This window comes from Typopeltis vanoorti, chromosome 15, assembly GCF_054136105.1.
Source record: "Typopeltis vanoorti isolate ZY-2024b chromosome 15, IOZ_Tvanoo_1.0, whole genome shotgun sequence".
Lineage (NCBI taxonomy): Eukaryota > Metazoa > Arthropoda > Arachnida > Uropygi > Thelyphonidae > Typopeltis > Typopeltis vanoorti.
In genome coordinates this window covers 11,114,394-11,691,109 of record NC_143563.1, presented here as the reverse complement: position 1 = coordinate 11,691,109, position 576,716 = coordinate 11,114,394, and the positions used below count along the sequence as shown (strand labels likewise).

The window sequence follows — 576,716 nt, the reverse complement described above, 5'->3', positions numbered from 1 at the left end:
GTTTATACCATATATCATTACATGAAATTGCATGTCAACTTGCGTGAAATACTGTTTCTGTTTTTGCCTTCTTGATTTTTTTTTCTTTTCGATGTTAGTATTTTTGATTTCCTGAAATAAATTGACAAAAGTCACGCAACTCTTCGGGAATACTTATATTTTGCAGCCGAACTTATCAAATTTGTGCTTCATTGGTCTGATCAATTGTACTTACTACGAATTGGGACGATTTTTTTTGCAAAAGGAGAAAATGCTTGCCTTATTTAGTTTTCTTTATAAAATGTTAAAGAAAGATGAGGAGAGAGTTTGATGGTATTGATTTTGCTCTATTTCTGTACAAGATGACCCTTGCAGGCCATCTAAGAAATGGAGTGCAATGCAGTAATTCAATGCTCTGATGTAGTGGGTTTAATTACTTGCTGAGAAGGAAGAGCTACCAGCATCTTTGGTTGTCGTTATCCTGGACTTCTTTTATTCGACAAGTTCCCCCCCCCACCCTCGTGGGAAACTGAGCGAGGGGAGATCACATTCAATTGCAGAAATTTTAACAGCAACAGTTCAAGACATGCGAATTGGTTAAAATGGGAAAAATCGGAAAAAAATTAGCTTCTTTATAAACTTGCGCATACGAAGGATTTAATTTGTAGCCATGGTTACTGCATCTGTAAGCAGGAAGGAGAATTGTGGGTCGTCTGAGATTCTCTAAAAGTGCAAGGAAGGAAATAGAAGAAAAGTTAAACTTTTTTTATTATAACTGAACAACAAAAACAAAAACAAAAATAAAAATTCTGAAAATGCTCCTGATGATTTTTCTCTTCGATAATCAAAAGGTAAATTGATTTTTTTTTTTTTAATTTGCTTGGATGCATAGGAGGAAAAAAGCACTTCCCTCACGTGTAAAATATCATCACATTTGATAAAACAGCATTCAGTTAGAAATATATAACACAATGGCGTGTGTTTGTGTGACAAGCAGTCACTTCCTCTACCTTGAATAATCAATCGTATATTTCAATGTACTGAAACTATCTCAAATTTTCGTTTAGAGCACGTAGTACTTATAATTAGGAGTTTACTAAATTAAAGAAATATAATCAAAAAAAATCTGAGTTGGTTTCGTACACAGATATAAGAAAATTAAAATTACGTGTAGATTCGTCTAAAATAAAACAACAGTGGCGGTCTCTTGCGGTTGTCAGTCGTTTTAGAAATGTCAAAAAAGAAACAAAAGAAAACCGTATAAATAAGGAATGCATTTTACATATTTTACGATATGAATTGCGGTTTACAAGAAATTGACCTGAGGTCACAAGGATACAAAGGAATAAAGTCTTTGCGAGATGCTGACTGTTAATTATTACTATTCATGTATCTCGTTAGGGGAAAAAAACCCACTAAAATGGCTATCACGTTTCAAATTTGAAATGATTTTCTTCGCCCGGTGTAAAAATTCCAGGGTGCTTATTGCAAACCTGAACAATGGCGCGAAAATATTGTAAGTTTGCTCTGTGAAGCAGAAGTTCTGAATTTTTTTTTTAATCTTTACCTCACCCACCATTCTAAAATGTGCTATACATTATTAACTTTTGAAGGCGGATAGTAAACTAACAAACAATTCAGTTTTTTCAGTGTATGCGAAAAGTACGTTTTAATTTCGCAGAAAAAAATTAAAAAAAAAAAAAGAATCTTTTTTTTTGTTGTTGTTCAAAATGATATCCCCAAAGACAACTACATAATATACGCAATTTCACAATACAATATGTGAATAATTCATAACCCAAGAAGCTGCATTTATATTTTTTTTATTGATCTCAACCACTATTTAAACTGGCATCCAGAAGTGGCACTGGCGACTAGGAGGAGTAAAATACCATTCGCATGGAAAATATTTAGCTCGCAATACTATCAGATAAGAAATTTGTTTCTTTCATGTTGTCAAATATGTTCCTTAAGAGATGAATTGTGTACATTAATATGAGAACACAATATGAGTATGGACAAAATATCAGCTCAGATAATAATTCACCCATTCTATCAATCATTCCACTCATTGATTATTTGCCATATAGGAGTGTACGTAGCTCAGTCAGTATAGATGAAGCCTTTTGACTGGAAAGACCTGCATCCGATCTATGACGTGAGGTACCTTATCAGGTATTTTCGACTAAACACCTTAGTCAGTCTCATACGGAGATGGAGGCTGTTTCTCCCAGCAAATCGGGTTTTTCATTCCTCAAAACAACAAACCGGTCCCGTGAACACACACACACACACACACACACACACACACACACACACACACACACACACACACACACACACACACACACACACACACACACACACACACACACACACACACACACAGAGAGAGAGAGAGAGAGAGAGAGAGAGAGAGAGAGAGAGAGAGAGAGAGAGAGAAGCATCAAACACTTGGAGAATGATGGGATCCTGCAATGGCCCCTGGCTAGGAAGTAATAACTTCTCATCAATTCCTCATCTTGGATCCAAATACCAATACTGGCATTCTGGATACTTTCATACGCTGACAATATCATATAAGCGGTCTACTTTTCACTTCCATACTCACATCACTATTCTTCATTTTACAGGAGCGACTCTCATTCTCATCAGCTGTTATTATTTTTGCACTATTTCCCACATAACTGTCTCATAGACTCATCTCATCAACTTGTATGTCGCATTCATATTGTTTCTTTTCCATTTATCTACAGAGTTTTGAAGAGCAAATTTCTTTAATTTGTACTTGTACTCAATATTCCAGAGTCCTGAGAGAGTTATAGTTACCTTCTTCTGTATTATCTCATATCGTCAAAATTTTCAGATGACCAGATCTGCCCATAGAAATTCAGATGTGATCTGGACAGGGCTTTGTACAGTGAAACTCTCACCTTATTTATTCATATTTATCAGTGTCCTTTGCATTATGGCAGATTTTTTTAAAAATAATCCTTACAGCTTTTGCATTGTGTGTTCCCCTCAATCTCAGCTCCTTATCCAACAGCACATCTAAATCATTCGATTACTGGAATGTGACCAAAGCGTCGTAAATTTTTACATCTATCAGACGTCTTTTGGGAAAGAACTTTAACATTAAGTTGGATGTTTAGCGGAATGAAAACAGCACAAAATGATTTTCAAATCTTTTATAAAAAGGACTGAATCAAAAAATTACACTTCTGGTAATGATACGGAATTATTATTATTATTAACATTATTCAATTTTATTAAATCTTTATTTATTCATTTTGTAAACCAAAAATTTTAAGTGAGGTGTAATTCATTTGAATTTACCAACTCTAATATGGCATCCTTAGTAGTCATCATTTTGTATTAATTTTCGTGCATATAATAATAATAATAATTATTATTATTTTCATGGGAAACTCCAAGAAGTCCCTGGACTCATCGAGGGAGGCCCTAAACATCATGTCAAGAACAACTATTCAGCATCCACACACTATCTATCATAGTTTGCATTGAACTCATTCACAGTCATGGCACCCGCAACAGGCTCTGGCAACTAATTCCACTCATTCACCACTCTCCGAGTAAAAACCTAGTTGTAACGCCCTTGCTGACCACATTTTTGTCCAGTTTCCATAGCCCCTAGTCCTTCCATCAGCAGTCTTGTTCTGAAAAATATCTTCTGAATTAATCTTATAGAAGCCCTTCAGTAATTTGAATGTCTCAATCATATCACCCTTTTTCCGCCTATCAACCAATTTCTGCAACCCACAAATTTTTCTGCAACCCACAAATTTTCAACCTGTTTTTATAAGGTTCATTCCATAGACCTGCTATCATCTTGGTCACTCGCCTTTGGATCCTCTCCACCTCCTCCCCATCAAGAAGAAACCCTGGCGCCCATATCTGGGCACAGTAGGCAAGATGGGGTCTTATCAAGGCTCGATACAGAGGAACAATAACTTGCTTGTCTCTGCTCGTCAAAGTATTCTTCAGTAACCAAGTGATTTGATGAGCTGATTTAGCCATTTTTGCAATGTGCCCCCTAAGCTTCAACTCCCTCTCCACCACCAACACTCCCAAATCCCTGGCCTCATCAATCTCCTGGAGTACAGTTCCACCAATGTGGTTTACTGCTGCTAATCTTTTCACCCCAAAATGCATAACCTTACACTTTGCCACATTAAATTGACATCCATTCTCCTTATCCCAGCCCTCCAAATTATCCAAATCATCCTGCAAAATTTTGACATCATGTGCATTCACTATTGTGAATGCACATGATGTTCATTTGTTTGCATCATCAGCAAACAAATGAACAGTTCCTCTCAAATCCTTTCCTATATCGTTAATGAACAAATTAAATAGTAGTGGTCCAAGAACAGAACCCTGCGGCACACCACTAGTCATCACAGTTCGTCTTTTGGACTCCACTCCTCAATAAACTACTCTCTGATATCTCTCCATCGACCACCCTCCTGTCCATTTCACCAACCCTATATCCATCCCCATATGCTGCAGTTTACTGATTAGAATTCCATGTGATATCCTGTCAAAGGCCTTAGCAAGGTTCAGCAGTATCAATGTAAATCCATTACCCTTATACAGTTCAGCAGTCACTGTGTTATAAAACGTGAAGAAGTTAGTGAGGCATGATCTACCCTTCACAAAACCATGCTGTCCCCCATAGAGTATCCCATTTTCATCTATCCATTCCTGTATTTTTTTCTTGGCTACTTTCTCCAAAACTCTGACAACGACTCCTAATATGCTGATTGGTCGGTAATTTGCAACAGCAGTCTTGGAATCTCCTTTATGCAGTGGAACTAGTTCCCCCTCTTTCCACCCCCTCGGGACTAACCCAGACTCGAGACTCAAATTAAACAAAATGGTCAAGGGCACTGAAAATTCTTTAGCCACTTGACGTAAGACCCGAGCTGGTATACCACCCAATCCCACAGATGTATTCACATTAAGGTTTTGTAATATACTATTCACCTCTTTTGAGTGAACACTTTGCAAGAGTATATCATCCAGGTGGTGATATTGCAGGAATAAAGGAACCAATAGCTTATATGGGAACTGATGTGAACGAAATGGAGGTGAATAGTATATTACTTCCACTGAGCTACACAGGCCAACTGAATCAGTTGGCCTGTGTAGCTCAGTGGAAGTGGCGCTTGCTTGGTCGCTAGAAGTTTGACTTGAGTTCAAGTCTAGTCGCCAACTAGACTTGAACTTTTCTAAGCCTTTCTTCGACTGGTTCCCGAGTTAGTCTATCTCTGGCACGGGCAAGCAGGTTTTTCCTCCCATAAACTCGGGTTTTTCATCAAGTAAACTCGAGAAAATTGACCGTAGTACCAACATTATTTCAACAGTGACATATTATGTTAGGGTTAGGCATACCAAGAAATGGCAGCACTTGTTTGCCAGCCTCTTTATCTGTGGCTGCTATAATTAGTGATAGACATGGGCCAGCTATCTCTGATTGGCTACCGGTGGAGATTGAACTGCTCACTCAGTCTTCAAAAGCTAGATAGGGTATAAATAAAGGCCTCACTTACTCCCTATAAGGGAATAAAAGGCATTAGCTGATTGATTTATTTATTTACAACTGATTCAGTTACCTCCCTACCATCGGGATTCCTTAAAATCATACTGCCGTATACATTTTTTCTTTTACTTGCAGCATATCGAAAAAAAAAAACTGTTTGGGATTCTCTTTAGTTTTTGTGGCTAATTTCCTTTCATAATCCGCTTTTGCTTTTCTTACCACACTCGTTACCCTTCTGGCCTCTGCTTTATACTGTTCATGGGCCTGCAGGTCACCTCTCTCCTTAAATTCCCTCCACAGTTGTTTCTTTCTTTCTTTTTTTTTTTTGCAGTTCAAGCTTAATGGTGTTATTCATCCATTTAACCCCTACTTGATTTACTATCCCGACTCTAGGTATACAGTCAGCCATTACCTCCTTCAAACGCTCCTTTACCGCTTCCCATGCACTATCAACCTCCAGCACTTGGAGTTTTACATGCCATGGCACTGAAGCAAGCAATCTCCTAAGCTTGTCATACTTACCAGCCCAGTAATTCTAAATGTACCCTTTATTATTTGAAAATTCCACACATTTAGTCACCTCCCAGGTCAAGACCTTATGATCACTTTCACCAATTGGTGGCAACGTGGTCATATTCATTACAGTCAAATTCTCAGATGCAATTACCAGGTCAAGCACTCTCGAACCCCTAGTATATTCCATATGATTGAGTATAAATAATAATAAAAATAATTTTAAGTGATTCCCTTTGAGAACTGCAGAGGGAGATAAAGTCAGACAAGAAGAAATAATGAGACATTACCGTATGGTGGAGAAAGGGTATATTCAGTTATTAATCGTGTTTTATACTTGTTGAAGATTAATGACCTGAAGTTATTAGTTAAGCTTTAATGAACTTGTAAAGGTATTTAGTATATCATTAATTTGTTGTCTTGTGGTTACGTTGATATAGCATAGTATTGTATCAATATAAATTTACTCTTTTAGATAGAAAATGTGCACGGTTATGAACTAGTTTCAGTAATGGCGTACGATCGAGAATCGTGATATTTTATAGATGGGTTTAATTTTTAAATAAATATGTCACTATTAGGAAAACAAATTTATTTTTCAGATATTAAAAACTGAAAACTTGATTTTACAGAGATTCGAAATAAAGGAATGAAATTTCGCTTAGTTAAACGAAGCAGACGAATTAGCAAAGTGGATATTTTAATGACGCTTAGCTGCTCAGTAGTTGCGTTGTGCATGAATTATGAGCATGCGTAGTACGTTTCTAAGGTACCTTTATTTAAGGGGGGGGAGGGAAGGGGAGGAAATGTTTCTGGCAATTTCCTACGAAGTATAGTACGACATTCCGAGAAATATAATTGGCTTACGAACGAGTGCTACTACTATTTTTAACTTATAATAAAGAAGTTTGTTATCAATAACATTTGGGTAATTAAATGACCCGTGTTTCTAAGTGTTCCAGATAAATACGCGCAAAACAAAATATATTTTCACCGCATAAAAATAAAGGGAAACACGTTATAGTTTAAGAGATAAATTCAATACAAAATTGCCCAACGGAATTATACAATGAAATCTCTGCTCGGTTTATATATTTAAATATATAAATTGTTCCAATGGCATTTAAGTGAATGAGATCTTTAAATCCTACAATCATTTTATGAGATTTTTTAAAGAAAAAAATCTCGAACACATTAATAAGAAAATTAGTTTCGTGCCTACAAAAACAACAAATTGTTTCTGGTTGCTTGCTGGCAAATCCTTAATGCGCCAAATATATATTACTGAAAAACGAACATAGAGAAAAGTATTATGTTCTACCCATGATTATTTATTTAATATAATGCCATCTGTGAGCCATAGGTAGGCTAGTCTTAGATGGACATGGGATAAGCAGCCGATCTCCAACTCACGCTGCTGTCAAGGTCCACTTGTGTTCTGAATGCTGTGCTTTATAGAGGATGAGAAAACATCGCTTTTTAATCAGTGTCTCTTCGCTTGTACTGTTTGAATGTTGATTTTACTAAGTGGTTGGATAAAAACATGAGTTTGTTCCTGTATGGGAAGAACCCTGCTCGTCTCCCAAAATCAGTTAACTCTAAAATCGAACGAAAAAAAAGCCTTCAAAAAAAGTTCAGTTCTAGTAGATGATGCTTGAAGTTGTACGAGTCTTCCTTCTGTAGATCCAGTATTATGGGAATACCATGAGGATATGCGTCAGGCACCATCTCTTTTTTTAAGATTGAACTAATCTAGAGTTCATGAACTTCAGTCTTCTCTTTATAGCTCAAAGCATTGTGGTAAGGTGTAGAAGAAAGTCTCTGGGAACTCAATATCGAGAAAATTTGTTTGTTGCATTTCATGTCGAGTTAGATTATGTTAATCTTTAAATTGACATTGCATTAATATAATTAAAATCGAACTGATGATAAATTCATTAAATTAAACTAAAATTAACAGATAATCGTATTGAAATTGGAGGACTATATTTACCTCGGTCAGTTAGTTGTTTTTTCTTTTCTTTTCTTTTTTTTTTTTTAAACAGGATAAAGAAATAAGTAGAAGATTCACACAAGGAGACAGCATTTTGGCTGTATAAATGTTGTCTGTAAGGAGATTTACTTGTATTCCTAAAAAGAAAGCTATTTAATATATACATTACTTATGGAAGCGAGTCGTGGGCAAACTATAAAACAGGAAGACAGGCTGCGTATGGCCCAAGGAACCTGGAGCCAAGGTTATTGGAGAAAAGAATGCTCCACATAGCAAAAATGAATAAAACAAGAAATACTAGAATTAGAGAAATTATTGGAATAGAAGATATTGTAAAGTATTGTAAAACATGTAAATGGTAGTGAGCAGATTATATTAGTAGGTTATCAGCCGTAAGTGGACAAAATTAAAGGAAGACAGAACTGGAAAGTTAAGAGGATGTATATGTCCAGCAGTGGATGGAAAGAGGCTAAAGAAGAAAAAGAATTTTGTGTTGATTCTTGGAACTTTGAATGAATGGCCATCATTTTGTATCAAAGCGTATTGTTTTATCAGTAATACTTTTGAATACTAAGAAATATTTTACTTTACTTAATCCTCCCTGCCTCTTTTACCTTTGAGGTGTCGAGGTTATTGTTAGACTTTGCAACCGCCACCGTATCGAGAATAAGGTAGTTAGCCCTATGCCTCCCGGTGTGTCCTATGTCTGTAGATGCGTGTGTTCCGATTTGCCTGTTCTGGGGGGACGAAAAACCCGAGTTTCCGGGTGAAAAAAAACCCTACCTCCGTATGAGACCGGACGTAGGGTTTTTTTTTTTCGAAAGGCGAAGTACCTTTAGTCGCAAGAGACCAGATAAAGGTTCCTCATGTCGGACAGGAATCGAACCCAGGTCATTCCCACCAAAGGGCTTCGTCTGTACCGACTGAGACTGAGGCTCTTTTTCTTTCTTTCTTTCTTTTTCTTTTCTTTTTTTTTTTTTTTTTGCCTTAAGTACCGGGAAAAGTAGGCCATCTCGTCTGAGGATACGGCGCTGATCATTGAGACTAATTAATTTGTCTGTGAGCGCTTTGTACAGGTTTTCGATTTCACATTATGATCTACATGTATGCCCAGATACTGGTGGGTGTATGACCCTCTGAACAGTATTTTTTCCCACGTACCACTGTACCAGGTTTTGTTGGTCTAGTCTGCCCGCGATGAGATATACAGCACTCCATTTTCCGAGATTTTCGATATGAACATGGAATTTGCACTTTCATTACAGCCAACAATTAAGGTCTGAGAGCCATCCATTTTATAGTCAATTAGTCACAGTCAAGTCTCCTTATACTCAATTTAAATATACAATGTTTAGAGATTTTATTGAGGTTAATTGGAATATGCCCTTTTTGGCTCTTTCGCCCAGAATTTCAATATTGCTTGCCTTTAGATTTGTTTTCTCTATCGTTTAGCTTGAATTTGAAGTCACTCGTGTCTTTTCTAATTTTCATTTTTTCTAGTTAATTTCTGCTTTTCTTCTTTAGGACTGCCATGCTATTTTGTAACAGTTTGATAGTTTTGAAAAAATCCTGCATACATTCGTGATTGAATATTATGGAGGTTTGGATTTCGTTTTTTACTGTGAAACTGTCTCCTTTGATTTCTTCTCCTACACTATTTCTTTCTTTTTTTTTTATTTGTTCTTTAAAATTAAGTTCTGTGAGTTCGGCTTGAATATCACTTCCTTCTATACCTCAAGTTTTACCATTGCCAGTGCTATTGTGATTTAGATATTCGGTAATTTTCAAATCGCCCATAGAAATCAGGTTACTTCGAGTAGCACATCTTTTTGAAATTTAATTCTGGAAACTTTCACATGATGACAATATTTTTGACATACCAGAGAACAATGTAATAGCTAATTTTTATCTAAACAGTTACCCTTCGCAGATCCTGCAGATTTCTTCGAACATGTCCTCAGGATTGACCTTGGGAGAACGATTTCGTCCCTAGGTGTTGAAGGGTTGTTTTAATATCTACGATCTTTGTTTCTTGGGTTTAGCATCACCTCAGTCCATCATTTGGTTTTCACACATTCATATTTCTGGAAATACTTGACCAATTTAAGTGATTTATGAATTTGTTTTTTTCATCTTGGCAAGTAGGATTACCTGAACACATTATTAAGTTGAGTTAAACAAATGCATCATTTATAATTGACAGAGAAAGAGAAGTGACAACTTAACACACGTACCACTGTGCATCCTCATGTAGCACTCTCCGGATAGTACAATCTTCTGGCCGCTAATGAAAATGGATCAGTGAGTTGGTGCCAATAAGTTTCGAAGAAAATAATTAGGGCTACAGAATATATCTTACTGTCTTTGAAAAGCATGAGAATTTATCATAATCAGATTCCTGATATGTATCCTTAGGACTGGGATGGCCAATCCATGGCGCATGCACCGAAAGTGGCGCTTTGGATCCCAATGATGATAATAATAATAATAAAGGAAGCCTATTTATGCAAAAAGTATTATCCGAAAACCAATTTGTACGGAAAAAAGCTAAAACTTGGTAATTATTTTTTAGCGATTTTATTGTTTTGTGCACATCTTTTGCACATTCACTTGTTTGATCCTCAGGCGCAGAGCGTTAGCAACAGCGATACATCGCAGGTTTTTGTCACTCAGTTTACAATCGATACTCGTGTGCTACAGAGTTTTCTCTTTGTAAATATATGCAGTTTTGTACCTTTTCGAAAATTAAGCCTTGTTCTTACAGTCAGTTACCCATCACAGTGCAAAAGAAAAACAGAAAGCGTGAATCCAATGAACAGTGGGAAACAGAGTTCTTATTTATAGTGAATCCGTCAGCAAAACCGTAGTCCATTTCTGTGTAAACACTTTCTCACATAATAAAAGACATGATCGTAATAGACACTATAAAACACAACATCAGACTAAAATAGAAGGAAAACTAAAGCTAGTGCTTGGGTCTGAGTTACACAGAGAATGTGTGATTAAGAAAAAAGGAAGAAATCAAAAGAAGGCGAAATATGTTTGTTAAAAGAAGTTATGAAAGTTTGGCGGTGACAGAAGCGTCCTACGAAATTGCTTTAGCGTTGGCCAAAAAAAAAAAAAATACAGAAGTCTTTCTCTGATGGAGAAGAAATTGTTGAGCCCTGCCTGCAAATATTTACAAAATATCTTAGTGATAAAAATATCTAAAGGAAAGTAAATGAAATTGCTCTGTCAAAGCAAACAGTTACAAGAAGCACTGAAGAACTCTCTCGTGGTGTATCTGAGCAACTAAAAAACTTGTCTATGCTTGTACTTTCTTTTCTTTAGCTTTGAATCAATCTACTGATATATGTGATGTAGACCAGATAAGCATTTTTATAAGGGGAATTGATGATAATTTTAGTGTTTTTGAAGAACTTGTCGGTCTTGAATCACATCATGGAAAAACAATAGGATCGTACATATTTGAGAAAGTAAAATCATGGCTAGAAAATCTACAAATATATTCTAGTAAACTCATCAGTGTTTGTAATGACGAAGCGCCGTCAATGACAGATAAAGCAGCTAGGACTACAACTTTGCTTGTAAACACTTTTCTGTCATCCTTTACTAAAATAGCACTGCATTATACATCATGAGTCACCGTGTGGAAAAACGCTAATTTGCTGCATGTTATGTTACCAGTTGTGAAATGCGTGAATAAAATTAGAGCAAAAGGACTAAACAGAAGAGAATTCGGAGAATATTGTGAAATGTTAGATTTGGAATGTGGCGATCTCGTTCTTTCATTGTGAGGTGCGCTGGCTTTCTAGAGGACCGGTTCTGAGTAGAATCTGAATACTGAAATATCAGAAAAGAAAAAAAAAATCAGCTAACGCCTTTTTATTCCCGTATATATAGGGAGTAGGCGAGGCCGTTTTTAGCCCTATCTAACTTTTGGGGACTGAGTGGGCAGTTCAATCTCCACTGTTACCCAATCAGAGATAGCTGGCCCAAGGCTATCACTAATTAAGCGGCACGCAGTGAAGAGAGACGGCTCTACAGGTGCCGCCGTCTCGTGGTCCCTAACCCTAACACTCGTATTTAATGCCTGAAATAATGTGGGTTCTACGGTCGATTTTCTTGAGTTTAGAAAAAACCCGCTTGCCTGTGCCAGAGATAGACTAACTCGGGAACCGGTCGAAAAAAAAAAGGCTTAGAAAAATTTCCTCTAGTCACCGACTAGACTCGAAACCAAGTTTTCCTTCGTGCGGCCAAGCGCCGTGGTGTGCAAACGCCATACTGTTCATAATTTTCTAGAAGAGAAAAACGAGCTGCCTGAGGATATTGTTAACACATAAAAACATAAATGAGCTGCCTGAGAAAACTGTTAACACATAAATGAGCTTTTATGTTAACACATAAAAGCTCTTTTATGTGTTAACAATTTTCTGTTTAATTTAGCATTTTTCGTAGATGTTAGCAGCCATCTGAATGGTTTAAATTTGAAACTACAGGGGAAGAACAAATTGTTTCCTAGCTTAATAAATGATCAATGCGTTCAAGATGAAATTAAAATTGTTTACTTCTCAGTTAGAAAATGAGGATTTGAGACAATTTCCGCACTTAAAAGAGCAGAGTGAATGTGCTAAAAATAATAGCAATTTTACAAAATGTATTGAAAAAATGAGGTTATTGCAAGAGTCAGTTGAAACTCGTTTTCATGATTTTGCTCAAGAAGAGAACTGCATGCTTGCATTTGTAAACCCATTTTCGCTTAGTGAACAAAAAATCATGAAGTTGCCTAGTAACATACAAATGGAACTTTTTGACTTGAAAATAAATTCATTATTAAATATGAAATTTGATAAGCTTCCCTCAGTTCCAAATGCTACCGACATGTTTAATTTGTGGCGATCATAACTCTGTGAGCATTTTCCGGAATTAAGAAAATTGGCCCAGAGTTATATCTGTCGTTTCGGAACGACGTACTGATGTGAACAAACATTTTTAGTCAGAGAATTTTTCAATTTTGAAGATTTCTCTGCTGCTCTCAGTAACTAATTTAACTCCAAACATTAAAAGCTTGGAGAAATCAAAACAGAATCAAAAGTCTCATTAATGTAAGTAACGTTTATCTTGTTTTTAGATTAAATCAATATATCATGGCTATATTAAATATATCTATATTAACATATTTTATAGGTAGTTTTTAAGGATACAAGGGTTGTATGACGCATCTGGAACTCGTACGTGAAAAAATTGGCGCATGGAACGTAAAAGGTTGGCCACCCCTGCCTTAGGGTGTGTGTGCAAGATATTATGATAGTTCTAATGAAAAGTTTACATCATTGCTAACTTCCTATGTACAATTTTCCTTCAAATTAATCTGTTATCAGTCAGGATTTCAACGTTATCAGATCTTATATTTTGGTCTTCTGAGGCACTTCTAGCTGCATCAATTGACTTAGATTTCTCTGGATTTTTTTCCTTAATCTCTCCTATTCTGCTTAAGTGACCTGCCACCAAAATAAAATGAGATGGTACAAAATGGTGAATGAGATTTGCTTAATTAATCATATTGAGTTTTCCGACACGAAAGAGGTCTAGAAGTAATGCTAATACCATTAATCTTTCATTTACAGTTTTTATATTTTCTTTTACTGTCTTGTAAGTTTTTCCCTTGATATTTTTTAAGTCGCAACAAGATTTAATGAATAAATAATAATGGATAGTTATTATATTTAGTGTTTTTCACATATGTGAAATGCTATTTAAAAATATGTAACTAATTTTTGTTAATGGATTTTATGACTAGGATCATTAAATCATAAACTGGACTAAATAGCTGTTAGAGTTTATACAGTTGGATCCTACACGCTACTTTCACAAACGATAAACCAGTGGCTTCTTGATGGTGGAATTTATTGCAGATACGCTTTAATTTGTAATTCTTGTTTACTTTCCACCTTCAAGAAGCCATTGGCCCATAGTGCGAACTAGTCGGCGTATAATAGACTTGTACAAAAATAATAGAAAAACCCAAGTTTTCTTCACTGATCTGAAAACAATATTAAAAGGAAAAATCTACTTAATGTGGTGAAATGAATTAATTCTCTGACTGAACTTCCCACAAATTTTAGTAACCATTGCTGGGACCTACTGAAAAGTTTGAGCATAAGATCTAAGGGATACTGTATTTCTCGATGTGGCTTATCCCAAAATTCTTTCTAAGGTCAAACGAATTGCTATGTTCCAAATGTGACTTGCTAACGAGTCCAGAAATGACTGATCTCCCGTTGTTAGTCGTTCTTTCTAATATTTTGTCCGGTAGAATTTTAAAAGCGAAATGAATTTTGGTGGACCACTAATCTTTGGTTGAATTTTCCAGAGAACTTAATCGAACCAAAGGCTCTAGTTAGCTCGATAAAAACCATGAAAAGGAGACGATTTTTGTTCACGACATTTCTCTTGGAGTTCTTGAAACCACACCGAGATTCTGGAAGATTTTTGTATGACAAAACAGCTGACTAGCAATAATATGAGCAAGATCTTCCTAGCAAAAGACAGTAGAAAGATGCCACGATAATTGCTGAGATTTCTTTGGAATTTGGATTTCTCTAAATTCGTTTAGACATTTCTTAGACCGATAACGAATCATTTCTTCGCAGTCAATAAGAATGCGGAACGTTACCAATGAGTTACTCAAAGCTCTCGGATGATTTGAAAGATTGTAGAATCTTTCGAAGTAATGCACATCGAGTCTTTATATGTTAGGGGAGGGAGAAAGACATCTCTTTACTAGAACTTGGACTGTCTCTTAGGCAGTTACACTGCTGAAGTTCTGTTGGAATTTATACTTACCTGTTTGTTTTGGGGCATTGGTTGATGGAAGCCTGGTTTTGTGGTTTTCAGACTGATTTCTCAATTTAATATCCACACTCCATCTATAGTTCTTAAGATTCTGAACTGTTCTTAAAGCTAGCTTAGGAATGTGTACTGTTAATATTAACATCTACTGTAATAATCGCATATAATCTCTGTTATCCTAGAGGAAATAATTTATTATTGATTAAATTTTAAAATTGCAAGTGATACCCCACCAACCTCGAACTATTAGATGTGCTCAGCTGTTAGCAATTCATTAAGTAACGAACACTGAAGTTGCCACTTGTTGACACAAGACGGCATCACTGATATGTAAACAACGTGACGCAATAAAGATGAGTTAGGTTGCATTTGTAAAATGCATTATACAGTATGATGATGATGATCAAGAAAAGTAGAAGAGATACGTAGCAATGGATATGTTATTTCCTTTCTTCTACTTATTGTCTTCGTCTCCTGGTAATACCAGGACTTACTTCTATAAGTTGATACCTTATTAGCTTGAAATATACTGCACGATGTATTTCACATTGTTTAAACTGTACCCCACCAGGAGGAGCGGTATAATGAGTGTCTATCTTAATTCATCACTTCGAGTTCGTCTCGTGTAGAGTTCGTCTCTACAGAAAATAGGGTGCAGTGTTCAGTACGGAAAGCTCACCAGATGGCGGTAGTTTGCTCTTACGCAATCTCCCCTCCAGCTGTGGTTGTCCTCAACTTCCAATTGAGCAAATAAACGTATGTCATGTAGTTTTTATGTTTGTTTTGGAAAGGGAAAAGCTTCGGGATGTCTTTTAACGATTTTGTTTCGTTATTTATATTATAATAATTTTAATATTTCAGTAATAATATTCATATTGTGTGATATTTAAACATATCATTTTAGCGACAATACAGAAATGTCTACCGGCTTTTCCCTGCATGTCAATTTAACGTGGGTTCATTCATTTTAGTCGTTGTTTATTAAGTTTTTATACAGAAATATTTCGTAGTATACTTTTTAAAAGCCTATTACAGATATAGCACGACTTTACTTTTGAAATGCAATTTATTGATTCATAACTGTATTAGGAAAGAATGGCACTACTTGAAGCAATAATAAGAAAGTTAAATATGAGAGGATTTATTAATAATAACTGAATAAAAATATGTGCATATGTAGACGATATAGCAATAATAAGTCGCAGGAGAAAAGATTTAGAAGAGAAATTTGACGAACTTAATAGAAACGCTAAAGAAGTTGGATTAACGAACCGAAGACTAAAATATATGCAATGTGGAAAGACAATAAATAAAAACATTACAAGATATAATATAGGTGAATAATAAGATTCTTAATCGTAATTTTAAATTAAAAATCTATAAAACAATTATAAGACCTGTAACAACATATGGATGCGAAACGTGGCCATCAACACAAAAAGATATAGATAGATTGAGAATCTTTGAAAGGAAAATACTAAGGAAGATATACGGACCAATAAAAGAAGAAAATGGTATATATAGAATTAGAACAAATGATCAAGTTCAATGATGAACTTGAAAAACTAACTAATGGCGAAGATATAGTAAGATATATAAAGTCATAAAGAATAGCGTAGTTGGGGCGTATAGAAAGAATGAAAAAAGTAAGAGCAGTTAAAAAAATATTTGAATGGAAACCATTAGGACAAAGGAAGACCAAGAAAAAAGGTGGATTGACGATGTACGAAAAGATCTTACAACTCTAAAAGTTAAGAATTGGAAGAATATTGCACAGAAAAGAAAAGAATGGCTAAAAATTGTTTTGCAAGCTAAAAACTAAAGAATTGTAAAGCTAGAAGAAGAAGGAACAATTGTGAAAATCATTTCCTTTGATTAAATATAAGTATATATATATATTAGGCTTCTAAGAATATGGGAATTTATGAAAATGACTAATTTTAGCACTATTTCCTGTTTTTCTTTCTTTCTTTTTGTGCAGTAACAGAGTGACTTCATTCTGTCACTCAAGAGTGTGAGAGATCATTACATCTGGACTAATACTCATCTTAGGAAGTGAGAGGAAATGACACGTCGCTAGAAGTATATCTTGAACAGCGATCGCTAATTAGATTCCTTAGTATAATTGTTCAGATTATCTTTATAAGTCTTGTTTGAGTATACTGTTATCTGCATTTTTTTTCAAGTTATATAAACGTATATAACTTGAAAAATATATTCAAGTTATATTTTTTCTTCTTTTTTTTAATTTCAGGCATTCTCTCCAAAATACGATGGAACGAATTCAAAAATGTAGACAGTGATTAAATGTTCTGATTTCATCTAATACTTCCATGTGTTCTAACTCCAAACGCGCCGCTAAGCGTTTAAATATCTTCCACAAGGTGGAGCCACTGACGCTGGCCTTCATTGATAAAAACAAGTCGGCCAACTCTCCTATACCCTCAGGCTTCCGCTCCTTGTAGTGCATGCGCTAACGTTTCTAAACTCTAAAGCGTCCTGGACACGCAGAAGCTGTTTCGTTGGCGGCCGACAGAAATGCTCTGATGTGTTGTGCCATGGAAGACCCGAAGACCAACAGATGCTTCCGTACTCTTAAAAGACGTGCGGGTATCAAGATCGTCAGCGCTTTTGCGAGTGTAATCCGAGGGTTATCTTCGCGAGTCAAACAGTAAAGGATCGGTGCTATCACTGCCTTGATCGGGTTTCCTTATCTGTTGCTTCATGGGGGGTCTGCGACACACCGGGAAACCGTCATTTGCCTCCTCGCCTTACGTGTCGTGATGAAGCAGTTCAAAGTGGGCCTCGCCGTTCTGCTCTCTTTTGGATTCCTCACTCTATCCGTCCTGTACGTGGGCTGGGAGAATTTGGCGTCGCCTTCAGCTTTCCGTGAGTTTTTGGACTTCACTTTGCACGCAGTCAAGAAGCGCCTGAGCGAATCTTCAAAACTACGTCGCTTGACCTCGTTGTTCGTGACTGAAAACCCCACTGTTGTGCAGCGACCCAGGGTTGTCTTGCTGTGGACAGAGTTTTTTGGCGAGAAAAACTGGATCCCTCTGGATCGGGTGACCCGCATGTGTCCCTTGATTAACTGTGAAATAACGAGCGATCGGAACGATCTGAACCGTAGTGACGCCATCGTCTTACACTGGCGAGACGTAAAACTCGATGACTTGCCGAATGTGACGCTGCCTCACCAGCGGTGGGTGTTGTTCAACAAAGAATCGCCACCGTTTACGCAGTCTACAGTGCTCTCCGCTTTGGCCGGCAGAATCAACTGGACCGTTACGTATCGACATGATTCGGACATTGTGGCTCTTTATGGAACCGTCCAACCACGGACAGACTCCGATGCCCGGAATGCCTCGCCAAATATTGGAAAACATCAACGGAAACTGGTCACGTGGTTAGTGAGCAACTGCCACACGCCTGGCAAGCGAGAGGACTTCGTTGAGGAGCTCAAGAAGTTCGTTCCCGTTCACGTGTACGGCAAGTGCGGTCATCCGTTTTGTTTTAACCAAGATAGGATGCAGTGTTACAGGAGGCTGGCAAAAAAATACAAATTCTACCTCTCTTTTGAGAACAACATGTGCAAAGACTATGTGACGGAGAAACTATACAACACCCTGCGGACCGACATGGTACCCATTGTGTTTGGAGGTGCCGACTATTCCACCTTGTTGCCTGCTAACTCGTATATCAACGCACTGGACTTCAAAAATCCACGGACTTTGGCAGAGTACCTTCTGGAATTGGACAAGGACGAAGAGAAGTATAGAACTTACTTTAAATGGAAGAAAAAATATGTTGCCGTGGACACCAGCTTCTGGTGGGTGTGCGATGTTTGCCGGAAACTACACGAAGGCTACTCCACCATCCCCAGGGATTTGATGCACTGGTGGTACGAACAAGGCTATTGTAGAACGTGGAAGAATGATATCGGTGTAATTCAGTTGTGATATACCGTACTACGAACAGTGTCTTCATATATGCGCATTCATTTGGATGGTTTTTGTACTGTTTCTAAAGCAGCTCATAAATCTTCTAAGTTGTTCATATATCAACTCTTGTACCAAAGCACGAATGTAAAAATGTTCCACATTCTATTAATTGCCAGATGCTTCGAGTGTAGACCAGTAAGTCTGTCATTGGTGCATACAAATTATATGCGTCGATTTTTTTTTTACTTTTATATATATTTTTAAAAAGGTAAATATTGTATTTTCTTAAAGAGATGGCAAAATTTCTTAAAGATATAAGGCTAATCGGATAACATTAATTTGTAACACCGAATTTTATACAATAATTATTCTAGGTCTAGGTCAAGTTTTTGATGTATCGTTTATGATATTGAATTTGGTTATTGTAAGATAAAAAGTGTGAATCTCTTAAATTAATGGTTATTGTTTTGCAAATTTCATTTTTGCATGTTGTGTTAATTGTTGATGAAAAAAATACCGGTTGTTTTGTTGAAGTCGTGGAAACGCAGTTGCAATTTGTACATATTTTTCTTTTCTTTCTTTCTTTCTTTCTTTTTTTTTATCTGTACTTTGTTACTTTTGACATAGACTGTAAGATATGGTTTTAAAATATTTTTGAATGAATATCTGCACTCAAGGCAGTCCAAAATAAAATAAGAAAAAATATTGACTAAAAATGTAGCATTCAATTTATCATTTACACATCATTTTAAATTAAATATTCTTGATTTATCTTGTAAGAAGAAAAACAAGAATTTCTTAATAAAAATCAGCAAACTGAAAATTATCTTTAGTAGTTGATCACCTCTGAAGTGAGTTTCATCTTTCGAAAATAAATAAATAAATAACTTTCGTTTTTCCAAATGCAAATATTTTATATACATAAAAATAATTATATTTTATGTATAATATTTTTATTAAAATTTTAATATTTAGGCAATTTTGAAATATTAATAAAAAATCGAAATTTACTATTCAATAACCGTTTACGCCCCTGAATTTGATTGGGGGGGGGGGGGAGCTTCAACCATTCCTTCCAGATGTCTGTGTGTGTATTCCTAAGCAGATGTAGTGAGCAGATTCCTTTTTAGTTACTGAGATGAGCTTCAAGAAGGGTTTTAAAAAAGCAACTCTTTCTTCATACTGTTAGTAGCGGGTAGACGAAGGTGGCAGATCTTAAGAAAACACCTTTGCCCAGATTCCAACTGCTCAAATGAAACTGCTATAAAAATCACCACTCCACGCAGATGTATTTTTAACCCTTCTCGTCACAGTAAACTGCAGCTGAGGCGCAGTCTCAGAAAACTGAAATTAATTCAAAACTAAGTAATGTGAGAGGGTCATGCGCCAGATGTGTGGCTCTAGAATATCCACTTGCAAGTTCCAGTCATGATTTGTTATATTTATGATATGGAAGAATTTCTTCCAGAAATCATTTCAGAAGCAAAGTGTTTTGGCACCTTCTTGAGTGTGTGTGTGGGGGGGGGGGGGGAATTTTAGTCGGTATGTTTCTGTACCAAGCAAAGAGCGTAAGTTCAAGTTTGCAACATGTTTTTTTTTTGTTTGTTTTGATAACGCCTTTAAAAATAGCGAACGTCTGCTTATTAAATTGTTCCTGCTTGCTATCCAATGAGAACCGTTTCGAAAGATAACCCCGTTTAAAGTGGAGATTGGTTCAGTGATCTTGGCCAGATCACGCGCGTTGAGTTTATCAAGTGATGACGTCATTGATTGCTCTTTCAGCATCTTAATTTCTTTCTTCTTTTTTTTTATTTTTATTTGGTTTATTTATTTTCAGTATTCGCAATAATGCACCAGGCTGTACGCCATATCTAACTGGCTAACTCTCAGCTTGGATTGGATATAGGATCATGTTTTTAATAATGGAGTAACGTTATTTTTAAATCTAATATCGTGATTCTGTAGGGGGGGGGGGGATTACGACAGCCATTATGCGATCTACAGGCTTCCCCTTGTATTGTTAGACTGAAGATAGCTTTATTTTTTAGTATAATTTATACTGAAAAATATACACAGTTTTCTAAGTGTTTGTTGTTTATTGAATTTACCTAAAGTTTAATTTAGAAATTATTGACAATATAGTTTGTTTCGTGCACTATATACAAATATTTATTTAGAAATTTAGATCCCAAATTTTTAATGGATCCGCATCTTCAAAGCGAGTAGATAATGTACATAACTCCTTGAAGTGTTTTTCGCTGGTTTGATATATTGATGGTGGCGACTTAATTTGTATTGGAAATTGCTGACAGAAGTTGCTGGAACAGTCGATGCTATTTATTGTGATGCCAGTTGGAATTCATATTTAGAAAATATTTCAAGAGAAAAATCTACTGAAAACTTTTAGGATTTCTTATAGACTACAACAATTAATGTAGATTTGTTCAAAGCGAAGTACAGAGGTCTTTAAAAATGAAAATAAAAAAAAATTCTTTTTCGAGTGTGAACAGGTTTGCTTTGGTGTTTTTGTCACGATGTCATCCGTAGGCATGTGGGACAAAGTACTGATTGTTGATTGACTATTTTATATTACGCCACGATAACAAACATTCTTATTAAGCTTCTTTCCATCCACTACTAAATATTAGGCTCCCCCCTTAACTTTCTACTTCTTTTTTTTAGCAATGTCCACGATCTCATGCCAAACTTTTGTAGGTCATCTTTGGAGATCTTTCCTTCTGATATCCACGGAATATCCTTAATTTTGTCCACATTTCGTCTAGTATTTTCCAGCCCATCTCTATTTGCATGCTATCCTGGATACATTTCCTAATATTTTTAGTAGTTGCCCATGCCTCACTTCCATAGGAAAACATTGAAATAATCTTCTCTGCTGCCCTTTTGTATGTAATAAGATAATCAATGATTTATCCCACTGCAGTGGAATAGTTTCGGGAATAAAAAGAAAAATTAACATTCTAGTATCACCTTACGAAAGCGTGAACTCTTCTTGATTTTACGTGTTCTGCTAATATCCCATCTTTTCGGGGGATTTTTATTATTCTTTGCTGGCTTGTGGACTTTGCATAATTCTTCTGTTACTATTGATGGTTCTGTATCTTCCTCATGTAAATTTCATAGACGATCGGTATCTGTTTCCCTGTCTGATTATAGGTCCCCATAAAAATCGCTGCATATTTCCATTATTTTTTCCTCTGCTTAGTTATATTCTTTCTTGCTTATTTTTCAATTTTGGAATCCTTTTTTACTTCCATGTAACTTCCTCCCGTTTTATCACTTTCAGCGATTTTTATTTTCATTATGTTTTGAAACTAATGGTCTCTGTAGGAAGCTTATGCCAACAAAACTTTCCTAGCTAAAACTGAAGCATCTCAATCAAGATACAAAGTATTTAAAGATCGTCTTACGCTTTTATTAGGAGGCAATGCAGAAGGCGACTTTAAACTCAAGCCTATGTTAGTTTATCGTGAGCGGAATTCAAGATCTAATATTTTGAAGAAATCATCACATTTGGAAAAGAACTTGGATTTAACGAACTGGATAATAAAGATATGAGAAACTTGCTCGATTCCCATTCAGAACAGTTAAGCGAGTTTTCCCATTCAGAATTTGCTCGATTCCTATTCAGAACAGTCTTCTTCTAGTTGATCTTCAACTAGAAGAACGTTCATATGAAGAAGAAGATAAGGAGTGCGAACAAGAAGGGAATGTTACGACTAAGAAGTCAAATGCAAAAGAACTTGATCTAGTTTTCAATCACATTGAGTATGCTGAAGAAAGTTTGTTCTGAAAGATGCTGATCCAGATATGGAACGAAGCTTCAAAGTCCGCCGAAATCTTGATAAAGCGATCGCCAGCTATCATTAAGCGAGGTTTGCCTGTATTCTTCTTGTGACGCATAGTCTACATCGTTGTTGCTATAAGGCAAACATATATACACCCTTTGTCAGATCTGAGCCATTTCTCTTGTTATGGACGGGCGCTGCTGGTTTTAAATTATGTACGTAAAGAAGTCCACTACAAATATCTCTGGTCAAACAGGGCAAAATCTTCATGAGAAGAGACGATACATCAAAAATATGGCGGATCGAATGTGAAGAAGACTTGTGTAAACTCCCGAGAAATCAGCGATAGTAATAACTGACTCACGAACGACAGTGGCAGATGAGAATAACAACTGTGATGTCACTTTTCATAAATGTACAGTATATCATGATTCAGTAGACTTACTTAAGAAACTTTTTATCCTCAGACTCTGTAAGTACTTTGAATATTTTACATATGAATATAAGAAGTAGTCGAGATAAATTAGAACACATGGAATTACTTTTAGACAATTTAAACTATCGGCTAGATGTCCTGATATTAACAGAAATCTGGGTTGAAAACGAAGAAGTTGATTTCTGCCATTTAAGCGGATTTAATAATTATTATCAATGTAGAAATTATAACAAATCAGAAGGTGTAATTATCTTTATTCGAAACTCCATATCTGTTAATAACATTACTAACATAAAAATGAAAACGGATGAAACTGTCAACTTATATTTAGAACATCATAAATTTCTCTATATAGATCGCGTTGCTACACAGTTTTAAACAAGAACTCGAGTGTAGCCTACAGGAGATCAGAAAGGACAGTGTTCTCATAATTAAGGGTATGAATATTGACTTACTGAGACATAGCGGCTCCTCTCAAGATTACTTACATTTATTTGTCATGGTCTCGAACAATATATTAATGTCCCACGAGAGAATTCAAAGGTCGTAGATCATGTTATGTATTCGGGAGAACTTTAAGTGGAAACAAAATCCAAGCACCAGTTCTGCGCAACCTCTAGCGGATCACTTTCCAGTTGGTACTTAAAGTGCATTTGCAAATACAGCAGAGATAGTCAGGGGCGGAACTGCAGCACCCCCAATTTTTCTCGATATATAAAGATATTTATTAATTTATTTATATTTCCTTGTAATATTTAATTTTATCATCAACAATCCTATATAATTCTCTTATTTTGTATAAAAAAATAATAAAAATCCATCTTGTAGCACTTAAGAGGGCGAAAGACGCTAGCAGCACTGTGTTTACCATAGTGTCATATTGCTACGCGCGCACACGTCAAAGTGAAATGCGAGCTATTAGCGTAATGCGGCACTGTCCTTCGCGCAGTTCCACTGTTGTTTATATGCAGTTTGCGCCACTAGTAGAGTGTTCGTAGTGCTTATTGTGTTTACTCCGTCTTACTTATTTTATTTATTTTTTATTTACTTATTTAACAAGGATAAATTAGCTAATTTTAAGAATAAATTGCCTACAGAAGAAATAAAATTGACCACTGAAGCATATCCCATGATCAACAAAGAAAAACTTGAAACTGAACTTCGAGTATTCTACAGAAGACCTGACATGCATGATTATTGTAAATTAATTGACTTTTTAAAAATTTATAACAGAAAATAATTTAGATTGTGTTCTTAGTGAAATTACTGTATTGATAAAAATTCTCTTGACAATTCCTATGACTACATCAGAGCCTGAACGCTGTTTTTCAACATTAAAGAGAATAAAAACATTTCTGAGGATCACTATGAATCAGGATAGGTCAAATGCACTTGCGATGATTTCAACGAAGAAAAAATTCTTCAACAGTCACACAAACATCAAGGAAAAAGTTATTGACCTTTTCGCTCGAAACAAAACAAGAAGAATGGATTTTATTTTTAAGTAATTTTGAATTATACTAAACTGTATAATTTTATCGATAACAAACAATATTTTTTCATGTTTAATTTTTTTTTAATTTTTACCATAATTTTGATATTTTATCCACACATGTATATACTGTACTTACAGTGTGTATATATATTTCGAAAGTTGCAGCATCCCCACGATTTCAAGCCACGAGCCGCCACTGGAGATAGTAGAACCGAAACATCCCTTACACGACTACAGAGTATTAAAACATAACTTGAGCACTGTCTCTTGGGATATTGATACCTCGAATCATAAATTTATTGCGATATTAAACAGTAAAAACAAGACAATCAAAGTTAAAATAATAGACAAAATGAAAGAAACTAAGTCCTGGATTACACAGGAAATCAGACACTACATAAAATTAGAGATAAAGTGTATTAAAAGTTTAAAAAATACCCACACACTCAATATTATGAGTATAGTTTCAAATACTATAGAAATCTAATGCACTATAAATTAAAACCGAGTACAACAGAAATGAATTGCCAAAATTGCTAAAATGCCAAAGAAACTCCAGAAAACAATGGAAGTTTGTGAATAAATTAATCGGCAAAGATATACGCAAACAAACCCTTCCATACTTAAAAATATGAATAAGAATAGAGAAAATGGAGACAGAGGATTAGCTGAAGAATCCAATAATCACTTTGCCACGGTCAATGAAAGCATTCTGAAAAATGCTAAAACGATCCCTCAGAATTGCACTTCCAAGATAACACCATATATATTTTCCCCAATCGTGAAAACGAAATCAAAATTATAGCTAGACTAAAAAACCCAAAACTTCAGGATGCGATGGTATTAACACTAGTATTGCGAAAGAATGTCAAATGCAAATTATGGAACCCCCTAATGTACATTTTTTACTACTCACTGATGGCAGGCACGTTCCATCGGATTTTAAGAAAATTGTAGTTGTACCGATTTACAAAATCGGAAAGAAAAATAACCTGAAAAATTACAGACCGATCTCCCTTCTACCGGTCTTTACGAAAATATTAGAGAAATTGGTAAAAATTAAACTCATTAAATTTTTGGACAAAAACAACTTCTTTTCAAAGATTCAATTTGGGTTTAGCCAAAAGTTGAGCACAAAACATGCTTTACTGAACTTTACACAGTTTATACCTCCCCTAGATAAACAAAAACTAACATTAGCAGTATTTTTAGATATATACACAAAGCTTTTGACACTATCATATGAAATTTTAATAGAAAAAATTACAAGTCATAGGAAGATGAGTTACTGCCCTAAACTCGTTCAAAAATTACTTAAATGCTAGATCATAAATTGTAAACATAAATTGTAAAAATAAACATCAGCTATAGCAGTTCCAAAACGGTAGACTGTGGTGTACCACAAGGATCTATATTCGGACGAATTTTATTTAATATTTATATCAATAACTTCTGCAATCTTAAACTAAACAGTAAAATAAACGCTTTGCAGATGATACCGTCCTAATTTTCTCTACGGACACAGCCGAACAAATGAAAACCATCGTGAATGCTGATATTTTGAAAGTAACAAATTGGTTCCAGTCAAACAAACTCCGTCTGAATGTCTCAAAAACCAAATATGTAAATTTTGATTTGCGAAATACAACAGGCAAAACGAACTTCACTGCACAATTATCTTTGCATGATTGTAATTGCAGGACAAATTCAAATTGCAACTGTCAATCAGCACCCGAGTCTGGTGGTGGGGCAGCCACCTTTGAGGGCCCCTCAGACCGGCCTATGAGAGAATTGCTATGCTGTTGGTCCGCGGGAGGTATTTTATTTCCCTCCTACCCTTCATAGTAAACTATGACGAGCATTCCCCGATCCACCACCAGGGGACGCGCCCGATGTGGGTTACAGGTGTCCCCACACGGGAACCCTTAGTCTCGACTCAGAATAAAGTAATTCAAATCTTAACTAGAAACAAATATAAGGATACTGCAATGTGTAATAAATACACCATACTAATCATACTACCCCTTAGATATTTATACGCCTATAGGGTACTGCTATTCATAAAACACGATAAGGAATACGCAAATATCGAACAAGATGCTTTCATTGGTAAACATAATGGCCTAAAATATATAGTTCCTAAAGCAAATAAAGAAGCAATACACAAATTATACTTATTTAGCGCCAAAAATATTCAACACACCACCTTTAACAATAAGAAATGCAACTAATACAGACAAATACAAAACTCTAATGAAAGAATAATTTTCACATTGAAAATAATTGTATAAATGATTGGTTTTAGCATATGGGTATTTAAAAGATCCAGTTTCAGGTGTAAAATGTAAAAAAAATTAAATGCTATTTAACCACTTTGTTTTGTTCCTAATTAATGTTATGCAACTTTCTCTGTACATATAGTATGTCTCCTGCGATTTTATTATGTTATTATATTATAATAATGTATAATATGTATATAATGATGATGCATTGCACAATTTTTTGTAACTTTATGCATATCGTAACCTGGACGATCGGTTGCTCTTAGGTTACACATATCATTATCAAAAATGTGTACTGGAATACGAAGCTAAGAAACAGAAAAGAATTCTATGCTTCTTAGATTGTGTAGTTGTATGGAACAAATCATGTAGTTTTCACCATGATACACTGAAAGTGATCATGCAGTGTGTTGTTGAGCAAAATGATGTGGAAAAAATTGGAGTAGCCTGCACAGTCAACTTATAAAGGGACATCAATCCACGTCTGGGACATCCAGTGTGGGCCAGACTAATATATTTTAATAGTAGTACATCAGTTGGTAGTTTTATTGTTTGTTACTGGACTTTCAGCAGAAAACGAACAATCATTTTAGGTCGTCCGATATTAATGATATTAAACATAAGGGAAAAAGATATTGAAATCTTGTTTTTTACTTGTCTGTAAGAGACTCAGAACTAGTATAAATAAAAAGGAATGAAGAGACGGGTGAAAAAATGAAGAAGTATGAATAACTCGGAATGGGGAGGGGGAAATTACTATTTATTTCACGTATTTCACAACATCGATATTTACGTTTTGCTGTATTTACGTTATGTATACAGCAAAATATCGTTAAACAGATATTTTATTAGCATTTATATTAAAGTAGTAATGATAATTAATAAAATAGTTTAGCAAATCCATTATTTCAATTCCGAACGGAACATAAAATGTGGAATAAAACATTCAGCATTATTTACTAAGATAAGGCTCTCGAAATGTAGTTGACATGCGAGATTCTGATGTTGCTTTGGAAAGCCAAATTAAACAGCTCTATGAGCTGGTGGTTGAAAGTTTCAGCGATAAAATTTAGGTATCTCAAGATCATCTTGAGTTAAGTTGCAACAGGTGACAGAAAACAGGTTTAGAGATGACAGATGAAATCGATCTGTTGGACTATCTTAACAGAAGATACATATAAGATTCGAATATAATTGCGGTCATGTTTAGACTGCGGAGTCAAGTTAGGATTGTCAGTTTGCTATCACGTCCTTCTCTAAAAGCGGATATTAATCTATATTGCCTGCCTCGGTGGCCTAGCCCTAGTGGATAGCGTACTCGCTCTCCAACCAAGGCTCTGGTTCGAATCCTACCATAGGTTTGGGATATAGGTGGATGGTAGCTGTGCGACCACCAGTTGTAAAAGTACCATGTTGGGCTCTTAGAACAAGATCTCTGGATCATTTAACCTTTAGCCCATTGCTGTACTGTAGGTTTACAACCTTTCTTGGATAGCATCATCTGGAGAAAAAGATGTGTGTGATGATAACCAGATTAGAAAATGTTGAATGTAATATTTAAAATATTTTAGATTTAATTAAACATTCCGATTTTTTTTTTTTTAATATTTACCTCACCTTCAAATGATGGGATCTTTCCAGTTAAAGGATGTCATTGAAACCAACTGAGGTACGAAGCTCCAAGCTCAAATATACACTTGAAAATATGTCTGTCGAATTCGTTACATTTTAAGTAGTGTCTTTTAAATGCATGCATCTAATTGACACTGGCGTCGTTCGTCTTCTAGCGTCTTAACGCTAGAAGGTCACACGAAGCAATGAGCGTCCTACTTCATCAACTGGTTTACGTATTTCCTTTTTAATGTTAGATGCTCTGCCGAAACGTAGTAACTTTTATTTTATTTTATTTATTTATTAATAAGTGTTTTGTTTTTCTAACGTTTAGCGCAGTGGTGCTAGCCAAAGTGCAACACTCTTCTCACTAAAAATGGTTTTGGTGGCACGGCTCAAAAATTAAGATCGTTTTTCTTTCATTTACATTATTCATTTAATATTCAGTGACCCGGAATATTAGAAACATCCCCATGGATATCGGTAACATGTGACTAGCAGCGGGTGGCAGGCACCCGCTTCTGAAGAAAAGGTATCTCCGCTCTTGTATGGGTGAGCAATAATCAGGGGCGGCTCGTGCATAGGCACTGCGGAACTGCAGCACCCCTAATTTTTCCCGATACATAAATATATTTATTAATTTATTTATATTTGCTTGTAATATTTAATTTTATCATCAACAATCCTATACAATTCTATTATTTTGTGTAAAAAATAATAAAAATTCATTTTGCAGCACTTAGGAGGGCGAAGGACGCTAGCAGCACTGGGTTTACCAGTGTCATATTGCTACGCGCGCAAGCATATGCACGTCATAGTGAGATGCGAGCTAATTAATGTAATGCGGCACTGTCCGTCGCACAGTTCCACTGTTGTTTATATGCAGTTTGCACCAGTAGTAGAATGTTCTTAGCGCCTTATCGTGTTTACGCCGTCTCTTTAAATATTTGGACATTACAATTAAAGACATAAAATCTGTTATGGTTTTTATTTTAGAATATTATTGGAGTTATTGACAATTATGACCTCAGAAATGCAACCTCAAGAAATAAGTTCTGTGACAGTAGTGACTGTAAGTGAACTACAAAAACGTAAATTTTCACAGTGGACTCTTGCTGAGAAAGTTTCTATTAAAATAAGAGGCCGTCCTTTACCCGATATTCAAATATCTCAGCCAGGAATAAGCAATAATAAGAAGTACATTAGAAGTTTTAATACAGAGTGGTATAAAAAGAAAAGTTGGCCATGTGGTTGCGAAGTGAAAAATGCACTATTTTGTTTTCCGTGTTTGTTGTTTGGAGGTGATTCGAAATGGACAAAGGATGGTTTTGTAAATATAAATACAATGAAAGAAAAAAAACTGAAAAACATGAAACGTCAAAAAAAACATTGAAAATACAGTTTCTTTGTCGCTTTTAGGAACTGTAGATATTAAACAAAAACTGGGTGAGGCCTACAGAATTTCAGTTAATGAGCATAACAAAAATGTTGCTAAAAATCGTGAAATTTTATCCAAGATAATTGACTATGTTATTTTGTGGAAATTTTGAAATTCCATTATTTTTAAGTAATTTTGAATTATACCAAACTATAATTTTATCGATAATAAACAATATTTTTTCATGTTTAATTTTTTTTTTTTTACCATAATTTTGATATTTTATCCAAACACGTATACACCGTACTTACAGTGTGTATGTATATTTCAAAAGTTGCAGCACCCTCACGATTTTAAGCCACGAGCCGTCATTGGACTAATAATGGACCACATACAACGCTACTTCTGGTATACAAGTCAGCACTGGGTATGTGGCTGTAAGTAGAAGAAAAATCGTTACGTCCAAGAGACATGATTGTTGGGATCATCAGATGATCGCACTTTACCACTAGAAACTCAAGGAAACGTATTTAAATATCAAATAACCAGAAATAAGCCCCTATAGTAAGATGAGCGAAGATACAGCATCGAACACTAGACCATACAAAATAGTAACGAGTGATTTTTTTCTAGCATTCCTTTCGCTCTTTAACGCATAGAGTAGGGACTAAAAGTGACTGTGTAACTCAGTCAGTATCGACAATGAACGTTAGAAATACATTTCTTTCTAAAGTTTTCAAGTTTTTTTAAGTAGTTGAAAAGGATATCAATTTTCCAATGAACGGAGGTTGTTCCTCAACGTAGAGAGACATATCACTTTCCACATGCATGCACCCAGTTTCCAAAAGTATTCGAGGTGCATGTTTATAAAAGAAGTGCGGGTTTAAAATGTTTGTTATGCAAGTTTTGTCCCTGCAGCTATTCCAACTGAACCAAAGAATTGGCATAGCTCAATAAATTGCAGTAAAATGCATTCACTATAATTCTTGAATTTCCGGATGGATAAACGAACAAAAACTAATCCACACTAGATCACCAAGCGTACGTATAGTTCTGAAAAAGTGACAGATTTCAAAGAAACTTGTCCTTACTGCGTTTTCCAGTTAGATCCGAGCGAAATATATTCTGTGACAATTAAATTGGAAGCCACGGAATTAATCTTTAATAAAAAATAGCTGAGCATTTTGGTCTTTGTCATACCATCATCTGCCAGTGTCGATGTAAGAAAGCGACTGTCCAGAATTATCATATGAACTTATTTTTCATGTGAGTTCCACCCACGAAATGCTGTAGCCTTATTAGTGCATTAGTATAAATATCCTGGTAGCTAAAGTTTAAATAAACCGAAAACCATGTTATAGAGACCAAACATGATCCTTTGTCAAGACACTTCAGATCTCTGGTAAGCAGAATCTCATATCAGGTTTGCTACCTGCACACATTGAGACTGGAAATTTGCGCACAGAAAGTTTTGAGGAAAATTTAGAGGACACATTGTATGTATTTTTGAGGTGGGAGGATCCATCCACGAGAGGTTAATCAACCCATCATATGATAGCACTGTGGATGGGAAAGAAGGAAGGAACCTGTTCATGTTTATCTTGAAAAGCTGTGGATTGTATACCTTGGGAAACACATCAGATGGCAGATTAAAGATGGCATATCTTAAGGGAGTTCTTGGGAGCAATACCCCAGATATGGTAGTAATATTCAATGGTTGGACAGATTTGTGATTTGTATTAGGTTAGGAGTTGTTTAGAGTTAAACAACGCTTCGAGAGAAAAAGAGAAAACCTAACTTTTCGAGGCAATATATTTGTAATAAGTTTGTGCCAAGAGAGATTTGAGGATGCTGTTATCACACCAAGATAAACCATCATCATCATCATGCATCGGGATTTGGATGTTGTCAAATGTAAGACTGGAAGAGAAAGGTCCTTTTTTTGTGTGATATAAGACAGTTGTGTTTTGCTTGCATTGAAATTGATCAGATCATGAAAACTCCACTGATGAATGTTTTGAAGATCTGTATTTAAGATGGATAACGCTCTGGAGATTCTGGTAAGTTGTGCATTGCCAAGTTTAGCAAATGAAAAGGAAGAATGCATATCATCGGCAAAACTATGTATTGGGTTTGTAGTCTTCTGGAGTGAGCCATTTATATTTTCTTGGTAGATGTTAGAGTAGAAAAAAAATCTTTTGTTCAAAGTATTAGGAGAGTTCACAGTACTTATAGTAGTCTTGAGATTTCCTGATCATCTATTGCTGCATTGACCTTTGGGAAGTTTGTATGTAAAAAGTAATCCACGAAAAATTGTATGCATGTGCGTGTGCCTGTATAGTTCTCATAGCTACCTGTGCGAAGTAACATAAGTATGTTTTCTGGTTACTAAATTAACTTTCAAAAGCACCACCGGAAGGATGATACATTGTTTGGTTTGAAAAGACTCTGGTCTTATACCCATTGCTGAATTTAGAAACATTTTGGAAAAGTTGTAGATGTCGATAATGCTATGTAGACAGTCTTTTATTGTGGGTGACCACAAAAGCTTCAAAAGGATGAAAGACTATTTCATTTGAAGTAAGTTAGTCGGTCTTGGGATATTTCCTTTTAGATAACTCAGGCAATTCTCCTTCTCCTTGCAGACAAATAAACCTTTCTGGAAATACACGTGAAGTTAGACAAAAACATCGGGATGCACATGACCCTGCAATAGGAAGCTGGGTTGCTTTAAGCATACTCTAAAACAGCGTTTCCCAAACTTTTCCTACGACGGAACACTTCACAAATCCTGAGATTTTCACGGAACATCTTGGTTATTTTGTAATGTATTAATTAATAATTAATTGTTAATTTAGATGATTTTTACTATTATTTAATAATTAATTAAACATATATATCATTAAATGAATTTGTGCTGATTTTCATTGACATATCCCATTCTGATCACCAAAAATTTATAATATTATAAGTACTTACGAGTGAATGCAGACTTTTTCTCCTGTGTGCTGATAGTTTTCCCCTCCTTTTGTACATCCTGGAGATCGCTTTGTAGGCTGGTGGTGGATGACTCACTATCTTTTGCGTCACAAACACCTTCAATAAGAGAATTCTTAATAACAAAATTAAACAAAGTCCCTTGTCTCTTATTCATATTAAAATTTAAATCTGCAGGCCTATTATTTTTAAAAAATCATGGCACTACGGTTTCGAAATTTTCACCCTACAATACGAACTTGCAAAGAAAGTATTCAGTATACTAGATTTGAGAACCGAATACAGACTACCTTGATCTTCAATTTCAGTGAAAAAATTTTCTTTATACTTCCTTGCTGATTGGTCACTAACATTTGCAACACAGATGTTATTTCGTTCAATTTTGAGAACAGAGGATACGCCGCCCGTTGCTGTAATCGGCTTGCAGGCAATTTTTATGCCCGGTCATAAACAGATGTATTCCCTTTCCCAAATGTTGAAAGGTCTCGATGTGTGAAAATTAACGATAATTCAAGAATACTTCCACGTTTAGAAATACACGGCTTGATCACTAACATTTCCTACATAGATGTTAGTTAGGCGTTCTGGGGCTGAGTTTTTTGATACATTCACGAATATTATTCTCCTCAGAATATTTCCACAATAAAATATTTATTCATGAAAAATGCTTAGAAAACTAAATGGCAAATTCCAGGAGAACTTCTCGCTGAATACTTATTCACCTTCCGCGGAACACAGTTTGGAAAACCCTACTCTAAAAGATAGGAATCTGGATCTAGGGATTTGCTATTTGGAACCTGGAGTTAAGAGCTGTAAAGTTATCAGAAGAAATAACAAGGCGCCTCAGCTATGAACCTCAACTGGGGCTAACCCGAAAGTAATGTACGACGGCCATTTCAAAAATTCTGCATACTTTACTCCTGTTGTTAAACCAAATTTATTTCACAAAATACATTTACAGGCCTTCAATAAAATCTCCATTCAAACTTATCGCTTCCGTCTAATGTTTGGGTAACTCGTACATTCCAGCAAATCTTTTCGTGTTGATGTGTTTGATAAGTTGGGTCACTTCAGTCGAAACCTTGTATCGCGTTATTCTGTCAACTTTGGGAACAGATCGAAGTCTGGAATGATCATATCTGGACTGCACGAGAAGAGGATAGTGAGAACATTTCTGCTGTCGGTACGTTTACACAAGATCCTAGACTTCACTTGAAACATGAAGCGTTTCGTCAAGAATTTGTGTTTGTGTGTCCTAATATACAGACAATCCTGTCCGTCCATTCAAAATTACTTCTTAGTATTCTTCTTATTGCTTCCTTCCTCTTTTACCTTGCGGTGTCGAGAATTTTCTGTTCACTTAACCGCTACTGTCTCGACCAGGATAAGTGGTTGGCCCTATGCCTCCCGCTATGTTCTACGTCTGTAGATGCGTGTGTTCACAGGTCGGTTTGTTTGCTCTGGGGGACGAAAAACCCAAGTTTCCGGGTGGAAAAAACCCTACCACCATATGAGACCGGTTAAATCACCTTTATTCAAAAGAGACCAGACAGAGTTCCTCACGTCATTGACGGGAATCGAGTCCAGGTCTTTCCGACCAAAGTGCTTCGCCCATACTGACTGAGCTACGGAGGCTCCATTCAATTATAGAATACGAAATTGAATATTTTGTATCCTGTTTCGCTAATCATGATTATTGTTTTTTCTTCGTTTGGATATTTTCTTTCATCCTTTCGTTGTGATGCTCTTCTGTTTCTCTGAGCTGTCCATTGACATCAAAGAAATATCTGGTTTGGGAAAAAAAAAAAAAAGTCAGCATAACTTATAATTGAAACACAAGCAATGTTAAATGAATAGAGAAGACAGCTAATTCATAAATAAAATAAACTAATAAATGACTATCAAATATATTGTAAACCGACAAGAAAGATGTTTTGCCAGAAGAAAGCCCGATATACGTTGGATTCTAGTCTCCAGGTAAAATGAATTACTTCTAAGCCTTTTTTTCAGGAATTACTTCTAGCCCACTAAAAGTAGTGGGCTACTCACAGAAACTCATTTTTTAACCACACTCACAGAAACTCATTTTTTAACCACACAAAATCAAACGTGGAACTCAAACTACATCAGATAGTAAGATTAATGTTGGATGGTTATAATGATCTAGGAATGTCTCGCGCCCTTAGAATCCTCAAAGGCAAAGGATGGATTCCAGCTACCTTCTAATTTCTAAAAGTGACAGGGATGAAATACGTAGTTTCACCTAGTTTCGTTGATGAAGAAAAGGCATTAGCGTATTTCTTTTATTTAACAGATTAAGAACGATTTTTGGATTTGTAGAAAGCTATTTGTTATCAGAACTAGAACTTTAGTCCCGAGTTAAAAGTATTTAGAAAATAAACGCAGTGTATATGCATCTTGTCTTAGCGTATGAAACTTCAAACATGAACTTGAACAAGGCTGGTGTTGGTTAACTTTGGCGATGAACAGCTGCGCTTTCAACACATCATGGCTATCTTGGATACTGCGTAATATACATTAATGTATTTATTCACTTGAATATAGATGTACGGAAGTATACGCTGAATTAACCAACCAAAAGTTACGGAAAACATCTTCCCTGATTGTGGGAAATACTGTAGATGTGACAATGTCATATGCAAATTTTGTGGCCCATAAAGGAGATAAACATTTGCACTCAGAAGTCAAAAAAGGTCTTGTATTCTGAACAATAAACAAAAGTCAATTTCGAAGCAGAAATTTTCAGAACGATTGAAGAAATACCATCCAGGTGACTTTTTTTAGTATCCAGATTGGTCGAGATTCTTTTGATTTTATTCTGCTGAAAAATCAAATAGTACAACTTGGGTGATTGCCCTTTTTCTGTCAAAAGCAATACATAGAAACGTCAGAATGCGAAAATGGTGAAAGCAAGGCTTGAATAAAAACTGCACGCAATAGCTTTTGCAAGGGACCGGAAAGCATAACTGCCAACTGAACATGTTCCATGCTTTTGGTCTTTTCAAAATTATTTTGATTTTATTGATAATTTTTGTAGCCATTTCAAATTATATAAAAGCTAGCTGCAATATGCTTTTTTTTCTCTCTTGAGGGTTTAAAACTAGGAAATTAATTTCACATAATTGTGTTCCTCTTACAAAGTACCACTACTCGATAAAACTCTTTGAATAACGTAAATTTGTCACATCATCGTGATATTTCTCACGAAAATAAATGCAATATCAGCAATCAAAATTCATCTGAAAACCGGTAACCATATAAGCTTACCAGTCTGTTAAAACTACTTTTAATAATAATAACCATCTGTAAGGAACAAAATATGTTTAAACGCGTTTATTGTAATATCCTTCTCATAATATGTTATACCTTTTATAAATATTCGTTCTTAATATGTTTCTAAGTCATATTCGTTCTAAGCCTAAAAAGCGATCTCCAGGATGTACAAAGGAGGGGAAAACTACCAGCACACAGGAGGAAAAGTCTGCATTCACTCGTAAGTACTTATAATAATATTATAAATTTTTGGTGATCAGAATGGGAAATATCGATGAAAATCAGCAAATTAATTTAACGATGTTTATGTTTAATTGATGTTTAATTAATTAATAATTAATTTAGCTGATTTTTTACTAATAAAAATCAACCAAATTAATTATTAATTAATGCATTACAAAATAATCAAGATGTTCCGTGAAAATTTCAGCATTTGTGAAGTGTTCCGTGGTAGGAAAAGTTTGGGAAACGCTGACCTACACCAGCATCACCTCTGTGCATTTTGTTCACTACTTTCGGGATGGAAAAAAAGGCAAATTAATTGCAATAATGCTGTTTAAATGGAAGCACCTATTAACGTTATTATATAAACTATTTATATGTTTAAACAATAAATAAATATTCCTCTCAGAAGGAAACTAAAGAGCACACAGTTTTCCTAACCTAATGATGGCTTATCACGATATGAAACTAGAAATGCAAGCAGTAATTGAGAGTCGATGTTCATAGCAGAATAATGGCTCTCCTTGTACCAAATGCTTGAATTTCATCTTTGCGAGATAAGTTGCCTTTGAATTATCCCAACGTCTCAGTTTCAGCATTATGCAATAGCGCCGAACACAAATAAAAGGCTACTATAGTTACCAGTTATGTTCTCCCACGAGGTAATTCTACACTCTTACGTATCCTCACTGCCACCTGGAAATATGAAAGGTGGCAGCGAGGATTTAAAAGAACTAAAGCGCGCTGAAAAATGAATCACGTATTTTCTCTTTCAATTTAGTTTATATTAAGAAGTTATATAAAAGATATATGCTGTATATTATTATCTGTCCAACTTGGAATGTTTAAACAAACGAATAAAATAATTTAACCTATATTTAGGAAAAATAGAAACAAATATCATATAAGTTGTATAACGAACATTTTTTGAGGAAAATAAAATATTCAACATTCATATTTTTAGCAAACGACAAATGGACACTCACTAAGTATTTTTGTTCTGTTGTAGCATGTTAATTATCCCAGTGTCAGAGTTGAAAACATGTTACGCTACAAGTACTTACACCCGAGCAATTGTCCGTTTTCAAGATTTAGTAAATTTAAATCGTGTTCGTCAGCACACTAGGTCGTGTCAGATTTTGTAAGTTTTCGTGTGGTTACACTTGGCAGAATTCGGGTTGTTGACTTCGTAATAAAAGCAAACGCGCATCAAGCCAGTTACATAGCGCTTTATTTTTAGACCGATTTTAACTCTTTTTTTTTTTATATATATATATATATACAAAACTTTCAGCAGTCGATAGCAATTTATACAACTATTAAGAGTCCAAAACAGCCGCACTGGGCTGCATCTATTTTCGAATCGGTGTGTTCTGATTTCCACGCTTTATGGATGAGTAGATTTAACTCCATTTATACCAAGGATCTGGAAGGAAGGAAAGAAAAAAAAAAAACTCTCTGTACCATTCGCGGATAGATGACAGTTAATTTATGTATGTATGTGACACTACATTCCTCTCCCTATTGCTTTTAAATTATTGAAATATACATAAAAAGTATTTAATAAAAAAAGAGAGGAATAATAAAAAATGAAAATATTCCAAGGATAATAACGTCTGCAAATAAAGTTTGGAGTGTTATTTTATGCAATTTATTGTTTATCCCCACCCCCCTTTTTTTTAATCAAATGTCCCCTCTAGTAAAAAAAAAAAAAATCAGTTTGGATTGGACATACGGTATTTTTGAAGGTAATTAGCTATTTTTCCGTACAATAAAATGTCATTAAAAGATTAGTGGGGACGGGACGTATATGTATTATTATTATTATTACATTAGAAAACCTTCACTGAGTTTATAACCGTTTATTATATACAATAAAAATTGTAATTGCTTTCTCTTGGTCTGTTCAACTTAAAAAGTGCAATGTGTGCAGGCAGGAGTTCATCCTATTTGTTAGATAAATACGATGCAATATTAAGGTGGGACGTAAAAACACTAAACACAAAGCTTTTGTTGAATAGAATTAATGAATAGAAGACATATTTCTTTCTTATACCGTTTTTATTTATGTTAGAATAAATAATCGTTATTTTTATGAATATATTCTACTTCCATTTTATTTACTGAATGTTTTTAATCTGCTAGGCATATATTATAATGTGTTAAAGTCATCCCTATTTTCAGTTTTTTCCTGAAAACTTTAGTTTCCGAAAATCCCCGCATATATCTCGCACCACGATTTTTTAGCTTTAATTTTGGGGAAAAAAGTACAAGTTTTATTCCAGTAAATACGGTAATATAGTGAGGTATGTTATTCCAAGTGTTTCAGCAATCCTTCTTCCACCGCAGCAAACCCCACGAAAAACTCCAATTGTAGGAAAATCTCTTTTGTGATATTAGGCTTAGCGGTGTCAACATGAGTAGATCTTTTGCCTTTTACGTACCTTTTAGGTTAAGGAAAAAATCATAGTGGTGAGTTTAGAATGACTACACCAGTGAAGACGTTCCAAATGTTTCAGACACTTCCCTATACGATAGTTCCCTTAATTTTCATTCCACCCCCTCTCCTTTTAATAATTATTAAATTATTTCTAAAATTTCATAATGAAATTTATAAATAAAATTCACATTTTAATATAAATATTTTTATTTATTGTTTTGATTATATAAATAAAATGATTAAATCATTGAAATAATAGTTTACTTGTGCGTGAAATCAAGGTGGAATCTTTTCCGTTTCAATGTACTAAGCCTTAATATCACGTATTTGATTTGTCACAGCGTTGTCATTGACTGACATGTACTTAAGAAATTCCACAGATGGCCGAACGTCAGTCATCTCCCTGTAAATTATACACTTCAATGGATTCTTTATTTCTGTCAAGCGAACATTCAGGAGATGTCATTTCCGATTAACGATCACTTGTCTTAAAAGAAGTAGTACCATAAAAAACAGACTATTGCACAGTCCATCGCATCGTCGCTTTTGTACTGATTTTATGCATTTCGATTATTGTCCCATTTTCTAATTTCCATACCACGACATGTGACATGCGATAAAAAAACATTAAATTTTAATGCTAACTACGCATGAACAAATATAAACCAATACAATAAAAAGTAACTCTGTCAAGACAAGCAGTAACTTTCAATATTAAATATTGAAAATTATTCCCAATTAATATTTTAAAAACAAAAAAAAACCGATTTAATATGTAGTAGATTGTTTAAATAACTAACGCAATTTAGGGGAAAGATTATTAAAAAACTACGAGAATAGCAGACGAGGCTATTAATCTATCATGTATGAAATCGTCTGCTGATGAGAGAGAGAGAGATTTTATATTTCTGTTCTTGTAATATTTTCCCCGATTCTAATTTCAAAGCAAAGAATTTTGGGAATCCAAGAAATCTCTAAGAAATGAGTTGATCGGTGCCTAATTGAAACAGTCTACAGCTAGCTAGTTTTGAATTCCTTGCATTGGCAGATCAAATTAGCTTGTTTCGTGATTTAGCGCAACTGTAACCGTAAGATCAGAACGCTGTTTATAATCACTCACTATCGTCTGCTATTTCCGTTTTCTTCTTAAAAATAAATCTAATTTCTAGTTTTAAAAAAAAAAATGCTTAGTTTTGATAGGAAGATTATTTATTTATTTGGTTCATCGTGTCGATGGATGATCACACATTCATTATTTAACATAAGAACCTTCTTTCATGTTAAAATTATAATTTGAAAATTCGTTTATCAGTATCTGTCTATTTACTTTAGTGCTGTTCACTATAAACTTCAAATGCAACCTTAATTTTTCTTAAATAATAAGATAAAATAATATAAAAAATAAAATAAATAAAATAAAAAATATAAAAAATAATAATATTAGCATCGCATTACAAAATGCATAAACATAAGCACAAGAGGCGTTTTATCAGTCAGTCAATATGCAAAGTTATTCCGAGACTCTCGACGGACGAATTTTACTCAGATTTGGTATTTCGAATCTCTAGAAAAATTTGTGTAGCCATTCCTGTTTTTGTTTCGATCGAGCAATTTTCAAGAACACGAAAAAGATAAATGTATCAAAATTATACACTGCAATTACTGCGATCTGGCTGGATGGAATTTAATAAAATTGCTGACTTCAGATGCGCAGAAGACCGGATTTTAATTTTGAGTTCTGTCGCTTTTGTTGGCAATATTTGGCAAATTAATTGAACTGATATTAAAAATCCCACACTCTCTATATTGAATTCAATGAGATTTAATTTTTTAAGATCTTTGTTAAAATTTATTATTATTATATAAGGTGCCTCCATGGAGTCAAAAGACTCATCGCAGGAGACCCAACATTGATATACTGACCGTTATTCACACAATACCTGTCATACTTCCCCTTAAACTCATTCACAGATGAAGCATTCACAACCGCCTCTGGCAACGCATTCCACCCATTTACAACTCCAAGCAGAAAATCTAGTCCTAACACCCTTGTTAACCACACTCTTACACAATCTCCAGGGATGACCTTCGTTCTCTCCATTCCTGCACGGGTCTTAAAAAAATTATCAGTATCAATCCTATAAAACCCTTTTAATAATTTATATGCCTCTATCATATATCCCCTCATAAGTCTATCAACTAGTTTTTGAAGCCCACAGACCTTCAATCTATCCTCGTAGGAGACATCCCACAGGCCTGCAACAATTTTCGTAACCCACCTCTGAATTCTCTCCACCATTTCCACATCACCAATAAATCCAGGTGACCAGATCTGTGCACAATAGTCCAAATGAGGTCTTATTAATGCTTCATAAAGTGGGACAATCACTACCTTATCCCTACTTGTTAGTGTGTTTTTCAACAACCATCTAATTTGATGTGAAGTTTTGGCAACCTTTGCAATATGCCCTCGAAACTTAAGTTTTCTGTCCACAATAACTCCCATGTCTCTAACCTCATCAACCTCCTGTATTTCAGTTCCATCAATATAGTAAACAGCATGTGATCTCATCCTTCCGAAGTGCATCACCTTACATTTGGCCACATTAAACTGGCAGCAATTAGTTTAGCCCAAACCGTCAGCCTATTTAAGTCATCCAGCAAGATATCCACATCATCTGAATTAACTATTGCCCTTTCGAGTTTTGCATCATCAGCAAACAAGTAGATATCTCCTTTCAAGGTATTCCCAATATCATTGATGTGCAAATTAAATAATAGAGCACCAAGCACTGAGCCCTGAGGCACACCACTAGTCTCCTGCCTTCTACTGGACTCCCCTCCACCATAAACCACTCTTTGATATCTATCCACTAGCCACCCTCTGATCCAAATCACTAGCCTCGGATCCATACCCATTTGCTCCAATTTATGCAACAGAGTTCCATGTGGAATCTTGTTAAATGCCTTTGCAAAGAGTCCAACAGGATCACTGAAAAAGGATTTCCTTTATCCAACTCCAAATTTGTCGAATTGTTTCAATTTTTCTTTCATTCGCATCAATTGCTGTGGAAAATTTAGACAAAATTATTTTAAAAAATGTAATGGTAAAATGGCAATTGGAAAACCTAATATTTCCAGCTCAGCTGTAACACTGTAAATAATTATTACTATAATGATGATTTTAATAATAAATACATCAGTTATGCTAATATATGGTACATTAAATGTACCAATTATAATGGTATTATACACAAATATCAGAATGGAAAGACATAAAAAGGAGCACAAGGATAACAGTATAACCCACTTGGCATACAAATAAACTCACAAATGAATACAAATAAATTGTATTAGCTAAATCAGAAGATGATCTATCTGTAGCGATCGGTGAAATTATTAAATGAAATTTCAGAACAATATAATATGAGAATAACATAAGCGAAAGAAAAAATAATGGCTTTCAAAAGAGAAAACCTAATAAAAAGTAAAACATTGATAGATAATAAAATATTAGAACAAGTAAATACAATACTTTCAAATACCTGGAATGCGATTTATCACAGAAAATTAAATAGTTATATGTCAAAATATCAAATAATGTTCCAGTAAACGGCATAATAAGCAATATATTTAAGATATCCTTGGTACAAATACACACCAGAATCAAATGACATAACGTACTGTGAAAACCAACTATAATATGGAAGTGAAACGTGGACCATAAAATAGAAGGATGAAAAACAGATTCACACGGCAGAAATGAAATTCCCCAGAAAAACAGCTGGATATACCAAGTGGGACCATAAAACAAATTAAGAAATTTTACAATCCCTGAACATAAAATCAATTAATTACTACATAAGACAGTATAAACAAAAATGGGTAGACCATCTAAATCAAATGGACAATAGCAAACTATCAAAAATACTATACCTACTATACGCACATAAAATAGAATGGAAAAGGAAGAATTGGAAGACCAAGAAAGCGATGGCTTGAGACCAGAACAAGCGACTTGGCCTAAAATCCATGATAATAAGATTATAATTAATATCTATAACAAAATATAGTATTGCCTGAATTTTACTGTATATAGTATTGCCTGAATTTTACTGTATATATATATATATAGGTAGTCGGAAAATTTCTCGGCTTCGACCATAGATGGCAAAACTATCGGCAAGATTTTTTTTTCTAAGTTGGTACATCTGTGATAAGCATCCGTGTGAATTGCAAGTCATTCTATCAAGCAGTTTATTTTATGCAGCTGTCTGAAGCAAAAGTGTTGTCTGTATCTCCCTTGAAATGGATAAAATTGAGTATCGTATCCTTGAAGATGATCCACTTGAAGGACGTCCAAAGGGTGTAACAATGCCAGAAATCGCTGATTAAAGATCACGATATGGTGACCAGCGAGTCAAAGTGCGTGAAATTGCTCAGACTATAGGCATTTCAACAAAAGAACGTGTAGGCTATATTTTGCATTTTTGCATGAAGAATTGCAAATGAAAAAGCTTTGCGGAAGATGGGTGCCTTGCTTGCTCACAGCAGATCAAAAACACTCGCATGAAAATCTCTGAACAGTGCTTGGAGCGTTTTAACAAGAATAAAACTGATTTTGTGCGTCGATTTATTACTATGATGAGACTTGGATTCACCATTACACACCAGAGTCCAAACAGCAGTCAAAACAGAAGCCGGTTGTTCAGCGGCAAAGAAGACAAAGTCGGTTCCATCAGCAGAAAAGGTCATGGCATCGGTGTTTTGGAATGCTAAAAGCATTTTGTTTATTAATTATCTTGAAAAGGGTAAAACAATAACCTGGGAATATTATTCCGATCTTTTAACTAGACTAGACGAAAAAATTCATGAGAAAAGATCCGGTTTGGAGAAGAAAAAAATCATCTTTCAACAGGACAATGCACCTGCACACAAAGGTGTTTTGACAATGAGAAAATTAAGGGATCTGCACTGTGAATTGTTGGAACATCCACCCTATTTCCCAGATTTGGCTCCCTCTGACTTTCCCTCTTCCCAAAACTAAATCTCTTCCTCGTTGGTCAGCGTTTTTCTTTGAATCAAGAGGTGATTGCAGCTGTAGAGGGTATTTTGCAGATCTTACTAAGCACCACTACAGGAACGGGAGCATCGCTGGAATAAATGTACTAGTCTTAAAGGACATTATATTGAAAAATAAAAATAATTTTGAAATTATAAATTCGTTTTTTTTTATTGTTAGGCCGAGAACTTTTCAGATCACCCTCGTGTGTGTGTATATATATATATATATATATATATATATATATATATATATATATAGAAAGTTTAACTTGGTATATTATGTATTCAAGATACCAAGTAATTTTATATAAACTTGGTTTTTAATCCTATTTCCTAAATAAGCAAACAGACAAGTATGTCAAGTTTGTGCCTGCACGTAGTGCTGTTACACCCTGATATCTTCACTATGTGGAAATTTCAGTTATCATGGTGTGACATGAAGAGAAAATAAAATAAAACCCCTGTATAAGAACTAATACATAAATTACTTAAAGAAAGAAAAATATTCTTGCATTCAAGTAAAATATATACCAAAAAGTGTTTGTTGAACTAAATAATAAAAGAAGGAATATATTAAAGTTGTGATATAAAAGAAAAAATTAGCTAAGTAAGACAGAAAAGATTAGTCATAAGAAATTGTATGTGAGAAGCTAGAGATTAAAATATTAAGCAAATTCTTAGAAAATTTGGAAGGGGGATTAATTTAGAGGCTAGCAAAAGAAAAACAACAGACTATCGCTCAGGGTCAATTCCCGAATTAAGACGTCGTAACAGGCTCGCCGACCAAAGGATGTTTGGAAGAAAAACGCCACCCTAATTGGTCGGTGAAGTCGAATCAAGTAAGGAGCGGAGAAAAGAAATTAAAGAAGGTGCCGTTAGGGATCAAAGTATAAAAGGGTTATAACCCCCCCCCCACACACACAAAGGGCTTTTTCCTGGATAGTTTCTTCACGAGCTCCTTCGTATAGGTTTTCACGCGGTTTTCCTGAGTGGCGGGATTGCAGTTAAAATCTCCATCGTCATAACAAGGGAACAAAAGTGAGCGGGATTTCGATTCCGTATTTCCTATGGTAAGAAACGAGGAATGCCACTTAGATAATACCTTCTTTCCTTTAGCTATGTGTTTCATCATCCAGTGACAACTACGAAAAAAGGAAATCTGTAAAGAAGTTGGTGTCCACGTGGTGAGTTTCACAGCCATGGTATAGGTGATTCTAAAGTGTGTTCTTAATTCAAGTATGAAAAGTAAAGATCGCATAAGCACGGTTTAATGAAAAAAGAACTTAGGAGAGATCATACTAGGATAGTACAATCGGAAAATGGTAGAGGCCAATATAGAAAACTCAAGAGAAAAAGGTACTGTAAAAATCTCGTTAACTGAAAATCGTCTGTAATTGTTATCATCATTCTATTACTGAACTGTTGAAGAGACTAAGGAAATTTATACTAGGACTTTAGTACATGACTGATTATAATGAAAGTATGCTTGTTAATATTAATATTATATAAGTAATTATGTGTCCTGATATTTATGCATGTGTATTGCAACTATAAGAAAGTTTTAAATATCAAAGTTATGTGTTAGTACAGTAAAAGGATAATTTAATCTACAGTTTTAAATAGAGTGAGTTGATCACATATGTCCAGGTGCTACAGCAAAAAGCGTATTCAGACTAATATAGGGTTAACTGAAGTGTTAATTAGATCTGGGATTATACATATGATTGTATGAGTTGAATTTGTTATGGCGGCATGATCGCAATACCCACATAGGATCATAGCCAAATTACTTGTGATAAGCTAATGTTAATTTGTAAATGTTTTCTTAGTATTGAATTCAATTATATCAGAAATTGAATTGTACCATACTAATGAGTTTAATAAACCTAAGTTCATTGATAAAACAGTTGTCTGAAATTGCTGCCCAATGCACCACTTGAAAAACGTACGAACCTAATCACGTTTCGAATAAGCTCCGATCACTTTCCTTAGTATTTTTCCCTTAATGCAAAGCACATCCCCTTGTGGAGATGTAGGATGCTAGGCATTAAAGGCAGGGATCACTACCCAGACCGGTTTCGACCTTTATTGAGGTCTCGTCAGTGGAAGCTAGACCTGAAATACGATGGTTGAAGTAATTCAGAGCTTATATGAATTTTACCTAAACAAGTTGCCACAAGGTGCTTTGACCTTATTAAATAAAATCTCAGGATGAGAGATAGATGTAGAAAGTTTTCAACTTGGGTATATTTGTATTCAAGATACCAAGTAATTTTATATGAGGAAAGTGATCGGAGCTCATTCCACCTTTACCACGAGTTGCCTTGGTCTGCACTACTTGCCTTAGTCTTGCACTACGTGCAGGCGCAAACTTGACATACATGTATGTCAAGTTTGCTTGTCTGTTACAAGCAAACAGACAAGCATGAATCACCCTCTACCCCTATATAGGGGGAGGGGGCGATTCCTTTGAACGATAATTGAATGTCTTTTTTTTTTTTAAATAAAGACTAATGATTTAAACTAAAGAGCCAATAGGCTTCATTTCTGCGATGTAAAACATTATTTAAACTAAGGGATATTAAATCCCACATTGTTTTAAAACCGAACAAGAAACTCAAAGATTGGAATCAAAGAGTTTCATGCTGAATATAGTAACTATAAACGTATCGGCGACTACTAGCGTAAGCTAAAGCACGTAGTTCAAGTACGTAGTACAAACTAAGGCAACTCGTTGCAAAGGTGGAGAAAGTTCTGATCGCTATTCTTGGTATTTTCCATAATGTAAAACCCATCTCCTAGGAGATGGTTGATGATATATCGCCGAAATGAAGCCTATTGGCTCTTTACTTTAAATAATTTGTGGGTGCAACTTTTTGACAACTCGTATAGCAGAGTATATAAGTTCTTTTCGCTATACCCTTAGTATTATACTTTGGTCTAGCTACTCACTGATGAGATCTCAATAAAGATCGAAACCGGTCTGGGTAGTGACCTCCCACCATAATGTATAACATCATACATCTCCTAGGAGATGGGTTTTGCGTTATGGAAATGACTAAGAATAGCGATCAGAACTTTCTCCACCTTTGCAACGAGTTGCCCTAGTTTGTACTACGTACTTGAACTACGTGCTTTAGCTTACGCTAGTAGTCGCCGATACGTTTATAGTTACTATATTCGGCATGAAACTCTTTGATTCCGATCTTTGAGTTTCTTATTCGGTTTTAAAACAATGTGGGATTTAATACCCCCTTAATTTAAATAAAGACTAATGTGTAGAGTGCTTAAATCCAAAATAGGCTGTTGTTTTGGAATTAAGCACTCTACACATTCAACAGCGGTAGGTAATATTTTTGATATATTCGTTTGATTTTTAGCATTAATATTACCTACCGCTGTTGAATATATAACTTTTTCATAGATGCTATGATACTTCTAAAAAATAAAAAAAGCTCCTTATTTCTTATAAATTCCAGACTGCCGTTATTATCATTATCAACAGACCTCCATGAAGTCTAGAGACTCATCGCGGGAAATCCACTTTCATATGCACAGCTCATTATACCTCGACCTAAATGCATCCACTGTCCTCACACCCTCATGCACCCACCACTCTTAATGCAAATTATCTACTCCTCAACCCCCGCTCACACTCACCTCACAGTCCCCAGGGACGTCCTCCAGTACTCCACCCCAGACATCTCCACGAAAAATCCCATCCATGCCAATCTCGCAATCATCCCCACTAACACATACATCTCGACTACGTCTCTTCTTTCCACCTCATCCAACAGGCCCGTAACCTTCCCAATCTGTGCTCACACCCCACAAAGTAGAAATCAACCCAGCCAATCGTATTCGAACCCCCCCTCCAACATCTCATCATCCTCCCACCAGTACCCTCCGCACTACTGCCACAATTCACTGTCGCCCTCACAATTCCAGCAAAATATCCACGAAATCCCAAGTCTCCATCCACCACCATCACATCCAGATCCCCCATCCCCTCCAAAACATTCCCAAAATCTGCACTCCGCCTCCCAAACCCCACACCTTGCAACACCAAACTGACATCTCCAAACACCTGTCCACCATTTTTTGTAAATTACAAAATCAGTATCTTAACACATTCAAAAAAGTATTAAAATGGTGAAATTGTAGAATACGTTTGATTTAACTGAAGGAAGTTTACATGGAAATTGTAAACACAGAATCTAGGTTTTACATGTTTTTTTTTTCTTTTTTTATTTATTTTTGAAATTAAGACACAGGAAGTTTTATGAAACTAAAAAATTAACAGACGAAATAAGATACCTCCCGATAAATGCGTCATCACTTTAAGGACATTCAATGATTTTTTTTTGGGGGGGGGGAGAGGAAATCGTACATAACGATTAATATATCGCTTATACGAAAAGTATCAAATAAGCTTTAAAAACAAGTTACGAAACTCCTTAACTGTTAGCTTATCTACGAGTTTATATGTTAAAAAGAGTGAACCAAGTACTTAGAATAAAACAGGAAGATGTTGCAATATAAGAGACTATTTCAATAGGATGGTACTAGTGTTGCTGGTTTTACGTTATTCTACAATTTCCAAATTGTTTGCTTAACAATAATAATAACAATATCAGCCAAATAGCTACTTCAAAACTAAAGCCAGTGTCCTGCTTTTTTTTAGTACCTAGTGCACTTTTTTTACGCATGAGATGTTTTTATGAGATGTCACTTATTTGTTTGTAAGTGAAATTTTTTGAAATGGGTTTTTGATGAGAAGTTTAAATGCAGAATTATACTTTGTAATATTTCTGAAGTTGCATCATCCTGAGAATTTAAAAAAAAAAAACTTCTCCAACAGCATACAACGCATCCGCAACAACTTCAGGATCATGATCTACTCGTAAATTTGTTGTCACCATCAGAAATGGAAAATGAAGTCAACGCCCTCATTAAAAGTCATAACTTTGCTGCCACACCCAGACGTGCACCTAAATTAGAAATGATGATGATGAACATCGAACGTAAAATTTTCGATATACCTCCCGTAGTAGCGAAAAGTATTCGTTTCGATGTAGACAAAATCCTGATTAAAAATCCAACCCTCCCCTCCCCCAATAAAAAATAATGTAGTTTGCCATACAAAGAAATAGCAGCCTAAAAAATAAACAAGAAAATTATTACAGTATACTCTTCTGTCATAATAAATCAAACAGAATTAAAAAAAAAAAAAACCTTCTGAAAGATATTAACGATTAGAATTCTACAAAAGAAAAAGGATTTTAACTTTGTTAATAGTTTGTAGACGCACACGTTTGTAGGCGTTTGAAGTGCGTGTTAATAACACGCACGTACACACACACAAACTCTGTTACATGTTTAGCTTTGATATTATATCTGTTTACTAACTTCCACTAACAGAGACCTTAGCCTCGATAACCCTGTCCTTAGCATTTTAGAATTCCTAATATTCGTGTATATTCAGCTATTTTACATTGAAAGAAATAAACAAAGAAATTGGACGCGGGGATAGAGATTTCGCTCTTCTTCACTCCTCCCCTTTTAGCAATATCCCCCAATGGTAAGTGTATCAATTCTCTAACGAACAGGTTATAAGTTATATCTTACTCTGGGCTACTACTCACTGGAGAAATGGAAGTGACTTGTTCCGTGCGTAATCTCTATAGTAGGATTTCCGCATATTTAACCCACCCACGGTACTAATACAACTATACTATAGGCTAACAGCTTTTAGTATGGGCGGGATTTACATAAAATAACAAAACACAGGCTGTCTTGTTGACATTGCTCTTGAAGAATGTGAAATGCTCTGCATGAAAGTCGTTATTAATGGGAGAGACTATTTTAATTATTTTTGTGAAGTGCTTCATTGCTTCAGGTAGGCAGTGGCAATGAAGCACTTCACAAACCTCAGTAAGTCTGATTGCATTAAATTACCAGATATTTGAGAGGAAGTTATATTAAGACCAATTCCAACCTAACAGCTATAATCCTCCCCCTCTTTTAATTGACCCTTACAGTTTGCATTTAAAATAATAAGACGTTAGTTCTTTTGTCCATTGCAATTTGAATTGCTTCCACGAGCTACTTGATTCATTGTGTGAAACTTGTCATTATACAAAAACTTGTACTGTGATATGGTTTTTGTGCTCCTAATGTACCTATACCCACTGAGCTATATACCTCAGTGGGTATAGGTACATTAGGAGCTATATCCTCACTCATATACTCCAGTACCAGCCTACCTAAATTCACCTGAAGCGACTTCATCAGGCTTATTTTTTATTACTACCCAGGGGCGCGCCAGTAGTGTCCGACGCCTGTGTGCAAAACTTTAGTTGGCACCCCTATACCCCTCCCCTCAATAAAAAATCACTCGATAAAAACGTATCAGTGAGTAAAAACGAAATACGAAATATATTAATTATAAGTTTATTGAACAAAAAGCAGAAATTACAAAAAAATGTATAAAAACAATAAACATTCAAAGAGGGTACAAAAACAACAAAAATAATTTCGAAAAAAATAAATAATAAAATAAATAAATAATAGTAACTTACAAGTAGTATATAAAATCGGAACATATTAAACATTATTGGGTAAAGAAACATTTAAATAAATATTTAAACAGAAAGAAAAATCACTTAGTGAATTGAACTTTTCTAGTTTTCATTAATGAAAATTCTCGCATAATCTCATGTATATCAAGTTGATCCAAAATATCTGACTCTATTGATATAATGGCAAGATTTGAAAGTCTGTCTTGTACCAAGTAGTTTTTAATAATTTTAAGTTTAGAAAAGGACCGTTCCGGATGCTACAGATACCGGTAATGACAGAATAATCCGAAGAGCAATTGTAAAGTTTGGATAAACTGTGATTAAGTCGTTTGAATAAATATACTGAATTGTCTGATATATATCGTTTTTAAAATTAGAAATAAATGGTGGACAGTGTAAAATTTCTTCGCATAAATCGTCTGCGTCAATGTCTGAATGATTCTCGTGCGTTAATTTTTGTCGTAACTTTTTACAAGATAATAAATATTCTTTATTTTGTGAAGTACTTAACATATACAAAAACTGAAATTAATTCATAAGTTCTTTTAATAAAGTAAATCTTTCCTGCAACGATTGTAATGTTTGATTTATTATGCAGAGAAAAAAAATTACTTTAAATGAAATTTTAGGATCTATTATATTTTCATGTTCGTAATCAAATTGTGTTGTCTTTTTACGTCGCCTTAGTGGTCTACTATTACAAAATACAGATTCTGCGTCAAATTTTGCTGCAATTAATTGAGTCTTCTACAATTTCTTTAATTGTAGAAGACCTATAATCATTTAAAAATCGATTTAGATCATTCAATGAATCTAAAGCAAGTTGGAGATTCATAGATGAAGACTGCAGTAATTTGCTGACAAAATTCACTAATATCATACCAAATCTTTGGGCGCCTTAACTATCCTGGCGCCTGTGTGCATCGCACACATTGCACATATGGCCGGAGCACCCCTATTATAGTTCGCCCACCGATTTGAGGTCCCTCGACACTTCTGCGCATGTCAGAAAAAGGAGAATCCATTCCGATAATAGGGTAATCCGTCTGTCTTCTGGGATGTAATAATAAACAAACTGAGTTTGTTTATTATTACAGGTCGGAAAATTTAGCTTTTCTTTTACGAACATTGCTGTTTTTAAAGTGTAACTATTTTGCTTGTATAACAGTTGGAAAAATGTACGTAGAGTGTTAATACGTGCAAATATACTGCGTTCTACATAAAACAATGTCACTTCGCTCCATGATAAGTTTCCTTATATTCTGGGACTTTTTAAAACAAAATCCGATTTCATGAAGTATTTTCCTTTAAGTTTCTCTTTTCCAAGGAAAATTAATTTTTTCTTTAAGCACAGGAATCAATTTCGGAACAGTTGGCACTCTTTTCTCGACCACGTAAAATTCGTGAATAGCTCTTCTTATAAAATCTACATCAAAATCATTCAAAGCTACGGTTTCGATGGTTTTTGTTTCTCTGGCGGTTTTTTTTTTTTTAGGAGATTTAAATTTTGGCTTACCTTCACCTTTTGATTCCCTACGAATTCTTTTAACAGTCGACCCCGATACGCCCGCAATTGCACTTGCACGTTTTATGACTTGAGAAAGGGGAACAAGAAGACGCCTTCTGACGATTCTTTTTCGCAGAATGTCAGCACATTATTCAATATTCTTTTGCAAGAACTACTAAAACGTTCAACAACAGAACTTGTAGACTGTACTGGATCCATCATACAAATTAATAATAAAAAAAAATGCAAAAAGAGAACAACAAAAATCAAGCTAGTACTAGTACAGCGACAGACAAGAAAGCACGTGATTTCGCATGTTGGCGACCAATTCGTACATCCTTCATTTCTTTCTCCCCTTCAGCATGAATCGACTATTCTTGGCACCAAGCCAAGAAGGGATCTAGAAATGGTGGGTGAACTATACTACCCCCAACTTTTCTTCATTGGCACACAAATGGACTCTTCCTTTAGATCAGTAGCTACAGCACAGAATCCGGTGATGCCTGGTCAGTTTTCCTCTCTGAGCGTAGCCCGCATATTCAACATGTACATTTACCATTTCGCTTGCTTGTCTACTGTCAATGACATCCATCTGTTATGAAGCCAATTCCAGAAATTTTAATAATAACCTAATGCCAAACTTCGTCATACATCCGATGCTGTAATCACCTTATTGCAACATGTAATCGGATTACTAAAGCTGTTAAAGGGGTTTAAAATATGTTCTTTCTTGTGGTTATATCAGTTGCTTTAATATCATTTTGGTCTTGGTGTTTATCCGAACTTTTCAGCCCTCCCCTCCCCTCCAAGTTTAGTCAATAAAACAAACACTTCACTTTCTTTATTTTATTTTATTTATTTTTATGCTGCATTCTTCTTCTTTTCCCATTCTTGTTAATAATAATAACATTCAGAATTACTACACGAAGAAATTCTGTTTAGCCGCTAGCGATATTTCGAGCTAAGAATGAATGACAAAAAAAATGCCACGTAGCGATGCATGAAAATCAGAAAGTTGCGGAACTAATTTTCACATTCGCGATCCTGCTGACGTATGAAGGTCAGCTATGTTTCCATGGCTTTGAATTTGTTTATTTTTTGGGGCAGCGTTTAAAAGGAATTAATTACATTGTGGAATGTCACAGTTTATTATTATGTATGATGCCCTTGAATAAGTTAGTGTCGTGGTACAAAATCGCTCGTTTCACCAATGAAGCTTTGAATTCTATTAGTACTATTATCAACAGACCTGCGTGGAAAATTTTCCGTATGCTAAACATGTACTGAAACACGCTGAGCTAATAAGTAGATTTATATGTGCATTTAACAAAAAAAATAAATAAATAAATAAAATAAAAATAAAAAAGAGATAGAAAAAAGGAAAATCACGTGATAATACACATCTACGTTGGTGTGAATTAAGCATTTTGTAATTATACTTTCTTTTCTTTCCCCCCTTTTTTTGTTCATGTTCCGAAACTGTAGCATTGTATTATAATCTAATTTGCCAAATTACCAAAAATCCACAAAATGGAGTTTACAAAGCAATAAAATATCCAAAATATCATTACCGATATTAGAGTCTGATATTCTCGTTCTTGTGGCAATGCATTAGCATTACCACAATTATATCTATTAATTTTTTTAGTTTATATTTTGCGTCTTTGTCGTCTGCCAAGTCAAAACGTGAGACAAATGGCGCATTCAGTTATTTAAATTTCCTATTATACTATGGCTTTGCTAAAGTTTTAGACCTTAATTTAACCTAACTATAACCTAATCGTAAACCATCGTAACGTAAACAGGAACTTTAACCTAAGAACTATTTCGTGATTATGATGAAAGAGAAGGATATGAATACTGTTACAGTTGAAAATGGTGGACAAAAATAAATTTACGATAGAAGTAGTGAAATTCATGACGTATCAAAAACTTACAATTTCTTATTTATTTCAGTTTTCTCACTTCTAGAATCTTCATCAGCTCTTAGAAAACTATAGTTTTACATGAAATCTGTTCGTCAAGAATCTCAATTGGAGGTACTATATATTGCGATGTCAACAGTGCCCTCTGTATTATGACAGTGCTGGAAGTGTAATTGATGTTGTAATTGAGGAAAAAAAAAAAGAAAGAAAGAAAGAAAAAAGATTAACGAAGCATGATTTATTTACTGAAAATTGCATTAACCATGATTGGAATTGTAGAGCGAATTCAAATTTGCAGTTTTATGAAAATAGAAAAAAACCTAATGTCATAACGTATTTTGGATTAAAATTGTTTTAATTTAAAATAGAAATCCACTATGTAAGGCACTAGTTAGGCCTCGCTTTGTGCATAGATCTGGTCACCTGACTATATTGGCGATAAGGGAACATTGGAGAGAGTGCAAAAGAGAATACCTAAGACTACGTATGGGGACAGATTGAGGGAATGTGGTTTTCACAGCTTGGTGGATAGGAAGAGGATAGGATTGAGATGCATCAGCTGGTGAGATGAGCCTACCAAATAGATCCATGGGAATAAATCCTTGAACATTCCAGGAGAGGTGACTATTTCAGTGGCAGACAAATCTTTCAGAAGTTACTCTGTATAACCTCTGAAAAGAGGAGTAATGAATAATACTACATTTGTGATATTGAATAAGATAATCGATTTGGCTATCGCATCGTTATTTTCATTTTTAAGTTGTTTCCAAACAAAGATTATGTCTTGTCCTGAAACATTATTTATTATGTTGCCTTAGTATGTTGATTTTAATTTTCTGGATGAAAAAAACCAGAGCGTTAATTGAAAGTCGGCTCTTAGAGCGAGTACTCTATTTAGTCTCAGGGTTTTTTTTTTTTTTTTTTTTCCCAGAAGAGTATATATTATTGTGCTTCAACTACGAGCCAGGCAGCTGTTAAGCCAGCGTGCTGTCTGTTAATTGGGTCTTTTCTGGTCGATTTGTATCTACTTTGTAGAGTGAAAATACCCATACTTCCTGGAGGGAAAAACCCTTATGAGATCGGCTATATATATATATATATATATATATATATATATATATATATACACACACACACACACACACACACACACATACAAGATGGCTATAATTAAAGTTCCCCTATTGAGAGCCTTAAGTAGCTCGATCTAACAACCAGAATGCCACTTAGAGAAACTAATCAAGACATGGGAAGCAGGATTCTTTCCACTTCGGAGAAAAAAAACAACAACAAATGTTTAAAATGTCGCCGATAGGGAGAATATGACGCTGTTGTAGCCAAGAAAGCCGAAAATTTGCATAAAACGAAGCTGAACACCTGTTTTTCTGGCATCATAAGAGTTATAAAGTAAATGGTAAACTTCACAAACGCATTCTTATTGATAATTGTGTTCAATATGCGGCTCACTTTACCTTATCGCCTTTACTTGTAAGGTTGTATTTTAATTTAATTTCAATCCATGAACACACGACTGTATACGTAGAGGGATTCCAATTTAAGCATGCGCATTACTTTTCTTTTTGAATTCATTTCCTATTGTTCGATTGGTGTCTTCTGAGACAAGACAGAGAAGAAAAAAAAAAGTTATTTACTGTGGCATACGCGTTATTCTACAGTTATGCATCAGTCGCTCTTAGTGAGTTTAGAACAGTCAGAACTTGCGTAAAGATCCTCTGTCAGCTACCACAGATCGATGATTCGGAAATATGAGAAACAGGATCTTTGGAAGTTCGACCTGACCAAGGAAGGAAACCAGTTGCAACCGCGATCGTCACAGAACACGAAAATATTGCTGGTAATAGCAGGGCCCGTGGAGTAGCGAGACAATTGAATCTACTTTATTTCACCGTATGGAAAGTCTTGCGCAAAATGGTTACATTTTATCCATACAAGATTAGCCGCGTACAGCAGCTGCTACACAATGATTATGATAAAACGACTGACATTTGCTGTGATGTTTCTGGTCCGATTGGAAGTCGATGATCTTGGCCTCGGAAAATTCTGTGGGGAGATGAGATGCATTTTTAGATAAACTGGACTGTAAACACCCAAAATTGTCGAATTTGGGTTTCCGAATCACCACATGCACTCTAGGAACTCCCATTACATTCACCAAAACTTGCCACTTGGTGTGGCTTCACATCGGATTTTATTATGGCCATTCTATTTGAGGACATCACTCACAGGACCAGTAACTCGTTCTATAACCGCACGGAAATATCGCGATATAGTGAACAGTTTCGTCATCTGTACTGGATGCAATTTCTGGTCCACCAGAACAATGGCCACATCGAACCTGGTCTTCTTTCGCATGGGTGAACTCAATGTGCTCGAATTGCGCCACAAGTTTGTGTCAACACTCACTGTCCAGTAACTAATTATTATTATTATGTGACACCTCCAGGGAGTCCAAAGACTCATCGAGGGAGAGTGTGCCAACAGCATCGAACGAATTCCTTCCAGCTACTAACCGCGCTCAAACTTGCTTAACTTTTTACGAGCCATTAATAGCAGAGGCTCTACTAATCGACCAACCTTTGCTGGCAATACTGTAATTAAATTAATAAATTAAATTGTGTTAAATTAAATTGATATTGAATGTTTTATTGCTGTGTTATCTTACTCCAACACATAAACGTAATTTTTCATTTCCGTTTAGTCTTTGTTATTCATTTATCTGTCCATTTGAACATTTTTTACATTATACAGTGCCATTTTCCCCTATCGGCGACTTTTCGAACTTTTTTTTTTTCCCCCGAATAGCAAAGTTTAATTATGGCCATCCTGTATAATATATATGGGGGGGGGGGGGAATAACTCGAGGTTTTCACTTCTCACTGCAGCTCGTATAGGCTCGTATGTATAAGTTAAAAATAATTATTATTATTAGTAGTATATGTATGCAGTGTTTATTTTTTGTAGTCTCAATTAATATCTTTGACAAAATATTCTTTAATGTTTCGTAATATTTTCTTTACACGTATTTGTAAACATTTGAAGTTGTTTCGTAAATACATAAACTTAGTATTATGTCGTTTCTTCCGTCAATAGCAGTTGCTATAATCCCATAAACATAAACACTGCTAATCACCTTTCACACTTTTAAAATACGTTAATTTACAAATGAAATTTTTGAACACCTCTCATCTATCTTTAGCGCTTTAACCTTTATAAGAGTTATCCCATCTGATGACAGGCATGCACGTGCAGTAAAAACGTCACACCGAGCAAATAACGCGCGAACATGAAGATCACATTACGAAAATAGGGAAAAGTGCATCGTTCACTTACTCCAGGAAAATGGGCGTGGAAAAAAAAAGGGGTTACAGCAGACAGTTATTTTATGTTGTTGCAATGATGCGCTCTTGTGAAATCTCAGAAAGTGTTGTCATAAGATAAATGCACTTGCTTGGAAAGCATAAAACTATGAGCAAGAAGTATGAAATAACTCATAAAGAGGAGGCAATAAATGAAAACATGATGGCCGTTCATCTGTACTCCCCGGGATACCAGAAGAAACAGCTGCCAAATTCAAAATAATATTAAATTAACTATTGATAGGATTGTTTTATTTTCTTTATTGCGGTAATAAGAGTAATTACAAACATTTGAAAAATTCAAAGTACCAAAAATAAATTCAGGAAAATAAATCTCCTCATCTCTTATAATATGGTACTCTGTGCCAGAGTACCATGTTATAAGAGATGAGGAGAAATATATTTTCGTTTTCTAAATTTTCATTTCATCTTATATATAACGTATTTATAAATTCTTATAATTTTATAAGAAGCCATAATGATAATATTTTAAATAACATATTCTCATGTAAAGCGTCTTTTATCGCATTGCAGACGATAAAATCTCAGGCGCATTGATACAAATAAGCGATACATTCCTCTCACATAAACAAATTAAAAGCATACTTCGATTAACCAAAACATCATAAATTCGGAACATGAATTCATGCTTTTTTAACCAAAACTATTAAAAGTAAATATGGCAAACAAAATTGTAATTTAAAATAAAATATCAGAATTTAAAGAGTGTGAATGAGCTTATAACTATCTCTGATGCTTTTAAAATGCTAAATAATATTTGAAATAGTTATATTATTTTAAATATTATGAAAATTATTAAAATATTAAAAGTTTTCTTAGGCTTTGAAATCAGCCTAACAATCTAACTTTACTTGAGGCACTATTTCCTCTCTGAAAAGAATGCAATGCCAAACTTCCGGGAGCAAACTGTCGCGTATTATCTGTTCAGATCACAATGGCGAACTAAATATCTTTTTTAGTCTACGATGTAGGGATCTGAAAACATACACAACAAATATTACATAAACAAATGAATGACTAAATTAATTAATAAAATAAAATAAACTATTCGTTCGAATATCAAATAGCATGTATTTTTGCAAAATTATTAAAATTCAGAGTATATTACTTATGGCCAATTTTAAATGTTGCTTCCCGTTAGCCAGATATATTTTCTCTGTCGCTTTCCTATAAATTTGTTTGCAAGCAAGACTGCAAGCATTCCTGGAACCGGATAACTTACTTATGAAGTTTCTGTATCACATCGCCTCAGGAAAGTGAAAAATTCGACATTATAACTGGATGACCTTGTACCAGACGTAAATATCACAGAATTCTGCATTCTGTCTAATACACTAGTAGTTATTTCAACAGGTTATTTTTTTTTCTTCAATATGTTTAAAGTTCATAAATCGCACAATATAAACAAACAATTGTTCAAATAATTTAAATAATTTCTTTAAAACGTTTAATATAATAATTTTGACATGTTTTAAGTTTTAAATTATAAGCACTGAAATTAATTTCATTGAATATTGAACGAAATCTGAAATAAACTTGACACTGAATGTAGTCTCTAAATAGCATTGATAGGCATATTTGCACAGCTCATACGATTAGGTTTCAGACCACCGTTGGATAGCGAATCACTGCTCCCCCCCCCCCCACTTGTAGACTCATGTAATGATTTAATAACGTTTTTAAACAGCGTCGTATAAATGGAAAGGTCATAATTGAAAAGGGTGCGTATCGTCGTAAAGCGAAGCGTTCTAAGGTGAGGTATTACTGTAAATGACAAAATGAACAGTGGAGATTTATTATTATTATTACGTGACACCTCCAAGGATGTATTGCGAGGGGACACTATACACAACTCACCATTTTTCCTACTTAATCCTCCAACAACTACCACCATCAACGCAGCGCCATCTACCAACTACCACCACTGATTTTTTGTCTGTAAATTACGTGTGTTCTCGCGTAATTTACAAACAAAATCGAATCGAGAATCGAACTCGGGTTTTTTTTGCAATCGTAGGTATTGGTCCGCCCACAGTATAGGGAGCTGTCGTTGGAAGGCTGCCAAGAAGAATCCATTCATGTTGAAGGGGAGAAAGAAATATGGCAATGTACGAATTGGTCACCAACACGCGAATTTACGTGCTTTATACGTAAAATTTTCTAACTGTTATACAAGCAAAATAGTTACCACTTTAAAAACTACTATGATCATAAAAGAGAAGTTAATTTTCCGACCGGTAATAATAAACAACTCATCCCACAAGACGGATTGATTACCCTATTATAGGAATGGATTCTCCTTCTTTTCACATGCACAGAAGTGTATCGAATCTGTGGGCATACTATACTTAAAAGATTTTTACAAGTTTCTCCTTCTACGAATCAGCTAAAATGAGACTCCGTAAAGCTCTGAGTTCGCTACTTCTCTACACCACAGAGACAATGTTACGGAAAAGTTGTATCATGATTATAAGATGCGTTCATTTGCAGTTGCTTCTAACTGTAAACTTTCGAATAGACATGCAAGAGGAAAGTAACAGTAACAAAGTCCAAAGTGCTCCATTTGTTTCACTTCAGCGATCAATACAACTAATGGGCACGGAACTCTGTCTATCAAAACAGGTTTCGTTATGCATGTGAAAGTTCTCTGTCATCTTGGAGAACAAGGGTTGGGACATCTGCTGGACATATCGTGTAATTTTATCCCTTAGTTCATCAAGGTATGAAGACGGGTCATGATGGAATACCCAATCCTTCAACCAGAGGCGAATGCTGGTCTTGAAATTCACGCTTGCTCTTGTTATCATTCGGGGAGTGAGAGGTGTGATTGAAGTCTGATTAGCGGAATAATGAATTAATGACCATTTAAAACTATATATTTAGAAATTTATGTACATTTAATCATACAAATAGAATATCATTTGTAAAATAAATGTTGTATCTCTTTTAGTTTAGCTATTTGAATACAAATTCTACCCTACGGTTCTTCTTTATGAACTAGTCAATAACATCGTCATAAAAAGTGCATTTATTAACAAATAAATATTACTTCTTTCTCAATTAATGAGCTTACGCAGCAAGCATGGAGAATTCGCCCCTGCCTTCAACATGCCCAAACAAAAGCATCAAGCCGTGTGAGATCAGGAGAACGTGAAGGATACGGGAGTTCTGTGAACCTCGAAATAAAGCCTCCCGAGGAAGTGTTCTGATAAAGATACTTTAGAACCACGTGTTGTGTGAGCTGTTGTTGGGACACACTTACGTAAACGACGAACAAACTGCTCCCAAACATGTGGGCTTGGACCATTTGCACTTCCAACTCCGTATGAACGAAAATGATGCTCAACAACAAACTTCTTTTTCTTCCAACATCAATACCATTGCTACAGCTAAATATAATGGCGTAAACGCTACACGTGCTCTTTTATTAACGTGCATGCAGTCGAACGGCATTCTCATAGCACGTGTACGGAAGGGGGTATCGAAGTTCAGCTGTTTTTTTTGCCCCATACCGTACTTAGGAATAATTATTTATAACAAATTTAACTGTAAGAAGCACATATCGCATGTGGCTGGTAAAATAATTCTTCTGGCGAAATCGGCAATGGTAAACTGGAGATTAAGCCAACAAAGGCTAAAGTCATTTCAGAATACTACGAATTTGCTCTTCATCATCACAGCATATTTAGGCTCACGAAACAGAAAAATAAGCCTTAAAATAAGATGCAAAGAAAAATATAATAGGATTAAAATAGAATCGAAACAAAATAGAAGTAGAATGTTCTTTTGTAGTTTTTTAGAATACGTGTTCCTATTTTACATAAGAACGCGATTTTAAATGCATCCCCCTCTGTCAACAAAGGATCACAACAAATATAACCTTCACCTTTGGAGTTGTCTTGGTTTGCACTACTTAAAAGACACAAGCTGCCCAGGAGCCCGTATGTTCGCCTTTTATCAGCACTTAAACTAGGTTTCATTGCTCTAACAGCTGTTTCGAAATGTTGGTTCTTGTCAGAGACTAGAAAAAAAAAAAAAAAAAAACTAGAGAACAGGGGCGACTCGTGCATACGCACTGCGGAATTGCAGCACCCCAATTTTTCTCGATAAATAAATATATTTATTAATTTATTTATATTTGCTCGTAATATTTAATTTTATCATCAACAATCACATACAATTCTCTTATTTTGCATAAAAAATAATAAAAATTCATTTTGCAGCACTTAGGATAGCGAAGGACGCTAGCAGCACTGTGTTTACCAGTGCCATATTGCTACGCGCGCAAGCATATGCACGTCATAGTGAGATGCGAGCTATTAGCGTAATGCGACACTGTCCGTCACGCAGTTTCACTGTCGTTTATATGGTTTGCGCCAGTAGTAGAGTGTTTGTAGTGCTTATCGTGTTTACTCCGTCTCTTTAAATATTTGGACATTACAATTAAAGACACAACATTTGTTATAGTTTTTATTCTAGAACATTATTGGGATTATGATAATGGATTTTATTTTTAAGTAATTTTGAATTATACTAAACTGTATAATTTTATCGATAATAAACAATATTTTTTCATGTTTAGTTTTTTTTATTTTTTTTATTTTTTTATTTAATTTTTACCATAAGTTTGATATTTTACCAAACAGGTATACACTGTACTTACAGTGTGTATGTATATTTCAAAAGTTGCAGCACCCCTATAATTTCAAGCCACGGTGTCTAAGCCTGGTGTCTGAAGAGAATAGTTCACACCGGTGGGCGTAGTCGGTTCTTCGTGTGAGCTAATGCTTCGCACGTAATGGGTTTTTTGCCTGCCGCTGATGCTCGGTGAAATGAAGAAACTTGCCTGCTGAAGTTCAACTCACTGATTTCGGTTGGTCCATAGAGATTCGCCAGATATTCAATTTCGGAGTTACACGAGGAGTGACCTCTCTAGGTCGCTTACAAGCATATGGAACTTCGGCAACTAAAAAAAAAAAAAAAAACTTATTGCCTGGTCTCTGAAAGAGAACCAATCAGTTCGAAACAGCTGTCAGACCAATAAAACATAATTTAAGCACCTATAAAACGCAAACATACGGGCTCCTGGACAGAGCTTGTGTCTTTTAAGTAGTGCAAACCAAGTCAACTCCGATGCTGAAGGTTGCAATCTCATAAGCTCTCTGGTGAATTTGCGAAACTTTTTAACTTTCTATATTTCGCTATGAAATATGGCTGGATCCATAATATCTTCCATGATAACGTGATTATTCAAATCTGTTCATTGCTAATAAAATGGTTTTCAATGAAGCTATACATGCGCTAAATTAAAGATCAAATTATAAATATATTCAGTTGAGTGATATGAGTAATAGTCAAAATTACGAGTATACACTTGCAAAACATAAATCATAAAAGCATTAATTACATTTTATGTAAGTACACGTAATGCATACATTGAATGTAGAGGAACATCTAGAAAATAGAAGTCATCCTAATGGAGTTGCCACACTAGTGTCCAAAAGTTAAAACTACATTTTTACCTGTATATGAAAAAACTTTCATGCCACAGTCAAATGTAAACATAAATTTATTGTCAGCATACTAATAAATTATATTACACAAAAAAAATGTGTTATAAATCTCGCACAAATTAAATTGCAATAAGTTTTGGCAAAAGTTACAACTTTCCTAAGGACCTAGTTAATGAATTAATGTACGGTGCTTACAGAAAACTATGCGAAAAGACATTTCAGCATGGAATATGTCCACCCCGAACTGCGATGCAGCTCTCACAACGTCATACCATGCTTAGCTCCCGGTGATTCAGGAGGTCCTTAGGCAAACTGGCCCACTCCTCCTTCAGAGCAAGGATAAGGTCTTGTTTGTTTTCTGGAGGGGAATTTCGAGCCGCAGTGTGTCTCCGTATTGCATCCTAAACGTGTTCTATGGGGGTTGAGATCTATGGAGCATGCTGACCACTCGATTCGATTAATATCCTCTGTCCGTAGAAGTATCTTCACTGATCGTGTACGTTGTGGTGTGCCAATTGTCATCCATAAAAATTAAGTTTTTGCCTACAACACGAAACAATCGAAGATGACGTTGAAGAACTTCGTTGCAGTGTCGTGAAATTGACACGACACTTGCTCTGGCAAGTGTCCTGTCAATTTTGCCTTGTCTCATCATTAGCTCATGGATGCCCTGTCCAAGTTTTATGAATATAACACCATTGAAAACGTGCTCTACGGTGAGCTGTGGATAAAACTACAGGCCCTCGGGCATATAGGCCTACTTATCGCAGACATCTTGCAGCGTTTATATTATATATATATATATATATATATATATATATGTGTGTGTGTGTGTGTGTGTGTGTGTGTGTGTGTCCATTGGTAAAAAATGTATACAGTTTAAATGATCGTATAATGAATATCATTTTAATTTCTTTATTATTAATTAGTTTTATTTATAGTTTATTATTAATAGTATTTACTAAATATTTATGTACATCACAAGACAACTAATAAAGTAAAAATCTCGTTTTTGGTTACAAATTAATACAGATTTCATCCCGCCTACTTTAATTCATTTATTTACAAAATCGTAAGTATAAGACCTAACTAATCAAAATAGCAATAATTGTATTGTTATAATGAGATTTGATCTCTGTTACCAACTGTTATAAAGAGGAGGATTATTTATTAATTATAATCAATCCTCATTTGTTATGAGATTTTCTCTATAACAATTATTTCTATTTCCGAGTGTTTTTTATTTATATACACAAGGGTTAAATTCCGATTGGTGCAATGACTTTTTACTATTTCTTTCAGAATCCGAAAAATCACTGACTCAAGACCAAATACAAAATATACACATTTAATACACTTCAAATAAAATTACACAACTAACTACAAAATTAACTGGATCGTTTACTGGTTTGTTTAGCATATACTTAATCACGTCTACCAGATTAAACATCTTGTTTACACGATAACAAAATGTTCATAGTCAGTTTCTTTGTTAACTCATACAGTTCAATTTTATTAATTTTTGTACCAAAAAAGGTTTCTTCTACTGCTTTATCTAAGTAGCTAAATTCCGTCTACATTTCCAGTACCGGCGTCATTAGATGAAATTTCAATCAGCGTTTTCTCGTACGTCAATCGCAATATTTTCTTTTATTTATCAATACTTATTTACAGTCTTAACTCCTCCACTTTCAAGGCTCACAGTTCTACGATTGTTTCCGTTACCTCGATACTGAACGCTCTCTCTCTGTCAGCTGTCAATCACCCATCAAACTCCTCGACGAGCATGCGCACTCTATAAAAATGGCAAGCAAGAAGTTATGTATAATGGCTGACGTGTCGTCTCCGTTAGCGTTACTAGAATGTCTTTACAAAACACAGCACTTAATAATTTGAAACCACAATAAAATTTCTGAAAGTAACACAACTATCCAAATCCAGTAAGTACATACTTTTTTTTTTTAATGATTCACATTTCATCTTCACAAAATGACATCAATAACGCGCACATCGCGACAACGTGTGTTATGAAACCAAAACTAATAATGTACTGACATAAACAATTTCTAAAAATATTCAGAATTTTAAATTATCATTATTTTTACAGTATTAACATTTTTAAGCACAGTGGCGCCCTCATTCCCAAACATTATAAAAATTAAATAAATAAAACGAAATCTAATTTTCACCTTTACTTTCAAAATAGTCCACGCGGTTAGTCGCGTGGAAAGATCCTTAAGCTCCTCGGCGATGGGAGCTTAAGGATCTTTCTCAGACATGGCCAAGTCAGCCGGTCTTGGGCGTAGACTGTCGGGTTTTTCTCCCCAGTTTATCTCGGGTTTTTCCTCCCGCAAGCAGGCAGTGAACACACGCATCTACAGATATAAGACACTACAGACATAGGACACTATGGATTGCCGCGTAACAGGCCACTAGGCCTAATACGCGAATAGAAGAAAAAAAGAAGAAGACCTTCAAAATAACAATCTTGCATTTATACGAAGAATTTGGAAAGCAATGCATGAACCTGCCGATAGAATGGAAATAGTATCCTAGTTTTAGGAGGTTAAAATATTGCAATCATTTTTATTTATTTTTTATCTTTGTAGTTTTTTTGTTTTTTTTTTAATTCTAGTTTATCTGGAAGGTAAGTGCAGGGGCACGCCAAGGGTATTTGCCGCTTGGGTACAAACTTTTATCGGCCACCCCTAATACTGCATTGTATTGTATAATCCAGATAGATATTAGCTACATAAATGCCGCCCTATCAATGTTGTCACCCGGGTGCGGTGTACCCTTGGGTTGGCGCGGCCCTGGGTAAGTGTTAAATACACCTATTTCGTTGTATTACCAAGTGAAATTGCAAATGTCAAATACTGTATGATAGTAAGGAAACGATCTGTTTCCTTATCCTGTATCAGGCTGCGATCTGTTTGCCAAAATATAAATTGTACGTTTTAGGTCCATTTGTAGCAACTGTCAAGCCAGACAAACACCAGGTGGATTTTGTTTAAGAACTATGGAAACAGTTGTCAGTCGTAAAGAGTGTTCAACAAGCAGATAATGTCCCCTCCTCCCCCCCCCCCCACCCCAATCTCTCGTGTACACAAGCTAAACGATATGACAATACTTATAGGACTTAGTGTCCTACAAGTATTGTCATTAAATGTATTAATAATAATGCGGGTAATGTGTGGTGTTACTTGTACACCACTGGACGTCAGATGGCAGCAAGAAGTTTTACACATCGAATAATAATAATAATAATAATAATAATAATAACTAATCGTACTTGCTTTTGTGGAAGTTCAAGAGTACATTTTATTTGTAATTAATATTAGTGGGTTATTGATACTTATGCATATCATAATCGTTATTATATTAATAATTTTTATTAACTTTATATAATAAATATAATCACATGATTTGAAAATTAGTACTAGGTACGTAGAGATAATGGGATTACTTCTGGTTGCGGGATATTTGGTAGATCCAAGTGTTAGAACTATAATGAATACTTCAGTATAGCTTGTTTTGTCTGTATATATAAGATATTCCGAGATTTTCTCCTATCGGATTGCATTTTAAAATAAGTAAATTGATGTTTACTGTAAATGAACTGCAAAATATGGATCTGAAATTTGTGGCAAACTGTTTCCACGCTAATAAATACACATAAGTGTTGTCAATTTAATATATATATATATATATATATATATATATATTAAATTGACAACACGCTTATTTCTGCAGAAAAAGAAAAGGGACTTTGAAATAGTAACCCACACACACACACAAAATAAATAAATAAATAAAAAATAAAAAACTATAAACGTTATACGTATTAGAACAGCCTACCCTAATAAGAGAGAAACCACAAATACAGAAATCTAAAGGAACGTACTTAAACTTCTATAAGAATATTGAGCATTTGTTTTATTTTAAACAAATTCTCAATATTTTTATAGAAATTTAGAAATTAAATGATACCATGATAAATAATTAGCTAATGTGCAGGCTCTTATTTTGTATATACTGTATTTTTATCCTCTATATATTGTTGTTCGTCGTCAAAATACTTTTGTGTGCTACATTATTATGTTCTGTATATTAATTTATTATTTCCTTATTTAAAATGCAAAATAGTATGAAGTAATCTATTTCCTTGCTTTTGTATTTCGTTTTGAGATGTATGCGATTACATTATGCTATGCAAAAAAACATGACTGTTTACAAGTTCAGTGATTAATGTGATGAGGAGTTTGTTATTCTAGAGGAAAGTTTAGTAAGTGAACATAAGGAAATTGTAATGCTTAGTTTGGTTTAGTTGGAATTTTAATCGAATTAACAGATAATATGAGGCTAGTGTATTTTCCTGCTTTGTCTGTTTTTTTTTTTTTTTTAGATGATAAGTACTCTGTAGCCTACTTTCCTAGTATACTACCATTTTTTTTAGTTCTTTCAAGGCGATTATGTTAATACCTTTCAAACTGTCTATATCATGACCTTGGTTCCAGGCTTCGTTGCTAAAATCAACTTTCAAAATTAAGTGAAACGTCGAACTGTGTTTATTTTTCATATTATAAACTCAATTCAATTTTTTTTTTTCAATCTTTCAGTTTACATATCGTTATCCCTTTTTTTCTCTGCAATATGTTTTTCACTTTGAAAATTAACATAATTAAAAGCAAATTAAATAAAAAAAAAACAATTAAATTATTGGATAATTTATTTCTTCATGTTTCTCAAACGAAACATAGTGATTTGTTATTAAAATCAACTTAAAGGCTTATTTAAGCAGTTTAATTTTAAGTGGTTCATGTTTATTTTAAAGGTGTCATTTAAAATGTTAGTTAGTCAAAGAAATAAATTATGAAATGGGCTGTACTGTGTTTTAAGGCGTTCATAATTATAAAGGAAATCAAATGACGATGCCATTTCCTAGTAACCAGGAACAAAACATCACGTGACGAAGCAACTTGTTAATACCATGAAATTATACATAAATATAGGATTGTATGCCAACAGACGTGAATTACGTGGCACAAACCTTACCGGGAAAGTTTTGCATTAGCTCGATAAATATAATTACAATCGAATATTGTTCCACATAACTCGGTGGTCTACCCCTCCACAAAACAGGTTTCAGTTGTCTGTCATCGAATGCATGCAAAGTCTATCACTTTAACAAAGTTACTCTCTTTGTTACTGCTGAATCCATTGTGTATATTTTACAACTTTTCAAAACCTATCCTAGTTAGTTAGCTATGGAATAAAAGAAGGATATCCTTCATTGTACGTTGAATGGAGAAAAATGAAAGCTTTTATGGGCTGTTTCCTTCCATAAGTAGACGTGTCCTGGTATGAGAACGTAGCCCCAGGGATCACGATGAATTTTTGATAGGTCTATGAACAAACGAGCAAATTGCGTAGGTGACTTTTGTTGCAGAAAGAATATACAGTATAACCAGTGCATGACGTCAAGAGGTTAATAATAATTTATTAAATGTAAGCCCAAACAGGCACAGCAAGTGATCATTTTTTCACAGTTTAAAAGTGTCCAATTACTTTAATCCATTTGTTTTATATATACGCTTTCTCTTCTTCGCTTGTGTTGAATTTCATTTGTTAAGAATACTGAAAAATAGATATTAAATTATGTTGTATACAAACGTTGGTCGTACATAAAGTATTTTTATATACTTTATTTATTTGTAATAGCGGATCAATTTCATATAAGTAACGCAGATATTAATATTTCTTTGTGTGGCGCTTTTTTCCCATCTCTTAAGGCTGTTTCCATTATTGGCTACTCCCAACCATTCGGCTGTTCTTTTTATCGCTTCTACTCCACCTTTTAGAATTCCTTTTAATTGTGAATCTCCGTGTATTTATATACTCAGAATTTAAGACTAATGTTTTAGGAACAAATAAAAAAAAAACATTAAATTAAGTCAAGAAAAGCGAAGATGAATTTTAATGTTAAATAATAAATTAAATAGATTTTTGATTTGATTAATTTTAAATCTATCCATACATCTCTTCTTTGCTAATGTGATGAAGTATCGGATTATTAGATAGCACTTCCATGGAATGTGAACGATGAATCATCGCAAGAATTCTTTCCATACCCTACTGTGGTATTATATTATATGAATAAAAATAATGGATATGTAATATTCTTTAAATAGCATTATTTGGCCAATTGACACCTTTAGGCTCTTTTGGCAATGTTACTGAAATTAAGATGTGAAACAAATAAGCATTGAAAAGTATTCCGTTACTTAGATCATAAATGACAAGGAAATATGTGCACTGTCGCACATTGAAGACCCCAAACCGGATAAGTAAACTTCCTGAGAATCAGCTATATAAATTCCATCCGTTTTCCGGTTTATCTGGGTATGTTTATCACTCCCAACAAACGTGAAGGTTTCACAGACTGCTGCTTAACTGAATACGACAGTTAAAGTGAATAAAATAAATTTAAATAAATTATTAATCCCATAAGTTATCTTAATCATACCACAAAGCAGTACGTTAAGAATTGAAACAAACGAACAAAAAAAAAAAAGGTAATCAAACTGTAGACCTACACTGTATTCGCTTATATTTTTATTAATATTTGTAAAGTAATTTTACAGATAAACACAGCGTCTAACGAATTATAAAATCAACAAACGATTTTATAATTCGAATGTGATGAAGTATCGGATTATTAGATAGCACTTCCATGGAATGTGAACGATGAATCATCGCAAGAATTCTTTCCATACCCTACTGTGGTATTATATTATATGAATAAAAATAATGGATATGTAATATTCTTTAAATAGCATTATTTGGCCAATTGACACCTTTAGGCTCTTTTGGCAATGTTACTGAAATTAAGATGTGAAACAAATAAGCATTGAAAAGTATTCCGTTACTTAGATCATAAATGACAAGGAAATATATGCACTGTCGCACATTGAAGACCCCAAACCGGATAAGTAAACTTCCTGAGAATCAGCTATATAAATTCCATCCGTTTTCCGGTTTATCTGGGTATGTTTATCACTCCCAACAAACGTGAAGGTTTCACAGACTGCTGCTTAACTGAATACGACAGTTAAAGTGAATAAAATAAATTTAAATAAATTATTAATCCCATAAGTTATCTTAATCATACCACAAAGCAGTACGTTAAGAATTGAAACAAACGAACAAAAAAAAAAAAGGTAATCAAACTGTAGACCTACACTGTATTCGCTTATATTTTTATTAATATTTGTAAAGTAATTTTACAGATAAACACAGCGTCTAACGAATTATAAAATCAACAAACGATTTTATAATTCGGATCAAACCAGTGAACTATGTAGATTTTAGAGCGTAGAATTGATTAATCGAACTCGGCCCATCACATCAGATTTCTTTGTTACAAATACACCAGAACATAAAATTTGCTGATTATAATTATCATTAAAATGTAGTTTATAAATAAATAGTAAATCCGGTTATACATTTCTTCCCCAAAGGGAGTAGGCGTCCTATAGCCTTAACTTTTTGAAGAAAAATGGGCAGACAGTCTCCATCCTTAACTGGTAGTGAGCTTGGGGCTTAAGTTATCAATGTATCAACAAAATTATGCATCAGACACAGTTAAGTGACCCCACCCATAATGTATTGCAGTATACATCTCTTAGTGAGATGTGCTTTACATTATGGGAAATACTAAGAATAGTGATCAGAGCTTTACCCACCTTTACAATGAGTTGCCCTGGTGTTGCGCCACCTTTAGACTTGAACTACGTTTCAGGCATAAACTTAACTGTTTGCTTACTTGGGATTAGGAGTAAAATAACCAAGTTTATAAAATTACTTGGTAACTTAAAAAAAAAAAAAAAAAAAAAAAAAAATATATATATATATATATATATATATATATATATATATATATATATATATGTGGCGATTAGTTTTTACTCGGTTGTTATACATTTCAAAAAATAGATTTAATGACTCCAAGACCGAGATAACATATAAAGATTTTAATGATAAATACTACTAGTTTCGGCATATAGCAGCCTTCTTCAGGTATTTATAAAGGAAAGGAATACTAATAAACATTGAATTATTTAAATAAACAAACTGGAAATTACAGGTATAAATTGCCTCACATAATCGATACATAAAAACGTTGTATTTTTCAAGTTGTTCCAACTGGCGTGCCATTGTTTGTTGCAATTGTGCGTGCAAGTTCACGTGAACGCCAATATTGAATAACTGCAGCATGGCTATCTGGGATGTTATAACTTAAATTATTATTTAAGTGGACCGGGTTCAGTAGGATTTCCCGTGATTCTACGATTTTTCTTTCAAACTCATCTTCACAGCGAAAAATATTTTCTGATCTATTCCAGCATACAGAGTGGCTTTGTTGGTCATCATTAGGATTATTTGAAAAAAGAACATGACTGGATAAAGCAGTTGCATGAGATCTTTTGTATGAGATGTCTCTCTTATGCTCTTCTATGCGTTGTTCAATAGATTTGTTAGTTTGACCAAAGTATGGGATATTGCAATCACACCACAATTTATATACTCCAGGGTACTTAAGGTTGTGATGAGTAGGTTTTGGATGGCTGATTAGAGAGCGGATTTTTGGAAGTGTGGTGAAGAAGGTCCTGATATTATATTTTTTAAGGACTTTAGCTATTTTCTTAGAGACTGTGCTAATGTATGGAATAGAGATGCTACCTTTAAAATTAATAGTCTCTGTTGTGCACTGCTTAGGAGGGTTCAGAAGAAGTTTCTTAATTCTGAAAAAACAATTAAGAAACTTCTTCTGAACCCTCCTAAGCAGTGCACAACAGAGACTATTAATTTTAAAGGTAGCATCTCTATTCCATACATTAGCACAGTCTCTAAGAAAATAGCTAAAGTCCTTAAAAAATATAATATCAGGACCTTCTTCACCACACTTCCAAAAATCCGCTCTCTAATCAGCCATCCAAAACCTACTCATCACAACCTTAAGTACCCTGGAGTATATAAATTGTGGTGTGATTGCAATATCCCATACTTTGGTCAAACTAACAAATCTATTGAACAACGCATAGAAGAGCATAAGAGAGACATCTCATACAAAAGATCTCATGCAACTGCTTTATCCAGTCATGTTCTTTTTTCAAATAATCCTAATGATGACCAACAAAGCCACTCTGTATGCTGGAATAGATCAGAAAATATTTTTCGCTGTGAAGATGAGTTTGAAAGAAAAATCGTAGAATCACGGGAAATCCTACTGAACCCGGTCCACTTAAATAATAATTTAAGTTATAACATCCCAGATAGCCATGCTGCAGTTATTCAATATTGGCGTTCACGTGAACTTGCACGCACAATTGCAACAAACAATGGCACGCCAGTTGGAACAACTTGAAAAATACAACGTTTTTATGTATCGATTATGTGAGGCAATTTATACCTGTAATTTCCAGTTTGTTTATTTAAATAATTCAATGTTTATTAGTATTCCTTTCCTTTATAAATACCTGAAGAAGGCTGCTATATGCCGAAACTAGTAGTATTTATCATTAAAATCTTTATATGTTATCTCGGTCTTGGAGTCATTAAATCTATTTTTTGAAATATATATATATATATATATATATATATATATATATATATATATATATATATATATATATATAAGCGTCTCACACTGGTTCGCGAATTATTTACATTCATAATACCCTCTTCCCCAGTGCTCTTAGCTAGTGGCGCACCCAGAGGGGCTCTGGTCTCACCAAAGAAAAAGAAAAAAAAACACTACAAAATTTTCCAAACATCTTTTCCTAATTAAAATTCTTTTTTTTTAAATTTATGTTGTGTCGTGTGTTCTATTTCTATATTACGTATGAATTAGCGATCATTGCAGATGCTCAGTCATAGGTCGTATGCGATGCGTGAGTGTATATTCTCAAATCGTTTACTCAACTCGCCCTCCCAAGATTAAATCCTGAGTGCCTACTGCTCTTAGCTGTCATCGATTATAAATATAAATAATTCCAGCCCATACAAGCGAAGCATACCATCTACCATTGCAGTTACTGTTTTTAAAACTGTGCATATGGGGGGGGGAGGGAATGTGCAAAAAGACTTCGTTGATTTTGTGTGTCTGTGTGTGTGTATCATAACATTTTGATATCGTTTACTATTATACGTTTTCTGACTATTGCTGTTGGTCTTTATGAATTTGGGTTTTCCACTGTTGATATCTATACAATATTCGTCTTACAAGTGTGTCGCCTCTGTGTCGACCTTTGCGACATTGGCGCCTCATATACTATCAAACGGAGTAATAGCTAAAAAAAAAAAAAAAAAAACTTTGTTCAAGTTGTGCATTAAATCCACTCTTTGTCAGTGAAGAGCAATATTTCACGTCAACTTGCCGACTGTCGTCATAGCAACGGGACAGACTTAGCTTTCTCATATCTTTTACTGAAATTTATTAGCATGGCCACTTCACATGTCTAGCCGTTGAGTAAGCACATGTGACTCTGTTGCCTTCGCATTATAAAAAAAAAAAAAAAAAATCAAGAAGTTAGTAAAGAGCATTCACACAATATGAAGAGACGTCTTTGTTATACAGTATGTTTATAGTACTAATTTTTTTTTCATTTTAAGTCACTTTTGAATAATGTCCTCAAGCGATTCGTATATGTTTTTCATGCTCATCGTTGGCTACGATTCTCCAATTATAATCTTTCTGCCTTTCAGTCTAGACAAAACAAACAAGGAAATATACACAAATGAATTTCGACTGGATTTATAGAGGGTTGTGCTTCATTACAAATATTATACGTATATACTGACTGCCCAGAATATTAGAAAACACTTTTGTAGTGTCTAGTAGCATCTGTCTTTTTTCATATCATCCTCAATCGGCCTGCCATGGATTCTACTACAATCTGATTTGCCAGTAGTAATATCACCATCATCCTTACTTGATAAAGAGACAAAATATTATACGTATATACTGACTGCCCAGAATATTAGAAAACACTTTTGTAGTGTCTAGTAGCATCTGTCTTTTTTCATATCATCCTCAATCGGCCTGCCATGGATTCTACTACAATCTGATTTGCCAGTAGTAATATCACCATCATCCTTACTTGATAAAGAGACAAAATATTATACGTATATACTGACTGCCCAGAATATTAGAAAACACTTTTGTAGTGTCTAGTAGCATCTGTCTTTTTTCATATCATCCTCAATCGGCCTGCCATGGATTCTACTACAATCTGATTTGCCAGTAGTAATATCACCATCATCCTTACTTGATAAAGAGACAAAATATTATACGTATATACTGACTGCCCAGAATATTAGAAAACACTTTTGTAGTGTCTAGTAGCATCTGTCTTTTTTCATATCATCCTCAATCGGCCTGCCATGGATTCTACTACAATCTGATTTGCCAGTAGTAATATCACCATCATCCTTACTTGATAAAGAGACAAAATATTATACGTATATACTGACTGCCCAGAATATTAGAAAACACTTTTGTAGTGTCTAGTAGCATCTGTCTTTTTTCATATCATCCTCAATCGGCCTGCCATGGATTCTACTACAATCTGATTTGCCAGTAGTAATATCACCATCATCCTTACTTGATAAAGAGACAAAATATTATACGTATATACTGACTGCCCAGAATATTAGAAAACACTTTTGTAGTGTCTAGTAGCATCTGTCTTTTTTCATATCATCCTCAATCGGCCTGCCATGGATTCTACTACAATCTGATTTGCCAGTAGTAATATCACCATCATCCTTACTTGATAAAGAGACAAAATATTATACGTATATACTGACTGCCCAGAATATTAGAAAACACTTTTGTAGTGTCTAGTAGCATCTGTCTTTTTTCATATCATCCTCAATCGGCCTGCCATGGATTCTACTACAATCTGATTTGCTAGTAGTAATATCATCATCACCCTTACTTGGTAAAGAGACAAAAGTTGGGAGGGTTTGAGCTAGTCGTGTGTTAAATATCAGTAACACGTGGATTACCGCGTGTTACTGATATTTTAATTTTTAGAGATATAGAAAGTGCGTTGGGTGGTGATGGAAATATGGCAGAAAGAACTAAATACAAGCAGCCACTTAGAGTTATGTCCGTAAATTGCGTAGGTTTTTCTGGCGGGGGTTTTCTCTTTAGAGGGATGACAATAACTCAAGTTTCGGGGCGGAAATTCTCTGCTGTCTTTGGAAGTAATTGGTAGCTCACTTTTTAGTTGTACTTACTTAATCAGTACTTAAATCTAATAATTTATACTGTATCAATTATCAATTATGTACTTGGAGAATATTTCTACCATCAACAACGACTATAATTATCCACGCATGTCTATGAATTATTTACGTTTTTACTTTACACGGACACCATGATCTGAGGAACAAACAGCCATGGCGTCCACCTTAATAAGATGTAGGACCACCTTTCTATGCAATTACTGCGGTGATCAATGGGAATTTTTGACCATTCTTCCTGTAGGCATGTAATGAGGTTCTGGATTGGTTGGGAGAGGATGTCCCTTGACCTCACCCAACGCGCCATTTCTTCTCGCAGATGTTAAGAATACGGTTGAGATCAGGACTGTGTGGTAACATTCGTGGTCACAAACCACACAGTTACTGCAGCAGCCTTATGACATAGTGTAGCGTTTCTCAAAGTGTGGTACGCGTACCCCCGGGGGGTACGCGAAAGGTCTTCAAGGGGGGGGGGGGTACGTGGCAACTTTCGGCTATGAAATCATTATAGTTCTCAACAAATAATATAATTAGAGACAACTGGGATAAAAACGGCACTAACTAATGAATCACATCTCCTCCGACAAAAACTGCTGTATAGACTCAAGCAAAACCATATGCTGTCGGTGGAACATATGGTTTTGCTTAACACCACCCTGTCTTGAACGTGTTAAAACTAAGAAATATATAGTGGATGTGTTTCAGATTTTATGGAATTCGGTTGAAGAGAAATTTTAGCTTTAATTTTAGGAAAAAAGTGAGAGTTATATTCGAGTAAATACGTTATTTTTTTAAGCTTTCAAATTCTTACGTATGGATCATTGATTAAAGATTGAATTTATAAAACCCCCAAAACAGATCCACCACACTCACCAAACGTGACCATAGCACCCTATGGTCACGTTTGGTGAGTGTGGTGGATCGTCCAGTGCGGGTAGCGCAATCGACTCCCTTTACTTTCATCTCAGAATGGTATCACTGAGATGAAATAGGCCTGCAAAGGCCTATTTGCCAAGCAGATAGGCCTGCAAAGCTCCGTCTCGCAGCCATTTTATCCGGACACAGTTGCACTGATTTGGAAGCATCATATTCCTCTAATTTACTAACAAACACGTGACTCGTTACATGGCACGATGCTCCTTGCTCATGGAGTATCCATTGACTTCTCGAGCAGTGTACATCATACTGTTTTCTGTTCATGGTCACCATCTCTAAACAGAAGGAACAACTAGGCTGTTCAGCATAACTACAAATTCCTAAAAGCAGGTCCTTCCTTGCAGTCACTTTGAACGATAGATATATCAATGGTTCTACTTTTAGTCTAAAATACTCATTTGCATCCTGCGCTTTAATCATCTGTTATTTTGTAATGAGAAAAAGGCTTATGATGTGTGCATTATTATTTGTTTATTATGTATTAGATATGCATTTATACTTTTTTCCCTATATTCAAAGTACTTTGTCTCTTTCATCAATAGTAGCTCTTCAAATTTGTTTTTTCTGTTGAATAATGAGAAAAGGTGATTAGTAATATTCAGAAATTAATTACGTTAATAATATATTACTGATAATTTCTCCACTTGCAGTACTAGTTATTTATAGATTTCTCACTTTTTGTGAGTAGAGTCACATAAAAAAAATTAACTTACAACCAGTGTTACAACAGTTCCAGGCTAATGAAAAAAAATCAACTAACGCCTTTTATTCCCTAATAGGGAGTAGGCGAGGCCTTTATACCCTATCTAGCTTTTGGAGACTGAGTGGGCAGTTCAATCTCCACCGGTAGGCAATCAGAGATAGCTGGCCCATGTCTATCACTAATTATAGCAGCCGCAGATGAAGAGGCCGGCAAACAAGTGCTGCCATCTCTTGGTGCCTAACCCTAACAAGATATGTCACTGTCTGAAATAATATGGGTACTACAGTCGATTTTCTTGAGTTTACGGGACGAAAAACCCGAGTTTCCGGGAGGATAAACCCTCTTGCCTGTGCCAGAGATCGACTAACTCGGGAACCGGTCGAAGATAGGCTTAGAAAAAGTTCCTCCAGTCAGCGACCAGACTAGAACCTAGGTCTAACTTCAAGCGGCTAAGCGCAGAGGACGCAAGCGCCACTTCCACTGAGCTACACAGGCCTTATCCAGGCTAATGATCCTTCTAATAAGAACATTAAGTGATCTCTGTACTCTACTTGACTTAATAGTCTTTATGCTGACGACCACCTATTATCTAGTACCAACAATAATTTTTTTTCTAAAATCGGTTATATTAGAATTTTATTCATTTCAGTGTGGAATGTAGATTTTGATTTATGCAAAAGGTGCATTTATAATCTCAATAGTAATATTTCAGTGGTATAATCTTATTTTACCTTCTCTTAAGATAGCAATTTATTTAATTCCCCATATTTCCCAACTACCTTGTTTATTAGATTGAAAGACCAAAAAAAAAAAAAAAAAAACCAGCGAATGCTGTGTTCCACATGACACACAAACGTTCAATGGGATTCAATTCAGAAGAATTAAGTGATGAGGGAAACACGTGGAATGCTTGGATATGCACTTTGAACCATACTTGCACAATACAAGCCTTGTGATGGGGCGTTGTCATACTGGAAGAGTCCAGATCTATCGAGCCACATTGTCATCATGCAGGGTGACTTGTCTGAAACAATCCCCAGGTAAAAATTAGCGGTCAAGGTGCGTTCAGCGAGGAAGACAGGATCCATTGATGTTCACGAACACAATTCTCATATCAAGATACCGCCACCACTGACTTATTTCCAGTCAATTGCGCTGTCGGATTCGGTGAAACACCCTGGATTGTCATAATACTTTTCTTCACAAGTATATATTACAGATGATTGGACTTGGCTGACTTTTGAACTTGATAAGTTAAGCTAGATGGTCAGTAGAATCTATTTGAGATGTATTTAATATATTCATAGTATGAAAATAAGTTCTATCATGAAAGTAAACGTTTGGCTTTCATTTTTTAGCAGTTGTTTAGAAATATGCCAACTGCTAAAGCCATCAGGTGAGGTGGCGTGTTAGGCAATTCGCATGTGCGTTAACTGCATGTGTTTCCGCAGATGTTTCTTTTGCGTGAATAAACGGAATATAAAACTATTTCCGTGTTGCATGAGACAACTCAGTGGCAACGAAAACTCATAAATCTTTGCGTCTTAGATGGGATGCGAACTCCGGTACTTGCGATTCTTCTTGCAAAACAACTTTCTGTAAACGAACAGAAATTTGAAATATTAACATGTTTGTATATAACGGAAGGAACATCAAACAACTTTTTAAAATTAATTTTCAGATTCATTTACATTTATGGACTTCATTTCGTTTATTATTATTATTATTATTATTATTATTATTATTATTATTATTCCACAGCTTCCATAGTTCGCGTTTCATTTGTAATTGTCTGTGTTTTAAATTTTGTGGTAGGTTGTTGAGTAGCGTGGGTATGAGATATGATCTCACTGCAAACCCGTATGAGTTGTTGGAGGATCTTGAGGTGTAAACATTTGTGGTGGGTCGTGATATAACTTATGTGAAAGTACTTGTATGCTGATATGTACACATATATAATATAAATAAGTAAGTATGAATAATAAAATTAATGACTTGAAAAAATTCTTCTTATTATTATTATTATTATTAAATTGACCAAGCAGTCACGCATATTTTTGCCCACTGGGGGACTTCACGTTGTATGTTTTGGGCAATAAACGCACACAAGTTTAAAATTTTTTGCATATGATTAATTCTAGAAGGCGTACTGTTTATATAGAATTCCTGATGATGTATATAACGTTTCCTTATTGTTATTTTATTTTACTTATTCGTAATTGATGCACAATTATCAATATTATAGCAATCGCTTTTTCCAGAGAGAGGTTTGAGGTGTGTTATGTGGTCCACAGTTAAGGAATTAAACTATTTCATGCATTCATTTACATGAATTAAAACTATTAAAATAAACTTAACATTAAGATAATTAAACTTAAAGTTAATTTATTTAACTACTAAATTTACCATTAAATTAAACCGTATAAATTTAATGCACTCCATACACTCCATAGTTTAACGAAATAAACTTTAGAGCTATAGAAGCCAATTCTGTTAATTACCGGAATGAAAAAATTCAGTGTTTGTTTTTTTTTCTTTCTAACAAAGCATTTGCATTCTAAACTGATACACTAACCTACATTTACTGTTGGCAAAATATTACGTAACACCTGTTTAAATATATCCTCTGGAGAGTACATCTGGTTTGGTCACGACATTTCGTAGAGTCATTATTCATTTGTTTATTTATTTATTTTATATATGTTGAGAACTGAATACGGACGAAGAACTCGCTGGAGAACAGCGGTTACAATCTAGCTTTTTTTTTTTTTTTTTTCCCGATGCCTTAATTTAGAATACAACGCATTTTGAGCTAAACGAATAGAATCGCAGTTTTTATGTTACCATAGCAACCAGTTGTTTATAAACTGCGCTACTGTTAGTCTAACGTCTAGCAAGCTGGTGAATGTGCCTAGAAAAGAAACACAGGTTTGAATATCATCAAAAAAATTGTGTGAATAATAAAAATTCTTTAGGAATGAATTAACATGTGTTTCAGACAGTAAGTGTGACCCTCTGTGTTCAGACAAATTTATGCTTTAATAAATTAAAAAAAAAAAAAAAAAGAAAGAAAAACAAATTACTCTTTTTATAGCCGGAGCTGTTTCGGACAGGCAATGTATTTGCATTTGTTATGCCTGCGGTAATGTTAGCAGAACAAATGGGATAATGTGAGTATAACAATCTGTCACCATTTCGCACGCCCCTACTATACAAAACAGCTTTGTGTGCATCTAACAAGTTACGATTCTTGGAACAGACACATCTAAAGCGCTTTAGATGGTTACTTTTACTTGACACCGAACCACGCTAGGCAAGGCTTAAGCCTTGCAATGGAGGGGTTTAACGACCGTGTTTGTAAACAGTCCCTGATCTTAGATTGCATATGGGTCACTGACACCAGCTATCCATTACGAAGAATCTCTAAATGGCCCACTTCTTGGAGTTGGGTAGGTCTGCAGATACACCTTAATGTTTCGCCCACGTCATACGCGTGAACTGAGTGAAATATAGCACTTTTTTTTTTTAACAAATTCGCCCTTACATTGTTATAATGCATGCCACATTAATGTACGATCTACACTAAAAAATTGATGATTTATTTAATTTTTAGCTTAAATAGAGAACTTCTAGTATATTCTTAACATTTTTTCTCTCGTGATTAGTATTTCTTTATTTAGAAAAACTTACAGGGCTAACATATAAAGAAAAAATACACTAATTGTCCTAAATATAGTACACAGATGTTAATGTCTGTTTATCACTAAATACGGTAGCAGTAAAAATTTATCTATTCCTGAATAAAAAGGAATACTTTTGTGTATTATAAGAAGAAGTTCTACAACAAAATACTATCATATGTGAGATATCTATTATTCATAAGACAGAAGAGCCGCTGATACTAAAATAATAATAATACGGTAATGTTAGGTCTCTCTCTCTAAGCGAAGATGAGTTTAGATAATCTTATGTGGAGCCGGCTGGGTTTTCTTCCCAACACTGGGGTTTTTCAACTCGCGGAACAGTCATATCAGCCACAGTTACGAGACACACTACACTACGTTTCATAGACTTGGAAATAAAAGACGTCAGCGGATGTATTTATTTATTTATTTATTTTATTAACATTAAGGACGGTACCGTTTGTTTGTAATGCATTCTATAGCTGAATGAGTTGATCTGTGAATGTTTAGAAACTTTAAAATAGATATTTACAACTAATATAAGATTTACGATTTATTGGGGGGCAATGTTTTTTAAAATTATGACACACACACACACACACACACACACACACACACACACACACACACACACACACACACACACACACACACACACACACACACACACACACAGGTAGAATAGAAGCAGTGCAGTCTATTACTTCGCTGCTGCTTCTATTCTACCTGTGTGTGCGTGTGTGTGTGTGTGTGTGTGTGTGTGTGTGTGTGTGTCATAATTTTAAAAAACATTGCCCCCCAATAAATCGTAAATCTTATATTAGTTGTAAATATCTATTTTAAAGCTTCTAAACATTCACAGATCAACCGAACACACAGAACACACGCAATTTACAGACAAAAAAAATACTAGTTGTGGTAGTGGTGGAGGTGGGCGGTAGATGGCGTTGATAGAGATGATTCGTAGTAGAGGTTCGGTGTAGTGATTGAGACAGTTGTAGGTGTCCTCCCGCGATGAGTCTTCGGACTCCTTGGAGGTGTCACGAATAATAATAATAATAATTTCAGTCTCTACATGTTTTCACTGTAATTTCAGGCCTAACATTGGAGATTGGAAAACACAGGTCTTACTTCCTATAAGAGAAGTCAGGTTCTTCTTTAGCATTCACTCACACACGACTCTCTTTTACAGGAGGATTATAGCATCCGTCCATCCACATGACGATACGATAATTGGGTAAATGTAGTTACTGACCCGTGAATGCAAGGAAGTAGTTGGCCTGAAGCATTAGAGGTTAATAGTATGGAAATAAGTTCATAGATAACACATGCAGGAAATGATTGGTCAAGTATACAATATGAGGTGTGGAGCGTGTAACTTTTATTTCGTCACTTAAATACAGGGAACAAAATACATGTTCCCTATAGGTTGATTGATGATCTCTTTCTGGCAATGTCACTCATATTAGGGATGCATGCCTCATCCCAAACAATGTTGTGTCGCACAACCAAACAGCTTTTAAATGTCAAGTACTTCCACTCGGCTTTACTTCCACACGTTTTGTCATACATCAAAATGCAAAAACCATATTATTAGCTACTGATATCCTTAACTGTATATGTTTCAGTATAAACATAACCATTCCACCAGTCATTTCTCGTAAATCTCTGCAACTTTTTGGCGCGAGACGATTTCTATCGTCAGATGTGAGATCATATTTATTGGATGCCTAAAGTGGTTTGAGAAAAGTTTCAAGTTAGGTTCTAGAAGAATAAGATTATCTTAGACCAATGTTTCTCAACCTTCAGATATCCGCGAGCCCCTTCTTAAATTTTCATTATTACCCTAATTAATTAATTTAAAAATAAAATCTTTTTTACTAAAATAAATAATTTAATTAATTAAAAATTTAATTAATTAAAATTAAATTTTAATTTTAATTAATACTTTAAATTAATTTTATTTGGATTTCAATGTTCATGTAAACAAATAATATGATTTATTTTTTAATTTTGGTTTTCTAGAGCAGTGCTTCCCAAACTTCTGGATGTCAGGGCCCCCTTTGCAAAAATTAAAATATTTCACGGCCCCCCTCGAAACAAAATCGTAATAGAGAGATATATTATTATAATATTTATTGTATTTATATTCAATACAAAACATACACAGCGAATATTGCAAAAATCAAATGCATATATTACATTTTTTGCCTCTTACCGTTTGGTTCTGAAGACGATGCGGCCTGTTCTGGTAAAATATGAAATACTGTCCTTTTTTTGAGTCTGTTTCTGCTTCTTCTGGTTGTTCGCGGGAATTTGTTTTTATTTTTTATCAGCCACTTATCCATCTCAGGGTTAAACGTAGAATAGATCAAATAATATCACCACTTACCGATACTGGCACACCACATACTGATAACATGAAATTAGTGAATATTACCTGAATAAGGGAATCCCCGGACCAGGAACATTTTTCTCTTTTGTGACTTTTCTCCCTTTAAGGTGATTAAGCCTAACGCGAAACAGACAGCAAAGGCAGGTTATTAAAACGTGCATATGATTGGTGCGGTATTAACAAAAGAAATATATATATATATATATATTACTTAGTTTTAACACTTTTACGAATTTTAACACGTTCGGTTGAATTTTATTGCTGCCTTGGGAAATCGAACTCACACACATCTAATTAATAACAGTAGTTTTTAGTTAGATACTGTGTTTGCCCATGCAACATATGGTTTTGTTTCAGTCTATACAGCATAGGTTCTCTATGAGGGGACATGTGATTCATTAATTAGTGTGTTTTTATCCCAGTTGTCTCTAATTGCACTATTTGTTGAGAAATATATTACACAGACTCCTCATACCTTATTCACTGCCATAATAAAAGCTTATTTTTATTGCCTCTGCAGTATAGTGGCTGTTAGGGAGGGTGTTGTTTACCACTGCAAGCGAATTACTATCTCCCCACATGAACTTGTTTAAGCTTTTTTTTCATGTGTGAAGTATATGCGAAACTTCTATTGGTAACAAAAAACTAGCTCGGATGATAGTGATAATATAAAACGAGTTTTGATATGTATATAAAGTCAATATCAACAGTTCCTGATTATGAACCTGTGATGAAAGGGACAGGAAGATTTGGAGCTTCCCTGGAGAGCATTCGAAGTAAATACAATTAACCACTGCTTTGAAATGAAACACGTGAATAAGCAATATTTACTAATATTCATTAAGCGCCGAAATACGCAGGAAGCAAAGTTTCTGAACCAACACCAACGTGTGAATTTTTGCATTAAAATATAAAAAATAACAAAAAAGAAATAACAAATAATAAAAGTTAAATACGTTTCTTTTAAAATAAAAAAATCTACTTAGTCTTAAAACATTTTAAATTTGTTTTCATTATTTCACGGCCCCCCACAACAAAACCTACGGCCCCCAAGGGAGCCGCGACCCACAGTTTGGGAAGCGCTGCTCTAGAGATGTCAGACGACACACACTCATCAATTTCATTTAATCCAGATGCAATATCAACGCTTTTTTTTGCTTGTATTTGCTATATTGCTCTCTTTTGGGGTTTTTAAAAATTCAATCTTGAACCAATGATCCATACCTAAGAATTTGAAAGTTAAAAAAATAATGTATTTACTCGAATATAACTCTAACTTTTTTTCCCAAAATTAAAGCTAAAAAATCGTCTTGCGAGATACGTGCGGGAATTTTCGGTGGGTGATCGGATTGGATTCTTCTTGTTGTCGAGGTTGTTGACGTTGTCTCAAACGTTTAGTTTGAGAAACGTTTCCTTCACAGAAACTTGGCATCATCTCCACTCTCGCCCATCGAGCAAGATGTCTTACTTCTTGCTCGATGGTTCTGTTTGAAGGTCTTCTTCTACTGAAGATGACCTTCAAACAGAACTCAACTTCCTGAAACGTACCTTCTTAAATAATGGATATTCTTCTCTTAACATCACTAAACGTTTGAGACAACGTCAACAACCTCGACAAGAAGAGGAATCCAATCCGATCACCCACATTCAGTTACCATATATAAGATATTTGACCCCAAAACTTGCTAGAATTTTGAAGAAATTCAACATAAAAACCAATTATACCACTCTACCAAAGCTTCGTTCCTTTCTGAGCCGTCCAAAACCAAAACACAACCAGCTACTTTTTCCAGGTGTTTATAAAGTGGTGTGAGGCTGTGGTAGACCTTATTTCGGTCAGACTGATAAATCTATTTCACTACGTCTTGAGGAACACAGACGTGACATCTCTTACAAAAGAACCCGAGCGAGCGCCCTCTCCAGTCATGTTCTTTTCTCTGCCAACTCTAATCTTGAAGAGCGTCAACACCAAATCGATTGGGATCACACGACCAATTTATATATATGCAATGATGAGTTTGAAAGACGCATTGTCGAATCTAAAGAAACAGTCCTGAATCCTTCACACATGAACAGCAATCTAAGTTACAGTTTGCCTGATTCCCAAAGCGCAGTAATCCAATATTGGCGCTCTAAGATCAGCTATCACTCAACATCAACTCACGCTAATAATGCCACGCGGTCTCTAATTCAAATATGAGTGTTGCTATTCTTCTTCTAACTCTTTTGTGTTAAACTGAAAAGCCCATTTTTTTACCGTATTAGTTTTTGTAAGTTTTTAGTTATTTTTTATTCACCTGAAGAAGTCGGAACTCCGATGAATCACTAGTTGTGATTCATTAAAGTTTTTTTATTATACTCCTAGGGTTCTAGTCAGTATAATTATTAATTCTATATATATATATATATATATATATATATATATATAATGCCATCTACATTAAGACGCGAACAGTAACTGTTGCAATATTCTACATAGCTCACGATTAGCAAATATCGTACCAGAATTGATGTCTAGTAGAAAAATCAGTACGATATTTAAGTATACGAAATATATTGCAGCATTCTTGTGGTTAATTACGCTATTTATTATTTAACAATAATCAATATATTCGGAAACCATTTTGGATTTAAACCAGTGCAATAGCTTTAAGTATTACAAGCGTAAGCCAACACCTGGTAGTATAATTGTACAATGCCAAGTGTTGGCTTACGCTTGGACTCGCCGAACTTTAAAGTTTTCTATGTTCGGCATGAAACTCTTAGATTAGATTCCCTATCTTTGAGTTCCTTATTCGGCTAAGAAATAATGTGGTATTCAATATCCACTTAATTTTGAATAATTTTACGTCGCTGAAGTGAAGTCTGTTGGCTCTTATTTCAGTAATAACAATTACTGTTCATATTATGTCGTGATTGATCTTATTTCATAATTAATTTCTGCTAATAACTGCTTTTAAAAGCACTCCATGTGGGATTAAGTACTAAGCCTTCGTACTTCGGAGCTTTGAACTTTATCATTTAGCTATCATTATGATGATGACGTCATTTTGGTCTGTTGCCAAATGGCGTTACGTTTCTCCCTCTGTGTTCTATGGTTGAACCTGATTTATATGCTTTCTTTCTTTCTTTTCTGCACGTACAGTATACTTTGTTTCGATTATCAAATAAATAGTCTACTTAGCTAATATATTATGATATATTTTGTAAACACTTAGCTTCTTTAATGGTGGAAGAAGTAGCTCTGGTGATCTTAGTTTAGCGGAGAAAAGGCTTAAGTTTGATGCATTTTCATTAGGCTATTTTTGGGCTATTCGTGTCATTTATTTATTTAATGGATAAAGTAGTGTGACAGAACTTCAGTTTCTGTAGTTCCGATTTTCTATCGGATACTTTCTCAGTTCTTCATAAACTATAATAAATTGGTGTCATTTTATGGACGAAATTCAGAGAGAAGTAATTCATCTTTCTTTTAAACATCTGAATGCACAGAATGATAGATACCAGTTTAGTGGAACAGCACATTGAAGGAACCTCTGGAAAAGTCATAAAACAGAAGAAGATCTTCTGTGAGAGAGTGTGAATTTGAAAGAGGACTCGTAGATTAGCCTAACTGCCATCTTTCAGACAATTTTTAGGGAGGTTTTTGGTGCACCATCCCAAATGTGAAAACAGTATTTTAAAGCTGGACGAATTTAGAATTTATATGCAGCTAGGAGTCCATGAACTTTATTTTTGCAAGAAGTTGCTTTTGTATTGTTCTCATCGATTTAACAAATCCTTTGGGTATTCAAACTTGCAGTTTTACGTCAGTTTTTTGTGGCATGCTACCCTTAGGATATTGATAAGGTTGAGTTTTCATGCTAACTGATGGTGGTGGTGGTGGTGGTGGTGCGCGCGCGCGCGCGCGCGCGTGTGTGTGTGTGTGTGTGTGTGTGTGGATATTAGTTTGTTTTATCTTGAGATAGATATTAATTCGGTCTGTTGTCTTCTGTTTTACAGACCTGCAGTTACTAATGAAGCAATTACTTGGTTACAGATGAGATATGCAAAGCAATGCGTCAACACGATCTACAATCACACACGCGTCTGACGTCGTTAATATCCCTGTTCTATTACAAGCTATGGACTTTCCCTTTTGAGTAATGTAGAAATTGATCTTTAAATGCAACGTCATATTAAAAAGTCTGTTTTTGTTAATTCATTCTAAAAAACAGAAAAACCAAAGAGTCAGCGAAACACGCAGATTGAATAAATACCAAAAAAAAAAAGTTATACCAGTTTTTCTTGAAGCACAAAAGCTTACAATTGTTTGTTATGAAACCAGATCCTCAGGATTCGAATACGCAGTAATTGCCAAGAACAAAAGGCAGCAATTTGAGAACAAGCTGTTGTTGACATGTCATCGTCCCTGCTATATTGCTCGATGACGTCATTTCCTTGTATCCGAGATGAAATCGTCACTGAATTATTTGCAAAGCGACGGAATATCCCTAGACCTTTACTAAATTCAACGCTGCACAGTAACTTACTAAACTGACGATGCACTGACAACAACGCTATGTAGGAAGATATGACTCGCTCGCGCTTTTAAACTTTCTGAGAAATATCTAGCGATTCGCTTGAAGGCTGGGCAAACAAAACATTTGAAAATCAACACATGATTTGTCAACTCCTGCTAGACTGAAAAAAGACAGAAAAAAACAGGGGGGAAAAAAACGGAGCTTACTGAAACTAACATGGAACTTGTGAATTTATGGCTTAATTAGTATTGTCCAGGGGAGAATTCTCCATGCTTGAGAAAGAAGTAATATTTGTTTGTTAATAAATGCATGCATTTATAAGCATTCCATTTAGGCTTTTATTTTTGTAGACAGAATTGAGCTTTGCGTTGTGTATCGAAGGCCGATGTGCTTCCCAAACTTCTAGATGTCAGGGCCCCCCTTTGCAAAAACTAAAATATTTCACGTCCCCCTCGAAAAAAAATCGTAATAGAGAGATATATTATTATAATATTTATTGTATTTATATTCAATACAAAACATACACAGCGAATATTGCAAAAATCAAATGCATATATTACATTTTTTGCCTCTTACCGTTTGGTTCTGAAGACGATGCGAGCTGTTCTGGAAAATATGAAATACTGTCCTTTTTTTGAGTCTGTTTCTGTTTCTGATTGTTCGTGGGGATTTTTTTATATTTTTTATCAGCCACTTATCCATCTCGGGATTAAATTTTTTAACGTAGAATAGATCAAATAATATCACCACTTACCGATACTGGCACACCACAGACTGATAACATGAAATTAGTGAATATTACCTGAATAAGGGAATCCCCGGACAAGGAAAACATTTTTCTCTTTTGTGACTTTTCTCCCTTAAGCCTAACGCTAAACAGACAGCAAAGGCAGGTTATTAAAACGTGCATATGATTGGTGCAGTATTAACAAAAGATCGCGCAACCGAAAGATAAAAGCATAGCTGACAATTGAGTTGAAATGCTAACTCTCTTCAACCGAATTCCATATGTGAAACTGCCATAACATTCATTATATATATATATATATATTACTTAGTTTTAACACTTTTACGAATTTTAACACGTTCGGTTGAATTTTATTGCTGCCTTGGGAAATCGAACTCACACACACACACATCTAATTAATAACAATAGTTTTTTAGTTAGATACTGTGTTTGCCCATGCAACATATGGTTTTGTTTCTGTATGAGGGGACATGTGATTCATTAATTGGTGTGTTTTTATCCCAGTTGTCTCTAATTGCACTATTTGTTGAGAAATATATTACACAGACTCCTCATTATATTATATATTACACATACCTTATTCACTGGCATAATAAAAGTACTTGTTTTTATTGCCTCTGCAGTATAGTGGCTGTTAGGGAGGGGTGTTGTTTACAAATGCAAGCGAGTTACTATCTCTCCACATGAACTTGTTTAAGCTTTTTTTCATGTGTGAAGTATATGCCAAACTTTTATTGGCAACAGAAAACTAGCTCGGATGACAGTGATAATATAAAACGAGTTTTGATATGTATATAAAGTCAATATCAACAGTTCCTGATTATGAACCTGTGATGAAAGGGACAGGAAGATTTGGAGCTTCCCTGGAGAGCATTCGAAGTAAATACAATTAACCACTGCTTTGAAATGAAACATATGAATAAGCAATATTTACTAATATTCATTAAGCGCCGAAATACGCAGGAAGCAAAGTTTGTGAACCAACACCAACGTGTGAATTTTTCCATTAAAATATAAAAAATAACAAAAAAGAAATAATAAATAATAAAAGTTAAATACGTTTCTTTTAAAATAAAAAAATCTACTTAGTCTTAAAACATTTTAAATTTGTTTTCATTATATCACGCCCCCCCCCCCCCCGACAATACGCGGCTCACAGTTTGGGAAGTGCTTGTCTAGTCAAAGCTACCTTGGTTTGCTCGGTTGTAGGAGCTTCCAGGTCCTCGCAGCAGCACTGTGATTTCATGCTCGCGCATAGCCATTTCACGTCGTCTCACTCTGTTGCTTAAACACAGGCCATACGCAGTCAACTTAGCTCTAGCCAGTGAGCTTCAGCTAGCCTTTACAAGTGTGCGTGTTGCTTAGGAAAATTAAGTTACAACCAACTTTTTATGACGATGTTATTGACCAGTTCATAAAGAAGAACCGTAGGATAGAATTTGTATTCAAGTAGCTAAATTGAAAAAGATAGAATATCATTTGTAAAATAAATGTTGTATTTGTATGATTAAATGTGCATAAATTTCTAAATATATAGTTTTAAATGGCCAGTAATTCATTATTCCGCTAATCAGACTTCAATCACTCCCTGAATGATAACAAGAGCAAGCGTGAATTTCAAGACCAGCATTCGCCCCTGTTATTGTCCATAAATGCTAATCCTTGCTTTTGAGATCGACTTCACATTACGTTTTCACACGCATTTAATCCACAGTTTCGATAATATATAATATAAAAAAAGGAAAATCTTAAAATTGAAATGATGCATAACTTGCAAATGTAACAACCTCCCCTTCCATCCCCCACACACGGAATCGCGAACTGCAGTTTGAAAAACTGGTTTGACACACACACACACACTGAAACGGATGTGACGTTGGTATGACATCAGAGGAAAGATGCGCATTCTTGAACTGCGAAAAACACGCGATATAGAAACAATTAAACTTTTTTTTTTCCTGCACAACACACAAGTGTAATGCGTTTTGCCTAATTTGGCCACCAAAATTTTTAAATTTACTCGTAAAATTAATTGTTTCATCTCTGCTGTTTGAATCTGTGTTTTTATGGTCCTTGTTTCACTTCAGTATAATAAAGTTGATTTAGACAGTACCTTAAGCAGTCTGATTCTGGTTATTTTTGTACCAAGGATGGTTTAAATATATTGTTTATTGTACCGTTTACTTTAACGAAATTTGATGTTTCAATGTCTGTATGTTTTTCATCTTCATATATACATCGCATCCCAGATATTTGAAAGTATTTACTTGTTCTACTATTTTATTATCTATCACTACTTTACTTCTTATTGGATTTTCTCCTTCGCCATTAGTTTTGTTTTTACTTTCAATATTCTCATATTAAATTACTCTGAAATTCCATTTAATGATTTTACTGAAAACTCTCTGCAGATTATGTTCTACTGTAGCTAATACAATTTAATCATCTTCTGAAAAATAATTTAAAAAAAATTTTTTTTAAATTTTTTTAATAAATTTTTTACCTTGGTGATATTGTATATTAGGATAACCAAGTTATTTTATAAGCTTGGTTATTTAACTCCTAATCCCAAATATGCAAACAATTAAGTTTGCGCCTGAAACAAAGTTCAAGTCTAAAGATGGTACAACACCAGGGCAACTCATTGTAAAGGTGGGTAAAGCTCTGATCACTATTCTTAGTATTTTCCCATAATGTAAAGCACATCTCACTAGAATAATGCGTTGCAATATACATCTTCTAGTGAGATGTGCTTTACATTATGGGAAAATACTAAGAATAGTGATCAGAGCTTTACCCACCTTTACAATGAGTTGCCCTGGTGTTGTACGATCTTTAGACTTGAACTTTGTTTCAGGCGCAAACTTAATTGTTTGCATACTTGGGATTAGGAGTTAAAATAACCAAGTTTATAAAATTACTTGGTTATCCTAATATACAATATCCCCAAGTTAAAAAATTTATTACATCTATATCTCCTCCAGAGATTTTTATTAAAAATAAAAACACCCTATTGCAACTTATATAGGTAAAGTTGATAAGGCTCTGTATTACTAAAACCTGGTGTTGTACCATCTTTAGACTTGAACTTTGTTTCTGGCGCAAACTTAATTGTTTGCTTGGAATTAGTAGTTAAAATAACCACGTTTATATAAAATTACTTGATTAATCTAATATATATATATATATATATATATATATATATATATATATATATATATATATCTTCTTTTTCTTCTTTCCTTCACATATTAGGCCTAGTGGCCTGTTACGGATAAGCTAGTCCTATGCTGCTTCCCGGTGTGTCCATTGACTTGCAATTGTCCAGCTTGCAATTTCAAAGGAATCACTCCCCCCCCCCCCCCAACACACGCGGGTGGTCTGAAAAGTTCTCGGCCTAACAATGAAAAAACGAATTTATAATTTCTAAATTATTTTTATTTTTCAACATAATCTCCCTTAAGACTAATACATTTATTACAGCGATGCTCCAGCACCATTATCCTGTCCCTGTAGTTCTCAGTAAGATCTCTAAAATACCCCTCTACAGCTGCAGTCACCTCTTGATTCGAAGAAAAACGCTGACCAGCGAGGAAGAGTTTTAGTTTTGGGAAGAGAGAGAGAAGTCAGAGGGAGACAAATCTGGGGAATAGGGTGGATGTTCCAACAATTCATAGTGCAGATCCCTTAATTTTCCCATTGCCAAAACACCTTGGTGGGCAGGTGCATTGTTCCTGATGAAAGATGATTTTTTTTCTTCCCCAAACCGGATCTTTTCTCATGAATTTTTTCGTCTAGTCTAGTTAAATGATCGGAATAATATTCCCCGGTTATTGTTTTACCCTTTTCAAGATAATTAATAAACAAAATGCCTTTAGCATCCCAAAACACCAATGCCATGACCTTTTCTGCTGAAGGAACCGACTTTGTCTTCTTTGCTACTGAACAACCGGCTTCTGTTTTGACTGCTGTTTGGACTCTGGTGTTTTAATGGTGAATCCAAGTCTCATCATAGTAATAAATCGACGCGCAAAATCAATTTTATTCTTGTTAAAACGCTCCAAGCACTGTTCAGAGATTTTCATGTCAGTGCGTTTTTGATCTTTTGTGAGCAAGCGCGGCTCCCATCTTTCGCAAAGTTTTTTCATTTAGAATTCTTTATGCAAAATATATCCTACACATCTTTTGAAATGCTTATAGTCACAGCAGTTTCACGCACTTTGACTCGCCAGTCACAATACCATATCGTGCACTTGATCAATGATTTCTTGAGTTGTTACACTTTTTGGACGTCCTTCACGTGGATCATCTTCAAGGCTGGTGCGGCCACGTTTAAACTCGGCAGCCCATTTCTTAATTGTCGAAAACGAAGGACAAGAGTGCCCATAAACTTTTATGAACTTCGAATGAATATCCTTTGATGATGTTAAACCTTCTTTTACAAAGAATAATTTTATAACCGCCCGATACTCAATTGTCTCCATTTCAAGGGATACGGACAACACTTTTGCTTCAGACAGCTGTATAAAACAAACTACTTGATAGAATGACTTGCATTTCAAATGGATGCTTATGATAAATGTACCAACTTAGAAAAAAAAAAATCTTGCCGATAGTGTTGCCATCTATGGTTGAGGCCGAGAACGTTTCAGGCCACCCTCGTACGTTCTCTTTCTCTTGCTTCAGCACCACAAGACGCTTCGCAAATGAGACATCAAGTTTAATGGGATAAATCAGAACTGTTACACTGTTGCTAGGATACAACAAGAAAAATATGAGAACCTTTGGAAATAGGATTAGATCCTAAACATTCGAATATTAACCAAAATATTAACTTCTCTGAATACATCCTAGCCTTCATTAGTCAAGAACGTTCACGTGAATACGCAAACATAGAGAACGTTCGGAACCATCAGAAATATTTGTTAAAAAAATACCATCAGTCTCTTTTGTATACCTGCATAACAGTTGCCACCTTTGTTAGTCCTTACTGTTTTTGTCTACTCGTACTAGTTTTGTATGTTTACACCTGAAAAAGTCCTATGCAATTGGACTGAAATCGTATTACTAAATGTTATCAACTATTCTGGTATTTTGCCTTATAAATTTTAATCAAATATTCATGATCCAGCGAAGTTTGCATACTTATACATTACGACTACATATATAAGTGATAGGCTACATCTCTACCGTACTCTTTTCAATGTATTTTCCCATTCTGATATTTGTTCTAATTTGACTGCTATTTTATTTCCTGTGTATACAGTGTTCCTTGCATAGACTGTAAGAACTTTGATATATTTAATATCACTTATTATTTTAATATAGGTTAATATTTTAAATAACATTTGTCTGTCGATTTTATCAAAGGCTTTTTTCATAATCAGTGAAGGCCATGGGTGTGTTTTTTAATTCTTCTTCCTCCCAATAGTAACCCTACCAGGAGGTAATTTATTCCTACATGCTCCATTGCATTACAATGCTTATATTAGGTGTAGCTTATAAGTACTGATTAACATTTCTATTTATATTTTTGTATCAATTTTCATATTTACATTTAGATTTTTATATATACATATATTAACACAGAGCCTGTGTAGCTCAGCGGATGTGGCGTTTGCACACCGCCGCGCTTGGCCGTACGAAGGAAGACTTGGTTTCGAGTCTAGTCGGCGACTAGAGGAAATTTTTCTAAGCCTTTTTTCGACCGGTTCCCGAGTTAGTCGATCTCTGGCACGGGCAAGCAGGTTTTTCCTCCCAGAAACTCGGGTTTTTCGTCCTGTAAACTCAAGAAAATCGACCGTAGAACCCACATTATTTCAGATATTAAATATATTGTGTTAGGGTTAGGGACCACGAGATGGCGGCACATTTGAGCCGTCTCTCTTCACTGCGTACCGCTTAATTAGTGATAGCCTTGGGCCATCTGTCTCTGATTGGGTACCAGTGGAGATTGAACTGCCCACTCAGTCTCCAAAAGTTAGATAGGGCTAAATGGCCTCGCCTACTCCCCGTATACGGGAATAAAAAGGCGTTAGCTGATTTTTTTTTTTTTTTTTTGATATATTAACACTATACAGTATAATTCACATAATAACCGTATTTATGTTAGATCACAGGGACTGGAAATTGATTTTATTAGCAAATTTATGTAATAGTTTTCAATAAGTCTTGACACTGGCCACTTGTCTCCGGAAGTGATGACGTGTTGTATTAGGGACATCCAGATGGAGTCCAATAGCTGACAGTCGTAAAGTATGTGGTCAACAGTCTGTTGAAGGTGTGGACTGCAAATGCACGATGGTGATTCCAGGATATGGAATCAGTGAAGGTTTTCCGTTTTCTTAGTTTTCCGTGTCCCGTTAGTAGCGTAGTTAAACCTGGAGAAATGGCGTGGTTTTTCAGCCGGAGTCTATTTCTGATGCTAGGAAAGAATTCTTTTGTTGTTGATCCGTTTTTTGATGTTTTTCCATTCTTCTTCCCACATGTCTAGGCTTTTCTCTTCTGCAAGTATTTTTATTGCAGTTTTCGAGAATTTCTCGTAACTTGTTTCTAGCTGCTTCTTTAGCCAACTGATCTGCCCTCTCGTTACCTGCTATTCCAGTATGCGCTTTCACCCAGCAGAAATTGATTTCCCATCCCTCTAGAGTGAGATTTCGAACCAGACTTCTTGTCTGTTCTATCAATGCAATATGGTTGTTCTGGTTTTTTATGCCGTCTATAGTGCTTCTACTATCGCTGTAGATTGTTGCTGTCTTTTGCTGAGAGGTGCTGAGTTCTAATTCCTGGAGATATGTGATATAGCAAGTTGTTCTGCTTGGTTGTTGGAACAGAGAGGATGCAGTCTAGAACAGCGTTCTTGTATTATGGACTGTCTGTTGTATGCCGTGAACGAACAACCGACGTTCCTTTCGGTTTTGCTTCCGTCAGTGTATATTTGGAATTCGTCACTTTCAGAGCTTTCCTTCTCCTTAATATTTGTTTTCTTTTGCTGGGTGAGGTCACTTACTGTAGTGAAGCGGACGTTCGTAGCAATTTGGATCGATTTTGTAACTTTCGATATATCTTCCGGAAGTGACTTCATATATAAGAGATAATTCTTGTATTTTCAGGCAGATCGGTGTTAGAGCTGCAATAACGTAAGCTGCCTCGAAAGATATTGTCCTCTATCCTTTGCTTATGCGTATGGGTATAAGGCATTGAACTCTGTTTAGTTTTTGTCGGTTTATCTTTGATTTTAGTGAATGTTTCCAGGCAGGTGCAGCATAAGATATCAATGGTAGTATAGCTCCGGTATATATCGTTTTCAGCGCTCGTTGGCCTAATCTCCACTTAATCCTTGCCAACTTAGCAAGAAGGTTTACTATTTGTAAGCTTTTTTCAGCAACATATGAGATGTGCTTATTGAAGGTGAATTTTTCGTCTATTGTTACTCCTAGGTATTTTAGCTCACTGGCTACCTCGAGGACTTCTCTGTTTAGGAAGACTCTTACAGGTTGTTTTCATTTTTTTCGTGAGCACTTTAGACTTGGTGGTATTGAAGGTCGCTTTCTTCTCGCGTCCCCACTCTGCAATTTTAGAGTTCTTCGTTGGCCGTTACTTCTAACTTTAAGCCGTCGCGTCCCCGAATCATTATCATCGGCGAAGGCTATGACTTTTGTTTCAGTGGTGACAGGGAGTCTTAAAAGCGAGTCGTACTGGATGTTCCAGAAACCTGGCCTACAGTAGGAACCTTACGGACAGCCTCGTTTGACTTTTTTCGTTACAGTTGTGTTTTTTAGTGTCATGGTTGCTCTTCTGTCTGAGATATAATTTTTTGTAAGGTTGAGTAAGTTTTTAGGGCGTTTTAATTCTATTGATTGATTATGGCTGGCCACCAAGCAGCATCGAAGGCTCCTTGTACATCGAGTGAGATCAGTAGTACGTCTTTTTTTTTTGTTGTTGTTGTTGTAGACTGTGTTCTGCGAACTCTTTCACTTCCATAATTGCGTCTACTGTGCTGGACTGAGGTCTGAATGCGTACTGATTGCTGCTTAATAAGTTTCTTGAGTAGACGTGGTGCATTATTCGGTTTATTAGAAGCTTTTCTAGTAAACGTTTTTTAAGAGGCTGATTGGTCTGCATTTGTTAATTTCGTCGGATGTTTCTTTTCCAGGTTTATAGGTATAATTTTTGAGTATTTCCATATTGAAGGAAGTTTACAACAAATGCCTTTTTTAGGCATTTGTTGTAAACTGTTGTTATGAATTCGGGGAATTCGAGAAACGCTGTTAAGAGTATGCCGCTGCTTATCCAGTCTTCTCCAGGAGTTTTTCTTGGATCCATTGATCTTAATATTGACTCGATTTCATTAGTTGCAAATGAGACATCGTCAGGAAAGTCTATATCTATTTCCATTCTTTGTCTGCAAGTTTTGTGGATTTCTTCATCTGTTGATTCATCGTCATCGGGAATAAACTTCTCTATCATAATAGCTGCAGTTTCTGCTAAGTTTTTAGTGTAGGTGCCGTCTGTTTTCTTGATAGTTGATAGTATAGGTGTTGTCTTGTTCTTGTTTGCTGCTAATTTATATATGCAATTCCAAGGATTCGATACAGTTGAAACTGTACAAAATTTTTTTCATGATTCTTTCCGTGTTTGTAATTTTGGACTGATAGCTGTATTTGGCTTTATAGTAGTTCTATGTTCTGCTCTCTCTTAAATCTTGGTTACTGTATATTCTTTGGTATAATCGTCTGAGTGCGTTGACACGTTTTCTTAGGACTGTTAGTTCGTCGTTCCACCACGGTACTGATCTTCTTCTGTGTTTAGCTTCTTGGTTGTTCTCAGTGTTTGATCGCTAGATTTTTTCAGACCTGATGAGAGTGCAGAAGCAAGGAAGTCTATATCGCTTTGTGCCGACGCCCAGATGGCTAGGATTTTGTCTAAGCTGAGCTGTTGTTCGCATCAAAGCGGTGTTCTGAGATTAAGCGTGAAAATTCTCTTTTTAATGCGTTTATAAATTTCTCTAGGTGGTTTTATTGGTGAAGTATTTGATGTTAATGCGGTGGTTTTTGTTGTCTATTCTGTTTAAATTTTTGTTACTGACGATGAAACTTATTATGTGATGGTCAGAACACCTTTCCTCTTCTTCGTATTTCCATTCAGAAACCAGGGGTAAAATAGCGCTGTTTGCCATTGTTAGATCGATGAAGCTACTTCCTCTGGTATTTTCGAATGATAGAGTGTTACAGTCGTTGTTTAGTATGTGTAGGGAATTTGATGCTATGAACTCTTCAAAATGTTTACCTCTATTGTTTGTGCTCTCGTTAAACCATAAAACCGAATGGGCGTTGCTATCTATTCCCATAATTAAGCCGTGGTTGATGGCAAAATCCACAATGTTGCTCATTTTTTCTAAGTCATATTTTACGTCCGCGTGATAGTTTAGATACATACTTGCAACGAAAGTTTTAATTCCACTGTACGTAATTTCAGTTAGTACCGAATCCTCGTTGCTGTGCTGAGAAATTAATATTGCCTCGACTTCAGGATTGACCACGAGTATTGCAGCTTTCTTTCTTTCAGATCCTTTGGAAAATATTTTAAAATTACTTGGAAAGCCGCATATTTTGTTGTTGATGTTGTAGGGTTCTTGTATTAATGCCAGTCCCTATTTTTTTCTATTTATGAGTTCTGTTAAGTTATTAACAGCCTTGTAGATTTATTTGAAGACATGCCAGGGAAGTAGTGCTGTTTCTGTAAGCTTTATTATTGCTTTCCATAATCTATGTGTTGAATTTTGAGCTGTTTATGGTAGTTGTATGTCGGGCAGTCTTTGCTTAATGCCATGTGTTTGGTGTCGTTTTTGGTTTTGGCATGCTTGTGTGATTTTGGCAATGTATGCAATTCATCTCGGACTTATTTCGTGGGCAGTCGCTGAACTTATGTTCTTTAGAACAGAATGGACAGGTGGTTTTTCCCCCTGCAGTGTTGTGTAGGATGGTGAAATTTATTGCAGTTAAAGCATCTCAGAATACTTACGTAGTCTGCGCAATGACAAATTCTCCATGGGATTTTAACACCGGTTTTCAGCAGTTTGGTCCTCACCATTGGATCGACTTCTATAATCAAGTTTCTTTTGTTCGTTTTTTTATTTGTCATGATAAATTTCTGTGTCATCTTTGTGTCGCCGATGAAGGGTTCTTCGTTCTGCATGCGGATTGAGTTTATTGCGTTGTCTGTATATATTTCACTGGGAATATCATATATTATCAGCCTTGGAAGATGTTTCTTACTGGGATTTGCTACTAACGTGTCTTTACATTCCTTAGATATTTCGTTATGTAACAAGTCTATATCGGCCTTTTCTTTTGATTCAATTAACACTCCTCCTTTATTAATGCTTTTCATTTTTGTGATTCCGATTTTTATTTTTCTTGGGTCTATTTTTTCTTTTATAAGATTTTTGGTTTCTTCACTGTTTAGTTGAGCTATCGGCTTGACTATTAATTTATAGCAAGGATTGTTTTCGGATTCATCTTTATTTTTAGCGTTGTTTTTAACCACTTGCGAGTATAGTTGAGTAGGCTGAGCTAAGTTAGGCTGTCCCTGGTTGCTTGTATTAGTCTATTGTTCTATCGATACTTTAGTTTCGTTTTTCATTCTGTTGAAAACCTTTGTTAATTCACTTACTGCGGTTAGGATGTCCTTTTTAAAGTCGTTCCTTAAATTGCCGCTTATTTTGGCTACGTTACGCAGCAAATCTAGGGCTTTTTCGAATTCTAATTCGTACCGTGCCGCCATTTTAATATTACTCGAAGTTGTAGTATTATATCCTCGTATTGAACGGCTAACTTTTCTAATGTACAAAGTTCAAGAAAATGTACTTACAGTTGTGCAGCTTGTTCCTAGAAGTGACGCTTTCATTGAATTAGGTTTCCAGTGGTAGCAGTTGGGAGGGTAGCAGCTAATCCTATTATGCACGGGTCGTTGTTTTGAGGGTAGCTGAACGATAAATACAGTCAGAACAGCAGTATTCAGTCCATAAAGATAGAATGAATTCAGTCATACGCTCACTGTTAGATAGATCACTGTACAAGCTATCAGTCGATAACAGATAGATCCAGTTATTCTGTTAGATGTGTGTGTGTTTAATTCTCTTCGCTTTTCAATTAATATTTTTAGAGTGAAAATTGATTCTATGCAACATCGGCCTTTTCGGAATCCATTCTGTTCTTCTAGTAGTGTGTTTATTCTGTTTTTTTTCTTTTTTTTTCTACAGTACTGTTTAGTTTCTCTTTTAACATTCCTGTATATATTTTGTACCTGCATTTATGAAACTAATTCCCTTATAGTTATTGCAGTTATAAGCGAAGTGGATATTAAATCCAGCATTCTTTGAAAGCCGAATGTAGTAAATATGAAAGTTTCGTAAATTGACCTGAGAGCTTGCGGAAATACATTCTTCGGTGTCCCCAGTTGCTTTAGTGTGGACTACTTAAAAGAACACGACCGCTGCCCAAGCGCCCATATGTTCGCCTTTTATTAGTCCATTTTGATAAGATTTCTCGGTAACTGGGGGATATGTATTCCCACGAGCTCTCTGGTCACTTACGAAACTTTCAGTTTCTACATTTGGCTTTGAAATAATGCTGGATTTAATAGCCACTTGATTTATATAATTTTGCATCGCCGAAATGATGCCTTTTGGTTCTTTATTTGATATTGCAGTCATCTTTATTTCCTTGTTTATAAATTGGGATAAACCGGTGGGTTTTTCTCAAAAGTTTGGAGTTTTTTTTTTTTTTTTCAGGAGTTTGGAGTTTTTTTTTTTTTTTTCAGCAATTCAAATCTTGTTAAAGAATTTCAGAAGTCTTTTATCAAAAATTTCGCCTGCATTTTTGTTCATTTCTATGTTTCTATTGTTTTCTCCAGATGTTTTCCTATTTTTCATCTTATTTATTGTATTTTTTAGTTTCTGGTATATAAAATTTTACTTCTTATGATCAGTCCAGAGATTTTGAAAATAAGTTACCAATTTTTCTAAATCTTTTCTTTTATTCCTTGTCCATGCATTTTATTATTTTATCGGTTTTTGGTTGTGGCTTAGCAATATCCTTTTTCTAATTCAGTTACAAAATTGTTCCATCTTTCTATATATGTTTTTTCCTTACTTCTCGTTTTGCAAGTTTCTTTTGAAGTCTATTTTGGCTTCTACTGTCTTGAAATTTAGCCATTTCTAGTAACTTTCTTTCTATTATTATTGCTATTATTATTATTATTATTGTTATTGGGGATTATAAATATCAAATTTAATATCCGGAATTTGAAGTGATACAAGAAATCGTCTCGCTATTTCCATATTTCATTGAACATTTTTTTAAATTCAATAAGTTAAAATTAATCCATATATAATTCTAATGAAGTACTCTTGAATCTATACGCATACGTGCTGTCCATCCCCCCGCCCCTCTTTGTGCGTGCGTGCGCGCGTGTGTGTGTGTGTGTGTGTGTGTGTGTATGGATGCGTGCGCATTCATTTCTAAATGTAGAACAGAAATATATGAGTAAAACCGGTACATAACGTGTTGTGGATACTGAATCAAAATCACGAAACCAGTGGTACCATTATCATCCTCAGATTGACAATTGACAATTGACATTTATGTCTTTAAGGGTGAAGCAAGATGCTTTTCATATTCCCCGCTATCTGTCGTGGTTACAGTGAGGGTAAAATTTACGAGCAGTTTGCTCGCCCTGAATGGGCATGGAGATTATGCATCGTTATAGGAGGCTAATATAGTTTTTGGTCTTCTATATTTGAATATGTCCGTTGGCTCATATGCTGCAGCTTGTTGAATCAAATCATTGGGGTGTGTGGACGTCTTTAGAAAAAACTTGGAAGCTAAGGATTGTAGATAAGAGAGAATATATGGAATATTTGTGTCTCTATGGAGCTGGCTGTTTCTAACATACCACGGGGCGTTCAGAATCATTCTCAAGCACTTGTTCTGCACACGCTGAATCTTGATAATGTTAGCGTTAGAGGTGTGGCTCCAGGCTGGAGAGGCATAGGTGATTATGGGACGAATCGTCATCTGGTAAAGTTGCAATTTGATTCTGTTGCTGAGCTTGCTATTTCTATTAATTAGCGGGTAAATCTGAGCTATGGCTTTAGATGCTTTTGCACATGCAGACTTGATATGTTGGTTGAAAGATAGCTTTTTGTCGAGAATTACACCCAGGTAATTTGTTTCTGTCTGCCAGGGAATTTTAGTATTGAATAGTAACACATCTCCTGCAGGAGACATTGGCCTTTTTGAGAAAAGAACCGCTGAGCTTTTCAGGGGGTTGACTTCCAATCTCCACCTAGAGAACCAACCCTCCAGCTTTAGAATGTTTTCTTGAAGCTTTCTAGTAACGAAGTGGGGTCTGAGGGATCTGGTTAGTATTGCCGTATCGTCCGCATACAGCGCTAAAATGGAAGTCATCGGATTGTGAGGGATGTCTGACATGTATACAGAAAACAGCAATGGAGCCAGTAGAGATCCCTGTGGCACTCCAGCAAAGATATGGCGCTGGGACGATATAGAACCGTTAATTTTAACTTGCATTGATCTATTCTGAAGATATGAACGGATTAGATGAACCATTTTTAGTGAGATGCCGGCTGAGATAAGTTTGTGCAGGAGTCCAAAATGCCAGATTTTATCAAATGCTTTAGATAGGTCTAGGAAAACAGCTCCTGTGTACTGGCGCCAGTTGTAGCTGGTGATGATATATTCCACAATTCTATGGATTTGCTGGGTAGTACTATGGTGTTGCCGAAAACCAAACTGTTCTTTAGGGAGGATGTTTAGGTCATTTATTGAGGTTTGGAGTCGTGAGAGGATGACCTTCTCTGCAATCTTACCCAGGTTGGAGATGAGACTGATTGGACGATAATTCTGCGGTAAGTGTGGGTCTTTGCCTGGCTTATGTATAGGAATCACATCAGCCAGTTTCCAGGTGGAAGGAAAATAGTGAAGTCTTAAGATTGCATTTATTATACTGGTCAGATGCACTATAGCTTTTCGAGGCAGCAGCTTGATCACCCTGTTTGAGATGCTGTCTGGTCCAGGAGCTTTATTGTTCTTAAGTTTTTTAATAATATCATATAATTCAACAGGTGATGCGGGTGCAATATGATCAGCACTGGTATCCGGGAGGTTTAGTGCATGTCTAACCTGTCTGTGGATTTTATACAGATGATTGAAATCAATGTTGTTATAAGATGGTTTGCACTGATCCTCAAGATTTTTAAGTATGGCTTCTGCCTTATCTGCATCTGTGTGGATTAGGCCCTGGTTTGAGATTATAGGGGGGAGGGATCTGTTTTTGTTTTTGATGTTTCTCAGTAGGCCCCAGATAGAGTGATCAATAGGTGAGATAGAGGCTAACTTTTTATCCCAAACTTCGTTTCTATGCGTTTTAAGTGCATCTCTTACTGCTCCATTCAATCTATTAAGCACTGTCTTATCCTGAGGAGCGCGAGTGTTACGAAATCTCTTCCTAGCTCTGTTCTTCTCTCTGATCAGGTCCATAATGTCCTCAGGCAAACGATCAGGCTTGGGAACAGGTTTCTGGAAGGTTGCAACCATTATAGCGGACTTAATCTGTTGGGTGAGGCTAGTCACTGCAGAATCCACATCTTCTGGTGTGCATATGTGTGGGACGGGTCCTATTTGATCCCGAAGTGCTTTAGACAATCTCTCCCACGATATGCCTGAATGAGGAGGAGACAGGCATTCTTGTTCTCCCAATTGCAGTAGAATTGGGTTGTGATCCGACGACAGCTCGTTTAGTGATGTAAGGCTGTACTGTAGTTTAATGTCTTGCAGGATGGCTATATCCAAGATGTCAGCAGTGCCAGATGTACTGAGATGAGTTGGTTCGGTAGGTCCAGCCACAACAGCATGGTTTAATCCTGTGTAGCTAGAAAGGATACGACCATTTTTGTTAGTGGATTTACTGTTCCAAGCAGGATGCTTTGCATTGAGGTCTCCAGCGATGATGATCGGTCCTTTTACTCCAAGGATGGCATCCAGATCTGAGGTCAATAATGTCTTTAATGGAGGGTTGTAAGCAGAAAAAATTTTGAGGTTCCCAATTGAGTTTGTGAGAACATTGATTCCTGTGATTTCGAGGTTGGTGGTAGTAGGGTTGGTTATTGAGTGATGATTGATATAGCTTTTGATAAGAGTGGCTGTACCTCCACCTCTATACCCAAGCCTGTCGTTTCTGTAAATCTGATACCCTCTGATTTTCAGGGTGTCAGCAGGCCTCAGGTGAGTTTCATTAATTAGCAGTATATCTGGGTTGTATCTATTATTAAATTCCTGGATTTCTAATAGTTTGTTTTTTATACCGTTGGCATTCCAACCGATAATCCTAAGAGAGTTTGGGACGATTTTTTTCCTATGCATCAGAGAGTGCAGATAATATGGATTGGGTTTGCTGTAGGAATCTTTTTGTGACACTTAAGGATGGATTTGAGTTGCTGAAATCCTGGAGCATGTTTGCAAGAGAAGAGGTGATAACAGCTGATAGATTTGAGTGTGGAGTATTCCGGTTCTGGGTTTGTACTATCTGTTTGGAGCGGGCCACATCAGCATATGTTCTTACTTGATGTTGAAGATTCGTTTTCTTAAGGGGCTCAGTTAATGATGGGCGAGCACCAGTTGTCATGTTCTCACTCTTGGAGAACTGAGTAGCCTGAGCTTCAGGAACTCTCGCATTAGATGACGAGGTAGATTGATGACTGGGATCATTCCATCTGTTTTTGGGATGATGCATACACCCTCTATAATTAGCAGGGTGGGGACCCCCACAATTAGCGCACTTAGCCGGGGTGGTTTTTGGCTTGGCGCAGGTGTTTGTGGGGTGATTCTCGCCACATTTTACGCATCTGAACTGAGCTTTGCATAGCTTCTGGGCATGGCCAAATTTTTGGCACCGGTGGCACTGCCCAGAAGATGATTTCTTTCTCAATGGTTCTGTGGTGATTTTGAGTCCACAGATTGATTTTAAATTATAAATGTCTTTGTAGATGTTATGAATTTCTACTAAGACTAAAGGCATAGGTGTCTTATTTGATCTAAACATTCTAGTGACCTTTATGGGGGGTAGTTCCTGTAGGTTAAGGTCAGTAACTATTTCATCTGTGTCAATATCCTCAGAGACTCCTCGTAAGACTACTTTCAGATTTTTTTCAGAGGCAAGTGAAAATGTGTGATATTGGGTTCCTCTAGTATCCAGTTCCTTTGTAAGGTTTCTATAGTCAGCCACCGTGGTGGGCTGAATTCGTATTCCCTCGTCTGCATTTTTAGCAGACGTGTAATGAATTTGTGAATTTGCCATGATGGTTCTGAGTGTTGTCCATCTCTGCTTTTCCCTTAGGATAATCGGTGGCACCTTTTCATTGTGGGAAACAGAGGGATCTGAAATGGGAACATCCTCTTCCATACCAACAACATTTGTTGATTCAGCAGCAAGAATTTTTCTCTTCTTACGTGCGTGAGTTTCTTCTTGATCAGAAGGATTAGAGGTAGAGACAACTAGATTGAGTTTTTCCTCCACTTGTGGGGAGTCTTCATTTTCCTCAACTTCAACTTCAGGTGAGGAATACAAATTTAAGTAGCCGGGCCAATCCCGTTCAAACTTTTTGAGGAGCTTTTTAATAAAACTGAGTGCTAGCTTTTTATCGAGTGACTCAATAATAGTGTCGGGGTCAATCATGCTAGTAGGCCATGTCAACTTGAACTTCTTTTGTAGTTTATCAATGAGTTCAAGAGCTGGCTCTCTTTCGAGCAGATCAGCAAATACGTCCAGGTCAGGCACGCTCATATCGATTTAGTTGCGTATGTGCGTTAATAAAATATCCCGCAGGTCTAAAGACCTGCCAGCAGAAGTTTTTGTAAAATATCCCGCAGCGGCAAAGGACTACCAGCAATATCAAGCATAGGCGCGTCAACTAGCAACAAGATGTTAAAATACAACAACGACACTAATGGCAGTAGGCCTAGCGTATCGCCTTTGCGAAGTCAGTTGACTTACCTTGTATGGGAAATAAAATGTAAAATGCCTGTTTATTGCGGCAAGCAAATAACTGATATTACTAATGAATATAAGCATAAATCTCTGAAAACTTATCAGTCAAATACACAATTCACCATCAATAACACACGACACAAAACACTAACACGCGAGCCGCCATTTTTCCACTCAATATCATCCTCAGATTAGCTTAGAGGATGTCATTATAAAAGCTATTCGCACAAAAAAGTGGTGTAGCAATAGAAAAAAAAAAAAAAAAAAAAAAGTCTGAATTAATTTTTTGGACTTTCATCTAGTAAAACCGATTAACTTTTGTTAGTAAACATAATTAATTATGCATTATAATTCTAATTAAAATCTTAATAATAATCATGAAACTAATTAATGCAAACAAAAAAAAAAAAAAAAAAAAAACAAAAAACAAAAACGGAGGTATACCATGCAGTGTTGACTATTACAAAAATGAAATGCTAGTATTGACCAAGGATGCGTCTTGTACATGTAAATAATCAGTAATATCATAAATTACATTTATTTATAAATAATTTACAAGTATTATATGTTTAATTCCCGGGTGGTTACACGCTAATACTTCAGCTACCACAGTTCCCTCCCACCTCACCAAACACAACGCCGCTTCACGTTGTTATTAGCATGTTTACGAACTTTGTGAAATATATGAAAAACAAAAAAAGAATGCGGGGGAAAAATGATAATCGCCATTCAGAACAGATATGAATAAGTACATGTCTCTAAAAAAATAATGACAGATTGCAAAAATTAAAAAAAATATATATTATTGCAAAGGGTACACACTACTTATGAATTACGAATGCCAGAGACCTCTATCGGCATTGGCTACTCATTCATTTTGTACTGTGTGCGATCTACATGCTGTGATGAAAAACAAATGACACAGACGCCAACCTTGAACTGTCTTTTTGACTCGTGTATAGTGAGATGAGGGTCGCTGGACCGTGTTTGTCGATTCCTCACGGGACAAACCATAGAACCGGTTGTGTAACGTGTTGTCTCGTCATCCCTCTTGCACCCTAGGTCATTCAACAGTTTATCACTAGAGTGTGGAGAGGGGTGTATGAGAAAAGCGCGCGAATCACTAGAATAGAAACTTTTTTTTTTTTTTCACATAAACACAGTCATCGCCCTTACGATATCCCAAAAGAAATTAACAAAAAAAAAAAAAAAAAGTCACATAGGATCTGTTTAAAGTACAATAGATTTACAACTTTTCATGGTGAAATAAAAATAAAAATCATCATCATGTAAGACCCTGGAGATTGACAATTAACAAGAAGATTATTATTATTATTATTATTATTATTATTATTATTATTATTATTATTATTATTATTACTTGACACCTTCAGGGAGTCCAAAGACTCATCGAGGGAGGGCATCCACTCTACAAGATCGTCTCCACTACTCCAGCAACTGCAACTACTCTATCATTTACACCAGCGTCATCTACCGTCGACCACCACCACTCGTATTTTTACAGACAACCACAAACATCCATGCCCAAGGCAGGATTCGAACCCGCTGCCTTTTGGCTGGAGAGCCGATGCACTAACCTCGGCCAACCAGGCCGAAGATTCACAATAATTATGATCATTTGCTTTCATGAAGAAATGATGGAAATATTAACTAAAATACAGTAGAAACATTTCATGTTCTAGGACAAATATCAATTGAAATTCATGCAGACAAGAGAACGCATAAGAATTCGCGAAAGTTAAAAAATAATAACAAAAGTTGAAAAGCTGGAAATGTGAATCGTAGACAATAACATGTATTTTTTGAGGGCAAAGGTGAAAGAACATTAGAAGCATAGCACATAAAGAAGAAGAATTAGATAAAATTTTAAATTGCAGTTCTTACAGAAACAAAAAAGAAACTTAAAGGAACAAAAGAAACAGCTAACTACAATATCATACAGGGTGTTCGGGATAAATTTGACAGTTTCGTAAGGAAAAAGAAAATCTTCTTTGTATCTATTAAATTTAATGAATTGACAAAAAAACATTACAGGCAGAGTTAATTACAATACTATCAACAAGATTTACTCAAAATAACCACCATTAGCATCGATCACAGCTTCAATTCTGCTTCGGAACCTCGAACAAGCTGATGCTACAGTCTCCCTGGGAAGGGCCGCAAAAACTGTTTTAATTTTATCCATTAACTGGGCTTTTGTATTACTGGAAGTGCGATTGGTGTCTTTTTCAACTGCGCCCCATACAAAATAATCCATGGGGTTAAGGTCTGGGGAGTTTGGAGGCCAAACATTTGGACTGGTGAAGTCGTAGAAATTTTCAGACAACCATTTTTGACTTTTCCCAGAGGTGTGGCAAGGGGCCGAATCCTGCTGCCATACATACGGCCTACCATTGGCTACCCTTGTTATCCAGGGCTTGACTACAGTTAGCAACTCCACGAACAAAGCCCGAATTCCAATGCCAGGGTTCTTCAACACCTGTTCCTGCAGATTTGCGAGGAATTCTGCTGTACGAACGCAATCAGATCGTCTGCTAGGGATCTTTCTTCTTGCTACATCCTCGTAGTCACCATTGCAAGTCTCTAGTTCATGCCTGATTGTTTTTACTGTATTCAGGGAGCATTGGGCAGCAGTCGTAATATCCCTATTTTGATGGCGGGCACGAATCATCATGATACAAGTTATTCTCTTCCATGATTCAGGTGGGTTCCAGCTATCCATCCTTTCTGACATCTTGTATATGAATGAAGAAGGGTCCAAACTTTTAAATGAAGAGAAGTGTGTGTTAATACATGTAACTTACGGAAAAATATAATTAATTATAAATATGTCAAATTTATCCCGAACACCCTGTATATAGTGGAGTGGACAAACAAATGCATGCAAAAGCTGATGTAATGATTTGGATCCATAAATCAATTAAAGCAAAAATAACTCATTATACATACTGGAATGAAAGAATATTACAAGTGCGATTAAAATTAAATAAATAAAATTTAACAGTTGTTGGAGTGTATGCCACTGAAGAAGGAAAAGAAGATGAAAATAATTACTTTTACAAAGAGTTACAAGGAATATATGAAAATTAAATAAAACAGACCATATAATCATAGCTGGAGATCTTAATACCAGAATAGGAATGAAAAAAATTAACAATAATATACAAAAATTTGGAGAACCAATAAACAAAAATGGAAAGCGATTCATTGATTATGCAATATATAATAATTTAAAAATAATGAATACATTTTGCAAGCATAAAAATATACATAAATATACGTGGCGTGCAAGAGGACAAAAATCAATAATAGACTACTTTATAGCAAATGAAAAAGCAGCAAACTTCTTCCAAGATGTTAAAATTAGAAGAGGGCTAGAAATTGACACAGATCACTATTTAGTACAGGCTAAACTAAGATTTCCACCAAACTGGCTACAAAAAATACAAAAATAAAATAAACAAACTAGAGAAACAAAATGTAATTGCAAAGTAAGACTACTAAATGATTCAAGTATAAGAAATTTATACCAACAGACAGTCCATTCCAACCAACCACTTCTCTCTGAAAAAATTACTCTCCCTCCACTGCTCACATCTTCCTTATACTACTTCCAGGGATGGCCTCTTGTCGCCCCATTCTACGAAAAACTTCACGTTGATATAGAAATAACCCCTTACCAGCTTCTATATCTCATGCATTCCTCAACCTCCTCAACTCCAGCAGACTGCAAATTGCATTCCTTCCATCTGTGTTCATACTCAACATTCCAGATACCAGCAGTCACCTTAGTTAACCATTTCTGGACACTCATATCCTTTCTTCATCATTTTGAAGATCAGGTGACCAAATCTGCACACAGTATTCCATATGAGACCTGATCAAAACACAATGGAATGAGAACATCCTTACTTCTGCACGTCACTAACCACCCATCATTGTCATAATCAGCTGTGCTGTCCTCACAGTTTCAGCAGCAATGTCTTCCAGAAACTTCAGTTCCTAGTCTACCAGTATCTTCATATCTCTCATCTCTAAGATCTCTCCCCAGTTTCATACTCTGCATTCCACCTATGCTTCCAAAATTTTAAAACCTCATTTTGCACCATTGAACTGATATATCCACTCAATATTTGCCCACTGAATGAAGGCCTGTCTCTTCAAGTCTTCTTCCAAATCTACATCTCTACTCATTCTACTTCCCAACTTTACATCGTTAACAAACACTTGCATTTCAGCAGTCACGCATTCCCCAATATCATGACGTCCAAATTAAACAGCAGTATCCCCGAAATATATTTTTCTGGCACACTACTAGTAACTAACACACTGCTAGGACATGAAAGAGTTACTGAAAATAGTAAACTAAAGGAGTCAGAGTTAAGATAGTAAGTTTGTTGCCACAGTACGCCTTTCTTCTCAGCATTGAGCTGAGAAGAAAGGTCATAATAGCGAATGAGTCGATGCTAGGTTATGCAGGTCAGTGAAAATAACACATTTGAGGCTATCTGGTGTGAGATAGTGGCCAGCAGAAATATAAGCAAAATATACAATTGGATGCTCTATAGACCAATTACTGTGAATATGATGGAATGTACAAGGGGTTTGATATAGTAATTGCTAGATCCTAGTAATTGCATAAAACAATTTGTCCATAATCAATATGACCATGTTGCCACCAATTGGTGAGAGTGATAATACGATCTTCATAAGCTAAATGTGTGGAATTTTCAGTTGAGAGGGAGTATATGTGGAATTACAGGGCTGGTAGATATGACAAGTATAGGAGATTACTTGCATCAGAGGTATGTCATGTGAAACTGCAAGGGCCAGAAGTTGATAGTGCATGGTAAGTGGTAAACCAGTGTTGTCTGAGGGAAGTAATAACAGCGTGCATACCTAGAGTCAGGAGAATAAATGAAGTGGGAGTTAAATGGATGAATACTATCATTGAGCTGGAGCTATAAAAAAGAAAAAAAATGTGGAGGGAATTCAAGGAAAAAAGTGATCAGCAGGCACATGAGAAGTAAAAAGTACTTCTCATTTGCCTTTCTTACCACATTGTTAACCAAAAGGTTAACAGTGTGGTAAGAAAGGCAAAAGCGGAGAATGGAAGAAAATTTCTAGTGCAATTCAAAGAAAATCCCAAATAGTTCTTTCGGTATGTTGTAAGCAAAAGGAAGAATGTTTATAGCAGAATGGTTTTGTTGAATGCTGATGGTAAGGACGTAACTGAATTAGGCGAAATAGTAGAATTACCAAGTGAACATTTTGCAAAAGTATACCATCCAGGTGGAGATACTGCAGTAACGAAAAGAGACACAGAGGAATATGGAAACTGAGGCAAATGAACTGGAAGTGCATAGTATATTACAGAACCACGATGTGAATTCATCTATGGGATTAGATGGTATACAAGCCAAAGTTTTATTGGAAGGCGCTAGGGAACTGGCAGTGCATCTCACCACAGTATTTAATCGAAGTCCCAGCTCTGAGTTAATCTTAAGATGGCGGAAAGAGGGGAAATGGTTTCATTACATAAAGTAGGCTACAAGACTGATGTAGCAAATTACCAACTGATCAGCATATCAGGAGTCCTTGTCGAGGTAATGGAGAAGTTGGTCAAGAACAAAATAGATAGAAAGAAATGGGATCCTGTATAGGCGGCATTATGGTTTTGTGAAGGGGTAGGTGGTGCCTCAGTAACTTTTAAGTTTTATAATACAGTCAGAGCTAAGTTGGATAAAGGTAATGAGTTTACAGTGATACTGCTGGACTTTACAGAAGCATTTGACAGGACACCACATGAAATTCAAATCACTAAACTGCAGCACATGGGGACGGATATAGTGTTGGTGAAATGGATAAGAGGGTAGTTGATGAAGAAATATCAGAAAGTAGTTTATTTAGGAGAAAAGTCTGGTAGATGGCCTGTAACTAGTGATGTGCCACAGGGCTCCATTATTGTGATGCTACTATTTCATTTGTTCAATAAATGTAGAAAAGAGAATGGGAGTAACCATTCAGCTGTTTGCACATAATGCAAATTTGATTGTGCAATAGTTAATAAAGATGTTAACATTTTTTAGAATGATTTGGATTGACTGGCCGTCTGGGCAAAGGAGAACTGATGTCAGTTAAATATAGCAAAGTGTAAAGTTATGCATTTTGGGGTGAAAAGAATACCATCTGTGTACCGCATTGATCGAATTATACTCCAGGAAATTGACGAATCTAGGGATTTGAGAGTGTTTGTGGATAGGAAGTTAAAGTTCAGAGGGCGTATAACAAAAGTGATTAAAGCAGCTCATTGGATTTCTTGATTACTGAAAAATACCCCGATGAACAGAGAAAAGCAGACAATAAGGCTATTATACGTCTTTATGAACCTTGGTAAAACCCCACCTCGACTATTGTTCAATGATCTGGTCACTTGGGTTTCTTGGCAATGAGGAGGAGGTAGAAAGGATCCAGAGGCGATTGACCAGGATGGTAACAGATCTCAGAATGAACCTTATGATGACAGGTTGAAGATTTGAAGGTTGTAGGAATTGATTGGCAGGCGGAAAAAGAGGTGACATTATTGAGACATACATTTACTGAAGGGTTTTTACAAGATTAATATAGATGAAATTTTTCAGAACAGGTCTGGAGGTAGAAGAATTATTGAGCATACTTGAAACTGAGCAGGAGCGTAGTTAATAGGGATGTAAGGACTAGATTTTTTGTCTGTGAATCACATGTGTTCTAACGGGTGATTTTCCTTTATGCAGAATGAAAAACTCTAGTTTCTGGGAGAAAAAACTACTACTACTTCTGTAGTAGTAGTTTTTTTCTCAGTTAGTTCATCGGAAACTGAATAAAGCTCACATAACTTTTTTTGTTAAGATAAAAATCGAGTTGAGGTCTTTTCCATTAATTCTTCCAGTTGCGCTACGGAGAGCGGTAATTGTGTGCTCTCTCTCTTTCTCTCTCTGGCCAGCACTGTCTTGATTTATGTGATTGAAATGTAAATTTTTCGGTTTTTGCACTAGTAATGTGCTTAAGGGGTGCTTTAGGGACATTGTTGTATAATTTGTGTGCAAATGTCATTGGAAATTTCTTAAATGGATATATAGTTGTGTCCAGATGATTAAAAGTTGGGGGGGAGTTATGAGAAGTAGGGCAAGAGGATCTAAATAAATGTTGGAATGGACTGATGCATGGGTTTAATGTGAGTTTAATGTAGCAAAGTGTAAGATTTGAAAATTGGGAAGCAAAGATGGGATGCAAGGTTTAGGATTAGTCGAAATATTTTAGAGGAGGTGGAGCAGATGAAGGATCTCGTTCGTGTTGGTGGATACAGACTTGAAATGTCTTGGATATTTTGTGAAAATTGTATGGACAACATAAGTATTATAGGAATGATTCAGAGAACACCGACGTGTAGAAGTAAGAGTGTTTTTGATTGCACTGTATAAAATAATTTGATCAGGTGCATATGGATCACTGTGCAGAGATTTGGTCTCCAGGTTTTCAAAAGGATGATGAGATTTAAGATTAATTACCAGATTAAAGTGGATAAGATTTTTCGTAGAACGTCTGGAGACCTAGATGCCATCCCTGGAAGCCCTATCACGTGGATATGAACAAGGTGGAGAGGAGTAGATTTTTTGGATGAGAGTGGTGGGTGATCGGAATGCATTACTCAGAGTGTGGCAAGTGCAGGGACAATGTATGCATTTAAGTAAAGGTATGATGAGCTGTGCATGTGATAGTGAGACTTCCCACGATGCGTGGTTTAACTCCATGGAGGTCTGTTGATGATGAAGATGATGATGATAATGGTAATAATAAAAATAACAATAATCATAATAATAAATTTAAAAAATCAGCTAACACCTTTTTTCCCATATAGGGAGTAGGCGAGGCCATTTGAGCTCTATCTAACTTTTCGAGACTGAGTAGACAGTTGAATTTCCACTGGTAGCCAATCAAAGATAGCTGGCCCAAGGCCATCAATAATTAAGTGGTAAGCAGTGAAGAGACTGCACAATTGCCGCCATCTGGTGGTTCATAACCCTAATACAATATTTTTAATGTCTGAAAACAGTGTGGGTTCTACGGTTGATTTTATTGAGTTTACGGGACGAAAAACCCGAGTTTCCGGGAAAAAAAACCGCTTGCCAGAGATCGACTAACACGGGAACCAGTCGAAAAAAGGCTTTGAAAAGTTCCCTCTAGTCGGCGACTAGAATAGAACTCGTGGCGCTCTTTTTTCGAGCAGTTTAGCGTTGTTGAGCGTAAACATCACTTCCACTGAGCTAGACGGACTCTTTTCTGTACAGTTTAAACTCTCTGTTGAAATATAACATGGTACAAAGACTCAATTAAAAGTTTATATTATTATTTAATAGTTTATATTACCCGCGATGAGTCTTCGGACTCCTTGGAGGTGTCAGGAATAATAATTATAAAAATTTATTTACATTTAAACTTCTTATAATAACAATAATCATAATAATAAATTTAAATGTAAAGAATTTTTTATATTATAAACTTTTAATTGAGTCTTTGTACCATGTTATATTTAAGCGGAGAGTTTAAACTAGATCATGAACAATCGCGAGCTTTTGTTCATGCATTTTGTTAAATAGCAATGATTGTCCTTACTTTACGAGTAAGAGCAGTAAGAGTCATATGCTCTTGCTATTGTTTCACGCAAATATAGTAATTTTCTATGCTGAAATGAAGTCTTTTTGTCTGAGTTATTCCATATTACTCGAATCACATTAGATGAAACGCTTTAGAGGGCGCTGATACTCTTGAAATCCATGTGCTTTTGATTACAGGTTTACGTTTGTTTTATGATGGCTGCAGCATTGCGTGTTGCGTCTATCCTAAGGTTGTCAAACGAAATAAATAGAAATTTAGTTATAGCTCTTAAAACTCCACTACAAATACACATACCTGCTACAATTACACTTATTCAAAGGTAGGCTGGATTTTTATATTAGTTGAATGCTTATTCTTCTACTTCACTGTACCTGAGCTTATGATCTAGATTTCTTAATTGTACTTTTATATATTTATTATGGAAGGACTCAGAGTTATTAATTTCCGAGGTATGTTTAAGTATGATAGAATTTCCATGAGAGATTCAATGGAACGTCCCAGCAAAGCGTGAAAATGTTTAGTCATGATAGGAGTATTCCACTTCATTCCCTTGTTTATTGTTGTGGGAATATATATATATATATATATATATATATATATATATATATATATATATATATAGGTGACTAGCGATAGATATTCTGCTACTCACGGTGCATAGCCAATCTAGCCTTCACCATCCACTTCTGGACTCAAGGCGAGAAAAAATTCATAGAATTTTGAGGTTGCCCTCAGCATTTCAAAATCATTTGATCAAGTTAGCAAACTACCATAGATGGGCGTCTTTCTACTCTCTGCAACTGGATTGCCTACTTTCCCACTCACTCGCTGTAAGTCGTGATGAATGGTTTTCTCTCCTCGGATTTTCCCTACCAAAACCGTATATCCTAAACTCTGATCCAGCTATATATCATTGTGGTAAAGATAACTTTGTAGATTTCAGTGCCATCAAAACTCGTTCTAGTTTAATCTCTCCCAAGAAAGAGCTCTTGTTCTTTCATCTAACTTTTGATAATACCAATAGATCCAAATATGATCAGATTTCCTTTCTTGGACTTACCTATACTTCCAACCTTTCCTGGCACAAACACATCACAGCATAATTGTATAAAAAACACTTTGTGTATTTCCTGCTTAAGACACTACTTTGTACATTTATAGTTGCTAACTTGACACAAATCCCATTCTGCCCAGCCTTCAGAATAGGGCAACTTAGTTAATTCATGATCCTCTCTCATAAATGTTCAGTTTCTACCTTCTGTCTGTTCTGAACAGACACAAGGAATAATTAGGATAACCAACCTATTCTGTAAGATTTCGGTTCCAAATACCTACATCAGTAAAATGTGTGGGTCTATGCGTAAGCATAAATTAGGATAGGATAAGATAGCTCTGTTCTACAGATACTTTCGCAAACAGTGGTCTCCTGAATTAGCCACAATTATTCCTTCACTTTCCTCCAAAACCATAAGAACAAGAGCACTCCTAACCAACACTCATTTACAGTCCTGCTCCAATCTCATCAAACCAACTTCTGTCTCTTTTTTCATTCCATCTCCTCTATATTTTGGAACAGCCCCTCTCACTTTGCCCTCCTTGAAGAATATAACCATCCTCAGCTGTTAAAAAAAATGTGAACAGATTCTTCCTTCTTACTCTTGCCACACACCCACATGGCAGTGATATGCTGTAGTCTTGGAGCAAGACTGGAGAGTGCTAGTTAGGAGTGCTCTTGTTCTTATGGTTTTGGAGGAAAGTGAAGAAATAATTGTGGCTAATTCAGCCTTTTACATGTGGTTCATATGTATGTGTGTGTGTGTGTGTATATATATATATATATATATATAGTTTGATTTTAATATCAGTTTGCACTGGAGTTACCACATGATGTCATCATATCATGATAGATGACTTCCATTAGACTTTTTCCATGACCATCCCAGGACTGTACTTTTGCCCACTCACTTTCATTTCCTATACATAAATAATCTTTACTTACTGACTACAAATCCTATCGATAACTTTATTGCTTACAGTACACTTTATTCTTCCTTGTTTGATGAATCTTATAGTACTCAAATGTTCAACACTTCAATATTTTCCATAATATTAGATCACCAAACAAGATCCTTTTCTGTCACAAGCATATTAACACATTATGTCCAAGCCTCTTCAGTCTCTAAAAAACTAGGTGTCTCTTTCTACACAAGATAGATACTTCTTCTCGCTTGCACAACTGCTAATACACTGAAATCTGAAATAAATTATAGGACACAAGCTGTGGAATACTGCTTACATTTGTGATGGCTCGCACAAAACTTTTAGAATGCTTAATGCTGTCTAACAGAGCAATCCTGCCAATGGATATGCTAACCTCGTTAGACAAGGTTAGCATATCCATTCTCTAACTGGTTGTAGGTTCAGATTCCATCACGAGCATGGACGTTTGTGAAAGTCTTTAGGTAGGAAAATTAAATATTGCCTGGTGTGAGATTACTGCCCTGCTTACTGGAGACTTGAAGTGGCTTGAAATTTCCATGTTTGGTTTTTAGAACAGGATTCCTGGATTGTGTAAAAAAATAAAATAAAAAATATATAAACTTTATAAATCATTCATTCAATTTCCCATAGACATTCTGTTGCAGCTTTGTTTATATTGTAGCAGTTTATGTTCACTCGATTAGATCATTAGTCTTTATTTTTTTTCTAAAGCTGCTCTAAAAACACGATCATCTACTGATTAACATCCATGTACTGTCTAGCTTTAAACCCATACTGAGTCAGTTTCATTGTCTCTTATTTCTTGTAATTGTTGTAAAGAGCCTTCCTCATGCTGTCTTCTCCAAAGCCTAATTGCTAGTTGTTCAAAATTAACAGATATCTGTTAATTTTGAACAGAATCTGTTAATGTTAATACATTAACAGATTCCATTTTTTGCCTTAATGTTACTTTTGCTCATACAAGGCACTGATATGCTATTAATTGTTAAATATGATATTTATCCCCTCTTCATATACATTCATTAAACTATTATTTAATGAATGCACACTTTCTTCTAATCATAGAAGAACTAGAGCAGATACTTGCCAATACACATACACTGTACAGCTTTGAACACACCAAACCAACTTCTCATCAGCCTCCTTCATTCCATCCATTTCTATTCTTTGAAACAATTTCCCCCCATACTATTTTTCCCACTGATTACAACCTCCCACTCTATCAGAAACATATCAACAGCTGCATTTTTCTTCGTAATCACTTATCCACACATGATACCGGAATGTTATAGGTGTTGTGACCTTTCATGTGCAGGATCAACATTAACACACACACACGCACACACGTGAAAGTCCACAGCGTAAGAAACTCAGAAGCTTAGGCAGAGCCAGTTAATGCCCTGAGATCAGTCACTATCAGAATATCAGCAAGAGACCCAATAAGATGCTCTTGTCTTCCCTATATTTTGCTTTTTTTTAATAGCAAAATAAGATAAAAAATAATAAAATAAAAATTCAGTATGTTATAAAACAATATAAACCTTCTTTTTAAAAAAGAAAAAAAAATTGTTTAAAAATTGTTTCTTTTGAGCAGTAGTTTAATGACTATGAAAATGCCAGCCTGGTTGGCTGAGTGGTTACATATCTGCTCTCCTGCCAAAAGGCTGCCGGTGTGAATCCCACTGTGGGCATGGATGTTTGTGATTGTTTTTGAAAATACTAGTGATGGTGGTGGTGGGAGGTAGATGGCGTTGGTGTAGTTGCGGTTCGTTGTAGTAGGAGGATTGAGAGAGTTTTAGAGTAGGTGCCTCCCTCAACGAATCTTTGGACTCCCTGGAGGTGTCAAATAATAATAATAATAATAATGACCAAACCATGAAAGTTTGCAATGTGAGGTAGCAGTCTTAATTTTATTTAGTCCAGGGTTCTGAGATATAAACTGTAATTTTCAGGATCTCTTCTTGGGGGGGGGGGGGGAATATCTCTTTTCAACAGTAATTCTCAAGGGGAATAATATATAAACTCTAGTTCCTCCGGAGAGAGCAAAAATTGTAATAACAACATTGCTTTTGAGTGTGTTGTGAGTTGAATATTTGAATAGTCCACAATAACGTTTATTTTTATTATGGGCAACTCCATGAAGTCCTTGGACTCATCGAGAGAGAGATGCCCTGAACGTCATGCCAAGCTATCTAACATTTGCACAGAATCTGTCATATTTTGCTTTGAACTCATTCACAGTGATGGCATCTGCAACAGACTGGCAACCTATTTCACTTATTCACCACTCTCTGAGCAAAAAATCTAGTTGACATCCCTGTTAACTACACTCTTGCTCAGTTTCCAAAAAAATAGGATTTCGAAGTGTAATTGACAGATTGCTAGTAACAGGTTATTACTGGCTATCACAAACATAAATGAAGGTTAACCGCCCAAACAGTCTCACAGATAAAGTATATCAAAAATATTCACCTTGTATCCATATTATTTCTATAATATCCAACGGTTATATTAACATCAGTGGACACTTTGCATCTATGTAATTATTCACATATATACACGTCAGGGCCGGTAATTATTAAAGTATATGCATGTCAAGGCTGACATGGTGGTTAAAAATGAAATTTAGTATGTATTTCATATTAGCTTATAATTCAGAAAATATAATTAAAATCCTATTGCATATATGCACGTGCATGCCTACATACACACATTTATATTTTTATTTATTCATTTATTATTTTTTCAGTAGCTAAGAGTTATGCTTCCTGTTTATTTTCTCTAAAAATATTATACAAATAATTCCCTTTGTTTATTTCTAGGCATTCATCTATTCAAGGAGCTAATCTTGCTTTAGAAAGGGAAGGAAATTTTTCATTTCATGCAAAATCTTTGGATGACAGTTTTTATAAATTAAATAAAATCATTAAAAAAATAGGTAGAGTATCAAAAGGCAGTGTGGAAAACATTTTTGAAGAAATAAAAAGAAATGGTTAGCATCTTACATAATTTTTAAATAAGATATTTTTTTTTTTTTTTTTTTTGTAAGATTCTGTTATTTAAAAAGAAAAAGTTCTTATTTTGATTTACTTTGTAAAACATATATTGAGTGTTTCTGTATATTCACATAATAGATAAATGTTAAACAGAAACATCCAGATAAGTACAGAGAAACATTGTAAACATTTTGATTTTTAAAATATAACAAAAACAAAAACTAGGAATTCAGTGATTTTGAATGAATAATTTTGGAACTGAATTTTTTAGACATTTCTGACAGTCATGTTTACTGAAAACTTTTGCATAGTTTTGTGGTAAATATTACAAGATCTACAAAAGAAAGACTTGTTCTAGTCACCATGCGAAGTGAGTTTCTCTCCTTAGACCATTTTTCAGCCATTTCCCATTGATCTTTGATTCCAAAACTAGAAAATTAAGTATAAATCATGACACACACACACACATGCATGCACAATTGATAGTAGTAGATATGTTATTTAACACGATCTCATCTGTTTTCAGTATTTTTCATTCCAGTTAACACCAATTATATCCATGTGGTACTTCTGCCAGTTTGACTCTACCTTTATTGAACTCTCATCAGTGTGTATCACCATATAATACCTTGGATGAGAAATAGTAGTAGAAAGATTACATATTGTAACCAGATGAAAAATTTTTCCACAACTATTTCTCTCTCTCATCTAGAGTAATAATATGATGTACTTTTTTTTTATTATTATTGCATATGGAAAATATATGACATCTGCATGAATTTAACCTTGGTATCTTCCTAGAAGAGAGCTGTTCCACTTGGTGTCCTGTCCTGGAGTAACAAGTTCCAGTCACTTAGTGCTATTTAGAGTTGCAAGTTTTTTCATTTGTTGATAAATTAAAGATGCCAAGAAATTATATTTTTATTTAATCCTTTATCAGAGTGTAAGCAAACAAAGTTTGCATGTGAAGTATCGTCATGACTGGACTACTTGTATATAGAAGCTAATGACTTCACATTAATTGCTTTAGTATCCAATAATGCAAACACTATTTGTATATGGGAAATATATACTTCTGCATTACTTCAATCTTGGTATCTTTTCTAAGTCTGGGTCCCACTAATAATACTGCAATAATGGTTGAAAGCGAACTGGATAGTGAGTGGTTTTTCCCATAATGCATAGCATTATACATACCCGAAAGGATGTGTGCTTTGCATAATGGGATACTAAGTTAATTAATGTGAAGACATTAGTTTTGTATGCAAGTAACCCAGTTGTGAAGATACTCCATGAGCACACTTTGTTTGCTTACACTTGAATAAAGGAATCAACAAGAATATAATTTCTCGGCATCTTTAATTTATGATGTTTAGAGTGATTTTTCAGATCATTCAGAGAGGAATTCTCCCTTCCCCCCACTCACCCATCCATACACACACACAGTCTAAAACCAAAAAAAGATGTACTATTGATCTCACTCGATATACAAGGAGCCTTCGATGCTGCATGGTAGCCAGCCATAATCAGCCAATTAAGAGATTTAAAATGTCCAAAAAACTTACTGAATCTTACAAAAAATTATTTTACAGACAGAACAACAACCATGACATTAAAAACCATAGCTGTAATGAAAGAGGTCAAACGAGGCTCCTGCTGTGTGGACCAGGTTTCTAGAACATCCAGTATGACTTGCTGTTAAGACTTCCTTTCACTATCGAAATAAAAGTCATAGCTTTTGCTAATGATGCAATGATAATGATTCGGGGACATGACGGCTTACAGTTAGAAGTAATGGCCAATGAAGAACTTTTTAAAATCACAGAGTGGGCACACGAGAAGAAAGTTACCTTCAATAACACCAAGTCTAAAGTGCTCTATATCTCATGTAAAAAATCAAAACAAGCTGTAAGATCTTCCTAAATGGGGAAGTTCTTCAGGTAGCCAGTGAGCTAAAATACCTAGGAGTAACAATAGATGAAAAATTTACCTTCAACAAGCACATCTCATATGTTACCGGAAAAAGCTTACAAATAGTAAACTTTCTAGCAAAGTCGGCAAGGATTAAGTGGGGATTAGGCCAACGAGTGCTAAAAACAATATGTACCATAGATATACTGCCATTGATATCTTATGCTGCACCTGCCTGGAAATGTATACACTAAAATCAAAGAAAAATCAACAAAAGCTAAACAGAATTCAACACCTTATAGCTATACATATAATTAAAGGATACAGGACAATATCTTTTGAGGCAGCTTGTGCTGTTGCAACTCTAACACCGATCTGCCTGAAAATACAAGAATTCTCTCTTATGTATGAAGCCATTTCCGGAAGGTATAATGAAAATTACAGCATTGATCCAAATTGCTAAAAACGTCCTCTTCACTTCAGTAGGCAAAGAAAACATATTTTAAGGAGAAGAAAAGTTCTGAAAGTGACTAATTCCATATATATATATATATATATATTAGTTTCTGTCATCTTATTCTGTCAGTGTGTATATGTTTGTGTATATATATATACACTGACAGAAGCAAAACCAGAGGGAACATCAGCTGTTCTTTTATTGCATATAATAGACAGTCCATTATACAAGAACGCTGCTCTAGGCTGCATCCTCTCTCTTCCAACAACCAAGCAGAACAACTTGCTGCACTTCATTCACTTACATATCTCCAGGAATTAGAACTCAACACCTCTCATCAAAAGACAGCAACAATTTACAGTGATAGTAGAAGCATTATAGATGGCATAAAAAACCAGAACAGCCATATAGTATTAATAGAACGAACAAGAAATCTAGTTTGGAATCTCACTCTACATTATACTGGGGTAGCAGGAAATGAGAGAGTGGATCAGTTGGCTAAAGAAGCAGCTAGAAACAATTACCAAAAGTACTTGAAATCTGCTATAAAAACAGAAGAAAGAAGTCTGGACTTGTGGGAAGAAGAATGGAAAACATCAAAAAATGGATCAACAATAAAAGAATTCCTGCCAAGCACTAGAGCAGACTCATGCTGAAAAAACAAATCCTTTCTCCAGATTTATCCATGCTACTAATGGGACATGGAAAACCAAGACACTACTTACACAGATTCTATATCCTGGAATCACCATCATGCATTTGTAGTCCACACCTTCAACAGACTGTTGGCCATATACTTTATGACTGTTAGGTATTGGACTGCATCCAGATGCCCCTAATACAACACATAATCACTTCCAGAGACAAGTGGCCAATGTCAAAACAGAGACTTATTGAAAAGTATTACTCAGAATTAATTAAATTTGCCAATAAGATCAACTTCCATTCATTCAATATCAGTAATTTATGTTACATAAATATAACATAAATTACTGATATTGAATGAATTATAGTGTAAATATATGTATATATAAAAATATAGATATGGATGTAAAGATATAAATATGTAGATGTAAAAATATAAATGTATATATGAATATTGATACAAAATTCAAAATATAAATGGTAATCAGTACTTGGAAGCTGCATGTAATATATGTATTGTATGCAATGTAGCATGTAGGATTAAATTACCTCCTAGTTAGTATTACTATTGGGGGCTAAAAAAAAAATACTTTAACACTTTTTCCTCATTAAAGGATTGAATCTGGCGGTGTGGGTAGTGACCCTTCCCGTTATGCTTCCATAATGTTTTTGCATTATAGGATACCAAAGCAACTGATGTGAAGTCAATAGCCTCCATATACAAGTAGTCTAGTCGTGAAGTTACTTTATGCTTATTCTTGTTGCTTGGGTATAGGATTAAAATGAGAATCTCATCTCTTGTCAAGTATAATGTACATAATAACCAAGTAAAAAATCTTTCCACATACTTACTTTATTGTTTGTTCACATTGCTTTAGTATTAAGTCTCACTTTCATGTACCATAATGCTGCTGTTTATATATAGCTTTATTTTTTTTTCTATATCCTGAGGTTGTCAGTTAAGTATTTATGAAAGTAACCAGCTTAATAAATGTAATTTATTCTTAGCTTTCTACTTCCTTTACAAATAATATCTAAGGAACTGTTGAAGTGCAAGTGAAGCAGTGGTGGGGGGGGGAGAAGGGGTTCCTCTCCAAAAGCTTATTCATAGAGTCTGTGTTTCTGCCATATGTCATTTCCACGAGTATTTTCATAGATGCTATAAAAATACAAGTATTTCCATTGAATTGGCTTCCATTATTCCTCAGAAAGACTTGTGCAGGAATAATCAATGTTTCTGAAATTATAAACATTTCTCTATGATCTGCCTCAATGGAAATACTTGTCTGTGACCCCTACTCATTCCGTGATGAATTGATGTTTTTTGGAATTACTCTAAAGGCTGTAAAACATATAGTAGATTAATACTGTGGATGAGTTAAGGGCAAGATAATCTGGAAGCCCTGCTCTAGAGACCAAGCATGGAAGTTTTTAAAACTTTCACTAAGCAATGTGGTGGTCTCACACGAGGAAGGTACAAAATCTCACTCACAATTACATCCTCTGATGAAATTATAAGATCTGTAACTCTTGATCCTTGCGTGCCCTCCTTTACATACTTCCTAAGATAGTTGTCTCTCAAGAACTTGAGAAATTCATTTTCCTTATTCCCAAACACTATCTCTTCATGTCAATCTATACTGCCATAATTAAAATCACCCATAATAATCACCCTTTCCTTGTTCACTAACCCACGTTTCGTATACATTTCTTCATCACCTCCCTCCACATTCCCTAGCCTGTAGCAACATCCAATAAATATCTCCTCCTGCCAACCTCACAGCACACCGCCTCAAAACCATTGCCACTGTTTCCCTCTTTCATGTCTACCTTATGTGGACATAATTCAATTACTAACTTCAGCATTGCGAAAAACAGTATCCTTCTTTCTATTCCCATCAAAAATCATCTTCATTCAGCTGTGTTTTGCGTATTTCAATGAATAAACTCACTCAGTGGAATAATTTCATCTCCCTTATTTCTGATTCTCCTAGCATTAGTAAATAAACACAGCAGTTCACTTTTAGGTCTGTAACGAGTCCTAGCTAAGTCACTTGTTGGTTGTGATTTCCCAACCATACTTGTTGGCAATGAGCTCTGAATGTTTGAACAGTTTTCTCTGGTATTATAGCATTGTTCAATGCCTTAATGTTAATAGTGCCTCGGCTGTGCCTATCAATCCAGTCCATAAATATTATGAAAAGGAGGGGTGACAGAACACACACCCTTGGCGGAGGCCAACGGAGACTGTGAAAGGTTCAGACTTTGTGCTGTTTACCCTGACACAAAACTCTGGACATTCATACAGGGACTTGATGGCAGCTAATAGTTGGCGATCCACTCCATACTCCTGTACTACTTGCCAAAGCTTATCCCAAGGAACCTGGTCATATGCCTTCTCCAAGTCCACAAAACATGTGTAGACATTCTTGGCATATTCCCAAGATTTCTCAAAGACTTGCCTTAATGTGAAGATTTGGTCAGTTGTGCTTCTACCAGGACGAAAGCCACATTGTTCTTCCTGGAACTTTGACTCAACTATGCTCCTGCACCGTCTTTCCAAGCACCTAGCATACACTTTCCCAGGCAGGCTGAACAGAGAGATGCCACGATAGTTACTGCAATCCTTCTGGTCTCCCTTCTTGAAGACTGGTATTATTATGCCTGTCTGCCATTGCTTTGGTGCTCGCCCAGATATCCAAGCAGCCTGACACACTCGAGTCAGCCAGAGAACACCGTCTTGATTTAAGGCTTTTAGCATTTTGGGCCGAATTTCATCATCACCAGCAGCCTTACCCGATTTTATTGCTAAATGGACCTCTTCTGCTGTGAGACTAGTCATTGCCCCGATCTACACTTCTTGGATGTCCACAACTGCTGGGCCACCCGGGTTAAGAAGGCTCTCAAAGTATTCCCTCCATCTGTGGAGGATATCCTTCTTGGTTGTTAAAAGTGCATCATCATCATCATAGGCCTTCATTGCCCTTGCTGTGCACGATTTCCTCCCTCGAAGGCGGCAGATGGTCTACCAGAATACTTTGTTTGCATTTGCATAGGACGAATCTAATTTTTTCCAATAGAAACATTTAAGTTACTAAAAGATTTTTACGAGATTGATGCAGGGGAAATGTTTCATCTGTGTTTTTATCAGATGGAAGAACAAGAGGGCATTGCTGGAAATTAAGGAAAGTGTGGTTAACAAGGGTGTGAGAATGGGGTTTTCGCCTGGAGGGTGGTGAATGAGTGGAATGCATTGCCTGACTCAGTTGTGAGTTCTTCGTCTGTAAATGAATTCAAGAAGAGATATGATAAATATTGTTTTGATAGTTTGAGTCTTCTGCAGTGAGTCTACTGACTCCATGGCGATACCCATAATAATAATAATAATATCTACAATTTTCCTCCAAATCAATCTGTCACCTGTCAAGACTCCAACATTATCAGATCTTATATTTCTAACGTCTAAGACACTTTGTACCGTATCAATCCACCTATATCTTGGTCTTCCTCTGGGTCGTTTTGATGCCAACCTGGCAGAGAACACTTGTTTTGCTAATCTTTCTCCGCCCATTCTGTTTAAGTGACCATACCACCTGAGATTAGCTCTGCTAACGCATTACTGGATGCTGACAATGCCAAGTTCTTTCCTAATATTCTCGTTTTTAATATGATATTGCCATTGATGCCTATAATCTTTTTCAGGACTCTCATATCTGCGGTCTCTAGTCTTTGTTCAAGTGTTTTACTTCTGACCCAGCTCTCAGATCCATAAGTTAAAACTGGTTTGAACACTGTCTTGTATTCCGACTAATTTCTCTCTTATTCCATGTGAATTTATTCAATTGACTTCCTACCATACCATTGCTGATTCTGTTGTCTTTTTCTATATTTAATTTACCATCTTCAGTAAAAATCGTGCCTAAGTAGCTGAATGTTTTATTTGTTCTATAAGTTCTCCATTCACAATGCAGTTGATATTTTCAATGCTTCTGCCTATTTTCATTGCCTTTGTCTTGTTATTGCTGACCTTCATATCATATCTATTACAACAGTGTCCGCTTGGTTAGCTTACTGGCTATTTGCTTCGCAACCATATGCCTGGTGAAGGAGCGTCCTAGGCTCGATTCCTGTCGACGACATGAGGAGGTTAAGGATTTTTCTCAGCCATAGCCAAGTTAGCCAGTCTTGGGCATGGACAGCAGGATTTTTCTCTCAGTTTATCTGGGGTTTTTCATCCTGCAAGCAGGCAAACTGGACCCATGAACACACAGGCTATAGTCATAGGATATAGTACTTAATCCCTCATTAGGAGGGCTCAACCAGTCCTAAGAGGCAGTCGAGTAATGGGGGAACCCCACACGAATAAAAAAAATATATTATAATAGTTATTCAATTTAGTCAGGGAATCTTGTAGACTTGTATCAGATTTATTTAGAAGTGTGACATTGTCTGCATAAAGCAAAGAGCTGATAACATCTCCAATTTTGATATTAGATTTAATACCTCTTTCATTCATAATGGGATCCATATAGATAATGAATAACAGAGAGGATTTTTTTTTTTTTAGTAACAGAATGGATAATGTACATCCTTGTCTGACACCAGAGTTAACATTAAATCATCTTCCTGTACTTCCTTCAATTTTAACTGGTGACTTTCAACTCAAATAAAGACTAAGTATTGCTTGATATAATGCCCCATTGACACTATATAACTGTAGCATTTTGAATAGCTTCTCTCTTGGCACCTGGTCGTATGCCTTTTCCAGATCTACAAAACTTAAATACAGATCTTTGTTTTATTCCCATGACTTCTCAACTCTCTGTCGTAAAGTGAAGATGACAGCCTCTGTTCGTCCCAAATCCAGCTTGTTCTACACCAAGCTTTTCTTCCACAATCCTACTCAACCATTTCTCTAGTATACTTGCGTAAATCTTACCAGGAACACTCAGTAGAGAAATACCTCTGTAATTCTCACATTCGGTTTTATTTCCATTTTTGTCCATTAATATAATGTTCTCTCATTATATCCATCTCATGGATACTATGAGAGAACGCTACTCCAATCATCGGGAATTTGTCCCTCTGTCCAGGCCTTCTGAACTATGCAGCAGCCACTGTAAGACTTTTATATCTTTATACTTGAGCATTTCTGGTCAAATATCATCTACTCATGCTGTCTTTCCACATTGCAGGCCTTTGGTGGCTTTTTCTATTTCAAGCATGGATATGTATTCCTGACTGCATGCCTGGTCAGTGTTTTTTTTTTACCACTGTGCTATCACTGCTTGTTTCATTTAGCAATTTTTCGAAATAATTACTCCATACTTCAAGGATATCTTTTTCTCAAGTTTTCATGTCATATTTACCAATCCTTTACCTGCCATTACTAATCCTTGGCAATTCATGCACTTGACAAATTTTGCATGGAGACGTTTGAACAAACAGGCATCAACTTGTACTACACCAAACCAAGACTGTGGCTTAGGTATGTCAATGTTATCTCCATCATCTAACCAAACTTGGGAGAAACCCTACACAAGTTTACAAAATTTCTCAACAGTTTAAATCAGAAAATACAGTTTAGATTAGAAGTAGAAAAAGGCGGCTCCCTTTCCTTACTAGGTGTTCTCATCCCAGTAGAAAATCATTTCAATCTTTCATTTGAACTCAGAAAAAAGCTTAATATTCGATGATATCTACATGCCACGTCACCCCCCCCATTTCTCCTGCAAAAATGAATCATCGTCAAAACTCCCAAAGACCGAGACAGTACTATATCTTTGGATAATGGACAAGTGATGATAAAAAGAAAAAGATTTACATATCTTAAGGACATTCTCCTAAAAATGGATACAATCTCAGAACTGTGAATGGCATCTTAAATAGACCGTCACATATCCCAGATCATATACAACAATAACAAGACAACACTGCATGTTACATAGTATATGTACATAGATTTAACAAAGCAAGTGAAAAGATAGGGTGTCCTATCCAATGCAATAAAAACAAGGGGTTATCTTAAATCTGCTCTGGACAGCATGTATAAAAGACCTTCATATTAGTGAATTAGGCTATGAGAAAAGTTATACAGCACATTGTAACAATGAGCCACACACCTGAAATCTTGCTATGATATTTGCCATCTAATTCAAGTCTGATTTGATTAATGCCATTTGGTAATTCAGAAATCTCTCTGTGAATGCATATATTTTTAAATTTATTTTTTAATCTAAAGAAGTATGTGAAAATGTTGTACAAAACTAGTTAATAAATAAAGCAATTTATTACTAAAAAGTTACACGTGGTACTCGCCAGACATGGATATAGTAAGCAATGGAAATGCTGACACCTGAAGAAACTTTCTAAACTTGTGAAGCAAAATGTCAATGTAAAAGTTATTTTAGTGAAGTTATGCAAAATAATATAATAAAAGAAGTTTGTCAAAACAGGTTGTCAGCTTTTAAATTGGTCAGAAACAAAAGTCAGTTGTATCAAGTAATACTATACTTTCTGATTTTACATACTGCTCTGCTAGTTGAAATACCTATTCTTTGTTTAGGCATGAAATTATTATGTACTAATTTTTAATTAGTACATAATAATTTTTAATTTTTAATGGAATACTAAGGCAAGTGATGTGAAGTCATTAGCTTTTATATATGAGTTGTCCTGTGTTGATGATATTTCAGGCACAAACTTTGTTTGCTTACACTTGGATAAAGGGTTAAACCAAGTATATAATTTCTTGGTATTTTAATTTATATGATGTACTAATACTAATATGGTAATAAGGTCAAGAAGTCACAGGATATCACACCACTTCTGGCAAGAAGTGGTGTGATATCCTGCTTCATCCTACCTTACAGGGACTGGTAATAGACCTTTATTTGCTGACCTGGTTGACCGAGTGGTTAGCATATCCACTCTCCAACCAATAGGCTGTAGATTCAAATACCTCTATGTCCATGGATGTTTGTTAATGTCTTTAAGTAGGAGATGAATTTCATCACCTATTGTGAGACTACTTCCCCACTTATTGGTGATCTGAAGTAGCTTGAAAAAGGTTCCATATTTGGTCCCTAGACAGTGTGGCTATACAAAAAAAAAAAAAATAATAATAATACAAAAACATAAAATTAATAAAAACAATAAATACTTAGCCTCCTGTGGCTTACAAAAAATCTTTCATGGGTGGGAGCCACATAAATATTTTTCCTATGCTAAGCTGGATGAAGAACATGTTTTATCCAATGAATTGTAATGTATTATAATATGTTTATAGGCACTCCCAATATAACTCAAGCTCTGCTGTTAATACGGTGTTGTGGTTCCTTTCTTTCTGAAGAACATCCTGTGGTGAGATCTGAGTTAATAAATAAAGTTTGGAATACACTTCAGGAACTTGGTGAGCAGATTCTTTATTTAGATTATATTTTCTATATCTTAAAGTAGATAAGTAGTAAGTAGATATTCATCAAGTGAAAATCTAAATTTTCTTACTGAGTCTAAACTGTTAGCAACATACCCTTAAGTTTTTGTTAGTTTTTTATTTATCTATTTATTTTTTATATTATCCCCCCCCCCCCTCTCCAAATACACACTCACAAAACATTGCAAAACCTATATAGCCCATCACTGTCGTGTGTGGTCAGTTGATAATTCTTACATCTTGAATGTTTAAATGTTAGAAGGAAATTCCTGTTGAATATTCATTTTCATTGGCATTTGCTTTTGGTAGGATTTGGTAAATCATCCTAAAAGCAAATTATAAAAGTCCAAAATCATGTATCCCAGTGATGACACAGGTCTACAAAGTTTTGGTAACATGATTAAAAACTCTCTTCTTACATTAATTCTTATATGCTCACTGTACATTTGAACATAAAAAAAGGTTTTGCATCATGTCACAGTTTACATTTCAGACGAGAGAAATTACATTTTTACTTATCTGGATGAGCCCTATACACTCAGGCAGATGTTATCAGAGTTGCACAAATTGCGTGGCGTTTGTAAATTTTTACACAGAATTAATTTATTCAAACACATTTGATTATAAATTTGTTTATATGTAGATACTGCATTGTAGATAATAAACCTTGTACATACATTTTATTTGTCCATTTCTCTTCTTATAACTTCTTAATCAACCAACCTTTAATATGCAGATACTTCACATTTTGTACATATTTTATATTCTTCACTAATTTATCTCCTTATAACGATTTATTTATCAATACAATACCCTGCATACTGCTGTAACCTATCCTGGTGCAGTATGACCTTTGCTGTTCTTATGCCATAAAACCACACATCAGTCAATCAATCACAGTTTAGAAGAAAACTGTAATGGCTGTTTCTCATAAATGCTTGTTTTGGTCGATCAGGCGAATGGAAACAGTAATTGACTCAGCTGTAGAAAACAGTTGTAAAAGTCATAAAGTTGTTCTCATTTGGTAATAACATTGTAATGCCTAGGAATGCTAGACTGAGAATGTCTGGATGAAGGTTATTTCACAGTAAAAGAAATTTGGATCAGGTTACCAAGAGAACTAATATTATAGTTTATTTGGAAAAAGAACCAAGAAGGTTAAGAGTATTGGAAGGATGGTAAGGATTGTTTGGTATTTTGGTGGATAGATAGGCTATGTGTGTGTTAGGTCATAATTCACAGTAAATATCTTGCATCTCTATCAGGAATTGGCAAAGAGAAGCCAATTGAAGTTAGATGTTGAAATACCCAAGGCAGGTGATCTCTGTTTGAGTATTTGGAGTGGAGACAATCAAGCTTTAAAGATATGTAATCACCCAGTCAAAATGGTTATCAGAATTTTGGAGATAGATCTATGAATTCAGGCTAGTGTGGAAGGGAAATTTTGAGCAAGCAGATCAAATGGGAAGCAATTCAAAATTTAGCATTCTTTGATGCAGGATGTCATATATAACAAAAAACACACATTACAGAAGGAATTGAATAAGGTGTAGTTTGTATTGAGATAGACATTAATTTTTGAGATGGCAGATTCCTAATGAAATCAGAGGTCTAATTTTGGATAACTGTAGGTGGTGATGCACATTATTTGTATATTATTGTTAAGGCTATGAATTTGGTGAAGTGGATTTTATTTATTTGTTTATTTTATTTTATATTTTTTCAAGTATTCTTGATGTTTTGTGGGTTATATTTTGTTACTTTTTTTTTGATATTTTGAGATTTTTTTTTTCTTTTTCTTTTTCTGCATCAAAACTGTATTTGATTATGTCGATTATTATTGGGTGAGTGGAAGATGAAAAATAAAGAATAGGAATGTGTATGTAAAAGACCTGTGAACATGCTGCTTATAAAAGAATCCAGTGTCCTATCTGCTGGCATAACCACCTGCACCATATTCGGACTCTCCCTGTACTATATCAGAGAGTGGGAGTAGATTATTCACTAACTGGTTGGGAAGTGAAGTGAAGCTTCTTCATTATGTTATTGTCAGATTTGATCCTATGTACTTTCTAGCATCTGGCATGTAGAGCTGTTTTGCTGCTCTTCCTTCATTGAATGTGGGAAGGTATAAGTTCTTACAATGTATTTGATATGCCCTTTTGCACTGCATGTGAGAAGGAAAGGGTGAACAGTGTTTTCTTCAGATTTTACTACTCATTTGTAAAGATTAAATTTCTGCTTTCAAATTCCTTTACCCCCCCCCCCCACCACCACCATCCCAGTTAATAATATTTGTATATTTGCATCTACAATTCACACCCAAGAAGCATTTTAATTTCTTTCTTTTTAATTAGATAGTCATTTTTATCCAGTTCAACACTGGGTAATAGTCACTTCCTCTTTCATGACATAATGTATATATATTCTTTCCAAAATATTCCTATGACTTTTGTTTAGATACTTTTATACATGACTTAACTTTGTTTACATTTTTTCTCTGTATTTTCTAAGAAGACATGCTAACTTACTAGCAAAGACTTTCTATACAATTTGTTCCTTGTATGAACTGTTTCCTTAATTTCTTATGTATATATATCACAGTTATTTTTCTCTTTGCCAGCAGTTTCACTACATAATTTCCTTTCTGAGTCACTATTCAGATTTTGCAACTTGTTTGCTAAGGTCAAGTTTTTATTTTCAAACTGCTTCATCCCCCCCAACAATATATGTTTGCATCTTCAGTTCAAATCGGTTTTTGTTCCAAAGATTGAAAACCTAGCCTCATGGACATTTTTTAAATATTTTTGACAGTAATTCAGAAACCCTGCTTTGGAGACCAAAGCAGGGTTTCTGAATTACTGTGAGAAATAAATTTCTGAAATTTCTGAATTACTGGGCAACAAAGTTCATCTTCCACCTAAAGAACTCACAAACATCCAAGCCCAGCAGAATTCGAACCTACTGGAGAGTGAGTATGTTAGCCATTTAGCCAACCAGGCCAGTTTACTTTTATTTTTAAAACTTTGATATATATTTTTTTCATATTAGAAGTTTAATAAAGTGAAACAGTACTGGGAAAGAATTAAAAATAATATTTAATTCTTCCAATATATTTGTATTTAATTCATCTCAGTTACAAACATTGTTAGGGAGTACAATATATGATGACTTGTAACACACACACACACACACACACACACACACACACACACACACACACACACACACACACACACACACACACACACACACACAAAGGCAACATAAAACTAAGCGAAACATGTGGACGAAAGACTAGAATTCTAACTAGGTGGGGTGTCCCCAGAGGCATAGCTAGGGGAGGGGCGGTCTGCGCTGGGCGGCGCTTTGAACCTTTTTGAACTTTTGCAGTTAATTCTAAAATACAGTCTTGAGAACTCAGTTCCAAATATTGTAATACTACTGCAAATTTCAATTCACAATTGCTGTAAGTGTTGCTAGTTATGAGAGGAGTTTTTCTAAATAAAATTGATTAAGAATTACCTACATTACGATGACATAGACTTCGCCAATGCCATCGACAATTTTGCTAACAGAAAAGCAAGAAAAATAACATTTTTGAATATTGAAAGTAAAGTTTTACTTCAAAAATAAACAGTGTTTTAATTTATTTCTCTATATGTCATTTTGACTTTTTGTAGTATTTTTGGTGTGTATTGAGAGTGGCGACAAACTCAGGGACCACCCCGGGCTGCAAAAGCTCTAGCTACACCATTGGGGTACCCTCTGTGGGCACCTGCCAGTGGCTTAGTGTATAGTTTTCTTTTTAATGAGATACTCATTCTTATCCTTCTCATCACTAAATGATAGGAACTTACTATTTCAAATCTCCTTTATGCTGTTGTATCTTGGACTAGTTTTTGGAACTCACTATTATACAATAACATAATCATTCTCGTAGACAGGCTTATACGTTGGTTATGCATTTCTATGGAATCAGCCTCAGCCCTAAGAAACTCTCCAAACCTCAACAAATTTGGTTGTATGCGACTGCCCCAAATTTGGAGGCATACATCAGCAGACCTTCAGCCCAACTGCCAAGAACACCTACTTAGCCCGCTAGAGGGCACCATCAGGACTTCTAGGAGAATGATAGCTTCATATCTTCATTCTCAGTTACTGTGTTGTAGTGCCTGCGTGCACGTGCCTTTTTGTGAGTTCCTTTTGAAAATGGCAACATGACATTGCCGAAATATCGGAAATATTTATTAAAGTATAATTTAATTTATATTCGAATCTACATTTGTTCAATTCCCTAAGTGATTTAGAAATAACATAATCAATAAGAAATTCTTAATTTTTATTTTTTTTTTTTTGAGAATTCTCTCCAAGTGATTTTTATGTATGTATGTATTTATGTTGGAACATAATATTAGTAAACCCTATTTTGTACCTTTATCCAGAACATTATGTTATTAAATATCGTATACAGCAGAATTACATATTTCCATTCATTCCTTCATTCTTTTCTATTCCCATACATCCATGTCATTGTCTTTTACAAATTAAAAGTAGTAATATGTTATAGTTTAAAATTAATTCCATAAAAACAACATTTTAATGTTCGTTATTTCCTGTGGATTAACAATTTTTATAAAGATCAGAATAGTTCTGTTTCTGTAATTTTATATTCATATTTTTCCAGGTTGTCAAGTTGATGTGAGTCACTATAATGCTTTACTGCAAGTCTACCTTGAAAATGAATTCAAATTTTCCCCAGCAGAATTTCTTGAAGAAATGAAGCAAAGAGGCATTCTTCCTAATAGAGTGAGTTCCCAATTATAAAATACATTTTTTTGTGTGCCTGTCAGAAGTAATCTGGTTAGATTTTGATGCTGTGGTTATGATAGAAACAAACCTTATCACCCAAGAATACATGCTAATCATACTGTATAGTCCCTGTTACAATCTGTTTTTTGGTACATTGCAAATCCATCATCAGCTTCTCTCAATTCATTGTTTCCTCCCTCTGTGTGTGTTTGTTGTATGTGCATGTATGAATGTTTTGTGTTTCTTTATGTAACCTTTACTGATATGCTTAAACCTGATACTTCTAGTTTTCTATGAATTATGTAAAGTTTATATTTAGCCACCTGCAGATTCTCTTAAATTTACATTTTTTTTATCCTCATTTTTAATAATTTTATTATCTATATTTGATGTATCATCTCCTTTTGCATCAATTCGTTATTTATTATTATTTTTTTTATTAAGACTTCTGTGATCTGTTGATGCAGTGATATCTCTTCTGAATTAATCATATTTATCACCTAGTAATGTAACTATTACTATTACTACTGACTTTGCATGAAATTGTAAGATTCATTGCACAAAAGCTACTCTGCATTTCATTTTTGTTTTGTTTTGTTTTGTTTACCACATGTGCAGCATTGATTTAATATTGATCCTGCATGGAATCATAATAGTAATAAAAACATACATGATCTCTGAAGTGCAGTAGAGAGGGCTGGTAATCAACAACTGTAATTTTTTATTTTTTTAACATGTTACTATTTAGGTTTGAAACAGATTATGCTGTGTAGATTATGACTCTTGAATGTGAAATTCATTGTACATTCTGCTTTTGACTTTTCCTGTTATATCACTAATGATTGATGCTAATTTCACATTATCAGTAAGCCTCCTCCTCATATATACTTGTCTCTTACAATACATCTGTTTCACAAGTACAGTCTAATAGATACGCTTAGGTGTTGAACATTATTCATAATTTATTTTTTAACAGTGTTACAATACCAAATGAACTAAATTATAAAAAAGATGTTTATTAACTGGCTTATATTTAACTGGATTTCAAATCAGCATCTTAAGAGCACATTACATGTTACTGTTAACACCCAACAATGAAACAGTTTGAATTGTAACAGACAAAAGGTATAAAGTCCTAATTTGGCTCCTTCTAATGTTGTAAAACAGAAGTATTACAGCTATAGGAGTTGATCTTAAGATAACAGTCTCCCAAATTAATTTTGGTAAATTAATGCAGCCATTCTTGTTGTTCAGGTTAGGATAATGCTTCATAGCCATGATCGACTCTAAAAATAATCTTTTTGACTTCAACTTCTGTATAGCATGTTAGTTTTCTTCCATCTAATCCTAATTTGCATACCCATCCCATTGAGTTTGCATATGCTACCTCATATTCAGAATTTTGTCAAATGCAAGAAAAGGTGTCCAAAGCATGGTCTGTTCTCCAAAGTGAATGCTAGCAGATCTTTCCTGTCTGTCCATAGTAAGCCAAGTCACAGTCACAAGTATCTTTGTCACAGAATTTTGTGACATTTTGTTGCAACCACATAAGCCACATAGTGAGCTCACTCGTTATAATGAACTGTTATAAAGTTCCATCTCTATATCATCAATTTGAAAAAATTACATGATAATTATTACTTAAATATAAAGAGCCAATAGGCTTCGTTTTGGCAATATAAACATTATTTAAATTAAGGGGATATTAATCCCGCATTGTTTTAAAACCGAATAAGAAACTCAGAGATTGGAATCAGAGAGTTTCATGCCGAATATAGTAAACTATAAAAGTATCGGTGATTACTAGTGTGAGCTAATGCAAGTAATCCTAGTACATAGTACAATCTCGGGCAACTTGTTGCAAAGGTGGGTAAAGTTCTGATCTATATGCTTGGTATTTTCCATAATGTAAAAACACATTTCCTAGGAAATGTGTGCTGTTATTATATTATGGTGGGAGGTCACTACCCAGACCGGTTTCAGCCTTTTTTGAGGCTTCATCAGTGAGTAGCTAGACCAAAGAGATACCAAAGGGTATAACGAAAAGAACTTATATACTCTACTATACGAGTTGTCAAACAGGTGCAACCATTAAGTTACTTAAATATAAAGAGCCAATAGGCTTCATTTCGGCGATATAAACATTATTTAAATTAAGGGGATAGTAATCCCACATTGTTTTAAAACCGAATAAGAAACTCAAAGATTGGAATCGGAGAGTTTCATGCCGAATATAGTAAACTATAAAAGTATCGGCGATAAAAATAATTTCATGCCTATATTCAGCATGAAACTCTTTGATTCTAATCTTTGAGTTTCTTATTCGGTTTTAAAACAATGTTGGATTAATATCCCCTTAATCTAAATAATGATAATAATTGTTTCTGCAAGATCACTTGGATGAGATCATTGAAGCTGGCTGAGTGATCAAAATCAAAAAAGAATTGAAATCAAATAAATTTCAAATTCCAGCAGCAGCTCTGGTAAACTGCTGCTGAAATCTGTTTCCATTCTTCTTGTAGTATGGCAAACAGCTGAATGTTAGTTGGGTGAGTAGGTCTGGCACTCAGCCTTTGCTCCAGTTCATCCCAAAGATGCTCTGTAGGTTGAGGTTGGGAGCATTGGGTTGGCCGGTTTAGTTCTTCCCCTTCCTTGTCATCGAACCACGGAGCTAGGGCCATTGCTTTGTGAGCAGGTGTGTCATCGTGCTAATACAGGAAACAGCCTATTCCAAACTGTTGCTGTAGTGTGGGAAGAATGGAATTGTCCAAAATATCATGGTAGGCATCAGAGTTTAAAGAACCAGACACAGAAACCAATGGGCCCAGTCCAAACCAGGAAAAACAGCCCCGGATCATTATGCTACTGCCTCCAAATTTCATGGTCAATATGAGATTTTCCTGTAAGTATCATTTACTGGGCATCCACCAGTTCCAGATGCATCCATTAGATTGCCAAATTGTGTACCATGTATCATTTCTCCACAGAACCCGCTTCCATCGATCCAAAATCCAATGATGGTATTGTTTGTGCCATTCTAGATGATGCTGGGCATTGGCAGGTGTAATCAATGAAATCCAAGGGGAAACACCTACTGGTGAATAGTTCTGTCAGTGGCCTTCGTTTCAGATCTCATGCAGAAGTCATTTACAATGGTCGCTAGGGCTGACTGATGATTTACTGTGACAACAGTTTGGTGATCCCGATTTGTCAGTTTCTTGGACCTACCAGTTTGGGGGAGGAGTTTGGTTGTTCCATCATGTTTCCACTTCATGATCACCTCGCTGACAGTAGACGAGGACATGTAATGTGGCAAAAATCTCTCAGACCAAATGACCAAACTTGGGGCTCTGACTGTCATACCACATTTGGACTCAACTCTTTTCATCCACATATTTTGTTTGTAGTACTCTGGAAGAACTAAATGTTATAAATAAGTTGAATTTGTGGGTCATTCATCACTGAGTTACATTTTCTATGTATTGATTTTCTCAATGCAGACATATTAGGAATGGTGGCTTGACTAGCTTGGGATATGCCTGTCAAGCATTCATTAACAAGTACAGTCAGTGACTCAAGAGGCTCCACTGCTCTCTTTTTTACATTAGTTTTGACAAGTACAACCTCTATTTATGCAGCAGAAGCATCATGCTAATGTCCATTGCACTTTTTTTTTTTTTCTCGGCACGTCAGAATTCCAACTCGCTATCAACTTTGCTTGCTTTGTCAAAGACATAGAGGAATCCATTATGCAAAGATTTTTCTTGACTTTGTTTTGTTAATGCTTCCTTAGCTATCATATGAATAAAACAATGTGTTTAGTTAAAAAAAAATATAAAAAGATGGCAATATAATGAATGTGGCACCAAGAGGAACTCAGACGTCACCTGTTGGCAGGAACAGTAGTGCCATCTGTCACTCACAAATTGTGCAACTGTTCGTTGTAAATCATTTTCCCAAATACAAAATGTTTTATATTTTATTTAGTGTCAAAGCATCTGTTGTCAAATGGATTGGTGCCAAACATACCCAACCCATTCTTCCATACTTTAATTTCTGATGTCTGTTAGTCAGTTAGCTACTTTCCTATCCATGTGTCATGCTAGCCTAATTTGCATACCCATCCCATTAAGTTTTGCATATGCTACCTCATATTCAGAATCCTGTCAAATGCAAGAAATTGGTAAAATCCAGAAATTGTAGTATATTCATATTCTCTAACTCTGCTGTCACTCTATTATAAAATGTAAGCAGATTGCCAAAACAAGAGCTGTACTTAACAAAACCATTCTGTCCTTTATAAAGTGTCATAGTGTTATCTAACCACCTTTGAATGTGATTCCTAACCAGCCTTTCCAATGCCTTGATAATCACATCAGAGATAGTGATTGGTCTATACTTTATCATATAAGTCCTAACTCCACTCCTATATAATGGAATTACTTACCCTTCTGTTCATTAGGATTCGTGTATGTGCTGAGACTCAAGTTGAACAATCAGGTTCTGACAATTGTTAACTATTGCACATCCTTCAGCACTTGTGCCAATATTCCATCCAATTCAACTGTTCTGAATCACACTCTTGCAATAGCTTTAATTCTGCTAATTTGTCTACCTATGTTCTTTCATCCATTCCCCCTTGGCATCCTGAGAGCTAATGGATCTGCCTGGAATGTATATTTTACTAAACTGAACACAGCACAACTCAGCTGTTTCTAGTGTATCTGACACTATCCTACTGTGTATTATGTATCATCCAAATTCTGTTGGATTTCCTTTGGCATGTTTGGGTAACATCTTTTCATAATCTGATTTTGTCTTCCTTACCATGACTTTCACTCTTTTGGCCTACTCTTTATGCTGCTCTTAAACTTCATCATTTTTCTTAGAAATTGGATCTACAATATCTTTTTGTGCAGCTCCTGTTTTAGTGTCATTCATTCATCCATTTAAGTCCAATGTGATTTATTCTCTAATTCTGGAGATGCAGTCAGATATTGCTTTCAATGCACTTCTGATTTCTATGCCATGCAGTTTCTCATATCAGTATACAAATGTAATAAAAATTGACAGAGTTGATGATAAAACGTCTCTTATTATTATTAAGAGAGATCTCCAGGGAGTCAGAGACTCATCAAGGGAGGCCACATACTACACACATCAGTTATCATACTTATTCTTGAATTCATTCACACTGCTTGCACTCACAACATCCAATGGCAATCCATTCCAATAACACACCACCCAATGAGAGAAAAATCTAGCCCTCACCCCCTTCATAGCAGCTTTCATTCTCAACATCCAAGGATGCCCTCTCATCCTTTCCCCACCCTCCATAAACTGAAAAATTCCATCATTTGAAATCCTGTATGACTGTTTAAGAAGTTTTTAAGTCTCAATCATATCACCCCTCTTTCTCCTGTTTGTTAGTGTCTGCAGTCTGCAAATTCCCAATCTGTTTTCATAATTAATATTCCACAATCCTGATATCATTTTTAACACTCTTCTTTGTACTCTCTCCAATTATCAGAATCACAATGGTGACCAGACCTGTGCACAATAGTCCAAGTGAGGTCTTATCATGGACTTGTAAAGAGGTAAAATAACATCCTTATCTTTACATGTGGACATTCGTTTAGCATTACAATTATCTTTTGAGTTGTATTTGCAATCTTTGCCACATGACCCCTGAACTTCAACTTCCTATCTATTAACATTCCAAATACCTAGCATCATCAGTTTCTTCCAGCCTAATCCCACCAATATAATACGACACTGGATATCTAATCATGCCAAAGTGAATGACTTTACATTTACTGACATTGAACTGACTCTCATTTTCCCATGCTCACAATTCCAGCCTATTCAAATCATTCTGCAAGTACTGCATATCAGCAGCATTCCTGATTACCCTACCTATCTTTGCATCATCAGCAAATAGCTATATGTCACTTGTCAAATCCATCCCAATATCATTAATGTACAGACTGAATAACAGTGGACCAAGTACTGATCCTTGTGGTACACCACTTGTTACCTTAAATCTTGCAGACTATATCACTTTTTGATATCTGTCAGTCAGCTTGTCCATGCTAATATTCTATAACCCAAACCCATTTTCTCCAATTTATACAACAGTCCACCATGCTGTATTCTTTCAAAAGCCTTAGCAAAATCCAAAAGTATCATGGTGTATCCATTTCCCTTGTCTAGTTCAATGGTAACATTGTTATAGAATGTGAGCAAGTTACTAAAACATCACCTTCCCTTAGTAAACTCATATTGTTCATTGCAAAGTAGAGATTCACTGTCAACCCATTTCTGAGTGCGAGCCCTAACCAATTTTTCCAAAATCTTCACCACCACTCCTGAGATACTAATTGGTTGATAGTTGGATACATCAGTCTTTGCATCGCCCTTGTGCCATGGAATTACCATACATTCCTTCCATTCCCACAGAACCTTCCCTGTCCTGAGACTCATATTAAACAGCCTGGTCAAAGGAACAGCCAGTTCAGCTGAACACCCTTTTAGCACACGTGCTGATATCCCATCAATGCGTATTGCTGAATTCTTATTTAATTTGTGCAACAGCTCTAATACCTTGCTCTCATTTACCTGCGTTTCTTCATCTAATGAAGAGGTAACAGTGAGCTCAGTGTTGCGTACACCAGGTTGATAGCTTTTAACAAAATGAGCACTCTTTAACTGAACAACCTCTTCTGCATCTGTATAACCCTCACACCATCAGGATTTAGAAGAGTTATTCTTTCATATTCATTCTTTCTTTTACTTGCAGCATATTGATAGTATTCTTGTGGGTTGTCTTTAGCATGCAGAGCCAGTTTCTTTTCATACTCAGGCTTTGTTTTCTGTACAACAGTTGTGACTATTCCAGCCTGCTGCTTATAATTTCCTGCTTTGTAGTTCAGCATGTAACTAACCTTTTCTGAATGGAACATTCATAAACTTAGTCACTTCCCAAGTGAGTACTAAATGATCACTGTCACCAACTGGCGGCAGAATAGTTATGTCTTTAACTGAAACACCCTCTGACACTATAATGAAATCTAACTCTCTTTGCTCTGGAGTTTCCTCCTTCTTCCTTCCTCAAGCCCATGCTGCTTGAGGAAGTTCTCCCGCAACAGTTCAATAAATGCATTTTCATTCTTCTCATGAGATTCTACTGCTGCCCAAACAATATTTGGATAATTAAAGTCTCCCATTATGATTACTCTTTTTGCGCTCATCTTTTCTATTTGGTGATGCATTTCTTCATCACTAGCAACTGATCCACCAGGTTTGTAACAACAATTGTAATTGATCTTATTAGATTCCACCTCACACCAGATGGCTTCAAATTCACTGCCACATGAAATATTGTTAGTAGTAGTACTATCATAGGTCTCAATTCTAACTGGATTCATGTCATCCGATATCATTAGCAGCATGCTCCCTCCTCTCCTATCCTCTCTATCCTTCCTAAAAATACTGTACCCTTGACACTCAATACCAGTTAGTAGGTCTGATTCTGATAGCCAGGTCTCACTAATACCTGCAATCTGAGGTCGCAACATATTGACTAAAGCAATAAACTCTATCCCTTTGTTTCTGATTCTCCTAGCATTCGTATACAGACATAATAATCTACCTGTTTGTTCTTTTGTATTGTCTTGTCTGCAGTCTGCCTGACAGTTGAACAACTTGCAAATCTCTGTTCAGCTCTAATGCCTTACACATGTAGACATCTTTGCACATATTTGATGGGTCTGAACTGGATGAACACAAACCTGAAATCATTCTCTCCTCATCAACATTTTCATGACAAAGCCCATTTGTGTCATCAACACAGTTACATAACATTGTCGCTCTCATACTCACATTTACACTATTCCTCCCTTTATAATTTAGTTTCCCTGACTCTCTGTGTTAGGTCTCATACCAGTTATTAGTTTTTCTAGACTCTTGGTACCAAATGCATTCAGGTGTAGGCCATCCTTCTTATACAAATCCAATCTTCCCTCAAACTCACTCAGTTAATCCACACTTATGCCATTTACTTTGTAATTAGAAGACAATAAAAGTTCATTATCCTTATCCCCACAACTGTTGTTGTCACTTCAAGTAACAGGTATTGGAAAAGGCAGGTGACCTAATGACCATATTTTTGTTGCAGTTAACAATTCTTTCATTCTTCTGATACAAGTTAAATCAATTAGGCAGATTAAATTACATATGTGGTGAGAAGTCCCTGATATCTGTTTTATCCAGAGCAGTTAAGATAGATTGATTGGATGATTAAATTACATTTGCAATACTAGGAAATTAATTTTATTAATTATTATTTAAATATTAAAGCTTCCAAAATCCTAATACCTGATTATTCTAGCAAATTCCCTGTTAAACCAACAGAATCATAGATGAATTATAAATATGTTTACTATTATGAGTTCACCTTTCTGTTCACCTTTATTTTCATAACATAGGTTACATATCAGAGGCTTATTGGAAAATATTGTCAAGATGGAGATTTGGCTGGAGCGAGGTAAGTGATATTAATTTTGCTGTTTTTCTGCACTCTATACTATGATTTCACTTTTGAGTATCCTCTGTTATTCATTTAAAGATAGTTTTATGCATCAGCTTTTATTAATAAGAAATGATAATTTCATCATCATTACATTCCTTATATGTACCTTCAAGGGATTGGGTATATACAGAATACTATAATAGTACTAGGTGATTAAGTTTATATTATTACTAACAACAGTTTTCCAAATTACTGTGTTATTTTTCAGTATTCCAATATTGTTATATCTTATACTCCAGTCTGCTAAGACACATCTAGCTGGATTGATGTAATTAATGTCCTGAGAAGACTGATTTTATACTTCATTCTTTTAAAATCTGTCTAACTACATTAATCCAGCTCTTCAGCTGCCTTTAGGTCTTTTTCCTGCTATCCTGTTTATCCTTTCCTCTCCCATTCTGTTTAAGTGGCCATGCCACTGTGGATTAGCTATCCTCGTACATTCTTGAATGCTGACAATGTCAAGTTCCGTCATAATATCTTCATTTTTCATGCGATTCTGGTGCTGATGCTATCTGTTCATTCCCTTGATTTTTTTTTTCAGAACTCATCTCTGTGGTTTCTAATCTTTGATTATCTGTTTATTTCTAATTCTACTCTCAGATCCATAAGTCAAAATTAATTTGAGCACTAAACTTGTATATTGATGATTTAGAGCAGGGGTAGGCAACCTTTTCGGGCTCGCTGGCCACATTCAACTTTTATTTTTAATAATCGGGCCGCAAGCGTTTAATTAAGAGAAAATAGTGAGTGAAAAAAATACTTGTTATCAATTTTTATTATAACAATCTTAAAAAAACACAGAAATATTTAAAATACGAGATATGAAACAAGCATGAAAATGCAACTCAATGAAAATTATTATCACGTAAAAACAAAGTAATATAGTTTATGCATCACAATTTATTATATCTGTGTGTGTCTCCCTGCTTAATGTGACTTTTGTGATTGTTTTCCCTTAGCCAGGTTATCTATGTCTACTTTATAACCTGAGGTGCAAATTCGAATCGAAGTATGCAAATATTCATCAGTCAGTCGAGAAGAAAATTTATTTATTTTTAAAACTCATGGCTGAAAATGCTTGTTCGCAAATGTATGTGCTTCAAAATGACTATCATCTTCTTTACGATACTAATTAATCCTTCAAATTTTTTTGGTAAGCATCGATAAAATTTTTGGATATTTTCTAATGAAAATGCGTTCTTTAATGTTTCATTGTGTTGTAATTCCAAAACTTCCATCTGTAGTTGGTTTGGTACGTTATCAATGTCGACATTAAAAAGGTTAAAAAATAATTGCATTTTGATGCTATTTTTATGAAATTCTGCAAATCTTATTGAAACTATCTTTTGTAAATCTTCAGTGATACCAACAAAAGTTTCCTTTTGTGTTTGTTATCCAACTGTAGATGCAGATTTGCAACATATATAATGATCTAGATTTTCTTCCATCATATGTTTCTTCAACAGACATAATTTGCCTTCAAAAGCTTTTATGTCAGAAAACAGTTCTGCTAGTAATTTACCTTGACCCTGCAGGTTCAAATTAAGTTCATTAAGGTAGTTATAATGTTGTTACACCTGATATCTTGAGAATATAGTATTCTCAGTTATCATGGTGTAACATGAAAAATAAATAATAAATAAAAACCCCTGCATAAAAAGGATAATTTAATTAATAAAATATTCTTGCACCCAGTATAAATTGAGTAAAATGTAAAGGTCTATTGTTTAGTTAAGATAACAAAAGAAAATAATGTATTAAGATGTATTATGACTAAACAAGGAATTTGTATTAAATAAGTAGCTAACTAAGAATTTATATGGTAATGTGATTAAGAATGAAAGAGTTAAGTGCATAAGTATAAAAGAATGAGTCATGAAATGCACTATGTAAGAGGCTACAGATTAAGCATTAAGTAGAATTCTGAGAAAAGGTGTGAAAAGGGGTTAAGATAGAGGCTAACAAGGGAAATAAACGGAATATCGCTTAGGGCCTATACCCGGATAGAAACTTCGTTACGAGTTGCCGATCAAAATGACGTATGGCGGCTAAATGCTATCCAATTGTAGACAGACGGAAAACAAGTAAGAGGTGGGAGAAAGAAGTAAGAAAGGGCGCTGTCAGGAGAGCAGGTATAAAAGGGTTGGTAACCCCCCCAGGGCTTTTTTTTGGAAGAGTAGGCTCCTTTGGGTTTTGGGAGAGATGTTTAGATATTCAAGGAGGCTTGAGGCCTTTTTGCCCGTTGCCAGAGGAGAAGAAACGTTTGGATAGTCGCGGTGGTTTTAGTTTGGTTTTCTAGTGGATTTCACGGTGTTCCTGAGTGGAGAGATATGGCTTATATCCTCATGCCACAACAAGGAATCGAAGGTGAGCGGGAAAGCTATTTCCGTATTCCTATGTAGAAAGCGAAATATACCATAGAGTCATAGGAAACTGTGAAGATATCGATGTCCTCGCTTCGGATAGTACAGCCGACGGCACAGATGTTCATAAAGCCTTGAATTGCAAGAAGTTATGCAAGCAAGTTCGTTCAGTAGAAGGTAAAGGCCCGTAAGTGAAGCTAAAGAAAGGTATTGTGAATTTTGTCTTATGTTAACTAGAAGTTGTTTGTGATAGGTACCATTGTCATAATACGGAACTGTTAAAGTGATTAGGAAGAAATTATAATAGGACTTTAGAATTTGATTGAGAGTGTTAAAATTAAGCTAGCTAGTGTTGATAATTTGTGAATAATTAATTATCCTAAGAATCTTGAGTGCCTACTATATAGTAAAAAGAAAGTTAATGACATAGATGTGCGTTAATGAAGTAAATGGTCTTGTTAATATTGAGTTTGATTAGTGTAAATTGAGTAATCAAGTAGACTGAGGAATTTGAATGCCTAGTGTGATGTGTAGAGAATCGGGATTGTCATAAGTATGTGCTAGAGTTGTTAATGACTTTGTTAGTGTACTTGAAGTTGAATAATCTATTAATGTGTGGTGATCTAATCTTTCCATGTTAAGTGAATTCATGTTTTGTATGAAATTTTGTGGCGGCATGATCGTAGTAACTTTTGTCGAATCATAGCCCAACTATTTGTATTAAGCTAATTTTAGTGTGTAAGTAATTTAGTTGAGTAATTCGATATGTACCATGTTTAGAGAAATAATAAACCTTTGTTTAATGAAAAAGAAAGTTGTCTGATATTGCTAATCCGTTGCACCGCTTAGAAACATTCGAGCCTAACCACGCGGGGAACTAATGTTAAGAAACGGGAAGTTTGACGAATTAATGTTGAGTAACAAGAAATAGTGTCACGACTGCAATAGTTACACTTTCAGATATTTGAGTTCCTTTCTCTGTTTATGTATAAAACATCTTAAACTAAATATCCCAAAGGGCGCAGTTAAAATACAAATACTAGGGATATTAATGGGAACAATAACTCAGATATTAATAGAAACTTAGGTGATGCCTTGAAAGTAGAAGTTAGGAGAATACAGACAAAGGCAGCTAGTAAGACAAACAAAATCGTAAGATAGGAACGTAACAATGTCTACCATAAATGCAAAAGACATAATAGATTTTTTATCAGATAGTTGTGTAAAGTCCTTATACTCAACCAATTCATTATGAATACTTTGCTTCTTAAATATGTTTTGCTGATCAATCAATGAAGCTTCTAATTTATTAATGATTTTTTTCTATTTAATAATTAAATATAATTATTTGAAATCGGGTCATTCTTTTTGAAACACCCTGTATATAAGACGGACCAGGGAACAAGACTGCAAAAGTGCACCAAAATCTCGGTTGTCATCGGATGAAGTCACCTTTGTTATCCCCACTCATGATGACTGACACAGTTGGCTCGCGCCAAGTTGCAGGGCGATATCACGAAGTATCGGTATCAAATTATTTTTAATTTATTATTCATATTATAAAATGTATTATTTAAATAATTCAACATATGGGCCACATGCCATGTAAGTATGGTCGACCTTTTATGGGCTGCCAAAAATTTACATTTGGGCTGCATGCGGTTTGCCGACCCCTGGTTTAGAGTTTTGGTTAATTTCTGTTTATTCAGTATAGATTCAGTATAGATTTGTTCAATTGGCTACTAACTATTTCTTGCTTTGTTAATTCTGTTATTTGTTCATATATGTAATTGCCATCTTCAACTAAAGTAGTACCTACACTCTGTCCAAAAAGAAACTGAACTTTTGATAGAAAATAAAACACAGGCCAATTATAATTATTCAAATCATTTATTTCAATCAATATACTTTCCCTCAGCTTTGATACAACATTTAGCATGGTCAATTAATTTGTTAAATGAGTTTTTTATATTGGTTTTTGGGATACTGTTGAGGGTATGGTTACTGTCATTTGAACGTTTTCAATGGTGTCGTATCGCTTTCCTTTCATCGGCAAATGAAGTCGGGGGAAGAGAAAAAAGTCACAGGGTGCTAAATCAGGTGAATACGGTGAGTGATCCAACACACAAACTTGGTTTTTTTGCTCAAAAACTGTCTCGCAATGTTCAAAGGATGAGATGGTGCATTATCATGCAAAAGTGACCAGCTGCCTGCATCACAATATTCATGCAGTATGTGATGAATTCTCAGTATCAGTTGCTTCAAAACTTCAAGATAAAACTCACCAGTGAACGTTTGCCAGGCAGAACGAATTCTTTGTGGATAATGCCCTTGGAATCATGGAAACAAATCAGCATTGTCTTTACTTTTGACTTCTCCAAGCAACTTTTTTTCGGATGCCCCTCTTCTGGTGGTCTCCACTCTGGCACTTTGTTTCGGGCTCATACTTAAAACACCACGTTTCGTCACCAGTAACAATCGTTTCAAGAAAGTTCGAGTCCTTACCAGTGGTTTTAATGAGGTCCTTGCAGTGTTCAATTCGATTTAACTTCGCTCTGTCCAGTTTTTGGACAGCACAGCTTTTTGTCATCCTCAAGTGTCTCACGACCACTTTGAAATTGCTTAAACCACTCGGAAACTTGAGTATGTGATAAGCATTCATCACTGTATGCTATTTGATGCGTTTTGGTAAAACTTTTACCAAGTTTAACACAAAAGTCAATCTCAGCTTTCTGTTTGAAACTCATTTTCCGACTGCTGGTCAAAACACACTGGTGGCGCCACTAGTTTCTTCTGTTTTTGAAAAGTTTGGTTTCTTTTTGGACAGAGGGTGTAAATAGGTGAAATAATGTATTTGTTCTGTAGATTCTTCATGAGAATGCAGTTGATGTTTTCCATGTTTCTGCCTATCTCCGTAGTTTTTTTGCTGATTTTTATGCCAAATTAGTTTACAGCAGTTATTCAATTCACTTAAAGCATTCTGAAGATTTAAGTCTGGATTTATTCATTGTTGTGCTTTTCAGTTTGAACAAAGGAACAAAATAAATGATTTATGGAGTTTACTAATTTCATTAGATTTCAAACTGCGGGAAATATTTCTAGAGTCAATTTTTGGAATAGAATGGAAATTCACAGGATATCCATTCCATATATTAAAGTTATTTCTGGATATGTTTTTTATGTCCTTAAAGAATTTTATCTGGTGAACACATACAAACCTATCGGCCTAATCAGTCAACTTTACTTTCTCTAAAGGCAAAGTTAATCTCTTGTTGTTGATAGACTCTGATAAATTCCTTCTAGTTGCAACTTATCCTGCCTTGGAGACAAACTGGTCACTGTTGTAAACATATTTCTGAACTTCTTCTTCTTCTTCTGCAGCTTCTCCCACTTAAGTGGGGTCACTGTTGATAATGAGTCTCCTCCACACCTTCCTGTCTTGGTCTGTCACCACACCCAAGTTCTTCATCCTCAAGTCCTCTTCTACCAGCTCCCTCCATCTCTTCTTTGGCCGCCCACGCTTCCGCCTTTCTTGCACATCCATCTGCATGACCCTTCTTCCCACATATTCATCCTCCCGCCTCATCACATGACCAAACCATCTCAAACTTGTCTCCTGTATTTTCGCTCCTAAGTTTGTAACTTTCACTGTTCCCCCGACATAGTCATTTCTCAGACAATCCTTTCTGGTCACGCCGCACATACACCTAAGCATTCTCATCTCTGCTACTTCCATCCTGCTGATGTTATTTTCCCTCAGGCCACAGTTTCTATAGCATATGTCAGAGCTGGCCTCACTACTGTCCTATAGATTTTGCCTTTCAGATTGATCGGCACTCTCTTATCGCATAACACTCCAGCCATCTCCCCTCCAGTTCCTCCAACCCGCTTGTATCCTGCATCCCACTTCCTTCTCAGCTCCTCCATCTTCTTCCGCTGTTGAACCTAAGTATCTAAAGTCTTTCACCTTCCTGATGACATTTCCTTCCAGCTCCAGATCTGTCTCCTGTCCGCCGCCCACTGTGCAACACACATACTCTGTCTTACTTCTGCTCAGTCTCATACCTCTCTCTTCCAGTACTTTTCTCCATCTTTCCAGTTTAGTTCCCGCTTCTTCTCTTGAATCTGCACACAGCAAGATGTCATCTACATACAACATTGTCCAAGACACATCTTCTCTCACCTCCTCTGTTACTGCCTAAATCACAATATTAAACAGAAACGGACTTAATGCTGACCCTTGATGCAAGCCAACTGTTACTTGAAAACTTTCTGTCTGTCCCAGACAGGTCCGAACACTTGTCTTCACATTTCTATACATTTCCCGCAACAACCTGACATATTTCTCCGGTACCTTCTTCTCCCTCAGACACCTCCAGATTTCTTGCCTTGGCACTCTATCGTAAGATGTCCTTTGCTGCTTTATTTCTACATTTTGCTAGTTTCTGAACTAATGTTCAGAAATATGTAAACATATTTCTAAACATTAGTCTTATGTTAGGCTGAATAAATGTCACGTCATTTTTTTTAGTATTTTTTTTTTAAAGAAAGTGCTGAAATCTTCCATCTCAATCTCAACCTCATTGATAGACTATCCATGCCTGAAATGTGGGAAATGGCTATAACCAACTATATTTCTTAATTTTTTCTTTTTTGTAATATATATATATATATATATATATATTAAAATACAATATATATTAAAATACAATATCAGAACCTTGTTCACTCCACTTCCAAAGATCCGTTCCTTAATTAGCCACCCAAAACCTTGTCATCATCAACTCAAATACCCTGGCGTATATAAAATATTATGTGACTGCGATATTCCTTATTTCGGGCAGACAGACAAATCTGTCGAAATGCGTATGGAAGAACACATGAGAGACATTACTTACAAGAGACAGCGAGCAAGTGCATTATCAAGTCATATCCTCTTCTCGGCTAATCCTAATGATGATAACCAAAGTCACAAAGTCTGCTGGGAAAAATCTACAAACATCTTCCATTGCAGTGACGAAATAGAGAGAAAAATTGTGGAATCGAGAAAAATCATCTTCAATCCTGTTCATCTAAATAACAACTTAAGCTACAACCTCCCGGATAGTCATTCAGCTGTAATCATGTACTGGCATTCACGTGATGCAGCAAGCATGCACTCTCCCAACAATGCAACAAATGAAAGAACAGCTTCAAATACAACTACAACGTTTTAATGCTAATTGTGTATAAAGACTGTCTATGTTGTTCATAGTCTTTTAACCTTCAATGTTTAGTGTTTTTTCTTTTATAATGTCACCTGAAGAAGGCTGTTACAGGCCGAAACTAGTAGTGTGTTTATATTAAAAACCTTTTTAATTAAATCTCGGTTCTAGTCATTCAATTTTTTTCATAAAACTATATATATATATATTGTTATTATTATTATTATTATTTGGATCCTAATAATGTAATCACTTATAACTTTACATTCCTGCACCTCTGCATGAAAATATAACTATTTTAATTGTTGTATTTAAATTTTCATTATTTATTCTCTTACTCTAAAGGTGGCTTGTGAGACACAGACCAATATATTTGTAAAATTAGATTCTAAGTTGTTAATTAAATGTTTTTACTATGACACATATTTTCGTTATATTTTCTGTAGATTTTTCAGTTATCTCTCCATCAGAATATTGTTATATTGAACACAGAGCACTTAATCAAGTGCTCTGTGGATATAATCCAAATTTTATTTGGAAACAAAAGGAACTAATGTCCATTTAGGACCAGTTAAAAAGAAGTTTATTGAAAAATGTTGGTCTTAAAATGAGTTTCTCACAAATTCTTGTTAAATTAATGCAACCATTTTCAATAATGAGGTTGTGGGAGAGTTTTTTTTTATTTGATGCTGATTCTAAATATCTCGTAGACTTGCGGTAGTGACCTCTATGTAGTCTCTTTCATTTATTCTCTATGATGAGGCATCTAAAGTATGGTCCATCATTCTTGACCCACCATAATGATGATAGTAAATATAGTGTTTGCATTTTGAAGGTAGATTATTACTATTATGTGACACCTCCAAGGAATCTAGGGACTCATTGGGGTAAGGCACACCAATACACAACTCACCATCTCCTCTACTTAATCATCCAGCTACACAATGACACTAGACACTACTTCCATCAACACACAGTGCCATTTACTGCCCACTACCAATAGTATTTTTTGTCTGTAAATTGCATGTTCTCATGGCTGATTTGCCTGTATGCTGGATGAAAAACCTGAGTTTCCAGGAGGGGAAAAAGCCCTGCTACCTCCATATGAGATTGACTAACTCACATTCAGTTGAAAAAAATCATATAAAGATTCTTTTGTAGTGACAAGAATTTGACTGTGTTAGTGGATGCAGCTTGTCCTTTGCAAAATGGATTAAGGTTTCATGGAAATTATATTTAGAGGAACTTTAGCTATCTTTACAAGTGTACTCTTGATAAAAGGCACAGGACTGGCTTTGTTGTGATCCTGTGTGTCAGGTGAAGGAGGGATGTGTGGATGAACATGTAGTATTTTGTGGTGTTTTAGCCATTGGCTAAAAAAAGTATGGCAAAGATAATTGAGTTATGCATCATGAGCATCATTGACAAATGTTGCTCATGACATATAACTCAGTTATCAAGCAAGTGCCTGGCTTCGTGTATAAGTGTTTTGAGGATGCTGTGTTGTTAGGTTGAATGCTGAAGCACAATTATAATCAACTATCTAAGTCTTGTCAACACTTTTGAAGATTCTTCACAGAGATGATTTTGCATGTCATTTCTGTAAGTGGAATTGGCATGACACCTCAACAGACTGGCTTCCTTAAAAGATCTTCCAGGAAATCTCAGTACCATTCCTAAGTGCGCATATTTAAAACAAATAAAAAAAAAGTTTCACTCCTTGAAAACTACATCTATTTATTCATGAGCTAATTAACATTAATATGGGAGCAGATTGTCATTATCTGCATGCAGCTTTCTAAAACTAACAAAGTTATCACAGCTTTATGAGAAAAACTGTTTAAAATCTTAAATCCTGAATTGTGATCTACCTTTCATAACATCTCAAAGCCACAGCAACCAGAGAATTCAAAATCTCAGAAATTGCCTCATTCGAAAAGCCTAAGTCCTCCAGCAGAAAAAAACACGCTGACCATGATAGAATTGTGTAGTGGTGAAATTTTTCATTATAGTTAACTTAAGAAATCAGCATCCTCAATAATGATCGTAACTTTTGAATGGAAATTGTACAGTTTACTTCCAGCAGTAGCTAACAATGTTCATTTGGCTGTAGCATGTAGCCAACATCCTGAAAAAATCCAAACCCCAATTCAACAAAAAAATGAATAAATAAGTATATAAAATAAATAAATAAGTAAATAAATAAAATACACAGTAGCTTTTTTTAGACTACTATGCTTTTTTAATGAATCAAATAGATTACGAAAAAAAAAAATGAATTATCTCCTGAAAGATCATTTAGTTTACCAGGTTATTATTATTATTATATAACACCTCCACAGAGTCCAAGGAACTAATTGCAGGAAGATGCTATAACATATATCAGTACTTCCCAAACTTCTGGATGTCAGGGCCCCCCCTCGAAAAAAAATCATAATGGAGAGATATGTTATAATAATATTTATTGTATTTATATTCAATACAAAACATACACAGCGAATATTGCAAAAATCAAATGCATATATTACATTTTTTGCCTCTTACCGTTTGGTTCTGAAGACGATGCGGGCTGTTCTGGTAAAATATGAAATACTCCTTTTTTTGAGTCTGTTTCTGCTTCTTCTGATTGTTCGTGGGGATTTTTTTTATATTTTTTATCAGCTACTTATCCATCTCAGGATTAAATTTAATTTTTTAACGTAGAATAGATAAATAATATCACCACTTATCGATACTGGCACACCACAGACTGATAACATGAAATTAGTGAATATTACCTGAATAAGGGATCCCCGTACCAGGAACATTTTTCTCTTTGGTGACTTTTCTCTCTTTACGGTAATCAAGCCTAATGCGAAACAGACAGCAAAGGCAGGTTATTAAAACGTGCATATGATTGGTGCGGTATTAACAAAAGATCGCGCAACCGAAAGATAAAAGCATAGCTGACAATTGAGTTGAAATGCTAACTCTCTTCAACCGAATTCCATATGTGAAACTGCCATAACATTCATTATATATATATATATTACTTAGTTTTAACACTTTTACGAATTTTACCACGGTCGGTTGAATTTTATTGCTGTCTTGGGAAATCGAACTCACACACATCTAATTAATAACAATAGTTTTTAGTTAGATACTGTGTTTGCCCATGCAACATATGGTTTTGTTTCAGTCTATACAGCATAGTTTCTGTATGAGGGGACATGAGATTCATTAATTAGTGTGTTTTTATCCCAGTTGTCTCTAATTGCGCTATTTCTTGAGAAATATATTACACAGACTCCTCATACCTTATTCACTGGCATAATAAAAGTACTTGTTTTTATTGCCTCTGCAGTATAGTGGCTGTTAGGGAGAGTGTTGTTTACTACTGCAAGCAAGTTACTATCTCCCCATATGAACTTGTTTAAGCTTTTTTTCATGTGTGAAGTATATGCGAAACTTTTATTGGTAACAGAAAACTAGCTCGGATGACAGTGATAATATAAAACGAGTTTTGATACGTATATAAAGTCAATATCAACAGTCCCTGATTACGAACGCGTGATGAAAGGGACAGGAAGATTTGGAGCTTCCCTGGAGAGCATTCGAAGTAAATACAATTAACCACTGCTTTGAAATGAAACATATGAATAAGCAATATTTACTAATATTCATTAAGCGCCAAAATACGCAGGAAGCAAAGTTTGTGAACCAACCAATGTGTGAATTTTTCCATTAAAATATAAAAAATAACAAAAAATAAATAATAAAAGTTAAATACGTTTCTTTTAAAATAAAAAAAATCTACTAATCTTAAAACATTTTAAATTTGTTTTCATTATTTCACGGCCCCCCTCAACAAACCTACGGTCCCCAAGGGGGCCACGACCCACAGTTTGGGAAGCGCTGACCTATATAATCCACTGGCTACATTACTCGATGTCCACTATCTACTCATTACACAATCCACACTATGCCATTTACAGCCCATTAATCATAATTTTGTCTTAACTGAGTGTATTCTCTGACCGAATATATGGCGAAAGGCCTGAGCATATCCAAGTGAAATACCTAATACCGCTATATGAGATTAGTTAACTTGCCTTCATTTAACAAACTATATACAGATTCTTCTTGTCATGACAAGAAGCAAACTCAGGTCTTTTCCATTTCAAGGGCATGTTGTCTGGTTGTCATAGATGACAAACCCTAATACATGAAAAAAAAGTTATAGCTTGGCCAAGGAATTATTATTATTATTTGACACCTCCAGGTAGTCGAAAGACTCATTGAGGGAGGGCACCTGCTCTACAACACTATCTCCACCCACTGATCACAACTACACCAATGCCATCTACCTAGCTTTGAACTAAAATTATTGAACTAAAACCTGTTAATCTCCCCCCCCCCCAATTTTGTAGTTGATAATATGGACATTCCCTCTTACACACTTACCAAACAACAAAATCCCTTGTCCTCCCACCAATTGCATGTGTGTGTGTGTGGGAACATACGCACATGCAATTTCCTTGTATTAAAAATTCCATACACTGCATTTAAGGAATCCTCAGCTTATTGGTTGGAAAATAGGGTACTTGCACTTGCCAACTAGGTCAGCATTTAGCTTTGATATAACTTCTCTGTTTGCTAATGTACCACTGAGCGTCCTTTGACCACATTGTCAAATTTCTTTCCCTGCCCCCTCCCATTTAGAAATTTCTATTTAGTACATCTAGACTTAGCACTTTTACACTTAAATCAGTAGTCTGGCTACAATATATAGATAATATGTTTCCTATTTAGCCCCATGGTCAGTATCTATAAGATACATTTTTACTGCATATAAATAACTATAATTTAAAAATACACTTCCCACCAGAAAGGAAATGACAATGCCCTTTCTAGATACTAGTTAAATGTCTTCAAAATGGTTCATTGTCTTTTTACAGAATGACTGGAAGGAACTTACATAAGCAGCTACATAATCATCCAACCCACCAATACAGTATCCTCAAAACACACAACTAGAATTTTTGTTCACATGATACAATTCTTGCACAGAATTCTAATTACCTTTGCTACATCTTTTTAGCCAGCTACAACCCCTATAAAACTGACAAAATGGCCCTATCTTCCCTCATCTGACAGAGGATCACAGCAAAACTATCCCTTATATCCTTATATCCAGGTTACTTCTGAAAAGATGATTAAGTTCTTTATAAATATAATCCCCAAGCCTTTTAAACCACATATTCAACATTTCCTGAATTCACATATCCAGATATTCTGAAGTTATAATAAATAAATTCAGAATATTCACTTTGAATGACCAAATGTATAAACAGATTGAAGGAACTACCATGAAGTGACCATTTTCTCTGACTTTATACAACTTTTATCTAGAACATTTAGAAGAAAAAATATCTTCTCTAAATCTTAAACCTTTGCTTTGGATCCATTATGTGGATGATGATGTCTTTGCCATTTGGAATCACACACAGCAAGAACTATCTTCCTGCAAAAATTTAATGTCATACATTTATCCTCATGTCAGATTTACCCTAGAAGAAGAGCCAAATGGAACTTTACCCTTTCTAGATGCTCTTGTCAAGTGAGGAGATGGTTCTCTCTCTCTCTCCACATTGGTATACTGAAAACTTGTTTTGTTGTTGTCAAGTCCATTGAAGAGCTTCTCGATATGACTGTGGAGCTGTAGAACTGCTTTAGTAATCTGTTGAACTTTGATGGAGTAAAGTTTTCTCTAGGATTATTGTCAGTTTTGTGTAGAGCAGCAGCAATTGCTGGACCAGAATAGATATGGGCAGGTGTTAGTTCAACTCCTGGATAGTTCTTGCATGCTTCATAGCTCCTACTACTGTCTGGCTGAATTTTCATGCCTTTAAAATATTCTGTCCTTAGTCTGGTGATGATTGTGTTTATTTCTCTATTTTCATTAATTTCACTGATCTCATTCTTCTTCTCGAGTGTTTGTTTTACCAATCTTATTTTGGCAACAAAGTTAGCATCAGTGATAGTGGGTGTAATTTTTAAGGTCTTGCTTCTTTGGCTAGATTGTCTACTCTTTCATTGCCTTCAATATTTACATGGGCTGGTATCCATTGCAGTATACAGTTCTTATTTTTCAAATTTAACATTGTTAGTTGTTCATGAATTTCCTGTGTGAGTTTTGTTTTTCCATTTTTTAATGCTTCAAGTGCAGAGTTAGAGTCGCTGTAGATGGTTATTCCTTCCATAATGTTTATTGCTGGATTAGAGAGATAGAACTTGAGAGCTGTTTGTATGGCTGTTAATTCACAAGTGAAGTTTGAAGCTATTTTGCCAGCTGTGGTTTTGATTTGCATTTCCTTGCCTCCAGGTAGAGTTAGAAAAACCCCTGAACCTCCTTGGCTGAGTACTTCATCAGATGATCCATCAGTGTAGGCAGTGATATGGTTTAGATTATTTAAGTGATGTATAGTGTCAAGGCCTTTTATTTTTTTCCTGTTAATCCTTTTTTGAACAAGGTTCAAAAAAGGATTAACAGGTTCTAGGAGATTTAAGTTTATCATTGTGTTTTTTTTGGTAGAATAGTGGAAAGGAATGGCTCTTTGCTTATTTCAATGGACAGGTGTTCTAAGTCGATCTGTTTTCTAATTTCATGATTGTATTGTAAAATGGATGATCTCTTTAGTCTAGATTTTCTTGTCCAGGTATCGAAAGTCCTGAGTGAGATGTGTTCCTGTTGTTGGCTCCTGATTCTGTTAGTGAATTTAACTGTGGAGAGTTTTCTTTTGTCTGCTAATATATGAAGTTCACACTCTTGTTGAGCTTTTAAATTATTTGTGGATGAGACTGCATCTATAATAATTTTTGCTGCTCTTGATTGTACTCTGTCAAGTTTTACTTTTGAGCTAGTAGAAGCTGGAGCCCAGAGTTATGAGGCATATTCCATAGTGGGTCATATGAGTGCAGTACATGTAGTTTTGAGTGTCCTTGGTTTTGCACCCCACTTTGTTCCACAAAGCCTTTTGATGATATTAAACTTTTTCAGAGCTTTATTAGATATATTTGTATTTGTAACATGAATTGTAAATCTCATTTCAGTATCTAGGGTTAGGCCTAAGTATTTGGGAGAGACTATTTTTTCTATTTTGGTATTATATATTTTGATTTGGGGGTTGAAATTGTGTCTATTTCTTCTATCAGTTTTGTTTTTTCTGGATTTGTGTGTAATTTAAGTTCCCTTGCCCATCTTTCTAAGCCTTTTATTGAATTATTTAGGACTTTTTCAGATTGTTGAGGATTACTGCTTGTGTGCCAGATTGCTATATCATCTGCGTAGCATTCTATTTTTGTGTGATTTGTTATGTGAGAATGGATATTGTTCATATAGATAAGGAATAGGAGTGGGCTTAAGAGAAAACCTTGTTGGACTCCAGCCCAATTTCAATGGATGTTGGAATAAATTCCATTAACTTTTACTTTCATTTTCATGAAATCAGAAATCCAAATTAATGCATTCCCTCTTATTCCATTATTGTATGCAATTTTTCTTAATTTTTGTCTCCAAACACGATCGAAGGCAGCTGTGAGATCCAAGAATATTGCTATTGTCTTCTTTGGTTTTCCTTGAAGGCCATCTATGACTGATTGGCAAAGATAAAATAATTGATCTGCTGTACTGTGTTGAGGCCCGTATGCAATTTGGTAGAAGTTGATCTTGTTATTTTCTAAGAGCCAGTTCATAAGTCTGGTATGTATTATTCTTTCATTTAGTTTGCAGAGAGTGCTAGTCAAAGCTATTGGTCTGTAGTCAGGGTTTTTATTAGGTTTTAGTTAATGGTATAATGACTGATGTTTTCCAGATTTTTGGTAGTTTATCTGTATTCCAGGAAGTGTTAAATATCTTCAGAAGGTAATTTGTGGCTATTTTCTCCATGTTTTTAATCTTGTGTCCAAAGATAAGATCTATTCCGGGTGATTTGTCAGGGTCAATTTGACTAATTGCTGTTTTTAGTTCTGTCATTGTGAGGTCTTGTGTAAAGATGTCTTTAGAAGGATAGGTTCTGGATTGTATTAGCAGATGTTTTGCAATTTTCCTGCACTTTTTGTCTTCTTTGTTGTATTGCAGTTTGCTTACTTTAGAGTAATGTTTGTCTAGTATATTTGCCATTTGTTTGTTTGTTTGTAGCTGCTATATTAGTTTCTGAGGAGATTGTGTTCTAAGAGGGATCAGTATCCAGAAGTGTTGTGTTATTTAATAATCTGATGATATTCCAGTGTTGTGAGTCTCTTCTTGGATCTAGTCTATTGCAGAATTCTTCCCACTTTTTTTGTTTGCAGTTAGAAATTCATCTTCTATGTTTTGAGTTAATTCTGTTAACTTCCTTCTGTTGTCTTCTGTAATGTTTTAACTGTTTGTTGATATTATCTCTTTCAGTGATCATAACATTGATATTATGATCATTCCAGAATGGAACTCAATTGTTTTTCCTGAGTTCTCTGGGAATTGAATTTTTTGCTACTCTCTGTATGTTGTTAGTTAATTCTTCTAGTAGTTGCTGATCAAGATCTTTACTAGTACACCGTACCAGTGCAATATGTTTCTAGTAGTTGTGTGTATTTAGGCCAATTTGCTTTTCTGAAGTTCCAAGATCTCTTTGTCTGTGGTTTTTGGTCTAACTGTAAATTAATGGTAGTGATAATAGATCTATGAACACTGATGGCATTCTTTAGTATTTTCCACTGGGTAAGACTCTCAGTTTCATGATCTACTGCTGTGATGTCTGATGCTGATTCTGTGCCTGTTGTTTTTGATAGGTATGTATTTTTCTTGTTGTTTATGATCTCAAGATTTAGATCATCAATTATGTCTTGTAACTCCTTTTACTCCTTGTACTCCATCTATTTGCACTCCTTTCCGATCTAGTTGTGGGGAGTCCCAAGTTGGGCTTTTGGCATTTAGATCTCCTAAAAGAATCATTGTATCATCTGACATTGTTTGACTTAGTTGCTTAATTAGTTCTGTATTGATATCTGTGTTATCTGGGTGATATGCATTGACTATTGTAATAATGCGTTTTAGTAAAAATATCTTGACTACTCGAACCTCTGTGTTATTATTTATATTGCTATTTGTAGTTGATACAATTTCTGTATATTTAATGTGTTTTGTCCATAAGAGTATAGCTAGACTTCCTCCAGAATGATCCAGTCTGTCTTTCCTTAATGTTGGATAGCCTCTGATTTGAATCTTCAGATTTTGATTTAGTTTCATTTCTTGTAAGCATGCAATATGGATATTATTTTTGTATGAAATGTTTTTAAGCTCTTCCATCTTTTTTTGAGTGCTGTTGATGTTTAGTTTAGCTGAAGTATATTGAGAGTCCTCGTAGCATATTTCTCATCAAGATTCTGGACTGCAACTTTCGATGCATCGGCTGCCCCTGACACAGTAGCATGTGTTCTCGTAGCATATTTCTCATTGAGATCCCAGACTGCATTCCTCAGCATGTCAGCCACCCCTGACGCGGTAGTATGTTTCTGATTAGAACAGATGCTCTTCATAGAATTGGATGTGCCAGAGCCCTGTTAGTTAGCAGTTTTCAGGGGTTCTCTGCAGGGTTCAATTTAACAATCCAATTAAAAAAAAAAAAAAAAAAAAAAACAGGTGGCAGCAGGATTAGACAGAAGAAAACTTTGGTAAAATACCAGATCAGAAAGTGGTAAAAAAAAGCAGGATTAGGCAGGAAGAAAGTTTTTCATTCTACCCTATTGGAGCTTCACCCTACAAAGCAATCCCCTTCTTGTATACTTCCGCCTTTCACGTGGACAAATGCCTCGAACATGGATTTGGACTTCTGCAAGGCAAAAACCTGTTTTAAAATTTTATAATAATACAAAATTGACATACTGTTAAAAATAAAAGCAACAGAAAACTTGTGTTAAATAACATAATATTTACCATGCAGAATGCAAGAGATACAATAAGGTAACACAATAGATGCAGTAAGGTAACAAAATGGATAACAAATTCCTAATTTATATATATATATATATATATATATATATATATATATATATAATTAATTAGCAACTTTAATTATCCAAACATTGATTGGATAGCAGTGAAATCTCATAAGAAGAATGAAACCGAATTCACTGATCTGTTGTGAGATAATTTCCTCAAGCAGTATGTGACAAAAGGAGCTTCAGAAGAGTGTCACATCAGATTAGTGTGAGAAGGGGTTTCACTTAAAGATGTGAGTGAATGTTCTGCTTCTGGTTGATGACAGTGATCGTCTTGTACTGATTTGAGAAGTGGCTAAGTTCATGGATGTTCCATTCAGAAAATGTTACATATACTGAACTACAAAGCAGAAAATTATGACCAGCTGAGGTATATACTAGGTTGTGTTCCATGGTATCAGTTGCTAGAAGCAAAGGATATTAGCAGTGCACAGGAAGCATTTAAAAAATACTTAATTGATGCCGTATCAGAATGTGTGTCCTTAAGAGTTTGAAGAATAAATGCAGTAGGAGTAAAATGGATGTGCAATATTATTAAGCAAGACATTCTCAAGAAAAGGATGATGTGGAAGAAATACCATGTGCATAAGGATGATGTCAGTTATGAAAATTTTAAGGAGCAGGCCAAAAGAATTAAACTATCTTACTAAATGCTGAGTTTATGAAAAGAAACTGGATTTGCAAACTGAAGACGATCCAACAGATTTTTCTTGTTATGCTGCAAGTAAAAGAAAAAGAATGGGTATGAAAGACCAGCTCTACTGAATGCAGGTAACCAGATACAGAAGAGATATTTAAACCAATGAGTGACCATTTTGCTAAAACCTATCAACTTGGTGTATACAACGGTGAGCTCATTGCTACCTCTTCAGATGAAGAAACACTTGTATGAGGAGGAGGTGGTACCAGAGCTTTTGCACAAACTGAATAAGAATTTAGCTGTAGGATGAAGAACACCTCCATTATGATATTCTGATGGGATATCATCATGGAATTCAGCTGAACTGGCTGTACCTTTGATTAGGCTATATAATTTATCTCAGAACAGAGAAGATTCCACTGAAATGGAAAGAATGTCTGATAATCCCATTACACTGAATATTGATAAACCTTGATTCTTTTGATAAACCTTATTCCACACAACTCACCTCAGCCTACAGATCAGCAACCACCATTGCCCTTAATTCAGACCTCCAAGCCATCCTCCAATGGGGTTCAGATAACCTAGTCAGTTTCAATGCAAATAAAACCCAGTACTGTCTCATTTCTCATGAAAAAATAACCAGTTTCTTCCAGTATTATTTTTGACAATACCCAAATTTCCAGACAATCTGAAATTTCTCTTCTTGGAATTACCCTGACATCAAGCCTCTCCTGGCACAAACACATAACAACCATTGCATCCTCAGCTTCTAAAAAACTAGGATTTCTCTTTCGCTCAAAATGTTACTTCACCCCTGAACAGCTATTAACTTTATAAAATCACAAATCCACTCAACCATCGAATACTGCTCCCACATATGGGGTGGAGCCCCAAAAGCTCGCTCAAATTGCTCAACTCCATACAGAGAAGAGCAATCAGGCTTATTAATGACCCATCTCTTACCAACTCACCCCCCCCCCACACACACACACACTTTCACACAGACGATAGGTCTCTGCACTATGTGTCTTCTACAAATATTTCCATGGAAAATGTTCATCTGAAATAGCATCAATAATTCTCCCACTTAGTACCAAGCTCATTGGAACACGTGCAGCTGCTGCTCAACATCACTACACAGTTCACCTTGAAACCCACAGAACAAGTTTCTTCTCCTCCTCCTTCGTCCCTGCAACCGCTATACTATAGAACAGTCTTCCCCTTGATGTGTTCCCTAGGGAATACAATCTACAGTCGTTCAGATCTAATGTGAACAAGTACTTTCTTTCTCAACCCTTACATGGTACTAATGTACTATAGGTAATGATCTACCAACCTCTCGTGTAGGCTCAACATAAAAAAAAAAAGGCAATGCAAAGACTGATGCAGCTAACTATCGACCTATCAGTATCTCTGGAGAGATGGTGATAATTTGGGAAAAGTTTGTAAGAGATTGCATACAGAGATGGGTTGACAGAGAATTTGTACTTTGCAATAAACAGCATAAGTTTACTAAGGGAAGGTCATGTTTGAACTACTTGCTCACATTTTGTAATGTAACAGTTGAGTTAGATAAGGGGAATGGATACATCATGATACTTTTTGGATTTTGCTAAAGCTTTTGGCAAGCTAAAATATAGTATTCTCTAGCATAAGTTAAAGGATATGGGATTGGATTATAAACTATTAGCTTGGAAAACAAGATGGTTGACTACAGATATCAACAAATTGTATATGGAGGATGTGAGTCTGGGGGATTTAAGGTGACCAGTGGTATACCACAGGTGTCATTTCTTGATCCATTATTATTCATTTATTATATTAATGACGTGGGGGAAGGAATGGAAGGCTTTCTACAGAAGCCTTCCATTCTGTTTGGAAAATTCTACATTATGGAATGGATAGCAAAATAATCTGATTGAATCTCTGTGCTCATCTTCTGAAACGATGATTGAAATCTAGGGGAACTATAGCACTCACTTTACAATAGAGTGTTGAATGAGATAGGGCCGCAAATTATTACCAATGTTATTTAACTATTTCCTGTAGCTATTGATTATGCCAAACAGAGCTTTTTTTTATGTATGATCAAAATATGTCAGGGAGTTACTAGTCTCAGATGTGTTTCATGATGAATTGTGAAATACATCATTAGAAAGTAAAGAGACACATGCTGTTGATTATTCCATACAAATCTTTTTATATATGATCAAAATATGTCAGGGGAGGGAGAAAAAAAAACTATTGAACTATGATACTCTATGGAGGATGAATGTGAATAAAATCAGATATTAGGGATTGCTATAAAACTAAAAGTTTTGAAATTATATTTGTTACATTAACATAAGCACAACTCATGGAACCTTGTTTAATCAATAAACTTAGGATCTGGTAGGTTGTACAATAGCATATCTTTACTAGTCTCAGATGTTCATTTTAAAATTTATGGAATTTACAACCATGTTAAAAAACTTTTTATTATCCCGATGTTTCGATCTTCACATCAAGATCTGGAGTACACATCAATATACGAGACAAGCTGAGTTACATTATTAACTGTAAGCTAAAGAAACAATGATTTGATCACATGTTATTCTACTGGCATGACGTCTAGTGAAAAAAAAAAAAAAATTACATCAAGCTAAATTCTATTTACGATGACAGGAATAAACATTCTTTCAGATGGTTTTCTTTCAGAAACAATGATGTCCTATTTTAGTGTTACAATTCTTATTTTTGCTTTTAAGATACTTGATTTTTTACAGTCCTTTATAGTTGTTCTTAATGAGGAACTTTCCGTGGGTTGAATATATACCTTCCATATGTTTCGGATTTTTAGACCATCATTATTGTTCAGATTGGGGTGGTTGATAATAATCTCGCATGCTTCCTTGAATTTTTGTCCATACCATGTTTTAGTGCGTGTAGACAGCTAGTGCTTTTCCAGTCAATTCTGTGTAAGGAATTCAGGGCATGATCAGAAAGGCCAACTTCACCATAATTATTATATTTAATGTGTCGTTTATGTTATTTTTTGTCTGATAGGAATTGTGCATCCTTTTTCCTATATATGGTATGTTGCAAGTACAATAAATCCGGTATTCTCCAGAGTGGGTTAGTTGATTGATAATAATCTTTATCAATCAACTTACTCAACTAACAAGTTGAGTAAGCTTTTTAATTTTGGGGGTTTAAAGGTGGCTTTGAGGTTGTATTTTTGTAGTACTCTATTTATTTTGTCTGATGTTCCTTTAATGTAAGGAATGGTTATAGTTTTACTGTAGTCTGGTTTGTCTTTGTTTCTTATTGAGGTTTTGTAGAAAATTTTGTTAATAGTGTTTTGGCTGCATCCGTTTTTTTGGAAAGTATTAAAGATAATTTTAAATTGTCTTTTAGTGCCTGTTCATTGGAACAGATCATCTGCGCCCTGTTTTTTAGCATGTTGATGACACCTAGTTTTGTGTTGGGTGGTGGTAGGAGTTTATGTATATATATTTTCCCGTATGTTTCGGTTTCCGGTAAACATTGAAGGAAAGATTGCCAGAGGGAAGACGTGACAAGTGTATCCAGAAACAGAAATGTGTTGTGTTTTTCAATTTCAATTGTGAATTGTATGCGTTTATGTTGTTTGTTTAGGTGGCTAAGGAATGTGTCTAATGTCTGGCGGCCATGGGATCAGATCGCGAAAACGTCATCAACATATCTAAGCCAGACTTTGGGTTTTAAAGGGAAGGAACCTAAGGCAAGTTGCTCAAAATGTTCCATGTAAAAGTTAGCAATGAGGGGGATAATGGCGAGCCCATGGCTGTGCCTTCTTTTTGTAAGTAGAAGGCGTTTTGCCATACAAAATAACCAAACCGTAATACATGTGTAAAGAGCGCCGTGATATCTGGAGGGAATTTGTTCTGTAGGAGAAGGATTGTATCATTGATTGGGACATTTGTGAAGAAGGCAGAGACGTCAAAACTGACTAATAAATCATCTTTTGTTAATATTAATGACTTTGATGGTGTTTATGAAGTGTTGTGTATTTTTGATATAGGAGGAGGAATGACCTACCAACTCCTTGAGTGTTGCTCCTAATGTTTTGGCTAAGTGATACGTAGGGCTATCAATTCCTTCAACTATAGGTCTTAACGGTGTGTTTTCTTTGTGAATTTTCGGTAGCCCATAAATTCTTGGGGAGCGCGTGTAGTGAGGAAATAGTTTTTTGACCTTATCTTCGGGCCAAGTGGTAATTGGCCCGAAGATAACTTAAGTAGGTTCTCTGTTTTGTTTTTTATTCTGTTGGTTGGGTTGTAGTTAACTAATTTGTATGTGTTATTGTCAGAGACCAGCAGATTCATTTTTTCTACGTAAGTGGTACGGTTTAAAATAATGGTGGCATTTCCTTTATCGGCTCTGGTTATTACTATGTTTGGATTTGTTTTAAGTGATTTTATCGCTGTTTTCGTGTTTAGTAGGCTCAGAAGGAAGCGGATGTGTTTCATGGTGAATTGTGAAATACATCATTAGAAAGTAAAGAGACATATGCTGTTGATTGTTCCATACAAATCTTTTTTTACATATGATCAAAATATGGTGGGGAAAAAACAACAACAAAAGAACTATTTAATCAATAAACTTGGGATCTGGTAGGTTGAGCAAGAGAATATCTTTACTAGTCTCAGATATGTTTCATGGTGAATTGTGAAATACATCATTAGAAAGTAAAGAGACATATGCTGTTTATTATTCCATACAAATCTTTTTTACATATGATCAAAATATGTCAAGAGAGGAAAAAAAAAACTATTGAACTATGATACTCTGTGGAGGATGAATGAAAAGAATCAGAATATTAGGAATTGCTATAATGATTCTATTGAGGATGAATAAAAATAATCAGAGTACTGTAAAACTAGAAGTTTTGAAATTATATTTGTTGCATCAACATAATTAAGTGCCTATTCTTAATTATGTGATGCAACGAATGTTATGAAAAAGAATGTAGCACAATTGGAAGAACGACAGTACATTGCACCCTTCGATTGGAATAGGCCTAAGTTCAATTCTTGTCGTGACGGGAGGAATCTTTATCTGGATGATTTTCAATCGAAGGCGAGTTAGCCAATCTCCTACAGAGGTAGCAGGGTTTTTTCTCCGGGAAACTCGGGTTTTTCATCCCGCATACAGACAAATCGGCCCTTCAGAACACACGCAATTTACAAACAAAAATACTAGTTGTGGTGGTAGAGGTGTGCAGTAGATGGCGTTGATTGAGATAATTCGTAGTAGAAGTTTGGTGTAGTGGTTGAGACAGTTGTAGGTGTCCTCCTGCGATGAGTCTTCCGACTCCTTGGAGGTGTCAGGAATAATAATAATAATAATAATAATAATAATAAATAAATAAGCACAACTCACGGGAACTTTGTTTAATCAATAAACTTGGGCTCTGGTAGGTTGTGCAATAGAATATCTTTACTTGTCTCAGATGTGTTTCATGATGAATTGTGAAATACAACATTAGAAAGTAAAGAAACACATGCCGTTGATTATTCCATACAAATCTTTTTTACATGTGATCAAAATATGTCAGGAGAGGAAGAAAAAAAAAACCTATTGAACTATGATACTCTGTGGAGGATGAATGAAAAGAATCAGACTATTAGGAATTGCTATAATGATTTTATTGAGGATGAATAAAAATAATCAGAGTACTGTAAAACTAGAAGTTTTGAAATTATATTTGTGCATCAACATAAGCACAACACACGGAACCTTGTTTAATCAATAAACTTGGGCTCTGGTAGGTTGTGCAATAGAATATCTTTACTAGTCTCAGATGTGTTTCATGCTGAATTGTGAAATACATCATTAGAAAGTAAAGAAACACATGCTGTTGATTATTCTATACAAATCTTTTTTATGTATGATCAAAATATGGTGTGGGGGGAAAAAACAAAAGAACTGTTTAATCAATAAACTTGGGATCTGGTAGGTTGAGCAATAGAATATCTTTACTAGTCAGATATGTTTCATGGTGAATTGTGAAATACATCATTAGAGTGTAAAGTGACATGTGCTGTTGATTATTCCATATAAATCTTTTTTTTACATATTATCAAAATATGTCAGGAGAGGAAAAAAAGAAAATAAAACAGCTATCGAACTATGATACTCTGTGGATGATGAATGAAAAGAATCAGAGTAATCGGAATTGCTACAATGATTCTATGGAGGATGAATAAAAATAATCAGAGTATTAAAGAATGCCATAAAACTAAAAGTTAATGAAAATAATCAGAGTATTAAGGAATGCTGTAAAACTAGAAGTTTTGAAATTATATTTGTTGCATCAACATAAGCACAACTCATGGAACCTTGTTTAATCAATAAACTTGGGATCTGGTAGGTTGTGCAATAGCATATTTTTACTAGTCTCAGATGTGTTTCATGGTGAATTGTGAAATATGTGATTAGAAAGTAAAGAGACATATACTGTTGATTATTCCATACAATTTTTTTTACATATGATCAAAATATGTTGGGGAAAAACAAAACAAAACTATTGAACCATGATGGAGGATGAATGAAAATAATCAAGGGTATTAACAATTGCTATAAAATTTTGACTCTTTTGAAATTATATTTGTTGCATTAACATAGGCACAATTCATGGAACTTTGTTTAATTAAATAAACTTTGGATCTTGTAGGTTGTGCAACATTGTACATCATTAGAAAGTGAAGAGACACATGCTATTGATTATGCTGTACTAAGTTTTTTTTTTAATGTGTGATCAAAAATGTGAAAAAAAATCCTATGAAACTATGGAGTATGAATTAAAAGAATTAGAGTATTATATTAGGTTGTGAAAACTGCAGATGATAGAGTGCAGTCTTGAAGTCTTGAATTTTCATAAAAAAAAAAGAAAATTTTCCAAAGTATAATGATAAACACTCATCCCACGAAATGCATTGATTACCCTATTATCGTAATGAATTCGCCTTCTTCCTCTATGCACAGAAGTGTCAAGGGGTCTTGTATCTGTGGTCACACAGTACATGTTTCAATGGATTTTGTTGAGAGGTGGGAATTATTGAATATTCTTCTGATGAACATTTACCATGGAAATATTTATAGTAGATGCATGCAGCAGACACTAAACATCAATGTCCTTCTGTCCAATTTACCCAACAGTGAGGTTTTCTTCCTCAGAGATTTTAATGTTCACAGTACCAACTAGCTTTCCTTCTCAAACTATTCAGACAAAGCAGGTAGAGATGCTGAATGATTTGCCATTACAGATGACCTTACACAAATTGTTCACATGCCCACCAGAGTACCAGATAACCCAAACCACTTTCCATACACTTTGGACCTCTTCCTCACTAGTGACCATCCAAGTATACTTAGATGATTGAATCTCACTTAGGTAATTCTTACCACATCCTTGTGCTTATCACTTCTCTAACTGAAAAGCACTCACATAACCATTCTCAACTAGGAGTTGTCTGGCATTATAAGAATCCCAAATAAGATGACTCCATGACTTCTACACCTCATTCCCTTAGTTGGATTATTGCTTTTGGCCTTCTGACCCAAGCATATGCATTGAACACATCGCTGAAGTAATCCTCACTGTGGTTTACATCATTCTGGGAATGGAGAATATATGAAAGCATACATTCCCTATTATTCACTAAATTCCTATTTCTTAAGTAAGTCACGATTTTCCAAAAGATGTGCCAAGGTTATATAACCGAAGAACTAAGCATACCATAACTGGCTATCATCAAGAGCTTCACCTTTGCTTACTGCATATATCAAAGACATCTATAATTGATTTCAAAACTGATTTCAAAGAGCCAAAAGCAAGAAACTTACATTGTATCAAGTGACAGTTATACCTTTTTGTCTCTTTCCAAAGCAATTGGCTATAATTTTTGACCAATATTGCTCCCGCCACTACTGCACCCAGATGGTTCTCTTGCAGAGGTGACCAACCTTAAATGTTCCATGCATAAATTTTTTCATGTACAGGTTCAGATGTGCCAACAACTCTTGTACCCTTAAAAATTCCCAGTAAAATATGTTAGTATAGACATGATATATTAACTTAATATAAAAACAAGATAAGCATTACTTACTTTAATGAGAATTTTGAGTCTGTTTTGATTTTTCCAAGCTTTTAATGTTTGGAGTTTAATGTTTAATGTTAAATTAGTTACTGAGAGCAGGAGAGAATTTTTCAAATTTGAATCAGTCATTCTCAACCTCATTTTATTTTTAATCAGTTTCATGGCAGAAAATGCTTGTTCACATCCGGGATATAACTCTTGGCAAATTTTCTTAATTCTGGAAAATGCTCACAGGGTAATGATTGCCAGGATTAATCACGTTGGAAGTATTTGGTACTGAGAGAAGCTCATGAAATTTCATGTTCAATAATGAATTTGTTTTCAAGTCAATTAGTTCCATTTGTATGTTACTAGGCATCTTTATGATTTTTTGTTCACTAAGTGAAAATGGGTTTCTAAATGCAAGTATGCAGTCCTCGTAGCAAAATCACGAAAACTACTTTCAGCAGACGATTGCAATAACCTGATTTTTTCAATATATTTTGTAAAATTGCCATTATCTTCAGCACATCCACTCTGCTCTTTTAAATGCAGAAACTGGCTCAAATTCTCATTTTCTAATTGAGAGGTAAACAGTTTTGACTTCATCTTGAATGCATTGATATCATTTACTAAATTAAGAAACAATTTGTTCAGTTTGAAGAAACTGAACAAACTGAAGGGCAAAGAACATACTTTGTCCTTCAGTTTCAAATTTAGATCATTGAGATGGTTGGTAACATCAGCTGAAAATGCTAAATCAAACAGCCAGTTGTTATCACATAAAAGGACTCTTTCCTAAGGCAGCTCATTTTTCTCTTCTGGAAAATTATATTTATGTTTATGAACTGTATTTAAATGCAAACACTGCTGTAGGTTTAGATGGAATATCAGCTCAGGTGTTGTGTGAATGTGCAAAAGAATCGTCGATGCCTCTTACTTGGTTATTTAACTTAAGTTTGAACTCCTATATGGTCCGTAGGGAGTGGAAGGAAGGCAAATAGTTCCTTTGTATAAATGTGTCTCTAAGACTGTGGTAGTTAATTATGGACCAATCACCATCTCGGGAGTGGTGGTAAAAGTATCGGAAAAGTTGGTTAAAGACAGAATTCAAGGATGGGTAGATCAGAACATGATGCTCTATAGGTGCCAACATGGTTTTGTTAAAGGTCTATCCTGCCTTAGCATTTTATTAACTTTTTATAATAGGATGACATCGGAGTTGGACAAGGGAAATGGCTATGCAGTCATACTTCTGGATTTTACTAAGGCTTTTGACAGGATACCCCATGGAATACTTTTGCGCAAATTATAGCAGATGGGGGATGGATACTAAACTGGTGATATGGATAAGAGAATGGCTCAAGGAGATACCAGAAAGTGGTGTATGGACAAGCAAAGTCCAGGATGAGGCAGGTGGCCAGTGGTGTGTGCTTCAGGGCTCTGTGTTCGGGCCATTATTGTTTAATTTGTACATAAATGATATTGGAAATGGCTTGAAGGGAGATATTCAGTTGTTTGCTGATGATGCAAAATTGGGCAGCACAATAAAAAATCAAGCTGATGTTGAGAGTTTGCAGGATGATTTAAATAAGCTAGCAAAATGGACAAAAGATAATGGATGTCAGTTCAATGTGGAAAAGTGTAAAGTTATGCATTTTGGGATTAAAAGATTACCAGCTGTGTAGTACCACATTGATGGAACGGTACTCCAAGAGATTGATGAGGCTATGGACTTGGGGATGTTGGTGGAGAGGGAGATGAAGTTCAGAGAGCACATTGCTAAGGTGTCCAAGATTGCACATGGGATTACTTGGTTATTGAAGAACACACTAACATCCAGAGATAAAGAGGTTATTATTCCCCTTTATGAGGCATTGATACTTCCACATTTGGATTACTGTGCTCAAGTCTGGTCACCTGGATTCCTTGGAGATGTGGAGGTTGTGGAGAAGGTTCAGAGGAGAGTGACTAAGTTGGTGAGTGATGTTAAAAATGCTCCATACATTGATAGATTGAGATGTTGTAGATTGCAGAGGTTGGTTGATAGGCAGAGAAGAGAGGATATGATAGAAATATTTAAATTACTAAAAGGTTTTCATAAGATTGACGCAGGGGAAATATTTCATCTGTGTGATAGTGATGGAAGAACAAGAGGTCATCCCTGGAAATAAGGAAAAGTGTGGTTAACAATGGTGTGAGAACTAGATTTTTCACCTGGAGGTGGTGAATGAGTGGAATGCAGTGCCTGACTCAGTTTTGAGTTCTTCGTCTGTTAATGAATTCAAGAGGAGGTATGATAGATATTGTTTTGATAGTTTGGGCTTCCCACAATGAGTCTACTGACTCCATGGAGATACCCATAATAATAATAGTATTCTTCAGTTTCCAAAATCTACTCAGAACCTGTCCTCTAGAAAGCCAGCACACCTTTACAATGAAGAATGAGAATGCCACATTCCAAATCTAATATTTCACGATATTCTCTGAATTCTCTTCTGTTTAATCCTCTTGCTCTAATTTTATTAATGCATTTCACAACCAATAACATAATATGCTGCAAATTTAATGTTTTTCCACACAGTGACTCTTAGTGTATAATGCAGTGATATTTTAGTAAAGGATGACAAAAAAAGTTTTCAAGCAAAGTTGCAGTCTCAGTGGCTTTACCTATCATTGATGGCTCTCTGTCAGTACAAACACTGATGAGTTTACTGAAATCTACTTGTAGATTTTCTAGGAATGATTTTACTTTCTCAAATATGTATGATCCTATTATTTTTCCATGAAGTGATTCAAGACCGATAAGTTCTTCAAAAACACTAAACTTATCATCAATTCCCCTTATAAAAATGCTTATCTGGGCTACATCACATATATCAGTAGATTGATTTTAAAGCTCAAGAAACGAAAGTATAAGCATGGACAAGTCTTTCAGTTTCTCAGATACATCATGGGAGAGTTCTTTTATGTATCTCATAACCGTTTGCTTTGACAGAGCAATTTTGTCTACTTTCAATATTTTAATCACCAAGACATCTTGCAAATATTTGGAGACAAGGCTTAACAATTTCTTCTCAATCAAAGAAAGACTGTTTATTGGCCAACGCTATAGCAATTTCATAGGACACTTCTGTCTTCGCCAAATTTTCCTAACTTCTAAAAAACAATAAATTATTTTATGATATTTTATTATTTTATGATATAACACTTACATGATAACCACAGTAATTAACTTTAATGAAATGAAAGTACAGATATTTTGTAATGAAAATAACAGTACATCATTAGTGTGTAGACACAAGCAAATCAAAGAAACAGGAATACAAGGTACATACAACAGCCAATAATTTACCAATTAAAAACTGTTGCTGCATGCTAGAAATTAATATTAATAAATAACATTATTAAAAACTATTTTTGATGGTTATATAAAATAAGAATCTCCCAAACTTTTGGGAGAGAGAGACAATCGTTCCAATCCAGCTTTGGCTGATGTAAAAGGACCTTGGCAACTTTCTTTAAAAAGCATTCATATTTAAACCTGCTTGTATGGAGATGAGCTTTATCCCACTGGATACTGTGTTTAGTGTCAATACAATGTTGTGCCAGACCAGACTTTTGAGGTTTTGTGTATTCGATATAATATTGATGTTCATTAATTCTTTTTTCCACAGAATGGCCTATCTGCCCAAAGTATGTTAGATTATATTCATACGATATTTGGTAAATGGCAACTAATGATAGAGGTGATAGTTCATCTTTTGTAGATGTTAACAGATGAGAAATTTTGTTGATAGGAAAATATGTGGGAATGAGATGATACTTCTTCAAATTCTACCAGTTGGTTCAGAGATGCCAGAAATATAAGGAATTAGAACCCTGTGGTGTTGGAACATAGGAGTCAATTATCTGCCACATTTAATTAGGGTTGTAACCATTAAATTCCATTAACATTTTGATAGTGAGAAGTTCTTGTTGTAAGCTTGAGAGAGAGGAGTACACATTATGTGCTCTTAATTAAAGACTTGATAACACCAATTTTTTGAGAGATGTGATGAGCAGACGTTTGATGAATGTATCTGCCAGTAAAGGTAGTTTTTTGATAAACACTGGTTGATAAATTACTGGGGCTATGCATGTAAGAAGGATGTCTGGAAACGGTAAACTGTCAGCCTTTTCTTTTTCCATGGTGAATTGAATGCGTGGGTGAAGGCTATGATCTGTTGCAGGAAAGTGGTAAGTTCATTTTCTGAATCATCATCATAATGAAACCAATGAGAGGGTTGGGGATGAATGGATGAAAACAAGGTATCTTCCAGATGGTTCAAAAATAAAGAAATAGTTTGCCAAAGGTGGAGACAGAGGGTTACCCATGGCTGGTCCTTCAACTTGTCTATATATCTTGTTTTTCCAGTTGAAATATCCTGATTCTATAACAAATTCAAAAATCTTTGTGAATATATCAGGAGGGTAATCATCATATAGTAAATTAACAGTGTCAGATAATAGAATGTTGGTAAAGAGGTAAACAATGTCAAAGCTGACTAACAAATCTGACTCTTGTATTTGAATATCCTTGATTTTCTCAAAAAATGTGTGGAATTCTTGATGAATGATCTGGGTTGTCCAGTATGTGCAGTTAATAAACATGACAGAAATTTAGCAATTCTGTAGGTGGGAAAGTCAATACAATTCACAGTGGGCCTTACTGGATAACCTTCTTTGATTTGCTTGTTTCTATGCAGTGATGATGTACTGTTATTTTCAGTGTAAAAATATCTGTACTTTCATTTCATTAAAGTTAATTACTGTGGTTATTGTGTAATTTATTCTTTATAGTCATACCACAGGTACCTTAAAGATTTCCTAACATCTTTTAACAAACATATTTCATTTTCTTTTGATTTCTTCCTTTTTCTTAATCACATATTCTCTCTGTAACTCAGACCCAAGCACTAGCTTCAGTTTTTCCTTCTATTTCAGCCTAATGTATTTTATAGTATCTATTGAGATCATGTCTTTTATTATATGAGAAAGTATTTTCACGAACAATGCACAACAGTTTTCCTAATGGATTCACTATAAATAAGAAATAATTTTCCCACTGTTCATTGAATTTGCACTTTCTATCACCTTCTATTTTTCTTTTGCTCATTTTCTTTTGCACCATGATAACTGAATGTGAAAACAAAGCTTAATTTTTGAAAAAAAAGTACAAAACTGCAAATGTTCACAAAGGATGAACAGAGCACAAACTCTGTAGTATATGAGTATCAATTGTAAAACTGACTGAGAAAAATATGCGACACACTGCTGTTTCAACACTTATTGCTTCAGGATCAAACAAGTGAATGTGCAAAAGATATGCACAAAACAATAAAATTGCTAAAAATAATTACTAACTTTTAGCTTTTTTTCCCCCTCCAAATCGGTTTTTGGTTAACGCTCTTTGCATAAATAGGCTTACTTCTTCTTCTTCTATAATCTCTTCTACTTTGAATTGTTGAGATTTTGCCAAAGAGATTCCCATGCTGTCCTGTTCAAGGCTTGTTCTTTTGCTTCTTTCCAGTTTGTCGTTAACCATTTAGGCAATTCAGCTATTTCTTTGTTGTTTCTTTTAATGTGTGAAGTTTTAAGTAGGGAGATTAGCCTTCAGCACCCGAGTCTGGTGGTGGGGCCGCCATCTTTGAGGCCCCCAGACTGACCTATGTGAAAAGTGCTGTTCTGTTGGTCTGTTGGAGGCATTTTATTTCCCTCCTACCCGTCATAGTAAATTGTGACGAGCATTCCCCGATCCGCCACATGGGTAAGCTTACTTTTTATTATCATCATTGCAGTTGAATGCACCACCTCTAATCATCCAATGCACTAGACGTTGGTCATCCCTGTTCTACTGCGTTGTCACCCACAGAAAAAAGTAAATCTCCTGTAATCATGCTTCACCTCAAATGCATGCATGGATGATTTTGGTAAATGTCTCCCAACCATTCAACACTCATTGCCCCCTGTGACCCTTCTTCAGGAAGTGACTAGAAAAATCTTATTGTTCAAATTAGATATCAAAAAGTCCTCTGGTCCTGATGGCATTCCTCCAATTTTCTTGAAAAATTGCATTCCAGAGTTGACTCCTGTACTATGTTGTCATTTTAACTGGTATTTAACTACCTTATGCTCTCGAAACTAGCCTGTGTATAACTCATTCCTAAGAAGGGTGATAAATCCTTATCATCAAATTCCTGCCTAGTCTTTCTCTTTCTCAATCCTTTCCAAAGTAATAAAAAGAACCATCAGCCTAACTGTTATGCTACCTCAAAGATACTCATCTAATAAACAGCCACCAGTATGGATTTTGTGAATGCCAGTCAACAAGGAATGTGCTCGCCTATATCACCCACCTTGGGATAAGTACTATAGAAAAGTTTGCTGAATCCCGTGTGGTTGCATTTGATTATGTCTCAAAGGCTTTTGATCAGATCTGGCAACTGGCAAAGCAATTCCCCCCCCCCCCCCCCCAACAAATCCATTGAAACATGCAGCTGCTACCACTTACCATCCCTTCACAGTCCAACTCTTAATCCACAGAACAAGTTTCTCCTCCTCTTTCATTCCTGCTGCACTGCTCTGGAACAGCCTCTATTTCCCCAGGAATACAACCTCTAATATAACTTCGAATATAACCTCTAATATAACTCGAATATAACCTCTTCCCATACTTGGTAGTAATGTATTATAGGTTGACCAACCAACCTCTTGTGTATTGGTCTAATATTAAAAAAAAAAAAAAAAAAAAAATCCCTACTCTAGAACACAAACTTTTATAAACCACTTCAGTCTTTTATTAAACAGGGTGATGGTCATGTACGAATTTGGTTTCATCTCTAACACAGCTGCAAAAAGCCACGCACATAGGAGGATTGGAACTTGCAGCCTATTGGTTAGAGAGGAGATATCTGGTTAGGTTGGTTGAGTGGTTAGTGTACTTTCTCTCCAACCAACAGGTTGTGAGTTCGAATTCCACTGTGGCCATGAATGTTCATGATTGTGATGATTCATTGTCTGGTATAAGACCACCATCCCACTTATTGGAGGCCTGAAGTGGTTTGAAAATGTTCCATGTTTGGTCTATACGGCAGGGTATGTGATACCAAAATTGACAAAAAATATATAAAATTGATAAAAATGGAAAAACAAATCCTTAGCCTACCCACGATACAAATGTATTATAGGTTTGCTAACAACCCTTCATGGGTGAGAACCACACATAAATAACATAAAAGATATGCTTACCACTCTGCAACCAGGCCAGCATTTAACTCTTAGCCTACCCACGGTGTTAATGTGCTATAAATTTCCAAACATTTTCTTGCTGATAGGAGGAGCTTTTCTGCAGTTTTCATCAAATCTTGGTTAGTCTTTTGGGATTATCACCTGACGAAATAAACCAAACCAGTAATTAGCAAGGATCTATAGCTGAGTAGTTTTGTCATGTTGCTTGCTAAGGTTGTGGTCCTGTCAATGGCATGAGGAATTTTTAGAGACATTTTGCAAAAAATAGTTCAGATCAGTCAAGTCTAACAGGTTTCATAGGACAAGTTAGTTAGCCCTATTATAGGGCTAACTAACTTGTCCTATGAAAATTAAGTTTTAAAAGGCATTTAACATAGGAACAGGCCACTGAGCCTAGTTGAAAAGAGGCCAATCATGGGTTAGTTGCTTTTGCACAAAAAAAAAAAGCCTCAGCTTAATGGCTGTGGTGACTCAGTTGTATAAGTAGTTTTTAAAGGGTTCAGATTTAACACTCCAACTGGCCACAATGTCTATAGATGTCCAGCTACATCTGGATACAATTCTGTAACACCTTGAATACATGGATAAGAAGTGCAGTTTGGTCTTACTATTTCATTCACCTCCAGTAGATAGGTTAATAACAGGTCTTAAATTATTTGATAAGAGTTATTTTACTTAGATTACACTATACTATATTTTATCAATAAAATAACTTTTAACATATTTTTCAGTAAAATTTTAGAAGGCATGAAAGAAAAAGGATTTCCTATCACTGAAACAGTATTCAACTCTTTAATAACTGCACATGCAAAAAACAAGTAAGTTTTTAAATTTATAGAAAAGCAGCTAGGTTTTAATGAAGTTCTTTTTATCTTTTAGATATTTCATATTTTTCATTATTTTTATATTATTAAATTTTTTTTATATATTTTTCATGATCACCATCAAATTTCTGACACATACCTTCAGGAGGAGGGATGCACAATAGTATAATAGTACTGTATAAAATTTTTTACTAAATAATTTAAGGAAATTACAACGTCAACTAGGATATACATTAAAATAAATTTGAATATACTTTTTAATAACAACAATATGGAGTCATTAAGACACTACACAACAGGGCTAAACTTGTCTGTTCAAATGACAATGCCCTAACCACAGAACTAAACCACATTCTCAACACTTTCTCAGCCAATGGCTACCCTCCCCAAAAAAAATCCCCCCCTCACAACAAGGATTACTCTAAATCCATCACCATACCCTATATCCGAGGCACCTCAGAAAAAATTACAAAAATCCTAAAAAAACATGACTTAACTTTTTGTTACAGACCATATAAAAAATTGACATCCCTTATCTGCTCTACTAAAGACACCCCCCCCCCCCCCAGACCTGCCAGATGTATACCAGGTCCCTTGCAGCTGTACGCTGTCCTACTCCTACTTTGGCCAAACAGGCAGGACAGCAAATAATCAGAATTTCAGAACACAAGGATTATATCCGTTTCACCAATACAGCCACTCTGGTCTTGCTGACCATGCGCTGGATACCTGCCATAGAATACGGTGGAAGAAAGCCACGATAATACACCGTAGTAAATACAAATATGAAAGGCTTTTTATGGAATCAGCTTCAGCCCTAAGAAACAATCCAAACCTCAACAAATTTGACTGCATGAGACTGCCTCATATTTGGGAAACCTACATCAGAAGACCTTCAGCCCAATCGCCCAAGAATACCAACATTGCTCGCTAGGGGGCAACATCAGGATTTTAGGAGAAATAATAGCTTCCTGCTTCTTCCTCACTTACTGTTTATTGTGCCTGCATGCACGTGTCTTGTTCTTAAGTTTCTTGAAAATGGCAACGTGACTTTGCCAAAATATTGAAGTATATTAAAATTTATTTTAATGTATATCCTAGTTGACATTGTAATTTCCTTAAATTATTTAGTAAAAAATGCATAACCAATGTCTAAGCCTTTCCACGAGAATTACTGTATAAAATGTTTCCTCCAAATTAATCTGTCAGGACTCTAATATTATCAGATCTTATATTTCTGTCGTCTAAGGCACTTTTTAATGTATCATTCAACACCTAGATATTGGTCTTCCTCTAAGTCTTTTTCCTTCCATCCTGACAAAGAACATTTATTTTACTAACCTCTCCTCTTCCATTATTATGTTCCTGAATACTAACTGACAATGTCAATTTCTTTTCTAATATCCTTATTTTTAATACAATATTGCCATTTATATGATACATCATCTGTTCCTGTAATCTTTCTCAGAACTTTCATATCTGTTTTCTCCAGTCTTTCATCAAGAGTTTTATTTCAAACCCAGTTCTCAGATCCATAAGTTAAATTGGTTTGAACACTGTCTTGTATAGAGCTAGTTTAGTGTTTTGACTTATGTCTCTTTTATTCCATATAAATTTATTCATTTGACTTCCTATCAGACCAGCTTTGCAAATTCTGTATCTATTTCCAAATTTAATTTGTAATCTTCACTAAAAATTGTGTCTAAAGAGCTGAAAGCTGAAATATTACATATACACACATACACCACACACATTTGGGTGTCTTTTTATGCGTATCTTTTTTATGCGGTTTTGAAGTTATGCAGTGCATATTTCATGCAATTTCAGAGTTTCCCCGTTGTACATAATGAACAGCATGTTGCAGTACATTCTGGTGTAACGTGAGTAATGTGTAAGCAGTAGTGAGTGTCTGTGAAGTTTAATTTTGCATGTGAATAAGTGTTTGTCTTTTCATTATCATAAATCTAAATTTTGCTAATTTTTATTTTAAAGATTTAATTTGGCCCAATGGAGAAAAAAAAGTTGTCCGCATTTAGAACATCCAAATGTGCAGGTAGTGTTTTTTCCACCCATACAACAAGCATTATTCAGCCATTAGATCAAAGCATAATTACTACTTTTAAAAAATATTACTTTAAGCACACTTTTCAATTTATATTGGATAAACTATAAAATGAATCATTAACAGTAATTGACGTTTGGAAAAAAATTTTCTATTTTGGACTGTTTAAATCATGTTGCATCTGCTATAGCTGAAATAAGACCACAAACTTTAAATGCCTACTGGAAAGCAGCTTGGCCTGGATGTGTTGCAAACAGTGCAACCATTCAAACATCTATATTATCAGCTGAAATCATTACTTTGTCAAATGAAATTGATGGAGAAGGTTTTGATACATTTAGCCAGAGTGATGTAGATGAATTGCTTATGGATAATTCTTAAGTGACGATGATATTATTGGATATCGATTAACTTTAGATATTGTCGAATATCCAGAAAACGATAGTGAAGTAGAAGAAAATTCTGTCCCCCTCACCTGCAAATAATTCGGGAAGGTCTTGAGCTGTGCAATAATTGTGAAATCATGTTTTTGTTAATGACACAAATTCTGAACGAGTCTTTAAATTCTAATGTGAGCTGAAGAACTGTATGTCTGGATATCGCGAGCTATATAAAAAATTAGTAAAATCATCATCGCAAAGTTAAATCACTGATTTCATTGTTAGAAGAAAAAAATCAGCATAGAACGAGGCTGAAGCTAATTCTGTTTGTGAAGAGCCATTGCCTTTACCATACAGATCTGATGTGCTGACTGTCTCTTTTTTTTCAGTTCATATATATCAAATATATTTTATATCAAGTATATAATGTGATATACAAACATATATCACATTACTTTTGTATAAGCATTGCAGTGTCGCCATTAGTCGACAAGCAAAGCCTATCACCAATAGCAATAGCCGCTGCTATGTTTCACCCACTTCTAACTTTTTTCAGTTCACAAACTGAAATGACAATATTCGGCAAACGATGCCAGATATTGTCTAATAGCGACGATAATTCTGATGAAAAAAAAAAATGTAAAAAAAAATTCTTACTTTTCAATAAAATTAAATGAATAAAGCTTTAAAACAAACTTAGGCATTCTTATTTTCCTGAATTTTCTACTGCGTAAAAAGAGACCCGACTGTATATACAGGCAGTCCTCGACTTATGACGATTTGCACTTACGACGACCAAAAATTGTTAGTAAAAATTCTCTAATTTAACTTTCGCCAGCATATACATACATATATCACATTACTTTTGTGTACGCATTGCAGTGTCACCATTAGTCGACAAGCAAAGCCTATCACCAATATGCAATAGCAGCTGCTATGTTTTACCCACTTCTAACTTATCACAGCCTTTGGCAGGTTAGTTGCTAATCAGCAGTTGATGTGTTCATTTCTCTCGTTGAAATTTTTGTATCTTGTCGTAACCCTATCATGTCCAGTAAGAGAAGTAATACTACTGATGAAAATTCCAACATAAAAACGAAGGCAATGAAAGCTTTAAGTTTCGACGTTAAAATGAAGGTGATTAAAGCATATGACAAAAGAAAGTCGGTGAAATAGCACAAGAAGAAAAACTATCACATTCAACTGTTTCAACAATTATAAAAGATAAATCAAGAATAATGGAGGCAGCTAAAGGGGCAGTTAATATGAAATGTACAATTTTAATGAAAAAAAGAGAAGGGCCAATTCATGAAATGGAGAAGATTTTAATGATATGGAGGATAGATGATCAAATCAACAAGAATATTCCTGTCAGTTTGTTGACGATTCAAACAAAAGCATGCAGCCTATTTTGACAATTTAAAGAAATAACAAGAAGATAAATACGACGAGCATACATTTAACGCTAGTAAAGGTTGGCTTTATCGATTCAAAAACCGATAAAGCCAACCTTTACTAGCGTTATTCATAACATACGAATAACAGCAGAAGCTGCTAGTTTCCGATTTTGAAACTGCCGAAATTTTTAAGAAAAATCTGAAAAAAAAAATCTGAAATAAACACATATCAAAAATGGTGATTTTTGATGTGTTTATGTATTTTTTTCTTAAATTTTTCTTTCTTAATTTTGTATTTATATGTATATGTGCTAATAAATAATTTATAAAGGTTTATGTAAGTTTATACATTTATAACTGTTTTAAGTTAAATAGAAACCTAATTTATGAAAATATTATAACAGAAATCAAACAAATCAAGAATTAACAAAAGTCCTCGACTTACGTCAGAATCAACTTATGACTGAGACGTTGGAACATAACCCTGTCATAAGTCGGGGACTACCTGTATATATATGTCTGATCCACGCATGAAAGGCCACAACATCTATAGCACATTAGTGCCATCTGTGGACAAGAGGAATAGAAGAAAGGAGGAATCTGTTCACATTTTGCTTGAACAGCTGAGGGAAGGCAGGCAGAGTGGGGAGAACTGTTCCAGAAGACAGATGAAGGAGGAGGAAGTGAAGTTGGTTCGGTGAGTTTCAAGATGGATTATAAGAAGGTGTTGGTTGGCGGTGGCTCTTGTTTTAATGATTTTGGAGGAGAGTGGAGAATAATAGTGGCCAATTCTGCAGATCATTTTCCATGAATGCATTTGTATAAGAGAGACGAGAGGAAGGAAGAGAGGGATTGAAGTGAGTATGTGAGAGAAGGATCATTAATTGGCCAGATTGCTCTCTTCTGGACAGAATTGAGCAATCTTAGAGAGGATTTTGATGCACTACCCCAAATATGAGAGCAATATTCCATGGCTGGACAGATTTGGGCTTTGTATAGAGTCATAAGCTGTGGAGTATGAAGTAGTGTCTTTTGCAAAAAAGTACACCAAGTTTTTTTGGCGACTGCAGAAGCTATGGTTGAAATGTGTTTGTGCCAGGAAAGATTGAAAGTGCAGGTCAGTCCAAGAAGAGAAATGTGATCATGTTGATATCTTAGTCTTACTGAAGGTAAGAAAAAGGGATGCAAGCTCTTTCTTGCTAGAGATTGAACAGAACTGAGTTTTGGTGGCATTGAAGTTTACGAGATTATCCTTGCCCCATTGGGATATAGCTAGGAGACCTGAGTTCAAGTCCCTAGTTGTGGTAGATCTTGAGGATTCTTGAGCACTACAAGGTTTGTCAAATGTAAAGGAGGAATGAAGTACTGTCATCAGCAAAGCTATGGATAGGATTAGAAGTTTGTGAGAGCAAGTCATTTATATACAAGTGGAAGAGAGTGGGTGAAAGAACAGAACCCTGGGGTACTCCTTAAGTAACCTTGTGCCAAACCCAATCATATGCCTTTGAAATATTGAGTTTCTCCAAATTTCACCATGGCTTGAGTCCAGAGTTAGGTGGTGAAGGCAAGACGATCAGCTGTAAATCGTGAGTGGCAGAATCCATGTTGCTAGTCACTGATTAGTTAGTATGACTCTAGGTGGTTCAAGAGTTGGTTGTCGATGACCTTCTCCATAATTTTAGAGATCACAGAAGTGAGAGCAATTGGTTGGTAGTTTGTTGCTTGACATTTTTCACCTTTCTTTGGGATGGGCTGGACGTGGACCTGCTAGTTATATGATAGATTGAAAAGGCGATACATGATAGGTTTAGTTCTGAGGCACAATTTTTTAACATAATAGCTGGGATACTATCAGGACCAGATGCCTTGTTTGCGTTCAGGTTATTGAGGATTATTTGGATTTCTTTTTGTAGGAAGAACTATTGGCAACATGAAGGGAGCCATCTTGGTAGGGAACTTTGGCCAGGTCTTCGATGCAGGAATTTTATGAGAAGAGTTATGTCAGTAAGTTGACCTTATCTTTAGGTGAGGTAACTACAGTACCATCCTGTTGCGAGAGTGGTGGAAACCTGGGTAGGCAGAAGTTGTACACAATGGCCTTAGTAAGGGGGTCAGAAAAAGTGACTGCCATTTAGGCTGGAGGCAAGTTTGCAGCATTTTTTTTTTTTTTTTACAACAATAGAGGGCACCAAATTAGGACTTGAGATCTTTTGTCCATTATAATTGTATTGTTTCACTTACTCACTGTCACATATACATACTGTGTTGTGCTTGGATGATGTTGATTTGAAATTTAGCTAAATATAAGCAAGTTAATAAACCATCTTTTATAAAATAGTTTGTTTTGTGTTGTTAATACCATTAAAATAAGTCATGAATCATTCCTCTTTATAAAGTAAAGCCTTGATACAACCACATTAAGAGGATCGAGAGGCAAGTGAGCAAGATATTGAGTGGTCTGTAGAGGGTTTATGGTTTACAAAAGTTGGTTGATAAGTAAAAAAGGGGAAGAGATATGATAGAAACATTTAAAGTACTTAAGGGATTTTAGAGGATTAATACAAAGGAAATATTCAGCAGTTTGCTATAAGGGGTAGGACGGGATCTTCATGATTTTTCTCTTGCAGATCTGGTGAATGAATGGAATCGGTTTCCTGAGTCAGTTGGGAATGCTTTGTCTGTTAATGGTTTCGAGGAAGGTATGATAGATATTGTGTTGATAGTTTGGGTCTCCCACAATGAGTCTTATGACTCTATGGAGGTGCCTTTACAATAATAATAATAATAATATACTTTTTTAGTTTAGTCCACACATTTCACCTATAAAAGCTGTGCACCTTTAATTCCTAAATCTTTCTTACATATTTTTTAATATGATATTCATTTTTATCCTGCTTACTATTAAATGGTGTAAATACCATAGATTGATATTTGTAATGTATATTTTTGGATTTAACGGGTGCTTAAGGGTCAAAGCTGTATAACTGAGAGGAGACCTCCACATAGCCTTTAAAGGAATGCGGAGAACCGACCAGGGCTTCTGACCAAATGTCCAATCCTCACCTTCTCGTGGTGCACCCTGTTGGGTATCTACTTTGATACTGAACGAACGAGGATGGGCTGGCAATTTGGGATTTAGCCGACCAAATTGTATTCTTATTGGTTAAACCAAAATAAAAAATGATGGTACAACATGACAAAATTTCATGCCGGCTGGGGCGTCGCCCGGTTAAACAAGGCCCCCGTTGTTTTCGCCAGGGAACCAGGGCGAACAGCGAAAAGTCAGCTACTGGAACAAATCTGAAAACAAACCCCAACTCAACATCACCAGAGTTAAAGATCGGTACTATCAACATAAGAAGCCTGAATGGCAAAGAAATGGAGCTAGCTGAGGAATTAGATAAGTACCAGATCGACATAATAGCCGTGACTGAAACAAAAAAGACCAAAACTGGTGAGATCTTTCTGAGCAATAAATACAAAATGTTATATTCAGGCAATGACAATCAAGGAAAAGAAGGAGTAGCCATAGTATTCAACACAAAATACGAGGCTAATCTTCTTGAATGGCAGTCAGTCTCAAGTAGAGTAATGTGGGCAAATATGAGAATGGGGAACTGGACAATGAGACTTATTTGTGCCTATGGTCCCACAGAAGGTTCTACTAAGGTAGAAGTGGAGGAATTTTTTGAGGCTTTAGAAAAAGCAACTGACACAATGAAAAAGGAAAAGTTGGTCCTTGTTGGGGATCTAAATAGTAGAGTAGGAAATGATTGTGAGACATACAAATATATTTTGGGAAAATTTGGAGAAAAGAGCAAAGCTAATAATAATGGCAAATATCTGTTGGATTTCTGCTCAGGACATGGACTGGTTATTACTAACACCATGTTCCAACACAAAAATGTGCACAAATTCACATGGAGAGAAGAGGCTAGGAATAAGAAAAGTCTCATTGACTATGTTATTGTTGATAGTGATGTTTTTTCCCTGGTGCAGGACACCAGAGTGTACAGAGGATTCGAAATTGGAAGTGATCACTATTTAGTCTTGAGCAGGATAAAATTGAATTTCATATTGAAAAGAATAACATGTAAGAAAGTTTTAAAGCGAATAAAAGTTGAGCAGCTCTCAGATGTGAACTGTAGACTAAAATACAGAAATATTATTGAAAAGAAAATGAAAGAGTTTGAGAACAGGAATCAAACCTTGGAGATTCAGTGGCAAACTCTGAAGGAAACATTGATTGATTCTGCCAGAGAGGCATGTGGTGAGGTTGTGTGCTAGGATAAAAAAATCAGAACTCCCTGGTGGACACAGGAAGTTAAGGAGGCAGTGAAGGAAAAGAAGAAAGCATATCAAAAGTTCATGGCAAATAAGTCAGCTTTTACTCTTACAGAATACAGAGACAAATGTAAGAAAGCTAAACAGTGTGTAAAACTAGCTAAACAAAAGTAATGGGAGGACTTTGGCAAGAATATAGAAAATAAATATCAAGAAGGTGGCAAAATATTCTGGAGGTTGTTGAAGAAGCTTAGGAATGGAGGAAAGAGTGTCGTAAAAGGAATTAGAGATGATAAAGGTGAAATGAAAACAGGAGAAAAAGATATCCTTGAAGTATGGAGTAATTACTTTGAAAAACTGCTAAATGAAACAAGCAGTGATGACAGTACAGTGATAAAAAACACTGACCAGGCATGCAGTCAGGAATACATATCCATACTTGAAGTAGAAAAAGCCATCAAAGGCTTGAAATGTGGAAAGGCAGCAGGAGTAGATGATATTCGACCAGAAATGCTGAAGTATGGTGGTATAAGAGTCTTACAGTGGCTGCACTGCATAGTTCAGAAAGCCTGGACAGAGGGACGAATTCCCGATGATTGGAGTAGAGCTCTCATAGTACCCATATATAAAAAGGGAAATAAAACTGAATGTGAGAATTACAGAGGTATTTCCCTACTGAGTGTTCCTGGCAAGATCTATGCAAGTATACTTGAGAAACGGTTGAGAAGAATTGTGGAAGAAAAGCTTGGTGAAGAACAAGCTGGATTCAGGCCAAATAGAGGCTGTCAGGATCAGATCTTCACTTTACGACAAATAGTCGAGAAAGCATGGGAATATAACAAAGATCTGTATTTAAGTTTTGTTGATTTGGAAAAGGCATATGACAAGGTGCCAAGAGAGAAGCTATTCAATACGCTGCAGTTATATGGTGTCAATAAGGGCTTTATATCAAGCAATACTTAGTCTTTATTTGAGTTGTGAGTCAGCAGTTAGAATTGAAGGAAGTACAGGAAGATGGTTTAATGTTAAATCTGGTGTGAGACAAGGATGTACATTATCCCCTCTGTTATTCATTATCTATATGGATCACATTATGAAAGAATGTGGTATTAAACCTGATATCAAAATTGGAGATGTTAATGTCAGCTTTTTGCTTTATGCGGATAATGTTATACTTCTAAATAAATCCGCTACAAGTCTGCAAGATTCTCTGACTAAATTGAATAGCTGTTGTAATAAATATGGTATGAAGGTCAGCAATGAAAAGACAAAGACAATGAAAATAGGCAGAATCATTGAAAATGTCAACTGTGTTGTGAATGGAGAACCTGTGGAACAAGTAAAACATTTCAGCTACTTAGGCACAATTTTTACTGAAGATGGTAAACTAAATATAGAAATAGACAACAGAACCAGCAAAGCTGGTATCATGGGAAGTCAATTGAATAAATTCATATGGAATAAGAAAGAAATTAGTCGGAACACTAAATTAGCTGTATACAAGACTGTGTTCAAACCAATTTTAACTTATGGATCTGAGAGCTGGGTCAGAAGTAAAACACTTGACCAAAGACTAGAGACCACAGATATGAGAGTCCTGAGAAAGATTAAAGGCGTGAACAGATGGCATCAATGGCAATATCATATTAAAAATGAGGATATTAGGAAAGAACTTGACATTGTCAGCATCCAGGAATGCGTTAGCAGAGCTAATCTCAGATGGTATGGTCACTTAAATAGAATGGGAGAGTAAAGATTAGCAAAACAAGTGTTCTCTGACAGGTTGGCAGGAAAACGACCTAGAGGAAGACCAAGATATATGTGGATTGATACGGTAAAAAGTGCCTTAGATGATAGAAATATAAGAGCTGATAATGTTGGAGCCTTGACAAGTAACAGACAGATTTGTAGGAAAATTGTAGATAGGAAGTTAGTAATGATGTAATTTTTTCATGTAGTACTATCATATCCTGTACACCCCTTGAGGGTACATGGCAGGAATTTGATGATGATGATGATGATGATGTGGATTTTTGGATTTAGTTTTCATATAACAACATTTGCACAAATGAATGTCTTACCAAATTTGTCTAGTTATACTTGAATGGATAATAATGAATTGTGCAATTCTTAATTTACAAGTTCACTTGCTTTTGTTTAATTTATTTTAATTCTTGAATGGCAAGCAGTAACAAGTACAAGTGATATGGGCATTCTGATATCAGAATGGGAACTGGACAACGAGCCTTATTTGTGCCTATGGTGCCACAGAAGGTTCTGTGGGACCATAGGCACAGAATGTTGTTGGTTTTTTATTATTATTGTTTTTTTTTTTACTACGTGACACCTCCAGGGAGTCCAAAGACTCATCGATGGAGGACACCTACTCTACGACTCTCTGTCTCTTCCAACTACAACAAACTGCAACTACACCAACAGAATCTTCCGCCCACCATCACCACTAGTATTTTCACAGACAATCACAAACATCCATGCCCATGGCAGGATTCGAACCCTCAGCCTTTTGGCTGGAGAACATTAATTCATTCAAGTTAAATGCTTAATGTTATAATTATTTGTAAAAAAATATGTAAAAATTATATACACATTAAATTGCATTGACAAAAATTACATTAAAAAATACTCAGTATACGTTGAGTATTTTATTTGTTGACTCGACTAAAGAAATATATCATCATCATCATCAAATTCCTGACATGTACCCTCAAGGGGTGTACAAGGATATGATAGTACTACATGAAAAATTTACATCGTTACTAACTTCCTATCTAATTTTCCTCCAAATCAGTCTGTTACTTGTCAAGACTCCAATATTATCATTATCGGATCTTATATTTCTATCATCTAAGGCACATCGTACTGTATCAATCCACCTATATCTTGGTCTTCCTCTCGGTCGTTTTCCTGCTAACCTGGCAGAGAACACTTGATTTGCTAAGCTTTCTTCGCCGATTCTGTTTAAGTGACCATACCATCTGAGATTAGCTCTGCTAATGCATTCCTGGATGCTGACAATGTCCAGTTCTTTCCTAATATCCTCGTTTTTAATATGATATTGCCATTGATGTCATCTGTTCACGCCCCTAATCTTTCTCAGGACTTTCATATCTGCGGTCTCTAGTCTTTGGTCAAGTGTTTTACTTCTGACCCTGCTCTCAGATCCATAAGTTAAAACTGGTTTGAACACTGTCTTGGCTAATTTAGTGTTCTGACTAATTTCTCTCTTATTCCATATGAATTTATTCAATTGACTTCCCACCATACCAGTTTTGCTGATTCTGTTGTCTATTTCTATATTTAAAATTTACCATCTTCAGTAAAAATTGTGCCTAAGTAGCCGAAATGTTTTACTTGTTCCACAGGTTCACCATTCACAACACAGTTGACATTTTCAATGATTCTGCCTATTTTCATTGTCTTTGTCTTTTTATTGCTGACCTTCGTACAATATCTATTACAACAGCTATTCAATTTAGTCAGAGAATCTTGCAGACTTGTAGTGGATTTATTTAGAAGTATAACATCATCCACATAAAGCAAAGAGCTGACATTAACATCTCCAATTCTGATATCATGATTAATACCACTTTCCTTCATAATGTGATCCATATAGATAATGAATAACAGAGGGGATAATGTACATCCTTGTCTCACACCAGATTTAACATTAAACCATCTTCCTGTGCTTCCTTCAGTTCGCCGACTTACAAATCAAATACAGACTAAGTATTGCTTGATATAATGCCCCATTGACACCATATAACTGTAGCATATTGAATAGATTCTCTCTTGGTATATCGATCTTTGTTATATTCCCATGCTTTCTCAACTATATGTCGTAAAGTGAAGATCTGATCCTGACAGCCTCTATTTGGCCTGAATACAGCTTGTTCTTCACCAAGCTTTTCTTCCACAACTCTTCTCAACTGTTTCTCAAGTATACTTGCATATATCTTACTAGGAACACTCAATAGGGAAATACCTCTGTAATTGTCACATTCAGTTTTATTTCCTTTTTATATATGGGTACTAGGAGAGATCTACTCCAATCATCGGGAATTCATCCCTCTGTCCACGCTTTCTGAACTATGCAGTGCAGCCACTGTAAGACTTTTATACCCCCATATTTCAGCATTTCTGGTCGAATATCATCTACTCCTGCTGCCTTTCCACATTTCAAGCCTTTGATGGCTTTTTCTACTTCAAGTATGGATATGTATTCTTGACTATATGCTTGTTGAGTGTTTTTTATCACTATGCTATCACTGCTTGTTTCATTTAGCAATTTTTCGGAGTAATTACTCCATACTTCAAGGATATCTTTTACTCCTGTTTTCATGTAACCTTTATCATCTCTAACTCCTTTTACAGCACTCTTTCTTCCATTTCTAAGCTTCTTCAACAACTTCCAGAATATCTTACCACCTTCCTTGGTATTTATTTTCTAAGTTCTTGCCAAAGTCCTCCCATGACTTTTATTTACACAGTGTTTAGTTTTCTTACATTTGTCTCTGTATTCTTCAGGATTTTTCTATCCTTGCAGACAACCTCACCACATGACTCTCTGGCTGAATCATTCAGGGTTTTCTTCAAGGCTTGCCACTGAATCTTGAAGGTTTGGTTCCTGTTCTCAAACTCTTTCATTTTTTCTTCAATAATCTTTGTGTATTTTCGTGTACAGTTCACATCTGCGAGCTGCTCATCTTTTATTCGCTTTAAAACTCTCTTACATGTTATTCTTTTCAATACGAAATTCAATTTTATGTTGCTCAAGACTAAATAGCGATCACTTCCAATTTCAAATCCTCTGTTCACTGGTGTCGTACACCAGGGAGAAAACATCACTATCAATAATAACATAGTTAATGAGACTTTTCTTATTCCTTGCCTCTTCTCTCCATGTCAATTTGTGCACATTTTTATGTTGGCACATGGTGTTAGTAATAACCAGTCCATGTCGATGTAGGCACAAATAAGTCTCATCGTCCAATTCCCCATTCTGATATTTGCCCGCATCACTCAACTTGAGACTGCCTGCCATTCAAGAAGATTAGCCTCGTATTTTATGTTGAATACTGTGACTACTCCTTCTTTTCCTTGATTGTCATTTCCTGAATATAACATTTTGTATTTATTGTTCAGAAAGGTCTCACTAGTTTTTTTTCTTTTTTGCTTCAGTCACCCCTATTATGTCGATCTGGTACTTATCTAATTCCTCAGCTAGCTCCATTTCTTTGCCATTCAGGCTTCTTATGTTGATGCTACTGATCTTTAACTCTGGTGATGTTGAGTTGGGGTGTTTTTTCAGATTTGTTCCGGTAGCTGACTTTTCGCTGTTCACCCTGGTTCTCTGGCGAAAACAACAGGGGTCTTGTTTAACCGAGTGATGCCCCAGCCAACATGAAATTTTGTCATGTTGTACCATCATTTTGTATATTGGTTTAAGCCAATAAGAATACAATTTGGTCGGCTAAATCCCAAATTGCCAGCCCATCCTCATTCGTTCAATATTCAGGTAGATACCCAACAGGGTGCACCACGAGAAGGTGAGGATTGGACATTAGGTCAGAAGCCCTGGTCGGTTCTCTGCATTCCTTTAAAGGCTATGTGTAGGTCTCCTCTCAGTTATACAGCTTTGACCCTTAAGTACCCCTTAAAGAAATGTATTATTATTACATAGGCACCTCCATGGAGTCATAAGACTCATTGTAGGAGTCTCAAGCTATCAACACAATGTGTTGTACTTCTCCTATACTGAGTAAAATATGGTATATAAATACTGAGTATATATGACTGCATCACTCCACATTTATAAAATAACTTTCGAAAAAATAAATTATTTATATTTAGGTTTTATTTATGTTATTTTTAATTAGTATTATTATATTATTTTTTTTTTTTAGTGATATGGAAAATGCCAAAAAGATTCTGGATACAATGAGGTAAGTATAGTTTAAATTCGGTTTCTTCAATTATACCATTAATATATGCAGAAAATTTATTGGAAATTGTTAATTAGGATGATTCACAAGAGGAATTTGGTTACAAATAGATTGATGTGAGTTGTTTATTCATACAAGAGAACTTTTTTCATAGAGCAGTTTGCTGTAGACACTGTAGTGAACACCACAGTATTGAAACGATGTTCTATAACAAATTATAGAAAACTCCCATAGAACCAATGCTATTTTAAGGTCACTATTGTGAACAGCAAATGCTGAAAACTTTGACTTTAGTGAACTGAATTGCATGGCAAATGGCAGTAAAAAAAAGTATTAAAATAAAATAGTGGGACATGAAGTATTTTGAAAAACAAAAGAAAATCACGGGAAACAGAATGAAAGAAATAGGCAGGAAATCAGACATTGAAGACAGAACATGATGGATTGGCAGGAATACACACAAAATGACAATGTCGAAAAGTACAGATGTAAACGATAATAGGAGACATAACAAACAACTATAAGAGTATGAAATCTTGAAAAATAAAAATCTAAAATTAACATTTAAATTTCAAAACATTCCATTAACTTAATGTCACTTACTTGAAATCTTCATAATAAAATACTATAATAAATATGTGTATATATACTGTAAGAATTTATTCTTTTACAATTAAAAATTTGCAAAAAAATTTTTTTACTATTAAAAATTTAGAAGTCATGTTGTAGCATCATTTTCTATATTGGCAAGGAAAAATTAGCAAAACAAGTGTTCTCTGCCAGGTTGGCAGGAAAACGACCCAGAGGAAGACCAAGATATAGGTGGATTGATATGGTACAAAGTTCCTTAGACGATAGAAATATAAGATCTGATAATGTTGGAGTCTTGACAAGTAACAGACTGATTTGGAGGAAAATTGTAGATAGGAAGTTAGTAATGATGGAAATTTTTCATGTAGTACTATCATGTCCTGTACATCCCTTGAGGGTACATGTCAGGAATTTGATGATGATGAAAAATTTAGAATTTTTTACCTTATAGTCTCAAATGCGAAATGAGCTGCTGCTCAAAGAAATTTCATAACTCTTACTTAAATTTCAAATTAAAGAAATACTGTCAATCATTTTTCCCTTCATTCAGGCTGACAATGCAAACTCATGTTCATTTCTTCTGTAACCTTCTGTTTGTAATTAGAGGTGACAAGCTTAACACTAGTCTTTGACTTGACTACTGTAGTTTTTAGGTTATTTTTCATTTTAATGGTACAGACTGTACATATTTAGTTTATTATAGAGTTCAGGTCAGTGGCATTAATTTAAGCTAAGGTAACAATTTGAAATTTGAACATTAATTCTGGATTTTCATTTTTATGATTCCATATATTCTAGTAGTTCTTTCCTTTGTCTCCCATTGTTACTTGCATTTGTATTTTCATATTGTCATTGTTCTAGCCAATTTTTTTGTGTTCTATTGCCAGTGTACTGTTTTCTTTGTTTTGATGTCTGTGATATCTTTTGTTCTATTCCCTGTATGTTTATGTTTTTTCCCCCCCCCTGCAATTTTCTTCGTTCTGTTTCACATAGTTTTTTAATTTCTTGCTATATATATATGTATATATATATGTGTGTGTGTGTGTGTGTGAAAATTTTTTACCTTTGGGATAATATATATATATGCGAAAATTTTTTACCTTGGGGATAATATATATATATGTGAAAATTTTTTACCTTGGGGATAATATATATTAAGGATACCAAGTAATTTTATAAACTTGGTTTTTTTTTTTACTCCTCCCAAGTAAGCAAAACAGTTAAGTTTGCGCCTGAACGTAGTGCAAGTCTAAAAGGTAGGGCAACACCAGGGCAACTCATTGTAAAGGTGGGTAAAGCTCTGATCACTATTCTTAGTATTTCCCATAATGTAAAACACAGCTCACTAGACGATGTATACTGTTATACATTATGGGTGAGGCGGGGGTCACTACCCAGACTGGTTTCAACCTTTTTTGAGGCCTCCTCAGCGAGTAGCTAGACCCTGAAATACCAAGGTTTTTAGTAATACAGAGACTTATCAACTTTACCTATACAAGTTGCTACAAGGCTTTTACTTTGAATAAGAAACTCTGGATGAGATAAAGATGTGAAAAATTTTTACCTTGGGGATAATATATATTAAGGATACCAAGATTTTATAAACTTGGTTTTCTTTACTCCTTCTCCCAAGTAAGCAAAACAGTTAAATTTGCACCTGAATGTAGTTCAAGTCTAAAAGGTAGTGCAACACCAGGGCTACCTTTTAGATTTGAACTATGTTCAGGAGCAAACTTAACTGTTTTGCTTACATGGGAGAAGCAGTAAAAAAAAATCAAGTTTATAAAATTACTTGGTATCCTTAATATATATTATCCCCAAGGTAAAAAATTTTCACATCTTTATCTCATCCAGAGTTTCTTATTCAAAGTAAAAGCACCTTGTAGTAACTTGTATAGGTAAAGTTGATAAGGCTCTGTATTACTAAAAACCTTGGTATTTCAGGGTCTAGCTCACTGAGGAGACCTCAAAAAAGGTTGAAACCACTCTGGGTAGTGACCCTCCCCCACCCATAATGTATAACAGTATACATCTTCTAGTGAGATGTGTTTTACATTATGGGAAATACTAAGAATAGCGATCAGAGCTTTACCCACCTTTACAACGAGTTGCCCTGGTGTTGCACTACCTTTTAGACTTGAACTATGTTCAGGTGCAAACTTAACTGTTTTGCTTACTTGGGAGAAGGAGTAAAAAAAAAAAAAAAAAAAAAAAAAAAAAAAAAAAAAAAAAAAAAAACAAGTTTATAAAATTACTTGGTTGGTTTAAAATATCTTGGGAACTTTCTACACACACATATATATCTGTGTGTGTGTGTGTGTGTGTGTGTGTGTGTGTGTGTGTGTGTGTGTGTGTGTGTGTGTGTATATTTTTTGCTCTGTTTTCTGTAATTTCCTTTGTTTGGTTTCTTGCAATTTGATTTCTTCTGTTTCCCTGCGATTTCCTTTGTTTCTTGGGTATGGAGTTCTTTTGTTAGTATATTTATACTAAACGTACTTCACTTCATTCTACTTGCAGTTAGCAAGTAGAATGAAGTGAAGAGAGTATATTGAGGGTTGTTAATATCATCCCATACAAGAGAGGTTACAAAACCTTTTTTGTATGGGATTGATTAAAAATTCTTGTTTTAATCCTTCACCCAAGAGTAAGCAAAGTTTGCAGTGAAGTATCTTCATTACTTGGGTATAAGATTAAAACAAGGATATAATTTCTTGTCTATACTTCTGTTCCTTAGAACACTTTCTCTTCACTATTGCCCTTCAGCTGTTCAAAAAAAAAAATACTCTCCTTAACTTCTTGTCCATACATAATGCTATAGCACTAATATGTTATGTAATTTTGAACCTTTATTGTGTACAGCTAATATTATGTATAACTTTTATGCCGAATCTGTAATATAATGTGAACACAGTCCTAATATTTCTACCAAAAAGGATAACACTTAAGAAAAATGAAGAACAGTAGCACTTGCTATTAAAATATTTATAAATATTATAAACTAATGTCTTTATCTCTATTGCATATTGGAAAGCAACCTAAAGAACAATCAGGATTCATTGAAGGATACCAAATTTGTAATTGTAATTATGAATAATTGTATATAATAATGGTCACATATTGTAATCATGAATGAATAATGTTCAGTTTGCATATTTCTTAGATTGTGCAGTGGCATTCAGTTGTGTTAATCATATCATGCTGTGGAGAATTCTTAGAGAAATATTTAATTATACTAATTTTTGGTTTAAACTAGTCACCAAACTGATTGGTTAAAACAGAAAGAGGCATATGGCTCAGATGTCTGTGCTGATTGCAAATGTGATTGCAATAAATTCTCTACATATCTTGTTAACCTATGTGGAGAATTTATTAGAATTTATCCATAGGAGAAATGGAACAGAGGTATTGTTATAGTAGGATATAGCTAACTTAAATTGTGTTGATGATCTCACCTTAGGAAGAAAGCTAGTAAGCTATATAATATTAAAAAAATTAGAAATCAACTATCTCATGTAGTTTGTATGATTGCTAAATGCCCTCTTCACCAATCATTTAAGTTAGCTATATCCTACTATAACACCAGCTACAGTTAGATCACAAATTCAATGCCCTTATCTCTAAGCTAGACTCACATCTTACATTTCCAGATAATTGGGTGGTTAACATCTCAGGATGCCCCTTAACAGAAAGTGGAATTCTTATTCTTTCCAAAGGACATGAATTTGCCACAGTTCACAAAAAGCTATTTTACTTAGATTTCCTTTTTTTTTTATGTTCTTCCCACTGATGAAAGGTTATTTGTGTAACATAGTACATTTTGTACTGTGGGTGGGTTAAGGATCCTCCCCCCTCTATTTTTATCAATATTATGTATTTTATGTATTTTTTGTATTTTAAATTTATTTTTTACATAATCCAGAAATCCTGCTCTAGAGACCAAACATGGAACTTTTTTAAGCCACTTCAGACCTCCAGTAAGCAAGGGAAGTAGTCTCACACCAGGCAATAAAATTCATCTTCCACATAAAGACAGTCACAAACATCCATGTCCACAACAGGATTAGAACCTGCAGCCTGCTGGTTAGAGAGCATGTATGCTAACCACTTGGTCAACCTGGCCAGCAACATTGAACAGAATTTCATTTTTAACATTGAATGGAATTTATCCACTCTCACTCTCTAGTGATGATGCCAATAAATTTCACCTAGAAGTCTTGTCTGCACTACTGAAATCAAAGTTTTCTCCTACAAACATCCCATTAGCAGAAATTAAAGCTTTACAATCCTTAATAGCACGTCCAGGCTAGAGGTATCCAAAAATAACATCCTATAATGTGAGAACCACTCATTCTATTTTCTCAAACTGAAGCTCAGTCAATAGGAAATCTCTCCAAGATTTGTTTTGTCACACTTTCAAGATTACTAGTGCACATGTGCAAAAACAGCATAAGAACGACTATTTCCAGGTCGTTGGATCAGAAGAGAAGGACCAGCTGCCTGGCCACCTAGACCTTTGGTTATTACTCCATTGGATGTATTTGCGATTTTGCGAGTAAAGCTTGAGATTTGGATGATTAAACAGCTTATCATTGTGGTAGTTGCTCTAATAATGCCTCAGATGCTGGAGAACACTTGGCAAGAGCTCGAGTATTGTATACAAAAGATGCCCATATTGAACTTTGTTAACCTTCATAAAAACTTGGTGAGTTACTCTGTATAATAAAAAAATATTTTAATAAGCCTTATAGATGCTGAGATCTATGTGTGTATTTTTGGATACCTCCAGCCTGAACACCCTGTATATAATAGTCATCTCAGTATTGCAAAATCTGACAAAAATAAAGTCACAGTAGTTAAGGACACTGCAAATTACAAACGAAAATCTCTCTTTTACTGTGTGATAGATCAGTGTGCCAGGAAATGGATCATAATCAAATGGATGCCAGCCTGGTTGGCCGAATGGTTAGTGTATCGGCTCTCCAACCAAAAGACTGTGGGTTTGAATCCCACTATGGGCGTGGGTGTTTGTGATTGTTTATGAAAATACTAGTGGTGGTAGGCAGTAAATGGTGTTGGTGTAGTTGTGGTTCATTGTAGTTGGTGGATTGAGTGGTGAAGAGAGAGAGAGAGAGAGAGAGTTGTAGAGTAGGTGCTCTCCCTTGATGGATCTTTAGATGCCCTGGCAGTGTCATGTAATAATAATAATAACAACAACCCCACCAACAGTCAACTGAAAAAATTACTTATCCTTAGATGAAGTCATAACCCTTGATAAAAATACCATACACAAACTAAAAACTTATTTTGCTAGGCCCCCCCCCCCCTCCCACTCCTTTGGTTTGCCAAAGATCTACATGGAAGGCATTCCTCCTTGTCCAATTGTTTGCTATATAGATTCTCCAACACATTGTATAGCAAAGTTTTTGGCACATTTATTAAAATCTTATATTGGTAATTCCTGTTCTTTCATAAAAAATTCCACTGATAAAGTGAAAAGATTTCCAAACAGCCTAATGATTTAATGGTAAGTTTCGATATTGAATTACTTTTTACTACGTACCTTTAGAAGACACACTTCATTTGCTCTCATGAGCATTTTCACCAGATATAGTGAAATTATTCAACTTAGTCATTCAATCTGGTTATTTTCTTTGTGAAAACAGAATCTACAGGCAAATTAGGGGAATTTCTGCGGTAAGTCCACTCTTGCCGGCTTCATTTAAAACTTCCCTTTTCATTTATTCTTAATATTGTAATTCCCTGTAAATTTGGAAGCACAGACATCCCAATCTGCTGACGAATGCACAATTTCCATTCTCAAAAATAATCTCTCACTTACTCACTTTTACTAAATCCTGTGTATATAAGGTGTATATGAATAATTGACGAAGCTGGTATTATTCTCTGCATCCAGTAACTCATAATATTTTCAGCTCTGTTACTCTTTTTTATATATGTCAAGTCACAATGTCTACTGCCATCCATATTCCTTAAAATAGACCTCATTTGCCCACACTTTCCTATGATATTATAAGATTTTTTTACTCATAGAGAATGCGCTTACATACTATTCTGTTTACATAAGCAGACAGCATAATCACAGTGCACCTCTTTAATTATTATTATTATGTGACACCTCCAGGGAGTCCAAAGACTCATCGAGGGAGAGTGTGCCAACAGCATCGATTTATTTATTATTATTATTTGACACTTCCAGGGAGTCCCAGGGCTCATCGAGGGAGGGCACCTGCTCTACAACTCCGTCTCCAGCATTCAATCACCAACTGACTGCAACTACACCAACACCATCTACCACCAACCACCACACTGGTATTTCCATAGACAATCACAAACATCCATGCCCACGGCGGGATTCGAACCAGCAGCCTTTTGGCTGAAGAGCGGATACCCTATCCACTCGGCCAACCAGCCGGCAATTTTGAGTAAAAACCATAAACTATCTCATTAAACTGAAGACAAGTTATCTAGGAGAGTGCACTCACTTAAAAAGCTTTCTTGTGTTAAATGTATTTATAATACCTTCAGTTTCCTTTTGGTTATGCAAGAGACAAATGCATGTGCAAACTATTTCAGAGCATGTTGTTTTCAGCAGCCATGCATTATAAACATTAAGCAGAGTAACCCTGTTCTCCAGTCATGTTAAATCCTTTCATGTGGATGGATGCACTGGATTAGGCTGTCATGTATAAATAACTTCTGATTTATTTTTACACAATAAATAAATATCACACATGCATTCAGTATTAGAACATGTTGGGCTTGGAATTTTAATGTTGTCTCCAGCTAATTGTAATTAGCAATAGTGATGTTGTTTGCAGTGGTTCAATAGCATTCGAACTCTGGTTAAATCATTTGAGTAGTTTTAAATAATAAGTGCATGTGATATTCTTTACACTGGTAGTCCACTCTGTTAATGCTACTTAATTCTCTCAGAAAAGAAAAACTGTAATTTTTGTTTTTTGTTTCGTTATTAACAGATAACATTCTTATGCAGAATTCTCAAACAGAGAATTCTTCATAAGAATATATATATATATATATATATATATATATATATATATTATCTCTTTTCTGGAGAGAATTTTAATCATTATATCAAAATTGAACCCATTTTAGTTTATGACTGTACATGAATCTTAATTGTTAATAATACATGATTTTTGTATTTTTGTTACAAATCTTAGTGATATTTTATTTTTGCAGGAATGCTCAGCTTGAACCAACTTCAGATACCTATACAACTCTACTCTGTGCTTATGCAGAGAAAGGTGATATCGAATCAATACGTCATTATATTCTTGAGGCAGAACAGAATGAAGCTTTTATTGAAAATAAAAATTATCTAGACATCATATTTTCTCTTTCTGTCAATGAACATCATCAGTATGTTGATGAAGTAAGTTCGTTCTCTGATGGCATACCAAAATGTATAGATATGTGCTCAAATTCAGGCTGTAATATATCAGTAATTCCCTATATGCTGTTTCGTTAGATTTAATTCCATATCACTAACATGCTGAGAGTCGTATTAAATACCATAAATTACATGATGCAGCAGATTGAATGAAGGGTCACTATGGGAAGATATCAAATCAGGATGAAAGTGGAACAACAGAAAGTGGGAAGATTTTACTTTTAGATAGTTATGAGCTTATGATCATATTATGATGATATTATGCTGTTAATACAATAGGAAATCTTTTGTTTCTGATTAATTGCTCAATATAAAATGTGTGGAATCTAACATCAAAATTCATTCACTAGATTTCTTTGAATATGCAGGAAAAATGTACTCATCATCAAATTCCTGATTACCTTAAGGGAAGGGTACAGGATATTATGATGGTACGACATGAAAAATTTACATCATTAACTTTCATTTGAAAATTTTCTTACAAATTAATTTATACTATCCCCCTTCTTAATCTTTCTCAGAACTCTCATATCTGTGGTTTCCAGTCTTTGATCCCCTCCCTGTGGGGGCACCTATTTGTGGTGGAGGGGACCTCCCAGAAGAATGAAAAGGGCCAATACCAGTTATGGTATTGGCTATTTTCATTCTTCCTCTTTTTCTTTGCTTTTCTTCCTGTATTTTCTTCACTCTACTTCTGAATCTTTTTTCCCTAGGCCTCGATCACAATATCCCAATGCTCTGCTGCCATGTTTGCTGTGTGGTGCGACCTGTAGACATCTGGAAAGGGGGATCCTTATAGTCTTGCACTACTCTGGCTTCTGCTTTAGCAAGATGGATGGTCTTGGATGACTTGGCCAGAATCATTCGGCTAGTGGTCTAGGGTCGGGACCCAAGGCTTGCAGAGGTGCTGGTAGTGTCTGGGGTAGCCTGGCATTCCACTCCTGCACACAATCATTGCTTGCTGGTCAGAGGGTATCCACATGTAACTCTGTGGTGGGTAGGAAACTCTTGCCAAACCAGAAATCTCTTAAGCACAAATTCCTCATCCTCAAATGTTTCAGGGGCCCTAAGAAGGTCTCAACCAAGTACTGATTGGTAGATACAGCATTTGGTAACAGAAGTAAGAAACAAAAGATATGTGATACCAATACAAACATACCAATGTTCCTGATCATTCACACAACAGGTGAAAAGCCAATAGGGAAAATGTTACCCTTCTTTATTCAAAAGGATTTAGAAGGACTGGCAGGATCTCCCAAAAGTGTGAAGAAACTACATTCCAGTGATATCCTAGTGGAAGCATAATGTCAGCAACATTCTGAGAAACTGCTGAGAGCAACATCAGTGGGTAGAATGTCAATCATAGTAACACTTCATAAAGCACTCAATTCTTGTAGAGGAATGATATCAGAATGGGATCTCCTTGATGTTATAGATGAGATATGTTCAAGGGGGCCCTGAACCACCCTTGAAAAAGGAAAAAAATACTAGAAAATTTTCCAAAAATCTTTTCCTAATTAAAATTCATTTTTTTGTTTATGTTGTGTCATGCCTTCTATTTCTATACTACTTATGAATTATTGATCATTGCTGATGCTCAGGTGTAGGTCATATGTGATGCATAGTGTGTATTCTCAAATCATCTGCTCAACCCCCCCCCCCCCCCAAGATTAAATCCTGAGTGCGCTACTGTTTGGTTCCAATTTACCTCATCACCTAGTGCATTAGGGCCTGATGACATCCGTTATAGAATGATAAAACATCTTCCATCATTTTCTATCGATCTCCTTCTTTCACTATGCAACAGAATACTTGCAGAGGAAGAGTTTTCAGATTTTTGGCATAAGTCAGTTGTCATTGCTATCCCAAAACTAGAAAGGATCCAATGCATGCAAATAATTATCAACCTGTTGCACTAACCATCTGCCTTTGTAAGATATTGGAGAAAATGGTTAATTCCAGACTTCTCTGGTATTTAGAAAGCAAAGATCTTCTTTGCAATATGGCTTTTGTAGATATCATTCAACTTTCAACTGTTTGGTCCATTTAACAACTAGTATAAGAGATGCATTCTTGAAGCAAGAACATTTAGTTTCAGTGTTCTGACATGGAGAAAACATGTGACAGCCTGGAGATATAGCATATTAAAAGACCTCTATAACCTGGGTCTCAGAGGACACCTTCTTGTATTTATTAAAAACTTTCTGCCTAAGTGAGCTTTCCAAGTCAGCGTGGGAAGTACACTATCTCAGCCATATCATCAAGAACAGGGTGTCTTAAGTGTGACACTTTTTGCTATCAAAGTTAACTCAATTGCTGAACAGCTTCCTCCCACTGAAAGAGATGCTCTATATGTTGATGGCTTCACATATTACTGTCACTCCCATAACATGAGGATAATTAAAATACAACTTCAGTAAACAGTGTTGATTGTGTCTCTCTATGGGCTCTTAATAATGGGTTCAGGTTTTCAGTAGAAAAAAGGGTCTGTGTACACTTCTGTTGAAAGTATACTCCACCCATATCCTGAAGAATGGGACAAACTGTTATTTCAAGAGCAACCAAAGCCAATTTCTTGGTACTCATCTTTGACAGAAAATTTCCATTCCTTACACACATCCATCAACTAACAGATTCAAAGGATATTGAATATCCTTTGCACTTTATCCTCTACTGAATGCAGATTGATCTTCATTCTTCATCTTTATCATGCAGTTATACATTCAGAGCTGCATTATGGGTCTCAAGTCTGTTGTTCTGCTAGGAAGAATAACCTGCAATGGTTGTATCCCATTCATTCTCAAAGTATATTGATAGCTACTGGTGCCTTTCATACATTGTCCACTTTAGTCTTTATGTTGGAGCAAATGAACTGGCTCTGTCACTTAGATGGAAACAGTTGGCTCTTAATTATGCCCTAAAAATAAAGTCTCTTCCAGAGTATCCTACATGGAGTGGTATCTCTTACAAGAGACCATGTAAGCTGTTGGCATGAATGTTGATAATATTGCCTGCACCCAACATAATAGCTTCTGTCCATGGCAAATTTACACTCCATCTTGCAAACTCTTACTTTGTCAACTACAGACATCACCTGTCATTCTCCATCACCTGTCTACCTGTAATTGTTTAATGCACACAGAGCAGCTCACTCTTATTTCTTGACCTATACCGATGGTTCAAGAATTGACACCTCTGTTGCTGTGCTGCTATTTCCTGACATTACTATTTCCAACCAAATTCCACCTGATTGCAGTAATTATACAAACAGAGTTGCATGCCATTCAGCTCACACTTGTGCATATAAAAGAAAACTTCTACTGAAAACATATAATTTATACAGACTCGCTGAGTTCTTTACAGTGTGCCTGTATATAATTAATATCCAGTACTCTATGAAATGTTACACCTGTTGTAAACAATGAAGACCCTTAATTTTGATGTTTGGTTCCCAGCCACCTTGGAATTAAGGGGAATGAGACTGCAGATGCAGCTGCTAGATCAGCTCATACTTTTTCCACATACTGTTTGACAGTACCATATACAAACAGTTTATAAGTCCAAAGCTTCCAGTGGCAGTCTTCATAGCAGGAAGTACTGGCAAACAAATTACATGATATTAAGTCTAAAATTAAGATTGGCAGTCTAGTCAACATAGAAACAGGAGAAAGGAAGTTGTTTTTGCTAGACTCTGCATAGGTCACAGTCATCTTATGCATTCTTATTTACTGAGGGCTGATGATCCATCTGTGTGAAAAATGCAACACGTGTGTTATCATTTGTCATAGATGGGTACCAGCACTTCACATGAGAGAGGAATGGAATTTTTACGTATCTAGCCAAACCATATACAGTCAAGGAGATATTATTAGACTCAGAGAAATTGCACTTTTTAATTTTTACAAAGAATTAATTTATGCAGATAGATTTAATTATAAATTTTATTTATATGTAAATACTGCATTGCTTAATTTAATTTTTTTGTACATACATATTATTTACTAATTTATCCCTGACTATGGCTATGCTGCAAGTGTGGCCTTCACTGTCCTTGCACCAATAAACCATAAACCAACCAGTCTTTAATAAAGTATTTTATTTCTAACCCAGCACTCAGATCCATAAGCTAAAATTGGTTTGAACACCATCTTGTATGCATCTAGTTTAGTTTTTTCACTAATTTTTATATTATTTTGTATAAATTTATTCAGTTGACTTCTTACTATACCAGTGTTGCTAATTCTCTTGTCTATTTCCATATTTAATTTGTCATTCTAACAAAAAAATTGTGCCTAAATAGCTGAAATGTTTTACTTGTTTTATAGGTTCTTCATTCAGAATACAGTTGATGTTTTCAATGTTTCTCTCTGTTTTAACTGTCTTTGTCTTTTTATTGCTGATTTTCATACCAAATTTATTACAACAGTTATTCAGTTTAGTTTGAGATCCTGCAGACTTTGATTGTTTAAGAGTATAACATCATCTGCATGAAGAGAGAGAGAGAGATCTTCAATTTTGATATTAGGTTTAATGCCACTTTCCTTCATAATCTGAACCATATAGATGATGAATCACAGTGGAGATAATGTGCACCCTTGTCCCACATTTAGCATTGGACCATCTTTCTGTACCTCCTTCACGTCTAACTCCTGACAACTTAAATATAGACTATGTATTGCTTAATAGAATTCCCATTTATACCATATAATTGTAGTGTTTTGAGCAGCTTTTCTCTTGGCACCTTGTCACTTTCTTTTTCTAAATCTTCAGGACTTAAAATTTCATTTCTTTATAGTTGCATAATTTCTCAATTATTTGTCTTAAAGTGAAAATCTGATTCCAGTAACTTGTTAAGATTTATGTAATCCAGCTTGTTATTTTCCAAGTTTCCCTTCCACAGTTTTTCTTAGCCTTTTCTCAAGTATGTTTACACAAATCTTATCAGGAATGCTCAACAAAATTCTTCATTAAACTCATTGTTTTATTTCCCTTTGATAGATGGGTACCATGAGAGCCCTACTCCAGTCATCTGGAATTCAGCCTTTAGACCAGGCCTTCTGAATTTTGCATTATAGCCATATTTAAATATTTTATACTTTCATATTTGAGCCATTCTGATTGAATATCACCTATTCCAGCTGTTTCCACATTTCATGTTTTTGATTCTTTTTTCTACTTCAAGTATTGATATTGACTCTAGATCATGTCTCTTGAATGTCACATACCACTGTGGAAATGTAAAATGTAAATGTTCTTCAATAGTGTGTGCTGTAATTTTGTTCGTTTGTGTTCTTACTGGTTATGCTTTCTGAAAATGGCATCCTTAAGAATTTTTTTTTTTTAAATAACGAACCCTGTGGTGCGATCATAATTAAAAGAAACACACGTATTAACCACAGTGAAAGTTATTTAATTGTAAATATTTCATCCTAAGTATCTTAGGACATCATCAGTACAGTAGTTTAAAACAATAATAGGAATAACATACAGTTAGGGCACATGATTACAATAGAATCTCATTAAACATGCGTAACGTGTTACAGAAAAAAAAAAAATAAAAAAAATAAAAAAATAATAATTATTTAATACAATTTTGTATGACAATTTCCCATACTTTAGGAATAGTAAGAACGTCGTTGCGGTTTAAGTTTGATCTGTGTAGTAGGGCTTCAGAACTTTTTTTGTATAAACGTTCATGTTTATATAAAGATCTATGTAAAAGTTTAGACTTTTCCCAATGGATCCTATGGTTTGGATTTTCAATTTCGTGTTGAGAGAGGCCAGATTTCTGTGAATATTTAATAGGAATAACATACAGTTAGGGCGCATGATTACAATAGAATCTCATTAAATGTGCCTGACGTGTTACAGAAAAAAAATTAAAAAAATAAAATAATAATAATAATTATTTAACACAACTTTGTATGACAATTTCCCATACTTTAGGGATTTGTCATACAATTTTGTATAACAATTTCCTATAAAGTATGGGAAATTGTCATACAAAACTGTGTTAAATAATAATAATAATTATTATTATTATTTTTTTTTTGTCTGTAACACGTTACGCACGTTTAATGAGATTGTATTGTAATCATGTGCCCTAACTGTATGTTATTCCTATTATTGTTTTAAACTACTGTACTGATGATGTCCTAAGATACTTAGGATGAAATATTTACAATTAAATAATTTTCACTGTGGTTAATATGTGTGTTTCTTTTAATTAATTATCCTTAAGAAATTGCATGTCTGTGTCATGGAAAGCTGTGGCACAGGATTCAGTTTCACCCTGAATTATTCTTATGGATGCATTGCGAGAATTGTTTTATGTATGCATCGAAAAATGTGAAAGATTTGTGGATTGTTAGGGTGAACAAAAACAAAGTATTGATCTATATGAAAAGTGTAATGATAGGTTAAGAGCATCTTGAAACAGGAGCTAGTGTCACTGGTAGTAAACAGATGGGAATGTTAATAATGATAACAAAGTGAACAGAATGGAAGAGCTTAGGAAAGAGTTGATGAAAGTGAAGGTTGGCTGAAATGAAGCATCTGGAAGATGAGATTAAGCATCTAAAGAAGAGATTGGCCATTGTGATTGAGAATGAGGAAGTTAGTATTATGAAGAAAGAGTTAAAGGATAACATAGCATTGTATATGGACTCAGTCATTAGAGATGTGATAAATAAAATATCCAAGACATGCATCCTGCTGGAACATTGAAACAAATAACTGATGCTTTGCGGAGAAAGAAAGAGTGAGCTCAGAATTAGTGGCAGCTGTGGGTATGAATGACTTAGATAGTAGGGGAAAAAAAACGAATGTTGATTGGGGCTTGAGGAAGTTCTTATGGGAGATAAAGGATAATAGTATTGTTGGAAAGTTATTAGCATGTTGCCCAGATATAGTAATAGTGAGTTGAGAAGGAGAGCAGAGATCATGAATAGTAAGATTGCTGAATTGTGTGAGACAAAGGGTGTGAATCTGTGAAGTGAATTTGAAGGGAAGTTGGAATGGTTTAAAGTTGATGGATTGGATTTGAATGGGTTGGTGTTGGACATTTAGAGAAGCAATTGTTTGCTGAGAAGGCACAGAATCAAGAAGTTAGTGTTAATGAGCAAAGGGTAATTAGTTTGTATGCAAATATAAGGAGTGTTTGAAATAAGAGAGCTAAGTTTGTTGCATTGATTGGATCAGTACTTTCATTTATAGCAAGGTAAACAGGTTGTAAGGCAGGAGGAAGATGGACAGAAGGTTGAAAATGTGATTGTGGCTGGACAAGGTGGAAATAAGATACATATGAATGGCAATCGGAGTCAGGATCAAGGAAAGAGAGTGGTCAGACTGAAGAGAAAGGTGTGGTATAGTGGTACAGTAGAGGGTGTTGGTGAGATGGCCTTTAAAGACATTGAGATTGTTATGTTTGTGTATAAGTGTAAGGATTATTTGAAATAAGGGAGCCTAGTTTGTTGCATGATTGGGTCAGCGCCCCCAAAGATAATTGGTGTAAGTGAAACTTTGTCTGCAGATGATGTACTGCATATACAATTTTCCAGAAGAATAGGAAAGTGAAAAGAGGAGGAGAGTACTGTTCATGATTATAGAAGAATTGTGTCTACAAAGAGTTGAAGTAATGGTAGCACGTGAAGATTTTGAACTTGTGTGGTGTGAAGTTGAAATTAACAGACTAGTATATTATAGGCCAGTGAATGCAGAAAATACTGACTGTGAAGTGTTTAGGCAAATTAGTTGGGCATGTAAAAAGAAGGTGATCCTAATGGAAGACTTTAATTATAGGAATGTAGATTGGAAGGAGTAAATAGTGTATGGGAACAAGAAGAGTGAATTTGTTGAATTTCTGAGGGATAAATATCAAACAGCATGTTTCAGAAGTGTTTGATTCAGAATCAAATGAAACCATTCATGACTTTCTGTGTAAAAAAATTGTTGTCATTATCCACTGTGAAACCACCACCCTACCTACGATCCAAAGCGACTTTTAAATATTCCATGTTTTGTCTCTAGAGCTTATGGATTACCTAACCTTTAGTCTATTCATACTTCAAACATATGTCAGGTTTTGAGACTTTTGTGGATTTGAATTAACATAAAAAAAAAGTTTTTGTAATATCGTGACTTTTAGCCTGCATTAAGTGAACCATAGCAACTCAAACAAAGTGAATTAAATTATCTAATGAGATCTGTAGGTTTATTGTTGGACTCCATACAGATCCTGTGATCAACATTCTAAACTAAGAACCTGCTTGCTCAATACCTAATTTTCTTGGTATAGAAGTTGTGTGGATAAATTATACCATACTTTTTTCAAGAAGGTTCACTAACTGTAACGCAGCAATATTTGTGAACCTGTAACTGGTTTGAGTGCAAAAATATATCCAAGACAGTGGAAATTATATATTGACTTGTCTAAAGGAAGATTGCTGTGCTTACAAGAGATATATGAAAATCTTGATACAGTGAAATATAAAGACCATAAAGATTTAATTTATGGAAATGTAAAAGTTTTTTGGAGTAGCAATCCAGCTACACTAAAATGCCATATTTTTGTGATTGGGACAGTAGTGCTTGTAGTCAGTACTAGGTAAAAAAAAAAAAATCATTAACTGAGGAGTGAAATCTTTGTTCCAGCTCAAGAAAAACTTATGCCTGAGGTCAGACATCTTAAGAAACTTAACTGCAGGCACATGATTTGAATGAACAATGACTATAACTAAAGAAGCATGGATTGGTTTAAAAAATGATAGCAAAATTTCTTGGAGCATCAAAGATCCTGATTTCAGAACTACAGATAAAAATATGCCCAAGAAATTTGAAAAATTAGGTTGCAATATGAGTTTTAAATGTTTAATTTTAAACTTCTCATTTTGGTTATTTCTTAAAAACGTTGGTAGAGTGATTGATCAGTAGGACGAAAGATTTCATCACAAGAGACAGATAGGCTTGCTTAGAATTGGTAATCATTTCCATTGTCATAATGGTAGAACATTTGTATAAAGAGAGAAATGATCAGTGTCTGCTTTAAGAAATAAAACAAAAACAAAAAAAAAAATTATTTAAGAAAAAGACTAACATTTTCTTCAAAAGTTAATTAATTAGCATATGATGATACAATGACTGTGAGGTCCATATGGGCAGATACAGCACCATCTTATGAAACCAATATAATATTCGTTGTAATGTGTTTTTGTTGTAAATTGCATGTGTTCTCCTGGCAGGTTTGCTTGGTTGTGGAGCAAAAAATTTCCCAGAGGAAAGCTCCCCATAATCATTATCATCTTCCTCCCCATCTGCCTAAATAGGTTGAGGCTACCATGACCAGTAGTTTTCTGGTCGAATCTATCTGCAGCCCAAGTTATTTATCATAAATTTGAATTCAGACCACTTATTCTCTTGATGTTTTTTTTATCTGTTTCCTTCCTGCTGGTATTTCCGTTTTACTCTTCTGTTTTGGAGAATTTCAGGAAAGAAACCATTTAGTAGGCATTCTGTACAAATATCCATACCACTAATTGTTTTTCTTTGTTATTATTGAAATATCGCAGTGTAATTCTATTCTAATCTTATAATTGGTGTTCATTTCAGGCCATGCTGTTTTATGTATGTAATGCTATTATATTAGAGATTTGCAATCTTTTGCGACTGGGATTCGTATAGAATAATATCCTTTGAATCTACTCTAGGAATGTCATCTGACATAGCTACATTCAGATGGTTTAAGTATTCATGTTGAACTCCATCTCACCTAGTCCCTCATGCTGTGATATCCCTGAAAATGGCTTCTTAGCTTATCAACTTGTTATAATAAATGGCATGATGGCTTCTTAGCTTGTAAGTTTGCCATAATATGTGAACTACATGATCACTCATCCCTATCAGAATAGCATAGATACTTCATTTAGTATCACATCATACTCTCATGTTAGAGGTTTAATGGAATATTAACAGCACTGAGAAAGGATTAAAACTAATTTTAATACTTCCAATATTTCATCTCCGTCACAGAGACATCTTCGGGGATTACAAAAACTTTTTGTAACAACACACACAAATACTATACAAAGTGAAACTAAAGTCCTATCTAGGTGGTGTGCCCTCTATGGGCATTTGCAGTTGGCCTGGGATGTAAAGAGGGATCTCCGATGAATAAAGTTTCCCAAATTTTGGGAAATTTAATGCAACCGTATTTGTTTAAATTAGGTTGATTCCTGAGTGCAGATGCAGATTCAAAGAATAGTCTTTCTTTTTTGAATTTACTATGGTGGAGCTAGTTTTTTTCCATGGGATCCTGTGGGATGTATCCAAAACATGGTCTGCAAGGCCAGATTGACTATAATCGTGTTTGCAGATGTAAGAACTGTGTTCTTCTAACCGGATGGATGCTGACCTGCCTGTTTGTCCGAAGTAGGCAAGTTTACATATATATAGAGACATATATATATAAGTTTACATATATATAGAGAGTGCCTCTATACACCAGGCACTGAAAGAAGAGGGAGCTCACCATGGAGCGGATAAGGGTAGCAGGTTTACAGTGGGGCTTAAAAGCTGTATGGAGGTTGTACTTTTTTAATGATCTTGCTATTTTTTCTGAAGTACCACGGATGTAAGGAATGGTGATGGCATTTCTGAAGTCCTTCTGAAGAGATGGTCGGGGAATGGGGAAAGGAAGGTGTTGTGTATATGTTTGAGTTCAGTTGAAAGGGCAGTTTTACTGGAACAAAGATTGTGGGCCCTATTGGTCAGAGTTTTAATAATGCCATATTGCTGGGAGGGGTGGTGGTGGGAGAGTTTGTGAATATATCTGCCTGTATGAGTAGGTTTTCTATATACAGAGAAAGAAAGGTTACCATTAGGAAGGCATGTTACTAAGGTGTCTAGGAAGGGTAAACTATTGTTATTTTCCTTTTTCATCGTAAACTGGATTCTTGGATGTAGACTATTGACCATGACTTCAGAAATGCCATCACCATTCCTTACATCCGTGGCACTTCAGAAAAAATAGCCAGATCATTAAAAAAGTACAACCTCCATACAGCTTTTAAGCCCCACCATAAACTTGCTACCCTTATCCGCTCCACTAAAGACCAGCTCCCTCCTCTTTCAGTGCCTGTGGTGTATAGAGTACCTTGTTCCTGAAAACTTGCCTACTTCAGACAAACAGGCAGGTCAGCATCCATCCGGTTAGAAGAACACAGTTCTTACATCTGCAAACACGATTATGGTCAATCTGGCCTTGCAGACCATGTTTTGGATACATCCCACAGGATCTCCTGGGAAAAAACTACCATGTCCCACCATAGTAAATTCAAAAAAGAAAGACTATTCTTTGAATCTGCATCTGCACTCGGGAATCAACCTAATTTAAACAAATACGGTTGCATTAAACTTACTAAAATTTGGGAAACTTTAATTATCAGAGATCCCTCTTTACATCCCAAGCCACCTGCAAATGCCGATAGAGGGTGCACCACCTAGATAGAACTTTAGTTTCACTTTGTATTGTATTTGTGTGTGTGTTGTTACAAAAAGTTTTTGTAATCCCCGAAGATGTCTCTGTGACGGAGATGAAATATTGGAAGTATTAAAATTAGTTTTAATCCTTTCTCAGTGCTGTTAATATTCCATTAAACCTCTAACATGAATTCTTCACTTAAGCCTCAACACACACATACATCATACTCTGTTAGTAAGTCAAATACTCATTCATATGTGTTGGATTTCTATACCTTCATATGTATGTTCCTCTTTTCAGAAAACTTTACAATAGTTAAATCCCTCACGATGATGATTATTGCAACATTAGCAACTTGATTTAGCAAGATATATCAGCATTACTTGCCTCTAAGATTTCCTTGTTTACTACGATAAAAATAAATAAATAAAATAAAATAATATGGGATTTACTATCCCCCTTAACTTTATTTCCTAGTTTATTTATTTATTCTACCATATTCAATTAAACCAGTTAAGAATTTCAGTTCATAACTCAAGATTAAGATCAATGAAATTCTGATTAAGAAGTTTAAACTACATGTATTTAGAATATAATATATTTATTAATCAAAATAAATTTTTGCATATGTCATATTTCTACCAATATATATACATGTGATAGAAGTAATGTTTTACATTCTCAATTACACAGATTGACAGCAGTATGTGAAGGAGTTTCACATAGCTCTTAATATTTAACCATACCAATATTACAGAAATTTCAGCCTATATATGCATCATGTGCAAAATAATAATTAAACAAAAAAAAAAAACTTCATTTAAAATACAATATTTTATTTTTCAGATGAAGTTCCTGTTCCCTTTCTTTAATAGCCATCTCTAATAATAAATATTCTTTAAAGATAGGAGCTTTAGTTCAGAAGCAGTAAATCAGTTTATTACCATAGTCAATTGGCATATGGATTTTAATAAATAAAATATTGTCCTACTTAACTATAATTTCCATGAGAAACATTGGTCCCAAACTAGACTTCATCATAAATATTTCCACTAAATACTATATACCTCACAGAAAAGCACAGTTAGCAGTTCTTCACATTACTTAGATTTTCCCTTTTTCAGAGTGGATACGATGTAGATATGTGTCTACAAGATTAGTTTATCTTCTTGTGGGAGGAAAACTCTGCACCTTGGTATGAGATTGGCTAACTCTCATCTTGTGTTGAAAATCCCTTATATATGTTCATTCTACATTGTATTCAGACCAAAGTCTAATCCAGAGAGCATCGTTACCACCATTGTGCTGTGGAAACATGGTAGAAATTTGATGATAGAGACAAATCATTGTCTCTATCATCAAATTAAGATAGAATCTACATTAATGACAATTGTAATCCTCTCTTTTCCTCTTTCTTGTAGCAAGGCTTATAAGTTGGTCACACTCTTTTCCTCTTGTTGAGTTTGTGCAATACATTTATAGCAAACAAAGGCAGTTTTAACTAGGTCTACCTACTCACTGATGAGACCTCAATAAAAATCGAAACTGGTCTGGGTAGTGACCTTTTCTCATAATGTAGAACAATAATACAGCTCCTAGGAGCTAAGTGCACATTATGGGTAAATATCAAGAATAGTGATCGGAGCTTGCTCCACCTTTGCTATGGGTTGCCTCAGCTTGCACTACCTAAAGGGTCAGTTGCTGCAGTATCCAGGTATTTGCTTATGCTTGGAATCGCCGAACTTTATATAGTTACTATATTCGGCATGAAACTCTTTGATTTTCTTATTCGGCTAAGAAACAATATGAGATGTAGTATCCCTTTAACTTAAATAAGTTTTGTCGCCGAATTGAAGCCTTTGGCTCTTCATATAATTAGCATTCAAATCATTTTTAGTTGTTTGGATATACCCTTTCATTTCCTTATATTTCTTCTTATTAAGATAAATTTTTTACAAAATGATTTACAGTGCTGATTTACTTTCTTTCTTTTAGATGATTGACCAACTGAAAATATTGGTTGGATCTACTAGGGCCTGCGTCAATACCATCTTGGAATTGGTGGCTAGAGATCAAGTTGAAGTAGCTTACAAACTTTTGAAAAAATTGCCTACACCTTCTTTCACCTCTACCAGTAGTAGTATTCCATTACCTTCTGGTCAGTTTTTCATTAAAAGTTTGATTCAAAAAGAAAAGGTAAGGGACTATTGTTGAATCTGTTATTTCATAAAATATTTGTTTTAGCAATTAAAAGTTTATAAATATAAATTATTATTCCTATTATAATATACAAACATCAGTATGTTACAGCTGAGTTGATAATTTTTTGTCTGTAGACCTTCTTTACAAAGTAGCAGAATTAATTAAAAAACTTTTATTTAAATTAAGGGGATATTAAATCCCACATTATTTTAAAACCGAATAAGAAACTCAAAGATTGGAATCAGAGAGTTTCATGCCGAATATAGTAAACTATAAAAGTATCGGTGATTACTAGCGTGAGCTAATGCAAGTAGCCTAGTATGTAGTACAATCTCGGGCAACTCGCAGCAAAGGTGGTAAAGTTCTGATCGCTATTCTTGGTATTTTCCATAATGTAAAAACACCATTTCTTAGGAAATGTATGCTGTTATTACATTCAGCCTAACTTAAAAACTTTTGTTTGTAAACATTTTTTTCTTAAAATTGCTATTTTAAATGTTCAAACATCATAGTTAAATTTGATAAGAGCTTATATTATTTTCATGGCTATTTAGCCTATTTTTGTTTAGGGGTGTCCCTTTTAATGATATTGGCTCTTTACTGTATAATGTCATTGGCTTTTTATTCAAATTTTAGGGCATTACTGATGTCTTATATATACAGATATATGAAGAATATATAGGAGGAAAAAATTTTGGACATACCTTAGTAGAATGATGCTGGCTGTCTTCTTATTCAGTGGCATCCCAGTGTGTGGTGATATATATTCATCTGTTGTTAAAGGAAGGAAGTAATTGAAAAGAAGAGGGTTTGGAAAAAATGGGGGAAGAGAGAGAGATGTAGGAGAATTATTGTTGAGGCAAGGGGTGTGTGAACTTTTGAAAAACCTAGGTTTTATTATTATTATTATTATTATTATTAAAGGTGGACAGAGAATACATTTTGGAGGATGGGGGGAATAGGGGAAGGATACGATAAGTAAGATGGGGGGGGGCAACGGGGTTTGAGCCGCTTCGAAAGTGCGTTGTTTTTGGAGCTCGTGGGGGGATGTGGAGTCTATGTCATGCCGGCTTTGTGTTTCTGTCTTTGGTGTATCTGTGTTATTTCCCATTGGTCAGAGTAGTGATCTAATTTTTTTGTTATGGAGCTTCCAACTCTTGAAGATTGTGTAGGGCCAGTGGATGTTTATTGAGTTTTTGCCACATTTTATGGCTATCGTTTTCAATATTCTTAGCATTATTTTGTTTTCTTGTATATTATTATGGCCTTGTCAATTTTGCGGGGTATATTTCTGTTCAAGGGCATGGACTGCTATTTCTGTTTTCCCTATACTTTGTATTCGGTTTTTCTTTTGGTGTTGCATTTCTTATTGTTTAGATGTTCTGGAATAGGGATGTTGCAGTCACAGAAGTGTTCTTGTAGTCTTGCCCATAAAGATCTGATAGTAGAACCTGTGTAGGTGACATCATAATCTTTTTCACTAGGATATTTATAAACGACATTGTGGTGTTCTAATATTTCTTTGTGTGTGTGTGTGATTTGTAATTTTAGAAGTGTTGCCAATTTTTGGTTTGTGATGAACACCAGCTTATAGAGTGTATTTAAAAATGTATTTGTAAACTTTGTATGTGTTCTGGATGTATGGCAGTTTGATGATTTTTTGTGTTGGGAAGTTTGTTTTGGTTGTTGGATTGTTTAGACGGTTTTTTTGCTGTTCTGTTGGCTAAATTTATTAACCGTGTTGGGTAATTTCAATTTCGAAAAATCTGTGTTAACTTCTTTATTTCTGTGTTGAGATAATTACATGTAGTCGAAAATTTGTAAGCATTTATAAACTGTGCTCGGATGATTGATTTCTTAATAGAATAAGGATGGTATGAGTTGAAGTGCAGGTAGTTTCCGACATGTGTGGGTTTATGGAATATTTTTGTGGCTATTTTGTTGTTTGTTCTAACTAATGTTAAGTTTAGGAAATTGATGGATTTATCCTGTTCTGTCTATATGGTGAATTTTAGTCTGTTGCTGAAGTTGCTAAGGGATGCTTGTAAAGTGATGATGCAATTTGGTTCTCCAATGCATAGAATATCATCCTCGTATCGGCCATAAAAGGTTATGCCAGGGGAGGGAAAGGCTGAGTAGGTGTGATAGGAATAGTTTAGCCAATCGTGTGTCCTCTGATATTTTGGCCCATAGGGACTCCGAAAATTTGGATATAAATGTTATTGTTAAATTTGAAGAAGTTTGCTGAAATTACTAGTTTGATCGGGTTTATGATATTGCTGGGTGTTGCTTTTGTTTGTGAACCTAGGGTGTGGTTCACAAACAAAAGTGAGTAGTTTGTGTACGGTGTTTGTGTGCGTGTCATTTAGGACTTTTTGGTAAGTGTAAGTGTTTGGTAGGTGTTATGAGAATTTCCCAGAAATCATACTTTTGATAAGCGCTTTATTTTCTAAATAAGCAAAAGTAAGGTTAAAATAAAATAAAGTCCACATATTGTTTAGGTTGTTGCTTTTAATGATACTTGGTATTTCACAATAATTTCCTGTACAGAATATCATTACACTCTTCATTTGCACAACATTCCTTAGATTTCAGGAAAATGAAGTATACACTATATACTTCATTTATAAGTATATATGAGGGAAGGTGAATTTTTTTGAGAGCATCTGCCAAAATTCTGATAGGTTAATGGAAATTCTTAACAGGAAAATTTTATTTAAAAAATAAAAATAAAAAATCTGCTGAATGCGTTTATCCTCCATAGGAGTAGGTGAGGGGCAGTTTTAGTCTAGTCTGACATTTGGAGACGACTGTGGAGCAATCAGTCTCCACCATAAGCCAATCAAAGATGCTGGCCCAAGGCTGTCATCAATTTTCCACGTGAAGAGAAGCAAATAAGTGCCACTATCTAGTAATTCCCAACCCCAACATAATATATTATTTGAAATAGTGTTGGTTCTACAATTTGTTTTCTTGAGTTTACAGGATAAAAAGACTATAGTTTCTGGGAGGAAAAAACCCCATTTGCCCTGTGAAATTCTGTAAAATTCTTATCAACCACTCTAATCTAAACAATAATGATGGTACTAAAAATCCCAAGAATATGGAAGGCACATATTCTACCCACATAACCTTTTTGTCTAAGAGTTAATTATTGCTATTATTATTAAATGTAATAAATATTTGTAATAAACTGAATTTCTTCTGTGATGATGTTATTAAATAGAATATAGCTTTGATGTAGTTTTTTTTTCCCACTAGACGTCAGGTCAGTAAAATAATGATTGATCAAATCATTGTCTCTTTGGCATACTATTTGAAATGTAATATAGCTTCTCTGTGTATGTGTGTGTGTGTGTATATATATGTATATATATATATATATATATATACACATACAAAGACAAGGCCTAAAATACACAGAGACATAGTTTGTCTCTATGTGTGTGTGTGTATACACACACACACACACACACACACACACACACACACACACACACACACACACACACACACACACACACACACACACACACACACACACACACTCACACACACACACACACACACACACACAGAGAGAGAGAGAGAGAGACAAGCATTTGTCTCTGTGTATATTCAGACATAATTTATCTGAAATTAATGGGTTATTCTAAGTAGCTTAGTTTAAGGGAACACACCAATCAGTTTGGTAACCAGTCCATACCATTAAAAGCGTTTCCATTTTGGCAATAAGATCTTTGCATTTACAGATAAGTGGGGTATTAATGTAGTATTAACTAGCATAGCATGAGCTAGGTTTAGCCTGTGGCCTGTCTCGATGTTCTATCATCACTCATTATCATCATCACTAACTTTACTAATTTTAATCGCATATAATGAAATAAGTTTACATATCCTTTTCGCTGGAACCAACAGTACCCTTGCTTTGAATTTATTCTGCTGTTATTAACAACAATAAAATAAAACAAGTTATAAACAGTTTATAATTCACAGCAAAAGACCAAAATACCCAGAGATGTAGTGAGCAGTGACATCATAGACAAACATTTCATGAAAACTGCACAACATATCCACAAGGAGATGTGTTTTGCATTATAGAATATACTGAGACAGGAGTTGTTGGTAGCTTGCTCCACCTTTGCAACGAGTTGACCTGGTGTTGTACCACCTTACCCCAGTCCTGAAGATACTTTCAGGCGCAAAGTTCGTTTGCTCACACTTGGATAAAGGATTAACCAAGTGAAAAATAAAATTTCATCATCAAAAACTGCACAACAGTCAATTTGCAGGAGTATCATGTCACTAAAATCATTGTATGAGTGGATTGTCATAAAGCAAAGTGCCACAAGGTGGAGTATTAATGCAGTATAGGTTGAACAGTCTTTCATGCACCATAAGATCGCTATAAAATATAATTAATACACATGCACACACATATCAGGTTCAATTCCCTCTGGATTTCTTTCCTATCATACACTGTTTACCTAGCATTTCCTGTCCCATGTTATTTTTCTTTCCATCTTCTTAGATTATTTCTGTTTATGTGTTCTTGCATGCTAATACTGCCAAACTGTTTTTTTTTTTAATTTAATATGATTCTGCATTACATCTGTGTTTTCTTCTGTAATTTTTTCATAATTTCATTATTTTCACATATATGATTTATTTTGTTCAAGATCATCTGTTTTGTTTACCAAGCTTTTAAATTCATAAATTGAAATTAGATACACTTGTACACACAAATTCATTGAAAGGGTGCACTGAGTATTCATGACTATACTCCTAAAGCATGACTAAACTCAGATTGGTTGTTTGAAGATGCATAACCATCTGTGTTTTCTCCCATATCAGTGACAATGAATTGATTTGTTTCATATCTGTGTTTCAGTTGGATTGATATGTTTCAAATCAATCCATTGTTAACGTTCTACCTTGTAATTAACTAATGTTGCCACTGATGATGACCTGTGATATTCAGGCTGAAATATATGGCTTTTAAATAAATATTATTTACTTATTTCCTTGTCTTTTCATGTGAATTGAAGAATCCAAAAATATCTGTCAAAGAACAGCATTCCGGTACCATTAGTTTTGAAATCTCTAAATAATTTACTGAAGATGATTTTCTAAGAGGATCTCTAATGCTATACACACATATACATAGCATTTTCATTTATATATCTAATTTGTTTTATAGCCTGCTGTAGAAATTATCACCATCTGTGAAGACATGAGGAAAAATAAAATAAACACTATGGCTTTACATTATGCAACTTCAATAGCTCTCTTACTCCAGAAAACAGGTATATTTTAATAACAAAATTTTCAATCGATAAATTGTTTACAATTTTTATTAGCATGGAAACTGCATGGTATTAAATTGATTCTCAGTACAAATGTTTTTAATATATGGGTTAAGGGAAAATATTCATCTGCTGTATTGATATAAGTATTAGGACAGTGCTGTATTTCAGGAAAACCTGAATTACATATACTTTATAGGGAAATACCTCTGGATTACAGAGGTATTTCCCTACTGAGTGTTCCTGGCAAGATCTATGCAAGTATACTTGAGAAACGGTTGAGAAGAATTGTGGAAGAAAAGCTTGGTGAAGAACAAGCTGGATTCAGGCCAAATAGAGGCTGTCAGGATCAGATCTTCACTTTACGACAAATAGTCGAGAAAGCATGGGAATATAACAAAGATCTGTATTTAAGCTTTGTCGATTTGGAAAAGGCATATGACAAGGTGCCAAGAGAGAAGCTATTCAATACACTGCAGTTATATGGTGTCAATGGGGCATTATATCAAGCAATACTTAGTCTTTATTTGAGTTGTGAGTCAGCAGTTAGAATTGAAGGAAGTACAGGAAGATGGTTTAATGTTAAATCTGGTGTGAGACAAGGATGTACATTATCCCCTCTGTTATTCATTATCTATATGGATCACATTATGAAGGAATGTGGTATTAAACCTGATATCAAAATTGGAGATGTTAATATCAGCTCTTTGCTTTATGCGGATGATGTTATACTTCTAAATAAATCCGCTACAAGTCTGCAAGATTCTCTGACTAAATTGAATAGCTGTTGTAATAGATATGGTATGAAGGTCAGCAATAAAAAGACAAAGACAATGAAAATAGGCAGAATCATTGAAAATGTCAACTGTGCTGTGAATGGAGAACCTGTGGAACAAGTAAAACATTTCAGCTACTTAGGCACAATTTTTAGTGAAGATGGTAAACTAAATATAGAAATAGACAACAGAATCAGCAAAGCTGGTGTCGTGGGAAGTCAATTGAATAAATTCATATGGAATAAGAAAGAAATTAGTCGGAACACTAAATTAGCTGTATACAAGACTGTGTTCAAACCAATTTTAACTTATGGATCTGAGAGCTGGGTCAGAAGTAAAACACTTGACCAAAGACTAGAGACCGCAGATATGAGAGTCCTGAGAAAGATTAGAGGCGTGAACAGATGGCATCAATGGCAATATCATATTAAAAATGAGGATATTAGGAAAGAACTTGACATTGTCAGCATCCAGGAATGCATTAGCAGAGCTAATCTCAGATGGTATGGTCACTTAAATAGAATGGGAGAGTAAAGATTAGCAAAACAAGTGTTCTCTGCCAAGTTGGCAGGAAAACGACCCAGAGGAAGACCAAGATATAGGTGGATTGATACGGTACAAAGTGCCTTAGATGATAGAAATATAAGATCTGACAATGTTGGAGTCTTGACAAGTAACAGACTGATTTGGAGGAAAATTGTAGATAGGAAGTTAGTAATGATGTAATTTTTTCATGTAGTACTGTCATATCCTGTACACCCCTTGAGGGTACATGGCAGGAATTTGATGATGATGATGATAATAGAATGTGGGTTCACCTTTATTACTGAATATGTTTTCCACCTCTAAGCATACTCACACCAATTTGTAACAAGTCAGGTATTTTGGATTACTTTTCCTTTAGCAGATACCATACACTTTTGTATGGCTGGACACACTTGTCTGGTCTACATTGAGCATTCTAGTTTCTCAAAAGGTGATGTGACAGAGTTGAAATTGGGATTGTGTGCAAACCAGTCATGTTTTTCCATATTATATTTCTTAGTTCAAAGCTTATTATATCTCTGCCACCGAGCTTTTCATTGGGATGATGTTCTTGGACCTCAGTCATCTGCCACACCCACACTGTTTTCAACCATTCAATCGGATAAGGATGTAGTGTGATTCATCACTCCATATAATAGAATTCTAACACTATGGAGTCATGATGTTCTTTGCACCTGTTAGTTTGTGTTGGTGATTGCCAAGGTTGATGATGTTTAGCTTATGTCTGTCTGCTATTCTGTATAAACTACATAGTCCTATGTAAAGATTAGCTTTGTTTGTGTTCTTGCATACTAATAATGCCAAGCTCTTTTTTAATTTAATATGATTTTGCCATTGTCTCTATCTGTTTTCTCCCTTAATTATTTTCATATCTGTAGTTTATTTTCTTCACCTATTTTGTTTTTCTAACCAAACTTTTAAACCCATAAATTGAAATGTGGATGCACCTACAGTTCATTGTAAGCAGTGGTGAGCTATAAGGGGCTCACGCGAGCCCTTTGTTAAATTTTTCTCAAATTTGCGAGCCCCTTGTTCTTCTTGTTTATTAATCTTGTAGAACTAGAAAATACCACTGCGGAATGTATACATGCTACTCTAAATTCATATGGATTTTCTGATAACTATTTAAAAAATCATGTCATTGCATTTTGTTCTGATGGAGCTAGTGTAATGTTAGGAAACAAATCAGATGTCGCAATCAAACTTCTACAAAGATTTCCCAACGTTGTGATTTGGCATTGCGTAGCAAATCGATAAAAAAACATTAAAGAAATAAATCATTTTGAAATATTTATGGATAAATTATACGCTTTTTATCATCAATCACCAAAAAATCAACTAGAATGAAATGCGATTGCAAGAGACCTTGGTATTGAAATTTTAAAGATCGACTGTGTGTTTGGACCACGATGGGTGTTTGGATCAAGAGCTGTTCGTAAACTGCAAGTTTATGAACAGCTCTTGCTGTGTGGAGAAATTACCCAGCTTTATGCAAGCATTTTGCATCGAATGATAAATATAAGGGCTTTTTAAACCGACTTCTCAATTTGGAATTTTTAAAAGATCTAGCATTAATGATTGATATCCTACAGGAATTATCATATCTGTCAGAAGCTCTGCAAAGTTGCAATATAAGTATTATAAGGGCTAAGTTAGCCTTTCTTTTTTTTTTTTTTTCCTCGACGATGCGAGCCCTTTGTTAAACTTTCCGTAGCTCATTACTGATTGTAAGAGTGCGCCAAGTATTCACAAAAATTATTTGAATTCTTGGATGATTTTCCTCGTTGGACTGCCAAGATTTTCATACTATCCTTCTGATTGACTGTATTATTGCTCTCTAGTGTTAATTTTGTATGTAAAGGCATAAGTGCTGGGAGAAACCCTGACACTATGTTAAAGACTTCATGAAGTGAAACAGCACTGAGAAAATATTAAAAATATTTAATTCTTCCAATATTTGTGTGAATGTGTTACAAGTCTCACCTGTCCTCAGTATACAGGAAACTCACTCACACAGGCAGATACATTCATAGACTTTCCCATCACTTCCCCTCTCAACAATATAGTATTATTAAAACACTAACTAATGGAGCCTATAACCTTTGTTCCAGTGAGTCATTTCTTGCAGCAAAACTTAATCATATACACCACACCTTCTTATCTAATGGCTACAGTTTCCACTGCATCATGTCCAAGGCACTTCAGAAAATATAACCAGAATCATAAAGAAATACAACCTCTGTATTGCTTTCAAGCCCCATTTGAAACTAACTACCTTTATTCACTCCACTAAAGACAAAATCTCTCCTCTCAGTTCTTGGAGTACTTGGAATTTCTTGTTCCTGCAAGTTGCCCTACTGTGGATAGACAGGAAGATCAGCCAACATACATGAAAGAACATAAAAGAAAAATACATCTGCAGTCATGACTATGGTTAAGCAGGCTTTACAGACCAGGTTCCACTGCATTTAATTTAGATTTAGAAGAGAAAAACCGTTTTTAAAATCTGCAGCTGCTCTCGGAAAGCAGCATAATTTGAATAAATATGGCATAATTTGAATAAATATGGCATTAAACTTCCCAAAAAAAGGGAAACACTAATATTTCAAGATCCAAGTTTACATATTAGGCTGCCAGCAGGTGCCCACAAAGGGCATCCCACCTAGTTAGGACTCCAGTCTTTCATCCACACGTTTCACTTAGTTTTCGGTTGCCTGTGTGTGTGTGTGTGTGTGTGTGTGTGTGTGTGTGTGTGTGTGTGTGTGTGTGTGTGTGTGTGTGTGTGTGTGTGTGTGTGTTACAAGTCTCATATTGTACTCCCTGGCAATGTCTATGGCAGTGTTAAATATTGGAAGAATTAAATATTATTTTAATCCTTCATCACTGCCATTTTACTCCATTAAGCCTCTGACATGGTGTCAGAGGAACCAGTTCGAACCTCAGTTTGTGCAGTTTTGTCAATGCGTGGGACAGTGCATTGTCTTGATGAAAGAGCACTTATTTGTGTGCCAATCTTGACCGTTTTTTCTTCAGTTCTTCTAAACGATTCAACAGTGATGCATAATAGACTCCTGTTATTGTCTTACCCTATTCCATATAGTCTATCATGATAATTCCTTGGGAATCCCAAAAAACAGTAGCCATCACCGTCACAGGTGACAAAACAGTCTTCACTTTTTTTTGGTGCTCTTTCACCAGACATTGCCCATTGTTTTGACCTGCTTAGACTCAGGTGTGTAGTAGTGGATCCAAGTTTCGTCTACAGTCACGAATCAACTGTAATATCCTGCCAATTGCGATTAAACATCACCAAACACTATGTTGAATTGTCTTCTCGCATATATTTTTGATCAACAGTCAACAATCGCAGCACCCATCGCATGTACATCTTTTTCATGTGCAATTTTTTGTGCAGGATATCATACACCCATTCAGTTGAGATGCCTACAATCTCAGCAATCTCATGCACTTTCACTTGGCAGTCTTCCATAATGATAACATGGGTTTTGTCAATCATTTCCTTCGTTGTGACCGCAGTCAGGCATCCGGAGCATGCTTCATCTTCGATGGACTTATGACCCATTTAAACTCATTTATCCCAAAATAAATAATCTTTAATGCTGGTGCAGAGTCCCAATGAACTTCATCTAACTCAGCTTTGATCTGTGCGGCTGTCCACTTCTTCAAACAAAAAAGTTTTATCACTGCACAAAACTTGTTTTTCTCCATTTTTTATGACAAATGCGAACACAGTCATTTTAAATGTTTACCAAACGAGAACTACGCATCACACGTGGCTGAAATTTTGCCAGGTGTCCTGTAAACGATGATATGTGCCGACACTGGTATGAATGAATGAATTGTGTCGCCATCTATTGGAAATTTACCAAACTTTTCAAACAATCCTCGTAAGTTGTAAGTCGGCATTAAAATTGAAGGAAATACATGAAGATGGTTTAATGTAAAATCAGGGATAAGACAAGGATGCACATTTTCTCCACTCTTATTCATCATCTATGTGGATCACATTATGAAAGAAAGTGGCATTAGGCCCAATAGAATTGGAGATGTCAAACTTAGCTCTTTGCTTTATGCATATGATGATGTACTCCTAAATACATCCAGTGCAAGTTTCCAGGATTCACTGACTAAATTGAATTTGCATGGAAATCAGCAATAAAAAGACCAAAACTATGAAAATAGGCAGGAACGTTGAAAACTTCAGCTGCATCCTGAATGGGGATCATATAGAATTAAAATAATTAAAGTAAAATATTTCAGCTATTTAGGCACAGTGTTTAGTGAAGATGGGCAGATTAAATCTGGAAATAGACAAGAGAATAAGCAAAGCTGGTATGGTGGGTAGCCAGCTGAATAAACTTATGTGGAATAAGAGAAAAATTAACCAAAACACCAAACTTGCTCAAACCAGTTTTAAATTAGGGATCTGAGAGTTGGATTAGAAAAAAAGCACTTGATCAAAGACTAGAGACAACAGATATGAGGATTCTGAGAAAAAAAATTGTGGGAGTGAATAGATTGAATCAGTGACAGAATCATATTAGAAAGGAACTTGAGATTGGTAACATTCGAGAATATGTAAGCAGAGCTAATCTAGGGTGGTATGGTCACTTATACAGAATGGTAGAGGAAAGATTAGCAAAACAGGTGTTTGATGCCAAGATGGGCACGAAAGATGTCCAGAGGAAGACTAAGGACTAGGTGGATTGATTCAATCAGAAGTGCCTTAAAATGATGAGATGTTAGATTTGACAGTATTGAAGTGCCAACAATTTAGACTAATTTGATGAAAATTGTTGATAGGAGATTAATAATAATGTAAACTTAATCATGTAGTGCTGTCATAGTACCCTTAGCATCCCTTGATGATACATAACAGGAAATTGATGATGCTGAGACAAAAAAGGCACTTTTCCCATAGAAGATCAGTTTCTACATTGTGTCTCTTCTATAGATATTTTCATTGTCATTGTTCAGCAGAACTTGTATTCATTATGCCTCCCATTTCTGCCAGATGTACAGGTATTTGAGTAACAACTGTTCAACATCTCTTTAAAGCCAAACTGCATACTCACCAAACCTGCTACTCCCAGCCATAATTCATTCCTTCCACCTCAGTTCTGTGAAACAGCCTCCCTATGAAGCATTTCTAAAAGGACTACAATTTCAAATAGTTCAAGAAGAATATCAACAGATTGCTCCATTCCTGAACCCACCCACACATGCATTTGTTTGCTATAGACTCTTCTGCCTTTCATGTGTGGAGAAATATTAAAAAAAAAAAAAAATACAGTGACCAGTCTCCATGCCATAAACATGACGTCAGTAGTGTCTTCTACATATCCTGCTATTTGGACTCCCTCTCCAGACATGCCCATCCCCTGAAGAGTATGTGACAGAAGTATTATGCATCAGTTGACCAGAAAGTTTCCTGACTCATTACTGATGAGTTTAGTACTACTCATGTACTGCTGGTGGCTGATCTGCAGCACTACCATTTTTACTGATGTATTCTCAAAATGGAGGAGATTTTTTCATCTCTCTAAGTATGTTTGGCATGCTCTTGAATGGAATCACTTGCACTCCATGGAGAAGAGAAGGGGAAGACAGAACCTAAGTCCTGTTTGAGATTTTGTCGGAGATTACAATCTCAGACCAAACATTGGGTTTGCTTTTTCAGACCTCCAGTAAGACAGATTTTGTGGTATTTCACCAGATAAAGACAATCTACCATTATTGGGTCTACTTGGCATTTCCACCCAACTAAATAGTTTTTTTTCAGCAGGAATGCTCACTGAGTTAGCCAAAGTCCCATTTGTGGAACAGCTTGTACCACAGGAAGGCTGATGTGTTGTTGGTTGTATATTGCATGACCTTCCCATTCAGTGATCCACTAATAAGCCCCATTTATTTTGAACTTGCTGGACAAGTTAGAAAATATGGAATTGTATGGACTGAAGAAAGTCCTATATGTAATAACTTTTTTCTTAGTAATTGCATTATATTGGTGTTTTAAGATAGGGAATGGATTAAGTGAGGAATGGTGTATTATTATGTTTGCCTGTAAATATAGATAGTGCAATAACATATTTCTATATATTTATTAATTAATTTTATCTTTTCTTTCAGAACATGCAGTTGCTTTTCTAAAAGAGATGTATAAGCAGGTGAGTCCTTTTGTTTGACATGAGAATTGTTGGGCCTTTAATTAATTAATGCATTTTAACATGATCTGATTTAACAAAAATTCCTACATTACCTAGCTCTTTAGAACATTCTCACTATTATCCATTTCAATTTAGAAAGAGTAAGCATATTATATTTTTAATGGCTGACACATGTACATGAAAAATAGAATGGTTAACTCCAGTATATTTCTTCCTATGTTACAAGGACATCATCAGGAGGGGAGAGAGGGAGAGAGAGAGAGAGAGAGAGAAGGGAAACTTGGTTGACAACATTCGAAACAAACCAATATATAAAATGATGGCACATCATGCCGGCTGGAGTGTTGTTAAACAAGGCCCCTGTTGTTTTCACCAGGGAACCAGGGTGAACAGCGAAAAGTCAGCTACTGGAACAAATCTGAAAGCACACCCAAACTCAACATCACCAGAGTTAAAGATCAGTACATCAACATAAGAAGCCTGAATGGCAAAGAAATGGAGGCTGAGGAATTAGATAAGTATCAGATCGACATAATATGGGTGACTGAAACAAAAAAGACAAAAACTGGTGAGATCTTTCTTGAGTAATAAATACAAAATGTTGTATTCAGGCAATGACAATCAAAAAAAAAGAAGAGGTAGCCATAGTATTCAACACTAAATACAAGGCTAATCTTCTTGATGGCAAGCAGTCTCAAATAGAGTGATATGGGCAAATATGAGAATGGGGAACTGGACAATGAGACTTATTTGTGCCTATGGTCCCATAGAAGGCTCTACTAAGGTAGAAGTGGAGGACTTTTTTGAGGCTCTAGAGAAAGCTACTGACACAATGAAAAAACGAAAAGTTGGTCCTGGTTTTGGATCTAAATAGCAGAGTAGGAAATGATTATCAGACATACAAAAATATTTTGGGAAAATTTGGAGAAAAGAGCAAAGCTAATAATAATGGCAAATACCTGTTGGATTTCTGCTCAGGACATGGACTGGTTATTACTAACACCATGTTCCAACATAAAAATGTGCACAAATTCACATGGAGAGAAGAGGCAAGGGATAAGAAAAGTCTCATTGACTATGTTATTGTTGATAGTGATGTTTTCTCCCTGGTTCAGGACACCAGAGTGTACAGAGGATTTGAAATTGGATGGGATCACTATTTAGTCTTGAGCAGGATAAAACTGAATTTCATATTGAAAAGAATAACATGTAAGAAAGTTTTAAAGTGAATAAAAGTTGAGCAACTCTCAGATGTGAACTATAGACTAAAATACACAAAGCTTATTGAAGAAAAAATGAAAGAGTTTGAGAACAGGAATGAAACCTTGGAGATTCATTACCAAGCCTTGAAGAAAACCCTGATTGATTCAGCCAGAGAGGCAAATGGTGAGATAGTTAGACACATCACTTTTTGCACCACCCTTGTACAATGGAACTATCGTACATTTCTTCCATTCCTAGTATCATTCCTGAATTGAGACTCAAGTTATACAAACATGTGAAAGGCATAGCCAATTCAGCTGAACATTTCTTAGCAAATGGGCTGATATTCCATTTGTCCCAATAGACATTCTTATCTATCTTGTTGCTGTTACATAACCTTATCCAGGTTATGCAACAGCTCTTCAACCTCATTTTAATGAACCTCTAACTCTTCATCCAATGTAACAGTAGCACTGTGCACCATGTTACATACACCTGGTTGATATATCTTAGCAAAGTGAGCACTCATTAATTGAACGATCTCGTTTGCTTCCTACACGAGTACTATCTGCATTCAGTGAAGTTATTCTTTCACATTCATTCTTTCTTTTGTTTGCAGCATAACAATAAAATTATTTTGGATTGCCTTTAGCTTGCATGTCCAATTTCTTTTCATACTGAATTTAGCTTTCTGCACAATACTCGTTACTTTTCTGGCCTGAGCCTTTATATATTTTGTAACTCCTCTTACTGTTATTCTCATGATATTTTTTCCACATCATCTTCTTGTGGATCTCTTGCTTAATAAGTTTGCACGTCCATTTCACTCCCAACTTGTTTATTCTTTGAACACTAGGGATACATTCAGATAACTTCACTTTTTCACTTTTAAGCACTTTTTCAAAGATTCCAATGCATTGCTAACATTTTTCCCATTCAGTAATTGATACCATGGGACCAAAGATAGTATTCTTCTAAGTTGAACATAATTTCCAGCTTTGTAGTTCAGCATGTATCCTGTTTTAATTGGAACAGCAATACAATTAGATACTTCCTGAGAAAGCACAGCATGATCACTGTCACCAATTGGTGATAAAATAGCATATTCTTAAAAGACCCCTTCTGACGTTATGAGCAAATCCAACACTGTATGACCTAGAGTTCCTTCTTGCACATGCTACTTGAGAAAGTTGTCTCGTAACAATTCAATAAATCCCTCTTGCTTTCTTATCGTGAGATTTTTCATCTATCAAATCAATATTTGGAAAATTAAAGTCACCCATCATCATCAAATTCCTGCCCATGTACCCTCAAGGGGCGTACAGGATATGATAGTACCACATGAAAAATTTACATCATTACTAACTTCCTATCTACAATTTTCCTCCAAATCAGTCTGTTACTTGTCAAGACTCCAACATTATGAGATCTTATATTTCTATCATTTAAGGCACTTTGCACCGTATCAATCCACCTATATCTTGGTCTTCCTCTGGGTTGTTTTCCTGCCAACTTTGCAGAGAACACTTGTTTTGCTAATCTTTCCTCGCCCATCCTATTTAAGTGACCATACCACCTGAGATTAGCTCTGCTAACGCATTCCTGGATGCTGACAATGTCAAGTTCTTTCCTAACATCCTCATTTTTAATATGATACTGCCATTGATGCCATCTGTTCACGCCTTTAATCTTTCTCAGGACTCTCATATCTGCGGTCTCTAGTCTTTGGTCAAGTGTTTTACTCCTGACCCAGCTTTCAGATCCATAAATTAAAACTGGTTTGAACACTGCCTTGAACACAGCAAATTTAGTGTTCCGACTAATTTCTCTCTTATTCCATATGAATTTATTCAATTGACTTCCTACCATACCAGCTTTGTTGATTCTGTTGTCTGTTTCCATATTTAATTTACCATCTTCACTAAAAATCGTGCCGAAGTAGGTGAAATGTTTTCCTTGTTCCACAGGTTCTCCGTTCACAACACAGTTGATATTTCCAATGATTCTTTCTATTTTCATTGTCTTTGTCTTTAAATTGCTGACCTTCATACCATATCTATTACAACAGTTATTCAATTTAGTCAGAGAATCTTGCAGACTTGTAGCGGATTTATTTAGAAGTACAACATTGTCTGCATAAAGAAAAGAGCTGACATTAACATCTCCAATTTTGATATCATGTTTAATACTACTTTCCTTCATAATGTGATCCATATAGATAATGAATAAGAGGGGATAATGTACATCCTTGCCAGGCACTAGATTTAACATAAAACCATCTTCTGTACTTACTTCAATTCTAACTGCTGACTTAAACTCAAATAAAGACTAAGTATGCTTGATATATTGCTCCATTGACACAACTGTAGCGTTTTGAATAGCTTCTCTCTTGGCACCTTGTCGTATGCCTTTTCCAAATCGACAAAACTTAAATACAGATCTTTGTTATATTCTCATGATTTCTCCACTATTTGTTGTAAAGTGAAGATCTGATTCTCACAGCCTCTATTTGACCTGAATCCAGCTTGTTCTTCTCCAAGCTTTTCTTTCACAATTCTTCTCAACCGTTTCTTAAGTATACTTGCATATATCTTACCAGGAACACTCAATAGAGATATACCTCTGTAATTCTCACATTCAGTTTTATTTCCCTTTTTATATAGGTACTATGAGAGCTCTACTCCAATCATTGGGAATTCGTCCCACTGTCCAGGCTTTCTGAACTATGCAGTGCAGCAACTGTAAGACATTTATACCACCATGTTTCAGCATTTCTGGTCGAATATCATCTACTCCTGCTGCCTTTCCACATTTCAAGCCTTTGATGGTTTTTTTACTTCAAGTATGGATATGTATTCCTGACTGTATGCCTGGTCAGTGTTTTTTATCACTGTGCTCTCATCACTGCTTGTTTCATTTAGCAAATTTTGAAAGTAATTACTCCATACTTCAAGGATATCTTTTTCTCTCATTTTCATTTCACCTTTATCATCTCTAACTCCTTTTACAGCACTCTTTCCTCCATTCCTAAGCTTCTTCAACAACCTCCAGAATATTTTGCCACCTTCTTGATATTTATTTTCTATGTTCATGCCAAAGTCCTCCCATGACTTTTGTTTAGCTAGTTTTACACAGTGTTTAGCTTTCTTACATTTGTCTCTGTATTCTCTAAGAGCACAAGGTGACTTATTTGCCAGAAACTTTTGATATGCTTTCTTCTTTTCCTTCACTGCCTCGTTAACTTCCTGTGTCCATCATGGAGTTCTAATTTTTCTATCCTTGCAGACAACTTCACCACATGCCTCTTTTGCTGAATCAATCAGGTTTTCTTCAAGGCTTGCCACTGAATCTCCAAGGTTTGTTCTCTGTCCACGAACTCTTTCATTTTTCTTCAATAATCTTAGTGTATTTTAGTCTACAGTTCACATCTGAGAGCTGCTCAACTTTTATTTGCTTTAAAACTTTCTTACATGTCATTCTTTTCAATATGAAATTCAATTTTATCGTGCTCAAGACTAAATAGTGATCACTTCCAATTTCAAATCCTCTGTACACTCTGGTGTCCTGCACCAGGGAGAAACACATCACTATCAACAATAACATAGTCAATGAGATTTTTCTTATTCCTTGCCTCTTCTCTTCATGTGAATTTGTGCACATTTTTATGTTGGAACATGGTGTTAGTAATAACCAGTCCATGTCCGGAGTAGAAATTCAACAGGTATTTATCATTATTATCAGCTTTGCTCTTTTCTAAAAATTTTCCTAAAATATTTTTGTATGTCTGACAATCACTTCCTACTCTGCTATTTAGATCCCCAACAAGGACCAACGTTTCATTTTTCATTGTATCAGTTGCTTTTTCTAAAGCCTCAAAAAATTCCTCCACTTCTACCTTAGTAGAACCTTCTATGGGACCATAGGCACAAATAAGTCTCATTGTCCAGTTCCCCATTCTGATATTTGCCCAAATCACTCTACTTGACACTGCCTGCCCTTCAAGAAGATGAGACTCGTATTTTGTGTTGAATACTATTGTTACTCCTTCTTTTCCTTGATTGTCATTGCCTGAATATAAAATTTTGTATTTATTGCTCAGAAAGATCTCACCAGTTTTTGTCTTTTTTGTTTCAGTCACCCCTATTATGTTGATCTGGTACTTATCTAATTCCTCAGCTAGCTCCATTTCTTTGCCATTCAGGCTTCTTATGATGATAGTACTGATCTTTAACTCTGGTCATGTTGAGTTGGGATGTATTTTCAGATTTGTTCCTGTATCTGACTTTTCGCTGTTCGCCCTGGTTCCCTGGCGAAAACAACGGGGGTCTTGTTTAACCGGGGCGATGCCCCAGCCAGCATGAAATTTTGTCGTGTTGTACCATCATTTTGTATTTTGGTTTAACCAATAGGAATACAATTTGTTTGGCTAAATCCCAAATTGCTAGCCCATCCTCGTTCGTTCAATATCCAGGTAGATACCCAACAGGGTGCACCACGAGAAGGTGAGGATTGGACATTAGGTCAGAAGCCCTGGTTGGTTCTCCGCATTCCTTTAAAGGCTATGTGGAGATCTCCTCTCAGTTATACATCTTTGATCCTTAAGCACCCCTAAAGTCACCCATATTGATTATTTATTTGGTACCCATAATTCTTAATTAGTGATACATTTCTTCTTCCCCTGCAACTGAGTCACAAGGTCTATAGCAACACTCACCATATATTTCACTCTGTTAATCTTTACTTTATACCAGATAGACTCAATCTCACCACTCCATAGGACATTGTTACCATCATGGTTTTTTTATGTTTCTACCCTAACTGGATTTAAGTCATCTGGTATCATTAGTAGTACTCCTCATCCTCTCCTATCTCTTCTGTCATTCCTAAAAATAGTATACCCATTAAACTTGATCGAACTTACCACATCTGATCCTGATAGCCAGGTTTCACAAATGCCAACAATCTTAGGCCACATCGTATTCAATTAAGCAATGAACTCAGCCCCTTTGTTTCATTTCTAATGCTCCTTGCATTTTTGTATAGACATAATAAATCACCACCTAGCCTATTCTTATAATTAGATATGCACAGTGGTGAGCTATAAGGGGCTCACCCGATCCCTTTGTTAAATTTTTCTCAAATTTGCGGGCCCCTTGTTCTTGTTTACTTTTTTATTTTTTTAAAAAAAAAGAAGAAAAAAACATAATTTTTTGAAATATATCAAATGAAAAACAAACTCATTCGGTAACCTAACAAAGTGATTTTATTAAATGAAATATTATAGTTAATGTTACTACCATTTTACAAATAAGAATTCACTTTTGGTAATCGCATATAAATAAATGGGACTATAAAATAATGCCCATTGATTAGTACCATTGATTATCACGTGAAGTATAAAAACAAAAGAGAAATATAATGTACTTCAATATTAGGGGTGCTTAAGGGTCAAAGATGTATAACTGAGAGGAGGCCTCCACATAGCCTAAAAGGAATGTGGAGAACCGACCAGAGCTTCTGATCTAATGTCCAATCCTCACCTTCTCGTGGTACCCCGTTGGGTATCTACCTGGATACTGAATGAACGAGGAATGGCTGGCAATTTGGGATTTAGCCGACCAAATTATATTCTTATTGGCTTAAACCAATATACAAAATGATGGTACAACATGACAAAATTTAATGCCGGCTGGGGCGTCGCCCGGCTACACAAGCATCCGTTGTTTTCGCAATGGAACCAGGGTGAACAGCGAAAAGTCAGCTACTGGAACAAATCTGAAAGCATACGCCAACTCAACATCACTAGAGTTAAAGATCGGTACTATCAACATAAGAAGCCTGAATGGCAAAGAAATGGAGCTAGCTGAGGAATTAGATAAGTACCTGATCGACATAATGGAGGTGACTGAAACAAAAAAGACAAAAACTGGTGATATCTTTCTGAGCAATAAATACAAAATGTTATATTCAGGCAATAACAATCAAGGAAAAGAAGGAGTAGCCATAGTATTCAACACTAAATATGAGGCTAATATTCTTGAATGGCAGGCAATCTCAAGTAGAGTAATGTGGGCAAATATGAGAATGGGGAACTGGACAATGAGAATTATTTGTGCTGACGGTCCCAGAGAAGGCTCTACTAAGGTAGAAGTGTAGGAATTCAATGATGCTTTAGAAAAAGCAACTGGCCCAATGAAAAAGGAAAAGTTGGTACTTGTTGGGTATCTAAATAGCAGAGTTGGAAATGATTGTGAGACATACAAAAGTATTTTTGAAAAATTTGGAGAAAAGAGCAAAGCTAATAATAATGGCAAATAAATGTTGAATTTCTACTCAGGACATGGACTGGTTATTACTAACACCATGTTCCAACATAAAAATGTGCACAAATTCACATGGAGAGAAGAGTCAAGGAATAAGAAAAGTCTCATTGACTATGTTATTGTTGATAGTGATGTTTTCTCCCTGGTGCAGGACACCAGAGTGTACAGAGGATTTGAAATCGGAAGTGATCACTATTTAGTCTTGAGCAGGATAAAATTGAATTTCATATTGAAAAGAATAACATGTAAGAAAGTTTTAAAGCGAATAAAAGTTGAGCAGCTCTCAGATGTGAACTGTAGACTAAAATACAGAAATATTATTGAAAAGAAAATGAAAGAGTTTGAGAACAGGAATCAAACCTTGGAGATTCAGTGGCAAACTCTGAAGGAAACATTGATTGATTCTGCCAGAGAGGCATGTGGTGAAGTTGTCTGCAAGGATAGAAAAATCAGTACTCCATGGTGTACACAGGAAGTTAAAGAGGCAGTGAATGAAAAGAAGAAAGCATATGAAAAGATCCTGGCAAATAAGTCAGCTTGTGCTCTTAGAGAATACAGAGACAAATGTAAGAAAGCTAAACACTGTGTAAAACTAGCAAAACGAAACTCATGGGAGGACTTCGGCAAGAACATAGAAAATAAATATCATGAAGGTGGTAAAATATGCTTGAGGTTGTTGAAGAAGCTTAGAAATGGAGGAAAGAGTGCTGTAAAAGGAATTAGAGATGATAAAGGTGACATGAAAACAGGAGAAAAAGATATCCTTGAAGTATGGAGTAACTACTTCGAAAAATTGCTAAATGAAACAAGCAGTGATGGCACAGTGGTGAAAATCACTCAACACGCACACAGTCAGGAATATATATCTATGCTTGAAGTAGAAAAAGCCTTCAAATGCTTGAAATGGGGAAAGCAGCAGGAATAGATGATATTCGACCAGAAATGCTGAAGTATGGTGGTATAAAAGTGTTAGGGGCTGCACTGAATACTTCAAAAACCTGGACAGAGGGGCAAATTCCTGATTATTTGAGTAGAGCACTCATGGTACCCATATATAAAAAGGGAAATAAAACTGAATGTGAGAATTACAGAGGTATTTCCCTACTGATTGTTCCTGGCAAGATTTATGCAAGTAAACTTGAGAAATGGTTGATTCATGCCAAATAGAGGCTGTCAGGATCAGATCTTCACTTTACGACAAATAGTTGAGAAAGCATGGGAATATAACAAAGATCTGTATTTAAGTTTTGTCGATCTGGAAAAGGCATATGACAAAGTACCAAGAGGGAAGCTATTCAATACTTTACAGTTATATGGTGTCATTGGGACATTACATCAAGCAATACTTAGTCTTTATTTGAGTTGTAAGTCAGCAGTTAGTATAGAAGGAAATACAGAAGATGGTTTTATGTTAAATCTAGTGCCTGGCAAGGGTGTACATTATCCCCTCTGTTATTCATTATCTATATGGATCACATTATGAAGGAAAGTGGTATTAAAAATGATATCAGAATTGGAGATGTTAATGTGGAATCATTCAGAATCTTTATGCGGACGATATTATACTTTTAAATAAATCCGCTGCAAGTTTGCAAGATTCCTTGACTTAATTGAATAACTGTTGTAATAGATATGGTATGATGGTCAGCAATACAAAGACAATGAAAATAGGTAGAATCGTTGAAAATGTCAATTGTGGTGAACGGAGAAACCTTGGAACTAGTAAAACATTTTAGCTACTTAGGAACGATTTTTAGTGAAGATTGTAAATTAAATATGGAAATAGATAACAGAATCATCAAAGCTGGTATGGTAGGAAGTCAATTGAATAAATTCATATGGAATAAGAGAGAAATTAGTCGGAACACTAAATTAGCAGTGTACGGACAGTGTTCAAACCAGTTTTAACTTATGGATCTGAGAGCTGGGTCAGAAGTAAAATTCTTGCCCAAAGACTAGAGACTGCAGATATGAGAGTCCTGAGAAAGATTGGAGGCATGAACGGTTTGCATCAATGGCAGTATCATGTAAAAAACGAGGATATTAGGAAAGAACTTGACATTGTCAGCATCCAGGAATGCGTTAGCAGAGCTAATCTCAGGTGGTATGGTCACTTAAACAGAATGGGCGAGGAAAGATTAGCAAAACTGGTGTTCCCTGCAAGGTTGGCATGAAAACGACCCATCTTCAGGGGTTAAAGGTAACTGAAAGTTAAAACACCAAAAAAGAGATTGATAGTTCATACTATACAGTTGGCCGTCTGACTATTCATAAAATTAAAAATCAGAATGCAGATTCAAAGCAGTGCTAGGTTTAAACAATGCTGAATGATTCCACATTCTGTTTACTTTCATAATGTCAGAGGTCTGACTGAGATATATTTTTTATTAAAGTTGACCAAACTTGATGGAAAATTAATACTTGATTTTTAGTGCATTGTGTTAGTATTTTAAGCATGTTTGCAGCTTCTTTTCTTCTTAATGCAGCCTCACACCACCACCACCCTTGGCAAAAAATAGGTCTAATAAAAACCCTAAGTGACAGAGCGTATAACATTTCCAGCACAGAAAAAGAGAAACAAAGAATTAAATTATCTAACAGAGAGCTTTCAAAAAAATGGTTACGAAACCAAGACTATCAAAAAAATTCGCCACACACCTCCTACAAGCATCTCTCAGAAACAAGATTTCAAAAACTATCATGCTTCCATATATCAAATATGTTACAGACAAGATGGCTAAATTGCTTAACAAATATAACATCAAAGTAGCTTTCCTGCTGCTGGAAAAAATTTCAAGATTTCTACATCCCCTGAAACCTCCTCATCATCCTTTAAAAAAACCAGGTGTTTACAAAATTTATTGTTCTTGCGGCATCTGCTACGTAGGACAAACAGGATGATCTGTGGAAATTCGCATGAACGAACACCAAAAGGATGTGCAAAACAGAAGAGAACAAAAATGAGGTCCAGCTTTCCATACCACTTCCACTGGCCACAATGTACTATGGCAGAATAAAAACATGTCATGCATAGAAAAAAACTGTTACATAAGGAAATTTAAAGAAGCTGGAAACATGCTTAAAATACCAACACAATGCAATAAAAACATTTTGTTTTTATTCTCCACCAAGGATTAATTCTCCACCAAGTTTGGTCAGCTTTAATAAAAAAAAATATACCTCAGTCAGACCTCGGACATTATGAATATGAACAACAGAATGTGGCATCATCCAGCATTGTTTAAACTCAGCACTGCTTTGAATCTGCATTCTGATTTTTGATTTTATGAAGTCAGACGGCTACAACTGTATAGTATGAACTATCAATCTCTTTTTGGTTGTTTTAACTTTCAGTTACCTTTTACCCCTGAAGATGTAAGTGAAACAACTTACGAAACTTGTCGGGTCTTTTATTAATTCATTGTGTTTTATATAGCTTATTAAAAAAATGTGGTCCAATTACTGGAATATGCCAAGAAATTTATTTTGTTTATAAAAAATTCAGACTATTTCATATGTGCGATTATAAAAGATTTTATTCTTATTATATTTTGATAGTTAAAAAATGCTTTTCTTATGTAAGATAAATTAACACAGATGATTATGTGCAAATATTTCAGGTTTAGATCATGAAATATTTGTTTAAAAATGATAGCCTTTACAGGTTGATTGTCCCCTCATACTTTTTGATTGGCATTTGGTACACAAGCTGTATTATTGAACATTTTTGTGTGAAATACGGCTTTTTTTTGCTTGATGATGTGAGCCGTTTGTTAAAATTTCCATAGCTCACCACTGGATATGCAGTCTATTTGGTCTTGTTCTAGAATTTTCTCTTTTTCCTCCCCAGACATACTTAAATGGTCTGAACCCTGAAACATATTTTGCCACCCCTTCGCCACATACATAACTATGTTTGAAGACATTCATATCTTTATCATGTTTGCATATCATAACTGAACTTTCACACATTTTTCCCCATTCTCCCTTGATTATCTTCCCCAAATGTGCTTGGGAGATACCTTCTTCCATTGCAGTCTTGGAAGTCATATTCTGCATGTAGGCACTAGTGGATGGATTCCATGCTGCTATATATGCAGTAGTTCTCCTCAGTTTCTGGTGCCATTAAGGTTTTTTTTTTATCTCCCTTCTTCATTTTGTGGTGTAGAAACTGCACCATGCTCACAAAGATGGTGACAAAGACCAGTGAATGTTCAACAGAATGGAATTTGATAACCAGGTAAAGCCTCTTGATAATGCAGACATGGTTCATTTGCATTTCTGTTGATACTGAAGTGTATAACAGCTACTTCAGTTGCTTAGAGCATTTGGCACTTGTTCAAGGAGAGCCTATTAGATAGAATGCAAACCCCATGCTTATCTTACTTCTGATTTTTCAGAAGTAAAATAAGCATTTTCAGTCATGTGATTCATCAAGTTGTGTATCAGATTTGCATATTATTAGCATTTGTGCTGCACTGCAACTACAAAAGGCTGTATGAAATGTGTCGTAGGTTTCTGGATATGTATTTATTAGGACCTCATTAGTTTTGAGGTGGAATATGCATGTAAAATTCATAAGAGGGGGGGATGAATCCCCTTGTGTTCTTGCGTGCAAGTGTGTGTGACTTGTTGCACAGATAGGAATTCTCACATGTGTTGTGGGTATTAAATAATTAATACTTTTAATTATTTTATCCAGTTTAAAAGGTGCTAAATTATGTTTAGCACCTTTTAATTCTTTGACTGCAAGGTAGATCTCTTTTTTTTTATGAACTATGGATCACATTTTTTGTGACTGAATGTTACAAAAAATGCCACGGTGGTTTATCCAGAAATGTACTTCGGTGTGTATTCAGAACTAATTACTTTATTTAAAACTCTAATTTTGCAGCTAATTATCTGTTGAATGATTGTTTTCATCAGTATTGCCTGGAAATTGCACTACCTACGTACCCATCATCTTTTTATTATTATTATTATTATTATTATTATTATTTGACACCTCCAGGGAGTCCAAAGACTCATCGAGGGAGGCACCTGCTCTACAACTCTGTCCCCACCACTCATTCCACCAACCGACCGCAACGTTATCTGCTGCCGACCACCACCACCACCATCACTAGTTTTTCCACAGACAATCACAAACATCCATGCCCACGGCAGGATTCGAACCTGCAGGCTTTTGGCTGGAGAGCAGATACGCTAACCACTCGGCCATCCAGGCCGACAAGCATAAGGTCTTCATAACATAAGGTTAATTCTGCCTCTTCCTCTCCCCAATCCATCTAGGTTTCTCTGTTATTCTTTGCTAAGTTAGTTGCTTTGGCCTTCCTCTTTTCCTTTTTTCTTCCAGGATCCATATAATTTAACTTTTGGAATTTCTTCTCTCTTCTCAGTATGTGGCCTTCCATCCGTATCTTTTTATTTCACCATCAGTAGTTTATTGCTTTGTCTATATATATAATTCATTAATTACTATATATTATGACCAAAATATTTTTGATATTTTACACAAACATTGATTTGAAAACTATGTAGTCTGGCTTTCTGCTGCTTATTTGTCAATTGCCATATCTGACCCACATAATAACAGTGCACTCACATTGTTGTTGAAGATTGCTGTATTGTTCTGATTTTATTACGATATTTGGATGATTTCTATGCATTATTCAGTCTTTCAAAAGCAATCTTAATGTTATATACTTGTTAGTTTCACTTTCTATATTGACATTGTAAAATTCTTACCTTCTGTTGCATGCTGGTCATTTTTACTTATTTATTTAATTATGTTATTATTATTATTATTTTTGCATTAGTTTTTCAATTTAAGAGCTTTTGGTTATTCAAAAATTCAACCATTCTTATACATATTGCTTTTTTTTAAAAGCATTATGTTCTTCCAACTATGATGAAATCCCAGCTTATTTCTTATATTTGTAACATTTTTCATAATCCGGTCAATTACGATCTATTTCAAAATCCTGTCTCATACTAGTCCTTACGTCTAAACTGTTCTTAGTTGGCTGTGCAGTATGAACCTTTACTTTCTTTAACATTTCTTTTATTTTCATATATTCATAAGAAATTGCATAGTTTCTAATTAATAGCCATGATATCTCTATATCAATATTATCATTAGCTGTGGTAAACTCTAAAGTTTAAGTGTAAGAAAGTTCTAAATTAAATATATAGTTATTGTATAGGAAATTATATTGTAATTGTTTAAATTGTTATTTCAGAAATCTAAAAAATATACCCTTCCCATAATGCATAGTATTATACATGTCCGTAAGGATATGTACTGTACATTATGGGATACTAAGGCAAGTGATGTGAAGTCATTAGCTTCTATGTACGAGTTGTCCCAGTTCTGAAAATACTTCAGGCTCAAACTTTGTTTGCTTACACTTGGATAAAGGATTAAGCCAAGTATATAATTTCTTGGTATCTTTAATTTATAAAAAAATATACAGGGTGATAATTGAAGTTCACATTTCAAAAGGCTGAAAGTGGGTAACTACTCTGCAGAACAATTTAATATTTATGTATAATATTTAATATAGGGATACATAGCCTCTCCCACTCAAATTTAAACCTCACCTTTCCGTGGTCCATCCTCTTCTAAAAGTACAAACGAGGCACTGGCGACCGAGTATGGGCGGTGTAACCTTAACACCCTAACAGAGTAAATGCTGTTAGATCTGCCTGTCCAGAGGCGTTAGGTAGCAGCCCTACCACTGGACTTACCCAGTGACAGGTTAGTAACCTGCCCGGGGGAAATTCAAAATACTTTCAAGTTTCATGCAAAGAAAAGCCAGATGGACTGTCAGGGAAAAGACCACAACCCAGGAAACGGTAAACGAAATTGGAAAAAGGAACACATAATGAAGATTGCAACATGGAATGTGAGAAGCATTGCACACAAAGAAGAAGAACTTGATAAACAACTAAACCAATCTAACATAAAGATATGTATAGTAACATAAACAAAGAAAAAACAAAAAGGTACAAAAGAAACAAACAACTATATACAAATCTACAGTGGAGTAAAAAAAGAAGAAAGAGCAAAAGCAGGTATAATGATTATGGTATATAAATTCCTAAAGAACAATATTGTATATTACAACTATTTGAATGAAAGACTAATAGAAATTACACTCAAGACATTAAGAGGCCACATAACAATAATTGGTGCATATGCACCAGAAGAGGGAAAAGAAGAAGACAGTAATATATTTTATCAAGAATTACAGAATGCCATAGATAAAACGAACAAAACTGACTATTTACTGCTGTCAGTAGACTTAAATGCCAGAATAGGAAACAAAAAATACAAAACAAACATAGGTAAATTTGGCGAAGATACATGTAATCAAAATGGTCGCAGATTGTGCGATTTTGTCATTTATAATAATACGAGAATAATGAATTCAATGTTTAAACACAAGGAAATACATAAATATACTTGGTCAGCAAGAGGATACAAATCAGTAATTGATTACGTTATCATAAATTTTAAATCAGCGGAGTTAATGTTAGACGTAAGAGCATATCGAGGCTTTGAATTAAACTCTGATCATTATATGGTATCAGCAAAAATTCGATTTAAACCAAAGTGGCTAAAAACACATAGAATTGAAAATTCTTATCAGCCAAGCTACAAAATTTTTTCATTACAGGATCCTCAAGTTAGACTACAATATCAAAAATACACAAACTTAAAGACAGAAACCACACATGAATCAAGTGACATAGAAATAGAAGATGAATGGGAAAATTTGAAACAAATTCTCACAAAAGCAGCAACAGAAACCTTAGGAATAAAGCACAAATGGATTAGAAAAAGAGGACTACGAGATGGAACAAAGAAATAGAAAATATAATAAAAACCAAAAAGGACAGTTACCAGAAATGGCTAAATTCCAAAACAGTAGAAGCAGAAATAGAGTATAAAAGAAATAGTGCAATTGCAAAACGAGAAGTAAGGAAAAAACATAGAGAAAGATGGAACAATTTCATAACAGAACTATAAAAGGATTTATTTAAGCCACAACCCAAAACCTATAAAGTAATAAAATACATGAATAAAGAAATAAAAGAAAAGATAAAAATACAAACAATAGATTTAGAAAAATGGGTGACCTATTTCCAAAATCTCTGGACAGATGAGAACAATGAATTAAAATTTTATAAAACAAAGAATGACCTAATAGAAAATATCACAATATTAGAACTGAAAAATATAATAAAGAAGATGAAAAATAGGAAAACGCCAGGAGAAGACAATATAAATATAGAACTATACAAAAATGCAGGTGAAAAATTTAATGAAAGACTTATGAAATTTTTTAATATGGTTTGGATCTCTGGAAAAACCCTTAACTCTTGGAAAAAAGCACTGGTTATCCCAATCTATTCTATAAAAAAGGAAATAAACACAATTGCAATAATTATAGGGGAATTAGCTTGCTGAATACAGGATATAAAATATATGCAGGAATATTGAAAGAGAAACTAAGCAGCATTGTAGAAGACAAATTACTAGAAGAATAAAATGGTTTCCGAAAAGGCCGATCCTGCATAGATCCAATTTTTACTTTAAAATTATTAATAGAAAAGAGAAGAGAATTTCAAAAAGAAACACACGTGGCCTTTATTGATTATGAAAAAGCCTTTGACAAAATTAGTAGACAAAAATTGTTTAAAATATTAACTGATTTAAACATACCAAACCAACTTTTACAATGTATTCATGAAATATATACAGGAAATAAAATAGCAGTTAAATTAGAACACACCTCAGAATGGAAAGATATATCAAGAGGAGTACGACAAGGATGTACCCTCTCACCTCTGCTTTTCAATATATATATAAATGAAATATTAACAATCTGGAAGCAACATAACCCATTTGGTATACAAATAACCCTGCAAATGAAGATAGATACACTACTATTTGTAGATGATCAAATGGTATTAGCTACATCAGAAGATGACTTGCAAAGATCATTGAAATCATTAAATGATATCTCAAAGCAATATAATATGACAATATCCAAAGAAAAAACAAAAATAATGGCATTCAAAGGAGAAAACCCAATAAGAAGTAAAATAGTGATAGATAATAAAATACTAGAACAAGTAAACACTTTCAGATATTTGGGATGTGATCTATCATATGAAGAAGAAAAAGACACAGACACTAAAATATCAAACTTTGTCAAAGTAAATGGCATAATAAATAATATATTTAAGCCATTCCTGGTACAAAAACACACTAGAATCAGACTATATAATGTCTCGTCAAAACCAACTCTACTATACAGAAGCGAAACATGGACCATGAAAAGGAAAGATGAAAAACGAATTCAAACAGCAGAAATGAAGTTCCTCAGAAAAACAGCTGGATATACCAAGTGGGACCACAAAGCAAATGAAGAAATCTTACAATCCCTGAAAATAAAACCAATTAATTACTACATAAGACAGTATAAACAAAAATGGCTAGAACATTTAAATCGAATGGACAACAGTAGACTACCAAAAATATTATACAGTTACAAAATAAGTGGAAAAAGAAGAATCGGAAGCCCAAGAAAGAGATGGCATGAGACCGGAACAGGCTACATGGCCTAAATTCCATTTTAGGAAGAAGAAGAAGAGAAGAAGAAGAATATTTAATATATATAATGGAATTTTATTTTGCACCAAAACCAATGTGAGTTCTTAAAGTTGCCACTAGGGTGATACATGGCGCTGCAATACCGTAGTGAGTAATTCAGAATGTCATGAAATGTAGGGTACATGCAGCATGTTGTATGATTACAACATGCTGTGTGTGTATGAATGTTGTCCTCTGTTGTTGGCAATGTGCTGAAATTGCACGTTGCCAACAACAGAGGACAACCACAGAACGTAGAATTTCACTCAAAATGTAGATATGGCATGTAATGCAGGTCTTGAGGTCCATAAAGTTGGCTATGTGTCCCTGATAGACAGTGATCTTTGAGATTGCCCCATAGCTGAAAGTCACGGGGGGGTTCAGATCTGGTGAGCTCACTGGCCACGTTCCATGAAAATGGCAGCTGGTGATTCGGTCCTCGGTAACACGTATCTGAAGCAACTGCTTGATGGGTTGGCGATGTGAGGAGGGGCACCATCCTGCATAAAAACTTTTGAATCCAGACATGGTTGAAGCATTGGAATCACCTCATTGGCTAAGAGAGATGTATATTGCTAGCCATTAACAGTGCAGTTAATGAGACCAGCAGGACTCAGCTCCTTGAAAAAAGAAAGGTCCGGTAATGAATTCTGATGTAAAACCACACCGAACAGTGACCCAGTTGTGCATGTTCACAGCATCATCCAGATGGAGGTGAGCTTCCTTAATACAGAAAATGTTCCATGGCCAGTTGTCCAGTTCAATCAAGAAACTACAGGGCAAATGTTTCTCATGCTCCCCAGTCAAGATTAAGCAATTGCTTAATGTGGGAAATCTTGCAAGGATAACAATACAGAATTTGCCTTAGGACTTTGTGAACGTGCTTACAGGTTTGTCTAAAGGCCGTACAGTATGCCACATGCTGCTGCTGCTTCCTACCACATTTGCCATCCTTTCTTCCTCTAATGCTATGGCTGCTTCTTCCACTATCTGCATTTGACAGGTTTCCATCCTCTGCCAGGTTTGACATCTAAGGAACCTGTCTTTTGCATAAACCATTTGCATTCATAGGACCATTTTTAATCCCCCTTAATATTCTGAACTTTTGCAGTGCTGTCAAGGCACAGCTGTTATTTTGGTAAAACAACTTCATGAGAACCATGCAATTCCTTGGTAATAACGACATTTTGCTTTAACATATTCTCACAGGCAATGAACTGACACATTCCACAGCTTCCTGCTTTTATAGCTGACTGTCTCCAATGACGTATGCTTCTTTCATAGCATACGTCATTGGAGACATTTGTCATTTGCGTAAATGGTACAGTTGCAGTGTTTCACTGCATACAGGAATGTATTGCAATGCTATGTATCACTCTTGTGGCAACTTTAGGAACTAACATTTATTTTGGCAAAATAAAATTCCATTGCCCCACACATCATCTTAAGTATGAAATCGTTTCACTGAGTAGTTACCCAGTTACAGCCTTTCGAAATGTGAACTTTAATTATAATCACCCTGTACATAACCTAATGGCAATATCATATGACTTTTGATTGTATAGTGCTGTATGATATTTAAAACTCTAATTTGTTTGTATGAAAGTTGTATAAAGTGAAGTGAACAAATATTTCAGCATGTTAAATGTTTTATTGCATTTTTAAGAGATCTGACAAATGATATTTAGCTAATTTGTATCAATTAATAATAAATTAAATCATCAGATCATAGCAATGAAGATTTAGCCTATTCAGTTTCTAAACAATAATAATTGTTTTATTAGGGTTTGCCTATCAGAAATCACTATTTTTGGCCTTTATTGGTATACTACAGGAAACATGACAATGAAAGTGGTAAGAGTTGTATATCTTTTAGATGCACACAATTATAGCATGTATATTTAAAAGATATATTCACGAGTGTTTTTAATTATTGAATTGATAGTATATTTATATCGTGTTGTATCATCATTTTGTATTATGGATGATGATGATAGTATGTTTATATATATATGTGTGTGTTTTGGTTAAAGTGATGAATCCGGTTATTATTAATAATTACTGGTTAAAGTGAATAATTTACGCGAATTAATCACTTTAACCGGTTAAAGTGAATAATTCCTAGAGGAGTCTGATAAATGTAATAAAAACATGCTTATAGGTTTTATATATAGGTAGGTTAGTTTATAATGAAAAAATTAAGTATAGTAATTCTTTTGCACTCAACGAAATTAGAAATCATTAAAAACTAACCTAACCGATAAAATTTAGGTTAGGTTAGTTTATAATGAAGAAAGTAAGGAAAGTACTTCTTTTGCACTCAATGAAATCAGAAATCATTATAAACTAACCTAACCTAACCTGAACTAACCTAAACTAGCCTAATCTAACCTAACCTTTATCAGTTAGGTTAGTTTATAATGATTTCTGAATTCTGATTTCATTCAGTGCAAAAGAAGTACTTTCCTTACTTTTTTCATTATAACCTAACCTAACCTAACCTTCCCTTACCTAACCTAACCTTTATCGGTTAGGTTAGTTTATAATGATTTCTGATTTCATTGAGTGCAAACGAAGCACTTTCCTTACTTTTCTGATTTCTGATTTCATTGAGTGCAAATGAAATTCTTTCCTTACTTTTTTCATTATAAACTAACCTTACCTAATCTAACTTGTATCGGTTAGGTTAGGTTAGGTTATAATGATTTCTGATTTCATTGAGTGCAAACGAAGTACTTTCCTTACTTTTTTCATTATAAACTAACGTAACCTAAGCTAGTATAATTTCTATTGAGAATGAAAACCTATATATAAAACCTATAAACATGTTTTTATTACATTTACCAGACTCCTCTAGGAATTATTCACTTTGACCAATTAAAGTGATTAATTCTAATTATTCACTTTAACCAGTAATTATTAATAATAACCAGATTTATCACTTTAACCGTAACATATATATAATTTTTTTTTTGAAAAAACTTTTCAGAAATTTTACTATTTATTTATTATACAAGTAAATTCTTCAGAAATCACTGTTTTCGGTTTGAAGTTTAAAAATGTTTCATTTCCAAATCTCAAAAATCAGTTTGTAATTTGAAGTATTCTGCATAAAATATGGAAATCATATCATAAAATATCATACCCTTTATCATAGGATACAATCTCTTCTTGATCTTAACTATTCTGACAATTGCAGACAAGAAATGTAAGAATTAGAAACAACCAATAGATGTAGATGTTAGTATGCTGTTTGTTGGTACAGTCTTATAATGTTGTCAGTTTGATTCAAGAGTATGCCATAAAAGTCACCTTTAATCCAGTCATAAAACTACAATAGTGAGATCTCTAAACTACATCATTTGTATTGAAAAATATTCAGATGTGTACACAGAATATTATCAACACTCTGAAAACTTTTGTGGATGAAATTGGCTAATCTGTAGAAATTCATGTCACTATGATCACATTAGCAGGATAGGACTTATGACACTTGCATCCACAGAAGGCCTTCAAATGGATTGGAAAAACATCTAAATTCCATTACAGTATAGGCTGTTATTTTGACAGAGTTTTCAAAGAATATATCCATCCTCCTCCATCTTCTTTCACTGTTGAACCTAAGTATCTAAAGTCCCTCACCTTCCTGATGACATTTCCTTCCAGCTCCAGGTCTGTCTCCTGGCCACTGCCCACTGTGCAACATATATACTCTGTCTTACTTCTGCTCAGTCTCATACCTCTCTCTTCCAGTACTTTTCTCCATCTTTCCAGTTTAGTGCCTTCTTCTCTTGAATCTACACACAGCAAGATGTCATCTGCATACAACATTGTCCAAGGCGCATCTTCTCTCACCTCCTCTGTCACCACCTCCATCACAATGTTAAACAGAAACAGACTTAATGCTGACCCTTGATGCACTGTTACTTGAAAACTTTCTGTCTGTCTCAGACAGGTCTGAACATTTATCTTCACATTTCTGTACATCTCCTGCACCAACCTGACATATTTCTCCGGAACCTTCTCTCTCAGACACCTCCAGACTTCTTGCCTTGGCACTCTAGCGTATGCTTTCTCCAGATCAATAAATGCCAGATGTAGCTCCCGTTGTTAGATGATGGAAACGTTTCGAGAGAAACGTTTCCATCATCTGCCGTAACCCAAAGATAGCATCTGTTGTTGATCTACCAGACATGAAGCCAAATTGTTCCTTTGCAATCTCTGCCTCCTTCCTCAATCTTCCATCAAGAACTCTTTCTAGGATTTTCATTGTGTGAGACATCAACTTTATTCCTCTGTAATTTTTAGTCTTGTGCATCCCCTTTACCCTTGTAGATGGGGACAAGAGTACTCTCCATTCCTCGGGTATATTGTCTGATGATGTCTCACACAATGAAAATCCTAGAAAGAGTTCTTGATGGAAGATTGAGGAAGGAGGCAGAGATTGCAAAGGAACAATTTGGCTTCATGTCTGGTAGATCAACAACAGATCGCTAGGTGTCGCACGGATTAGATCGTCGGCTTGTCGAGAGCTCCTGAAAAGATCAGTATTATTTTGTGTTAACATTAGATATTTTACCAGAATTTTAAGTAGTATTGTTTGCTTTTTGTTTCTTGGTGTGTCTGTGCAATTTTTGCGTGTTTTCTGTTATTTTAACTATTATTTTTAAGAAAAGATAGCGTACACATGGCACCGATAAAGAAAAAAATGGCGGCCAGGTCGCCATGCTTGCTTAAGAGTTTTGATGTAAAAGAATTTATGCAATGTGCTGTCTGTGAGATGTATGCCTTGCGAAGAGCGGTAGGAGTCTGGTTAGAAAGTGATAGTGGAGTTAATATGTGTAGAAAGTGTAAAGAGAATGAGGACTTCAAGCGTGTTTCGTGTATCGAGACTGATATCGTTAACGGTAGTCAGAATGCAGAAAATGGCGGTGTACTAGAGAATTGCGTGGTAGTGCCAGATATGTGTGAGAGCGTCGCTGAAAGTGTAAATGAAGGTAGAAACACCGAAGGAATGGATGATTTGATCGATAATGAAAATGGTGAGATAAATGCGAGTAGCGAAATTGCCCGTTTAAATGGCGCGATACACAGAGCCAAACGACAACTGGAGCGTATGCAAAAATGTGTGTTGAACGTACCGACAAATAACCGGCGGAAGTCTGTGACGGCAAACAATAGAATGTACGTAAACGTCAATAAAATGAAGGAGCGAGTGCTGTATGGGGATTCGCTATTAAGAGGCGTAATAATTGAGAGTTTAACGAAGTCGTACCAGCCGGGTGCGAACATAAAGGACGTCAGCGAATCTATTCGACTGCAAAAACAGAGGGTGAAAGAGATGATAATAGTGGCAGGAACGAATGATTTGAAAGAGGACAAAATGGAAATGATAGAGGATGTGAGGGAGTTGTTTGAGGTAGCAAAAGAGAAGAGTGAGAGAGTTAGGATGGTGAGTATCTTACCGCGGTATGACAGCGAAGTGTTTAGAAGGAGGGCCATAATTGCCAATGACTTTATGCGTGGGTTATGCATGGAGAGTGGTGTGGAATTTGTGGATGTGTGGAATGAGTTCGATGGGCGAAAGGACTTATATAAGATGGATGGGTTACATTTGAATGGAGTTGGTGTACGGAGACTTGAAAGAGTGTTGATGAATGATGTGGAAGTGGATGTACAGACTCAGGGAAACTAGATTTATTAAGAGGGGGGGGAGTAGATATGCAGACTTTAGGGGGGGCAGTTAAGTGTATGAATGAGTATATTATGCCCGGGCGAGTACGACGGACAACAAATCAGAATGGGATAATTAGTATAAGGAATCAAAGTAGGGATGGGACAAATGGGCTTCTGCGATTCTTGTACACTAATGCCAGGAGTATTAGGAACAAGAAGGAAGAGTTTTTGGCCATGGTTGGCACTTCCAGGCCACAGGTTGTCGGTATTAGTGAAACATGGCTGACAGAAGATGATAAAGCTAGTGGGATTGAATGCGATGGGTATAGCGTGTTCAGGAGTGACAGGGTGAATAAAAAGGGGGAGGAGTGTTATTGATGATAGCTGATGAGCTTCAGCCAAGGAGTATAGAAGTTGAACTGCAGGATGGGGAAAAAAGCACATTTGAGGCTGTTTGGTGTGAGATACAATCTAGCAGAACAAAATATACAATTGGGTGCTGCTATAGACCGGGTGATGGAGTGGATGGTGGGAATAGTATGCATAAGCAAATAGAAGAAATGAATGGAAAGAGGGTAATTATTATGGGTGATTTCAATTATGGTAATATTGACTGGAAAGAGGAGAGGGCACATGGGAGGAAGGAATTGGATTTTATGCAGTTATTAAGGGACAACTATCTACGGCAACATGTATTGGAAAATACCAGGGGGCAGAGAGTGCTGGACCTAGTAATTGCAACTGAGAATGTGGCTGTAACGAACATGACCTTGTTGCCACCAATTGGTGAGAGTGACCATAAGGTCATGACTTGGGAGGTGGCTAAAGGAGTCGAATTTACAATTAAGGCAGGGTATATGTGGAATTATCGGGCTGGTAAGTATGACAAGCTTAGGTGTGTGCTTGGCTCAATGCCATGGCATGTAAAACTGCAAGGGCTGGATGTTGATGGTGCATGGGAGGTGGTCAAGAACTGTTTGCAGGAGGCAATGGTTGACTGTATACCAAGAGTCCGAATAATAAATCAGTTAGGGGTTAAATGGATAAATAACACTATTAAGCTTGAGCTGCAAAAAAAGAAACAATTGTGGAGGGAATTTAAGGAGAAGGGTGACCATCAGGTGCATGAACAGTATAAAGCTCAGGCCAGGATGGTAACAAGGGTGGTAAGAAAAGCAAAAGCAGATTACGAAAGGAAATTGGCCATGCAGGCTAAAGAGAATCCCAAACAGTTTTTTCAATATGTTGCAAGTAAAAGGAAAAATGCTCATGGTAGAATGATCTTAAAAAATGCTGAGGGTAGGGAGGTAACTGAATCAGTCGATGTTGTGGAATTACTGAGCGAGCACTTTGCAAGAGTATATCATCCAGGTGGTGGCCTTGCGGAAATGGAGGAACCAACAGCTTATACTGGAATTGTGATGAATGAGGTAGAGGTAACTAGTCTGTTACAGAACCTCAATGTCAATACATCTGTGGGATTGGATGGTATACCAGCTCGTGTCGTACGTGAAGCGGCAAAAGAATTGTCAGTGCCCTTGACCATTATGTTTAATTTGAGCCTCAGGACTGGGTCAGTCCCAAGGGGGTGGAAAGAGTGGAAAATAGTTCCACTGCACAAAGGTGGTTCCAAGGCTGCTGTTGAAAATTACCGGCCAATCAGCATAACAGGAATCATTATCAAGGTCTTAGAGAAAATAGTCAAGAGGAAAATACAAGATTGGATAGAAGAAAATGGGATACTGTATCGGGGACAGCATGGTTTTGTGAAGGGTAGGTCATGCCTCAGTAACTTGCTCACGTATTATAACACAGTGACGGCTGAACTGGATAAGGGTAATGGGTTTACAGTGATTCTGCTGGACCTTGCTAAGGCCTTTGACAGGATACCACATGGAATTCTAATCAGTAAATTGCAGCATATGGGAATGGACATAGGGTTGGTGAGATGGATAGGAGGGTGGTTGACGGAGAGATATCAGAGAGTGGTTTACTCAGGAGTAGAGTCCACAAGACGGCCTGTGACTAGTGGTGTACCACAAGGATCTGTTCTTGGACCACTGGTGTTTAATTTGTTCATAAATGATATAGGAAAGGATCTGAGAGGAACAGTTCATTTGTTTGCGGATGATGCAAAGTTGGGTAGGGCAATAGTGAATGCAGATGACGTCAAAATTTTGCAGGGTGATTTGGATAGATTGGAGGTCTGGGCTAGGGAGAATGGATGTCAATTTAATGTGGCAAAATGTAAGGTTATGCATTTTGGGGTGAAAAGATGGGAGGCAGTTTACTGCATTGGTGGAACCGTGCTCCAGGAAATTGATGAGGCACGAGATTTAGGAGTGTTGGTGGATAAGGAATTGAAATTTAGGGGACACATTGCAAAAGTGGTCAAATCAGCTCATCAAATCACTTGGTTGCTGAAGAATACGTTGACAAGCAGAGACAAGCAGGTTATTGTTCCTCTGTATCGAGCCTTGATAAGACCTCATCTCGACTACTGTGCTCAGATTTGGTCACCTAGGTTTCTTCTTGATGGGGAGGAGGTGGAGAGGATCCAGAGGCGAGTGACCAAGATGATAGCAGGTCTGTGGAATGAACCGTATGAGAACAGGTTGAGGATTTGTGGGTTGCAAAAATTGGTTGATAGGCGGAGGAGGGGAGATATGATTGAGACATTCAAATTACTGAAGGGTTTCTATAAAATTAATTCAGAAGATATTTTTGAGAACAGGGCTGGTTGTGGGAGGACTAGGGGACATCCATGGAAACTGGGCAAAAGTGTGGTTAGTAAAGGTGTTAGAGCTGGGTTCTTTACTTTTAGAGTAGTGAATGAGTGGAATGCGCTCCCTGAGTCTGTGGTGGATGCTGTGACAGTGAATGAGTTTAAGGCGAGGTATGATAGATACTGTATGAATGTCGAATAGTTGTGATGAAAATGATTTGGGGCCTCCCTCGATGAGTCTAATGACTCCCTGGAGTTGCCCGTAATAATAATAATAATAATAATAATAATAATAATAATATTTTCCTGTTGGCAAACTTTCATGAACAGGTCCCACAGCAGGTCAATTCTCTTTTCCCCCAGTGCCTTCCATGCCTCCACTGGAATCTTGTCTGGGCCCACCGATTTTCCATTCCTCATCCTCTTCATGGCCTCCGTCACTTCCACTCTACTGATATTTTCAACCATCCCCTCAGAAGGCTGCCCATCTTCTCTGTGAGTTCTTGCATTTTCCTCATTCAAAAGTCCCTCAAAGTATATTCTCCATCTGTTTCTTATGTCCACATCCCTCCATAATACTCTTCCTTCAGCGTCTTTAATCTACCTCACATGTAAGATGTCCTTTGCTGCTTTATTTCTACATTTCGCTAGTTGGTAAATTTTTCTCTGTCCTTCCTTTGTTTCTAATTGATCATACAGATCTTGATATGCCATGGCCTTCGCCTGTGCCACAACTCTCTTAGCTTCTTGCTTTCTCTCTCTGTACACCTCTCTGTCCTCTTCCACTCTTGACTCATCCCACTTCTGCTTTGCCTTCCTCTTAGCTGTCACTTCCACTTGTACATTATTATTCCACCACCAACCCTCCTCCTGCTCTCTAATCTTTCCGGATGTCTCACCAAGCACCTCGATTGCACAGCTCAGGATTACTTTTGAATTATGTTTCCACCAATCTTGTACACTTTCCAGTCCATCCGAAATCCTCTTTAACACCCTCTCCCTAAAACGACTCCTCACACTTTAGGTGTTGTTGACGATTCATATTGTTTACGTCATAAATAACTCCTAGAGAGGAAAAAATATATAGCACAATTATAACTGTGATAAGCATACAACACTAAACATTTAAATCGTAACTGACAACAGAACTTATGTCATTACATGGTTCCCTCTATGGGTCAGATAACCACAAAGTTAATTTAGAGAAGTCAGGCTATTTTAATGACAGTAGCCCAGATCTTTGGTAAATTAATACAACCATATTTGTTGAGGTTGGGAGAGTGCTTCATGGCTAATGCTGATTCTCAAAATAGTCTCTCAGACCTATAATGTAATAAAGATGTTTTCCTCCATCTGATCCTATGCAAAGGAGTATCCAGAGCATAGTCTACCATTTCCAGTTTTCCATACAGATGATCACAGATATAATTTTTGTGTTCTTCAAGGCAGATGTTAACTGATCTACCAGTCTGTCCAAAGTAGGCCAAACTGGTAACGCTCTACACTCTGGGATGTTCAAGAGGACGCAGTTGATCTTTAGGAGAATGTATGAAGTTAGCAAGCTGATTGAAAGTGACATGGAGAGTATATTTGCAGAGAATGTTTGCTATTCATGTTTAAACTGTTTAAACTCATATTTGAACGAGCCTCATGGTCCATCAGAATATTGCACTTCCTGCATACCCACACTTGCTCTTTTCTCTTATTCAGACACTCTGCATAAATATCCATGGCATCTTCCCATTCTTACATACCTGATTCATGGCACCATATTATTTTTGACAAGTTCACACTTTTTTTTACCTTACTTCTTCTGCTTTGACCTACCAATGATTTGCCTTTCACCACTATTTTATATCAGTGTACTAACAAGAACAATGAATTTATAGTAATACCACCTATGAAATTTATCCAACCACCTCATAGGATGACGTGCTATTTTCTCCATCCAGCAACTCATGGACACACGTATAATATCACAAATGTTAATTATTAATAATTCATTTGCCAGTAATGAAAGTTTCTCTTGTTCACACTTCTTTCTGCTCTTTATATTTCCCATCCTCACATGGCTTATTTATGATAGTTTACTTATTTACATCATCATCATCATCAAATTCCTGCAATGTACCCTCAAGGGGTGTACAGGATATGATAGCACTGCATGAATAATTTACATCATTACTAACTTCCTATCTATAATTTTCCTCCAAATCAGTCTGTTACTTGTCAAGATAGTCATGATAATGTTGGAGTCTGTTACTCCAACATTATCAGAACTTATATTTCTATCGTCTAAGACACTTTGTTGGAAGTTTAAAGGATTTAAAGGTTTTAAGGATTAAACTAAATTTATTATAAGACACTTTGTACAGTATCAATCCCCTATATCTTGGTCTTCCTCTGGGTCATTTTCCTGCCAACCTGGCAGATAACACTTGTTTTGCTAATCTTTCCTCACCCATCCTATTTAAGTGACCATACCACCTGAGATTAACTCTGGTAACGCATTCCTGGATGCTGACAATGTCAAGTTTTTTCCTAATATCTTCATTTTTAATATAACACTGCCATTGATGTCATCTGTTCACGCCTCTAATCTTTCTCAGGACTCTCATATCTGCGGTCTCTAGTCTTTGGTCAAGTGTTTTACTTCTGATCCAGCTCTCAGACTCATAAGTTAAAACTGGTTTGAACACTGTCTTGTATATACAGCTAATTTAGTGTTCCGACTAATTTCTCTCTTATTCCATATGAATTTATTCAATTGACTTCCTTCCATATCAGCTTTGTTGATTCTGTTGTCTATTTCCATATTTAATTTACCATCTTCACTAAAAATTGTGCTTAAGTAGCTGAAATGTTTTACTTGTTCCACAGGTTCTCCGTTCACCACACAGTTGATATTTTCAACGATTCTACATATTTTCATTGTCTTTGCATTGCCTACCTTCATACCATATCTGCTACAACAGTTATTCAATTTAGTCAAGGAATCTTGCAAACTTGTTGCGGATTTATTTAGAAGTATAACATCGTAATTACTTCATACTTCAAGGATATCTTTTTCTCCCTTTTTCATGTCACCTTTATCATCTCTAACTCCTTTTACGGCACTCTTTCCTCCATTTCTAAGCTTCTTCAACAACCTCCAGAATATCTTACCACTTTGGTATTTATTTTCTATGTTCTTGCCAAAGTCCTCCCATGACTTTTGTTTAGCTAGTTTTACACACTGTTTAGCTTTCTTACTTTTGTCTCTGTATTCTCTAAGAGCACAAGCTGACTTTTTTGCTAGGATCTTTTGATATGCATTCTTCTTTTCCTTCACTGCCTCTTTAACTTCCTGTGTCCACCATGGAGTTCTGATTTTTCTATCTTTGCAGACAACCTCACCACATGCCTCTCTGGCTGAATCAATCAGGGTTTGCTTCAAGGCTTGCCACTGAATCTCTAAGCTTTGGTTCGTGTTCTCAAACTCCTTTCATTTTTTCTTCAATAATCTCTGTGTATTTTAGTTTACAGTTCACATCTGAGAGCTGCTCAACTTTTATTCGCTTTAAGACTTTCTTACATGTCATTCTTTTCAATATGAAATTCATTATACTGCTCAAGACTAAATAGCGATCACTTCCAATTTCAAATCCTCTGTACACTCTGATGTCCTGCACCAAGGAGAAAACATCACTATCAACAATAACATAGTCAATGAGACTTTTCTTATTCCTTGACTCTTCTCTCCATGTGAATTTGTGCACATTTTTATGTTGGAACATGGTGTTAGTAATAACCAGTCCATGTCATGAGCAGAAATTCAACAGGTATTTGAAATTATTATTAGCTTTGCTCTTTTCTCCAAATTCTCCCAAGATATTTTTGTATGTCTGACAATCATTTCCTACTCTGCTATTTCGATCCCCAACAAGTACCAGCTTTTCTGTTTTCATTGTGTCAGTTGCTTTCTCTAAAGCATCAAAATATTTCTCCACTTCTACCTTAGTAGAACCTTCTGTGGGACCATAGACACAAATAATTCTCATTGTCCAGTTCCCCATTCTCATATTTGCCCACATCACTCTGCTTGAGACTGCCTACCATTCAAGAAGATTAGCCTCATATTTTGTGTTGAATACTATGGCTACTCCTTCTTTTCCTTGATTATAATTGCCTGAATATAACATTTTGTATTTATTACATAAGAAAGATCTCACCAGTTTTTGTCTTTTTTGTTTCAGTCACCCCTATTATGTCGATCTGGTACTTATCTAATTCCTCAGCTAGCTCCATTTCTTTGCCATTCAGGCTTCTTATGTTGATAGTACCGATCTTTAACTCTGGTGATGTGGAGATGGGGTGTGTTTTCAGATTTGTTCCAGTAGCTGACTTTTCGCTGTTTGTCCTGGTTCCCTGGCAAAAACAACAGGGGCCCCTTGTTTAACCGGGCAACGCCCCAGCCAGCATGAAATTTTGTCATGTTGTACCATCATTTAGTATTTTGGTTTAAGCCAATAAGAATACAATTTGTGTCGGCTAAATCCCAAATTGTTAGCCCTTCCTCGTTCATTCAGTATCCAGGTAGATACCCAACAGGTTGCACCATGAGAAGGTGAGGATTGGACATGAAGTCAGAACCCCTGGTCGGTTCTCTCATTCCTTTAAGGCTATGTGGAGGTCTCCTCTCAGTAATATAGCTTTGACCCTTAAGCACCCATTTTAGTAATTCAAATATGCAAAACAAATATAACATTTTCCTTCATATTGTTTTCTCAATATATTCATAAAACAAACATATTAGTCCTCATCCTTTATGCAGATTTGGTTATAATCAAAGAACCATCATGATATAACACGTTTGCTGAAACAGAAGCACGAAATTTCCTTAGGGCACACTGTTTTCTCTAACCCTGCCTGATAGTTAGGATAACGGTGAGAGAGTAATAATCACCCTGATGTGAATGATATGTACAGGTAAACCTCGATATGCAGTTAATTCATGCAAGGAGTATACTGTATATATCGAAACTGCCTGTATCAAAGTTAAAAACCAGTGGGAATAATTTTGATTCATCTATGATATTTTAGAACATTTGTGAGAAGACTTAATTTAGGCCTTTAAAATATTTTCACACTGTGCATGATAGAAATATAAAGAATAATGAGAAAAGCAATTAAACGAGAAAACGTTTATGTATTAAAGAAATGAACTACAAAACGAGTGAAAAATGGATATACTATTTCCTACAAACAAATTTGTCGAGTGTCATTTATACAGTTGTAGCCTTCTTTTTATTTTTCATAAAATTTACAATAACAGCTAATTCCATTTTCTAATGTTTGACAAAACAGCATACTTCTTTCCACATTTGGATCTTAATCTGTAATTTGTTGCTTAACAATCTGAATTTCAATACATCTGTTCGAGTTTCTTCAATAAAATTTCCTTTGAGACACACTCCTCTCTTTCAGTCACAATTTCTTCTTTCTCATTGTGAGTATGCTGTTGCTCCAATTCCATAAGATTTGTGTCAGTGAGTGGTTTTGAATGTGAATCCAGCCATTCTCTCACATTGTGTGAATCAATATCTTCAAAACCAAGATTCTTTCCAATAATGCTAATCTTCAATAAGATCGTAAACTCAATTTTCGAAGCAACAAAGTCATTTGCACAGTAAGGCAGAAGATATTTCCACACAGCTCTCATTGTACTAGTCCTGAACTTTTTGCCATGACTCATAAATACACTGAGTTAGCTTTGCATTAGGAACACTCACCTAATGACTCGTTGGTCCACTTCTCTGTGCAGTCACGGCTCACAAACACCTAGGAAAAGATTCCACAAGGTGTCGAACATTCTATGTGTGTAACTCGACTCGTGTCTTCTGCAGCAATTCCGTCAGGTCACACTCATTCCATGGAGGAGGATCAGCAGTTCTAACATCCCACACATGTTTAATTGGGTTGCAGTCAAGGGAGTTTGGGGGCCAAGGCAATGCGGCGAATTTGTTGTCCATGTTCCTCCAACCACTCAGTAGTTGTACAAGCCTGATGACAAGGTGTGTTATCCTGTTAAAAGATGGCACTGTAGTCAGGGTAGACTTCCTGCAAATATGGATGGAGATGGTCTTCTAACAGCTAGTAGCATTCACCATTCTGTATTTGTGGGAATGATAGCCAATGGATCTAAGGCATGCTAGGAAAAAGCTCCCCAGACCATAACATCTTCACTGGCTTGTTGAACACCAACTGTGCAACCAGGGGATAGGGCTTCATGCTGTTTATGCCAAATATGAACCCAGCATCGGCATGGAGTACCCTTGTTGGTCTCCGGCTGTGGAACCCCAGGTGCAGCAAGGTATGCTGCATGTGGAAATGGATTGAACTGCCCCACTGTTGTACTGGTGGGTGTGCTGTGTGCACGTCATTGCTGAGACACCAGTGGTAACACCCAGTGCTCTAGGATCAACCATGCATGGCTGACCAATGTGAGCTCTTCTGCTGGATGTCTGTTCATAGTTAATCCAGTCCTGGTACCCTTAATGCAGCAGTACAGGAGTAACCAACAAGTGTGGCTCTTTCTAAAATACTAGCACCTACCTTCTGGGCCCCAACTATCTTCCCACCTCTTTTCACCAGTAATGGTAAACATTTACTGAGGATGGTATGCCCATTTATAGTAGCCATACATGACGTTGATATCATGATAACAAAGTGGTACTTTGTTATCGTGCCGAATATGTAATTGGATGGGGTGTTCCTCATGCAAAGCTAACTCAGTGTATTTTCAATAGCTTGCCTAATGTTAAAATTCTTTCAAAATTCAGTCAATGAAATTGCACCTTCTCCTATTGTAGCTTGCACTTCCTGTGCAAAAGTTCTTTGCAGATAATAGGCTTTAATTGGCTGTAGCAAAGATGTAGTGTTTGGAGGGAAAAATACAACTTTTACATTTTCACGTAGGTCATTCAGCACAGCAGGATAGGCAGGGATCATTTTCAAGAACTAAGAGGGCTTTAAATGTAAGATTATTTTACTTGCAATAGTTTTTGAATGCTGGACAGAAATAACTGTTGAACCAGTCTTCAACAACTTGAAGTTGAACAAGCTTGCATAGGCCAAGACTTTATTTGCCTGCCAAATTATGGGCAGTGATGCTTTGTTGTAACCTCTTAAAGCCCACATGTTTAGTGAATGGTAAATAAGCATAGGTGTCAATTCGAAATTGCCATCAGCATTTCCTCCCAACAGAATAGTGAATAGTTATACGGTCTATGGAGAATTTTTAACCAGGTTGCAATTCTTCATTTTTAGCTAAGAAAGTTCTAGACAGCATTTTGTCTCAATAAAGGCCAGTTTCATCAACATTAAAAATTTGACAGCCATCCTAATTATTTTCCTCGGTTATTTTTTTAAGCATGCAGAAAATTTTGCAGCTGCATTTTTATCAACACTCTCTACTTCCTTCCCCTGTTAACTTGACATTACCTATTCCAGTTCAAGCTTTAAACTTTTCAACATCTTTAAACTGTTGCTTGCACAAAATATCAAGGTATCCCCTTTCAATTTGTCTTCTTTGAGTGATGAAAATAGGCTAAGTGCTTTTACCATTATGTTATTGGTAACAACTGGAATTCGTTTTTGATTGCAGTCTTCCAGCCTAGTTATTAAAAGATTCTCCATTTCAACCAAAATAGGACTTCTGTTCCAATTGCACTGCATGCTGAATGATGTTGATGCGACTTTACCTTGTTCTGTGTATTCCTTTGATTTGTATAGAATTATTGGTACTGTAGGTTTGTTGAGGTCTAGCACCATACTGATGCTTGCCTTGCTTTGACCATTATCAAACAGTTTAATAATATCAAGTTTCATATTCAAAGTAATAACTTTATGTTTCTTCTTATCAAATTTCACTGACATATAATTTTTCCTTTTGGGCATGGTAAGCATTTACAGAATATTAAATACAGTACTACTTAGCATGAAATAGAATATGGGAAGGCACTATTTTGACACATCTGACTTGGATTGATACTGACATGGACTGACAGATATACATTAGAATGGTGGAGTTGTATCAGAGAGAGAGATGGCGAGTGACTAGTATTGTGCCACAGGGCTCTATACTTGGGCTGCTACTATTTAGTTTGTATATAAATGATATTGGAAATTATTTGAGGTGGGTGGGTCCGGGTGCTTGCTGATGATACTAAACTTAGGAGATCAATAATCAATAAAGATGATGATCTGAATGGACTTGATTGTGTAGGCTAGGGATAAGGGCTGCCAGTTCTTTCTTCAAAGCATAAAGTTATGTAGTTAGGTTTTTTTAAAAAAAAAAAAAACAAAAAAAACTCAACACTGCAAGAAATTGATCAGGATAGGGATTAAGGAATAATAATGAACAGAGTTGAAGTTCATGTGACATTGGAAAAGTGGAAAAATATCTCAAAGGATTACTTGGCTGATAAGAAACACACTGACAAGCATAGAAGGTAGTTATTATTTCTTGTTATATATGACTGATGCATTCACATCTGGACTGTTGTGCACAGATTTGGTTGCCTGGATTTCTTGGAAATGTGAAAGTGCTGACTAGTTTGTAGAGTGTTCCCTCTGAGGATAAACTCAAGGTTTGTGAGTTACAAAGTTTAGCTTGATAAGCTGAAAAGAGGGGTTTTATACAGTAAATGCTAAAACAGTTTTCCATTACATAACTGGATAACAGAGAACAAGGGGAAGTTGTGTAACAATGTGAGTAGTAAGGGTGAAAGGACAAATCTTTTGTTTGAAGAGTGGAATGGGTTTCCTGAAGTGGTTCTGGGTACTTTGCCAGTGAACAACTTGAGTGGCATAATAGGCATTGCATCAGTAATGGTTAGTGTTTACCTCCCACAGTGTATTGGTGACTCATGGAGATACCCATATAGTAATAATATTAAAATCAATAAATATTCCAAATGGTATTACCAACTGTCATTTGCCATTTAGTGATTTGTATGCTGTGCCCAAGGTAAGAGAATCAACAGAATGTTATATAAATCTTTGCAGTTGAAAGTTTTTTCACTTGATTATAAATTAAATTAAAGATGGCAAGAAATTATATTCTTGGCACCTTTTTCCAAGTGTAAGTAAACAAAGTTTGCATGTGAAGTATCTTCATGACTAAGCTACGTGTCTGCAGAGGCTAATGACTTCACATTTATTGCCATAGTATACTAAGTCACTAAGGCAATTAATGTGAAGTCATCAGCCTCTATATATAAGTAGCTTAGTTATGAAGATATTTCACATGCAAACTTTGTTTGCCTACACTTGGATAAAGGAGAATCTTTAATTTAAATCCTTACAGTATTTAAATTTATAAATAATGAGTTAGTGGATGGAACAGCTGACAGTATAAAACATTGCATTATTATTATTATTATAGATTCAGCTTTCTAGTGGCAGTTTAAAACATATTATTTCATTCAGAAACTTCTGTTTAAGATTCATTTAAATTGCATTCACTCCTAAACAAACCTAAGCCTAAACCTAAGCTAAATAAAGAGCATATGTTTTTCCAAAACAAATCTTTCTATTCACATGTGCTTCTACCCTTTCCCTTCCTCATATGTTCTTATGTTTCAGCATGTTTGAATCCAAATCCATTTAAATTTGGAAAGGTAGGCTTTTGTACGAGTCTCCATGGCTCAGTCAGTATTAATAATAACCTTTGGTTGAAAAGACATGGGTTTGATTTACATCTAGGACTAGAAGAATCTTTATAATTGCTTTTCAACTGAAGGTGAATTAGCACATCTTGTCATGCATCAAGCATATTGGCCAGGAGAATGAATGCTATTCAAAAATATCTTTAAAAGACATAACACCAACCATCTTATTCTATTAAAATTATGATTACGAAAGCCTAAGATAGTCGTTTAGGTCATGAACCCATAAGGGCCTGTAAGCATGCATCACTGGCGAATGAATCGTTACCAGTGGTGGCTTGTAAGAATTTGTAGTGGTGGGGCTGCAATGCTAACACATGATTTTTGTGCAGCCCAAACCGCACATAAATCATGTGTTACCCCACTATATTGTCCCCACTAAGTAGCGGTTTGGTGCAGTCTGCATTGAATGCAGCTCCAGAGTTTAGTATACTAGCCAATACTGATATTAGCCCTAGTCCACACAGCACATTGACTATTCACACTCAATGGCTTTAACAGGAACTTAAGTGCTCATAGCCTTCCAAGTACCCTTGGATTTCCTAACCATAATACAAGGATAAAGTGGTTACCCCTATGCCTCCAATCCAAGTATTCTTGTCTGTAAATTGAGTGTGTTCTACTGGCCAGTTTGCCTGTTCTGAGGAACAAAAAACCCAAGTTTCCGGAAGAAACCTCTACCACCATATGAGACCAGCTCACTCACCTTTAGTCGAAAGAGACCAGATAAAAGTTCCTCACATCATGGACAGGAATCGAACCCAGGTCTTTCTGACCAAAGGGCTTCATCTATACCGACTGAGCTATGGAGGCTCACATTGACTATTATAAAATACTATTGAGCAGTATTGTATTAAGACAAGAAAATAATGGTTTTTACATAAATATATAAAAATTTAAGAATGGCGATAATAAAACAGAAACTTAATTTTATACTGGAGTGGCTGCAGCCCTGCAATCCTTATGGACGAGCCGCCGCTGGACTTTACTATTTTACATATTTCAAGATAAATATAGTTATTTTTAAATAAGAACACATTTCTGTTTACTGTTTTATGTAGGAAATTAAAGTGTCTATCAAATTATCAAAAAGAATAGCTATTAAATTCATTTTGTTTTTGTTCCTTAGGAATTTATTCAACACTGAAGCTTATGCTAGATTTAGAATGTCCAGCTAATTATGAAACTCTTGTAGAGTATGCTTTACCTTCTATTAATTTACATGACTTTGCTGTAGTAATTGAGAAAATGAAGGTAAGTATGTTAATGAACAGTTTTAAAGGCAGCATATTTATTTTAAAATATTCATTGTACAAAAGAAAGTTAATAGCTTTTGAAAAGCATACTAAATTAAGAATCTTGAGCCTTAACATGTCTTTGTAATGTAATATTAGTAGTAAATTATGTATTTACATTAACATTTTATTAGCCGTAACAGCTACCATCTTCAGGATACAAACATGGACACTTTCAACCATGAGAAACAATTATACGAACACATAGTATGCAAAAATGGACACAAACGAAAAGCCAAGAGTTTTTTTAGCTGCGTGACAAGTAAAAGAAAGAATAACCTGAAAGAATAAATTTATTGAATGTGGAAGGTAGGAAATTGTCAGATGTTTTAAAAATAGTGTAGTAAGTCTTTAATGAAGTATACATCCCATTAGCTCTCTTGATGCTGGTGGAACTAGATTTAATGATAGAGGTATTGAAGCTATTGCAAGAATTTCATTCAAACACTGCAGTGGGATTGGATAGCATACCAACAAGGGTGCTGGAGGAATGTTCAAGAGCAATAAAGCTGTGCCTCTGACTTGATTATTCACCAACAGAGTCATTACCAGCACAATTCCTAATGGCTGGAAGGAGGGCAAAATAATTCCATTATATAGGGTTGGAGCTAGAAGCAACCTTTATAGACTAGTTGATATCTCTGGAGTGGTCATTAAGATTCTATAGAGAGAGGCTAATTAGTATCTGCATCCAGAGATGGGTAGATAGCATCTTAATCATTTAAAGAGGACAACAGGACTTTGTTAAAGGTAGGTCATGATTAACAATTGCTCACATTTTATGACAGAGTTGACTGACTGCAGAGTTGGACAGTGAGAATGGATATACCACAATACTTTTGGATTTTTCAAAGCATGGACAGAAATTCACACTGGAGATTGCTATATAGAAGGGTGAATATGTAAAATGGACTTGTGATGTGGATGACCAAAGATGCTAAGAGAAGGGATGTGACCAGTGAACTACCACATGGTTCTGTACTTGGGCCATTTTTGTTTATATTAATGCTATTAAGACAACTGTGGATGGAATAGTATACAGTATTTGCTGCTGGTGATACAAAGTTAGGATGGGAAACAAGCGACATTTCCAACACAAGAATCTCTGTTAGCTCATCTGAAAAAAACTGGTTCTATGGGCAGATGACAAGGAATATCCTGCTAAGTGCAGGATATTATGTATTTTGGACTGAGCACATCCTAGACAGAGTATTACATTAATGGTAATTTACTACAAATGGTCACTAGACACCAAGGTTAATGGTGGAATAGAAAATTAAAGTTTAGGGACCATGCTACTGAGATGGATAAGTTATCACATCAAATAACTTTATGGAGAGCCCATCCATGAGAGTTTGGTCAGCCTATAGTATGTTAGTACCATGGATGGCTGATAAGGAACTTATTCACATTTGATATGAAAAGCTGTGGGTTGTATTCCTTGGGAAATACATGTGGTGGAAGACTCTTCCAGAGGGAAGCATTGGAAGGGTTAAAGAAGAAGAAGAGAAATTTGTTCAGTGGATTTGGAGTTGAACTGTGAGAGGGTGCTGATTAACTGCTGTTGCATTTTGATGGATTTGCAAGAGGGTGGGGTGTTGAAGATAATGCTAACTTGTCAGAATAAGGAAGTTATTTTTCCCCTGTTCAAGGATTTGATAAGACCATATTAGGGACTATTGTGGTTGTATATGATCACACCTGGTTTCAGAAGAGATGACAAATTTGAAAAAGATCCAGCAGTGGGATATCAAGATTCTATGTGACATGTAGACAGGCTTAGGGTATGTAGTCTTCAGTGTTTCGGTAATAGAAGAGAGGAAATATGATACAAACATATAAGTTGGTAAAAGATTTTTACAGCATAGCCACTAGTGAGATTTTACAGCTCATGGCAGGTTGGTGAAAACTAAGAATTCCCTGAAAACTGAGTGAGGGTGTAGCTTAGGATGTATATGAGATCTAGGTTCTTCTCTTGGTGTGTGTGTGTGTGTGTGTGTGTGTGTGTGTGTGTGTGTGTGTGTGTGTGTGTGTGTGTGTGGTGTGTAGGCTGCCAGTAGACATTGTGAGCACATGCTCAATAAATGTTTTTAAAGAAACATTTGATAGGTATTTACACTGTGTGGTGTGAAAGAGGCTCTTCCTCGATGACTCCCTTGTCTTCCTATAGGAGCCTGTGTAATAGTAGAAATAATGATTTGCCTTCAAGAAAAAAAAAAGGGTAAGAAATGTATCAAATTGGCCATGAGAATGTATGCAATTTACAGACAAAAAATACATGTTGAGGTTGATGATAGTTGTGTGTAGTTGGAGGATTACATGGGGGGGGGGGGAATTGCATGTAGTAGAATAAAGTGCCCTCCTCTCCTGTAATGAGTCCTTGGAATCCTTGAAGGTGTAATGTAATAATAAACACCGGCCAGAACTTAATGCTTACATTTACTTTTAACAGTGAGAATCTTATTGTATATGCTTTAATTATTATCATTCAAAATACATCAGCTTCACAAAGGTCCTTTAGTTGGAAAGATCTCAGTTTAGATCCTATTCTAGACATGAGGATTGTTTATAAGGGCTTTCATCTGAAGTCTGGTTAGTTGGTCTCAAACTGTGGTGCTAGGATTTTTTGGTGATCCTATGATCTGATAAAAGACTAGTAAGAAATGGGAAGGCTAATTTGCTCTCATTGTCAAAATACTGGCTCTCTGAGTTTTTCTTAACCTCTTTCTAGTTGAATATGTGTATATATATATATATATATATATATATATATATATATATATATATATCCCACCCCAGAATACTAAATGTATGATATGATTACAATATTTATGATTGGAATGAATGTAATATTTTAATTTAATTAATTATTTATTTTTTGTTGCTATTTGTCTAGGATCAGGGATATTGTATTGAAACAGTAGTTGCACCACTTGTTTGTAATTATCTTTTTAAAGCTGAAACTCAGAGAGCAGCAGAACTAGGTGAGAATATTATTTTTCTTTCTGTTTTTAACAATTCTGATTTTAATCTAGAATTTCACTGATTATACACAGTTCTTAAAATATACATCAGTTGTCATTATCAGACTTATATTTTTTAATAAAATCATTACAAGTTGACTTCCACTACAGCAAACATTGCTATAGCAAACTCACTATAATGTTCCAATCAAAGCCCTTAAGGTACAATGCCATGCTAAAAGAAATTCACCGTCGTAACAAGCAAACTATTATTCTTGTGGTCCCTTTGAGTTTTGCTATACTAGTTGAAGCGTCGACTGGTAATCAAATTTTTCTACTTAGGTCTTTTTTTAAATATATTCCAACTTTCCACTCAAACATGGTTTGTCTTTTGGCTCTATCCATGGTTTTTTGATTTATGGATATCTCCTAATAGAAAATTAAAGTTTAGGGACCATGCTACTGAGATGGATAAGTTATCACATCAAATAACTTTTTTTATGGACAGCCCATCCATGAGAGTTTGGTCAGTGTTTCACTTGTTTAATTTCATTATCATTAATTTTTTATGACTATTATTATGTATATAACATTGGCAAAAGTTTTTAACTATATAATATAATAAGTGCAAACCACATATCCTTATGGACGTGTCATATCCATAAGGATATGTGGGAACGTCCATTATGGGAAGGGTCACTACCCAGATCAGTTTTAACCTTTATTGAGGTCTCATCAGTGGGAGCCAGACCCAGAAGTAATACCAAGGTTGAAGTAATGCAGAAGTCATATTTCCATATACAAGTAGCCAAAAGGTGTCACAGCTTATTACTAAAATACTCTGGATTAGCGATAGATCTTGAAAGGTTTTCCACTTGGTTATACTATAAATTAAAGGTTAAAGGTGCCAATATTATATTGGCACCTTTAATTTAGAGTATAAAGATTTAAACCAAGAATTATATTCTTGCTTTAACCTTTATCCAAGTGTAAGCAACAAAGTTTGCGTGCGAAGTAATTTCATGACTGGGCAACTTGTGTAGAGGCTAATTACTTCACATCACTTGCCTTAGTATCCCACAATGCAAAGCACATATCCTTATGGACATGTATAATGCTGTGCATTATGGGAAGTAAAAAAAATGCATTATGGAACATAAAAAAAAGCATTATGTGGTTTCCCTCATCAACTGCTCTTGTCGCTTTATTATAAAAGGCAATCATATTACTAAAACAAGAGCATCCCTTAACAAATCTATGTTGACTCTCACAGATATAATTCTACAGATACAGGGTAAAAAAGTTCAACTAAAATTTCATCCCCCCATTAATGATGTATCATGTTCATTTTACAAAATTTTGTTTAAAGGAAAATGCAAAGAATTGTAAAATCATCAAAAATCCTTTGTATGTAATAATTTTATTATGAAACTGTGTTAAACAAAACATGTATCGCATTAAGTGTGACATGGTGTCCCTATGTTAGCACATTTCCATATATGGAAATCATTGCCAATGTGTGCTACACAGAGTCCAAGGCTTTATATAAGCTCTTCATAGGGTTTTCAGCCTTGGGTCCACCACCATGTGAAAGTCTGCTGTCGGTCATTGGAAAGAGAGGCATCTTAGGGTTTTGGTCCTTTTCCCTGGATTTCCTTTTCCTTTGCCATGTGAGCTCAACTGTTCATCACCAGAGCATCTCACATCAGGAAGGACAGCACAAGTCGCCATGGAGAGCTATGTTTTTTCTGTTACTGTTGATAAAGTCATTTTTGCTCTTTCTTCCATTTGGACTTTTTCATGTCTGCTTTTTATGTGTTTTTAATTGGAAAAGAAATACATTGTTATATAGAGGTTTTCTACAAATTTTGTTATCTTGCTCCTCGATCATCTCTTGTCCCACATCCAGATTAATCTCCCTATGAACTTTCATCTGATTCTTGTGTACCAGTTCTGGCATTGAAGTCTCCCATGACAATTTTGAAACAACATTTTCCTTTGTTCTAAAACTTCGATGGATATATCATCTTTAATTTCTTAATCAGAATGACTTATTGTTGGTGTGTAGAGTTGGATGACCTTGAGAGTGTATCATTTTGAGATCTGGATAACGTCTGCTATTTAATCAGATATATGTTGTCAAATTCTATGAAATTGAAATTCTCTTCAAATTTTTTGTTGATCAAGAACCTTACTCTGCTGATTATTTCCTTATCCTGGCCTCTATAGTGTAATAGAGGCCAGGATAAGGAAATAATTTTTTTAAATGAAGAATTTCTTCACCATTATGTCTACACACAATCCAGAATAGCCATGTGCTTTACTATTAAGTTCCAGGTCTACTTTCTCATGGCTGGTAACTTGCTGATTCTATGCACTCCAGCTGTCATGTTCAACTCCTTTCAACATGTTTAGGTAGTTATAATCTGGCCTCCATAAAATAAGGAACATTTCGTGGAGGCCACAAAATTTTATTCATATCATCTTGGAAATCTTCTTCTTCTTCTTCTTCTACAGCTTCTCCCACTTAAGTGGGGTCACTGTTTGTTATGAGTCTCCTCCACACCTTCCTGTCTTGGGCTGTCACCACATCCAAGTTCTTCATCTTTAAGTCCTCTTCTACCAGCTCCCTCCATCTCTTCTTTGGCCACCCACGCTTCCGCCTTCCTTGCACATCCATCTGAATGACCCTTCTTCCCACATATTCGTTCTCCCTCCTCATCACATGACCAAACCATCTCAACCTTGCCTCCTGTATTTTCGCTCCTAAGTTCGTAACTTTCACTGTTCCCCTGACATAGTCATTTCTCAGATGATCCTTTCTGGTCACACCGCACATCCACCTAAGCATTCTCATCTCTGCTACTTCCATCCTGCTGACGTTATTTTTCCTCAAGGCCACAGTTTCTATAGCATATGTCATAGCTGGCCTCACTACTGTCCTATAAATTTTGCCTTTCAGATTGATCGGCACCCTCTTATCGCATAACACTCCAGCCATCTCCCTCCAGTTCCTCCAACCCGCTTGTATCCTGCATCCCACTTCCTTCTCAGCTCCTCCATCTTCTTCCACTGTTGAACCTAAGTATCTAAAGTCTCTCACCTTCCTGATGACATTTCCTTCCAGCTCCAGATCTGTCTCCTGGCTGCAGTCTTTATTATAGATAACTTACTGAACAATTGTGGGAGAGTTGTTTTGGAATTGTGCTGCTTGCTATGATATATTCAGAAGTAAGGATTATGGCATTAATTTATCATATTAATGCAGACAGTTGAAGGGTACAAGTGTCCCACCGTTCATTCAGCTATGGTATGGAAGTGCTTATTGACAGGATTCAATAAATAATTATGAAAAATAAAAATTCTTTGGAATTCTTTATTGAAATTCAAATTTAAAGAATAAAAGGTGGATTGAGATGTGTATTTTCCTGCCATTTTCTAATGCCTGTAAAACTGCAATGTTCTTATTAGGCTTGATAATGCTGCCCATTTCCTGTTTAATTCTGTCATTTCTTTATGCATGTTGTTTGGATTTTCATTAGATTCATGAAGGCAGGTATTCGGTGCTGTTGCTGAATTTGGAAGTACTGATGTTTACATTTCAACTTATGAGAACATACAAAAAAGTAATGTTTTTTTTTTTTAAATTTCCACTGAATCAGAACTGGTTAATTTTTTTATTCTGAAATGCTATATATTTATTTATAGCATTTCAGAATAACATTTTAGAATATTATAGGCATTGTAGAATGCAGAGGTGACTATATCTCAATATAGTTACCTCTGCATTCTACACACTTCGGTCAGTGTTCGGGTAATTTGATAAAACTTCATCTTTATTGCTTTCTTAACTATATCATCCAACAAAGAATGATGTCCTCCCAAATGTTTCTTCAGTTTTGCAAAGAAAATTGAGAACCAAGTCTTGACTGTACAGTGGGTGGTCCAAGACAGTGAAATCCAATGAATTCATCTGCACTTGTTCATGAGAAAGAAAGCTGCAGTATAACATAATGACTCCTTTGAATACATGAAACTGCACCAAAGAGTAGGGAAGTCTAGGGAACAAGGGAAGTTTATTTTAAATAATAATAATAATAAATAGGAGACATTATTTTGCAGTATAACCTTATTATATAAATATTAAATTGTTAAACTTTATATTTTAAGCAAATTTGCACACTGAAATGTAATTTTAATTTTAGTGGAAAAATATCCAGCAGATCTTCCTCCATATACATCACTCATTAAAGTATTTTCATCTGCTTATGAGAAGACTGCAGATGTTGATAGTTTAGTAAAGGTATGTTTTTTGTATAGAATGAAAATAGATTTTTAAAGTCTCTTTTTATTACTGTTTTGCTAGACAAGCCACCATATTCAAAATATAGGACATACATATTAAGGATAATTAGGTAATTTGGTATTTATGTGATAATTTTAGGTTGAGAAATGAATTTCATTGCCCAGTGATTCCTAAGTTGATTGAGAAAAGTCCTATATTTATTCTGGGGATTTTCCCGAAAGCTTATTTAGTAGCAGGGCTGACATAGGCTAAATTTTGTTCTTACAAAAATGAGGTTTTTTTAAATTATATTAAATGTGTTTAAATGACAAGTGTACTTTTCAGAAGGTAAGAATGGCATGATGTTTGGTGCTAAACTTGATTTAGCCAAAAAAAAAAAAAAAAAATGTACAGCAAGAAAAAGCTGAGGAAGAAGAACAGATATGTGAACCGTAAAGAAAATATATACTCAATAACCAAAAAAAAAAAAAAAGCACGAATGGGACTAATAGTAGAGAGATAATGAATAAACTAAACAATGGATTTTGAAAAATAAAAATAATAAAGAGGAATAAAACATAAAATATCTACAAAACCAGCAGCGTGACTATGTGTGGTAGCCATTTCATAGGAATTCTCATCATGTATTTGAAAAAAAATTATAAACTTGCTCAGGATTATGTATTGAGATACTCATCATCATCATCATCAAATTCCTGCCATGTACCCTCAAGGGGTGTACAGGATATGACAGTACTACATGAAAAAATTACATCATTACTAACTTCCTATCTACAATTTTCCTCCAAATCAGTCTGTTACTTGTCAAGACTCCAACATTATCAGATCTTATATTTCTATCGTCTAAGGCACTTTGTACCGTATCAATCCACCTATATCTTGGTCTTCCTCTGGGTCGTTTTCCTGCCAACCTGGCAGAGAACACTTGTTTTGCTAATCTTTCCTCTCCCATTCTATTTAAGTGACCATACCATCTGAGATTAGCTCTGCTAACGCATTCCTGGATGCTGACAATGTCAAGTTCTTTCCTAATATCCTCATTTTTAATATGATATTGCCATTGATGCCATCTGTTCACGCCTCTAATCTTTCTCAGGACTCTCATATCTGCGGTCTCTAGTCTTTGTTGAAAGTTTATTTTTTCACTTGGTTAGAGTATAATAAAATTAGTTTAATCCTTTATCCAAGTGTGAGCAAACAAAGTTTGCGCCTGAAGTATCTTCAGGACTAGGGTAAAGTGATACAACACCAGGGCAACTCGTTGCAAAGGGGGAGAAAGCTACCAACACTCCTAACTCAGTATCTCCTATAATGCAAAACACATCTCCTTGCGGATATGTCTAATGTTATGCATTAAAGGAAGGGCCACTACCCAGACTAGTTTCGACCTTTATTGAGGTCTCTTCAGTGGGAGCCAGGCCCTAGTGGAAATACCAGGCAGAAGCATTAGCAGGTCATCTCTACCTATAGGAGTTGCCAAATGGTGTGCCACCCTTTTTTAATAAATTACTCTGGATTTAGAGAAAGATGTTGAAAGTTTATTTTTTCACTTGGTTAGAGTATAATAAAATTAGTTTAATCCTTTATCCAAGTGTGAGCAAACAAAGTTTGCGCCTGAAGTATCTTCAGGACTAGGGTAAAGTGATACAACACCAGGGCAACTCGTTGCAAAGGGGGAGAAAGCTACCAACACTCCTAACTCAGTATCTCCTATAATGCAAAACACATCTCCTTGCGGATATGTCTAATGTTATGCATTAAAGGAAGGGCCACTACCCAGACTAGTTTCGACCTTTATTGAGGTCTCTTCAGTGGGAGCCAGGCCCTAGTGGAAATACCAGGCAGAAGCATTAGCAGGTCATCTCTACCTATAGGAGTTGCCAAATGGTGTGCCACCCTTTTTTAATAAATTACTCTGGATTTAGAGAAAGATGTTGAAAGTTTATTTTTTCACTTGGTTAGAGTATAATAAAATTAGTTTAATCCTTTATCCAAGTGTGAGCAAACAAAGTTTGCGCCTGAAGTATCTTCAGGACTAGGGTAAAGTGATACAACACCAGGGCAACTCGTTGCAAAGGTGGAGAAAGATACCAACACTCCTAACTCAGCATCTCCTATAATGCAAAACACATCTCCTTGCGGATATGTCTAATGTTATGCATTAAAGACTTCAGGCGCAAACTTTGTTTGCTCACACTTGGATAAAGGATTAAACTAATTTTATCATACTCTAACCAAGTGAAAAAATAAACTTTCAACATCTTTCTCTAAATCCAGAGTAATTTATTAAAAAAGGGTGGCACACCATTTGGCAACTCCTATAGGTAGAGATGACCTGCTAATGCTTCTGCCTGGTATTTCCACTAGGGCCTGGCTCCCACTGAAGAGACCTCAATAAAGGTCGAAACTAGTCTGGGTAGTGGCCCTTCCTTTAATGCATAACATTAGACATATCCGCAAGGAGATGTGTTTTGCATTATAGGAGATACTGAGTTAGGAGTGTTGGTAGCTTTCTCCCCCTTTGCAACGAGTTGCCCTGGTGTTGTATCACTTTACCCTAGTCCTGAAGATACTTCAGGCGCAAACTTTGTTTGCTCACACTTGGATAAAGGATTAAACTAATTTTATTATACTCTAACCAAGTGAAAAAATAAACTTTCAACATCTTTCTCTAAATCCAGAGTAATTTATTAAAAAAGGGTGGCACACCATTTGGCAACTCCTATAGGTAGAGATGACCTGCTAATGCTTCTGCCTGGTATTTCCACTAGGGCCTGGCTCCCACTGAAGAGACCTCAATAAAGGTCGAAACTAGTCTGGGTAGTGGCCCTTCCTTTAATGCATAACATTAGACATATCCGCAAGGAGATGTGTTTTGCATTATAGGAGATACTGAGTTAGGAGTGTTGGTAGCTTTCTCCCCCTTTGCAACGAGTTGCCCTGGTGTTGTATCACTTTACCCTAGTCCTGAAGATACTTCAGGCGCAAACTTTGTTTGCTCACACTTGGATAAAGGATTAAACTAATTTTATTATACTCTAACCAAGTGAAAAAATAAACTTTCAACATCTTTCTCTAAATCCAGAGTAATTTATTAAAAAAGGGTGGCACACCATTTGGCAACTCCTATAGGTAGAGATGACCTGCTAATGCTTCTGCCTGGTATTTCCACTAGGGCCTGGCTCCCACTGAAGAGACCTCAATAAAGGTCGAAACTAGTCTGGGTAGTGGCCCTTCCTTTAATGCATAACATTAGACATATCCGCAAGGAGATGTGTTTTGCATTATAGGAGATACTGAGTTAGGAGTGTTGGTAGCTTTCTCCCCCTTTGCAACGAGTTGCCCTGGTGTTGTATCACTTTACCCTAGTCCTGAAGATACTTCAGGCGCAAACTTTGTTTGCTCACACTTGGATAAAGGATTAAACTAATTTTATTATTCTCTAGTCTTTGGTCAAGTGTTTTACTTCTGACCCAGCTCTCAGATCCATAAGTTAAAATTGGTTTGAACACAGTCTTGTATACAGCTAATTTAGTGTTCCGACTAATTTCTTTCTTATTCCATATGAATTTATCCAATTGACTTCCCACGATACCAGCTTTGCTGATTCTGTTGTCTATTTCTATATTTAGTTTACCATCTTCAGTAAAAATTGTGCCTAAGTAGCTGAAATGTTTTACTTGTTCCACAGGTTCTCCATTCACAACACAGTTGACATTTTCAATGATTCTGCCTATTTTCATTGTCTTTGTCTTTTTATTGCTGACCTTCATACCATATCTATTACAACAGCTATTCAATTTAGTCAGAGAATCTTGCAGACTTGTAGCGGATTTATTTAGAAGTATAACATCATCCGCATAAAGCAAAGAGCTGACATTAACATCTCCAATTTTGATATCATGTTTAATACCACTTTCCTTCATAATGTGATCCATATAGATAATGAATAACAGCGGGGATAATGTACATCCTTGTCTCACACCAGATTTAACATTAAACCATCTTCCTGTACTTCCTTCAATTCTAACTGCTGACTCACAACTTAAATAAAGACTAAGTATTGCTTGATATAATGCCCCATTGACACCATATAACTGCAGCGTATTGAATAGCTTCTCTCTTGGCACCTTGTCATATGCCTTTTCCAAATCGACAAAACTTAAATACAGATCTTTGTTATATTCCCATGCTTTCTCGACTATTTGTCGTAAAGTGAAGATCTGATCCTGACAGCCTCTATTTGGCCTGAATCCAGCTTGTTCTTCACCAAGCTTTTCTTCCACAATTCTTCTCAACCGTTTCTCAAGTATACTTGCATAGATCTTGCCAGGAACACTCAGTAGAGAAATACCTCTGTAATTCTCACATTCAGTTTTATTTCCCTTTTTATATATGGGTACTATGAGAGCTCTACTCCAATCATCGGGAATTCGTCCCTCTGTCCAGGCTTTCTGAACTATGCAGTGCAGCCACTGTAAGACTCTTATACCACCATACTTCAGCATTTCTGGTCGAATATCATCTACTCCTGCTGCCTTTCCACATTTCAAGCCTTTGATGGCTTTTTCTACTTCAAGTATGGATATGTATTCCTGACTGCATGCCTGGTCAGTGTTTTTTATCACTGTGCTGTCATCACTGCTTGTTTCATTTAGCAGTTTTTCAAAGTAATTACTCCATACTTCAAGGATATCTTTTTCTCCTGTTTTGATTTCACCTTTATCATCTCTAATTCCTTTTACAGCACTCTTTCCTCCATTCCTAAGCTTCTTCAACAACCTCCAGAATATTTTGCCACCTTCTTGATATTTATTTTCTATATTCTTGCCAAAGTCCTCCCATGACTTTTGTTTAGCTAGTTTTACACACTGTTTAGCTTTCTTACATTTGTCTCTGTATTCTGTAAGAGTAAAAGCTGACTTATTTGCCAGGAACTTTTGATATGCTTTCTTCTTTTCCTTCACTGCCTCTTTAACTTCCTGTGTCCACCAGGGAGTTCTGATTTTTTTATCTTTGCACACAACCTCACCACATGCCTCTCTGGCAGAATCAATCAATGTTTCCTTCAGAGTTTGCCACTGAATCTCCAAGGTTTGATTCCTGTTCTCAAACTCTTTCATTTTCTTTTCAATAATATTTCTGTATTTTAGTCTACAGTTTACATCTGAGAGCTGCTCAACTTTTATTCGCTTTAAAACTTTCTTACATGTTATTCTTTTCAATATGAAATTCAGTTTTATCCTGCTCAAGACTAAATAGTGATCACTTCCAATTTCAAATCCTCTGTACACTCTGGTGTCCTGCACCAGGGAGAAAACATCACTATCAACAATAACATAGTCAATGAGACTTTTCTTATTCCTAGCCTCTTCTCTCCATGTGAATTTGTGCACATTTTTATGTTGGAACATGGTGTTAGTAATAACCAGTCCATGTCCTGAGCAGAAATCCAACAGATATTTGCGATTATTATTAGCTTTGCTCTTTTCTCCAAATTTTCCCAAAAATCGAGATACTCTTAAATACATAATCTTGAATCACCTTTTGTTCTTCATCCTCAACTTTTCTTACCATATTTTTCATCTCAATCAAGTTCGGCATTGATCTTGTCATCCCTACCTTCTTAAAAGTTCACACATAGGTATGTCATTTAAATATTTCGAATATAGTTTGTAAAAAATTTTCATTTTAGTTAAAACAAAATTTATCCTCAGGTTGGAATATAGGAGTAGCTTCAATACCAAATAAATTTTCCTATTTCCACTACTGTTCCATATTTGATCTTTGCAACCGAATGAATTTTATACATGTTTTGCATATAATACTAGTATAGCTGACAAAAGCAAGGATTGTCAAAGATAAGAAATAGATATGAATTAAGCAAAATGAATTTTAATCCTAAATTATACTTGTATACAGCTCTAGAGTCTAAAAAATTCAGTCAATATATTTTTCATATATGTGCTCATATAATTTTCCTTAAATTGTTTTCACTTCCTAAAGTAATCTGTCTAGTCACCTAGTTGAAGATAGCAAGTATAACAATTTCAATCTCTTCTCCAACACTGTTTTTATTTTGAAGATGTGAATTTTAGACAAAAATGGGTATGAAGGTCTTGGTTTTGTTGTTGCAGAGCATAGTTTACTGTTTAGGGATACAAAAAAAAAAAAAAAAAAATATATATATATATATATATATATATATATGGATAAGGAAGAGGGTTAATAGGAAAAATAAAGAGTTCAACTTTTTAGTGAACACTAAGAAGTTAAAAACAGAAACCAAAGGTTTCTGTGTGCAAAATATTATATGAAATGTATGTTCTGATTCAGATAGACTAATGATAATTGGGAAGTAATTTTAGTTTTGGAATTCATTGCAGTACAATGGAGCCCTAAGTTCTTGGAAATAATAGATAAAAAAATGATTTAGTTTGGAAACCATGGAATGTGGCTTAAACACTGGATTCATGCAGGAAGTGGCTTTATGTAGATACTTATATAGAAATATGTGAATCTTTTCCTACTGTTGAGCATTACTACAGATTCCTTTGTGAAAATAAAAATTATGACCAGTTAGTTCTACAGAAGGATAGATCCAGAATTTTTATATTCCCTTGGCAAGTTTCATTGCATCTCTCTAGATCTCCAGCAAGATGTAGTAATCTGCATACTTCATTGTTCTCAAATAGCAGTCTTCCTTTTCAAATTCCATTACTGCCACCACAATAAGTTGGAATTTTCATCTACATAGTTATCTGTTTCTCTTATGTGACATTTCCAGTGATAACTTGCTTGGCCTCTAAAAGCTATTACTTAGTTAATATGGTGTATACATTGAATTTTTTGTCTTAATTTTTTATCTTAATCACAACACTTAATTTTTTCACAATTAGAAACTATTTTGATACTGAATTTCATATTAAAGAATTTATCATTATTATTACACGACACCTCCAGGGAGGGCACCTACTCTGAACTGTCTGTCTCCACCAATCACAACTAGCATCACCATTTACACCAAAGCCATCTACCTCCAACCACCACCAGTAGATTTTTACAGACAATCACAAACATCCATGCCCATGGGAGGATTTGAACCCGCAGCCTTTTGGCTAGAGAGCAGATATGCTAACCACTTGGCCAACCAGACCGGTGTAAAGATGAACTCAAATTTAAAATATCAACAATACATACATTTCAGACTTTTATCTTGTAAACTTGTTACACTGGAAGGTCTATTCAGATAGCCAAAGTCTGTAAGAACACATCACTTGATCAAGGCATTCCATTCACCATAAAACACTTCCCACCACCATCACCATATCAATTATGGCATCATAGAATAGAATAATGGCCATCAATGCGCTTCATACTTTCCTTGTCATACTAATCTCAAAGTGCATTGATTGGTAAATCATTTATTTATTTATTAATAAATTAAGGAGACTACAACAGTATTAAGAATAATTATTTTAATTTCCCAATGTTTTGACCTTTGTATTAAGGTCGTCATCTAGAATATGCACACGCACGCGCGCACGCACACACACACACACACACACACACACACACACACACACACACACACACACACACATACACACACACACGCACGCACACACACACAGACAAACTACGTTATATTTCAAACAGTATGCTAGGTGACAGTGATTTGATCAACCATTATTCTACTGGCCTGACCTCTAGTGTGGGGGGGGGACACTTTACATCAAAGCTATATCCTATTTATTTATAACATGATCGAGAAAATTCAGGAAACAATCCCCATAATCCATGGAGATTTAATGCAAAAGTAGTACAATAATCACTACACCAAGTTAAAGATCGGTGTTTACTTTTTTGATTAATAGACTGGCATTTTTAAAAAAGAGGTAAAGACAGTAATCTTCTTCCTAACTGCATCAAGCCAAAAAAAAGGAAATTTACCTCAGCAAAAGAATACAGCACTAAGAATTTACAACTATATGGAGAAAGCAATGCTCAAAGATTAGATTCATATTACTTGCAAAAACTTAGCAATTGCACAAAATCAGGTTCTAAATTTAAAATCAGAACTTTTCAATTATTTAAATCCAGATATTTGGGATGTCCTTGAAAGGATTACTGTCAACTCAACTAAACATACCCTGGAAACAATCAAAGTAAAACTTATAGCTAAATTTCTTAAATTGAAACAATGCATGATTTAAACATCCAATGGACAAATTTAAATTTCTCATCATTAAATGAAGTTGAAAACAGCCAACCACAAGCCAGTGATAATAGTAGCAACCAACTAGAAATAAGTGATAACAGGAGCAACCTTCACTGAACAGCGATGAACTGTTGCTACTTAGTAAAGGCCTAAACTTTGCTGTGGCACCCAGGGCAGTTAACAGATTGGATTTTATATATCATATTGAAAGATTCTCCCAACTACCATAGCTGATAAAATATGATTAGAAATCTCTAATATTTTGTAGATAAACTTTCAAACATTCAAATTTCCCTATCAGATATATTAGCTAGTTGTAGTTAATGGATATAGTTTCACTATTTGCCAACATTTCAGTTGAAGAATCAATAAATATACTTGAAAATCTTTTTCCGCCAGACATCACAGGTCTCTTCCAACATTGCCTAAAATCTTCATTCTTCACATGGAAAGGAAAATTTTACTGACAAATATATAGTTGTGCTATGTGCTCACTTCTATCACTTCCAATTGCCAACATACTGAGGAAAAAATTAAAGAATCAGTTATAGCTTAGGCAATGTTAAAACCACATATATGGTGGGGATATATGGATAGCATCTTTATTATCTAGAAACATATCCACTTGAATATTTTGTATATTTTCTGAATAATTGACATCCAAAAATAAAATTTACATTAGAAGAAAAAAAAGAATGGAAAATTATCATTCCTAGACGTCTTTGTCAACAAAAACATCGCTAGTGGATTAGCATTAGAAGTCTATAGGAAAGAAACCCACACAGGCAGGTACCTACAAGCAAGTTCGTTCCATCACCCTCTACAAAAATTAGGTATAATCAAAACCTTGAAAAATAGAGCTTTAAACATACTAAAAAATTATGAAATCAAACGAAAACAAGAACTTCAAATCCTATTTAATCAGTTCCACCATAATGACTACTCACAAAAAGGGTACTAAAGAAACTTTTATTTTCTTACAAGCCATCCCATGATAACCCAGAAATTAATTACAAATGCACAATTGTACCATACGTTGGCAATGCATCAAGAAAAATAGCTAAAATATTAAAGGCAGTCAACATTAGAACAGCTTTCAAACCAACCTTACTAAACTTTCTGCACTCTCTTAAAGACAAAGTTCCATTTTATAAACATCCAGGTGTATACAAGATTCTGTGTTCTTACGAAAAGATGTACCTATGTCAAACTGGGAGAAGTTTTGAAATCTGCAACAAAAACAGATATTTTTTGCAAATAACTACCAAGTTTTAACTTGTTTTTTTATTATTTTTTTATAGCTATAAAATATATCTAGCATAAATAAATAAAAATACAAGTGAAAACTCGGTTAGTTATTCAAAGAACATAACTGATGTAGAAAACAAAATGGGAGAAAAAAGCAGACTCATGGCACACATTCTCAAAGGACATCACATGGTAAATTGGCATGCATCCTCTGTGGCCTGCTTAGAAGCGAATTTGCTTCAACATGTTGTTCAAGGAGTTCTTGAAGGCGATTTGCTTGGTTTCACTAAATAGAAACCGAGGAATAATTCTTCATGACATTTGTAAGTCATAATTACTATGTGCACCTGTTCTAATGCAAGCAATCACATACAGAGTTTACACAACGATGTAGAGACTGTATGTGATATGCCTAATGATACTCGTGATTGAACTATCATTCCAGTCTTTTCAATTTTATAGATATTAGCAGCTGTTAGAAAACATTTTTTTTTGTTGATTTTTTTACTTATGTTAAACAACCTCTTGAAGATGTTGTAAAGCCTCTCTTTTGCATGGAGTGGTGGCATACATCTTCCTGTCTGTGTTGGTTGTTTTGTGCTATCTGTGTAATGAGAGACCCATATCAAAGTTGTCATTATGTTGTCTAAGTAACTGCTATCGATTCTTCTCATAGTTTGCAGTAAAATGGAATTTGTAATGATGTTAATCCAAGAAGAAGATGGCTACATGGCCATATTATCATTATTAGTAACCGTCATGAAGTAATTACTCATTGTCAGAAGCCCACTCAACCACCAATATATACATCATCACAAATGGAGTGGTTTTGATTAACTATCAACAAAAATGGAATCTTTAAGAGAATATATATATATTATGGCACAACAAAATGAAAAGTAGAGATAAGATTTAATTTTTCCAAGGAAAATTATGAAGACCCCCCCCCTTCCCTTGTCATTTTGCACCATGAAGAGATTGGATATTGGGGTCGCTTGGTGTCGCACTGATTAAATTGTCTGCTTGTCGAGAGCTCCTGAAAAGATTAGTAGTATTTTGTGTTAACATTAGATATTTTACTAGAATTTTAAGTAGTATTGTTTGCTTTTATTTCTTGGTGTGTCTGTGCAATTTTTGCGTGTTTTCTGTTATTTTAATTATTATTTTTAAGAAAAGATAGCGTACACATGGCACCGATAAAGAAAAAAATGGCGGCCAGGTCGCCATGTTTGTTTAAGAGTTTCGATGTAAACGAATTTATGCAATGTGCTGTCTGTGAGATGTATGCCTTGCAAAGAGCGGTGGGAGTCTGGTTAGAAAGTGATAGTGGAGTTAATATGTGTAGAAAGTGTAAAGAGAATGAGGACTTAAAGCGTGTTTCGTGTGTCGATAGTGATATCGTTAACGATAGTCAGCATGTAGAAAATGGCGGTGTGCTAGAGAATTGCGCGGTACTGCCAGATAGGTGTGAGAGCGTCGCTGAAAGTGTAAATGAAGGTAGAAACACAGAAAGAATGGATGATTTGATCGATAATGAAAATGGTGAGATAAATGCGAGTAGCGAAATTGCCCTTTTGAATGGTGCGATACACAGAGCTAAAAGACAACTGGAGCGTATGGAAAAATGTGTGTTGAACGTACCGACAAATAACTGGCGGAAGTCTGTGACGGCAAATAATAGAATGTTCGGAAACGTCAATAAAATGAAGGAGCGAGTGCTGTATGGGGATTAGCTATTAAGAGGCGTAATAATTGAGAGTTTAACGAAGTCGTACCAGCCAGGTGCGAACATAAAGAACGTCAGCGAATCTATTCGACTGCAAAAACAGAGGGTGAAAGAGATGATAATCGTGGCAGGAACGAACGATTTGAAAGAGGACAAAATGGAAATAATAGAGGATGTGAGGGAGTTGTTTGAGGTAGCAAAAGAGAAGAGTGAGAGAGTTAGAATGGTGAGTATCTTACCGCGGTATGACAGCAAAGTGTTTAGAAGGAGGGCCATAATTGCCAATGACTTTATGTGTGGGTTATGCATGAAGAGTGGTGTGGAATTTGTGGATGTGTGGAATGAGTTCGATGGGCGAAAGGACTTATATAAGATGGATGGGTTACATTTGAATGGAGTTGGTGTACGGAGACTTGAAAGAGTGTTGATGAATGATGTGGAAGTGGATGTACAGACTCAGGGAAACTAGATTTATTAAGGGGGGGGAGTAGATATGCAGACTTTAGGGGGGAAGTTAAGTGTATGAATGAGTATATTATACCCAAGGGAGTACGACGGACAACAAATCAGAATGGGATAGTTATTATAAGGCATCAAAGTAGGGATGGGACAAATGGGCTTCTGCAATTCATGTACACTAATGCCAGGAGTATTAGGAACAAGAAGGAAGAGTTTTTGGCCATGGTTGGCACTTCCAGGCCACAGGTTGTCGGTATTAGTGAAACATGGCTGACAGAAGATGATAAAGCTAGTGGGATTGAATGCGACGGGTATAGCGTGTTCAGGAGTGACAGGGTGAATAAAAAGGGGGGAGGAGTGTTATTGATGATAGCTGATGAGCTTCAGCCAAGGAGTATAGAAGTTGAACTGCAGGATGGGGAAAAAAGCACATTTGAGGCTGTTTGGGTGCTGCTATAGACCGGATGATGGAGTGGATGGTGGGGATAGTATGCATAAGCAAATAGAAGAAATGAGTGGAAGGAGAGTAATTATTATGGGTGATTTCAATTATGGTAACATTGACTGGAAAGAGGAGAGGGCACATGGGAGGAAGGAATTGGATTTTATGTGGTTATTAAGGGACAACTATCTACAGCAACATGTATTGGAAAATACCAGGGGGCAGAGAGTACTGGACCTAGTAATTGCAACTGAGAATGTGGCTGTAACGAATATGACCATGTTGCCACCAATTGGTGAGAGTGACATTAAGGTCATGACTTGGGAGGTGGCTAAAGGAGTCAAATTTACAATTAAGACAGGGTACATGTGGAATTACCGGGCTGGTAAGTATGACAAGCTTAGGTGTGTGCTTGGCTCAATGCCATGGCATGTAAAACTGCAAGGGCTGGATGTTGATAGTGCATGGGAGGTGGTTAAGAACTGCTTGCAGGAGGCAATGGTTGACTGTATACCAAGAGTCCGAATAATAAATCAAGTAGGGGTTAAATGGATGAATAACACTATTAAGCTTGAGCTGCAAAAAAAGAAACAATTGTGGAGGGAATTTAAGGAGAAGGATGACCATCAGGTGCAGGAACAGTATAAAGCTCAGGCCAGGATGGTAACAAGGGTGGTAAGAAAAGCAAAAGCAGATTACGAAAGGAAATTGGCCATGCAGGCTAAAGAGAATCCCAAGCAGTTTTTTCAATATGTTGCAAGTAAAAGGAAAAATGCTCATGGTAGAATGATCTTAAAAAATGCTGAGGGTAGGGAGGTAACCGAATCAGTCGATATTGTGGAATTACTGAATGAGCACTTTGCAAGAGTATATCATCCAGGTGGTGACTTTGCAGGAATGGAAGAACCAACAGCTTATACTGGAATTGTGATAAATGAAGTAGAGGTAACTAGTCTATTACAGAACCTCAATGTCAATACATCTGTGGGATTGGATGGTATACCAGCTCGTGTCGTACGTGAAGCAGCCAAAGAATTGTCAGTGCCCTTGACCATTTTGTTTAATTTGAGCCTCAGGACTGGGTCATTCCCAAGGGGGTGGAAAGAGGGGAAAATAGTTCCACTACACAAAGGTGGTTCCAAGGCTACTGTTGAAAATTACCGGCCAATCAGCATAACAGGAATCATTATCAAGGTCTTAGAGAAAATAGTCAAGAGGAAAATACAAGATTGGATAGAAGAAAATGGGATACCGTATCGGGGACAGCATGGTTTTGTGAAGGGTAGGTCATGCCTCAGTAACTTGCTCAGGTATTATAACACAGTGACGGCTGAGCTGGATAAGGGTAATGGGTTTACAGTGATTCTACTGGACCTTGCTAAGGCCTTTGACAGGATACCACATGGAATTCTAATCAGTAAATTGCAGCATATGGGAATGGACATAGGGTTGGTGAGATGGATAGGAGGGTGGTTGACAGAGAGATATCAGACAGTGGTTTACTCAGGAGTAGAGTCCACAAGACGGGCTGTGACTAGTGGTGTACCACAAGGATCTGTTCTTGGACCACTGGTGTTTAATTTGTTCATAAATGATATAGGAAAGGATCTGAGAGGAACAGTTCATTTGTTTGCGGATGATGCGAAGTTGGGTAGGGCAATAGTGAATGCAGATGACGTCAAAATTTTGCAGGATGATTTGGATAGATTGGAGGTCTGGGCTAAGGAGAATGGATGTCAATTTAATGTGGCAAAATGTAAGGTTATGCATTTTGGGGTGAAAAGATTGGCGGCAGTTTACTGCATTGGTGGAACCGTGCTCCAGGAAATTGATGAGGCACGAGATTTAGGAGTGTTGGTGGATAAGGAATTGAAATTTAGGGGACACATTGCAAAAGTGGCCAAATCAGCTCATCAAATCACTTGGTTGCTGAAGAATACGTTGACAAGCAGAGACAAGCAGGTTATTGTTCCTCTGTATCGAGCCTTGATAAGACCCCATCTCGACTACTGTGCTCAGATTTGGTCACCTAGGTTTCTTCTTGATGGGGAGGAGGTGGAGAGGATCCAGAGGCGAGTGACCAAGATGATAGCAGGTCTGTGGAATGAACCGTATGAGAACAGGTTGAGGATTTGTGGGTTGCAAAAATTGGTTGATAGGCGGAGGAGGGGAGATATGATTGAGACATTCAAATTACTGAAGGGTTTCTATAAAATTAATTCAGAAGATATTTTTGAGATCAGGGCTGGTTGTGGGAGGACTAGGGGACATCCATGGAAACTGGGCAAAAGTGTGGTTAGTAAAGGTGTTAGAGCTGGGTTCTTTACTTTTAGAGTAGTGAATGAGTGGAATGCGCTCCCTGAGTCTGTGGTGGATGCTGTGACAGTGAATGAGTTTAAGGCGAGGTATGATAGATACTGTAAGAATGTCGAATAGTTGTGATGAATATGATTTTGGGCCTCCCTCGATGAGTCTAATGACTCCCTGGAGTTGCCCGTAATAATAGTAATAATAATAATCCAGGAATATACTGGTCTTAAGGCTAAACATGGAATTTTCTCAAGCCACTTCAGGCTTCTGTAAAGCAAGGTGATGACATGATTTTCTTGCATGGTATGCAGAAAATCATCTGTCACCCAAAAACATTCACCAATGTTATTATTTATTTTATTTTATTTTTTAAAACAAACCTTAGAAACTCAAGGAGCTGTGTAAGTTTGCATAGAGCAGGATCATCATTGGATTGAAGATCAGGTCTGAATCCCACATAAAACATGAGTGTTTTATAAACATTCATGCTTTATGTGGGATTCATCCTGCAGCCCTGGTAAATAAGCAGTGGCTTGTATCAACTAACTGCAGAGGTAGGCATGTCACAGATTTATTACTCAAGAATACGCCAACATGGATGACAACCATATTGATGAATATGGAAAAAGAAACACCATAAGACAATTAGAGTGAGATTCATTTATTTATGATAAAGGCATTTTTAATAAGACCAATTTGTAAAGCAGATTATGTGAAATTATGACAAGAGGTGAGAAGGAAATAAGAGTTACATTGTTCTAGCATTTTTATAACCTTCAAAATTTCAATCAGGAAAGCACTCATATTGCTGGTATTTGCCAGCAGCATTATTCTTTTGGGGATGTATTTAGCTTGCAGTTCCTATTCATATTCAGACTTAGCTTTCCATACAGAATGTGAGCATCTTTGTAACTCGTTTGGCCTGCACCTTTATAATTTTAATGATTGCAATCAGTCTTGCATGTGATATTCCTTTCACATCATGATTTTCTTGAGAATGTCTTGCTTTATGAGATTGAACATCAATTTCATGTCTGTTCTGTTTATTCCTCAAATTTTATCATTGGACTGAATCTAATATTCTCCTTGGTCATATTTCTTTCTCTGTAGTTGGGCAGAATAGCCTTTACTGAATGGACCATCCACATACTTAGCCACTTCACAGATCAGTACAACAAAATCTCTGTCATCAACCAGAGACAGAACAGTAACTGAAATTCCCTTTGAAACTGTAGTCAGGTCTAACATTCTGTTGTGTCAGATTCTTTCTGTCACATGCTGCTTGAAGTTGTCTTGCAACAGCTGAATCAATTTATTGTCATTCTTATTATGAGATTTCGCCACTACATAATCAATGTTCAGATAATTAAACTCACCCATCTGGTTACTCTGGCTATGCATATCAATTTCACCAGCAACTAATCCACTAAGTCTGGAACAACACCACACCAGGTATTTCGTCTTGTTAAACCCCACCTTGCATCAGATAGTGTCAAACTCGCTGCTACAAGGAAAATTGTTACTGATATTGCAATCATAGCTTTTGACCCTAACTGGACTCAAATCTTCCTTTATCATTAGCAACACACCAATCCAATCCTGTGTTCTTCCTCTTTACTAAAAAAAATACTATATTTGTTATATTTTGAGCTTGATTGCACCAACTATGTTATTCTTCACATATATCTATCCTATATATGATAGATATCCTGCATATCTTTCCTGTATAATAAAGTCAGTCATGGAGTAAGATAATGTATTATTATATTTCTATTTTAGTTGGTTAGAATGTTTTAAAGTACTATGCATCCATTTTACTTCATGCAGTTTGTTCTCCTAACTCTGGAAATGCCATCAGATATCCTTCTCCTTTGACTTATTCCATGCACAAAAAATCTCTGTCATCAACCAGAGACAGATTACTAATTTTTCTACCAGGCAGTTTCTAAAGCTAGGACACTGATTCAAGCTGTCGTTTTAGCTTATAATCACTTAACACACATTCTCTTTCCCTTCTTAATCAGAGCTTTCACATGACTTGTCACCTCCTTGTCAAAACTCTATGATCCCTTTCACAATTTCATGAGCACTTCACAATTGCATGATGAGAGAGAGAGATTCTCAGAAATCTTATTTATAGAGAGGGATTCTCAGAAATCTGTTACTACATCCATGTTCTTGCTCCTTCATTTCCTTACATGCTGCTTAAGGGAGCTATCTCTTAATAAGTCTGTAAATGTTTTTTTTTTGTTTGTCTTGTCTTACATACTTTCTGCTTACTCCAATCTAAAACCACATTGAAATTACTCATAATTGATGGTTCTCTTTTAAAATCCATGATGTTTATTGCAGTTCATAGTCCTCTTCAGATGATACAAGTCTGTAGAAGTGACCAGCTGTGCATTTTGTCCTACTAACTTACACTCTAAACTCCTTATCTGTATTATTACTCCTACAACCATCACCATTTGAGATTTCTACTCTTTTTGGATTTAATTTGTCTGAATTCTGTTCACACTCTTTCAAAATCTCACATGTGGAGTGATATTTAAAACACACACACACATGCAAAAAAAAGCCATTAGCAACCCTTTGACTTCCTATCTTATTTTTCTTCTCTGAATATACTGTACCCACCACATTCTTTTTTTATAAGGTTGTCCTCACCTGTCAACTAAGTCTCGTTAATATCATTTTGTCCCTTTAGTTTTGATCTTGCAGTAGCAAACATGCATGAAACTTGGCTCAGTTGACATGCCAAGGCATTCAACTAAATTTAAAAACCTGATTAGTTTAAATAAGCAGCCTGAGATTCATTGCCATACTTATCTCTTTGCATATCATTTTCCCCAACCAGTACAATTATTTCTTTCATTTAATCTATCTACTTTCTTATGTTCTTGGTGCTGTCACAAATCTTTGCACACCTGAAAAGCACATCTTATTCTTTTAGACTCTAATCATGAAATCACAATACATTCAGTGGCGTAGGTAGCGGGGGATGTGGAGGGGGCGGTCTGCCCCGGGCAGCACTTTCAACCTTTTTGAACTTTTACAATTAATTCTAAAATACAGTCTCTTGAGAACTCAGTTCCAAATATTGTAATACTACTGCAAATTTTCCTCACAATTTCTATAAGTGTTGCTGGTTGTGAGAGGAGTTTTTCTAAATAAAAATTTAGAAATATTTAATTAGAATTAAATTAAGAATTAAATTTAAAAAATTAAGAATTACCTACATTACTATGAAATCGACTTCACCAATGTCATCGACGATTTTGCTAACAGAAAAGCAAGAAAAATAACATTTTAGAATGTTGAAATTAATTTTTACTTCAAAAATAAACACAGCATTTTAATTATTTCCTTATACGTTGTTTTGACTTTTTGTAGTATTTTTGGTGTGTGTTGAGAGGGGTGGCAAACTCAGGGACTGCCCAGGGCGGCAACAGCTCTAGCTACGCCACTGAGTACATTACCATATCCTTTTCATTTTATTCTGCTTCTTTGTACTTTCCTTTGTTTCTTTTTGTGTTGTGTCTAGTTTCTTATTCTCTTGCTACTTACCAAGTGCTTTTCCAGTCTCTTCAGTTCCTGTTTGGAATTGTGAAGTACTTGTCACATCATCATCAGTTTCTATCAGTGTATTGAGCACTGCCATGCACTCACATACCTCTGTTTATACTCTCATTCTTTCTTGCACATGTTACTACCGGCCATGACAGCTCACTTGAATGCCCACTTTCATTTAATAGCTTTCATTCCTCCAAATGCTTAATCAGCATATTTGAAATATTTTATCACCATTATCTCCTTTTTCTCTTAAGTTACATTTACCTTGAGTATGTCACATGTGCTACATTGTTATGAAATTGTTCTTGAAAATTCAAAAGATTATCTATCTCCATTATTATACATACTGAATAATTTATCAGTATATAATTTATATAATATATAAAAATGCACATCCAAATGCTGCACGGTGAATTAAAGTGATATCATAAACTAGATCTAACATAAATTATACAGTAATTCCACTTAAAAAAAAAAAAGAAGAAGAAACTTTTCTTCAAAGACACTTTACAGTAATAAACTTCTTCCATGCACCTATGAATAACTGTTACAGCCCTTTCAGGAGATCACACATCCCACAGTAGTGAGAAATGGTAAAATACAAAAATCCCTATCCTAATAAATTTGCATGGAGGTCTATTCCCAATTTTATGAAATAATTGGCATTGAGGTGTAACTTCAGATTTAAGAAAGAACTTACTAATTGACATTTGATAATTGAATGTGCAACTATATAATACAAATAATAACCAGCTTTCTTAATATTCATGGAATATTTACAAACTTCTACTAGCATAACATAAAGAGTGAATTAATGTGTAATTCATGTAAGTTTAGATTTATAGTCTAAATTAATATTTGCCACTTTAAACTTGCAATATCTTAATTTAGCTTTCCTCTAACTATAATAATTTCTAGTAAAGACACTTAAAGTTCTGATGTACAGATTAGAATAAGCTATGCATTTAGTTATAGATTTGCAATACTGTAAGAAACAAACAAAGCAAATTACATTTATGTAAAATTTTTACATAATTGATGTTGTTATCATCATTATTAATAAATGTTTCTATTTATTGAAAGTCTTAACTTTTTGTGCATATCATTCTTAGTAATTTCAGACTCTATTTTTTTTTTTATCTCCTATACTGTTTCCTTGTAAAGACAATTAAAATCTGTTATCAGTTGTTTGTTTTCAAAATCTGGTTTTGAATTATTTTCCTAATAAAAATGTGAACGAAATGGTAAAATGTACAAAAAAAAAGTACTCTTCTAAAAGGGAAAGTGCATGGAATCTATTATAAAATGTAAAATGTCAAAATTTTAAAGTTAGCCTACACTATTTATAAATAAATAAAATATATATACACCAAAATAGTCTCTAAGATGCCACTGTATATATAATTACAACCTTATGAAAGTTGCTTGGAGTAAAATTATGAATATTTGAAATAAATTTCCAAAGCTGTTATACCATCATTCATGTTACAGTTATATTCAAACCCACAACTTTTTGGTAATGAAACAGTTTTCAAGGCCAGCTCTGATATACATAATACATATATACATACATATGCAATTATTATGTGTGTAATTTACTTATTATGCATCGGTTTCTTCAGCATTGTCTTGGGTAATGCTGTTTCTAGCAGAAAGTATTGCTGTTGTCTTCTTCTTTTTTTTTTCTTCATAAACTAAATCTTTTCATGTTAATTTTTTCTTATATACACAATATTTTTTTCTTTCATATATAGCTAATGAAATCATTGCAAGATCCAAAGAAAGAACGTTCTCAGTCAGGTGAGTCATTTAGAATAATGCTGTCTTATGTTCTTTTGGTTAATTTTCAAGTAGAAACACAACTGTTTATGGATATGAATAATCAAATTTACTTATTGTTATTATTATCCAAGTTATTCTAGGAAGTCCTAGGACTCATCGAAGAAGCACTTCTTCCAGGTCACACAGTATGTAAATATCTATCACATCTTTATAAACATCACCAAGGACACACTTGCAACATCAACTGGTAGCCCACTTACCACAGTCTATCAGAAGAACCTTGATCTCACATGCTTCCTAAACCATAGTTTCCAGGGATGACCATAAGATCCTCCTCCTCCTTCCTCCCCTTGCTTCCATAAATTTTAAAATCAAATCTCAGTTGTGTATATACTGTAAGATCCTCTTACCAGTATGTGTTTCTTTCATATATCTCCTCTCTTCCATCAATCACTTAAACTTTAAAGACCATATACCCTCAATGTGTCCACATATGTTCAGTTCCATAGGTAAGTTATTATTTTGACTCTGCTGGAGCTCTTCATTTGTGTCCTCATTTCCTCTGAACCCAAGTGACTATATCTGAGTGCATTAGTCAATATATAGTTTTATCAAAGCTTTCTGAAGGAAAAATAACTTCTTTATTAATACAAGTTAGTGCTTCTCTTTAACATTACAGTTATCTAATGTAGTGACCTAACCATCTTAGCAGTGTGGGCCTTAACTTTCTGCCATCATTCCCTGGGTCTCTTGCTTCATTGATTATTTGTTGCAAATTATAGTTAATATATTACTCTGCTTCAATATCCTCAATTAAAAATGCTTACCCTTGCACTTAGCAACATTGAACTGATACTCATTGTCCTTTATCCACTGAACCAGTTTGTTCAGATTAGCCTGCAGAGATCTATATCAGAAATGTCTCTTTCTAAGTTTGCATCATCAGCAGCAATTATTTGCTGCTGATGACACAAACATGACGGGAGATAACATACAGTCAAATGTGTTGGCATTAGGCTTGACTGTATATTGTCTCCCTTCCATGTTGGGCAAATGTAATTTGCCCAACATGGGATGACCACAAAATTTTTACAAGATTTTCAATATATATGCCATGCCAGTTTTAATTTTTTGTAGAATTTTATTTGTAAAATTAGTCTATATCATTAAGAAGGCAATTCTTAATGATATAGAAAATCTCAAATATAATTCTGTCTAATTTCAAATTATATACGTACACACATGTGTATATATATATATATATATTCTTTTTTCACCATTAAGCCTAGCTGCTTGTAATATGCTACTGTTTTCAAGACCTTCTTATCATCTTTTTTTCTTCATCTTATACTTAAGTATAAAGAGCTAATAAGCTTCATAGTGCATATAGCACGTAGTGCAATACTTCCGGTATTGCACTACGTGCTAGGGTCACTTGCATTTGCTCACGCCAGTGGTCGCCGATACTTTATAGTTTACTATTCGGCAAGAAACTCTCCGATTCCATCTTTGAGTTTCTTATTCAGTTTTAAAACTATGTGGGTTTTAATATCCCCTTAATTTAAATAATGTTTTCATTGCTGAAATGAAGCTTATTAGCTCTTTATACTTAAGTAACTTAATGGTTGCACCTGTTTGGAAACTCGCATCGCAGAGTATATAAGTTCTTTTCGCTATACGCTTCGGTATTAGGTCTAGCTACTGATGAAGCCTCAAAAAAGGCTGAAACCGGTCTGGGTAGTGACCTCCCTACCATAATGTAATAACAGCATGCATTTCCTAGGAAATGTGTTTTTACATTATGGAAAATACCTAAGAATAGCAATCAGAATTTACCTACTTTGCTGCGAGACTTCCGGTATTGCACTACGTGCTAGGGTCACTTGCATTTGCTCACGGCAGTGGTCGCCGATACTTTATAGTTTACTATATTCGGCAAGAAACTCTCTGATTCCAATCTTTGAGTTTCTTATTCAGTTTTAAAACTATGTGGGATTTAATATCCCCTTAATTTAAATAAAATTCATCTTATACTTTTCTTTCCCAATTTTTACTTTGTTTTCTGTACACAGTTTATAGCATTTGCAGGCTAATCTGAACAAACTGGTTCAGTGGTTAAGTAATGAGACAATTATTATATCAAAACAAAGAACTATATTTGGAATTGTCAATTACACAGATTCAAAATAATCTCCCTCCAACTCCACACAATGTTTACATCTGTTGTACAGGTGTTTGAAGGCATGATTGAAGTCCTGAACAGGAACCTCCTTCAGTGTCTGGGTCACATGGCATTGAATGTCCTCAATGTCGTTGAAGCACTCCCCTTTCAAGATACACTTCATTTTTGGGAAAAGGAAAAAGTCTGCAGGAGCCAAATCTGGCAAATAGGCAGGATGTTCGATCACACAGATCAATTTTGAAGCCAGAAGCTGCCTTCACATGCAGCACACAGTGCACTGGCGAGACTGTTCACTGTGGTTCACTAACAAATTCATGGTGGATAATACCAGCAGCATCGAAATAAACAGTGACCATTGTCTTGACATGTGATTTTTGCAACCTGACTTTCTTCTCCTGGGGAGAAGATGTTCCATGCGATTCCATCCTCTGGCATTTTGTTTCCGGATGAAACTGAAAAACGCCAACTTTTGTCACTGGTGACAATTCTTTGCAACACATCACAGCCTTGATCAACTGCATGGATGAAATTTTGACAACATGAAACTCGGTGCTCTCTCTGTTCATGTGTCAACATGCACAGCACAAACCTCAAAAAGTCTTCCTCTTGTGCCAATCTCTTCCTAAGATTAATCTGGCCATTTCCTCACTAACACCAAGCTGTACAGCAAGTAGCCTAGTGGTTATTCACCTGTCATAGACAATTTCCCTAGCTTACATCACATTTTCATTTTTGTGTAGAAACTGGCCATCCACAGTGTCATTCATCCTCCAGGGACTTCCTCCCCTCTTTAAACATTGAAAACCAATGTTTAAAGAGGGGATGACCATGCTCAGATGCTGATGACTATCTGTGCATGGCTCAAACAGTTATCAGCATAAACGTTTTTTAGGTCTTGGTACACTTCTGTAGTAGTTTTTCTTAATTTATAGTAAAATTTTATCACAGCTCTTTGCTTCATAATGCAACATCTGACATGCTCCACTCACACACTCTTATTTCAAAGGTTGCCACAGAAAAACTGCTGCATCACCCAACTCAAAAATTGCACCTACAATTACAACACGCTCTAGCAGTCAAAACTATAAACATGTTTGTTACTTTTATTCAAAGGACTGGCCTGTAGAAAATCAATCACATTATTAATGGACACACTGTGTATACGATTTTTACATTTTCTTTTCATTCTTGGATCCAGCCATTTAATGGTTGTATTTTACAATATTTATTGTTATATCTTTGAGATGAAAACTTTAAGAAAATTGAAGGTATAGTAATATATATATCTTTATTTGCTTCTGAAAATTTGCTTTACATAAATGGGCTGGTTTCTGCATCCACTTGACTACATTACGAACATGCTTGTCTGCATATTTTCAGCAAGTGAAAATTTGAAATAGGCTGTTAGGGCATTGTACTTAGCACTACAATAAAACTTCTCCTTTGTTTTATGAGGGTGTGTCATCATAGGTTGTGATAATCATCATTAAGGAATAAAAGTAGATATGACATACACGTTATACTGCATATTCCCCACAAAGTGTTATACACTTGTTACAACACTGCTGCGTCATTTGCAATTCTCTACACTGGCTACACTGCATAATTCAGAGGGCCTGGTTACAAGGTCAAATTCCAGATGATTGGAGTGGAGCTCTCATAGTCATCATCATCATCAAATTCCTGCCATGTACCCTCAAGGGGTGTACAGGATATGACAGTACTACATGAAAAAATTACATCATTACTAACTTCCTATCTACAATTTTCCTCCAAATCAGTCTGTTACTTGTCAAGACTCCAACATTATCAGATCTTATATTTCTATCGTCTAAGGCACTTTGTACCGTATCAATCCACCTATATCTTGGTCTTCCTCTGGGTCGTTTTCCTGCCAACCTGGCAGAGAACACTTGTTTTGCTAATCTTAGTTCCCATATTTAAAAAAGGGAATAAAGCTGAATGTGAGAATTACAAAGGAATTTCTTTACTAAGTGTTCCAGTTAAGATTTATGCAAGCAAATTTGAAAAGAGATTGAGAAAAGATTGGGGAAGAGAAACTTGGAGAACAAGAAGCTGGATTCAAGATCAGATTTTCGCTTTACAACAAATAGTTGAAAAATAATTGGAATATGACAAGGATTTATCTGTACATAAGTTTTGTAGATCTGGAAAAGGCATACAGTAAGGTGCCCAGAGAATAGTTAGTTGTTAAATCTTCCTTTTTTTTTTAATAAATACATTGAGTAATGGCCTAGTGGCTTTTTGAATCCATATTTCATTAAGAAGCAGATGTGGTATGTCCACTTTTAAATCTATATCTGCTTTTACTAGCTCATTTGGTATGCCATATATATGCCTGTCATTTTTTCCATTTTTGCTTTCTTGAATTGCTTTTTATATTTCACTTTTCTTTATTTCCTTGGTATCAGTTTTCATTGTTTTTTCTCTGTCTGGTATTTCTATTTCAGTTTTTTTTTTTCTTTTTCTATTTGTTATTTCTTTAAAATGTCCTAATCATTTTATTTTCTTTTGGTTATTACTTATTTTATTTCTTTCTTTATCTTTAATTATATCTTCTCTCCTTCTTTCCTTTTTTCTTGAGACTCATCCTTTGAGGATGAGTCTCAATAGATCGCAGTATGGTGGCTGCTCTTCTAAGCACAACACCCAGACCAGTACCTAGGTCGTCTGCAGATGATTTGGTGCCTGCATGTCCACCTGAATGATGCGGCATACTCTCAACCAGCTGCCTCGATATTTTCGTTCTAGTGGCTTTGTTAAATATGTAGTTATTTTAAATATGTTATCAAATCGTCTTCTGCGCCTTTGTAAAAACTATAGTTATCTCGTTTAAACCTTTCTTCTTAACCTTTATTATACTTCTGACTTATGGCCGCAAATAATATAAGCTCACGTGTGCAAAACTTAGAGAACAAAGAAATTGCCTCAGGCCAGAGATAATCTCTTTGTCTGACCCACTGGTGTTTATTCTCAACTGAATTTGGAAAATTTATTTAGTTTCTAGCTGCACCACCAAATTCGTAGGTGGGAGTTGAATTTCCCTCCGAAGAAAAACGCAGTAAAACGTACAGAACTTTCCTCTCTTATCTATCACTAAATCTATCAACGTATATTTACTAATCTACAGTCATGTCACTCTAACTTTAGGACACACAGATTCGAATGAATGAGTAGTGCATTGGAAATAGAAATCAGGCAAGTTATTTAAACATGAAAACAATTTATTTATCATCAAAGAAATGTACAAAAAAGGTCAATACTAAATTCCAAGTAAATCATGTTCTATGCTTCAATGACAATTCTCTATACCAATTACAATTACTACTCTTATGAAGACAATTCTTGTAAGACCACGTGTCTATAATATTTCCTTTGTTAACACTTTATCACACTTAGAGCATTCTCACTTAAACAAACTCAGGCATAGCTACTAGCAATTATATTAAACACGCAATATTTCACCTTAAAAATTAGCTAAGTTTTTAATTAGAAGAAACACACGTATAAACCACAGTGAAAATTATTTAATTGTAAATATTTCATCCTAAGTATCTTAGGACATCATCAGTACGGTATTTAAACAAATATAGGAATAACATACAGTTAGGGCGCATGATTATACAATAGTATCTCATGAAATGTGCATAGCGTGCTAAAGTAGTACAAGAAAGAAAAAAAAAGTTAATTATTCAACACAATTTTGTATGATAATTTCCCATACTTTAGGAATAGTAAGGTTGCAGTTTAGGTTTGGTCTGTGTAGTAGGGCTTCCGAACTTTCTTTGTATAAACGCTCATGTTTAAATGAAGATCTATGTAAAAGTTTAGCCTTTTCCCAATGGATCCTGTGGTTTGGATTTTCAATTCCGTGTTGAGAGAGGCCAGATTTCTGCAGTTTAAAAAGATGAATGTGGTCTTGATGTTCCGAGATGCGTTTCTGAACAGACCTACCTGTCTGTCCAAAGTAAGATAATTTGCATGAGCATGGAATCTCATAAACACCAGGTAACATCAAGGGTGAGAATTTGTCCTTAGGAGAAGGTAATAAGTTGTAAATTTGGTTGATAGGTTTGTAAGTAGTGGCAAAATTGTATTTCTTCATAATTTTCGAAAGATGTTCTGAGATGCCTTTGACGTAAGGTATGGGAATCCTATGCATTTCTTCCTGTCTGGTTTGATGTATGCAGAAGTGACTGATGATTTTTTGAGTTGTTTTGGGATTATATCCATTTAGGATGGCTGTATTTTTGATAACTTCTAATTCCTGGTTTAAAGATTCTTCAGAGGAGCAGAATTTGTGTGCTCTGGAAACTAGTGATTTAATAATGCCAGATTTCCGAGATGGATGATGAGCAGAAGAATTGTGAATGTAGCGACCTGAGAATGTAGGCTTGCGAAAGACGGATGTGGCGATGGAACCGTCTTCTTTTCTTTGGATGTGTAAATCCAAAAAAGAGATACCCTGTGGAGATTCTTTTTCTAACGTGAAGTTGATGCGATGATGAAGAAGGTTAATTTTATCTAGAAACAGTTGTAATTCAGGTTCGGGATTTTCACTGTGGTTTATAAGTGTGTTTCTTCTAATTATGAATGCACCACAGGTTTTCGTTATTTAAAAAAGTTTTATTCCTTCACGGGGAAATGACAGCGCAGAGACAAACTTACTAGGAAAACTGCAATTAAACCAGGGTAAGCTACGAGCTAGAATATCTTTTTTAAAAAAGTGCAGATGCGATAATCTTATTCCAACCTTTGCAAAACTGAAAGAAACCATCAAATCTCCAGGTGCCCATAAAATCTATCAAAAAGCAAGTCATTCCTTACTACTCAATCAGTTACGAGTGTCTAAGCATGAACTAGCAACAAACAATTTAAATATTACAGAACTAGAAACAGATTTTGTCAAATACGTTAAATCAAGAATTGCTACAATTAATTATAACTGTCTCAAAGAATTCGGAAAAAAAACGTTTTTGATAAAAGCAATAGTGCTCTACATATTAAATACCTTAATCTATTAAATCGATCAAAAAAGATCACTAACAAATTACCAATGGAAAAATGGGTAGTCAATTTATCTAACTGTCAACTAACAAAAGATTAATTAAATGTTCTAGCAAGAGGCCATAAATTTGCGATTTCACCAAAGTGTTTCCCATATTTAGACTTTATACATAATATAGAAAGAAACATCAAGCATCTCTCCAGTATTGAAGCCAACAAACTTCGTTTTGAAGTAGCTAAAGTGATCTACAATGCCAAACCTTCAGAATTAAATATCCCACCGTCGGAATTGAAAGCTATTATTTCCTTAAAACATAACAAAAATTTAATCATTACTAGAGCTGATAAAGGAAATACCACTGTGGTTCTTGATACCAATTCATATGACTGAAAAATGAATTTACTTCTTTGGGATTGTAATACTTACTCCAAATTGGATTTTGATCCTACGAATCGTCAACTCAGAAAATTAAATAAGCTACTTAATGAAACTTCCTCCTTAGATGAAGAAACAATCAAAAAAACTTAAGACATACCATACAAGACCTCCTAGAATTTATGGCTTACCTAAGCTACACAAAACATGTTCCACTTCGACCCGTCGTAGACTGTATCAGCTGTCCAACGTACAAGTTATCAAGATTCTTATCTAACCTTCTCCACCCTCACATAGGCCACTCAGTCTCTTCAATCAAAAATTCTACTCAGTTTTACACAAAAATTAAAGACATTCAACTATCAAAAACTGACTTGTTAATCAGTTTTGACATTGTCTCCCTCTTCACAAACATTCTCCATAAAGAAACAATAGAATTACTAACTCAAAAATTTCCATCTGATATAGTTGAATTGTTCAAGTTTGTTATTGCATCAGGTTACTTCACCTGGAAAGGTCAAATTTACAAGCAAGAGGAAGGAACTGCAATGGGATCTCATTTATCACCAAACCTAGCAAATTTGTTTCTAGAACACCTTGAGGAAAAAATATTCATTTTTGAACCCAAACCAAAAATTTGGCTAAGATATGTCGATGACGTATTTGCAGTCTGGAATCATCCCGAACCTGAATTACAACTGTTTCTAGATAAAATTAACCTTCTTCATCATTGCATCAACTTTACGTTAGAAAAAGAATCTCCACAGGGTATCTCTTTTTTGGATTTACACATCCAAAGAAAAGAAGACGGTTCCATCGCCACGTCCGTCTTTCGCAAGCCTACATTCTCAGGTCACTACATTCACAATTCTTCTGCTCATCATCCATCTCAGAAATCTGGCATTATTAAATCACTAGTTTCCAGAGCACACAAATTCTGCTCCTCTGAAGAATCTTTAAACCAGGAATTAGAAGTTATCAAAAATACAGCCATCCTAAATGGATATAATCCCAAAACAACTCAAAAAAATCATCAGTCACTTCTGCATACATCAAACCAGACAGGAAGAAATGCATAGGATTCCCATACCTTACGTCAAAGGCATCTCAGAACGTCTTTATAAAATTATGAAGAAATACAATTTTGCCACTACTTACAAACCTATCAACCAAATTTACAACTTATTGCCTTCTCCTAAGGACAAATTCTCACCCTTGATGTTACCTGGTGTTTATGAGATTCCATGCTCATGCAAATTATCTTACTTTGGATAGACAGGTAGGTCTGTTCAGAAACACATCTCGGAACATCAAGACCACATTCGTCTTTTTAAACCGCAGAAATCTGGCCTCTCTCAACACGGAATTGAAAATCCAAACCATAGGATCCACTGGGAAAAGGCTAAACTTTTACATAGATCTTCATTTAAACATGAACATTTATACAAAGAAAGTTCGGAAGCCCTACTACACAGACCAAACCTAAACCGTAACCTTACTATTCCTAAAGTATGGGAAATTATCATACAAAATTGTGTTAAATAATTAACTTTTTTTTTTTTCTTGTACTACTTTAGCACGCTATGCACGTTTCATGAGATTCTATTGTATAATCATGCGCCCTAACTGTATGTTATTCCTATATTTGTTTAAATACTGTACTGATGATGTCCTAAGATACTTAGGATGAAATATTTACAATTAAATAATTTTCACTGTGGTTTATACGTGTGTTTCTTCTAATTATGAATGCACCACAGGTTTCGTTATTTAAAAAAAAAAAAAAAAGCTAAGTTTTCTCTCACATATAATTTAACAAGACCATTCAAAGGTTAGTATAAAGCCTAAAGTCCTCAAGTATCATAACAAACAAACTCTACAAGTCACCATCACAATTCTGTCTATAGCTAAAACAATAGAAAGATCTTACTTTAAAACAGTTGTCTGGTCCTCTCTGATTGATCCTTGAAATCACTTCCTTCTATTACCTTCCGATCTTAAGCAACAAACATGGGTACTTTCTCCTGGAGTTTTGAGATCTCCTCTTACTTTTTTCGAGCGTCGGGAACTTGGCAGCATTGAACTCCGGTATCTACTTTCTTCTAGGAACAACTTAAATTAGTTGTTTCGCACTTCTGGCATCTAATGGCTGATACACAGGTCCTGTTTTGGCGATTGCGAATCATCTTCTACGATTAGCAAAACTCCGTTGCCGTAACATACATCTTATCCCGGTAACTGCTCGACCCTCGCTGGCCTCATTGCCTTCTCAAGCCCGTAACCTCTCGCTGACCAAGGAGCCACTAAAAAGCCCCCTATCGCCAAAGCAAACCCTCCCTTATATCTCTCCGATGACCTTGGGTTCTGCTACGTATTAATCCCCTGGGTATTACATTGTTCTGTACCTGCCATCTTTTTTTCGGTCATTGCATTAAGGCGGGATCCCCCTTGCAATGTTGACCTTCGGGGTTGCAGTTGCCCCAGGTCATTAGTTAATACCTTTATCTTACACTTATATTCCTTTGTTCTTTTACAAAAACCCTTTGAGGTGACAATATTCAGTAATATACAAAAAATATTATTTCCAAATTAAAAAATATGAAAATTTCTCTATTAACCCATAAGTATTTTTAGTGAATTTTGTTTACCATCAAAATCGGTATACAAGAGATTTTTGAATAAAGTTCCTTGAATACACAATTTTACATAGGTTTTTCTCTCCCAAAAAAAAAATTTCTTTAAGAAAATTTTTTTCCAACTTCTTTCCTGCAAATTTTCTGGAGAGAATTTGACCACAAACTTGTTTACTTCCTTCCTTTGTATCTCTCTCTCGGACCTAATTTGCACCTTATTTCATTATGTGTTTTATCCTCATGATTATACTACCTAATTTCATTGCTGTCCTTTAACGTTTTGGACGTAATTTATTCTCCATTATTTTTATTCATAAAGCTTGCACAATCTGTTAGTAAGTGTGCAGCCTTTGTAGCAATTGCTAAATTCCAATGCAATAAACCACATAACTTTTCTAAGCATAAAAAGAAAACAGGAAGTTTGCATAATTAAACTACTGCTGAAGTTGTATATTAACTTCATGGTTTCTGTGCCTGTTCCATCTCGGTCTGTTATAGGAACTTCTAGATCTGTTAATTATTTCAATGTAGTTTATGCCGATCGATCTCTCGGACTATCCTCCCCTAATTTTTCTTGTATATTATTCTGATCATTTACTAATTTAATGCTTCATATTTGGTAAGTTTCAGATTGACTGTTCACTTCTGAAGTTGAATCTATTTGACAATCAGCCAGGTTATTTTGAGACACTTCATTAACTCCATCAGTCAGCACGACATTACTTTCCTTCTGCATTCTTTCTTCATGAGATTTCTACTTTTATGGTTCCCTCTACCAAACTGTTTATTTCCCATTAAGAACAACTCATTTCTGGAAAAGCCGTACAACAACCTATATCTCTCTAGGAAGTTAGTTCCTAAAATTATCTGAACATGTGGGCGAGATGTCCTGGGGAAGACCAATAATTCTTGCCAAACACACACACATTAAACTCAGGTAAGTATAACTGTACTCTAACCTTCTTGGTCTCATAAACATTGGATGTCGATATCTCCGATAATCTGATCGGTCTTCTTAAATTAGAAATGCCTCACCATACATGGGATTTTATTTCTTGAAAATAATCTCCTATTATGACAGAGGTCTGGGAACCCGTATCTAACAATACGTCGCAAAGCGAGCCTTGTATCTTTCCCTTATCATTTTTGACTTTCTTTGCTGTTCATGATTCCTTTTTCCTCTCCTCCATATTTTTGATGAGTGTGCCCAAACCTTGACTCATTTCTATTATTTCTCATGGAGGGTCTCCTGTTACTAAAACAGTTGCAAGCGATGTGCTCAATCTTATTGTAACTGAAACATCTAGTAGGTTCCCTTCTGTCTCCTTGTTCATTATTTCTCTCTGATTGAGGCAGAGATACTTCGGAGGTCCTTGCTGTCAGTGGCACCAACTTCTGCATAACAGCATCAAGACAGTCCATCATCAGCTGTTGTAGCCTTTCAACTTCTTGTCTTATTGTCTCATTAGTCCTCTATTGAGGTGTATTTGATTCCGAGGTCTATACTGATACTGCTACCAGCTGTTTCAGTACAGTATCAACGGTCCACTAAGGGCTGTTGTAGCCATTCAACTTCTTGTTTTATTATAGAATGTACTTCTATGTTTGTTAGCCCTAGTTGTTTTGGGATGTTCAATTCAGTTTCAGTCACTTGATTAGTGTTGACTGACCTTTCTCTTTCTCCCTCACTATCCTTTTTATCTGTAGAAGTCCTGCCCTTACATGTGCTTGATTCCCTTTCATTCTTAATTTCGCAAGCAAAATTATTTGCTTCTTTAATCACGTTGATGTAACTTGCAAAAGATGTGGGATGAATGTCTCTGAGCATCTGTTCCTTTTCCTTTACGGTGATGAAACATTCTTCAACATTTGTGATTTTTTTTCTTATAAGTGGTCTCCTTCAACTCTTGCTTCACCCCTAACCTAAACTGATGAAACACTGCCCAGTCGAGGTGAGGTTTATCCTCATTAGTGAGGCTTAGACTGTTGGCAATGGTCAGTAATCTATTGTAGTACTCAGTCACGTTCTCCTTATCTTTATGAGTCATCATCATGAATCATGGGCTCACTGCCCGTTGATGTCTGATGCCTGTTTCACTATCTTCTTCCACCTTTCTTTGTCCAGTGCACAGTGTTGCAGTTTTTGTACACCCATTCCACACCAGTCTTTTATATCGTCTATCCATTCTCTGTATGGTCTACCTCTTCTGTTTAAACCATCCAAAATACCAAACATAAATGTCTTTATCTTCCGGTCCTCACTCATTCTACAGATGTGTTCAAATAATTGCAGCTTTCGTTTTATAATCTTCTGCATTAGATTCTGTTTTGGTTGTATCTTCTGATAGAGCTCTTCATTGGTGATTTTCTGTACCCATCCTATTCTTAGAATCTTCCTGCAACAAGTTCTTTCAAATGACAAAATTCTTTTTCTTGATTCCTTATTTATTACCCATGTTTCAGATCCGTACAGTACACCGCTGAAGATGCATGTTTCCAGTACTCTTAGTTTTGTTTGCAGACTGATCACTTTACTTTTCCAGATGTTATCCATGGCCTTCAGATTTGTTCTTCCCTTTGCAATCCTGAACTTTATTTCTTTTTTACAGTCCAAGTCATATGTCAGTTTACTTCCGAAATATGCGAATTGTTCTACATTTTCTATATCAGTTCCATCCACTTGTATCTTTTGTTTCATGTTCTTCTCACCAAATACCATTGTCTTTGTTTTTTCAAAGTTCATAACAAGTCCAAATCTCTACCCTTCCTCATTTAACAATTTCAGTGTTTTTTTAGTTCTCTTTCGTCTTCTTCAATAATAACAATGTCATCTACAAATCTCAGATTGTTAATTCTCATTCCGTGTACAGATATTCCTTTGGCATCTTTTTTCATTTTATCCATTGCTCTTTCTAAATGTGCGATGAAAATGCTTGGTGATATTGGGTGTCCCTGTCTAGTACCTCTGCTTGTTTTAAACCATTTCCCCAAATCATTACCTATTCTAACTGCTGCAACTGCATTCTGGTAAACATCTTTTAATATAGCTAGTAGTTTTTTATCAATTCTATAGGATTCCAGAACTGCTAATGTCACTTTCTGGTCAATACTTCAAATGCTTTCTGAAAGTCAACAAAGCAAGTATATATGTTTTTGTTTTTTCTCCTAGCTTTCTCTGCTATTAACCTCATTGTCATTGTCAAAATCTGTTGAATTATAGTTCTATCCTTCCTAAATCCTGCTTGCTCGTCTGAAAGGTATGCTTCCAATTGTGTTCTCAATCTTTCTGTCAATATGATCATCATCACTTTCCCAAGGTGACTTATCAAGGCAACTGTTCTATAATTTTTACATTCTAGCTTATTTCCTTTCTTGTATAATGTTACTAATATTGATTTCACCCACTCCTCTGGCATTTTCCCTTCTTTCCATACCATATTGCATAGTCGGTGCATTTCTGTAACCATACTTTCACTACCATATTTAATCATTTCTCCAGTAATGTTATCGTTACCAGAACTCTTGTTGTGTTTTAGCTGTCCTATTGCTTTTTATGCCTCTCCTCTTAAAATGTCCATATCATGCTCATTACCTGGTGGTGATATCTGCTTCAATTCTTCAGTGAGTTTCCCAATGCTATCTGAATCTAGTTTTTCTTCATATAACTCACTACAGTATCTTGTCCACCGCTGTACATTTTTTTCTTTATTCATCAATACTTTGCCCTTTTCATCTTTAATTATGGTCTGTTTTGGTTGCCACTTTCTATTAATGGTTTTGATCATTTTGTATACCTCCCTTGTTTTATGCTCTCCATAGTACTGTTCTATATTGTTGCATTGGGCTTCTAACCCTTTCATTTTATCCATTCTGACTGCTTTTTTCACCTCATTACGCTTTCTTCTATATTGCTCTTCTTTTTGTTCTGATGTATCCCTTCTTATCTTCAACATTCTTTTCTTCTGTACTAACTTCAGTGTTTCTTGTGTAATCCATTTCTTCTTGATTTTCTATTCTTCTGGTACTGTTTCTTCAACTGCATCTTCTATCGCCTTCATTACTCTTTTCACTCTTAAATTCGAGTTTTTTTCTTTAGGAGTTCAATTTCCCTCCGAAGAAAAACACAGTAAAACGTACGGAATTTTCCTCTCTTATCTATCACTAAATCTATCAACGTATATTTACTGATCTACAGTTGTGGCAATCTAACTTTGGACACACAGATTCAAATGCACGAGTAGTGCATTGGAAATAGAAATCAGGCAAGTTATTTAAACATGAAAACAATTTATATCATCAAAGAAATATACAAAAGGTTAAAACTAAAGATTCAAGTAAATCAAGTTCTATGCTTCAAAGACAATTCTCAATACAATTCACAATTACTACTCTTATGAAGACATTTCTTGTAAGACCACGTGTCTATAATATTTCCTTTGTTAACACCTTATCACACTTAAAGCAATCTCACATAAACAAACTCAGGCATAGCTACTAGCAATAATATTAAACATGCAATATTTCACCTTAAAAATTAGTTAAGTTTTCTCTCACATATAATTTAATAAGACCATTCAAGGTTAGTATAAAGCCTAAAGTCCTCAAACATCATAAGAAACAAACTCTACAAGTCACCGTCACAATTCTGTCAATAGCTAAAACAATAGAAAGATCTTATTTTAAAACAGTTGTCTGGGCCTCTCTGATTGATCCTTGGAATCGCTTTCTATTACCTTCCGACCTTAAGCAACGAACACAGGTACTTTCTCCAGGATTTTTGAGATCTCCTCTTACTTTTTTTGAGCGTCGGGAACTTGGCAGCATTGAACTCCGGTATCTACTTTCTTCTAGGAACAACTTAAATTAGTTGTTTTGCACTTCTGGCATCTAATGGCTGATACACAGGTCCTGTTGGCGATTGCGAATCATCTTCTACGATTAGTAAAACTCCGTTGCCGTAACATACATCTTATCCCGGTAACTGCTTGACCCTTGCTGACCTCATTGCCTTCTCAAGCCCGTAACTTCTCGCTGACCAAGGAACCACTAAAAATCCCCCTATCGCCGAAGCAAACCCTCCCTTATATCTCTTCGATGACCTTGGGTTCTGCTACGTATTAATCCCCTGGGTATTACATTGTTCTGTACCTGCCATCTTTTTTTCGGTCATTGCATTAAGGTGGGATCCCCCTTGCAATGTTGACCTTCGAGGTTGCAGTTGCCCCAGGTCATTAGTTAATACCTTAATCCGTCTAGAATTACTGGTGACTAAGAGGTTTCTTTAGACAATTTATCTTACACTTATATTCCTTTGTTCTTTTACAAAAACCTTTTGAGGTGACAATATTCAGTAATATACAAAAAATATTATTTCCAAATTAAAAAATATGAAAATTTCTCTTGAAATGTGGAAAGGCAGCAGGAGTAGATGATATTCGACCAGAAATGCTGAAGTATGGTGGTATAAGAGTCTTACAGTGGCTGCGCTGCATAGTTCAGAAAGCCTGGACAGTAGGACGAATTCCCGATGATTGGAGTAGAGCTCTCATAGTACCCATTATAAAAAGGGAAATAAAACTGAATGTGAGAATTACAGAGGTATTTCCCTACTGAGTGTTCCTGGCAAGATCTATGCAAGTATACTTGAGAAACGGTTGAGAGGAATTGTGGAAGAAAAGCTTGGTGAAGAACAAACTGGATTCAGGCCAAATAGAGGCTGTCAGGATCAGATTTTCACTTTACGACAAATAGTCGAGAAAGCATGGGAATATAACAGAGATCGGTATTTAAGTTTTGTCGATTTGGAAAAGGCATATGACAAGGTGCCAAGAGAGAAGTTATTCAATACGCTACAGTTACTTGGTGTCAATGGGGCATTATATGAAGCAGTACTTAGTCTTTATTTGAGTTGTAAGGCAGCAGTTAGAATTGAAGGAAGTTCAGGAAGATAGTTTAATGTTAAATCTGGTGTCAGACAAGGATGTACATTATCCCCTCTGTTATCTAAATGGATCACATTATGAAGGAAAGTGGTATTAAACATAATATCAAAATTGGAGATTAATGTAAGCTCTTTGCTTTATGTGGACGATGTTATACTTCTAAATAAATCTGCTACAAGTCTGCAAGATTCCCTGACTGAATTGAATAACTGTTGTAATAGATATGATATGAAGGTCAGCAATAAAAAGGCAAAAACAATGAAAATAGGCAGAATCATTGAAAATGTCAACTGCGTTTTGAACGGAGTACTTGTGAAACAAGTAAAACATTTCAGCTACTTAGGCACGATTTTTACTGAAGATGGTAAATTAAATATAGAAATTGACAACAGAATCAGCAAAGCTGGTATGGTAGGAAGTCAATTGAATAAATTCATATGCAATAAGAGAGAAATTAGTCGAAACACTAAATTAGCTGTATACAAGACAGTGTTCAAACCAGTTTTAACTTATGGATCTGAGAGCGGGATCAGAAGTAAAACACTTGACCAAAGACTAGAGACCACAGATATGAGAGTCCTGAGAAAGATTAGAGGCGTGAACAGATGGCATCAATGGCAATATCATATTAAAAACGAGGATATTAGGAAAGAACTTGACATTGTCAACATCCAGGAATGCGTTATCAGAGCTATCTCAGGTGGTATGGTCACTTAAACAGAATGGGCGAAGAAAGATTAGCAAAACAAGTGTTCTCTGCCAGGTTGGCAGCAAAACGACCCAGAGGAAGACCAAGATATAGGTGGATTGATACAGCACAAAGTGCCTTAGACGATAGAAATATAAGATCTGATAATGTTGGAGTCTTGACAAGTAACAGGCTGATTTGGATGAAAATTGTAGATAGGAAGTTAGTAATGATGTAATTTTTTTCATGTAGTACTATCATATCCTGTACACCTCTTGAGGGTACATGGCAGGAATTTGATGATGATGATGAAAATTTCTCTATTAACCCATAAGTATTTTTAGTGAATTTTGTTTACAAGATATAGGTGGATTGATACAGCACAAAGTGCCTTAGACGATAGAAATATAAGATCTGATAATGTTGGAGTCTTGACAAGTAACAGGCTGATTTGGATGAAAATTGTAGATAGGAAGTTAGTAATGATGTAATTTTTTTCATGTAGTACTATCATATCCTGTACACCTCTTGAGGGTACATGGCAGGAATTTGATGATGATGATGAAAATTTCTCTATTAACCCATAAGTATTTTTAGTGAATTTTGTTTACCAGTAAAATCTGTATTCAAGAGGTTTTTGAATAAAGTTCCTTGAATACACGATTTTACAGCCACATTGCCAGAGTAATCGCACCATAACAGTACTGGCTAGCACTGCCTTTCAACACGCAAGACAAGAACGGTATTGTTGCAGTGGCTGGACAGGATTCTGACTTAGAGGTGTTCAGTCATAATCCCATGGATGGTAGCTTCGCACCACTGGTCACTCAACCAAGCGCATGTACCACGCATCAGATCCTATGATTTCTATCGTTCCGAGCAGGATTACTATTGCAACGACTGGTCAGCAGTAGGGTAAAACTAATCTTTACCCTACGAATAAACATTGCACCTATAATTTTTATTAGAAGGACGGACTCTCTTGGCAATGTACTCCTGTCTTGCATTAAGATCCTAAAGGCATTAGTTCTTAATCCCTGTGTACATGACCCTAAAGTCGTTCAGTTCATGCATTTACCACAGTATGACTATTAGCCATACTCGCCAGCACAGTCGGTACCTATACTTAGATTTTGCCAGATTTTTGTACTGTCGCTAATACCAGGTCAGCATGGTCATGGATTAGGCCAGTCGAACTTGCACCCTTTCAGTAAATTAATTCTTCTTTCCCAATTTATTGATCCTTTCCTTAATCTATCTTACATCTATAGCTATGAGCTCACCTACTCCTATAGAAGAATCTTATTTTCACACTTATATCTCACATATTATTACATTTCTCATAGATTTACACTATTGAACCACGAGGTCAACTACCAACCCAATGAGACAACCATCATTAGACATTCTGACAAAGGTTCCCAACAAGTACTGTGCTGGGCCTGGGTGATGGATTAATTGAGTACACCTTTCATGTTGTATCTAACAATGGTCAATGGCCAATTTCCTGCAATAAGCTCGTGTGCATAGGTGCTTGTGTGGGATGGCCATTCCCCATGTTAAGGACAGCACGAATTTCTCGTATTTCACAAGAGTGCCAGACATATCTCTTTGGGATCCTCAAGAGGCTACCTGGACTTGGTATCATGAGAGTAGTTTACCAGGAAGTTTCAAAAAAAATTTGGGCATTCACCACTCATCAAGCTTCCCCCTGATGATTTATATTGACAGACACGTAGGTGATCTCACTATATAGTGCATAGTGTTTTGGTCTTATTTCTATTTGCTGCAGTTTCTGCTTCTTTTAGTAAATTTTCTATAATTCTCTTATCTTCTTTTCTTGCTCTTTCTTGACTTCTTTGTTTATTTCTTTATATTCATTTTGAAGAGATGCAATTATGTTTTCTTTATTTCTTTCCAGCCATAGTATTCAACAAAAAATACGAGGCTCATCTTCTTGAATGGCAGGCAGTGTCAAGTAGAGTGATTTGGGCAAATATCAGAATGGAGAACTGGACAATGAGACTTATTTGTGCCTATGGTCCCACAGAAGGCTCTGCTAAGGTAGAAATGGAGGACTTTTTGAGGCTCTAGAGAAAGCTACTGACACAATGCAAAAGGAAAAGTTGGTCCTTGTTGGGGATCTTAATAGCAGAGTAGGAAGTGATTGTCAGACATACAAAAATGTTTTGGGAAAATTTGGAGAAAAGAGCAAAGCTACTAATAATGGCAAATATCTGTTGGATTTCTGCTCAGGACATGGACTGATTATTACTAACACCATGTTCCAACATAAAAATGTGCACAAATTCACATGGAGAGAAGAGGCAAGGAATAAGAAAAGTCTCATTGACTATGTTATTGTTGATAGTGATGTTTTCTCCTTGGTGTAGGATGCCAGAGTGTACAGAGGATTTGAAATTGGAAGTGATCACTATTTAGTCTTGAGCAGGATAAAATTGAATTTCATATTGAAAAGAATGACATGTAAGAAAGCTTTAAAGCGAATAAAAGTTGAGCAGCTCTCAGATGTGAACTGTAGACTAAAATACACTAAGATTATTGAAGAAAAATGAAAGAGTTTGTGAACAGAGAACAAACCTTGGAGATTCAGTGGCAAGCCTTGAAGAAAACCCTGATTGCTTCAGCCAGAGAGGCGTGTGGTGAAGTTGTCTGCAAGGATAGAAAAATTAGAACTCCATGGTGGACACAGGAAGTTAAAGAGGCAGTGAAGGAAAAGAAGAAAGCATATCAAAAGTTCCTGGCAAAATAAGTCAGCTTGTGCTCTTAGAGAATAAGAGACAAATGTAAGAAAGCTAAACACTGTGTAAAACTAGCTAAACAAAAGTCATGGGAGGACTTTGGCAAGAACATAGAAAATAAATATCAAGAAGGTGGCATAATATTCTGGAGGTTGTTGAAGAAGCTTAGGAATGGAGGAAAGAGTGCTGTAAAAGGAGTTAGAGATGATAAAGGTGAAATGAAAACTGGAGAAAAAGATATCCTTGAAGTATGGTGTAATTACTTTGAAAATTTGCTAAATGCAACAAACAGTGATGACAGCACAGTGATAAAAAAACACTGACCAGGCATACAGTCAGGAATACATATCCATACTTAAAGTAGAAAAAGCCATCAAGGGAGGGCTTGAAATGTGAAAAGGCAGCAGGAGTAGATGATATTCGACCAGAAATGCGGAAGTATGGTGGTATAAATGTCTTACAGTGGCTGCACTGCATAGTTCAGAATACCTGGACAGAGGGATGAATTTCCAATGATTGGAGTAGAGCTCTCATAATAACTATATATAAAAAGGGAAATAAAACTGAATGTGAGAATTACAGAGGTATATCCCTATTGAGTGTTCCTGGTAAGATATATGCAAGTATACTTGAGAAATGGTTGAGAAGAATTGTGGAAGAAAAGCTTGGTGAAGAACAAGCTGGATTCAGGTAAAATAGAGGCTGTCAGGATCAGATCTTCACTTTACAACAAATAGTGGAGAAATCATGTAAGTTTTGTCGATTTGGAAAAGGCATATGACAAGGTGCCAAGAGAGAAGCTATTCGAAACGCTACAGTTGTGTCAATGGAGCATTATATCAAGCATACTTAGTCTTCATTTGAGTTTAAGTCAGCAGTTAGAATTGAAGTAAGTACAGAAGATGGTTTTATGTTAAATCTAGTGTCTGGCAAGGATGTACATTATCCCCTCTGTTATTCATTATCTATATGGATCACATTATGAAGGAAAGTGATATATTAAACATGATATCAAAATTGGAGATGTTAATGTCAGCTGTTTGCTTTATGCAGACGATGTTATTCTTCTAAATAAATCTGCTACAAGTCTGCAAGATTCCCTGACTGAATTGAATAACTGTTATAATAGATATGAAGGTCAGCAATAAAAAGGCAAAAACAATGAAAATAGACAGAATCATTGAAAATGACAACTGCATTTTGAACGGAGTACCTGTGGAACAAGTAAAACATTTCTGCTACTCAGGCACAATTTTTAGTGAAGATGGTAAATTAAATATGGAAATAGACAACAGAATCAACAAAGCTGGTATAGTAGGAAGTCAATTGAATAAATTCATATGGAATAAGAGATAAATTAGTCGGAACACTAAATTAGCTGTATACAAGACAGTGTTCAAACCAGTTTTAACTTATGGATCTGAGAGCTGGGTCAGAAGTAAAACACTTTACCAAAGACTAGAGACCGCAGATATGAGAGTCCTGAGAAAGATTATAGACATGAACAGATGGCATCAATGGCAATATCATATTAGGAAAGAACTTGACATTGTCAAGTTCTTTCCTAATAACATTGTCAGCATCCAGGAATGCGTTAGCAGAGCTAATCTCAGATGGTATGGTCACTTAAATAGAATGAGAAAGGAAAGATTAGCAAACAAGTGTTCTCTGCCAGGTTAGCAGGAAAACGACCCAGAGGAAGCCCAAGATATAGGTGGATTGATATGGTGCAAAGTGCCTTAAATGATAAAAATATAAGATCTGATAATGTTGGAGTCTTGACAAGTAACAGACTGATTTGGAGGAGAATTGTAGATAGGAAGTTAGTTATGATGTAAATATTTCATATAGTACTATCATATCCTGTACACCCCTTGAGGGTACATGGCAGGAATTTGATGATGATTTCTTTCCTTTTTTCAATTTTGGACTTTGTACATGAGGATATCCATTCCTTGTCTTTCTATTTACAAAACATGGTACTGTTTCTGCACTTTCATTATATACTGTTGTATACTTGTGTGCTCATGTTCGTTTTGTTCAGTCTATATGAGAGCCTCAGATCTATTTTTAACCTTCTCTGCATACTTCTTTTAAGTTTCCACATTTTTAAGTTTATTTGTATAGGCTCTTGCTTCTCTCATTTCCTGACCTTGTCAGATGCCTTGGAAATGTAAGTACAACAGCACAGGTTTCTCTTAATCTTTCCATATAACATTTTCAGAGTTATGTGATATGGGTGAAATCTGCTTTGGATCTTGATTGGCAAAATCCATATTGGTGGTCTCTAATTAGTTGCCTGTTGATGATCTCCATTATTTTGGACAACACTAGGTGAGAGCAGTAGGTCAATCGTCTGATGGCAGTCATTTATTACTTTTTGAAAAGGCTGTATATGGGCTTGCTTCCATGCTATTAAGATGGATACCAGCTGAGTATAATACAATGTATAGATGATAAATAACTCTTACTTAAAGGTCATATCTCTTGAACTTGACTAGTGAATTCCATCGGTGCCAGCAGTCTTTTTTGTTATTCATGATTTTCAAGATTTTTCTGATGTCTTTCTAGAGGAAGACAACAGGAAGCATGCAATTAATGTTACAGATAAAAGAGGATGTTATTTGCATTGGTCATATTTGCAGGAGTTTGATGAGAATGATGATAGCATTTGGGTGTGAAAGAAATAGAAACACAGATGGACAAAAGTTGCACCCAACAACTTTTGCCAGGGACCAAGAGGCATAACTGCTATTGGCAATTGGCTTTGTAAATATTGTGGGCTTCAGTTTAGGCCATGAATGAAGCTGAAGTTTTTCTTTTTTTTTTTTTTTTTTCAACCACAAAGCATGCCAGGTTTAGAAATAGGGTAGCAATTTTGATCACAGTGAGAAATGAAAATCTCCATTCCAACGTGAATAACAAGATGACATCAAGCATCTCTAACTGGGGAATAGAAACAGTAGTAGAGATCCTCCTACTTAGCATTGTTGTAGTGCCAAAAGTACAAGGTTGTGAAAGGCTGACTGGTTAAGAAGAGATCGACAGTCTTGGGTGAGTGGAGAAGGCTGTCAGGGGTTCTCTTTGGAGGATTTTTTTTAATTCATTGCTTACAACAAATAACTCTGCATCTCTTCTAGCTTGGTCAGTGGGATTAGAAAAAGGGAGCCAGTTATAGGTATTAAATTTGCCAAGGACTTCACTATTAGAGAATTTGCATTGTATAAAATTGAGCAACTGCATATATATTGACACAGTTGTGCTTCTTCTGAAGCACTCTTATCAGATTACTGTATCAGCTCTTTGAAAAGAAACCTGGATTTAAATCTCATCTAAGATGCAGTGAGCCTATATAAGGGCTTTTCAACTGAAGGTAAGTTACTGAATATGGAGTAACAGGGTTTCCCTTCAGAAACTGAGTCAAACAAACCAGCATGGTTGGCCAAGCAGGTTAGCATACCTGCTCTCCAATCAACAGGCTATTTGTTTGAATCCCACCGTGGATGTTTGTGGTAGTCTTTAGGTGCAAGATGAATTTCATTGTCCTGTGTGAGACTACTGCTCTGCTTATCGGTGGCCTGAAGTGGATTGAAAAAAAGTGTTTGGTCTGTAGAGCAGGGTTTCCAGACTATGTTAAAAAAAATTAATTAAAAACACACACACACAAAATAAATATTGATGAAAATAAAATAACAAATCCTTAGCCCATGGTACAAAATGTACTATAGGCTAAGGGGCAGGAGCAACATTAAAAAAATAAAAAAAGAATATATGAAATTATAAAAGACATAATATTTGCAACATATCCATAGTTACTTTAGCTGTAATTCCAACTGATCCAATCCTTTTTGGGATAATTGATAATTTCACTGGTTGTTACATATTTGAGTTTATGGTAAAATTTACAGGGAAAAAAATGAAAAATAACAAAAAATATGTTATATAGTTAGAATAATTAAATTCAATCACATTGTTGATACATTTGGCTTATTACAGTTTTTTATATATATTTATATTTTATTGAGGCTCATTAAAGAGCTTATTAAAAGTGGTTTTAACCTCTTGCTTTTTTTTTTCATTTTTTTATAGACATAGTAGGGCAAGTATTATTGCATTACATCTCTCAGAGTGATAATCAACCTTTTTTTGAGAAGCTTCTGGAAAAGATGGCTGAAGAGGCAAGTTTTAGGACATTGTTCACTGTAATGTTCACAGTAAATGATTTCTTTTTTTTTTTTTTAATTTAAAGTATTTTGTTCCATTTTGATTATGATAAGATTTAAAATGATGCCAAGAAATGGTTATTAAAAAAAAAATTATATGACAATCCATTCCTCAATGAGATTTTCATTATTAAATTAAAAACCAAGGTGCCTGTGTAGTTCTGCAAAAATGACGTTTGCTACCACAGTGCTCAACTGCAAGAAGAAAAACCATTATAAGTTTGTAATTGCCAATTAAAGGAACTTATTCTAACTTTCATCAGCTGATTTCTAAGTTATTTGATTTTTGGCACAAACAAATAGAGTTCCTGCTCCTCTTCCCTCAGAATTTTAGTCTGCAACTCAAAAGTTGACCGCAGAACTTGTACCATATCAGATATTAGGCCACAATTTCATTGCATTTGTCTACCATAATCACTCCTCTGGAAGTCTTGACTAATTGATTGTTGTTTAAGAAATACTTGTGTCATGTTTTCTCATTTAACATGAAAAAAAAAACACAAGGATAAGTAATACTATTTATTGAATGCCATATATTTCATCCTGAATATTACAGGCCATCATCATCAGTGGCAACAATAGTTGATTAAAAAGTAGAACATGAGCAATGGATTGATTTGAAAAAGTAAGAGCCATGTGATGTTATACATGAAATAATGCAATGGTATAACTGAGAAAATAAGGCAATATTGACAGTTCATTAGCTATTAAAAAAGACAAAAAATATTGACATGTGATTAAAATAAGACTTTCTCATATTTTGGATAGAGAGAGAGAGAGAGAGAGAGAGGCAGGTGTTCCAATATAAGCTTGGACAATGAAGTAAGGCCTCAGCACTTTCTTTAAACAAGCATTCAAATTTATATCACCAATATCCCTTGTGTTTTTGTGTTAATTGAAGAAATTGACTCATTGATAACCTTGAGCTTATTCTTATATCCTATCTTCTTCTTCTTCTCTTCTATGTGCTAGGCCTACTGGCCTGTTACAGAGCTATCTTAAGCCCTTCTAAGTCGTACCCATCCCAAGGATAAGGTGTCTAGCCCTGTGCCTCCTGGTATATTCTATGGCTGTAGCTGCATGTGTTCACGGGGCTGGTTTGCCTGCTTGCGGGAGAAAAACCCTGCTGTCCATGCCCAAGACCAGCTAACCTGACTATGTCTGAGAAATATCCTTAAGCTCCTCACATCGGTGACGGGAATTGAACCCAGGACACTCCTTTCCCAGACATATGGTTGTGAAGCACAGAGCCACTAGGTTAACCTCATGGATGAGCTTGCTCTTAATGATTGCTAAAGGGTGAAGACTAGTTTCTGGCCCATATGCTGAAAGTTAATTAGAACTAAAGGATCACTAGAGGATTTATTTTATTTATTATTATATATATTTTTTTAATTGAAAGGTGGCAAATTTCCTCAATGATATTTTGGATAAGTTATGATTAAAAAAATTTAAAAAAAACTTAAAAAATGTTAAAAAATATTTTTTCTGGCCTGGTTGACTGAGTAGATAAAGTGTGTACCCTGAGACCAACATGCTGTGGTTTCAAATCTCACTGTGGGCATTAGTGTTTGTGTCATTATGTGTCAGATGAATTCTACTGCCTGCTATGAGACATCTGCTATCCTGCTTTTTTTGGAAACTATGATACCACTTAATAAACTAGAAGCAGCATAATGGTTATCTTGCTCATGGAGTTTTGTGCTGACAAATGACATTTAAGAAAATGCTGCCACTCTGTAAAAAGATATTATTCAAAACCATCATCAAACAGTTGTAACAGTAGTATATTAGTGATATGGGCAGGCTAGGAACACCAGATAGTAGAAACTTTGCTCCAGTGATGAAAGTTTCTACCTATCTAGTATCCTTAGTCCAACAAATGGTATTTACTACAGGTTTACAACTGTTGACAGAATTCACACAAAACACACAGTATTCTAATATTTTTTCTTGCATTATTGTTCCATTCTCTTAACTGTGTTTAAAAATATTGTACAAATGAGCTTACCTTTTTTTTTTTTTGTGATTCAACTTTAAAAAATAGCCTTTTACTACACAACCTTGTTCATTTAATAATGATAAATGCCTGCTGGATTTTGGTTCAGGATATGTACTAGTTATTTGGTAAACAGTGAGGTGATGTCAAAGCTTACCAATATGTCTGTACTGTTTAAAGTTAGATTTTCAATCAACATTTTAAAATGGGTAGAGTTTTTTTATACAGGATGTGATTTTGCCAATTTTTACATGAAAAATTTTGAAAATTTAGCCATAGACTCATCCCCTGTCAAACCTTCTATCCAGCTAAAATATGTAGATGATGTGTTCTCTATTTGTCTTCATGGCCCAGACACATTAGACTCCTTCCTCAGTCACCTCAATAGCCTATATCCAAGAATCCAGTTTATGATGGAAAAGGAAAATAACAATAGATTACCCTTCCTAGACACCTTAGTAACACACCTTTCTAATGGTAACCTTTCCTTCACTGTATATAGAAAACCTACTCACACAGGCAGATATATTCACAAACTCTTCCATCACCACCCCTCAACAATATGGTAATATTACAAATCTAATCGATGGAGTCCACTCAACCATATACACAACACCTTCCTTTCCAATGGCTATAGCGATGACAGAATTTAAAAAATAATCATTTTCTCTCCGTTCCCTATCCATCTCTTCCGAAAGATTTCAGAAATGCTATCATATCCTACATCCTTGGCACTTCGGAAAAAATAACCAATTTCTTAAAAAAGTGCAACCTCCTCATAGCTTTTAAGCCCCCACAATAAACTAGCTGTCCTTATCTGTTCTACCGAAGATCAGCTTCCTCCTCTCATGGCCAGGTAAATCAGCAACCATTTGTTTAGAAGAATATAAATCATACATCTGCAATCAAGGCTATGGTCAATCTGGCTATGCAGACCATGTTTTGAATACAGTCCACAAGATCTCCTGGAAAAGAACCACCATTCTTCACCATAGTAAATTCAAAAAAGAAAGATTGTTTTTAGAATAAGCAGCAACTCTCAGAAATCAACCAAATTTAAATAAATATGGTTGCATAAAACTTCCCAAAATTTGGGGAAACATTAATTATCAGAGATCCCACTTTATATCCTAGGCCACCTACTAACACCCATAGAGGGTGAAACACCTAGATAGGACTTTAGAGTCACCCACGTCATTTAGCATTGTGTTGTATTTGAGTGTGTGTTACAAAAGTTTTTTTTGTAATCCCCAACGATGTCTCAGTGACTGAGATGAAATATTGGAAGCATTCAAATTAGTTTTTAATTCTTTCCCAGTGATGTAAATATTCCATTAAACCTCCAACATAAGGTGTAGAGGATATTATCAAATATGAGATAATATGGAAGTTTTACAGTGGCTGCGCTGCATAATTCAAGCTGATCTGTTGAATTCTGGATGATTGGAGTAGAGCTGTCATAGTAATCTATAAAATGGGAAATAAAACTAAATGTGAAAATTACAGAAGGATTATTCTGAATAGGATTTCTCAAGAATACTTGAGAAACAGTTAGAAAAAAATTGTGACATGGAAGCTTGGTAAAAAAGAAGCTGAATTTCAGGTTGTCAGGACCAGATTTTCACTTTAATTGAGATAGTTAAGAAATTGTGGGAATCTAACAAGAATATGTATTTGAGTTTCTTAGATCTGGAAAAGGCATATTGACAAGTCGCAAGACGAAATCTATTCAAAATTCTACATGGTAAATAGGACATTATATCAAGCAATACTTGATTGATTGATGTCATCCATTCCTTTAGGATGGGTAGAGCCCCCTAATAAGGGGTTTATGATGAATTTAATGTGGTCAGTTCATCATTCCTTGCTGCGTCCCCTAAGGGCAATATTCATGACTGTCATCAGTGTTTTCTTCACAGGGCCAGTTTGCCTGTTCTGGGGTTGGGGACAAAAACCCTGAGTTTCGAGGTGAAAAAATCCCCACCTCCATATGAGAGATAGGGGGGTTCATCTTTTATTGAAAGAGACTAGATAAAGGTTCCTCATGTCACTGATGGGAATTGAACCCAGGTCTTTCTGACCAAAGGGCTTCGTCTATACCAACTGAGCTACAGACGCTCTAATACTTAGTCAGTTGTAAGTCAGCAGTTAGAATTGAAGGAGGTACAGGAAGATGGTTTGATGTTTAATCAAATGTGAGACAGAGGCGCACATTATCCCCAGTGTTATTTATATCCATAACGATCATGTTATAAAGAAAAGTGTTATTAAAGCTAATATCAAAATTGGAGATGTTGGAAGTTTTTCACTTGGTTATACTATAAATTAAAGATGCTAAGAAATGATATTCCTTGTTTAATCCTTTATCCAAGTGTAAGCAAACAAAGTTTGCACCTGAATAATTTCAGGACTGGGCAACTCATATGCATTATAGGAAGGGTCACTACTCAGATTGGTTTTTACCTTTATTGAGGTCTCATCAGTGGGAACCAGACCCAGAAGTGATACCAAGGTTGAAGTAATGCAGAAGTTGTATTTCCATATATGAGTAGCCAAAAGATGTCACAACTTGTTATTAAAATACTCTGGATTAAATATAGATGTTGGAAGTTTTTCCACTTGCTTATACTATAAATTAAAGATGTCATAAACTAACATTCTTAGTCTATACGATGATAAAAAAAAAAAAGTAAATCCCCCTTTACTTTTTCATCTCAGTAAAGGTTGAAACCAGTCTGGGTAGTGATCCTTCCCATAATGCATAGCATTGTACATGTCTGTGAGGATATGTGCTTTTCATTAGGGAATACTAAGGCAAGTGATGTGAGGTCATCAGCTTCTATATATGATTTGCCCAGTCCTGAAATTACTTAATGTGCAAACTTTGTTTGCTTACACTTGGATAAAAGATTAAACCAAGAATATAATTTCTTGGCATCTTTCATTTATAAAATTGGAATAATTTTATAAATAATTACATAAATAATTAATTTAATTACAGAAGCATTGATGCAAAGGATTCAAATATATCACGTGATGAAGGTGAGCAGCCGATCGCGTAAATAATGTTGATAATTAAAATTTAGATGCATTTGTTTTATAAATAATGTGAGCAAGTATAAATTATAATGAATACTGAGGATTTATTTATAAACATCAATTTAGTTTTTTTCCTGAAAAACCTTATCCGAAAATCCCCACATATATCTCACACCACGATTTTTTAACTTTAATTTTGGAGAAAAGTGCGAGTTATGTTCAACTAAATATGGTACGCAGCATTTTAGATGACAAAATAATATTGGAGTCTTGGCAGATAAGATAATTTGGAGAAAAATTGCCAATCAGAAGTTAGTTATGATGTAACATTTTCCTGTAGTACTGTCATAATATCTTGTACACCCACTGAGGAGGGTATATGTATGTCAGGAATTTGATGATGATGATGAAATTGACCAACTGATTTTAAAATTGTTCCATCTATATATTTACTACTCTCTGAGTGTTACTGTTCACTTATTTTTTCTACTTCCTGCTAATTTAAAAGCATGCATTTTTTTTCCCTTCTCTACCTTGATGGTGTTATAAACTGTATAGCAACAATTGTGTTTGCATTTCTGAAATTCCGTGTGCAGTATGCTATGTCTTGACAGTGTTTATTACAAATATGTGCCTTGTTTAAATTTTGCATTCATAATGAAGATGCTCTAGATGCAGAAATTTTATGCAGTTAAAAGTAAGTTTTCCATTGTATTAATTTTTATTTAAAAATAAATCAGTTTGGAAAAATTGAGGTAAGTTTTGATCATCAGAAAGTTATTGTATAATCTTATCAATGCTTTCCATTTCTTTCATTATCTCTACAAGCTTAAGCAACCTAATAAACTACATCCTTTTAGGTTCACTTGCCTCAATCTCAAAAATTCCATCTCTTTTGATTAAAATGGACATTTAATGGACTTCTTGACAAAAAATGTTACTCTACTCTGCTAATAACATAATTTTATAATACTCTTTATGGTTTCCCATCTGTTGTATATTGTTCATTATTGTTATTACTAAGTAATAATTTGCAATTTTTTTTTTCTATTTTAGAATGTGACAATTTCTTCCACTGCAGTTAATGCAATACATGATAAAGCAAAAGGAAATATATCAGAATCTGTGAATCTGGTATGTATTTATTGAACAAGCAGTTCATATAATATGCTTTCTTTAAAATTAGAAAAATAAAATGCTTCAATTTTGTTGCAAAGAAGTTGATGAGAAGTTATTACAAATTAGTATTATTTCTCCCTTTATATAGCTTTTAGAAAAAATAACTACTGCTGCAAGTTTTCATTTCGAAACTGAAGCTGGAAGTCTTTCACAACTTGTAAGTCTGGGAAAAAAGTCTGTTTTTCTGTCTCTTGCTTTGTGTGTTGTGGGAAGTGGGGGGGGGTGCATGTGTGCATTTCTGTGAGAGTAAGTATCATTATTATTATTCTTTTTTTAATTCATACTGTTTATTTCTAGTCATATTGAATCAGTATAGTGGATCATGTTTACTTCTTAGTTATGTTATGAGCACCATTACAGTATCGAATTATTTTTTCTTCTTTACGTAAACCTAAAACATCAGGAATGACATTTCACTTTCATGAAATGATGATGATATTTCAATCTTACAAGAATTGAAAAATGTTCAGTACTAAGTAGTGTTGTATAGTTTGGTGTAGTACAGTCTGCTCTCACCATAGCAAACTACATTAAAACAAAGTAACCCACCATACAAGTTACTGAAGGGTCATGACCAAAGCAACAAAGAAACTATTTCTTATTTAAAAAAACAAACAAACAAAATATATACATTTGGTCGTCGACTTATGACCGATTTCTCTTCTGACTGATAGGTTGTAAGTCGATCTGGTCGTATGTCGGCCATATATTTATTAACAGTATTCTTTAGACTTTCTAATCTTTTTATCATCTTTATAATTTATTTTTATAATCTTTTAAATTTATAATTATGTATATTGTACATAATGTGAAAAATAATACTGTACACTGTACTGTAAACACAAAAATACAATCTAAAATTAATGTAAAAATTAATACAAATGAAATTTACATCAATTTTTAATCTTTGCTTGTGCTGGGTTGTGGATCGTCAGGGTCATGTTCTTGAGTTGAGGTAGGAGATGTTCTCTTGATGAGGAACATGCTGAGCTTTGTTTGAACAGTTTGTTTCTTTTTTTCTTCATATATCTCACGATAACAGCGCACAGCATCTTGAATGATACATTCAACCTTTGTGAATCGTTCGACATTAGGTTCCATTGCTTCGAAACTGGTGAGAGCTTTATTCAGTTGCGAAAAAGAATCTGATAAACTCTTTGGAGTGGATTTCTTTTCTGGCTCCTCTTCTTCTTTCTCTTCTTCCTCTCTCACTTTTTTCTTTTGACACTCTCTGTGCTTCCAATTCAATCAACTCTTCATCCGAAAGTTCTTTTATTTCACAATCTAGCAACTCATCTACGTCTTCTATTTCACATTCTAATTTAAGATTTTTTGCAAGTTTAACTATTTTTTCTGTAATCACTTCCAGTTCCTCTCCTTTTTCAAATCCTTCAAATGTATTCGCATAACATTTTAGACCCTTTTTCCAAATTCCCGACATACAATTCTTTGTTGCACAACCATGCGGTCGAAATATTCTTGATACACTGAAGAATGTTGTACTGGTTCCAAAAGTCTCGCAAAGATAAATCAGCATCAGAATCTATCGCTTTGATGGCTTGCACGAATGTCATTCTGAGGTAGTGAGCCGTGAATGCTGAAATAGCACCCTGATCCAAGGGTTGAATGAGAGCGGTTGTGTTAGGTGACATAACACAACACAACACAACCGCTGTGTTGTGTTAGGTGACATAAAAACCACTCTAACACCATGTTGAAAGTCATCCAGATGAGGAGAGTGGCCAGGGGAATTGTCCATAATCAATAAAATCTTGAAATGGATACCTCTCTCTGCAGAATATTCACAAGCCTGGGGAATAAAGCAGTTCATGAACGAGTCTTCGAATAGTGCTTGAGTCATCCAAGCTTTAGGGTTTGAACGGTAGTAAATGGGCAGTGTGTGCTTGTTGATGTGCTTAAATGCATGGCAGTTTTCTGAACAATAAATGAGAAAAGGCTTCAGCTTAAAACCTGTGGCATTCCCACCAAGCAACAGAGTCATCCTTTTTTGCTTCTTGGTGTATGTACGTATGATTAGGCATGCATTTCCATTGCAAGCCGGTTTCATCTATGTTAAATATTTGTTCCGGTAGATAACCTTCTTCTTTGATTAAAGAGTCGAAACTATCAAAGAATTTTTGGACTTCATCTTTATCTGCACTTCCTGCTTCTCCTGTGACACGTACATTATGCAAAGCAAATCTTTTTTTTAAAATGCTTAAACCATCCAGTACTAGCCTGAAAATCTTCTGCATAAGCATCTCTGATGCGTGATTTTAAACTCTGAAACAGACTTCTAGCCTTCGCTTGCACTATGCAAAGGCTCATGGGTGAATTTTTCTGTATTAAATCTTCCATCCACATGAACAACAATTTCTCCATTTCATGGATGGGGTCCCTGTCGTTGTTTGGTTAAAATTGTAGACTTCATAGGTGTGAAACCTTTCACAGCTTCCTGAATTCTTTCTTTGTCCTTAAGTATTGTTGATACCGTGGAATGTTATAACTTCAAGTCACGTGCTATCGTATTCACTTTCTTTCTGCCTTCATACTTCTGGATAACTTTCACTTTACACTCTAAATCAATAGTTTTCCTTGACTTCTTAGCTAGCGTATCTGTAGATGAAGGCATTTCCTTTTACTAGACATTTTACGGGTAGTATTTCAGTAAAATTTTAATTAATACACCACACGCAATACTTGAAAGCGACTGAGTGTATGTGAGAGATAGTTATCGTGTGATAACTATCATATCCCATAGTTATCATACGCACAGCTGCCTGATTTATTATTAATTAATTAATTAATTAATTTTTTTTTTTTTTTTTTTTTTTTTTTTTTTTTTTGTGGTCATAAGTCACATAGGTCGTAAGTCGACGACTAGGTGTATATTTAATTTAAGTTGATAGCTTATTATGTCTGTAAATGAATGCTAGGAGCATCAGAAAGAAAGGGGTAGAGTTTGTTGCCTTCATCAATATGTTGGGAGCTCAGATTGTAGACATTAATGAGACCTGATTATCAGAATGAGACTTTCATATTGTGTGTAAAGGGTACAGTATCTTTAGGAAGGATAGAAGAAGAAGGTGCATGCTGCTAGTGACATCAGATGAGTTGAATCCAGTTAGTGTTGAGATCTGTGATTATGGTACTAGCAACAGTTTTTCATGGCAGTGAGTTTGTAGCCATCTAATGTGAAGTGGAGTGGAATATAACAAGATCAAATATATAGTGGGGTGTTGTTACAGACCTGGTGGATCTGTTGCTAGTGATGAAGAAATGCATTACCAAATAAAGACAATGAGCACAAAAAGAGTAATCATAATGGGGGACTTTAATTATCCAAACATTGTTTGTGTAGCAGTAAAATCATATGAGAAAAATGAAACTGAATTTATTGAGCTGTTGTGAGACAACTTCCTTAAGCAGCATGTGACAGAAGGAACTCAAGGTCAAAGAGTGTTAGTTTTGATTATAGTGTCAGAGGGTGTTTCATTTAAAGATGTAACTATTCTGCCTCTGGTTGGTGAGAGTGATCATGTGGTATTCACTTGGGAAGTGGCTAAGTTTATGAATGTTCCATTCAGAAAGGGTTACATGTTGAACTACAAAGCTGGAAATTATGACCAAGTGAGGAGTATCCTGAGTTCACTGCAGCAGTGGTATCGGTTGCTGGATGAGAAGAATATCAACAGTACATGGGAAGCATTTAAAAAATACTTAAATGATGTGATATCAGCATATGTCCTGAGAGTTCAAAGAATACCATGTGCATAAGAATGATGTCCATTATGAAAATTATAAGCAACAGTCCAGAAGAGTCACAACTTTTGTACAGAAAGCTAAGTTTGAGTATGAAAAGAAACTGGCTATGCAAGCTAAAGACAACCCCCCAAAGAATTCTATCATTATGCTCTAAGTAAAAGAAAAAATGAATATGAAAGAATAACTCTGGTGAATGCAGATGGTGTGTGGGTAACAGATACAGAAGAGGTTGTTCAACTAATGTGTGTCCTTTTTGCTAAAAGTTATCAACCTGGTGTACACAACATTGAGCTCACTGCTACCTCTTCATTGGATGAAAAAAAACTCAAGGTGTATGAGAAGGAGGTATTAGAGCTGTTTCACAAACTGAATAAGAATTCATGTGATATGAATTGATGAGATATCAGCAGGGATGCTGAAAGAGTGTTCAAGTGAACTGGCTATTCCTTTGACCAGGCTATATAATTTGAACAGGGAAGATTCCACGTTAATGAAAAGAATCTATGGTAATCCCATTGCACATGGGTGGTGCAAAGACTGATGTAGCCAACTATCAACCTATATAATTTGAACAGGGAAGATTCCACGTTAATGAAAAGAATCTATGGTAATCCCATTGCACATGGGTGGTGCAAAGACTGATGTAGCCAACTATCAACCAATCAGCATCTCAGGAGTGATGGTGAATTTTGGAAAAGTTGGTTAGGGTTCTCATTTAGAAATGGGTTGACAGAGAAGCTCTACTTTGTAATGAACATCATGGATGGACTAAGGGAAGGTCATATTTTAGCAACTTTGACATGTTTTAGGCCTTTGACAGAATACAGCATGAAAGACTGTTCATAAATTTGAGAATATGGGATTGGATTATAAAATATTAGTGTGTATAAGAGGATGACTGACTGACAGATATCAAAAAGTGGTATACAGTTGATGTGAGTCTCCAAGATTTAAATATTAGCATGTATAAGAGGATGGCTGACTGACAGATATCAAAAAGTGGTATACAGTTGATGTGAATCTCTAAGATTTAAGGTAACCAGTGGTGTACCACAAGGATCAGTCCTTTGTCCACTGTTATTCAGTCTGTACATTTTAATAACATTGGGAAGGATTTGACAGGCGACATACAGCTATTTGCTGATGATGCAAAGGATAATTAGGAATGCACTGATATGCAGTACTTGTAGAATGATTTGTGAATAGGCTGGAATTGTGAGCATGGGAAAATGGATGTCAGTTCAATGTCAGTAAATGTAAAGTCATACCATTTGGCATGATTAGATATCCAGTCCCACTAATATAATATGACATTATGCTAGAAGAAATTGATCATGCAAGGAATCTTGCACGTGTTAGTAGATAGGAAGTTGAAGTTTATGGGCCATGTAGCAAAGATTGCAAATACAACTCAAAAGATAATTTCAGTGCTGAAATGAACTTTGGCATATAAAGATAAGGATGTCATTTTTCCTCTTTACAAGGCATTGATAACACCCCACTTGTATTATTGTTTGCAGGTCTGGTCTCCTGGTTTCCATTGTGATTCTAATACAATGGAGAGAGATTGCAAAGGAATGTATTAAAAATGATTTCAGGATAGTGGAATACGATTATGAAGACAGATGGAAAATTTGTAGACTGCAGACACTAGCAAACAGGAGAAAGATGGGTGATATGATTGAGACTTACAAACTTCTGACAGGGTCATACAGGATTTCAGTTGATGGAATTTTTCATTTTGTGGAGGGTTGGGAAAGGATGAGAGAGCATCCTTGGAAGCTGAGAATGAGTACCTCCAAGAAGGGGGTGAAATCTAGATTTTTCTCTCATAGAGTGCTGTGTAATTGTAATGGATTGCAAATGGATGTTGTGCGTGCAAGCAGTGTGAATGAATTCAAGAACAAGTATAACAGCTAGTGCACGTAGTATGTTACCTTCTTCGATGAGTCCCTGACTTGCTGGAGTATCTCTTAATAATAATAATAATAATAATAATACATATTCCTGTCACTCCTGTGAGTTTGCTATAGTATATTCACTGAAGTATGATGTAGTACTATGAAGTACTACAAGAACTTTACATTATTACTATCTTGTTGTCTGGTGGATTACTATTATGATAGGACTGCTTAATTAATACAATATTACTATCAACAAGATTCTTCAAATATAAATTCAAATACAAATACAAATATTCTTCAAAAAGTATTCTTCAAAAAAACAATATTCATATCAACAATATTCTTCAAAAGCAAGCTCATTTGTTAGTTCTCCAGTATCATCAGATCTTGCATTTTAAAAGATCTTCTGTGGTTCTACTATCTCCATCATTCTATATAGATTTTCATCTTCCTTTCTTTTTTTTTTCTTGGTATTTGAATTCTAATTATCATTGTTAGTAGTAATCGAATTATTATCTGAGACCTGCAGGTAGTTGAGCACTCTTTGAGGGAGTCTGTACAACACCCAAACCAACTATCATACTTTCCCTTAAACTCATTCACACTTCATGCACTCACTACATTATCAGCATGAGTGGAAACTCACACACTGCTCTGTGAGAGAAAATCAAGATTTAACCCCCTTCTTAACCACAAATAAACTTCTTAACTTACACTGATCCCTCATGTTCTCTCCTCACCTTCCATATAATGACATCATTCAACATGTCATGCACAGTCATTCTGTACATTATTCCCTGTGTTATTCATTATCTATATGGATCACATTATGAAGGAAAGTGGTATTAAACATAATATCAAAATTGGATATGTTAATGTCAGCTCTTTGCTTTATGCAGACGATGTTATACTTCTAAATAAATCTGCTAATTTCTTATTTAAGATTTCTTAATTAAAAAAGCTAATTAAGATTCTCTGACTAATTTGAATAACTGTTGTAATAGATATGGTATGAAGGTCAGCAATAAAAAGACAAAAACAATGAAAATAGTCTTACTGTGGCCGCACTACATTGTTCAGAAAGCCTGGACAGAGGGACAAATTCCCGATGAGTGGAGTAGAGCTCTCATAGTACCCATATATAAAAAGGAAATAAAACTGAATGTGAGAATTACAGAGGCATTTCATTACTGAGTGTTCCTGGTAAGATATATACAAGTATACTTGAGAAATGGTTGAGAAGAATTGAGGAAGAAAAGCTTGGTGAAGAACAAGCTGGTTTCAGGCCAAATAGGGGCTGTCAGGATCAGATCTTCACTTTACAACAAATAGTTGAGAAAGAATGGGAATATAACGAAAGATCTATATTAAAGTTTTGTCCTTCTGAGAAAGGCATATGACAAGGTGCCAAGAGAGAAGCTATTCAATATGCTACAGTTATATGGTGTCAATGGGGCATTATATCAAGCAATACTTAGTATTTATTTGAATTGTAAGTCAGCAGTTAGAATTGAAGGAAGTACAGGAAGATGGTTTAATGTTAAATCTGGTGTGAGACACAGATGTATGTTATCCCCTCTGTTATTCATTATCTATATGGATCACATTATGAAGGAAAGTGGTATTAAACATGATATCAAAATTGGAGATGTTAATGTCAGCTCTTTGCTTTATGCAGACGATGTTATACTTCTAAATAAATCTGCTACAAGTCTGCAAGATTCCCTGACTAAATTGAATTACTGTTGTAATAGATATGATATGAAGGTCAGCAATAAAAAGGCAAAAACAATGAAAATAGGCAGAATCATTGAAAATGTCAACTGTATTTTGAACGGAGAACCTGTGGAACAAGTAAAACATTTCAGCTACTTAGGCATGATTTTTAGTGAAGATGGTACATTAAATATGGAAATAGACAACAGAATCAACAAAGCTGGTATGGTAGGAAGTCAGTTGAATAAATTCATATGGAATAAAAGCGAAATTAGTCGAAACACTAAATTAGCTGTATACAAGACAGTGTTCAAACCAGTTTTAACGTATGGATCTGAGAGCTGGGTCAGAAGTAAAACACTTGACCAAAGACTAGAGACCGCAGATATGAGAATTGTGAGTAAGATTAGAGGGGTGAACGGATGGCATCAATGGCAATATTATTTTAAAAACGAGGATATTAGGAAAGAACTTGACATTGTCAGCATCCAGGAATGCGTTAGGAGAGCTAATCTCAGGTGGTATGGTCACTTAAACAGAATGGGGGAGTAAAGATTAGCAAAACAAGTGTTCTCTGCCAGGAAAAACGGACCCAGGAAAACGACCCAGAGGTAGACCAAGATATAGGTGGATTGACATGGTGCAAAGTGCCTTAAATGATAGAAATATAAGATCTGATAATGTTGGAGTCTTGACAAGTAACAGACTGATTTATAGGAAAATTGTAGATAGGAAGTTAGTAATGATGTAAATTTTTTATGTAGTACTATCATATCCTGTACACCCTTTGAGGGTACATGGCAGGAATTTTACTATTATTACTATTACTATTATTACGGGCAACTCCAGGGAGTCATTAGACTCATCGAGGGAGGCCCCAAATCATATTCATCACAACTATTTGACATTCATAAAGTATCTATCATACCTCGCCTTAAATTCATTCACTGTCACAGCATCCACTACAGACTCAGGGAACGTATTCCACTCATTCACTACTCTAAAAGTAAAGAACCCAGCTCTAACACCTTTACTAACCACACTTTTGCCCAGTTTCCATGGATGTCCCCTAGTCCTCCCACAACCAGCCCTGTTCTCAAAAATATCTTCTGAATTAATTTTATAGAAACCCTTCAGTAATTTGAATGTCTCAATCATATCTCCCCTCCTCCGCCTATCAACCAATTTTTGCAACCCACAAATCCTCAACCTGTTCTCATACGGTTCATTCCACAGACCTGCTATCATCTTGGTCACTCCCCTCTGGATCCTCTTCACCTCCTCCCCATCAAGAAGAAACCTAGGTGACCAAATCTGAGCACAGTAGTCTAGATGGGGTCTTATCAAAGCTCGATAGAGAGGAACAATAACCTGCTTGTCTCTACTTGTCAACGTATTCTTCAGCAACCAAGTGATTTGATGAGCTGTTTTGGTCACTTTTGCAATGTGTCCCCTAAATTTCAATTCCTTATCTACCAACACTCCTAAATCTCGTGCCTCATCAATTTCCTGGAGCAGGGTTCCACCAATGCAGTAAACTGCCGCCAATCTTTTCACCCCAAAATGCATAACCTTACATTTTGCCACATTAAACTGACATCCATTCTCCTTAGCCCAGACCTCCAATCTATCCAAATCATCCTGCAAAATTTTGACGTCACCTGCATTCACTATTGCCCTACCCAACTTCGCATCATCCGCAAACAAATGAACTGTTCCTCTCAGATCATTTCCTATATCATTTATGAACAAATTAAACAGCAGTGGTCCAAGAACAGATCCTTGTGGCACACCACTAGTCACAGGCCGTCTTGTGGACTCTACTCCCGAGTAAACCACTCTCTGATATCTCTCCATCAACCACCCTCCTATCCATCTCACCAACCCTATGTCCATTCCCATATGCTGCAATTTACTGATTAGAATTCCATGTGGAATCCTGTCAAAGGCCTTGGCAAGGTCCAGTAGAATCACCGTAAACCCATTACCCTTATCCAGTTCAGCCGTCACTGTGTTATAATACGTGAGCAAGTTACTGAGGCATGACCTACCCTTCACAAAACCATGCTGTCCCCGATACAGTATCCCATTTTCTTCTATCCAATGTTGTATTTTCCTCTGGACTATTTTCTCTAAGACCTTGACAATGATTCCTGATATGCTAATCGGTCGGTAAATTTACAACAGCAGTCTTGGAACCACCTTTATGCAGTGGAACTATTTTCCCCTCTTTCCAACCGCTCGGGACTAACCCAGACCCGAGACTCAAATTAAACAAAATGGTCAAGGGTACTGACAATTCTTTAGCTGCTTCTCGTACAACACGAGCTGGTATACCATCCAATCCCACAGATGTATTGACATTGAGGTTATGCAATAGACTACTCACCTCCACTTCATTAACCACAATTCCCGTATAATCTACTGGTTTATTCGTTTCTGCAATGTCACCACCTGGATGATATACTTTTGCAAAGTGCTCACTCAGTAACTCAACTATCTCAACTGATTCAGTTACCTCCCTACCATCGGCATTCTTTAAAATCAATCTGCCATGTACATTTTTCCTTTTACTTGCTACATATGTAAAAAACTGTTTAGGATTCTCTTTAGCCTGCATGGCCAATGTTCTTTCGTAATCCTTTTTTGCTTTTCTTACCACACTCGTCACCCTTCTGGCCTGCGCTTTATACCGTTCATGTGCCTGCCGGTCACCCTTCTCCTTAAATTCCCTCCATAGTTGTTTCTTTTTTTGCAACTCAAGCTTAATGGTGTTATTCATCCATTTAACCCCTACTTGATTTATTATTCGGACTCTAGGTATACAGTCAGCCATTGCTTCATGCAAGCACTTCTTAACTACCTCCCATGCACTATCAACTTTTAGTCCTTGCAGTTGTACATGCCATGGCACTGAACCAATCAAACTCCTAAGCTTGTCATACTTTCCCGCCCGATAATTCCACATGTACCCTGTCTTAATTGAAAATTCTACACCTTTAGCCACCTCCCAAGTTAAGACCCTATGATCACTCTCACCGATTGCTGGCAATGTGGTCATATTTGTTACAGCCAAATCCTCAGATGTAATTACTAGGTTAAGCACTCTCTGACCCCTAGTATTTTCCATTACATGCTGTCGCAGATAGTTATCCCTTAATAACCGCTTAAAATCCAGTTCCTTCCTCCCGTGTATCCTCTCCTCACTCCAATCAATGCGACCATAGTTGAAATCTCCCATAATAATCACCCTCTTTCCACCCATTTCTTCTATTTGCTTGTGCATACTGTCACCACCATCTTTTCCATCACCTGGTCTATAGCAGCACCCAATTGTATATTTAGTTCTTCTAGCCACTAACTCACACCAAATGGCCTCAAATGTGCTCTTTTCTCTATCCTGCAATTCAACTTCTCTTCTCCTTGGCTGGAGCTCATCAGCTATCATCAACAACACTCCTCCCCCCATTTTATTCTCTCTGTCATTCCTGAACACACTATACCCATCACATTCAATCCCACTAGTTTTATCATCTACAGTCAGCCATGTTTCACTAATACCTATAACCTGTGGTCTGGAAGTGCCAACCATGGCCAAAAACTCTTCCTTCTTGTTCCTAATACTCCTAGTATTAGTGTACATGAATTTAAGACCCCCATTAGCCCCAACCCTACCTTGATGCCTTATATTAACTATCCCACTCTGATTTGTTGTCCTTATTTGCTCTGGCATATTATATTCATTATTACATTCAACTGCCTCCATAAGGACTGTATCTCTACTCCCCCCCCCAACAAATCTAGTTTCCCTGAATTTGCACATCCACTACATTCAGCAACACTTTCTCAAGTCTTTTTACACCGTAACCATTCAAATGCAAGCCATCCATCTTATATAGATCCTTTCGCCCATCAAACTCACTCCACACATCCACAAATTCCACACCACTCGTCATACATAACCCACGCATAAAGTCATTTGCAATTATAGCCCTCCTTTTAAACATTTCACTGTCATACCGTGGCAAAAGACTAATCATTCTAACTCTCTCACTCTTTTCTTTTGCTACCTCAAACAATTCATTCAGGTCTTCAATTCATTCAATTCAATTTGATGATGATGAATTTTTCTCATCCTCTTTTCAAATATGTTTGCATAAATCTTACCTAGAGCAAGTAGTAGAGAAATTCCTCTAATTCTGACATTCAGCTTTATTCCCTTTTATATCGATGGGCACTATAAGAGATAGTCTCCAATCATATGAAATTCAACCTTCTAACCAGGCCCTCTGACTTATGCAGAGTGGCCATTACAAATCTTTTATTACTGCATATTTGAGCATTTCTGATTAAATATCATCTACTGCTGCCTTTCCACATTTTTTGATGGCTTTTTCCAAATCAAGTAGTATTATGTACTTCTCTTTGCATTGTTTCGCATTGTTCTAGTATGATTCAGTATGAAATCCAGTTTTATCTTACCTAAACTAAGTGATGGCCTCTTCCAGTTTCAAATCCTCTATACACTGTTGTATCCTGAACTATCTTGAAGATATCACTATCAACAATGACACAGTGTCAATAAGGCTTTTCTTATGTCTTTTGTGCACATCTTTATGTTGGAATATAGTGTTAGTAATGACTATTCTGTGTCCAGAAATCCAGCAAATACTTACCATTGTTATTAGCTTTGCCTTATTCTACAAATTTTCCTGAAATGTTCCTATAGGCCTGGTGGGATTCATTTCCTGCTCTGTTTAAATCTCCAACAAGGACTACTTTTTCGATTTTCTTTATGTCAGCTGCCTGGCTCTAAAAATTCCTCCACTTCTTCTGTAGAAGAACTTCTGTGGGACCACAGGCACAAATAAGCTTCATTGCCCATTTTGGGACTTAGCTGACCATTTGTCAACTAAATCCCAAATTGCCAGCCCATCCTCATTCATCCAGTATCCAGTAGATACCTATTAACAGGGTGCAACACATGAAAGTGAGGATTGGACATTAGGTTAGAAGCTCCAGTCAAGTTTTCTGCATTCCTGAAAGGTGATGTCATCTCCTCCCATTTATTTGACTTTGACCCTTAAGTGACCCCAATTTTTTTTTTTTTTTTTAAATATGATTAAAACATTGCTCACTAACTTATTTAATGCTTAATTAGATTCATGGGTGGAATTTTTTTTAAGTGCCTTCTATGATTTGATTATTCTTTTCAGATGACTCTCAGAAACATTATGCTAATCCCAAAGACATTCAATGAATTTTATGACCTCAGATAGCATGAGGTCTCATGTGTTCTGTTCACATTGATGCCATGTGAACAGAACACATGAGATGAAACTAATGAATTGGGAACTAGGAACTGAGGATTTTCTTATAGTTAAATCAATTAGGGTTATGTTCCATTAAATTGATACTTTTTTTTTAAGTTTGACTCACTTCTATATAAACTTGCTTGTAGTATAGAATATACTCAAAACAAGTTTTATACCAGCCAAATTTAAGAATATAATGAGCTTCTTTAGTGATACTAGCATCTATGGAAAGTTGAAAAACTTACCATAGAATATTAATTACCATGCATAGGCCAATTTATAACTTAAACCTTCTTATAATAAAATTGATCTTTTTTTATACTTCCAGCTTCTAGTTGGCTAGATAGTGATGTTCTACTGCAGGGTTTCCCAAACTGTGTTCCACAGAACACCAGTGTTCCATGGAAGGTGAATAAGTGTTCTGTGAGAAATTCTCCTGGAATTTGTCATTTTAGTTTTCTAAGCATTTTTCATGAAGAAATATTTTATAGTGGAAATATTCTGAGGAGAATAATATTTGTGCATATGTTGAAAATCTCAGACCCAGAATGCCAAATAACATCTGTGTATCGTTAATTTTCACACATTGAAACCTTTCAACATTTGGGAAAGGGAATACCACTGTTTATGACCTGTCATAAAAATTGCCTGCAAGTGAATTATAACAATGGGCGGCATATCTTCTGTTCTCAAAACTGAAGGAAATGATATCTGTGTAGCAAATGTCAGTGACCAAGCGGTATATTTTTAAATATGGAAATGTTCATGAATTATTGTTAATTTTTGCACATCGAAATCTTTCAACAATCGGGAAAGAGAATAACACTGTTTATGACTGGTCATAAAAATTGCCTGCAAGCCGATTACAACAATGGGCGGCATATCCTCTGTTCTCAAAACTGAACGAAATAACATCTGTGTTGCAAATGTTAGTGACCAATCTGCAAGGAAGTATAAAGAAAATTTTTTCACTGAAATTGAAGATCAACATAGTCTGTATTCGGTTCTCAAATCTAGTAATACTGAATACTTCACAGGTTCATATTGTAGGGTGAAAGTTTCGAAACTGTAGTGCTGTGATTTTTTAAAAGTAATAGGCCTGCAGATTTAAATTTTAATATGAATAAGAGACAAGGGACTTTGTTTAATTTTGGTATTAAGAAATCTCTTATTGAAGGTGTTTGTGACGCAACAGATAGTGAGTCATCCACAACCAGCCTACAAAGCAATCTCCAGGATGTATAAAGGAGGGGAAAACTACCAGCACACAGGAGGTAAAGTCTGCATTTACTCGTAAGTACTTATTATAAATTTAATAATATTATAATTCCTTCTTGATGGGGAGGAGGTTGAGAGGATCCAGAGGCGAGTGACTAAGATGATAGCAGGTCTATGGAATGAACCATATGAGAACAGGTTGAAGATTTGTGGGTTGCAGAAACTAGTTGATAGGCGGAAAAGGGGAGATATGATTGAGACATTCAAATTGTTAAAAGGATTCTATAGGATTAATTCAGATGATATTTTTGAGATCAGGACTGGTGGTGGGAGAACTAGGGGACACCCATGGAAGCTGGGCAAGAGCATGGTTAGCAGGGGTGTTAGAGCTGGGTTCTTTACTTTCAGAGTGGTAAATGATTGGAATAAGCTGCCAGAGTCTGTTGTGGGTGCTATGACAGTGAGCGAGTTCAAGGCAAGGTATGATAGATACTGTGAGAATGTTGAACAGCTGTGTGAACATGATGTTTAGGGCCTCCCTCGATGAGTCTAAGGACTCCTGGAGTAGCCCGTAGTAGTAGTAGTAATAATAATAATAATAATAATATTATAATATTATTAAATATTAATAATATTATAAATTTTTGGTGATCAGAATGGGATATGTCAATGAAAATCAGCACAAATTAATTTAATGATGTTTATGTTTAATTGATGTTTAATTAATTAATAATTAATGATCAATTAATAATAAATCAGCTAAATTAACAATTAACTTTTAATTAATACATTACAAAATAACCAAGGTGTTCTGTGAAAATTTCAGGATTTATGAAGTGTTCCGTTGTAGGAAAAGTTTGGGAAATGCTGTTATACTGGATAACAATATGAACATTAACTGTTCAGTACTTGTTTTAGAAATTAAAGATAGTTAAACAATTGTTCAATAACTCAGTAAAGAAACCTAGCTTATAAAATTGCTTGGTATCTTTAACATATATATATATATATATATATATATATATATATATATATTTATTTATTTATTTATTTATTTATTCCCCCCCCCCCCCAGAAAGAGCTGAGTATTGAGGAGCTAGAAAGCCACCTAGTAAAGTTGAAGGTGAGTGATAACTTTTTATGATACTCACCTACAAAAAATTAGTAATAAACTAATTAATGATTTCACTATCTCTTATTATTATTGGATTGGGTCCTCCATGGAGTACGATGACTCATTTCCAGAGACCCAAACTATCCACACAATCTATCATACCTCTCCTTGAACCCATTAACAGACAAAGCACTCGCAACTGACTCTGGCAACCCATTCCACTCATTCACAACTCTCTCCAAGCAAAAAATCTAGTCTTCACACCCTCTACTAACCACACCTTTATTCAACTTCCAGGGATAACCCTTTGTTCTGGCCTCTCCAGCCAAGTGCTGAAACATTTCCCTTGCATTGATCTATAAAATCCTTTAAGGAACTTAAATGTTTCTATCATATCCCCTCTTTTTCTCCTATTAACCAACTCCTAGCAATCCACATGCCCTCAATCATCTATCTTCTCAGGGAACATTCCACATGCAACTCACCATCTTGGTCACTTGCCTTGCAATCTTCTCGACTGCTTTCTTATTCTCAAGAAACCCAGGAAACCAGACTTGAGGACTGTAATCCAGATGTGGACGTATCAAGGCCTTATAAAGAGGAAAACGACTTCCTTATCTCTACTTGTTAATGTGTTCTTCAATAGCCAAGTGATCATATGGACTACCTTAGCAACCTCCGTAATGTGCCCTCTAAACTTTAACTCTCTGTCTACCACCACCACTAAATCTCTAGCTTCATCTATTTTCTGGAGTATAGTGTCATCAGTGTGATACATAGCTTGTAATCTGTTTATCCCAAAATGCATAATTTTACATTTCTTCCCATTAAACTGATACCCATTATCTTTTGCCCGTATTGATAGCCTACAAGCCAAATAGCCCTGCAAGCTCTCCACATCTCCTTGATTAACTATTACTTTACCTAATTTCACATCATCAGCAAACAACTGAATATTTCCTTTCAGGTTATTTCCTGTATCATTTATGTACAAATCATACAGCAGTGGTCCCTTCACTGAACCTTGTGGCACACCACTGGTCACCTGTTTTCACCTTGATTCTGCCCCTCCATATATCACTTTCTGATATCTGTCCAGCAGCCTCCCTCTTATTCGCTTAACCAGTGTTCATATTCATCCCGATTTGTTTTAATTTGTGTAACAGAGTTCCATGTGATATTCTGTCAAATGCCTTTGCAGAATCATCATGTAGTTTATTCAACTCTGCTGTTACTCTATTATAAAAAGATAGTAAATTACTAAGGCATGACTGACCCTTCACAAAGCAATGTTGCCTCTCATGTAGTATCATATTTTTTATCCATCCATTCTTGAGTTCTCTTTTTCATCAATTTTTCCAGTACTTTTACCACCACACCTGAGATACTGATTGGTCTATAATTTGCTAATGCAGTCTTAGAACCTCCCTTATGCAAGGGAACTATTTTGCCCTCTTTTCATCCCTTAGAATTCCACCAGAGCTGAGACTTAAATTAAAGTGTCTAGTCAGAGGCATTGCCAGTTCCTTTGCTCATTCTTGCACTACCTCTTGCTTCAGTTATAATTGCCATATCATGAGACCTTGGAGTCTAGTTGAAAAATATACTCTAGACATGTATATTGATTTTGTTTAACAGTTATTTGCTTAGATCCACTTAATTCCCATTCTAATCTATAATGGATACTTCTCCATAGGATCACAGTGCTCAGTGATATTTAAATAATAATGTACATTTGATAACAAATAGTTTACATGCATGTGAAAGCACATATTATGGTTCATAATAAATTTAGTTTAATCCTTTATCCAAGCGTGAGCAAACAAAGTTTGCACCTGAAAGTATCTTCAGGACTGGGGTAAGGTAGTGCAACACCAGGCCGACTCCTTGCAAAGGTGGAGCAAGCTACTAACACTCCTATCTCAGTATCTCTCATAATGCAAAACACATCTCCTTGCAGATATGCCTAATATTATGCATTAAGGGAAGGGCCACTACCCAGACTAGTTTTGACCTTTATTGAGGTCTCTTCAGTGGGAGCTTGGGCCTGGCTCCATCTAAAAGAATGTTTATTCCTGTCATTGTAAAAATAGAATTTAGCTTGATGTAAAAATGTATTTATTTTTATTTATTTAATTTTATATATATATATATTTTATTTATTTATTTATTCGTTATTTTTAAAAAAAAATTTTTTTTTTCACCAGAGGTCATGCCAGTAGAATAACATGTGATCAAATCATTGTTTCTCTGGCTTACAGTTAATGATGTAACTCAGCTTGTTCTGTATACTTATGTACACTCCAGATGATGATCTTGATGTGAAGATCGAAATGTTGGGATAATAAAAAAAGTTTTTTTAACACGGTTGTAAATTCCATAAAATTTTTAAAATGAATGCTGATCACCGTGTAACCCTAAAAGAAAGGATTACGATAATTCATGGAGATTCGACCCACAAGCAATGTAATCAATACGGTAAGCTGAAGATCCAAGTTTCAAATTTGATCAATCGACTGGCGTTTTTAAAACGGTGTAGGGACAGCGATATCACTCCTAATTGCATCAGGTTAAAGAAAAAAATTCACTTCAACAAAGGCACAAAGAATATACCACCGCATGGAGAAAGCACTACTGAGAGAGCAGATCCAAGCTACCAGAAAGAACCTAGCCGCTACACAAAACCAGCTACTAAAAGAAAAAACGGAACTATCTAGCTACTTAAACGCAGATATCTGGATAATCCTAGAAAGGATTATGGACAACACAGTAAACCACATCCAACAAATGAAGAAAGAACACCTAATTTCCAAATTTCAAAGACTAAAAGAATTACAAAACCAACCACCATATTCAAAGTTTGCCACAATGAACAATAACAACAACCAACCAGAAGCAAGAAACAACAGGAGCCACCAATCACCCACAGGTATCAATAACATAATTAACCTATCTAACCACGCTCTAAACAAAGACAAAATCTCTATACTTAACAAAGGTTTAAATTTTGCTATATCACCAAACACGATAGACAAACTTGAAGTTATTTGTAATATGGAAAGAGGCCTAAGATTCATACCTAATAACATAACAGACAAAATACGTATAGAAACTGCGAACATTTTAAACCATAACAAAACAATAACAAGCAATGTAACTAAACACGAATTAACAGCGATGAAATCACTTAAAACAAATCCGAAAATAGTAATAACTAGAGCCGATAAAGGAAATGCCACTGTCATTTTAAATCATACCACTTATATAGAAAAAATGAATCTGCCGGTCTCTGACAATAACACATACAAATTAGTTAACTACAACCCAACTAACAGAAAAAACAAAACAAAACAGAGAAACTATTTAAATCAATTACCACATGGCCTGAAAATACAGTAAAAAAACTGTTCCCTCATTACACGTGCTCCCCTAGAATTTACGGGCCACCAAAAATTCACAAAGAAAACACCCCGCTAAGACCTATCTTTGAAGGAATTGATAGCCCCATGTATCACTTAGCCAAAAAATTAGCAGCAACACTCGAGGAGTTGGTAGGTCATTCCCCTTCCTATATCAAAAACACACAACACCTCATAAACATCATCAAAGACATTACATTAGAAAAAGATGATTTATTAGTCAGTTTTGACATCTCTGCCCTCTTTACAAATGTCCCAATCAACGACACAATCCTTCTCCTTCAGAACAAATTCCCTCCAGAACTCACAGTGCTTTTTGCACATATATTACGGTCAGGTTATTTTGTATGGCAAAACGCCTTCTACTTACAAAAAGAAGGCACAGCCATGGGCTCCCATTATCCCTCCCCATTGCTAACTTTTACATGGAACATTTTGAGAACAACTTGCCCTAGATTCCTTCCCTTTAAAACCCAAAGTCTGGCTTAGATACGTTGACGATGTTTTCACGATCTGGTCTCATGGCCGCCAGACATTAGACACATTCCTTAGCCACCTAAACAAACAACACAAATGCATACAGTTCACAATTGAAATTGAAAAACACAACGCACTTCCGTTTCTAGATACGCTTGTCACACATCTTCCCTCGGGCAATCTTTCCTTCACTGTTTACCGAAAGCCGACACATACGGGACAATATATACACATAAACTCCTATCACCACCCAACACAAAAACTAGGTGTCAACAACACGCTAAAAAACAGAGCTCAGACGATTTGTTCCAGTGAACAGGCACTGAAAGATGAATTTAAAATTATCAGTAATAACTTACAAAAAAACGGATACAGCCAAAATACTATAAACAAAATTCTCTACAAAACCACAATAAAAAACAAAGACAAACCGGACTACAGTAAAACTATAACCATTCCCTACATTAAAGGAATATCAGACAAAATAAACAGAGTACTACAAAAGTACAACCTCAAAGCCACCTTTAAACCTGCAAAATTAAAAAACTTACTCAACTCATCCAAAGACCCACTCCCTCCACTAGCTCACCCTGGAGTATACTGGATTTATTGTACTTGCAACATACCATATATAGGAGAAACAGGATGCACTATTCCTATTAGACAAAAAGAACATAAATGACACATTAAATATAATAATTATGGTGAAGCTGGTCTTTCTGATCAAGTCCTGAATACCTTACACAGAATTGACTGGAAAACCACCAGCTGTCTACATCACACTAGAACATGGTATGAATGAAAATTCAAGGAAGCCTGTGAGATTATCAGCAACCATCCCAATCTTAACAACAATGATGGTTTAAAAATCCCAAACATATGGAAAGTATATTCGACCTTCTTCACCAAGAACAACTAGAAACAGGACTGTAGAAAATCCAGTATTGTAAATCAAAAATAAGAATTGTAATAATAAAAATAGGACACCAATTGTTTCTGAAAGAAAACCATCTAAAAGAATGTTTATTCCTGTCATTGTAAAAATAGAATTTAGCTTGATGTAAAAATTTATTTATTTATTTATTTATTTATTTATTTATTCATTATTTTTTTTTTTTTTTTTTCACCAGAGGTCACGCCAGTAGAATAACATGTTATCAAATCATTGTTTCTCTAGCTTACAGTTAATGATATAACTCAGCTTGTTCTGTATACTTATGTATGCTCCAGATGATGATCTTGATGTGAAGATCGAAACGTCGGGATAATAAAAAAGTTTTTTTAACACGGTTGTAAATTCCATATAATTTTTAAAATGAATGCTGATCACCGTGTAACCCTAAAAGAAAAGAAAGTTCCACTTGAGTTTTGTTGTAGTTAGGGTATATAGCAAAGTCACGTTATCTGTAAGGAAAATTAAAAAGAAAATTGTATAATTTATACTGGTCTCCCTCACAAGAAGTATAGGCACATAGTTTTGATGCAAGAAGACCTTATTGATGTATTCCTTGAACAGCTCGAGGTTATAGTCCTTGACAAAATAATGTACAGATGATGTTCCAGAGGACATGGGCAGATGGAATGAAAGAGAAAGATGAGAAGTTGATTCAATGAGATTTTAAGCTGGACTAAGAATAAAGGTTTTTCACATATGTTTGGAATAGTTCAGTTGCAAAATATTCTCGTAATGCATGTGATACTCTCACCATGTTTCATTCATTTGATTACTGCATGCTTTGCCAGGTGCTGTCGCTTAATTACCTTAGTGTTTGTTTTATATGTTGGTGTTTATAAATGTTAATGCCTGTTAGTAATGTGAATATCCCAGTTTTTCCCGTGGGGGAAAACTGCATACAAGATAATATGGATAGTTGGCTTAAATTTAAATGTTGTGGCATGGAAAGTCACTTAGTGTATTCAATGAAAAAAAAAAAAAAAACTTGATATATTGGACTTAATGGTATAGATATGAATTAAAGTTCCCAAATCCACCTGCAGGGACATTTTGCCTGATAAATAAGCTGGTTCACTTACCAAAATAATTTGAAAAACACCAATTTATGGGTTTGATTGTGGTAGTATGTCATCCAAACACAAATAAATCCATTGCATTGAGTAACACGATTTTGTTTAAAATAAAATGATAAATTTTATAACATTTTTAAAAGATCTGTCAACAAAATCGAAAAGAACTGATGTCAGTTTGACTGGGAGTGAGTTGAACATACATTATGACATTAAGATTACATAGTAATGCATGAAGTTTAAAGAATAAGTTCTCAGGGTTTAAGTCCGTGGCATGAGACCACTTGGCCTCATGATAGAAAAAAGGGAATCCATGATAGGAAGAAGAGAATGTTTGAATTTTTAACTGGAGTAGTTATGCTGCACATTGTGAGGAATCTGAATATTGGTTTATTTGATGTAAAAGAAGTGAGAATGTGTATTACTTATCATGCAAGATTTGGACTATAAAATCAATGATACAATGAATTCCTGTTTGAAGGGAGAGGAATTTGCGATTTCATTATAGATCACATAATGGAAGTTAAGACTTCCATTATGTGATCTATAATCCATTACATGGTGAATAATGAGGTTTGAACTTTCATTGTAATAGAGGCTCAACCTGTAAGTTGTTTCATAGTTAAGGATGGAATAAATAGTCATAAAATTATCAACTGATCACTTAGACAGGGAAAAACGAAGTATATTATTGAGAGATTTTCATATATGGATAACATATTAAACATATATAAATGATAGCAATAGATAGTAAATAAATTTGCTATGCAAAAAATAATTATCTTGGATTTATAATAACAAAGGAATTAGTGATGAATCATTTACCCAAGACTGTGTTCTGTTATCAGTCTTTTGCTCTTATCTTTAACTAGACAGGAACCAGAATACTTCAAGTCATGTTTAAAATATATATTTTTGTAAATGAAATCTTATCTATGTATAACTATAATTACTGAAAAATACAAGCTTCTGGATAGAATTTGTGTCTTTCTGTTAGTGCAGTAGCTATGCTTGTAATCCTTTTTGAAACTTTCAAAAGCAAACACTGGCTATAAAATGATAATGGATATGTATTAACCTTGCATTTAATAACATAGACCTACAAATTCAAATTGGTGGACTTCATTCAGATAACTTGATATGCATAAATTTTATATTTTGATTTTAAAAATGAGATTTTTTTTATTTACATAAAAAATGTTTGCAATTAAGAGAATATTTAACAACTATTTATTTCTCTAAATTTATTTATTTTAAATAAAATAAATAAATTTGGCTAACAGACACCTCTTATTTATAAAATTAATATGTGCCTGTGTAGCCCTGTAGAAATGGCTTTTTGCTTCCATTGTACTAAGATCTCTCCCCTTTCCTCTAGTCCCAAAGAATGTTATGAGGTTTGATTCTAGTCACCAACTAGAGGAACTTTTAGGCCTTTCTTCAGCCAATTTCCAAGTTAATGGATCTCTGACACAGTCAAGTAGAGTTTGCCCTTCTAGAAACTTGGGTTTTATTCTTCAGATCAAAAAAATTGGCCATAGAACTCCTGTTTCAGGCATAATATATATATATATATATATATATATACACACTGTTTGGGTTCCACAAGATGGCATTACTTGTCTGTCTAATCTCTTCTCTGTAATCCTTGTGATAGATTGAGCTCACGGAAGGATGGAGATTAGGCCAGTTTGCAAGAAAGTCAGTTAGATCTGAAGGGTCCTCTAATGATCCTTATTAGAGGATCTAATGATCCTCTAATAAATCCTCTAATGCCCATTATTCCCAAAGGGAATAATGGGCATTAGAGGATTTTTTTTAAATGAAATTGTTGCAAAATAAAGATATCTTTATGTGCTCAAAGGAAACAACAACTCAGACTGACACATCCTTAAGATATTCCAATCAGTTATATATACGTATATAGCTGATGTCAGTTTGACTGGGAGTAAGTTGAACATACATTATGACATTAAGATTACATAGTAATGCATGAAGTTTAAAGAATAAGTTCTCAGGGTTTAAGTCCATGGCTTAACGTATAGTTAAGCCACGGACTTAAACGTATAGTTTTTACTTCTTGAATGAAATTTAATTGAATGAATGTTAAGTTTAGAATGTTCTGTATGAACTTATTAGATACTTCATAATAGAAATATTTATATATATATATATATAATTTTTTGCAATTAAAAGAATATTTAAAAAGTATTTATTCCTCTAAATTTATTTATTTTAAATAAAATAAATAAATAAATTTGGCTAACAGGTACCTGTTATTTATAACATTAATATGTGCCTGTGTAGCCCTGTAGAAATGGCTTTTTGCTTTCATAGAACTAAGACCCACCCCCTTTCTCCCAATCCCAAAGAATGTTATGAGGTTTGATTCTAGTCAGCAAGTAGAGGAACTAGAGAGGACACACATATACACACACACACATGTTTATAGAAACTGCATCACCTTACATCAATGTAGTTTTTAGTAGTTAAATGGTCATTTTTATTGATTTATCATTAGATGTTTCATTATATTGCACCGTCTATCATTCTCACAGGTTTCTGTATAATGTAATAGTTGCTGCTATTGCATCAGAATTTTTTATGCTATAAACAGACAACAAGAGCTAGTTTTCGCATTTTCATGCTGAGATCGCTATGGCTGGTTATGTGTTAACACCTCACAGAAAAAGCATGATTCAAGCTTTGAATAGAGAAGGCTGTTCTGATCATTAAATAGCCAAAAGGGTGTCCTGTAGTCAATCTGCTGCCGTCGAAAGTGATGAAAACCTGATCTGCTCAAAGGAAGAAAGGAACAGGAAGAAAGCCACTGTCTACACCATACCAAGATCAATTTCTAAAGTGACTCTGCCTCCAAAATTACCATGTGTTGTCCAGAGGACTGAAATGAGAATGGGAAGAACAAATGGGAGTTGCTGCTAGCTCTGTAACTGTCAGGAGAAGACTCATTTGACAGGGACTGATAGTCAGGTGCTCCAAGAAGAAGCCATTGTTAACCAAAACAAATGAGATTGGTGCACAGAGCATGCTGAATGGATCCCTTATCACTGAAAAAGTAATTTTTTTTTGACAAGAAAAAGTTTAACCTGCAGAGTGCTGACAACAGACAAGCAGTTCAAGGTGATCTGTGTAAAAATTCAACCCTGACTGTCTGGTGTCAACAGTCAAATTCTCAGCCAGTCAAATGATCTGGGGCTGCATGTCATATCATTGCATTTCACAAAAGGTTCAGTGAATGCACAACTATACCAGAAAATTTTAGAAGAAGAATTGCTGCCTACTATCAGAGACCATTTACAGTAACAATGAACTGCATCTTTCAGGATGACTCTACCCCTTGTCATAGGGCAAAAATGTACATAATATTATTATAACCCTAAAATGTACTATATCAATTTTGTTTAGTACTTAAAAAACAGCTTTAATTATTGTTGCAGGTTAATAAGTGGTTCAGTGTACACTTGATTCAGCAACTACTGTGTCCAGGAAACAACCCAGATCTCAATCCCACTGAGAATTTGTGGTACCAAATGGAAACTGAAATACCCAAGAAGAAGAAGAAAAAGCAGCTGAAAACAATCCAAGACAGCCATTATAAGGTTATATGGAACCATGAATTAACAGTTGCATAAATCAGGAAATTGATTTTGTCAATGCCTCGCCGATGCGAAGCTGTAATAAAGGCTAGAGGAGGCGGGCCAATGAAGTACTAAACAGCAAAAAGTGAATTTTTATCAGGTCATCCTAAAAATAATGTCATTTTTAGCATTAAGTTTTGAAAGGATATAAAAGATAAATCATTTGCTAATTTAATCAAGTATACATTCTCCATTTGAATCAGTGACACTCTTCCAATGTTGTGAAAGCTTCACAGTGCCATTTTTATAGAATTCAGGAGGTTTGGAGGCAAAGAAGTCACATAGGCTCAATTTCAGTGCCTCTAATGTAGAGGCACTGAAATTAAGCCAAATCGAAATAAGTGGTAATCTGAAGGTGCAAGATCAGGAGAATACAGAGGATGCGGAAGCTTTTCCCAGCCTACTTCCTCAATCTTGGTACAGGTGATTCTTACACTATGAGGACATGCATCATCATAGTGAAAAACAACACCCTTTTGACTGACCAGAGAGCACCTCCTTTTTTTTTCAGTTTTTCATTCAATTGATTGAGTTGTTCACAGTATATTTCAGCTGTGATTGTTTGGTTTTGTATCAAGAGTTGAAAGTGTATAATATCAGCCATATCCCACAAAATGCTTAACAAAACCTTCTGAGCATGAAGGTTTATTTTGACTGAGGTTTAGCCTTTTTCCATGAATGAACCCACTGCCTTCGGCACTTATTCTTGTAAAGTATCCACTTTTTATCACCAGTAACTACAACTCAAAAACGGAGATTGAACCTCTCAAGGTTTTGTGGCTTCCAGCATTGCAGATGTTGACGTGTTCTCTTCAATTGTTCATCAGTTTGTGTGGAACGCACTTGCTGAGCTTAGACACTATTCCAGGTTCTTGCAAATGGTGGTGGATGGTCGATGATGATGAATTGAGATCTTTTGCTAAATTTTCAACAGTTTTGCACTAAATCTTCAATAATTGCATTGGCATTTCTTGCAATAGCAGCTTCCGGCAATCATTATCAAGAGAGAGAGATAGGGTTTGAAAGGAGTTTTTCAAGCTAAAGTCTCCTTGTTGAAATTTTTGGAACCATCGCTGGCACTTTCACATATTTGAAACATTATCGCCATACACTTCCTGCACATTTTTTACAGTGTTAGCAGCATTGCTGCCTTTTATGAACTGATAAAGCATGATGTGCCTAATGTGCTCTTCAATTACCTCCATAGTAATAAAGGGTTATTTAAACAATAACTTATGTAGGATGTTCTTGCAAGGTGGAATTCCTTAGAATGAGGCTGCCTCAGCTTAGCTGTACTTCTTCTTTCACTATGCGTTACTTCCACTTCCTATGCAGGGTCCGCATGTTACTTAGATGCGACTTCTTGTTAGTGCCACTCTCAACTGACCTGTCGCCTAGTCTGCCGCTGGTGGGGGATATATATTTTTGGCTGTAGAAGCGTATGTTCACAGGGCTGGTTTACCTGCTTGCGGGATGAAAAACGCCAGATAAACTGGCAGAAAAAACCCTACTACCTGCACCCAAGACCAGCTAACTTGGCTCTGCCTGAGGAAGATCCTCAAGTTCCTCACGTCTTCGACGGGAATCAAACCTGGGACACTCCTTCCCCAGGCATATGGTTGTGAAGCGCAAAGCCACTAGGCTAACGGTGCGGACCCTCAGCTTAGCTTAGCTGTACTTATAAACTTTAAAAAATTCATGTTTAGACAAGCTGAGACATGTTTGTATAAAAAAAAATGACGTTACTTTTGGGATAACCTGATAGCTTTGAATGTTAGTAAAACTACGTAGTTGAACTAAATTTTGATACTGGTATTTGTTTTTTCAGTCAAATATCACTGTCCACTCTGTTTCAAAATATTTGCAAATTTGTCAAGTTTGTTGTCATTTCCTATGTATGACACATCTTATACTAAAAAGAGCCAAATATTAATCAAAAATAAAAATGTTATATTACCTTCTTCATTATTTGGGCCAATTATCTTGTTATTGTCCTTTTTCAAATAAATTAAAGACGCCAAGTGCAAGCAAACAAAGTTTGTGCTTGAGGTTACTTCACGACTGGGCTACTTGTGTAGAGAAGCTAATTACTTCACATAAATTGCCTTAGTATCTCATAATGCAATATGCATATCCTTGTGGGTATGTATAATGCTTTGCATTATGGGAAGGACTGGTTTCAACCTTAATTGAGGTCTCATCGGGAAATAGACCCAGAAGTGATGATACCAAGGTTGAAGTAATGCAGAAATCATATTTCCATATCCAAGTAGTCAAAAGGTGTCACACCTTATTACTAAAATGCTCTGGATTAGAGATAAATGTTGAAAGTTTTTCATACAAATAAGGTGACAACTTCATACTCTTCAGGATATGGTAGAAGATGGGGTTTGTCCTTAGGAAAGCTTATCAAATTTGCTACTTTGAATGTGATGTGAAGATTCTAATTTATTAGTGCTTTGGCTATCTTTTGAGATGTATATGGAATAGGATGTTTTGTTCTTGTTTTGGGGGAGGGGAACTAGGAGGGCTGTATAGTATTTTATGTATTTTGTAGCAGCTGGACTATTTGTATAGCATTATCCAGCCCCCAATACTGTTGGGCTGGATAATTGTAAAAACATAATGTTCTGCTTTTGGTTTATAGTACATGACAGATAGTCCTAATTATTACCTACCCTAGAAGTTAGTATCAACACTCAATCAGTTGGTAGGTCATTCACCCTCGAATATATATATATATATATATATATAAACACTTCATAAACAAAATTTAAAAAAAAAAACACTTGGCAAAGATGATTTATTAGTCAGTTTGATGTTTATGCCCTTCTCACAAATGTCACAATTCCAGAACAAATTTCTACCCAGTATTGTGACTCTCTTTGCCCACACACTATGTTCTGGTTACTTCCTGTACCAAATAATTTTTACCTACAATAAGAACAGCCATTGGGGCTCACCACTATTCCCCCAATTGATAACTTTTATATGGAAGCTATTGAACATGATCTACACTCCTTTACTTGAAAACCTACCTTTTGACTTGGTTTTTGTGGCTTGGCTTTGGTGGCTAGATGAAGAAAACATTGACAATGTTTTCTTTATCTATCCACATGGTTTCCAAACTCTATACACCTTCCTCAGTCACCTGAACAATAACATGAACATATACAATTTACCACTGAAATTGAAAATCAAAACTCGCTTTCTTTCTCGGATACACTGGTCATGTCTTTCCTTGGGCAATCTGTCTTTCACTGTCTGTGGCAAGTCTACACATACTGGACGTATGTACATACTAATTCTTACCATCAGTCTTCACAAAAACTTGGAGTTGTTAACATCCTCAAAAATAGAGCTATAACAATTACTATAATGAGCAAGCTCTTAAGCAAGAATTACAAATTATTAGCAATACATTTATGAACTAAGGCTATAGCAGAAATACAGTCAATAAAATTCTTCATAAAACTACACATAAAATGCAAATAATATAGATTACAGTAAAACCATAACTATCCCATACATTAAAAGGTTATCAGATAAAATAAATAGAATTCTACGCCATTACAACCTTAACACGTTCGCTGCCAACTACGAGTATACTCGTAGTTAGTATATGAGCCACACAAGCCAGCTACGAGTATACTCGTATGAAGCTTACCGCCAGCAACGAGGTTACCTGTACTAACCTTGAAGAAGTGAAAATGCTTGGCTTGTGGAGCTAGCAGCAAAACTGTGTATACTCATAGTTGTAATATGCTCCGCACAAGCCAACTACAAGTATACTCGTATGTCGATTACCGTACTGACCTTGAAGAAGTGAAATTGCTTGGCGTAAGGGAACAAACTATGCCAAAGTAGCGTGGCAGCGAACGTGTTAATCCTGCTTTTAAAACCACCTATAAAATTTTAAAAAATATTCAACTCCTTCAAGGATACCCTTCCCACCCTAGGATATACTGAATCCATTGCACCTGTAACTTACCTTATATTGATGAAACTGGATGTACAATTCCAATCCATAAAAAAGAACACATATGATATATTAAATTTAATAGTTGGTAAAGCAAGCTTCTCTGGTCACACTCTTAACACCCCCTTGGGCTGAATTGATTGGAAAAGTATCTATTCTTTACATCATACAAAAATCTGGTATGGGTGAAAATTTAAAGAAGCCTGTGACATTTTGATCAACCATCCTAATCTAAACAATACTGGTGGAAGAAAAATCTCAATGGATGGTACACATTCAGCCCATAAGGTTGCTTCAAATTCTCCATCAAACCCTCATTGTAGGACTCGAAGCAAAAATTTCAGCACTTATTTCATGTATTGGCCACCATCAATACTGTTTTTGTTCTAATCTGTAGCTTGATTTATATCTTAGTAATTTCTAACCAAACAGATAACAGGACCCCATCTGTGATATAGTAATTTTTTCCCCTACGTTTTCTTACCTGTAGTGCTTAATAGTTGACTGAATTATTAGTGTGACTTTAACATACTATGTAAATTGTCATGTAGTTTTTTCTTTGTGTATATGTTTATAGTCCAGTTTGATGACCTTGATATGAAGATTAAAACTTCAAGTGATTATTTTGGTTTATATTGAACAATGAACAATTACATATTGTAATTGTATTTGGATTTACTATAACATGGTGTCTCCATAAGTTTTTACAAATGAAAAACTAATTAAACTTTCCCATATTTTTTTGACAAGGATAGGCAATCATTTTGACTGGAAAGTTTAATCCGATAACACACTTAGTTATCAATTGAGACCTTCTAATTCTTACATTAGTCTAATGTTATCTTTAATTGCATTTATAAATTAAGATTGTTGTATGAAATTGTGAATTGTTACCTATAATTTATTCATCACTCGGATGAAATTTACCTCTCTTTAGTGCTTAGCAATGTAACGTCACGCAGCTCGCTCTACTTTTGAATGATCAATTGTTTGCATTCCACCTTATAAAAACTGTTCCTATCAAGCCACTGATGATAGTTTGTTAATATCAGACTGAAATATTTGGCAAATATTAAAATATTCTTGTGCTAACGTGTTGATAATTCTTAATTTCATGTCACAAGTGTGTCTCAAGAATAAATTGAATATCTGGAACAAATATGGCATGAAATTCAACAATAAAATGACAAAACTATGAAAATAGTTTTGTCATTTTATTGTTTGTCATAGGAAACTTCAGCTGCATTCAATGGAGAACTTGTAAATAATTAAAATAATTCATCTTTTTGGCACAATTTTTAGTGAAGATAGTAAATTTTAACATGAAAATAAATAACAGAATAAGCAAAACTATAATGATGGGGAATTAATGAGTAAATTTATCAAAAAATATCAATGATATTCTTTGATAACAAAGAATATCATCGATAACACCATCTGAGCTATGGAAGCTGTTGGTTGATGATTTGCTGTTAAAATTGAAACGTACTATTAAGAGAATGGCACACAAATTGTGAAATTTCTGTAATTTATTAATGAGTCATATTCTGAATTAAATTTCATTTTTCTTTTTACCTTCTTTACTTTAGGCTAAAGGATCTGATACAAGAGAAGTTCTATATAGTCTGCTTCGGAATTACTGTCATTCTGAGGTAAAATTTATTTTCTAAACTTCTAAATTATTAATGACAAAACTGCAAAAAAAACACAATTTCAAAATTATGTAATTATAATAATATGGGATGTAAAAATTTTTTATCAAAATTTTTACATCCCATATTATTTCTTATTCAGCTAAGAAATAATATGGGATGTAATATCCCTTAGCATATTAGATATTTTTAATTCTATCACTAATCGATAATCTCGATGTTGGTAATTTTCTTTGGTGTTTTTACATCACTATACCCACATGTGTTTCAGATATTAGATGTATCAAAGAAGCATTCTTACACTGTTTTGTTCCAACGTGCATGCTCTGGGTGCTCACGAGGAACGTGAGCGAGCTATTAGTGCACAATTAGTGTTATTCATTTGTTCAGCTATCGAGTAATACAGTACTTTTTTTTTTCTTATCAAATTTTCGAAGTGCTTGCTAAACCAAACTAACGACAGAACTCTCCAAGTAATTTAATATATGTACTGTATTTATTCTGGATGCGGCCTTTGGATACATTTTTTTTTAAATGCGGCCCTTGGATTGTTTTTTAATGTGGTCCTAAGGTTGGACAGCCCTGTCATATACAAAGATATTAGGGAAGGAACTTGACATAGTTTACATTCAGGAATGTAGGAATAGAGCTTATCCCAGGTCAGTGGTCACTTAAACAGAATGAGAAATAAAACAATTGCAAAACAGGTATTTGATGTCATGCTGGCAAAACAAAAGACTAAAAGAAAGAACTAAGCTCTAGTTAGTTCATGCTAGAAGACCAAAATATAAGATATGGTTGGTGGATTAGGGGGTTTACTGGTGCAAGGACAGCAAAAGCCATATTGGCATGTATATACTGAAGTATACAAAGTACATACTGAAGTATACAAAGATGCTTTTTTCAGTTGCAAATTTGAACCCATTACTAAGAGTCCATGAAGCAAAATGATCAATGCTTGTGGAAGTTATTTTTCAATGATTCTCATGTTATGAGAGTGACAGTAAACTGTGAAGTTATCACCATATAGAGCACTGCATACTGTGAGAAGAAGTTGTTCAATGAGTAAGTTATTGTGGCAGCACAGAGTATCACGGTTATGACAGAGCCTCGAGGAACACCCTCTTCTTGATGATGTGGCCGAGATAGCATACTTCCCATTTGGACTTGGTAGCCTCAGCTAGATCGAAAAGATTTTAATAAATACAGGAAGGTGCTCTCTGTGAACTAGGTAATACAGGTCTTTCAATATGCCATATCTCCAAGTTGTAGTGTTTTTCATGTCAAAGAGCACTGAAGCCAGATGTTCTCATTTCAGGAATATATATATCTCTTATATACATGTTTCGAAATGGGCCAAATAGTCCAACATTGCACAATGTCTATGAAAGCCATATTGTGTTTTAGAGAGATCACTGCCTTCTGAAAACTAGATAAAGCTGGCATTAACCATTTTTTCTGATATCTTACAAAGACATCTGGTCAGAACATTTATCCTATAGGATGGATTGAAAGATCTGTCCTCTCCTCAGCTTTATTCAACCTGTACACAAGTGACATCCCTCCAACAGCTAGTCAAAGTTCATTCATGATGCCATACCAGAAAAACTGTTGTTTCTGCTTTTCACCTAAATAACGATGAAGCTCACAGAAAACTAAAAACAAACTTCTGTAATAAGACTCTAATCCATGATAGTAACCCTTGTTACCCTGGTGTCACACTTAACCATAGTATAACTAACTGAAAACGTTTGAAAATAAGTTAAAAAATATCAGCCAGGAACAACAACATAAATTAGCTTACAGACAACTTTGGGCTGCAAAGTTTTGACTCTTAGAACAGCAGCCCTGACTCTGGTCTTTTCTGTTGTGGAGTGTTGTTCACTGGTTGAAGCTGAAGCCTCCACACTATTCTTGTGGATACACATAGTTTAACATAACAATGAGAACCGTAATTGGTACCTTAAGATCTACTCCCTTCCCACAGTTACCTGTTTTTTCCCACAACACTCTTCCATGCTTCAGAAGAGAAGAAGCAGACCAATATCAAAGAAATAAAGAAAACCAGAAATAACCTGTATCCTCCTATACATTAAGATATCTCTCCATCTCCAGCTCACCACCTTACCACCAGATCTACCATATGGCTAGTGGAAATACCAGATGATGGTCCCCAGGACTGGTGGAGAAAACTCAGGAACAAACTACAAACAAGTACTTGATTACAGATCTCAACCTCCAGGATTCAATGTACCTTGACACCTCTGGAGTCAGCTAAAGAGATATAGGACTGACCAAGGTTGCTGTGCCAACTTATTACATCTGTGGGGAATTTTACAGTCACACTTTTGCTGTGTGGTGCTGCAGACAATGCATCATATCACTGACGATGGCCTCAGGAATTCAACTTACTGGCAGATAGTGCCATCGATTGGTTAACTGAAAGTCTGTATATACACACACGGACAAAGAAATTAGAGCACCTGGAAGAAAACATGGTACAACAGTAAAACTAAGCATATAGCTAGCGTGCAGGCTGGTATGCAAATGATCCAAGTTTGGTGCGATTGCACATGCCCCCACACCCTGCAGTGGCGCTGCAAGCACGAACCAGCAGCCTTATAAAGCCGGCGTGTAGTCGATAGCCAATTAAAGCAAAAAGCACCGGCCAATGCAAGCTAGAGTACAGAGTGAAAATAATGCCGGGTAGACACCAGAGATGTCGATTTAAGCAACTTACGGACTTTGACAGAGGCATGATCATCAGCCTGAAAACTGAAGGGTGGTCAGGTGCTGTATAGGCGTGCACATGAACCGTTCTGACCATACCGTCTGACAGTGTCGGGAGCTGTGGAAACGTTCCGTCACTGCCGCACAGCAGAGTGGCGCCAGTCGGATCAGGAAGACAAATGTTAGAGAGGATCAACGGATCGTGCAGCAAGCATGGAGGGATCCCACGGTAACCCGGTCCACTACACAGGCAGATGTAGGGGCTCCTGTGTGCCCATGAACCATTTTCCGATGCCTCGCGGAGGTGAATCTACGATCCCAGTGCCCCTTATGTGTGCCCCCATTAACATCACAACAATGCCAACTCCGTTTGCAGTGATGCCAGGTGAGAGCGACATGGAACGCCCCAGACTGGTGACGTGTGGTCTTCAGTGATAAATGCTTCTTCGTCTTGGGGACAGATGGTCACCGTGTCCAGGTGTGGAGGACCCCTGGTCAAGGACACAATCCCGACCTCGCTATCGAGCGCCACACCTCCCGCACTGCAGTCATTATGGTCTGGGAAGCCATAGCCTATGATAACCGACCACCCCTTGTAGTGGTACGTGGTGCATTGACGTGGCAGCGGTATGTGGATGACATCCTACGGCCCCAGCATTCTCCCATTCCTGGCCGGGATACCAGGAGCGCTATACCAGCAGGATAATGCCCATCTGCACATGGCTCAGGTTGCCTAGGCCTGCCTAAGTTGTGTACAGACATTTCCATGGCCTGCCCGCTCCCCGAACTCGTCTCCTATCGAGCATGTTTGGGAGCATCTGAAATGTCAGCTCATACCATGCCACAATATCTAGGATTTGGAGCACAGCGTCCAACACGTGTGGGCCAGTCTGCCGCAGGACAACAACAGCATCTGTTTGCCACCATGCCAGACCTCATTTATTGCAGCATGTAACGCCGCACGAGGCGATGCAACGCGCTACTGATGATGACCGGATTGCGTACCATAGATCCATTTGTAATTGTCCTTCAGCTCTGTTTTTGCCATCATGTGCATCACTCACCTGTATCATTACACCAATAAAATTTCAGTTGAATCCTATGCTTCCTTCTTGGTGCGCTAATTTCTTTATCCGTGCATGTAGTTTTGCTAATTAATTTCTTGTATTTTTCCCATAAACAAAATAAATAAATAAATTTGGTCAGCGTGATTGATAATTGTTTGCTTATGTTTGATCCTTTCCTGGTTTTGGGATGGCAGTGACAAATGACTTATGCCAAGAATCTGGAAACTCTTCCTCTGTAAGTATTGTATTGTACAGTATTTGGAGATCCATAGAAGATGATGAAAGATATTTTATTATATCATAATGGATGTCATCAAGACCTACTGCACTAGCATGAGACAGCAAAAGGGCTTTTCAATTCCTCTTGAATGAATAGCTGATTGTACAGTTCCAGCCCACTGGTAGAAAAGATTAGCAGCTGTTTCTCTTGTTGGTCTTTAAATATTAAAAATTCAGAAGGATATGAGACTATTGCCAAGATTCTAGCAAAATGTTCTCCCAAGGTGTCTGCAATGGCTTTGGGCTCAGCAACAACACATCCATTATGCTCCTACATAGACAAATGGTATGCTCTACATCTATATTTTATTTTCTGGATTTTGCCCCATACAGTTTTTGTACTGGCTGTTTGATCAGTAGATGACATAAACTAGATCCAAGATGGCTTAAGAATCTTGGATCTAACAGTCGTTAGATGTCCAACATCTAATGTAATACACTTTGGCCCAAGTATGTTTGAAAGTAATGAGGTTTGATGCAGTAGGGTATCTATGAAATATACCCCATGTTCTGTGTTTGATCTTATTTGGCTGCTTGGCACTCAAGATTCTAACAAGGCTTTGGATCCAATGGAAATCAAGATGATGTTTTTGGAATTTTGGTTGTTGCTATGAATATGTCACTGTTTCATTGATAGGTCTTTGATTTACTGCTTCTTCATTAATTTTGCAAGATGGGAAAAAGTATTCCAGTCAACCTAGTCAATTCCCACGTTAGGAGAACATGGTTCCTGTGAGAACATAGTGTAAATGACAGGAAAATGATCACTTCCATATATGTTCTCTTTGACATTCCTTGTGAGCAGAGGAAAGATGCAGGGAAGTAAATTGCAAGATCTACTGCAGAATATAAATGGGCACATGAAAAAAAAAACTACTGTATCACTGTGAACATTACCACACAGTGTTATGTCCATTAAATCACCCATAAGAAGTATAAACTCAGGCTTTGATTACCTTATATGCAACATAAGGTAATCAAAGTCAATCTCATTAAATTTAGAACCCAGTGGAACATAATGTAATAAGAAATCCCATGGACAGGTGAATGGCTACTGCTTCCAGTATTGAGATGATGATGTTGAAACAGATTATGATTGCACACTAGGTTAGTGACTCTGCCATGAGCTAGACCATCTCTAGTTCTGTTACAAACAACAGTGAAATACCGTATAGGGTCATCACTAGCTTATAAATATGTTTCTTACAGAGAGAAACAGAAGGGTTTGTGTTTCTGCAGAAGAACCCTGATATCATTGATATATTGGTGGAAAACACAACAGTTCCACTGTGAAAATTTCTCCATTCTTTTGATAAAATATAAGATATAGCAATATTAGGTTTCTGATAGATAGCAAATTAATTTGGAAGGAAACTGTCGATAGGAAGTAAGTAATAATGTAAACTTTTCATGTAGCAATATCCTATTATTCTATACACTCCTTGAGAGTAAATATCAGGAATTTGATGATGATGATTGAACCATGAGAAGATGAGAGTACATTTGTCAGGAGCTTCAGTCAGTTTTCTGAATTTCATATAAACTACTGGAGGTCTCTTCACAGTTATTCAATTTTGGCTCTTAAGTGCTGACAGAAATGTTAGGGATGTGCATGATACTTAAGAGAATTTCAAAAAGTTAACATTAATATAATAATAATAAAAAAATAAATGAATTGGAAAGAAGTGAGGTTTGGAAAAAAATTCTAGAATCCAAATATAGTTTTATTTAACCAATTCAAGCCTTTGATAAACAGAAGTTACTGTTTCAAACAAAGCGATGAATTTCAGCTATAGGAGTTAAGCTTGTTGGGTGGAAGTCATAAATCTTCAATCTCAATAAGAATAGCTAAGGTCCCACGTTTTTTTTTTGCTTTCTCCTTTGTCTAACACATAACCAATGATAAGGATCCAGAAATACAAATGCACTAGCTACAAAAAAAAAAAAAAGAAAAAAAAATTACTCGCCCAAGGTATTGCTATACATTACACATAATTTTTTATACAGAAATATGCTTTCCTTTAATGTGGATTTAAAATATACAACACAGCTCAACACAATCAGTGTCTTTTCTTTCATTTTATTGCTCATAATGAAAAGTGAATTTATATAAATTATCCATAAACAATTTAATATAAAAAAACAAAGAATAAAATTCATGAAAACAAGAAAGTCGGCAGCACTTGACTCACTTTTCACAATGCACTCACTTACATGATCTGATTTTGACTTGTCTTTGCAAGATAGTTATTTTTTTAAATAACACTATCAAAAAGAATTTGTGTTATGTAAAATTTAATTGAACTATGCTAATTCATGTCGTGAGCTGTGAAAATAAGCTTTGGACAACACCATATTACAATTTTTCATGTTTTCATGTGTCAAGGGGTTGGAAGAATAAGATGTATAGATACACTATAGTATTTAATTAGACTATGCCAATTTTAATTTATGTTTATAATTAACAACTTGTTAATGCATACTTTTTTTTGAATGTTTTCTTGCACACTTTAAGTGTGCAAAATTTACTATTTTCAAGTAAACTGACATAACTATAACCCATAATGGTGACTCATTTATATCGCTTTATGACTGAAATCGAAAAGAGAAAGTGCGATGTGGAGTGAAAAGAAGCCTATAATATTGCTGTGTGAGAAATGAGATTTTTGGAACTCAAAAGTGGTTATTTATAAAGTCTTTCAAATAGAAAGAAAAATATTTAAATTTTATCAATTGTTATGTTATGACAATGATGAGAGAGCAACTGTTGGAAGAAGGAGAGAAGGTAGGGCAGATTGAGTTTTTAATTACTACAAAAAAGCAAACACTCTTTCATAAAGAAAGAAAAATAAAGTTCTGAATCTTAAAGGAGAGAAGAAAGTGAAGGTGACTGATTTATATTATGACTTTTAGAGAAATTAAGCAACTAAAATTGCAAGTTTTTGTGATCCTAAAATTGCCAAGAGCTATTTGCTTACACTTGAAATCACCAAACTTTATATAGTTTCTATATTTGGCATGAAACTCTTTGAGTTTCTTATTCGGCTAAGAAATAATATGGGATGTAATATCTCTAAACTTAAATAAGTTATGTTGCCGAATTGAAGTCTTTGGCTCTTCATATATTTAGTAATTATTAGGACACCTCTTGGCAATTCTCATAGAAGGGACATAAGTTTGTAGCGAACAGAACATAAGTTCTGTTCGCTACAAACTTGGTATTATTAACTAGGTCTACCTACTCACTGATGAGACCTCAATAAAGGTTGAAACCGGTCTGGGTAGTGACCTTCTCTCATAATGTAGAACAGTAATACAGCTCCTAGGAGCTAAGTTCACATTATGGGTAAATATCAAGAATAGTGATCGGAGCTTGCTCCACCTTTGCTATGAGTTGCCTCAGCTTGCACTACCTTAAGGGTCAGTTGCTGCACTATCCAGGTATTTGTTTACGCTTGGAATCGCCGAACTTTATATAGTTTCTATATTTGGCATGAAACTCTTTGAGTTTCTTATTCGGCTAAGAAATAATATGGGATGTAATATCCCTTAACTTAAATAAGTTATGTCGCTGAATTGAAGCCTTTGGCTCTTCATATATTTAGTATCTAATATGCATTTCATTCAAATTGTTATTTTATTTTTTTGCTCGTGAAAATCAAAACCCACAGGCGGGCTGCACAAAATCACACTGCAGGCCTCATCCAGCCTGTAGACTGTGTTTTGGACATCCCTAGTATATGATATGTCTGCCATTAATCCCATCTGTTTGTTCTATAATTTTTCTCAGAACTCTTATATCTGTGGTGTCTAGTTTTCGATAAAAAAAGATGCAACACATTATTAATAAGTACTCTGGTTGAAAGATAGCTGTGGAAAGTTTTCTAAATGCACTTATATCTTTCTACAACTATCCCATTCAGAGTATTTAATTATAAGATGATTCACCTTTTTTTTTTTTTACTTGTATATGGAAAATATATGACTATTTCATTGATTTAACCTTGGGCTCTCACTGATGAGGCCTCAATAAAGATTGATGCTGGTCTAGGTTGTGACCCTTTCCATGTTTTTGCATTATGGGATACTAAGGCAATTGATGTGAAGCCAACAGTGTCTATATACAGATAGACTATTCGTGAAGTTACTTCACACCTATGCCTGCACTCGAGTGTAGGAAACAAGAATATAATTTCTTGTCAAGTGTAATGTATGTTGTTCATCCTTCTGTTTGATAATCCAAGTCTCTGTATCATAAAAAACTGTGGGAGATTACAATTCAGTTATATATTTTAAGTTCTTTAAAGAGATGCGTATTTTTCTTTATATTTGTAAGTTTGGTCGTAGTAGGTAATCCTATTGTTATTGTCTGTCTGATAGTTTCTTCATCATTTAACTTGTCTATGATGAATTAAGTAACTGAATTTATTAACCTGTTCCACTTTTTTCCTTTCTACTTCTAAGTTAAGTTCTCTGTTTCTACCAGGGACATATATTCAGGGTGAGCTTGGGGAGTGGTGCACACCCATGGAATAGCACTATCACCGATATTATATTTTTGCATTTATTTCTGTTAAAGACAGACTCCCCTAATTGTTTCCTGGCTTCATGTGCTCCCTAAAATTAAACACAATATACTAATACTTTGTGAAGAGAACACTTTTCCAAGCATAAACATTGCATCACATTCGTGTTAATAGCAAAGTTGTCCGTATTTGTGTGCGGTCACAAATACGGACACCTTTGAACAGATGTACAGATGGTGCAGAGGGGTCAAATTCTTAGCGTTCCAGTGGTTTTAAACCACTCAGAACGAGGCAGTGCATGCACTGAGATCGTAGCACCCAGAAATCAGTTGCTGTGATAGGTTATTGTGTCAACCAATTCAATTGAACATTGTCATTTTTCATGAATTGCTGTTTTTGTTTTCTGAGTTTCATCTGATTTGTGTACATGAAGTGTGAACTGACGTTTATTACACCAATATAGACAAGTTTTTAATATATAATTTTCTATAAATAATAACTCTTTTGCCCATATTTACAATGGTAAACAGTGTTGGCGATCTACTGACTGTCCCGTTTTTTCCCAGAGCTTTTGCCGATTGTATGATTATAGTCAAAAGAGGTTGGAACCTGTGTATAAATAAGTAAGTAAAATGAATTATTTCAGCCTTTCTTTTGTTCAGTCTGGAAAATATTAATTTTCCAAGTGATTACTTTTTCCAATTTCTGTGCGTATTATATGGCTGTATTTAAATATCGTATCAAAATTCAAATTATTCGTGTCTCATTCTGGTATTTGTCAATGATAATCTGATCTCACCACAAAGCATGAAAGTTTTGTGCTTTTCACATAAACAGCACATTTGAAGCATAGATATTGTTCATTTGACCTTTATGCTTTCCATATTTAAAATGATATTAATTGATAAAATATTCAAAGTTATCCTACAGTTAATTGCATTGGACCAATTAAGATGAACGTCGATGGCTAAGCACTCTTAAAACTTTCATACATCAATAAAAATGCAGTCATGTGGTCAAATTGACTTGAATTTTGTAGTTTGGATTGCATAAGCCACATGACAGCACACCCAACCTAAATGGGCATGAGACGCCACTGGTTTCCAACTATTGTCATTGTTTAGGTTTACTAAAATTTATCAGCATTGCTCAGTCCTTGGTGTTTTTTTATGTAGGTTTTCAGATATATACTTTGTTTTCCTTATTATTTGTAAATAATACTATATCATTTGCATATTTTATATGACGTAAATTTGTCATCATTCATAGGTATTCTATTGTTTTCTGAGATAGACTCTGTTGTTTCAAGGATACTTGCGACATAAGGCTGAATGATATAATCACGTAATCACAAGAAAGATATTTATTTAACCAAATATTTTGGTCTGGAAATAGCAGACCATCGTCAGTGGTAATACAAGAACAGTTTAAAAAATACAAGCTAGAATACTAACACTAGATCGTTAAAATTATAACACGGCGCGTGATGTTAAATCACTAAGTTTGAAACGGAATATTTTGAAGTACAAAGATGACTGAATTTGCTATTTAAAAAAAAAAAAAAATTAATTAATGAGTAATCTTGATTAGACTTTCCCAGATTTTTGATATAGATATACAGTCATTACGATTCAGGTTGGGGCAATGGAGCAAGGCCTCCACGCTTTCCTTGGACAAACGTTCGAACCTATAACGGGATCTATGTAAGAGGTGAGTCTTGGACCAAAGGATGCTGTGGTTAGTTTCAATCCCGTGTTGAGCCAATCCAGACTTTTCAGGTTTGTTGTGAAGAATGGATGATTGATGTTCTTGGATTCTTTTTTCAAGAGAATGTCCAGTTTGTCCAAAATAAAAGAGATCACAGTTGCATGGAATTTGATAAACTCCAGGAAGAGATAAAGTTGAGCGTTTGTCTTTAGGAGAAGGAAAATGAGAAGACAATTTGTTAATGAAATTTTTGGTTAAATAAATATCTTTCTTGTGATTACGTGATTATATCATCCTGAGATAGACTCTTTTACCAGTTTTTCCAGACAGAGGTTAAACAAAGCCTGCCTGGTTGGTCGAGTAGTTAGCATATCTGCTCTCCATCCAAAAGAATGCTGGTTCAAATCCCGCCATGGGCATGGATGTTTGTGATTGTCTGTGAAAATACTAGTGGTGGTGTGTGGTAGATGGCATTGGTGTAGATGATGATGGTAGTTCGTTGTAGTTGGTGGATTGAGTGGTGGAGATGCAGAGTTGTAGAGTAGTGCCCTCCCTCGATGAATCTTTGATCTTTGGACTCCTTGGAGTTGTCACACAATAATAATAAAATGTAGTGAAGGCGACATCTTTGCATAACACCTATCTCAGCTGGAATTCTCAAAGTTTCACCTCTTCCAAATTTCATTGTTGTAATTATATTTTTATATTACTTGAAAATAAGTATATTTAATTTTTTTATCTTTTGGTTTTAAAAGAAAAAAAATTAAAAATACTCAATAAATAGTTTATTTAAATAATTTATTTCTACTTATTGAATCAAATTCTTGCTTAAAGTTTTTAAAACAGAAAAAAAAAGATGTTTCCCCACATCATTTCAGATAATTCTAAAAGAGTATAGACTGCTCCAATTATACATCCCCCTCTCCTAAATCCCATTTGTTTCCCTCCTAATGTTGTTTGTTAGTTGCTTTAATTCTTTTTAATGTTGAGTCCATACACAATAGGTTGGTTAATCAACCTATAGTATGGTAGGTACCATATATGGGTAGTGAGTGGGAAAGGAGAAACTTGATTACATTGATTTAAAAGCCTGTGCTTTGTATTCCTTGGGAAACACCCAAGGGAGAAGACTATTCCACAATACAGCAATAGAAGGGATGAAGGAGGAGGAAAAGAAACTTGTTCTGTGGGTTTCAAGGTGTACTGTGAAGGGATGTTGGATGGCAGTTACATGTGTTCCAATGGACTTAGTTACTTAGTGAGGAAATTATCGATGCTATTTCATATGAACATTTAGTGGGAGGAGTGAGTTGGTAAGAGACGGGTTATTGATCATTCTATCAAGTCATCCCAAAAGTAATGTCATTTTTAGCATTAAGTTTTGAAAGGATATAAAAGATAAATCACTTGCTAATTGAAACAAGTATATATTCTCCATTTCAGTCAATAATGCTATGCTAACATTGTCTTCATAATGCCATTTCTATAGAATTCAGGAGGTTTGGAGGCAAAGAAGTCACATAGGCGAAGTGGTAATCTGAAGATGCATGATCAGGAGAATATGGAGAATATGGAAGCTTTTCCTAGCTGAGTTTCTCAATCTTGGTACAGGTGATTCCTGCACTGTGAGGGTGTGCATTATCATGGTGAAAAACAACACCCTTTCAATTGCCCAGAGACCACCTCTTTCAGTTTTTCATTCCATCAGTTGAGTTGTTCAAAGTGTATAATACCAGCCATATCCCACCAAATGCTTAACAGAACCTTCTGATGGTGAAGGTCTTGTTTTGGGTGACGTTTAGCCTGTTCCCCTGAATGAACCCACTGCCTTTGGTGCTTAAAATTCTTGTAAAGTATCCCCTTTTTATCACTAGTGACTACATGACTGAAAAACAGAGATTGAACCTCTCGAGAATGAAGAGCAGTGCAGATGTTGATGCGCTCTCTTCAATTGTTGTTCATCAATTTGTGAAGAATCCACTTGCCGAATTTAAACACTATTCCAAATTCTTTCAAATGGCGATGAATTAAGATCTTTTGCTAAATCGTCAACAGTTGCATTGGCATTTCTTGCAATAGTGGCTTCCAGCATATCGTTATTGAGAGAGACGGGGTGCCTAGAGAGTGGAGTTTTTCAAACTAAAGTCCCTTTGTCGAAATTTTTGGAACCATCGCTGGCACTTTTGCACATTTAAAACATTATCACCATATACTTTTTGGACATGTTTTACAGTGTTAGCAACATTGTTGCCTCTTTTGAACTTGTAAACCATGATGTGTTTAATGTTCTCTTCAGTGACATCCACAGTAATAAAGGGTTATTTAAACAATAACCTGGGGTGCTTAAGGATCAAAGCTGTATAACTGAGAGTAGATCTCCACATAGCCTTGAATCTCCACATAGTCATAAATGCAGACATGCATGGCTAGAGATTATAGAATGACATGTAATATATGTTCCATATCACAATACTTTATTCACTATCCGCAATATCATAACTGTAAATTATTACATATTTTTCTGTAACAAATCTATTTGTATTCATGTCTGTGCCTTTCCTCTTTAAATGTACCAATCATATGCTAATGGTTCATGTTTCAGTAATGTAGGATGAAATGTAATTTGCTACATGAATTATATATAACCCTGAATTATATATCATTATAATACAGATCAGGAATAATCTTTTTCCAATCTATAGTTAGCAAATCCTTATTATGTTTTGCAAATTTTTCTCCTTTCTTTTCTAGAATTATGATAGCGCCATGAAGATAAAATGTGAAATTGAAGAGAGTGGATATCAGTTGTTACCATCACAGTATGTACAGCTCATGGGAATGTATATAGCCACTGACAATCTAGAAGAGGCTCTTAATTGCAAGAGATTAATGTAAGTATAAACCTGATGTTCAGTGATATTCAAGTTGGATCAAGAATCCAGCTTGCAACATTTCCTTTCCTTCCTATTGTTCTTCCTAATATATCATCATCAGCAAACAACTGACAATCTCCTTTCACACCCTGAATTATATATCGTTATTGCTTAAATTAAACAATACTTGTCCCAGAGTAAAATCCCATGGTATGCCACTTGTCACCCTTCCTTTTCAGGACACTGGATTGCCCATATACACAATGCTGGCTTCTATCAGTCAACTATCTCTGTTATCAAGCTGTTATCCATCCCATCTTGCTCAATTTCAACAACAGTTTATCATGTGGTACTCTGGCAAATGCTTCAACAAAATCCAGATAAATCACTATATAAGCATCTCCTCTATCCAATATATTAGTCACTATTTATAAAATGTAGCTAAGTTACTAAAGCATGACTTCCCTTAACAAACCCATGCTGCTCTCTTCCAAAATTTCCCTTGCGATGTAGGTTTGTATTCTGTCTCTAACTGGTCTCTTTAACCTTTAATGCTACAACTTGTATATTTGGCCACCTTACTCGGATTCTTCCTTATGCTGTGGTGCTATTTGTCCAGTCTTGTGGGACTATTCCTGTTGCCAGATTTCTATCGAACAACCATGTAAAGGGCACTGTCAGCTCTTTTGCACATTCCTGTAATGGATATGATGATATCTAATCCATTCCTACACACAGCCTTATTAACATCAAGTTCCTAAACACTTCCCATTATAGTCTTCGGTCCTATTACTATTCAACACTGTTCCTAACCCCTCTACGTGAAATACGTTAACACAATACTCATTGAACATTTCCATTTCATCTTCAGGAGATGTGACCTGTGTTCCATCTCCAGCAACTGATTTCTGTCTTCCATATTAATTGTTTCTTCTCCCCATGACAAAAACTGTAGAATTCTATAGGATTTGCATAACTTCTTCAGTTAATCTTCTTTCATATACCAATCTTTCCTCATGCTGCTGAGGGATACCCTGTTCTTTCTATCTCCTCCAAAACATTCTCCTTCTCAGAATCTGCTGCATAATTCCATGATGTTTCCATGTTCAGCATGTGAAACTGTGGGAAGTAATGAAAACGAATGGGTTTTCTTCAACACACTATCAAGTTGGTAGCCAATTTATGCAGGGAACAAGAAGCCATGGTAAGAACAAGTGTTGGAGTGACTGATTGACTTTATGTGGGAAAAGGAGTTAAGCAAGGATGTTTACTTTCTCCTCACTTGTTTAGTATATATATCCATAGGACATCATGCATTAGCATTGGATAAGCTCAAGACAGGAATTAGAATAGGTGGTAGATTGATCAGTAATCTGAGGTATGCTGATGATACCATACTCCTCTATAATGACAAGGAAGAACTAGGATAAATTCTTGATAAAGTTAACAAGATCGGTAATAACAAAGGACTGCAACTCAATTCTGGCATGATGAAGATTATGGTTCTCAAAGCAAATACAAACAGGGAAGCTATATTGAGAAACAAGTTTGAGTACCTGGGATCCATTATTAATGTGAAGAATTGCTGTTCAGAAGATTAGGAATGGTTGAAACAACACTCAGAGACTTGTCTAATATCTGGAAGGATGGATCTATCTCCATGGGAATAAAATTGAGGATTTTGGATACAGTTGTTTTTCCAACAGTGACTTATTGATGTGAGACTTGGAACCTAACGAATTCAGATACGAAAAGAATAGCTGCTTTTGAGATGTGGTGTTACAGAAGGCTGTTGAGGATATCATATACTGAAAGGCATACAAATGAATGAGTGTTAGAAAAGATCAGTAGAACTTTAAGGCTCCTTAAGGATATTGACAGAAGATTAAAATATTTTGGACACATTGAAAGGATAGAAGGAAGACTTCTCAGAACAGTAATAGAAGATAAAGTTCCTGGAAAAGGAGGAAGGGATAGACCATCAATGAGATGGATGTGTGTGTGTGTGTGTGTGTGTGTGTGTGTGTGTGTGTGTGTGTGTGTGTGTGTGTGTGAAGTGACTGATCTTCAGAGAGTTGAAGCCTCCAGAAAAGCATACAACAAGACTACATGGCGAGGCCTGGTGTAGCACATCACAAAGCATCAGAGTAACCATACGGCATGTGTGGATGTCCACTGAACATATGGCGATGATAATCCTAGAAATACAATCTGACATTGCCATGAATAACTGGTTTTGGACCAAGTCTCAGACACTACTGATTTTTCTCCCCATAAATTGATCAAGCCACTGCACATCACCAGTCTGTTTCCTTGAAATATCATAATCTCCTGCTCTCTAATTCCATGCATCTTTTTGTAAATCTTCTACCTGCCTAGCTGCTCCTCACATTAAAATCACATGATCTACCCTTAATTGGTGGCATTGTGGTGATATCTTCTTTTATCACTGCATGAGACAGTATTATTAAATCCAACACTCATGTCTCACATGTTGCTTCGATTATATGCTGCACAAGATAGTTGTTTCTAAGTAGTTCAACAAATTTCAATTTTTCTCTCCCTCTCTCTCTCTCTCTCTCTCTCTTTCTTTCATATTTTCTGCTTCCTGTCAATGCTTCCATAGTTAGTCACCCATTATTATCATTCTCCTGTCACTGACCAATCTCATCTGTTTAAACATTTCAGAATTATCTTCCTCCACATTTCCTGGCCTGTAGCAGCATGCCACTAAATATCTAAAATTCATGTTTACCTCAACTTCATACCAGATGGCCTAAAAATCATTATTCGCACTGCTTTCTTCAAATTACACATAACGGGAATCCAACTCTTCTGAAATCATCAATAATCTTTCACCTACTCTTTTGTCTTTTCCGTCTTTTCAAAAAATGCTATAACCATGATATTCTATTTCCATGAGTACATCATCCTCCATTAACCACATCTCACTGACTCCAATGATTTGATACTAACTGTTTTTATGACCTTGATGCTAACTGTATCAAGGTCACAAAAACTCTGCACAGTAGATTTCCTCTCGACCCCTTTTCCTTTCCATAATCCCTCTTCACATATTTGAGTTCTTTGACATTGTTGCTCCCATTAACACCATCTCTGCATCCTTATTGTGTCTTCCTTCCTTCATTATCTCATTGGCATGAGATAATGAAGAAAGGAATTATAATATATTATATTTAATCTAAAATATAAAATACCAAAACCCTTTTTCACTGAAGTAACATGTTCGTGTGTAGCATATTCAGTGAACAGCACTATGCAGCACATGAAAGAAAACATGCTTTCAAAATCCGTCTTAGTCATTTGTCTGTGGCTAAGTACACGAAGCAAGCAGTTTGAGAGATAGAGTATGCTCACACCAAATTACTCCCTGGTAGATTAGCCCCAAAGAAGAGGCTTACAATGCAGTAACTGTGTCAAGCATTCATGGGTGTGGCTGCTATTGGTTATTATAACAGAAAACAAAATTATAATGCAGGAAGAGTGTCGGTGCATAATGAAAGATTTATTAAGAAATTCATTTTCTAGTGCAACTTTTTCTGCGAAGAGAGAAATCATAGACAAGATCTCAGATAAAATCATATGGGCATTGTTTCAATGCTGTAGTATACTTAAAATTGAGTCATTGGCCATCTATGCATCATCAGAATTTAAGAAGACCTCATATTAGAACTTTATGAACATTTAACACGTTCAGGATTAAATGTGCTCTTGCATGAAATTCTTGTCACTATCACCCCTGTTGAAAACATCTTCTCAAGCAATGAAGCAGATCAAAACCTACTTAAGAAGCTCATAAATGCAAGAGATATTAAATAAATTATCATTAGTTCTATTGAGAACAGCCTCCTGAAAAGCATTGGCATTTTTTCTGTGAAAAACTGACATATAGAGCTAATTTACATGTGAGAACCAGAGGCATGCAGAGAAGATGACCTTATGTAAGTTGTAAGAATGCATGTTTCTATTTTTAATTAGCTACAAATGTGTTTTAGTAATGTTGGCATGTTCCAGTAAACAAAATTGAGGCTAATACTTTGGTAAGTCATGCTACACCACAGTATCTTGAACTTTTTGAAATAAATCCTGTCATCTGGTTTTCATTTCTCTGACTACACTCTCTCCTCCTCAACAATCTACCCAGCTTCATACTACTGCTCACACCCATATGCAGACTATCCACAGCAAACAGCTTTCTACTTTTACATTTATCCCATACATACATATACTCGTCCTTTTTTCCCTGCACATTCTAGCTATCGTGTCATTCATAATCATTACTTTTCTCAGCTCCTTACTATCATACCTTGTCAACACACAACTCTACCTCTCACACTCTTCTGCTTTACCTATAGCAACACTTGTAGTCTCATGCTTCTTCATTCACACTTCCTCCCAAACCATTCAGTCCTACAAGCAAACTCCTCTGTACTTTTCTCTCTGTCACCATAGCCTCAGTCACTGTTCCAGTCATTGCTCCTCCCAGACATCCTTTTGACATCCATTTTTACATTTGCATCTTTCATCACGGTGTTCCCATATAGCATTACGTTGCTTTTCACTTTGATTGTCAATACTAACAATTGTAAGACTTAATTAACTGACTATACATGTAAGTTATGTAATAAAATAAAGAATTTAATATAACTCACTAATATTTTGTGATGATATCTCATCACATCATCACAGTGAAACATACAACTAGTTACTGAAGCTACATGAAACAAGGAAGAACTGAACCTAGGTTACAAAACATTTCTGTTCTGTTACTCTTTTATGTAAACATATCTGAAGTCTCTTGCAGTCTCATTTGCAAATTTTTAGATCATCATTCTGATTAAGATTGAGTTGATTCCAAAGAGCTTCATGACTATCTTTGAAGATTCTCTCAAATTTGAAAGAATATTTGTGTAATCCCAAAGGATCCAGTGGCTAGTAGAAACTCAATGTTCTGCAAGACCAGATTTCTTGGCCTGAATGTATTCCACATGTTCTGATCATCACATTTCTACAGTACAAAATAGGAGAGAGATTGCAGGAACGTTAAATTTGGTACATTCCTGGGTGAGCCAAGTTCAGAAGTTTGTCTTTTGTGGAAGGTAGGATTGAGGAACTCTTATTTATTGGTTTGAATTTGTCTGAAATTCAAATTTTTTAGGACTTTTGAAATCCCTTTTATGCAAGAAATGGAGATTCTCTTGGTTTAAAAGGCATCTCAGAATACCTTTTATACCATGGAGAATAATTGATAGGAGAATAATTATCCAACGTGCTCTGTAATTTGGATGGAAAATATCCATTCAGATACAACTTGTTTTTTATAGCTGATAATTCTTGTTTGTGTGACCTCAGTGGGACAGATGACATGCCCTGTATACAAGAGTCTTGACTATACCAACTTTTTTTGTGAAAGGTGGTGCTTTGAATCCTGAAGAATATATCTTCTGGTGAACATTTCTTATAGACTGAAAAGCTGAGAGTGCCATCTCATGCTGGACAAAAACATCCATGCCTACTGCGAGATTCGAACCCATAGCTTGTTGGTTGGAGAACAGTATGCTAACCACTAAGATAACCCTACCTCTCTTTTGTGTCATTCACCACATTTGTACTCCATTTGCTGTGTCACTTGTGTTGCTTACTTTATTCACACTACTATCAATTGCCTCTTTCATGAGATCACTTACCCACATTTTCATTATTTCTTTCAATTTACTCACTGTTCTTTCACATTATCTGTCTTCACTATCAGGCAAGCGCTCATTCTTTTTTGTTGCATTCTCGGCTACTCTTACCTTCAGTTAATGATACGTCGCCACAGTTCAACTCCGTATTGAAGTTGCACTTTTCATGTGTGTGTGTGTGTGTGTGTGTGCTCACACATACACTCCTTCCATCCACTTTCAAAATCCATAACGTAAAGGGAAGGTGATGGGTATAAGCAGATTAGTAACAAACCAATCCAGACAGATACAATATATATATATTTATACATACATTGCTTGTATGTATAATAAGATGTAGGATCTCCTTTCACTTCATGAATGCAGCAGTCTTATGGGACATACTTTCCACGAGTACATGATAGCATTCAATGGGAATTTTGGACTCATTGAGTTGAAGGTCCTGACTGTTGTGAGGCAGACATCCCTTGACCTCACCCAAAACTCCAGTTCATCTCACAGATGTTCAATAGTGTGAGATCAGGGCTCTATGGAGACCAATCATGTGTGGTGACATTCATATCCACAAACTACACAGTTGCAGCAGCCTTATGACACAGTGCACTGTCTTGCTAAAAGAGACAATGGTCAGTTCTGCAGAACTGACAAAAAGAAGGAGCATTTCATTGTCCAGAATGTTCAGATACCTCTCAGAGTTCAATGTCTGTGGCGCTACAAATAGCAGTCCAAGGCCAAACCAGGGAAAACAGAACCACACCATCACACATCCACCTCCAAAATTCATATTGGGGTTATGCACTCTGGTAAGGGGCCTTTGCCACACCCATACCTGTTGATCTGCTCGGTAGAGGGTGTAGCCTGATTTGCTGCTCCATAACACAGTTTTCCAAGCTTGCACATGCTCTTGGCACCATTGAAGATGATGCTGCATATTGATTTTGGTAATGTGATGCTTGCTTATTGAAGTCCTACCATGGAAACCCATGTTGTGAGCCTTGGTTCTGAATGTCTTTGAAACACAAAAGTGCACATTTGTGTTTCAATCGATGCCCGGAACTCCATAATCAACATGTCGGCCACCAAATGGTGGTTTTCACATATTATCCTTCATAGCACCTAATGGTCATGTTCGTTGAGTAGGTGAGTCATTCACTGCCTGTAGTACTTGCATCCTGTTGCTTCCAATCAGTATTGTATCGCTGCTTGTTCACCTGGTATTGTTCAATTTGTTAACAATTTGTCGAAGAGATAGGCCTGTAACATGGCATCCTATCACAATACCTCTTTCAAACTCCATCAGTTTCTTCTTGCAGCCATTTCACCCAGACATAGTTGCATTGCCTTGGAAGCAATGATATTCCACCAATACATACTGGCTACAAACACGTGACTCGTTACATTGCACAATGCACCTTGCCAATGGGGTGTCTATTGACTTCTTTCCAAGCACTTATGTACATTTTTTGTTGCCCAATTACACTTATTCCACCAATATATACTGGCTACAAACACGTGACTCGTTACATTGCACAATGCACCTTGCCAATGGGGTGTCTATTGACTTCTTTCCAAGCACTTATGTACATTTTTTGTTGCCCAATTACACTTATGTATTTTTGTTCATGAAGAATTTTATTCCAGATAATCACGAAACAATTATTGTTTGGCCCAAATTTATGGCATTAGTTCAGGTTATAAAATTTTGCTGTTTGTTCTAAATCACGGTTGATTTATTATTTACTCACAATCCCAGTTAAAAATGACTAATATATGGTTGTTTCTCTCATCATGTTGTACCATCATTTGTGGAAGTGACCATTACTTAGTACTATGCAGGATAAAAATGGATATCTCATCGAAAAGAACAGTGTGTGAGAAAGTTCTGATTTGAAATTGAAAGTGACCATTACTTAGTATTTTCGTGTGCATACATTGTTTAATTAATACAAAGAAATTGTGTTAGGGAATGAATTAGAAGTTCAGCTCTTGATGAAACTTGCAGCCTGTTTATACAAGGAGAATCACTGGAGATATAGCAGCAGATAGCAGCATAAAGAAAAGAATTCTATGGGCCAAACTGCACAAAAAAAAAGCATGCATTACATTTTTTTTGTAATTATATGTAGTTTTTATTTGATACATATGAAAACTGACAACACAACAAAATTTACCTAGCATTTTATTCAAATTAAATGGATATTGAATCCAACATTATTTCTTAGCCGAATAAGAAACTCAAAGATAGAAAATCTAAGAGTTTCATGCTGAATATAGAGAACTATAAAAGTTCGACTAGTCCAAGCATAAGCCAATACCTGGTACATGCTGGGGCAACTCGTAGTAAAGGTGGAGTAAGTTCCGATCACTGTCCTTAGTATTTTTCCATAATGTAAAACACAACTCCTAGGAGATGTATGTTGTTATACATTATGGGGGAAGGTCACTACCCAGACCAGTTTCGACATTCTTTGAGGTCTCATCAGTGAGTAGGTAGACCCAGATGTATAATAACATAAATCTCCTAGGAGTTGGGAAAATACTAAGGACAGTGATCGGAGCTTACTGAACCTTTACTATGAGTTGCCCCAGCATGTACCAGGTGTTGGCTTACGCTTGGACTCGCCGAACTTTTATAGTTTTCTATATTCGGCATGAAACTCTTAGATTTTTTATCTTTGAGTTTCTTATTCGGCTAAGAAATAATGTTGGATTCAATATCTACTTAATTTGAATAAATGTACCTTGACGAAGTGAAGCCTATTGGCTCTTTATCTCAGTAATTTACCTAGCTTATAAAAATATTAACTGTTCACTTGAAATGAGCAAGGTTTTCTCCATCTCACTCTTTTACAACAGTTGGAAAGGGTGGTGAATAATAATAAAAAAAATGTGAGAAAATTTGCTCTGTTGATGATACATTGCATTTTGTCATAAAAAGGTGTGAGGATCCGACAAATAAATAGCACAGCTAAGGAAATTTATATATACCATTGACCCTTCAACAACACTGGGGTTAGGGGCACCCCCTTCATTGTTTGAAAATCCACATAAAACTTTTGCCTCCCAAACACTTAATTACTACTAGCCTACTGTAGACTAGAAGCCTTACCAATAACACAGACAGTAAGTATATAATATATACATACCATACATATTTTGTATGGTATGTATACAGGGTGTTCGGGATAAATTTGACATATTTATAATTAATTATATTTTTCCGTAAGTTACATGTATTAACACACACTTCTCTTCATTTAAAAGTTTGGACCCTTCTTCATTCATATACAAGATGTCAGAAAGGATGGATAGCTGGAACCCACCTGAATCATGGAAGAGAATAACTTGTATCATGATGATTCGTGCCGGCCATCAAAATAAGGATATTTCGACTGCTGCCCAATGCTCCCTGAATACAGTAAAAACAATCAGGCATGAACTAGAGACTTGCAATGGTGACTACGAGGATGTAGCAAGAAGAAAGATCCCTAGCAGACGATCTGATTGCGTTCGTACAGCAGAATTCCTCGCAAATCTGCAGGAACAGGTGTTGAAGAACCCTGGCATTGGAATTCGGGCTTTGTTCGTGGAGTTGCTAACTGTAGTCAAGCCCTGGATAACAAGGGTAGCCAATGGTAGGCCGTATGTATGGCAGCAGGATTCGGCCCCTTGCCACACCTCTGGGACAAGTCAAAAATGGTTGTCTGAAAATTTCTACGACTTCACCAGTCCAAATGTTTGGCCTCCAAACTCCCCAGACCTTAACCCCATGGATTATTTTGTATGGGGCGCAGTTGAAAAAGACACCAATCGCACTTCCAGTAATACAAAAGCCCAGTTAATGGATAAAATTAAAACAGTTTTTGCGGCCCTTCCCAGGGAGACTGTAGCATCAGCTTGTTCGAGGTTCCGAAGCAGAATTGAAGCTGTGATCGATGCTAATGGTGGTTATTTTGAGTAAATCTTGTTGATAGTATTGTAATTAACTCTGCCTGTAATGTTTTTTTGTCAATTCATTAAATTTAATAGATACAAAGAAGATTTTCTTTTTCCTTACGAAACTGTCAAATTTATCCCGAACACCCTGTATATTATATACTATATTCTTTCAATAAAGTGAGCTAGAGAAAAGAAAATGTAATTACAGAAAATCATGAGAAAATCCTAAAATAATCTTGTTGTCATACAATATGTATGACAACGAGATACTAGACATCAAAAATGAAAAGATAATGTGAAAAAGAAATTATATTTATTTGTATAACGATTAATGCATTGATAACGAAGCAGCAGCAATATGATTGCTTTATGGTAATCTAGTGCATTTGATATAATTGCTTTGCGATAGTCTTCATGCTGTTCATCTGCACGTTTTTTCAAATTGTCAAAATCTCTAAAAAATTTCCAATATATTTATTCAAAAAACCTGATATAAGTGGACTTGCGTTCTTCAAGGGTCAACTGTATATATATTATTTTTTCTTTCCATGTATTATTTCTATCTGAATGATTTTTCAACCATTTCTCGTAAAGTAGTGAAAGAAAACAAAAACAATGCTTTGAGAGGGAAGGGATATATTTAGCTAATGGAGAGAAATGCAGGTTGAAGATTCCAAAATTAAATTTTCCATAATTCAACATTTGTGAAATTAAATTTGTTTGTTACAGAAGGTGACTTCAAAAATTATAAATTATGTCGATATTAATGATGCCATGGATGTTTATTACATAAATACATATTATTGCTTTTGTATACGTTCTGTAGGTACACACAAGCATGCTTGCATTGTCGATTTTTTTTTAAGTCATGAAAGTCATCATCATTTTCCTGAACATCCCCTAAGGGGATGTTCAAGGCTACCTATGTTAGCATTACATGACCAAGATTGGATTATTATTAAAATGCTATCCACATTCCTCCAAATTAGTCTATTACATGTCAACTCCAATATTATCATATGTAACATTTTGTGCTTCTAAGGTACTTCTGACTGAATCATTCCACCTAGACCCTGGTCTTCCTATGAGTCTCATTTCTTCCATCTTAACATCAAACACCTGTTTTGCAAACCTTTCCTCACTCATTCTGTTTAAGTGGCCATACCATCTCAGATTAATTCTGTTTATACATTCTTCAATACTAACAATGTCAAGTTCTTTTCTAATATCTCAATTTTTAATATGATTCTGCCATTGGTGCATTTGTTCACTCTCTAATTTTTCTCAATAACCCTCATATCTCTGGTCTCTAGTCTTTGATCAAGTGCTTTATTTCTAATTGAACTTTCAGATCCATAACTTACAACTAGTTTGAACACCGTCTTTGTATACTGCTAGTTTGGTGTTTTATCTCATTTCCTTCTTTTATTCTATATAAATTTATTCAGCAGGCCACCCACCATACCAGTTTTGCTATCGTCTTTCTCTTATACATAAATTATCTACTCTCAGTCACTACAGATATCCATAGCTTTGCCGATGATAGCAGTCTCCACTCTTCCTACTCCTTTGACAAACCATTTTATTCCCAGACATCCCTTACTTCAAGATTATCTGCAACCAGTGCCATAAATGCTGATCTCTATACTATCCTTTTGTGGGGCAAGGATAACCTAGTCACATTCAATGCCACCAAAACTTTTCTCTCACAAAAGGGATCTCAGCTCATCTATTATTCTCAGTAATATACGCCCAACATCAGACAGGATGAACTCTCTCCTTGAACTAACATTTACCTCCAACCTGTCTTGGCAGAAACACATCACATCAGTAGCTTCCTCAGCTTCTAAAAAACTACACATTCTTTTCCTCACAATATTTTACAGCCATCTAACTACTAACCCTATATAAATTCCAAATCTGCCCATCCTTAGAATACTGTATATGCATTTGGGGTGGTGCACCTCCTTAAAAATTCCCGATGCTGTTCAGAGGAGAGCAGTTCAACTCATAGATGACCCTTCCCTCACAGACTTACTTCAACCTCTATCACAGATGCAGTGTTTTAGCCTTGTGTCTCTTCTACAGGTACTCCCATGGTTGCTACTCCAGTGAATTGGCAAATGTAATTCCTCCACTTTGTTATACCCTGATAAGTTAAGAATGTTAAAATTCCACTTATCATGGTTTAACGAGCAAAGAAGTTAAAACCCTGTAAAATAATTAAGTAAGCATGCTTGTTTCAAAGTAGGTATCATTGTGAACTTTACAAAATATTGAATACATTGATTTAAGAAGAAAGAAGTAATTAATTAGCTCAAACAGAATTTTATAATGAAAAAAAAAAAAGGGAGAAGAAAGGAGGGAATTTAGATAAATATGTATAAAGGAAATTTGCCTGAGACAAAGTGTAAAATTAAGAGAGTTATGGTTTTGTGTTAATATTAAATTCGTTGTAAGAATAAATTGTAAAAGAAACAAAAGAACCTAGTATTCTGTGTGAAAGATAGCCCAAGGTTCAAGGACACACTGATGATTTCCCCGGCAGTTGTGTGCTCGGCACGTGGAGTAAACAAGCAGGCAGAGAATGGACATCTTGAGGTCATGTGACATAGAAAATTGAGGTGCCGGGTGAACACCGGAGTTTGCGATATTTACCAATAGGGTGAACGTATAAAAGGGTTAGGGAACCCCCCTGCTTTTTTTTTTTTTTTGGTCCTTTCGTCGTGTGGAAGTCTCGCGTTCCCTGAAGAGTGAAGGTTTTAGCTTGGTGTTGGTTCGGTGATGGCCAAACGATACCTCAAGAATAGGACGATGTGCTACAGTGGGAGACTCTGTTCTAGATTCCTGGAAGGTAATGGCAGACCATGCGAAAGGTCAGCAGAAACATGTGTTCTGAAGTTTAAGCTGATAATTACTGTAAAGACTTGACCCGAGGTGGGTTGAAGGAAACAAAGAAATGTCCTAATGAAACAGAAGATAGATTAAAGCTGAGAGGAGATAAGTAAAGTTTGTTATTTATATGAATGTAATCTGAATATGTAATGATATGTGAAGCTTTATTAGTGAAGGACTCAGATACAATTATAGGTTAGGACTGTAGCACATGTGTTTATAGGAAGTCATGAGTGAATAGTTAATTAATGAATCTGAATCTTTGTATGTAAAGTCTGCGCGGTTAGCCTAGTGGCTATGTGCTTCGCAACCATATGCCTGGGGAAGGAGTGTTCTAGGTTCGATTCCCGTCGGTGATGTGAGGAGCTGAAGGATCTTCCTCAGCCATAGCCAAGTTAGCCAGTCTTGGGCGTAGACAGCAGGATTTTTTCCCCCAGTTTATTCTAGGGTTTTTCATCCCGCAAAGCAGGCAAACTGGCCTTGAGAACTTAACACTACAGGCCATAGGATATACCGGGGCATAGGGCTGACCACCTTATCCTGTAAACGGATTGAGGTCTGATGATCAATGGATCCTCGACACCGCAAGGTAAAAGAGGGTATAAAGAAGATGAGATGAGAATCTTTGTATGTTGAAGAATGGTTAATGTTACCAGTTGATTGTATAGAAATCAAATAATGGAATTAAGTAGTAAACTAGATGATATAGAATGATTTACTTTGTGTGAAATACTTAAGGAGAAATGTGTTCAGAGATCATATCTGATCAAGTTAAGCTTATTAATTAATACAAATTAGAATGTGTCTTATTTAGAATGATGAATATTCTTGTATATTAAACTGTGAATATAGAAACAAATAAACCTTGCTTGAATTTAACTAAATATATGTGTCTGCTATAGAATTTGATGCACCACTTGTGAAACTTATTACGGATCTGAGCGGGAATTAAATTGAAGAAGGTTAAGGCCACGACTGCAACTTTAGGTCACATGAGTATATCTTCTAACTTATTTCTTGATTGAGATATTATCTTTAATCTAATAATTCTAAGTGGCGCAGTCTAAAAATATAATTTTTTTAGGATTTTAAGAGAGGTAAGGTTTGAGGACTCTGTCACATTAATTTTGGCTCTACTCTGAGGCTATTTCTTTGTGTGATAGAGATACCACGTGACCCATGTAGAAGAGATATCACTTTAACGACTTGATATAGAGATTCAAGATTTAATATGGAAAGTGGACACAACAACTTTCTGTTAAGCCTGTTAAAAACAAGAGCAGCTATACACATTTGTTCAACATCCCTTTATCATATAACTGCAAACTCATTGAACCTGCTTCTCCTCTTCCACATTTATTCCATCTACCTCTGTCTTCTGGAATAGCCTTCCTCATGATGTGTTCCAACAATTTCAACCTACAGCTCTCTAAGAAGAATGTCAATAGGTTTCTTCTTTCTCATCATCGTCATCATGTATATCAAGGATTTAGGCCTAGCATGGCCTGTTCCGGCCTTAGAAGTCATCGTTGAATCGTTTAAGAGGATGTCCTAGTTTTCTTTTTCCTAATGGCTTGTACTTTCTTTCTTCTTTCTCAACCCTTATTTATACCCAGACACAGCACTAATGTTCTATAGGTTCTTGTACTTGTCTGTGAGATAAATACACACACTAGTGTCCAAAACCTAAGGGCAAACTACATTTTTAGCTGTATATAAAAAAATTTTCCTGAGTACAGCCAGATGTGGACATAAATTTGTTGTCGGTACACTAATAAATTGCAATTTGTTTTTGGCAAAAGTTACAAATTTTCTAAGGACATAGTTAAGGAATTAATGTACAGTGCAGAGAGACATTTTAGTATGGAATGTGTCCTTCCCCAAACTGCAATCCAGATCTCACAATGTCATACAATGCTTAGCACCAAGTGATTCAGGAGTTCTTGAGGCAAACTGGCCTGCACTTCAGAGCAAGGATAAGGCCTTGTTTCGTATCTGGAGGGAAATCAAGCAGCAATGTGTCTCTCTGTTGCTTCCAAATGTGTTCTATGCTGTTGAGATCCAGGGAGCATGCTGACCACTCAATTTGATTAATGTCATCGGTCTCCAGAAGTATTTCCACTATTCACATACCAATTAGTACCAGTGTGTGTAAACAAGGACCCCGTTGTTATCGCCAGAGAACCAGGGCGAACAGTGAAAAGTCAGCTACTGGAAGAAATCTGAAAACACACCCCAACTCAATATCACCAGAGTTGAAGATCGGTACTATCAACATAAAAAGCCTGAATGGCAAAGAAATGGAGCTAGCTGAGGAATTAGATAAGTACCAGATCAATATAATAGGGGTGACTGAAACAAAAAATGGTGAGACCTTTCTGAACAATAAATACAAAATGTTATATTCAGGCAATGACTATCAAGGAAAAGAAGGAGTAGCCATAGTATTCAACACAAAATATGAGGCTAATCTTCTTGAATGGCAAGCAGTCTCAAGTAGAGTGATATGGGCAAATATCAGAATGGGGAACTGGACAATGAGACTTATTTGTGCCTATGGTCCCACAGAAGGCTCTACTAAGATAGAAGTGGAAGAATTTTTTGAGGCTCTAAAGAAAGCTACTGACACAATGAAAAAGGAAAAGTTGGTCCTTGTTGGGGATCTAAATAGCAGAGTAGGAAGTGATTGTCGGACACACAAAAATATTTTGGGAAAATTTGGAAAAAAGAGCAAAGCTAATAATAATAGCAAATACTTGTTGGATTTCTGCTCAGGACATGGACTGGTTATTACTAACACCATGTTCCAATATAAAAATATGCACAAATTCACATCAGAGAAGAGGCAAGGAATAAGAAAAGTCTAATTGACTGTGTTATTGTTGATAGTGATGTTTTCTCCCTGGTGCAGGACACCAGAGTGTACAGAGGATTTGAAATTAGAAGTGATCACTATTTAGTCTTGAGCAGGATAAAACTCAATTTTATATTGAAAAGAATAACATGTAAGAAAGTTTTAAAGTGAATAAAAGTTGAGCAGCTCTCAGATGTGAGCTGTAGATTAAATTACACAAAGATTATTGAAGAAAAAAATGAAAGAGTTTGAAAACGGGAACCAAACCTTGGAGATATAGTGGCAAACCTTGAAGGAAACTCTGTTTGATTCAGCCAGAGAGGCATGTGGTGAGGTTGTGTGTGCAAGGATATTAAAATCAGAACTCCATAGTGGATGCAAGAAGTAAAAGAGCCAGTGAAGGAAAAGAAGAATGCATATCAAAAGTTCCTGGCAAATAAGTCAGCTTGTGCTCTGCTCTTAGAGAATACAGAGACAAATGTAAAAAAGCCAAAGACTGTGTAAAACTAGCTAAACAGAAGTCATGGAGGGACCTTGGCAAGAACATAGAAAGTAAATATCAAGAAGGTGGCAAAATATTCTGGAGGTTGTTGAAGAAGCTCAGAAATGAAGGAAAGAGTGCTGTAAAAGGAATTAGAGATGATAAAGGTGACATGAAAACAGGAGAAAAAGATATCCTTGAATTATTGAATAATTACTTCAAAAAATTGCTAAATGAAACAAGCATTGATAGCACAGTGGTAAAAAGCACTCAACAGGCATACAGTCAGGAATACATATCCATACTTGAAGTAGAAAAAGCCATCAAAGGCTTGAAATGTGGAAAGGCAGCAGGAGTAGATGATATTCGAGCAGAAAAGCTGAAATATGGTGGTATAAAAGTCTTACAGTGGTTGCACTGCATAGTTCAGAAGGCATGGACAGAGGGACGAATTCCCGATGATTGCAGTAGAACTCTCATAGTAACCATATATAAAAAGGGAAATAAAACTGAATGTGAGAATTACAGAGGTATTTTCCTACTGAGTGTTCCTGACAAGATTTATGCAAGTATACTTGAGAAACAGTTGAGAAGAATTGTGGAAGAAAAGCTTGGTGAAGAACAAGCTAGATTCAGGCCGAATAGAGGCTGTCAAGATTAGATCTTCACTTTACGACAAATAGTTAAAAAATCATGGGAATATATCAAAGATCTATATTAAAGTTTTGTCCTTCTGAGAAAGGCATATGACAAGGTGCCAAGAGAGAAGCTATTCAATATGCTACAGTTATATGGTGTCAATGGGGCATTATATCAAGCAATACTTAGGCTTTATTTGAGTTGTAAGTCAGCAGTTAGAATTGAAGTAAGTACAGGAAGATGGTTTTATGTGAAATCTAGTGTCTGGCAAGGATGTATATTATCCCCTCTATTATTCATTATCTATATGGATCACATTATGAAGGAAAGCAGTATTAGACCTGATATTAAAATTGGAGATGTTAATCTCAGCTCTTTGCTTTATACAGACGATGTTATACTTCTAAATAAATCTGCTACAAGTCTACAAGATTCCCTGACTAAATTAATAACTCTTGTAATAGATATGGTATGAAGGTCAGCAATAAAAAGATAAAGACAATGAAAATAGGCAGAATTGTTGAACCGCATTGTGAAAGAACAACTTGTGTAACAAGTAAAACATTTTAGCTACTTATGCACGATTTATAGTGAAGATGGTAAATTAAATATGGAAATTGACTACAGAATCAACAAAGCTGGTATGCTAGGAAGTCAATTGAATAAATTCATATGGAATAAGAGAGAAATTCATCATAACACTAAATTAGCTGTATACAAGACAGTGTTCAAACCAGTTTTAACTTATGGATCTGAGAGCTGGGTCAGAAGTAAAACACTGGACCAAAAACTAGAGACCACAGATATGAAAGTCCTGAGAAAGATTAGAGGCGTGAACAGATGGCATCAATGGCAATATCATATTAAAAACGAGGATATTAGGAAAGAACTTGATATTGTCAGCATCCAGAAGTGCATTAGCAGAGCTAATCTCAGGTGGTATGGTCACTTAAACATAATAGGCGATGAAATATTAGCAAAACAAGTGTTCTCTGCCAGGTTGGCAGAAAAAACTACCCAGAGGAATACCAAGATATTGATGGATTGATACAAAGCGCCTTAGATGATAGAAATATAAGATCTGATAATGTTTTAGTCTTGACAAATAACAGACTGATTGGGATGAAAATTGTAGATTGGGAGTTAGTAATGATGTAATTTTTCATGTAGCACTGTCATATCCTGTACACCCCTTTAGGGTACATGGGAGGAATCTGATGATAATGATGAAATACCCTGAATAAGAGACAGTTGTTGCAAGTTTTTTGTTGATCAGAAAGTATGTTATACTTGACAACAAATTATATGCTTGTGTTTATCTCCTTTACACAAGCATTGTGAGAAAAGTTCCATAATGTATGGGGATGTATGAATCTAGATAGTGACTTCTTTTCATAATATATGTGGCCACATATATATCCAGAAAGGGATGCTGTGCATTATAGTATATTTGAAGCAATTTGATGTAAAGTTAACAACCTCTGTATAGAAGTAGCCTAATCATAAAGATACTTCACAATGCAGAGCACACCCTTTTCAAACATGTATAGCAATATTCCAAATAGTGCAGTGATGTGTGTGTGCGTGTGTCAGAAATATTAAGTATTAACTGAAACTGCACTGAGCAGAATATTAACATACTGAGTTTCAGTGTAATGTGGTCAAAGCAGACAATTACTGTATTGGTGCAATGATGTACTGTGGCTAGATATGTCCGTGCAATAAATATGAACAAGTAAAAACCCCATATGCTTTATAAAAAAATATCAAAAACATCACGTTGGTTTCTACTGATATAATTGCAAGCCTGGACGTAGTAAACTGTTTCACGAATGTTCCAAGAATAGGAAATCATACATTTACTTCAAGTTGTCTTCCTGCCAGACACAGTAGACTCTTTAAACACTGTATCAACAATTCCTTTTTCAAATATGAAGAAGAATTTTTTTTTGAATAGCAAGAAGGATTAGCAATTTGCCTTCTTTTCTCCTATGTTAGCTAACCTATTCATGGATTAGTTTTAAAAAGTAGCCTCTATCATTAAGGAACACAACCAAAAATTTGCCAAAGATATTTTGATTATATTTTTATCATCTGGCCTGGTATTGTTACACAATTAGAAGATATTCTCACCTTCCTGAACAACATTAATCCTGAAATTAAATTCATAGTTGAATTAGAAAGAAATAGGTCTTTGCGTTTTTGGATACACTAGTTGACATATCAGAACAAACATACCCAACTTCTGAGTCTAAACCAGCTAGCACAGGACATTACCTGCATGCAAATTCTCATTACCACCCAGAGCATAAAATAAGCATCATTATTCCTTATGTGATAGAGTCTACAGAATTTCCACCAACATAAATCAAAGAAACTAAGAGCTACAGTATCTTAATTCTGTCCTTCCAAAAAAAAAAAACCTGGCTACCACAGAAGATTAGTAAAAAAAAAAAAAAAAAAAAAAATCAATTTCAACAATTTTTTTCAAAACAGTAATGACTGCATGCTTTCCATTGTTTAAACATTTTCAAATATTTTTCATTACAGATTATATCTGTTATTACTTCCTTTCTAGTTTTTAATTTCTTCATATTATTTCCTGATGAAGTAAAACAAAGTATTTCATGAAACTAGTCAAAATAAATTAAAAAAAAAAAGTTTCTATTTGACATCTTTGTTTGCAGTTTTATAGGGAAAAAATAGTTCTAAAAATATGAACAAGAACATTTGAGTATTTTTGTTTGTAATTCTTTGTAAATGCATTCTCCTTAATTTTGTAATATATTGCTATATTTATTTGTAATATATAAAATCCAATGTAATAACTGTTATTGTAAAATGTAATCAATATGATTGCTTTTGTGACAAAATTACAATAAATGTAGTATAATGCATTTTAACTATTACAAACCACATTATATAAAATCCACACTGTTTGTGTGAATTCACATTATGTGAAAGAGCTGTAAATTCTTGTCCAACATAAATTACTTTCTAACCAAAAAAAACTTGTTCTGGATCTTTTCTTAGCCAGTTCTCCTTCCACTTCAGTCAGTCTGGAACCAGAATATTGAACTGCTCCAAAAGGTAAATTGGGCTAAAATGACCTCACCTACTCCCTATAGGGAATAAGAATTGTTAGTGGATTTATTTAATTTTATTTATTCTGCTTCCAGGTGTACTGTTTTTTTTGGGGTCAGGTCTCTTTTCGGTAAGTTGGAACATAATCAAGTTTTCACCCCTAGTGAAATGTCTTTCCCTCAGTCATTCTCAACATTCTAGCTTTCCATTGTTAAACTACTTTCCACTCTGTTTTGATTCAAATACGTGCTGTGATGTCCTGGTGGAATGAGTCTTCATTTCCTGCTCCATTCAAAATTCCTGCCTAGCATCCAAGCTGTGGCTTACCAGCAAGTGTGCCAAGACAGATAAAATAATAATAATAATAATAATAAAGCATACATGGTTTATGACAAAAACTCGAGCTTCATTTTCAGTCTGTGGCAAAGCTCCATCAGTGTTCCAAAACCATCATTAATAAATTTGACTTCCAGAGAACTAGATTATACAGAAAACTCACCTCTTGCACAAATTGCATTGAGGACAATTCCTGCCCATCCCTGTTCCATTTCACTCTTTCTCTCACTTGGTTGGCACTATTGTATTCTTAAAGACACTGTTGATTTCCTGCATAGATGACCAATGCAAATCATCTCCAACTATACTTCCTGTGGCCTTTTTCCAGAAAGAGAGAAGAATCTGGAACAGCCTAAATACCAAAAAGGTTTCTGGTTAAGAAATGTGTTCCTGAACTGATATATTGCCCTGCATCATTCTTATATCTGTGTTACACTGGTTTTAGAGATTCTATTTGCAATTTGCAAACATTGAAGAACTGAAAAGTCATATTTAGCCTTACTGAGCACCAGCAGTTGAGGATAATTATTCCTCAGAATAAGACTTTAATTGGCTTTTATCATTTTTTTGGGGAACTAAGTGAACAACTATGCCACACATACAAACACAAAGCAAATCTTTTATCTTGTTTGGATTCATTCACACCATTCCAAATATAAACAGTTTCTTTACATCCTCCCAGAGTATCGCACTGTTGTAATTTTAGATTGGTTTTTAAAGAGAACTTTATACAGCTGGATGATCAGAATTGCCAAACATTGCACACACTATAAAAAATACAAAAAAAAACATTTTTTCCTTTGTTATTTCTGTAATGTAAAAGTAATTTTTTTTTTTACCTTTTTCTTTAGTGAAAGAATTAATCCAGAATTTTGTATAGACAGCTACAGGATTATTAATCTTGCTGCAATGCTTGTAAGAAAAAACCAGTTTGAAGGTAAATTGTCCCATCTATTTATAATTTTTTAACATATATAAAAAAGTGTTTGTAGTGAATCATATATTTTAGGAAAAGCTTTTTAAATGGAGAAAAAAGAATATCTTTCAGTGGTATTGTTAACATTATTTTTCTTAGCATTTTCATATACAACGGTTGTAAAATCTTTACAAAAAAATGTGGGTCTTAGAGTTTGGAAAGCAAAAATGAAATTATTAGATTTAATTTGAATTACTGGAGATTTATTCTTTAGGAAATACTAAAGAAGAAAGGTGCTCTAAAGGAACATATATATATTCGTTTACAACATATATGTTCATTTGTATATGAAAGTGCTAAGACAAATAATGTTAACAATACCACTGAAAGATATTCTTTTTTCTCCATTTAAAAAGTTTTTCCTAAGATATGAAATTTTAGATGGTTTTCAAAAAGGATAAAGAGATGTTGGAAAGGATCCAGAGGGGATTGACCAAGGTAGTTTCTGATCTCTGGAGTGTTGACTATGAAGAAAGGTTGAGAAGATGCAATTTACAGAGCCTGGTGGACAGGAGGAAGAGGGATGATATGATAGAGACATACAAGTTGATAAAGGGTTGTTATAGGATTAGCGTTGAAGAGGTTTTTCATAAAATGGTGAGAGATCAGGGAAGAACAAGAGGTTATCCTTGAAAGCTGTATAAGGAGAATGTGAGCAAGAGAGTGATAAGCAGGTTTTTTTGAGTGAATAATTGTGAATGATTGGAATGCATTGTCTGGGATCATGGTGTCTGCAGAATTTGAATGTTTTAAGGCAAAAAGCCGAGCCATGATTCTGACTCTTTGGGATCTTATGGATAATATGTTTTTGAAGCAGGGAAGAACTGGTTCAGTGGTTTTAAACATGGTGGATTCATTATGAGTATGGACTAGTATGAACTAGTGGGAATCATTCACTGTTCACCATTAGTCAAATTTGGTTTCTTTTTCTGAACAGAATTGAGATTTTTCAGGAAAGGTTTTTGATATATTATTAAGTGTCAGAATGGTGTTCTAGAATAGAACAGATTTTAGGTTTGCAAATATTTGGATTAAGATCATGAAATGTAACAAGAAAGGTTTAAGAAGACCAGCCATAGTGATCAAGCAAGACCTATCCTCCTTTTTTTACTACCGTTAAGAATTGGTCAGCAAAATTTAAATCAAAGGAATCAAAGGTAATGCTTGGAAGGCTGTTGATAAGATCCATTAAATGGTAATGATTGATCATGAAGCAATCATGAACACATTTGTAAAATCAGATATAACATTCAACTCTATGAAGATTTAAATGCGATATTCAGAGATTTTCTTCACTTTTACTATGATGCATTGAATTTCACAATATTTTACATTTCCAGTTCTCCCCCTCCATAGATCCTCATCACTGTCTTCATTTTCTGGAAAATATCTTCAAGATCTTTACAGAAACTATGATAATCCTATTGTAATTAAGACCACATTATTAGTTCTTCCTATAATCTCTCACCATAAACTTCAAGGGGGACTGCAGGAATAGTTTGTGATAGCAGAATAGTATTTAATGATGATAATGATAACTACAGTACAAGAGATCCTTAAGGCTACTTGAACTGTTCAGATTGGCTTTTGTAAGCATTATTATAGGATAAGTGGTTAGTCTTATTCCTATACATTCTTGCTTGTAAATTGCATGTATTCTCATGCCAGTATGCCTAGTTGCAGGATGAAAAACCTGAGTTTCCTGGAGGGGAAACATGCAGTGGTAAAATCCTGATAAAGATACTTTGTATACGGACAGGATTCTAACTCAGTTCTTTCCATCCAACGGGCTTCAGCAAAACTGACAAAACTACAGAGGGTCAAGTGAATAGTTTGTTTTACTAAATTTTCTTAGAATAGTATTTTATCTATGCAGCTTTCATCAGGACTTCTCGGTTGTTTGTTATAATTATGTTTGCTATAGTGAGAGTCAACTTAACAGTTTTCATATTACTAATATTTTGGTAGTAACTAAATTAATTATTCATTAAAAGACTGAATTCTGTACTGATGACCTGGTATAGAGAGAATAGAAAGAGAATGTTACACTTTTTTGAAAAACTGTTACTTAAGATTGTGTTTTCCATTAATGCTTAATTGATTAATAGGGCTAGTGTAAAATATGTATAGAAGGATTTTTATACAAAAATACCACATATACCAATTTTACTGGTAAACAAAATTCACTAAAAATACTTGTGGGTTAATAGAGAAATTTTCATATTTTTTAATTTGGAAATAATATTTTTTGTATATTACTGAATATTCTCACCTCAAAAGATTTTGTAAAAGAACAGAAAAACATGTGTAAGATTAATTATGCCTGAAGAAACCTCTTAATCACTGGTAATTCAGAACTCCACCGTGGAGTTCTGATTATTCTATCTTTACAGACAACTTCACCACATGCTCTCTGGCTGAATCAATCAGTTTTCTTCCGGGTTTGCCACTGAAACTCCAAAGTTTGTTTCTTGTTTTCAACCTCTTTCATTTTTTGTTCAATGATGTTTGTGTATTTGAGTCTACAGTTCATATGGTTTATGTACTGAGATGTGTTCACTGAACACATCTCAGTACATGTGTTCACTGAACTGCTCTCACAATGTGAATTACTGGTGACTTTTGCTTGTGTTAAGTGACAACATAATGAACGTTTTTAAACATTTGTATCCACAAAAATTATAGCTATGCCTCTAATATCTGATTCTATTAAATTTATTTTATATCTAAGCAAGACTTCAGTAGCTAAAATAAATCTCAAAGTGTCATGCTTGTGACAGTGCTTTTTTTTAAAAAAAGAAGAATATGTGCCAGTACTCATTCTTGGTTTGTAGGAAAAATTAAAAGAATATGGAAAGAAAACTAAAAAAAAAATTTAAGTTAAGGGATATTGCATCCCATGTTGTTTCTTAGCCGAATAAGAAACTCAAAGAGTTTCATGCCGAATGTAGAAACTATATAAAGTTTGGCGATTCCAAGCGTAAGCAAATACCTGGATAACAGCACCTGAACCATTTGGTAGTGCAAACTACTGAGGCAACTCATAGAACGGGTGGAGCAAGCTCTGATTACTGTTCTTGGTATTTATCCATAATGTGAACTTAGCTCCTAGGAGCTGTATTACTGTTCTATATTATGAGAGAAGGTCACTACCCAGACCGGTATCAACCTTTATTGAGGTCTCATCAGTGAGTGGGTACACCTAGTTAATACCAAGTTTCCCTTAACTTAAATAAGTTCATGTCGCCGAATTGAAACCTTTGGCTCTTCATATAATTAGTAAAAAAAAATGATTTACTGATCTTATTTTTACTTCATAATGTGATAATGATTTTGGAATAAGAAGCACAAATTACTATACATAACACACAGTTTATTAAGCATAAATTTATAAATTTATATAAATGAATAAATAAATTTATAGTATATAAAAAATAAGTGCAATGTATATGATAATTTTCCATGCAATTTTATATTGTAAATATAAAAAAAAATATTTTTATATAGCAAATATCTTAACCTCAGATGTAGTAAAAAATGGAGATTTCATTCAATTACTAAGCTTATTTGCATACTGGGTAAATATGCAAACAATTACCGAATATTATTAATGTACCACAACTGCATAAGTTGCCAGTATGCTATACCATTTTTCTCAACCCCCCCTCCTCCACAAACGACTGCTTGTGCCATAGAAAAAAAAACATGCTTATGTAATAACACAAAATCTACCACATTATTAACTTCTTAACTTTAAATTCGATGCATTTTTTATTTTTAATTTGTAGGATATTTGAATTTTATGATAGATATCCCACAAGAAATATACTCACAAATTCATATATTAGAAAGAAACATGACATTGGCATTCAAGAATGTGTAGGGAGAGCTATTCCAAGGTATTTAAAATAAAAATCACTGTTAAAATTAGGAAAAGAAAGCATAGAGAGCATGCTACACCCCAACAATGTTCAGGCAGTGGTTTCTTGATTACATGAAACCTATCATAAAACCAGATGGAAAGTGACCCAATTAAAAATCAAACCAGACATCTTTAACTAAATTAAAATTAAAATTTCATGTAGTTAAAAATGAAATTCTTGGTTCTTTATTGAGGTAACCATATCTCAATATGAACGATGGCATAAAAATTTCAAAGATATCATCATCAAATTCCTGCCATGTACCCTCAAGGGGTGTACAGCATATGATAGTACTACACGAAAAATTTACATCATTACTAACTCCCAATCTACAATTTTCCTCCAAATCAGTCTGTTACTTGTCAGGACTCCAACATTATCAGATCTTATATTTCTATTGTCTAAGGCACTTTGTACCATATCAATCCATCTATATCTTGGTCTTCCTCAGGGTCATTTTCCTGCCAACCTGGCAGAGAACACTTGTTTTGCTAATCTTTCCTCTCCCATTCTATTTAAGTGACCATACCACCTGAGATTAGCTCTCCTAACGCATTCCTGGATGCTGACAATGTCAAGTTCTTTCCTAATATCCTCATTTTTAATATGATATTTCCATTGATGCCATCTGTTCATGCCTCTAATCTTTCTCAGGACTCTCATATCTGTGATCTCTAGTCTTTCATCAAGTATTTTACTTCTAACCCAGCTCTCAGATCCATAAGTTAAAACTGGTTTGAACACTGTCTTGTATACTGCGAATTTAGTGTTACAACTAATTTCTCTCTTATTCGATATGAATTTATTCAATTGACTTCCTACCACACCAGGTTTGTTGATTCTGTTGTCTATTTCTATATTTAATTTACCATCTTCACTAAAAATCATGCCTAAGTAGCTGAAACGTTTTACTTGTTCCACAGGTTCTCCATTGTTGACACAGTTGACATTTTCAATGATTCTGCCTATTTTCATTGTCTTTGTCTTTTTATTGCTGACCTTCATAACATATCTATTACAACAGTTATTCAATTTAGTCAGTGAATCTTGCAGACTTGTAGCGGATTTATTTAGAAGTATAACATCGTCCGCATAAAGCAAAGAGCTGAGATTAACATCTCCAATTTTGATATCAGGTTTAATACCACTTTACTTCATAATGTGATCCATATAGATAATGAATAACAGAGCGGATGATGTACATCCTTGTCTCACACCAGATTTAACATTAAACCATCCTGATGTACTTCCTTAAATTCTAACTGCTGACTTACAACTCAAATAAAGACTAAGTATTGCTTGATATAATGCAATATTGACACCATATAACTGTATCTTTTCGAATAGCTTCTCTGTTGGAATCTCATATGCTTTTCCAGATCGACAAAACCAAAATACAGATCTTTGTTATATTACCATGATTTCTCCACAATTTGTCGTAAAATGAATGATACTGACAGCCTCTATTTGACCTGAATCCAACTTGTTCTTCATCAAGCTTTTCTTCAACAATTCTTCTCAACCATTTCTCAGTTATACTTGCATATATCTTACCAGGAACACTCAGTAGGGAAATACCTCTGTTATTCTCACATTCAGTTTTATTTCCCCTTTTTATATATGGGTACTATGAGAGCTCTACTCCAATCATCGGGAATTCGTCCCTCTGTCCAGGCTTTCTAAACTATGCAGTGCAGCCACTGTAAGACATTTATACCACCATACTTCAGCATTTCTCGTCAAATATCATCTACTCCTGCTGCTTTTCCACATTTCAACCCTTTGATGGCTTTTTCTACTTCAAGTATGGATATGTATTCCTGACTGCATGCCTGGTCAGTGTTTTTTGGCACTGTGCTGTCATCACTGCTTGTTCCATTTAGCAGTTTTTCAAAATAATTACTCCAAAGTTCAAGGATATCTTTTTTTTCTGTTTTCATGTCACCTTTGTCATCTCTAATTCCTTTTACAGCACTCTTTCCTCCATTCCTAAGCTTCTTCAACAACCTCCAGAATATTTTGCCACCCTCTTGATATTTATTTTCTATGTTCCTACCAAAGTCCTCCCATGACTTTTGTTTAGCTAGTTTTACACAGTGTTTAGCATTCTTGCATTTGTCTCTGTATTCTCCAAGAGCACAAGCTGACTTATTTTTCAGGAACTTTTGATATGCTTTCTTCTTTTCCTTCACTGCCTCTTTAACTTCTTGTGTCCACCATGGAGTTCTAATTTTTCTATCCTTGCAGACAACTTCACCACATGCCTCTCTGGCTGAATCAATTAAGGTTTTCTTCAAGGCTTTCCACTGAATTTCCAAAGTTTGGTTCCTGTTCTCAAACTCTTTCATTTTCTTTTTCAATAATCTTTGTGAATGTTAGTCTACAGTTCACATCTGAGAGCTGCTCAACTTTTATTTGCTTTAAAACTTTCTTACATGTTATTATTTTCAACATGAAATTCAATTTTATCCCGCTCAAGACTAAATAGTGATCACTCCCAATTTCAAATCCTCTGTACACTATGGTGTCCTGCACCAGGGAGAAAACATCACTATCAACAATAACATAGTCAATGAGACTTTTTTTATTCCTTGCCTCTTCTCTCCATGTGAATTTGTGCACATTTTTATGTTGGAACATGGTGTTAGTAATAACCAATTCATGTACTGAGCAGAAATCCAACAGATATGTGCCATTATTATTAGCTTTGTTTTTTCTCCAAATTTTCCCCAAATATTTTTGTATATCTGACAATCACTTCCTACTCTGCTATTTAGATCCCCAACAACGACCAACTTTTCCTTTTTCATTGTGTCAGTTGTTTTTTCTAAAGCCTCAAAAAATTCCTCCACTTCTACCTTAGTAGAACCTTTTGTGGTACCATAGGCGCAAATAAGTCTCATTGTCCAATTCCCCATTCTCATATTTTCTCACATTTCTCTACTTGAGATTGCCTGCCATTCAAGAAAATAGCCTCATATTTTGTGTTGAGTACTATGGCTATTTTTCTTTTACTTGATTGGCATTGCCTGAATATAACATTTTGTATTTATTGCTCAGAAAGATCTCGCCAGTTTTTGTCTTATCTGTTTCAGTCACCCCTATTATGTCGATCTGGTACTTATCTAATTCCTCAACTAGCTGCATTTCTTTGCCATTCAGGCTTCTTATGTTGATGATACCAATCTTTAACTCTAGTGATGTTGAGTTGGGGTGTGTTTTCAGATTTATTACAGTAGCTGACTTTTCTCTGTTCGTCCTAGTTCCCTCGCAATAACAACGGGGGCCTTGTTTAACCGGGCGATGCCCCAGCCAGCATGAAATTTTGTCATATTGCTCCATCATTTTTATTTTGGTTTAACCAATAAGAATACAATTTAGTCGGCTAAATCCCAAATTGCCAGCCCATCCTCGTTCGTTCAGTATCCAAGTAGATACCCAACAGGGTGCATCACGAGAAGGTGGGGACTATACTTCTGACTTATGGCCGCAAATAATATAAAGCTCACGTGTGCAAAACTTACAGAACAAGAAATCGCCTCTGGCTGCAGCCAATCTTTTTTTTGTCTGACCTACTGGTGTTTATTCTCAACCGAATTTGGAAAATTTATTTAGTTTCCAGCTGCGCCACCAAATTCGTGGGTAGGAGTTGAATCTTCCTCCAAAAGAATAACACACAGTAAAACGTACAGAATTTTCCTCTCTTATCTATCACTAAATCTACCAACGTATATTTACTAATGTACAGTTGTGGCAATCTAACTTTAGAACACACAAATTCGAATTAATGAGTAGTGCACTGGAAATAGAAATCAGGCAAGTTATTTAAACATGAAAACAATTTATTTATCATCAAGTTAATGTACAAAAGGTTAAATCTAAAGATTCAAGTAAATCAGGTTCTATGCTTCAAAGACAATTCTCAATACAATTCACAATTACTACTCTTATGAAGACATTTCTTGTAAGACCACGTGTCTATAATATTTCCTTTGTTAACACCTTATCACATTTAAAGCAATCTCACTTAAACTAACTCAGGCATAGCTACTAACAATAACAATTATAATTAAACACGTGATATTTCACCTTAAAAATTAACTAAGATTTCTCTCACATATAATTTAACAAGACCATTCAAAGGTTAGTATAAACCCTAAAGTCCTCAAATATCATAAGAAACAAACTCTACAAGTCACCGTCACAATTCTGTCTATAGCTAAAACAATAGAAAGATCTTACTTTAAGACAGTTGTCTGGTTCTCTCTGATTGATCCTTGGAATCATTTCCTTCTGTTGCCTTCTGACCTTAAGCAACGAATACGGGTACGTTCTCCTGGAGTTTTGAGATCTCCTCTTACTTTTATCAAGCGTTGGGAACTTGATGACATTGAACTCCGGCATCTACTTTCTTCTAGGAACAACTTGAATTAGTTGTTTCGCACTTCTGTCATCTAATGGCTGGAATGCAGGTCCAGTTGGCGATTGCGAATCATCTTCTATGATGATTAGCAAAACCCCATCACCGTAACATACATCTTATCCCAGTAACTGCTCGACCCTCGCTGACTAAGGAACCACTGAAAAAAAGCTGCCTTGTTGCCGTAGAAAACCCCCTTTATATCTTGCCGATGACTTGAATTAGTTGTTTCGCACTTTTGTCATCTAATGGCTGGAACGCAGGTCCATTTGGCGAATTGCGAATCATCTTCTACGATGTTTAGCAAAACTCCGTCACCGTAACGTACATCTTATTCCGGTAACTGCTCGACCCTCGCTGACAAAGGAACCACTGAAAAAAGCTGCCTTGTTGGCGTAGCAAACCCCCTTTATATCTTGCCGATGACCTTGGGTTCTGCTACGTAGTAATCCCCTGGGTATTATTGTTAGGACCCGGCATCTTTTTTTTCGGTCATTGCATTAAGGTGGGATACCCCCTTGCAATGTTGAACTTTGAGGTTTGCAGTTGACCCAGGTCATTATTTAATACCTTAATCTGTCTAGAATTACTGGTGACTAAGAGGTTTCTTTAACACAATTAATCTTACATTGTTTTTCTGTTCTTTTATAAAACTCTTTGCAGTGACATAATATACAAAAAATATTATTTCCAAATTAAAAAATATCAAAATTTCTCTATTAACCCACAAGTATTTTTAGAGGATTTTGTTTACCAGTAAAATCAGTATATGTGGTATTTTTGTATAAAAATCCTTCTATACACGATTTTACATAGGTTTTCTCTCCCCAAAAAAAATTTTTAAGAAAATTTTTTCAACTTATTTTAATTTAGTTGAAGATGTCTGGTTTGATTTTTAATTGGGTCGCTTTCCATCTGGTTTTATGATAGTGTTCATGTAATCAAGAAACCACTGCCTGAACATTGTTGAGGTGTAACATGCTCTCTATGCTTTCTTTTCCAATTTTAACAGTGCTTTTTATTTTAAGTACCTTGGAATAGCTCTCCATACACATTCTTGAATGCCAATGTCAAGTTATTTCTAATATCTGAATTTGGAGTATATTTCTTGTGGGATATCTATCATAAAATTCAAATATCCCACAAATCAAAAATAAAAAATGCATTGAATTTAAAGTTAAGAAGTTAATAATGTGGTATATTTTGTGTTGTTACATGAGCATGTTTCTTTTTCTATGGCACAAGCAGTCATTTGTGGAGGGGGGGGTTGAGAAAAATGGTATAGCATACTGGCAACTTATGCAGTTGTGGTACATTAATAATATTCAGTAATTGTTTGCATATTTACCTAGTATGCAAATAAGCTTAGTAATTGAATGAAATCCCCATTTTTCACTACATCTGTGGTTAAGATATTTGCTATATAAAAATATTTTTTTTTTTATATTTACAATATAAAATTGCATGGAAAAATATCATATACATTGCACTTATTTTTTATATACTATAAATTTATTTATTCATTTATATAAATTTATAAATTTATGCTTAATAAACTGTGTGTTATGTATAGTAATTTGTGCATCTTATTCCGAAATCATTATCACATTATGAAGTAAAAATAAGATTAGTAAATCATTTTTTTTTTTTAGTTTTCTTTCCATATTCTTTTAATTTTTCCTACAAGCCAAGTATGAGTACTGGCACCTAAGCTTCTTTTTTTAAAAAAAGCACTGTCACAAGCATGACATTTTGAGGTTTTTTTAGCTTCTTAAGTCTTGCTTAGATATAAAATAAATTTAATAGAATCAGTGACAACATTCATTATGTTGTCACTTAACAGAAGCAAAAGTCACCAGTAATTCACATTGTGAGAGCAGTTAAGTGAACTTATCTCAGTGCATAAACCATATGAACTGTAGACTCAAATACATAAACATCATTGAACAAAAAATGAAAAAGGTTGAAAACAAGAAACGAACTTTGGAGTTTCAGTGGCAAACCCTGAAGAAAACTGATTGATTCAGCCAGAGTGGCATGTGGTGAAGTTTCCTGTAAAGATAAAAAAAATCAGAACTCCACAGTGGACTCAGGAAGTTAAAGAGGCAGGCAAGGAAAAGTAGGAAGCATATGGAAAGTTCCGGTAAGTTAGAGCACAGGTCAACTTGTGTTCTTAAAGAATACAGAGAAAAATGTAAGAAAGCAAAACACTGTGTAAAACTAGCTAAACAAAAGTAATGGAAAACTTTGGTAAGAACATAGAAAATAAATATCAAGAAGGCAGTAAAATATTCTGGAGGCTGTTGAAAAAGCTTAGAAATGGAGGAAAAAGTATTATAAAAGGAATCAGAGATGATAAAGGTGACATGAAAACTAGAGATCATCAGGATTAGATTTTCACTTTAAAACCTATTGTTGAGAAAAGTTGGGAATATGACAAGCATTTGTATTTAAGTTTTGTCGATTTGAAAAAGGCCTGTGACAAGGTGCCAACTAGAAAGCTCTTCAAAATGCTACAGTTATATGGTGTACATGTGACATTGCATCGAGCAATACATAGTTTGTATTTAAGCTGTAAGTCAGCAGTTAGAATTGAAGGGTGTAAAAGAAGATTCTTCTTCTTCAACCTTTTGGTTCTGTCCGCTGTTGGATGAAGGTCTCCTCAATGATTTTCCAGACCACTCGGTTATCTGTCTCTCCCATCCATCTCATTCCTGCAATTTGTTCCAGTTCATCCCTCCACCTTCTTCTCGGTCTTTCTCTTTGTCTTGCTCCATCCATTGGCCTCCACTCTGTTGTTTTTCTTGTCCATCTCCCATCACTGCATCTGGCAATATGGCCAGCCCATCTCCACTTAGCCTGTTTAATGTATTTTACAATATCTATGACACCTGTTTGAGATCTTATCCAGGTATTTGTCTTCCTATCTCTTAATGTTATTTTTAGCATACTTCTCTCCATACGATGTTGTGCTGTTCTCAGCTTTTTGTTTAGGGCTTCTGTTAAAGTCCATGTTTCTCCTCCGTATGTTAGGACAGGAAGTATGCATTGGTCAAAAGATTTTCTTTTTAGACTCATAGGGATGTCACTTCTGAGTATGTCTCTCATTTTCCCATTAGCCATCCATCCCAGGTGAATTCTTCGTTCTGTCTCTTTTTTTTGGCAATCCTCAAAGGATAACAATTGGCCCACATATACATATGAAGTAACGTGTTCTTTTTCATGGTTTTCAACTTTGACCATTCTATGGTTTATGTATTTATTCATTATTATTTTTGTTTTTTCTCTATTTATTTTTAATCCAATTACTCTGGAGGCTTCATTTAGCTGATTTAGCCTTTCTTCCAGATCTTCAAGATTATCTGCTATTTGGACAATATCATTTGCAAATTTCAGATGATGCAGCCTTTCTCTATTGATGTTTATTCCTTTTGTTTCCCAATCAAGGCTTCTAAAGACTTCTGGTGCAGCTGTAAATAATTTGAGAGATATGGTATCGCCTTGCCGGATGCCTTTTTGTATTGGGAACTTTTTACTGTTTTTATATAATTTAATTACAGAAGTCGCATTATTGTAAATATGTTTTAGTGTTTCAATATATGGTTTCTCAGTTCCCTGGGTTTCAAGTGGTTTTAGTGTTGCAGATGTTTTAACTGAATCAAATGCTTTTTCGTAGTCTATATAGGCCAGACATAAAGGTTTATTGTATTCATTTGATTTTTCAATGAGCTGTCTTAATGTGTGAATATGGTCCGAAGTATTGTAATTCATTCTAAATCCAGCTTGTTCACAGGATTGTATTCCCTCTAGTTGAGATTTTATACTGTTATTTATAAATTTTGTGAAGACTTTATATATGGTAGGGAGTAGGCTTATAGGTATGTAGTTTTTAATTTCTTCCTTATTGCCCTTTTTAAAAATTAATATTAGAAGTGAATTGTTCCAGTTTTTTGAAATTGGAACAGTTTTGAAAAGAAGATTGTTTGGTGTTAAATCAGGCATGTGACAATAATGTGCACATTATCTCCACTGTTATATGGATCACATTATGATGGAAAGTGGAATTAAATCTGATATCAAATGTGATACCATATGTGAGAGCAGTATTTAATAGTGGGTGGATTTTGTGATTTGCATAAGGTTAACAGCTGTTCAGGGGTAAGGTCTTGAGCAAAAGAGAAATCCTAGTTTTTTAGAAGCTGAGGATGCAATGATTGTGATGTGTTTATGCCAAGAGAGGCCTGATGTCAGGGTAGTTGATGTCTGGCTCTATCATTTAATAAGGCAACAATTGTCTCTTAATTATGTCCTAAAAGTGAATTCCATGAAGGAAAATCTCAAATTGTCTGGAAATTCTGGTATTGTAAAAAATAATACTGGGAGAAAATGGTTCTTTTTTATGAGAAATTAGACAATACGGTTTTATATTTTCTTGGGAATGGGTTGAATATAGGTCAGTTTCCAGGCTGTGAGATAGATACCAGTGGAGCAAGACAGTATATACAGGCAACAAAGGATAGAAGTCAGTTCTGGTGCAAACTTGCAGGACAATTGGAGTAAGTAATGCCATCAGGGCCTGGAGACTTTTTTTGTGTCTAATTTGGACAGTATTTTTCTGATCCCTTTCTTGCAAAAGGATATAGTGGGCATTGTATGTTGGGCATCTGGAATCGTTGGGAGACTTTTACCACTGTCAATTATGCATGCATTGGAAGCAAAGTGTAAGTCCAGGAGACTGGATTTTTCTGTAGGTAATGATGCAATAGAGTCTGGGTATAATAGGGGTGGGAATAGTGTTGGGCAGAAGGTTACAACTGATTGCTTTGGCGAGAGACCAAAAGGCTCGGCTGCCATTTGGACAGGCTGCTAATTTCCTGCTTTTTGCTCTTTCGAAGCATTGATTGTTTTTGTTTTGGAAGCATCGATTGTTTTTTTTTTCATCTATTTTGAGCTTGGGTATAAGTTCTAAAGGAAGATGGAATTCTTGATTTGAGCCAGTTATGGCATGTTTGGTTTTTCATTTGAACAGCCTTGGCACATCTTTTGGAAAACCAGGAGTTTAGTTAGGGAATGGTCAGACTACTGTGGGGAATGTATGTTTCCCTGCTGGTGAGGATTACTTTGAAGATAGCATTGAATCTTCTTCTCACTCTACCCACTGCTGAATAGGGTGCAGATTGATCTTCATTGTTTTGACTTTACCATGTGCTTATACGTTCAAAGCTGGATTATAGGCCTCAAGTTTTTTCTGCATTGGGAAGCTCTATATCACACACCTGTCAGACTGCCATATGTCTTTTTGGTTTGTGTGTGTTAAAAAGACTATGCAAGCTTTTTGAATGAATGTTGACAACATTGCTTGCACCAAAGATAACAGCCTCCTTCTATGACAGGTTTGTACTCCATCTTGTCATTTTGTCAACTACAGAAGTCTCATACTTCTGTAGTTGACAAAGATCATCTGTGTACCTTCATTGTTTAATGCACACAGAGCAGCCCATCTATATACTGATGGTTCAAAAACTAACACCTTGTTCTGCTGTTTCCTTACTAATTTCAACCATATCCCACCTGATTGTAATAATTGTATAGCACAGTTGCATGACATTCAGCTTACCCTTGTGCATATAAAAGAAAACTGCTACTAAAACATGTAATTTGTTGTTGTTACTATTATTACACCCTCCATGGAGTCGGCAGACTCATCATGTGAGGTTCATTCAACTGACAACATATTTATCATACCGAATCTTAAAATCTTTAACACTCCTTGAATTAACAACACATTCTGATAATGCATTCCATTCACTGACATTTCTCCATGTAAAAAATCTAATCCTCACATTCCTCTTCACCACACTCTTACTTAACTTCCAGGGATGACCTCTGGTTTTGCCTCTCTCACCTTCTACTCTTTTTATAATTTCATCGGGATTAATCTGATAAAATCCTCTCACTAACTTAAACGTCTCTGTCATATCACCTCTTTTCCTCCTATTCACCAAACTCGACAGTCAACATTTTTCAGCCCCTCTCTCCATAGCCAGCAGTCCAAAGAGTCCTGATATTGTCTTAGTCACTTGCCTCTGGATTCTCTCCAATGTCTCCACATCACACTGGAATCCAGGTGACCAGATTTGAGCACAATAGTCCAAGTGTGGTCTGACCAGTGCTTTATACAGTGACACAACCACTTCCTTATCCCTACATGTTAGAATACTTCTTATCATAGCAGCACTATGATGTACAACACTAGCAATATGCCCTCTTAACTTCAGTCTACTGTCAGCCATCACTCCCAATTCTCTAATCTCATCCACTTCCTGAAGTATGGCACCATCGATATAGTACACAGCCTTATATTTCTGCACTCCAAAATGCAACACTTTGCACTCACTGATATTAAAACTACAACCCCCACTCCTTTGTCCAAGTAAGAAGTCTATTCAAATCTTCCTGAAGGGAATTAACATTAGCAGTTCTACTTATAATTCTTCCCAACATTGCATCATCATCAGCAAACAACTGAAGATCCCCAGCCAGTCCACATGATATATTGTTTACAAACAAGGTAAACAGCAGGGGCCCAAGCAGAACCCTAGGGTGTGCCACTGGTACCCTCCTTTTTTGAGACACTGCTCCATCATGCACAACCTGCTGGTATGGTTCAGAGAGAGCCAATCTTCAATCCATCATACTAATATATTATCTATTACCATCCTCTGCAGCTTGTACATCAATTATCATATGGTCATCTATCAAATTTCTTTGCAAAGAAATCACTGTATATGATTCTCTCTTATCTAACACACTTGTTATCTTATCATAAAATGAAAGTAAATTGCTAAAAACAGGACCTACCCTTTATGAATTCATGCTGACCATCATAAAGAATACTATGTCCATCCACCAATCCTGTATTCTATTTCTGAGCAATCTCTCTCTCCAACACCTTGACCACAACTGCAGTTATACAGATTGGAGACTTCTATCCTAGAACCATGCTTGTGAGGTGTATTATTTGGCCTTCTTTTCACTCCTTAGGACTCTATCTACTGCAAGCCTTTCATTAAATAATCAGGTCAAGGACATAGCAGTGTTCTTTACAAGCTATCTCCTCTCCTTTGTATAATCTAGTGTTGTGTGAAGGTGTTACAACTGTTGTACAAAATGAAGACCCTTAATTTTGATGTTCAGTTGTGCTGGATTTCCAGCCACATTGGAATTAAGGGAAATAAGACTGCAGCTACTAGGTCAGCTCATACTTTTTCCACATACTGTTTGACAGTACCATAGACAGACTACAGACAGTTTATAAGACAAAAGCTAATTATCCAGTGGCAGCCATCATGGCAGCAAGCATGGAAGCAAATTACATGATATTAAGCCTAAAATTAAGTATTTGTAGTCATCGTAGAGACAGAAGAGAGGAAGTTGTTCTTGCTGGCTCTGCATAGGTAAGCCATCTTATACATTCCTGTTTACTGAAGGCTTATAACTCACCTAGTGTGAAAGATGCAACACACATCTTATCATATGTCATATTCTTGGTGCCATGCTAGCACTTCTCATGAGAGAAGAATGAAATTTTTACCTATCTAGCTGAGAAACTGTACACTTGGGAAAATGTTATCAGACCCAGACAAATTGCATGACATTTAAATAAATTAAAGAATTCATTTATACAAGCACATTTCATTATAAATTTTGTTTATATGTAGGCTGAATTGCTTAACTTAATTTTTGTACATACATATTATTAACTCATTTATTTCTTTCAGACTATTTATTAATACCTTATGTACTACTGTAACCTTTGGTATGGCACATTATGACCTTTGCTGTCCTTGTGCCAATAAATCAACAAACCAACCAGTTCTCATCATTCCTCTCAAAAGTACTTCTACTTCTCTCTGGAACATTCTGTATTCCCATATGCAGAAACAGTGTTCATAGTTCCTGTTTTGCAGTTTGACTATTTGATTACATCACTCCACTCTAAATTGTTTGCTACCATGTTCATCAAATTTCTGATAATGTTTTCTCAAGGGGTGGCCCATGATAGCACTATATGATGGAGTTAATATTATTAATACTCCCCCCCCACACACACACACCAAATCCAAATTAGCCTGATATTTGTGTCTATAGTATTGCAGACCTAACAAGACCTTATAATTTGGTTTCTTAAAGCATTCTTAGCTGTATCCCTCTGTTTCTTTTTATTGCTTTCCAGACATCAAGCACTTGTTTTGCTAACCTTTTCTCCCCTACTCTTTTTTTTTTTTAATTGACCATACTAATAAGTACCTTTGTAAAAATAATCATATTAAAAATTCTGAATATTTTTACGTATTAATTTTGCTTGTTAGTTTTTGTTTTCATACACGCAGTGTCTGCACTTGTGATGTGCTCGTTACGAAAATAATATGTAAAGAAGTAAAAATATTTAAGTACTTACTAAATTGATTATTTGTATTATTTATAAGAAAGTATGTTGTGTTTTTAAATGTTGAATTTTGTGTTTGTGAAAGACTTTCTTCAGCGCTGGTGGATACAGCGAGTCAGCCATATTATTACAATGCGTAGTTTCTGACGTTGTTGAAGTGCGCATGCTCCCGGAGTGAACTTGATGTTTGATTGACAGCTGACAAGAAAGCGTTGCGTATCCAAGTTACAGTGGTAAACAAGAGAGCGTTCGGAAAGTTTTTTAGAACACTGGCCGAGGAATATTCAAGTTGGGAGGAACTTGATTTTTTGTGTGCGGCAGTTAAAGGAAATTTTATATTGTATTCCGAAAAAGGAATAGTGGAAATAATATGTTTCAAGAAAGAATAAGTACAGAAGAAAAAGGAAATCTTGAAACTAAGTTTTTATAAACTGGCCGAGGAATATTCAAGTTGGGAGGAACTTGATTTTTTTTGTGTGCGGCAGTTAAAAGGAAATTTTATATTGTATTCCGAAAAAGGAATAGTGGAAATAATATGTTTCAAGAAAGAATAAGTACAGAAGAAAAAGGAAATCTTGAAACTAAGTTTTTATAAACTGGCCGAGGAATATTCAAGTTGGGAGGAACTTGATTTTTTGTGTGCGGCAGTTAAAGGAAATTTTATATTGTATTCCGAAAAGGGAATAGTGGAAATAATATGTTTCAAGAAGGAATAAGTACAGAAGAAAAAGGAAATCTTGAAACTAAGTTTTTATAAACTGGCCAAGATATATTCAAGTAGGAAGGAACTTGATTTTGTTTTGTGTGAGGCAGTAAAAAAGAATTTTTAAAGGGATCTTGAAAAGAGCCTTAACAGGAAGAGAATAAGACTATGAACATTTTTTTTGTGATTGTAAAGAAAAAGTGTTTTGTCTTAAGAGTAAGTTTGTATTTTTTTAATAAGGCCTTGGATCCATATAATCTGTATTTGTAGTTATGTATTTTACTAGAAGTGTATATATATTGTTTTAAGTTTTATTAAATGTGTTTATTTTGTACTTGGTGTTGAGTCAATGATTAGCTGGATTCTGAAAAAGTGAGTTAAAGTCATTGCACCAATTGGAGTGAACTCTTTGTGCAAATATAATAACATATAGGGACACTCGGAGTCAAAAATAAAAATAATTGTTAGTAAATGAAATATTATTTATAATACACATTATAAATAACTAATGGCGCAGCCTATATAGGATATAAGATAAATCATTAAATATTAACAATGGCGCAGTCGCCTACAGGATAAATAAATTCAATAATTATTAACAATGGCGCAGTCGACGACAGGATAATTGGTTATGACTAAACTATTTTAGAATCCAAAAGGCAAATCTTGACTCAAATAAAAAAAAAAATGGCTACAGAAAATAGTAATATTAGTAGTAAAGTTCCTTCAGTTAATGATGAAGAATTTTTTAGGTTAATAAATCCAACCTTAGTAATACCTTCTTTCTCAGGTGATAGTAGTGAAAGCATAGAAACATTTTTTAAGTATGCAGAAAAAATTAAAGATTTAGGAAATTGGTCAGATTTTCACTTGTTAATTATACTTCGTAATAAATTGTTGGGAAAAGCCAAAACATTCTTAAACACATCTCCTTTACTAAGAGATACTGACAATTATGCAACCTTTAAAAGTTTGCTAATATCAGAATTTTCAAATGTAAGAGAATTAGGGCCTAACATTTGGAAGATTCAGCAGTGTATCCAAGGTAATAAGGAATCTGTTTCTGAATATTATCATAGATTGTGGACCATTGCTCATGGATTTAATATTTCATCTGAAGAGAAATCCTCTTTAGAATGGTTGCTCTTTAATCAATTTAGGCTTGGCCTCAAGGATAATTTAAAAGAAACAGCGTATAAGAAAAAAGTTAGAAACCTTGAACAATGTTTTGAGCTTGTTAAAGAAAAGGAAGAAAGATTAAGAGATATTTTTCATTCCTCAAGCAATAAGCAAGTAAATTCTTTTCAGCATAATCAAACTCATTCTTCTAGCATTGTGGGTACAGATAAAATGAGAGAAGAAAAGCTTCAAAAGGGTAAAGCTGCAAATAAAAAGAAAAAGTCTAAGGAAACTTCTGTGAATTTTACTAAAGATATTCCAGAATCTGATTCCATGGTAAAATTACATGATTTGGAAAAATATGAGGAACTGAAAACATTTCTGAGTGAAGAAATAGAAAGACAACAGAGACCCATAGTACAAGGACAGGAACTTCTGTTTAAGATGATGTCGGATTTAACATTATCGAAAAATCTTACAGATAATCAATCTTTTTCTTGTAAATCTGATGACATTGATAGGAATAAAGCATCTCATAGAAGATACATTCCAAAATGTTTTAGATGCAATAAACAGGGTCATTTTGCTAAAGATTGTTATGTTAGAGATAGATCTTGTTTTCAAAATAAGAAATCAGAGAATAAAAGTAAATCTGGAATTAGTTATTATTCCAATATTATACTGGCAAGGACAGAAATGTCAAACTATTCACTAAACATGGGTAAAGCCAAAGACAGCTATAACCATAAAAGAAAGTTTGATGTAGCATTAGCTCCTTATGCTAATGAAAGTAATCCTTTAACAGTATTACAAGGATTTATTGAAGATGTACCTTGTGATATCTTACTTGATACAGGTGCACACATTTCACTCATTTCTTATAGCTTATTTAACAAAATTAAATCTCTAATTCCAAATGATATTTCAGTTTTAAGCAATCCAATTAAGTTAAAAGGAATATTTGAATCTGAAATTTCAGCTTATAAGCAAATCAATGTCTTTATTTCAATTCCTTGTTTTCCATTGAAAGTTTCTCATTCATTAATTGTTCTTCCAGAATCTTCAAATCCAAATGTACAAATAATATTTGGAATTGATTTTCTGAAACGTCATGGGTTTGTGTGTAATTTTGTTGATAATACAGTATCATTGTGTGGAGTAGAATGCTGTTTGGATAGGAAATCAGGTGACAGTGGAAAATTAGAGCAGTCTCCTGAAATTTTTCTAGATACTAGTGATAGTGATCAAGTATTTAATATTGAAACTCTAAAGAATAAGGATCCTAGTATACAAATTTGGGAAAAGGATAAGATTATCCAAGCTCAGAAGGATGATCTCATACTAAAAACTATTTATGAGGCAGTATTGAAAGAGGAAACTCAACTAGATACATTTTTGAATCTGGATAACTTGTATTTAGATAAAGATGGGTTACTCTTATCTAGACAAATGGAAGATGGAAAGTTGAAGGTGAAAATATTGGCACCAACTGAAATGATTCCTTGGATTATGTATACTTTCCATGATTCTGACTTAGCAGGACACCAAGGGTTTTCTAGAACTTTGGAAAGAATAAAGGATCGTTACATCTGGAAAGGTATGAAGAGTGATATACTCACGTATGTCAAGTCATGCCATAAGTGCCAAATAAGATCCCCTTTTAGAGGAAAAGCTCCTTTACAACCATTTCCAATTCCAACTAGACCATTTCAAGCTGTTGCTATTGATGTAGTAGGTCCTCTACCAATTACTAAAAAAGGAAATAGGTATATTCTAGTAGTCATAGACATGCTAACTAGATTTCCTGAAGCAGTATCAATGAAAGACCAATCTGCAAAAACTATTGCAAGAAAGTTTTTGAATATGATAGTTTGTAGATATGGAACTCCTCAGACCTTACTTTCAGATCAAGGAGCAAATTTCACATCTGAACTATTATTACAGTTATGTAAATTGCTTAATGTTAAGAAGATTTTTACAACACCTTATCATCCGCAATGTAATGGTATGTGTGAAAGACTAAATAGAAACATAAAGCAAATACTTTCAAAGTTGGCAAACACCAAAATGAATGATTGGGATACACATATCTCTCAAACATTATTTGCATGTAGGTCTGCTTTTCATTCTGCTATCAAGGAGAAACCATCTTTTGCATTATATGGTTTTGATCCAGTTTTTCCTAATGAACTTGTTTCAGTTATTCCAAATACAGGATACAGTGATATAAATGAATATTTAGAATTAGTAATAGATAAGTTTTCCACTACTCATAGACTAGTAGGTGAGATAAGTAAATTAAGTGCTCAGAAAACTAGACAGTATATAAATCGCTTTAGAAAATATAAATCTTTTGTACCAGGTGATTTAGTATTGTTAGATGATAAATCTAGTATTAAAAGAGTTGGGAAATTAGGAAAGAAAGCTTTAGGTCCATTTAGAATTTTAGACAATTTTTCTCCTGTGAATTTTAGAATTCAAGATGTCAATAATCCTAGTAAAATTTTAAATGTACATTCTGATAGATTAAAAAGGTACTTTTTGGGAAATAAAAATTTAGTTACTTTAGGTGATAATATGAATAAAATATTGAAGGATGAATGTAGTTTTCCTAATACTAATTGTGAATCTTATTCAAAGTTAAATGATAGGAAAGGGAATAGATCTAATATTCATAATTCAAATATGCAGCAAAAGAAAAAATTAAACTTTGGTAAAGTGAACCAAAATACAAGAAATTTTAGAATTCCCAAGACACATGTTTCAGATGATGTACAATGTAGGAATAATGATAATCAAATTGATTCTAATATTGATGAAAGTATAGCGGAATTTCATAGGTTGATAAATATAGGATTAAATAAGAAAAGGGAAGTTAAAGATACCTCAAATTTAGTTAGTAAGGATAAGGAATCCCAGAAACTTTTAGAATCACAAAAACCTGTAGAAACTGATTCTGATAGTGATGATTCTATAGATTTAGGACATCATTCAAGTAGTTTAAATGAAGTGTTTGAAAGGTATAAAAATGAAATTTTTAAGTATACTAATTTGGAAGAAGAAAGCTCAGAATTATCTTTAGTGTCAGATGATTCTGAAACTAGTGATTCAGAACATATACATAATGATTAGATAATTAGATTAGATCTTAAAATATAACGATTTAGAAATAAATATTAAAAGTTTGTTTGGATGCAAGTTAAATATAAAAAAAATTTTTTTTAAAAAAAAAAAATTTTTTTTTTCACAGAAAAATGAAACTGATGTAAAAATAATCATATTAAAAATTCTGAATATTTTTACGTATTAATTTTGCTTGTTAGTTTTTGTTTTCATACACGCAGTGTCTGCACTTGTGATGTGCTCGTTACGAAAATAATATGTAAAGAAGTAAAAATATTTAAGTACTTACTAAATTGATTATTTGTATTATTTATAAGAAAGTTTGTTGTGTTTTTAAATGTTGAATTTTGTGTTTGTGAAAGACTTTCTTCAGCGCTGGTGGATACAGCGAGTCAGCCATATTATTACAATGCGTAGTTTCTGACGTTGTTGAAGTGCGCATGCTCCCGGAGTGAACTTGATGTTTGATTGACAGCTGACAAGAAAGCGTTGCGTATCCAAGTTACAGTGGTAAACAAGAGAGCGTTCGGAAAGTTTTTTAGAACACTGGCCGAGGAATATTCAAGTTGGGAGGAACTTGATTTTTTGTGTGCGGCAGTTAAAGGAAATTTTATATTGTATTCCGAAAAAGGAATAGTGGAAATAATATGTTTCAAGAAAGAATAAGTACAGAAGAAAAAGGAAATCTTGAAACTAAGTTTTTATAAACTGGCCGAGGAATATTCAAGTTGGGAGGAACTTGATTTTTTGTGTGCGGCAGTTAAAGGAAATTTTATATTGTATTCCGAAAAGGGAATAGTGGAAATAATATGTTTCAAGAAGGAATAAGTACAGAAGAAAAAGGAAATCTTGAAACTAAGTTTTTATAAACTGGCCAAGATATATTCAAGTAGGAAGGAACTTGATTTTGTTTTGTGTGAGGCAGTAAAAAAGAATTTTTAAAGGGATCTTGAAAAGAGCCTTAACAGGAAGAGAATAAGACTATGAACATTTTTTTTTGTGATTGTAAAGAAAAAGTGTTTTGTCTTAAGAGTAAGTTTGTATTTTTTTAATAAGGCCTTGGATCCATATAATCTGTATTTGTAGTTATGTATTTTACTAGAAGTGTATATATATTGTTTTAAGTTTTATTAAATGTGTTTATTTTGTACTTGGTGTTGAGTCAATGATTAGCTGGATTCTGAAAAAGTGAGTTAAAGTCATTGCACCAATTGGAGTGAACTCTTTGTGCAAATATAATAACATATAGGGACACTCGGAGTCAAAAATAAAAATAATTGTTAGTAAATGAAATATTATTTATAATACACATTATAAATAACTAATGGCGCAGCCTATATAGGATATAAGATAAATCATTAAATATTAACAATGGCGCAGTCGCCTACAGGATAAATAAATTCAATAATTATTAACACCTTCCTAACATCTTCATTTTATCATATTTATGTTCTGTTGATGTGATCTGTTCATACCCCTAACAAAAATGTGCATAAAGAGTGACTAGTAAGGTGAAAATAGCCCAATCATATTCTGAGAAAAAAAAATTAGTCAAGCAGGCCAAAAGAAATCCCAAAGACTTCTTTGTGGCAAACAAAGGGAAGAATGATTATGGAAGGATAATTTTAATGAATGCTGATTGTAGAAAGGTGATAAGCAGAAGAAATAGTTGAATTTCTGAGTGATTGCTTTGCAATTGTGTATCATCCATTAACATAGTGGCAGGGAGAATAAAAGTAAGTGAAATGCAGGGGTTTAATCTCAGGAGTGGTGAAGTCATAAGAAAAATTGGTTAGTTGCAGAATTCAGTAATGGATAGATGGGTAGCTGTCCCCATAATTCTAATAAATTATGGGGACAGCTACTATGTGTTATAGCAATAACTTCAGTTTAATATAAACCAAAATAATCACCTGGCATTTCAACTTTCATATCAGGGTCATCATCTGGAGTATACACACATATATACAAAGCGACAAGCCAATACACATAGTATGCTAAAGTCACACTAATTTGTTCAACCATTAGTACTACTGGCCTGACCTAAACCTACTACATCAAGCTAGAAACTGTCATCTGATTCTTCTTCTCTCTCTCTTCAATCTGAACAATTCTGTCTAGTTTGGTGTCACTTGTTGTGATTTGGTTTTCAGGATTTGGTTTTCTTTTATTTTGTCTATCTAATTTTGGGCCACCCTTTGGATCTTTTACCTTCCATCATTGTATACAGGGCTTTAGTTGTTAACCTTTCTGTGTCCATTCTGATCACATGGCTAAACTATTGTAGTCTTCTTTATTGGATTTTGTCTATTATTGTTATTTCTTGTTTCCTTATGTCTTCGTTTCTTAGTCTATCCAGCAGAAATACTCCAAGTAATCTTCTTAGCTAACCCATTTCAGCAGTTAATAATTTTTTCTCTTCAGCTTTTTTGAGATTCTAGCATTCACTTCCATAGGGAAGTATTGGGAGGACCATTGTCTCATAGATTCTTAATTTTGTTACTTGTTTGATGTCGCTTGATTTTCATATTTTATTTAGTTTTCCAAAAGTTTGGGATGCCTGCCTGCCTGCCTGATTCATCTGCTTATATCTTTTGTAATTTAATTTCACCATTGTACTCAGTTACTCCTCTAAAGTAAGGGAAGTTTTCTACCTGTTATAGATTCTTACTAGCAATTTCAATTTTCAGATAGGTGTTTCTTTTTCCTATTTGCATAATTTCTGTTTTGTCTATATTTAGGTTTAATCCAAATTTTATCCGTTCTTCCTTTATTTTATCAGAAATTCATTGTAGATCTTCTTCCATGCTTGAAAGTAATGCAATGTCGTCTGCAAATTTTAAATTTGTTATATTTTTCCTATATATTTAGATTCCGGAGTCATCTTTGTTTAAGGCCTTACTTGTTGCTCCTTCCAGCATAAGATCGAATTGATTCATCAATTCATTCGAGTTAAATTGAGTCATCTGATTAGCTAGAAATTACTCACAGTTAAATTAGAACAAAAGCAGTATTGATAGTGGCCAATATATGAAATAAGAGCTGAAATTATTGCTTATAGTACTAAGGTGAAATTGAAACAGAATTTATGTGGGTTGAATGTGTGCCATCTATATTCTTGGGATTTTTAGATCATAATTATTGTTCAGATTAGAATGGTTGATCAAAATTTCACAGGCTTCCTTAAATTTGCATTCATGCCATGTTTTTTTATGATGTAAGGAACAGGTACTGTTTCAATCAATTTAGTGTAGGGTGTTAAGAGCTTAATCCAAGAGGCCTGATTTACCAAATTTGTTAAATTTAATGTATCATATGTGTTCTTTTTTATTGATTGGAATTTTAAGTACAATGGATTTGGTATATCAAAGGATGTAAAGAGGAGTTTGGAGTGTCACATAATATGAAGTATCACAGCCATGAGATTTTATTCATCATACTGCATTCTTCTGTTTTTAATTCTATTACTATTATATTGCCTATCTTACACACTCTCTCATCTCTTTCATACATTTATCAGTGTTATACATTCTTCCATTCACATTTCTTCTTGCCTGTGTCGTGTCTGCTCATTTGCCATTTTGTTAGTGATCCTGCTCATATTCAGAACCTCATGTTCCTCTATATCTTTAATTACTACACAGTGCTGACATATTCTCTTGCTATTGTCATGTTTCTCCAATAAACTACTCATATTTTACTAAGGAATATATCTCATACACTCCACAGCACACAAAACTACACATAGTTTAGTTAAACAAAGAACTGATCTCCATTATTAATTTCTTGTCACGTATAATTTATTTTCTTAATGACACTAGGCAGTTTATGTCAAAAGTAAATGCATGCTATGCAGTTGATCATAATAAATTATAGGTTTTATAACTATTAAAGTTTTTTAAATCAATAGCATTATGATAGCTTTATGAATGTGTGTTTGTTCTGTTGGATTAAAAATGTGGAAAAGTGCAGTGTAAGTAGCAAACTGGAATCTTTTTAAGGCTCTTAAAAATTTGTTTGTTTTTACTGTTTTGTCATTTTGAGTTTCATTCTTATGTATATTTGGACTGCATGAATTCTATTTTTTTTTTTAAATTTTTATTTTTAACTGATGCGAAACATTACATATTTTCCAGATGGTGTAGCTCTTATTGATCACTACGTCAAAAAATTTAAAGCTTGTTTATCAACAGGAACATTTCTTTTATATCAAAGTATTCGAAAGTTATTATTAGCTGCAGCAGATACAGGAAATGTTCTTCATATTCATAAATTGTTTGAGCTAGTTGTTCTTGAGCACAAATTTGTACAACCTGTTGGTAGCATACTTGCTCCTTTAATTGAAGTGCATTTCATTAGGTAAGTACTTGTTATGATGTTAATTTACAATCCTTCTGCACTTGGTTATGTATACTAAATGTATTGTCATTTAAAAGATTTCATATAATTTCAGTAAACATCATACTTGTCTTGTTTGTATTGTGCCAGAAAGGAATATCAACCACAGATGTAGGTGCCATGTGAAGTGAATAACACCCTATGGAAGTATAATATATATTTGTGCATGTATAATGTTCAGCGTGTTCGTTAATTGACTAGTTGCTTTCTTCTGAACAAAATCAAGTATTTTCAAGATATTTTAATTGTACAGTTCATTTATGGGAGGTGTACTGTACAGTAGGCCAGATTTATAAAATATTAAGCAGTGGAGAAAGATGGTGAGATATCTAAGCAGGCAACTTGTTTATACTATTGGGGGGGAAGACGACTTCAAGAAAGAAACCTGTTTTGGACTGAAAACTATTGTTAACAAAAGCACAAATGTGTAAAATCAATCTTTTTTGGGCGATTGGATTTTACTGCCAATCTTGTCAGTCATATTATTACTCAGACTTAAAGATAGTATGAAAACTATTCTGTCTAACTACAGACCTATCAGTATCTCTGGAGCAGTGGTGAAGATTTTAGAGAGGTTGATTAGAATTCATATACAGAAATGGATTGACAGACAAGCTATAATCCGCAAGCAACAGCATGGGTTAAAGTGAGATGCTTTAGTAATGCTCATTCAGGGGACCACATTGACCACATTGCAAAGCAATGATGGCAATGATACCTCTACATCATTGCCATTATCCAATATGACGTCTAGGACCCTGACATGCAGAAACAAAGAGGTTATGTTGGCATTGTATAAGGTCTTGATCAGGCCTCATATGGATCACTGTGCACAGATTTGGTCATCGGGTTTTCATGGTGATGAAGATGTGTTAGAAAGGATCCAGAGAAGATTCACAAAGGTGGTCAGTGGTCTTTGGAATTTGGAGTACATGGACATGAGAAAATGTAAATTGCAGAGCTTTGTGAATAGGAGGGAAGGGATATGATTGAGACATGTAAGCTAGTTCAGGGGTTGTTATCAGGTTGAGATAGAGGAGAATTTTCACAGAATGGGAGAGGGGTGTAGAACAAAAGTCCATAACTGGAAATTGTGTAAGGAGGGTGTGAGTAGCAGTTTCTTTGCATGGAGAGTATTTGGTGAGTGGAATGCATTACCTGAGTGTGTTGCAAATGGAAACGCATTGAATCAGTTTAAGGCATGGTTGGATGAACATTGTGTGCGATAATGTGTACCTCCCACAATGAGTCTCTGACTCCATGGAGGTCAGATGTTAATAATAATAATAATAATAAAGAATAAGCAAAGCTGGTATGATTAAGTGCTAGGTGAATACATTTGTATTATTCCATACAGGACTGAGTAAGAAATTAGCCAAAACACTAAACTGACAGTTATATCAGACAATGTTCATACCAATTTTAACTTATGAATCTGAGAATTTGGTTACAAATAAACTATTTAATCATATTGTTGGTAATGAAGATAATATGATCATCATCTAGTTCTCTTTCCATAACCTTAGCATCCTGTCATCGGTGAGACTTATATGAAACAACCTGGTTATGGGCATTGATTTTTCTCTCACATTTCTTGAAACATACAGGCCAACATTTCATCCAGTCCTATGGCTGTGTTCACACAAATTTCTTAATGTCCTAAAAACCTCCTGTTTATTTCTTCATGTATTCACTGCATTATCTCCACTATATGATATACCATTATACCATTATAAAGTGATCACTTAGTAATTCAACTATTTCTTCTACTTTATTTCCTTTTATTCACTTTTATTCACAAAAGAACTAACCTTAACTGATATCCTCTATGAATGAACATACCTAAACTTTCGACAACATCATGTGTGATACTTTTCCTAAGAAGAGTGAAACGTACTTTTGTCAGGTCTGATATCCCATGCCAAAGGTTGTCAGACCTGAATTCTCCTATATATGACCTGTTTTGACACAAGATTTCCTTGCTTTATTTTGTTCCTTAATTTTTATTGCCTTTACTGCTCTTTTAATTCTGATGATTAGACTGAGCTTTTTGATTATCTCTGAAAAGGTGATTATCTCTAATCACCCAAACAGTGAGATAATCTTCCTTTGAGATTTCATTGTCCACAATTCTGACCAGCTCCATTTCTCTAACTTTCCAGTTCAAGCTTGAATAGAAGCTGAATTGTTTACTATTAGCTTGATCCAACACAAAATGTTAACCAACCTACCTGCTTACTAGAATTCCAAGTAATCTTCATCATTCTCCCAACACCATAGACTTTTTCTTAACCAGCTCCCTTCAAATACACCACTGATGTTAGGTCTCCTCTTAGCAACTCTGACCAAAAACTTGTCCATGTTAGTTTTTCTGTGGCTCGTCCTTCTTCTAGCCAATCTCAGCCTCATATCCTGTGACAATATAGTAGTGTGCCAATCGGGGGGCTGGGGGGGTATGATATCTTTACCTCTTTTCCATGCCATTTTCCTAATCCAAGCAGTTGGCTTAGGCCAATCACAGCTGAAATAATTTTTGCTGGAAGAGTGTCTTTGTTCCCCATTCAACTCAAAATTCTCCAGGCCTTAGTTTACCAATGAATGTGCCAAAGCAATCCAAGTTGAAAATTCTGACTCAATAGCTTAAAAATACATACTCAGTGGCTCAAACTTAAGATTCCAGTCTCTTACTCAGTTGACATTACAGCCCCTAACAACTACAAAAATATCATGAGCAAAACTAAAGCAGACTTATAAGTGCCAGATGCATTATTTGTTCTCTGCTCAAATCGCAGTTGATCCTTCTAGTCCCTTGCCAAATCTATTGGGCAAATCTTGCGCGCTACCCCCCCCCCCCCCCATGGCAGCATCTCCTGAAGATAAGGCAGACCTCTTAACTTCACTCTTCTCTCAAGTTAGACAACCAATGCAAATCTCTTCCACTATTCCAAAAAAAAAACTTCATAGTATTCTTAATTTCACTTTTGACAGAAGGACATTAAAAAAATACTCTATAGCCGTGATACTAATAAGTCCTCTGGCCCATTTGGTATCCCTTCAGTTGAATTAAGAACTTGTGTTCTAGGATTAATACCCATCCATATCACCTTCACAAGTTGCCCTTAAATGCTGATCTCCTAGTCATTCTTAAGTGGGATGAAGGTAATATAGTACATTTTAATACTACCAAAGACCCTTTCTTATTTCCTGATTAGCAATCTCTTCTTGTGCTGGTTATCCTAGCATAAACACATCATGTACACAGCCCCTCCAAAAGCTTGGTATTCTTTTTTGTTTTAAACATTACCTCTCTTCTACTAAACTCTTAGCAGAAGAGAGGTAATGTTTAAAAATCCCAATTCTGCCCAACATATCTGAGGTGATATCCCAAAAACCTCCCTCAGAATGAAAGATTGTGCCCAGAAGACAAGTATTCACTTAATAGCCTATTCCCCCCCCCCCCCTCTCTCTCTTTCTCTCTCTCTAACTTTTTCCAAATGCTTTCTAATAGATGCTCTGATTCTGCATTACCTTTTTTAAAGGTATTTATTCTCAGGATGCTGCTTCACTAAACTGGCTGCCACTATTCCTCCATTTTTCAAACTCCCCTGAAAGAGAGTTTTTGCTCTCTTAAGGTTTCTGCCTGGTCTCTGAAGAGAACCATCCAGAAACAGCCAGGCCAGTGAATCCTTATCAAAAATAGACCAAATTAGAAAGCGAATATATGGATGGCTGGGCAGTGTTCATGTTTTCTAAAGTGGTCCGTGATAAGGAAACGCTTAAATGCTGATGGGTGTATTCCCGTAAGCTCTCTGGTCAACTTATTTTTATGAAGCTTCCATAGTTTCTACATTCGGCTTTGAAATAATGCTGGATCTAATATCCACTTGATTTTTATAATAATAACGTATTTATTTTATTATTCCAGGAAATTTCTATACCTAGATTGTTTAAGGTATTCCACTGTATTAATATTTTTAATATAAATATTAAAAAGTGTTGGAGACAGAAAGCATCTTGTCTAACTCCTTGGTTTATAGATTGTTTTTCAGAATTTTTTCATTTATTTTTATTTTTATTTCATTGTCTTTGTATATATTCAACATTGCATATAGTAAAATATTTATTTGTAATATATCAAACAACATACAGGGTGATTATAAAATAACGTCAAGTGTTCGGAGCCCTCTAGTGAGTAATGTATTGGACAAAACACACCAATATTTGGTAGATACACAGTGGAACATGAGGATTCGATTTAATGAAAAAAAAGAAGTACCAAAAGTCGCCAACAGAGGAAATTTTGGTGCTGCCAAATTAATTTTAGTAGGTGTGACTAATGAATGACTAAATGGCAAATGAGAGACAGCACACATCAATTTCATGACGTTTATTGTTAATTACAAATGAGGTTCAATATGACCACCATTCTGATGTTCCAGGAACTGCATATGGTGCACGACATTTTCCACGGTGGCTCGCAACATATCGGAATTTATTTGTCTCACGTGTAACGTTATTCGATCTTTCAAAGTTGGAATATCGAGTACATGTCCTTGATACACAATGCTTTTAAGAAATCTCCACAACCAAAAGTCACAAGGATTGAGATCAGGCGATCTTGGTGTCCATGGCATGGGAAATGCACGACTAATGATTCTTCTGTCAGAGAAATGTCGCAAAACACGCTGTACCTGAAATCCGATGTGGGGATGGTGCACCATCCTGCATGAAGATTGTCGAATCGAGACATCCTCTTTGCTGCAGTTGTGGAACCACAAAGTTCTGTAGCATATTGGCATACCTGTTAGCATTGACGGAACAGGTCACTAGTCCATTTTGACGATTTTCCTCGTAAAAGTATGGACCGATGATGCCGTAAATCTGCACCACACTGTGACTTTGGGCGAGTGGATAGGCATCTGCAGACACACGTGCGGATTAGTTGCAGCCCGAATGCGACCGTTGCGTGTGTTAATATCACCGTCCAAATAAAAGTGCGCTTCGTCACTCCATAAAATCTGCCACGGCCATGCATCATCCACTTCCATGCACGCTAAGAATCTCAAAGATAAGTCAATTCATGTGGTCACATCACCAGGGTGCAATTCTTGAACATGACTGAATTTATAGGGGTAAAACTTCAACATCTGATGTAGGATTTTCCACACCGTTGTGTATGCGATATCCGTTTGCCGGGATATTGCTTGTGCACTGCTGGTACCCTGCACATTCGTCATCTCTTGTTCCACAATAGCAGTTGCAACTTGTTCAACTTGTTGGTGATTGATTGGTTTGCGTCCCCTGCCTACCTGCACTGCTAGAGTTCCAGTAGTTTCAAATCGCCGAATCAGTTTTTGTAAGTTTGTTACGCTAATCGGTCCTTTTCGTAAATTTTTCATATGCCGAAAATCATGAAGACAAGCACTGGTATTATTGTTCTGCTGATAATAAAGTTTGACTAACAAAGCACGCTCACATAAGGTAAGAGGCATCAAAAAGCAGTTTGTCTACGAACGATAAGAAATCTCACAGGCTTTCCTTTTATTGCATGATCGCTCGCAAGAAACGCGATAATGCAAATTAATGCATTTTACTCGGTAAACAGCGCCAAAATTTACCTTATTGGTGACTTTTGGTACTATTTTTTTTTTTTTTTTTTTTCGTTAAATCAAATCCCCATGTTCCATTGTGTACGTCTACCGAATATTGGTGTGTTTCGTCCAGTACATTACTCGCTAGAGGGCTCTGAACTTGACTTTTTTTTTTTTTTAAATTTTTTTGTTTTATAAACAAAAAAATGAGTTTCTAAATTAAATTCTCTTCTTTTCTCTATAAGGAGTTTTAAACAAAAAGCTTCATCCATTTATAGAGCATCCTTTTCTAAATCCATTTTGACATTCAAATACATAATATTTTTTCATTGTATATTTGCAATTTTTCGTTTATTATTCTGTTATATATTTTATAGCAGGTTTTGTTTTATCTCCCTTTTTCAATATAAGTATTACTATACCTATATTCCATTCTGTTGGTATTTCTTTTTCCAGCAAATTTATGTATTTTGGAGTTTATCTCATCTGCTGATTTACCATTTTTCATTTTACTTAGGGTCTCCTTTAATTCTTTCATTGTTATTATATCATTTAAAGCATTTTGTAAGTTTTTGGTGTAAGTCTTTGTTTTTTTATTTATGTCAGTATTATCTGTCCAAAGATCCAAGTAATGTAAAGTAATCCAAGAATTCTTTTAAATGTATTTCACAATTTTTAGTTGCAGTTTCTTTTATATCTGCATTCATGTGCTATGTGCTTGAGTATTTAAATTTATATGCATTCGGTCTTATTTTGTATATATCATTTTCTAGATATAAAACAAATTTTTCCCAGCCTTCTCTGTTTTTTTTTCTGGTTTCTCTTTTGGCTATTGCTCATCTTTTATATATATATATATTCAATTTCATCTAGTTTTTTTGCTACTTAACCATCTTTTAAAGGCCAGATTTTTATTTGTTTTCATTGTTTTTTAATTCATTTTCCCATATATGTATTTTTTTAGAAATTTTTATTATATTTATTGTGTGATATGCTGCTGATGTAATAATTTCTTTTATGTTATTCCATTTTTTCTTGATGTTTACATTTTCTTGTATTTTTTCTAAATGGTTATTAATCCTCTGTCAGTATAAATTTCTTATACTAAAATTGTTTATCAGCTTTACTTTGTCTAGTTTGTTTATTTGTATTTTTTGAAACCAATTTGGTGGAAACTGTAATTTTGCCTGCACTAAATAATGACCTAGCCCTCTCTTGACTGTAATATCTATGAAGAGGTTTGCTGCTTTTTCATTTGTTATAAAGTAGTCTATTATTGATTTTTGCTCTTGCATGCAATGTATATTTATGTATATTTTTATGTTTGTAGAATGTGTTTGTTATTTTTAAATTATTATATATGATATAATCAATGAGTCATTTTCCATTTTTCTTTACTGTTGGTTCTCCAAATTTTTCTGTATTATTGATTTTTTATATATATATATATATATTTTTTTTTTAGGGCATTATGGGTGAGTATAGAAGGCAATTATGGCAGAATAAAAGAGGTGGAAAAATTATGTACATACCTTGTTTTGAGTCTGCAATGCCTTCCAATTTCATGATCCCGCTGAAGGTTGTTTATAAATGGGGGGGCAGAACATGGGGGGGTTGAATTATTTTTTGTTTTTGGTATCTTTGGTATTTCTGGTTTACCATGCCTGTACTCATCAACGTGAGCCCCTGAGAAAGTGATAATGGTAGTGATATAAAATGTAACTTTATATGGGAAAGTTATATTTCATATAACTTTGCATACAAAAAAAATCTGCTATACTCATTAAATTGCTCACATTAAACTGTTATATATGTAAAATTATCTTTATATACATTAATCATCTATTTCATATATTTATAAATAGACAGTGTAATTTCAGATATTGCTGAATTATTCAATAATCCGTTTTTGTCTAGGAACGATTTAAATGCTGCTCTTGAAGAATTTGAGAAATGTGTTAGTGTTTATAAAGCAACACCTAGAACAAAGGAATTGTATAAGAAGCTCATAGCGATTGAGGATTCTGAAAGATTGCAAAAAGGTAAGTCCCCTTCTATTTCTTTACAGAGCATGTGTTATCATGAGCAATATTCAAGCAGTGGAAGTCTAAACTGACATAATAATATTAGTAATAATAATTCTTAACTATTAATAATAAGGAATTATTATTATTATTTTGTAATACTATGGATTAGAAACATTTCTCTTTATAAAATTTGTTTAACTATGCTGCATAGCAGATTAATTTGGAGGAAAATTATGGACAGGAAGTTATTAAGAATGTAAATTTTTCATGTAGTACTATTATATGTGTAATATGCTGTATACCCCCCACACCCCGAGGATACATATCAGGAATTTTATGGTGATGATGATGACTGCTCTAAATTTACTTTTATATAATTAATATGTTGCTTTTTTTTTTTTTTTTCAAGTTTCACTCAGTTCACTTCTAGTATTCTAATTTTTGGCATGATTTGGTTTCCTTTCTGTTTTTCTCTATCTTTATATGTCTTTGTGGTTGAATTATACATTTAATGTATGTGACAGAGGATGATACTTCTCCAATATATAAATATTTTTATATAATCCAGAAATACTGCTCAAGAGACCAAACATGGAACTTTTTCAAGCCATTTCAAGCCTCCAGTAAGCAGGATGGTGGTATTACAGTGGACAGTTAAAATTCATCCCCCACCTACAGACATTCACTAACATCCCTGTCCATACTGAGTGTTCCTGGTAAGATTTATACCAGTGTACCAGAGAAATATAAGCTCAGGGGTTATTATCTGGTTGACATGGAAAAGATTTTTCATAGAATGGGGGATGGGGAGTAGAACAAGAGGCCATCACTGGAAACTGTATAAGGAAGGTGTGAGCAAAGGAGTGAGGAGAAGATTCTTTGCATGGATAGTGGTTAGTGAGTGGAATGCATTGCCTGAGTGTGTTGTTAATGTAGATACATTGAATCAGTTTAAGGCATGGTTGGATGAGCATTGTGTGTAATAGTGTGTACCTCCCATGATGAGTCTCTGTCTTCATGGAGGTTAGATGATAATAATAATAATAATAAATGGCTAGGGAAAAGTGTGTAGGAGAACATGGAAAATAATAATTTGGATCCAGGTCAAACTGAAGTTGTCAGGATCATATTTTCACTTTAATACAAATAGTGAAGAATTTATGGGAATATATGGATCTGTATTTGCGTTTTGTAGTTTTGAAAAGGCATACGATAAGGTGCCAAGAGAAAATCTGTTCAAAACACTACAGCTGTATGGTAAATGGGACATTATATCAAGCAGTACTTAGTCTAGATTTGAGTTGTAAGTCAGCTATAAGATTTGAAGGAGTTACAGGAAGATGGTTTAATGTTAATTCAGGTGCGAGACATGGGTGTATATTATCTCCACTGTTAATCATCATCTCTGTGGATCATATTATAAAAGAAAATGATATTAAACCTGATATCAAAATTGGATATATTAATCTTAGCTCTTTACTTTATGATAATGTTATACTTCTAAATAAATGCAGTACAAGTCTGCGGGATCACTGGCAGTATCGTATTAAAAATGAGGATATTTAGAAAGAACTCGACATTGTTAGCATTCACAGTGTTAGCAGAGCTAATCTCAGATGTGGTATAGCCACACCTGAGATTTTTAAGTGTGGTATAGCCACACTTAAACAGAATGGAAGAGGAAAGTTAGCAAAACTAATGTTGTTTGTCTGGATGATAGTAAGAAAAGACCAACAGGATGACAAGATCTAGGTGAATTGTTATAGTAAAATGTTCATTAGATGAGCGAAATATAACATCTGATAATATTGGAGTCCCGACTGATAAGAGATTACTTTTCTTCGTGGTTACATGGGGATCAAAATTCATTATACAAATTCTGGAAACAATTACTGTGTTAAAGTAAAAACTTCAGTTTAATGTAAACCAAAATAATCACTAGATGTTTCGGCCTTCACATTAAGGTTATCATCTGAGCACACACACATGGTATGCCAAAAAAAAAATGGTATGCCAAAGGTATGTTAATTTGGTCAATCATTAAAACTTCTGGCCTGACCTCTGATGGAAAAAAAAACTTACTATATCAATGCTGCAGTCCTGTCATTATATTATCTTTGGTTACAAAAAATGAATTAAGCTAGAGAGCAACATGCTCTCACATAATTACTCATACAAGCAGGGGCAGCTCATGCATAGGCACTATGGAACTGCAGCACCCCCAATTTTTCTCAGTATATAAATATATTTATTAATTTATTTATATTTGCTTGTAATATTTAATTTTATCATCAACAATTCTCTACAATTCTCTTATTTTGTATTAAAAATAATAATCCATCTTGTAGCACTTAGTAGGGCGAAGAATGCTAGCAGCATGTTTACCGCAGTGTCATATTGCTACGCATGCAAGCATATGCATGTCATAGTGAAATGCGAGCTATTAGTATAATGTGGCACTGTCTATCGTGCAGTCCCACTGTTGTTTATATCCAGTTTGCGCCAGTAGTAGAGTGTTCATAATGCTTATCGTGTTTAATCCATCTCTTTAAATATTTGGACATAACATTTGTTATAGTTTTTATTTTAGAACATTATTAAATAATTTTGAATTATACCAAACTGTATAATTTTATCGATAATAAACAATATTTTTTCATGTTTACTTTTTTTTTTTTATACCATAATTTTGATATTTTATCCAAACACATTTACACTGTACTTACAGTGTGTATGTATATTTTGAAAGTTGCAGCTCCCCACGATTTCAAGCCACAAGCCGCCACTGCATACAAGTACACATATAAATTAGAACAAAACAGTATGGATGGTGGCTAAGAAGCACTAAAAATATTGCTTAGAGTCCTAAAGTCAGGGTTTACTGGAAAATTTTCACAGGCTTCTTTAAATGTATGAACGTAAATTTAAGGAAGCCTGTGAAATTTTGATCAACCATCTGAATCTTAACAATAATGGTGGCATAAAAATCTCAAGAATTTGGATGGCACATATTCAGCCCACTTAAGTTTTTCAATATTTCCAGCGCAAACCCTGATTTTAGGACTATAAACAATATTTTCAGCCTTATTGGCCACCATCCATACTGTTTTGTTCTAATTTACATGTGTACTTATATGACGAATTATGTGAGAGCATGTTGCTCTCTCTAGCTTAAATTATTTTTTGAAACCAAATGGCTAATAATAATAACAGGACTGTAGCACTGATGTAGTCAAGTTTTTTCTTCCATCAGTAGTCAGGCCAGCAGCTTTAATGGTTGAATAAATTAATGTAACTTTAGAATACCATGTATATTGTAGTGTAGCTTGTTTCTTTATATACGTGTGTGTGCGTATACTCCAGATGATGACCTTAATATGAAGGCCAAAACTTCAAGTGATTATTTGGTTTATGTTAAACTTAAGTTTTTACTTTAACATGGTAGTTGTTTTCATAATTTATACAATGAGATAAGAGATTAATTTGGAGGAAAATTGTCAATAGGAAGTTAGTAATAATGCAATTTTTTTTTTTTTCATGTAGTACTATCATCCTAATACACCCACTGAGGGTGCATATCAGGAATTTGATGAGGATATGGCATAGCATGTTATTTATCTTCTTGGACATCACCGTTCCATGACAAATAAACAATTATGAAAGTTTGTACCTAATCTCCAATGATGTTTAAGTTGGCTGCTTTCAGGGAATGAAGTATGTTTTATCGAACTTGACTTCTATCAGCTTGCAGTATTCATATTTCAATCACTTGAGTGCATACACTTATGCTGTTTTCTCCATGAGAAATAGTTCTAGCAAATGTGTTTTTTTATCACATGGTTAGAGAATAAATTATACTTAGCAAGCATTGATATTCTTGCTTTTATCCTTTATCCAAACATGGGCTAACAAAAGACTGCATGTAATTAGGGCGGTCTGATATAAAATCATCTGGTCTGTTCATAAAGTTTCTTCACATGCTACCTTGTTTACTCACACTTGGGTAGGAATCAAAAGGACAAAAAAAAAAATAATAAATAATAAATATATATATATATGTATGAAAAATAAATTAGTTTGGATAACTATAATACCGAGAATAAAAAAAAATAAAGTTTAATGCTGAGATACACTAGTTTAGTTGAAAAAATCAAATTCTTCAGGTATCAAAGACAAAGAATTATATAAAAAATAACAGAGACATAATAAAATTACATCAACAGTTGATTCTGTGAAAAGTTATCACGAGAGCACCGGTACTGGACAGTGGCAATGTGTGCAGCAGAAAGATTGTAGCTTAGGCTGTTGTTTATATGGGATGAATCAAGGGATATTTCTTTAGATTCGATTATCTTTCTTTCGAGCTCATCATAACAAATGTGTATATTAGAAATTTGCGGCCAGTCTGTGAGGTGTTGGTAGCCTTCATCCGAGTTAACAGAGAAGAGAACGGGGCTTGAGAGAGCGCTAGCTCTGGTCCTATTGTAGGATATTATGTTCCTCAGTATGCAAAAGGATAGATTTAGCCGTCTGACCATAATATGGTTTGCCACATTCACACATGGGGTGCTTAAGGGTCAAAGCTGTAAAACTGAGAGGAGAACTCCACATAGCCTTTAAAGGAATGCGGACAATCGACCAGGGCTTCTGACCTAATTTCCAATCCTCACCTTCTCGTGGTGCACCCTGTTGGGTATCTACTTGGATACTGAATGAACGAGGATGGGCTAGCAATTTGGGATTTAGCTAACGAAATTGTATTCTTATTGGTTCAAAGGCATGAAATGTGGAAAGGCAGCAGGAGTAGATGATATTCGACCAAAAATGCTGAAGTATGGTGGTATAAAAGTCTTACAGTGGTTGCACTGCATAGTTCAGAAAGTCTGGACAGAGGGACGAATTCCCGATGATTGGAGTAGAGCTCTCATAGTACCCATATATAAAAAGGAAAATAAAACAAACTGAATTACAGAGGTATTTCCTTACTGAGTGTTTCTGGCAAGATCTAGTATACTCAATACTAGTATACTCAAGTATCCTTGAGAAACAGTTGAGAAGAATTGTGGAAGAAAAGCTTGGTGAAGAACAAGCTGGATTCAGGCCAAATAGAGGATGTCAGAATCAGATCTTCACTTTACGACAAATAGTCGAGAAAGCATGGGAATATAACAAAGATCTCTATTTGAGTTTTGTAGATCTGGAAAAGGCATATGATAAGGTGCTAAGAGAGAAGCTATTCAATACGCTACAGTTATATGGTGTCAATGGGGCATTATATCAAACAATACTTAGTCTTTATTGGAGTTGTAAGTCAGCAGTTAAAATTGAAGGAAGTACAGGAAGATGGTTTAATGTTAAATCTGGTGTGAGACAAGGATGTACATTATCCCCTCTGTTATTCATTATCTATATGGATCACATTATGAAGGAAAGTGGTATTAAGCATGATATCAAAATTGGAGATGTTAATGTCAGCTCTTTGCTTTATGCAGATGATCTTATTATTCTACTTATTATTCTATATAACTCTATCTTATGCAAGAAGTACAACTTGTAATTCTTCAAAAAAAAAAAAAATGTCAGTAAACTTCCGAATCCTCACTTGCATCCTAGACATAGCAATGATCTGCTCATAGGTCCTTTGCCGTCTTGTGTATGCAATCAATATAACATTTTTTAAAAAAATAATTAAAAATAGAGAAACAGTGTCAAAACTGTTAAAATATCTGACTTTTGTATTTGAATATCCTCAATATTTTTTCAAGAAAATTTCTGGAATTCTTGGTGAATGATCTGGATTGTCCAATATGTTAACACATTGACCTCCATAATATTAAAAAATGTTGTGATCCCCGGGCCAACTTCTTTTTGTTTTACAATTTGCTGAAAGTAACATAAAATAATCATATTTTTTGATTTTTTATCTATTTCATGCATCTAAATAGATTTGTTAATTGCGAATCACGTGTGCATTGTGCGACCTGAGAAGAATTTTTTTACTGACTGGGCTGACCGGTACAAACGTGATTCACACTTCACACACAGTCAAACTTGCATATCTATGACGCGTACGAACAGTTATATGCATTCAGTGTTTTGTCCGGTGGAATAAATTTGTTATAGCAGTGGTGTAGCTAGAGATTTTGCTGCCCAGGGCGGTCCGTGAGTTCATCGCCCCTCTCAATACACACCAAAAATACTACAAAAAGTCAAAAGAACGTATAGGGAAATAAATTAAAACACTATATTTTTGAAGTGAAACTTTAATTTCAACATTCTAAAATGTTATTTTTCTTGCTTTTCTGTAGCAAAATCATCGATGACATTGGTGAAGTCTATTTCATAGTAATGTAGGTAATTCTTAATCAGTTTTATTTAGAAAAACTCCTCTCACAACTAGCAAACAGTTACAGCAATTGTGAGGAATATTCGCAGTAGTATTACAATATTTGGAAATGAGTTCTCGAGACTGTATTTTAGAATTAACTGCAAAAGTTCAAAAAGGTTCAAATTGCCGTCTGGGGCAGACTGCCCCCCCCCCCCCCCAGCTACTCCTCTGTGTTATAGTGATAAATATTGTTATAAATTGCCCTAATATGGGAGACTACAAAAAAGAGCCACGTCATTTAGAAGCCTTGATAAATGAAGTTCTATCTGATGGCGAACCATATGAATATTCATCGGAAAGTTACAACGGAAGTTATCTTAGTTCTGTGTCTTCAGATTCTGATTCTCTCATTGCTAGAAAGAGAATAAAAGTATCTACTACTGGTAATACCGAAGTTTTTGCTCCTAGTACATCTCAGTTTACTGATGCTCATTCTGTAGAACAAACAATTGATGATGTTATAAGAAATCTGCATTTGACTAATGATTCTTCCTCAGATGAAATACTTGGAAATGTGAATTCAACCGACCTACAATGGAATGAAATTACAGGTGATAATATAAAACATTTTCAGTTTGTGGATAATAATTTTGGAATAAAACAAAATATTATTGAAGAAATGCACAATAAACAGCCTGTAGACTTCTTTTTTTATGTTTGTTGATGAAGGACTGCTGGACCTAATAGTGCAAGAAATTAACAGATACACTCTTCAAAAATTCAGTAAGAATTTTACTAAAAGCAAGGATAAGAAAGTGGAAAAACACAAAACCCAATGAAATGGTGATATATTTGGGTCTGCAAATTTGTTTTGGTTTAGTGCAGATGCCAAAATTAGAGTGCTATTGGTTGAATAATGTCCTCTATTCTACAGAAATCAAGCAAGTTATGTCAAGGAATTGGTTCGATCTTCTCAGTAACTGGCACTTCACAGACGACAAGGGTGGAAATACTTCTGAAAGACTTTATAAAATTACATCTCTCATAAATCATAAAAAAAAAATTTCCAGAAAATAATGACGTCTTTGAGTAATATTTGTGTAGATGAAACTTTAATTCCTTTCCGAGGTCATCTTGCCTTTCGTCAGTACATCAAGAATAAATGACACAAATTTGGCATAAAACTATTCAAATTGTGTATTGAAGATGGATATACATATGATTTCAAGATATACTGCGGTGCAGAAGAGATCAATACCACTAATAGTGTTCCGACTTCAATTGTTATGGGACTTTGTGAGAATCTACTTGACCATGGACGCACAATATATGTAGATAATTATTATACCAGTATTGAATTAGCCAGACTTTTGAATAGACAAACACACCTTGTAGGCACTTTCAGAAAAAATTGAAAGGGAATTCCACAGAATGTTGCCTAGAAGAAATTGAATAAGGGTGAAATAATTGGTAAAGAAAGTGACACAGGGTTGGTGGTAATAAAATGTTGCAATAAACCTGAAGTGCTTATGTTATCAACTAAACACACAAACAAAATGAAATCTCTTACAGCAAGAAATGGTAATAAAGTGCAAAAGCCGTAAGCTATTATAGACTATAACAAAAGCAGAAGTTTTATTCATCTATCCGATCAGATAAAAGCCTATGCTTCTTGTTTTTGAAGAAGTGTGAAATGGTACTGAAAACTCGCAGTTGAAATTCTTTTAGGTTCTGCTGTGGTGAATGCTTTTATAGTATATAAGCGAGTTACTGATAAAAACATTAGCATCACAGAATTTAGAGAAAAAATTGCAAAAGAGTTATTAGGAATTACACCAATGGAAAATAATGTCACTTCGACTTCAGACAAGGAAAAACATATTTTAGAAGAGGTTGGTACCAGTAATAGGAGAAGATGTACATAATACTACAAAAAGTTAACCGAAGAAAATAATAGAAAATATGCAACATCTAAGGCCACACAAACATGGTGGAAATTTGTTCAGTGTGAAAAATTTTATTGTGTTTGCTGTTTTACTATTGTGCATAACTGTACTTTGTAATTGTTTAGTAATAATTTCACCTAATTATTTTTTTCATATCTATTTGTCTATTGTTTGTCATTTTTTGTTTATTAGTTTTTCAATTTTTTAGAAGAAAAATTTATGATTTGACACATTTATAATGACATATATTATAAATAAATATTTAGCACCATTGTTATTGTTTTATTTAACATTAGACATTGGCCTAAATCAGGTAAAAATAAAACCCCTATAATAGGCTACCTGTTGTATGTGTAGTTGAAATTCTACTGCGCTAACTATATAAACCTGTTTACCAGGCCCCACATTTCCATTACCCATAAGCATTTCATTTAGATATGAATCATGGATGAACTATGCAGCCTGAAAGAAAAATCTTTATGCGAAGCAAATATGATTCACGGAACGCATTGAAAAAATGTAGTGTGAATCGTATTTGATTCATATGGCTGTCAATGTGTCAATAGGCATGAAAGTAACTTTCATGTCCTTTAAAACATTGATCAAACAATTAAATCAGCTCCTTTCGAAGGAGCTGATTTAATTGTTTGATCCATGTTTTGTTAGGGTTATAACTAATTTCTTGATAAATGAGATATCCTGTAAAAAGGCAATCCACTTTCCTTTAATTTTTAGCCTTATCCATTATGAGTAAAACTTTTCTTTTATCTGCTTTAGAAATAGATATATATGGTTCTTTTGTTTTTATGAAATTAGTGCATTGAATTTAGTACTAGATAAATTACATGGCAATAATTAATAAACTTTAATGAAAATCATAGCTATTCTGTATTGAAAATAACAGTGTTAGTGTGTGGAAACAGCAAGCAATTCAAAGAACAGGAATATAAGGTAAACACGACAATTGGTTTACTAATTAAACATAGTTGCCATGTGCTAGAATAATAATATTAACTATATATATATATATATATATTTATTTACATAAGATGAGACTCTCCCAAACTTTTGAGAGAGAGAGAGACAGTCATTCCAGTTCATGTATATATCTCTATAAATTTCTGGAATCTCTGAACCTATTGATAGAATTTTGAAGAAATTTCACCTTAATCCCACATATTTTCCTATCAATAAAATTTCTCATCTGTTACATTACAAAAGATAAACTGTTGCCTCTATCTTTAACTAGTGTTTACCAGATCCTCTGTGAATGTAATTTGATATACTTTGTGCAGACAGGCCTTCTGTGGAAAAAGTTTTTATGAACATCAGTACTACACTGAATTTTCACTGAATACCAGAAACCTCAAAGTCCTGTGAGATGAAGCTCATCTTCCCCATAGAAGTAGTTTTAAATATGAAGCCCTTTTACAACGTGCCAACCTGAATTAGGTTGATTGTCTCTTTCTCTCAAAAGTTTGAAGATACTCATCTTATATAAATATCAAAAACAGATTTTAAATATGATTATTCTATCATGTGGTAACCATTTTTAATTGTTAAACCGATTGTAGTAATTACCTTCTATTCCTGTTCTTTGAATTGCTTGTTGTTTCCACACAAGGATCATTCTGTGTGTGTATTTTGAAATTGGGAAGTAAATTGAATTAAAATTCACTTGTCTCAATTTGAAAATGTGCAGTATTCCTGAACAGAGCAAATGATTTTATAGCCAATCCAATTACTATCATTTAGAGAAAAGCTTACTTTAATGTGAGCAGGTGGTTAGTGTATTCCCTGTCCAACCAACAGGCTATGGGTTCGAATCCCACTGTGGGCATGAATGTTTGTGATTGTCTTTAGGTGGGAGATAAATTTGATTGTCTCATGTGAGACCACCACTCTACTTATTGCAAGTCTGAACTGGCTTGAAAAATTTCCATGTTTGGTCTCTAGAGCAGAGTTTCCAGATAATGTAAAAAAGAAGTAAAAATACAAAAAATATATATAAAATCATTAAAAATGGGAAAAATCCTTAGCCTGTCCATAGTATGAATGTATTATAGTTTAGTTGTAAACGTATATTACATTCATACCATAGATTTACGAGGGTGGTTTGAAAAATTCCTGGCCTAACAATGAAAAAACAAATTTATAATTTCAAAATTATTTTTATTTTTCAACATAATCTCCCTTAAGACAAAATGGGAAAAATCCTTAGCCTGTCCATAGTATGAATGTATTATAGTTTAGTTGTAAAAACGTATATTACATTCATACTATAGAGTTACGAATGTGGTTTGAAAAATTCCTGGCCTAACAATGAAAAAACAAATTTATAATTTCAAAATTATTTTTATTTTTCAACATAATCTCCCTTAAGACAAATATATTTATTCTAGTGATGCTCCAGCACCATTATCCCGTCCCTGTAGTGGTTCTCAGTAAGATCTGCAAAATACCCCTCTACAGCTGCAAACAATCACCTCTTGATTTGAAGAAAAACGTTGACCAGTGAGGAAGAGTTTTAGTTTTGGGAAGAGATAGAAGTCAGAGGGAGCCAAATCTGGGGAAGAGGATGGATGTTCCAGCAATTCATAGTGCAGATCCCTTAATTTTCCCATTGCCAAAACACCTTTGTGGGCAAGTGCATTGTCCTGATGAAAGATGATATTTTTTCTTCTGCAAACCGGTTCTTTTCTCACAATTTTTTTTTGTCTAGTCTGGTTAAAATATCAGAATAATATTCTCCAGTTATTGTTTTACCCTTTTCAAGATAATTAATAAACAAAATGCCTTTAGCATCCCAAAACACCGATGCCATGGCCTTTCCTGTTGATGGAACCGACTTTGTCTTCTTTGGTGCTGAACAACTGGCTTCTGTCCACTGTTTGGATTCTGGTGTGTAATGGTGAATCCAAGTCTCATCCATAATAATAAATTGATGCACAAAATCAGTTTTATTCTTGTTAAAACGCTCAAGCACTGTTCATAGATTTCCATGCGAGTGCATTTTTGATCTGCTGTGAGCAAGCATGGCACCCATCATATGCAAAATATATCCTACATGTTCTTTTGAAATGCCTATAGTCTCAGCAATTTCACACACTTTGATTGGTCATCCAATACAATATCGTGCACTTGATCAATGATTTCTGGTGGTGTTACACTTTTTGGACCACCTTTACGTGGATCATCTTCAAGGCTGGTACGCCCTCTTTTAAACTCGTCAGCCCATTTCTTAATTTTTGAAAACAATGGAGAAGAGTGCCCATAAACTTTTATGAACTTCGAATGAATTTCTTTTGGTGTTAAACCTTCTTTTACAAAGAATTTTATAACTGCATGATACTCAATTTTATCCATTTCAAAGGATACAGACAACACTTTTGCTTCAGACAGCTGTATAAAACAAACTACTGATAGAATGACTTGCAATTTCACATGGATGCTTATTACAGATGTACCAACTTAGAAAAAAAATTCTCTTTCTGATAGTGTTGCCATCTATGGTCGAGAACTTTTCAGGTGACCCTCGTACAAATAAATCTTTCATGGTTATGGATGGGAGCCGCATAAAATAATAATATTTATAAAAAATAAAATTCTTGTCTTTTAAATGTAAACCACAGTACATGGGCAACTCGAAAAGGCATTACTTTTGCTATTGCTAAAGTATATAACTCAGAACATGTTCATTCACCTCAAAAAGTTCTTTAGCATCAAAATACTTAAACAGAAGTGATCAGTGCATGTGTAAGAATAAAACAATTGCAACAAAATGGATGTGCAGTAAAGTATAAACTGTTGTTAAAATATACTCAATAAAGCACCTTGTATACATAGGTATGTGATAAAATGCAATCTATGATAAAGCTTTTTGCATCAAAATAAAATGTGACCTGTGATAAAATGGGTTGGCAGTGAAATAATTGCAATTATATTAAGCTAGAATCTTTTATACTTTGACTCCTCCACACATCACTAATGTATTTTGAGTTCTTAACATTTTTTGTGAAATTTCCATAAAAAATCTGATTGGCTGAGTAAGCAATTGCCTTATTTTACATATTAGTTGTAGGTGTAGTGTATTTCTTATGGTATTCCAAGACATATGTTCTATGTTTTGGAATAACAGAATATAGGAATAGCATTTTCTTATCGTGTTGTCATAGTGTTTAAATGTATTTAAAATGTGTTTTGTTATTTTGGTTATGGGCTGCTTTTTATTTAACATAATCTAATTTTAGTGCTAGATCTGAATAGTGATGTACATGGAGAGACAAATGCCCTTCTAGATCTTGCCTGTGCTTTTATTGAATGTGATCAGCTACATCAAGCTCGCAAAATATTAGGGGTAATTTTTTCAGAAATGTTTATTTAATAAACTTTTCATTTAAGAGGTATTTAATAATATTATGTAAAATTGTGTAATCTTATTATATTTATATGTGGGCTGTTGAATAAGTACTAAGACTAATTTTACTGTGGCGAAACCACTCATCACAATATTTATTTCTGTGGAATAAATAAATGTTGCTGTATGTATTAACAAAAGAGGTTGATAGATGACATATACGGACTGATGTGCCAGAGTGTCACCTGACTAAACGCAAGTGCTCATCAGCGCCTACGAGGTGCGACCAGTCTTCAAAATGGAAGCATCCTTGGAACAGCGTTATGCGATTAAATTTTGTGTGCGTTTGCAAAAATCGGCATCGGACACTTTTAACATGATACGCGAAGCTTTCCATGATGAAGCAATGTCGAGGGCAAGTATCTTTCACTGGCATAAAACTTTTAAGGAAGGAAGGCAAAATGTGGAAGATCTTGAACGTGAGGGAAGACCTTCAATGTCCATCACAGAGACAATGATCAACACAGCAGCGATTATCATCAAGCACGTCAAAAGGAAGCGTCCATTGCTGAAGAATGGCTTCTTACTGCACCACGATAATGCAAGGCCACATATTGCTGGTTGTGTAGTGGACGTTTTGCAGAAGAACAACACAGATATCCTACCACACCCTCCATACAGTCCTGATCTCGCACCGTGCGATTTCTGGCTGTTTCCTCAGCTCAAGAAACCACAAAGAGGCCGCCATTTCAAAAGCAACAAAGCATGTGTAAAAGCTGTGGAGGTGGTTTTGAAAGAACTCTCAAAAAACGGACTCTCACATATGTTTAAGAAGTGGACGCAACGTTGGGACAAATGCATCGCATCTCACATTAGTTACGTCGAAAAAGACCATGTAAATGATGACGATTAAAGGTAATCTGTTTTCTTTATAAATATAGTCTTATTACTTATTGAACAACCTACGTATAATATCACTATTATTACAATACTTTCAACCAAGTTATTCAAATCTAATAAACCTCATCAAATAAGATTGATAACAAAACATATAGCCGTATGACACAGTGCACTGTTTTGTGGAAAGAGACAGTGGTCATTCCTTATAAGTGCCACCACAAACAGAGGTTCGAGACCAAACCAGGAAAAACAGGACCATAGCATCAAATCCCACTACTGAATTTTATAGTTGGGGTTATGTGCTCTGGTAAGAGACGGTTACTTGACACCTATCACACCCACACTCATCTATCTGCTTGGTAGAGGATGTAGCATGATTCGTTGCTCCATAATACAGCTTTCCAAGCTTCCATGTCCCACTGTATACACTCTTTTGCACTATTGAGGATGACTCTGCATGTTGTTTCGAGTAAATTGAGGGCTTGCATATTGTGGTCCTATCATGGAAATCCATGTTGTGAGCCTCATTCTGAATGTCTTTGTGCAGATTCATGTTTCAGTCGATGCCTGAAACTCCACATGTCAGCCAATGAATAGCGTTTTTCATATTATTTGACTCCGTGACTTCCATCTCAGTATGGTATCACTCTTTGTTGACCTGGGATGCTCAATTTGCTGAACAAATTGCCTGCAACATGGCATCCTATCACAATGCTTCTTTCAAACTCCATCAGTTCCCCTTCTCATTGCCATTTCATCCAGACACAGTTGAACTGGCTTGGATGCATAATATTCTTCCAATTTATACCGGCTACGAACATGTGACTCATTACATGGCATGATGCACGTTACCCATGGGGGTGTCCATTGACTTCTTTCCAAGCAGTGTAGCCACTGTATAACATAGCATATTCTTCTATATCTTTTGTTTAATTTCTTTTCTCTTTCTGTTATCTTTAAAATGTTTGCAATTCGTAATATTTTAGCTTTAGCCTTTCCTAGCTGTAATCCATTATTTCTGTCCAGTGCATTTACCAGTTGAAATGTCTGAGTTACAGAGATTTTTAATTGGCAAGGTAATCAGCATTATGCACAACCTCCATCCAGGAAGTTCTGAGACCAAGGTATCTCTCTCTTAGTCTGGTACCTACCTCTTAACCAATCCAGCTACCCAGGCACCACCAGGCTTAGCCACCATTAGCATAGCTCTTGAGGTCATTGGTGCACATAATTCTCCTTTACCATGTTAGGATGGAGATATCATCAAGGAGGAGTGATATATATAAAAATGATATTAAAAAAATAGAATTATTATTATTATTATTAAGAGAGACTTCCAGGGAGGCCACATACTACACGCACCAGCCTATCATACTTATTCTTGAATTCATTCACACTGCTTGCACTCATAACATCCAATGGCAATCCATTCCAATCATGCACCACCCTATGAGAGAAAAATATAGCCCTCGCCCCTTCTTAGCGACATTCATTCTCAGCTTCCAAGGATGCCCTCTTTTCCTTTTCCTACCCTCCATAAATTGAAAAATTCCATCATCTGAAATCCTGTATGACTCTTTCAAAAGTTTGTAAGTCTCAATCATATCACTCCTCTTTCTCTTGTTTGCTAATGTCTGCGGTCTATAAATTCTTAGTCTGTCTTAATCAGTATTCCGCAATCCTGATATCATTTTTAACACTCTCCTTTGCACTCTCTCCACTATATCAGAATCGCAATGGAAACCAGGTGACCAGACCTGCACACAGCAGTCCAAGTGAGGGCTTATCAAGGCCTTGTAAAGAGGCAAAACGACATCCTTATCTTTATGTGTTAGAGTTCATTTTAGCATTGCAATTATTTTTGAGTTATATTTGCAATCTTTGCTACATGGCCCTGAATTTCAACTTCCTATCTACTAACACGATAGTATATATCCCCATGGGGCTTGCGACTTGCAGGCATGGCATGGCTAACCCGGGGTCCCAGAGCTAAATACGATCTATTTTAAAGCTTTTGGTCATACTTTTCTCTAACTCTTCCGCTTCCTGCTTCTACCCTCATACTAACATTCTTCCTAATGAGGATTCTTTACTTAAAACTTTCTGTCTGACTCTTTTCTTGCTTACTAACCTCAGGAGAAGGTCCTCCATTCTCCCTGAAGCTATCAGAGTACTCGAGGGCTAGGGGTGTTTCCTCCTCTTTCAACTAACCACTAATAGTTATAGTAGTGGGCAGCAGCGCTACTTGTATTAACCTCCTGTAGCATACATGTTAACAATACTGCGATGTGGAAGGCAAGGGGAAACCACCACATTACATTCCCAAGTAAAAGCAGCAATGGAAGTTAAAAATGAAATCAAGATTGGCGATGGCGCCTTCACTGAAGGAGTCATGCCCGGTAGGAGAAGTAACCGGGCTTCTCAGGTCGACAGCCAACGAAATTGTTGTACTTATTCAAAAACGAAGACAAAAATAAGCTGAATATTGGAACATGGAATGCAAGAACACTACTAGAACCAGGTAAAATAGAAAATGTGAAAAAAGAAATGGAAAGACTTGACATAGACATTCTGGGCATTAGTGAGACGAGATGGGAGGGAAAGGGTGATTTCTGGAGTGGAGAATTTCGGATAATATATTCAGGACAAAAGAAGGGCGAGTCAGGTGTTGCAATAATGCTTCATAAAAAAGTTGGAAAGTTAATCACTACAATAATTAACTATAGTGACAAAATCATGGCGAAGCATTCAAAATGAACCAATAAACCTCAATATTATAATGGTCTACATGCCAACATCACAATATAGCGATGAAGAAATTGAAGAAATTTATGAGCAAATAGAAGAAATCTGGAGCAGCTTCAAAGACAATACAATAATAATGGGAGATTGGAATGCTATAGTGGGAGAAGAGAGCAATGATAATGTTTCAGGAAGATTTGGTCTTGGATGTAGGAATGAAAGAGGAAAGCAATTAATAGAATTTTGTACACAAAAACAGTTAGTTATAGCAAATACACTATTTCAAGTTCCAAAAAGAAGAAGATACACCTGGAAAGTGCCTGGGGATTCAAATAGATATCAAATAGATTACATATTGGTCAAGAAAAGATATAGAAACCAAATAAAAAATTGCAAAAGCTATCCAGATGCCGACATTAGTCGGCATACTGAAACATAGGAAACAAATCCAAAGATACAAACCAATAAGATGGAACCTTGAAAAATTAAAGAGTAAAGAAGTAAAGAGAGGATACCAAGAGGCAACTGATCATAACATTCCAGAAAACTTATTAGTCAGAATAATATTGAAAACCAATGGAATATGATTAAAGAGTTAATTACAAATTCATCAAATCAATTATTGAAAAATGCAGAAAAAGAAAAAAGAAAACATTGGATAATAGATGAAATACTTGGCCTTATGGATGAAAGAAGAAAATATAAAAATGCTGTTAAAGAAGAAGATGTGGCCAAATACAAATATCTTAAAAATCAAATTACAAGAAAATGTAGACAAGCCAAAAAAGAATACCTGGAAGAACAGTGTAATAACATAGATGAATTATTTAAAAAAGAAAACATAGAGAAAGCCTATAAAGAAATTAACAAACTGACTTTCAAATTTAATAAGAACAGCAAAAACAATGCCATCAAAGATGAAAATGGAAAATTACTAATAGAATCTGAGGATATATTAATGAAATGGAAGAATTATCTTGAAAATCTCTATAATGGCGACAAACTTGATGTTGATATCAGCATAGAAAATCAAAATGAAGACAATCTAGGACCCCCAATAATTCTGGCATAATCAGACCAATATAATACGACATTGGATATCTAATCATGCCAAAGTGAATGACTTTACATTTACTGACATTGAACTGACATCCACTTTCCCATGCCCACAATTCCAGCCTGTTCAAATCATTCTGCAAGTACTTCATATCAGACCATTCCTGATTACACTACCTATCTTTGCATCATCAGCAAATTGCTGTATGTCTCTTGTCACGTACTTCCCAATATCATTAATGTGCAGATTGAATAACAGTAGACCAAGTGCTGATCCTTGTGGAGCACCAAAGTCTTCAAGATTTAAGAACCACCGGTTATCTTAAATCTTGAAGACTCACATCAACAGTGTACCACTTTTTGATATCTGTCAGTCTGCCATCTTCTTATTCATGCTAATATTCTATAATCCAAACTCATATTCTCCAGAATTTATCCAACAGTCTACCATGCTGTATTCCATCAAAATCCTGAGCAAAATCATGTCTTCTCTCATACTGAACTTATTGCTAGTTAAGTCATTAGTGCCTACTAGAATTATGATCTCATTTTACTTTTCTTTTCTGTTTTTGAATTGCTTCCTTTATATTCTTAATTTTCGCTCTGGGAAACTCAAAGTTATAACTCGCTCATCAATAGCATGTTTTATGATAGAATCACCATACCAAATAACATCCTTCTTTTTACAAACAATGTCACTTACCTGATTTCTAATTTATACATAATTTCTAACCAAGCAGAAAAAAATTTGCTGCAACTGTGTCTCACCCTGAGAATTTTAATAATATGGCGATACATAATTGTTTTACTTATATATATATATTGAAATGTGACATTTACTGTTGATTTAACTTTCAGTGTCTCCATGGTACCTTCACTGATGAGGTCTCAATAAAGATGGAAATCAGTCCATCATTATTTACCAGCCATTCCTAATGTATTGAGTTTAATACATTAAGAATGGTTGGGACCCTTCCACAATGCATTCCAATATACACAACTGTCTCCCAGATAGAGTATTTTAATAATATGTTGATACACTTTCCTGTTTGGATATGGAATTATTATTATTGTTGTTAAATATTATTTGGAATATGAGAAATGTTGGAATGGATAAGGTAGACTATGAATATATATGTGTGTGTGTGTGTGTGTGTGTGTGTGTGTGTGTGTGTGTGTGTGTGTGTGTGTGTGTGTGTGTGTTAAAGATACTGAGCAATTTTATAAGCTAGGTTTTTAATCCTTTTTCCCAAGTAAGCAAACAGACAAGTAAGTCAAGTTTGTGGCTGCACGAGTGCAACTCATGGTAAAGATGGAGCAAGCTCTGATCACTTTCCTTAGAATTTTCCCCTAATGCAAAGAACATTTCCTTGTGGAAATGTATGATGCTATGCATTAAGGTAACGGTCACTACCCATACCGGTTTCGACCTTTACTGAGGTCTCATCAGTGGGAGCCAGACCTAAAAATTGCCAAGGGTGAAGTAATACAGAGCTTATAAATATTTTACCTAAACAAGTTGCCATAAGGTGCTTTGACCTCATTAAATAAAAATCTCAGGATGAGAGTAATATTGTAGAAAGTTTTTTACCTTGGGTATATATTATGTTAAAGATACCAAGCAATTTTATAAGCTAGGTTTTCACCCTTGGCAATTTTTAAGTCTGGCTCCCACTAACGAGACCTCGATAAAGGTCGAAACCGGTATAGGTAGTGACCATTACCTTAATGCATAGCATCATACATTTCTGCAAGGAAATGTGCTTTGCATTTGGGGAAAATTCTAAGGAAAGTGATCAGAGCTTGCTCCACCTTTACCACGAGTTGCCTAGTGTTGCACTACGTGCATCCACAAACTTGACTTACTTGTCTGTTTGCCTGCTTGGTATCTTTAACATAATATATATCCAAGGTAAAAAAAGCTTTCTACATGTGTTGAGGAACATTGACTTAGTTGTTTTGATACATTTGTATAAAGAGAATTGAATGACTGAAACTGAGAATAATTAAGGTTTTAATTTTATAACACACTACTAGTTTTGGCTTTTGACAGTGCAAAGCACATTTCCTTGCGGAAATGTATGATGCTATGCATTAAGGTAATGGTCACTACCCATACCGGTTTCGACCTTTACTGAGGTCTCGTCAGTGGGAGCCAGACCTAAAAATTGCCAAGGGTGAAGTAATACAGAGCTTATAAATATTTTAAGTTGCCATAAGGTGCTTTGACCTCATTAAATAAAAATCTCAGGATGAGAGTAATATGTAGAAAGTTTTTTACCTCGGGTATATATTATGTTAAAGATACCAAGCAATTTTATAAGCTAGGTTTTCACCCTTGGCAATTTTTAAGTCTGGCTCCCACTAACGAGACCTCGATAAAGGTCGAAACCAGTATAGGTAGTGACCATTACCTTAATGCATAGCATCATACATTTCCTTGCGGAAATGTGCTTTGCATTTGGGGAAAATTCTAAGGAAAGTGATCAGAGCTTGCTCCACCTTTACCACGAGTTGCCTAGTGTTGCACCACGTGCATCAACAAACTTGATTTACTTGTCTGTTTGCCTACTTGGGAAAAAGGATTAAAAAACCCAGCTTATAAAATTGCTTGGTATCTTTAACATAATATACACCCAAGGTAAAAAAAAGCTTTCTACATGTGTTGAGGAACATTGACTTAGTTGTTTTGATACATTTGTATAAAGAGAATTGAATGACTGAAACTGAGAATAATTAAGGTTTTAATGGTATAACACACTACTAGTTTTGGCTTTTGACAGTGCAAAGCACATTTCCTTGTGGAAATGTATGATGCTATGCATTAAGGTAATGGTCACTACCCATACCGGTTTCGACCTTTATCGAGGTCTCGTTAGTGGGAGCCAGACCTAAAATTTGTCAAGGGTGAAAACCTAGCTTATAAAATTGCTTGGTATCTTTAACATAATATATACCCAAGGTAAAAAACTTTCTACATATTACTCTCATCCTGAGATTTTTATTCAGGATGCCTTCTTCAGGTGTCTTTTAAAAATGGGAAATAGCACTAAAAACACTGAAGTTTAAAAAAACTGAGAAACACAGGAAAAAATTGCAGTACATAATTAACATTAAAAAACGTTGTAGTTACATTTAAGTTGTTCTTTCAATCGTGGCATTGTTTGGTGAGTGCGTGCTTGCAGTCTCTCATGAACACCAGTACTGAACAACAGCCAAATGGCTATCTGGGAGATTGCAGCTCAAATTGTTATTTAAATGTTCATGATTAAGGATGATTTCTCTGGACTCCACAATTTTTCTTTCAAACTGATCATGGCAACGAAAAATGTTTTGGATCTATCCCAGCAGACTGAATGACCCTTGTGTTCATCATCAGGTTGTTCGAGAAAAGAACATGACTAGACAAGGCACTGGCATGCGTTCTTTTGTAAGAGATGCTTATCCTATGCTCCTCTATACATAATTCAATAGATTTGTTTGACCAAAATAAGGGATATTACAGTCACACCATATCTTGTACACACCAGGATATTTCAGATTATGATGATGGGGCTTCAGATGGCTTACTAGAGAGTGGATTTTTGGAAGTGTAGTGAATAAAGTCCTGATGTTGTATTTCTTAAGAACTCTAGCTAATTTTTGGGAAACTGAACTGATGTATGGGATAGAGATATTACCCTTAATATTGGTTATTTCTTCAGTGCGGTGGCTAGGATGATCTAGAAGAAATTTTTTAATGGTTCTATCAGAATATCCATGTTGTCTAAAGACATATGAGAGGTAATTAATTTCTTTTTGTAGTTCATCCAGGTCATTTAGAAGAGAACGTGCTCTCTGTCCTAGGGTAGAAATAGTTCCAAGTTTTTGTGGAGGAAAATGATGGGACTGACTATGAAGATATCTATTAGTGTGTGTAGGTTTTCTATACATTGAAATTCTAAATTTTCCAGCGCAGCGGGACAGTTTTATATCCAGGAAAGGTAGGGAATTGTCATATTCAAGTTCAGTTGTGAATTTCATATTCTTCTTCTGGTTCCCATTTGCCATACAGCCGCGGGAGGATAGCTAAATGCTACCATTCTAGGGAGAGATGATTATGAGCAAGGTGGTTTCCCGTTGCCTTCCTTGCCATAAGAATTTATGACTGTAACCTGTGTGTGTTCACGGGGCCGGTTTGCCTGCTTGCGGGATGAAAAACCCCAGATAAACTGGCGGAAAAAACCCTGCTGCCCAAGACTGGCTAACTTGGCTATGGCTGAGGAAGATCCTTAAGCTCCTCACGTCGTGGACGGGAATCGAACCTAGGACAGTCCTTCCCCAGGCATATGGTTGCGAAGCGCAAAGCCACTAGGCTAACCGCACGGACAATTTCATATTAGGATGTTGATTATTGAGATGATCCAGAAAATCCATGAGAGAATTGTGGCCATGGCTCCAAATAATAAAAATGTCATCCACATAACGTTTCCAAAGTTTAGGTTTAAATGAGAAGGATGATATAGCTTTTGTTTCAAAATCCTCTAAATAAATGTTTGCAAGAATAGGGGATAAAGGATTGCCCATCACTAGACCTTGGTTTTGTTTGTAGATGGTGTCTATATATATATATATGGCCACCTCTAAACATTTAGGTGTAAATCTTGTATTATACATATCCATTTGATAGAATGGTTTGCATACTGTGTGAATTGTTTTCCAGCTGTCAGGTTTTTTTTTTGTGACTAGTTTTTCTTTGAATGTATGATCTTGAACACATTTGGTAGTAGCATTATGCATGTTCTGTAAATGAATAGATTAGGATTTGAGAGTATCTGCAGAATTTGTGCTAATGTTACCCAGATGGACATTGGGTAAGTTGATAATGATGATTGTGATACTACTTGAAAAGAAGCTAAAAAATTGTGAAGAGAAATTTTCATTATAACAAGTCAGGTTCTGATCGGATGTTTACTTTCTTCTTCTTCTTATTATTATTATTAGGTAGTAGTAGTAAACGAGACCTCCAAAGAGTCAGAAACTCATCGAGGGCAGCCATACTATTCGCACCAGCTGTCATACCTGTTCTTGAATTCATTCACATTATTTACACACACAACACAACATCCAATGGCAATCTATTCCAATCATGCACCACTTTATGAGAGAAAAATCTAGCCTCACACCCATCTTGACAGCATTCATTCTCAACTTCCAAGTATGCTCTTGCATCCTTCTTTCCCACCCTCCATGTAATGAAAAATTCCATTTACTGAAATTCTGTATAAACCTTTTATAAGTTTGTAACACTCTTTCTACTGTTTGCTAGTATCTGTAGCCTACAAATTCTCAGTCTGTTTTCATAACTAGTATTCCACAATGCTGATATCATTTTTGACACTCTCCTTTACATTGCCTCCACTGCATCAGAATTTATTACCACACAAACCAGGAGATCAGACCTGCACACAATAGTACAAGTGAGGTCTTATCAATGCTTAAGAGGCAAAATGACTTCCTTATCTTGACATGTCATGGTTCGTTTCAGCATTGCAATTATTCTTTGAGTTGTATTTACAATTTTTGCTATATCACCCTTAACTTTAATTTCCTTTTTACTAAAATTCCAAGATCCCTAGCCTGATCACTTTATTCTAGCATAATCCCACCAATATAATACAATATTGGATACCTTACATTTATTAACATTAAAATGACAGCCATTTGCACTTCAAATCATTCTTCAAGAACTGCGTATCAGCAGCACTCCTAATTACCCTACTTATCTTTGCATCATCAGCAAATAGCTGTATATCGTATGTCAAATACTTCCCAATGTCATTAATGTACATATTAAATAACACTGCACCAAGGACTGATCCTTGAGGCACACCACTGGTTACCTTGAATCTTGCAGATTCACAACTCCCATACATGACTTTTTGATATCTGTCAGTCAGCCATCCCCTTATCCATGCCAGTAGTCCATAATTTAATCCGATATTCCCAAATTTATGCAACGTCCATGCTGTGTTCTGTCAGAAGCCTTAACAGAATCCAAAAGTATCATGCTGTATCCATTCCTCTTGTCTAACTCAGTGGTAACATTATTATAGAATGTGAGCAAGTTGCTAAAACATGATCTCAACATCATCATCATATTCCTGCCATGTACCCTCAAGGGGTGTACAGGATATGATAGTACTACATGAAAAATTTACATCATTACTAACTTCCTATCTACAATTTTCCTCCAGATAGTCTGTTACTTGTCAAGACTCCAATATTATCAGATCTTATATTTCTGTTATCTAAGGCACTTTGTACCCTATCAAACCACCTATATCTTGGTCTTCCTCTGGGTCATTTTCCTGCCAACCTGGCAGAGAACACTTGTTTTTGCCAATCTTTCCTCGCCAATTCTGTTTAAATGACAATACCACCTGAGATTAGCTCGGCTAACGCATTTCTGGATGCTGACAATGTCAAGTTCTTTTCTAATATCCTCATTTTTAATATGATATTAAAAATGACTAAACTAATCTTTCTCAGGACTCTCATATCTGCGGTCTCTAGTCTTTGGTCAAGTGTTTTACTTCTGACCTAGCTTTCAGATCCATAAGTTAAAACTAGTTTGAACACTGTCTTGTATACAGCTAATTTATTGTTCCGACTAATTTCTCTCTTATTCCATATGAATTTATTCAGTTGACTTCCTACTATACCAGCTTTATTGATTCTGTTGTCTATTTTTATATTTAATTTACCATTTTCACTAAAAATCGTGCCTAAGGTGAACTGTTTTACTTGTTCCGCAGGTTCTCCATTCACAATGCAGTTGACATTTTCAATGATTTTGCCTATTTTCATTGTCTTTGTCTTTTTATTGCTGACCTTCATACCATATCTATTACAACAGTTATTCAATGTAGTCAAGGAATTTTGCAGACTCGTAGTGGATTTATTGATAAGTATAACATCGTCCGCATAAAGCAAAAAGCTGACATTAACATCTCCAATTTTGATATCATGTTTAATACCACTTTCCTTCATATAGATAATGAATAACAGAGGGGATAATGTACATCCTTGTCTCACACCAGATGTAACATTAAACCATCTTCCTGTACTTCCTTCAATTCTAACTGCTGACTTACAACTCAAATACAGACTAAGTATTGCTTGATATAATGCTCCATTGACACCATATAACTGTAGCGTATTGAATAGCTTCTCTCTTGGCACCTTATCATATGCCTTTTCCAGATCTACAAAACTCAAATAGAGATCTTTGTTATATTCCCGTGATTTCTCCACTTTTTGTCGTAAAGTGAAGATCTGATCCTGACAGCCTTTATTTGGCCAGAATCCAGCTTGTTCTTCACCGAGTTTTTCTTCTACAATTCTTCTCAACCATTTCTCAAGTATACTTGCATATATCTTACCAGGAACACTCAGTAGGGAAATACCTCTGTAATTCTCACGTTCAGTTTTATTTCCCTTTTTATATACGGGTACTATGAAAGCTCAACTCCAATCATCGGGAATTCGTCCCTCTGTCCAGGCTTTCTGAACTATGCAGTGCAGCCACTGTAAGACTTTTATACCACCATACTTCAGCATTTCTGGTCGAATATCATCTACTCTTGCTGCCTTTCTACATTTCAACCCTTTGATGGCTTTTTCTACTTCAAGTATGGATATCTATTCCTGACTGCATGCATGGTCAGTGTTTTTTACCACTGTGCTATCATCACTGCTTGTTTCATTTAGCAGTTTTTCAAAGTAATTACTCCATACCTCAAGGATATCTTTTTCTCCTGTTTTCATGTCACATTTATCATCTCTAACTCCTTTTACAGCACTCTTTCCTCCATTCCTAAGCTTCTTCAACAACCTCCAGAATATTTTGCCACCTTCTTGATATTTATTTTCTATGTTCTTGCCAAAGTCCTCCCATGACTTTTGTTTAGTTAGTTTTACACAGTGTTTAGCTTTCTTACATTTGTCTCCGTATTCTCTAAGAGTACAAGCTGACTTATTTGCAAGGAACTTTTGATATGCTTTCTTCTTTTCCTTCACTGCCTCTTTAACTTCCTGTGTCCACCATGGTGTTCTAATTTTTCTATCCTTGCAGACAACCTTGCCACATGCCTCTCTGGCTGAATCAATCAAGGTTTTCTTCAAGGCTTGCCACTGAATCTAAAGTTTGGTTCCTGTTCTCAAACTCTTTAATTTTTTCTTCAATAATCTTTGTGTATTTTAGTCTACAGTTCACATCTGAGAGCTGCTCAACTTTTATTCGCTTTAAAACTTTCTTACATGTTATTCTTTTCAATATGAAATTCAATTTTATCCTGCTCAAGACTAAATCGTGATCACTTCCAATTTCAAATCCTCTGTACACTCTGGTGTCCTGCACAAGGGAGAAAACATCACTATCAACAATAACATAGTCAATGAGAATAATTAAGGGGATACAAATCCATTGTTGTTCAACTGCCAGTAAGCAAAACTCTAAGATCGAGAACTACGAATCTACGAGTTTCATATATACCGAAAAACTATCGGCAAATCCAAGCGTAAATGACCACTTGGTAGTACAACACTAAGGCAACTCGAAGCAAAGGTGGAGCAAGCTTTCTCACTATCCTTGATATTTTCTCATAATGTAAAAACACGGCCCCTCGGGGATGTAATACTGTAATTACATCATGAGGAGAGGTCACTATCCAGACCAGTTTCAACCTTTTTTGAGGTCTCATCAGTGAGTAGGTAGACCTGGAAGATAACAAGGTTTAAGTGAAAAGAACTTACATACCTTTACTATACGAATCCCATAAAGGTGTGTTTGTATATTATAACATAAATTGAAAGCCAAACGGCTATTTTTCTGGCATTCTTAATAATAATTAAGGGAATACAAATCTATTGTTGTTCAACTGCCAGTAAGCAAAACTCTAAGATTGAGAACTACGAATGTACGAGTTTCATATATACCGAAAAACTTTCGGCGAATCCAAGTGTAAATGACCATTTGGTAGTACAACACCAAGGCAACTCGAAGCAAAGGTGGAGCAAGTTCCCTCACTATCCTTGATATTTTCTCATAATGTAAAAACACACCCCCCTAGGGGATGTAATATTGTATTTGCATTATGAGCAAAGGTCACTACCCAGACCGGTTAAATTGCCATTTGGCTTTCAATTTATGTTATAGTCAATGAGACTTTTCTTATTCCTTGCCTCTTCTCTCCATGTGAATTTGTGCACATTTTTATGTTGGAACATGGTGTTAGTAATAACCAGTCCATGTCCTGAGCAGAAATGCAAGAAATATTTGCCATTATTATTAGCTTTGCTCTTTTCTCCAAATTTTCCCAGTATATTTTTGTATGTCTGACAATCATTTCCTACTCTGCTATTTAGATCCCCAACAAGGACCAACTTTTCCTTTTTCATTGTGTCAGTTGCTTTTTCTAAAGCCTCAAAAAATTCCTCCACCTCTACCTTAGTAGACCCTTCTGTGGGACCATACACAAATAAGTCTCATTGTTCAGTTCCCCACTCTGATATTTGCCCACATTACTCTACTTGAGACTGCCTGCCATTCAAGAAGATTAGCCTCGTATTTAGAGTTGAATACAATGGCTACTCCTTCTTTTCCTTGATTGTCATTGCCTGAATATAACATTTTGTATTTATTGCTCAGAAAGATCTCACCAGTTTTTGTCTTTTTTCTTTCAGTCACCCCTATTATGTCGATCTGGTACTTATCTAATTCCTCAGTTAGCTTCCTTTCTTTGCCATTCAGGCTTCTTATGTTGATAGTACCGATTTTTAACTCTGGTGATGTTAAGTTGGGGTGTTTTTTCAGATTTGTTCCAGTAGCTGACTTTTCGCTGTTCGCCCTAGTTCCCTGGTGAAAGCAACTATAGCCTTGTTTAACCGGGCGACGCCCCAGCCGGCATGAAATTTTGTAATGAAAATACCATCATTTTATAATTTGGTTTAAGCCAATAAGAATTACAATTTGGTCGGCTAAATCCCAAATTGCCAGCCCATCCTCGTTCGTTCAGTATCCAGGTAGATACCCAACATGGTGCACCACGAGAAGGTGAGGATTGGACATTAGGTCAGAAGCCCTGCTCAGTTCTCCGCATTCCTTTAAAGGCGATGTGGAGGTCTCCTCTCAGTTATACAGCTTTGACCCTTTTCCCTTAGTAAACCCATTCTGTTCATTTCTATCAATCCTTTTCTGAATTCCAGCCCTAACCAACTTTTCCAAAATCTTCACCACCATTCCTGAGCTACTGATTGGTCAATAGTTGGATACATCAGTCTTTACACAATCATTGTGCAATTGGATTACCATGTGTTCTTTCCACTCCTGTGGAATCTTCTCTGTTCTGAGACTCAAAATATATAGCCTAGTCAAAGGAATAGCCAGTTCACCTGAACACTCTTTTAGCATCCGTGCCAAATGCATTCTGGTGTAAGCCGTTTCTCTTATACATATCTATTCTTCCCTCAAACCACTACACACATCCATAAACTTGCATCCATTCCTTCTACACAGCCTACACATTGAATTGTATGTCATCATAGCTCCTTCTTCGTATTTCATTTCCATCATATCCAGGTAATATACTAATATTTTTTACTTTCTTACTCTTTGTTCTTGCTTGTTCCAACAACCTTTTCATATTCTCTCTCTCATACTGAATTTATTGCTAGTTAATTTGTTGGTACCTACCAGAATTATGACTGCTTTTGCTTTGCTTTTATGTTTTTCAATTGATTGGGCTGTGTTTGCTCCAGGAAAACTTGTTATTATAACCTGCTCATCAATGGTATGTTTTATGATAGTCCGATTTTCATTATTAAGTACTATTCATGCATTGTTGTTTTCCATCTTGCTGCTGAACCTTTTTTTTATTCTTCATATGTTCCTCTAAATGCCACTTTACTTTCTGTTATTCCCTTGCTGAATAATTTGCTTTAACTTAGTGCTTTTGTAGGTTAAATTATTTTCAATATCCTCTAGTGGAGAGGATATTGAAAATAATTCTCCTTTAGTGTAGAAAACTTTCATGTTCACTATTTCACTGTCCTTGTTAGTTCTGTTTCTACTGCATTTTTGCAGTAGAAACAGCTGTATTTAATATTACACTGTCACAAAAACAATATGTTATACTGACACTAAATACTATAAAAACATGAAAATCTACTCTAATATACTATAAAACACTAATTTTCAAAGGAGAAATACAATAAAAGAGATAAAAATCACCCATTTTACTCAAGTACTAAATACAGTGACCACTTACAATATAGCTGCGAACCCAGAAATACAAAATTCAGCCGTTAATGTTGGGACATACTAGCTCTGTGAGCAACTTGAATACAGAGTGTGTCTGCTGGATCCAGGGAAGTGCTTGTAGGTCTTAGATTTGGAAGTCAAGAAAAATATTGAGAACGCTTCATCAAGGAGCGATTATTGTGAATCTGAATTCATGAACTAAAATCATATCAGAGAGGATTATTATTTTTTAAGACAAATTAATGTGACATTTTTTGTTTGCTTTTGTGATATGCATTATGGGGAAATGAAATCACTCGTAAGTGAACAACTCTTTGAACCGAGGTTCCTTGCCATTTTCCCCATAAAGAAGGCAAATACAGATCTAAGTTGAAGATCATATAATCTGAATTGCAGTTGTTGTTATCCCACATGTAATTCACTATTTAAAAAAAGTATGGTATGCTTTATCATAATGTACCAACCAAAATTGTCAGACCTGTTTTGTAAATAATATTTTGTTTCATTAGTTGTTTTATTGGCTTGAAAATAACAAATATTTGATTAGTCTTCTAGGTTAAGGCCCACCACTAAAAAAATTGAGGCTGTTTGTGAGAATTACGTTAGATTAAATATGGTAAGTATATAATAATGTTATTCTAAACACAAAACTTATAGATATTTAGATGTGTCTTTAACAAAATAAACTTGGTCATTCTTATATACAAAGCAGGGACAGATAAGAAAATTCATGAGAAGATAACAGTAGAAGCCATAACAGAATGCGGCATTGTTTTGACTTTGCATAGTTCAGGAACTAGAACTAATGAAGAATTTTCAAATATTGTGGAATATGAGCAATATGGATCAGAACAAATGTTCTTAACTGAGCATACCATACTATGAAAGAGTCAGGGCAGGTAAAGTCTATAATGTTAGATTCAAGAGAATCTAACATTATAGACTTTAGCTTTATAAAACAGTATGGGACTTAATTTTGAAGTTTATGGTCATTTGACTATGCTTATTTTGAAGAATAACTGTTTATTAGTTATTTATACTTTGCTTCCATTATATATAATATGGTTGACTGGTGCTATAAGTTAAATATTAACTCTGAGAACGACACATCATACTTTTCAAAACATTGAATATAATAGTCATTCTATAGGTGTTGTTAGCCATAAATTCATAAGTGTTCATCAGCAATCAGTTCATGCTCATGATATAATACCTAGTTGTTTAAATAGCAGCTTGAATATGAAGTGTGACAAATAAGAAATGAGACAATGTCGGTAATACTTTTATCATTGAAAATTTAGTGTTCAGAGGTTGCTTCCTTCAAAGTAATCCCCACTGATAGTAATACACTTTTTTCTTCTTTTGCATTTCAAAACAATGTGGAAAGTCTTCAGAAAAGCTTTTGAAATGCTCTTTCATATTTCCTATTTATGTAATCCACATCACCAAAATGTTTGTGAAACTTTTGTTTTGGAAAGAATGAGATCTGGAGAACAGGATGGATGTTCCATTGTTAATTTGCTTTGGAGCTAAAAATTTCTTCACTAATAACGCTGAATAAGAAAGAAAATGATTGCCATGCTGGAGAACATTCTCGAGGCACCATAGCTCTTCTTTTGTAAATGCTTAAATGCTCCAAAACATCTTTGTAGAAGTACTGTTTGGTGTTTTCTCTCCTGGAAGATATTTGGAGTGCCTGACATTTGTGGTGTTGAAATATATACCCATGCCCTCTCACTAGTGATACCATTGTTCACAAAGTCTACTTCTTTTCCAATTCACTCAAGAAGGTCACTACAAACTTTGACTATTTTTATTTGCTTCCCAGGTATAAATCTTGGACACATTCCTTTCTCATATCCCAATCTCTTATTAGAATTGTGTAAATTGATTCCTTATTCAGGTTTATCATCTCAACTATGCAATTTTCAACATTTTCAGTGTTATCAGTGTCTGTAGTTTCAGGTAAAAGAGATTGCCATTTGTAAATGTCCTCTCAATCATTCAAAAATCTTTAGTGCTTCATGTTAGGAATTTTCAACATGAATATAAGTTTGATTAGGTTTTATTAGACTTAATAAAATTTGATGTTAATGCATTTTTCTGAATTTTTATTGCACATATAAAATAATAATAATAATAATGGTAAGTACTTGCTGAATTTCTGTTCAGGATATGGACTAATCATTATGTACATCATGTTCCAACATAAAGATGTGCATAAATTCACATGAAGTAAGCCAATGATATATTTCTGTTTTATTGCTGGCTAGTGTTATCTTCACACTGATTCAGGACACATGAGTATACAGAGGATTTGAAATAGAAAGTGATCAACATTTAGTTTTGAGCAGGTTAAAATTGAATATCATACTGAAAAGAAAAGTGCAAGAAATTTTTTTTCCAAAAAAATCAGTTCAGCAGCTTACAGAGGAGAACTATAAATTCAAATATACAAATATTATTCAAGAAAATATTAGAGCTTGAAAACCAGACTAAAACTTTGATATTCAGTGGAAAGCCCTGACGAAAACATTGACTCAGCCAGAGAGCCATGTGGTATGGTTGTGTACAATGATAGAAAATTCAGAACCCCATGTTGCACTCAGGAAGTTACAGAGGCAGTCAAAGAAAAGAAGGAAGTATATTGAAATCTCCTGGCAAGTAAGTCAGCTTGTTCTCCTCTTAGAGAATAATGTAAGAAAGTGATGCACTGTGTACAAATAGCTAAATGAAAGTGATGGAAGACTTGGGTAAAAACATAGAAAATAAATATGAGGAAGGTAACAAATATTCTGGAGGCTATTGGAAAACCTTAGAAATGGAGGGGAAAGTACAGTAAAAGGAATCACAAATGATAAAGGTGATATGAAAATTGAATTTAAGGATATCCTAGATGTCCAGAGTAATTATTTTGAAAGACTGCTAAGTGAAATATGCATATTTGAAAAAAGGTTAAGCAAATTGTCGAAGAGAAACTTGAAAAGGAACAAGGTGAGTAGAGACTAAATAGAGAAGTTATCAGGATCAGATTTTCACTTTAAGACAGTTTAGGAATCATGGGAATATGACAAGGATCTATATTTAATTTTTATAACTCTGGAAAAGGCATATGAGAGCATTTTGAACAGCTTTTCTCTTGGCTGTTCCAAATGCTGGTACAATTATATTGTAAATAGGACATTATATCAAGCAATAAATTGTCTGTATTTGAGTTACAAGTCAGTCGTTAAAATTGAAGAAGCTACAAGAAAATGGTTTGTTGTCAAATCAGGTGTGAGATCAGAATGCACATTATCTCAACTGTTATTCATCATCAATATGGATCATATTATGAAGAAATATGCCATTAAATCTAATGTCAAAATTGGTGATGTTAATCTAAGCTGTTTATTTATGCAGAAACTCCTAATTATATCCAGTATGAGTGTGCATGATCGTACTTGCTATGAAAAAAAAAATTAATTGGCCAACGCTCCCCCCCCCCCCCCCAACATTTTTTTTAATGAAGTTCCATTAAATCAATTGGAGTTATGTAAAGTGATTAGGGTGTCGTTTCATTATTTGGAGAACATTTTCTTTGTGTGAAATCCATTCGAAGAAGGAATTGAAATAAAAACAACATTAATTTTTTGGAAAATATAATTTGTTATATTAATTTTTGTTACTAGAATGGCCCTTTATATTATGCATGTTTTTTTAACTTTACAGAAAGTTAAAAAAAAAATTGTTCAGGAAGGCATTTTTATTTAATAAAAAATATTCTGTTTTGTTCAGCTACTCACCATGGATAAGTGGACAAGATATTTGTTGAGCCCTGACTGCTGTAATGAATTTGGTATGAAAATCAACAATAGGTAAACATTATAAAAATAGGTGGAAACATTGAAAACATCAGCTGCATTTTGAATAGAAAACATCTAGAACAAATAAAACATTTCAGCTGTTTAGGCACAATTTTTAGTGAAAGTTGCATAAATATGAAAATAGACAACAGAATTAGCAAAACTAGTATGGTAGACACTCAACTGAATAAAATTATATGGAATAAGAGAGAAATTAGTCAAAACACTAAACTAGCATTATAGAAGACAGTGTTCAAGCCAATTTTAATTTACTGATCTGGGATCCAGTATTTCATCACATTTAGAAATAAAATGTGATGAAATACTGGCGAGCACAGATATAAGAGTTCTGAGAAAGATTAGAGGAGTGAACAGATGGCATAAAACAAGATTAACATTATAAACCATTTTTTGACACAGTGGCAAGAAAAAGAGACACAGGAAGAACAAATGTAGGTAGATTGATACAGTAAGTGTCTTAGAAGACTGAAAATAAACTCTGACAATATTGGAGTTTTGATAGATAGCCAGCTAATTTGGAGGAAAATTTTAAATATAAAGTTAATAATGAATTAATAATATTATGACAGTACTATTCAGATAGTACTGTCATAATATTCTGTACTGTCTTTGAGGATACATATTGGGAATTTCATGAAGACAATGATTTTCTAGCAAGAGTAATAAAACATGTCTTACATAAACTGTGCTCATCCTATTACTATTTATCTAATACAAACAAGCAAACTATTGACTTGACTTAAATAGCTTAACTTAGCTCACTCATTTGAATACCTGCCTCATCTTTTCACTTTAGAATGTATTTCGCATAATTTAAATGTGTACTCTTATTTCTTTTATGTAACCTTTGAACGTTGACATTTGAAACTTTGCCAAATTACAGTGAAATGTATGGTGATAGTTATGATTAATTGTTAATAAAGAACAGTGTCAGGATATTTTCAGTATTTTTGGAAAAATAAAATTTTGTTATGCAAGAGATTCCCAGAATTTCATGTGTAACAAAAATTTGTTTTCCCATGGATACCCAACAATCGAGAGAGAGTAGTTGGGAAATAGCTCAAGCTTAATTTTTTTTTTTTAATATAATTTATATTTTGTAAAATATAAATTGCAAATTCTGCTGGTCCTGGAAATATATTAGTTCAAAATTGTATCCCTTTCCCATGAATGTTTTTCATCATGTGTGTGTATGTAGATATATAATTTTTTTTTCTTCCTTTTCCCACTAGCTGTCAGAACTGGAACATTTTGTAACTTTGATAAAGAGTCTGCCACATGTAAACAAGGAGCAGCTGTTTCACTATATAATTAAAGCATATGGTAACAGTAAATTTTTGATTCTTTATTTCATTATTATTATTATAGTTTAGAATAGTGTAGAATCATAGAAAAATTAGAGCCAGTAATAATTCAGCAAAATTGTTTGTTATTTACAAAAATATTAATTTATAAAGAAATTTATACACTGAAAAACTAACTTCTTAATAAGTGTAGCTTACTCTAACTGTACTGCTTTCCAAGTTTGAAAGCCAGAGTGATTGATTCATTATGCATATTGAAACCACACCACAAAGAATAGTTAATAGTAATTTATTGCAGATTTACTCATACATTTAGTATAATAATAAAATACAAAACTTCCACATGCTTCACTGTTTATTAACAAATAGCTTCATCAGAAAGATAAATATACAGAAATTCTGAATACTTAACAGCACTGTTAAGTGTTTCAAAACTTAACTGTTTTGAAACATATAATGTTAATAATACTGTAGATTACACATGTCCATTATTTGACATACAATCAAGGTCAGTCTTTAGATGATTATTGGCATAATGAATATCTGATAGGTTACGTAAACATATCAGAGCGTTCCAAATGTCATGAAGAATGAGGTCCTTTTTCCTGTTTAAAGTACCTGGGATGGAATCATATTGCCATTGAGGATTTCTTATTTGTCTTTGAAAAAAGATTGTCTTCCAGATAAGGCATTGAGACCAGTCATTTCATGATGTGAAAAAACTTGTGCAGTGCCTTTTATCCTTCCTTTTATGCTCAACATAGCCATGTGTCACTAACTCTTATTTAGAAGTATTGGTCAAGTGTTAATAAACTATTTAATAACCAACTAGTTTTGCCGGCTATTGCTGTCGGCATCTTCAGGGTACAAATAAGGTTGACAAAGGAAATTACAAGCTAGATGTTAACCGACAATTCTAATTCAATAACAAAATAGTACTGAGCGTGAAACAATACATGTGTCGCGGATACATGATTTACTTGTTGAGAAACATTTTGTAGTTGGCGCTGAAGTTCATTTCATGTGTGTTTAGTGATCTGATTAAGGTCTTCCGTATATCAGGTAGGATTAAACTTGATTCCTGTTGAGGATTTTAGTGGAATGGGCGACTGTAGCTGCTTTTTTGAAGATTCTGGAATGGTAGTTTTCTTCTATATAAGGCATATAACTTTTATTCCATTCAATAATGTGGTTGGTTGTAGAGAAGTGGGAAGAAAGCCTAGATATATCTTGTCTTATTTCTTACATAACCGATGTGTTCCCTTTGTCTCATTTCAAAGCTTCTAGATATCTGACCAATGTAACTAAGACCACAGGAACAAGGGATGTTGTAAACTCCAGCATACTTGTAGAAAGGATGGAAGTCTTTCAGTGATCTTAGAAATTTCTGAATAGTTTCAACTGGCTTGAAGGTCACTCTAATATTGTGTGGTTTTAGGAAGAGAGCCAGTTTTTTGGAAATGGTACCAACGTATGGAATAGTTATAGTGGTGATATATTGTGTGACATCACATTGTCTTTGTGGTATGTCAGAGAAGAGAATCTTGCTTACGAGTCTTCTAGGGTAACCATTTAAGGATAGGTCATTGGATATTGTAGTCAATTCATCTTGTAGATCATTTTGATCCATAATAAACTGTATAGTTCTTTTCTTTAGCGTATGAATAATGCTAAGTTTTTGGGAGATGTGGTGTGATGAGATGAAGTGTGGATAACGTCCAGTATTTGTAGGTTTTCCATAAACAGATAAGTTGACACTGTTATTTTCTTGTTTCTTTATTATGATGTCCGGGAATGGTAGTTGTTTGTCCTTTTCAAGTTCTAGTGTGAATTTGATAGTATGTTGGAACGAATTGATTTTGTTTAGGTAATCCAATAGCTCTTCCTTTTTGTGGTTCCATATGATAAAGATGTCTTCTACATATCTAAACCATGATGTAGGTTTTGGGTTAATCTGAGATAAGATTTTAGTTTCAAGATCTTCCATAAATAGGTCAGCCCAAGAGGATGAGAGGGGACTACCCATGGCCAATCTGGTTAATTGTTTGTAAATGGTTTTCTTCCATACGAAATAGTTAGAAGTTAAACAGTGACTAAACAATGAAGTGATGTCTTGTGGGAACAAATTATCTAAGATGTTGATGACTTCAACTACTGGAATATTGCTGAACAGGGAAGTAACATCAAGGCTAGCAAGTATATCATCTTCAGAGATAGGGACGTTTTTTCATTTTTCAATGAAATGTTGAGAGTTTTTAATATAAGTATCTTATCTGAGTTATGGATGTGTTGTTGTAGAATTTTGGCTAGATGTTTAGACAGTAAATAAGTTGGAGAATTGATTCCATCTACAATGGGGCATAAGGGAGCCATTCTTGTGCACTTTTGGAATGCCATACAGTCTAGGAGTTAGAGGATTCATAGATTTTAACTTTTTAATTAAATCTGTAGGCCAGTTTGTCATCCGACATAATACTTCATTGGTGTCGTTATGAATTTTTAATATTGGATCTGTATTAAGGACATTATAGACGGACGTATCTGATAACAGATTGTTAAGTTTATCTTCATAGTCTTTTGTGTTTAAAATGACAGTACTGTTTTCTTTGTCTGCTTTAAGTATGATGATGTCTTTGTTATTCTTTAAGTTGAGCAGGGTTCTTTTTTCCATAGGGGTGAAATTTGTGTATGGAGATCTGGAAAGAGATGAGAGGATTATGCTGCTTTTCAATCTAAGGTCATTAGCTGTAAGTTGTGGTAGTAATGAGATGGCTTTCTCTAAATTGCAGATGAAATCTACTTTGGGTATTACAACAGGTGTTAAAGCAAAATTGAAGCCTTTTTTGAGAATAGCGATCTCAGGTTTTGTTAGTATGTGCTTTGATTGATTAACAATCGCTTGGTTATGATTAGTATACAGATAATTGAATTTCTCGATTTGCATCCATTTGCTATTTCTGAAGGTTTTATCATAACTTGTGTAGATCATATTATCTAGAAGTTGCCAAATATCTTTGTCAACAGTATTAGAGATGTCTATAAAGAACTCATAATATTTTGAGTCTATTTGGCTTCATGTGAATCTCTTATGATGTATTCTTTCATGTAGAAGGGAGAGTGATGTTTTATGATAAATACGCTTAGCTTGTCTAGAATTAAAAAGTGTCTGAGACACAGAAATTTGGGGATAACGTTGTTGTCTTGACACCTTTTTAAGAAAGTTAGGTGATTTAAAAACTTAGCCTTTTTACATTTTAAAAGTTCAAGATGGCGTACCTTCCGTTTTGTAATCTCATTGATTCTGTTCATATTTGAATTTGTCATACGTCATAAGAATATCATACGAGATTCACACTGAGCCAAATAGACTCAAAATGTTATAAGTTCTTTACAGGCATCTCTAATACCATTGACGAAGATATTTGGTGACTTCTAGATAATATGATTTACACAAGTTATGATAAAACCTTCAGAAATAGCAAACGGATGCAAATCGAGAAATTCAATTACAGTCTCTTCTGCGGCTTCCACCCCGTAGCATCCACATTTGTTACAATTATTCTTTCTCATTCATTCTTTTTTTTTTTTTTTTTTTTTTTTTTTTTTTTGCTTACAGCATACTGATAGCATTCTTTTTGGTTGTCTTTAGCTTGTAGAGACAGTTTCCTTTCGTACTCAGACAACTTTCCACAAAATACCAGTGTGTGGAAAACACTACCAGCGATGCAATATGCAGAAAATGTTCCAGTTATAATTTTTATAACTGACAGCATCCTTATGCACACGGTATTCCTTCCACATCATATTTTTATTAAGAATCTCTTACTTAATAAGATTGCATTGCCTATTTCACTCCTACCCTAATTATTCTTTGAATCTAGAGACACATTCTGATATTGCATCATTTAAGAATTTGTTAAATGCTTCCCATGCATTGCTAATATTTTTCCTATCTAGAAATAATCTAATGTACTCCTCATTTGGTCATAAAATCCTGTTTTATAGTTCAGCATGCAACCTTTTCCGAATGTAATGGCTACATACGTAGTAACTTCCTGGGTCAGTACAGCATGATCACTGTCACCAACTGGAAGAAGCATAGTTACATCTCCTTTAACTGAAATCTCCTCTGACACTATAATGAGGCCTAATATTCTTTAACTTTAAGTTGCCTCTGTCATTAGCCGTTTGAGAAAGTTGTCTCTCATGACTCAGTAAATTCAAATTCTTTCTTGTGATATTTCACTACTATGTTTTGTTCAGTCATTATTCAGATAATTAAAGTCACCTATGATGATGATAACTATTTAGCACCCATTGTGGTGAGTATATTGCATTTTATCATCACTACAGTATTTGATCTTGTTGGACTCTGCCTCACACCAGATAGTTTCATACTTACTTCCACGCAGAAAATTATTACTAATATTGCAGTCATAGCTATACTAGTTAGTATACTATGATAGTACATCTGCCTCTAAGAGCTGGGCTTACTAATGCCTGTAATCTAAAGGCACAACAAATTCAACACATTTGTTGCTGATATTCCTGGCATTTGTGTACAGACATAGTATGTCAACCCCAGGCTTTATTTTATAATAATCTTTGTGGTCTGCATTACCCAATTGGACAACTAGCAGATACCTATTTGTATCTAATGCTTCATGTAAGCATCTGTCCTTGCACATACTTAATACGTCCAAACCAGATGAGCACACAGTCATCCTTATCACCTCTATAATTATGCACTGTCATATCATTAATACAGTTCCATAACTTCACTCATAGTTTCTCACCATTCCTCCCATCATGATCTAGTTTCTCTGATTCTATGTATTAGATTTCACACCAATAAATAATTTCTCCAGACTCCTGATACCAAATGCATTCAACTGCAGGCTATCTCTCTTATATATTATTATTATTGCATAGGCACCTCCATGGAATTCTAAGACTCATTGTGGGAGACCCAAACTATTAACACAGTATCTATTGTACCTCTCCTTCAAACCATTTACAGACAAAGCACTCAAAATACTGCCTCAGGCAACTCATGAATTCTTCATTCACCACTCTCCAAGTGAAAAATCTAGTCCTTGCACCCTTGCTAACCACACTCTTATCCAACTTCCTGGAGTGACTTCTCGTTCTGCCTCCCCTCTAGCCAAGTGCTGAAATTTTTTATTTGTATTAATCCTTTAAGTAACTTAAATGTTTCTATCATACCTCCCCCCACCCACATACACATACACTTTTTTTTTTTTCGCTATCAATCAACTTTTGCAACCAAATCCTCAATCCATCCTCATAAGGAGTATTCTACAGATCACTCACCATCTTGGTTACTAGCCTCTGGATCTTCTCCATCACTTCCTCATCCCCAAGAAACTGAGGTGACTACACCCGAGCACAGTAATCCATATATCGTTGTATCAAGGCTTTATAACATCAGTTAGTTAATTTTTCATATACATCCTAGTCACTCACCTGCACTTAAACTTTATATAAATCTGTTCTTCCCTCAAACTCACTCCACACATTCAAAATTTTTCAGCAACTCCTTCTAACACAGCCTGCATATCAAGTTGTTTGCCATTGTAGTCTCCCTCTTAATTCCAACTCATTATCTAACCCCATCCATTTTGTTTACAAAAACTTTTACATATTCTAAATATACCATGTGCGTGTTTGTGCATCTCTCTCTTTTGTATTTGCTGTCTTTTGTAATAGATAAGCGTAGCTTGCTAAAACCACCTTCTGTGAAAGCCTCTATACTATCACAGAGACTCCTGTTATTAATCTGATTTACTTTATGAATTTGAACAGTTCTTCCACTCTTTTGGGACTTGGCCTGTTGCAAGAATCTTGTTGAACAAATATCTCAAGGAACATTCCTTTAAGACATGCAATGATATATCATCAAGTCCTACTGTTATATTAACATCAAGTTAGTTAATTTTTCATATACATTCTGGTTACACACCATCAGTCACTTGTACTCAAATTCTATGTGATGTCATACTTATGAGGATTAAATACCATAATGAATATTGTTCATTCAATACCTTAACTGTATCCTCTACAGCAGATACTGTTTACATCAGCTAACTCAGGGCTGTCCAAAACGTGGCCTGCAGTACGATTTTGTGCTACCTGTGGGTTTTGATTTTCATGAGTGAAAAAATAAAATAACAATTTGAACCACATGCATATTAGATATTTTAATTCTATCACTAATCGATAATCTCGATATTGGTTATTTTATTTGGTGTTTTTACATCACTATATACCCACTTTTTCAAATATTAGATGTGTCAAAGAAACATTCTTATACTGTTTTGTCTTAATGCGCATGCTCAGGGCGCTCACGGGGAACGTGAGCATGCAATTAATTTGTTCAGCTATTGAGGTTGTGTCATTGCTGCTCACTTGGATGTGACCCTTGAATAAATCTTTTTTTTTAATATGCCCCTCAGATTACCTAAGGTTGGACAGCCCTGAGCTAACTCATGCAGTAGCCAATCAACATACTCTTACAACTCCAAACTAAAGAACAAATTTCTCTTCCTCTTTGTTCATCCCTTTCATGGCTGCCCTCTGGAACAGTCTCCCACCATATGGTTCCCAAAGAGTACAATCCACAGCTCAAGTTTGAAGAAGTTCCTTCTCTTGCCCTTCCACAGTACTAGTGAACTATACATTGACCAACCCTAGTGGATGGGTGCTTCATTAAAAAAATAATAAACAATAATATCATCTTCTTGCAATCATACTTTCTTCTACTTGTAACATATCAAAAGAATTTCTAAGATTTTTCTTGATCTGATTGGCAAACTTTTGCCCCTGCTGCACTTTTTACTATCTGATCAACTATGTCACCTTCCTTGCCTACTTTTGTACTCTTCATGTAAATTGCTAGTCTGTTTGGCCTGATTGGTTAGATAGTACATCCAACCATCCCCAGCCAACTTGGATTCGAATCTCGTTGTGAATGTGTTTAGGTGGAAGATATATTTTGTCACTTGATATGAAACCACAACTACCACCCTGCTTACTGAAGGCCTGAAATTGTTTAAAAAAGTTTAATTTCTTAGTCCATATGTGATACTAATTTGAGGTACTTACAATATTGTAGAACCTTAATGCAAATATAGTAATGGGATTAGATAGGATATCAGCCTGTGTATTAGGATAATATGCAAAGGAATTGGCAGCTCCCCTGACCAGGACTATTTAATTTAAGCATCAATTCTAGGAAGATACCTAGGAAATGGAAAGAAGACAAAATAGTACCACTACATAAAGACAGCTCCAAGACAAAGGTAGCAAATTATAGGCTAATCGGTATCTTAGGAATAGTGGTAAAAGACAGAATTCAGGACCATATAATCGGAAATATTATGCTTTATAAGGGGGTAGCATGGTTTGTGAAGGATATGGTTTGCCTTATTAATTTTCTTAATTGTTGGGTTGGCAAATAAGTTCATTCGGTTTATGCATTATTACGAGGTGTTACGCCACTTTGCCTGTTGCTATTGTTGTGCTATTGTGCAGTTGAAAGGCAACATTTCACATAACCTTTCACTGAATTTTCGTTCGGCCTACTTCAGTTGGGTGTGTGTAACATATTTTTAGAAATGGAAGGCAATAACGTAGATTACCAGCATATTTTGCTTTTTTATATAAAAAAAAAAAGACAAATGAGCTACGGAGGCCCAGAAAAAAATATGCAGCATATATGGGGATGGTGCCTTAACAGAACACATATGCCAAAAGTAGTTTGCCAAATTCCCTTCTGGAGATTTTGACATCAGTGATGCACCGGCCGTCTGACCGAGGTTGATTCGAGTGTTGTGAAGGATATTGTCAACAAAAATCCGTCACAAATAGTGCGGAAGATTGCTGCTGTACTGAATATATCCCATACAAGCATTGAAAACCATTTGCACAAGCTGGGATATGTTTCAAAACTCAATGTTTGGGTGCTGCATGAATTGGCTGAGGCCAATGTGACTGCTCGCATATCCATCTGTGATTCGCTGCAACATTGCCAAGAAAACTACCCATTTTTGAAGCGGATGATTACGGGAGATGAAAAATGGGTCATGTACAATAATGTGGTATGTAAAAGATCATGGGGGCACGAGCGAACTGCCACAAACAACCTCGAAAGCAGGATTACACCCAAAGAAGATCATGCTCTCTGTGGTGGGATTATAAAAGTGTTGTCCACTATGAGGTGTTACCATCAGGCAGAACGATTGATTCAACTGTCTGTTGCTCACAGTTAACGCAACTGGCCATGCAATTAGCACAAAACATCCTGAATTGGCAAATGGGAAAGGAGTTGGCTTTCACCACAACAATGCCAGATCCCACACATTGTTAACAACCCTGAGTAAGTTGTTATGTCTTGGTTGGGATGTTTTGCCACATCCTCCATATTCACTGGACCTGACACCTTCTAATTACCACTTATTCCGATTGTTGCAGAATTCTCTGAACGGGAAAACCTTCGCTAATGAGGAGGCTGTCAAAAGACATCCGGATCAGTTTTTTGCCAGTAAACCTCAGGAGTTTTATGAATGTGACATAATGAAGTTGGTGGACAGATGGCAAGAGGTCATTGATAAAGAGGACCAATATGTAACTGACTAGTATGTATTATATATATTAAATAAAATGTGTTTCATTCCACTCTGAAAAACCGAACAAATTTATTTGCCAACCCAATATTATAATAAAGTGACAGTTGAGTTGGATAAAGGAAATGGCCACAGTAATACTGCTGGACTTTTCACAGGCATTTGATAGGATACTATATCGAACTGTGTTGCATAAATTAGTGCAAATGCGGATGGATATGAAGCCATCCTCTTATCCAGATAGTGATTTGGATGAGAGGGTGGCTGATGGACAGATATCAAAGAGTAATATATATTAGAGAATTGAATCCAGGAGAAGGCAGCTGCCTAGTAGTTGTACTGTGGTGCTCAGTACTTGATCTGCTGTTGTGTAATTTTTACAAGTGATATAGGAACTGATAGAAGGGAATGATGGAAATATTTTCCATCATTCCCTCCAATGATGCAAAGCTAGTAAGAGAAATGATCCTGCAAGAGTTTGGTTGCCAGTTTAATGTGCCCACATTAAACTATAGTCTTGAATTCTGAGATGAAAAGATCACAAGCCCTGTACTTCATTAATGTACTGAATCTAGTGCATTTCAATCTCTTTTTACATAGGCTCTTAATTTTTGCTTTTCTAAAGAAATCTATGTAAAGCATCATGTCTAAACAGAAAAGAATTAAAGTCCGGGTAGTCTCAATATGCCTGGAATGGTGGTGTCAGGGTGACGGTAACAGGCCCTGCAGTATCGGCAGTCCGTGACTGCTATAAAGAAATTCAATGCAGAAATTGCTTAAATATTGCTACTTGGAATGTAATAGGATTGAATAAATGTAGGAGATTGAATATTAGTATACTAGGAATAAATGAAACCTTTTGGAAAGGTTCATCAGATTTTGAGTCGAAACTTTCAAATGGCAAGATATATAAAATATATAGGTCAGGTGGGAAAACATCAAGAAGAGGTGTAGCATTTATTGTAGAGAAGAAAACTAATAAAAACATTATCCATATAATCAAAAAATCAGGTAGAGTAATGGCAATTCTAGTGAAATCTAAACCTAGTGATATGCTGATCATTAAAATATATGCTCCTACAGAACAGAATGAGGAAGCAGAAATAAATATTATGGATGATGAAATAGAATGGTGTATAAAGGAAGTCAGAGGCAAGAAAGATCGAGTTGGGTGACTGGAACGCAAAACTTGGGTCAGAGAGAACATTACACACGTGGGTCCATTTGGAGTTGGAATTCGGAATGAGAGAGGGCAAAAGCTGATTGATTTCTGTAACAAGCACAGTCTCTTTATAACTAACACTTATTTTGAGCAAAAACCAACAGCATGATACACATGGGAAAGTCTGAATGGAAGATACAAAAATCAATTAAACTATATTGTAGTCAGTAAACATTACTTCAATGGAATACGGAACTCAAAGGTGCTGCTAAGTGCTGACTGTGGATCTGACCATAGACTGGTCTTAATGAAGATGAATATTCACCTGAAAACAATAAAATTTAAAAGAAGTCAACCCCTAAAATGGGATCTGCACATGGTACAAAATCCGATAGTAAAATTAAAATTTAATGAAAATATTTCAGAACTGCTGTCTGCACAGTTGCAAAACGACAATGAACCCTCTCAGTGGAATAGGCTACAAGCAGCTATCATAACATCTGCTAAAAACCACATCAATAAACAAGAAGAAAGAAAGAAAAAACCATGGATAATTCAAGAGGTAGTCAACCTTATTGATGAAAGAAGAACATGGAAAAGAGGAGCAAATGAAGAAGAAAGGTTAACATATAAAACTTTGGATAAAAGAATCAAACAGTTATGTAAAAGATTGAAAGAAAACTGAATAAATAGACAATGCACTGAGATAGAAGAATTATAAAATGGGAACAAAACCAGAGAAGCAGTCCTTAAAGTGAAAGAACTTGATGGAAAAGCAAAACGTACACAGTCTAATAACATCAATGACAAAGATGGAAACATACTCATTGATAAGGAAAAGATAAATGGAAGATGAGTGGAGTACTTATCAGATCTCTATGATGATGATAATGGTAACATGTTAGATGATTCACGACACCTTAAATTAAACGTAACAACAGATACCACTCTACCCACAAGAAAGGAGGTAGAACACGCAATTAAGAATCTTCCTAATAATAAATCCCATGGGTGGGATAATATTCCAGCTGGGCTGCTGAAAGTTTCACTGGCAATAATAACAACTATTTAGTGGAATCCATTCAGGACATCTATAAAACAGTACAATTACCTGAAGTTTTTACAACATCTATTTGCATACCAATTCCAAAGAAAAATAATGCACAATATTGTGAGGATTATAGAACTGTGGGCCTAATATCCCATACATGCATCTAAAATTATTTTAACCATCGTTAACAAACAAATTGAAAGAGCCTTAAGCGGTGAATTGAGTGAACAATAGAAAGGCTTCAGAAAAGGAATGGGAACCATTAATGCTCTCCTGGAACTGAAAATATTAATAGAAAGATCACTTGAAAGAAATAGGAACATTTATATATGCTTCATAGACTTTCAGAAGGCTTTTGACCGGGTAAAACATAATAAAATGTTCAATATATTAGATAAATTAGACATCGAAGATCATGTACTTAAAATTATAAAAATGATTTATACCAAACAGAAAATGCAGCTGTTTAACGATTAGACTTCTGTAGTGAAAATAAATAAAAAGAGGAGTTAGACAAGGTTGTATGCTTTCACCAAATCTATTTAATATCTATAATGAAACAGTAATGAAAAAGATTGAAAAACAAAAAATAGGAATTAGTATCAATGGTATAACATACAACAATCTTAGATATGCTAATGATATCATTCCAATAGAGAATTAATCAAATCACTGCAGCTACTAATTGAAGAAGATAAAGAATTTGGATTAGATATAAATGCAAAAAAGATCAAATTTATGAAAATCTCAAAAGAAAGCAGATCCGAGCCAGAAATATTCATAAACAATATGAAAATTGAACATGCAACAGAATACAAATATTTAAGCACCTACTTTACTACAGATAGAAAAGCAAGATAAAGAAATAAAAATAAGAACAGCCATAGCTAAAGATGCATTCTGGAAAACTAAAGATCTGCTTAGAAGTTCTGTGAGTATCGAGACAAAGAAAAGAATAATAAGAACATTAGTGTGGCCAATTTTCATATGGAAGTAAGACCCGGATATTCAAGAAGAGAGTAAGGCAACAGATAATGGCCTTTGAAATGTGGTGCTATAGGAGAGCTCTGAAAATCCCATGGACAGAACATGTGACAAATACAGATGTCCTACAGAGAATGAGAACGCAGAGATCTTTATTACAGGAAATGATCAAGAGAAAGATGAGATTAGCAGGACATGTACTGAGAGGTTCAGCAGGACAGAGGATACTAACAGTTTTAGAAGGAAAAATCATGGGAAAAGGATCAAGAGGCAAAAAATGAAGGACATGGCCTGAAAATATAAGATCATGGACAGGATCACATAGCTATGCAGAAACAAGAAGGAAAGCCACCAACAGAGAGAACTGGAAGGACATGGTGCTGCACCCCCTCACTGAGGAAGCTACATGAAGAAGAAGAAGAAAGAAATCTTAAAAGTGAAAAGGATACACAAGGTTGCTGTGAAAATAATTAAATGAAACACACACACACATATTAAATAAATATGGGAAATCTAGTCTTTCTGATCATGAGCTTTATACATTCACTAAAACAAATTGGAAAGACACATGAATTTCTACAAATGCAAGTTTAAAGTAGCCTATGAGAAGCTGATTAACTTGTCAGTCTGGTTGTTAAAGTGGATGGTTGTCCCTCTCTCCACCTAACATTCTGTGGATTTGAATCCCTTTGCAGCCGACCATGAACTTTTGGGCAACACCTTATGTATACAAGCATTACAGTTGACTTTCACTTTAGCAAACAATGCTATAACAACTTTCAGAAAAATTCCCTGTCAGAGATGCTACTAAAGCAAATTCACTATAGCAAATTACCCAGAAAAACAAACTATTCCTGTATTCCCATAAGTCTTTACCAAGAGTCAGTTGTATTACATATATTATATGAATTTGTTTTGGTACAGTGCAATGATATTTTCTAAATTTAAAGATCATCAAGAAAATATTATATATATTTGAGATGTGTTATAACCATATCCAGCTTTTACTTTAAAAGCAGAACTAGAAAACAAAATAACATTTTTCTCTATGACCTAACATTTACAATGCTTATGATTTTCAGCATGAGTTGACTTGGTATTGCACTACTTAAAAGAGCAAGGAGTATGTTGAACTCTTTATATTTGCTTTTTATTAGTGCTCATTGATTAAGAATTTATCCAAAATTATTATTATTATTTTAGAGTGATTTGTTGTCAAAGAGACCAAAAGAAACTTCAAAATACTTACTGAGCAGTTTTCAGAAGTTTTCAAACAGAACTTTTGATAGCACCTTTTTAATGCAATTCCATAAAGTTTTAAAGCTTTGTACTACTAAGAAGAAAATACACTGATATTCAGAGATTTTTCTTTTAAATAGTGCAACCAAGACATTTCAGATTGTGGTGAATGTTTTTTAAACACCATGCTTCTTTACACTTGTGCATATGTATAAAAAGTAGATGTATAATGATTAATTGTTTCAGCATGAGGTTTCAGCCTTACTGAAAATCAGCTATAGTATTATTTTTTTTAAATTACTTGGTCATATTCTTTTTTTCAGTGCAAGCAGATAATGTTCAAAAAGCTTTAGGGGTTTGGACACAGATGCAAGAAGAGAACATACAGCCAAGTATCCATTCTTTGCATTATTTAGCAGATTTGTTGATAAACCATAACCAACCAGTGCCATTTGTAATTCCACAAACTGAGGCAAAAACTGATTCTCAGAGAAATTCCCCATTAGAGGTGTGCATAATGAAAGATGATGTAAATGGAGCACTGGATTTAAAGAAAAGGTAAGGAATTTGTTAAAAAAAAGTTTTATTTGCTAACAACACAAAGACTGTACATCTTAAATTGCACAGTTCATGCAAGTTGAGCCATTACAAAATGTATATTTATTATGCTGGGGTCCTGTGAAGGACTTGAAATTTAATAAATCTATAGCAATCCATTTGCAAGCAATAAGAAGTGGCAGCTGCAAGTGTCTGTGTAATTTCACATCACTTGCATAGAGAGGGTCATGTTTGGTTTTAAGTTTCATGCTATTCATTTTTTCATCATTTTACACTTTTTTTCCCCATCATTAATGTTTATTATTTTTTTAAGTCTGTTATGATTTATACAAGGAGCCTCCATAGCTTGGTTGGTATAGATGAGCCTTTTGGTCAGAAAGACATGGGTTCAAATTCCATTCATGATGTGATGAATATTTATCAAGTCTTTCAATGAAATGGTGAATTAGCCAATCTAATACAAAGGTAGAGGGTTTTTCCTCCTGGAAATGTGGAGTTTTCATTCCTTGAAACATGTATACTGATCCTGTGAACACAGATCTACAGGCATAAATACTTGTCCTTAGGAGATGCAACAGAGTAGTGGTATGCCAGCTGCACTAATTTTCTGTGACCCCTAACTGGAGAGAGTGTCCATACCTGGGGGACGGAGAGTTTGAAGAGGAAGAATGATATCTAAAAGATATCATTCTTTACAACTTCCTTCTTAATGATGTGGAGGATGATAAAACACTTGGTGAAGAAGTGTCAGAAAAATGATCTAGATATAATCAATGAATTTGGAGATGCTGAAGATGATCAGAGTAAATCATGTAATAAGATATTGATGATTCTGTGTTAGATCCAGAGGTGTAGTCCTAAAAGAAATAGTGCCAAGGCTCTACTTTGGAAACAAAAATCCAGAGCACGAAGTGCAGCATTATTATTATTATTATTATTGTGATATGCGACGGCCATATGGTAGAGAGACTGTCTTGTTTCCTGAAATGAAAATGACAAGAGTACAAGGTGCTATTTTTTGACCGAAAGCTGGAAATGCATTATAAGTCTCATTACTATAATTTATTATAATGAATTTAAAATTTTTGATAGTTTTAAAAAAGTACCAGGGTGTTGCCTTGGAGTGCCTTGGCCCGACTACACCCCTGGTTAGATCTAGATTATTATTACATGACACCTCCATCAAATCCAAGGGCTCATTGCATGAGACCATGCCATACAATCCATTGTCTCAATCTACCATCCACTGCATAGTATTTGTCTGTTAATTGCAATGTTCCCTGACTGAATTGCCTAACAAAACAAAAAGCTGAGTTTCCAGAGAAAATTCCATATAAAGATTGCTGTCATCATGGTGAGAATCAAATTTGGGTCTGTAACATCAGCACAATAGATTTTATGAAATAATTTGATCATCTAAATAACTTCATCTATCTCTCAAGAAGCCCAGCTGTATAGAAAAGCTTTTGTTAAATGTATGTATGTATGTCATATTGAACAGATGGAGCCACTCTGGTAAGATTCATATGAATCTTACCAGAGTGAACTAAATGAACTTTGCAAGAACATTTAGAAAAGAAAACATATAAGTGAAATGTTTGGCCTTTCATACTACAACTGAAAAACATAGAATAGCCTATGGCAACTAACAGGTATGCTGGACATTGAGTTCAGGAATTATATTTACAAGTTAAGAAGCCTTACAATTGGTATAATGCATGATAATGTAACAAAAATCCCAATCCTGCCATAGTCCACTTTTATAAAAGAACTAAAATTCACTGTACTAGGTTATGATGGACAATATACTGCCCAAATCAGCAATAGAATAAGATGAAAATAAATAAATTCACTAATGGCTTTATTCCCAGGAAGTAGGCAGAGCTCTTTCAGTGCTAACTTTTTGAAGATCATTGCGCAGCTCAGTTGTTAGCCATCACTGACATCTGACTTGAGGCATATTCTGCCAACTTGTAATCCTAAGTCATAACAGTTATTTATTATATCTGATATAGTATGAGTTCTTTGGTCAGTTTTTGAGCTATGTTCAAGAAGAGTTTCCTCTCCCAAGTTTATTTTCTGTTTTCATTCTTTGAATGTGTTCCATTTATGTTTATATTTTTTTATTTTTTCTATTACTGATTCTTGGTTTAATTCTTTCATAATTTCTTCGTTTCTTTTGTGATCAATTTGAATATACTTTGCAGTTTTTCTCATAAACTTCATTTCTGCTGTTATTAATCTTTGTTTGTCTTTTTGTTTTATTGTCCAGATTTCACTTCCATACAATAAGACTGGTAGGGGTACTGCATTGTATACTTTTAGTCCTGTTTGTTTTTGAACTAGGTTTGGTTTAAAAATAGAGTTAATTATGCCTGTTATTTTTACATTTATATCTTTTTCATTTTCATATGGGATCATACATCCTAGGTAGTTAAATGAATTCACCTGTTCTAAGATCTTGTTATCTGTTACTATCTTAGTTCTTGCTGGATCTTTTCCTTTAAAGGACATAGTTTTTGATTTTTCTGTTGATATTATCATACCATAATCTTTGGATATCTCGTTTAGATCTAAAATAGCTTTCTGTGAGTTATCTTCAGAATTTGTAATTATTATTTGGTCATCGGCAAAAAAGAGAGTGTTTAAGTTCACACAGTAGAAGAAAATTTAATACCTTGATGGAAATTTTTATTCCATTTTATTATTATATCCTTTAGATAAATATTAAAAAGAGTTGCTGAGAGGGGACATCCCTGTCGGACTCCTTGGTTTTCTTTTAAGTCTTGTTAAATACAATAAGATTAAATCTCATGATTTAATTTTATTTGTATTTGATTATTTTCATATATACTTATGATAACTTTTAGGATATTATTTGGTATTTGTCTTTCATTTAATATGTTAAATAAAATGCTTCTTTTAACTTTGTCGAATGCTTTTTCAAAGTCAATAAATGCAATATGTGTTTCTAAATTGTACTCTCTTCTATTCTCTATTATTAGTTTTAGGCAAAAGGCTGGGTCTATATATGATCGTCCTTTTCTAAACCCATTCTGTACTTCTAAAATAAAGTTTTCGGAATATTTCATTAGTTTGCTATTTAAAATTCTTCTGTGTATTTTGTAACAGGAATTTAGTATGCTTATACATCTATAGTTTTTAGGGTCATCTCTAGTACCTTTTTTAAAGATAGGAATCACAATTGCTTTTTTCCATTCTATTGGGGGTTACCAGTTGTATAAATTGTATTTAAAAATAATAGGAGTCTTTCTTTGAATCGTGATGCTGCATATTTATCCAGTTCTGAACCTAGCTTATCTTTTTAGGTGATTTTCCGTTTCTTGTTTCTTTCAGGCTGATTTCTAATTCTTCTTTAGTTATTTCCTTTTCATTTTCATTAAGTGTTTGCCAGTTGTCTTTTTTAAAATATTTATCTGTCCACAATTCTGTGTAGAAGTTTAGAAATTCTTCTAATTTCAATTCAGTGTTTAATTTTATGTTTTCTTTAGTATCTGCATTTAGGTTTTTCAATATCTTATATACATTGGGTCTTATTTTATATAAATCATGTTCTAAATTAGTAACGAATTTGTTCCATGATTCTCTGTGTCTTTTTCTGACTTCTCTTTTAGCTATGGCTCTTTTTATATTCTATTTCATCTTCTAATCTTTTACTGCTTAACTATTTATGATAGGAGGCTTCTTTTTTCATTTTGATTATTTCTTTGGTTGTATTATCCCATATCTTCAATTTTTTCTTTTTATTGAATTTTTTGGGCTTTCATTTGCTACTACATTTAGTATCATTTTTATATTAAGCCATTCTATTTCTATTTCTTCATTTTGTTTTATTTTATCTAGATATTGGTTAATTCTTTGTTCATATAGCCATTGTACATTTGTGTCATTCAGTAGTCTAGTTTTATAAACAAATGTTTCAATTTTTCTTTCTGTTCTTGTTACCTGTAGCCATTTAGGTGGTAATCTTAATTTTATTTTAACAAGGAAGTGGTCACTGCTTATTTCATATCCTCTGTGAACTCTAACATCTAGTAAAAATTTTGATGTGTTTTAATTTAATATAAAGTAATCTGATATTGATTTCCATCCTCTTGCTGCCCAAGTGTATTTATGTATGTCTTTATGTTTACAGAAGGAATTCATTATTTTTAGGTTATTATAAACTACAAAGTCAATCAATTTTTTACCATTCCTGTTTAGAGTATGTTCTCCTTATATTCCTATATTATTATTAATTTTCGTGGTTCCAATTCTTGCATTTAAGTTTCCTTCTAAAATTACGTAATCATTTTTATTTATTTTATTATATATATTTTGTAGCTGATTATAAAATTCAATATTATCCTGTTCTCTTCCTTCTTCTTAGGCATATAAACCAATTATTATTAAATAGCCTCTATCTATTTTTATTCTAGCTTCTATTATTCTTTCATTCCATAATTTATAATGTTTTAACTGTTTTGAAAGGGAGTTATGAATCCAATTCATGACTCCTGCTTGTGCTCTTTGGTCTCTGTCAACTCCACTGTATATCACATTAAAATTTTCGGTTCTCATTGTTCCTTTTAATTTCTTTTTGATTCAGTGATTACTGCTATTTTAAAATTTCTTTCATTTAATAATTGGTCTAATTCTATTTCTTTATGTGCTATTCCTCTTATATTCTAGTTTGCTATATGTATTATATTTTGTCATTTCCATTTTCGTTTTACCTTTTCCATTCCAGGATCATTTTCCATAGATTCATTCCAATTACCTTTATCTGTCAGCTTAAAAGTAGAATTATGTTCTCCATGTCAGGTGACTAGCATGACGATGGAACAGTTCAGTGGTAATGCTACCTTAAGGCTTCTGAACTAGCTTTCTTCCAAATTTAAACCCATAGGAGGAATGTATATTGAAGGGGAAAGATTAGATTATAGGAGAATAGAGTAGAATTATATTAAAGGTTTATAGAGGGGATATAGTTGTAAGGCCAGAAATGGAAAGACCCCATGGCCCTCGAGTACTCGAAGAGCATAAAGGTCACAAAATAAGAAGAGTTGGCTGATTAAGCCTCATAAGAAAGAACTAAAGTGAGTGTATCTTCCTCAAAGTAAAAGAAGAAGAGAATAGATCCAGCTAGGGATCCATGGGAGTGCCGCTTCCCTTACAATCAAGCTGATTGCCCTGTTGGTCCACGAGTCTTTATTCAGTATATTCGGACCACCCCACCATATATACATATACACACACACACATGGTGGGCTCCCCTGTTTGCCACCTAGGGGACGCGCTCCCTAGGGGTTACAGGGTCTCCCTCAGAGCGACAGGGTCCACTGTCCAGCCTAAAGGCTGCAGATTTGAATCCTGCTGTAGGCATGGATGTTTGTGATTGTCTGTGAAAATACTAGTGGTGGTGGTGGGTCTGGAGGGATCACATAATAATAATAAGAACATGTGGTGTGGATTTTATATTTATTAAGCACACTGGATATCTTTTCAGATGTACCCAAATATATGGAATAGTAACAGTTTTGTTATATTATAGAAGGGAGGGATTTGAGGAGGTATTTAGTATTTTCTCTGTTTTTTGGATATTATAGCCATTGGCAAAGAAAGTGTGATGGATAGGCAAGTTTAGTCATAAGAGAAGTATCATTAGAAGCAGCATCACTATCTATTTTCTCTCTCTCTCCCCTCCCCTCTCCTTTTTTGCCAAAAAGAATAAAATAAAATAAACAATAATAAAACATTTGTTGTCAGTATTGTTTTTATATAATCTGGATTGAGTTTAATTTGAACATAATTTTCTAAGTAAAGTAAGTAAATTTAGTGCTAATATACAACTCTAGCATTCCAATTGCAAAGCATCAATTTATTTTCAGTAGTAGTTAAACTGATTTATTTTAAAAGCTGATTTAATCAGCCAGTCTATACCAGTAATAGTGTTGAAATTATGCAATTCATGTATGTAATACTTAAATTTTAAAGTTCTCACATTGAGACTTATTTTGTTTTTCACCCCCCCCCCTCCTGCATGAAAAAAAAAAAAAAAAAAAGGTTAGGACAGTCTGGTGAGAAGCTCAGTCCAAACATAATGTCCGATTTATTGGAGATTTTAGTTAGAAAAGGAAAACTGGTTGGTGAGTACCGATATATTTTTTTTTTCTAAAAAAATACATATTATTATTATTATGATTAAAAATAAGTGAAATGAGATTTATGAGAAGAACTGCAAAATACACATTATTAGATCAAAAAAGGAACAAAGACATTTTAAAAGAACTAAAAATAAAATCAATAGAAGAAAAACTAAACAATTATAAACAAAAATGGATTGAACGTGTAAACCGAATGGCCAACACCCGACATCCTAAACAAATACTAAAATATAAGCCAATTGGAAAGAGAAGGCAGACCTCAAAAAAGGATATTGGATGGATAATGAGACCGAGACAGACCAATATGGTCTATACCCTTAATTAGTGTTATGATGATGATTATTGTGTGACACCTCCAAGGAGTTCAAGGACTCATTGCAGGAGGATATTCTACTCCACTAATGCATCTCTCCATCTCCCCTACTACTTAATTCTTCACCTACACACAGTGACACTACTACCATCAACATCTAACGCCCATCATCTCCACCAACAACAACAGTATTTCTTGTCTGTAAACTATGGGTGTGTTCTCATGGCTGATTTATCTATATGCATGATGAAAAAAAAAAAACTAAGTTCTGGGAGAAAAAGCCCTGCTACCTCCATATGAGATAAGCTAACCCACCTTCAACTGACAATCTTAAATAAAGATTCCTCTCATCAAAAATATATCTATTTCTTTTAGTTTTCATTTTTAATGGTATCCCTGAGGGAAACTCTCCAACCTGTAGATTCTTATGTTTTTGAAATGTCCCACTGATGAATATCATGAACTTCATGCCTTCCCTCTTCTGCAACCTTAATGAGTAACTAATCCATTGAATATACATCTTTGATTAACATGGTACATGATTGTCACAGTTATTATTGTAACATGTATATATGTACATGATTGTCACAGAGGATATTACTTCTCCAGCATGTGTATTTTTCTGTATATTGAACGCTTGTTCAAACTAATTAGTTTTGAGTTAAATAGATTTGGTTTATATATATATATATATATATATATATATAGTCAAGGACAGTTGCTGTGACTTTGCAGCCTTCACAAAAAAACTTTCTTGAGTCTTAAGAGCATGATTCTCTTCACAGATTAGATTGAATGCCTGTTCAAACTAATTAGTTTTGAGTTAAATAGATTTGGTTTATATATATATAGTCAAGGACAGTTGCTGTGACTTTGCAGCCTTCACAAAAAACTTTCTTGAGTCTTAAGAGCATGATTCCCTTCGCAGATTACTTCAGCTAGAGGTTGGAGGGGGGTGTCATTTCGGGGGTATGGTTAGTTATGTGACTGCTAGCATTTGTGCTTGCAGTACTTTTTTTTAAACTTTATGTATATATGAATTAAATCAAAATCCCTTCACACCTTTACTTTGCATAAAAATTTCATTTAAACTGTTGGTTTATATAGTTTTATGATGAGTTGAAGATTGCTATTAACGTATGCATTAATATATATTGAAATGACCTTTGAAGATTTAGAAAATAGAATTAACTATGATATGTTGAAACAAAGTGGTTTAACAATGATGAACTTAAAATTCATACTGATAAAACTAAATACAGTCATACCCCCAAAGTTACGCGATACGTGGGACCAACAAAAAGTGCGTAAGTCGAATTCGCGTAACTCGGGGTATAATTTATATATACAAACATACAAAATATTAGTTAACTGGGACCAAAGGTTTACAAAAACACCTATATTTTTTAATAAATATAATCATAATTGTAGTTTTTTGTACATAAAAAAAAGAAAGTTATTTCGATGTCAATGGTTTCATAAAATCTAATAGATTCATCTGACGGCATAATGTCTTTTTCTTGTCACGCAAAATTTCTTCATAGCAAGCTAACGATTTTTTTATTCCTTGCTTAGTGGCTACAATTCATTCCTCGTTAATCTATGTCCTCCAAAATCTGTAAACCTTTCTTTTATGATTGTTCTTACTGTGGATTCCTGTAGATCGAACTTCTTTGCTAGCTCACAAATTTTCATTCTGCCTTCAAAATCCTTAATAATGTTGAGTTTTGTTTCCAAAGTCAATGTTTTTCTTTTCTTGCTAGCTGTAGAAGAATCAGAATTGCTTCTTTTGGATGACATTATTATTTTTTATGTGATAAAATTTTTATCAAGAACATAACATTAAACAATCGCAAGGTGTAGAGTGCAGACTATAAAAATCGTGTATGAATGGAGACTGCGCGAAACATGTCAGTGCTTGTTCACAGCATGTGCGACACTGGCGAATGAGGCCAGCACCGAAAAGATATGACTAGTGGTGAGTCGTGAAGAGGGACGGGGGGATACGTACATATAAGAAACTGTGTAACTCTGGATTCACGTAAGACGGGGTTGTTTAGCTAATCTTTCCTCTCCAATTCTGTTTAAGTGACCATACCACCTCAGATTAGCTCTGCTAACACATTCCTGAATGCTAACAATGTCGAGTTCTTTCCAAATATCCTCAGTTTTAATACTATACTGCCATTGATGCCATCTGTTCACACCCCTAATCTTTCTCAGGACTCTGATATCTGTGGCCTCCAATCAAGAGGAGGTCTCCTTTTGAACACTGTCTTGTATACAGTTAGTTTAATGTTTTAACTAATCTCTCTTTTATTCCATATAAATTTATTCAGTTGACTTCCTACTGTACCAGCTTTTCTAATTCTGCTGTCTATTTCCAAATTTAATTTGCCATCTTCACTAAAAATTGTGCCTAAATAGCTGAAATGTTTTACTTGTTCTATAGGTTCTTCATTCAGGATGCAGTTGATGTTTTCAAAGTTTCTGCCTATTTTCATTGTCTTTGTCTTTTTAATGCTTATTTTGATACCAAATTATTACAGCAGTTATTCAATTTGGTCAGGGAGTCCTGTAGACTTGTCCTAGTTTTATTTAGGAGTATAATACCATCTGCATAAGGTTAAGATCTGAGATTAACATCTCCAATTTTGATATCATACTACTGCTTTCCTTCATAATGTGATCCATATAGATGATGAATAACAGTGAATATACACCTTTGTTGCACATCCGACTTAACATCAAATGATCTTCCTGTATCTCCTTCAATTCTAACTGCTGATTTACAACTCAAATACAGACTGTATTGCTTGATATAATGTTCCATTTACTCCATATAACTGGAACGTTTTGATCAGCTTTCCTCTTGTCTATTTCCAAATTTAATTTGCCATCTTCACTAAAAATTGTGCCTAAATAGCTGAAATGTTTTACTTGTTCTATAGGTTCTTCATTCAGGATGCAGTTGATGTTTTCAAAGTTTCTGCCTATTTTCATTGTCTTTGTCTTTTTAATGCTTATTTTGATACCAAATTATTACAGCAGTTATTCAATTTGGTCAGGGAGTCCTGTAGACTTGTCCTAGTTTTATTTAGGAGTATAATACCATCTGCATAAGGTTAAGATCTGAGATTAACATCTCCAATTTTGATATCATACTACTGCTTTCCTTCATAATGTGATCCATATAGATGATGAATAACAGTGAATATACACCTTTGTTGCACATCCGACTTAACATCAAATGATCTTCCTGTATCTCCTTCAATTCTAACTGCTGATTTACAACTCAAATACAGACTGTATTGCTTGATATAATGTTCCATTTACTCCATATAACTGGAACGTTTTGATCAGCTTTCCTCTTGGCACCTTGTCCAGATCTACAAAACTTGAATACAGATCCTTGTTATATTCCCATGATTTCTCAACTATGTGTCGTAAAGTGAAGATCTGATCCTGACATCCTCTATTTGGCCTGAATCCAGCTTGTTCTTTCCCAAGCTTTACTTCCACAATTCTTCTCAACTGTTTCTCAGGTATACTTGCATAAATCTTACTAGGAACAGACAGTAGAAAAATTCCTCTACAATTCTATATTCAGCTTTATTCCCTTTTTTTTTATAGATGAATACTATGAGTGCTCTATTCCAATCATCTGAAATTTAACCCTCTGACCAAGACTTCTGAATTATGCAGTGCATCCACTGTAAAACTTTTATACTCAATATTTTAACATTTCTGGTCGAATATCATCTACTCCAGCTGCCTTTCCACATTTCAGGTTTGTGATAGCTTTTTCTATCTTAATGTGCAGATATATATCTAGTTGGCATTCCGGTTGAGTGTCATCATGCTCTCACTGCTTATTTAATTTAGCAATCTTTCAAAGTAATTACTCCATACATCAAGAATATTTTTATCATCAATTTTCGTCTTCCCTTTATCATCTCCAATTCTTTTTACACTATTATTTCCTCCATTTCTGAGCTTTTTCAGTTGCTTTCAGAATATTTTACCACCTTCCTGATATTCATTTTCTGTATTCTCACCAAAGTCTTCCCATGACCTTTTGTTTAGTTAATTTTACACAGTGCTTTGCTTTCTTACATTTTCTCTCTATTCCCTAAGAGCATAAGCTGATTACTTGCCAGGAACTTTCAATATGCTTTCTTGTTTTCCTTGACTGCCTTTTTAACTTACTGTCCACCATGGAGTTCTGATTTTTCTATTCTTGCAGATTACCTTACCACATGCCTTGCAGGTTGAATTAATTAAAGTTTTCTTTATGGTTTGGAACTGAATCTCCAAGGTTTGGTTCTTGTTTTCAAACTTTGTTTTTCTTGAATAATGTCTGTGTATTTGTGTCTACAGTTCACATTTGATAGCTGGTCAACTTTTATTCACTTCAAAACTTTCTTACACGCCCTTCTTTTCAATATGAAGTTCAATTTTATCCTGCTCAACACTAAATGGTGATCACTTCCTGTTTCAAATCCTCTGTATACTCTGGTGTCCTGAACCACTGGGAAAACATCGACAATAACATGGTCATTGAGACTTTTCTTATTCTTTGCATCTTCTCTCCATATAATGTATATATGTAGGCTATGGTTTACATTGTGGGCAGAACCTGCTGGTAGTCCCCAAGGCAAATAAAGAAATTTTTCATGAATCATTTTGAGCACTTAGAAACAAGCAGTTATAATAAATTGCCGAATGAATTAAAGTCTGAAACATCAGGTTACACTTTTAGAAAAAGATTGAGAAACTATCTCAAGGGACTAAATAATAATAACTTTTATTTTAAATGCATATTATAGAAAATAATTTTAATTGTTATATGTTATGTCCCAGTTATTTTCTGTATGTATTCATGTGCCCTCATAAATATTTCATTTATTTTTTAGCGACTGTATCACCTACAATGTATTTTTATAGTAACCTACCCATATGGTATGGCCCTTAGTTACACATATTGTACAGTTTCTTTTAATCCATTTCCATTTTCTTTCTTATTCCTAAGTTCTTTCTTTTACTGTCAGTCTCTATATTACCACTTCAAAAATAATTGTATGGTATATATGTTATAACATATGTATCATTCATTTTACTAATCTATTATTTATCAGTTCTATTTGTCACTTCAAAAAAAAAAATTAAAAATTCATAACTTATTTTATTGCAAAACCTAAAAATGTTTTTTAATCAGCTATAATTATTTTTCTCATCATCATCAAATTACTGCCATGTACATTCAAGGGATGTACAGGATATGATAGTACTACATGAAAATTTTACATCATTACTAACTTCCTATCTACAATTTTCCTACAAATCTGTCTGTTACTTGTCAAGGCTCCAACATTATCAGATCTTATATTTCTATCATCTAAGGCACTTTTTACCGTATCAATCCACATATATCTTGGTCTTCCTCTAGGTCGTTTTCCTGCCAACCTGGCAGAGAACACTTGTTTTGCTAGTCTGTCCTCGTCCATTCTGTTTAAGTGACCATACCACCTGAGATTAGCTCTGCTAACGCATTCCTGGATGCTGACAGTGTCAAGTTATTTCCTAATATCCTCATTTTTAATATGATATTGCCATTATTGTCATCTGTTCATGCCTCTAATCTTTCTCAGGACTCTCACATCTGCGGTCTCTAGTCTTTGGTCAAGTGTTTTACTTCTGACCCAGCTCTCAGATCCATAAGTTAAAACTGGTTTGAACACTGTCTTGTATACAGCTAATTTAGTGTTCCGACTAATTTCTCTCTTATTCCATATGAATTTATTCAATTGACTTCCCACCATACCAGCTTTGCTGATTCTGTTGTCTATTTCTATATTTAATTTACTATCTTCAGTAAAAATCGTGCCTAAGTAGCTGAAATGTTTTACTTGTTCCACAGGCTCACCATTCACAACACAGTTGACATTTTCAATGATTCTGCCTATTTTCATTGTCTTTGTCTTTTTATTGCTGACCTTCATACCATATCTATTACAACAGCTATTCAATTTAGTCAGAGAATCTTGCAGACTTGTAGCAGATTTATTTAGAAGTATAACATCATCCACATAAAGCAAAGAGCTGACATTAACATCTCCAATTTTGATATCATGTTTAATACCACTTTCCTTCATAATGTGATCCATATAGAAAATGAATAACAGAGGGGATAATGTACATCCTTGTCTCACACCAGATTCAACATTAAACCATCTTCCTGTACTTCCTTCAATTCTAACTGCTGACTTACAACTCCAATAAAGACTAAGTATTGCTTGATATAATGTCCCATTGACACCACATAACTGTAGCGTATTGAATAGCTTCTATCTTGGCACCTTGTCATATGCCTTTTCCAAATCGACAAAACATAAATACAGATCTTATTAGACATATGAAAAGCCAAAGGCTTCAATTCGGCGACATGTAACTTGTTTAAGTTAAGGGATATATATCCCATATTGTTTCTTAGCCGAATAAGAAACTCAAAGAGTTTCATGTCGAATATAGTAGAAACTATATAAAGTTCGACGATTCCAAGCATAAGCAAATACCTGGATACTGCAGCAACTGACCCTTAAGGTAGTGCAAGCTGAGGCAACTCATGTCCAAGGTGGAGCAAGCTCTGATCACTATTCTTGATATTTATCCATAATGTGAACTTAGCTCCTAGAAGCTGTATTGCTGTTCAGTAATACAGTGATTCTCTCATAATGTGAACAGTAATACAGCTTCTAGGAGCTAAGTTCACATTATGGGTAAATATCAAGAACAGTGATTGGAGCTTGCTCCACCTTAGACCTGAGTTGCCTCAGCTTGCACTACCTTAAGGGTCAGTTGCTGCAGTATCCACGTATTTGCTTATGCGTGGAATCGCCGAACTTTATATAGTTTCTACTATATTCGGCATGAAACTCTTTGAGTTTCTTATTCGGCTAAGAAACAATATGGGATATATATCCCTTAACTTAAACAAATAAATGCAGATCTTTGTTATATTCCCATGATTTCACCACTATTTGTCGCAAAGTGAAGATCTGATCCTCACAGCCTCTATTTTACCTGAATCCAACTTATTCTTCACCAAGCTTTTCTTCCACAATTCTTCTCAACCATTTCTCAAGTATACTTGAATAAATCTTACCAGGAACACTCAGTAGGAAAATACCTCTGTAATTCTCACATTAAGTTTTATTTCCCTTTTTATATATGGGTACTATAAGAGCTCTACTCCAATCATTTTCATTCAGAATGCCTGGACAGAGGGAATTTATCCCTTTGTCCAGGCATTCTGAACCATGCAGTGCAGCCACTGTAAGACTTTTATACCACCATACTTCAGCATTTCTGGTCGAATGTCATCTACTCCTGCTACCTTTCCACATTTCAAGCCTTTGATGGATATGTATTCCTGACTGTATGCCTGTTGAGTGTTTTTTACCACTGTGCTATAACTGCTTATTTCATTTAGCAATTTTTCGAAGTAATTACTCCATACTTCAAAGGATATATTTTTCTCCCGTTTTCATGTCACCTTTATCATCTCTAATTCCTTTTACAGCACTTTTTTCCTCCATTCCTAAGCATCTTCAACAACCTCCAGAATATTTTGCCACCTTCTTGATATTTATTTTCTATGTTCTTGCCAAAGTCTTCCCATGACTTTTGTTTAGCTAGTTTTACGTACTGTTTAGCTTTCTTACATTTGTCTCTGTATTCGCTAAGAGCACAAGCTGACTTATTTTCCAGGAACTTTTGATATGCTTTCTTCTTTTCCTTCACTGCCTCTTTAACTTCCTGTGTCCACCATGGAGTTCTAATTTTTCTATCCTTGTAGACAACTTCACCACATTTCTCTCTAGCTGAATCAGTCAGGGTTTTCTTCAAGTTTTGCCACTGAATCTCCAAGGTTTGGTTCCTGTTCTCAAACTCTTTCATTTTTTCTTGAATCATGTTTGTGTATATCATGTTTGTCTACAGTTCACATTTGAGAGCTGCTCAACTTTTATCCACTTTAAAACTTTCTTGCATGATCTTTTTTTCAATATGAAATTCAATTTTATCCTGCTCAAGGCTAAATGGTGATCACTTCCAATTTCAAATCCTCTGTACACTCTGGTGTTCTGCACCAGGGAGAAAACATCACTATCAACAATAACATAGTCAATGAGACTTTTCTTATTCCTAGCCTCTTCTCTCCATGTGAATTTGTGCACATTTTTATGTTAGAACATGGTGTTAGTAATAACCAGTCCATGTCCTGAGCAGAAATCCAACAGGTATTTGCCATTATTATTAGCTTTGCTCTTTTCTCCAAATTTTCCCAAAATATTTTTGTATGTCTCACAATCATTTCCTACTCTGCTATTTAGATCCCCAACAAGGACCAACTTTTCCTTTTTCATTGTGTCAGTTGCTTTTTCTAAAGCCTCAAAAAATCCCTCCACTTGTACCTTAGTAGAACCTTGTGTAGGACGCACATATAAGTCTCATTGTCCAGTTTCGCATTCTCATATTTGCCCACATCACTCTACTTGAGCCTCACTACTTCAGTAGTGTGGCCAGCTATGACATATGCTATAGAAACTGTGTCCCTGAGGAAAAATAACATTAGCAGGATGGAAGTAGCAGAGATGAGAATGCTTAGGTGGATGTGCAGTGTGACCAGAAAGGATCATCTGAGAAATGACTATGTCAAGGGAGCAGTGAAAGTTACGAACTTAGTAGCGAAAATACAGGAGGCAAGGTTGAGATGGTTTGGTCATGTGATGAGGAGGGAGGACGAATATGTGGGAAGAAGGGTCATGCAGATGGATGTGCAAGGAAGGCGGAAGCGTGGGCGGCCAAAGAAGAGATGGAGGGAGCTGGTAGAAGAGGACTTGAAGATGAAGAACTTGGATGTGGTGACAGCCCAAGACAGGAAGGTGTGGAGGAGACTCATAACAAACAGTGACCCCACTTAAGTGGGAGAAGCTGCAGAAGAAGAAGAAGAAGACTCTACTTGAGACTGCCTGCCATTCAAGAAGATTAGCTTCATATTTTGTGTTGAATACTATGGCTACATCTTCTTTTCCTTGATTGTCATTGCCTGAATATTACATTTTGTATTTATTGCTCAGAAAGAACTCACCAGTTTTTGTCTTTTTGTTTCAGTCATCCCTATTATGTCGATCTGTACTTATCTAATTCCTCAACTAGCTCCATTTCTTTGCCATTCAGGCTTCTTATGTTGATAGTACTGATCATTAACTCTGGTGATTTTGAGTTGGGGTGTGCTTTCAGATTTGTTCCAGTAGCTGACTTTTCGCTGTTCACCCTGGTTCTCTGGCGAAAACAATGGGGTGCCTTGTTTAACCTGGTGACACCCCAGCAGGCATGAAAATTTGTCATGTTGTACCATCATTTTGTATTTTGGTTTAAGCCAATAAGAATACAATTTGCTCGGCTAAATCCCAAATTGCCAGCCCATCCTCGTTCGTTCAGTATCCAAGTAGATACCCAACAGGGTGCATCACGAGAAGGTGAGGATTGGACATTAGGTCAGAATCCCTGGTTGGTTCTCTGCATTCCTTTAAAGGCTATGTAGAGGTCTTCTCTCAGTTATGCAGCTGTGATCATTAAGCACCCCGGACTGTTTTTCTATCTGCACAAAATAATTTGATTGCATTACCTGCAATACCTGTATATCACTATGAACAGAAAATACTTGAAGTGCAAATGTAAACAAAGACAAGCACTGATATACTATTATTACTCTTTTATGTGCTTTTTTTTTTTTTGATGGTTTATTTCAAAAACTTGTGCATATGCTTTAGTGTTTCAAGTTATTTGTGATACTTCAATGGAACTACACAACACCAGAATAATAAATAAGATATTTGTTAAATAGGTAATATTTCACTGGATTTTTAACTGGTATCTTCAAAGCACAATCACTTGCCACAGTACGAATGTAGGAAACATTTTAAACTTTAATGGAGAAAAGACCTCAAGTCCTTACTTGATGTCTTCTAATGTTTATAAATAGAGATTTTTGAGTTGTCATTGATCTTAAGATGACTGTTCCCCCCAAATTTAGGCAAATTAAATATGCTTGTTGAAGTTAGAGTAGTATTTTCATTGCTGTTACTGACTCAAAAAATAGTTCTTTCAAATTGTAACAACTTCTATATAGCATATCACTTTTCCTCTATCTAATCCCATGTGAAGAGATATCCAAAGCATAAGCTGCTTGTTCTGATGGTAGCATATGTATTTCTTATGTTCTCTGAGGCAGATTCTGTGCATAGTGGACCAAGCACAGGTCACCTGATATACTCCAGGATCTGATAGAGAATGACTTTTGTCTTTAGGTAAGGATGATGTTGTTACACCCTGATATCTTAAGAATCTAGAATTCTCAGCTATCATGGTGTAACATGAAGAATAAATAAAATAAATTGAAAACCCTGCATAAAAGATAATAGTTGAATTAATTAAAAGAAAAAGAAAGATTCTTGCATCCAATAAAATATATAAAAAATAAATAAAGGTTTTTGTTAAACTAACTAACAAAAGAAAGAATATATTAATATTGTGATATGATTTAAATGAGAAGAGTTAAATAAATAAGACAGAAAAGGATTAGTCATAAGAGATGGTATGTGAGAGGCTAGAGATTAAGTTATTAAGCAGATTCATAGAAAAAATTTGAAAGGGATTAAGTTAGAGGCTAGCACAAGAAAAACAACAGAAAATCGCTTAGGGTCAAATCCCGGATTGAGATTTTGTTACGGGCTCGTCGATTAAAGGACGTTTGGCAGAAAAATGCCACCCTAATTGGTCGGTGAAGTAAAAACAAGTAGGGGGCGGAGAAAGGAAGTTAGAAAAAGTGCCATTAGGAGAACAGGTATAAAAGGGTTGGAACCCCCCCCCCCCCCCATGGGGCTTGTTTTGGTTTTGATTCTGTTTCAAAGGAGCCCTTCGCAAGCTCTTTCGTAGGGATTTCACGGTGTTTTCCTGAGTGGCGAGATAGGGGTTATATCTCCACACCACAACACAGAAACAAAAGTGAGCGGAATTTTGTTTCTGTATTTCCTATGTGAGAAGCGAAGAATGCCATATAGTCGAGGAAAAGAAAGCATATTCTTTATGCTTCGACTTCAGTGACAACTACGAGAAGGGGAAAGAAGTAAAGAAATCGATGTCCACGTGGCAAGTTGCTCAGCAGATATATAGAGGATTCAGAGTGTGTTCGGAGTTACGAAAAGTTAAGCCAGTGTAAGCCTAGTTCAATTCCCAAAAGAACGTAGGAGAAGCAGATTATCGGTGAGGTTATATCAAGATAGTTCAATCAGAAGAAGGTAAAGGTCCATATGAAAACCCCAAGAAAGAAAGGTACTGTAAAATATATCTAATGTTAACTAAAAAATTTGTCTGTGATAAGTGTCATTATTCTAATACGGAACCGTTGAAGTGATCAAGGAAAATTTATATTAGGACTTTAGTATCTGACAGAATATATTAAAAGTAAGCTGGCTAGTGTTAATGTTATGGGAAAAATTAAGTGTCCTGAGAATTTTGCATGTCTATTGTAATGTATTGGAAAGTTAAAATGTTATAGTTGTGTGTTAGTGCAGAAAAAGGTTTAGTTAATCTACTTAAGTTTGAATAGTTAAATAGTGTGAATTAATCTTATTTGTCCATGTCAAGTGAATTTATATGTTGAATTGTTATGGCGGTATGATCGTAATTCCCATTGAAGGATCATAGCCTAATCACTTGTAATAAGCTGATGTTAGTTTGTAGGTATTTAGTTTTGCATTAAATTGAGTAATCATAAAAAATTGAATTGCACCATGTTAGGGAATTTAATAAACCTTTGTTTAATGATAAAAGAGTTGTCTGAAATTGCTGTCCAATGCACCACTTGAAAAATTACGAACCTAATCACGCGGGGAATTAATGTTAAGAAACGAGATAAAGTGTCACGACTGCAACATAGTTACACTTTCTGACATATTTTAGTTCTTTCTCCTTGTTTTTGTATATAATATCTCAAACTAAATATCCCAAAAGGCACAGTAAAAATACAAATATTAGGGGTACTAAGGGGAGAAATAACTTAGATATTAGTATAAGTCTTGGTGATATCTCGTGCATAGGTAATAGAAGAACATAGATAAGAGGAAATTATAAATAAGAGTAAAAATCAAAAGATGGGACACAACATAAATGGCGCAGCCGGTAGGATATAAAGTATAAGAAAGTTAATAAAATAGAATAGGAAGAATAGGTCACAACAGTGTGAAGGTTATATTTATTTAGTATTTTAGCCATACCCTCCTCCCAGATAAATGAGCTAGGAATGGAATAGTAGTGCTTATGTTTACATTATATTCAGGCTATTTACATGCTGAGGAAAAATCCATAAAGTAATGGAACTGCAGTGGATTTTATCCCCCCCCCCACACACACACACATGTATCCTCTCCTCCTTGGCTAATTTCTTTATAGATTGTTTGAAGAACAAATCACAGTAACTACTCTCAAACTTATGTTTACCATTTGATCCCATGGAAAAGCTAGCTTAGGTTTTTTTTTTTTTTTTTTTTTTTTTTTTTTTTTTTTTTTTTAAACTCATCTCAACAGTCAACTTTATAAAGCACACTTCTCATTAGAAAAAAAAAAATCAAATAATTATCTTTACTTCCTTGGCACACTAATTGCACATCTTTAAAATGGTTCACTATCTTTTTCTGTTGGTAGAAAGTAAACATGTACTGGAAGATACTTGCATCAATAATCACAGTGACATCCAGTCCCAACAATATGGGATTCTCAAAACAGTGACTATTCATAATGAGTGTGTATTTTCTTGAACACAGACCTAATGTAAATAACTATTTGGGAACATTGATCAAGTGTAAATAGATAAGTATTTTAATACCGACTAGTTTCACCAAACTAAGCTAAGATCTATTTTGTGATATGTTTTAACCTCAGTGCTTGTACCCTGACGATGCCAACAGCTTAGTCTGGTGAAACGAGTCGGTATTAAAATACTTATCCGTTTACACTTGATCAAAGCTCCCAAATAGTTATTTACACAGTAACTATTTGTTTTAATGATGCAGCTCTTTCCACAGAACTCAGCTTTTGTTGCCACACTTTTTTTAGCCAGTAGCTGCAAACCCTATGGCTTTTTCAATCATGAATATTGAGAGAAAATATTCTGCCACCATTTTGTCACTTCTTGTTTCATTTAACATTTTTTCATTAGTTACTCCAGACACCTAGAATTCTTTTGGGTTTGTGTTTTACCTTTATCACCTTTGATTCCTTTTACAGTAATCTTTCCTCAATTTTTATGCTTTTTTAATATCCTCTAGAACATTTTGCCACTTTCTTGATGTTTATTTTCTATGTTCTTAGCAAAGTCTTCTCATTCTTTCTTTTAAGGTTTTACAGTGGTCAGCATTCATTGTGAAGAATTTATGGATACAAAAACACATACAAAAACACGTAATTACTTTACTTCTAATTATGCAAAATAATACTTGAAGTTTTGACCTCTGTATCGAGGTCATCATCAGGAAAACATACATTTGCACAGGACACAAGCTACATGACATTAGGTAGTGTAGTTAGAAGTAAAGTAATTATAATTACTCCAACATGTGCTTTTGTCTCCATAAATTCTTCACAAGGAAAGTCTTCTGATGATTTCTGTTTAGCTATTTTGCACAATGCTTTGTTGCTCTCTTACATTTTTCTCTGTATTCTCAGAGAGTACATGCTGACTTATTTACGAGGAGTATTCAGTCTCAAATTTTTATATTATTATTAAGAGAGACCTCCAAGGAGTCAGGAACTCATCAAGGGAGGCCATACTGTTTGCACCAGCTGTCATACCTGTTCTTGAATTCATTTACGCTACTTACACACACAACATGCAAAGGCAATCCATTCCAATCACACACTACTCTATGAGAGAAGAATCTAGCCATAATCCCCTTCTTGACAGCATTCATTCTCAACTTCTGTGGATGCCCTCTTGTCCTTTCCCCACCCTTCATAAAATCAAAAATCTGTCTTCATAAATTTCAATACTTCTGTCTTCATAATGAGTATTCCACAATCCTGATATCATTTTTGACACACTCCTTTGCACTCTCTCCATGTATCAGAAACTATGGAAACCAGGAGTCCAGATTTGCATGCAGTAGTCCAAGTGAGGTCTTATCAAGGCCTTGTAAAGAGACAAAATGGCTTCATTATCTTTGCATGCCAAGATTTGTTTCAGCATTGCCATTATTCTCTGAGTTGTATTTACAATTTTTGCTATATGATCCTTGAACTTCAACTTCCTGTCTACTAAAACTCCAAGATCCCTAACCTCATCATTTTTCAAGATAAGTCGCATGTCATTTTGTACACCCAGTGGTTTGGTTATATGGTCATGTTTTGAGAACTGGTCAGCAAGCATATCCACTGCATTTAAAATATCAATAAGGGTGTTGGAAGAACCAATAGTTATAAGGGAAATCATTAAAGAATAGGACCCTAGTATAGAACCCTGAGGTACTCCATTAGTCATTCTCATTCTTCTAGATTCCACTCCACCATATACTACTCTTTTGTGTTTGCCTGTCAGCCACTCTGCTATCCATGCTACTAACTTGTATCCATTCCCACTTGCTTCAACTTTTTGTAATAGTTTTCCATAGTATTCTGTCAATATGCCTTTGCAAAGGTCAGCAAAATAAATTTGTTATAAAATATGAATAAATTTCTAAGATAGGATCTACCCTTTACAGAACTCTGCTGCCACTATAGCGTATCATATCCCTATTCACCCACTGTTGGATTTTACTTTTAATCAACTTTTCCAATATTTAACAATCCTATTGGGGCTAGCTTGCCCCACCAAAACGGGGCAAGCTAGCCCCAATAGGTGCCAGTCTCAAGCCCAGATAAATGGCAAGCCCAGATAAATGGCAAGTACTACAAGTGAATTGCATTCACTTGTAATACTTGCTCTTGAGTAGCAAGTATCAGGTCTTTGTCTCTTTCTTGATGTTGCCTTGCTTGATGTCTCTGTTGATGTTGCCATTGCCAAATTAAGTTACTGTCAATTTTACCTTATTTGACTGTCGATTTTACCTTACTTCCTAGCCAAAAAAAATCAAAAGTTTTTTCCAAATGTTTGATCTTTTTGCATTTCTTTCTCCTTGTACTGATTTTTTGAAACTACTACATTCACTACTTTTTCTCTATAAGCTTCAATTATCATCTTTTCTGTACTTTATTGGCATGATTTAATGATTACTTGATGTAATCATTAAATGTTTGCTTTTCTTCTTCACTGTTTGCTTCACTTGTAAAAAGCCATTTCCTCCTTTTCTTGGCTACATAACTGATCACTATATGGGCACAAAGCATCATTCACTACCATTATTTTCATGTTTTATGATCAAATGCATCCAAATCGCCTTGTGTCCAATCACGTATTCCTCCTGTGCATCTGATTACAGGGATGGCCCATGTATCAATTGCTGTTAGTGTTATCTTCATTCAGTTTGACTTTAGAACTTTTCTAACTCTTTTCAGATATTCAGATTCTGTTTTCTTTTTGATTTCTGAACTCAAAATGTCACCTTAAGAATTGAGAATTCTTATGAGAAGTTTTTAATTTTCCTTCCATCTGCAAATGGAAGGAAATCATTATTATTTCATCTGTCACTAAGCTAATTAAGGTCAGAGTTATGAGTCAACATATCTAATTCTTTTGATTTCGTTATCTTCAGGTCTGTCTTTCAGGTATTAATTAATTTGAAAATTGTTTTGATATTTTCTTGTTTTTAATGTGATTATATCTTTTAATTTATTCTATTCTATCAAATGCTTTAGTTAAATCAATAAAACAGTATACACCCAAGATAAAAAACTTTCTACATCTTACTCTCATCCTGAGAATTTTATTTAATAAGGTCAAAGCACCTTGTGGCAACTTGTTAAAATTTATAAGCTCTTCATTACTTCAACCTTGGCACTTTTTGGGTCTGGCTCCCACTGATGAGACCCCAATAAAGATCAAAACCAGTCTGGGTAGTGGCCCTGCCTTTAATTCATAGCATCATACATCTCCTCAAGGGGATGTGCTTTGCATTAGGGGAAAATACTAAGGAAAGTGATTGAAGCTTATCCACCTTTACTACGAGTTGCCTCAGACTTGAACTATGTTCAGGTGCAAACTTGGCATACTTGTCTGTTTGCTTACTTGGGAAAATAAAAGGATTAAAACCTAGCTTATAAAATTGCTTGGTATCTTCAATTAGACACTTTTTTTGCCAGCAAAACCCAGCAACTTTGGTGATGGGGAAGCTGATTGAAAAACCACCTAACACATTATATATCATATTAGGAGGCTTTTCAATCAGCTAGTGAATAATCCTGCTGCCACTTATTCTGTAAGGTTATGCCTGGAGGAAGTCAAAGTATATGACCATTCAGGAAAAACTGAATCTCCCCCTCTTCCAAAAGGTATGTGTCAGGAATTTGATGATGATGATAATAAATATACATTTTAATCGTACCTTCTAATTTTCTGTTTTAGCTCTTTAAGGATGTTTTCAATATCTTTTTTCCATTATTTCAGTTATGTCATGTTATCTTCTTCATAAACATCATTTTTGATTCTATTATCTTTATTCTTTTCTGTAAGATTTTGAAAATATTCTTTCCATTTATTTAATCTAATCATTTAATCTAACCATCTATTTAATCTAATCATTTAATCTAACCATCTATTTAATCTAATTTTAATGAATGACCTGATGAGCAATAAGGATATTAGAAAAATCAAATCAGCAGTAGATGCAATGTTTATCTTAAAGCAAATATTCCTGATTATTCTTTCAATACCATAAAAATCGTCTTTTCATTCTTTTGAGTAATTATCACAGTATTCTATTCAATTTTTCTGATCTCACTATGCACTTTATTTATATAGATTTATATTCTTCATATATTTGCATATTTCATTTATCTGTGAAGTATATAAAAAAGCAAGGAGAGTTTTGACTTTACGTCTGATCAGAATTGAAATTTGTAAAGCATTTGGAATAGAACGGACATTTCCTATCCAAATCTTTCATCTCTCTTAAAGCATTAAGCCTGAAGATCTTAATACAATTGTTTCATCTGATTCAGCATATGATGTTAACATAAGTGATGGTTACAACTCCCTCTTTCCATTTTCTATTATGATGTGAACAAGCCAAAAAAACCAAACACAACTGGTTTGTATTCATTAATACTTCAATGATGCATCAGAAAATAATCCTTCTACGAGACTGGTGTTTAGATTGTTGCAGGCCATAATTATGCTGAATATCAAGGCTTTCGTATTTATTTTATTTTGAGAACTAGTATTAATCCCATATCAGAAATGGTCACTTCTAGGCCTTATATTTGTGGATATATAAATATGACCCACTACTTATTGACAACAAAATTATTAGCCAACATTTCATGAAAAGTCTTTTAATATGCTCATCATATATAAAAAGGCTGGACAACTACTGCATATGTCTCTGTCAGTTATTATACTTCTATAGTAAATGACAGAATTGTAGCTTATGAAAAATAGTGATAGTTATTGCAATGCAAGTTAGTATAGACTTTATTGCAAATTTATTCCTAACATATTCTTTGATATTTTTATTGCAGATGCAAATAATGTATTACAAGAAATGTTATCTGAAAATACCTTACCACAAAAACGAGTACTAAAGTATTTCATTTCGAAAATTGCTATAAAAGGTGATGTACACACTTTGAAGAATGTGTATAATCAACTCCCAAAATCACAAGAAGTAGAACTAGAAAATTATCTTGGTATGGCCTATGTTTATGGGTATGTATATATACCTCAGTATTTTCAATTTTATTTTATTTTTTATTTTTTAAGGATTCTTGGCTGTTCAGGTATTTCTGAGAAGATTTTTTGTAATCATTAGCACATAAAGACGTTTGGCTGTTTTTATCAATATTCCTACCTTTCAGATAGAAGAACCTGAAGTCCATTTTTCAGTGATGAAAAATATATGCATAGCCTAAAATAACCTAATAAAGTCACACATTATTAGGTTAGGTTATTATTCATCTACTCAGGCTGTTTTTAGTATTTAGCCCACAAGATTCAATGAATGTTAAATATTATGGATTTCTTCTAAAACTATTTTAGAGAATAGCCACAATTCTCTCTAAGTGCAAATTTACACAATAAGTGTCCTTGCTTAAAAAAAATCAATTATTTTAACCACACACAATTATCTATATCAATTAAACATGTCATAATACTTATCAGTTTGTCAAGGATCATTGAAAAAAACTTAACTGTATAATCCTAATGCATATATATAGCATTCTATTAAAGAGAAAAAAGAAATATTTGCATTCTTAGTCTCTGGGAAATTCTCCAAATTAGAGTAGAAGACATATCTCTCTCTCTCTCTCTCTCTTTACACACACACACACACACTCTCTCTCTCTCTCTCTCTCTCTCTTATGTGGGCGTGTGTATCAGCCATGCCTATGTAGCCATGTAGAATTGGCATTTGTATCCATTGTGCTAGGCCACCCAAAGAAAGCCATTCTCAGTTCGAATTGTTGCTGACCAGAGGAACTTTTCCTAATACTTTTTTCTACTGGTTCCCAAGTTAGTCGATCTCTGGCACAAGCATGCAGTTTTTTCCTTCAGAAAACTCCGGTTTTTCATTCCTTGAAGTCAAGAACATTGACCGTAGAATTCATACTATTTCACACAACCATTATACCACGAGACAACGGCACTCGTCTGCCCATCTCTTCACTAGATGAAGCTTATAATTAGTGATAGTCTTGTGGCCAGCTTTCCTTTTGCCCAGTCTCCGGAAAGTTAGATAGGGCTAAATGGCTTCACCTACTCTCTAACATGGGTAAAGAAGTCATTAGCAGATTTATTTATTTATTTATATCAGTCATGCACATGAGGGGTTATTGGTTCACAGACAATTCATTGACGACAACCCATCGTGGCGTGGACAATTTATCATAGGGAAAATTCATTGCAAGAGAAAATTTATCGCTGGGAAAATTCATTGTGGAAAAAATTCTCTGAAAAGCATTATTCGCTAGAAAATTGAAATGATATTGCATTGATACCAATATATGAAATGCCTATAGTCTCAGCAATTTCACGCACTTTGACTCGCCAGTCATCCAATGCCACATCATGCACTTGATCAATGATTTCTGGACGTCCTTCATGTGAATCATCTTCAAGGCTGTATGGCCACATTTAAACTCAGCAGCCCATTTCTTAATTATCGAAAATGAAGGAGAAAAAGAGTTCCCACTTTTATGAACTTCGCATGAATTTCTTTTAGCATTAAACCTTCTTTTACAAAGAATTTTATAACCGCACACTGCTCGATGTTATCCATTTCAAGGGATACAGACAACACTTTTGCTTCAGACAGCTGTATAAAACAAACTACTTGATAGAATGACTTGCAATTTCACATGGATGCTTATGACAGATGTACCAACTTAGGGAAAAAATAATCTTACCGATAATGTTGCCATATATGGTCGAGGCCGAGAAGATTTCAGAACATCCTCGTATAATCGAAATATTATTATTATTATTTGATACCTCCAGGGAGTCCAAGTACCAAGGGAAGGCACCTGCTCTACAATTCTGCCTTCAACATGTGAATTTTTTTTTCACATATATCCTCAATAAATTTTCGTACGATCAATTTTCCCGTGATGAATTGTCAGTGATGAACTGTTTGGATATAGGGGTTATTGCATTTGTTGACATTTGTAATGCCAAATATGTAGATAAGGAAGAGTTTTTAATTTTGTGATAGGGGATATTGAGCCATAAATAGTTTTGGTGACTTCAAAGTATAATTTATTTCTCTCCTCATAAGGAAAGATATTTCTGCTTGTAAATGAGAAATATGTGACTTCTGCATTAATTCAACCTTGGTATCTCCCTAGGTCTGGCTCTCACCAATGAAACTTAAATAAAGGTTGGAACCATTCTGTGTATAGTGACTCTCTCTTAATGCTTAGCATTATTCACATCTGAAATGAAGTGTGTTTTGCACTACGATATGCTAAGGCAATTGATGTGAAGTCATCAGCCTCTACATACAAATAGCCTAGTCATGAAGTTATATCACATTGCACATCATGAAGATATTTCAGGCATAAGCTTTGGAACCAAGAGAAAAAACTTTCTACAACATATATACAACAGTTGCAAATTTGTGGCTTCAAGCCAGGACATTTAACTCATCCTCTGTTAAGGAAAAATTACAGCTCATACAATCAGATTCTAATTGTATTTGATGTTAACTGTACTATATTGACCTGGCTATCTTGTGACTGCACATAAAAAAGATGGCATTCATGATGAACCTGCATTGTTGTTGTTGGAATTTCCCATTTTTATTCTGTTATGCTGATGTTGGTTTAAAAAATTAAGGAGTTATTAAATATTGAAGCTCTTTTGTGACTTTTGGCCCACCCTGTATAATGTTGTAGCCATTACCTTTATCCAGTTCTACTGTCACTTTATTATAAAATGTGAATAAGTTAATAAGATAGGACCTAGCCTTTACAAAGCCATGCTGTCCACACAAATGTGCAATGTCTTTCTGCAGTATCATCTCATCATCCACATTATTATTTTCAACCACTTCTTTCAAACTTTCGTTTGTATTTTGTGCACTATCATTCACTGCTTTTGCTGCATTCTCCACAACACTTTGACATCCCTGCCTTATATCCCTATTATCAGCCACTTCATTCTTTCACGACTTCCATTTTCATACTCACTTGGGAAACATTTGTGACAAATATTTTCTCCATTTTCACTCTCATATCACAAACCATTCACTCTCGGCAACAAATACATCCTGCACGTTGATATCAGACAACATCAATGTCTTATAATAAATTTAGTTTAATCCTTTGTCCAAGGGTGAGCAAACAAAGTTTGCACCTGAAAATATCTTCAGGACTGGGGTAAGGTAGTACAACACTGGGAAACTCATAGCAAAGGTGGACCAAGATAACATCACTCCTCTCGCAGTATCTCCCATAACGCAAAACACATTTTCTTGCGGATATGTATAATGTTATGCATTAAGGGAAGGGCCACTATCCAGACTAGTTTGTATCTTTATTGAGGTCTCTTCAGTGGGAGCCAGACCCAGATACCACGCAGAAGCAATAGCGGGTCATCTTTACCTATAGGAGTTGCCAAAAGGTGTGCATTTTTTATTAAATTACTCTGGATTTAGAGAAAGATGTTGAAAATTTATTTTTCACTTGGTTCATCATCATCATCATCAAATTCCTGCCATGTACCCTCAAGGGGTGTACAGGATATGATAGTACTACATGAAAAAAATTACATCATTACTAACTTCCTATCTACAATTTTCCTCCAGATCAGTCTGTTACTTGTCAAGACTCCAACATTATCAGATCTTATATTTCTATCGTCTAAGGCACTTTGTACCGTATCAATCCACCTATATCTTGGTCTTCCTCTGGGTCGTTTTGCTGCCAACCTGGCAGAGAACACTTGTTTTGCTAATCTTTCCTCTCTCCCAGTCTATTTAAGTGGCCATACCACCTGAGATTAGCTCTGCTAACGCATTCCTGGATGCTGACAATGTCAAGTTCTTTCCTAATATTTAATATGAGGAAATTTTTTTTTTAATATGATATTGCCATTGATGCCATCTGTTCACGCCTCTAATCTTTCTCAAGACTCTCATATCTGTGGTCTCTAGTCTTTGGTCAAGTGTTTTACTTCTGACCCAGCTCTCAGATCCATAAGTTAAAACTGGTTTGAACACTGTCTTGTATACAGCTAATTTAGTGTTCCGACTAATTTCTCTCTTATTCCATATGAATTTATTCAATTGACTTCCCACCATACCAGCTTTGCTGATTCTGTTGTCTATATCTATATTTAGTTTACCATCTTCAGTAAAAATTGTGCCTAAGTAGCTGAAATGTTTTACTTGTTCCACAGGTTCTCCATTCACAACACAGTTGACAATTTCAATGATTCTGCCTATTTTCATTGTCTTTGTCTTTTTATTGCTGACCTTCATACCATATCTATTACAACAGCTATTCAATTTAGTCAGAGAATCTTGCAGACTTATAGCGGATTTATTTAGAAGTATAACATCATCCGCATAAAGCAAAGAGCTGACATTAACATCTCCAATTTTGATATCAGGTTTAATACCACTTTCCTTCATAATGTGATCCATATAGATAATGAATAACAGAGGGGATAATGTACATCCTTGTCTCACACCAGATTTAACATTAAACCATCTTCCTGTACTTCCTTTAATTCTACCTGCTGACTTACAACTCAAATAAAGACTAAGTATTGCATGATATAATGCCCCATTGACACCATATAACTGTAGCGTATTGAATAACTTCTCTCTTGGCACCTTGTCATATGCCTTTTCCAAATCGACAAAACTTAAATACAGATCTTTGTTATATTCCCATGCTTTCTCGACTATTTGTCGTAAAGTGAAGATCTGATCCTGACAGCCTCTATTTGGCCTGAATCCAACTTGTTCTTCACCAAGCTTTTCTTCCACAATTCTTCTCAACCGTTTCTCAAGTATACTTGCATAGATCTTGCCAGGAACACTCAGTAGGGAAATACCTCAGTAATTCTCACATGCAGTTTTATTTCCCTTTTTATATATGAGTACTATGAGAGCTCTACTCCAATCATCGGGAATTCGTCCCTCTGTCCAGGCTTTCTGAACTATGCAGTGCAGCCACTGTAAGACTCTTATACCACCATACTTCAGCATTTCTGGTCGAATATCATCTACTCCTGCTGCCTTTCCGCATTTCAAGCCTTTGATGGCTTTTTTCTTCAAGTATGGATATGTATTCCTGACTGCATGCCTGGTCAGTGCTTTTTACCACTGTGCTGTCATCACTGTTTGTTTCATTTAGCAGTTTTTCAAAGTAATTACTCCATACTTCAAGAATATCTTTTTCTCCCATTTTCATGTCACCTTTATCATCTCTAACTCCTTTTACAGCATTCTTTCCTCCATTCCTAAGCTTCTTCAACAACCTCCAGAATATTTTGCCACCTTCTTGATATTTATTTTCTATATTCTTGCAAAGTCTTCCCATGACTTTTGTTTAGCTAGTTTTACACACTGTTTAGCTTTCTTACATTTGTCTCTGTATTCTGTAAGAGTAAAAGCTGACTTATTTGCCAGGAACTTTTGGTATGCTTTCTTCTTTTCCTTCACTGCCTTATTAACTTCCTGTGTCCACCAGGGAGTTCTGATTTTTTTATCCTTGCACACAACCTCACCACATGCCTCTCTGGCAGAATCAATCAATGTTTTCTTCAGAGTTTGCTACTGAATCTCCAAGGTTTGATTCCTGTTCTCAAACTCTTTCATTTTCTTTTCAATAATCTTTCTGTATTTTAGTCTACAGTTCACATCCTAGAGCTGCTGAACTGTTATTCGCTTTAAAACTTTCTTACATGATCTTTTTTTCAATATGAAATTCAATTTTATCCTGCTCAAGGCTAAATGGTGATCACTTCCAATTTCAAATCCTCTGTACATTCTGGTGTTCTGCACCAGGGAGAAAACATCACTATCAACAATAACATAGTCAATGAGACTTTTCTTATTCCTTGCCTCTTCTCTCCATGTGAATTTGTGCACATTTTTATGTTGGAACATGGTGTTAGTAATAACCAGTCCATGTCCTGAGCAGAAATCCAACAGATATTTGCCATTATTATTAGCTTTGCTCTTTTCTCCAAATTTTCCCAAAATATTTTTGTATGTCTCACAATCATTTCCTACTCTGCTATTTAGATCCCCAACAAGGACCAACTTTTCATTTTTCATTGTGTTAGTTGCTTTTTCTAAAGCCTCAAAAAATTCCTCCACTTCTACCTTAGTAGAACCTTCTGTGGGACCATAGGCACAAATAAGTCTCATTGTCCAGTTCCCCATTCTCATATTTGCCCACATTACTCTACTTGAGACTGACTGCCATTCAATAAGATTAGCCTCGTATTTTGTGTTGAATACTATGGCTACTCCTTCTTTTCCTTGATTATCATTGCCTGAATATAACATTTTGTATTTATTGCTCAGAAAGATCTCACCAGTTTTTGTCTTTTTTGTTTCAGTCACCCCTATTATGTTGATCTGGTACTTATCTAATTCCTCAGCTAGCTCCATTTCTTTGCCATTCAGGCTTCTTACGTTGATAGTACTGATCTTTAACTCTGGTGATGTTGAGTTGGGGTTTGTTTTCAGATTTGTTCCAGTAGCTGACTTTTCGCTGTTCGCCCTGGTTCCCTGGCGAAAACAACGGGGGCCTTGTTTAACCGGGCGACCCCCCCAGCCGGCATGAAATTTTGTCATGTTGTACCATCGTTTTTTATTTTGGTTTAACCAATAAGAATACAATTTGGTCAGCTAAATCCCAAATTGCCAGCCCATCCTCGTTCGTTCAGTATCCAAGTATTAACCCAACAGGGTGCAGCACGAGAAGGTGAGGATTGGACATTAGGTCAGAAGCCCTGGTCGGTTCTCCGCATTCCTTTAAAGGCTATGTGGAGGTCTCCTCTCATTTATACAGCTTTGACCCTTATGCACCCCTTTTTACTTGGTTAGACTATAATAAATTTAGTTTAATCCTTTATCCAAGCATGAGCAAACAAAGTTTGCGCCTGAAAATATCTTCAGGACTGGGGTAAGGTAAACGACACTGGGCAACTTGTAGGTAGCAAAGGTGGATCAAGCTAACATCATTCCTAAATCCTGAGTAATTTAATAAAAAGGTGGCACACCTTTTGGCAACTCCTATAGGTAAAGATGACCGGGTATTGCTTCTGCTTGGTATCTCCACTTCTGGGCCTGGCTCCCACTGAACAGACCTCAATAAAGGTCGAAACTAGTCTGGGTAGTGGCCTTTCCCTTAATGCATAACATTATACATATCTGCAAGGAGATGTGTTTTGCATTATGGGAGATACTGAGATAGCAGTGATGTTAGCTTGGTCCACCTTTGCTACGAGTTGCCCGGTGTTCTACTACCTTACCCCAGTCCTGAAGATATTTTCAGGTGCACACTTTGTTTGCTCACACTTGTATAAAGGATTAAACTAAATTTATTATAGTCTAACCAAGTGAAAAATAAACTTTCAACATCAATGTCTTAGTCAGCATTTTTCTTGAAAGCATCAGTGCCATAACAAAAAATGTTTCAGAAAGTAGATACCTTGCTCACTCCCTCACCAACTGGCTGTATTTGAATTATGTCATTGATATTATATTTGTGGATGTCAACATAATCAATTTCCTGATATGTACCCCCAAGGGGCATTCAGGTTACTATGATAGCACAGCATGATTAAGTTTGCATTATCATTAATCTTATCCACCATATTCCTAGAAATTAGTCTGTTAATTATGAGCACTCCAACATTGTCATATCTAACATTTCGAACTTCTAAGGCACTTCTGACCGAATCAATCCACCTAGACCTTGATCTTCTTCTGGGTCTCTTTCTTGGCATCAAACACCTGTTTTGCTAACTTTTCCTCACCCATTCTATTTCAGTGGTGGCCATACCACTTTAAATTAGCTGTGCTTACACATTCTTGAATGCTAGTAGTGTCAAATTCCTTTCTAATGTCTTCATTTTTAATATGATTCTGCCATCGATCATTGGTTCACTCCCCTAATTTTTCTCAGAACTCTCATATCTCTGGCCTCTAGTCTATGATCAAGTGCTTTATTTCTAACCCAACTCTCAGACCCATAACTTAAAACTGGTTCGAACACTATCTTGTATATTGCTAGTTTGGTGTTTTGGCTAATTTCTCTCTTATTCCATATAAATTTATTGCTGATATTGCAGAATCTCAATGTAAATACAGCTGTGAGATTAGAGGAAATCAATTCTCATTTGCAGGAAATGTGCAAGGAAACTGCCAATGTCTCTTACTAGGTTATTTAACTTTTTTATTCCACTCTCTTGGAACTCTGGTAGAGTTCCAAGGGAATGGAAAAAGGGCAAAATAATTCCCTTACATAAGGGAGGTTGTAAGACTGCAGTAGCAAATTAATGACCAGTCAGTATTTCAGGAGTGATGGTAAAAGTATTCAGAAATTCATTTTAGTATATTCAGTATTATATTCTTATTCAAAGCCATGTTTGCCTTTATAAAGCGCAACATGAATTTGTGAAGGATTAGTCATGCCTTAGTAATTAATAACTTTTTATAATAGCATGGCATTTGAGTTGGATAGAGGAAATGGCTACACGATAATATTGCTGGATTTTGCAAAGGCATTTACCCAAATACCACCTGGAACTCTAATGCACATTACAACAAATGGAGATAGGTATAACACTGGTTATGTAGATAAGAAGTTGGCTGTAGGACAGATGTCAAAAAGTAGCATACAGAGGAGCAGAGCCGAGGCAAAATGCAAAATCTGGTGACTAGTGGTATGCCACAAGCTTTAGTGCTAGGACCACTACTGTTTAATTTGTACATAAAAGATATAAGAAATAACCTTAAAGGAAATATTCAGTTGTTTGCTGATGATGCAAAATTAGGTAGAATAATAGTGAATTAAGGGGATGTGAAGAGCTTGCAGAATGATTTGAATAAGCTGTCAGTATGGGCAAAATATAATGGATGTCAGGAATGCGGAGAACTGACTGGGGCTTCTGACCTAATGTCCAATCCTCACCTTCACTTGGTGTGCCCTGTTAGTTGGTATCTACTGGATACTGAACGAATGAGGATGGGCTGCTAGTTTGGGACTTAGCTGACCAAATTGTACTCTCTACTGGCTTAAACCAGAAATATGATAGTACAAAATAGTACAAAAGACATTCAGTAAGCTCCTGCTTATTGAATGTCTTAAATAGTTTGGGGGGAAAAAAAAAAAACTGCCATGTTTATTCTTTAGAGCATTAGTTCCAGATTAACTTACTAACCTTAGCCCATACTATAGGTTTACCACTCTTTCTGTGTGTTTGTGTGAAATGTAATGCTATTTCACTACTAATCCTCATTTAAGACATTTGAATGAATATTTAAGTTTTATGAATTATCATTTATTAATCATATGCTTATTGACTTAATTATAGTACCGACATTGTTATTTCTTTCTCCAGTGCTAGGCAGGAAGAATTATTGACTGAAACAGAAAGCAATATAAGTGGAATGAAAAGACAGTTTTTTGGTTCAGTTTTATTATTACTTGATATGTATCCAGAATATGAAGACAGGGGTATGTGATTTAATACATGTATAGGATGTGTGTATGTTAGAAGAGAATAGAAGATTTTTATATATTATTTTCATCTGACAGTAACTTTTAAGAATGAATGATGTAATTCAGTACATTTGATGTTTCTTTTTGCATAATTTACACCTTTTAAAAATGGTTTTAAAAATTTTTCATACTCATTGTCACAAACGACAATGAGTATGAAAATCTTAGTTCACACAAAAAATGTATCAAGTCATCCCATGAAACATTTTTGCATTCTAAATTTGTTTCTTTTTACATGTATCTGTGCACATCACATGGAATACAATTATAAATAACTTGTGATAAGACTACCATGAATATTCTTAAACAAAGTGAAGCATTAAAGAAAGGCAGTCAAAAGATTGTTTAATTTAATGTTTAGAAAAACAAAATTGAAAGATTAATAAGTTAAGGAAAAAAAATTGAAAAAAAAAAAAGATCTACTATTAATAATTAAAAAATAGTAATAAAAAACAAAGAATAGTATACACTTTTGAATAATAAATAAATAATAGAATTCTTCTTCTCTTCAAGGATTAGGCATTACTGGTCTTTCTCTCTCTCCCCTTTTGGTCTATATCTATCCACCTTGTTTGGTAGCCTATATCTTTCATCCTAAATTCTTACAACTCAGACACTTGAACTAGAAAATAATAGCATTCATTTTCTTAATTTATCCATAAAAGAGATAATGAAAAAACTAAATTGAATGTAATTACTAAAATAAAGAGCCAAAAGGCTTCTATTTATCTATGCAAAATTATATAAGCAAAGTGGATATTAGATCCAGCATTATTTCAAAGTCGAATGGAGAAACTATGAAAGTTTCGTAAAATAATAATACTTTTCAAAATTATTTATTATTTCAAATTTTTAATTTTTTAAAAATTTTTATTTCAAAATATTTTAATATTTCGAAATAATGCTGGATCTAATATCACTTTGCTTATATAAATTGAATGTGTTCTACAAATCTTTGCACTGACAGTGCTTTACGTGTAAATTGGCCAGAGAACACACATAATTAACAGACAAAATCATATTTCAACCAGTGAAATTATATTGGTTCCATAAGAGCTTGTACCTGCCTTTATGGGCCACACAACCATTTCGTTATTATGTGCTAAATAAATAAATAAATTGATTTGCATTGTTGCACTATGCAATAAAATAAAAAATATATTAAGAAACAAACTTTAAATAGGAAGTGCCGTTATTCTTGTTCAGAAAACATTGTTAAAAAAAGAATATTCTTCGTCTTTGGTCAATAAGTTTCTTTTTCTATTAGTAATTTTATTTCTTGTGATTAAATAAAAATGATTTAGGAATAGGGATATTGGTCACATTTAGAGAATGTTGCAGAACTGTCTATGCAAGTTTTACAAATTGTGATTTTCATACAACATCACAAAAGTATATACACATGACCTTCACTGTAGCAAAAGCCCATTATATCAGCCTCACTTCTAATTTTTTTAGGAAATGACAATGTAAACTACATTATTAATTATAAAAACTTTAACAACTATCTATATTTTGGCAATGCTGCATTTCCATCTTTAGAAATCACAAAACAATGATATATGCACACACATATATCATATGCAATGATCTTAGAATACATGCTTTACAAATATGACATAACAATAGTCTTTCGTACTTGTTGTGGTCTTCTTCCAGCGTATCCTGTGGTGGGTGTCCAAAGCATGGTCAGCAAGGCCTGAGTAGGTGTATTGGTGGAGCTGGATGTAGTCCTTGATATCTGATATTGGCTATCCTGCCTGTTTGGCCATAGTAGGATAGTTTGCAACTGCAAGGGATCTGGTATACTCTGATCGGTCTAGGGAAAATGGCTGGTCTTGGTGGAGCAGATAAGAGATGCCGATTTTTTGTGTGGTGTGTAACTGATTGTGATGCCATATTTCTTTAGGATTTTTGTTAATTTTTTGGATGGACCTTGGATATATGGAATGGTGATAGATTTAGAGTAATCTCTGCTTTGAAGAGGGAGGGGGAATTGTGATTACTGGTTTTAATATATTTTGAAGGTTGTAGCCATTGGCTAAGGTGTTAAGGATATGGTCAAGTTCAGTAGTTAGAACATTGTTATCTGAACTGATTAATTTTGTCCTGTTATATAGGGTTTTTATAATCCCATATTGTTTGGGGGGGGGTGACTACTGGTGAATATATCTACCTATATGTGTTGGTTTTCTGTAAACAGAGAAATCCATCAGACTGGCATGTAATCAGAGTGTCTAGGAAAGGGAGACTGCTGTTGTTTTCCTTTTCCAAGGTCAGCCCAATGGCCAAAACAACCCAATTTAGCCCACTAGGGCAGGGGTCGGCAACCTGCGGCTCACGAGCTACATGCGGCTCTTTGGATGTGAAGCTGCAGCTCTTTAGTTCCATACGCAAATATTATTTATTTTATCAAAAAAAAATTTAAAAATCGTTCTGAATCGATTAACGAGGATTAGGCACCGATTCTATCTCTCAGCCACTTGTACTCGCTTTTCACCGCACCCCTCCCCCGTGACACGCATCGTCACTGTCGTCAGTCCGTCGGAAGCTCTCGGAAGTTTATATGTTTGGCAATTTTCATTGATTTCGGCATAGCTGGGCATAACACCTTTACTCGTAAACTAAGTATCTAATATTTGCCAAAATTTAAAAAAAAAAAACTAAAATGTGCAGACTGCGCCGTGATAAACACGTTCTGACAAGTCCGTTCGTGCCAGTCGGCGATCACCGCACACGGGAGGCAACCACAGATGCGACGAAACTATGTACTTATAGTCAATCAGTACGTGAGAGAGTGAGACAAACAGTGTTTCGTGTGTAAATTATTTATTTTAATAATTAAATTATTAGAGAATTATTTATTTCATTTAGGTAGGTATTTTTAACTGGGAAATATCATTGTAAAATGTTTTTTGATAAATTATATTTCATTATGCCCAGCTTCTCGTATCCGCTAAATCAGTACAAGATAGAATAGCTAAAATGTCTTCAAATGTAACATATTTGCAGGTGGAAGATATTCAACCTTCTTCTTCCTTATCACTTGCTATAGATGAGTCTTGCGACATAAAAGACACGGTACAAGTTGCCCTTTTTGTCAGGTATATGTCTTCCGAAGGTCCAAAAGAAGAACTTCTAGGATTGCTACCACTCTCGGGACAAACTAGAGGGGAAGATATAGCGAATGCCGTGCAAAAATGCCTTGAAGACAATAAGATCTTGTGGCCCTTTAAAAACTTTTTAAAATTTTGTGGCTCTTTAAAAACTTTGAAATTTTGTAAATTGTAATTTTTGACTCTTCCGACTCAAAAGGTTGCCGACCCCGGCACTAGGGAGCACCATTTAGGACTCTAGGACCGACTTCTTTTGCCATTCTTCAGCCTAATTTGCTTAGTGTGAGTGCCTGCATGCACATATCATTGTTTTGTGATCCCAGAAGTTGGCATATATAGATAGTATTTAGATATATACTATCTAAACCTAGTATTTAGATATATACTACACTATAACTCGAAATACAGATAGTTATTAATTAAAGTTTTTATAATTAATAATCTAGTTTACATTGTCATTTCTTAAAGAAAATTAGAAGCAATATTTGAGATAATATGATATGTGAAGCATTTTTTACTTTAAATGCAAAACAGACAAAAAAAAATAGTAGTAACTCTACAATCTATGTTACATTAACACCACATTACCCTAAAGAACTTAATGTTATTGATAAAAAAAAAAAAAAATTAAGTTTTACTATATGCTCATTTTGCTTATTTAAACAATATAGTGATTCATCTTGCTGAGAAATATGATGAAGCAGATAAGGCTTTCCTGAAAAATTTAATTTGGATACATCACATGAGCAAAGAAAATTATATAAGTGCTGATAAAATTTTTCAGGTAATTTTAAGGATATTTATCCATTTTATATGCCTTTTTATAGATTTTTTATAATATAAATTTATGTAGAATTGTTTTATAAGGGTATCATGAAGATCAAATATCAAGCATTACATGGTTAAATAAGTCCCCTGCTGTTTTCTTTACAAAACCAGGGAAAAGACAGCTATTGGAAAACAATGTCAAATTCAGTGGAATTGGCTTGGTGTCACTACATATGGAAAGTAAGTCGAGCTAGCAGAGAAACTGCAGAAATCCATCCTTTCTTTTAATGTTCCATAGTGATTAGCATTCATTATGATAAAATTATGGAGATTGCTACTGTATTAAGAGTAGTATCTATCTTTAATTTCTCGACATTTTGACCTTCATATTAAGGTCATCATCTAGAATGTGCATATGTATATTCACACACGCGCACACACACACACACACACACACACACACACACACACACACACACACACACACACAAAGAAACAAGTTGCATTATAATTAAAAACTATGCCAGAGTATCACTGATTTTTCCAGCCATAGGTCTACTTGATCTCTGGCAGAAAATAAAAATTCTACATCAAAGTTACAGTCCTGTTTTACATGGTCAGAGATCAAATTCTTATTGATGATACTGCATTAGTAGTGACCTAATCAATATTTAAAACAAGGGCTGAGGTTTGTTATTAACAAAAATGACTAAGGTCCTACGGTACTACAATCCTAATTATTATGACCTGTTAGAACAAAAGAGTTGACTGAGATGAGTATGTGCCATCAATATTCTTGAAATTTTTAGGGCATTATTATTGTTGACATTAGGGTGGTTGATTAGACTTTCACGGGTTTTTTTAAATTGGTGGTCATACCAAGTTTTTGTGTGGTGTAAGAAACAGGCACCTTTCCAGAGCATGATAGAAAGGCCAGTTTTTTTTATTTAATTAAATTAATTTTATTATTACTATTTTATTTTTTGGGGGATGGGGGGTAGGATTTGTGTTGTGCCTATATATGGCAAGTTAAGGCGCATTGAATATGGTACACTCCAGAGTGGGCTAAGCAAGGAAGGGAATCTTTAAAGGAGTTGTTTAATTTGCCGGAAGATTAAGGTGGCATTAATGTTGTATTTGTGTAATATTCTGTTTATATTTTCTAATAACTCTTTAATGTATATATTTTTATTTTTAGGTGCAGCCTTATGAAAAAAAATTGTTGATAGTATTTTTGCTGTAGCCATTTTTTTTTTAGAAAGTTATTGCTGATAGTTTGTAATTCATACTTAAATCTTTGCTCATCAGAACAAATATTTATAGTTCTGTTTATGAGTGTGTTGATGACACCTAGTTTTTGTGCTAGGTGTTTGGGTAGAAGTTTATATGTATGTGTTGGTGCTTGTGGATTTACGGTAGACAGTGAAGGATAGACTGCCTAAGGAGAAAGATCATGACTTGATCATGAATTGTATCCAAAAATAGAAACATGTTCAGACTTCTGTATGTGACAAAATACTTCTTACTTACAAAAAGAAAGTAGAGCCATTGGCTGTTGCCAACATTTATATGTAAGCTTTTCAGCAATGTCCTCTACACTCCTTTATTTTAAAACTCAAAGTTTAGCTTGAGTACATTGATGATAATTTCATTATCTGGCCCAATGGCCATCCAACTTTAGAAACCTTCTTCAGCCACATGAATCAACAACACAAAATACATGCAATTAAAGTTATTACTCCACTGTAGTAGTCTCCATAATTTTAATACAGAAATACCATGTTGACATAATTGGTATTATCAAAATAAAGCAGACTAAAAACAGGTGAACTACTTCAGAATAGTTATAGATGTTGTATTCCAGTAGTAGTAATCAGGATAAGATTAGCTATAGTAGTATTCAACACTGAAGATGAAGAATGACAGAAAATTTCAAGAAACTTGAAGGTCTAGTATGGAAAAGATAGTGTTTTTTTTTTTTTTTTTTTTTTTAGGTATTGAAGTGGGCAACAGACATAGAGAAGAAATTAGTTGGCAACATAAGCATCACAGTAGGAAAGGAATCTAAATTTCCAAATCTCTACTGTTTTTCTCCAAATTTCCCAAATGAATATTTGGGAAAAGAGTAGAGCTATTGATAATGGTAAGCACTTGCAAGTTTTCTTCTGTTCTACACATGGACGAGTGATTACTTAACATCATGTAACAACATAAGGATATGTAAGTTATACAAATACAAATATCAGACAACAATCAAACTGTACAGCCCCATTGACTACGTGAAGAAACATTGATTGATTCAGCAGAGAGGCTGACATGTGCCGAAGTTGCTTGTAAGGATAGAAAAACCTATCACCTTGACTTCTTAAGTCATGGCAAACTCAAGTTAAAGAAGCGGTCCTGGAAAAAAGAAGAAATCGTATATTCATCACTACTTTTTTTTTATGTGACTCCCACAAAGGGTTATGTGTGATCTATAGCACAATAGTACCATGATGCAGAGGACCTTAATGTGGAGAAATAGGGAGGTTATGTTTCCATTGTATAAGGCCTTGACCAGGCATCATGTAGATTACTGTGTAGATTTGGTAACCTGGTTTCATGCTGATGAGGATGTATTAAAAAGGAATCCAGTGAAGATTGACTAAGGTTCTAACTGGTCTTTGTAATGTGAGATATGAAGACAGATCGAGCGATTGCAATTTGCAAAACTTCATGAATAGGAGGAGGAGGAGAGGGGGTATGATTGAGATATTTAAGTCGGTAAGGGATTATTACCAGTTAATGTGGAAAAAGTTTTCCCATAGAATGAGAAAGATGAAAAAACAAGAGGCCATTCCTGGAAACTGTATAAGGAAGATGCACAAGCATTGGAGTAAGGAACAAGAGGTGAGAAGGGAAGGAGATAGGTGGGTGAGAAAAAGTTTGATTAGTTAACAACTGATATTTTGGCCTGTTGAAAAACCAAAAATTTATTCATAAATATTACCATTGCACTCTAAAATATTGACTGAAATTATTATGTTGATTAGTGTGAGGATATATTATTATTATTATTATTAACATCCTACCTCCATAGAGTCAGAGACTCATCGTAGGAGGTACACACTATTGCACACAGTGCTCATCCAACCATGCTTTAAAATGATTCAATGTGTCTACATTCACAGAACACTCAGGATTCACAACACACTTCACATTCCACTCACCAACCACTCTCTATGCCAAGAACCTATCCTTATTCCTCTGCTCATACCCTCTTTGTACAGTTTCCAGTAATAGTCTCTTGTAATACCTTCTCTCCGTTTTCTCATTCTATGAAAAATCTCTTCCATGTCATCCTGATAACAACCCCAACTAGCTCATATGTCTCAATCATATCCTCCCTTCCTCCTCCTATTCACAAGGCTCTGTAATTTACATTCCCTCAATCTGTCCTCGTACTCCCCATTCCAAAGACTACTGACCGACCACCTTTATGAATCTTCTCTGGTTCCTTTCTAACATATCCTCATCACCATGAAAACCCAGTGACGAAATCTGTGCACAATAATCCATATGAGGCCTGATCAGGGTCTTATACAATGCGATCATAACTTCTTTGTTTCTATGTCAGTGTCCTCTGCATCATTTCCATTATCTGATGTAATGAATTCACAACTTGTGCAATGTGGCCCCTGAATTTCAGATCCTTGTCCACCACTACTCCCAGATCTTCTCTACCTCCTTCAGAGTTTCCCCACCAAATGTATACTTTGCATCCTATCGTTGCTTAGTAAGTTTCAAAAGCTTACACTTTGCATCATTGAACTGATAGTTTCACTTACCTGTCCATTCATGCAATCTACTCAAGTCCTCCTGTAAAGCCATAACATCTGCTTGACTCTGCATTGCTCTCCCCAAATTTTGCATCATCTGCTGCACATCACTAGTTAAACCCATCCCAATATCATTAATATACAAATTGAACGACAATGGTCCCAAAACTGATCCCTGCAGTACACTATGAGTGACCTTTCTCTTACGGGATACCACACCCCCGTGTACAACTTTCTGATACCTGACAGCCAGTCATGGATCCAACTCAGAAGTCTGTGATCCAATCCCATCTGTTTCAGTTTATTTAATAGTTTGTTGTGTGGGAGTCTGTCAAAAGCAAAACTGGGAGCTTTTGCAAAATCCCAGTACACCACTGTATATGCATCTGCCCTGTCCATGGTATTTGTCACCCAGTTATAGTACATAAGTAAGTTAGTAAAACATGATCTCCCCTTAACAAACCCATGCTTATAACCACCAAGAATACTGCTGTTATCAACCTAATTCTGTATCCTACTTCTCACTAGCCTTATCACCACCTTTATGCAGTGGAACAATTTTACCTTCTTTCCACTCTCTTAGAACCTGTGCTGTTGTAAGACTCTTATTAAATAAGCATGCCAATGCTACTGCTAATTCCCTGGAATATTCCCTTAAGACACATGGTGATATGCCATCAAATCCTATTGTCTTATTGACATCAAGGTTATTTATTTCCTCAAATACCTCCTGCTTACTCACAATTAAGCTATCCTCTCCTATATCCTCTACACTTAAGTTGCTCATGATTCCACCCTGATTGGGATGAAACACCCTTATAAATTGATCACTGAATACCTTAACAATGCATTCCGCAGCAGTTACCATTCTACCATCTTCATCCATTAACATCATCTTACTATGATCATTCTTCCTTCTACTTGCCGCATATCTAAAATACTCTAGGGTTTTTCTTCGCCTGATTTGCCAATTTCTGCTCATACTGCAGCTATGTTTTCCTTACTGACTCACTCACTCTCCTGGCTTGTTCTTTATACTCTTATACTTTATACTCTTCATGAAAATTATTATTATCATTATTCACCTTCTACTGCCTTCAAAGTACATTCTTCTTCCAGATTTCTTGTTTAAGCCCTTCAGTCATCCATTTTACACCTACCTTAGTCAGCCTTTTGGCCTTCAAATATATTCACACATTGATGCTGTTATGCATTTCTTTCCTTACTGCTCAACTCCTCATTCCATGCTATAGCTCCTAGCGGTCTCCTAAGCTTGTCATAATCACCAGCCTTATAATTCCACATATATCCTTTCCTAACAGAAGTCTGCATATGACTAGCCACAATCCTGGTGATCAGTTCCTCCAGTTGGTGAGAGTGATCAGTAGTGATCACTCTCACCAACTGGAGGAAAGTGTGAAACCCCACTCACGATTACATTATCTGATGATATGATTAAATCTAAAACCCTTGATCCTTGCGTGCCTTCCTTTACATGCTGCCTGAGATAGTTATCTCTCCAGAAATTCATTTTCCTTATTCCCAAATGCTATTTTTTCTTCCCAATCTATACTGCATAATTAAAATCGCCCATAATAATTACCCTTCCTTTATTCACTAATCCAAGCTATTTATATACATTTCTTATCACCACCATCCACATTCCCTGGCCTATAGCAACATCCAACTAAATGTGTCTTCCTGTCAACTTCCACGTTACACCACATATATGAAGAGGATAATTTTGTATGTTCTGTTAAGTTATGATAATTTATAAGCAGCATATGAATGATGCTTTTTTTTGAAGCATGACAAATTTAGTTGCAAGACAAATTTAAATAAGGAGCTGTTGTGATATGTTCGTATGAAATTATGAACCAGCCCATTTTATGTATCTTTATTTGTCCAAAAAATTGTGGGAATATTACTAGTGTGGGGAGTTCATTTGATAATTCTACTATAGAAGATGACATTTCTTTTGACTTGCTTTGTTAATTTTCTCTCTAATTCCACTTTTCTTTCTTACTTGACACTTTTCTGTTCTACATTCAAGATTAAAGTACAACTCAGGAAGTGTTAGTAGTAAATTCAGTCAACAATAAGGCTCTATGATTTAATGTAGTATAGAATCTAATTTTGTTAATTTGTGAAAATGAATAATGTTTTTCCTTCTAGTCTTGTCCTGAGCTGAAAAAGAAATTACACTTTGGAAGTGTTATGAAAACGGCTCAACAGAATTCAAATGTAAGTAGGCATATTCGGATAATGTTTTTAAACCAATTTAATTACAAATTCTTTGTGATTACTGAAATTTTATATGAAAGCAAAAATACAAAATATGGATGGAATTTAATAATTCAAATTCCAAATTTATCAGTACAAAGTCTTTTAAAAGAATTAATTGCTTATTATCAAAGACATTTGATAGGAGGAGACTGTGTATATTCTGATGAATTGTTGCTGGCGTAGAACGTGCTTATAATGTTAACATTGCTGCTGTATTTATAATTCTTTTAGATTAATTTATTTATTTGATTATGTGACTTGTTGTATTAAAATTTTTGCAAATTTTATAATTTTGTGATCTTAAATTTAATGATATAATTTTAATGGAATAAATGTTTAAATGTAAGTGTTGCAAAAGGCAGATGATATAATTCGTATGACATTACAAATAATGTGCTAGGACTGGCAAGCCATTAGACTTAAATAGGTCATAAAAATAATAAATTAACAGTAATACCACGTGTTCAATAATCATTTTCCAAAATTTGACAAAGTCTGATTCAATCATTCCAATTTAATTCAGTTTGTGGAGAACATATGCAAGCCTTTGTTGGCCAAGTGGTTCAGATATACAATTTGAACCACAGCCTGTAAGTCTCAATGTTTTTAGGTAGTAGATGAATTTCATTTCCAGGTGCAAGACTCTACTAACCTGCTTATTGAAGTCCTGAAGGGGATTAAAAAATTGGTTTCTAGATTTGGATTATCTAATCCCCAGCCCACCTGCATATATCATACGTATCAATACATATCAAGGAAAGGTTGTAGCTTATCATACTAGCGTATGATAAGTCCACAACTTTTGCTAATGGGATTCACATTTAAAAAAATAAAAAAAGAAAAGAAATGCAAGTGAAATGTCTACTCTCCACCCAATAGGCTGCAGGTTTGAATGCCTTTAGGTGGGAGATGAATTTCATCATGTGCCACGAGACCACTACCCTGCATATTTGAAGTGGCTTGAAAACATATAATTGTTTTTACAGCAGAGTTTCTGGATGTTGTTTAAAAAAATAATAAACTGTTTAAAAAAAAAAAACTTTAGCTCACCCACCATACTAGTGTACTATAGTTTGACAGCATTTTGTGAGTGGAGGCATAAATAAATAAAAGTAGACCGTGTAGAGAGGATTAACTGCTCTGCTAGAGGATTAGTTTTCTATGAAGTCAGGTTACCTGGCCATGACAGACCACTGAGAGCTTACTATGATAAGGAAAGATGACTATGATGTTAATTTTCTGTTGTAGAAGCCATACCAATAGTTTGAAGCATGTGCATGAATTCTTTTCCTCATCAGTAATAGTAGGTGTCCAAGAGGGAGAAATATCTGTTAAATACTCAACATCACTATTAATTTTTTAGTTTATGACCTATTATACTTTAATGGCATCAACTGTGATACCATTTTATTCCAATTTAATTAACATTTTGATCCACCCAGTTAATGTTTTTATCCATTTATACAATGTTTGATCCATTTTAATTAATTCATTATATTTTTATGTGAATCCCATCCAGGAAAGGTGATTTTATAGTGCACCTCTCATGGGAGAGCTAAAGGTTAGATGTAAAAATCCATGCTTAGAATTTGTGTCTCATATCGTAAAATTTCTTTGCATGAATTCTTACAAGTCCTATGTATATTTTTATAATTAGATTTTCTGTTAAAAAAAACAAAACAAAGCAGTCGTGTTACAATAAATATCATTGTATTAAATTTTATAATTGTAGTTTTTATTTAAAACATATAGATAGAGGAATTAATTTAATTAGATTATCTTTTTTTTTGAGAGCAGTGTTGACAGTTCTAAAAAATGAAACTTAGTGAAAATAATGAAAAAAAAAATTATTTTCTGAATACTACACAACACAGAACTATTGCCTTATTAACAGAGGCAAATGCATCTGCCAAATTTTTCATTATATACTACTTTTTTGGGGCTTGGCTTTTTGTTCTTCTGGGTTTTTTTTCCTCTTTTTTTTTTTTTTTGGCTCTGATTTTTTGCTTTACAACTTTTTGTGCTTCTAGCTTTATAAAGGCCTTTGAGACTTCTCTTCTACAATTTTTACCAAGTGCTCTACATCTTCATTTTCAACCATCAATGCCCACTAGCTAGCAGCCGGTCTTTGTTGAATTCTGTGAACATATATTTTCAACAGCTTCTTCCAAACACCATTTATATACTCTGTTGTCTCTTGACTTCATGCTATATCTACATTCTTTGTACGATGAAAGATATTATATTCCTTCCAGAAGTCTCTGAGGATTTTCTCACCCTCATTAGCAGCAGTAGCCTGAGCAAAATTATTTCTTAATAATCCCCTATCCATGGGTTACAGGAATGAGGTGGGATTCAGTGAACATGTTAATGGGATAGCCATTGTAAACCTGAGTGGTCGTAAGTCCCACGTGTGGTGAATCGAGAACTGACTGTATATCTGATTCAGTAAGAAGATAATATTAGATGGTTATAAATTGAATGGACTGGACTTCAGAAAAAATTGATAAATACAAAGATTTGAGTATTTTGGTTGATAGAGAATTTATGTTCTGGAATCATATTGGCAAGACAACTAGTAAAGCTCTGCAGATTATGGAATTAATTAAAAGAAGCTTCATCTGAAGGAGTAAAGACGTAATGACATTGTTCAAGGCTTTAGTCAGGGCAACATTGAATTATATCTCTCAGCTTTACTCACTAAGGATTTTTAATGGATGTCAAGAAAATCAAGGGCATTGAGATAAGATTGGCCAAGTGTTAGAGGGATTGTATGTTGTTAATAAGAATCATTTGGCTGGTTGCAATCCAATGAATTTTTCTAACTGAATAGGAAGTGCAGATTTAACTGAAGATTTATAAGTTAATTCAGAGCATATATAAGATAGATAACAGGAGTTTGCTGCATTTAGCTGAACTGAACTTTGCTAGAGAACATACAAAAAAGTTAGTGAAGAAGAAAGTTACAACATATATATATATATATTTGAAGTTCACCTTTTACTGTACATGTAGAAAATGTGTGGAACACCCTTCATCAACAGATTATAGAAGCAGTGAAGTTGTGTGTGTAAATTTAATAAAAAATTAGATGTTAATGCAGGATGATGATAGGTTAATTAAAATGTAAGTATAATTGATTATCTAATTTGGAATTGTTGTCTGTGTATAAATATGAATAAAAACTATTAAAAAATATAAATAAATAAAAAGTGAGAAAATAATTAAGCACATGATAAGCTGAGTAAATTTGCACAAACCATCCTATACACTAGAGGTGATTAGTCAGGTTCACTTACTGTGCTTTTTTCCCCATTCCCCAGCACTGAATTGGTCAATCTCAGACTGTGGTCGTCGGATTGGTTTCCCTCCAGTTGCTCTGGTTTTCTCCTCAAAAACTTAAAACAAACTTTGAAAACACATTGCTTTTTGTTGCATGTATATACCATGGTATAATTTTGAATTTAGGTGTTTCACGGAATTCATGTTATTGCAGCCCTGATGGATAAAAGGCTTCTGGTGGAAGGCTGATAATAATAAGCAAAAGAATAATCTAGAAACCTACTTTAAAGACCAAACATAATTTTTTCAGTTCCACTTCAGGCTTTCCGTAAGTTTGGCAGTGGTCTCACACATCAGGTGATGAAATTTCTCTCCCATCTTTTAAAGACATTCACAGATATCTATGTCCATGGCAGGATTTGATTAGAATCAAATCAGCCTGTTGGTTGGAGAGCAGGTATGCTCTCCAACCAACTCTGGAATCCAGCCTGGCAAATGGACCGATAATGACAATGTGGAAGTTTTTCCTATGGTAGAAGAAGAGCCATCCTTGGAAGTTACAAAAGACATTGATAAGTAAGAAAGTGAGAAGTAGCTTTTTTCACACAGAAAGTGGTTAGACCATGGAATACACTGCTTGAAAGGGTGGTAAGGGTGCAGACAGTGAACAAGTTTAAGGAGTGGTATAATAGATTTAGTATTGTCTAAAATGGATCTCCCACAGTGAATCATATAACTCCATGAAAGTCCTGAGTAATAATTATAATAGTTATTCTAGTCTGTTTGATCCAATAAACACTTTGCTAAAAAGTAGAAAAAAAGTAACATCTTTGAAATGTGATTGGTATGTTGATGTTCTGTTAGTGAGAAGGAGCTGTGGATTAGTGGCCTAGTGGTAATTATAAAGTTCTGCTAGAGTTGAGTTCATGTTTGGTGTTAAACTTTGATTTCAAGATTTATCCTGTATAAAAAATAGATTGCATTTGGTAATGATGTGATATTGTTCAGTAATGTTATATACAGGAACATAATCTTCATCCTAGCTACTTACTTTGACTCTACTTTCACATTGTTAAAGGAAGTAAAGAATTCATTCATGTTCGAGTGTAATGGAAGAAACAGATGTCTAGGGATAATGTTTTTGAAACCTTTCCAGTGGTCTCCTTGGAATAGTTTAGATCTGGTTCAACCACTTTCTTATGAAAATAACAACAGAAAAAATTTTTTAAATAATAATAATTAAACATATATGCTTATTGCAGCTTTTTCAAAATATTTACAAACCATTAATATTACAAAGCAAGCAAAATTATAATGAAATTGATCTATAAAATTAATATATTGCTCTTTCTGGTTTAAGTATAATATAAGAAATAATAGCACTTTTTTTTTGGGATGATTAAGAGCCAAAGCTGGATAACTGCAGGAGACCATATAGTTTTTAAAGCAATGTTGAAACCAACCAGGGCTTCTGCCTTAATGCCCAATCTCACCTTCTTGCAGTGCATCCTGTTAGGTATCTATCTGGTTTCCGACTGAACAAGGATGGGCTGGCAATTTGGGATTTAGCTACCAAATTGTATTCTTATTGACTTAAACCATAATGCAGAATGATGGTACAACATAACAGAATTTCATGCCAGCTGAGGCATTGCCTGGTTTAAGATCCCTGTTGTTTTCATCAGGAAACCAAGGCAAGGAGTCAGTTACTGAAACAAATCTGAACTCAATATTAGCAGAATTAAAGATTGGCACCATCAACCTAAGAATCATTATGGGAAAAGAAATGGAACTAGTAGAAAAAATATGGATAAGTACCTAGGGTTACCAAGGCTCAGCTCCTCTAAAGATCCTCTTTACCACCCAGAGAGATACAAAATCCATTGCACCTTTACTCTACATAGGAGTAACAGGATGTACAATTGCAATATGAAAAGAAGAACACAACGCATTAAATTCCTTCACTATGGAAAAACAGGCCTTCTTTAAATTTAAATTTCCCTCTTCAAAATAAGCCACAGAATTGATTGGAAAGGTACACACTCTGTGATGTCATCTCAGTGTTAATAAAAATGATGGATTGGCAATTCCAAGGGTCTAGAATGCCTATCTACAACCTATGTAGCATCCAAGGATAGAAAAACAGAAGAACAAGATCGTAGAGCTCCAAAATCAACCACACACACACACACACACACACATAAGAAAACCTCGTCAACGGATGATAAATCCAAATGTATCATAAATATACAACATGAATATACATCTTACTTCTTTATTCTGAAATATTAAACTAGCAAATTAGTAAACTTGGCATTATATTTGAGCATTATCTGTACTCCTAAAAAATTATTTGATAATTTTTTAGGGGTACAGATTGAAGGTAAGATAACTGGAAAATTATCTGATCTTCAAATAACTGACCCTTGAGTAGGTTAATTTGTTAACCATCATCATTCTAGGGTACAGTCCCTGTTTCTGTGGAGAGTTTGCTCTTCCAGGTCACCTATTTCCACTTATCCTCTCAAGGAGCTTATTACTTCCTCTGATTAATCTAAACTCCTCTAAGGATGTATATTTTAGCCATTTTCTTCTTTTACCGGGTATCTTCTCTTGTATGTTTATAAACCATTTGTTGAGTCCAAGGACTCATCAAGGAAGGGTATTTTACTCCACAACTCTCCATTCCCACAGTTTAATCCACCAGCTATACCTAGCTACTACCACCACCACCATCATCTACAAAAACTGCCATCTACTATCCACCACCATCACTAGTATTTTTTGTTTGTAAATTACATGTGTTCTCAAGGCCAATTTGTCTTTCTTCCTATGATTGTCTTTTCAGTACTTGGTTCTCTTTTATTTCATATAAGACTTTTTTCATTGTTTTTCTTTCTCACCAATTTACTCCTAGTGATATTCTCCAACAGTACATTTCAGAGGCTTCAATTCTTTACCAGGTCTTCTGCTGTAATAGTCCAAGTCTCACAACCATATAAGAATATGGTTAACCAGTTCTCAGTTATTCAATCATCAAATTGATTTTCCATTGTGATTAAGTAATTTAGGAATTCCTCTGTGTGTGTGTGTGTGTGTGTGTGTGTGTGTGTGTGTGTGTGTGTGTGTGTGTGTGTGTGTGTGTGTGTGTGTGTGTGTGTGTGTGAGAGAGAGAGAGAGAGAGAATAAAAATTAGTAAGCCTTCAAATTGTGTACCTAAGCTCCTATAACATAGCCATAATAAATAAATGTGGTCCAAAAGGCCTAAAACAAAACCTTAAACTGCAACATTAATGAAGCACTTTACTAGTTGAGGTAACCAAATATTCTCACAAAATGAGGAAGTGGAGAGCACGCATTGTTGGTTTAGTAACATTCTCTCTCTCTCTGTGTGTCTGTCTCTATTTTTGACACAATTTCTCATAGGATGAAACTGTTAAACATATTTGAAATATCACAGGGGGCAGGGCATTCAATACAATAAAAATGTTAGTAAATTAACAAATATACTGTGTTACAAAAGTGCAGTGTAATAGACACAGCCAAGAAAAAAATATATCAAATTTAAATAATTGATTGTATACAGCAAATGTGATGCAAAACTAATGATTTTGTCATAATTTCAAATTATGATATATATTTTGAGGTTATGTCAAAATCATATTATACATTCTGTAAAACAATACTTTCATTTCAGGGAAGGAAGAAATACAAAGAATATGTACACACTGTACAAAGAAGTAATATTTTCTCTGCCCTTTAATATCATGATACAAAAATACTTTTCATGTGATTAGATATCAGTAGCAGCCATATGTTGTGTATTCTTGTGATAGGGTAGAGGATGGAGCTAGCTGTTATCATTTGATAATGCCATACCCAGTGAAAGTAATTGTGCAGGAAAGAGACAAAAAATAAATAAATAATAATAATACATGCTGACTATTTTTGTGTTTTGATATGCAGATGCACAAGGAAAAAATGTTTTCTTCAACCTTTATATTTTATATTAGTTTGTGTGCAGTTGCTTTTGTTAGTAAAAATCATGAGTTTTAGAATTACTTTCTCATTGATCTAAAATTTATATACCAACTTAGACATACTTTAGATATATTATTGCATTTCTTTGCTGTAGTATTTCATATTTCCTTCAGTTCCTGATAATCTTATTATTGAAACATGATTATTAACAGTCACATGAAGGAGGGTACAAAGAATTTTTGTGTTATCCCATCACTTATTAAATAAATTGTTAAAAAATAAATCAACATATAATTGTGTCTTGTATGATTAGTTGATTTGTGTTATTGTTATTAGGACACATTAGCAAGAAAATTAGTAGAAGTTGTAAATTCATCAGAACTTCCCAGTAAAATTAAAGGTGCTTCATTCAGTTGTTTAATTAATGTTTTAGGTAAGTTTACTTATGCAGTTTTATATATATATATATATATATAATATATGTACAGATATGACACGAAACGTTGACAGTTCTTAAAATTTGATCAAGTCTAATGTAAAATCCTTCCTGGCTAACTCTGCTTGTATTTTTCCATTCCCTGTGCACTCATCTTGAGCGTACATATTAGGAAATTGATGATGCGTGCGCACACACACACAATAGCAAAAAATGAATGAGCTCGAAAATAAGTTGCTTTGCAAACACAAAATAATCCATTTGGACTCGAGGTGTTAAAGAGGCAATCCTGGAAAAGTAGAAAGCATATTAAAAGTTCTTAGTGAATTAGTGGGTGCAGTGAAAAACAGAAATGTAAGAAAGTTAAACTGTGTAAAAGTAACTAAACAAAAGGCACTGGAAGAAGAATAAGAATGCAGATGATAAATATCATGGAATTGGGAAAAAAAAGTTCTGAAACTGTTGAAAAAGCGTGGAAAAAATGCATGAAAGAGCACCTTAAAATCTGAAATGTAGAAAATAGCATAAAAACTAAAGATAAAAATATTCTAGATATCTAGAATAATTACTTTGAAAGATTGCTAAATGAGTTAAAGCAATGACAGAATACTGTAGACAATTGCTGACATCAAGCTTTTATGGTTTCTGTTATCCATCTGACATGCCTATCAATATAACAGCAATTCCAGTAATGTGAATTTATGTGTTAAAAATCATTCTGCTACAGTATGTTTTCAAATTAAAAATTAACTGTATTCCTGATTAAGTAAGCCACAGTGCATGAGAAATACTCGAGTGAAGAAATAATTTTTTTAGTTTCATAGTTGTTTTGTGGTTATACCAAAGATGTTAAAGATAAATGTAGTCCGTTTTTAGGTAAAGAAGATAATGTATTTCAGTAATGCAGATAGAAAGGCTTATTCTTCTTCTTCATGTAGCTTCCTCAGTGAGAGGGTGCAGCACTACGGCTTTCCTTTTTGTTTCTGCATAGCCATATGATCCTGTCCATGATCTTACATCTTCAAGCCATGTCCTTCGTTTTTTTGCCTCTTGATCCTTTTCCCATAATTTTTCCTTCTAAAACTGTTAGTATCCTCTGTCCTGCTGAACCTTTCAGTATGTCCTGCTAATCTCATCTTTCTCTGGATCATTTCCTGTAATAAAGATCTCTGTGTTCTCATTCTCTGTAGGACATCTGTATTTGTCACAGGTTCTGTCCATGGGATTTTCAGAGCTCTCCTATAGCACCACATTTCTTTGTCTCAGTACTCATAGAACTTCTGAGCAGATCTTTATTTTTCCAGAATGCATCTTTAGCTATGGCTGTTCTTATTTTTATTTCTTTATCTTGCTTTCCATCTGCAGTAAAGTAGGTGCCTAAATATTTGTATTCTGTTGCATGTTCAATTTTCATATTGTTTATGAATATTTCTGGCTCGGATCTGCTTTCTTTTGAGATTTTCATAAATTTGGTCTTTTTTGCATTTATATCTAATCCAAATTCTTTACCTTCTTCAATTAGTAGCTGCAGTAATTTGATTAATTTGTTTCTGTTTTCTGCTATTAAAATCTTATCGTCAGCTTACCTAAGACTGTTGTATTTTATACCATTGATACTAATTCCTGTTTTTGTTTTTCAATCTTTTTCATCACTGTCTCACTATAGATATTAAATAGATTTGGTGAAAGGATACAACCTTGTCTAACTCCTCTTTTTTATTTATTTTCACTACAGAAGTCTAATCGTTAAACAGCTGCATTTTCTGTTTGGTGTAAATCATTTTTATAATCTTAAGTACATGTTTATCTGTATATCTTCATGTATATAAGTATATCTTCTATGTCTAATTTATCTAATATATTGAACATTTTATTAGGTTTTACCCAGTGAAAAGCCTTCTGGAAGTCTATGAAGCATATGTAAATGTTCCTATTTCTTTCAAGTGATCTTTCTATTAGTATTTTTAGTTCCAGGATAGCGTTAATGGTTCCCATTCCTCTTCTGAAGCCTTTCTGTTGTTCACTCAATTCACCGCTTAAGACTCTTTCAATTTGTTTGTTAACAATGGTTAAAATAATTTTAGATGCATGGGATATTAGGCTCACAGTTCTGTAATCCTTGCAATTTCGTGCATTATTTTTCTTTTGAATTGGTATGTATGCAGATAGATGTTGTAAAAACTTCAGGTAATTCTATTGTTTTATAGATGTCCTGAATGGATTCCACTAAATAGTTGTTATTATTGCCAGTCAAAGCTTTCAGCATCTCAGCCAGAATATTATCTTATCCCACCCATGGAATTTATTATTAGGAAGATTCTTAATTGCGTGTTCTACCTCCTTTCTTGTGGGTAGAGTGGTATCTTTTGTTATGTTTAACTTAAGGTGTCCTGTATCATCTAACATGTTACCATTATCATCATCATAGAGATCTGATAAGCACTCCACCCATTTTCCATTTATCTTTTCTTTATCAATGAGTATGTTTCCATCTTTGTCCTTGATGTTATTAGACTGTGTATGTTTTGCTTTTCCATTAAGTTCTTTCACTTTAAGGAATGCTTCTCTGGTTTTGTTCCTATTTTATAATTCTTCTATCTCAGTGCATTGTCTATTTATTCAGTTTTCTTTCAATCTTTTACATAACTGTTTGATTCTTTTATCCAAAGTTTTATATCTTAACCTTTTTTCTTCATTTGCTCCTCTTTTCCATGTTCTTCTTTCATCAATAAGGTTGATTACCTCTTGAGTTATTCATGGTTTTTTCTTTCTTTCTTCTTGTTTATTGATGTGGTTTTTAGCAGATATTATGATAGCTGCTTGTAGCCTGTTCCACTGAGAGGGTTTATTGTCATTTTGCAGCTGTGCAGACAGCAGTTCTGAAATATTTTCATTAAATTTTGATTTTACTATCGGATTTTGTACCATGTGCAGATCCCATTTTAGGGGTTGACTTCTTTTAAATTTTATTGTTTTCAGGTGAATATTACTATTATTACGGGCAACTCCAGGGAGTCATTAGACTCATCAAGGGAGGCCCCAGATCATATTCATCACAACTATTTGACATTCATACAGTATCTATCATACCTCGCCTTAAACTCATTCACTGTCACAGCATCCACTACAGACTCAGGGAGCGCATTCCACTCATTCACTACTCTAAAAGTAAAGAACCCAGCTCTAACACCTTTACTAACCACACTTTTGCCCAGTTTCCATGGATGTCCCCTAGTCCTCCCACAACCAGCCCTGTTCTCAAAAATATCTTCTGAATTAATTTTATAGAAACCCTTCAGTAATTTGAATGTCTCAATCATATCTCCCCTCCTCCGCCTATCAACCAATTTTTGCAACCCACAAATCCTCAACCTGTTCTCATACGGTTCATTCCACAGACCTGCTATCATCTTGGTCACTCGCCTCTGGATCCTCTCCACCTCCTCCCCATCAAGAAGAAACCTAGGTGACCAAATCTGAGCACAGTAGTCTAGATGGGGTCTTATCAAGGCTCGATAGAGAGGAACAATAACCTGCATGTCTCTGCTTGTCAACGTATTCCTCAGCAACCAAGTGATTTGATGAGCTGTTTTGGTCACTTTTGCAATGTGTCCCCTAAATTTCAATTCCTTATCTACCAACACTCCTAAATCTCGTGCCTCATCAATTTCCTGGAGCAGGGTTCCACCAATGCAGTAATCTGCCGCCAATCTTTTCACCCCAAAGTGCATAACCTTACATTTTGCCACATTAAACTGACATCCATTCTCCTTAGCCCAGACCTCCAATCTATCCAAATCATCCTGCAAAATTTTGACGTCATCTGCATTCACTATTGCCCTACCCAACTTCGCATCATCTGCAAACAAATGAACTGTTCCTCTCAGATCATTTCCTATATCATTTATGAACAAATTAAACAGCAGTGGTCCAAGAACAGATCCTTGTGGCACACCACTAGTCACAGGCCGTCTTGTGGACTCCACTCCCGAGTAAACCACTCTCTGATATCTCTCCGTCAACCACCCTCCTATCCATCTCACCAACCCCATGTCCATTCCCATATGCTGCAATTTACTGATTAGAATTCCATGTGGAATCCTGTGGAAGGCCTTGGCAAGGTCCAGCAGAATCACCGTAAACCCATTACCCTTATCCAGTTCAGCCGTCACTGTGTTATAATACGTGAGCAAGTTACTGAGGCATGACCTACCCTTCACAAAACCATGCTGTCCCCGATACAGTATCCCATTTTCTTCTATCCAATCTTGTATTTTCCTCTTGACTATTTTCTCTAAGACCTTGACAATGATTCCTGATATTCATCTTCATTAAGACCAGTCTATGGCCAGATCCACAGTCAGCACTTAGCATCACCTTTGAGTTCAGTATTCCATTGAAGTAATGTTTACTGACAACAATATAGTCTAATTGATTTTTGTATCTTCCATCCGGACTTTCCTATGTGTATCGTGCTGTTGGCACGATAATCAACCAGAAATGTTCTATTAAAGATGTATAAAAGTTTTAGAAGACCCTCCTTAGCTTGTTGGTTTAGCAAAGCACTTTGGTTCAAAAGACCTGGGTTCAAATCTTGTCTAGGATGTGAAGAACCTTTATCGTGACTTTTCAGTTGAAGGTGAGTTATGTGTTCTCATAAAGAGGTGGCAAGGTTTTCCTTCTCCTGGAAAACCTTGATTCAGTTTTTTTTTTTTTTGCTACCAGGCAAACTATCCAGCAGGGTATTACACACAGTTTACATAAAACTATATTTTTAGGCATAAACGCTCTTATTCTACACCACTTATGATTACAAAAGTAAAGGATACTCATCAGGTTGTGTGCACTCAAGGGCCTGAAAGTAAGTATCATGGATTATCATTATTGAAAGTTTTACTATTGTTGTACATCATGTAGAAGGTTAAAAATATTATTTTTAGATGGTTCTTCTTAAATCCTGGGTACAAATTTGAACCCAGGAGAACAAATATGCTACCTATTCCACCAATCATGTTGGCATGTATGGAGAACTTGAAAAAATTTTCTTTCATTAGCCAATCAAAAGGGTGGAGTTATGTTGATGACACTTTTATCATCTGGAAGTATGAGTTTTCTGATTTCGATAACTTTAATTCCACTAAATTCAATCAACCAAAAAATTCAGTTCACTTGGAATTAGAGAATAAAAGCAAGTAACCATTTCTTGATGTCCTGATCTCTAAAATATCAGAGAATGGATTTCTAACAGACATTTCTGTAAGTCCACTCACAGTGGATGTTATCTTCATTCCTCATCTCTTCTTTTGAATCCTTCACCATGCCTTAAAAAAATGTGGTCTCCATCTTGAGAAAAGATGAGGATAGATGATCACATCCACTGTGCGTGTGCTTACAGTAAATGTCTGTTAGAAATCCATTCTCTGATATTTTAGAGATCAGGTACTTCCTTTATTCTCCAATTCCAAGTGAACTGAATTTTTTGGTTGATTGAATTTAGTGGAACTAAAGTTATTGAAATCAGAAAATTCATACTTCCAAATGATAAAAGTGTCATCAACATAACTCTTTCTTTTAAGCTTACACGGTGATCCAAATGCATTTTTGAAAATTATGGAGACAACTACCGTGTTTGAATAAAAACTTTAGTTTAATATAACTAAAATCTACATTCGACGTTTCGACCTTTATGTCAAGGTCATCTTCTGGAGCATACAACTATACACAGAAAACAAGCTACACTACAATCAGACTGGTTTGTTAAAGATACTGACCAACCACTACAACAATTGTTGGCCTGTCCTCTGGTGGGAAAAAATAAAAAATACGTCAACACTAGAGTTCTATTAATAGTGTTATCTGTTGGTTGTAGATATACATTGTGCACAACAAGAAGTAACTATTTATATACATATATTAACATCATGATTATACCTGTACATTCCAGCCAGTTGGTATGGAATGGTTTCTAATACTAGTTGAAGATTGGCTAGAGTCCTGACTTATGCTGGATCTTATATATTAGGTGTGCCGAATGTGTGCCACCCAGATCCTTGGAATTTTCATGCCATCTTTGTTGTTGATATTTGGATGGTTCATCAAGATTTCGCAGGCTTCCTTGAATTTCCTTTCATACCAGGTTTTTGTGTGGTGTAAAGAGCGCTTTTCCAGTTGATTTGGTGTAAGGTGTTGAGTGCGTGGTCTGAGAGGCCTGCTTCACCATAATGGTTATATTTAATGTGTCTAACGTGTTCTTTCTTGCGTGTAGGGATTGTCTGTCCTGTTTCACCAATGTACGGTAAGGTAAGTTACAGGTGCAGCGGATGCAATAGACTCCGGAATGTGCTAATGGGAGGAGAGGATCCTTAGAGGAGTTGAATATGGTTTTAAGTTTAATGGGTGGTTTAAAGGTGGCATTGAGGTTATATGAGGTTAAACATTACAGATGACATATGTCATCGATATAATCCCACCCTGTAGTCAGCTTTGGATTGACTAATGAAAGAAACTTTTTTCAAAGTTCTCCATAAATGCCAGCATGGTTGGTGGAATAGGTAGCATATCTGTTCTCCAGCCAGCAGGTTGGGTTCAAATTTGTACCCAGGCATTCATCTCCCTCCTTGTGCGACTACCACCCTACTTATTGGAGTGAAGTATCTTGAAAACGTTCCATGTTTGGTCTCTGGAGCATTAGTCAAAACACTGAACTTGCTGTTCATCTGGCATTCATCCCCCCCCCTTGTGGGACTACCACCTCACTTATTGAAGTGAAGTGGCTTGAAAAAAGTTCCATGTTTGGTCTCTGGAGCATTGGTCAAAACACTAAACTAGCTGTATATAAGTGTTAAAATTAATTTTGACTTATAGATCTCAGAGCTGGGTTAGAAAGAAAAACACTTAGTCAAAGACTGGAAATCACAGATATGAGAGTTGTGAGAAAGATTATGAGAATGAATAGATAGTATTAAAACTGAGGATATTAGGAAAGAACATGCCATTGTTAGCATTCAGGAATGTGTTAGCAGAGCTAATCTCAGGTGATATGGTCATTTAAACAGAATGGAAGAGAAAAGATTAACAAAACTAGTGTTCATTGCTAGACTGGCAGGAAAAAGACCCAGAGGAGGACTAAGATGTAGGTGATTGATTCAGTAAAAAGTGCCTTAGAAGATAGAAATATAAGATCTGATAATACTAGAGTCATTACAGATGACATATTAATTTGGAGGAAAATTGTTGATAGGAAGTTAGTAATGATGTAACTTTTCACTTAATACTATTATAACATCCTGCATACACACATACATGTATGTACCCTGAGGATACATGTCATGAATTTGATGATGATTCTTTTAAGGTGACAGTACTTGCTGGACATGCATTGTGGGTACAGATTACACTATGAAGTGGTGAAAGAGTAATGCAGTATGGTACTCATTACCATTCCATTAGTAATCTATATGTTAATTAACAAACATAGTAATTATTCACCTTTTATTATTATTAGAGAGTTAAGAACTTTTTGAATGTCATAATTGTACTCATAGTGACAATATGGAAATTATAAAAGTATTAAAGGAGTTTTTATACTTTAATACTTTAAAAGTATTAAAGGAGCCATTTCTGACTTTTTAGAGACTGAGGAGACAGGTCAGTCTCCATCAGAGGCCAATTAGAGATAGTTGCTGACCCAAGACTATCACTAACAATATCCGGTGAAGAGAGGCAGCTGACAAATACTGCCATCTCATGATCCCTTATCCTAATACTATATAATTTTTGTCTGAAATAATGTGGGTTCTACAGTTGATTTTTTTTGAGTTTCCAGGATAAAATATCCACTTGCCTGTGCCAGAGATCAACTAACTTGGGAACGGGTCGAAATCAAACTTCTTCTGGTTCCCATTTGCCGTACGGCCGGGGGAGAGTAGCTATATGCTACCATTCTAGGGAAAGATGATTATGAGCAAGGTGGTTTCCCGTTGCCTTCCTTGCCGTAAGTATTTATGACTGTAACCTGTGTGTTCACGAGGCAGGTTTGCCTGCTTGCGGGATGAAAAACCCCAGATAAACTGGCGGAAAAAACCCTGCTGCCCACGCCCAAGACCGGCTAACTTGGCTATGGCTGAGGAAGATCTTTAAGCTCCTCACGTCGTGGACAGGAATCGAACCTAGGACACTCCTTCCCCAGGCATATGGTTGCGAAGCGCAAAGCCACTAGGCTAACCGTGTGGACTGAAATCAAACTAAGAAAATGAATAATGTGGAAAATAATTATCAGCCAAGTTAAAAAATTTCTTCATTACACATGAAGAAATTACAGATTTCTTCATTCAACAAGATCCATGCCAGACAATATCAGAAATACTGATTTAAAAACAAAAACAATACATGAATCAAATGACATAGAAGATGAATAGGAAGATCTGAAACAGAACATTTAATCTTTATTCCTAAACTTCCTAAAAAGCTCAGGAATAAAGATTAAACTGAATAGAAAAGAGGAATATGAATCTGGGACAATGTGGACATGCATTGTCCCAGAAAATAGGAAAGATAATAAAAACAAAAAAGGAGAGTTACCAGAAATGTCTAAATTCCAAGACAAGAAGCAAAAAATGGAAGTACAAAAGAAACAGTGCAATTGCAAAATGAGAAGTAAGAAAATACACACACAGAGAGAGATGGAAGAATTTTGTAACAGAACTAGAAAAGCCACAACCAAAAAATAGAAAATAACAACATGTACAAAGAAATAAAAGAAAAGGTAAAAATACAAAGAATAGATTTAGAAAAATTGGTGACTTATTTTCAGAATCTCTGGACTGATGATAATAAAGAAATAAAAGTTTATGCTTAAGGGATGCTTAAGGGTCAAAGCTGTATAACTGAGAGGAGACCTCCACATAGCCTTTAAAGGAATGCGGAGAACTGACCAGGGCTTCTGACCTAATGTCCAATCCTCAGCTTCTCGTGGTGCACCCTGTTGGGTATCTATTTGGATACTGAACGGACGAGGATGGGCTTGCAATTTGGGATTTAGCCGACCAAATTGTATTCTTATTGGTTAAACCAAAATATAGAATGATAGTACAACATGACAAAATTTCATGCCGGCTGGGGCGTCACCCGGTTAAACAAGGCCCCGTTGTTTTTGCCAGGGAACCAGGGCGAACAGCGAAAAGTCAGCTACTGGAACAAATCTGAAAATAAACTCCAACTCAACATCACCAGAGTTAAAGATCGGTACTATCACCGTAAGAAGCCTGAATGGCAAAGAAATGGAGCTAGCTGAGGAATTAGATAAGTACCAGATCGACATAATAGGGGTGACTGAAACAAAAAAGACCAAAACTGGTGAGATCTTTCTGAGCAATAAATACAAAATGTTATATTCAGGCAATGACAATCAAGGAAAAGAAGGAGTAGCCATAGTATTCAACACAAAATACGAGGCTAATCTTCTTGAATGGTAGTCAGTCTCAAGTAGAGTAATGTGGGCAAATATCAGAATGGGGAACTGCACAATGAGACTTATTTGTGCCTGTGGTCCCACAGAAGGTTCTACTAAGGTAGAAGTGAAGGAATTTTTTGAGGCTTTAGAAAAAGCAACTGACACAATGAAAAATGAAAAGTTGGTCCTTGTTGGGGATCTAAATAGCAGAGTAGGAAATGATTGTGAGACATACAAAAATATTTTGGGAAAATTTGGAGAAAAGAGCAAAGCTAATAATAATGGCAAATATCTATTGGATTTCTGCTCATTACATGGACTGGTTATTACTAACACCATGTTCCAACATAAAAATGTGCACAAATTCACATGGAGAGAAGAGGCTAGGAATAAGAAAAGTCTCATTAACTATGTTATTGTTGATAGTGATGTTTTCTCCCTGGTGCAGGACACCAGAGTGTACAGAGGATTTGAAATTGGAAGTGATCACTATTTAGTCTTGAGCAAGATAAAATTGAATTTCATATTGAAAAGAATAACATGTAAGAAAGTTTTAAAGCGAATAAAAGTTGAGCAGCTCTCAGATGTGAGCTGTAGACTAAAATACACAAAGATTATTGAAGGAAAAATGAAAGAGTTTGAGAACAGGAATCAAACCTTGGAGATTCAGTGGCAAACTCTGAAGAAAACATTGATTGATTCTGCCAGAGAGGCATGTGGTGAGGTTGTTTGTAAAGATAAAAAAATCAGAACTCCCTGGTGGATACAGGAGGTTAAAGAGGCAATGAAGGAAAAGAAGAAAGCATACCAAAAGTTCCTGTCAAATAAGTCAGCTTGTGCTCTTAAAGAATATAGAGACAAATGCAAGAATGCTAAACACTGTGTAAAACTAGCTAAACAAAAGTCATGGGAGGACTTTGGCAAGAATAGAGAAAATAAATGTCAAGAAGGTGGCAAAATATTCTGGAGGTTGTTGAAGAAGCTTAAGAATGGAGGAAAGAGTGCTATAAAAGGAATTAGAGATGATAAAGGTGACATGAAAACAGGAGAAAAAGATATCCTTGAAGTATGGAGTAATTACTTTGAAAAACTGCTAAATGAAACAAGCAGTGATGACAGCACAGTGGTAAAAAAATACTGACCAGGCATGCAGTCAGGAATACATATCCATACTTGAAGTAGAAAAAGCCATCAAAGGCTTGAAATGTGGAAAGGCAGCAGGAGTAGATGATATTCGACCAGAAATGCTGAAGTATGGTGGTATAAGAGTCTTACAGTGGCTGCACTGCACAGTTCAGAAAGCCCGGACAGAGGGACGAATTCCCGATGATTGGAGTAGAGCTCTCATAGTACCCACATATAAAAAGGGAAATAAAACTGCATGTGAGAATTACAGAGGTATTTCCCTACTGAGTGTTCCTGGCAAGATCTATGCAAGTATACTTGAGAAACGGTTGAGAAGAATTGTGGAAGAAAAGCTTGGTGAAGAACAAGCTGGATTCAGGCCAAATAGAGGCTGTCAGGATCAGATCTTCACTTTACGACAAATAGTCGAGAAAGCATGGGAATATAACAAAGATCTGTATTTAAGTTTTGTCGATCTGGAAAAGGCATATGACAAGGTGCCAAGAGAGAAGCTATTCAATACGCTGCAGTTATATGGTGTCAATGGGACATTATATCAAGCAATACTTAGTCTTTATTTGAGTTGTAAGTCAGCAGTTAGAATTGAAGGAAGTACAGGAAGATAGTTTAATGTTAAATCTGGTGTGAGACAAGGATGTACATTATCCCCTCTGTTATTCATTATCTATATGGATCACATTATGAAGGAAAGTGGTATTAAACATGATATCCAAATTGGAGATATTAATGTCAGCTCTTTGCTTTATGCGGATGATGTTATACTTCTAAATAAATCCGTTACAAGTCTGCAAGATTCTCTGACTAAATTGAATAGCTGTTGTAATAGATATGGTATGAAGGTCAGCAATAAAAAGACAAAGACAATGAAAATAGGCAGAATCATTGAAAATATCAACTGTGTTGTGAATGGAGAACCTGTGGAACAAGTAAAACATTTCAGCTATTTAGGCACGATTTTTACTGAAGATGGTAAATTAAATATAGAAATAGACAACAGAATCAGCAAAGCTGGTATGGTGGGAAGTCAATTGAATAAATTCATATGGAGTAAGAGAGAAATTAGTCGGAACACTAAATTAGCTGTATACAAGACAGTGTTCAAACCAGTTTTAACTTATGGATCTGAGAGCTGGGTCAGCATTGTCAGCATCCGGGAATGCGTTAGCAGAGCTAATCTCAGATGGTATGGTCACTTAAACAGAATGGGCGAGGAAAGATTAGCAAAACAAGTGGTTTCTGCCAGGTTGGGAGGAAAACGACCTAGAGGAAGACCAAAATATAGGTGGATTGATACGGTACAAAGTGCTTTAGACGATAGAAATATAAGATCTGATAATATTGGAATGTTGACAAGTAACAGACTGATTTGGAGGAAAATTGTAGATAGGAAATTAATAATGATGTAATTTTTTTCATGTAGTACTATCATATCCTGTACACCCCTTGAGGGTACATGACAGGAATTTGATGATGATGATGATGATGATGAAGTTTATGCAACAAAGAATGATCTAACAGATCATTCTTTGCTGTATAAATAGGAAAGCACTAAGAGAAGACAATATAAACATGGAATGTACAAAAATACAGGTGAGAAATTTAGTGAAATTCTTTAACATGGTCTGGATTTCTATCAAAACTTCAAACTCTTGAAACAAAAGCACTAGTTATCCCAATTTATAAAAAGGAAATAAAGATGACTGCAATGATTACAGGGGAATTAGTCTGCTATATGCAGGGTATAAAATACATGTATTTGCCAGCAAAGGTTGGTCGATTGGTACAGCCTCTGCAACTAATGGCTCACAAAAAAAGTTAAGCAAGTTTGGGCACAGTTAGTAGTTGGAAGGGGTCAATTGTTCGATGCTGTTGGCACACTTTCCCTCGATGAGTCTTTGGACTCCCTAGAGGTGTCACATAATAATAATAATAATAACCTCCCTACCGGCCAAGTGGATGAAATAGTGAGACCAAATTGCACTTCTTTTCCATGTTATTCAACGGGTGTTACAGAATCACCAGATTTAGCTGGGCATCATAGCTGATTGGGGTGTTAAAAGAGAAACTAAACAATGTTGTAGAGAACAAATTACTAGAACAGAATGGATGTTCTAGAATCAATTTTCACTCTAACATTATTAATCGAAAAGAGAAGAGAATTTCAAAAGAAACACATGTGGCCTTCATTGATTATGAAAAAGCCTTTGATAAAATTAATAGACAAAAATTATTTAAAATATTAACTATGTTTTAATATTTAAAAATTAGAAAATATTTAAAATATACCAAACCAGCTCTTGCAGTCTATTCAAGAAATATATACAGGAAATAAAGGTACAAAAACACATCAGAATTATACTATATAATGTTCTGTCTAAATTAACTTTACTATATTGAAGTGAAACATGCACCATAAAAAAGAACGGATTCAAATAGCAGAGATGAAATTTCTCAGAAAAACAGCTGGAATGTATACCAAGTAGGACCATAAAACAAATGAAGAAATTTTGCAATCCCTGAACATAAAACCAATTAACTACCATATAAGTAAATATAAACAAAAATGGTTAGAACATCTAAATCAAATGGAAAATAGCAGACTCCAAAAATTACTATACAGATATAAATGGATAAAGAAAAATTGGAAGACCAAGAAAGCAATGGCATGAAACCAGAACAGACCACTTGGCCAAAAAATTTCATGACAGGAAGAAGTAAACAGAATCAATCTGATAACATGTTATAATTTCTTGCTGCAATTGGTTATTGTTATAAACTTGACTTATTAATTGGATAAAATGTTGAGAAAGCCAGACTTAGACATTATTTCTTATATCAGTTTCCAATTTAGAAGTCGAAGGTTATTGGTGTAGTTGTGTAAGAGTGTGGTGTGGAGACTAGATTTTTTTGTGTTGAGAGTGGTGAATGAGCCAATTGCCAGAATTATTTGTGATTACTCTGACAATGAATGGGTTTAAGGAGAGGTATGATAGGTTTTGTGTGTTATTAGTGTGGGTTTCCCTCAGTAAGTCTACAGACTCCATGGAGACATCATATAATAATAATAATAATTATTATTATTATATTACCCTAAGATCCTATGGAATCAGAGACTCATCCATGAGATCCTTCTATCATACACAGCTCATCATCATACCACGCCTTAAACACAAATTCTCTGTAGACTCCATACTCTCAGACAAGATATTCCAATCATTCACAATTCTACATGCAAAAAAAATTGATTATTTTTATTATTATTAATATATCTAATATTTTTGTCTTCAAGAGGCCACAAATATTCCAAGTTTTCTATTCTTAATATTTTACTAAGAAAGAAAGAAAGAGAGATTGTTTCCTGACAGATTTAGTGTTGGGTTGAGAGCTGGATCAGTTTGGTTAACATCAGTTTCTCAACAGATGACTTGACTGAGGATGCACATTTCTTTTCCCTCCATACACAGACGTGCTGTACCACCTTCATGTGCCAGGCTGGTGACCTACTATATTTGGAAGACATCATAAATTTGGGTTCTTACAGAATAACAATAGAATGATTTTCTTTTGCCTTCTCTGCCGTAGTCACATAGCAAACGAAGTTGTTCATTTCAATATTGCCCTGTCCTGACCTCTGTATATAGCGAGCAAATTCAAATGTAGATGAACTAATATCGATAATACAGAAAGGTGTGGTTAGCCAAGAACGAATCCATTTCAAGCAATTTCTGCTATAGATGCGCCACTCAAAACAACATGCATGTGAATATTATATTGCTGATTATCACATTTCTTGACTACTTGCGTTATTTTTTAATGTTTTGGTAAAAGAAGCATTGAAAATCTCGTGGAATGATGAAATGTATGTCTCAATGAGTTTGGAGGTTAAGGTAAAGGATTTTGCTTTCATTTGTATTCTGTCTTGTTCATAATTCCATATGGGGGAAATTAAAAAAAGAAGTTGGCAAAGACTTCAGTTAGTTTCATGTTATAATATTACTTTCAAGCCTTCGTGGAGTCCAAAGACTTATTGCAGGAGGTCAAATATTCATAGAACACAAAAACTATCATACCTTGTTTTGAACACATTCAGTGTTGGAGCACTTCATCACCTGCCACACAAAAAATCTCTTTACTCACATGACCATTGTACAGCCACCAGGATGACCTCTAGTTCTTTCATCACCCATTATCCTGTGCAAAAATTCCCCTGTATCTGATATGCTCCTCTCACCATCTCATACATCTCAATCATATCACCCCTCCTATTTGCCAAGCTCTGAAGATCACATTCCCTCAATCTGTCCTCATAGTCAATATTCCAGAGTCCTGAGATAGTCTTAGTTATTCGCCTCTGCACTCACACGTTTCCCATCACCAATATAGCCAGGTGACCAGATCTGTACACAGAAATCCAAATGAGGCCTAATTAGCACCTTATAGAGGAACTATTACCTCCTTATCTTTACATGTCAGCATTCTTTGCATTATAGCAGTGATTGTTTGGGTAACCCTTACAACTTTTTGCAATGTGTCCCCTGAACTTGGAAGTTTATTTTTCACTTGGTTAGACTATAATAAGTTTAGTTTAATCCTTTATCCAAGTGTAAGCAAACAAAGTTTGCGCCTGAAAATATCTTCAGGACTGGGGTAAGGTAGTGCAACACCAGGCAACTCCAAGCAAAGGTGGACCAAGCTCTCCACCAACCTGAAGATATCTTCAGGACTGGGATAAGGTAGTGCAACTCCAAGCAAAAGTGGACCAAGCTCTCCACCAACCTGAAAATATCTTCAGGACTGGGGTAGGGTAGTGCAACTCCAAGCAAAGGTAGATCAAGCTCTCCACCTTGGTGGAGAGCTTGATCTAAACTATGGAGAGATTGCACTACCTTACCCCAGTCCTGAAGATATTTTCAGGCGCAAACTTTGTTTGCTTATACAAGTATAAGCAAACAAAGTTTGCACCTGAAAATATCTTCAGGACTGGGGTAAGGTAGTGCAACTCCAAGCAAAGGTAGATCAAGCTCTCCACCTTGGTGGAGAGCTTGATCTAAACTATGGAGAGATTGCACTACCTTACCCCAGTCCTGAAGATATTTTGGCACCTGTTGGCAACTCATATGGGTAAATATGACCTCTCCTATTGCTTCTGCCTTATTATCTCCACGTTTGAATCTGCCTCCCACTGACGAGACCTCAGTAAAGGTCGAAACCAGTCTGGGTGGTGGCCCTTCCCTTAATGCATAGCAGTATACATGTCCACAAGGAGATGTGCTTTGCATTATGGAGACAAGGAGTGATGAGAGCTTGGTCCACCTTTGCTTGGAGTTGCTTGGCGTTGCACTACCTTACTCCAGTCCTGAAGATATTTTCAGGCACAAATTTTGTTTGCTTACACTTGGATAAAGGATTAAATTAAATTTATTATTATCCCCTGAACTTAAGTTCCCGGTCTACCAAGATGCTCAGATCCCTTGCCTCCTCCACCTCCTGAAGCAAAGTTCCTCTAATGTGGTAAACTTCCTTCCATCTTTTCTGGCCAAAGTGTGTAACTTTACACTTAGCAACAGTAAAATGAAATCCCCTTTCTTCAGTCCAAAGCACCAACCTATTCAAATCCTCTTGTAACAACAACGACACATCAGAATTTCCTGACATTACTCTTCCTAATTTAGCATCATCAGCAAAGAACTGAATATCTCCTTTCACACTGTGAACTATATCAGTGATATATGAGTTAAACAGCAGCAGTCCCAGAACAGAACCCTGTGGCACCCCACTAGTTACCTTCCCTTTTTTGGCACACTGCACCTCCATGCACAACTCTCTTCTTATTAGTCAACAGCCTTGTAACCAAACCAAATCACTATCCAATCTCATCCTGACCAATTTTAACAGTAGTTTATCATGTGATACTTGATCAAATGCTTTAGCAAAATCCAAATAAATCACTGTGTAAGCATCTCCCCCATTCAGTACATTAGTTGCCCTATTATAAAATGTAACCAGATTACTAAAGCATTTATGCAAAATTTAATAGCCTTTTTGTCTTTAAGAGCCAACAGGAAATTATGGTGTTCATGAGGTTGTAGCAATGACTAACATTACAAGACACACCTTTCAAGCAAGAATAAATATCAAGAAAGAAACAAGAACGAAGATTGGAAATTTGAGATATGTTCAGTGCCACAAAATGTCAAAATAAAGAAACAGTGAATGTGTAATCTATCACTTATTTGTTGCTTTACATCAGAATATGAAAAATTATAATAAATTGTGTTTATGGATTCTGTCATTAACAATAGTATGTTATTTTATTTTTGTATAGTGTAAATGTTCATGAATATCTTTGATTACTTAGATATTCTTACTGGAGAAAGGCATAAGGCTACTTTTAGTCATTGCAGCAAATATACCTGTAAGATGAAAAAACAAAATAATTGCCTTACTTGCAAATTTCTCAACTGCTTCTTGATATTTAAAAAAAATAAATAAAAAATATAAAAAAAATGCCATCCCTTGTACTGAAGGTTTAGCTTTTCAAACAATCCTTTGTATGTGTGTGTATTTGTTTTATGCTTGATTGGTACAGTCTGTTTGTCACAGACACTTCATATGGGGGGGGGGGGTCTTTTTCTCAAAAGTTATTTCTATTTCCTTTATGTTACTAAAAATAGAAATTATAAATTCTTGATTGTGATTGTTTTAGTATTTTAACTCAGCAGTTAATTAGTGATTATTGTGTTAGTTAATTAGTGTGGTATGGTAGGAAGTCAAGTGAATAAATTCATATGGAATAAGGGAGAAATTAGTCGGAACACTAAATTAGCTGTATACAAGACAGTGTTCAAACCAGTTTTAACTTATGGATCTGAGAGCTGGGTCAGAAGTAAAACACTTGACCAAAGACTAGAGACCACAGATATGAGAGTCCTGAGAAAGATTAGAAGCGTGAACGGATGTCATCAATGGCAATATCATATTAAAAACAAGGATATTAGGAAAGAACTTGACATTGTCAGCATCCAGGAATGCATTAGCAGAGCTAATCTCAGATGGTATGGTCACTTAAACAGAATGGGTGAGGAAAGATTAGCAAAACAAGTGGTTTCTGCTAGGTTGGGAGGAAAACGACCCAGAGGAAGACCAAGATATAGGTGGATTGATACGGCACAATGTGCCTTAGACGATAGAAATATAAGATCTGATAATGATAATATTGGAGTCTTGACAAGTAATAGACTGATTTGGAGGAAAATTGTAGATAGGAAGTTAGTAATTATATAAATTTTTCATGTAGTACTATCATATCCTGTACACCCCTTGAGGGTACATGTCAGGAATTTGATGATGATGATGAGTTAATTAGTGATGCAGTAGAGATATATCCTTTGTAGTTTCCTGCCTTGGAATTAAGTCGTTACAGGGTGTGTGACCATTGTTTACAGAATAGACCTGTGAGACTCAGGGTCATTGTTTTTCTTTGTGAATTAAGCACTTTGAATTTAATTGTAGCATTAAGTTTCACAAAACCTAGATGCAATTTTTTTTTATTATTATTATTACATTGAAAGAATATATCCTGTTTTCATTGAAGTATGTGAGGTTTGATAAGTTGAAGACTACAAATAATCAACAGAAGAACTAATAAACTCCCACTGAAAGCCTCCCCTCCTTCACAATAAAGATTACGCTAAATTTATCACCATCCCCTACACCCGAGGCACCTCTGAGAAAATAACCAATATCCTCAAAAAATATGACCTAACTTCTTGTTATAGACCGTATAAAAAGTTGGTATCCCTTATCTGTTCTATCAAAGACCAACCACTTCCCCTAGACCTACCTGGTGTATACCAGGTCCCTTGCAGCTGTAAATTGTCCTACTTTGGCCAAACAGGCAGGACAGCGAATATCAGGATTTCAGAACACAAAGACTACATCCGGTTTCACCAGTACAGCCACTCTGGGCTTGCAGACCATGCCATAGATACCCGCCATAGAATTCGTTGGAAGAAAACTAAAATAACACATTGCAGCAAGTTCAAGTATGAAAGATTATTCATGGAATCATCAGCAGCTCTAAAAAAACCTCAACAAATTTGGGTGCATGAAACTACCCCAAATTTGGGAGACTTACATCATGAGAACTTCAGCCCAATGCCCAAGACAACCCAATTAGCCCACTAGGGGGCACCATTAGGACTTTAGGAACAATATTAGTTTCCTTTAATTAATATTCATTTTATGCATTGTAAATTCCTTAAGTCAATTACCAGTTATGTATAACCAATGTATAAGCCTTGCTACAAGCATGAAAAGAATAATTTATTTTTATTTTTGTTAATTCTTACTCACAAAAGGTATATTGCAAACCTGTGTTGCCTTAACATTTAGCACAGTACTAATGTACTGTGTAAGCAGTTAAAATAATCTTGAAAGTCTACTCTTGAAATCAGACTAGCATCCATTCCACAGTGGGATTCAGATTCACAGCATGTTGGTTAAAGAATGGAAATGCTGTTCCCTTGACCAACCATATGCCTGCTGATTGATGAATGGGTTGCATCAATTTAAGGAACAGTGGCTAAATGTAACATGTGGCAGCTGATTTTACCTAATTTTGATACTGCTGTACTTACATAAGCTGACTTATGTGAAAAACAGTGAGTTAAACAAGAACTCCCACTGAAATTTGTGAATACATTTTTTTAAACTTGCATTTAACAAATAAGGGGAGGGGGGGGGATTGTTGACATTAATCATGTACACGATGATGCATTGAGCAAGTGACCAAGAAAGTCTACAGTTAGTAATATTTTGTCATCCTAGTTGGCTGAATAGTTAACATATCCACTCTCTGACCAACAAGTCATTCTTTGAATCTTACCATAGATATGTTAGCTCCTTGTTTGGTCCTAGAATAAGATTTCCAGATTATCTAACCCTTAATCCACCATGGAGTTCAGTTTTTTTTTCTTCCCTTGACAGCTTCACATATTTCCCTGTCTTAATCAATGTTTTTGTTTTCTTCTGATTTACCCAAGTGTCATCTTTTGCCTAAAGACATGCACAAACATCCATGCCAGATTGGGATGCAAATTAGTTTTGTCAAGTGAGAAGTGTTTTTGTTACTTATGTTGGAGGCATCTGAACTTTGGTGCTGGAGAATTAGTTGGATAGAAAGAAAGACTAATGAAGTCTTAAACACAGTTCAAGAAGAATGGTTATTATTGAACCACATCAATAAGAGAAGAAAAAAGGCTAATTGGACACCACCTGAGGCATGGAGGACTTGTTCCAGAAATAATGGAGGTGATGGTAGAAGCCAAGAGCAGACCAAGAATATCCTATATAATCAACTTAACAATAATAACTGGAGCTTTTAGCTCCAGTTATTATTGATGCTGATATTGTTTGTCTCTTCTTGAGCATTCTTCACCCATAGATAGTTTTTTCTTCAGTTTAAGATGAAGTTATAGTGCTTTCTTCTTCCTTTGGTATTTTTCCTCAGGTAGCGTTTCGTGTGCATTCTTTTTCCGGGAAATTGTGACAGATAAAAATATATCTTAGCTGATTCAAATTGTGCTTTCATTAGATCTTTAGAAAAACGTGTTTAAGTTCTGTGAAGTATGGTAGTGCTGAATCAAATTCTGATGATTTTAATGCAACTTGAGTTCCATTATAATCAACTTAGCAGTAAATCAAACTTAAGTTGTGCAACAATTTATTTTTTAATAATAAGTTTAGTTTGTAAACTGCATGTTATATGTATATAGTAATCCCTTTTTTTTTTTTATCATATCACTTTGAGAAATTGAATTGTTGATTAGTTAACTCAGGGTACATCTTTCAAATAATTGAGAGATCATTGTATTTCTGTCTTTGTGTTATTAATAACTTTTTTAAATACAAACACACTCGTGTCTGTATTCCTAGTCATTTTTAGGGAATTTGCCAGCTTGGTTGGCTGAGTGATTAAGCATGTCTGCTCTCCAACCAACAGGCTGCAGGTTCGAATTCCACTATAGGTGTGGATGTTCATGATTGTCTTTAGGTGTGAGCTGAATTTCTTTTACGTATTTGAGACCACTGTCCTACTTATTGGAGGTCTGAAGTGGCTTGAAAAATTCCATGTCTAGTCTATGATGAGGTTTCCAGATTATGTAACAAATGCATAAAAATATGAAAAACATATTTAAAAAAATAATAAAAATAGAAAAAAAAAATCCCCATCCACAGTACTACTATAGGCATTCATATGGATATATAAGCCTAATTTTTAAATAAATAGAATTAAATCAGTTTTATAATATACAAGTATACAGATATTGACAGCAATATATATATATATATATATATATATACTTTTTTTTTTTTTTTTTTTTTTTTTTTTTTTTTTAGTAAAACAGCAAAAATTGGATGATGCATTACAAGTCATTGAAGAAGCACAGTCATCTGGTATTAATCTGGAACATTTCCTTAGGCAGTGCTTAGTGAATTTAAAACTAGCCTTGATTGATGCAAATAAAGTTGTGCCATATGAAATTCCAGCTGATTACGAGGTGAGGTTGACATAGCTTTCCACTTAAGTAAAACTAAAAAAAAAAAACTATAAAATCATAAGATAAACATTCTTTAGTATGTAAATACAAAACTGAACATTTTTAAACTTATTTAGATAGAACATCTGTGGTTTTTGTTTTATTTTTCTGTTATTTACAATGCTATTTAAAAATGCGTAGTAATGACTTCTGTTTATGATTCCACCTGCATAGAGAATTTTAAAAAATAAAAATAAATAATTAAAATAAAATTTGTATGTACTATAGAGGACCATGATTAATCAGACCATATGAATAATTTATCTTCCCTGAATAATCAGCATTTTACTGTATCATTCATTTTAGAATCATTCAAAACTGAATAAAGAATGTATATGAAGAAGTAATGGAAGAAGAAGAATAAGTGGGATCCAGAAATTGAAGAGGAACCAGTGATGCAATCTTTGGTCTACAGACTAGCAGATTTGACTAGAGAAGGACAAAAAAAGAAGTGGCAGCTAAACTGGAAAGTTGGAGGAAAGTACTGGAAGAGAGAGAGGTATGAGACTGAGCAGAAGTAAGACAAAGTATATGTGTTGCAAAGTGGATGGCAGCCAGGAGCCAGATCTGGAGCTGGAAGGAAATGTCATCAGGAAGGTCAGTGACTCTTTAGATACTTGCATTCAACAGTGGAAGAGGATGGAGGAACTGGAGAGAGATGGCTGGAGTGCTGTGCAATGAGAGGGTGCCGATCAATCTAAAAGTCAAAATCTACAGGACAGTGGTGAGACCAGCTATGATTTGTGCTATGAAACTGTGGCCCTGAGGAAAAATAACATCAGCAGGAGGGAGTTAGCAGAGATGAGAATGCCTAGGTGGATGTGCAATGTGACCAGAAAGGATTGTCTGAGAAAAGACTATGTAAGGGGAACGGTGAAAGTTACGAATTTAGGAGTGAAAATACAGGAGGTAAGGTTGAGATGGTTTGGCCATGTGATGAGTAAGGAGGACAAGTATGTGGGAAGAAAGGTCATGCAGATGGATGTGCAGGGGAGGAGGAAGCATGGGTGGCCAAAGAAGAGATGGAGGGAGCTGGTGGAGAAGGACTTGAGGATGAAGAACTTGGATGTGGTTATAGCCCAAGACAGGAGGATGTGGAGGAGACTCATTACAAAGTGACCCTACTTAAGTGGGACAAGCTGCAGCAGAAGAATAAAGGCAAAAAATAAGTCTTTGTATGCTTTTATAGACTACAAGCAAGCTTTTGATTTGGTAGACAGAAACTGCATGATAGAAACAATGCATAAAGAAGGATTGAAACCACACTAAATCAGTATAATCAGAAAGTGCTATAAGGACACACAAACAATAGCAAATTCAGAAATAGTAGAACAAGTAAAATCCCATCCCAGAGGGGAGCCATTTGGGACTCCCCCCACCCACCTCTCTCTCTCTCTACTTTTTCGACCTGTTCCTCAGAGAGGTGGTTGGAGAATTGCATGGGAGCAACTGTCAATGGGATAAACATCACCCACTTAAAATATGCAGATGACATTGTTCTGATACTGATAGGTTAGAAAACCTAAAATCAATAATTTCTAATCTAATTAATGGAAGTTTTTTCACTTGTCTATTCTATCAATTACATATTTGGTTTAATCCTTTATCCGAGCATAAGCAAACAAAGTTTGCACCGGAAGTATTTTCAGGACTATGGCAACTCGTGGCAAAGGTGGTATAACTTCTCATCACTTGCCTTAGTATCCCATAATGCAAAGCACATCTCCTTGCAGACATGTATAATGCTATGCATTAAGGGAAGGGTCACTACTCAGACTGGTTTTGACCTTTATTGAAATATGACTTCTCCATTACTTCCACCTTAGTATCATGATCTCTGGATCTGGCTCTCACTAATGAGACTTCAATAAAGGTCGAAACCGGTCTGGGTAGTGACCCTTCCCTTAATGCATAGTATTATACCTGTGTGCAAGGAGATGTGCTTTGCATTATGGGAAACTAAGGCAAGTGATGAGAAGTTATACCACCTTTGCCACCAGTTGCCCCAGTCCTGAAAATACTTCAGGTGCAAACTTTGTTTGCTTACACTTGGATAAAGGATTAAACCAAATATATAATTTCTAATCTAAATTTAATCGGCAGCAAATAAAAATTATGGTAATAGGACAGAGTGAAAAAATATGTCAATGTCATCATCATCATCATCAAATTCCTGCCATGTACCCTCAAGGGGTGTACAGGATATGATAGTACTACATGAAAAAAATTACATCATTATTAATTTCCTATCTACAATTTTCCTCCAAATCAGTCTGTTACTTGTAAACACTCCAACATTATCAGATCTTATATTTCTATCGTCTAAAGCACTTTGTACCTTATCAATCCACCTATATCTTGGTCTTCCTCTGGGTCGTTTTGCTGCCAACCTGGCAGAGAACACTTGTTTTGCTAATCTTTCCTCGCCCATTCTGTTTAAGTGACCATACCACCTGAGATTAGCTCTGCTAATGCATTCCTGGATGCTGACAATGTCAAGTTCTTTCCTAATATCCTCGTTTTTAATATGATACTGCCATTGATGCCATCTGTTCATGCCTCTAATCTTTCTCAGGACTCTCATATCTGTGGTCTCTAGTCTTTGGTCAAGTGTTTTCCTTCTGACCCAGCTCTCAGATCCATAAGTTAAAATTGGTTTGAACACTGTCTTGTATACAGCTAATTTAGTGTTCCAACTAATTTCTCCCTTATTCCATATGAATTTATTCAGTTGACTTCCTACCATACCAGCTTTGCTGATTCTGTTGTCTATTTCTATATTTAATTTACCATCTTCAGTAAAAATCGTGCCTAAATAGCTGAAATGTTTTACTTGTTCTACAGGTTCTCCATTCACAACACAGTTGACATTTTCAATGATTCTGCCTATTTTCATTGTCTTTGTCTTTTTATTGCTGACCTTCATACCATATCTATTACAACAGCTATTCAATTTAGTCAGAGATTCTTGCAGACTTGTAGCGGATTTATTTAGAAGTATAACATCATCCGCATAAAGCAAAGAGCTGACATTAACATCTCCAATTTTGATATCATGTTTAATAACACTTTCCTTCATAATGTGATCCATATAGATAATGAATAACAGAGGGGATAATGTACATCCTTGTCTCACACCAGATTTAACATTAAACCATCTTCCTGTACTTCCTTCAATTCTAACTGCTGACTTACAACTCAAATAAAGACTAAGTATTGCTTGATATAATGCCCCATTGACACCATATAACTGCAGCGTATTGAATAGCTTCTCTCTTGGCACCTTTTCTTATGCCTTTTCCAGATCGACAAAACTTAAATACAGATCTTTGTTATATTCCCATGCTTTCTCGACTATTTGTCTTAAAGTGAAGATCTGATCCTAACAGCCTCTATTTGGCCTGAATCCAGCTTGTTCTTCACCAAGCTTTTCTTCCACAATTTTTCTCAACCGTTTCTCAAGTATACTTGCATAGATCTTGCCAGGAACACTCAGTAGGGAAATACCTCTGTAATTCTCACATGCAGTTTTATTTCCCTTTTTATATATGGGTACTATGAGAGCTCAACTCCAATCTTCGGGAATTCGTTCCTTAGTCCAGGCTTTCTGAACTATGCAGTGCAGCCACTGTAAGACTCTTATACCACCATACTTCAGCATTTCTGGTCGAATATCATCTACTTCTGCTGCCTTTCCACATTTCAAGCCTTTGATGGCTTTTTCTACTTCAATTATGGATATGTATTCCTGACTGCATGCCTGGTCAGTGTTTTTTACCACTGTGGTGTCATCACTGCTTGTTTCATTTAGCAGTTTTTCAAAGTAATTACTCCATACTTCAAGGATATCTTTTTCTCCCATTTTCATGACACCTTTATCATCTCTAATTCCTTTTATAGCACTCTTTCCTCCATTCTTAAGCTTCTTCAACAACCTCCAGAATATTTTGCCACCTTCTTGATATTTATTTTCTCTATTCTTGCCAAAGTCCTCCCATGACTTTTGTTTAGCTAGTTTTACAGTGTTTTGCATTCTTGCATTTGTCTCTGTATTCTCTAAGAGCACAAGCTGAATTATTTGACAGGAACTTTTGGTATGCTTTCTTCTTTTCCTTCACTGCCTCTTTAACTTCCTGTGTCCTCCAAGTAGTTCTGATTTTTTTTATCCTTACAGACAACCTCACCACATGCCTCTCTGGCAGAATCAATCAATGTTTTCTTCAGAGTTTGCCACTGAATCTCCAAGGTTTGATTCCTGTTCTCAAACTCTTTCATTTTTTCTTCAATAATCTTTGTGTATTTTAGTCTACAGCTCACATCTGAGAGCTGCTCAACTTTTATTCGCTTTAAAACTTTCTTACATGTTATTCTTCAATATGAAATTCAATTTTATCCTGCTCAAGACTAAATAGTGATCACCTCCAATTTCAAATCCTCTGTACACTCTGGTGTCCTGCACCAGGGAGAAAACATCACTATCAACAATAACATAGTCAATGACACTTTTCTTATTCCTAGCCTCTTCTCTCCATGTGAATTTGTGCACATTTTTATGTTGGAACATGGTGTTAGTAATAACCAGTCCATGTCCTGAGCAGAAATCCAACAGATATTTGCCATTATTATTATTAGCTTTGCTCTTTTCTCCAAATTTTCCCAAAATATTTTTGTATGTCTCACAGTCATTTCCTACTCTGCTATTTAGATCCCGAACAAGAACCAACTTTTCCTTTTTCATTGTGTCAGTTGCTTTTTCTAAAGCGTCAAAAAATTCCTCCACTTCTACCTTAGTAGAACCTTCTGTGGGACCATAGGCACAAATAAGTCTCATTGTCCAGTTCTCCATTCTCATATTTGCCCACATTACTCTACTTGAGACTGATTGCCATTCAAGAAGATTAGCCTCGTATTTTGTGTTGAATACTATGGCTACTCCTTCTTTTCCTTGATTTTCATTGCCTGAATATAACATTTTGTACTTATTGCTCAGAAAGATCTCACCAGTTTTGGTCTTTTTTGTTTCAGTCACCCCTATTATGTCAATCTGGTACTTATCTAATTCCTCAGCTAGCTCCATTTCTTTGCCATTCAGGCTTCTTATATTGATATTACCGATCTTTAACTCTGGTGATGTTGAGTTGGGGTGTGTGTTTCAGATTTGTTCCAGTAGCTGACTTTTCACTGTTCGCCCTGGTTCCCTGGCAAAAACAACGGGGGCCTTGTTTAACTGGGCGACACCCCAGCCGGCATGAAATTTTGTCATGTTGTACCATCATTTTTTATTTTGGTTTAACCAATAAGAATGCAATTTCGTTGGCTAAATCCAAAATTGCCAGCCCATCCTCGTCCGTTCAGTATCCAAGTAGATACCCTACAGGGTGCACCACGAGAAGGTGAGGATTGGACATTAGGTCAGAATCCCTGGTCGGTTCTCCGCATTCCTTTAAAGGCTATGTGGAGGTCTCCTCTCAGTTATACAGCTTTGACCCTTAAGCACCACATATGTCAATGTTACAGTAAATAATAAAAGAATGGAATGAGTGAACAGTTTCAATTATCTCAGATCATTAATTACTGAAGATTTAAGTTAAATAAAATATGGAGAAACAAAAAATTAGCCATAACCTAAACTCTTCAACTTAAGTGATCGATCCTTCAAGAGTGGTGTTGTACAGAGCAGACAGATAGATCAGTTGCAAACAAGAAGACAGATTAAAAAGGTTTTGAATCAAAGTACTTAAGAAGAATCAGTGGCAAAAAGTGGACTGAAAAAAATGACAAATAATAAAATAATAGAAAGTTGGGTTACACAAAAGACAGCTATAGTCAGGGCACATAGCCAGGATGTGCCAAGAAAGACTATCCAGTGTTCTTCATTATGGAAGGGACCAAGGCAGAGGAGGACCAAGAAGATGGTGTGAAGCCATGAAGATCTGATCAGGCTTAACTTCATTCCAACAGATGGCAAGGCTGGCAGAGGACAGTCCAATGGAGTAAAAGAATTCATGGAACACTCAACCTATCCTGAACGAATATTACAAGTAGTAAAAATGTGTATCATCTTATTATTGAATTACTCTGGATCAGAGATGGTTTCTGAAAAGTAAGGTAAACATTTTTTTTCTCTAGGATGTTTAATAATAGGAAATTGAAATTATACACCAAGAAATAAGTGAACATGCATTACTTCTTCACAAAGTCTCCAAATTTATTGATGCACTTATCCCAGTTATCAATACCAATACTGAAGATGTCCACGCCACGCTCTGTAACCAACATCGCACCGCCTGATGAAATTCCTCATCCGTAGTAAAATTCCTTCTGGAAAGGTGTTTCTTGAGGGTGGGGTGAACAAATGGAGGTCTGAAGGTGCTAAGTCTGGGTGGGGGGGGGGGGGGGGGGGGGCAGAGCTTCCCAACGATTACAGTGCAGCCACTCATGAGTGGTGTTGTGGAGTAGCATTGTCATGCACCAAAATCACACCACTTATAAGGAGTCCTGTCGAATGTTGGCTTTCAGTTTGTCCAACGTTGCACATTAAAGCTCTGCATTGATTGTTCCTCGCTTTGGCAAGAAGTCCACCAACAGAATGTATTGGCAATCCTAGAACACTGTGGATATGAATTTTTTGTGCACAGAAGATTGGGAATGTTTCCAGGTCATTGAGTCTTGTTTGCTTTCTGGAGTAAAATAATGAACCATGTTTCATCTCCTGTGACTAAGCAAGTGAGAAAATCCTCTTTTCTTACCGTATTGCAAGAGATTCTCCAGAAACATCCCCATGCATGTCACATTGTGCTTCACTGACAATTGTTGGGTCACCCAGAGGAAATACACCTTTCAAGAGCCAAGTACATCATGAACAATTTATAAACAGTGGATTTACTAAGTCACCACTTGTGCAATTTCATGCAGTTTTACTCACTAGTCTTCAAGAATGATGTCCTTAATTCTTCTATTTTGTTCAATGAAGGCCTGCCCACTTGATGTTGATCTTCAATGTCACCATGGCCTGCTTTAAATTCATTGCATTAAAAACACACCCGCTTCTTTGACATCACCTTTTTTTCCATACACAGCAAGCAATTCACCGTGAACGTCACTTGGTGAAGCCCGTTTGCTTGCAAAAATATAAATAACTTCACAGACACCTGTTTTGGACCACACTTGCATGGTAGACACTATCTTGCAACTGGAATTAGCTGTAAGGCGAAATCAGCACCACATTACAATGCCGGTCTTTTTGAACATTATTATCAGGTCTGTCTGTCTGTCTACCATGTTTTATTTCATTCATTCATTAGTATTAAGAAAAAAGTTATCTTACTTTTTGGAAACCTGTTCATAGTTGTAGAAAGTTTCTCTTCATTGAAACTGGTCCAAGTAGTGACCCTCCCTAAATGCTTAGCATCACACATATGAAAGGGAATGTGCTTCATTATGGAATACTAAAGCAACTGAAGTGAAGTCATCAGTCTCTATATACAAGTAGCCTAGTTGTGAAGGTACTTCACACACACAAACTTTGTTTTCTTATACTTGGATTAAACGATATTATTTCTTGGCAAGTGAAAAACCCTTCTATAATGGAATTAACTTTCTTCTCTTTCCACTAATTGGAATCATTCATATACCAAGACAAATCGAACAATCAGGTCAGGGACACAACTAGGACTAATTTCCTTGCACATCCCTTAAGCATCCAATCCTATTGTGTTTGAATCAGCTTTAGAATTTCTAAGTCATCTACCTCTATTCTTTGGCATTTAGAGAGCTAATGGGTCTGAATGGAATATATATATATATCAAATAAAAAATCAGCTAATGCTTTTTTCCCTTACAGGAAGTATGTGAGGCTGTTTTAGCCCTATCTGACTTTATATACCATTCTAAACTGAACACTTAATAACTCACTCATATCTTTAAAGCGTCTAACAATTTCTTACCATCCACATTTTTTAGGGTGATTGTTCTTTTTTAGTGATAAAATTCTGATTTCTTTTAGCCTGTTTAGCTAAATACTTTTAGCAACCTGATTTTACCTTCCTCACCATGGCCATCACGCTTCTGACCTCTTTATGCTTATCATCAGATCTCTAATGTTCACTTTTTATTAACTCAGCATTCATCTTTACCACCTCTGTGATATGGTGGCCTGAAGTGGCTCAAAAAAGTTTCATGTTTGGTACAAAATGTATTATAAGTTTGCAAATAACCTTTCATGGGTGGGAGCAACATTTAAAAAAAAATTTCTTCTAACTGGGGAATGCAATCAGATCTTTCTGGCATCCTTTGACTACTTCCCATATACTACAGATTTTTCTACCCATGCAGTTTCACGTGTTAAAGTATGTCTCAAGCTGCTTCTTCAGTTTAAGCTCTCACATGCATTGTCACCTCTCAAACCAAAACTGCATGATCACTCTCGCCATTTGGTGATATAACAGTCATCTCACTTAGACAATTCTCAAATGCTGTTCGTGTAGTGTTAGTATCTTCCAACACATGCTTAACCACCTAACCGACGATATGGATAAAATACGCACTCCGTATCCATCATATATTTCAATGTAATATCAATGGTATTGCAATTTTAATATGCACTTCGCATCTATGCTAACCTTGACGTCTATAGATGTCATGGCCGGTTGGTGGTTAAAGCAGTTATGCTGTAATAATTCTTATTTGTTATTTTTAGTAATTTCATAAATTTTCTTTTCCCCATCTTGCATGCTTTCTCCTACCTCCAGTGTTTATCTCCATAGTTGAAATCATCCATGATGATAATCTTACTTGTATTCTTATGAATATAGTATTAGATAAATAAACTGCATAGACTGATATACCTATTCAGTTTATCTGTCTATTAGTTCACAGTTCTTTATGAATGATTCATCTGTAGTAGCAAGTGTGAATTTTGTCCTGTTAGCCTCTGTCTCACACCAAACAGTCTCAAACACATTGCCTGTGCTACTCATACCAACACAACTAACAACTGTCTTTCAATCATTATCAGTATTTCCCAACCACCCTATTTTGTCTTTTCTGCTTGAATAAATACACTGAACACATCATAATTTGATTTCTGTAAGGATATCCTATACTGTTAGCCAGGCTTGCTAATACCAATTATTTTTGGCCCCACCACATTTACTAATTCTAAGATCTCAGCTTTTCTAAAGCTTCATTTTTTATAGTTAAAATACCCTAATAGTGAGGTCATCCTTCTAGGGGACTACAATGTCCACAACTTACTTTCCTTCAACAGTTTCATTGATCAGGTGGGTATACTGAGATGTTTGCAATGACCTAACACAGCTTGTCAGTTTCCCTACCAGAATATTTGACAACTCCTCTCCAATTTGCCATCATATGTCTCTTTTGCCAGAAAACAACCTTCACCATCAGTTCTCAGTTTTGTGTCCTTTGGCACTACAAGAGTGCAAAACAGAATGACTTCTGTGTTTTTATTCCTCATTCTCATTGTCCAAATACTGCTTCAGTTTTCTGATCCAAACACCTGCTCAGACTGAATAACAGAAATCATCCTGACAAGAATGAAGGCCTTCATCCCTAATTCCACACCAAATCCACTGGTTCTCAAAAAAGTGTGCGAACACAATAAAAGAAACACTCTGCATACTGCAAATGGTTCAAGATCCAAACTCTAGCTGCTCACTTTGCCTATACTGCAGCTGACAAAGCTGTAAAAGAATCATCAACAAATCTAAATCAGACTTTGAGATGGCCAAATGCTGCAAATTTGCCTCCTATCCAAATAACAGTCTTCTGGTCCCTTGCTAAGGAGCGCAACTTTTGTGCACCCAGGTTTCCATATTCGGATGGTACTGTGGTACCATCTGAATATGGTTACCTCACCTGATGACAAGGCTGATGTACTGACATCAGCCTTGTCTTCCAATTCCTGCAGTGATGACCTGGATAAAGTTCCCTCCAGTCTACTAAGAACTGCTTTCTCCATGTCATCCATAGTCTTCCACTAGAATAGAAAGCCAAAGAATCCTTAATAACCAAACACAAACAAGACATCTGGTCCTGATTGTATCCCACCTATTATGTTAAAAACTTGTTCCCCCCAAACTAACACCTATCCTGTATTACCTCTTCAATCTATCCTATTCATCAAATACAATTAAGATTAAATCACGAGCTATCATATACGAGAGAGATAAACCAAGGGGTCCGACAGGGATGTCCCCTCTCAGCAACTCTTTTTAATATCTACTTAAATGAAATAATAATAAAATGGAATAAAAATTTACATCAAGGAATTAAACTTTCTCCTACAGTAAACTTAAACACTCTTCTCTTTGCTGACGACCAAATAATAATTACAAATTCGGAAGATAACGTACAGAAAGCTATTTTAGATCTAAATAAGATAGCCTAAAGATTATGGTATGATAATATCAACAGAAAAATCAAAAACTATGGCCTTTGAAGGACAAGATCAGCAAGAACTAAAATAGTAATAGATAACAAGATCTTAGAACAGGTAAATTCATTTAACTACCTAGGATGCATGATCACATATGAAAATGAAAAAGATATAAACGTAAAAATTGCAAAATATTTAAAAATAACAGGTGTAATTAACTCTACATTTAAACCAAACCTATTTCAAAAACAAACCAGACTAAAAGTATACAATACATTAGCCCTACCAGTCTTAATGTATGGAAGCGAAATCTGGACAATAAAACAAAAAGACAAAAACATTAACAACAGCAGAAATGAAGCTTATGAGAAAAACTGCAAAGTATACCCTATTTGATCACAGAAGAAATTATGAAAGAATTAAACCAAGAACCAGTAATAGAAAAAACTAAAAAAATAAACATAAATGGATGGAATATGTTCAAAGAATGAAAACAGAAAGATTACCAAAACAAGCCTTAAAGTACAAGCCATTAGGAAAAAGAAAACCAGGAGGTCCTCTTAAATGATTCAATGATGACATGGCCAGAACAGGCCATGCTAGGCCTAAATCCTTGATATGCATGATGATGATCTATCCTATTCAACTGGCATCTATCCTACAGCATGGAAAAAGGCCCACATCTAGCCCATCCCAAAGAAATGTGATAAAAGTCAGCCAATGACGAATTGTTCTTTATAAAATTAAAGGTCACCAACTCCTGCATCAACTAGAAACCTACCAACTAATCAGTGACCAGCAATTCTGCCAATCTTTTCACCACCCACTTTTGGGTGGTGAAAGCTATGGCATGGTTTACCATGCCATGGAAAAATTTGGAGAGGCTTGCTCTCTACATTTCAGAAGCATTTCATTGGGTTTGGTACAGGGACCTACTTAGCAAATTACCATCTTATGGTCTGCCTTTCACTCTGCAACTGAATTGCCATCTTTCTTGCTAGTCATTCACTACATCATGGTGAATGGTTTCCTCCTAAAATATCCCCACGAGAACAGGAGTACCTTCGAATTCTGTACTTTCACCCACTCTCTTCCTCTTGTATATAACTGACCAGCTCTCACAAACTTCAAATCCTATCCATAGCTTTGTCAATGACAGCACACACTATTCCTCCTTTTCATTTGATAAACCTTGTAGTGCTTAGTTGTTAGAATCCTCAAGATCCACCACGACTAATGTCTGGAACCCTAATCTCCTATGTATTTTTCAGTGGTGGTGGTGGGGGGGGGGGGTAAGGACAACTTTGTAGATTTCAATGTCACCAAAACTCAGTCCTGTCCAATCTCTCACAAGAAAGAGCTCACATCCCTTCTCCTAACTTTCAATAATACCCAGATAGCCTATACCTTACCTCCAACTTTTCCTTGCACAAATGCATTTCAAAGCTTAAGCAGCTTTCAAAAGAAAACTTATTTTTTCGCACAAGTTACTACACTGCTGCTAACTCTAAACAAATCTCAAATGAACCCAACCATGGAATATTACTCACATGTTTGGAGCAACGTATCAAAATGCTCTCTAAGATTGCTCGATTATCTCCAGAAGAGGACAGCCTGCTTAATTAATGATCCCTCTCTCTCCCTCCCATAGATTTAATATAATGTATCAGCATACATAAAGATGAGATAATCTGGAAATCAGGCCTGTAGCTGAGTGGAAATGGTGATTGCATCCACAGTGCTAGAAATAATCCAAATAAGTGTTGTTTGTCAGCCTGGTTGGCCGAGTTCTCCAACCAATAAACTGTGTACTTGAATCCTATCATGGATGTAGATGTTTGCGAATCATCTAGAGGTGGGAGATGAATTTCATACATGGTGTTAGACCAATGCCCTATGTTTCGACTATTTATGCACAATTTTTAGCGAAAACGGACATCAGAATAAGCAAGACTTCTTATGATGCGTGTACGGAGAGGGATACCACTCGAATTGATATATGGAATAAGAGAAGTTACAAGGTGCCATGTTCATACTACGTGTAGTGGGATGAGTTAGAAATAAAATAATTGATCGAATAATGGAGACCACAGATATGAGAATTCTAATAGTGAACAGAAGGCATGAGGTCAGTAACAGAACCATAGCAAGAGTGTGTAAGCCTAATTTATCTAAGGTTGTTCAGTCCTCACTAAATTATACTTGGTACTAGAGGCTGATTGTTTGACTTACATAATATTAGTAGGATGGACAGAAAGCTGAGCAGCAAGAAGAAACTTGCTAATGTTTAGATCTGAAGACCTGCAGTCTTCAACTTCAGAATGTATCAGCATACATAAAGATGAGATAATCTGGAAATCAGGCCTGTAGCTGAGTGGAAATGGTGATTGCATCCACAGTGCTAGAAAGCCTGAAGAATGTTATCAATTGGAATCTTGTCACCAATTGATTCCTAAGTTAGTCGATCTCTGGGAAGAGCAATTGGGTTTTTTCTCCTGGAAACTCAACAGAATTGAGTTTCTGTTTACAAGATGGCAGCACTTGTCAGCCATCTCTTCAACAAAAGCCAGTTATAAGTAATGATAATCTTGGACCAACTATCCGATAGGTTATGAGGGGAGACTGACCCACCCCCTCCTCCACTCTTCAGAAAGGATTAAAATGCTCTTGCCTGTTCTCTATAAGGGAATAAAAGGTAGCATCACGCATCAGTCCTGACCAGCAGTCTCTGTTCAAACTGCACCCTTTTGCACAGTGTGTTCAACGGCAGGACACAGCTGGTCAGGACTGATGCAATCTATCAGTACTGGCAAGTTATCTGGATGATGCATTTTTGAAAATTATGGAGACAATTACCGTGTTTCAATAAAAACTTTAGTTTAATATAACTAAAATCTACATTTGACGTTTCGACCTTTATGTCAAGGTCATCTTCTGGAGCATACAACTATACACAGAAAACAAGCTACACTACAATCAAACTGGTTTGTTAAAATTACTGACCAACCACTGCAACAGTTGTAGGCCTGACCTCTGGTAGAAGAAAAAAATAAAATAAAATTATACATCAATGCTACAGTCCTATTATTAGTGTTATCTGTTGGTTGTAGACATACATTGGGCACAACAAGAAGTCTATGTATCTATCTATATACATATATTAACATCATGATCATGTATGTACATTCCAGCCAGTTGGTATGGAATGGTTTCTAATACTAGCTGAAGATTGGCTAGAGCCCTAACTTATGCTTGATCTTATATATTAGGTGGGCTGAATGTGTGCCATCCAGATCCTTGGAATTTTCATGCCATCTTTGTTGTTGATATTTGGTACTAAGTAACCAGACTGTAGTACGTGGACAAAGAGAGCCGTAATGTCGGGTGGAAATTTGTTCTGTAGTAGGAGAATTGTGTCATTGATGGGGACATTAGTGAAAAGGGCAGAAACGTCGAAACTGACTAATAGGTCATCTTTGTCAAGTATTATGTTTTTAATTTTGTTTATATAAAGTGTTGTGTGTTCTTTATGTAGGAGGGGGAATGACCTACCAACTCCTTGAGTGTTGACGCTAATTTCTTGGCTAAGTGGGGCTGTTAATTCCTTCTACGATAGGTCAAAGGGGAACATTTTGTTTGTGTATTTTCGGGGCCCCATATATTCTGGGGGGATGAGCATTAAAAAATGTTAACACGGTTTTTTAACCGTGGCCAAGAAGTGACGGACTTGAGTAGTTTCTCTGTTTTATCCTTTATCCTGTTTGTTGGGTTATAATTTACCAGCATATATGTGTTATCGGCTACTAGTTGATTCATCTGAAGTATGTATGTTGACCTGTCACGGACGACAGTGGCATTGCCTTTATCCGATTTCGTTATTATTATGACTTAATTGTTGTTAGTTCTGTTTTTGTGAGATTGTTCTGTATGGTTTTCTTAATGTTTAGGACATTACTAGTTTCTAGTCGTATTTTATCGGCTATATTGTTAGGTAGGGACCTGATGCCTCTTTCTATGTGGTAGATAAAATCCAATTTGTTTACCTTTTTAGGTGCTATTGCGTAGTTAAGTCCTTTATTCAGTAGCGTAAGTTCGCCGCTGTTCAGGGCGTGGTTTGATAGGTTGATCACATAGCTCTTGCTTGCCAGTAGTTGGTCGCTCCTTGTATTCATTGTTGGTGTTTTTCGGGGAGGAGGTCTCCTGATTGGATTGATTCCTATGATTGGCTGCCATATATTTCGCCGTTGTTTCAAACTGTGGAATTTGGTCTCGAGTTTTTCTTTATTCTTTTCCTGGGTATATTTGGCTGAATTGTCAGTAATTCTTTCAAGTACATGTAGAATGTCTGGATTAGTATAGTTCGATAGTTCAGATTGCAATTTTGAAACCAGATTTTGTCAGGACTCTAGCCAATCTTCAGCTAGTATTAGAAACCATTCCATACCAACTGGCTGGAATGTACATGTCTAATCATGATGTTAATATATGTATATAGATAGATACACAGACTTGTTGTTGCACCCAATGTATGTCTACAACCAACAGATAACACTAATAATAGGACTCTAGCGTTGATGTATTTTTTTTTTTTTTTTTTTTTTTTCACCAGAGGTCAGGCCATCAATTGTTGTAGCGGTTGGTTGTAACTTTAGCAAACCAGTTTGATTGTAGTGTAGCTTGTTTTCTGTGTATAGTTGTATGCTCCAGAAGATGACCTTGACATACAGGTCGAATGTAGATTTTAGTTATATTAAACTAAAGTTTTTATTCAAACACGGTAGTTGTCTCCATAATTTTCAAAAATGCATCATCCAGGTAACTTGCCAGTACTGAAAGATAGCATCACTCATCAGTCCTGACCAGCTGTGTCCTGCCGTTGAACACACTGTGCAAAAGGGTGCATTTATAGCATGCCAGGAAGGGTGCACTTTGAACAGTGCCACCTGGCAGGACATAGCTGGTCAGGACTGATGCGTGATGCTATCTTTTAGTACATCATACAGCACCTCCTGGTGGTGAATAAGACCTACTTTTTTCCCACCCTCAGATATAGCTTCCACGCAACACATTCCTGCAAAATTTCACAACATTTAGATCATTGGGTGGTGTTCCACAAGGAGTTAAAAACATGCGATACTTTAGTATAGATCAGTGAAATTTTTTATTACATGAAAAACGTTTACCAACCTTGGGTATGCTGTGAGTTCACATCCATCTGTGTACGTGGCTGTTTTGTGAATGCTGTTAGAAGTCAGATAAGTTTTATTATCTGGTATGAGACCACCACTATACTGTTTATTGGAGACCAGAGGCATGAAAAATTTCTTTGTTTGGTCTGTAGAGCAGGATATCCAATTATAAAATAATAAATAAATCTATTAGCACCTTTTATTCCCTTATAGAGAACAGGCAAGAGCATTTTAATCCTTTCTGAAAAGTGGAGGAGGGGATGGGTCAGTCTCCCCTCATAGCCTATCGGATAGTTGGTCCAAGATTATCATTACTTATAACTGGCTTTTGTTGAAGAGATGGCTGACAAGTGCTGCCATCTTGTAAACAGAAACTCAATTCTGTTGAGTTTCCAGGAGAAAAAACTCACTTGCTCTTCCCAGAGATCGACTAACTTAGGAATCAATTTGGTGACTAGATTCGAACACTGATAACATTCTTCAGGCTTTCTAGCACTGTGGATGTAAACACCATTTCCACTTAGCTAGAGGCCTGATTTCCAGATTATCTCATCTTTATGCTGATACATTCTGAAGTTGAAGACTGCAGGTCTTCAGATCTAAACATTAGCAAGTTTCTTCTTGCTGCTCAGCTTTCTGTCCATCCTACTAATATTATGCAAGTCAAACAATCAGCCTCTAGAACCAAGTATAATTTAGTGAGGACTGAACAACCTTAGATAAATTAGGCTTACACACTCTTGCTATGGTTCTATTACTGACCTCATGCCCTTTGTTCACTATTAGAATTCTCATATCTCTGGTCTCCATTATTCGATCAATTATTTTATTTCTAACTCATTCCACTACACGTAGTATGAACATGGCACCTTGTAACTTCTCTTATTCCATATATCGATTCGAGTGGTATCCCTCTCTCCGTACACACATCATAACAAGTCTTGCTTATTCCGATGTCCGTTTTTACTAAAAATTGTGCATAAATAGTCGAAACATAGGGCATTGGTCTAACACCTTGTATGAATTTCATCTCCCACCTTTAGATGATTCGCAAACATCTACATCCATGGTAGGATTCAAGTACACAGTTTATTGGTTGGAGAACTTGGCCAACCAGGCTGGCAAACAACATTTATTTTAGTTTAAGTGATTGAAATTGTGGTGGATTTATTTCAGAGTAAATTGTGTAAAGTAAGGAAAATCAAGTTTAATGCTACTTATCTATACTTCATTTTACATTATTCTTGTTGAGAGGCTTATACGCTGGTTAGACATAATAACTAATATTTAAGGAATTGACAGCGTATACTGGAAATATAGATTAAATAAACTTTAATATACACTTTCCGATATTTCGGCGAACGTTACGTTGCCATTTTCTTGGGAACTTACTAAAAGGACACGTGCACACAAGTACTAATACAACAAATGAGACTGAGGCTAGGACGCTAGCGTTTTCCTAAAGTCCTGATGGTGCCCCCTGGCGGGCTATATTGGTAGTTCTTGGCCTTTGGGCTGAAGTTCTTTTGATAAAAGTTTCCCAAATTTGGGGCAGTTTCATGCATCCAAATTTGTTGAGGTTTGGCATGTTCCTAAGGGCCGAGGCTGATTCCATGAATAGTCTTTCATACTTGAACTTGCTGCGGTGTATTACTGTGGCTTTCTTCCATCTTATTCTGTGGCGAGTATCCAGAGCATGGTCTGCAAGCCCAGAGTGGCTGTACTGGTGGAATCGGATGTAATCCTTGTGTTCTGAGATTCTGATATTTGCTGTCCTGCCTGTTTGGCCAAAGTAGGACAGTTTATATTAAAGTTTATTTAATCTATATTAGGAAAGTAGGAAAGTGTATATTAAAGTTTATTTAATCTATATTTCCAGTATACGCTGTCAATTCCTTAAATATTAGTTATAATTCATTTTACATTGAACCATCCTCCTATTCTAACTGCTAACCTTCATAAAGTTATACAGTTGACTTTTTGTATAAACATATTCAAAGATCCAAAGGTGGTGTGCAGATAGTGAATTTTGTTTAGCAGTGCACTGATTCTATAGAACTATGGCTAAGCTTCTTGGTAGTTTGTTATAGTGAGATTTAGACATTTTTCTTGCATTTCTTTGCATTACAGAATTTTGTTATATTCCTGTGTTATGTTTTTTATTCATATCATTCCCCTACAAAAGGTTGCAAGTTTTATCCTTTTATTATGGAAAGTTGGTAGAGTGACTTCATTGAAGATAGGCAGGAGCATGAGAGTCGGGCTGGTATATTTTTGATGTTGTCTAGGAACATTACCTTACACAGTATGTGCGTGGGAGAAAACAAGTATTCAGAATGTGGCAATAAATGAAGTGATCATGGGGCTTTAATTGGGGATGCTCCAGCTAGCATATTATATTATACCATCATTTTATTTTAAGCCAATAAGAATAGAATTTGTGCAGCTAAAGCCGAAATTGCCAGAATGCCTTCTGTTCATTTTCCTAAATTTCACTCAGAATTCTCATATGTGGTCTCACCTCATTCATTTGGTATCCAGGTATTTTACCAACTAATGGGGTGCATAATGAGCATGTGATGATTGAACATGTGGTCAGAAGCCATAGTTGGCTCTGCACATATATAGCTTTGATTCTTAAATGATATCATTGACTAGAAAAAAGGAAATGTATAGTGTACCATAATGGTAGATAAAAAGTTGAATTTTAAGGATTACGTTACAACAGTTGTTAAAGCCATACAGAGGATTGTCATATTAAGAAGGAAGTTCACAAGTATAACGAGCATAACTATGCTAAATGTAGCATTGATTAGGCTGCACCTGGACACATTTTCAGTCTCCTGAATATCTATAGCATGTGAAAATGCAAAGCTGCTGGCACTTCACTTAAGTGATATCTGGACCTGAAAATAAGGAACGGACTGTGGTTTTTGCATAGCAAATGAAGGGGACAGGATTAAGCTTGTGAAAGGAGCTTATAAGGTAATGTAGGGGAGATGCAATTAGGTAGCGATGTAGTTTATAATTGATGACCTCTTGCAATAAAATTCTGGTCCTGATAAATTTTATAAATTCCCCCATGAAAAGCTGCACCTATAGTACATTACTACCATGAAGAGGTTAAGAGTTAAATATTATTTAACTTAAAAAGGGGGGAGGAGTGTTATTGATGATAGCTGATGATCTTCAGCCAAGGAGTATAGAAGTTGAACTGCATGATGGGGAAAAAAGTGCATTTGAGGCTGTTTGGTGTGAGATACAATCCAGCAGAACAAAATATACAATTGGGTGCTGCTATAGGCCGGGTGATGGAGTGGATGGTGGGGATAGTATGCATAAGCAAATAGAAAAAATGAGTGGAAGGAGGGTAATTATTATGGGTGATTTCAATTATGGTAACATTGACTGGAAAGAGGAGAGGGCACATGGGAGGAAGGAATTGGATTTTATGCGGTTATTAAGGGACAACTATCTACGGCAACATGTATTGGAAAATACCAGGGGGCAGAGAGTGCTGGACCTAGTAATTGCAACCGAGAATGTGGCTGTAATGAACATGACCATGTTGCCACCAATTGGTGAGAGTGACCATAAAGTCATGACTTGGGAGGTGGCTAAAGGAGTCGAATTTAAAATTAAGACAGGGTACATGTGGAATTACCGGGCTGGTAAGTATGACAAGCTTAGGTGTATGCTTGACTCAATGCCATGGCATGTAAAACTGCAAGGGCTGGATGTTGATAGTGCATGGGAGGTGGTTAAGAACTGTTTGCAGGAGGCAATGGTTGACTGTATACCAAGGGTCCGAATAATAAATCAATTAGGAGTTAAATGGATGAATAACACTATTAAGCTTGAGCTGCAAAAAAAGAAACAATTGTGGAGGAATTTTAAGGAGAAGGGTGACCATCAGGTGCAGGAACAGTATAAAGCTCAGGCCAGGATGGTAACAAGGGTGGTAAGAAAAGCAAAAGCAGATTACGAAAGGAAATTGGCCACGCAGGCTAAAGAGAATCCCAAACATTTTTTTCAATATGTTGCAAGTAAAAGGAAAAATGCTCATGGTAGAATGATCTTAAAAAATGCTGAGGGTAGGGAGGTAACTGAATCAGTCGATATTGTGGAATTACTGAGCGAGCACTTTGCAAGAGTATATCATCCAGGTGGTGACTTTGCAGGAATGGAAGAACCAACAGCTTATACTGGAATTGTGATGAATGAAGTAGAGGTAACTAGTCTATTACAGAACCTCAATGTCAATACATCTGTGGGATTGGATGGTATACCAGCTCGTGTCGTACGTGAAGCAGCCAAAGAATTGTCAGTGCCCTTGACCATTTTGTTTAATTTGAGCCTCAGGACTGGGTCAGTCCCAAGGGGGTGGAAAGAGGGGAAAATAGTTCCACTGCACAAAGGTGGTTCCAAGGCTGCTGTTGAAAATTACCGGCCAATCAGCATAACAGGAATCATTATCAAGGTCTTAGAGAAAATAGTCAAGAAGAAAATGGGATACTGTATCCGGGACAGCATGGTTTTGTGAAGGGTAGGTCATGCCTCAGTAACTTGCTCACGTATTATAACACAGTGACGGCTGAACTGGATAAGGGTAATGGGTTTACGGTGATTCTACTGGACCTTGCCAAGGCCTTTGACAGGATACCACATGGAATTCTAATCAGTAAATTGGGGCATATGGGGATGGACATAGGGTTGGTGAGATGGATAGGAGAGATATCAGAGAGTGGTTTACTCAGGAGTAGAGTCCACAAGACGGCCTGTGACTAGTGGTGTGCCACAAGGATCTGTTCTTGGACCACTGCTGTTTAATTTGTTCATAAATGATATAGGAAAGGATCTGAGAGGAACAGTTCATTTGTTTGCGGATGATGCGAAGTTGGGTAGGGCAATAGTGAATGCAGATGACGTCAAAATTTTGCAGGATGATTTGGATAGATTGGAGGTCTGTGCTAAGGAGAATGGATGTCAGTTTAATGTGGCAAAATGTAAGGTTATGCATTTTGGGGTGAAAAGATTGGCGGCAGTTTACTGCATTGGTGGAACCGTGCTCCAGGAAATTGATGAGGCACGAGATTTAGGAGTGTTGGTAGATAAGGAATTGAAATTTAGGGGACACATTGCAAAAGTGGCCAAATCAGCTCATCAAATCACTTGGTTGCTGAAGAATACGTTGACAAGCAGGTTATTGTTCCTCTGTATCGAGCCTTGATAAGACCCCATCTAGACTACTGTGCTCAGATTTGGTCACCTAGGTTTCTTCTTGATGGGGAGGAGGTGGAGAGGATCCAGAGGCGAGTGACCAAGATGATAGCAGGTCTGTGGAATGAGCCGTATGAGAACAGGTTGAGGATTTGTGGGTTGCAAAAATTGGTTGATAGGCGGAGGAGGGGAGATATGATTGAGACATTCAAATTACTGAAGGGTTTCCATAAAATTAATTCAGAAGATATTTTTGAGAACAGGGCTGGTTGTGGGAGGACTAGGGGACATCCATGGAAACTGGGCAAAAGTGTGGTTAGTAAAGGTGTTAGAGCTGGGTTCTTTACTTTTAGAGTAGTGAATGAGTGGAATGCGCTCCCTGAGTCTGTGGTGGATGCTGTGACAGTGAATGAGTTTAAGGTGAGGTATGATAGATACTGTATGAATGTCAAATAGTTGATGAATATGATTTGGGGCCTCCCTCGATGAATCTAATGACTCCCTGGAGTTGCCCGTAATAATAGTAATATAAAAACTCTGCTCGAAGAGATGAAACATGGTTTCATGCCAATGTATTTTTCCTGGATATTTTCTGTTACTATTCATCTCATTTAATATTTTTCAAAGCATTTACTCCAGAACATCCTTAGCATTTTCTCTTTCTAAGCTTTCTAAAGTACACTTGAAAGATATGATATTCTTGTTTTTATCCATACACACAAGTAAACAAGGTTGGTTACATGAATTATTTTTATAATCAGGTTTTCAAAAAATAAATAATAAATGCTATAGCTATCTTTAATCCACAGAAGATTTTCAATGACATGATACATCATTATGCCACTTATATGGAAATATGACTTCTACCCTTGGGTAAGCTCTCAGTATCATTATTGGTCTAACTTCCATTGATGCAATCTCAACAAAGATCAAGATAGTCTATGGGAAGAGATTCCCATAGTACTTAGCATTATACACACAAAAACAAGTGTATTAAGTTGTACTTTGTATTCTCCAATGACACATGTTGATTTACTTGCCAGAAACTTCCATTTTCTGAGTCCCACCATGGAGTTCAGATTTTTCTTTGCCACATGCATTTCTGGGTAGGTCAGCTAGTATTGTATTTAGATTTAAAATCATTATAGTCAAAAGTCAATTTGTATGAAACTGTACAAATGAAAAGTAAGTAAATCAATCAGTTTACTTATTGCTGAAGCATGCTTCATCTCTTGTCAACCAACTATGGGTTCAAATCCTATTGTGGGCATGGATGTTTGTGATTGTCTTGAGGAGAGAAGTTAAAGTGGCTTGAAAAAGTTGTTTTTGATCGTTAGAGAGCAGGGTTTCTGAATTATATATTTTTGGTATTTCTTAAATGAATTTAATAAAAAATAAATAGAATAAAAATTTCTTAGCCCACCCAAGTACTAAAAGATAGGAGTTAGATACACTTGAATATGGATATTGCTTATTTTGAAACTTTTTTTTTTCTAAGTTATAATATTTGACTCATGGGTATGTTTTGCTCTCTAGAGGAGGCACAAGGAAGAATTTCATGTGACCGGGTATATCAATTCCTATGATGAAGAAAGTGACACGAGATAAATGGAGGTCAGATCTATCTTTGTAGATATTGTAATTGAGACATTTCTATGTAAAAAAAAAACAAAAAAATCATTGTATAGATACCATTTAATCATGTTTGTTAATTAAAATCTATTATATATAAATGTTTTGTTTTCATCTTTATTAGAATTATATTTTAACATTTCCAAACCGATGATTAATTTCAGTCCCTTCTTTGATCCCTCTCAATGTTCACACTGCAACAACTGTATTATTCCATTTTTTCCAGAATACTAAGTGCTAAAATGTGAGCTTGAAAACATCAAGTGTTTGTGGCATGGCCATCCAACACTACGCACAATCAGAAGCCAGCTCCACCAATAGCCTATAAAAAGACCAACAAGCTACTGTTCCACAGAACTAGAAATCTATGAGTGTGTCTCAAAGGTTCTAAAAATATAAAATAATTACATACTGTGGTGCCACATCATCTCATGAAAGGAAATGTGGTTTTGATAAGAGAGCACATTGTGACATGTGAAAAATACTCACCCAAAATGACATCACAGGACTGGCACTTGATTAGGCAAATATGCAGGGGGTGACATTGGCAATATTGTAGTCTCCATACTTATTTGGTGGTCTACTTTGTTAGTTTTGTGTTTACTTAGACTAAATATTAAGGAGTACACTAACATTGCAAAGAAAGCTATGAAAACATATTGCAATTTCAAACTTATTCTTACAGTTAAGGGTTTCCCCATCAAGTATGAAAGCAACATATTCATGATTTCATATCCATTTGAAAACCAAATGTTTTCCTGAAGCAATATCAGAGGGACAGAGTAACAGCTGCCAAAAAATGAAGCACCATTAAAGCATTCATCATCCTCCTCATATGTATATTAAGCCCTAGTGGCCTATTATGATTCAAAGCTGCAACCACCTCTAGAATAAGATGGTCAGTCTTATGCCTCCTGGTGCATGTGTTCACAGGGACGAAATTCTAGTTTCCAGGTGAAAAATACTATCTCTGTATGAGACTGACTAACTCACCTTTAATCAAAAGAGACCAGATAGAGACTCCTCATGTCTTGGAAAGGAATTGAACCCGGGTATTTCAACCAAAAAGGACTTCGTCTGTACCAACTGCACTATGGAGATTCATTCATAGTTACTCCTATATTATGGAGGTCAGTCTATCTTTGTAGATATTTTCAATTGCAATTGAGAAAAATTTCTATGTAAAAAAAAAAATCATTGTATAGATACCATTTAATCATGTTTGTTAATTAAAATCTATTGTGAATGTTTTGTTTTTATCTTTATTAGAATTATACTTTAACATTTCCAAACTCATGATCATAATTTGTTATCCTTCTTTGATCCCTCTCGACGTTCACACTGCAACAACTGTATTATTCCATTTTTTCCAACACCAAAAGAATAAAGGCTATCTGTTTCTTAAAAATTATAAATCACTTTAAACAGCCACCTACTAAGATCATTGCATTCATGCTAATCTAACCTAATCAAACAATAGTTACAAGACTGCAATGATATATTAAATGGATGATGTATAGCCTTCCCTGACGAGTTCTTCACTCCCTGGAAATCTCAAATAATAAAAAATACTAACTGATAAAATCAGGCCTTCAGAGCCACTGGCTGTGAAGCATATTCTTCATAAAAAAAAAGCTATCACATATCAAATTAATTTAAAGAATAGTTATTACTGTGATGTTTTAAGAATTTGGTCAAACTAACTTTTGTAAATTGAATGTCCTTGAATTCTATTAGCACAGCATTAGTTGGATAGAAAAGTTTCTAATTAGCAACTGTTATAAGTGCGATAATAACAACCTCCCAGTTTGCAAGGGTGAAATAAAGTATATTTGTTGCATGAATTTGATTTTTAAAAAAATATACTTACATTCCGATGATGGTCAGTCGACCGAAACGGTCTGCACCCCGTTAACTCCCTCCCCTGCCCCAGTTTCCACATAAGTAAACCCTTCTCTCCTTCCTCCCCACAAAATGCACCCCTAAACACAATAATATATTTATTTATATATATATATATATATTATTATTAATACATAACCCGGGTTTCCAAATATATTTTCCCACGTCAAAACACACTCTCATGCTCCCTCCCTCTTTATAAACAACCTTAAACAGGATCATGAAATTGGAAGACATCCTAGAATCAAAACAAGGCATGTACAAAATTTTTCCACCTCTTTTATTCTGCTATAATTGCCTTCTATACTCACTCATAATGCCCTAAAATATATATACCCCTTTTTTGAGTAATAATAGCCAATGTATTTAAAATAAGGGACACTCCTAAACAAAAACAGGCTCTAATAGCAGTTATTATAATATGCTTAAAAGAAATATCAGCACTCCGTTATATTAAATTAAAAAGATTTATTTATTCATAAAAACAGGATGAAAAAAATGCAAAAGAGAGAATTTTTATAAACATGCACTTTATTCTGTTTTTCTGAATAAATGGGAGCAAAAATTTGCTAGAGAGAAGTGAGGATGAGTGTTGAATGCTATGGCTACTTCTATCTTTTCATGAAAAGAAGGAATAACTACAATATTTAACCAAACAAACTTGAGTAGAAGGCAATTCCAAGTTCAGTAAGGTAGAGAAATAAGACAATGAGTTTGATTTGTGCATTAGATTTTCTGCAGCAGCTAACATAAGAAAGAAGTAAAATCTGGTTCTTGTGGGAGGCCTAAATAGCAGAATAGAAAAATGAGACACAGAAATATTTGGAGAAATGGCCAAAGCTAATAACTATGATGAGTGCTTGTGGCTTTCTGTTAAGGACATAGACAAGTTGTTGCTAACACCATATCACAACAAAGATATGCATCAGTTCACATAAAATAAGTCCTATTGATAGCGATATCTTTAGAGCAGCTCATCATACAAGAATATACAGGGGATCAATCAAGTGGCAAAATCTGAAGACACGTTGGCTTGGCCAAGGAAATATGAAGTTCTTCATAGAGATTAAAAATAAGAACCATGGAACTCAGGATGTTCAAAGGGTAATCCTAGAGGAGAAGAAATCATATCAAAAGTTCTTGGCAACTAAGTTAGCAGGTGCTCTTGTTGATGTATTTCTATTCAGTAATAACATTTGAATGTCAAATTACCACACTGTTATCTACAAACCTCACTACTGACAGCTCCTTCTTTCGTTGGTATCTTAACACTGAATGAGCATATAAATTTATCGGGAATGATGTTAACCTCTATAGAACATAACAAAAAAGAAAGGAATAGTTGACCAATGCTTATTTTCTAAACCAGCGTTTCTCAAGCTTTTCCTACAACAGAACACTTCACAAATTCTGAAATTTCAATGTAAAGCTAAGCACACACTATCGGCACAGCAGACTGTATCGCTCACAAAAATGCAACAACACACACACACTACAGGCATGCCGGGCTGCATCACATTGCCCTTGATTGTGACTGCATATTTCCTAGAATAGATATCTCCATACTTCACTCGCAGGTGGCTGAATCAAGACCAGCACGCACTGGACTTAATAGCACAATCCACACGCAAAGTGAGGAGCACCTGATTTTCAAACATGTTTGAACTTGTTTTAAATGCTGCGACAGTTCCAGGCTCATGTTAATTTTCATAATTTTTTACAGAACACTTATTCACCGTAGAACATAGTTTGGGAAGTGCTGCTCTAACCTATTAGATTGTTCTGTGGTAAATTGCACTAAATATACTGCCGTTACACAAAATATTTCACAATTTTAAATCCATTTCCTCATGTGAGCCTGGCTGCTTGGATAGGATTTCAATCTCAGCATCAGCACACATGTGTGTAAATGTATCTGGTAGATGAATTTCATGACCTGTTGAGAAGCCACTACTCAGCTGATTAGAAGCAATTGAAAAATTATGCCATGGATGGCTCTAGAGTACTGCTCCTGGATTATTTAACCTTTAGCCCCACTATGGGTAAGATAAAGGATAGATTAAAAAATTATTTTGTAAAAATGACTAGATTTTCACTTTAAAACAAATAGTTGAGAAATCATGAGAATACAACAAAGATAGTTCTAATTAATATTCAGATTCAAATATGCAAAATTGTAAACTTTTGTTTAGCTGTACTAAAATAGTGGCATGTTCCACGTATGTTTGTGGAGTCGCCAGGAGTCGGAAACGACTCGATGGACCATAACACACACTAAAATAGTGTTGTTCTTGGATATTTCAACATGGGGTGAGTTATGCTTATAGAAGTTTTCCTAAATATTTGAACAGCATAACTACAAATTGTTTTTAAGAAACAATTATCAGTACCAAGTGAAGATAGCATGTCCAGTCTTCAATTAAAAGACTGTAGATTCAAATTCTGCTGTTTTTTTAAATGAATCTCATCACATGTCCTAGTTTTACAACCATAAGAGGTTTTAAGTAGCTTTATAATAAAAGTAAACTTTTTATTTAATACTGTGTTCAACCTACTTTAGCCCGAATTACAGCACATATGCAGTTTGGCATAGATTTCACAAGGTGTTGGATTTCATCTATGTCTACAATATACCAGATAGTCCTTAACTGGCTCAGATTTAATAGAAGAGGACTTTACTCCCAGATCTGTTTTTCTAACATGTCCCATACATTCTACATGGGGGGTTCAGATCTGAACTTGGTGGTGGAAGTCACTGTCATGCTTGCTGGACAATTCTTGCACAATGGAGAGTAGCATTGTTCATGAAACAACCATCACCTGGTAGATAAAAAGCCAATATTGCAGGATGGACTTTATCAGCAACAATATTCAGATATTCTTTGGAGGACACTCAAAATGTCCCATGGCACCACCTAGAGTTTGTTTACAAGGCAAGCTGGGTTCGTTACTTCATGGGTTTCCCACCAAATTCTCTGCTTACCATCATTATAGAATAAGATGTACCATGACTTGCCAGACCATTACTTTTTTTTTCAGTGTCCAGTCATGGTGTTCTTGACACTATTGCTGACAAACTTTCTGGTTATTCACAGAAATGAGTGGTTTCTGTATAGGTATCTGAATGCCAAGACTGATTCTCTTAAATTCCTTGTGCATAGTTCAGTGAGATATGGTTCAGGAACAGCCTTCAGTCAATTGCTGAAAGTTCTGTTTGTCTGTACAAGCCTTCTCAGACCATGCCGATCTTGTTCCTGACAAACTGTCTTAGGACCACAGTTATGCCTCTTAGACAAGCAATGCAAGTTATGTTTCCACTGATTAAACATCTGAGGTATCTGTCTCACCTTTTGAAAAACCAGTTAGCTCTGCTGTTTTCAAAATTGTGGCTCCAGCCAAACTGGCACCAATGATAAGCCCTTTATCGAACTCCATAAGATCTTTTTGTTTTTCCTATTGTGAACAACACTATTGATGATTACTGACTGTTTGTGTTCTTAAATGGTTGCCTACAGCACATGACTAAGTATTTTGCATATATGTGCTAAGTAAGTGACGTTTATCCTCATCCACATAAAGGTTTCTAATTCAGTGTCCAATGTGCGTAGATGGAGGGTTAAATAATCCAGAAACTCTGCTCTGTAAATCAAGCCTCCAATAAACAGGTTGTGGTCTCACACTTTGTGATGAAATTCATCTACCACCTGTACAATTCATGTTTAAATCTAAAATGATTCTTTTTTATCCTTATAGGGAGAAAGTTAGTTCAAATTCTTGAAAGTGAAAATTACTGGGATTCGTTATGCACATATATAACACTCAAGTTCAAAAATAATCAGCATGTTTTTCTTAATTTAATTAAACAAAAATATTCTTGACAAGTGTTTTTTCATGTGTAGATGCTTGATACAATGAAATACTAGAAAAATACTGTGAAATCAGGATTTTTTCGTAAAATAATATACAAAAATAGCCATCATTCAAAGACTGACTTTCACATATACAAAAACATCATAAAGACAGGCATGTTGGACATAATTACATCAAATATTTTATGTACAAAGCCATAATTAAAAAAAGTATGTACATTTCTCATATACATCTGGGATGACCCAGAAGTAATATGGCAATCAGAGAATCCACTTGTGATGTGGACGCAGCCCTGACAGTGAAACTGGATAATTATCAATTAATATTAGTTCATAATTATAAAATAATAAAACTGTAGTGACTACTATTTCTGTACACACACAAATTAATAACAATATACAGTATACATGTGGGCATTTTGAAAAGGCATGGTAAAATGGGTCCAAATTGCATATCACAAGGTAGAATGAATTTGTGTTGCAAAATTAGTCATTGAAAACCTGAATTGTATGATGCTAAAAAATTTAATTTACATTAAGGAAACAGTCCTTCAAAAAACATTTTTAAAGTACGTTCACAGTTCTGATTATATCTAATACAAAGTCTATAGTTCAGTAACAGTTGTGTTCGAATCCTTTTCGTGGAGCGAGAAGGGGAATGTGTTGGATATAATCCTTAAATGAGTATTATTCCACAGAGGATTGTTATTATTAATAACTCCTAATATGTATCCTAATTCTTTCTACTGCAGTTTTCACATTTCTACTTTCTAGTGGAAGAATCTGAATTACAGAGAAAACTGTGAAAAAGATGATAGACATTTAAATTGGAGGAAGACAGTCCAAGCAGTAGATCATGGAATAGATTAGGATTCAACTACCAGAAACAAGCAGCAGAATATGAACTCATTAATACAGTTTACTAATATTAAATTTGAATTCTTCACCAGTAGAGAAAATCATGCTTTTTGTATTTTGATAAATTTTAGTGTAACCTAAATATTTTAAATGTCAGGTGGTTTCAGATTAATATTTCAAAAGTTGCAATAAGAACTATTATTTATTATAAAATGAGCTTCACTTAAACTACCAACAGAAAAGGCTATACATTAATGTTTTATTGGCTAATTAAAGAGAGTAAATTTAATGAATAACATAAATAAATGAATTAAAAAAATTGTGAAATATGAACAAAGTAAGAAATAAACTACAAATGCAATAAATCTATCTCAGGTAGCAAAAAAAAAAAAAAAAAAAATTGCTATCATACCTTGAGGTGTTTCATTAAATCAGCACTAAATAACAGATATAACAAAAAATAAATAAATAAAATACAGACATATAAATTAACTTATATTCATCATCATCAAATTCTTGATACATATCTTGGGGGAGGGGTACAGGATATTAGCTTCCTATTGACAATTTTTTTCTAAATTAATTTGCTATCTGTCAAGACTCCAATATCATTAGATCTTAAATCCCAATCTTCTAAGTCACTTCTTACTATATCAATTCACCTAAATCCTGGTATTCCTCTGGTTTTTATCCTGCCATCTTAACAACAACAACAAAAAAAAAACTTGTTTTGCTAACTGTTCCTCTCCTATCTTGTTTAATGACCACACCACTTGAGATTACCTCTGCTCACACACTCCTGAATGCTAACAATGTCAGGTTCCTTGCTAATATGCTTGTTTTTAATATGATTCTGCCATCTGTTCACTCCCATCATCTTGCACACAGAATTCTCAATTCCATGGTCTCCAGTCTTGGGTTAAATGTTTTATTTCTAATCCACCTCTCAGATTCCCTAGTTGAAAATTGGTTTGAACACTGTCTTATATATAGCTAGTTTAGTGTTTTGACTAATTGCTCTCTTATTCCATATAAATTTATTCAGTTGACTTCCTATCCTACCAGCTTTGCTAAATTCTGTTGTTTATTTCTAATGTTTAATTTGCCGTCTTAATTAAAAATTATGCCTAAATACCCGAAATGCTTTACTTGTTCCATGAGTTCTCTATTTAAAACGCATTGATGCTTTCAATATTCCTGCATGTTTCATGGTCTTTTTTTTTTGCTCATTTTCACACCAAATTTAGTTTGCAGTTATTCAATTTAAACAGATTCCAGCAAACTTGTACTGTATTTAGGAGACATCATCTAAATAAAGTAAAGTGCTGAGATTAACATCTCAAATTCTGATATCATGTTTAATGCCATTTCCCTTAATGTGCCCCACAGAAATGATATGTATCCTCATCTCATACCTGATTTTACATCAAACCATCTTCCTGTACTTCTTTTAATTCCACTGATGGACTTAAGACTATCTGTTGCTTGGTATAAGGTCCCATTTACACCATGTAGTTGAACTGTTATGAAGAGCTTTCCTTTTAGTACCTTGTCACATGCCTTTTCCAGATCCATAAAACTTTAATATATATCCATGATTTCTCAACTATTTGTCTTAAAGTGAAAATCTGATCTTGAAAACCTGTTTGGCATTCAGCTTGCTCTTCTCCAAGTTTTGCTACCACAATTTTTCTTGGTAAAGTATGTCTTTACCAAGTATGTCTGCATAAAACAAGTTTTTCTCAAGTATGTCTGCATAAAACTTGCCTAGAACACTATAATTTTCACATTCAGTTATTTCTCTTTTTATAGATTGGTACCATAGGAGCTCTACTCCATTTGGAATTCAACTTTCTAATCAGGCCACCTTAATTATGGAGTATAGCCATAGCCACTGTAAAACTTGGATAATCCATATCTGACCATTTCTCATTAAATATCATCTATACCACCTTTCTTGATGGCTTTTTTCTGCTTCAAGTACTGATATATAATCCTGATTACATTCCTCTTGAACATTTTCCACTACTGTTCTGTCGCTTCTTGTTTCATGTGACAGTCTTTCAAAGAAATCTTTCCCTCAATGTTCATAATACCAGCTGACTGTCTATGTCCAACTGCACATATCAAACAGTTAGAAAGGTAGACACTTGCAATCACAAGTTGTTCACATGCCCACCAAAATACCAGACAACTCCAACTGCTCTCCAAACAACCTGGATCTCTTTCTCACTAGTGACTCATCTTAGTACACTGTGAATGTTGTCTGTCCTCTGGGTAGCTCAGACCACAATCTAGTGTAGATCTCCCCTCCCCTCGAAGCAAAATATACAAAACCACTCACATTCATGCTTGTATGGCAGTACAAGAAATGTTAAGTGGGCCAATCTTCACAACCTCTGTACCTCTTTTCCCTGGTCAGATTACTGTTTCCAGCCACCTGAGCCAAACCCACATGCAGAATGAATCACTGAAATAATTCTTATTGGCATGGAAACATTTATTCCTCACTCCACCCTAAATTCCTGTCCAATACCTAAGTCCTGGTTCTCCCACAAGTGCACCAGTACTGTACAAAAAAGGAGTCAGGCTTACCACAACTGGTTTGCACTCCATCTTTTTATGTTAAAAAATGTTTAATTTTCTTGACCAAAAAGCTCTGGAAAGACTTTTAGTGGGATTATATTGATCAAGTGTTGATCCAGACAACAAAGTTATTTTTAATTTATCGGAAAAAGGGTTCAATTTTGCAATAACACTTCATAATGTCCCTAAAGTGGATATCATCTGTAATATAGAAAAGGCAGTCTCATCGTTACCGGAACCCACAGCTAATGATATTAGATTAAAAAGTAGTATCATCCTCTCATCTTCCAGAATTCCTAACAAAAACACCACTACTCTGGAAAAAAGAACATTGTATTGTTTGAAGAAAAAGAAAGACATTATCATATTGAAGGCAGATAAAGAAAATTCAACAGTGATTTTTAAACACCAGTGATTACGAAGATAAGATTAACAGCTTATTGTCGGATACATCAACCTACTGTGTCCTAGTCACAGACCCAACATTAAAGAACCACAATGATACCAACGATCTAATACGTCATATGGAGAACTGGTCTATAGACTTAAAACGAAGATTGAAATCCATGCATCCACTAACACCAAGACTATATGGTGCTCCTAAGGCACACAAAAATGGAATACCACTATGCCCGATTGTGGATGGAATCAATTCGCCAACTTATCTGTTATCTAAACACTTGGCAGGCCTCCTCAAACCTCACATCTATAATTCGGACACTTATATACGAAATTCGCTACATTTCGTTGAGAAACTGAACAACATCTCTATCTCCAATACGGATTTACTCACCAGCCTGGATGTTACATCTCTATTCACTAACATCCCTATGGAGGAAGTCATCAACATTTTAGGAAGTTTGCTCCCACAAGACATTACTTCTCTGTTCCGTCATTGTTTAACATCAAACTTTTTCTTATGGAATAAAACCATATATCAACAATTGAGTGGCCTTGCAATGGGTAGCCGCCTCTCTCCATCTAGTGCTGATCTCTTTATGGAGGATTTTGAAAGTAAAATCTTAAATCAAACAGACCCTAAACCCACAGTATGGTGGAGATACATGGATGATATCTTTATCGTTTGGAACCACACAAAAAAGGACCTGTTCGACTTTCTTAATAAAATCAACTCTCTACACCACACAATCAAATTCACTCTAGAACTTGAAGATAACCAATTATCATTTCTGGACACTTTAATTAAGAAGCTTCCGAATGGTGGTATCCACCTCTCAGTTTACCGCAAACCTACCAATACAGGACATTATTTACATTTCACTTCCTCACACTACATTTCTCAAAAACTTAGTATTGTACACATGTTGAAGAACCGTGCCTCTCTCCTTACAACAACCTTCAGGAAGAACTATCCCTGATATCCACCAACCTTACCATGAATGGATTTCCTCGAAGACTCGTCCACAAGATACTTTTCTCTGAACCCCGACAAAGACAACAAGATGATGTACGTTATATTTCTACCATCGTCATTCCATACTTAGGAACAGTTTCCAATAAGATTGCTAGACTCCTTAGACCACATAAAATAAGAGTGGCCTTTAAACCCACAGAAACGATTAGACAATTCTTAAGATCTCCAAAAGATAGCCATCCTTTCTCCAAATATGCTGGAGTTTATAACATACCATGCTCGTGTGGCTTGAATTACATCGGCCAAACTTCAAGGAGCCTTGAAATTAGGCAAAAAGAACACATAGGTGACGTCAATAATAACAGAGAAGAAAAATCGGGGTTAGCTTTTCATTTCTTGAGAACAAACCATACCATAGAGTGGGATAGAAGCACAATTCCTTACATGGAGGAGGACTTCCGCTCCCGAATTTTTAAGGCCACAACAGTTGCCTGCTGTATACAAAACCTTAACAGGAACCAAGGACTAATCTTGCCCGTGATCTGGAAGACCCTCATCAGATCCTTCAACTTGCCAGAACTGAATTATAGTGCCAACTATAGAACGTTCCTAAATAACAACAAGTGATATCATCCACGCTCTATGAATGTATTGTACGTGCTCTGTTCTTTGTTTAATATAATTGGAATCGGTTGATTATAGTTTGTAACAGTTTTTTACTTTTTAGTGCCTTACATCAGTTATGTACCCTGAAGATGCTAACAGACTTAGTTGGTGAAACTTAGTTGTTTATTATATATATACACTTGATCAATATAATCCCAATAAAAGTCTTTCCAAAACTCCATCTTCTTATACTGCTTACACAAAAACCTGGAATAGCTACAAGAAAATTATCGCCACATTGAAAACTGACTTTGAGAGAGCTAAAAGCAGGAAACTTGTATCCTGCCTAATTGGCAGCCATGCATTCTGAGCAAGACAAAAAAAGCTTTAGTTAAAGCTATTGGTCATAATTTCTGCCCGATACTACTCCCATCACTATTACACCTAGATGGTACTACTGCATCATCAAGCATGTTGATCATGGTCAATGTCTCTTCAACACGGCGTTTGACCTTTTGTCAGAAAGAGATAAGAAAAATTTTGCTCAAATTGGATATCAAGAAGTCTCTTGGCCATGATGGTATTCCTCCAATGCTCCAGAGTTGACTCCTGCTCTGTTGCCTATTTACACTTTCTTATTCCAATGGTATCTGTCCTGCAGTCTGAAAATTAGCCCATATACAACTTATTCATAAGGGTGACAGGTTTTTACTTTTAAACTATTCCAATGGTATCTGTCCTGCAGTCTGAAAATTAGCCCATATACAACTTATTCATAAGGGTGACAGGTTTTTACTTTTAAACTACCATCCAATTTCATTCACCTCAATTGTCGTTCTTTCTAAAGAAATGAAAAGAACTATCAACACCAAACTTCTACACTACCTTGAAGACTCATGTAATAAATGACAGACAGTATGCATTCCATCACAGCAGACCAAAGGCTCTACTAACCTATGTCACCCATCTCTGGACAAAAACACCATGGAAAGGTTTGGCAAATCTCAAGTTGCTATCCTTGATATCTCCAAGGCTTTTGACTGAGTCTGGCACAAGTCTGTTAACACATTCACGCTGGCACTGTCTACCATGTGTAAATCATTGACAGGAACTAACTTTAGAGTATTATATGATATTTCTGCATTGAACAGTCACATTTTCACAAAACTTATATGCCATGTTAGTTGCACCTTTTTTGGCAGAATTTTATTTATAAAATTAGTATTCATTAAGTGTTTGAATGACACTGTCTACCATGTGTAAAATGTTTTCTATCTTCTGCAGTATAGTGTCTGTTGAATTAGGAATGTTTTTCATGGTATAGGAACACATATTCCTGTCTTTGGAAACAACAGACGTAAAACTATTCCTGAATGAAATACTTCTATGTATTATAAGAAGTATACATTTATATTTATTTTGTTGATCTTCAACAAAATACCAGCATATGTGAGATACCTATTACTGACAACACAAAAGAGCCACTGACAAAAATAAATAAAAATAATTGATTAATGAATATAAGATCCCGAAAGTGTGGATAATTTCAATAATTATCAGATATTATGTATTCTATTACTGCTTAAATTATGTATTCTATTACTGCTTAAAATGTATGCTGATCCTCAGTAAACAAAATAAAAGTCTTAGAAAATGAAGCTAAATATAAAAATAAACAGATAAAATACACATAGCAAGCACAACAAATTTTACAATGATTTGCTGCTCCATCAACTCACATGTATCCTTATTATGCCTAAATGAATCACTTGATCAACATTATTTAGGATATATTAGAAAACAATATCCTAAAACAAGCACGAAATTTCCGAAGGGCACACTGTCTTCTCTCACCTCATCAGATTAGGGTGACAGCAAGAGAGCTACAATCACCCCAACATGAACATGTTAAGTAAACTCCCATCATTCAGTCTGTCCACTGACTTCTGCAATTTAGCCAGCTTTCTGAGTGGATTCTCACTTTGAGTGGTGGTGGATGTTCCTTATCTTCGAACTATACAACTAATGCTGGAGTCCCACCACACTGTTCTTTTGCCCACCCTCTTCCTTCTATATATAAACAATCTACTCCAGCTGACTTCCAATCTGGTAGACAGTTTTTACTAATGACAGCACACTACACACCTCCTTTTCATTTGCCAAACCTTGCAAAGCATAAATCACCACAACCTGCAGAATTCTAACCTCTACTACCTTAAATCTGATATCCAAAATCCCATCAATGGGGTTTGGAAAGCTTTGTTAACTTCAATGCTAGCAAAAAAGAGCCCTTTTCTTCCTGTCTTATATATATTATAATACTTGTTTATATAGTTATATAATTATTTTCTTATAATACTCAAATCTCTCTCTTGGCACAAACATATCACAAATATTGCTTCCTCTGTATCCAAAAAATTAGGTTTAAGTTTTGCTCAAGGCATTACTTCTCCAAACAGTTCTTAACCCAATACAAATTACAAATCCATCTGACCACTGAATAATGCTCTCGTATCTGGGGTGGTGCCTCTAAGAGCTCCATAAAAATACTTGATTCTACAGAGAAAAGGACAATCAGATTGATTGATGATCCCTCTTTCACTAATACACTCTGCTCACTTTCACACAGCCTGTATCTTCTATTATATATAAATACTTACCTGTGGCTGCTGTTCATCAGAATTAGCATCAATAATTCTCCCACCCTCTGTCAAATCCATCCAGATGTGCGCAGTGGCCAATCACAGTTCAACTCCAAACCCATAGAACAAGTTTTTCGTCTATGTTTATCTCCTCTGCTACTACCATCTTATGTTTCCCAAGGAATACAAATCCACAGCTTTTCAAATCAAATGGGAACAAATTCCTTATTGCTCATCCATGGTACTAGTGTACTATAAGTGTACCAACCTTTCATGCATGGGTTCTCCATTAAAAATAGACATCCAGAATAGCATTATCATCTCCAATTCCTTTTACAGGCTATCCTCCTCTGTTTCAAAGCAAAGCTTTTCAATAGCTTCTCAGAATATTTTGCCACCTTCCTGATATTTATTTTCTATGTTCTTACCTAATTCTTCCCATGATGTTTGTTTAGCTAGTTTTTCACACTACTTCACTTTCTTACATTTCTTGCCGATTTACTTGCCAGGGACGTCCGATATGTTTTCCTTTCTCTTAACTGACTTCGAATCTCCTATGAGTTCCAATATTCCTATCTTTGCAGACAGCCTCACCACGTTTTTTTCAGAGTGCCAATGCATCTTGTTTTCAGACTCATTTTTTCTTGATTAATATTTGTGTAGACATCTACAATTCACTTCTGAAAGCTGTTCAAACTGATTATTTTTAAAACTTTCTTAACATGCTTTTCTTTTCAATATGATATTCCATTTACCTGCTCAAAACTAAATGGTCATCATTTTCTATTTCAAATCCTCTACATAACTATATTCATCATAGAAATAAAAATTTCCTGAAACTTCTCTTAGATCCTAAATAGTCAAAGTTCTCTAACAGATTCAACCATTGAATCTGTTATCCAACCATCCTCCCTCACACACACACACACACACACACACACACACACACACACACACACACACACACACACACACGTATTTCCACTATTCCCAATGTTAATAAACATAGTGGTTTTAGTTTGGTTGTAAATCTATGAAAGTATGCTTTCTCCATATGAAATGGAAATTTTAAGTAAAGATTTTAATTTCACCCCCCCCCCCCAAAAAAAAAAAAATCCAAGAAAAGAGTACATTATGAAAGCTCAAGTTAAACTCGAAAATGATCCAAAAAGATATTTTCAAAAAAAAAATAATAATAAACATCAAAAGCAAAATAATTCCAACATTTAATCTTTCTCCCCATCTCTCACAAAACTATTAAAAAATAAAAAAAATTGGAAAACAACCCTAACATCATTATTAATAAAAACAAAGCAATAACATCGTCATTGACAAAGGGGAGTACCATAATAAAATATTAAGATGCTAGTTAATAACCCAATACTTATAATTACAGTATACCCTACGTCCAATGTTATAAAACAAAAATACAGCCACTGAAAAAAAACAAGATAAAATAGATAGATATACTATTTTAATATATATATATATATATATATATAATAAACTCTCCTTGCACAAGTCATCTTCCCACTATTTTTGGACAAATAAAGATACCTAAACCAGGCTATACCACATGGCTCAATTTCATTAAAACCCACCACCAATCCAAATTGGTCTTGCTACTAATAAAATCATTATTAAAAAAAAATTCAAATTCATTATTAAAAACACAAACAAATCTTTTAACCACATTGAAGGAACCACTGGACAATATACTCCATTCCTTTTATACCTCATCTCTGTAAACCAAAGTTGATGTTACAAAAATACCTAGACATCATTCATATGATGCTTATAAATTATCACAACTTTACAAAACACACAAAATTATCCTCTTCAAATATCCATTCATTAATTCAAAATCATCTCAGCCAATATATATACATATATAATTTTAATACAAGAATATTTACAAACAAGTTTTCAGTCTTTTGGTGAATCAAAACAAACATTAGCTGTCAAGTAGCAAACATTTCTACACTCACATGGAGTAACTCTTATCCCCTTCCCTCAACTTCCTAATGGTAGCTTTTACTATAACAGATATGTTGGATAAGGTTTTTGTATTGGCAATGAGGATGCTACACACAAACTATTGCATTCTGTAAACATCTGCAACCATAGAATGCATTTATCTATCAAACATGAGGAAGATAAATCAAACTTTTTATATTTAACCTTAACTATATCTGATCATCATGTTAATACCAAAGTGTACCATAAACTTACTAATATTGGCAATTACTTGCATTTTTCTTCCCATCATATGGGAAGAAAAATGCAAGTTTTTCAAATAAAAAGAAATATCATATTAACACAATTTATTAATGATTACAAATACTCCAACCAGTGACTTAAACCAAGACATTTGTTGATTGAAAAACATTTCTGTCTTCAACAATATCCAGAATAACTAATACTCTATATCCATTCTGTCCAGAATCTCCCCACCCCCTTCAGATATTCTAATTGCAAAATTGTCTACACTGGTAGTAATAAACTACACTTATTGAAACATAAACCACTGCCAATTTAACTGTCAACTGGAAGGCAATATATCCTTATACCTATCTACATTCCACTACTGAAATATTACCACATCCACATGCTTACTCGCAAACTAACCAATCTTCACTTAACATACTTATCTCATGAATCATGCATCAAACTCA

At 35.3% G+C, this 576,716-nt stretch overlaps 2 protein-coding genes across 2 annotated transcripts; both read left to right on the top strand.

Annotated features, from left to right (window-relative positions):
• The first annotated feature begins 17,174 nt into the window (after positions 1 to 17,174).
• On the top strand, positions 17,175 to 19,630 carry LOC150098384 (lewis-type alpha-(1,3)-fucosyltransferase-like). Its single transcript, XM_090405076.1, has one exon. It carries the CDS (start codon positions 17,684 to 17,686, stop codon positions 18,857 to 18,859), a length of 1,176 nt encoding a protein of 391 aa, XP_090261202.1. The 5' UTR covers positions 17,175 to 17,683; the 3' UTR covers positions 18,860 to 19,630.
• Positions 19,631 to 114,030: 94,400 nt separating this feature from the next.
• LOC150098383 (leucine-rich PPR motif-containing protein, mitochondrial-like) lies at positions 114,031 to 560,304 on the top strand. The gene is made up of 37 exons (XM_090405178.1): positions 114,031 to 114,155; positions 118,660 to 118,829; positions 129,135 to 129,257; positions 133,969 to 134,090; positions 142,580 to 142,638; positions 177,037 to 177,123; positions 191,177 to 191,215; positions 199,031 to 199,223; positions 212,713 to 212,913; positions 218,120 to 218,225; positions 225,698 to 225,735; positions 244,710 to 244,779; positions 262,166 to 262,290; positions 265,228 to 265,315; positions 269,500 to 269,597; positions 289,334 to 289,379; positions 313,062 to 313,150; positions 319,290 to 319,367; positions 319,501 to 319,569; positions 334,406 to 334,453; positions 349,593 to 349,655; positions 362,716 to 362,855; positions 383,622 to 383,707; positions 409,620 to 409,842; positions 417,390 to 417,514; positions 430,024 to 430,130; positions 446,678 to 446,746; positions 451,229 to 451,319; positions 464,705 to 464,939; positions 471,006 to 471,088; positions 489,153 to 489,339; positions 498,718 to 498,833; positions 502,666 to 502,778; positions 508,756 to 508,824; positions 516,466 to 516,562; positions 537,564 to 537,724; positions 560,108 to 560,304. The coding sequence occupies exons 1-37, from the start codon at positions 114,031 to 114,033 to the stop codon at positions 560,177 to 560,179; spliced, it is 4,011 nt and encodes a 1,336-aa protein (XP_090261304.1). The 3' UTR covers positions 560,180 to 560,304.
• The last annotated feature ends 16,412 nt before the right edge of the window (positions 560,305 to 576,716 follow it).

Coding starts and splice junctions, on each gene's coding strand:
- LOC150098383 (XM_090405178.1), top strand. CDS start 114,031: ATGGCTGCAGCATTGCGTGTTGCGTCTATCCTAAGGTTGTCAAACGAA. Junction 177,124..191,176: donor ACTGCACATGCAAAAAACAA/GTAAGTTTTTAA, acceptor TTTTTTTTTTAG/TGATATGGAAAATGCCAAAA. Junction 508,825..516,465: donor CGGCTCAACAGAATTCAAAT/GTAAGTAGGCAT, acceptor TATTGTTATTAG/GACACATTAGCAAGAAAATT.
- LOC150098384 (XM_090405076.1), top strand. CDS start 17,684: ATGAAGCAGTTCAAAGTGGGCCTCGCCGTTCTGCTCTCTTTTGGATTC.